This window comes from Bos mutus, chromosome 21 (assembly GCF_027580195.1).
Source record: "Bos mutus isolate GX-2022 chromosome 21, NWIPB_WYAK_1.1, whole genome shotgun sequence".
In the NCBI taxonomy this organism is placed as follows: domain Eukaryota; kingdom Metazoa; phylum Chordata; class Mammalia; order Artiodactyla; family Bovidae; genus Bos; species Bos mutus.
In genome coordinates this window covers 18,146,018-18,722,733 of record NC_091637.1, presented here as the reverse complement: position 1 = coordinate 18,722,733, position 576,716 = coordinate 18,146,018, and the positions used below count along the sequence as shown (strand labels likewise).

General features: G+C 47.2%; 1 protein-coding gene across 4 annotated transcripts; it reads left to right on the top strand.

Moving 5' to 3' along the window:
• The first annotated feature begins 131,387 nt into the window (after positions 1 to 131,387).
• On the top strand, positions 131,388 to 566,914 carry NTRK3 (neurotrophic receptor tyrosine kinase 3). Of its 4 annotated transcripts, XM_070358230.1 has the most exons (19): positions 131,389 to 131,543; positions 131,999 to 132,261; positions 210,184 to 210,258; positions 210,765 to 210,836; positions 255,393 to 255,461; positions 269,349 to 269,506; positions 270,520 to 270,662; positions 271,290 to 271,431; positions 273,136 to 273,432; positions 282,227 to 282,250; positions 284,062 to 284,126; positions 284,924 to 285,026; positions 386,236 to 386,424; positions 494,259 to 494,389; positions 502,634 to 502,806; positions 505,803 to 506,046; positions 545,546 to 545,587; positions 549,392 to 549,550; positions 553,543 to 566,914. In XM_070358230.1, the coding sequence occupies exons 2-19, from the start codon at positions 132,014 to 132,016 to the stop codon at positions 553,726 to 553,728; spliced, it is 2,520 nt and encodes an 839-aa protein (XP_070214331.1). In that variant the 5' UTR covers positions 131,389 to 131,543; positions 131,999 to 132,013; the 3' UTR covers positions 553,729 to 566,914. The 4 variants fall into 4 exon arrangements, with proteins under 4 accessions (XP_070214332.1, XP_070214331.1, XP_070214334.1 ...); XM_070358231.1 differs by lacking the exon at positions 545,546 to 545,587 and having other exon boundaries at positions 131,388 to 132,261; XM_070358232.1 differs by lacking the exons at positions 494,259 to 494,389; positions 502,634 to 502,806; positions 505,803 to 506,046; ... (1 more) ...; positions 549,392 to 549,550; positions 553,543 to 566,914 and adding exons at positions 448,467 to 448,601; positions 450,362 to 452,523 and having other exon boundaries at positions 131,390 to 132,261.
• The last annotated feature ends 9,802 nt before the right edge of the window (positions 566,915 to 576,716 follow it).

The window sequence follows — 576,716 nt, the reverse complement described above, 5'->3', positions numbered from 1 at the left end:
CTCGTTTTCGTTGCTGCACAGGCTTTTCTCTAGTTGCAGAGAGCAGGGGCTACTCTCTGGTTGCGGTGCTTGGGCTTCTCACCGTGGGGACTTCTCTTGCTGTGGAATGAAGGCTGTAGCACTCGAGGTTCAGTAGTTGAGGCTCGTGGGCTCAGTAGTTGTGGCTCTCAGGCTCTAGAGCTCAATAGTTGTGGTATATGGCCTTAGTTGCTCCGTGGCATGTGATATCTTCCCAGACCAGGGATTGAACCTGTGTCTCCTGCATTAGCAGGTGGATTCTTTACCACTGAGCCACCAGGGAATCCCCTGCCTCATTACTCTTGACCTAACTTGCAGCTCCTGGGCGTTTTAGTGATGGAGAAGAGATGGGATACTGGTAGGCAAGCTAGGTGAAAATTGTGTGGGCAGCTCTTTGCCTTGTTGGTATTTGGAGATGATGTAGATATCTCAAGTGGCATTAACCTACATTAGAGTCCTGCATTAGTCCCACTCTGTCATTGTTTCCCAAAGACTTAGTCTGTGACATGCTTTTGTGGGGCAGCTGGTTGGTGTTGGGTGAAAGCCATCGGATAGAAAACCGAACTTCTCCAATTGCCTATTCAGGGGCAAACTAATTACTTTGTGTTTATTCTCATGAACCTCATAGCCTCATCCCAATAGCATTACTAACAATAGTCTAGCTCCCTATGGAGATGTCAAGACTTTTACATTTGGGCAAGAAAAGCTTTTCCCAGTGTTGTCCTATTCATGTTCACCTTTGTATTAGTTTCCTATTGTTCCTGTAACAAATGACTACACATCTAATGGCTTAAAATAACACAAATTTATCATCTTGTAGTTCTAGAGTCAGAAGTCTGAAGTTGATCTTGCTGGGTAAAATCAAATCTTGCTGGGCAATCACGTTCCTTCTGGAGTTTCTAGGGGAGAATCTGTTTCCTTGCCTTTTCCTGCCTCTAGGATCTGCCTGCATTCATTGGCTCATGGTCTCCTCCTCCACCTTCAGAGCCAGCAATGTACTGGGTTGGCCAAAAAGTCAGTTTGGGTCTGTTTATTTATTTACTTAATATATGGCTGCACTGGCTCTTCGTTGCTATTCACCAGCTTTCTCTAGTTGCAGCAAGTGGGGGTACTCTGTAGTTGTGGTGCACTGGCTTCTCACGGCCATGGCTCATGGCTTCTCTTGTGGCAGAGCATGGGCTCTAGGGTGCACGGGCTTCCATAGTTGCAGCACATGGGCTCCATATTCACAGCTCCCGGGCTCTAGAGCATAGGCTCAGCAGTTGCGGCACGTGGCTTAGTTGCTCTGTGGCATGTGGGACCTTCCCAGACCAGGGATTGAACCTGTGTGTCCTGTGTTGGCAGGCGGACTCCTCACCACTGAAGGAGAAGCCCGTTAATTTGGATTTTTCCATACGATGTTATGAAAAGACCTGAATTAGCTTTTTGGCGAATCCACTATGTTGAGCCTTTCTTACTGTGCCTAGTTTCTGATTCTGGTTCTTCTGCCCATCTCTTCCTCACTTAGTCACTCTTGTGACTACACTGAGCTGATCAGGATAATCTAGGAATATCTCCCCATCTTGAGATCCTTAACTCAGTTTCATCTGCAAAGTCCATTTTGCCATATAAAGTAACAGATTTCAGGGACTAGGATTTGGGCATCTTTTTTTGGGGGGGGTGTTGTTATTCCATCCTACCACTGTACTCTAGCCCCAAGGATAATTGTATTAGTTATCTATTGTTTCTTAACAAATTACCTCCAGATTTCATGGTTTTAATGACTATTTACTGGTTCATCATTTCTTCTGGTAAGAAACCCAGTACCCCAGGCTGGGTGTCTCTCACAAGGCTATATTCAATGTTGACTGGGGCTGTAAGTCACTTCAAGCCTTGATGCAGGAGAATTCACTTCCAAGTTCACTCTCACAGCTGTTGGCCATCCTCAGATTGTTGTGGGCTGTTGGCTAGACACATCAATTCCATCCCACCTAGACCTCTCCATAGGGCAGCTCACAGTATGGTGGGTGAATCCCTTCAGAGTGAGTGAGTGTGAGAACAGGAGGGTGCCCAAGATGGAAGCCACAGTCTTTTTATAACCTAGTGTTGGAAGTGACATTCCATCATTTCTGCCATATTCTATTTGTTAGATATGAGTCAATAAATCCAATCTACACTCAAAGAGAGTGGATTACACAAGATCAGACAGTAATCGGGAAATGGGGATCAAATTTGGGGCCATCTTGAAGGCTGCATCCCCCAGCAGTCACATACACCGCTTCCCTTACACAGGGCTGATCCCTAATGATCAGAGATGAGGCCTCCAAGAGTCAAGCAGGAGAAATCAGACTGTAGAAACCTTATCCTAATGCATAGGAGAGTGAGATATTGGGGTGGGGGTGTGTGGGTTGGTGTGTGGTTGTAAAACTTTCTTCCATCTAAGTCCATGGTTCTCTAACTTAGGAAATATATTAGAATTATCTGGAAAGCAAGATAAAATATCTAAGGCTGGGCTCTAAACCTATAGGTTCTTATAGGTAGTTCTTATGGACTGAGGTAGAAATCACACATGTACATTTTTTTTTTTTTTTAGAACTCTCAAAGTAATTCTGATTTGTATCAAAGTTTGAGAAATTTTGATCAAAAGATTTTGCTTATATCCAAAAGAAGGGATTTGGAGATACCATGAAACTCTTTGAAATCTGAACGTTCCAAATGATGATGATAATGATGATGATGACAAAATAAGAATTACTCTTCATGTGAGTACTTAATACTTGGCAGGCACTGTCTCCTGAGTCTCCGTTCCCTCATCTACAAAAGTGAAGAGAACATCAGTCAACAGGGAGACAGTGAAACCTAAATGATTTAAGTCTGTATGCCCTTGGGTTTATATCAGCAGCTTCCTGTCTTCGCCATCTCTGTGCTCTTTTTGGGGATCCAAGATACTACAAAGCAGGAGACCACACCCATCCCACCACCCTAGCACACTGGGACTGCATGACAAGGGCAAGTGAACTCAAGCACTTACAAAGGTCATTGTGTAATGACCACAGGTCTAATGGGCTGCCCAGGAGGCCATTGTGCAGGCTTGGGCTCGGGCAAGGTTGGCTCTGTGGTGTTCCCAGGTCTTCCATTAAGAGGCCTGGACCACAAACCTAAGCCAAGAGCAGTCACCAGGCTATTTTTACCTCCAGGTGACAGAGCTGAATCTATTACTCTTCTTTTGCAGCAGATGCATGGCTGTATCTTGGAGGCCCCAGTCCACTTCTTATCACTGATGAGTGAACTCCACTGACAGTTATTCCCAGTCTTTCCAGACCTCTTAGGCTTCTTCAGCATTCCGTGGTAGTCGGGGCTGGGGTTAAAGGGAATGTGATTCTTTGTGGGCAGATCTTTTGACCTCCCCTGCTGAGTCATCCCTTGTTTCAAGTACAGATATGCCTGTACTAGTCTCTTCTCATACCTCCTAAACAGGAAAGTGGCAAGAGCTGATGGATGACCTAAGCCATCCTCTGGTCTTCCACAAGTCGGAAAACCAAGGCAGAGCACAGGACTTTATCTGCTTACAGATGGTGTGAGCTCTGGCTGTATTTGGAAAGTTCCAAGCCTCCTAGAAGCTTCAACCCAGTGAGGATACTCATGGACCGAGTGTTCTGTGTGTTCTCTTCTGCCGGAACCCGAGCTCCTGGGGACAGATAACAAGGATGAAAGTTACGTAGTTCCAGTTTCAAAGGGTCTAATTTCAAGACTCAAGCTAGTTTTGCAATATCAAACTTAGCTTCAGAAAGAGTGTCCTCTCAGTCCTTGTTTTACCACTTTCTTGCTGTAAAGGCACATTAGTTCACTTCACCTGTTTCAGTTCTGACCTTCTTACCTGTGACATGGGTCTATCAGTCAGCATGGGCTCATGCTGCAGGAACAAACAGCCCTCAAAACTCAGTTGCTTAATATAGCAAAGATTTATTTCTTACTCACTCTTCGTGTCCATCATTGGTCTACTGAGGGCTCTGTTGTTTTTCTTCTAGGACAGAGCTGGACAAAAACAGTTACCATCAGAAGCATTGTTAATTCTATGGTGTTGGGACAGGGAGAGTAGGAACAAATGTTGGTGCATCCACCTGGAAGTAACACGCATTACTCTGCTCATGTTTCGTTAGTCAGAGCAAGTCACATAGTCATCTGTAACTCCAAGGGTGCAGGGAAGCATGGTCCTGCCACGTGCTCAGAAAGGGGGAGATCTGGAAAGTTTTGGTGAGCAGCCACTATGGCTGTCACAATGAGTATTGTTATGTCAACTTCCCTCCAGGTTACTGAAAGCATTAAAGGAGAATATAGATGAAAAAGCACTTTGCAACTAATAGACACGAGTAAAATGTTGTTCAGGTCTCATTTGATGTCAGCCATCATGTGACACACACTATCCTGGATGATCTGTAACAGCAGCACACCCCCGGACAGGATTCTGAAAGGGAGGGGCTTGCTTTCAGAGCCTTGGCTGTAACCATCAGGCAGGGCCAATGAGCCCAGGTGTATATGTGGAATGAGAACTCTTCCTCAGCTGGAGGCTCCTGGATGCCGTCCACAGTATTTCCTGGGAAGGGCTCACTCTGGTGACAGCTGAACAGTGATCCCCAGAAGCAGAGACAACCTGGGCTGTCCTGATGTCGGCCTCTGAATCCTCCTCACTAAGGAGTGGGTCAGGTTTCTTAGCTCAGTGGATTTGAGAATGGTTGTAGTCTGCTGTGGATTTTGGTCCAAGTGCCCATCTGTATACTGGGATCTGCTCTGTGCTGAGATGTCTGCTTCTTGCTTTGAGGTCCTTGGAGTGGGAAGTCTTTGTTATCTGGGGAGGTCCTGTAATATGGCAGTTCCCTGTCCCCATCAGTGGCTTTTCTGGCAGGAAGAAAAAGCCCTTTGAGATCAGCAATGTGCTGGTGACTGTGCTCCAAGCTATCTGACCATTGAAATTTTCGATGTTAAGCACTCTACCCCACCCGCCCCCCCCACCCACCCCACCACCTTGTTTTTTGGCTGGGAAGAATCTTTACTTGAAATTTAAACTAAAAAGAAATCCCTACGTCCTTAACATTCTGTGTGGGCCAATAGATACGCCCCTGGCAACAGTAGCTCAGAACTTAGTCATTCCTGTGCTCAATATACACTTGCAAATGCATTTTCTTATTATAATTCCACAGGATTATTCTACTGATGATTTTATTACTGGTAATGAATTATTAATTTATTAGCAATAAGTACCAATAATATTATTCTACCAATAGTCCTGTGAAATGGCTGACATTCTCATCCCCGATTTACAGATGAGGAGACTGAGGCTCGTGGAGCTTATCCACCTTATTGAAGGTCCCACAGGTAACAAGTGGCCTGCATTTAAATACAGGTGCTCAGACTCCACCCTGGAGAAGAAAATGGCAACTACTCCAGTATTCTTGCCTGGAAGAATGGGCAGAGGAGCCTGGTGGGCTCTAGTTCATAGTGTCTCAGAGTCAGACATGACTGAACATACACACAGGCCTCGGACTCCAAGCCCCATTGTCCCTTTCACTCTACGCTCTCCTTCCTCATGCTACTTGTCTTTTTTTGTTGTTGTTTGTTTGTTTGTTTTGGACGATAGGAGATCCTGACTAGCCATCAGAATTTTAGAGCTAAAGGGGATTTTCGAGATGATCTGCCCCAACTCCCTTATTTTATGGAGGAGGAAGCCCGAAGCTCACAGATGGCTGCCTGATGGCTCACATTGAGCTGCATTTCACTCCTTCGCTTTTTCTGCTATATCCTAACCACTATGATAGTTTTTTTTTTCTTTATTTCTGTCCATTCCCTGCCTCTCTTCTATAGCATCTCATCCACATTTTGTAACACCACCTCCTAGAAGCCTCCCCTGATTATCTTTATTCCCCCAGGTTTGGTGCTTACTCAATGCAATGTAAGAGCCCCTGTAGCCTTCCAGATTATAGGATATACCCATTGAGTTGTGATAGTTTACTGATGGATAATTATGGACCCCCCTTATCCCACTGGGGACAGAAAATATGCTTGTTCTGCTTGACCCTCTCTACTTGGGGGCTTCCTGGTGGCTCAGTGGTAAAGAATCTTCCTGCCAATGCAGGAGATGTGGGTTTGATCCCTGATTTGGGAAGATCCCCTAGAGCAGGAAATGACAACCCACTCCAGTGTTTTTGCCTGGAAAATGCCATGGCCAGAGGAGCCTGGTGGGCTACCGTCCACAGGGTCACAAAGAGCCAGACACAACTGAGTGACCAAACAAGAACAGCAACTATACTTGGGGCTGATCCTTAGCTGGTACTCAGAAAATGTTCATAGATGGAAGGGAGAAGAAAAAAAAGGCAGGCAGAGAGGAAAGAAGGAATGGAGGGAGGGGGGGAAGGCCAGCTGACCCCGTGTGACTTTCCGCAAAGGCCCTCTCTTGCAGGGTGGGTGGGGGGCAGTGCCTCCTGAGGGGCTCTTCCGGTTGGGGTCTCCCAGGGGTCAGGGAGCAGGAAGACCTCTCTGCTGCATCATGGGGACCTGCCCCCTGCCTCTGCACTGCTGTTCTTGTTCTTACCAGCAGCCTTTGAGAAGGGAGCTGAGTTGAGTGAGGAGGAGAGCAAGAGAGATTGAGGGGGAGAGCAGAGAGGAGGTGCACTGCTCCAAGACAGGAGAAGAGCACTTAAGAAATGTCACTTAGGATCCCTGAAAGAATAAGCTGGAAAAACAACCACACACTCTCTGCCGGGTGACGCAAGTCAAAGAGAAACGCGATGCAATTAGTCACTGGTTCTGAGTAGGAGGTGGGAGGGGGCAGGGAGGCAGAACGGGAGGACGGTGAAGGGAGGGGGGCTGGTGGCAGCCTCCCTCACAAGCTCTGCATCATCTGCTGCACGCAGCCCCCGTCGCCCTGGAGGAGATGTTATTTCTTCCCTTCCAGCCCTCTGTGCTGGCCAGAGCCCCTCCTCGCTTCTCCTCTTTCTCTCCCAGGAGGTGGCATCCTCCCCCTGTGTCCACACAGCTGAGGTTGAGAAGCAGGGAACCCAGAGTCTGTGAGGGAGGGGCTTGGGAGACCAGGGGTCACGGGGAGGGTGAAGGGGGGAAGTCTTTGGCCTTGGGCCCACCCTGTGGACCTCAGCTCCCCACTTTCCCTCCCGCTTTGGTCCAGAGTGAAATGTTTCTCCTTTTCAGGACTGCAAAGAGGGCAATTTGCTCACTCCATTACCTACCAAACAGTTGTTAAACACCACGTGCCGGACCATGCTCTCATGGAGCTCATGGTTTAAGTCAAAGAGATGGACAAGGAAGTAGGCAAGCAGGAGGATGCTGAGTGACGGGAAACGTGCTGGTGGTTTTCCATTTTACCCACATGTGGCTGAAGGAAGGACCCAAATGAAGGAAAGACCCTTGTTTTCCTGGGTAAGGGAGGAGTCAGTGGTGATTAAAAGTTCTGGGTGTATTACATGAACCTCACACTGAAAGGATTTTGAGTTTCCTGGCAAGAGAGGTAGATTTTGGAAAGAAGCATCCTGAGGGTACTTTTAGGGGCTGGAGTCTCCTGTCTGTTAACTACTGCTGTTCACAGCAGCATCAGCATCCCCTGGGAACTTATTCAAGATCCATGGGCTCCACTCAAACCTGCTGAATCAAACTCTCAGGGCGCAGGGTCTAGGAAACTGTGTTTTAATAAAAATTCAGGTGATTTCATTGTGCATGGAAATTCGAGGTACCCTGTCTAAAAGACTAGCTGAAATTGACTCAAATCCTCACTAGCCTGTCTTTGGGAAGATGAGGCCAATCTAGCCGCCTGCCTTGGGTTTTGTAAATTTCAAAAGCTTTCCTAGCCAACTCTGTCTCTGATGTGGTGGGGGGTGGGGGGGTTGATAATTCTTGTTTTCTGTTTAGTGCCATGGACCTTTATCTTTTCTTTTTTAAAGAATTTTTTTAAATTGAAGTATGGTTGATTTAAATTGTTGTGTTAGTTTCAGGTGTGTAGCAAAGTGAATCAGTTATACATATATGTATATCTGCTTTTTTACAGATTCTTCTCCCATATAGGCTATTACAGAGGATTGAGTTGGGTTCCCTGTGCTATATACAGCTAGCCCTTTTATATATAGCTATTTTATATATAGCAATGTGTATATGTCATTCCCGATCTCCCAATTCATCCCTCTCCCCATTTACCCCCGATAGCCATGTTTGTTTTCTACATCTGTAACTCTGTTTTGTAGATAAGTTCATTTGTACTGTTTTTTTTTTTTTTTAGATTCCACATGTAAGTGATATCATATGATATTGCCTTTCTCTGTCTGACGTACTTCACTCATTATGACAATCTCTAGGTCCATCTGTGTTGCTGCCAATAGCATTATTTCATCTTTTTAATGACTGAGTAGTATTCCATTGTGTGTGTGTGTGTGTATACACACACACACCACATATTCTTTATCCATTCCTCTACTGATGGACATTTGGGTTGCTTCCATGTCCTGGCTAACACACATTTTTCTTGATCCACCTTTTTTGCATGTTCACATGCCCCAAATATAGTGCATATGAGGTAGTTATGCATCATAGATTTTTCCTTGTGATTTGAAGGTACATTGAGGAGAAGAATATCACAGAACTGCAGCCAGATAATTTAAGGTCGAATATTTCGCTTCTCTGTCCCTCAGCCATTTCTTAACACCTCAAACCTCTAGTGATATTCCTAGGCCTTCTCTCCCCCTCCTTTCCCTCTTCTCCACATCTAAGTTTCTATGCATTTAATTTGCCTAAGAGCTTAACTCTCTCCTTGTTTCCTTCCACCCCAGTTTTCCAAGATCCCACATTGCAACCACCTAAGAAACTGATGATATTTTTACAAAGATAGTTCCTTGCCTAAGAGACTCTCTGGTGCCATATGGTAAAATGGTAATTTTCATCACCCTACATTAGCAATCAAGCTTCTTTTTTAAAAAAATAATTTTATTTATTTGTTTGTTTTTGGCTCTGCTGGGTCTTCGTTGCTGTGCAGACTTTCTCTAGTTGTGGCGGGTGGAGGCTGCTCTCTAGTTACGGTGTTTGGGCTTCTCATTGCAGTGGCTTCTCTTGTTGCAGAGCACAGGCTCTAGGGTGCATGGGCTTCAGTGGTTGTGGCTCCCGGGCTTAGTTGCTCCAAAACATGTGGGATCTTTCCAGATCAGGGATCACACCTGTGTCTCCTGCATTGGCAGGCAGATTCTTCACCACTGAGCCACCAGCGAAGCCCCAAGTTTCTTATTTAGTCCCAAGAGCGCTCCCATAACCATGGCCTTGATGACTTCCTGCTCCTTTAGGCTGAAGGGTTGTGGTCTGTCCTTCCCACTCCAGCATGCTCTCAATCTGGGATGCTCTCCCGTGGCCATACTACTGACTTGCTTCTCAAGTGGATGCTTTTCCTGTTAAACAAATTTCCTAACAGTTTTTCCTTCTCTAACTTGTCCTATTTTATTGCTGTTTTTTCCCCAAAGACCTTTCTTCATTCAGCACACTCTTTTTCCTTTCTTTTCAATCCCTCAATCTTCCTTCCCTGACCAGCTCTGACCACTCCCTTCTTGCTGGAAGGAATAATTTCTCTGACCAGGCCTTGAGCAGTGCTTGCCTCAGTGCTATCTTCTTATTCCCCACCAGCTTGTACCCTTTTTACCTGTTTCCCAAACTGTTGATTCAGTTGATGTTATTTAAGCTTTCAGGGTAATAAATGAAGGTAAACCATGGCACCTCCTCATACCCACCCCAGAATAAGCTTGTGAGTAGACTCTGAATGGAAGGAGAGTGGGCGCTTCACCAGAGAGGAGACCCCACCCTCCACGAATACGCAGAAGCTCATTAACCTTCTGGGCATGAATGGATGTCAAAAACTGTTTTGGTCCTCACCCTCTTGACCTGTCCATCACGGGCAGAACTGTCAACCTCACTCTTTCCTTTCATTCTTTCTTCAGTCTGGTCCTGATGTTGGGTCCTTCTGAGGATTTTCTCCTTCTATTTTGAGCATTCCTTTGAGTGTTCTTGTCTTGTAAAATGAGCACCTCTATCTTGCCAGGAGTACTACCTAGAGCCAAATATTGGGAATCAGGAATCAGGCAAACATGCCCCTCCCAGTTCCAGTGGAGTTTTTCTGAGTCTTGTGCGTGTGATGGGATAGGAGTCATTTGGAAAGGGCTCCCTGCAAGATGACCCCCCAACAAAAAGAGGTTGTGTGGGTTGTGCCACTGGATGTGGACTCTAGAAGAAATGGTGAGGCATCACTGAAGAGTACTTCCCTTGCACAAAGACACCACACACACTGAGTTCCCAAAAGGGGGAGGTCGGGACTCAGAACCCCTACAGACTCCTACAGCTCAGTAGCAAAAAGTCAGACAACTCAATTAAAAATGCACAAAAACTTGAAGAGACATTTCTCCAAAGAAGACATACACGTGGCCAATGGATATAGGAAAAGATGCTTAACATTACTAATCCTGCGGCTCAGCATTGCAGTGAATTATTACCTCATATCACTTAAGATGGCTATTATCAGAAAACAAAAAAGATAACAAGTTTTGACTAGGACAAGGAGAAATGGAACTCCTGTACATTGTTGATGGTGCAGCTGCTATGAAAAACTGTATGGGAGTTCCTCAAAAAATAGAAAATAGAATTACCATATGATCCAGCAATCCCACTTCTGGGTCTACATCCAAAAGAATTGAAATCAAGATCTCAAAAGAGATTATCCGCGCTCCCATCTTTATTATTTACAGCCGAGATGTGAAAACAACCTGAATGTCCACTGATGGACGAATGGATAAAGGAAATGTGGAATATACATAGAATAGAATACTGTTCAGCCTTAGAAAAGAAGGAGAGCCTACCATTTGCAGCAACATGGCTGAACCTGGAGGACATTATGCTGAGTGAAATAAGCCAGGGATCTAAAATAGTTAAACTCATAGAAACAGAGAGGAGCACAGTGGTTGCTGAGGTTTGCGGGGAGGGGAAAATAGGAGTTGCTGTTTAATGGATGTGAAGTTTTAGTTATATAAGATGAGTAAGTTCTAGAAATCTGTTGTATACAACATCATGCCTATGGTTAACAATACCTAATGTGCATTTAAAATTTTGTTAAGGGTGGGGACTTCCCTGGTAGTCCAGTGGTTAAGATTCCACGTTTCCAATGCCAGGGGTGTGGGTTCAATCCTGGCTCTGAGAACTAAGATCCTACATGCCCCTGCTAAGTCACTTCAGTCGTGTCCGACTCTGTGTGACCCCATAGATGGCAGCCCACCAGGCTCCCCTGTCCCTGGGATTCTCTAGGCAAGAACACTGGAGTGGGTTGCCATTTCCTTCTCCAATGCATGAAAGTGAAAAGTGAAAGGGAAGTCGCTGAGTCGTGTCCGACTCTTCACGACCCCATGGACTGCAGCCCACCAGGCTCCTCCATCCATGGGATTTTCCAGGCAAGAGTACTGGAGTGGGGTGCCACTACATGCCCCCAGATGCAGCCAAAAAATAAAGAAAAAAAATTTGTCGAATGGATCTTACATTAAGTGTTTTTACTGATAATAATATTCTTTTAAGAGTCATCAATGGCAGAACACAATAGTAACAGTCCAGTGAGAACAGCTCTGACCCTTATTTCTCCTCCCTCCCTAGCCCTCTGGCCCTTTCCTAGAGGCACTGGAAGTGGCTGAGTGAAGGCGGCAGAGAACAGACAAGAAGGATGGAGGGGTGCGTGATGTCTTACTTCCCCATTACAGTCTCCGGGCAGGAGGAATGGAGCCCTGTGTGAGGCAGGTGCCCTGGGAGGTACCCTGGGGTGGCATCAGAGAGTTCTGGGGGAGTCCGCGTTCCAGGTGGGCTTGTCAGCCGCCATCACAGGAAAGGTATTGTGCAGAGCAGAGACAAGGCCTGTGGGTCCTCAGCCCTGGCCCACACCACCGGCTGGCCACGTCATCGCCTGAACCTGTTTCCCACCCAGGGCAGGATCCTAGTACCTGCCCTGTCCACCTCCCAGGAGTGTCTGAGAAGTCCTCTGTGGCATTACAAACTTGGCTCAGCACCTCAGGTGGACCTTGTCCCATTTGGCTACCCAGCATCCAGGCACACTTTTTACTTAGGAGAATCCCTGCTTTGAGAAAATCTTGGTGGGAGGCAGAAATGCCACCTCCTACCATGGGAGGCAAAAGAGGCCAGCCACTTCCTCTCCTGGAATCCACCACCCCCCACCTCTCCCTCTCCCCTCTCCCTCACACACTCACACACACACACTCACACACTCACCCATCCTAGTCTGGGCCCTTGGAGGCCGCTCCCTGGACCCGCGAATGTGAAGGGAGTGGTGCACAGACAGAGGCGCAGCAGAGACGAATCACTGGGGCAGAGACGACTGAGGGGAGTTGAGGAGCCTCACCCATAAGGTGTTGGTGCCAGGATGGTGAAAGCCCCACGAGCAGGGTCCCAGTCAGCCTTTTCCTCTGATGTGAACTTGGAGGAGCTGGTGGCTGCTGGGTCTCTACTGACTTCTCCCACATACTCTGGGGAACTCATTAGTTCTTCTGACCTCCTTCCAACGCTCTCCTTTCCTCTATCAGGTATAGAGGTGGCTTTTATTGTCTGCAACGAAGGGCCTGGTGGGTACAGCTCCCATCAGCTGCATTTCAGGGACATTTATAGTGACTGCTGCCACCCCTGAATTCCTCCCAGGGAGTTCCCAGAATCCTCCGGGCCTGTGGTCCAAGACCCAGCTCACCCTCGTGCTTCTCCTTCCTGGATTTCTGAGGCTCCACTGGAAGTGTCTGGTGTCTTGTCTCTGCACAGGATATTCCTATGGTACCTGTCTTCTTTAGAACCTTCTTTTTGCACTGTGCAAAAAGTGCAGAGGCCTCCAGCTTGCAAGCTCTGAGGACAAGCTTTGGTTTCAATAGGCTCGGCCTGAAATCACAGCTCTGCCTGGAGTCAGAGCCCTGCCACCTACTAACTCATCATGGATGAACTTGTTAACCTCTCTGGGCCTCGGTTTCCTCTTCTGCACAGTAAGGATAATAGCAGCACCTTCTCATAGGGACACAGAAAGAATGAAATGAGACCCACCTCCTTACACTCTAAACGGATGAGACTAGAGCTGTTATTATTACTGACTTTATTGTTCTGCTCATACTAGAATGTGGCTTCCTTTCCTTGCTCTGCTTTGAATCTAATTTACAGTCACCCGTGTGTGTGTGTGTGTGTGTGTGTGTGTGTGTGTGTGTGCACGCGCGCGTGCGTGCACGCTTAGTTGCTCAGTCATGTCCGACTATTTGTGACCGCATGGAGTGTAGCCCACCAGGCTCCTCTGTCCATGGGATTTCACAGGCAAAAATACTGGAGTGGGTTGCCGTTTCCTTCTCCAGGGGATCTTCCCGATACAGGAATCGAACCCGCGTCTCCTGTGTCTCGTGCATTGCAGGCAAATTCTTTACCTGCTGAGCCATTGCGGAAAGGTTCCCCTGTAAACCCAGCCTTTTTTCCATCTTGGGGACATGGGAGGAGAGGTCTGAGGTTGAGTTCTTTGAATGCTTGGGCTTTGCAGTAAGAAAAGGGACCTGGAAGTAGGAAGCAAGGGATTCAGGGATTGAGCCAAAGTTTTTAAATTCCCAGAGTCACAGATCTGTTGCTGTTACTACTGAGTTCGTCATGGCTACAGCTAGGGGATGCTGTGTGTAATGCGTACCGCTGGCCTCCTCACCCTATCAGCTTTCCCAGGCCTGTCCCAGGACACTGCTGAAGCCCAGCTGGCATCGTGATATCGGGCCTGGGCAGGGGAAGTCTCTGTGCACCAGACTCTCAGGACATGAGGGACTTCAGGGCCACCTTTTCTGATTCCCTTTGCTTTATGGATAAGAAGACCCAGATTCAGAGAAGGAAAGAGCCTCAGGGAACCCAGTCTCCTGACTGGAGAGGGGACCATCTCTGCTCCCTGCACTGCCTCTTGGAGCATCGCTGAGCTCACATGTATGTGTGTGTGTGTGTGTGTGTGATCTTACTCCCCTCCTCCTCCTCCTCTGCTGACCTCCCCCTCCCCGTGCAGCCCCCTGGTTTATCTCACCACAAGACTCTCGGATGAGCTGCAACATCGAAGACGGATATGTTCTCTGGAACAGCTTCAGCTGACTGCTAGCTTGGGGTTTAATAACTTATTTATCACAGGTCTCCTTCATAAATAGATTTCTTTCCTGAGCTCACAATCATGGTCACATGCTTTTGAGAGGCTGCGGAACAGACAAATTCACAAATGAAGCCCAACCCAAAGCAGGGGCTCGATAGAGCGGGAGGGCAAAGGGAGGGGGAAAATGAGTACTTTTTTGAGTGGCTATGAGGCACACAAAATGAGCTCTTGCTGAATTTTCTCAGGCTCCTTCCTACAACCTATTTCCCTACTTTACAGGGAGGGAACAGGTCCAGAGAGGCCACGGAAGCCACAGAGCCAGAAATCAAAACCAGTCTGTCTGCCTCCAAGGTTCCTGAGAACCTTTGACTGCAATTTATTCAAGTTTCTGGAGACGAATTCGACATGTTTGGGAAAAATTCATTCTAAGAAGAAAGAATTTCTCACCTTTCTGTCCTTTTCTGTCCTCCCACCTAAACCCATTCATTTTGAGACTAGTGTCCACTTGCCATTTCCTCTTTCTCCTTCTCTCCCTCACTCCCTTGTCTTCTTTTTCACTCTTATGGGTGTCTAAGGTCATCAGATATCCTGAGCTGAGCCCCACACTGAATCCAGTGGCTCTGGGTAGAAGGCTGGTGACTGTGGGCAAGGGGCTGAGGCTGGCAGGTTGGTGTAGTCAGGCTGGGGACAGGCTGGAGTCATGGCTGAGGCTGTGTCCTAGCTGCTTCTGGCTGCAGGACTGGCTTCCTGGAGAGATACAAGTGGGCATCACACTGGTGGCCTGGTGCCTCTGACACTCTTTTGGCCTAGGGACCACTGGCCACAAGGATGTACCAATAGGCTCATAGATGGAGGGCTGCCCGCCAGGCAGAGTGCCACACATCAGGACATCCTGTGCTGTTCTCAGGATGAAGTTACATTGTCCAGGTGGTGGGCAGGTGGGATGGGAAGTCTGCAACTGATTTGGCTCCCCGAAATTTCACCAGTGAAAGAGAGAGGTCACTCTATAGTGTAGGTGTAAAGAATATTAACTAGGGTATTGATTCATCTACTCAACAAGTAATTACTGAGGACCTGGTCCATACTAGGTCCTTTTTTAGATACTAGAGACTGATGAACATTGCAGATAAGTTCAGGATCTCAAGAAATTTCACTTCCAGTGGAAGAGAGAAATGATAAGCCCCTCTTCTGAGTGCGGAAAAGATGGAGAAAAAGGGTATGACTGTTAAGATCTAAGACCTCTATTTCTCTTCTCACTGCCTCTTTAACCTGTTTCCTACCTGAGTGTTAATTTTCGCCAACTGCAGATTGCTGCCAGCATTAAAGACGCCGGATGTGGATGATCAAAGATTCATGATTTAAGCAGCACAGACAGCTTCTCTCTTGTATCTCACAAGTCGATGATACCACTCTTTGCTTTGGGCAAATGCTCATGCAGCTCTGTGTCTTCAAGGAGCATCTATAACACCATGCCCTGAGTGGATAGAATGATCTGTGGACAATTTTTAAGGAGTAACTTTTAGGTCATGGCATTTAATGGCAGGCCTTTTTATCTTTTCATAGTTTTTTCTTTTTTAATTGAGGATCACCTACAATTCATAGAGCACTGTGATGTGCGTGAGACCATCCAGGCTATCACTGAGGGCCGTGAGGAACCTTAACTCTCTTACTCAAGAGAATTTGTATTCTTCTTGTTGATACACCTGGTCTGTTACCTTCAATCACCGCCTGTATGGCTAAGAGGAGATGAGGGCCAGAACTTACTTCAAACTCTGGGTCTGTCATTTCCTAGCTGTGTGATCTTGGGCAAGTTACTTCATCTTTCTGAGCTTCAGTGACCCCTTGGGAAAGAGTGTAGTTGAATGGAAAGAGCAGAGCCTTTAAGGTTTGAATCCTGGCTCTGTCTCTTACTTGCCGTGTAACTTTATGCAAGAAACTTACCTGTGGGAACTTGGTTTCTACATCTGAAAAATGGAAATGAAAATGCCTACTTCACAGGGATGTTTTAAAGATCAGAGAAAAAAACACATTTCAAGCACAAAGTCTGTATATATATTAGTTGGTAAATATGTGATTTTCTTTTAACCTTTCGTTTTATATGAAATAAAACCTTTTGGGGATGACTTCATCCTCGTCTTATAACTGGCACTACCGTTTACCCACATGCTCAGGCCAAAAACCTAGAGGTCATCTCATCTCAGATTCATTTATTTTATATCACCCCTCCTGCTCCCCTTTCCTGAGCATGCAATTCAGTAGCAAGGTTTTTGGCTTGACTTCTGAATGTATCTTGAATCTTTTTCTCCCACAGTATCTATTTCTATGGCAATAGTCATAACCACTGTCGTCTCTCCCTTAGCGATTTTAAATCATGGTCTTCAAGCTCTTTTGCACTCCTCTCATCAAGAGGTGGGGGTTAATGTTCCCTCCCCTTGAACCTCCATGGACTTGGGACCACTTTGACCCATAACATATGGTGGAAATGATACTATATGGCTTCTCAAGATAGGTCATCAAAGACTTCTCTTTGGTTCTCTTGAAACACTCCCTTTAAATACTCCCTTTTATAATGAGCTGTCCTGCTGTGAGGAAGTCCAGGAGAGCACAAGTAGGGGATTCCAGTTGACAGTTGCAGCTAAACCAAGCTTTTGCAGTTCCCAGCCATTTTGCCATTTAACACCTCCCAGCTGAGAATTCCGGAGAAGGCAATGGCACCCCACTCCAGTACTCTTGCCTGGAAAATCCCATGGATGGAGGAACCTGGTGGGCTGCAGTCCATGGGGTCACTAAGAGTCGGACATGACTGAGCGACTCCACTTTCACGCATTGGAGAAGGAAATAGCAACCCACTCCAGTGTTCTTGCCTGGAGAATCCCAGGGACGGGGAAGCCTGGTGGGCTTCCGTCTATGGGGTCGCACAGAGTCGGACACGACTGAAGCAACTTAGCAGCAGCAGCAGCAGCAGCAACTGAGAATTCAGACCCCACAGAGCAGGGGGAAGCCATCATCCCTGTGCCCTTTCTGAATTCTTGATTCACAGAAGCCATGAGCATAATAGAATGGCTATTGTTTTGGTGCTACTAAATCTGGTTTGTTATGCAGTGACCGGTAATCAGAACACTACCCTTGTCTGCTGCAGTGCCCTCCTATCTTCTTCCCCTGCTTCTACTAACATCCATTTCTCCACAGAGCAACCACAGAAATCTTTTGGAAATATAAATGAGATAACGTGTGTGTGTTAAATCAATTCAGTTATGTCTGACTCTTTGTGACTCTATGGACTGTAGCCTGCCAGGCTTCTCTGTCCATGGGATTCTCCAGGCAAGAATAAGAGGGAGGGGACATATGTATACCTGTGGCTGACTCACACTGATGTATGGCAGAAACCAACACAATATTGTAAAGCAATTATCATTCAATTAATATATATATATGTATATATAAATTTATATACATATAAAGAATATTGGAGAAGGAAATGGCAGCCCACTCCAGTATTCTTGCCTGGAGAATCCCATGGACGGGGAAGACTGGTGGGCTGCCGTCTATGGGGTCGCACAGAGTCAGACACGACTGAAGCGACTTAGCAGCAGCAGCAAAGAATACTGGAGTGGGTTGCTATGGCCTCCTCCAGGAGATCTTTCCAACCCAGGGATCAAACTTGCATCTCTTACATCTCCTGCATTGACAGGCAGTTTCTTTACCACTAGCTCTACCTGGGAAGCAAGTGAGGAAGATAATACCACTGTGCATATACACTCTTTCCAAACTTCCTACCTGCCTAGGCCTGTTAAGCCCCACGTGACCTGGCCCCTGTTCTTAGGTGCTTGCTGTAGGTGTGGGATACTGTCATCTTCTACATGGAAGTCAGAGGCTGGCCAAAGGCATTTGACATGGGACACAGAAAGCACCTCTTGCAGCTCAGTCTCAGGTTCCCACTTAAAGGGCCAAGGCAGGATTTCCTATACCTGTATAGGTGTTGGAACCCTGATCCATGACCTCAGACCCTCTGTGGGTGGTCATGACCTTCCCTGTACCTTTTTAGCTCTGACTGCTGTCTTAGTTACTGGCAGTTATTACGTCTTAGTTATTACGTCTCTCCCTCCCTCCTTCCCTCTTTCTTTCTTTCTGTGCAGCCATATTTTAAAAATAATATCAATTGTTTCTATTTGTCTGTAGCCAGAGGGGAGAACTCCATCAACTTAACAGACCATATTGCAAGAAGCCTGAAAACTCTTATTATCTGTACACAATGCGATCATCTACTTAAGAAACGAGCTGAAAAGTTGTTAGAAGTTAGCACATTTGGCAAGGTGGCTAGATATAAGATCTACATATCCAATTGACTTTTTGGTGAAAATGGTAGATTAAGCACAGTCATTTAAATTCGCTTTGTTCTGAAATGCCACTAAAATTCTCGATAAAGTTTTTTCCCCCCATAAATCCACAAAAATGGGGAGGGTGAAAGTGGAGACATCATTTGGGGAGCTAGAAAGCAGATGGGTGAATGGTAACTTATGTAGCTGATATAAGAAAGAATACTCCTAAGCTAGCAGAATCCTGAACTAGGAGAATCCTCAGAATCAACCAGATGTACACTGCAGAGTGTGAAGGCTCAGAGACTGCTTGCATTAGAAACTTTTGAAGCTGGAGGTGGAGGCGGGGAAAAAGATTGGTGGAAAGCTGTATAAAAAGCAGTTAGGAATGGGAGTTTTTACTTAATGAGTACAGTGCTTCTGTTTGGGGTGATGAAAATTTTTAGAAGTATGAGTGGTGATAGTTACAACAACAACTTGGTAAATGTACTTAATGCCCTCTCATAACATGGCCATGAACTTCCTCAAAGCCTACAGGAGACTGACTCACTCCAGTCTAAGACAGAGTCTTTTTTTTTCTTTTACTGTTTTTTTTTAAATTATTTTTTAATTGGTGGAAAACTGCTTTACCAATTTTATGTTGGTTTCTTCCATACAACAATACGAATCAATCATAAGTATATCCCCTCCCTCCCTCCCTTCTCCCAGCCCAACCCTCTAGGTCATCATAGAGCACCAGGCTGGGTCCCTGTGTTATTTAGCAACTTCTCACTAGCTATCCTTTTTACACATGACAGAGTATATATGCCACTGCTGCTCTCTCAGTGCATCCCACCCTCACCTTCCCTTGCTGTGACCACAAGTCTGTTCTCTGCTGGGTACATCAGCACCATTTTCCTAGATTCCATACATATGTGTTAACATATGATAATTGCTTTTCTCTCTCTGACTTACTTTACTCTGTATAAGAGGCTCTAGGTTCACCCACCTCACTACAACTGACTCAAATTTGTTCCTTTTTATGGCCAAGTAATATTCCATTGGGACATAGATGGGGAAACAGCGGAAATAGTGTCAGACTTTATTTTTGGGGGGTCCAAAATCACTGCAGATGGTGATTGCAGCCATGAAATTAAAAGACGCTTACTCCTTGGAAGGAAAGTTATGACCAACCTAGATAGCATATTCAAAAGCAGAGACATTACTTTGCCAACAAAGGTCCATCTAGTCAAGGCTATGGTTTTTCCTGTGGTCATGTATGGATGTGAGAGTTGGACTCTGAAGAAGGCTGAGCACTGAAGAATTGATGCTTTTGAACTGTAGTGTTGGAGAAGACTCTTGAGAGTCCCTTGGACTGCAAGGAGATCCAACCAGTCCATCCTAAAGGAGATCAGTCCTGGGTGTTCTTTGGAAGGATTGATGCTAAAGCTGAAACTCCAATACTTTGGCCACCTCATGTGAAGAGTTGACTCATTGGAAAAGACTGTGATGCTGGGAGGGATTGGGGGGCAGGAGGAGAAGGGGACAACAGAGGATGAGGTGGCTGAATGGCATCACCGACTCGATGGACGTGAGTTTGAGTGAACTCCAGGAGTTGGTGATGGACAGGGAGGCCTGGCGTGCTGCAATGCACGGGGTCGCAAAGAGTCGGACACGACTGAGCGACTCAACTGAACTGAACTGAATATTCCATTATATAAATGTGCCACAACTTCTTCATCCATTAATCTGTTGGTGGACATCTAGGTTGCTTCTGTGTCCTGGCTATTGTAAATATTGCTGTAATGAATATTGGGGTACATGTGTAAGACACAGTCTTTTTAAAATATTTTTTATTGGAGGATAGTTGATTTACAATGTTGTATTTCTACTCTATAGGAAAATGAATCAGTTATATATATACATACATCCACTCTTCTTTAGGCTCTTTTCCCATATAGGTCATTACAGAGTATTGAGTATAGTTCCCTGTGCTATACAGCAGGTCCTTATTAGTTATCTATTTTGTGTATAGTATTGTGTATATGTCAATCCCAATCTCCCAATATATCCCTCTCCTTCCCTTTCCCCACAGTAACCATGTTTGTTTTCTACATCTGTGACTCTATTTCTGTTTTGTAAGTTTATTCATCTCATTTTTTTTTAGATTCCACATATAAGCAATATCATATGGTATTTGTCTTTGTCTGACTTACTTTACTTAGTATGATAATCTAAGGTCAATCAATATATTACCCATTCTGCAAATGGTATTATTTCATTATTTTTATGGCTGAATAATATTCTGGGTTTTTTTTTGTGTGTGTATATATATATGCATACATACATACACACACACACATACATATCACATCTTTATCCATTCATCTGTCCATGGACATTTAGGTTGCTTCCATGGAAGACAGAATCTTATATAATATAATCACATGAGTGACTATTGCATCACCTTTGCCATATTCTGTTGGCTAGAAGCAGAGTACAGCTTCTGTTCAAACTCAGAATATACAAGGGTGTAACTCATGGAGGATCATCTTAGAATTCTGTCTACCTGAACTGAAGACCAAAAGAAGCTCTAATAAGCTTCCAGAGAGAAAGAAATAGGTTCATTTGAATAATCAGGAAGTAGAATAATTCACCTTTCTCAACAGCAGTGTTGGAAGCTATGGAGTAGTGCTATCAAGATTCTAAAGGGAAAGAATTTCATACCTATCTTTCTATACCCAGCCAAGCTATCCATTGAGCATGAAAGTAGAATACACACATTATTGGGAATAATGTCTCAAATATTCATCTCCCACACACTCATTTTCAGGAAACTATGCTTTATAAATCTAAGGAGTAACTAACAAATAAGACAACTGATCCAAAAGACAAGAAATAAGAAAAAACTCCAGCATAATAGTGAACATTTTCCAAAGAGGAATCTGACCAGATTAGAGAAGGTCAGAAGGCTTGAGGAGGGGGAATTCATCAGGATGAAATTTATAGGGCAGTTGAGATGAGTGAATGTAATGGAAAAAGATTTAGATGACCGGCAGGGAGTTTTGAGTTGACTTAGTGATAACATAAAAACTTAATCAAACAGAATAACAATTATTAACTTCAGGGATATAAAAATTATTCAGGAAAGGAAATGGACTACATGGCTTAGCTCTGAATAACTGAGAATTAAGTTCATTACAATGTAAATACTGCACGTTAATCTAACCAGAGTGATGGTGTAATTACATAGTTCTGGAAGGGTGGTCTTATGGATTTGAGTCCTAGCCCCAGTACTTGTGACTGTGATCTTATTTGGAAATAAGGTCTTTGTAGATGATCAAGTTAAGGTGAGGTCATTAAGGTGGGCTCTACTCCAGTATGACTGGTGTCCTTATCAAAGGAGGAAATTTGGACATAGAGACAGAGACACAGCAAGAACATCATGTGAAGACTGCGGCTAAGCTGCCACAAGCCAAGGCAGGCCAAAGGTTGCTGAAAACCCACCAGAAACAAGGAGAGAGGCTTGGAGCAGATTCTTCCACACAACTCTTGGAAGAAAAAAACCCTACAGACACTCGGATTTTGGATTTCTAGCCTGCAGTACGGGAGAAGGCAATGGCACCCCACCCCAGTACTCTTGCCTGGAAAATCCCATGGACGGAGGAGCCTGGTGTGCTGCAGTCCATGGGGTCTCTAGGAGTCGGACACGACTGAACGACTTCACTTTCAATTTTCACTTTCATGCATTGGAGAAGGAAATGGCAACCCACTCCAGTGTTCTTGCCTGGAGAATCCCAGGGACGGGGGAGCCTGTGGGCTGCCGTCTATGGGGTCGCACAGAGTCGGACATGACTGACGTGACTTAGCAGCAGCAGCAGCAGCCTCCAGTGAGACAATGCATTCTTGTTGTTTAAGATATCCAGGGGACTTCTCTGGTGGCCCTGGGGTGGTTAAAGCTCTGTGCTTTCACTGCTGAGGGCATGAGTTTGATTCCTGGTCTGGGAACTAAGACCCCACATGCCAAGCCATGTGGTGAGGTCAAAACAAAATCAACAAATACATAAATCTTTAAAAAAAGATATCCAGTTTGTGGTACTTTGTTACAACAGCTCTATTAAGCTAATAGGTATGGAAAGTATGTGGGTATTGATGGTGGGGGAGTGGAAGGGAAGGGAGAGGAAAGACTAGCACTTCATCTTTAGTGGGACGTTAACAGATCATTCCTACAAAAAAACGAATCAAGAAATAGCAGTTTAAGCATGGTATTTAGAGATAGCAAGATACAATTCAAAATAATCACCCAAAAGAATTAAAATTTGTTGCATTGGGGATGGCTTAAGTAAGTAGGGAGGAAGAGGGCTGGAACTTGACGTTTATCTTTGCACCAGGCGATGCTGTAGGTCATCACAGAGCACGGAGCTGAGCTCCCTGTGTCATACAGCAGCTTCCTGCTAGCTGTCTGTTTTGTACATGGTATTGTATATATGTCAGTGCTAGTCTCTCAATTTGTTCCACCCTCTCCATCCTCCATGTCCACAAGTCTGTTCCCTATGTCTCCTGCCCTGCAAATAGGTCCATGAGTACCATTTTTCCAGATTCCATATGTATATACATTAATATGTGATATTTGTTTTTCTCTTTCTGTATCAGCAGTTATTAACCAGAAAGTCCAATAGAGAAAAATTCCATTCACAAGGGCAGTAAAGCCTATATAATGGTGCCCAAGAATAATTCCGAATAGGACATGTGCTGGATCCTTCTGGAGAAAACTCTAAAATTTTAATGCAGGACAAAAGTAAATAGAAACTGGACCTTGCCTCAAGCAGTGCATGCAATGGATGCGAAGGCAGGTGAACATTATTATAGCACTATGTACAAGGGGCTATGGAGAAGGCAATGGCACCCCACTCCAGTACTCTTGCATGGACAATCCCATGGACGGAGGAGCCTGGTAGGCTGCAGTCCATGGGGTCGATAGAGTCGGACACCACTGAGCGACTTCACTTTCACTTTTCACTTTCATGCATTGGAGAGGGAAATGGCAACCCACTCCAGTGTTCTTGCCTGGAGAATCCCAGGAACGGGGAATCCTGGTGGGCTACCATCTATGGGGTCGCACAGAGTCGGACACGACTGAAGCGACTTAGCAGCAGCAGCAGCAGCACAAGGGGCTATTTGGTTAGGCAAGAAGAATCATCGAACTCTGCCTGGGGAAGTCAGAGAAAGTTCTACAGGTGATGTGGACTCTGAGTGAAAGCTTGAAGTACAGAGAAGATGGGCAGACATTCCAGGTAGATAGCGGAGCCTTAACCAGTTTGCTGTGTGTTTGGGGAATAGTAAAGTGCTTGACTTGAAGGAGAAAAGTAGGCATGAGAGTGATGGGAGATGAAACCAGACAGTGAGACAGAAATTGGATCATTAAAAAGCCATGTACACAAATCTTTGAAGGTTTTCAAGTAGCAGAATGAGAAGGTGATGTGTGTCTCATGGAATAAGCATGTGGGTAACTTCTCAATACAAGATGTTGCTGTGGATAGAGAGCCTGTGATACTGGCTTGAATTCTTCAGGCAGGATCTCAACTGATACTTCTTGACAGCCACCCTAGACCTCAGTAAGCCATTGATCCAGGGGCTGAATTATTAGGTGCTGTTATACCTGGCTGAGGAGGTGAGCTCCATGTCCATTGCAGACACCTCCAAGGAAAGAGGCCCTGCCAGGCACAGGTATGTTCAGCAGACCACTTGACCACTCAGAACTCATGCCTTCTGCAGCTCCACCTGCTCATGGTCAGAAGGGTGCAGAAATGCTCTGCCGAGATACTGCAGTACCAGTGTAGGCATGGGAGATGTGGATTCTTCCTCCAAAGAGCTCCGGAAGGACCTGTGATCAGTCACAATATAAAGAAGAGAGATTATAAAAGAAAAAATGGTGCCTCTTGACTCGAGGATCAAGGGCTTTTTTTTTTTTTTTTTTAACTTTTGACTCTGCTGGGTCTTTGTTGCTAAGCACAGGCTTTCTCTAGTTGCGGCGAGCAGGGGCTACTCTTTAGTTATTGTATGCAGGTTTCTCTTTGCAGTGGTGTTTCTTGTTGCAGATCACAGGTTCCAGGCATGTGGGCTTCCGTGGTTGTGGCTCACGGGCTTAGTTACTCTGCTGCATGTGGAATCTTCCCAGACCAGGGATCGACCCCATGTCCCCTGCATTGGCAGGCATATTCCTAACCACTGGGTCTCTAGGGAAGTCCTGTGAGGGCTCTTATATCAATGTTGGCAGACGGTCCTGGGTGCTCTGTGGCTGAGTGTGGCTCAGCAATGTCACACTGAGAAGGCGGAGCACTGGGGAAGAAGGTGGCACATAGACCCTCTTCTGTGACTGAAGCTTCTTACCTGGGCTGGCTTACCCAGCCCTGGTCAGCAGACCTCAGCCTGTTTCTCTCGTATTCTCCTCCCAACTGGCCACCTCCAGTCTTCAGTCATGCTGACCTTCCTGGGGTCTTCCAAGTATCCTAGCTTGGTCCAGCCTCAGAATCTTTATCCTTGCTAATCCCACTTTCTGGAATGTTCGTTTCCTGGGTCTTCACACATCTAGCTCCTACTCATTCTCCCGGGAGCAACTTCTCATGTAGCCTAAAGAGCAAGTACTCTGGAGCTATCCTGACTGGGTTCCAATTCCAGTTCTGCCACCTTGAACAAGGTAAGGACTCTGTGTGCCTGAGTGGATGAATTGTTGTGGATAAGTGAGTTGATGTAGATATAAAGTCTTAAGATACTGCCTATGGCATGATACATTCCTGGAGAAGGAAGTGGCAGCCTGCTCCAGTGTTCTTGCCTGAGAAATCCCATGGACAGAGGAGTCTGGTGGGCTACAGTGCATGGAGCTGCAAAAGTTGAACATGACTTAGTAACTAAACCACCACCACCACCATGGTAAATTTGTGTAAGAATTAGCTATGATTATTGGTTCATAATTATAAACCTTTTATTAGAATAGTCCTCTACTATCCTCATTCTCTCCTCTTACCTACTATCTGAGAATATATTATTGATTTGTTTTCTTGTTTATTGCTTCTCTCTCCACCACTAGAATACAAGGACTGTGAGGACAAAGTTCTTGTTCACTGCTGAATTCCAAGTACCTAAGTAGTATCAGGCATATAGTAGATGCTCAAGAAACAGATATTGAGTGAAATATTATAATCAATGAATTTCTCTGAGTCAATAATTATTTCTTGGGAATTCTAAGTGGGTAAAGAATTCATGTGAAGCATAACATGACTTTTCCATAAAAATTAATTTCCTACTTTGCGCCCTTGCTTAGATCCTCTAATAATATCAGCATTACCACTTAATGTCCCAAGGACAGTGGACATTAAGATGATAAATGATAAATTTATCAGCTACTGCAATCTAGACACATTATTTTCTAATAATTCATGGTATATATCTTAGTAACTGAGCTTTTGCCCAAAGGGCCATTTTCAGCCCTGACAAAATTGCAATGTGTCTTTTCTTCCCAAAGAAGAAGGAGATATGACTTCTTCTAAACAGCAGAACCCAGAGGGAGCTGAGGTAGGGCTACAGATGAAGAGAAGCACAGCAGAGCCATGGAAACTGGGGGACAAAACTGGTAACAGATAACTTTCAGGGCTTGTTGGATGAGGCAGCCCTTTCTTCTTTTATTTTTGATAGAGAATAAATTTACAGACTCCCTTGTAGCTAGGTATATTCTATGACCAGTCCTAGCCAATGGGATATAAGTAGAAGAGATGAGTGCAGGTACTAGGAAGCTTCCTTAAGAGGACTTTTCTTCCTTTTCTTTTTCCTGCTGTCTGAGAGTTGATGGCTGGAGCTGAAGCAACCATGTTGGCTCATGAGGTAAACAGAGGCTGTGGCTGGTAGGGCTCTAAGTGAGAAGGAGCTTGACTTCCTGAAGATTTGGTGGAGCAGAGCTGCCATTCTCCCTAGACTATTCAGCTTTCAATTTTTATTTGAGAGAGAAATAAACTTTCATCTTTTACAGCCGTTTTTATTTTGGATTTGCTACTTCTCATAGCCAAACCTAATCTTAGAAAGCACAGAAGCATAATGGATAAATGCTGAACTAAAATTTGACCTGTTACATAAAAACTAGGGGTTGTCTGCAAACAGAAGCCCGTGACACAGGAAATGCACACCAGTCTGAGTTGAGGTCAGTGTAGGAGGAACAGCAGAGGTTCAGCAGATCCTTGCTGCACAAAGTAGAAAAGATCCAGACCGGGTTAACAGTTCTCTCAGCTCAATCCAGGTAAACACTTCCTTGGTTCTATAGTGATAAGAAATTAAAAATTAACACCACAGCCTTGCTAGATAGCACACAGCGCTTCCTCTATTTGAGAGCAGGTTACATTCTTCATAAGTCTATTTGTTTGAATCCAGAGGGACCAAGGCCCTGGGAGCATAACTTAATCAGAGTATGTGTCCTTGGAAACATTAAAACCAGCAGATGCTGCTTCTTCACACTGATAAGTATTTCATGGGCAATTTTTTTTCCAAGCAGCTCAGTGCACTAAGGAAATGTGTGGAGCGGGTAACTCCCTCCATCTCCTGAGTCCCTCAGCCGCCATGACACTGCACTTTCCATCTCCCCACTCACTCTAACACGGCTGTGCAGACTTGAAGGGCCTGGGACCTCTGATCCTCCCCTGGTTATCAGCTCCCCACATCACCTGCCCCCTTCCTCTGCCCTGGGTTTCCATCACTGCCCCCTATTTTGTTTCTTTCATAGCACTGATTGCATTTACATGTTCATGGTTTTTGTCACCTATATCTATCCCTATGTCCCACTGACTAGGTTTTCGAGAGTAAGGACTGCATCTTTTTTAGTCACCATCATGTTCCCAGAAGTCAGCAAGTATGTTTGGCTCATGTTAGACATTAGTAAAACCGGTGATGAATGAATGAACACACAGCTCAATGGCAGCACTTTGACCACTCTGCCATTAGGTCCTTGAGCAAAGTCTCAGCTTTGTCCTGCATTAATACCTGGCTCATGGGCAGCCCACAAGGTGCTCATCTTGTAGCTTCTTGCTCTCAAGTTCTTGCCTTGTTTTTTTCCCTCCCCTCTTGCTGATTATCAGGGATGGCGTAGCATGGCAGGTTGCATGCTAAGCACTTTCTCTTTCTGGACTGTGCATCTTTTTTTTTTTTTTTTTAATTGAATGCTCTAGAAATAAAGTCTCTGGTTTATTTATTTAGTTATTATTTTTTGGCCACACCATGTGGCATGTGGGATCTTAGTTCCCTGACCAGGGATTGAACCTGTGCCCCCTGCAGAGAGTCTCAACCACTGGACCACCAGGGAAATCCCTATGAATCCTTTTGGAATGAATCACAGCACATGAAAACAGCAATCATTATATTTTCTCAGCACTTTCAGTCTTTTATGATTTCTTCTTTCAGTTCCATCACAATCACACACCTTTTATTTCAGACACTGTAAAACTTTTGCTGCTCTTGTAGATGCTAGGCACAGTGGGATTAACCATGCTAGCAAACGGCTGCAAAACTAAGAGGTAAAATTGCTGTTGCTGCTGCTAAGTCACTTCAGTCGTGTCGGACTCTGTACGACCCCATGGACAGCAGCCCACCAGGCTCCGCCGTCCCTGGGATTCTCCAGGCAAGAACACTGGAGTGGGTTGCCATTTCCTTCTCCAATGGATGAAAGTGAAAAGTGAAAGGGAAGTCGCTCAGTCGTGCCTGACTCTTAGCGACCCCATGGACTGCAGCCTACCAGGCTCCTCCATCCATGGGATTTGTCAGGCAAGAGTACTGGAGTGGGGTGCTATTGCCTTCTCCAGAATTGCTACTTATCAACAAAGGACTCTATGGTCCAAACTGAAAGGAAGTTGCACTACATTCTACCACAACCTGTTGCAGGAGGCCAAGTTCATGCACTCTTGTTTCGTAGCTTTTGTTTGTATATAGGAAAGTTTATGGGCTTCCCTTGTGGCTCAACTGGTAAAGAATCTTCCCACAATGCAGGAGACCTGGGTTTGATCCCTGGGTTGGGAAGATCCCCTGGAGAAGGGAAAGGCTACCCACTTCAGTATTCTGGCCTGGAGAACTCCATGGCCTGTATAGTCCATGGGGTCGCAAAGAGCCGGACATGACTGAGTGACTTTCACTTTCACTTTCACTTTCAGGAAAGTTTATAACTTGGAAATTCATAAGTAGGGAGGTTTTTTTAAATAAAATCTGTAGGTTGTTAGATTTAATTATACTTAAGTTAAACCCAGAGTGTAATCTCCTTAGATAGTGTGTGAGTTCAAACATTCTCGTTTATTTGTGTTGAATCCTGAAGTCTGGAGATAAAGAATTCTACTGAGTATTGTTATAGTTCAGTTTGTCCCAAATTGTGTTCTGTGGGGTGTTAATGGGTATTCCTTCATAATATTTTAATAAAATATATTTGGGACTCATTTAGCATGCCTCATTCACAATGTGCATTATAATTTATTTATTTTATTATTACTATTGTTTTTTGATATTTCTTTTTATTTATTTATTTGGCTGCAATGGGTCTTACTTGTGGTATGTGGGATCTAGTTCCCTGACCAGGCATTGAACCCAGGCTCCCTGAATTGGAAGCTCAGAGTCTTAGCCACTAGGGGATCAATAGAGAAGTCCCTACAGTGTGCATTCTCATTTAAAAGACTCTCCTTAACCAGTGTGTTATCACCTAGAAGTCTTTTTTTCTTTAGGAAAAAAAAAAAAAACTAGTGTTTTTCAAACTTGGTTGATTGTAGAATGCTTTCCTTATGTAACATCCCACGTTCCAACATTACTAAGGACATGCAGAGATTGACCTATGTATGTATGCATGCATGCATGTATGTATGTATGTATGTATATATCCATCTATATCTAGTATGTTTCTTGGAGTCAAGATTCTGGAGCAGAGGGGCCAAAACCATAATCATAGCCTTCTTGACAGAATACTGCCTTTGCAAAGTTTATTTCAGACCTGGGGTGCATCTCTTTAAAACAACCCAGCCACAGAAGACAATACCTGTTTGGCATTCAGGAAAGGGTTCTCACACTGTCTAGCTCAGAACTGCTCAGCAGGTAATGCAGTGTCTCAGCAATCGTTGCATTTTGTTGAAGAGAAACACAAGACAATTCCAGCAGCTCCAGGAAGGCTTAAAGCACATGCTTTGTTTTTTGAGTAGGCTCATCTTGGCTTGCACATGTCTTAGTATGAGTAAGGCGAATATTATTCACAGTGTGGGTGTGGCAGCCCAGGAGGACAATGATAGAAGTTCCAATTTCACATTTTCCTCTATTTGGTCATACATCCTATACATCAAAATGATAAAGAATGTCCCACTGTCCCTCTAAGAGATCGAGATGGGAAGACTCCACGGTTGAGGCATCATTTAAATAATAGTCCTCACACCAGAATTTATATATGTGTGGTTTCTCTGTGTGTTTCTCTCTGTGTGTGTCTTTCTATATGTGTGTGGTGTGTGTGTGGGTGAGTTATGAAACATTTCATAATTTTCTTGGTGTTAGGAATTTAAAATTGAAGGACCCAAACTCAGAAAACTGTGGGAGTGATGATATTATTGTACATTTGCACTTTCACTCTTGATGTCTGGTTGTCAATGAGCTTGGGCAAGTTCAGAGTGTGTGACTATCAGCTTCTAGCTACTTCGTGAGAATAGTAAAGAATCAACCAACTGTGGGTACTGGCCACTTAATTATATGTCATTATTCCTAATACTTTTAGAGTCTCCCTTAAATCCATATAAGTGATAGGCGTTTGTCTGGCAATGTTACTGTCACCAAGTGGTCACAGATGACTAACTTGATGAGTTGTTTGACTTGATGATCCATGTCTTCAACTTTCTAAACACATTTTTAAAAAACTTTTTATTTCACTTTGGAGTATAGCTGATTAACAGTGTTGTGATAGTTTCAGGTGGAAGCAAAGGGACTCAGCCATACATATACATGTATCCATTCTCCTCCAATCAAGCCAGTCAATCCTAAAGGAAATCAGTCTTGAATATTCATTGGATGGACTGATGCTGATGCTGAAACTCCAATACTTTGGCCACCTGATGTGAAGAACTACTCATTGGAAAAGACCCTGATGCTGGGAAGGATTGAAGGCAGGAGGAGAAGGGGATGACAGAGGATATGATGGTTGGATGGCATCACTGACTCAATAGACCTGAGTTTGAACAAATTCTGGGAGTTGGTGATGGACAGGGAAGCCTGGCATGTTGCAGTCCATGGGGTCGCAAAGAGTCGGACATGACTGAGCAACTGAACTGAACTGATTCTCCTCTAAGCTCCCCTCCCATCCAGGCTGCCACACAACATTGAGCAGAGTTCCCTGTGCTAGACAGTGGGTCCTTGTTGGTTATCCATTTTAAATATACCAGTGTGTACATGTCCATCCCAAACTCCCTAACTATCCCTTTCCCACATCCCTCTCCACTGACAATCGTGAGTTGGTTCTGGAAGTCTGCTTCTGCCAGGTGTCACAGTGCTAAAGACTCCATCTGCCAATGCAGGAGACACAGGAGATAAGGGTTCAATCCCTATGTTGGGAAGATCCCCTGGAGAGGGAAATGGCAACCTACTCCAGTATTCTTGTCTGGAGAATCCCATGGAAGAGGAGCCTGGTGGGCTCCAGTCCATGGGGTTGCAAAGAGTTAAGACATAACTGAGCATGCACACATTGAACTTATTTGTATCACTTCTTTTTAGGTTCTTCATATAAGGGATGTCATATGATATTTAAACACATTGTTTAAAGTTAAATTTCTGATTTGCAAATGAACTGGTGCCACAGATGAATCCAGAGGAATGACCCTTGCATGCATTTAATTCCACAGAGAATACTTTTGGAAATCCATTGATAACTTCTGGTCTGTGGGCTGTTCCATTGGCATAAATATCTTAGACATGGATTCCCAGGGATGTGATCCAGTTTCTTGGCAAGAGGCGTTTGTGCTGCTATTATAATTATCTTCATCAGTGTCATTACCAACCCCTACATTGTAAAACCATACTCATGGAGACTCTTGGTGACAACTGATAGCAAACCCATTCAAGCTGGCTTAGCAAAATCAGCCTTTATTGGCTCACGAAACTTGAAAGTCCAGAAGTAGAGGTGGATTCAGTCATTCTACTTAAATAACACCGATCCTTCAGTCTTCATCTCTTACACTGCTTTAATTTTTCTCCATAGCACTTGTTATTACCTGACATGGTGTTCTGTGTCTGTGAAAAGTGAAAGTGCTAGTTGCTCAGTCCTGTCTGACTCTTTGAGATTCCATGGACTGAGGAACCCCATGGACTGTTGCCCTCTAGGCTCTTCAGCCCATGGAATTGATTCTCCAGGCAAGAATACTGGAATGGGTATTTCCTTCTCTGGGGTATCTTCCCAGGGGTTGAACTCAGGTCTCCTGCATTGCAGGTGGAATCTTTACCATCTGAAGCCCATTCTATGTCTCACTTCAGTTGCTCAGTTGTGTCTGACTCTTGGAGACTCCATGGACTGCAACATGCCAGGCCTCCCTGTCCATCACTAAATCCTGGAGTTTGCTCAAACTCATGTCCGTTGAGTTGTGATGCCATCCAACCATCTTATCCTCTGTTGTCCCCTTCTCCTGCCTTCAATCTTTCTCAGCATGAGGGTCTTTTCTAATGAATCAGTTCTTCGCATCAGGTGACCAAAGTATTGGAGCTTTAGCATCAGTCCATTCAATGAATATTCAGGACTGATTTCCTTTAGGATTGACTGGTTTGATCTCCTTGCAGTCCAAGGGACTCTAAGAGTCTTCTCCAATACTACATTTCATAAGTGTAAATTCTTCAGTGCAATTCTGTATCTACTTGGTATTTATTGCTTGGAGTCCCCACTGGAATGCGTGCTCCAGAAACGTAGGGTCTTTGTTCTGTTCATCCCAAATGCTGAGTATCCAGAAATGGACATGGTCTATAGGAGGAATGTGATAACAGGTTGTATGAAAGAATGAATTCATGCAGATATTCACATGATGTCACTGGAAATTTGTCTTTAAACATCGCTTGTTGTGCTTCTCTTTGTGTTGCTCTCATTCTTTGAAATGCTTCTTCCTTGTGGGGGCCAGATGGCTCCCAACAGAAAGAGAACTTCTTTTTCTCAATAGAACCAGCAAAAGGCTCACTGGCCAGATTGGGTCATATGTCCATCCCTCAGCCAGTGAGCATGTCCAGGGGGATGTGGTTGGTCCGAGTGAAACACAAAGTCTGAGGGCAGGAGGCTATAAGCTAGGCAAAATTAACAAGAAACTTGGCTAAAATAGTAAGAGTTTATCAGTTGCTCTTGGGGGCACTTTATCAACTGATACTCACAAAACCTTGCAAGGAGAGTACAACATTATTCTCCCCATTTACAGATGAGGAAATTGAGGCCTAGGGAGGGCGTACTTCTTTGAGCAATTAGGAAGCAGTAGAGCCCTGTCTTGACCTCAAGTCTTCTAGGGCTTCACCGAGAATTCTTTGTCCTGCAACAGACCTGACTGGATAGCTTTCAGTGTGGAAGAAAATAGCTGTGCCCCAGCTCTCTCATTCTGAGATCAGCAGTAGAACATTTATAGAGTTTTCCAGCTCATGGTGTCATTTTGTCTAGAAAACACCGAACTGGCGATTTCAAAGCTGAAGACCCAGGCTGGAAAAGAGGAAGTCACTTGTTAAGCTGGTGTGGCGATAAGCAGAGAGACTGAACTTAAACCCAGGTTTAAACAAAAAAATCCACTTCAAGTTGTTTCCAGTAAAGCCAGTACTTCTCAAGAGCTTGACCTGGCTGGGTCACACTCTTGGGGTTCTGGTTTAATTGCTCTGCAGTGTGGCTGAAGTGTCTGGATTTTCAATTTCCCTGAGGGGATTCTGATGGACAGTGGGCTTGAGAAAAAAGTGGAAGTGTTAGTCGTCTCTAACTCATTCTGATCCCATGGACTGTAGCCCACCAGGCTTCTCTGTCCATGGGATTCTCCAATTAGAGTGGGTTACCATTCCCTTCTGCAGGGGATCTTCCTGATCCAGAGATCGAATCTGGGTCTCCTGCATTGCAGGTAGATTCTTTACTGTCTGAGCCATTAGGGAAGCCCCACTACCACTCCATGTGCTGAAATGCAAGGCTGTTGCTTGTTTTGGGAAAGCACAGAGGGAGTCAGGGTAGAAACAATTTGGAGAGCACTTGAGAAGATTATTGGAGAAAAGAAGAGAGCTGATATCTTTCTGGAAGCTGCCTGGGCTGATGGAGGAAGCTGATATTGGCTTCTTTTTATTTATTTATGGCTGCACTGGATCTTCACTGCTGTTCAGGCTTTTCTCTACTTGCGGTGAGTGGGCGCTAGTCTCCAGTTGCTGTGTGAGGGCTTCTGACTGTGGGGGTTCTTTTGTTGTAGAGCATGGGTTTGAGGGCGTGTGGGCTTCAGTAGTTGGAGCGAATGGGCTCTAGATTGCTGGCTCAGTAGTTGTGGCACAGACTTAGTTGCTCTGAGGCACGTGGGATCTTCTTGGACCAGGAATTGAACCCGTGTCATCTGCATTGGCAGGTGGACTCCAAATTACTGGACCACCAGAGAAGCCCGATTTTGGCTTCCTGATGCAGCCTGTCTTCAGGACTGGGGACAGGGTTACTGCTAGTCCATGGGTATTTTTGTGCAAATTAGAAAATCATTCCCTTTAGCAGCCTCAGCCCTGCAGTCACCCAGGTCCGCAAGAGGATGGTTGCCTTGGAAATTTTCAAGGAAAACACTCTGCGTGAAGGATACAGCCATGCACCAGGCACAAGGCCCAGTGAACAGAACAAGGACGGAGTCTCACCTCCGCTTGTCCTCTAGAATGCCTGCCTTGTGCAGTGAACAACCTGCCCAGGAACTAAGGCAGCTCTGGATGGGAAAGTCCAGCCTGAAATTCCATGCAGCAGCAAGCTGATGTCTAAAAACAACAAGCTGTTTTTTGGCTTGCCTTGGGCTTCCCAGGTGGCTCAGTGATAAAGAATCTGCCTGCCAAGCAAGAGACTTGGGTTTGATCCCTGGGTGGGGAAGATCCCCTGAAGAAGGAAATGGCAACCCACTCCAGTATTCTTGCTTGGGAAATCCCATGGACAGAGGAGCCCACTGGGCTATAGTCCATGGGGTCACAAAAGAGTTAGACATGACTGAGTGACCACAGCTGCAAAGAAACTGTTAAATTCATCCGTTGGTGGACAGGGAGAAATACACATGAGGTCTTGATATTCTAGTCCTTGAACCGATAAGGAGAAATTGGTTGGTAAAAAAAAATGACTAGAGTTCCTGGAAAGCTCCGTGGTAACTCGCAGTGGATGAAGCATCATCAGACATATTCCCTAAACATTAGGAAGGTGGACCTGAGTAGAACTAAGGAAACGATGGCCAATTCATAGCACAAGACTTGGAAAAGAAGATGGCTCAAGGGAATTAAAAGATTGTCAAAAGCATGACACTTAAATATTTTTTTCATGTTACAAGAGCAATCCAAACTAATTGCAGAAAATGTCGAAAATAGAAATGAGCCAAAAGAAGACATGCCATTTGAAATGTTACTACTCAGAAATAACCACTAGCAGTTTTTTGTTTATCCTATCAGTCTCTTTTCTATGCTTATAGATACATTCATACATACTGCAAAACAGGATCATTATGTATAGACTGCCTTGTAAGCTGCTTTGTAACTTAACAATATTCCACATTTTCCATGTCATTAACTGTTCTCCTACCTTGTTATTTTATGGTTGCATGGTAACTCTCTTAATGATTGTGTCATAATTTAATACATTTCTATTTTGAAATTTACATTTTTTCCTAGTTTTTACATTTTAAATAGTGTTGGGTGAACATTCTTTGAGTTACACCTAATCCCATATATTCCTGAATAAATGCTTAATGGGGAAATCAGGGTCAAATACATCTTGTCAAATAGCTCAGCAGGATTTTCTGCTCCTACCAGTGATGGATGAGAAGGTGGGTCTCCTAGAAGTCCCTCCAATGCAACTCAGAACAATATCTCTGCTTTAGCAGTTCGTTAGCTTGAAATGAGATGGTTGTTGTTGCTGTTGTTCCGTCACTTAGTTGTGTCCAACTCTATGTGACCCCATGGACTGCAGCACACCAGGCTCCTCTGTCCTCTGCTATCTCCCAGAGTTTGCTCAAATTCATGTCTGTTGAGTCAGTGATGCTATCTAACCATCTTTTCCTCTGCCACTCGCTTCTCCTCCTGCCCTCAATCTTTCCCAGCATCAGGGTCTTTTCCAGTAGTCAGCTCTTCGCAGCAGGTGGCCAAGGACTGGAGCTTCAGCTTCAGCATCATTCCTTCCAATGAATATTCAGGGTTGATTTCCTTTAGGATTGACTGGTTTGATCTCCTTGCTGTACCAGGGACTCTCAAGAGTCTTCTCCAGCACCAAATTTGAAAGCATCAGGTGAGATGGAGTAGGATGCCTTTCCTGGGATAGATGGACAAAAATTGAGACCTTGAAAATGCTGGACAGTCCTGAAGAGCTGGTTCCAGGGGCGTGTTCTCACACTGCAAGGTTTCAGATTGAGGTTTGTCTCTTCTGCACCAAACTTACTGGTCAGAGGAAGCAATTAAGCCTGCATCCCATTTCCTCCCATTGTCACAAGACCAGGGGCAGAGTTAGTTCTAGGCAAAGTCTTCCTAGGTATCCTCACGGCCTGGGGCCTGGGTACCCAGCACTGCCCCCAAGCACAGTGGGAGGGGCAGAGTGCGGACAGGATGCGTTCTCTAAAAGGAATAAGAAGACCCGAGAGGGACAGAATCAGCTCCCTTTCTGAGAGCCCTGGGAGGCATTCTACACATTGCCATATGAGGAGGACGCAGGCTTCTTTTCTTAGAAACTTCTTAATATTTGGTAATAAAGCTTAATTTTTCATCATAAAAGTAATGCACATCCTCTAAAGAAAATGTGGAAAGCCTGGGGTATAAAGTGAAGGAGAAATCGTGCATAGGCCCACTACCCAAGAACGAACGTTGGGACATGTCTCTAGTCTTCTGTGCATGTGAATGTGTGTGTGAGTGCAGTTGTTCTTTTGATATAGTCATATTCTTCCATCCTGCTCTTTCCACTTTAACTTCATACCCATTTTTCATGTTATTACATGGTCTTGATAATACTTTTTGATTATGTAATTCTCAGTTATGTGGGTGGGCCACCATTCATTGTTCAGTGTTAATATTTAGACTTTTTTTTTTTTTTTTTTTTTTGTGCTGCACCTTGGAGCATGTGGGAACTTAGTTCCCTGAGGAGGGATCAAACCCCGGCCCCTGCAGTGGAAGCTCGGAGCGTTTACCACAATATTTAGACTATTATTTCCATTGCATATAAGGAAACTGAGCCCCATAGGATATGAGATTCACTCAACACCTTAAGACTGGTAAGTGGTACAGCCAACATTTCATCTATTCAGCTGTTATTTAATTATTTGTTCATTCATTCAACAAACATGTATAGAGTACCCGCTGTCGTATCACGTACGTCCTCCACCCCTGCGTGGATCTAGGCCCTTCGCTCTGAGGCTGGGTCATTCCTCTCACCCTAGGGCATGTGTATCTTCCTGATCCTTGACTTTTGTCTCAGACACGTGACTGGCTTTGGCTGACTGGATATTAGGAGACCTGGTGCAAGAGGGAACTAGAAATGCCTTGAGTGGCTGATTTTGCCCTCCTGAGCATCTGAGAAAAACCTGGCCGGCTAGCTCACTGCTTCTGGGAGGCAGATGAGTGAGTGACAGGTGGGGCAGAGTTGCTCTAGCCTGCTCCCTGAATCATGAGTGACACAGGCTTGTTCTTGGAAGTCTCCGAAGGCCTTTGAGATCTTGGCGGCCGTCAATGAGTTCTTTTTTTTTAATGTATAATTAATGTATTTATTTTTGGCTGCGCTGGGTCTCCGTTGCTGTGCGGGCTTTTCTCTAGATGCGGTGAACGGGGTCTACTCTCGAGTCGTGGTGTGCAGACATCTCATCGCGGTGGCTTCTCTTGTTCCGGAAATCCGGTTCTAGCGTGTGCAGGCTTCAGTTGTTGCGGCTTGTGGACTCAGTAGTTGCGGCTCCTTGGAGTCTAGAGCGCAGGCTCATTTGCTCTGCGGAACATGGGATTTTCCCGATCAGGGATAGAACCTGGGTCTCCTGTATTGGCAGGCAGATTCTTCACCACTGAGGCACCAGGGAAGCTGCATATAGCACTCCTTCACGAAGCCCCCAGACCTCTCAGAAACTTCCACCTGTTCTGGTTTCCCTGGGTCCTCTCCTCAGGGTCCCTCTGCCTGACCGCCCCCCCGCCCCCCCACCCCGCCACGACATCATTCCTGTGTCACAGACTCAGTCCCGTAGCTCCCATCATGATGTGGGACAGAAAGGACGGAAGCAGCCCTGGCCCTACTTCCTGTCACCCAAGTCTGCTCGTTTTAGAGACAAGCCCAGTGTGATCCAGCTCTCAGACTCAGATCTGCTGTTTCTTTTTTATACCCAAGGCCCCGAGCCCTTCTGTTCTACTTGGGATAAACTAATTCATCCAACACATTTTATTGAACCACTACTATATGCCAGTCCGTTCGTTGAAAGCAAACTCTCCCTTTATTTTCCAAAGAAAATACTTGTTTGTTTTCATGTAAAACACCCAGTGCAATGCCTGCCGTGTAGCTGGTGATCCACTGATGGCAAACATATCGCTATTCTAGAAAAACACCGTAACAGATATATGTGTGCATAAGTCTCGGTTTCCATTTTTTAAAAAATTCCTTGTATTTTTAATTGCCAAAGCAGTGCATGCCTGTTTGAACAAATTAAAATATCAAATTACATTTAAATTTTAAATTAATTGACAGGAGCTTGGTTTTTGTATCTCCCAGGGAACTGTCTGGTGGGTAAAATGAGGCTCGGCTATGGCTCAGTCTTGTGTTATGTGTTTGGCACCAGGCCTGGCACAAAATAAACTCCCAATAAACGGTAACTGCTGTTTGGTTTAATTCATTTTTATTGGAGTATAATTGGGCTTCCCTGGTGGCTCAGACGGTAAAGAATCTGCCTGCAATGCATGAGACCCAAGTTCCATCCCTGGGTTGGGAAGATCCATTAGAGAAGGGAATGGCTACCCACTCCAGTATTCTTGCTGGCGAGTACAGTCCATGGGGTCACAGAGTCTGAGCGACTAACACTTAGATAGTGTTAGTTGATTTATAGTGAATGTTGTGTTAGTTTCAGGTGTACAGCAAAGTGAATCAGTTATACGTACACATATCTTTTAAAGATTTTTTTGATGTGGACTATTTTTAAAGTCTTTATTGAATTTGTTACAATATCACATCTGTTTTATGATTTGGATTTTTGGAGGTAGATGGGATCTTAGTGCCCTGACAGGGGTCTGACCCACACCCCTTGCATAGGAAGGTGAAGTCTTAACCTTTGGACCACCAGGGAAGACCCCTACCCACTCTGTTTTAGATTCTTTCCCCATATAAACCATTACAGAGTATTGAGTAGAGCTCCCTGTGCTATACGGTAGATTCTTAATTACCTATTGTATATAATTTATATCTGTAAATTATACTGTGCTGTGTACATGTCAGTATAGTGGTGTGTATGTGTCAGTAACTGCTGACTATTCAATATAACTGTAACCGTTCAATATTGCTGTCAACATCATCAATAAGCATAGACCCAGATGCTCAATCTTTGCTTTCCTCTGTCAAGGTGATGCTGGCCAGGCCCTGCATATTCCTGGCCCCGCCCTTTGTACCGCCTTTGTGAGTGCACACATGGGTGTGGCCCACCTGCCAGCCTTCTCCCAGAAACACCAGGTCCTGGTTGGCAGGAAGCATCCCTTCAGGCTCTCTCAGCTCCCATGGCTTTGTGGCCCGCCTTGCTCACTGTTCCCAGAGATGGGGATTCCTCCCTCAGCCTTCTCCTCCTCCTCCTCCGTCCTCCCGTGAATGCAATCAGGGGCCAGGTCCTTGCAGTTCCCGGTCCTCCTCTCCCTTGAGGAGTCTCGAGGGACTGTCCTCTCCTTCTCACTGTGGTTGCCACTGTCTGAGGTCAGGTTGGCAGAAACTCCTGCCAGGAACACAGAGATGGCCTCCCCTTCCTCTAGTCTCTACCTGCATCACCTGATTAATTAATTAGAGTCTGAGGAATTAGAATGTATAGCTCCGTTCCCATCTCTTGGTGCTGAAAGCCCTTCTACTTCTCCCTGTGGCTTTACTGAGTCACACCCTCAGTGCTTTAGGGCTCATGAATCTCTAACCCTCCTCATGAGCCATGTACACAGCCAACTGTACAGTTCCTTGAATGCACAGTGTACTCTCCTCCTTTTAGGGCCTGCTCATTGGAGAAGGAAATGGCAACCCACTCCAGTGTTCTTGCCTGGAGAATCCCAGGGACAGCGGAGCCTGGTGGGCTGCCATCTATGGGGTCGCACAGAGTTGGACACGACTGAAGCGACTTGTCAGGAGCATGACGCCTTCTGTCCCCACCTTCCGTCACATTTGTCCATCCTCTGCATTTTTGAGAGCTGCTCAAATGCCCCTTCTTTGTGAACCTTTTCCGATTTCCTCGACTAGGACTGATTTTGCTTTGCTCTGAGTACCACGGCACCATCAGCCCTCTGGACCAGGGCTTCTCCACCCTGTTGAGATTGGGGCTGAATAACTCCTGCTCTGGTGGCTTTCCTGTAGATTGTATTGATACAATGTTTAGCAGCACCCCTGGCTTTTATCCACTAGATGCCAGTTCCTCCTCCCAATCCAGTTGTGACATTGGCCCAAATGTTTCCAGACAAAGTCCACTGGAGGTGATGGGAGTGGGTGGAGTGAATCGTCACCAAGCCTAGGTGAGAACCACTGCTCTAGAGCAATATTTATGCAACAAATCCCCTGCCACACTCACTTGTGTCTTGCCTGGGACGATGCTACTTAGTTATGTCAGGCCCTTTCCAGTCTCTGAGCATCTGCACATCCTGTTCCTTCTCCCAGGAATGCCCTTCCCCTCGCTTCTTCATCAAGGAGTTCCTCCTTAGCCTTCAAACCCTGGATGACAGATTGCCTTTTCTTGTAGCCCCTCCAACCTGCTTCCTTATTCCCCAGGCAGAATGGATGACTCTGGTCCCTGTGTTCTCACAGTACTTTGCACAGACCTTGATCATAGCCCTCACCAGAGCATGTGGTGTGCTGTAGAAAAAGATACCAAAGTAGAATGTGAGCTGTGACATGCGGGGACCTCCGTGTGCCGAGGCAAGCCTCCCCAGCTGTGCCAGGCACAAGGCGATGTGCCAGAGTTGTCATGGGTAGCCAGGAAGTGTCTGAGCTCAAGCCCCCAAGTTAGGCATTTACAGTTGTATGATTTGGGGTGATTTATTAAGCTTCTCCGGAGGTTTATTTTCCCTTTCCGGAAAACCACCTTCATAATAACATCTGTCTCACAGGGGTTGTTCCAAGGATTTAGCAAATTAATACCTGTAAGATGCTCACCTGGAGCCAGGCATATAGCAAGTGCTCAGTAAAGCTTCCAGGCTTCCCTGGTGGCTCAGCGGTTTTAAAAAAAATTTGCCTACCAATGCAGGAGACACAACTTCGATCCGTTAGTTGGTTGGAAAGATCCCTTGGAGAAGGAAATGACAACCCACTCTTGTGTTCTTGTCTGGAGAATCCCATGGACAGTGGATCCTGGCGGGCTACAGTCCACGGGGTTGAAAAAGAGTCAGATAAAACTTAGCGGCTAAACAACAACAGCAACAGTAAACCTTAGTCATGAACGAAGAATGAATGAGTGAGTGAGTGCTGAGCTGGGCTGTGCAGGGGTGCTGATCCCATGGGCTGGTGCACCCTAGGTAGCACAGTAGCCAGGGTGCTGCCCCTCACCCCCCACCTGAGGCTCTGCCCCTCCCAACCCCAGGTGCCCCCAGCATGGGCAGCTGGGGCTATGAGCCCAGCCTGCTGAGGGGAGAGGGCTGTGGGCTGGCTTCACGGTAAGGTAGCCAGCCTGGGCGGAACAAGGACAGACATTAAAAACCTATTTTCTCACTGGGCATAAGTAATTGGCAAAAAAGCTCTAAATCCATAGCTGTCAGGTGAAGTCATTTCCGAGAGAAAAAGGATAGAGGGAGCGAGCTGGAGGGGGAGCTGGGGTGGCAGCCAGAAGGAGGGAGTGAAACGCAGAGCGAGGTGCCAGAGATACCAGGACAGAAAACCTTCTCCTTCCCTCTCCCAGATCAGACCCTCCTCTCATTATCAACCTCTCCTTTTTTTTTTTTTTCTTTTCTTTTCTTTTCTGGAAAAAGATTTCCAAGGTGATAAAAGTAAGGAAAGCCAACTCTGGAATTATTTAATGAGCCAGAATGAATTGCGTTTGGAATCATTTAAATGGGATCTGGGAGCATTTAACTGCAGCTTGGGATCTTAACTAGAGTGGGGAAGGATCTTTGTGCTAATTGCTGGCAGTGATATTCCTACAGGGAGGGAGAGATAGCAGAGAGCGATTAGCAGACAAGAGCTCATTTCAGAGTCTGAGCTGCTCAGGCAGGGAGAGTGAGCACCTCAGCAGGGCTGCCTGGGGAGCCTGAGTCCCCCCCGCAGGCCGTGGGCGTGGCCTGGAGCCCTGGGTGGAGAGAGATAGGGAAGTGGGGAGGAGGGGGAATAGATAGGGCGACAAGGATAGGGCTTCCAGCAGTGGAGGATCCAGCACCTTTCTGAGGGATGGCCAAGTGGACAGGCATCTCCAGAAGCGGGTAAAGTGAAGCTTTTAGCCTCTCATTGGTCCCCTGCCCCACCTTCCAGAAAATCGGCTTTGGGAAGTGAAAGTGTTACTCACTCAGGCGTGTCTGACTCTTGGCAAATATCCTGCCAGGCTTCTCAGTCCATGGGGTTCTCAGGGCAAGAATAATGGAGTGGGTCACCATGCCCTTCTCCAGGAGATCTTCCTGGAGACTCAAGTTCGAATGCAGGGATCGAACTCAGGTGTCCTGAATTGCAGGCAGATTCTTTACCATCTTAGCCACCAGGAAAAAGCTGAGAAAGCAGCGTTTTGCCAACTTCCACATGAGGGGACAGAGGCAGTTGCATTTCGGTTCTGTTTCTTTCTGTTTTATCCCACATACCTCACTTAGAGGTCTCTCTGCTGGTTGCACTTTTAATCTACAGTTTTGTTTGTTTTGAACTGTGGGATTCTGCTGTTAGCTTTGAGATTGACAAATAACTCTGGGAAGGCATTATTATTTGCCGCATCCTCCATGGGGTCGAGAAGGTTTGGACATGACTGAGTGAGTGTGGTGTTGGACAAGACTCTTGAGTGTCCGTTGGATTGCAGGGAGATCAAACCTGTCAATCTGAAAGGAAATCGGTCCTGAATATTCATTGGAAGGACTGATACTGAAGCTGAAGCTCCAATACTTTGGCCACGTGATGCGAAGAACAGACTCATTGGAAAAGACCCTGATGCTGGGAAAGGTTGAAGGCAGGAGGAGAAGGGGACGACAGAGGATGAGATGGTTGGATGGTATCACTGACTCGATGGATGGACTCGACAGACATGAGCAAGCTCTGGGAGTTGCTGATCGACAGGGAAGCCTGGTGTGCTGCAGTCCATTGGGGTCGCAAAGAGTCAGACTTGACTGAGCAACTGAACTGAACTGAGCAAGTAACACTTTCACAGATAAGAAAGGGCTTCCCAGGTAGCACTAGTGGTAAAGAACCCAATGCAGGAGACATAAGAGATGCAGGTTCAATTGGGTTCGATCCCTGGGTCAGGAAGATTCCCTGGAGGAGGGCATGGCAACCAGTATTCTTGCCTGGAGAATCCCATGGACAGAGAAACCTGGTGGGCTATGGTCCATAGGGTTGCAAAGAGTTGGACAAAAGTGAAGCAACTTAGCAAACACGCACAGATAAGAAATGGAGAAGGAAATGGCAACCCACTCCAGTGTTCTTGCCTGGAGAATCCCAGGGACAGCGGAGCCTGGTGGGCTGCCGTCTATGGGGTCGCACAGAGTCGGACACGACTGGAGTGATTTAGCAGCAGCAGCAGCAGACACGCACAGATAAGAAACTGAGGCTTCTGACTGTGACTTCGTTGAGGACACACAGTTGATGAGTGCCACAGGGTGTGTCCTGAACCTTCATCAACTTGTAGTCATGGTTACAGCACGCAGACACATGTTGAACGCCATCGTCCCTGTCTGCCAAGACGAGTCTACGAGTCTCTGGAATCACTAATAATTATGACAGATCGAAAATGCTGACTTCCATATGAAAGTCAGAGGAGAGAGGGCTCCCTTCTGAATGGGTGACCAGCAGAGACATCACCTTGGAGTGTGGGTAGAATCTGGACATGTGGAGACCTGGAGGAGAGAGACTGTTGTAGGGGTATAACTTGAACACAGACAGGAAGGGGGGGTGGAAAGCCTGGGGCATGTATGGGAGATATCAGACGTTTCTCTCTGTCTGCAGAGGAGGGTGGAGCTAGGGGAAGAATTGGTGTCAGATAAGGGAGGGTTTTGCATGCCAGACTAATGAGTTTGAACCTCATTTTGCAGGCAGTGAGGAGCTCTGGGTGGGTTTTGAGCCAGGGAGCAGTCGTGAGATTCATCTGGCAGTAGTATGGGGGAAAGGCTCAGTGTGGAGTGAGGCATGACCACTGGGACCAGTTAGAGATCATCGTGGTAGCGTATAGAGGAGGCAGTGAGAGTCTGAACTAGGACAGTGGTGTGGGCTGGAGAGCAGAGGACCCCTGCCCAATTCATGGCCGCGCCCTCAGCGCACACTGGCTGGCCTAGGTATGTGCCACGGTCCTCCGCCACACTTGGACCTCAGCCTGGGTTGGAAAATACAGACCACGGATGCCATGTACGTACCGTGTTGGGGCACAAGGCTGTGTAGCCCAGAGGTCCTCTGGGCATCTGGATGGGTCCTTGCTTTTGACAAGTGATGACCAAAGCCAACCCAGACTAGGCCACTCACCCTGTCTGTAACTCCACAATCCCTTCCTCTCCGAGGTCTGCAGTTCATCATCCTGACAGTCCAGAAAGCCTATGCTAGAGCTTCCTCCACTCTGAGCATGCGGATTTTCTAATTCTGAGTTATTGGCACAGGGAAGCTGCATCCGGGGTGTGGTTTCCACTTATCCCTGGAATGGGGCAAACAGGACAGACCTGTGCGGAGTGGGTTTGCATTTAAGTGTGGAACCGGGGGCTTGGACTGACTATCTTCCCACCCCAATTCTTAAGTTCCCTTCACTGTGATGCATGTTCCTTTTATTCTGTCCTCTGTGCCATCTCCTCCAGGAATCCTTCCCTGGTTCTCCACAGCCACCTGTGCCTCTCTTCCTGGGAGAGTTGCTTTCAATAGACTTGTGCCTGCTTTGAGGGCAGAGCCCGTGTCTTGTGCATATTCCCTGTAAGGCCAGCAGAGGCAAGATGGAGAGGAGTCTGTCATTCACTGGAGGGGGTGTTCAGTCGCTCAGTTGCCTACGTCTCTGTGACTCCATGGACCGGAGACAGCTTCCCTGACCTTCACTATCTCTCAGAGCTTGTTCAAACTCAGGCCCATTGAGTTGACGATGCCATCCAACCATCTCATCCTCTGTCACCCCCTTCTTCTCCTGCCCTCAATCTTTCCCACCATCAGGACCTTTTCCAGTGAGTTGGCTTTTCGTTTATCATGTGGCCAAAGTATTGGTGCTTCAGCTTCAGCATCAGTCCTTCCAGTGAATATTGAGGGTTGATTTCCTTTAGGATTGACTGTTTTCATACTTTGTTGTTATTTTGCTGTTCTTCATAATGCTAATAATAATAACAATTAATGTAGTCAGATGCTCTGACCACGTGGTGAGCATCTCAGTACATTATTTCTAATTCTCAAACAAACCTGCAAGAGAGGGATCATTGCTGTGAGTTTCAAACCAAGGAAGTGTGAGAGAGGCCAAGTCACTTGACCTCATTCCTACAGTTAGGACAGGAAGGTATCAGGATTTGCTCGCAGGCTGGCCAGCTCCAGAGCATGCTCTCTGTTTCTCTTTGGTGGAATGGAGTTATTGTGATCAGGCTTCAAACACCATCTCATGGTTCATAGCAAACCATAGTGAGAGGGCTGAGCTTGGCCTATTGTTCATCTGAAGGTTCACCTAAGGGTTTAGCCCATGAGGAGAGGTTTGCTTGTTGTTCTGAATTCTCTGTTCATGCAACTTGCCTCAGCTCTAGGTCACTAGGAAGATCTACAGTTTCCAACTCCTGGCAAAGAGATCTCTGAGGAAATGCTATTGCTCTGGGGTCTTCCAGCCTATAGGTGGCGCTGTTGGACCCTGGGAAGTCCCATGCTGTGGAGGATGGAAGGAACAATGCCAGGCTGTTCCAGCTCAGCTGGGCCAGTGGCGGGGGGTGGAAAGCACACCCTGGAAGCAGCCTAAATGACCGGCAAGATGAGCCGAGTTAAATACATGATAATACACCCACATAATGGAATGCCATGGAGCCATTAAAAATTATGACATGGATTTATGTTGATTGATCTAGAAGGATACCTCACAGTATATTTTGCTGAAGGAAAGCATGCCTTGGGACATTTGATATATATATAGCATGATCCCCAAGATACAAGACTGAGAAAGAGAAAGATGGATAGTAAGCAGGATGGATGTTCACCAAAATTATTAACAGTGCATGTAGATCTTTTTAGATGGTGAGATTTCAAATGATTTTTACTTTAGTTGTTTCTACTTTAACTTTATCTGTGATATGTGGATTTTTTAAAATGATAAACATATATTATCTTTGCAGTTGGGAAAAATAAAGCCATTTTTTCATTTGAAAATGTATAGATCCAACCAGAGTGAAGGTGTCACCCACTCTTTCCAAATCTAGTTCTGTTCAGAGTGTAGCTACCTCTGATGTCTCATCTCTGTGTTAGTGATTAGTTATTTCTTAGCAGAAGAATGGAGATATGTGTCACCAGTCTTGCACACAGAAGCTGAGGAGGGCACTCCTGGGCCAGTTCCAGGATCCAGTGGGAACTGAGGGCCAGGGTGGTTCCCAGCACTCCCTGCCCCTCCTTCTCCAGTTTCCACCTCCACCCTCCTCCCCCCATCCTCACCCTCCTCCGGGTGTCTCCAGCAGCTTTCATCTCCACAGATTCTATTCAGCAGCGAGTCCCTGAACTTTTCTAATTGAGATCAGAGATAAATATAGTGGGGAAGGAAGGAGGGAGAGGGAGGAGGCCTAGTTTTAATTTGCAGCATTTCCCATTAATAACAACTTCTAATTAAAAAGTCTCTATCTCCCAGCCGAAGTCCAAGCGTAAAGTCTCCCCAGGTCTGTCTGGCTGGAACCTTTGTGCCAATGAGTTCGGAGTGCAGATTTCTGCACCAGCTGAGCCCTCTCTATCAGAAGCCATAATTAAGCTGGGAAAGAAAAAAGAATAGAAAGGGGGAAAAAAAAGAGGGATGTCATGTAAGACCAAAGGGATCCTCCCTTGATGTAGTCCTAGAAGGAGGCCATCTGCCTTCCTTGGACAGTGGTGCCTGCTGGGTCGGTCCTCCTAGGGAAGGTGGCCAGGCCAGATGATGGAGGAGGCAGAGGTTGAGTAGGATGGGTGGGGATGTTATATTTTTTGGAAGTGGAGAAGCTAAATATCACAGGAGGTTGGAATCAGTGAGCTCAAAGAGAGAGCTCTCTGCCTCCATTCAGGGTGCATCTGCCCTATCTTCCCTTTCTCTTCTCCCCTCATTTCCTCTACAGAGGCTCTATTCTTCTGTGGTTTGTGAACGTGTGTGTGTGTGTGTGTGTGTGTGTGTGTGTGTGTAGAGTGTGCTGGTACTGCTGCTGGAGGAGCGATGGCTGTTAATAGGCTAAGATAGTAGGGCATGCCGTTTAGTATTGATCTAAATACAGGCCCCAGTTTATTTCTTTCACCCAGAAACATTTTTATGCCTTTGCAACTTGCTGAACTGAAGTAGGTACTCAATAAACAACTGTGAATAAGTGAAGGGCTGAATGAACAAAAAGATCTTCTCCGAGCTTCAGTCTCATAGCCTCCTGGTTATTCAGCGCCTCTGCTTGGATCTTCAGTAGGCATCTCAGACATCCAGCCCCTGCAGGCACACAGTTCTGGTATTGCCCTTAAAAAAATGAACATAAATCAATGGGAGCCATTAAGAGGAAAGTGATCAGGGTGAAAAGACTCAAGACCATGCCATATGGTGATCTGGGTGCCAAAGAATTGATGCTTTTGGGTTGTGGTGCTGGAGAAGACTCTTGAGCGTCCCTTGGACAGCAAGGAGATCAAACCAGTCAGTCCTAAAGGAAATCAGTCCTAAATATTCATTTCAAGGACTGCTGCTGAAGCTGAAACTCCAATACTTTGGCCACCTGATGCTAAGAGCCAACTCATTGGAGAAGACCCTGATGCTGGGAAAGATTGAGGGCAAGAGAAGGAGGTGACAGAGGATGAGATGGTTAGATGGCATCACCAATTCAGTGGACATGAAATTGAGAGAACTTTGGAAGATAGCGAAGGACAGGAAAGCCTGACATGCTGCAGCCCATGGGGTAGTAAAGAGTCGAACGTGACTTAGTGACTGAACAACAACAAGAGCTAGTTGGTTCAGGACTTCCCTGGTGGCCCAGTGGTTAAGACACTGTGCTTCCAGTGCAGGGAAGTGGAAGCACTTCCCTGATCACTTCCTTGATCACTGGTTGGGATGATCCCGTATACCACATGCATGGCCAAAAATAAGAAAAATTTAAAAGTACGTACTTAAGATCTGGTTGGCTCATCACAGCGCTGAAGAAATTATGGTCTACAGCAGGGATTGCCAAATGTTTTTGTATAGGGCCAGATAATAAATATCTTAGATGTTTCAAGCCATATGGCTTCTGTTACAGCTGCTTCAGCTTTGCTGTTGTAGTGTGAAAGCATCCATAGATGATAAATAAATGAATAGGTGTGACTGTGTTTCAGTAAAGCTTTATTTATGAAAACAAGTGGAGGGCCAGATTTGTAGTTTGCTGATCCCTGGTCTATAGGATTGTGTCTTACTTAACATGGCTGAAGAAATGTCCAAAAGAGAACTGGTGTGTTCTGAGGGTCCTCAGGCGAAAGAAGTGGGGCTGAAGGATGGAAGTATAGGTCTGTAGATTTTGTTCCCTTTAAGGAAGATGTTTAAACAGCCAGAGCTTTTGGTTCTGCATTGGGCAGAAGGCTATGAGTCCTCATATATGGATTTGTTGAGACAAAATTTAGGGTAATTTGGCTGAAGTGTTGCAGAGTGTGTTCAAATATTGGGTAAATGGTTGATTCAATCCTTGGGGACTTTCAAAATCCCTGGTTATTGGGATATTCTAAGGTATATGCATATTGACATTCAGGGAAACAAGGTCACAGATTTGGTGCCTCTCTAACGTATGAACAATTGCAATTTGCAGATTGAAGACAGTTTTATTTTTCAGTTATATCACCAAACAGAATTTGTGCCTGTATCCATGGGCAAAACCCCACAAGAATGCATTGTCAACTTCATTTAGGATATAATCCATCTCAGCTCCCATCTGGGTCTCTCATGAAGACCCAGACACTAATCATAAACTGTAGTCACTGTCCTACTAATACAATAGCATGAGGAATGTATGAAAATTTGTTTTCTATTTAGATGCAAGGAAAGCAAACATTTGGCATAGGGGCCTCCACTCCTCTCACCTCCATGTATTTGAGAATATTGCCAATTGATCTTGACTCTCTTCCTAAACCTTGGCCTCAAATAGGTAAGACCCTAGAATTTTTATAATAAAAGAGACGTAGGACCAGCTGCCTAGTTGGAATAGGAATGAGGGTATGGAATCAAAGCTGAAGTATGTTCCAGAATGGAGGCAGGAATGACTGAGAGTCCCCAGTACCCACTCCCTGAGGACCCTTCTTGGTTCCCCACTGCCCCACTTCCCCAGAATTCTTCCCAACACATTGTTCCAAGCAGCTAGCATCAATTTATTGGAGGCAGGTTGTTGTCACTTCTGGTTTAGAAAGTTCAAGTCCATCAACTGGCATTTTCTATAACCTCCTAGAAGTTGGCCAGTGGACAGTAAGTTGATACCCTAAGATTCTCCACTGAGCATCCTGTACAGAAGGAATCAGGAAGATGGAATGTCTCAACATCTTTGACATCATGACTCCTTGATAAGATACTGGAAATGACTTACAGCTTTTGGGTGCAGGAGTATCCTGGGTCAATACCTTGAGCCAGGTTCTAGCAAATGTGAAGAAAGTTGGTGACACCTACTCACCCAACCTTTTTCCATGTGCTCACACCACCTGTGTTTGTGCCCACCTGAGTTGTAGGGCGGAAGGATGAGAGGCGGGAGGGTGGGCTTCTGGTGAGACTTGGAGAGCAGTGGTCCTAGTGCTGTGTCCACACCACAAGCTGAGTATGGGCTGAAGGCGGGAAGCCAAGGGTGAGAGCAGAGGTAGTTGAGCGCATGTTGGTAGAGATGGAATGAGCCCAGTGAGACCATGTTTCAGGATGGCAGCCCTGAGGTTAGAGCACCTGTAGGCTGAAGTGGAGATAGTCAGGGTCCTGCCATAGGAAGTGGTACCCAACATCAAACCCCAAAGGCCAGGGTGACGATGTGAATGGTGTAATAAGCAGCAAGACTCGCCTCTGGAAGGGTTGACCACATGTTGGAATTAGATGTGACGGGTGGATGAAGGATGATGGTTCTGACCTAAGGCAGAAATGGTGAGGTGCTTGTGTTTGCATCTCACTCAGAATAAAATGGGTTTGATCCCTGCGTTGGGGAAGATCTGCTGGAGGAGGGCATGGCAACCCACAGACAGAGGAACCTGGCAGGCTACGGTCCATAGGGTTGCAAAGAGTCGGACATGACTGAAGCGACTTAGCACACACACACAGCACGCAGAATAAAATATAAAGGCATCACCATAGTCCAGGGCTTTTAACCTTGACATTACTGATACGTTGGAGCAGATAATTTTTTTGTTGCTTTGGGCAGCTGTCCTGCGTGTTAGAGGATGTTTAGCAGCATCCTCTAGTGGCACTCCCCCCATTACCTACCTCCCACATTGTCACAGCTACAAAAGCAAATTGCCCCAGATGAGAACACTGCATAGCCTGCCAGATTATGGTACCCAGTGTATATTCTAGGGTGGAGAAGAGACCTGCCAGTCTAGACTGGGAAGTGGGGGATCTGGAAGAAATGAAAGAGGCTCATGGGTCTGGAAATTGACTAATTTGAAATCTCAGGACAGCTTCCCTTAGATTAAATTGGGTTCCATTTTCCTGACTTCCATTTTCCTAAGTTTTCCCTGGAGGCTCAGATGGTAAACAATCTGCCTGCAATGCAGGAGACCTGGGTTCGATCTCTGGGAGGGGAAGATCTTTTGGAAAAGGGAATGGCAACCCACTCCAGTATTCTTGCCTAGAGAATTCCATAGACAGAGGAACCTTGCGGGCTACAGTCCATGGGGTCGCAGAGTCGGACACGACTGACTGACTAACACTTTCACTTTTCCTGACTTAGAGTTTTCGTTTCCTATGCTCCCACTGTACCTCACAACTATTCCCAATAAAGCTCTTAATTTCTTGTATGGTAGACATTTGCATGCTTTTACAGCCATAAGACTTGAAATCCCTCTAGGGCAAGACTACCCTCCCTTATGGAGAAGGCAATGACAATCCACTCCAGTACTCTCACCTGGAAAATCCCATGGATGGAGGAGCCTGGTAGGCTGCAGTCCATGGGGTCGCTAAGAGTCAGACATGACTGAGCGACCTCACTTTCACTTTTCCTTTCATGGATTGGAGAAGGAAATGGCAACCCACTCCAGTGTTCTTGCCTGGAGAATCCCAAGGACAGGGGAGCCTGGTGGGCTGCCGTCTATGGGGTCGCACAGAGTTGGACACGACTTAAGCCACTTAGCAGCAGCAGCAGCAGCCTTCCTTATCTTTGTGTTTCAAGGATCTAGTGTGGTTCTTGGCATGTAGAAGTTGCTCACTGCATGTTTTCCAAATGCATGCATGAATGAATGAATTAGTGATTTGGGGATTGTGCCCTGGCCCTCCAGCATCACACATGGACCAGAGGTGTGGACCTTGAGTCATCGACACAGAGAAGATATCAGAACTGGAGAATGACGAGTCTTTCCCCTCTTCTGGAAAAAACATAAGTCAGCCTAGGAATGAGGTCCCTGAGTCACTGAGGGGAAATGAGCCCAGTGTGGGGACAAGCGGCTGAGCTCAGGTTTGGGACCAGGCCAGGGAGGCCAAGTCGGCACGCCTGATATCTCGAGAGCGGCCAGGCCCTGAGTACCACTCGCATCCGCACGGTCCCCTGCAGCTGTGCTGACCACCTCGGCCTTGCTTCCCCACCCCGCTGCTGCTCTTGGGGCCCAGCATCTGGGAGCACGCCCACCAGTTAATGGACCTCTTGAAGGGGGGCCGGGCCAGGAGCCATCAGCACAGCTCCCTACCCAACAGGCTGCTGGAGCAGTGATTTCAATTAAAGGACCATTACCATGAAATCCTATCCAGCCCCAGGTCCCATCGGCCAGCGGGAGGCCTCTCTTCTCCCTGTCCCAGGCCCTGCTCTGTGGTTACTGGGCAGCCCTCTCACTGGGGCCCACTGCCTTTGCTAAAACACAGCAGCTGCTGCTAATAAACAAACATATTGATCATACAGATATGGGATGTCAGGGACTTAATTCATGAATGAAGTGAGCTTTAAGAGTGTCCGGTGGGAGCTGGCTCTGTTTAAAGGGCCAGCAGCTGCCTGAGTCCTCTTGAAGTGGGATCCGAGACAGGGCAGAGAGGGAGCCTCTCCCTAACCTGGATCCTGTGGTGCCCAAGAGGTGTGCAATGGAATCTTCCAGTCCTTGGATACACCTCATCTGGACCCTTTGCCTTTGTCCTCCAGGACCCTCTTTGCAACATGGAGACCATCAGGCGAGGCTGCAGTGCTCTGAGGGTACAAGGGCTGAGCCAAGGCAGAGAGGGAGGAGAAGAGGGCCTGCCCAGGCTCCCCTGGCTCAGGCTCTTGGGCTCCCTGCCCTGATGATGGTGATAAAGGCCTCAGACCTGACAATTGGTCTCCTTGAGCACCTGCTGTCTCACTGGAATGTATAATATAAGAGCCCCAGGAACCCTGATGAGGGGTCCACTTTGGGATATTGAAGTTCCTAGACACTCCTTAGTGAGATCGTTAAGTGAGGGGCTGGGGACCTAGGTTAAGAAAATGTTGTCTTTGGCCCACAGTAGAGTGATGGAGAGGGTTTCCCAGGTGGTTCAATGGTAGAGAATCTGCTTGCCAATGCAAGAGTTTGTGGGTTCAATTCCTGGGTTGGGAAGATCCCCTGGAGGAGGGAGTGGCAACCCACTCCAGTATTCTTGCTTGGAGAATCCTATGGACAGAGGAGCCTGGCACGCTACAGTCCATGGGGTCGCCAAGAAGCAGACAAGACTCAGTGACTAAAACAACAACAAAAAGTGGTGGAGAAGTGAGCAGGCAGGCGATTTGAATGCAGTGTGGTAGGAGGAAGGGAGGACCAGCATCTGTGTGGCTGTGGAGCCGAGAGGCACTTTGCCAGGGAAGCTACCTAAAGCCAATGGCTCCGAAGTCCAGACAGAATGGTTTCAGAGCAGCGGTTAGCATGGGATACGTGGTGGGCGCAGTGGGGCAGGGATGTGCCCCGCAGAACAAAGGGATGATGATCTAAAGCAAACCAAGAACACTGGGAAGCTCATGCGGTGAGGTTCTGCTGGAGGACAGAGGACCAGAGTGGCTGGAGTGGAGAGGTGAGGGAGGTCGAGGCTGGAGACTGGCAAGAGTCTAGATGTGGAGCCGTGTCTAGTGCACTAGAAACGATGCTGCGGTGAGGAAGCTCCTGAGTGGTTTGAGGCAGAGGGACAATGAGACAGCATTTGAGGATTAGGATGATCACGGAAGCCGTGTGGTGCAGAAAGACCTGGAGATGGGGAGGTCTTTGGGGGCGAGTGTATAAGGTCAAGGAGAGAGAGTGCAGGCTTGGAAACTGGCTGCTGCACCAGAGGGCGAGGAAGAAGGGCTTTCAGGATGCAACAGTCAAGCCATTAGCCCACCAGCAATGAGTCTCATTAATTGAATTTGAGACCAGTTTTGTAAAAGGCCTGAGCTGCTCTTTACTTGGGTTCAGAAATCTTTCTTTAGAGAGGGCTTAGGTCCCCATACCATCAAACATGGTGAAAGCTGTTTGCAGAGGAAAACTTATAGCCTTACATGCCTTCATCATTAATGAAGAAAGTCCCCTCCCCACAAAGGGGTGGCATTAGGTAATCATCTCAAGAAATTAGGAAAGGAGCAATTGAATAAACTCAAAGAAAGTGAGCACAAAGATAAAAGCAGAGATTAATGAAATCCAAACCAAAGTATATTAGAGAGGATAAATAAAACCCAAACTTTGTTCCCTGGAAAGTCTAGCAAAATAGATGAATCTGGTTTTAGAGCTTGATTAAGGGGAGGGAGAGATATTAATGAGAGAGAAAACAGAGATGATATAAATTAATTGCCTCAGCAAGCATGCTGGGAGGAAATTAGAAATACAGAACTTGAGGTCCAAGAAGCTCCTGCGTTGTTCCTAGTAATGGACGTGGCAGCCCCTGTCCATGCTTATCCCTCCATTCCCCGAAGCCTGAGGAGACCAGTGATATTTTATTAACGTGATTCTCCTTACTGTCAGATAAAACAGTAGTGACTCACACTTATTGAGCTTTTTTTCCCCCTCTTTAAGCCAGACACTATGTTAACTACTTTGTGTGGATTTTATTTTAATCCTTCCAGTAGCTGAACCAGGTGGATCAGTGCCACGTTGGATACCCATTTTACAGATGAGAAAATCAAATTTAACACTCCAGTGTAATTTGCCCTAAGCTCCTACATCTCTCTAGAGGCAGAGGCAGCGTTAGTTGCAGGAGCCTGACTCCTGTTACCCTGTTGAACTTACTCCTCTCCCCTGCATGAAGTGCTCAGTCACTTCAGTCGTGTCCGACTCTGGGATCCCATGGACTATAGCCTGCCAGGCTTCTCCATCCATGGGATTCTCCAGGCAGGGATACTGGAGTGGGTTACCATGCCCTCTTCCAGGGGATCTTCCCAACCCAGGAACTGAACCCACATCTCTTATGCCGGGTGGGTGGGTTTGGAACTATTAAGGGGGAAGGAGCAGCATCTGGGTGCCCAGCCAGCAATGCTCTGGGCCCTGGGCTTCTTCAATGGTTTTGTCTCTTAGATGTTCAACTTTGGGAAGTCAATCAAACTTTCTGGAGTTCAATTTACTCTTCTTTAAGGGAGCTGGACTGGGCCCCTATGATTTAAAAGGTATTTTATGTCTTTAAAAATTCTTCCTGTTCAGCCCTCATCACTAATTCAGACAAGCCTCGGCATTCAGTATCAGGTAGTAAGTTATGGATATTTCAGAACTGGGCATCTTACTCACCTTCCATCTGGGACGCCCCAGCTGCCCTCTAAGGAAATAGACCGGGACAAAAATGGCCGCAGTAGGTGGTGCTTGGAGCGGCAGTGCTGCCTAGACCTGGCAGCTCAAGCTCCCGTCCCAACACCCAGCCCACTCTGGTCCTCCTCTGGCTGTGCCCCTCCCCAAGGGCCAAGAGGGACACACTTAGCAGAACCCGCAGTCTCTTTGCCTTACTGCCTGGACGCCCAGAGTGCACTTCCGGGGCCTGTGTAGACCTGTGACCCTGGGCTGCTTCCCCAGGATGAACTCACTAGTACATGCACCGCCACCCCCCGCCCTCCCCACAACACACACACACTCCAGGGGGTGGGCAGGGGCACACGAAGGGCTGTGAACAGAGCCTGACTTCTCTGGTCTTGGACTCCACAGGCAGGAGGACACCAGGCCCCTTGTGGTGTGAGAATGAATGGCAGTGGAAAGAGAAGGGGAGCCCAGGGAAGGGGCCCCCACCTGAAGTCTTATCCTGCCATACAGTGCCCCAGAAGAAGCTTGTTAATAAAAGGAAATTTTAGTTGCCTGGTAAGAGTAAGGCTCCACAAAAGACATATTTATGATTTTCTTATTTATTTCCTTTTTGGCTGTGCTGCTGCTTCACTGCTGTGCAGACTTGTCTCTAGCTGCGGTGAGTGGGGGCTGCTCTCTAGTTGCGGTGCGCAGGCTTCTCACCGCAGCCGCTTCTCTTATTGCAGAGCCCCGGCTCTAGACTGAGCGAGCTTCAGCAGCTGTGGCACGTGGGCTCAGTAGTTGTGGCCTCTGGGCTCTAGAGCACAGGCTCAAGAGGTGTGAGGCATGGGCTTAGGTGCTCCAAGACGTGTGGGATCTTCCTGGATCAGGGATCGAACTCGTATCTCCTGCATTGGCAGTCAGATCCTTTGCCACTGAGCCACCAGGGAAGCCCCACAAAAGACATATTTAGATGTGAATGGAACGCAAAATGAGAAGTCACAGGACAAGTCCACTTGACTCTTAGGGGGCTGGGTAAGTTAACAGTCTTAGAGAAAGAGAACCCCTCAGAAGGGAGTCAGGCTGCCACAGACAGAAAACCAGAGCTTGGGAGGCACACCCGGGAAAACCAGAGCAACAGCCATCTATCTCAGCTTTCTGATCTCACAACCACTCGTGTCTCTGGGCCCTGACTTGAGGCTGACCAGAGCAGTTCTCCAATGAGAACCTGGCCCTCCACAGGGATATGCCCGACTTGTGGACACAGAGGGGGAAAGGAGAGGGTGGGATGAATGGAGAGAGTAGCATGGAAACATACATACTACCATATGTAAAATACGTAGCCAGTGGGAATTTGCTGTCTGACTCTGGGAGCTCAAACTGGGGCTCTGTGACAACCTAGAGGGATGGGATGGGGAGTGGGACGTAGGAAGGAGGTTCAGGAAGGAGGGGGTATATGTTGCCCTATGGCTGATTCATGCTGATGTATGGCAGAAACCAACATGGTATTGTAAAGCAATTATCATTCAGTTTAAAAAAAAGGAGCGAGAGAGACAAAAAGATGGGGTTCATTCATTTCTCCATACGGTCATCGTCAAGTATTCATGGCGACCCCCTAGGTGTGAGGCACAGTGCCAGGGCCACTGGTGGGCAGAATCAGACCCACTCCTGCCCCGCATGGAAATACAGCCTTATGGTAGAGCAGTAGAAGAATCGTGCGGATGATGTAGAATGATGCTCGTGAGAAGCCCAGGGAGGGAAAGGGCCATGATGCCCCAAGGCTGCACAGCACAGGCCCTGGCCCAGCCTGGGGATTGGGGCTTCCCCTAGGAAGTGGCGTTCAGAGGTGGGACAGTTATGTGTGCAGTCCTGGAGTGGGCAGTGGCCAGTCCGGCTAAAGGTGAGATATGGAGGAGAGAGAAATACCTGGATGGAAAGCCGGGTCATTGGGAGAGCCTTCTAGATTCTAGTTCACTGTGATTGCTGGTGGGGCCATTTCCTAAAGCGGCAAAGTTCAGGGATGGGAGTTTGGGAGAGGTCATGAGTTTGGTTTTGGATCTGTTGATTCTGAATTACTTAAAAAATAATTTATTTTAAAATAATTTCAAACCTGAAGAAGAGTTGGAAGAATAGCACAGAGAACTCCCATCTCCCCTCCTCCCCTATATTTAATATTAGTTTAAATATTAAACTAATTTAATATAGTTAAATTTAATTGTATCTGTTCCATCACCTTTAAATACTCTGCAAAGACACTCTTCATCCCCATCCTAGAAGCCCCTAGTCAGGAGATAAACCATAGCGTGGAGCTGACTCATTAGAAGAGACACTGATGCTGGGAAAGATTGAAGGTAGGAGGAGAAGGGGATGACAGAGGATGAGATGGTTGGATGGCATCACCAACTCAGTGGACATGAGTTTGAACAACCTCCGGGAGATAGTGAAGGACAGAGAGCCTGGTGTGCTGCAGTCTATGGGTCACAAAGAGTTGGACATGACTCAGCAACAACCCCATTCAAATGTCACCAGCCATCTCAAGTAGGTCTTTTCCTTCCTGGCCCAACATCCCATCCAGGATGCATGTAGCACTTGGATGCCATGTCGTATCGGTCCTCTCCAGTCTGGAGCATTCTCTCAGTGTTTCCTTGACATTCCCGGGCAGTTGGAAGAGTACAGGTCTGTCTTTCTGTAGGATGAACCTCAGCCTGATGTAGTGTGAGGCTTCCTTGTGACAGGCTCAGTTCCTTTGTGTCAGGTTTATTGAGGTTTAATTTATATAGTAACACTCATCCTCTTTAGTACATGGTTCTGTGGGCTTTAACAAACACATAGCACTGGGTACCCACCACCACAATAAATAAATAGAACATCTCTACCCGGGGCTGCTTCATGGGCATGTGACCTGTGTAGTTACATAAGGCTCAGAAGGGCCGTGTGCTTGGCTTAATGCTATCCTGTCAAGTCTTGAAGTACTTAACAATTTTTTTTCATCAAGGGGCCCTGCATTTTCATTTTGCACTGGGCCTTGTCAATTATGTTTTTATTCCTCTTGAATAAGTTGTTGTTGTTCAGTCACTAAGTCATGTCTGACTCTGCAACCCCATGGACTGCAGTGCACCAGGCTTCCCTGTCCTTCACTATCTCCTGGAGTTTGCTCAAACTCATGTCCATTGAGTCAGTGATGCCATCCAAACATCTCATCCTCTGCTGCCCCTTTCTCCTTTTGCTGTCAATCTTTTCTAACCTCAGGGTCTTTTTCAATTAGTTGGCTCTTTGCATCAGGTAGCCAAAGTATTGGAGCTTTAGCTTCAGCGTCAGTTCTTCCAATGAATATTCAGGGTCAGTTTCCTTTAGGATTAACTGCTTGGGTCTCCTTGCAGTACAAGGGACTCTCAAGAGTCTTCTCCAGCACCACAATTTTTTTTTTTTTTTTTTTTTTTTAATTAATTTTATTTTATTTTTAAACTTTACATAATTGTATTAGTTTTGCCAAATATCAAAATGAATCCACCACAGGTATACATGTGTTCCCCATCCTGAACCTCCTCCTCCTCCCTCCCTATACCATCCCTCTGGGTCGTCCCAGTGCACTAGCCCCAAGCATCCAGTATCGCATTGAACCTGGACTGGCATCTCGTTTCATACATGATATTTTACATGTTTCAATGCCATTCTCCCAAATCTTCCCACCCTCTCCCTCTCCCACAAAGTCCATAAGACTGTTCTATACGTCAGTGTCTCTTTTACTGTCTCGTATACAGGGTTATCGTTACCATCTTTCTAAATTCCATATATATGCGTTAGTATACTGTATTGGTGTTTTTCCTTCTGGCTTACTTCACTCTGTATAATAGGCTCCAGTTTCATCCACCTCATTAGAACTGATTCAAATGTATTCTTTTTAATGGCTGAGTAATACTCCATTGTGTATATGTACCACAGCTTTCTTATCCATTCATCTGCTGATGGACATCTAGGTTGCTTCCATGTCCTGGCTATTATAAACAGCAGCACCACAATTTGAAAGCATCAGTTCTCCGGCTCTCAGGCTTCTTTATGGTCCAACTCTCACGTCCATACACAGCTACTGGAAAAACCATAGTTTGACTACACGGACCTTTGTTGGCAAAGTGATCGTGATAATCAATAGAGTGAGATTGCTGGGTCAAATGTAAGTGTCTGTTTAACTATGTGAAAAAATGCCAAACTGTTTTCCAAAGTGGCCTCACCATTTTGCCTTCCCACTGGCAATTGGTGAGAGGTCCAGCCCCTCCACATTCTTGCCAACACTGGGTGTTTTCCACATTTTAAAATTTTAGGTGCATAGTGATTTTATTTTGAATTTCCCTTATAACTGATGTTGTTGGACATCTTTTCATGTGCTTGTTTGCCATCTGTATATCTTTGTCTGTTCAAATTTTCTGTCCATTTACAAACTGGATTTGCTTTTTACTATTAACCTTTGAAGGGGTCTGAATGTATATTCTGGACACATGTCCTTTATCACATATGTGTTTCATATATACTTTGTCCTCATGCACTTTTGAAAAACTCAGGTGGTATGTAGAGCTAATGATCAGAGGAAGGTTGTAGGCTGGTCACGTAAAAATATGATTTAATTGGTGTGTAAATAGAAATTGAAGACATGGGCATGGGTACAATTGCCAAAAAAGAAAGCGAAGAACTGAAAGAAGAGATAGGTCAAGATTGAGGGTTTAGAGATAACAAAATTAAACATCCAGATGGAATGGAATGAACGGGAATAGAAGATTGAAAGAGAGCTGTCAGAACTGTAGAGAAACCCAGGAAAGAATGAAGTCAGGGAAGAAGAAAAGGGTATGTTTCAAGAAGAAAGGAATGGTCAAGAGTGTTGGATGCAGTTGAAAGATCAAATAAGATGAGGGCTGAAGGTTAGCTTCAGTAGATTCAGCAACCTGGAAGTCACTGATGACCTTAGCAAAGCTTTGTATGTGGAGTGGTGGAGCAAGGCTGGCATTCACACCATACCTAATGACACGGCCGTGCTGGTTGTTAGAATTTTGTGATGATTAGATACCGATTGGTGAATGGCTACCGCCCCAGCCCACTGGCTCTGTCCCTGGCTCCCCCATGGGCCTCCCCATGGTCCAGTAGCAAAGTCAACTTTCCAGCCAGCAGGGGATCTCTGGAACCCTGCTAGAACTCTATGGGGAGTTGGTTGGTTTCCAGGCTATATCTGTATCCAAATATCCTGATGGTCACCGCTGGCTAGAAGCTGTATTTGAAGTGGATTGAGAAGTGAGTGGGAAGTGAAAAAAAAACTGAGATAATAACCATGAACAATTCTTTAGAGAACTTTGCTTCTGAAGAGGAGGAGAGAGACAGGCAGAAACTGGAGGAAGATGGTGACTCTGGGGGTGTGCGATTGTTTTCTTTGTCCTTTTCAGATGAGAGAGATTTGAGCATATTTAAATGCCAGTGAGAAGGATGTTAATCAAGAGAGAGGGCTTTATTCAGACAGATCCAGGCACTTGAGTCTGCGTGGCCTTTGTGTTTATGTGTTTTTCAATGTAAATTAATACATGAGAACTCAGTTGATATATTCTTCTAAAGAACTCAGTTGTCCTAAGTGACAGATCAGCTCTTAATGCTTGAGTACCAGATTCTGGGGTTTGGTAAATTCAGTGGTGTAAAAACTACCTGGGAAAGCCATTCCTCCAGTTAACCCTTCCTGGCCCCGTCCCAACCTCCCTGTTAGAGGTCTGTTGCATCTTCATAACATCACCCACTCAAACCCAGGGCAAGGAACGGCACCACCGCATTTCTGAGGCAAACCCCAGCTGCTCCTGCTGACCCTGGTGGTAGCTGAGTGTGTAGGTCACTGAATATTGATTAGATATTGAACTCTGCCTCTGAGGAGCTTATCTTTTTAAAAAAATTTTCATTTAATTAGATTTTTAAAAATACTATTTCGGTTTTTTGGTGGTTGTTGTATATGTTTATTTATCTGGCTATGTCGGTTCTTAGTTTCAGCACTCGGGATCTACAACGCGTCATGTGGGGTCTTCATTGTGGTGCATGGCTTAATTAGTTGCTAGTTGTGGCGTGCAGGCTTAATTAGTTGCTCCGTGGCATGTGGGATCTTAGTTTCCCGACTAGGGATCAAACCCGTATCCTCTGCACTGCAAGGTGGATTCTTAACCACTCAACCATAAGGGAAGTCCCAAGGAGCTTACCGTGTGGAAGAAAAGACAGAACTAAACCAACTTGAGCCAATGCAACTGTTAGTCCCTCAGTCATGTCTGACTCTTTGCAGCCCCATGGATTGTAGCCTGCCAGGCTCCTCTGTCCGTGGGATTTCCCAGGCAGGAATACTGGAGTGAGTTGCCATTTCCTTCTCCAAGGGATCTTCCCAATCCAGAGATCAAACCCAGGTCTCCTGCATTGCAGGCCAGCTCCTTACCATCTGAGCCACCAGGGAGACTAAGCCAATAAAACAAAGACTGCAGTGAGCCTTCATCAATACCAACCTGCGAGGGAGCTCAGAGCAGAGAGAGACAGGCTTGCCAGGGAAGAAGATTCCCATCTGTGATGTAATTGGGTGTCCTCCTCCCGAACCCTCTGTCTCATCCCCCTGGGACTCTGTGCACCATTGTGCATGTTTCAGGCCCAAGACATTGGTATCTGGGGTAGCTCCCTGGCCTTGTCCTGCCATCTGCGCAGCTGCACATGGGTCAGGATTGAGCTGGACACAGTGTGCCGCCTCTGGGACTTAGGACATCATCACATCCCTTCTTTCAGACTCCATTCAGACCCTCCAAATAGGGCTGTCCGTCTTCACCCACGTCTTCCCCCGTAATCTCTCTGCCATATGCAGTCCTACCCCCACCTCAGTGACTGACAGTGAGTAATTCTTCCAGGGCTGCCTTATCAAATCCTCCCAGAAAGTTTTCCCACCACCTCTTTCACTAGAGAGGAAATCACAAGCTGGAGTCCACTGGAGCCTTTTTAAAAACATAGCTTATGTGTTTCTTTTATTTTTGGTTGCGCTGGGTCTCAGTTGCTACACGCAGGCTTTTTCTAGTTGCGGTGCGCGGGCTTTTCATCGCGGTGGCTTCTCTTGTTGCCGTCTAGAGCACGGGCTCTAGAGCTCGGGCTTCAGTAATTGTGGTGCACGGGTTTAGTTGCCCTGCCCCACGTGGGATCTTCCCAGATCACAGATCAAACCCATGTCCCCTGCCTTGGCAGGTGGATTCTTACCCACTGCACCACCAGGGAAGTCCCCAGTGGAGCCTTTTGACACAGAAAATATATGCTTCGTCCCAAGGGGAAGGGGCTTCCTAGGTGGCGATAGTGGTGGTGAATCTGCCTGCCAATGCAGGAGATATAAGAGGTGCAGATTTGATCCCTGGGTTAGGAAGATCCCCTGGAGGAGGCCATGGCGACCCACTCTGGTATTCTTGCCAGCAAATCCCATGGACAGAGGAGCCTGGCGGGCTATGGTCATGGGGTTGCAGAGTCAGACATGACTCAAGTGACTTAGCATTCACACACAAGGCAAAGACCAAGTTCCCTTTCTTGACTGAATTTGCTGTAGACTTGCATGTGGCTCTTTGCTCACAGCGACTTACAAATTCCTGAGGTGTATTCCCCTCTCTGGATAGAATTACCTTCACTTTTCCTGTCTAGCAAGGGAAGGAGCTGTACCGCACAGTGCAGAAGGCTTCTTCCGGCTCTGCTGACTTATGGAGCCTTTGTCCTTTGTGGCGGGTATCCACCCTGAGCCAAGGACACCCAGGCACTGCCATACTCATTGTCCACCTGCAACAGCCACCCACACCGGATCTGTGCAGGGAGGCCACCCCAGTCTTGTGGTGCTTCAATGGCAAGTTTACAAAGTACGGATAATGACAAATAATGCCTCTTCATCATTTTTAACCTTTCAGAAGAATGTCTGTATGCATAAGCCAGAGGCTTTTATTTTAAAATCAATCGTGCTCATTGTGTTCTTTGGAAAAATAAATGAGACGCTAGGAAGAAAGAAGTGGGATCCGGGGTTTATTAACACAAAGAGGTTGGAGTGAAGTGTGGTTACATGGGCCTGACTAGCCCAGACTGCTATTGTCCTGGAGGACAGGGTTAGCAGCCGAAAAACCCCAAGTGGTTGCTATGGGAGGAGAGAGCTTCTCACGCTACAAAAATGTACCAGACATATGTGGGCAAGACAGCTGTCTTCCATTAGCCACAGGCACCCCAAGAGCCTCCATCCGCTTCCTAAGGAACATGGGACTCTTATCCCACGGAAGGACTTTTAAGTCTCAAAGGTCAGACGTCCAATCCGAGTTTAGCCATTTATTAGCTCTGTGACCTTGAGGGGGTCACTTGATATCTCTTCTGGAGAATGGAGGGAGCGATATCCACTGCGTGAAGTTCTGAGAATCATGGACACCCTAAGCCAATGTAGCCAAAGGCTGTGAAAACCGCATGTAGACATGCCCTCAGGGAAGCAGGTGGATTGCTGGGATTGGGCTGGTAACCTGAGAGAACCAAGGCAAGATCTGTGGGTGGGAGAAGGGCTCTCATTTTGGCTCCGACCTCAGCTGGATCTGCCGCTGCCTTGGGAAACCATGGCATTCTGGTGACCGCACTCGGAAGACTGGGAACGCCACCATGCCCGGCTCCGAGGTGTGTGTGCTCGGTTCTCTGTAGAGAACACACAACATACGCGCACACTGTCTGCCCTCACCCCCATCTCACCACTCAGGACTGCACACTGCTTTTCCCAACTCACCTCCACTTGTGTTTTACAAGTTTTCTTTTTCTCTTTTGCTCCTTTCTTTTCTTTTTTTAATTAAAAGAGATTATTTACTTACTTTATTTGACTGTGTCAGGTCCTAGTTCTGGTGCCTGACATCTTCAAGTCACGTGGGCATGTCGTGTGGCTCGTGGGCTTGTGGGATCTTAGTTCCCTGACTAGGGATCAAACCTGAGTTCCCTGCATTGCACGGTGGATTCTTAACCACTGGACCACCAGGCAGGTCCAAGCAACTGCCGCCTCGTAAATGGGAAAGGAAGGGAGCTCTGTCACTTTTGCAGGGAAACCATGAAGAGGTTGGTTGGTGTTTAGACTCTGTATTAAGGGTTGGTTCATTTTTACGAGTTACGTCACTATACATAAGATAGCATCCCTCTAATGCATGGCACAGAGCAGATTCTCCAAGAGACCAGCAAGCTCTTCATTCTCCTTCTTTTTCCTTTTTTCCTGACTTCCCAATGGTACCAGTGGTAAAGAACCCACCTGCCAATACAGGAGACATAAGGAACATGGATTCGATCCCTGGGTGGGGAAGATCCCCTAGAGAAGGACATGGCAACCCACTCCAGTATTCTTGCCTGGAGAATCCCATTGACAGAGGAGCCTGGCAGGCTACAGTCCTTAGGGTCACACAAAGTCAGACACAACTGAAGTGACTTAGCACGAATAGATGTTGATATGAGGAGGGGTTGTCATTTGCCAACAGAGGCCTCAGTGATGGCAGAGATCTTACTGTGGAGGCCACATCCTCAGTTTTGTCCCAGTGATCTGCATTTATCTGTTCTGCTGTTTTCTAGGGTTCTCTTTTTATGACATATGTCCTAACAGGACCAAAGACAGAGGGCTGGAGTGAGGGAGAAGGATGCAAACAGTGACTGTTTCTTCTGACTCATCAGAGATTTTTCATGAGGTTTGATCCATTGGGCTCAGGGTTAGTCGCTCAGTAGTGTCCAACTCTTTGCAACCCCATAGACTGTAGCCCGCCAGGCTCCTCTGTCCATGGAATTCTCCAGGTGAGAATACTGGGGTGAGTTGCCGTTTCCTCCTCCAGGAGATCTTCCCAACCCAGGAATCAAACTCAGAACTCAGAACTGGGGCAGGACTGAAGGTTCTGATTGCTCTGGGGACCAAGGTCGTCTTCTGAGACTCTCTTCAGCAGCACGGGCACCTTCTCGGTGCTCTGTCATTGTACCCCGTGTGGATGACACCCCCTGGAATGGTGCAGCACAGAAGCCCTGATGTTCATCATTCCTGAAACTCCAATTGCAATAGGCATCATTCTCTAAGCCTGCCATTTCCGCTGCTGTGTGGTTAAGCTATATGCCTGGAATGACTTTGAGTCAGCTCTAGAGGTGGATGGATGAACCTAGAACCTGTTATACAGAGTGAAGTAAGTCAGAAAGAGAAAAACAAATATCGTATATTAACACACATATATGGGCCTTCCTGGTGGCTCAGATAGTAAAGAATCTGGCTGCAATGCTGGAGACCCAGGTTTCATCCCTAGATTGGGAAGATCCCCTGGGGAAGGGATTAGCTACTCACTCCAGTCTTCTTAGCTAGAGAATCCTGTGAACAGACGAGCCTGGAGGGCTACAGTCCATGGGGTTGCAAAGAGTTGGACACAGCTGAGCAACCAACACTTGAACTATGGAATCTAGAAAAACGGTACTGATGAACCCCTATTGCAGGGCAGCAGTGGAAAGGCAGGCGTAGAGAAGAGACTTGTGGGCACAGCAGGGGAAGGGGAAGGGGCCACAAATTGAGAGAGTAGCTGTGAAACATATACATCACCATATGCAAAGTAGATAGCTAATGACAAGTTGCTGTATAACACAGGGAGCTCAACCTAGTGCTCTGTGATGACCTAGGCGGGTGGGATGGGGTGGGGAGTTGGAAGGAGGTTCAAGAGGGAGGGGACATCTGTATACCTTCTTGTGGTGAGTCAGGGAATGGTAGGAAATATGTTAGAGAGTCAGGCTAGACCCCTCTTTTTGATAGACCTGGAGTGAGTTCTAGAACCAGACATTGGGGCACAAGGTCATTCCCAGTGTTCTGGGCAGAGAGTGTACAGCATTACCCTCTTGAAAGCATTTAGAGAGTTACCTTGACCCCATGCCCACCTGGAAGATGACATTCAAGTCCTAGACCACCTCTAAAAGCCCTTCTCACAGTGCAGCAGGGATCTAATAGGCTGTGTGGCTGGCTCTTCTTGGCTCAGGGACTGGCCGAGATGAGCCTGCAGTTGGCAGGGTTCAGAACCCACACAGGACATGGAGGAAGTCTGAAAAGGCTTAGCTGGGGTGTGGTCTGAGACCATTGACTAAATTCTGACCTTTGCTTTTTGAATTTTTCATGCTGTCCCTGCCCTCCATCAAGCTGGCTATGAAAAAGTTGTCTATGTCATACTTTGTCCGCTCAGGCTCAAATTACCCTTCTAGGAAGCATCCTCGTCTAGAACAGGATCTCTCCCTGCAAAGCGAGGACCCTTAAAATCCCACCTGCCAGATGGAGAACATCTTTTGAGATCACAGGACATTAGAACTGAGGATGCGTGCATGTGTGCTAAGTCTCTTTAGTTATGTCCGACTCTGTGCAACCCTATGGACTGTAGCCCACCAGGCTTCTCTGTCTATGGGGTTCTCCAGACAAGAGTATTGCAGTGGGTTGCCATGCCCTCCTCCAGGGGATCTCCCTGAGGGAGGGCTCAAACCTGCATCTCTTACGTCTCCAGAATTAGCAGGCGGGTTCTTTACCATTAACACTACCTGGGAAGCCCAGAACTGAGGGTGGTGGTGGTGGTGTTGTCACTAAGTCGTGTCCGACTCTTGACCCCATGGACTGGGAACCTACCAGGCTCCTCTGTCCATGGGATTCTCCAGGCAAGAATACTGGAGTGGGTTGCCATTTCCTTCTCTAGAGAACTGAGGATGCTAAGGCCCAAATAGGAATAGGTGATTTTCTAAGGCTACCAGCTGGTTAGTGGAGATGTCTGCCTTGGGTCAAACCTGCTGGATGGCCAGTTTAGTGTAACCTGTTATTGTTATTCAGTCACTGAGTTGTGTCCGACTTTTTGTGACCCCATGGGCTGTAGCCCACCAGGCTCCTCTGTCCATGGAATTTCCCAAGCAAGAATACTGGAGTGGGTCGCCATCTCCTTCTCCAGTGTGTCTCCCCCACCCAGGGATTGAAACCACGTCTCCTGCATCCGCAGGCAGATTCTTGACTGCTGAGCCACCTGGGAAGCTGCTTAGTGTAACCTGCTGCTGCTGCTGCTAAGTTGCTTCAGTCGTGTCCAACTCTGTGCAACCTCAGAAACGGCAGCCCATCAGGCTCCCCCATCCCTGGGATTATCCAGGCAAGAACATTAGAGTGGGTTGCCATTTCCTTCTCCAATGCATGAAAGTGAAAAGTGAAAGTGAAGTCGCTCCGTCGTGTCCAACTCCTATCTACCCCATGGATTGCAGCCTACCAGGCTCCTCTGTTCATGGAATTTGCCAGTCAAGAGTACCGGAGTGGGCTGCCATTGCCTTCTCCATAGTGTAACCTATGTGACACTAAATAATACACGGATGCGTTTCATGGGCTCCCAGAACAGCTGAAAAAATGGACATGTGGAAGTATGTTCATGGAAGCTGGGGCCGAGGGCAGACATTTATCGAAGTATCCTACTGCTTTGGGATTTTTATTATCTTCCAAGACTTGGGCTCAAGTCACTGAGAGAAAGACGATATCAGAGCTTGAGAGTTCTCAGACATCCACATAAGAGGTCCTCAGATTTTGATGGGTGCATCTCTTTTAGAATTAATTTTTAGAAGCTGACAGTGGGTCCAATTTGCTCTGGCATGGATGAATCAGTCATCTCTGGTATTTTCTGAAAATCAGACACTGCTCCTTATTGTTCCATTAAGAGCCGTGCTGGTCTTGCCATTAATTCTGGCAACGATTCTCGTTTTGAGGAACCACACGATAGGTAGCTGATTTTCCTCCGTTGAAGTGGTTTACAGACAAAACTAATTCAAGAAGTGCTGTCATTCTTTGTGCTTTGTAGGTCACTCAAACGAGAATTTAAGGACCAATGAAGCAATCCATATTTGTCAGGGGAAGAGCAGCCCCTGGTGTTAAGAAGTCCTCAGGGGGATAAGCTGAACTCCGAGTGACTGGAATAACTGACTCCCGTGTGCTCTGCATACAGATGGCCCGCATCTGCCTGTGTGGAATGTAGATACACCTCCACGCAGTCCTGTGTCTTATGACTGTAGCATCACCCACAAACTCACACCTATACCTGCAAAGACACCCGGAACTGGGACACAGTGTGGTAGACAGCCAAGTGCAGGGACCTTAGAGCTAAGCAAACCTGGGCTCTAGTTCCAGCCCACCAGCTGATTGTCTAGAGCTAATCTCTTTCCTCCTCCGGGTCTCAGTTTCTCTGTCTGAAAAATGGGGATATTTTACCAGCCTTTTCTGGTTTTAGTAAAGATTAAACGAGATCCCTTAACGACAAAAAAAGTGCATAACTTACAGCAGGGCCAATTTCTTTTCTTTTTTTCCTTTGCCCTCACAGTCTTCCAGCTACTTGGGGAAATTTGGTTCTCCCAACCCCTGACCCAAAGTCCCTGGAAAGTGCACACGTCAGAAACTTTACAGCCATGTGGTAAAGACCCAGTATGGCCACCAGAGAAGATGCAGGGAACAAGAGGCTCTTCTTGGCTTATCTTGGCTCTTCTCGGCTCTTCCCTCAAGCAGACACATCTGCTTCTCGGCAAAAAGCAATCACATCCCTCTTATCCCCAAAGGGAACCTGACTTCTGAGACCTTTTTAGGCATTGGGTATCAGGGTAATAATAGTAATAGCTTCCATCTCTTGTGTTTTTACTATATGCCAAGCATCGCATTAAGTACCGTACGAGCTTGCTTTCCACAGGCCTATCTGTGGGGCAGGAGCAGGCGGCCTCAGTACAGGGAGACCCAGGCCTGACGAAGGGAAGTTCTTTCTTTATTCGGAGTTATGCAGCTAAGAAGAACTGGAATCAGGATATGAGCCCCAGACAAAGGCTCCCCTCTAAATCAAGGGTCCCAGTAAGGCATGCGTACATCCACTTTTCACTGGTGTCATCTGCATTGTGTTACATTTGTTGTCAGTATTGCCTTGGCATTGAGGATGTGTGTTTTAAAATGTCAGACTAGCATCACTCACACAGGTATTAGGCAACGTTTGTCCCCCTCTCTCCCACTTGTTAAAATGTATGTTTAGAAATTGTAGATAAGTGCTACTCAATGTGTGGTCTCAACTTCATGGGGGTGGTCTTATTAGAAATGCAGATCCTCTGTTCCACCTCAGTCCTGCTGAATGAGACTGGTGTTGACCCAGAGATCTGTGTTTTAACCAGTCTCCAGGCGATCTGGAAGTGTGAGTTGCGCTGGCATGGAGGGCTCTTTGAGCCACCAGGTATATAGCCATGCGGGAAAGTGGAGAATTTAAATCCATCTTTCCCACATTGGCCGTCTCAACTCTTTGGATCTTTCTGCCTTGTGTTGGAGACCTTGCAATGTTCTTGTTTTGTTAGAACCCAGGCCAGACCTGTTATTTTGCTGAGAGCTGATGAATGAAGAGGGAACCATCCATTTCTTCTCTGACCAAGTCACTCCTCATACCCCGTTTCATCCGGTGACAATGGCAGCAAGCATGGCCACGCTCTGAAAGATTTAAATACTCAATTAATCAATGAAATATTCCATTAGTGGGATAATCAGTGGCCTGATCCATAGTTACATCTCAGCTGGGCCTAACAAATTGATTCGTGATGAAGTTCTAATTGACTGAACAGTCTGATAAAGGGCCAGTTGGAGTTTATTGAAATACTGGTGAGCAGTCCCCCGGGGCCGGGGCCTTTCTTAGGAGAAGGCGGGGGGCAGGGAGGGTGGCGTGGGGAGAGGGGCAGAGGAGCATAATTTATGCCCAGTTCTCACTACATCTTCTCTCCAATGCAGTGTTTATGAGTCCCGGGTGCGGGGTGCGTGCTCACAGCTGAAGTACAGGGATAAGACAGCCTTTCCGAGCCCATCGCTGCTCCAGGCGGCAGGTGGTCAGAATGGGATTTGCCCAGACATCCTTGGGGCAGTGGTTTTCAAACTCGAGTGAGCTTAACAATGACTCCAAGAACTTCTTAGACTGTAGAGTCCAGGTCCTTGTCCCAGACATTCAGACTCTCTGGATCTGGGGCAAGGACCTAGGACTCTGCATTTTGGTCAGTTTCCCATTGATCCCGATACTGGTGGTCTCCAGACCTCCCTTTGAGAAATTCTGCCTTACAAGTTGGTGGCTTAGAAGCAGGCTGTGTCTCCGGGGCTCTGCTTCCCCGGGGGGATTCAGGTTTCTTGGACTTTGTGTGTGGGGACAGATGTGCATGTGTACTGTCAAAGGCTCCCTACCTCTTCATTGCCTGGCACCCTTTTCATTATGTTTTTCCCCCCACTTATTTTGAGTGATTTTTCCTTCCACATAATCTACATTTACTGCTAATGGATTTGCCTTCACATTTGATTGCTCAAAGACACAAAGTACGTAATTAAAACAGTATAGTATCACCTTTATCTGTTTGATTCACTAATTCACTGGCTTATTCTCGGACATCTTTTAACGATTTTGTGGCAGGCACTGAGGATAACTTTTTTTAAAAACATGAAATCAGCCAAATATATGGTTCCCAGTTGCAGGAGCTCATACTCCTTCAGGGAGACAGGCAGGAAAGTGAAATGTACATCTGAGGTAAGCACAGCCCCCCGCTATAGGACTGCAGGTGATTTCGTAGGTTTTGTTGCAGGAAAAAAAAATATATGATATCCATTATTATTATTATTTTTTTTTGAAATTTGAAAATAATTCTCAGATCTCTGTATCTGTCTTTGAGAATTCTCTCAGCCTGGAAAGTCTCTGGCAAAATGAAGCCCTGTCAACTAAAGATACGCTTGGGAGGTCTCTGAGTGTCCCTGAGGATGGCTTTTCTCTGCTCTTCCGGAGGTGGGGTGGGGCCGGGGGACCACAGACACTGGTTTGTCTGAGGGGGCTAGATTTAGATATAAATGACCCAAAGTTCTGTGTATATAAAAAGGAGCTTGGGTTTGTCCTTATCATGAAGGGAGAATCACCGAAGAATTTCATACCGGGGAGGGCCACGATCAGATTTCAGATTTCCATTTCCAAATCAGATTTCTTATTTTCCATTTCTTCCTTGCCTTCTCTTCCCCTGCTCCTCTTTCTCGCCCCCTTCTTCCTTCTCTCTTTATACACTGTTTTGTATATATGCAGCTTGAATTTGTGTTTAGATAGAAATATTCAGTGTTCTCCCTGTGAAAATACATTGTTGTTTTGGATGATGTGGGACAGGGTTTGGAGCCTGAGAATGACTTCCTGTGGCCTGGGGCTATTGAGTGTTTTCATTCCTGTAGACACAGCCCTGCCCCAAAGTGCCATAGGAACTTTTTGGTAGATGGAACCGTTAGTGTGGTTCACCATTCCGGCTCTGTCTCCTCTGTCATGATGTGCTGCTTCTGACAGAAACCGCCAACTAGGTCAGAGAAAGCTCCTGGCCATGCCATCTCCCATCTTCTGTTTATTAAGTGACTCCAGTATAAGAGGCACTGCAGGCGATGCGACTGTCGTCTGGATGTGATCTTGGCCTTCAGAGGTCCATCGCCTGGGAGAGAGGCCCCTGGGTGGGTGTGGATTTCACTGGTGGGCACTGGGGATGACTTACAGGAGAACATGAAGCGCTAGATCACACAGTGGGAAAGATAATCATATACATGTGATTATTGTATGTAAAATCATACATACAATCTGTATGATTATTTTAAGGTGAAAGTCTCAGCGTGGCATCCGTGCACTTTTAATACTTGCTAATCTCCCTTTTAGAAGAAAAAATAGCAAGTCTCAGGCTCAAAGCTTAAGAGGGACTGTAGATTCCAGCTGGTCTTTGATAAAATTGTGAAGTTCTAATTGTATTTTTCTTATGTTTTTGGCAAATGTGATGGCTGATTTTATGTGTCAGCTTGACTGGGCCACAGCAGGGGCCCCAGACATTTGGTCAAACATTATTCTGAGCATTTCTAGATGAGATTAGCATTTGAAACAAGAGACTCCAGAAGGCAGACTGCCCTCCCTTCTGTGGGTGGGCCCCATCCAATCAGCTGAAGGCATGAACAGAACAAAAGAGCTGACCCTCCCTCAAGGAAGAGGGGATTCCCTCCTGCCTTGTGACCACATGGACTGTACCCTCCAGGCTCCTGTGTTTATGGGGATTCTCCAGGCAAGAATACTGGAGTGGGTGGCCATGCCCTCCTCCAGGGAGCTTCCTGACCCAGGGATCGAATCCACATCTCCAGTGGTTCCTGCACTGCAGGTGAATTCTTTACCACTGAGCCACCAGGGAAGCCCAAGAAGCTACATAAAGTGTCCTTATTCAATACATTTATTTAAATTAAAAAGAAGTCCATTTAAGGAAAGATATTAAGTAAATGATAATGGAGGTTACACACTGGTTTGGCAAAAATGGTGAAAAGGGTTTGTTTGGGAAATGCAGAGGTTAGGGCAGGGATGCAGAGAGCCACAGACCCGAGCAGGAATGAGGAAGGTACAAGAGGAGAGGCGGAAGTCCTGACCACTTGCCCTGCTCCCTGCCTACCCCCATCTGGGAATAGGGAGGGAAGCACAGATGGCAGGGAGAGAGGCTGGGCTCTGTGTCTGGAACACTGGACAAGTGAGGGGCTGGAGTTAGGCTCACTGACTGCCATCATGGGCAGCATCAAACCTCAGCAGCTTACCCAGTCAGAGGTCCTTGCTTGTTCATTCACATCAGCTCCTGTAAAGACCACTTGGGGAGGAGGAGATGATTCTGTTCTGAGCCCTGGTTCAGGGGTCAGACTTTGCTCAACAGGGGGTCCATGGAGCAGCACCATCCTAGGGCTTTATGCACTGATGAACATGTTCTGTATCCGCAGTTTGATGATGGAGGACTTGATATGTGGTCACTGCCACTGAAAAATGGAATTTTAAATTTTCTTTCATTTTAAGTAATTTAAATTTGAATACCTACATGTGGCTAGCTGCTACCATATTGGACAGTGCAGTCTGGAGCCCCATACTCATTTGTAATCATTCAGGGAGAGGGAGAGAGGGAGAGATTGAGGAAGAAGTTTTATGGGCTGGGCTGGGCTTGGAAAAGTTCATCACTTTCTCCCACATTTCTCTGGTCAGAATGTAGTCATTTGGCTGTGTCATTGTCCCCAGAATGAAGTCTAGGTATATGCCAGGAGGAAAGGGGAATGGGTTTGGTAAGAATCTAGCCTGTCTGCCACTAGAGATTTGGCAGAAAAGGTGATGTACCTGGAAATAAGCAGTCTGGGGTAGGCATTGGGCAGTGACTTAATCAGGGGGCATCAGGGAGGTTGGGTCACTGATGGCAGAGTTCTTGTCCTGTGACTGAGGTTCAGGGTTGGGACTCTAGTCTCCAGGTACAAGGAAGCCAAACCGTGGAGGATGTGGGGAACAGAGACTATCGATACATCTGAGACACGGAAGAGGGTAGGTCAAGGCAACGAACTGACCAGAACAGAGGCAAGGATCAGAGTAGGCCCTCAGCAAGCTGTCCAGCTCTGAGTCCTGCCCGAGGAGGGCTGCCATAGGCTCCTTATAATCCCTCCCCTTGTTTTCCCCTTAGAGGTGGGGAAGGGCTGAGAGGGCAGGAGGGATCCAGAGGTTCTAGCAAGGGAAGAGGCATGGTGGGGAGTCAGGCTGGGTATCTCAGATGGAATCAAGGATGGGAGAATACGCAACTTATTTAACAAGCATATGGAAGGCATACTATGGGGCAGGCAGAGAACAGGATATTTCAGTGCACTAGTTTCAATGGTGAAACTTTTTTTTTTTTTGAAACAAAGCATTTTTTTTTAAATGTTATTTTATTTTTAAACTTGACAAATTGTATTAGTTTTGCCAAATATCAAAATGAATCCATCACAGGTATACATGTGTTCCCCATCCTGAACCCTCCTCCCTCCCCCCTCCCCATACCATCCCTCTGGGTCGTCCCAGTGCACCAGCCCCAAGCATCCAGTATCGATGCACTGAGAAACCAAACTTTTATACTCTCAGCTGTTTTCCAACTAAGAAATGTACAAACCAGACGTCTGCACCTCATCTCCCAACCTCATCCCCTGGTCCACCTTCAACCATAGGGTGAGATTCAGTGACGGGATGGCAATTAGGATAAACTGGGACTCAGGAATTTTAAGCATAGTCATGGCTGAGCCAAATCAGTTGCACTGCAAAGGCTGCGTCAGATTGATCAAGAGAAAATGTCTCACTTTTTCCAGGTACTAAGTGTGGGCAGTTTTGTGGGGGAAGTGACACCTGAGCTGGGCTTTGTGGATAAAGTGGAATTTGACAGGGAGAGATGGAGGCGGGGAACATCCCAAGTTGTCGTCTGAATGAGCAAACTCACAGGATAGAGGAGGGTGGGTGTGTGCACAGGAGGTGGAGAATAGACCAGTTGGCCAGAGGGTGGGCGTGCTGAGAAAGATCCAGCTGGAAAGATTTGCTGGGGCCAGGTTCAGAAAGGTCTTGCATGCCTGGCTAAAGGCATCACCTTTATTCTGGGGGCCATGGAGAGCCACTGGAGGGTTTAGAGCAAGACACTGGCATAACCAACCTGGGCTGGACCAGTGGGGAGCGAGGAATGGTGGGGATGTGATTGGAGGCTGTTGCAGTGGTCTGGAGAGAAGCCTGGACAAGTGTGCTGGCCCAGGCAATGGACAGGGCTGTGCGTGTGTGTGGCTGGTAGTTGGGATGTGGGGGAAATGGGCAGGGGGATTAGTCATTCAAGGCCCTAATGTAGGATTTGCTTCATGTCCATTCTGTGCTTGCTCGGCCATGCCTGGCTCTTGGGTATGTGAACGGATCAAGAGAGTGGAGGCTTGTCACACACCACCATCCTTTTTCTATATGAAAAACTCAAGGAATGTGCTGCTTGCTTAGAGGGAAAAGGTGAATCCTGTTATTTCTTGTAAAGGAGCCACCTCAACCTGAGAGCGAGAGGCTGCTTCTGGGATGAGAAGCCCATGATTCTGTGTCTTGGGGGGATTAAAAGGTGCCGCTCAGCGTGGGTTCCCATGGGAGCTACCCCCAGGCGTAGGGAGATGAGAGGCAGGTAGATGGAGAGGCTGGGAGGGAAACGAAGCAGCAGCACTGAGCCAGGTGAAAGCACAGAGGTGAGCAGGTAAACCCTCCTGGCTGCCTCGGTGCTTGAAAGGGCAGCAGAGGCCTGATAGAACTGGGGGTTTCGCACATCACAGGACTGTGGCCTTCCCAGGGGGCGCTAATGGTAAAGAACCTACCTGCCAATGCAGGAGACGTGGGTTTGATCTGTGGGTCAGGAAGATCCCCTGGAGGAGGGCATGGTGACCAACTCCAGTATTTTTGCCTGGGAAATCCCACGGACAGAGGAACCTGGTGGGCTACAGTACATGGGGTTGCAAAGAGTCAGACACGGCCAAGCAGCCAAGCACGCACAGGACTGCCTGTGCAGGAGGCTGGGCTTTGGAAAGGAGGCATTTGGTGATTAAATTTGAATCTGTGGCAGCAACCTGATTCTTTTTACCAAGGCCAGCTGGGGAGAGTGATTTTCTTTGCCACCAAAGACTTGCAGTGTGGAAACCAACGTCCCTCCAGCAGGAATAATAGCCGTTCATATAGGACCGAGAAAGCAACAATTTCCTCATTGTATGTGTTTCTGTAGCGGCTGGGAGAAGCCCACATTCCCACCCTAGATAAGTGCCCAATTAGAGAGATTTCAAAGAGGGGACAGTCTTCAAGGTACTTGGTTTTCGGGGCTTTATTGATTCAGTTTTTCTTTTTAGTTTTCATTGTGGTTTTAATCCCAAATGGAGCTGGCAGCGTGTTATCCAGGCAGTTTATCTCCTGCTCATTATAGCACAGGGTGAGGCTGGCAGAGCCCCTCTTCCTCTCTAGTGTGAATTGGTTATAAATGCATGGGTTGGGCTGGAGCCACCCAAGCACCTACTGTATTTGCAGAGAAATCCTGACCCAGTGATCAGCAACGCGCATCATGTTACCTCCAGCTTCTGCAACACTCTCTCCACCTCCGAACCCACAAGGGTGAGCCCGGACCTCAGGGCAAGGTCCCATAAACATCGGAGTGCCCCTGGCTAGACTTTCGTCAACCTTCCACTCCCATCTTTCAAGTATCAGCCCATCAGAAATGTGTGAGTCATTGTCATCCACAAATGTGTCTCTGGAACCTGAGCTCTGCTCTGTGACTGAGAAACTTGCTTAGCTTCCCAAAACTTCAGTTTCCCCATCTGTCAAATGGGCATCTCTATTTTTTTTTCTTGTAAGTTTTATTCAATTTTAATTAAACAGCCAAATACGCTGGAGGGTATTGTATTGAACACAGGGGTTAGTGGTGGACTCCAGAGGAGAAATCACTCCAGGGTGAGACTGGTTGGCCTTGCCCACAGTTGGCTCTAACAGCTGTCTTCTCCCCCCACAATGCACGCACACACACACACACACACACACACACACCCTGACAGACATACACACACTCACAGTGAGCCTTTTCAGGGGGGAGGAACTCTCCTTGGATCTACTCCCACCCATCCTACTCTTGAAGGAGTGGGGGAAGCAGAGGGCATCATCACAGACCCAGTGGAGAGGGTAACTGCTGCTGCTAAGTCACTTCAGTCGTGTCCAACTCTGTGTGACCCCATAGACGGCAGCCCACCAGGCTCCCCCATCCCCGGGATTCTCCAGGCAAGAACACTGGAATGGGTTGCCATTTCCTTCTCCAATGCATGAAAGTGAAAAGTGAAAGTGAAGTCACTCAGTCATGTCTGACTCTAGCGTCCCCATGGACTGTAGCCTACCAGGCTCCTCCATCCATGGGATTTTCCAGGCAAGAGTACTGGAGTGGGGTGCCATTGCCTTCTCCATGGGCATCTCTAACAAAAGTCCAGTTCCTGGGGGTGGCGGCTGTGAAAACAAAATTGGTCCCAGGGTGGGGCTGGGGAGCAGGCAATGACCTTGAGGGTTGGGGTTTGGCAAGGCTGGAACCTACTGCTGAGTGACCTTGATGGAGCCGGTGCACACAGCATGGGATGGCTCTTGCCTGTGGCACCTATGAACTGTGGGACTTGGAACACGTGATCTTAGCTGCAGGAACTTAATGTTCTTCTTCTCGGTAATGGGAGTAATAACAGTACCTGAGGTGTAGGGAGGTGAGAGGACTGACTGAAGTCATCGATGGGCAGAAACAGGAAGGGTGAACACAGGGCACTTAGCATGTGTGAGGTACTTTCCCATCACTCCCCCATGTCGTGGCCAGCTGGCTGGGCAGACATCCAACGTGTATGACGCACCTTGGCACACCTGGCACTGTGCCAGGCAACTGGGACCAACCGGGAATACGAGATGTGGTCCCTGCCCTCCCAGGTTGCAGTCCAGGTGGGGAAACAGGATGACAGGCCACAGGCCAGGAAGCGTCTTTCAGTGGGGAGCATGGGCCCTATGAGGATGCAGAAGCGGAGCTCACTGTATCCGAGATGCACTCAGCCCAGAGGAGGAGTTAGGAGGCTGGCGGCGTTCCGGGAGCAGCTGGCATCTTTCTGTAGCACCTGGGGTCCTGAGCAGGGGCAGCTGGCCAGTGAGGGTGAAATGGGGCTGCCCTTTGAGTGGGATCTGGACTGGGAGGCGGGAGCACCCGTAATGCCAAAATCTGATTCCAAGAGTGTATGTTGGGAGCTTCCATTTTCTTATCCCAGGGGGTCTTGTGAGCAAATGCTAGTTTCCCAAGCCCTGAGGGTCCCAGGGAAGAGCAGGTGCAAGGGACCCCCCCAGTCCCCTCCCCACCCCATGGCTTGTGGGCTGCCCTCTCCCATTAGCCTTGAGCAGGCATTTTGTAGCAGGCATCTCTTCCTGTTCAATTTCCCTCCCAGACCTGCAGACCTGCATTCCTGAGCAGCTGAGCATATGGATGGAATTCACAGGAGGCGGAGGGAGCGAGGAGGGGTGTCCAGCCCCAAGCGTGTCACAGATGCCCACGGAGAGTGGGGAGGATTAGAGCAAATCATTAATTGTCATTAATATGCTGGGGCTTGACAGCCCCGGATTTATTTTTACACCAAAGCCCAGACGTGCCTTGCACATGTCCCTGGGTTCTGGGCTCCAGGAGAGAAGGGAAAGCTGGTTGCACTGGTCACCTGCCAGGCTTTCTCCGGGATTGGACAGCCGGCTTTCAGCTTGGCTCCCTGGTCTGGCAGAAACCATGACTTCCAAGGGTCCCCTGCCTTCCTTCCCTCCTTGGCTGTCCCTCCTCCCCAGAGAGGTTTCCTGCCAAAGAGAACCCTGATTTCCATTGCTTGTGGACTGTGCCAAGACCCTAGGGAGGGATGGAGGAGCTGGTCAGAGAGAAGATGGATAATGTCACAGGGAATGGTATTCAAAGGGTTAAACTGTCACCAAGAAATGCATTATTTCAGAAAGAAAATACTGTACAACAAGACTCCTAGAGATGCTACTGTCTCTATGGGCAAGTGTAACTCTGGGTTGCCTTTCCTTTCAAACAGGTGCTGAGAACCCAAGTTTGACTCCAAATTTGACCTGGTAGCCCTTATGAGGGTTCCCAGGTGGCACTAGTGGTAAAGAATCTGCCTGCCAATGCAGGAGACATCAGAGTCGAGGGTTCAATCCCTGGGTTGGGAAGATCCCCTGGCAGAGGGCACGGCAACCCACTCCAGTATTCTTGCGTGGAGAATCCCATGGACAGAGGAGCCTGGCAGGCTACAGACCTTAGAATCACAGAATCAGACATGACTGAAGTGACTGAGCACACACCAGCCTTCCCTGTCCTTCACTATCTCCCCGAGTTTGCTCAGAATCATGTCCATTGAGTTGATGATGCCATCCAACAACCTCATCCTCAGTCACCCTCTCCTCCTCCTGCATCAATCTTTCCCAGTATCAGGGTCTTTCCAATGACTTCGCTCTTCACATCAGGTGGCCAAAGTACTGGAGCTTCATCTTCAGCATCAGTTCTTCCTGATGAATATTCAGAGTTGATTTCCTTTAGGATGGACTGGATGGATCTCCTTGCTCTCCAAGGGACTCTCAAAAGTCTTCTCCAGCACCACAGTTTGAAAGCATCAGTTCTTTGGGACTCAGCCTTCTTTATGGTCCAGCTCTCACATCCATACATGACTACTGAAAAAACCATAGCTTTGACTATACAAACCTTTGTAGGCAAAGTGATATCTTTGCTTTTTAATAGGCTGTAAGAGACCCCAGATGGGCTCTATAAAGGACAGAAATGGTATGGATCTAACAGAAGCAGAAGATATTAAGAAGAGATGGCAAGAATACACAGAAGAACTTGCAAAACAGATCTTCACGACCCAGATAATCACGATGGTGTGATCACTCACCTAGAGCCAGACATCCTGGAATGTGAAGTCAAGTGGGCCTTAGAAAGCATCACTACGAACAAAGCTAGTGGAGGTGATGGAATTCCAGTTGAGCTATTCCAAATCCTGAAAGATGATGCTGTGAAAGTGCTGCACTCAATATGCCAGCAAATGTGGAAAACTCAGCAGTGGCCACAGGACTGGAAAAGGTCAGTTTTCATTCCAATCCCAAAGAAAGGCAATGCCAAAGAATGCTCAAACTACCACACAATTGCACTCATCTCACACGCTAGTAAAGTAATGCTCAAAATTCTCCAAGCCAGGCTTCAGCAATATGTGAACCGTGAACTTCCTGATGTTCAAGCTGGTTTTAGAAAAGGCAGAGGAACCAGAGATCAAATTGCCAACATCCGCTGGATCATGGAAAAAGCAAGAGGGTTCCAGAAAAGCATCTATTTCTGCTTTATTGATTATGCCAAAGCCTTTGACTGTGTGGATCACAATAAACTGTGGAAAATTCTGAAAGAGATGGGAATACCAGACCACCTGACCTGCCTCTTGAGAAACCTGTATGCAGGTTAGGAAGCAACAGTTAGAACTGGACATGGAACAACAGATTGGTTCTAAATAGGAAAAGGAGTACGTCAAGGCTGTATATTGTCACCCTGTTTATTTAACTTCTATGCAGAGTACATCATGAGAAACGCTGGACTGGAAGAAACACAAGCTGGAATCAAGATTGCCGGGAGAAATATCAATAACCTCAGATATGCAGATGACACCACCCTTATGGCAGAAAGTGAAGAGGAACTCAAAAGCCTCTTGATGAAAGTGAAAGTGGAGAGTGAAAAAGTTGGCTTAAAGCTCAATATTCAGAAAACGAAGATCATGGCATCTGGTCCCATCACTTCATGGGAAATAGATGGGGAAACAGTGGAAACAGTGTCAGACTTTATTTTTCTGGGCTCCAAAATCACTGCAGATGGTGATTGCAGCCATGAAATTAAAAGATGCTTACTCCTTGGAAGGAAAGTTATGACCAACCTAGATAGCATATTCAAAAGCAGAGACATTACTTTGCCAACAAAGGTTCGTCTAGTCAAGGCTATGGTTTTTCCTGTGTATGGGTGTTTATGTATGGATGTGAGAGTTGGACTGTGAAGAAGGCTGAGCGCTGAAGAATTGATGGTTTTGAACTGTGGTGTTGGAGAAGACTCTTGAGAGTCCCTTGGACTGCAAGGAGATCCAACCAGTCCATTCTGAAGGAGATCAGCCCTGGGATTTCTTTGGAAGGAATTATGCTACAGCTGAAACTCCAGTACTTTGGCCACCTCATGCAAAGAGTTGACTCATTGGAAAAGACTCTGATGCTGGGAGGGATTGGGGGCAAGAGGAGAAGGGGACGACAGAGGATGAGATGGCTGGATGGCATCACTGACTGGATGGACGTGAGTCTGAGTGAACTCCGGGAGTTGGTGATGGACAGGGAGGTCTGGCGTGCTGCCATTCATGGGGTCGCAAAGAGTCGGACACGACTGAGCGACTGATCTGATCTGAAGAGACCTCAGGGATGTTCAGGCCCTGAAATAAAGGTTCTGTGAGGACAAAAGAAGGTGGCCTTCTGCACACCAAGGAGAGAGGACTCAGGAGCAACCAAACCTGTGGACACTTCCATTGCGGACTTTGAACTTCTAGAACTGTGACAGATGAATTTCTGTTACTACAGCACCCAGCCTGGTACTTTGTTATGAAAGCCCCAGCAACACCTCGATGGGCATGACATTCATCCTAGCCGACATCACCGTCTTACCTGGCTCAGCGCCCGTGGAGAAGTTTCCTATTGACCTGCAACCTCATGACCCTGTTGACCCTCCCACCCCCTTTCAACCTATGTTCTTGCAGCTCTCATTATTCAAAGGTGATTCTTTGGAACAAACATCACTTTCTCTGCCTGCATTTGTGTGGATTGCTTTTCCGGATTCTGGAGGAGTTATTGTGACCCATTTGAAGCTAGCCTTGATGAAACCAAGAACTACACATATCTGCAAGTCTCCAGGATGTGGTTTATAGTAGGCAGAGTCAGGAGACAATTGTGAAGGTCACTTAAAACACTTACAAAACGAGTTCACTTCAGGTCTCATTTTTCTTACCTTGAAGCAGAAGCAAGATTAGATTGGGGATGGCAAAGTTCAGGGATGATCAGTTCTAATCAATTCTGAGTGGCTGCATGGTACTAGTAGGAAAGAATCCTATAACCATTCAGCCATGTGTGCACAGAGAGAAAGGTAGTCCATATGCCAGGGCTGCCAACTCATGAGTTTTAAGATCTCCTCTAGCCCCAAGTTTCTTTTTTTAATTTAAATATGTTTTTATTCTATAACACTGTATCAAACCACAACACTCTGTAAGCCAATAGCATTATTTTGATGTGTATAAATATATAATGGTGTTTTGTCATTTGTCTTAATAGAACCAAGGGCAGTGTCAAAGATTTCTGGCACTGACTGTAACACCATGATAGAATTTCCTATTAGCCCCCAGTTTAGCCCCAAGTTTCTAAGCCCCCTGTTAATCAGAGATTCACGCAGACCTAGGCTACAAACATTCTCTGATATTGTGCCTGCAGTCATATCCCCATCCTGCTCCTCGGACCACCCAGGTCCTTGCACAACTCCTACTGTCTCTCTTTCGTTGGCTGTCTTCCCCTGCTGGCACCTTCACCAGGTCCCAGGGCTGCACACTGCAAATGTCCCTCTGCTAATTAAGGCAGGGGTCCCCAACCTCTGGGACATAATGCCTGATGATCTGAGGTGGAGCTGCTGTAACCAATAAAGTGCACAGTAAGTGGAATGAGAAAACCTTCCTCCACCCCCCATCTTCTATGAAACTGGCCCCTGGTGCCAAAAAGGTTGGGGACCTCTGAATTAAGGTATTTCTACTGAGCCCTATTGTTTAGCAACTCACATCACTCTTTAACCCACAGCCCCCGATTCCCACTGGAATCCAACTCTGATTTCATTAAGATTTGCTCCATTGCCGATGGCCATCAGCTGAAGATCAGCGTTTGGTCAGGCACACCCTTTGAAGTTCATCTTCACCACAAATCCAGCTGGGGAATGTGGGAGCTGGATTTTTTTCTCTCCTTCTTCTTCTTCTTTTTTTTTTTTAAAGAAAAGAGTGATGTGCTCATGTGTATGTGTGGTTTTTTTTTTTCCCCCCAAAGAAAGCATTTCAAATGCTCGTTAGGCAAAAATATCTATTTTACATACACCGTAATTGTTCTACCTAAGATGAAATATGTTATTTTTCTGAAGTAAAGCTACAGGCAGTTTATTAGCAGAGCTAATTAAGCCACAATCAGCAACTGGCTCACCTCTAATCACAGCCTGCTTGCATTCTTCGCAGGCAGTGTGGTGGTGCCACAGCACTTATATTTATAAATACGTGCAATGCAATATGAACTATATTTATGTGGACAGCATCCATTTTTTTAGCCTCAAAATCTGACCTACCTAAAACAGATGGCAGGAGGACTGGACTACAGGTCTGAGCCTGGAGGCTGAGACCCCTCATCTTGATAGCCAGAGTCCCCCCCTTTTTTTTTTTTAAAGCCTTTCAGCCTGTTAGGTGTCTTTTCCTCCTACCAGGGATTCCCAGGTGAAGGACCGTATCCTGTTAGTGGCTATCTCCTTGTGGGAGGGTGTCAACCTTTCCCATCCCTCTTTCATTTTCTACCGCAGGAAATGAATGGGGGTTTCCCAGCCAGGTTGGGGTTGTTGGGGGAAGGTGGACAGGTCAGCTGGAGCTTGAGCAAAGATCAGGCTTGAAGAATTCCTCCAAGCATCCAAGGAGCACCACAGGCCTGGCAGAAGTGTTCCATTGGTGGCATATGGACGTATTGGTGGAGGTTAGAGTTTGACGGTATGTAGTCCAGAGATAAAGGCAAAGGAGAAAAGGAAATACCTTTAGCCAGAAGCTAAAGGCAAAGGAGAAAAGGAAAGATATACCCATTTGAATGTCGAGTTCCAAAGAATAGCAAGGAGAGATAAGAAAGCCTTCCTCCATGATCAGTGCAAAGAAATAGAAGAAAACAATAGAATGGGAAAGACTAGAGATCTCTTCAAGAAAATTAGAGATACCAAGGGAACATTTCATGCAAAGATGGGCTCAATAAAGGACAGAAATGGTATGGACCTAACAGAAGTGGAAGATATTAAGAAGAGGTGGCAAGAATACACAGAAGAACTATACCAAAAAGATCTTCATGACCCAGATAATCACAATGGTATGATCACTCACCTAGAGCCAGACACCCTGGAATGTGAAGTGAAGTGGGCCTTAGAAAGCGTCACTATGAACAAAGCTAGTGGAGGTGATGGAATTCTAGTTGAGCTATTTCAAATCCTGAAAGATGATGCTGTGAAAGTGTTGTACTCAATATGCCAGCAAATGTGGAAAACTCAGCAGTAGCCACAGGACTGGAAAAGGTCAGTTTTCATTCCAATCCCAAAGAAAGGCAATGCCAAAGAATGTTCAAACTACCGCACAATTGCACTCATCTCACACACTGGCAAAGTAATGCTCAAAGTTCTCCAAGCCAGACTTCAACAGTACGTGAAGCGTGAACTTCCAGATGTTCAAGCTGGATTTAGAAAAGGCAGAGGGACCAGAGATCAAATTGCCAACATCTGCTGGATCATCAAAAAAGCAAGAGAATTCCAGAAAAACATCTACTTTTGCATTACTGACTATGCCAAAGCCTTTGACTGTGTGGATCACAACAATTTTTTCTATGGAAAATTCTTCAAGAGATGGGAATACCAGACCACCTGACCTGCCTCCTGAGAAATCTATATGCAGGTCAAGAAGCAACAGTTAGAACTGGACATGGAACAACAGACTGGTTCCAAATTGGGAAAGGAGTCCTTCAAGGCTGTATATTGTCACCGTGCTTTTTAACTTATATGCAGAGTACATCATGTGAAATGCCGGGCTGGATGAAGCACAAGCTGGAATCAAGATTGCCAGGAGAAACATCATTAATCTCAGATACGCAGATGACACCACCCTTATGGCAGAAAGTGAAGAAGAACTAAGGAGCCTCTTGATGAAAGTGAACGAGGAGAGTGAAAAAGTTGGCTTGAAGCTCAACATTCAGAAAACTAAGATCATGGCATCTGGTCCCATCACTTCATGGCAAATAGATGGGGAAACAGTGGAAGCAGTTACTGACTTTATTTTTTTAAGCTCCAAAATCACTGCGGATGGTGACTGTGGCATGAGATTAAAAGATGCTTGCTCCTTGGAAGAAAAGCTATGACCAACCTAGACAGCATATTAAAAAGCAGAGACATTACTTTGCCAACAAAGGTCCATCTAGTCAAAGCTATGGTTTTTCCAGTGGTCATGTATGGATGTGAGAGTTGGACTATATAGAAAGCTGAGGGCCGAATAATTGATGCTGTTGAACTGTGGTGTTGGAGAAGACTCTTGAGAGTCCCTTGGACTGCACGGAGATCCAACCAGTCCATTCTAAAGGAAATCAGCCCTGAATATTCATTGGAAGGACTGATGCTGAAGCTGAAATTCCAATAGTTCAGCTACCTGATGTAAAGAATTGATTCATTGGAAAAGACACTGATGCTTAGAAAGATTGAAGGCAGGAGGAGAAGGAAATGACAGAGGATGAGATGGCTGAATGGCCTCACCGATGCAATGGGCATGAGTTTGAGTAGGCTCCAGAAACTGGTGATGGACCTGGAAGTCTGGCATGCTGCAGTCCTTGGCGTGCAAAGAGTTGGACACGACTGAGCGACTGGACTGAGCTGAAAGTTTGATGGTGTGTCTGCCAGAGATGCAGGCATGCTCGTGCCATGACTTGATGATCTTTTTTCTTTTTTTTGACTCTTCTTTTTAAATTGAAATGTAGTTGATTTATAACATTACATTAGTTTCAGGTGTACAACAAAGTGATTTTTTTTTTTTTTGGTAAGCCATAGCTTATTTTATTTTATTTATTTATTTATTTAATTTAGTTTTTAATTGGAGGAAAATTGCTTTACAATGTTGTGTTGGTTTCTGCTCCACGACAATGTGAATCAGCCATAATTATACATGTATCCCCTCCCTCTTGAGCCTCCCTCCCTGCACCCTATCCCACCGCTCTAGGTCATCACAGAGTACCGAGCTGAGCTCTCTGTGCTGTTTAGCATCTTCCCACCATTGACAGTGAATACAAGTCAATGCTACTTTCTCCATTCATCCCACCCTCTCCCGCCCCCAGCATGTCCACAGCTCTGTTCTCTACATCTGCATCTCCATTCCTTCCCTGCCAGTAGGTTTTTCAGTATTATTTTGACTATCCTTTATTTCAAGATAATGAATGGGAATGAAGAACTAAAGGGAGAGAAGAACCACTTTACTGATGCTGGACTGATGCTGAGCTGTATGGTGAAGAATGCCTTAAAGCCCCAATGCACATCTTCTGTGTCTACTACCTGTGACCATCTGAGTGGAGGGAAAAATAAAAAGAGGGACAGCCGGGTCCCAAGAGGGGCCCCTGCATAGACTGGAAGCAAGAGACAGCTGAGTGTGGATTCACAACATCTAAAACTGGGGACCCAATGCACAGGGCCCAGTTGATGCTCTGTGTCTGGACCAGTCAGATACAGAGCTCTTTCTGGGGTGAGGGTGGGGTGGCAGTGAAGAAAGCGGGAAGGGAAATGCTGTGGGAATCTGATCCCTCCATACATTATGATTTATTTAAAGAAAAAAGGGAATGAAGGGAGAAAGAAAAGAAGGAAGGGGAGGAGAGGGAGAGAAAAGACAGAAGAACGTGATATTCAGAATCTACGATGTGTGAGGCCAAATACGCCAAACATTTGTACGTTCACTATTTTACTTACCTTCTCAGTCTTTGAGGAGAGCATACTACCTTTGTTTCTACGGACATGGAGTTAAGATAGAAGAATCTTTTTAAAATGTGTTTATTTATTTGGCTGTGCCAGGTCTTAGCTGCGGAACGTGCAGCACATCTTTTAGTTGCTGCATGCAGGATCTAGTTCCCTGACCAGGGATCGAACCCAGGTCCCATATGTTAGGAACTCAGAGTCTTAGCCACTGGACCACCAGGGAATTCTCAAGATAGAAGAATCTTAAAAAAGAAAAATCAACATTTGGACCTGGGTCCACCCACACCTCTTTCTACTTCTCATTTTTCAAGTGTCCACTTAGGTGGAACAGATCTGTGTGTTGGATAATAAAACCACAAGTTGCTTAGCATAGTTTTAATCCAGAGTCTTGTTTTTCACATCAGTGGGGCAAAACTTAGGGCTTTCCAGGTGGCTCAGTGGTAAAGAATTCGCCTGCCAATGCAGGAGATGTAGGTTTGATTCCTGGGTCAGGAAGATCCCTTGGAGGAGAGCATGGCAACCCACTCCAGTATTCTTGCCTGGTGAATCCCCATGAACAGAGGAGTCTGGCAGACAGGCTATGGTCCATGGGGTCACAAAGAGTCGGATAGTACTGAGCACACACACACCACGCTGGGGCAAAACTTACCTGTCAGTTCAAGCTGGGGAGTGTCAAGGTCTCACAGAATTTCTAGTTATATCAAATATGGCTCTTTAATGATTGGGTGATTTCATCTAAGTTAAAGGGAAATCTCAGGTATTGCATTAATTTTTCTAATACACAAATATGGATGTAATCGGTCACTTTGGTTTTAACTTCCTGGCTAAGTCAAGAGGTGTCCTTAGGGACAGGGAATCAGAATCAGATCAGTCGCTCAGTCGTCTCCGACTCTTTGTGACCCCATGAATTGCAGCACGCCAGGCCTCCCTGTCCATCACCAACTCCCGGAGTTCACTCAGACTCATGTCCATCCAGTCAGTGATGCCATCCAGCCATCTCATCCTCTGTCGTCCCCTTCTCCTCTTGCCCCCAATCCCTCCCAGCATCAGAGTCTTTTCCAATGAGTCAACTCTTTGCATGAGGTGGCCAAAGTACTGGAGTTTCAGCTGTAGCATCATTCCTTCCCAAGAAATCCCAGGGCTGATCTCCTTTATTTTTTTATTTTATTTTATTTTTATCTCCTTTAGAATGGACTGGTTGGATCTCCTTGCAGTCCAAGGGACTCTCAAGAGTCTTCTCCAACACCACAGTTCAAACGCATTAATTCTTCAGTGCTCAGCCTTCTTCACAGTCGAACTCTCACATCCAAACAAAATCACAGGAAAAACCATAGCCTTGACTAGACGAACCTTTGTTGGCAAAGTAATGTCTCTGCTTTTGAATATGCTATCTAGGTTGGTCATAACTTTCCTTCCAAGGAGTAAGCGTCTTTTAATTTCATGGCTGCAGTCACCATCTGCAGTGATTTTGGAGCCCAGAAAAATAAAGTCTGACACTGTTTCCACTGTTTCCCCATCTATTTCCCATGAAGTGATGGGACCAGATGCCATGATCTTCGTTTTCTGAATGTTGAGCTTTAAGCCAACTTTTTCACTCTCCACTTTCACTTTCATCAAGAGGCTTTTGAGTTCCTCTTCACTTTCTGCCATAAGGGTGGTGTCATCTGCATATCTGAGGTTATTGATATTTCTCCTGGCAATCTTGATTCCAGCTTGTGTTTCTTCCAGCCCAGCGTTTCTCATGATGTACTCTGCATAGAAGTTAAATAAACAGGGTGACAATATACAGCCTTGATGTACTCCTTTTCCTATTTGGAACCAATCTGTTGTTCCATGTCCAGTTCTAACTGTTGCTTCCTGCCCTGCATACAAATTTCTCAAGAGGCAGGTCAGGTGGTCTGGTATTCCCATCTCTTTCAGAATTTTCCACAGTTTATTGTGATCCACACAGTCAAAGGCTTTGGCATAGTCAATAAAGCAGAAATAGATGCTTTTCTGGAACTCTCTTGCTTTTTCCATGATCCAGCGGTTGTTGGCAATTTGATCTCTGGTTCCTCTGCCTTTTCTAAAACCAGCTTGAACATCTGGAAGTTTACGGTTCACATATTGCTGAAGCCTGGCTTGGAGAATTTTGATCATTACTTTACTAGCATGTGAGATGAGTGCAATTGTGCGGTAGTTTGAGCATTCTTTGGCATTGCCTTTCTTTGGGATTGGAATGAAAACTGACCTTTTCCAGTCCTGTGGCCACTGCTGAGTTTTCCACATTTGCTGGCATATTGAGTGCAGCACTTTCACAGCATCATCTTTCCAGATTTGGAATAGCTCAACTGGAATTCCATCACCTCCACTAGCTTTGTTCATAGTGATGCTTTCTAAGGCCCACTTGACTTCACATTCCAGGATGTCTGGCTCTAGGTGAGTGATCACACCATCATGATTATCTGGGTCGTGAAGATCTTTTTTGTACAGTTCTTCTGTGTATTCTTGCCACCTCTTCTTAATATCTTCTGCTTCTGTTAGGTCCATACCATTTCTGTCCTTTATCGAGCCCATCTTTGCATGAAATGTTCCTTTGGTATCTCTGATTTTCTTGAAGAGATCTCTAGTCTTTCCCATTCTGTTGTTTTCCTCTATTTCTTTGCATTGATCCCTGAAGAAGGCTTTCTTATCTCTCCTTGCTATTCTTTGGAACTCTGCATTCAGATGTTTATATCTTTCCTTTTCTCCTTTGTTTTTCACTTCTCTTCTTTTCACAGCTATTTGTAAGGCCTCCCCAGACAGCCATTTTGCTTTTTTGCATTTCTTTTCCATGGGATGGTCTTGGTCCCTGTCTCCTGTACAATGTCATGAACCTCATTCCATAGTTCATCAGGCACTCTATCTATCAGATCTAGGCCCTTAAATCTATTTCTCACTTCGACTGTATAATCATAAGGGATTTGATTTAGGTCATACCTGAATGGTCTAGTGGTTTTCCCTACTTTCTTCAATTTAAGTCTGAATTTGGCAATAAGGAGTTCATGGTCTGAGCCACAGTCAGCTCCTGGTCTTGTTTTTGCTGACTGTATAGAGCTTCTCCATCTTTGGCTGCAAAGAATATAATCAATCTGATTTTGGTGTTGACCATCTGGTGATGTCCATGTATAGAGTCTTCTCCTGTGTTGTTGGAAGAGGGTGTTTGTTATGATCAGTGCATTTTCTTTTCTTTTTTTTTTTTTGCTATATCGTGTTTGCTTATAATATATATATATTCACTTATCCACTCCTCTATCTATCCTTCCTTCTATCTTATTTTTTAAATTCATTCAGAGTATGTTGCAGACCTCAGTACACTTCTTCCTAAATACTGTGATGTGATTTTATTTTTTTTAATTTAATTTATTAAAACTAAAACAAACAAAAAACCAGTTCATTAATTTATCTCCGCTGCTGCCCTCCTCCTGTCTCTGGCAGCCATTAATCTGTTCTCTTTATTTATTAGCATAGATTTTTAAATTAAAAGAATTTTTTTTTTAGATTCTACATATGAGAGAGTTCACAATATTTGTCTTTGTTTGACTGATTTCCCTTCACGTAATGCCCTTAAAGTTTATCCATGTTGTCACAAATGACAAGATTTCGTTCTTTTTTAATGGCATAATAATGTTCCATTGTATATATGTACCATATCTCCTTTATTTATTCATGCACTAATGAACTCTTAGATTCTTTCCATATCTTGGAAAATCATAGCCAAGACCTATGTCATTGTAAATAATGCTACAATGAACATGGAGATGCATGTATCTTTTTAGATTAGTGTTTTTCTTTTCTTTGGGTAAATACCCGGAAGTGGGATTGCCGGATTATATGGCAATTCTAAATTTTTGAGGAACCTCCATACTCTTTTCCATAGTGATGTATCAGTTTACATTCCTACCAACAGTGCCCAAGGATTCCCTTTTCTCCACATCCTGCCAACGCTTGTTACTATTTTTCCTTTTGATAATAGCCATTCTTATAGATGTGAGGTTGACCAGTGCATTTTCTTGGCAAAACTCTATTAGTCTTTGCCCTGCTTCATTCCGTATTCCAAGGCCAAATTTGCCGGTTACTCCAGGTGTTTCTTGACTTTCTACTTTTGCATTCCAGTCCCCTATAATGAAAAGGACATCTTTTTTGGGTGTTAGTTCTAAAAAGTCTTGTAGGTCTTCATAGAACCGTTCAACTTCAGCTTCTTCAGTGTTACTGATTGGGGCATAGACTTGGATTACTGTGATATTGAATGGTTATCACAGGGACAGGGAATAGGGCATGGGGATTTCCCTAGGCTTGTGCAGTAGGGAGAAACTTTGGTGGAAAGGAATGGGAACATTCCGTAGAAGATTTGTGCCAGTGTTTCTTGTTGCCCCTTCGTGGACCAGGATTGGGCAGATGGGAGGACTGGCTCTCTGGTGTAGTGTCCATCCCCCTTCCCTGGCCTCTAACTCTCAGGACTAGGATTGGAGGCAGATGGGGTCTAAAGGTTAATGGCGGCAGTACATGGAGCCAGAGCAGGAGTCTCAGAAGACTTTACAAGGGGACACTGCGTTAGGGCTGGTGAGGTGTCTACAGAGTGCTGGGGGCCTGAGACAGAGAGTGGTTCCAAGCTGCAGTAATAACTCACATAGAATCCAGAATAACTGCAGCAAGAAGCAATGACTCGGAATGGATGATCTGGAAAAGTTTCCCAAGTGGGATCCGGTGTCCTCTGGAGTTTACCCATGAGTGTGTCTGTGGGGACACCTGGTTTGCTCTTTTTTCCATGAGAGTCTTAGGAACAAAAGCTCAGTTCTTTTGAAGGCCACATCAATTCACTCAGGTAAGGTTTTATTCTCTGAGACAGGGGCAAGTCATCACAAAGTCGCCCTGATGACACCTTCTTTAAATCAGCATCCTCCAGACTTGTGAGGTTGGTTGGAAATGGGAGGAGAGAGAAAACAAATCAATAGGTAGCCAAGTTGTTCTTTGGATCCAGGGACTCCCTTCCTGTATTTGGGGAGGGGGGTGGTTTTCTGGATGGAATCAGCATTGGATTCCTTGTTGCTTATCAGAAAAGGATTTTATTAATAAGGGGGAGGTTTACCAGATGTAGGAAGAGCCAGCTGCTCATTTCCAGAAGTATTTATTCAAATCTGCTGTAATTTTAAGGTGCTGGACCTATACTTAGAAATACAGATTCCCTTCTCTGAACTTCACCTTCCCCAGGTGTGAAATATAGCAGCTGAATTGGCCATCTTAGTAAGAACTGAAGCCCCACAGTTAGTAGGAATGTCCACAAAAGATCTCAAAAGCTGTGCTGCACAGTTGAACCTTAAAAACGAGCTCAGTGAAATCAACCAGTCACAAAAGGACAAATACCAAATGATTCCACTCATGTGAGGCACCTAAAATAGTCAGATTCATAGAGAACGAAAGTAGAATGGTGGCTGTCAGGGATTGGGGAGTTACTGTTTAATGGGCAAAGATACTCAGTTTGGGAAGATGAATGGTGCCAGTGGTTGTACCACAGTGCGAATGTACTTCGAGACACTGAACCATAAACTTGAAAGTGGAAAACCCAATAAATTTTATGCTGTATACATTTTATCACACACACACAAAAGCTGAGCTGCCTAGGCAGCTGGTCAAGAAACCCAGTTTGAAGAACTGAGACATGTTAGTAGTTCAATGAATAGGTCAACCCTTGTCCTAGACAAGGCTAATCATGGCCTAAAGGCCACTTAAAATTTTAAAATAGTGGTGAAATCTTTTTCCCCTAAAAAGCAAAACTTTCTTATAGTCCCACTACATTAAACAAGCAACAGAGGGATTGTAGCTTAGTGGGGTGATGGGCCGTGGAAAAGTCACAGTTGCTCAGAGCAGGATGCGATCAGCATTTTGTGCTCCAGGCAAGTGGGCCAGAGATCAGAGGCCACCGCTGCCCTGTGATGCTGGGCCCCAAACATTCAGAGAATCCCACGTAGTAAGGGGCATACGAGAGGCTTGTGTCTACAACCCTTGGTGTGCAACGTGGGCGTCCATCAAGTGTGTCTCTCTGGCAGCAAGGAGGCAAGACCAAGGTGCAGTGAACCCTCCCTTTGGCCTCCTGTAGGACCGCCTTGTGGAATCAGCCCCACTGGGAAACCTTTCATCTGGCCAGTGGCCTTTCTGCTTCCCTAATAGGTACCATCAGCATCAGCCAGAGATGACATCCTGCGTGGTCCTCTTTAATGGACTATCTGGATGAACGAAGACCCTTTGGGTCACCAGTGACAGAAGCTAAATCCAAAGTGGTTTAACTGCCCCTGCCCCCTGCAAAGATGTATTGGTTTATATAACTGAAATGTCAGGTACAACTGGCTCCAGGGGTTCAAATAATGTCATGAACTCACTCTATCTTTCTCTCTCATACTCTGATTTCTTTTGCATTTGTTGATTTCTCTCTCAGTCAGGCCCTCTCCACATGGTGGACCCTTGGTAACAATAGGCTAATGTCATGCCTTTGACAAGTTTGTTTACTCTCAGGCCCCTCCATGAGCTACTGTCATGGCCCGGGGATGGTGTGATCTGATTGGCCAGGCCTGGACCACTTGCCTGCCTCTGAAGCCAGAGGGTGGAGCCAGCATCACTCGCTCCCGCTAAACCCTCCCCAATTATGGGCTGAGTCGGGGTTGGGTGGGGGAAACAGCTGGTCCCTGAAGGAGAAGAGGGCACTATTACCAGAGCAGGTGGTGGACTCGGCCCAGGCGGTGACAACACACACACCTTCACAGCGCCACTCATGACGTGTGGTGGTGGGCACGAACGCTACCCTGGGCGTGGGGTTTCTCCCGCCTTGTCCTTCCACAGGCAGTGTCTCTCCAGTTTCTGTGCCTCATTTTGGCTCTTCTTGACTCCTGCTCTCTTTCCAGTTCTGGGGCCAGTGACCCCATTTCAGGTCATCTGAACTGGCCCAAAGACCTCCCTCCAGACAGACCTTCTGGTGCCGTCCCCTGCAGTCAGATGCTGCCCCAGCCCACAGAAGCTGAACTCTGAGAGGCGTCCAGGACAGGGCCCCAGGGACAGCACCCTAGTTTGGGGGAACTCGCCTTTGGGGAGAGTTCAGGCTCACTTCCTGTGCCCTGCCAAGACTCGAGCCTTAAACTTTTGTCCCCCTTCCGAGTTATTTTCTTCCTTCGTCAGGTCCCTGTTGTGCTGTGCGGCGTTGGTTGTTGGGGGGTGTCGGTTTGTTATTTTCACTCTGCTCTGTGCACTGACACTTCACAGAGGTGTGGGCACATTCTAAAATGATGATCTCCCTGTGGTCAGGACAGCCTGGCCCTCCGCAGGGGTGGAGTGGCTCTGGTCTGGGGGAGAGGCTGGGGCTTCACTTGGGCCCTAGTGTGGGAAGGGCTGATGGGAAAGCATTTCCTTTGGGGATGCAGAGAGCCTGGGCTGGAAGGGAGGGGAGGGGGAAAGGAGTGAGACAGGTCCGGGTGCTGGGTCTTAGAGAGATTGGTCTTCGGGGGGAGGGCATCCAGTCTCCATCCCCTGCCCCACTCTCCCTAAGGTGAGCTCAAGGTCATCGAGGGCAGCAGGCCCTGAAGAAACCTGGTATCTCATCTAACCAGCTGCTTGGAATGGTGAGGCTGATTTACCAGGGAGGATCTAGGTGGGGAGAGTCTTGGGAGCAGAAGCTGGAATCCCAGGTTATGACTGCTCACACATGAGCCCCACCTCACTAGTCTCAAGGTTCGTTCTATGATGCAAATGTGGTCCAGTGTCCTTGCTGGTGGCATTTGCTCTACCAGATCCAATTTTCGTTGCAAGCAGTTTCCTGCCCCTATGGGGGTCTCTCCTTATGTCCTTACCGGAGGTATTTCCATGGCTACCGTCAAAGGGTCTTTCTCCATGGTGGGCCATATGCCCGCCATTCCTGGACAGAGGAGGTCTTGGGGCTCTTTGAAGATAACCCCCATTTGCCAGCTTCTCACAAGGCCTCTCTTCTGTGTCTGGCTCTGGCCATGGTAACTCAGCCCATTTATAACTCAGTGGTATCTTGTGTGTGCTGTGCTAAGTCTAAGTCCCTTTAGTCGTGTCCAGTTCTGATGCCCTATGGACTGTAGCCACCAGGCTCCTCTGTCCATGGGATTCTCCAGGCAAGAGTACTGGAGTGGGCTGTCATGCCCTCCTCCAGGGGATCTTCCTGACCCAGGGATCGAACCCGTGTCTCTTCTGTCTCCTGCATTGGCAGGTGGGTTCTTTGCCACTAGCACCACCTGGGAAGCCCTTGTTTAACATGGTGCAGATACCCAGTTTACGATGAGGCTCCTTGGATTATAAAGAAAGATGGTAAAGGGTCAGGATGAGAATGGACATGAGCTCTAAAGTGAAATGGAAAAGGATGTAAGTTCTGGCTCCACCCCAAGTGGAGTGGCATAGTCTTGAGTGGCACCTGCTACAGCCTCAGCTTCTTCATCAGCACATTGTAAAGACAGAATTGTCTTCTTTTGAGGGCTGTTGAGAGGATTAAATGAAGCAAACATTCATTCCTTCAGTAAGTATTTACCAAGTGCTGAGTACATGTCAGACACTGTTTTAGCTCTTTGCTACACTGAAAAAATAACAGTTCCCACGGCTGTAATGCATGTAATGCACATGAACGGACTTACAGGGCAGCAGATCCTCCATGAAAGAAGGAGGGGCACGGTGATCCCACCACACAGCAGGTCATTGCTTTTGGAAGGGTTTACATTCCAATGAAATCTGTTCGAGGTCTTGATACCTTCCCACCCAGAGACTGGAAGCATAGGCTTGCCACTAGGTGTGGGACAGAGTCTGCATGCATGCGTGCACGCGTGATCAGTTGCTCAGTCATGTCTTTGCGACCCCATGGACTGTAGCCCACCAGGCTCCTCTGTCCATGGGATTCTCTAGGCAAGAATACTTGAGTGGGTTGCCATGCTCTCCTCCAGGGGATCTTCCTGATTCAGGGATCAAACCCGTGTCTCCTGCATCTCCTGCTTTACAGGCAGATTCTTTACCTCTGAGCCTCCAGGGAAGCCCCGCACAGAGTCTGCAGCACCCCTAATTTCAGCGTGCAGACAGCCCTGGCCAACCAGAGGGCAGCTTCCTCCGACCTCCCTGAGGTGGTGGGGAGAGGGAAGTGGATGGGAGGGGCCTCCAAATTCCGAGAGAAGAAGAACCCAGTTGACTAAGAGTGAAGATTCCTTTTGGGTTTGAAGCAATTGAGCAGCACCTGGGAGGAGGGGCTGCTACAGATGGACGCGCTAACGCCCTGCTTCTGGCTCACACTTGCTCCTTCCCCAGATCATCCTCACCTCTAAGGCCTTACTTCGGAGGGAGACTCTCTGGACCTGCCCTCCCCACTTTCCACTAGGAAGGGAGCAGAGATGCTAAGGGGTGACAGAGAAATGGAGACTGTGAGTTGCCAGTGGGGCAGACTGGCAAGGAGGACACTGCCCTCCTGGGACAGGATTTTCCTGTTCTTTTCATGTGACTCCGAATGGTCAAAGCTATAGTTTTTCCAGTATTCATGTATGGATATGAGAGATGGACCATAAAGAAGGATAAGCACTGAAGAACTGATGCTTTCGAACTGTGATGCCAGAGAAGACTCTTAAGAGTCCCCTGGACAGCAAGGAGATCAAACCAGTCAATCCTAAAGGAAATAAGCCCTGAATATTAACTGGAAGGACTGATTCTGAAGTTGAAGCGCCAATACTTTGGCCACCTGCTGTGAAGAGCTGACTCATTGGAAAAGACCCTGATGCTGGGAAAGATTGAAGGGAGGAGGAGAAGGGGATGACAGAGGATGAGATGGTTGGATGGCGTCACCGACTCAATGGACATGAGTTTGAGCAAACTCAGAGAGATAGTGAAGGACAGGAAAGCCTGGTGTGCTGCAGTCCGTGGGGTTGCAAAGAGTCTGGCAGGACTGAGCGACTGAACATCAACATACAAAAAAGGAGGCAAGGGGGCAGTGCCCTGGCCCAGGAGCACTGGGCTTCTCCCTCAGAGAGCAGGCCTCTCCCTCACCCTGTGTTATCTCCTGCCATGGTCAGAAATTCAATTTGCAAAGATTTTCCCTGATCTGGGCTCTGGCTTCTTTGCTTGGTGTCTCTGGCTGTTGCTGAAACTGGCCCCTCCCTTCCCTGTCTCCTTTCAGATTTCTTGGGTGAAATTTAAACCTCTCACCCCAATGCAGCTCAAAGCAGTAGGACCAGTGAGCATTTTCTGCAGCAAACTGTCTTCCTCATCTGATGAGCAGTGACTCTTGAACCCTCAGGTCTGGAGCATATGTGGGTGTGCCCGCGTGAGCCTATATCAAGGGGAGAAAGAATTGAAGGAAAGAGCACAGCCCTCCTGACAGGGGTGAACGTGATGTTTCCAGACTCAGCCCCTTTTCCTCCAGGACTGGCCAGGGCAGGATGGAGCAGCAGGCTCTGCTGTGGTCATCTGCATGGGCTACCCTTTCCCCCTGGAGGTTGATGGAGGCAGACAGAGGAAGTTTCCATCCTCAGAAGACGAGGAACAGGTATTTCTAGTGAAAACCCAGGCTTGTCATGTAAAATTCCTCTCAATGTCTCTCTTTATCCCGTAGAGGTTGTTGATGGGGTATTTCTAACGTCCGTGCTATTGGTGTCTTTTTGGGTCCCGTGGTCCTGAGCATCTTACCTAGACGTGCAGGATTCCACGTGCAGCTCGTTGCATTAGGTTCCCAATAGGACCCTTTCCTCTTCTCTTCTGTGCTCCAGTCCTCCAGTCTCCCAGGGTTTCCAGAACCTGCCATGTTCTTGCTCACCTGTGCCTTGGCTGAGTCCACCCTCCCACCTCCTCCATCCTTCCTACACATCTCATTCCTCTCCTCATTCAAGATGCTGGTAGCGTTGAGCCCTCTCCATGACATCTCTGTGGACCACTGTCCCCATCAAGTCTCTGATAGTAATTCGCCTCGAGCCTGCAACCTTCAGCTGTCAGATGGGGCAGCATGCACTGTGGTGCCTTACCACTTACTCATGGTGTGATGTAGACCCAGTTTTGTTTTCTGTTGTCAAGTTGTCTGAGCCTCAGCTTTCTCATCTGGAAAATGGAAATCAAAGCACCCACCTTATAGAATTATTATAAGAAATCCATGAAATACTATACATGAAGGTCGTAGAATGGAGACTGGCATATAGTTACTAGAGGATATGTATCCTTTCTCCAAAGAGAGTGTAAAGGTCTCGAGAGAAGCCACTGGATCCTATTGCATCTTAGCGTTGCTACAGCCTAGCACAAAACTTACTACAGAGTAAGAGCTGTGGACTGAGTGTATGTGCATGCATGCTCAGATGTGTCCAACTCTTTGCAACCCCGGGGACTTGTAGCTCACCAGGCTCTTCTGTTCATAGGATTTTTCAGGGAAGAATACTAGAGTGGATTGCCATTTCCTCCTCCAGGAGATCTTACTGACCCAGGGTTCGAACCCAGGTCTCCTGTGTCTCCTGCACTGGCAGGTGGGTTCTTTACTCGTTGAGCCACCCAGGAAGTCCCCCTGATGGTTTGTATCCACCTCAAGTTGTTCATTGAAATCCTAATCCCCAATGTGATGGAATTAGGAGGTGAGGTTTTGGGGAGGAGATTAGGTTATGAGGATGGAGCCCTCATGAATGGCATTAGTGCCCTTTTAAAAGAGACCATGGAGAGCTCCCCCACCCCTTGTACCATGTGAGGACACAGTGAGGAAACAGCCATTCACAGCCTCCAGAATGCCAAGAAACAGATGTTTGTTGTCTAAGCCACCCAGTCTATGGCTATTTGTCACAGCGGTGATACCTCAAAGTTATGACCATCAAATATATCTCCAGGGGCTTTCCTGGTTGCCCAGTGGTTAGGAGTCTGCCTGCCAATGCAGGGGGCAGGGATTTTATCCTTGCTTCAGGAATATTCCACATGCCACAGGGCAACTAAGCCCTCAAGCTGGAACTACTGAAGCCCTCACACCCTAGGGCCCATGTTCTGCAATGAGAGAAGCCATCACAATGTGAAACCCATGCACCACAGCTAGAGAGTAGCCCCTGCTTCCTGCAAATAGAAAAAAGCCCACGTGCAGCAACAAAGACCCAGCACCACCGTAAGGAAGTAAATAAATAAATCTTTTAAAATGTCTGCAGACATTTCCGGATGTCCCCTCAAGGGCGAGATCACCTCTAGTTGAGAATTACTGCTCTGGAGCTTCGTTTTCACTTATTTTTTATGTAACAAATGCAGTCCCCTCTGCTTAGCACTGATTTCCCTTGTTCACCTGCCAATCTCCTAAATCACCTCTGGAAACCCAGGCCAGACATGAGTTCCTGGGAGAAGATCTCTGAGCCTCACTCTGATCCCCACAGAGGCCCTTTTCTGTGCTCCTGAATCCTGTATCATGTATCCCACTGTGCCAACCCACATTGTCCCCCATAGCAGCTGCCTATTTTTGCATCCCTTTCTTATCCATTGCAATTTGACCTCTTCAAAGCAAAGTCTATGATTTTTTCCCCACCTTTTTATCTTCAGCACATAATACGGGGTCTGGAATACAGCAGGTGGTTAGTGTGTTGAATGAATGAATGGAAGAATTGGTGAATGACTGGGTGAATTGATGGACAGGTGAATGGGTGAGTTGATAGATAAACTTGTAGGTAAGTAGATGGGAGAGTAGTTGCATGGAAAGGTGCACTAGTAGATGGAAGGATGGATAGGATTTATGAATAATTAATAAGTAGATGATTGAATAGGTGTGTGCTTCGATGCTTGGATGGAGGATAGCTAGATGAATGGGTGAATGGAGAAATGACCAGGTAGATAAATGGGTAGGTGATTAGATAGATGGGTAAGTGGATGAAGAGTCGGATGAATGAATAGGTGGAGGTTGGGTTGATGGGTATGTGAGTTAATGGATGTCTAGGTGGTGGATGAACGGAAGGATGGATAAAATTTATGACTGAGTCAATGAACTGATAAATGGATAGGTGTGTGGTTTGATGAATGGATGGGAGGATAGATGGATGAATGAGTGAATGGATAGATAAAGGAGGAGATAAATAGGTTTAGTGGGTAGATGGATATGTGTTGTGGGTGAATGGATGTGTAGGTGGGTGAATAGGTAAACGTTTGAATGAATTAACCCAGTTAAGAAATAAAAGGAGTCGATGAATGGGTGGATGAATGCGTGGAAGGAGAATGTGAATGAGTCAATGTGAAGAAGCGCACACATCCTTCTGTACTTGTCTCCTCATTTGAACAGCCTGGAGGGAGAAGCTGAATCAGCAGGAAGGAGGGCCTCCTGAGGATCGGGAATTGTGAAGGGACCCAGAATTCCAACCTCACATTTATAGACAGTCTTTCCATGTAGAGTCTCCTTTTGAGTTTTCTCTCTTTACAATCTCTTGTACAGTGGGTTAAGACAGACTCTTTTTTAAAAAAATTTATTTATTTTTAATTGAGGGATAATTGCTTTACAGTGTTGTATTGGTTTCTTCCATACATTGGCATGAATCAGCAATCATCATATGTATGTCCCCTCCCTCTTTTACTGCCCTCCAACCCCCCACCCCTCTAGGCGGTCACAGAGACCCGGAGTGAGCTCCCCGAGTCACACGGCAAATTCCCGCTGGCTGTCTGTTTTACATATGGAAGTTTATAAGTGTCCATGCCACTTTCTCCATTCGTCCCACCCTCTCCTTCCCCACCCCCATGTCCATAAGACTGTTCTCCATGTCTGCATCTCCACTGAAGACAGGCTCTTTTAAGAAGCATTCTTTTGTCCCATTTTAGAGACAGAAATTGGATCATAGAGCGAGTCAAAGCCATTGGGTGTGGATTCCAGATTTTCAACTCCCAGGCTGCTACTCCCTGGAAAATGATGCCCTGACCTCTGCCTCTGGGGATCAAGACAGCCTGGCCAGGGACTAGGAAAGTCTGTTAGGTATAGTAGAGAAAGGCCTGGAATAGTGGCTAGGAACAGTTTCTAAAGTCAGAGAGCCTGGGTGTGAATCTTGGCCCCAGTAATATCTTGCTGTGTGATCTTGTGTAAGATGAAGAGCACCTCTGAGCCTCGGATTCCTTGTTTGTAAAACAGGAGCAGTGCGAGTTCTCAGCGCAGTGAGGGTGAACCAAGATAATCGGTGTGAAACACAGCACAATGCCTGGCACGTGACACACTCTCAATAAATGTTAGTTCTCCTTTTTTGACGTATTTTGATCGTAAACATCTTGGTCACGATCATGGTCATTATCACCTCCTTGTATAAAGGGTCTATATTTCAATGTTGAATGATAGAACTGAATGGGGATATGAGAGGTCATCCAGTCTAGCTTTCCCCATAATGTGGACCCCAAGGCTTAGAGGTGAAATGACCCATCTAGACCCAAGGACGTGAGTTTGAGCAAGCTCTGGGAGATGGTGATGGACAGGGAAGCCTGGTGTGCTGCAGTCCATGGGGTCGCAGAGAGTCGGACACGACTGAATGACTAAACAACAAGACCCGTGGACTGGTGAGTGACAGAGCTGGGGTGCTTGAGACTCTGCAGTCTCTTTCAGCTGCACCCCCATTGCTTTCCTGGGAGCCCCAGCTGTGTTCTCCTGGGGAGGACTAACTACTTCTCTTAAGGTGAGTGCTTCCCCAGGAGCAGAGTCCTGAGCTCAAGGAAGTTCTCCCTTCCTTCCTGTGGGGTTTCCATGGAGCTGCAGGGTGAGGTCTCATCCTGCCTCCCCCTGCCCTGGAACACACCTCTGGTCTCCTGAGTCACTCAGCACTCAGTTGTTCTTTCTTTCTGAGTTTCCCAGGTGGCGCTAGTGGTAACGAACCTGCCTGCCAGTTCAGGGGACATAAGAGACGATGGTTCGATGGCTGGGTTGGGAAGATGCCCTGGAGAAGGGCATGGCAGCCCACTCCAGTATTCTTGCCTGGAGAATCCCGTGGACAGAGGAGCCTGGTGGGCTACAGTCCATAGGGTGGCAAAGAGTCGGACACAACTGAGGTGACTTAGACTGCACATGCATGCAAATCGCTAGGGGAACAGGTGACCTACTGAACCCATCAGAGTCTCAATTTCCTCATCTGCGAAATGGTCTCATTTTGTGAAATCCTCTCACAGGGATATTTCCCAGGGTCGCCTCAAGGATAGAGACCCTAGAACAGTGCCTGGTACATGGAAGCGGCTCAACAAATGTTAGTTCCCTTTGTTTTTCGAAGAAGCTGGGGCCTAGGAGCCACGAGATGCCCAGCTGACCATCTCATTCTGGATTCAAAGGGGAGGAAAGCTTCAAGGTGCAAGGCCGGGCCCGCAAAGGCAGAGAGAAGTGAGGAGATAGATTCTGGAAAAGTCAAGGGCAAAGAACACTGCCCAGTGCCAGGAGCCAGAGCTGGAGTCTCATGCTGTGCTGGACTCTCTGATGATGGTCTGCATGCCCAGCCAGGCTCCAGTCTGGAAGCGAAGGTGTTAATCTGCCTGAATCAGCCACACAGGACTCAGATACTTATGCCAGGCTCCAGGCTCCCGGGAACAGGCGAGGAGGAGGCTTCTAAATTAGAATCAGAGTGCAGAACTGGGGTCACACCTTGGAGCAAGGGTCAAGGGTGGGGGGAGCTCCCTCACTCTGCATGCGGATGGCTCAGATGGGCTGCTGCGGAGCGGAGCGGAGCGGAGCGGCCACCCTGGCCTCTGTTTACAGAAAGCAGACTGGAGGCCTGTGACCCGAGGCCATACATGACTTGCTGCCTGGGGGACCTCACCCACCCTCCCCGCACCCCACCCCCCCAGGCCCCAGGGGCATGGAGTAGAACCCATTTAGCTCCTGGGAGATCCAGAGAGGAGTAGGGTGAAGGAGGGAGCCGGGGAGAGGCTGGGCTGGGTGGACAGGCAATTAGGCTGCCTGAGCTGCCAGTGGCTGGGCTGCACGTCCTCCCCTCTGGGCGGAGAGGGCCTGTCATTAGCTGCTGGGCTGTAGCCCATCTCCAGCATCTTGGCGCGGCCTCTGGAGGTAGGAAGGATGGGCAGCCTCAGGTGGCACGGTTGCTGATGAATAAAAACATAAGATGAGGGCGGCACTCACTCCAGACATCCAGCGCTCCTCCTGTACTTTCCCCTGAAAGCTCTGTTCCTGCCTAGGGCAGGGAAGAGGCTTGTGGCTGGAATCCTCATCACCAGCCCAGATCGGTTCCCTTTCCCAGCCCTTTGGCCAGAACCTGAGGCACAGGGCAGGGCTCTGGCCCCTGGGGAGTGGGGCTGGAGTCTGAAAAAGGAAGGTGAACCCTGGAGGCCTTGGTTCTAATCCTTCAACAAAAGATGTCTGGTTGGCTTGCCTGCCAGTGCAGGAGACACAGGAGACATGGGTTCGACCCCTGGGTAGGGAAGGTCCCCTGGAGAAGGAAATGGCAACCCACTCCAGTGTTCTTGCCCGGGAAAGCCCATGGACAGAGGGGCCTGGCAGGCTACGGTCCATGGGGTTGCAAAGAGTTGGATATGACTCAGCACACACACATACCCACACACACAGAGGATCTGTTTGAGAATTGAAAACAGTTTTGATTTAGAATCAAGATGTTTGCAGGACATTCAGGTTCATCTCTTTTGTGCCCAAATGCATTTATTAACTATCTTCTGGCCATCAAGCTTAAAAGGTGTTAACACGGCTTCTGCTTGGTATACCGGTGCTATGATAGGTCTCCCATATTCTTTTTGTCAGGTACTCGAAGCTGACACAGAGATTGGTCACGTGAAAGGGTAGAAAGCAACCTGGCATGATCCCAGGGAGCCTAGAATGTTCCAGAATAGGGGCAGTCTCTCTAGTTCCTGGGGCATTTTGTTTGGGGTTTAAACTCCAGTTTCCCATCTATTGGAGGACAGGGGACACCCCGTCTGTGGACCGAATCTGAAGATGGGTATGTGTTCCCCCAGCCCCCAGAGGCAGGGGATGTGAGAGGCTGAGGGGCCAGCCCCTCCCTCCACGGCTGGCCCATCTGAGGGTCCCATCTCTCCAGGCTGGGCAGGGGTGTACAGTGGTGAGCCCTGGGGCTCTGCTTCAAGTGCAGAGAATCCCAGAGTGGTGGTGGTGGTTGAGGGGAGAACTTCAAGACCTGTAGCTCTTCCTCTTCATGTTATAACCTGGAAATCCGGACACCTGATATGGTAAAGAAGTCAGTGATGATCTTGCAGAGAAGAGCCTCGTGGTGAGGCTGAAGCCTTTAATGGAGCTGGGAACGCCTGAGGACGGAGAACGAAATTAGAATGGTGTGTGCATTCCCCCGGAGAATGGTTCTGGGGAGCTTTCTAGTATTTGCAAGAAGCCTGCATACAGAGCTGTTCACAATGGCTGATCTGACGGTGGACCTTGGTATCCTGGCAGGAGGCAGGGACTGGAGATGTCCACTAGCACAGAGATGGGCAGGAGGGTGCCTGCTGCTTGCCAGGGGAGGGGTGAGGACTCAGGAGGCAGCCCCCAGTGGCGAGAGCCCACCCTTCCCCCAGTCTAAACAGCATCCCACTCCCTCCCACCCCCTGAAGAAATGCAAGGCCCCAGCTGATGGGCTGTGTTTGTGGCCAGACCAGGGCCCTTTTGTTAAGCAAACACAGCAGCCCCCCATTTAGCAGAAATAGCTCTGGAGCGAAGAGAGAGTGAGTGTGTCCACAAACCCATTTGCCGTTTAGGTGTCAGAAATAAATTTTACCACTGGAGTCTGTAGCATCTGATTAGTGAATTATTCAGTTGGGATATTGCGTTCCCTCTGACCTCATTAGTAACCCCGAGGTGAGAGGGATGCATTAGAGTAACCACCAGGCTGTCACGGAGGAGCAGAGTGGGGGCATTAAAGTGGATTAAAGTGCTTTACCAAGAACTACAGCACAACTCATAAAAACAGCGCATTGTTAAACCAGGGCTCAGCAAATAAACAGGCGGACGCCACTGGGAGGAGGCGGGGTGGGGGGAAGGTGGGGGTACAGAAGGGCAGGGAGGGGGAGGCGGACAGCTTGTAGCTGCATTGGCATTGGCTGGCTGGTGGCATGGGGGACCCGAGTCTGGGTACCCTGTCCTTCTCCTAGCCTAGCTGATTTTTGTCTTTGTGTTCAACCCTTTCTCAAAACAACTGACCCCTCCCATGGTCATCCTTTTTCGCCCTCTTTTGCCAATGGGTCTGAAAGTGCTGGAGAGTTGACAAGTTCAGAACACGTGAGACCTGACTGCATATCAACTATGTTCTGGCCTCTTACTAGGAGTTTTCCATTTCAGCAAAATCTCCTGCTGCCTCTGGTTGATGCACAGCCACCTGGCAGAGCTAGAAGGCTGGGCCAGTCAGTCTTCCCAGAGCTCCAGCTTTCTGATTTACCCCCATGTGGAGAGAACCCAGACCCCAGGTCCTGTGTCTAGAAGGTGTGCTAGAAAGACTGCGCTGGTCCCTGGATCAAAGGGAGGCCTGGGGTGGGGATGAATGAGCCTCATCTTTTGTTCTTCCTGAGGAATTCACATCCCTTCTAGCAGTTCCTTTTGTTGTTGTTCAGCGGCTCAGTCGTGTCCAACTCTTTGCAACTCTGTGGACTGCAGCATGCTGGGCCTCCCTGTCCATTACCAACTCTCGGAGTTTACTCAAACTCATGTCTGTTGAGTCTGTGATGCCATCCAACCATTTCATCCTGTCATCCCCTTCTCCTCCTGCCCTCAATCTTTCCCAACATCAGGGTCAGGTTTTATGTATTCCAAACTATTCCTGGCTCGCAAACCCAGCCTCATTGAGCAGACCTTTGGGTCTGGCATCCTCCAGAGTGAGTAGAGGTTGGAAGAAAATATTGGAGGGCCAGCCCTCCTGCTGCTTATCCAAGCCAAGGGCTCGCCAAACCTGGCCTTTGCTTCAGGGAGTGGAACCTGTTGTCTAATCTTTAACACACAGACTCTGTGCCTGCCTCCGACAAGGGAACGTTAAACCATGGGTAGATGAGGTAAACAGGATCAGATTCTGAAGGCTAATATCTAAATAGTGGTTACTAACACAGTAGAGCCCAAGAACTCATCTCTATTCATGGCAGAGCATTGCTCATGAAGCAAAAGGTACTGGGGACTCCTTGGCAAGGGGACAGGGACCAGCCATGAATGGGGAAGGCGAGGAGATGGCGAGCTGCAGCAGTCCAGATCTGGATGGAGCTATAGAGCCCAGGGCAGGGCTGCTGAGGGCATATCCTCTCCTTTGTTTGGGGTTGGGGCCAGGCTGGTGTTCAAGGTGGTCTCAGGAGACCCGAGCCCCAGTTCGTGACCGGTGTGTTTGCAATTGTTTGTTCAGCAGCAGTCGCAAATGGATGCTAAAAGGCTTTGTGGTTCATTGATGGTCATGATCCTCTCCAGCCCATTCTTCATCCATTTCTTAGGTGAGCCACAAGCCCTCCACTGGCAGCCCCCACTACCGCTCTTGCTTGGTGCTGGGTCCTAAGCCCTGCCTGTTCTCGACCCTCCATGCTGGCAATCATAAGAACTGGATTCCTCTATACCTGTGTTTTGGAGACCCTTGGCAAGGCTGGGGTCTTGCTGGCTTCCCCCTGAGCTCTGAGCTTGTAGTAACTGGCAGAGCAGGTCCACATGGGAGCAACTGTGGTCCAGTGGAGGAAGTAGTTCATTCAAGGCACCCACAAGGCACTGAATCACACAGGGAGAGAGGCCAGAGAGAGGGGCTGCTGGGAGCTCCATTCTCATTTCACTGTGGAGTGTGTGTGTGCAGGCTCAGTTGTGTCCGACTCTTTGCAGCCCCATGGACTGCAGCCCACCAGGCTCCTCTGTCCTTGGAACTTTAAGTGGTCCCCAAACTTGGACTCGTAATGCTGACCCCCCACGAAAGTCGTAGGTGGAATGACTGTGCAGGCGAAGGCAAGACCTCCTTTTTACACGCCAAGAGACTCTTCCTCACAATCTGGAACATATGGGGACTAAGCCAGATGACTAAGGGGTGGGGGTTTCTGTTTCTTTCCAGGGTTCTAGAAAGGCTGTAGAGACGGTGGCACAACTCTGTAACTATATGCGCTAAAAGTCACTGAATCATATACCTTAAATGAGTGAATTGTATATGATGTGAATTACGTCTCAATAAAGCTGTTAAAAATAATCGATGCCCCCTTCCCCCCATCCAGCAGCCGTTTCCCCTTTCCCTTCTCCCTTGGAAGTAGGTCCCTCCCTGGCTTTGTGCTTCTTCCCCTCAGGGAGAGAAGCTGAGAAATATGAAACGCCTGTAGGTCTCACAGGCATTTGTGCTTCAAAAGCCTAAACCCCCATCAAAGTTAGATGAATTACGGAGACATGAAAGGAAGCAGGAAGAGATGCTTGGGTACAAACCAAGTGTCTTGGAGAAGCAAAAAAGAAAGCTAGACTTTTCATCCTGGACCGGAAAGAAATCCCAGGCAGGAGCATGGAGGAGAGAGGTGTGCTGGTTCTAGAACAGTGGGGGCTCCTGCCCTGAGAACCCCCAGGGAGGAGGGTCCCATGCAGGTGTATCTGCATGGTGATGTATTTGGTGAGTGTTCCACCTACTAATGATATGTAACAAACTGCTCTGAATTTCGCAAAATGTTTTGTTATGTTCACAGTCTCTGTGGGTCAGGAATGCAGAAAGAGCACATTGGGAATGGCTTGTCCAAGGAGCACAATGTCTGGGGAGAGGCAAAGGCTGGGGATGACTTGCTAGTCGGGGGCTGGAATCGTCTGAAGGCTATTGCCTCCCGTGTCTAGCACTTTCTCCTGTCTGTCAATTGGGAGTCAGCTGGGGCTGTCAGCTGAAATATCCACAGGTGTCTTCTTTATTTGTCTGCTTGGTCTCCCTCATGGGGGCTTCCTGGTAGCTCAGATGGTAAAGAATCTGCCTGCACTGCAGGAGACCCGGGTTCAATCCCTGGGTTGGGAAGATTCTTTGGAGAAGGAAATGGCAAACCCACTCCAATGTTCTTGCCTGGAGAATCTCATGGACAGAGGAGCCTGGTGGGTTACAGTCCATGGGGTCGCAAAGAGTTGGACATGACTGAGTGACTGACATTACCACTTTGGAAAATACGGCCTGCCATATGGGATTATATGCAGCCTTGAGAAAGTGTCCTTGTCTCAAGTTCTGTGCAGAAAAAAGTACTGAGCCATCAGACCCAAACGGGCCACACAGAGAGGGATGGGGAATGATCTGACAGTGGTCCTCTGTGTGGAGAGATGGCCGATGGCATCCCTCACCCTGGGTAGCCCCCGTCATGTCTTGGCACAACTGAAGTCCTGACCTAACCCCAGGGAGTTTGATTGGCAGGAAAGCCTCAAGATGGACTAAGATGACATTTCTGCCAACTAGGAAGAAAGGGGCTCAGGATAGGAAACCATGTAGAGGGTTGGAATTGATGTTTGCAAAGAGCGCACACGTGGAGTTTGTAGCATGAACTTTGTTCTTGTCTGCATTCATTCGTCTCTACAAAGAGGTAACCATGGGGACAAGGGACAGACGCCGAACATGAAGCTAGCATTAAGGGCTAACTCAGCCTTTCAGCTGCCCCACGTCTCAGTCCATCCTGCCCCAGCATGCTGAGATTCCATGACGTATGATACAGAATATGGAGGATTGCTGTCTCTAGCTCTGTGCCCGGAATAGGATGGAGTGCAGTGTCAGGAGCGGTCATCACATCACTGCCCTACATTCCAAACTGTATGTGGCCCCTCTTAAGTCTGAGGGAGTCATATACCTTCCCCTAGAGCCTCGGAAGTTTGTCCAGAGCCACCAGTGTGTCCGCTGTCACTCGAAAACGACCTGTTCATTGTCAATCAGTGATTCTCAATGAGGGGCTCTTTTGCCCCGCCCCCCAGGGGATACTTGGCCAGGTCTGGGGACATTTTTCATTGTCACAACTAAGAGGGTTGCTACTGGCATTGAGTGGGTGGAGCCCAGGGACACTGCTAAACATCCCGCAGTGCACGACCAGCCCCTCAGCAAAGAAGAATGCAGCCTGAAATGTCATTAGTGCCAAGACTGCGAAACCCTGGTCCAGGGTTCCCAACAAGAAATAGATCCTTAGAGGAAATTTTTGAACCACTTGTCCTCTTTTACTCTCCTATCAGAATGGCATCCCTCCTCTTGTCCCACGTGTGTGCTCAGTCATCTCCGACTCTTTGCGATCCCATGGACTGTAGCCCGCCAGGGTCCTGTGTCCATGGGATTCTCCAGGCAATACTGGAGTGGGTTGCCATTTCCTCCTCCAGGGCATCTTCCCAACCCAGGGATGAAACCCTCATCTCCTGAGCCTCCTGCATTGCATGCGGATTCTTTACCACTGAGTCACATGGGGAAGCCCATGCCCTCAAGGTGGTGACAATTTTTTCACCATTTTCCAGAAAAAAGTCCAGCCAGGCAAAGTTCCTTAGGAGTATGAAATTTGAGTCAGTGGGTGACTTCTTTTTGCCTTTTGCAATCGTTCTCACGCTAAATATAATTTTTTATTTTTAAGGCATCATGAAATCTGCCTTCCTTATAGACCAAAACATTCTCCAAGGTAACAGTGAGTTTTATAAATGGGAAAAATAAGGTTGCTTGACAAGAAAAAGGATGGTGGGACCAGGGGACCTCAGGGGATGGCGGGACCTCAGACAAATGACTTTAGTTTGAGGTCAGAGATCATGAGTTTGGAGAAGCTGAAAGGAAAAACCTGGAGTGACTCCTTGATTCTGGTTGCAGGGATTTCCAGGAAGGAGTGGTCAAAAAGGCTGAGTGGAGAGACAGTCTTCGAGAAATGAAAAGGGCCAGTCAGAGGGGCAGGCAGTGCTGCTCGTGGGCTGTGTGCCCAGGGGCACACTGGCCCTGGGAACTCTGGGACAAGAGGTGGAGAGGCAGGTGAGCGGTGGCTTTGTGATGCTCAGAGAAGACAGAACTAGAGGATGGATTTGGCTTCCTTGGGGAACAGAGAAGGACTGGAGATGAAGAAAAGCAGAGAAAGATGGAGAAAAAAGGCAGACGAAAAAAAAGAAAGGAGGAGAGGGAAGGATATGAGAGGAGAGAGACCAAAGAGGCAGAAGGTAGGGAGCGTTGTCTGGAGATGGAGATGAAGCAAAGGGGTGAAGTGGGTGAGCTTGTGAATGACTTAGCGTCCTGTTTGGTTCCAGTTCTCTGTAAGCCTGGGGCTTCCCAGGTGGCGCTAGTGGTAAAGAGCCTGCCTGCCAGTGCAGGAGACATAAGAGATATGGGTTCCATCCCTGGTGGGGAAGATCCCCAAGAAGAAGGCATGGCAACCCACTCCAGTATTCTTGCCTGGAGAATCCCACGGACAGAGGAGCCTGGCGGGCTACAGTCCCTGGGGTCACAAAGAGGCAGACACGACTGAAGTGACTTAGCGTGCACGCACACCTTGCCAAGGACCTTTGTGTCTCGGACTGACTGGCAGAGGGTGGTCTTCTTGGCAGGACCTCTACAGAAGGGGCAGAAAAGGAAGCAAAGACATTAGATTAAGATCAGGACATTTGGAAAAGAGCTCCAAGCCCCTAGAAGTCTGGGCGCACTCAGGGGTGCAGCCAGGGAACCTCCAGTCACCCAAGCCAAGTCCTTTGTGTTCAAGAACAGCGCTGATTTTCTGTGTAACAGAGACACACAGAGATGGGCAGAACCTCTGGAGCACTCTCCTCTCCTCTGGGGAGTGTTTGTGGGGCTGGGAGGGCAGGCATGCTGCTGTTCCACGGAACTTGCTATTTCGGACCCACCAAAAGTCTGTTTTTCCTGGGTCTCCGCTCAAACATGAGTGACAAGATGCCTTGCAGCCATCTCTCTCCTTAACCCCTTTTACTGGGCCATCTGTTTAGAGCTCAGATGTGTGCTTCTCCTCAGAGTCATCATCCCATTATCCAGGCTTCTTGCCCACCGCAGACTCCGTCCTTCCCAACTGCTCCTGCCACACACGATAAAACCCAGCCACTTGCCGACGTCCAGAGAGACAGAGATGTCCACGGGCCCGTGGGCCAGTGGATCTCAGTTGAATGGAAATCGCAGAGGCCTGGTTCCCTGTTCAGCCTCCTTCAGATCTTAGCTTGTGACTCACCTCCATCCAATCCCCAAGCTGGCTTCAAAAAATGTCCCTCCTCTGTGTGGCGGTGGTGCCTCCATCATGGTCAGTGGGGAGCTGGGGCATTTCACAGCACACCCTGATCCTGCTGAAGGGTCCCTGGGGGCCCTGCACTGTCCAACAGAACTTTCTCCTGTGATGGAAATGTTCTGTATCTTCCCAGCCCAATACGGTAGCCACTAGCCACCTGTGGCAATGGAACCGTGAAATGTGGCCAGGGGGACTGAGCAACTGTATTTTTAAATTGTAGTCAGTTAAGTTTTAATTGACTGAGATTTCAACTTAACGTAACCTCAGAGCAGCAGCTTCCCACGTAGCTCAGTGGTAAGGAATCTGCCTGCCAATGCAGGAGACAGAGGTTCGATACCTAGGTCAGGATGATTCCCCTGGAGGAGGAAATGGCAACGCGCTCCAGCATTCTTGCCTGGGAAATCCCATGGACAGAGGAGTCTGGCAGGCTGCAGCCCGTGGGATCTCATAGAGTTGGATGCAACTGAGCATGCATGCATGCACGCAGAGCAGCAGTCATCACTGCAAACATAGGAACTAGCTAGAAATGCAGAATCTCAGGCCTCACCCCAGACCTCCTGGATCAGAATCTCTGGGGCTGGGGCCCCGCCATCTGGGGCCAATGTTAACCCACCCTCCGAGGGGTGTTTACACAGAGTTGTTTAAGAAGGCTAATTCCACCCAAGTCCTCGGGAAGCCCAGCTCATCTCTGAATGCTGCCACCCAGGTCACCTGGGCCTTGGGAGAACCAGGGGTCCAGAAGCTGGCTCCGATCCACCTTTGGACCCCTGCAGTGGGTTTGCTGTCCACACCTCAGACAGAGAAGGCAAAACTGGCCTCCGCTGGTGCTTCTCACACATCTGCATAGCAGGCACCAGGCTGTGGGAAAGTCTGAGTAATGAATGCAGCATAGAGGTGTGCTGGCTTTTTCCATTCGCCTGCTGAGCGCCCTTCCCTGTGGGTGGGGTGTGCAGTCAGCATCCACCCAGGAGCAGTCTTCCCCGTGAGAACAGGCCTGGCCCCCGCGTCCCCCCTCACCCACGGGAAGCTGGGAGCTGGCTGGGGGCGGTGTCAAGCCCTGCCTGAGAACTCGGTGCAGCAAGGGGCTCCAGGGGGCTCTCTGTTCTTTCTCCCTAGCCAGTACTTACTGAGCTCATCACACAGGTTCTGGGGGCTTCCCTGGTGGCTCAGTGGGTAAAGAACCCTCCTGCAATGCAGGGGACACAGGAGACGTGGGTTGGATCCCTGGATTGGAAAGATCCTCTGGAGAAGGAAATGGCAACCCACTCCTGTATTCTTGCCTGGGAAATCCCGTGGACGGAGGAACCTGGTGGCTACAGTCCAAAAGGTCGCAAATAGTCGGCCTGGACTGAAGCAACTGAGCCTGCACACGCACACGGGATTTTATGTGATTCACTTAATATCAGGTCGTGTGGAAACCTCCGTCCCCATTCCTTCTCCGTTTGTCTCTTTTCTCTTTCTGATTTTCATTGCCATCTCCCAACTCACAAGAGTGGAGTCGGGTCCCAAGCAGGATGCTTCCTGACTCCAGAGAGCAGCACGGGCAAGGCAAGAACAGGCCCCCTTGACCTTAGAGGCTGGGAGGAGCCACCCAGAACGTCTGGGAGAAGAGAAGTGGCATTGTCCAGCCTGAGGGCACCTTTTGGCACTTGGCCTGCAGTGGCTGCCACGTGACCCCTTCCCAGGACATCAGAATCCCCAGGAGAGCTCAGTCCCTCCTGCCCCAGGAAGACTCCGTGTGTGTAATCTTCCAGCACTTTCCAGATCTGGTTCTAACCCTCGTTCACTCTCCATCTCTCCCCTGTGTCCTGTTTCCCGGCTCCTCTCCAGCTCTGCCCTGTCTCATTCCCTTCCCTCTCCTTCACACAGACTGCTGTCCTTGGGTATGGCTGCTCCATCTGCCCCCATGGCGTCTTGTTTCCTTCGGAGCATCCGTATCACCTTGGAAATTTGCCTTCTGCCCTTGGGGGTGGAGGATAAGGGTGGGGAGTGCTGGGATGAGAAGGGGTGTGACAGCCAGGCCCGAAGTGACTTCAGGAGGTTTTCCCTGTGTGGCCAGTAGGTGGTGCTAGATGCCAGCCAAGGCCCTGCTGCTGCGTTGGCTCAAACCGCAGCCCCAGCTTACAGGAAGAGGGGTCTGTCTGCCCAGCAGCCTTTTTAACGGGATGCCAGACACCCCAGGCTTCAGGGTTGATCCAGGACAGGCTGGGAGAATGAAACTGCTCTTCTTCACCCAACCCGCTGGCCCTTACAGGCTGGTCTCCCCTCTAGGACTTGGAAATGAGTTGAAAAGCACCTGCCTCACCTTTTTATCCCCAAAGGGCTTATAACAACTGGGATACAGGACTTTGGCTCCACCCTTGCTCAAATATCACCTCCTCTAAGTGGGAGCGTTCTGTCTCCTCTAGGAGCTCAGAGCAAGCTTGACTTCACCCCACTGGGGCACTTTACACAGGGCAAGAATGAGTTGTTTCCACGGTTCCCTTACTGTCAGCTTCTGCAGCTTCTGGGATCATTTCCTTTTTTAAAAACTTTTTTTTCTTTTTTATTGGAGTATATTGTGGCTCAGATGGTAAAGAATCTACCTGCAGTACAGGAGACCTGGGTTTGATCCCTGGGTCAAAAATATCCCCCAGAGAAGGGAATGGCTACCCACTCCAGTATTCTTGCCTGGAGAATCCCCATGGACAGAGGAGCCTGGATATGACTGAGTGACTTAACGTTTTCACTTTCATAGACGATAAACAATGTTGTGATAGTTTCAGGTGGACAGCAAAGGGACTCAGCCATACATATGCATGTATCCATTCTCGCCCAAACTCCCCTCCCATCCAGGCTGCCACATAACATTGAGCAGAGTTCCCCGTGTTATACAGTAGGTCCTTATTGGTTATCCCTTTTAAGTATGACAATGTGTACACGTGTATCCCAAACTCCTGGGGGTCATTTCTAATCATTCTGCATATCTACAGAAACTTTCCAGGCCCCTGCGCTCAGCACATGCTCAGAACTGGGTGCATGATGGAGGGAGTGAGTCGATGGTTGCACGGAGGCTGTACTACCCTTCCCCCTTGGAGGTCTTTAGAACCGAGGTGGTCCCTTTGCCTGAGGGTTTTAGCCATAGCCCAGTGGAGAAACAGTGGGAAGGATGGCCCTTGAAGGCCCTTGGAAGCCAATGCCTAGCTCAGGACTTGAGAGGTCTGTTGAATATGCTTTATTTCCCTTCATTTGACATACATCTCTCCAAGCAAAAAACCTCCTTGTGTCTACAAAGAAACCTCCCCACATCCTTAGAAAGAGGAACGGCAGGAAGCCTGAGCATTGGGGAGCTCCCCAAGTGTGCTAGCGGTAAAGAACCTGCCTGCCAGTGCAGGAGACATAAGAGACATGGGTTTGAGCCCTGTGTTGGGAAGATCCCCTGGAAAAGGGCACAACAATTCTCTCCAGTATTCTTGCCTGGAGAATCCCATGGACTTGTGGCTCCCGGGCCTGCTTCTCTCCACCTGAAGAGCCTGGGCTCCTTCACTGGTTTCTGAGTTTTGACTCTGTCCTGCTTGTTCCCCTAAGTGTCTGTTTCAGTGCATCGCATCTTTAAAAAGGCAGCTCTGGCTCTTTGTGGGGATGTACAGCAATAGAGATCAGAAATTAACAAAGGAGAAGGAACGGAGGTGAGGGTTTCAACACGAGCTGGCATTTTATCCAATCCCAAGACTTGGATAAAATAAGCCAGATGGACTTGTAGCCAACATGAACTGGGGGAAGGGGAGGTGATTTTTCTGGATCTGCAAAGATCTGGACAGACAAGAACAGAAGGATGGGGCAATGAGGTGTTGAAATAACAAAGATGAAAGTCAAGTTCTGCCTCTAAAGCCAACTGGATGCAGGAGGCAAGGCTTCTGAGCTGCCAGCAAGAAAAGACTTTGGTGCTTCTAATTGATCATTGGAAGGACTGATGCTGAAACTCCAATAACTTTGGCCACCTGATGTGAAGAGCCAACTCATTAGCAGTGACCCTGATGTTGGGAAAAATTGAGGGCAGGAGGAGAAGGGGGCAACAGAGGATGAGATGGTTGGATGGCATCACTGACTCAATGGACATGAGTTTGAGCAAATTCTGAGAGATGGTAAAGGACAGGGAAGCCAGGTCTGCTGTGGTTCATGGGGCTGCCGAGAGTTGGACATGACTGAGTGACTGAACAACAACAACAATTGAGCTGAGACAGCCGTGGGACGGAAGCGCAGCAGGAACGAATGCTCAGAGTGAAGACCAGAGCTCTGACCTGCTCTGCCCAGCCACCCTCGGGATGTTCTGTTCAGCTCTAGGAAACTTCCTGTGTGATCCGTTTCAGGCCAGCTCGTGTTGAAGCCCTCTCCTCCTTTCCTTCTCCCTTTGTTACTTTCCAATCTCTGTTGTTGTATGTCCCCACAAAGAGCTAGCGCTGCCTTTTAAAAGATGCGACGCACTGAAACAGACACTGAGGGGAACAAGCAGGACAGAGTCAAAACTTGAGAAACCAGCAAAGGAGCCAAGCTCTTTATCGTGGGGGGAACTAGGCCTGGGAGCCACGAGGCTGCAGATGAGCCAGTCTACACGGCCTGTGATGACTGCTGAGCAGACGTGACTGTGGAAGTGGCAGAGTTCTCTGGAGGTTTGCCAGCCCAGGGTGGGGTTGAGTTTGAAGCCCTGAATTTCCCTCTGGGTCACAGAGACTGAGGAAGTCTCTGTCCATCCCTCTGCTCCAGGACAGAGTCTGGAAGTCTCTGTCCATCCCTCTGCTCCAGGGTCTGCCTTGGGGCCACTTAGGCACGACCTGAAGCAGCTGTAAAGGTCAGTGGCCTCACAGCTCCGTGTCTCCCCGTGGTCCTGTGGCAGCACCCCAGCTATTTTCTGGGCCTGGAGTTGCTAATTGTGATGAATTCCCTTGCGTCTTGGATGAGGACAAGGGCCATCAGCAGAACTTCCGTCCTCCTGGGTCCCAGAGGGACAGCTCAGATACGAAGCTTTCTGTTGCTCACCCTTGCCCACTTCTCAGCAAGGAGCTGGGGTTCAAATTCTAGCTCGGTGATCCCAGTCAAGTCAGGGATCTTGGTCAAGGCAACCTCTCTGAGCCTCAGCATGGGTGGTGGCAGGTCCCCTCTACACTGACCATCCTTAGGAGCCACCTCCTCCACCTGCCATACTTCCCAGATGAGGGCCCTGCCCAGAGACTGTTGTGTCCTGGCCTAGAGTCAGGGTGACCCACCTTCCTAGTCTTCCTGGAAGGAGGGCTCCCGGGATGCAGGATTTTCAGTGCGAAAACCTGAGAAGTTTCAAGTGATCCTTTGAAGGACACCTCAGGGCTGACATTGAAGACCGGTGCTCCCTCCTGCTCTTGGAGTTGCTTAAATCCCCTCACAGCTTAGGGACCCAGGGCAGCACCTCTCGTGCTATGGGCTTATCCTCCCTTTCTCATTTGCCAGCCGTTCATTGTGCCCTGGAATGTCTAATGCATGTGGAAATGATCCTGAGTCTCCCCCTCTGGTCATTCCATCCTGGGAACCAGTGCCTTGTGGTGTCCACTGCTGGGGAGAGGGGAGGAGTGACCCGCTCAGGCCAACCTTGCAGGAGGACAGTACAGCTTTGTTGCCCTGTCAACACTGGTGACTGTGTGGCCCCTAGGTGTCCAGGCTGGCTTCTGGCCGACACTCAATCTTCCGGGATGGACAAAGTTGACTTTGAGCTCAGTACCTGACTATCCTTGGAGCCAGGAAGTCATTGTGGTTGCTGGCTCTGTTCTCAGATCCTTTTACTTCCTTTCAGTTTGTCCCAAGGTCCTGCAGGAAGGGGAAGCCCATCTCAACGCCCAAAAGACCCCACGTCGCTGAGGCCCCTTCCGTAAAAACAGATGCTAATCTCCCACGGAGTTGGGTAGGGCACTCAGCCCCCATCTGCTTTCAACTTCAAACTCTGTCCAAAGACCACACTGCTCAGTTTGCAAATCTTGTCCCTGGGACCGCAAGGAAGATTCTGTTGGGATGGAAGATGGGGGAAGGAAAGAAGAGGACTTGTTATTTTCTGGTTTAATGTTCTAGTTTGATTCAATGCATATTAGATTGACACAGACTCCGGGCTCTGTGCAAATACAATAGGTCTGGTTTCAAGGCACCTAGAGTCCTGGAAGGAGGCAGAAATATGTCTGGCCGCCTCAGAACAGGAGAGGTCACAACAGATGTTGAGCCGGCACCCTCTCAACATCCAAGGGGGCGAAGAGGTTAGTAGGGGAACATGGGGAGGCTTGTCAAGGAGGGTGGATGTCCGGGGCTTTGAAAGCAAGGCAAAATTCTGATAGACTGTGGCCATGGGGCCCCAGGCACCAAAAGACAGAGGTGAGTGAGAGTAGGGAGGATGAGGCAGGGAGTGAGCTTGGCTCGGGGACCGGGGCAGTCTGGTGACCAGAAGGCCGAGAAGCGAGGAAGGCTGAATCCTGGAAAGCTGATTGCTGAGCGATGGAGCCTGGACCAGAGTCCTGTAGGTCCATGAAAGGTTTTAAATCAGGAGAGAGCTGGAGAGTAAGCCATCTTTTGACAAAAGGTCCGCCACCCTGCCACTTCTGCCCCTTGAGAGCTTTGCATTTTAATAAGGAGGAGTTGGCCCAGCTTCCTCCTCAACCTTCCCTCCCTCTCCCACAACCACGCAGCAGCCAGAGGCCTTGGTCTGTCTGTACCTAGGGAGGCGCTGGCCCCTGGGGCTGTGTTCACTCCCAGGGAGTTGGAGTTGCCTGTTCTCCTGTTCTGTCTTTGCATCCGATGCAGATGGAATCCACGCCTCTAGAGGCACCCAGCAGAGGGTCTGCCCTGGAGTGGACAGGAATTCTGCATGCCTTCCCCTGCTGGGTCCTCGGCCTCACTTCCTCCCCCTTATCCTGACAGTGGGGACCTCGCTCCCGCCCCATCCTCTGTCCACTGGGTCCCTCATCCCTAGCCACTTAGGCAGGGCCTTGAGGTCAGAGCGACCCAAGCTCGTGCCTGTCCTCACCGTGTGACCTCAGTGTAAACCTCTCCAAGCATCTGCTTCTTCACTTGTGGAGCTGAGCCAACAAGAGGGAGGTCCCTGTGTGGTTGGCAGTCTGCTGGCGCCTGTGCCGCTGGCCTTGGTGGCGTGCCCTCTCCTCCCGTCTCTCCCAGTTTAGGCTGGTTCTTGGCCCTTCAGGGGGCGGGTCCCTCTGGCTGTGGGGTCAGTGGGGTGTGGGGCTCCTTCCTGGGCCTCCCAAGATGCTGATGGCTTTTTCAGTTGCCTCTATCACAGGATAACACGGGCATAAGTCAGGGGACGTCAGTGTTCATCTCCGTACCGGAGTTGACGGCATCCTCTCGTAGCGGGGCTCGAGGCCTGTCTGAGGAGGACCAGCCAGGGAGGACCACAGGCCAAGGCTGCGGGGGTCAGTTCAGGCCAGAGCCAGGCCCCACAGGGGCCCCAGAGCCATGTGAGGACCAGCCAGCTGTGACTCCCACACGTGCCCTCCTGTCTGGCCCACATCAGTCCTGGATCAGAAACCAGGAGCTGCAGACGGGTGGAGACTAGAACCTTCTCCCCAGAATCAGTTCAGTTTAGTCACTCAGTCGTGTCTGACTCTTTGCGACCCCATGGACTGCAGCATGCCAGGCTTCCCTGTCCATCACCAACTCCTGGAGCTTTCTCAAACTCATGTCCATCGAGTCAGTGATGCCATCCAACCATCTCGTCCTCTGTCATCCCCTTGTCCTTCTGCCTTCAGTCTTTCCCAGCATGCCCCAGGATGTCATGCTGCAAAGCAGAGACCCCTCAGCTTGCCAGGGTTGGTCTCTGACAGAAATGGGAGAGGCAGGGTCTTCTGCCGGGAGCCTTGAGGGGAGAGAGCCCAACAAGGGCAGGGGACCCTTCTGCTTCTCCTTCTAGGGGCTAGGAGGGGGCCGGAAGCAAGGCCAGTTCCATGAGAGTCAGCCAAGATAAAGAAGGACACCACAGAACCTCAGGACTTGGCAGGAGCTCCGTGGACTTCTGCCAGGACCCAGCTAGCTCACTGTCCCAACTGGGAGGGGTTTGTGGAATCCTCCAGTTTCAACCTGTCCATTTTACAGATAAGGAAAACAAAGACCAGGCAAGTACCATACTTGGTGATCAGCATCTTATTCCCAAAGCAGCTGCAAAGGATCTCAGTACACAGAACCATGCCCAGCAAGCAGGTAAATGAATAAAAACAATGGAAAGAGTGACGCCCCACACTCAGCATTACCCTCTTCTTCACATCCCCTGCTCTCCGCTGCACATCACAGGTGACAGTCTGCTCTCCCCCTTGGCTGGGCAGGCAAACCCCAAGTTGTGTGAGACTAGAGACCAAGTCTGACATTCCCACTAACTTGCCTGGCCCGCGGCTTGCTCTCAGTCAAGTCTTGTGATGGTCCAGGGTTCTTTTTCACATTCTCCGTGAGTCTGTTTGAGGCAGGGGTCCCCAACCTCTGGGCCCTGGACCGGTGCCTCCTGTCAGATCAGTGGCAGCATGAGATTAGAAATAAAGTGCATAAGAAATGTAAATGACCTTGGATCATCCTGAAACCATCCCCCCTGCCCCTGAGTCTGTGGAAAAATTGCCTTCCATGAAACTGGTTACTGATGCCAAAAAGGTTGGAGACTGCTGATCTGAAGTGAGGGATGCTGGGAGTGCAAGGATATTCCCATCATGCCCCATTGCAGCCCAAGAGTCAGCTGGAGAGAAACAGGCGGCCTTTCTGCTCACTGCCCCCCAGCACGGAATCAGCAAATTGTCCATCCTTAGGAAAGGTCAGCTGAATCAGCCCCCCTGCATGAAACGTGCTTGGTATTTTTAGAAGATTTTCAAGCCTGCACGCCCGAGCTCAGCAGGAGGTACTCGGAATCTTTGGCTATCCACCCCCAGCCCCTGCCCAGCCCAGCACAGCAGCCCAGCCCAGCCCAGCCTGATTGTCGTAGCTCAGGCTAGTGCAGGCAGCTACCCCTGCACTGAAGCTGATAACAATCATTTTCAAGGCCAAGTGGGTATAGCCTGACCTCCTTTAAACTGTATAATACATGCTTGAGATCCTGTCCAAATCACTGCCCCAAGTCTATCCTGTGACCTTGGGAAAGTCACATTCCCACGTTACCCCCATCTGTACGATCATCATACTTACCTGTGAATCCATTTTGGAGAGGAGGCTGAATTAATAACCCAATGTATTTGAACATGCTCAGTTGTGTCTGACTCTTTGTTATCCCATGGACTGTAGCCCTCCAGGCTCCTCTGTCCATGGGATTTCCCAGGCAAGAATACTGGAGTGGGTTGCCATTTCCTTCTCCAGGGGATCTTCCCGATCCAGGGATTGAACCCACGTCTTCTTCATCTCCTGCATTAGCAGGAGGATTCTGTACCACTGCACCACTGGGAAGCCCCGCTGGATAAACAGGAAGCCAATAAACACCAAAAAATTGCTGTACTCCACTGAACTCTGGGAGACTGTTGTAAGGCCTGGGTGTGGTGGTGTTGGAGAATTTTGTGTTTCTTGGAAAAACCTGCTTAGAGAGATGATGTCATAAAAATCTGTCATAAAATGCTGTTGTGCTAAAAAGGTAGCTTTCCATTTGGGGAGAGGGGTATGTGGTCCAGGAGGGGCCAGCTGTATTTGGCACGTGAGGTTCTGAGAGCTGCAGCCTAGAATCTGGCTTTTGTTGTTGTTTTCTTCTTTGTTTGGATGGCAGGATAGAGGCCTTAGAATAGAAGCCTTTGGCTGTGGTCCTAAGTAGCTGTGTGGCCTTAGGGACATAACTCAGTTACCTTGGGCCTAATTTTTCTACCTATAAAATGACAGGATGGGCGAGGAGAGGCTTGGGCTGAATATATGCTTCTGAGAGTGGTGAGTTTCCACTGACAGTTTTGTGTTAAAACCCCAGAGGTCTTTGAGGACACAAGAGCAATACACATACCAGGATCACTCATTTTACTCCATGGAGAGATTTAAAAACATCAGTTCACACACCCTCACACACACATACACAGAAGTATTAGGCAGTAGAATGACACACTCAATTTTTAAAATACGTTTCCGGCCTGTTACAGCCCTTCTCCCACCTCTTCTGTCCCATCGTTCCCCACAGTGGTGGGTTTGTTTGCCTCTGGGCTTGGAGGTTCTGGTTGGAGAAACACCAGGCTGGTTAATGTAAGATTTTGTTTCAGACGTTAGCATTCTCTAATGATAGTGTCTAATTTATTCCTATGGTGGTTATTTTGGGTGTGTGTGCAGAAGGAGGTGGGGTTCATGATAAACTGACCTTACAGAAGACGACTAAATATTTTCTTTCTTCTCCCAAGAGTCCCAGGGATGGAAACTTCCGGCAGACTTAGAAGTTGAAGGGAAAGTGAACCGGCTTCCTCAGGCAGCAGAGAGTGACGGGAGAGAGAAAAGTGGGAGTCAGGAAGGAGGGTTGATACTTAAAATGTTCTGTGCCACTATCTTCCTCTCTGAGAGCTAGCAGATGAAAAGCTCGGCATCTAACCCCATCTGGCACAAGGGGTGAAGATTCCCCTGGACACCCCTGATTAAGCAGCATCATTTGCCCCCCACCCAGCAACTGCCTTTAGCACCCACCCACCCTCCGCCCCCGCCTTCCTCCCTGCTGCACACGTATGTGCACGCCCAGCACAGTCTAAATGCTCGCCCACCCGCCACGCGGCTCCCCCGTGCTCACCTGCACAGCCGGGCGCCCACAGGTGCCCCCAGGGGCTGGCGGCTCAGGCCTCAGGCTGTGTGTCCACTCCTGCCCGCCTCTCCCGCCCCCCACCCATTGCTGCAGCTCACAGCCTCCCCCAGGCTTCGAGCACACACTTGCTCACCTCGTGGAAGATCAAAAATAAACTCTCCCTGGAACTTGTTCAAAGGCTAATGTGCATCCTCTCTTAATTATTGATTTGTTTATTACAGACGCTTGGGTAGGACATTCAATGAGGCCACTGTGCCAAGGGTCCACCTCTAGAATTCATACCCTTCGCCAGGAGGAAGCTGGGACGGCTGTCTCCTCCAGGGAAGGGGTTAGTTGCGTATTAGGTGAACTCACCCACAAGGCGGGATGCAGACTGATCATCCCCTGTCTAAGCCCGCCTGGGCCCTGACGCAGCCCAGAGTCTCCCCCACCTCTGTCCCTTCCCTGCTACTTGTTTAGTCGCTAAGTCATGTCCTACTCTTTGCGACCCTGTCCATGGACTGCAGCACACCAGGCCTACCTGTCCTTCACTGTCTCCTGGAGTTTGCTCAGATTCATCTCCATTGAGTCGCTGATGCTATCTAACCATCTCATCTTCTGCCGCCCCGTCTCCTTTTCCTTGTTACTAGGAGACAAGTGACAGGAGAGGGCTGTCAGGGTGCAAAAGGGCAGGTGGTCCCTCTCCCCTGCAGAGGGGCAGCCTCCTCTCTCCTTACCACCTCACTAAGGACCGGTTTAACATCAGAGGTAGTTTGATGCAGTGGGTGTGTGTTTAGAGTTTTAAACTGGGCTCGGGGACTTCCCCGGTAGTCCAGCGACTAAAAGACTCCACACTCCCAATGCAGGGGACCTGGGTTCCATCCCTGGTCAGGGAACTAGATCCCACACTCTGCAACTAAGAGTTTGCACGCAGCAGCTAAAGACCCCGCACGTCACAACTAAGACCTGGAGCAGCCACATAAATAAATATCAAAACCTAAACCAAATGGAACTCATACCACATACCAGCTGGGTGACTCTGCACAAGGGATGTAACCTCTCTGGCTCGGTTTCCTCATCTGTAAAATGAGGCCTGTGAGGATTCAGTGAAATCATGTCTGTTAAAGGCATAGAAAAATGTTACACACAGAAGCCATTATACTGTGGTTGCAGCTGTCACTATCTTTATGGGCAGCATCATTTTGCTCGTCTTCACCCCCAGAATCCCAGGACCGTAGGAAGTGGCCTGCTGTGGTCCAGGGTGAAGCTACATCTATCTGGACCTGCTACAGTCTCAACACACTGGGGCACGGAGCCTAGCACAATCATTAACTCTTCAGGAAGGGGCTGGATCCTTCAGACCAGCGTGCTGGGGAAGGCTGCCCAGCCTTGGGCGAGCAGATGGCAGAGCTGTCCCTGTGTTGAGGAACCACAGCCTCAGACACACTGGGAAGGGGTCACGGCCTACCATCTACAAAACTGGGCTCTGGGTGCTCTTTCTTGGAGTCCTGAGGATGGTTCTAGAATTCGACACCAGGAAGAGGGCATCCAAAGTGAAAGTGTTAGTCATGTCCAACTCTCTGCCACCCCATGGACTGCTCTGTCTAAGGAATTCTCCAGGCAAGAATACTGGACTGGGTAGCCACTCCCTTCTCCAGGGGATCTTCCTGACCTGGAGATCGAACCCAGGTCTCCTGCATGGCAGGAAGTTTCTTTACCATCTGAGTTACCAGAGAAGCCCTCAGCCAACTACAGCCTCAGGCACACTGGAAAGAGGTCACAGCTGTCTATCTAGAGGGCTGTGCTCCAGGACACTTTTTCTTGGAGTCCTGACGATGGTTATAGAGCTTGACACCAGGAAGAGGGCACCGAAGGGAAAGACCAAACATTCCCCCCCTTTAGAGGTTCATCCAGCTTCTACCGGTTGGATGAACTCATGGTGTCTCCCAGATCTGCCTCCTGGCCAGGTTTCTGAGACTCTCTTCCCTACACCACACCCTCACCCCATAGCTCTGGCTCCGGCACGTCTCTGGGACCCCCTCCCAAACACTGCACCCTCGCCCCATAGCTCTGGGGGTTATACCCTGGCGCTGGCACCTCCCCACTGCCGCATCGTCACTGCGTGTCCCATCCCCATCCCGGAACTCCCCGGGCTGGGCTTTTCTTTCCTCGGTTCCCAGGCAGTGCAGCTGGTGCTGTGGGCTGGGGAGGGGGTGGAGGACGAGGCAGAAAGCCCGTGGGAGGGAGCTGTCTCTTAGTTCCAACAGGAGGCATGGCTCCCCAGCAACACCCCCCCCCCAACAACATAACGTTCCCCCCAAAGTCCCACACTGGTGTCTCAGCAAATAAGACTTTTTTTTTTTTGGTTTTCTACTTGCTCTTGATACCCACTTAAGTGGGTGCACACGCACTGTCCCCGGCCACTGCCAGCACCAGAGGACATCGGAGCCCGGTCGGTGGTTTCTTGCTTGGAATCCCAGGTGTGCTGGGATTCTTCTTCTTCTCTGGGCCTGAGGACTTCAGAGAGTCACTTCTTCAGCCCTCTGAGGTGCTGGACATCTGTGCGGCTTAAAGAAATAGAAGCCCAGATGGTTCCTAGCTAACAGGCAGGGCAGAATTTGTGAGCACCCTAATATGAGGTCTGAACCATCTGGTGAATGTTGGACCAGGTGCCCCGCCCCCCTCGACCTGAGGAAGAATAGAAAGAAAAAGAAGGGAAAGGACAGCTACTGTATGCCAAGCCCCTCGGCTAGGTGCCTTCAGCACATTTTATGACTGCATTCCGGAAAATAGGTCTTGGGGGGCAATATCCATGAACAATGTCCAAGAGCACATTTTTTAGGTGAAGAGCATGAGGCTCAGCAAGGTGACATAATATGCCCAGGTCTCCAGCTAGCAGGGGCTGGAGCCGAGGTCTGAACCACATTTGCCTGGGGCTGATGCTCAAGCTTTAGCTGCTTCCTTTGAAAAGGGGATGTAATATACGGTGTGGATGGAGGCTGTTGCCTTGCATTTCCCTCTATGAGATCAGCTGTTTGGTAATTGCAGGCAGGTTGGGTATGAAACACTGATAGAGTATGCAAAGGTCCTGGGGTCTACTGCCTACTTAGTAGGAACCCACGTCTCTCAATTTTGTGGTGTTCAGGGAGATCAGACCAGTCAATCCTAGAGGAAATCAACTCTCAATATTCACTGGAAGGACTGATGCTGAAGCTGAAGCTCCAATACTTTGGCCACCTGATACGAAGAGCCGACTCATTGGAAAAGACCCTGATGCTGCGAAAGATTGAAGGCAGGAGAAGAAGGGGACAATAGAGAATGAGATGGTTGGATGGCATCACTGACTCAATGGACATGAGTCTGAGCAAGCTCCAGGAGATGGTGAAGGACAGGGAAGCCTGGTGTGCTGCAGTCCATGGGGTTGCAAAGAGTCAGACATGACTGAGCGACTGAACAATGACAACAGTGTTCACGAGACATTTTCATGTATAACATTTGATTTGATCCTTGGGATCGTTGGGCCCCCATGTTGCAGAGGAGGATGTGGAGGATCAGAGAGGTTAAGTAACATGCCCAAGGGGAAAACAGCCCAATAGGCTTTTGATACTAAATGAACGAATTAGTGCAGAGCTGGGTCTGATAGCTGATGTTCTGTGAGCCTGAGCCAGGGCAGGGGAAGGTGTGACATAGGCTGCTTTGGTGAGAAGCAGGTGGAGGAAAGGGCACCGTGGGAGGTGTTGAAGGCATAGCAGCGGCCCAGGCACCGAACAAGAGTGGGCTGGCTTGGCTCAGGAGGATGATGGGATGGAGTGGGGCCCTGGAGCTGGGGAGGAGGGTTTGGTTTTCTGCAGCATGGAAGCCACAGCAATGGGGCTGCTGGGCCTGGGTGAGGGGGGCCTGCCTAGGGCCCAGGATGTCTGGCATTGCCCTGGAAGCTGCTCTTGCCGACGTTCTCCTAACTTTAGAGCTGAGAACAGGAGCTGCTCGTCTTTCTGCTATTTGTCCCACTAGAGACATGTCTGTAGCCACAAGTGTAACTCTGGGTGTGGAGGAGGTGGTCACCCCAAACTTCTCTTAAGGACACACGTGTGGTTTGGGGCAGCAAAATGGTTCATTAAATCACCTCCGCATGTGTGGTGTCCAGTCCTGAGCTGGCCTAGAGGTAGATTCTGGTTTTCTCAGTGCTGATGGTCCCGGGGAAACAGACATGGAACCCTCATTTACAATGTGGTGACTGGTTTGAAAGTGCAGTGCATGAATGCATGCTAATTTGCTTCAGTCGTGTCTGACTCTTTGCGACCCCATGGACTGTTGCCCACCAGGCTCCTCTGTCCATGGGATTCTCCAGACTGGAGTGGGAGATACTGGATACTGGATATGGTATCCAGGATACTGGAGTGGGTTGCTGTGCCCTCCTCCAGGGGATCTTTCCAATCCAGGGATCGAACCCACGTCTCATATCTCCTTACGGACAGGTGGGTTCTTTACCACTAGCACTTTAATAAATATGCACAGAGCATCTATTACATTTTCAGTATCGTTTCAGGGGCAGGCAAGTCAGAAAATAAAGCAGGCAAGGTTCTTGTCTTCAAGGAACTTACATTTTAAAAGCTGATAACAGGAAGAAAACTCCCTTGAGAATCAGAAAGGCGCCAGATAGATCTTTGCCCCACCATGTCAATTTCAGCTCACTCCTCTGCCAAGTGAAGGTCATGGCCCCTGGCTGCCCTCTGGTCGGTAAAGAGGTAAATGGCTGGGTATTGTGCAGAATGGGGTGTGATGTAAGTTACCTTGGAGAGCTTATCTGGGAAGGCACATGAGGGCTGTGTCTATGGTGAAGGGCGGGTGTGTGGGTGTGTCCTGGGTGTGCGGGTGGGTGGTCCTCCCTGCCAGAGATGCTGCCTGAAGCCTCTTGCTATCACTTTTCAGGAGCTCACCTGTCTGGCTCCCTAGATGTTTGCTGATTCCTGACACCTTGATTTTATTCTCGAATCATTCTGTCTGCTCTGGACTCTGTCCTCTGAAGGATGCACAGTGACCCTGCCCTGGGAACTTCCATGTGCCTGGACCTAGGCCACAGTGAGTTCCCAGCCCCGTCCAGGTGTTCACAGCCAGTGGTGAGCAGGGCTTACCCCGCTAAGGGCAGACCAAAGCCAGCAACCCCTCTCCCACCTTGACCCACTCCTGCAGGAGCAGCAAGCTGGCAAGGAACCAGGGAGGATCAGAGGGTTCTTTCTCAAAGGAGACATACATCAGCTTGGCCCACACCTTTTTCTGCAGGGACCTGGGAGTCAGACCCTCACCATTCATGACTCTGGGGTCTAGACATCTGGCTGGAAGCATCCATGAGCAACGGCTGAGCCCATCAGCCCAACACAATCCAGGAACTTGCTGGGGTCACTGCTCTGCACACATACAGGGTGAGCTTTATGGGGGCAGGGTTTGTGGCTGAGAGTTGGACAGCTGGTGCGGGCTTCCTGGGCAGGGCAGCAAAGCCCCCTGGGAAGCTCAAAAGTGGAAAAATGAAGTTAACACTCACCAAGTACTTATTGTGTGTCAAGTACTGCTCAAAGGGCTTCACTGCATGACCTCATGATAACCTTGTGAGTTGCTGTTTAGTGTTGTTGGTGTTTAGTGGCTAAGTCATATCTGACTCTTTTGCAACCCCATGGTCTGTGGCCTGCCAGGCTAGCTCCTCTGTTCGTGGAACTCTTCAGGCAAGAATACTGAGTGGGTTGCCATCCTCTTTTCCAGGGGATCTTCCCCACCCAGGGATCGAACCCACGTCTTCTGCATCGCAGGTGGATTCTTTACCACTGAGCCACCAGGGAAGTCCAGAGACTCTATGAATCTATCATTCAGGGTAAAAAGAATAAGTGGACAATCACCTGGGTAGCATCACTGATCCCTAAAGCCCTTCCAGACACTCCAAGCAGGGCTGGAGAGGAGGAACTAGGTATCCTTCAGGGAATCTTCTTTTTGTAAAAACAATATTTCATTTATTTATTTGACTGCACCCAGGATCTAGTTCCCCAACCAGGGATTGAACCTGGGCCCCCTGCATTCAGAGCACGGAGTCTCAGCTACTGGACCCCAGGGAAGTTCCCAGGGAATCTTCTTTAATGGACAGGAGTGAGAGGCTCTGACCCTGGCAGGTAGCTCTAGGGCTTGGTGGGCCTGTGCCCAAGATATTGGGACTTCAGTCAGGGTTCGCTGGGTTCTCCTGTGGTTGGATTTTCCTGCCCCTTTACACCACCTTGGCGCTTGACCATCCCTCCTCATGGGAGGGCTTTAAAAAAATTGTTTATTTATTTGGCTGTGCCAAGTCTTAGTTACAACACATGGGATCTTTAGTTGTGGCACGTGGAATCTAGTTCCCTCACCAGGGATCGAACCAGGGCTCGCTGCATCGGGAGCGTGGAGTCTCAGCCACTGGACCCCCAGGGAGGCCCAGTGGGTGGGCTTTCGCTCTCCGTGTATGGTTGAAATTCCCTCCTTGGCGCTGAGCCTTCTGGATACCATTAAATCTTCTCAGCCTCCAACCATGCCTTTGCATCTCGCATCTTGAGTGTAGGCCACCCAGGAAACAGGACTTTCTTTGACCCAAGTCCAAGCCTGCCAGCTCCAGTAACTCTTTGGAACAGCAAACTCTCCGGGGATCTAGTTTTCGCTTTGTTTCCTCCTGGGCTCCCCCCTTCCCCACCCAGTCACCACCCAGAACCACAGTTCCCTTCCTGGCTCAGAGTAACAGTGGTGGGTCCCATTTCTGTTCAAACTAGAAAGTTCTGCAGCACAGTTCTTGGATTGAGGCTGACATCTTAGGAGAGGGGCATGGTGGGTAAATCCGAAACGTCTGGGGTCTGGCTTGCATCCCAGTAATGTGGTGGCTGACTTGGAGGTGGGTGTTCACTGGGAAAGGGGAGATGGCTGGGTTGGGAAGGGGGCAGACATGTGGGCAGCAGCCCAGCAGGGGTGGCACTGGGGCAGGGGGTGATGATCCCCCCTCAGCATTTTGTCTGTGTGTCTCTTGATTGTCCTCTCTCCTCCCTCCTTTTCTCTGTGGCAGAGAAGTTGGCTTTGGGGACACCTTACAAACATATAATCAAGGAGAAATCTCAGGTGCTCACACAGCTGGTATATGCCCTTTGGGATGAGACATGTTTGGTTTCTCTAGATGTCGGGAAGTTTGGATCACTGTGCTCTGGAAGGCAGCCCCCTACTCTGGCCTGACCCATGGGCGTCCACATCCAGAGCTTAGGAATATTCCTGTCTTCTCCACACCCCTGGTACCAGAGGGTGCCTGCTCAGCATTAAAAGGTTTCTGCGCAAAGGGTCAGACACGACTGAGCGAATGAACTAAACTGAAGGTTTATTTACTGTTCAAAAAACTCTGCCCGCTCCTGCCTCTTGTTGATCAGCATGGCATCCACTGGTAAGTCTCCTCCTTTCTAAGATGCTAGCTGCAAGAGATGGGAGGGATTATCCCCTGATTGGCAGGTCACGGTATCTCTAGGACCCAGTGGCTGGAGGCTAGGAATCACGGTGATGTGACAGCCACTCTTCCTTGTCAACCAGGACATTCTCGCCAAACAGACAAGACACCCCAGATGCTCTGTACCCCTGCTGGCCAAGAGCAGAGTATCTGCACTGGACAATTTCTCCTGCCCCCTCTTCGAGATCTGGCTGTTCTCAGAGATTAAGAATGAATGAAGGATGAGAATATTCTCCCTTGCACTTGTAGTGATACTTCATAGGTCTGTTTTTTGACAAGGCCCTTGCATCTGAAACACCCAGTTTTTGTCACCCTAACTGAATAATATTCTGAGAATCCACACCACTGTAACCTCTTTTTTTTTTTTTCTTCAAAAGTCCCTTCCACCCAGGTCCATGTAGAGTCAGAGACTATCCAAGCGGGAAGGGACTTGGGGAGTCACCTCAGTACCTCTCACACTGTAATGTGTTCATGACTCACCTGGGGAGCATGTTAAAATGGATTTTCTGGTTTACTCAGTCTGGGGTGGGATCTCAGATATTGGGTTTCTACCAAGCTTCCAGGTGATGTGGATGCTGCTGGTCAAAGGATCACACTTTGGGCAGCGTGGACCAATCTAGTCATTTTTACAGATACGAAAGCCATACATAAGTGATTTCCCTAAGTTCCCGAATAGAACACTGCTCTCTCCACTCCTGGACCATCCTGTCAGCTTTTAAAACGGCCTTCCTCCTTGTAAGTTGCCACTTCCTGCTCAGGCCTGGAGCTCCAGCATAAACATAACGCCTCATCTTAATCCCATCACACTGGAGGGATGAAAGGCTTCTTGTCTCATCAGGGCCCCTTGTTCCACAGCTGCCCTTGTACCATCTCCAAAGAGGTTTTACAAGTGTTTTAAATTTGTTCTGACTTATGGATGCCGCCCCTTCTCCACTGGAAGTGTTAAAAATCATTTCTTTCTCAACAAAAGTGTGCGCGGCACCTTTAAGACACAACCATCTTAGTTCCAGGCAGGAGAACTGATGCTGGGCCAAATCCACATGGCATACTCTGCTTACAGGACTTTCCCCAGACCTGGTCTGAGAAAGCTTCTCCCTGTTTTTCTGATACCGCCTGAAAAAAGGCCAAGGGACAGCTTCGAGTACGCCTCAGTTTCCCTGATTTTCAATCAAGAAATTCCAGAGCTCCTCACAGACTGGCACTGGGGGCTATCAGAGATGGCCTTGGGCCAGTAGGAACTGGTTTGAGAGTCTATGAAGGTCTCCACTCTCTGTCCCCTCCTGCTGGTGGGAGGGCAAAATGCCAGTCTGGTAAGGAGGCCACACTGGCAACAGGGGGTAAAAGTCTCACCGAGGCCAAGGGAAGGTGGAATGTAAGAGGGAGTCGGGAAAAATTGCCTTTTATAGACACGTTCTTTTCTTTCTTTCTTTTTTTTTTTTGCTTCCAAGTTTACTCACAGCGACAGAGCCACTCGCAGGCGCCCAGCCAGCCTGAGACTGCGCCCGGGTCGGGCCGGTGGCACCCGCATCTCCCCCATCCCCCCGTCTTGTCCGCAAGTTGCATGACCTGCATCGGAATCCACAGGGGGGCGGGGGAGAATCCTTTCAGATGCTGGATGCAGCTGAATTCAGCGTGTTCGCTTCCTCGCCTGCCCTCCTCCAAGTCGGCGAGGAGAGCGCCGCTTTCTTCTGCGTGTGAATGCTGTAGTGTGTCTGCCTGCTCGGACTTTCCTAACCCTTTCTTCTCCTTTCCCACCGCGAATGCTCCGGTTGTCTCAGCAAACATCTCACACTTGGCATTCTGACGTTTGATTAAAAAGAAAAATCGCTACCAAGGCGAAGAACGGGGGCTCGCCTCCTCTCCCGCGGGGAACCGAGCTCGCGTGTCAGGCTGCACCTGCTTTGCGCCCCTACCAGGAAGGGGTGCTTGTGTGGGAGGGAAGGGGGGGAGGTCCTGTGCCCCCGAATCCGGAGAAAGCAGCTCGCCCACCCCCTCGCCCGGCAGCCAGCGCAGCGCACCCGATCGCCGAGCCCGAGAAGCCGGCCTCTGACGGTACTGGCCTGGTGCTTGCCAAAAAATGCCCCTTGCATCTCAATTTCCCCGGCGGTTTTTCTCGCACGCACGGTTCGCCTCGAGCCACCTCGGATCTCCAGTGCAGCCCTTTCGGCGCTAGTTCCTTCCTTCTCGGCTCCCAAGGACGCAAAATCCGCCGCCAAGAAGGCGCAGGGGGCGCGGGGGCACCTACCCAGCCGTGTCCCGCAGTCCCCTCCCAGCCGATCCTAGGTCCCGGAGTCTAGATTACGGAAACGAGTGTCGCGTAGACCGAGGACCGCGCGTTCGTGGCGCGGGTCCCTGGCCCTGGGCGCCTCTCTGGGGTTCCTATGCGCCCTCGCACTCCCAATCGCCGTCTCCGAGCCTGTGCCCCTCCCCAACCCCAGCCGGGCTTGGGAGCGCTCCCCGGTCACCTCGGCCGCGTTCATTTCACTTCCTTTCGCGGTCCGGATTGCAGCAAAACCGGGCAGCGTGAGGGCCAAAAAGTGGAAAGGAGAGCGCCTTTCCGCGTCGCGCCGCCAGCTCGCCAAGTCCCTCTCCCCAGTCCAGACCCTCACAATCCCAACTGCAACTTTTCCCCTTCCGTCTGGCTTTTCCCTGGGCTGCGGCGAGCGGGCGCCGGGCCGCTAGGCGTGGAGCGGGCGGTCGCGCGGCTGCGGGTGGCGGTGCGGGCGAGCGCCGGGAGCCGGCGAGTGGGTGGGTGGGTGGGTGGGGAGGAGGGGAGAGGACGGGCGGGGAGAGAGGGAGAGGGGTGTGGGGAGGGGAGTGGGAGAGGGAGGGAGGGGGGAGATTCCGCTCTCTTGCCGCTCCCAGCCGGGGCGGGGGGTGGGGGGGAGGAGGCCGCGAGGAGGGAGGGGAGAGGAGGAGGGAGGGGGAGAGAGGGAGGGGGCCGAGGAAGACGCTCCGATAACCCGTGCGTTTCGTAAGGCTCGGAGCACTTGTGCATTTCTGCAGGCGCGCGGCGAGCCATTCGCGGCGGCTGCTGCGGCTCCGACTGCATCTTCCCCTCCTCCCGGCGCCGGGTGTATGGATGTGTGAGTGTGTGTGAGTGTGTGTATTTTGCAGGTGTGTCCGTTTTAATTCTGCCCAGTAGGTGGGACTTGGTGACTTTCGCACCATATTTTCCTTTTGCCTTTTTTTTTTTTTTTTGCCTCCCCACCGTCTGTTGCCACCCTGCAAAGTCTCGGAGTCGGAGAGCAGTCGGCTCGCTTCCCGAGCCCCCGGACCCGGCGAGCCGGCGAGCGCCGAGCCGGCCACCATGCCAGGCAGACCGCGGCACTAGGCGCTCCCCGCGGCTCCCACCCAGCGGCGGCGGCGGCGGCCGCGATGGTTTCAGACGCTGAAGGATTTTGCATCTGATCGCACGGCGTTTCAAAGGCAGAGGCCCCCTCCCCCTTCCCCCCTCCCTCGCCGTCTTTGTTTCCTTCCCCCCCAGCTCTCCCCACTCCCCCCACCCCACCCCCTCTCCTCTCCTCCTCCTCTTTTTTAGAAGCAGCGATCGGAGATGGATGTCTCTCTTTGCCCAGCCAAGTGTAGTTTCTGGCGGATTTTCTTGCTGGGAAGCGTCTGGCTGGACTATGTGGGCTCCGTGTTGGCTTGCCCTGCAAATTGTGTCTGCAGCAAGACTGAGATCAATTGCCGGCGGCCGGACGATGGGAACCTCTTCCCGCTCCTGGAAGGGCAGGATTCAGGGAACAGCAATGGGAACGCCAGCATCAACATCACGGACATCTCAAGGAATATCACTTCCATGTAAGTCAGGCGGCCGCTCCCCAGCCCCGCCGCCTCTCCCCTCGCTCCGCGCCTCGCTCTCGCCCGCCGGCCCGCAGCCGGGAGCCGGCCCTCCGCCCGCCCCAGCTAGCCGCTGCCCGCCTCCCGCTGGGCGCGCGTTAGGCTCGCTCTGGCTCGGGAGATGCTCCCGGGCTGCGTATTCCAGGTGACTCCGGCCTTGGCGAGGCGTGATCCGGCGATGCGTGTGTGTGTGTGTGTGTGTGTGTGTGTGCGCGCGCGCGCGCGTGTGTGTGCCTCTCCCCCGAGAGGACCCCAGCGGCCAGGGCACGCGGGACCCGGCTCCCGCCCCCACCCCCCACCCGCTGCGGCTCGTTTCGAGGGTGTGAATCGGGTTCTTGGCCCCCCACTAAATAGCAACAGTTTGGCCACGCTCAAGTGGAATAAAGTAGACGAGGTTCGATTCCCTGGCAGCGGCGCCGGGCAGCGACAGTGGCGGCGGCGGCAGCGCTTAGCCGGGAGGAAAGGTGACAGATAGGGACTGCTCTCGATCCAGCAGAGAGGTTTAACTCTTTCCGTTTGGAAACCTCAAAACACGCCGTCAAGTAAACAAGTTGGAAGCTGGCTGCTCGCTGGGAGACTTTGGACCTGTCGAGGCAGTCATGGACGCCTACCCCTTCCTCTTCCCTCTCGCCCGCCCTCTCCCACCCCATTTTGGGCATTTCCGAGACAGCCACCCCCCCACCCCCTGATTCCCACCCTCATCTGCATCTCGGCGCCTACAGATCCCGTTCCTCTTTGAGCTTTGATAACTGTTCCAGTAATTCCGAGTCAGGCTGCTGAAGGGAGGAGGGAAGGCTTGCGTGTTTGGGAGATGGGGCTTCTTCTGTGATCGTTTATTCGAAAAATCGAACTCCGACTGGCATTTGCTTGGTTCTGCCCCATCTGAGTGAGACCTATGGTGGCCTGCTCTTTTTTTTCTGGGGGGGGTGGCATTTTTCTTTGGCGGGGTGGGGGTCAGACGCCAGGGCGGAGAGAGGGAGCCTGTCCAGATTCTCTTCCACTGACCTCAGCCAGGTGACACCCCCCGCCCCGCCCCCCGCATCCTACCATCCAGAGAAGGGTGTGGAGGGCATAGTGAGGGTTCAGGAGATAGCTCTCGCCTGTCTCCCCCGGACAAGGCCCCCACTCCTTGGAGACCCCCAGAGTGGGTGGGATGCTGAGAAGCGTTGACACTGAAGTGCTGGCTGGCGTCTGAGGAAGGCATTTGGGCAGATTCAGCCGTGGGAACTGTTCTCCTAAGCATCAGACCTCCCCGTGCCTTGGCCCCCAGTCCGATGGGGCTATAAAGCCAGGAGGAATTGCGGTCCTGCTCACTCCCAAGCCCACCAGCCCTCTTGGCTTAATGGAGACTCTGCTCGTGTTCTTTCAGCTAACAGTTTGAGGGAAGTGTGCAGCTTAGGAGGTGTCCCCTGAATCCTGGCTCAGGAGACAAGCTTGGCCCATATCTTGGCTGGACCATTCACCACCACCCGCCCCCCAACCCAACTTCACCACCTTCAACCCAGCTGGCCCTGGGGTGACAAAATAAACAGCCAAGGGTGGGGTGGAGGGGAGGGCAGGAGAAAAACGGCACGGACCCAGCGCAGCCTCTCCCACCTGCAGGCCACAGCATCTTGGCCTCCCTGAGGATGCAGTGAGGAGGGTGGGAGTGAGATTGCCCCGGAAACTCTGCCTTGGAAGTACCCTGTGGGGCGGGTGTGTGTGGCGGGGTGGGGTGGGGGGTTTCAGGGCAGCCCAGCAGTGGGTTCAGGAGCTCAGGAGCTGGACCTGGGGATTTCCAGGGGATAGGGTGGGTCAAGAGCTGGAGAGATGGTGGCCCGGGTGCCCCCCGTGGGTCTCTGGAAGCTGGTGAGCTTCACTCAGCCTGTTCTCTGCTCCAAGGATGTGTGTGTCTGTAGGAAGCCAGTGGGAGGCAGGGAGGGTCACAATCACGTAGGCTTTTCACGGCCACGCAGCAGTCCTCTGAAAAATGGTCCCTCTGAAAAAATGAAGTTTGGGGAGGCAGTTTGACAGGGAAGAGCTGGTTGATCTTTCCAGGCGGAGGGTCTAAGATGGGACTGCTGGAGAGGTCAGTGACGGGAAGGGAGGAAGTGGCTTCTTATCCCCTGTGCCACTGAAGGACCGAAAGGGCAACTGTGGGGACAGGGAGCCAGGAGTAGATTGGGAGTCCCTCTGTGGGTGTCTCCATCCTTGTGTCAGGACTCCAACTCTTTGCCTGGGAGTTGGGACTCCTTTCCTTGAAAACACCCCAACACCTCAGAGCCAGGCAACTGGATTCCCACAGGAGCTGTGCAGAGCGGCAGGTGGGGGAAGGTCAGAGGTCACGGGTAGGATGACCCTTCCTCACCCCTTCTCCCCAGTGCCCTGTTATATCCGTGGCTGGTATGACTGAACTGGGGAAGGGTCCAGCCTCCTGGCCTGGAGGCAGATGACCGTGGAGAGAAGGAGGGGACGTCTGCCCGCCCTGGGAAGCAGATGTCACCCCTCCGTATCTTACCCCATGAGGGAGGCTCTGGCTGCCAAATGGCTCCTGGGGGCCCACAGCCCCAAGCAGTGAGCCAGGCTTAGACCTCTGCAGGGCTGAGGTCCCACCCCAAAGCCCAGGCCCCCCACTCTGCAGGGCTGCGCATGGAGGCTTGAGGGCAGACAGGAGCCCTCCAGGCAGAAGAGGGGGCCTTCATTTAGTGGGACCTGGGAGGGGGGCTTCACTCCAACCCTGGGCTTTGCTGGAAAGGAATGTGTTCTTCAGATGTCTGATGGTATCAGAGATAAGGTGTCAAGGGGGTACCCCAGCCCTCCATCAGCCTGAAGCCCTTAATGCTGCTGTATGTCTGGGGGTGCAGCTTGGACAGGCTCTGGGGGCTGAGGAAGAGGCTGGGGCACATTCTGGAGTTCCAGCAGCCTTAGCTAAGGGAATCAGGGGTGACTGCCACCCAGCCACCGGCCTGTTCCTGGGGCTCTGGGGTCCTGAGGTTTCTCCTTCAGGTGCTGAACTGATGACACCTGAGTTTTCAGAGGAACTAGAGGTTTCCTGTGGTCCTTCCTCTTTGGGCTGGCATGTGGGTTGGTTCCTGCCTCCCCCGTGGGAGGCTGACTGAGGGTGCCTCTGATGGGGAGTTGGCAGCCCCACCGGCATCAGGAGGAGATCAGATGCAAGGCCTCAAGGCAGATGCGTGAGTCTCACCTCTGTCCCTCCCCAAGTGCCCTCCCTTTTGGCCTCTTTCTGTTCAGAAGGCCAGTCCCTCTGTGGTTGAAGCTCCTGACATACAGTAACCTTACCTAGAAGGGTCCATGCGCAGCCGCGCCCAAGCCGGCTCTGACGTCACAAAGGCAGAAGGGTGGTGGCGGGGAGGGGGGGCCATCTGGGCGTCTGGAGACCAAGGCTGCCTGGGGCTGGGTTGGAACCGTGCATCCTCAGGCTGTTAGAAAGACCAGGGAAAGAAGACAGCATCTCTGGGTTGGGTGTTCTTTGGCTTGAGAAGAACATGGGCTCTTGGCTGGGGCTCTGAGCCACCAGTGGGGCCCCTGGCGTTTCCAGGGCTCTGGTCCCTTTATTTCCTCTGTCTTCCTGGAAGGCCCTCCCCTGTCTGGGTGAAGGATCATTTGGGGCTTCGCTTGCTGCTACACTGACTCCTTGATTCTCAGTCTTTCTGAGGGTCATGGGCAGAGCCAGCCTTGACAGTTACCAGTGAGAACCGGATTGTAGGCAGCGGTGGGAGCCAGGCCCCAAGAACATCATGGGGCTCACTCAGAAGCCCCCAAACTGAGGCTAGGCCTGAGGGAGGTAGACAGAGATGTTAAGGGTTTTGGGGGTGAAATTTAGAAGGGGGAGTGGGTATAGCCCTGGAGAGAAGCTGGGGACCGCGGACTGCAGAGGCCCCGAGCTTTTGTGTGGACGCCAGGCTGTGGGAGGGGGGTTCCAGGCATTCCCTGGAGGACCCTCCCTGGAGCCAGAACCCTGAGCCCAGCTCAGTCTTCTGAGGAGCACCCTGGGGCCCAGGACATCCATCTTGCAGCTCCAGGGGACCTAGCATGTGACCGTTTTGGATAAAACCAGCCCAGCCTGGCCCTAGCTTTGAGAGAGCTAGCCCCCTGAGGGCTGAGCCTGGAACTCGGTTGTCAGCTCAGCATCCTGCAAGTGGCGGACCACCCTCCTGCATAGCGGAAGTGGAACACTGAGACTGTGCAGGGGGAGGGGCCTGATGCCACCTCCATTCTTACCCCACTGGTCTCTGCCTGCTGCCCCCTCCTCTTTGACTGTTGGGGGCGGACTCGGCCCCTGCCCCAGCTGGCCCTTTGCCGAGAGTGTGGGTAACCTGTGACCCTCCCTTGGGGTGGATTTTGACCCCAGGCTCATGGCATCTCTGTTGCTGCCTGGGTCCCCCATCTCGAGGGCTGCATCCAGTGGCTTATCCTGGGACTACAGACACCATTTCCAGCCTCCCTTTGGGGCGTCCAGTTGGCCAGTGGAAGGGTAGGGTTAGAGAAAGGGATGGGTCATGTGAGTCAACCCCCCTAGATTGTCCCTTACCCTCTGTGGACCACGATAGAAGACTGTAGCCTTTCTGAGCCTGGAAATTCAACTATGAATTGAGACCATGGGGCAGTGTCCTTTCCGGCTTGAACATATGCCATCCCAGGGCCCAAGGAGGCTCTGCTGGACCACTTTTAAGGTCACCACCCCTGGGCTTCGTGCTGACCCCCATGATGCCACCCTGAGGAGGGCAGCAGGTGTCCCCTTGCTGGCCATTGTCTCCCCTTCCTTCCCCGTCCACCTCTGGAGGACTCTGGGCTCCCCAGTGTGGAGTCAACTGCCAAGACCAAGTGTCGTGCTTAGCAAGAATGCATTGAAGCCTGTGGACTCTCACTGGAGGCCTCTCATGAGCCCCGCTTCTGTACCGTGAGCTCAAGGCGGGGAGATAGCCCCTGCCAAGCTTCAGCTCCTTGCCCAAGCAGGGGCCTCTGCTGGGTGTGAGAAGAAAACGTTAGAACTTCTATTTCAAGTTATTCTCGTTGAGAAAAGGGAATATTTAATATTTAATGTATGGATGGAAGATGTATAAGCATATAATTTAGTAAATAGGCATGTTTGGGGGTTACATGATGAAATTTTTATTGCTTAAGCATGCATAATTAGAAAAACTCAGGGCCTGCTGTTGGGATTGGCAGGGCCTGGGCCAGCACTAGGAGAGGTGGTCCTGAAGCCCCTGGCTCCCCTTCTTGGCTCTGTCCCAAGGGAAGGTTGATGAATTGGCAGGGGGAGCCGTGGTGTGGGAGGAGGGGGCAGGCGGGCTGGCAGGGGGATCAGGATTCCTAGGGCCCCCTAGACCTGAGGCCAGGCCAGTGCTCAAAAGACAGTCTCCAGTAGCCCTCCGGGTCCTGCCCTTTGTCCCTTGTAGCAAATCCTTCACCTCCATGAATCCACCCTATTCATTTCTGCCTTGGTTTCCAGTTTCCAGTTGTTCATTTATTTTTGCCACAGCTCCTTGAAGAAGCAGGGATTATTAGCCCTATTGTCTTGATTTACCAAACAAAATGAAGGGGAGAACTTGAGTGTCTCACAGAAGGAAAGATCTGGAAGAGCCTTGAGCCCCCCGCTACCCACCTCTCCTCCGGCCCCCAACCATGCTCCCTTCATGGCCTCTCTGGCTCCTGAGTCAGGCAGATCGTTTTTATCCAGGAAGTTCCTTTTCTGCCTAGGGGCAGCATTAAGGCAGCAGCCCATCTGGGAGGGCCTTGTGGAGGGCGGCTGAGTGTCCTGGCAGCTGGGTCTAAGTGTGGCCTGAGTGAAGGCTGGACTTGGGCCCCTGGCTCTACCAATGACCCACTGAGCCCTCAGCTCAGGTCATCTGTCATCCCTTGAGCCTTGCTGGCCTCCACTTTGAGAAACACAGACGCTCCAGGGCCGGGCATGCCTGCAACCCCTCTTTGATGGATTCGCTCATTAGACCATCAGGGATGAAGACTCCAGAAGCCCAACGCCCAGTGGAACCCTCACAAGGATCCTCACATTTCTGCCTACCCTCTGAGGGCAGGGCCTCCTGGAATTCAGAGCTGGAAGGGACCTCTTGAGTCAGCTTCTCCCTTATGTTCCCTGCGAGGGTCCCAGGAGAGGCACAGAGAGGGGCAGGGAGTTGTGGGCCCTCTCGGGCTGCTGGAGGACGTGCCTGCCCAGGTGCCAGCCCATCTTCTCCCACTCTGCTCTGGCAGCCTCTCTGGCACTCTATCAAAGCCAGAGCCTCGCCCACGACTGTGTCTCCCTCTGGGGTGATGATTCCAAATCTAGGGTCCCCAGAGGCAGCAACTATGCAAGGCTGGCAGCCCTAGGCTCTTCGCAGCCTGCAGCCCACGCCAATTAGAACCACGTTGAGGCCTCTGCTGAGCTCTATTTACATAGAGGGCTCCAGGATCTGTGGGTGCAGTCGGCTTGGAGCCTGTCCTTTCTGACTTCCCCTTTGCCCCCATCCTCGCATCTGACTTGTCCCATCGAAAGTGTGCCCCATTTGGGTGGCGGAAGATTCAGGATTCTCTCCCCAGACAGAATCATCCAGTAGGGAGTAGAAGGTGGCAGCTGGTTTCCCCATCAGCTCTCTGAGACCTGGCCTTTTCCTAGCTCTGGACAAACCCCTTTCCTTCTCTGGGCATCAGTTGCCTTCTCTCTGAGATAAGAATAATAATTACAACTACCGTTATAGCAGCACTCTGAGAGTCAGTGGCCTGTGTCATGCCAGGTAAAGGGAAAGCTATCGATACTAGTGGTAACTCATGACAGCACCTACTATGTTCCAGACACTGTTCCAAGCACTTCAGAGGCAATAAATACCCCATCATGGCCTCACACCAATTCTCTGAGATAAGCACTATTATGAATCCCATTTTACAGATGGGAAAAACGAGTCCAGAGTTGGCATGTGACCCTCGTCCTTTCACACAGCCAATCAGTGGCAAAGGAGTCTGACATTCAGTGTTGCCTATTCTCTTTTGCAGTACCCTTTATGCATGTGAATATATACAGCTATACACATGCATTCATGAATATATGACCATCCAGATAAATTAATCATAAAGTAAAAGGTTTTTGAAAAATGATTTTATGAAGGTTTAGGAGGATCCTTTATAATTGTCCAGTTCCCTAACTCCCCTGGCTGGGCTTGGAGAGGAAGGCAAATGACAGAGTGGTGGGTCTGGTGTTGGCCAGTCTGCCGTGGCCAGTGCTGACACAGACAGGATGTAATGATGGGGGAGACTTGAGGTCCTCCTGCCCTGTTCCCGACAGCAGCCTCCCCAAGGCCGTGTCTCAGCCAAGCCCTCTCCCCAGACCTCCTTGGCCACCCCCTGGTGTCCCGGTTTCTGAGGTCAGGTCAATTCCCCTAGGAGACCAGGTGCCAGCTGAGACTGGCGGAGATTCAGGAAGCTGGCCGCTGGGTCCCTGCCAGCTCCGCTCTGGGCTGAGACACGGTCAGCAGGACTGTGTCCCCGATTGCCCATGACCAGAGACAGCCTGGATGGAAGAGCGGAGGGCGGGGCGGCTTCTCCCAGTTCAAGTTTGGAGTTCTAAGGCAGCCACTGGATGCGGAGCACAAGGGGATGTCTGGTGTCTCCATCTCGAGCTAGAAGCTGATGTTTAGAGCATCTTCCTGGAGGGTGAATTCTAGTTCTTCCTGATGTTTCTGTTGCCTCCTCCTCAAATGAGCAGCCTTTACCTCCCTCTGCCCTTTCTCTTCTTGGAGAAGCAGATGGCCAACCCACTCCAGTATTCTTGCCTGGAGAATCCCATGGACGGGAGAGGCTTGGCGGGCTACACTCTCTGGGGTATCGAAGAGTCAGACAGGGCTGAGCGACTCACAAACACACACCCTTACTCTTGCCCTGTGTCTCAGTCCCCCTTGCCCAGGGATGCTCTGTCTCTCTTTGGGATGAACATGGGGAGGGGGTGGCTCCAGTTGTCCCCAGGGAGAGAGCTGGGGTCCCAGCAAACTGCTGAGACTGCAGGGCAGGAGTCTGTGGAAACACCCCATTTTGCTGCTGCTTGGCTTGAAGAGTTCACCCAATCTGGGAGTCCCTCAGTTTCCCCTTCTGGGAGCTGGGATCACCTCTAGAAATGGGAGCCTGTCTCCCTCTCGGGGTCACTGCCAGGTCAGGGCGATCACACGCACACTCCATAGACTCCCAAGCGCTAGGGAGCCATGTTGGTTGTTTTCATTTATAGATGTCCGGGAGTGTTTTTGAATTATGACGAAAGATCAAGACTTTGAACCATAAATCATGACCTGGAAAGGGGCTCAGGAACAATTGGGTCCAAACCCCGTTTTACAGAGCGGGAACCTGAGGCTCCAGAGAAATGAATAGACTGGACTCAGTCACCCAGCGAGTTTCTAGCACTGTGAGACCAGAATGCGCAAGGCCGCCTCCCCAGATGGTGAGGCTCTCGTCCTCCCGCCCTCTGCTAGCATCTGCTCTGGGGCTGAGGGATCTAGGCTCTTCCAAAGGCAGGGAAAGGAGCCCTTAGACTCCTGCAAAGAGAGAGGGGATGAAGGGAGCAGTCTTAGACTCGCAGTCCTAATCTGGGCTGCCTCCCACGGTAAAACGGGCTGTCTGCGCGCATCGGGGGCGTCTTTGCGCACGCACAACTGCATCTCTTCCGTGTTCTCTGCACATCACGACTGAGGTCCCCGTAAACAAGCCTTAACGCCTTTGGCTTCCTGCCTGCCGAGATCGTCTGCGTCTAGGCTCCCGGGGGCCACCAGAGGGCAGTGCTGCGCACGAGACGATCCACGGCTGCCTTTGCCTGGAGCTGGGGTTGCGGCTCTCTAGTCCGGCGAGATGCTCACTGGCTGGCCTGGCTTGCAGAGCCTTTCTTGAGCAGGGAGGTAGGTCTCTCCCCTAGGCGGGGCCTCCCTCAGCAGAGCTGGTCCTGCCTGCACCATATCTGCAGCCCAGGCACGTGAGTCTCCTGGACCTGAGTTTCCCCCGGGAGGCGGCTGGGAGAGTGCCTTGGGTGAAGGATGTCGGCTGGAGCGCCCTCCTTCCCTCCAAGTCTGTCTGAGCAGCAGCAGGAGGGGTCAGTCATCTGCTCAGGGGTAATGGAGATGAATGAACGGGGGATGGTTCCTGCCCAGGAAGATCAGTCTTGATGGGGACACAGAGAGGCTGACAGAAGGCTATGATGTGGGGTTAGTGTCATGGGAGAAGGGAGCCTTATGACCTCCAAGGCATCTCTCCCCTTTCTCTCCCTGCATCCCACCCCCGCCCGGTCCCACTCCTAAGCGTTGGAATGAATTACACACCGAGTAACTGCTCAGGAATTACAAGGCCCTGATATTTACCAGACGTTGAGAGCTTGGTGCTGTCTCTCAACCTCTCTAGACCATCACTGTTCTCAGAGACACCCATCTACATTGGTGGGTATCAACGTGCTTTGCAAACCGGGGTCCTGGGCCCTCCTTGGATTGGCTTGTCGTTGTTCAGTTGCTAAGTCGTGTCCGACTCTTTGTGACTCCATGGAGTGTAGCCCATCAGACTCCTCAGTCCATGAAATTTCCCAGGCAAGAATACTGGAGTGGGTTGCCATTTGCTTCTCCAAGGATCTTCCCAGATCAGGGATCGAACCCATGTCTCTTGCATTGGCAGGCGATTCTTTATCCCTGAGCCACGGGGGCCTATTTCTGTCCTGTGCATGCTTTGGGCTCTTTTCTGGCTGTTCCAGGCAGTCTCGTATCTGAGCAGGTGCCGTCTTGTTCTGTGCACTAGTTGGTACGTGAAGGAGCTTTGTCCCACCGTTACCAGTTTTGGAGAAGGGATCTCCCACTTTCATGGTGGGACCTGGGCCCATGGGCTGGGTGGGGCCTGCAGCTCTGCCCTGAGGGCCATCTCCTGGCTGCTGGACCCCAGGCTGCAGGTAGGACCCTCTCTGTTGTGGTCAGTCTTTCCCCATCTACTTATTTCTGATACTTTTTAATTGAGGCTGATCCTCTGAAGAGCAGGGATAAAGATAACATTTATGGCTGTCCTACTGGGTGAGAGAGTATTTGCCTGTATAACCTTGCTTATGAGCGGCATCTGCTAAATGAAGCTTGCGTTCGCAACCCTGCCTCTTCCCAACTGTGTGACCCTGGGCTGGCTACTTTTTTGATCACAGTTTCCTCATTGGAAATAAGACTGATAAGATTTTGATGAGAATGTGCACACACATGTGCGCGTGCGTGTGTGTGTGTAGAACTCTTAATGCTGGTCTCTCTCATTTTCTTCTTCTCAGTACCATTCTCCAGAATGTCACCCCACAGGCATGGATACTTGTAATGACCCTCGTCTGCTCTTCCTGAGTCCAGTCTTCCCTCCTCCCAGCCCATCCTACACACTGTACCAGATGCATGTTTTATTTATTTTTTTCTTAAAAATTTTTTTAAATTGGAGGATAATTGCTGTACAATATTGTGGTGGTCCCTGCCATCCATCAACATGAATCAGTCATTATATATATCCCCCCTCCCTCTTGTGCTTCCCTTCCCCCACTCCATCCCTCTAGGTCATCACAGAGCGGGCTGGGCTCCCTGTACCGTTCAGCAGCTTCCCACTAGTCATCTGTCTTACGCACAATAGTGTATATATGTCAGCGCTACTTTCTCAGTTTGTCCTACCCTGAATTAATCTTTTAAACCTACGTCTTCCATTAGAACAGTTCTTGGGCCCTGATGTTTTCAATGGCTCTTTTGTCTGAAAGGCAGCTCAGTGTCATAGGGAGAGTAGTGGCTTCTTTGGCCAGATCGCCTTCAGTTTAAATCCTGGCGCTGCAGCTGCTGCTGCTGTGTGAGCTTAGGCAGGTTACCTAACCTTTCTGAGCCTCCATCTTTTCATCTGAAAATTTAGGTTTCCTAGATCCACCTTCCTAGAGCAGCTGATTAAATGATGTTGCAGTAGGTGCTTGGGATCTGGTGGGTACACAGAGGCCAAACTGGCAAATATACAAGTCAAGCCTCTCAGAGGTGAAGGGCAGGGGTATTTCTGGGTCCGTGAAAAGTGGGAATAGATAGGAGCTGGGACCTGGGCCAGAGTATAAGGAGGCAGCAGAATGATCAAGGTGGCGTGTAGTTGGGAAAGTGTCAGGGTGGCTGAGTGAGGCACGCGTCGGCTCAAGAGCAGGGAGGCCGTTATGGTTGCTACTGATGACATCAGTTGGGAAACCAAGTGGCAGGGCCTGCCTGCCCCACTCCTCAGCCTTGGAAGTTTAGGTGCCAGGAACCTCCATGCAGGGAAACTCAGGAGCACCCAGTCCCTTGCAGCTGTTGTTCTGTGCGGTTTTGCTGCTCTTCTTGTCCAGTGTAGCTTCTGGCTCTCTGGATGATTCTCTTCCAGTTATTGTAATTGAAGAGGCTTGTCAGCTACAGATGGGGTTCCAGGACCAGCCCTGGGAGAAAGAATGTATAAGTTCGATGGGAAAGGGAATATAAGTGTAAGTTCCCTCCCATTAAGAGCCTTCCATGCACATTCATTCCAGTTCCATGATCAGCCACAAGAGGGCACTAGACCACGATTTCTGCAGGGAGGGAGGCGCTAGTCATCGGGCCCTAATATGCTCACCAGGTGGCTCAGGGGTAAAGAATCGGCCTTGGATGGCAAAACCGACTCAATGGGCATGAGTTTGAGCAAACTCCTGGAGATGGTGAAAGACAAGGAAGCCTGTTGTGCTGCAGTCTATGGGGTTGCAAAGAGGTGGACACAACTGAGCGACCGAACAACAGCAACAATGCAGGAGACTTGGAAGACATGGGTTCAATCTCAGGGTCTGAAGGTTCCCTGGAGAAGGAAATGGCACCCCACTCCCAGTATTCTTGCCTGGGAAATCCCACGGACAGAGGAGCCTGGTGGGCTACAGTCTGGAGCTGCAAAGAAGCAGACCCGCCTGAGCGATGGAACAACAACAACAAATATGATTGTGCCTTTGAATGAAACTGCACTTAGTCCCTCCCAGCACCTTTGCAGAGCATGGCAAGCCCGCTTGATTTACCCCGAACCCCCGACCCCGAGTCTGGTGTCTCAAGGGAGGCCAAAGTGCGTAGTGAATGGGCATGAAATTTGGTGTCAAACTTGGGTTCCAGTCCTTGTCCTCCTTTTTGCTTGTTTTTTTTTTTTTTTTTTGAACTTTGAATACGTTAATTTCTAAGGGTTTCCTTTTCTTCACTTGCAAAGTCAGGTGTTGCTGGGAGGTGTTCCTGTGAGAATTAAATTACATGATGTGTGTCAACTGTCTGGAACATGTTGGATACTCCATGATGGACCATCTCTTCGTTTCTGGAAGAAGGGTGAAATTAGGGCACAGTGCAGGAGATGTTTATGGGATCCTGTTCGCCTGGGGGGAGCAATAGCGGGGTGGTGGGTCATTTTACTCCCCAAGGAGCCTCTATGGTTCCAGTTCATTAGGGGCAGCAGTGACACCAAGTGGCCAGAATGGAGAACAGCAGAGTCTTCTGACCTGGCGGGATGGCGGTGGTGGGCATCATTGGGCAGATGAGACTGACTCTGCATCAGGCATCAGACGACCCATCAGTTGAATTTCTCTCCCCTTCCGATGCCAGCAGCTAGAGATGGTCCTCTGAGGACACGAGTGTGATGATGGCCATGGGCCATGTTTGCTGCTGAGTCTGTGTACCTGCCTGACTTCATTGTGGCCAGCCAATTCCAGCGTCCAACAGCCAGACCCTTCCTGGTGTTTTCCTTGGGTGTTGACTCTTCTTGAGATGCTTTCATCCTGGGTCTATCTGATTGGGCTCAGTGATGAGATGCAGGATCTCTGAGGCTCAGTGTGTTTATCTGGAAAGCAGGGTGGGGGCGGATGGTTGGTCTGGTTGATGGGGAGGGCTCGTCTAGCTTGGATTTGAGTGTCAGACATTATTTCATATCCTTTACTCAGTGTGTGTGCATTCGTGTGTGTGTGTGTGCGCGCACGGGCATGTGTGTGTCTAGGGGTGTGGGATGACGTGGGAAGGATTTACTTTAGGCTTTCCTGGTGCAGAAACTCCAGCCCAGAGAAGGAAAGGGCTTCCCCCCACGGAGGCGTGGCTCTGAGGCTGGAATCGGGGTGCCGCTGGCTCCTCATCTTTTGTAGCTTCTTTATTATCCACCTGAGATCCAGGAGGGAGCCTTGGCAGACACACCAGGCTCAGGAAGTTATTTAATATCAGCTTTGCTCCAGATTGTGTTTCTGACTCCTTGCCACCTCCTAAGTGGCAGTCATTTTAACAAATGTGGCGACAAGACACCAAGTGGGAAATAACATGAGGAATGGGGAGGGGGCAGGGCGTGGGGGAGGGGCGGAATCCTAGTCCCTAGGCAGAAACCTTGTCTTAGAGGCCCTGGGAATGCGCGAGGGCTCCTGGAAGCCCCTGGCAGTGAAGAGGAGGGCGTGGAAAGAGGTGCCTGGCTTTCTGGAGCATGTGGCCTGTGGCCCAAGTGTTCCCTGTTGCCTAGGAGCTTCCTGTGTGCTCTGGGGGAGTCTGGCTCCTGTCCCTGGGTGGGAGTTGAAGGGGGAGGCCTTGTGCTCTGCCTTCTCAAAGGACTGACTCCCAAGTGCATAACAGACCGTCGATAGGGGCCTGGCGCTGGTGTGTGTTCCCCTCGCCGTGGAGACTGAGCTGTGTCTGGCCCCAGGCTATGGGGGCCCAGGTGTCTAGCTGCCCGCCTCACCCACCCAGGCCTGGCCCTCTTGGGGAAGCGTGGGCAGAGGCACTGGCTGGGCTGGCAGGCCCAGGAGAGAAGGGGCCAACCCTTTTTGTCCCAGCCCCGGGCTCCAGCCATGAGCCAGGCATGGTGCTCAGCCTTGGGATGGAACCCTCAAACGCAGAAGGCTGTGGCCCCTCTCTCTTGGAGTTTAGAGTCAAGTCAGGGTGGCAGCTCTGAGGGCTGTCTCAAGAGAAGCAGGGAAGAATTTTAGAAAATGTATTTAATGGAAAATTTGAAAGAAAAGCATAGAGATGTGAAAATAGAGCTTCCCCAGGAGGAGAGGGGATGGCTTTTTCTAAATGGAGATTTAAAAATTCTAGATATACCTACTTTCGACTTCATCTGATTGGACACAGTAGCCTTGGCCGTGACCTTGACTCATCGTCCTGCTGTCTGTCCACAGAGACCCCGTGGGATCGTAGGGCAAGTCGCAAACAGAAGTCAGGAGAGGAGATTGTGTTTCTCCTCTTGTCACTTTCTGATTGTAGGAGACAGAGATTTGGGGGCCGGTGGTTTGGGGGCCGGTGGTTCACAGGGAAGGTGACCCCGGGGCATCCTGGGGGAGGGAGTGAGCTGGAGAGGGAGGAAGCCAAGAACATCGGGTTCCGGGAGGTGTCGCTGAGCCTCTCCCCAGGCACTTGCTCATTTCCTGATTTCTGCATTTATTCAGCATGTTTATTTGAGAGCCGCTGCTGGGCCGGCCCCTTTTGTGAGAGCTAGGAAAACCGCAGGCAGTGCTTGCCGGGCAGCTGGGTCTGTGTTCTCCCCGTAGTTACAGGATGTGTAAGGTCAAGCCCCCTTTTCTTTCCACCTGGAGTTGACCTTTGGGCTCTGGGGAAGGTGGGCTGGGGTGCCGAGTGTGTGGCCAGGTCCCCTTGGGCCCCCAGGCCGAGTTCCTGGGAGAAGGTTTCGTCAGAGGGTGACCGGGGGTGGGGGTGGGTCAGGTGATGGAGTGAGCGCCTGGGAGAGCAAGTGAAGACTGGCTTCACGTGTTGGTCCGGGACTGAGCCCAGCTTCCCTCCGGCAGCACCAAGTTGACCCTCTGCCCAGCCCATCGGGGGCCTGCCCTTCTTCTTCTCAGCTCAGAGCCATTCCCCGGGCCTGGGGAAGCTGCAGTGGAGGAGGAATGACTTATCCCCTCCTGCAGGCGTCATGATCCAGGGTCACGTCCTGTCTCCATGGAAACGGCTGCTCCACTCTTTCCTGCTCCCTATCCTAGCCCGGCTACTGGCAGGTGACTCACCTGTTTCCTGGACTCTAATCAGGAGTATTCTGACCTTGGAACTCCACCCTGTTATCTTCCCAGGTGCCTGCCCAGGTGGGTCACTGGGCAGAGAGGGTGCTCAGCCAGCATCTTAGTCCCGTAGAGACTCCCTGGCACCGACGTGCCCTGGCTGGCATCAGGCTCCTGGACCTTTCCTCTCTGTGTGTGCAGAGGGCCGTAGCTGGCACCTCACAGGGACTCAGAAGAGACTTGTTGAATGGAATGGGCTCATTCCTGCCAGAATCTCTCACAGACCCACTGCAGATCCCAGCTTGTGGGCTCGCGTACACCTGCCTGGAGCACAGAGCACCTTGTTCTCATGGCTCCCGCACCTCTGTGGGCCCCGGCTTTGCCTTCAGCAGAGCAGCTGCTGGAGGAATCTTCTAGGGAAACTTGACTGATGACGGGGAAGGGCAGGCACTGTGCGGTGACCAGGTCCCGGGTGCTGTTCTCAGGACAGTCTGGTTTTTTTTTAAATTTATTTTTTAATTGAAGTACAGTTGATTTACAGTGTCGTTTGATTTCTGCTGTAGAGCAGAGTGGCTCAGTTGCACACAGATACACGTTCTTTTTATATATGGGACGATCTGATTCTAATCCTGTTTCACTCTTAGCACAATCCAGTGAGATAGGTTGGCATTAGCATCTTCATTTTATGGGTGGGGAAACTGAGGCACAGAGAGGCTCTGGCACTCGTCCTGGGTCACGAGAGCAGGAAGCGGCTGAGCTGAGGTTTGAATCAGCAGGTCTGCTCTGAGGCCCCTGCTCACACCCCCCGCCCCCACCCACCCTGTGTCACAGACCCTCTCAGTCCCTGTCCACCCACCCGCTCCGGTCCTGTGGCTTTAGTGCTAGACCCTGCGCTCTGCCCCCGCAGCTCCCATCGCCCTTGGCCAGTAAGGCACAGTAAGTTCTGCCGTGTTCTGTTTCTGACACTGGTGCCGGGAAGGAGGGTGGGGCAGGAGGGGCCCCGGGGCCCAGTGGAGCTCGGCGTCCCTGAATTTCGTGGGAGCAAGTGTCTTGGCTGCGTCCTGAGAACGTCCTCTGAGTGAGGGCACTGAGGCAGGACTGCGTGCTCTGCCCTGTAATGGCCACGGACTTGGAGGGTGAGTCTGGGCAAGGCACTGGCCGCCTCTGAGCCTCCGTTTTATTACATTTCATCCTGGGGGCTTGACCGGGTGACTTCTGATTCCTCTTCTGGCTTTGACCTCTCATACTTCTAACGCGGGGGCTGTGGACTGGGTGGAAGGTTAGGGAGCACCAAGGCTGCAGAAGGATGTCTCGGGGCTGGACCCTGTGGGGAGGAGGGGTGTGGGGTCAGACCCTGGGGGTCCTCACGCTTCTGCATGCGTCCTCTGGCTAAAGCCCCGGCTGCCGGACCCCAGCCCAGAGCGTCTGATTCTGCTGTGAGTTTTTGCGATGGGGCCGGAGGAGGCCATGTCTCGTCAGTGCCCAGGTGAGGCAGACGCTGCTGGTCCAGGGACCACACTTCCGGAACAACTGTCACACTGGCAGCCTTCAAACTGTGCTCTCCGAAGTGAGGTCAGAGCTGGTGTGGTGTTCTGCGGAAGGCATTTATGACGTTTGTGAGCCTGCTCAGTCGCGTTCGACTCTTTGCGACCCCACGGACTGTTGCCTGCTGGGGTCCTCTGTCCATAGGATTTCCCAGACAGGAATCCTAGAGTGGGTGGCCATTTCCTTCTCCGGGGGACCTTCCCAACCCAGGGATCAAACTTGCGTCTCCTGCGTTGGCAGGCAGGTTCTTTACCACTGCGCCACATGGGAAGCCCTTTATGAAGTTTGCCAGGCTACGAAGTGTTTGAATGTCTTATTGCTGAAGAACACTACCCGCCCCTAAGCACGTTCTGAGGGTGCTCCCCAGGTGCTGGGTTCTCTTTCCATTTCCCTTTCGTCTCTTCTCTCTGCATTCCCCCCAAATGATGCTTGGCTCCGTCCTGACCTTGGCGCCCACTCACCTTTTCCCAGCGGGGCTGGGCTTGACCGAACATGCTCTGACCTATGTCATCTGATATGCAATTGAGAAATGAAAGAACGCTGTGTTTTGGAATGCCTCCCAGGCTCAAAGTTGACTTTAAAAAACTGTTTGGGTGGCAGGGAAGTAATTCGGTGACTGCAGCTCAGGAACGTCATTCGGGCCCTAATTGCTCCCGGGGTGAAGTTGAGCCTTTGGCGTTGGTGTTCAGGATCTCTTGGCTTCAGGATCTCTCTGTCTTACCTCCCATTCTTCCCCCATGAGAACCGTCTGCCCCAGCCAAACTCATCAACTGGGCAATCCTGAAACGTCCCCAACCATTTCCTACTCTTAGTCTTTTGCTCAGGCCCCTGCCCTTGCCTGGAAGCCCTCTGGCCTTCATTCTGTCCACCTGAGCTCTGCCTGTCACTGGTGCCATCGTTGAGATGGTCTTCGTTGTCCAGACTTGTGTTTACTGATTGCTCTATCTTTTCAGCCTCTGAGGCACACGGTAGGTTGAGGCGGCTGGTTTTGAGCCCTTGCTCTGGGCCAGGCAATGTATGCAGCGTCTCATTTAATCCACACCATCCTATGAATGGTCTGCCACTGCAGGAGACACAAGGACACAGGTTCCATCCCTGGGTCCAGAAGATCCCCTGGAAGAGGGCGTGGCAACCCAGTATTCTTGCCTGGAGAATTCCATGGACAGAGGAGCCTGGTGGGCTACAGTCCACGGGAGTCACAGAGTCAGACATGACTGAAAGACTAACACACACATGTGAGCAGAGAACTGCTCTGATTTCACAAATGAGGAGATTGAGGCTTAAAGATGCAAAAGCTTGAGTAAGACCATAGCTGTTCATGGCAGAGTTAGGACTCAAACCCAGGCTAACTTCAGAGGCCATGGTTCCATATTCATTGCAAACCACTTGGGAACCAGCTCACCACATCTTCAGGAGGGGAAAGGATGAGGAGCCGTGTGTGCATTAGGCTAGAATCCTGCATAGCATTTGCATTGAAAACCTTGTTCTCGGTGTAATAACCTGGCTAAACTTAAAAAAAAAAAGTTTTAGAATGACATACCATATATGTAAAATATTCAATATTCCGTGATAAACCATAATGGAAGAGAAGAGAAAAAAATGTATATATGATAACTGAATCTCTTTGCTGTATAGCAGTAATTAACACAATGTAAATCAGCTGTACTTCATTTTAAAGACACCACGATGACCAATATAATGTATTGTTTATACACAAAGATATATAGTAAACAGATAAGACCACGGGCTGAATACAGAGTGATTTCATGAGAGGCTTAGGAAGAGAGGAAGGGGAAGTGAAGGGCAAACACAGGACTCTTAACTTCATCTGTGATGTTCTCCTTCTGTTTTGGAGACCTTCGCATCTAACAAAATGGTAATATGTATTAATTCCAGGTGATGAATAAATAAGGTGTTTAATGCATAATCCTTTGTTTTTTCTCTATTATGATGACACTTGAAAGGCTTCAAGCAATAAAAAGATGACCACACCCACTAGATTTGTAGTTTGAAATGGAACCAACGTTAAGCCTCTCTTCTTGATTTGCCAATGGCCGTAGCCTTTTGTGTCTTCACATGGTTTTTTCTGCATTTGTGCTCTAAATCCTTTCATTTTATAGCATCAGTCATAATGCATTAGAGCCTGATGACCCCGTTTTAACTTAATTATCTCTTTAAAGACCTTACCTCCATAGAGAGTCACATTTGGAAGTACTGGGGCTTAGGAGTTCAGCTTATGAATTTTGGGGGGATACATGTCAGCTTAGAACAACCATGTGTGTGTGTGAGTTGCTGAGTTGTGTCCGACTCTTTGTGACCCCCGTGGACAGTAGCCTGCCAGGCTCCTCTGTCCTTGGGATTCTCCAGGCAAGAATGCTCGAGTGTGTTGCCATTCCCTTCTCCAGGGAATTTTGCAACCCAGGGAATAAAACCAGGGTCTCCTGCATTGTAGGCAAATTCTTTACCATCTAAGCCACCAGGGAAGCCCTCAAACAGCCATAAGACAGACAATTTGCATGTCTGCTGAAATGAAAATAGAATCTTAGACTTCTTGAGTGCAGAAAAGCTGAATTGTCCTCATTTTTTGGTGCCTCTGGCTGCTGATGCTTTAAACATACCTGCTTGTTTGGCCCTTGTGAGCCAAGGAGCCCTGTGGGGGAGGTTGTGCCTTCATAGGAGAAACAAAGGGGTAAAGGGAGCCGAGCCAGTGCAGAGTTTGAAAAGGGCCCCCGAGGACAAGTCTCTGGTGGTCTGATGTTTGGCAGATAGCAGGTGGAAATCGGAAAACAGCCCATATCAAATGCACTATGCACTGTCTCTCCTATGAATCAGCTAATTTAATTATTTCAGCAATTACCGGTGAGTACCTGATTTGTGTCACCACCAAGTTAGACACCCTCTCCCCCCACCAAAAGTCTCAGTGGGCTGGGACCACAGCGTATCTGTTTAGCAGAAAGGAAGAGCCTCCTGGAAGTGGGGCTAGGAAATTGCTCTCCTTTGTTTGCTGTTGTTGCTGTTCAGATGTTGTGTCTGACTCCTTGTGACCCCATGGACTACAGCATGGGCTGTCTCCTGGAGTTTGCTCAAACTCATGTCCATTGAGTCCATGATCCTATCTTTCCTTGGGGCGTGCAAGTAAGTAGGATTCTCCGATATCTGCCATTTCATCATGAAAATTTTTAAGCCTGTAGAAAAGCTGAAAATTTTTACAGTGGACAGCCATATCACCACCCTCTGGAGTCTGCAATTAATATTTCACTTACTTGCTCTGTTATGAGGTCTCTCCTTCTCTTAGTCCTTCTAGCCACTCATTTCCACCCTTTTTTTCTGATGCACTTCAGAAGAAATTGTAGATGTTAGTATACTATACTCTGCCTGAACACTTTCATGTGTGTATCATTACACTAGAGTTCAGTATTTGTTTTCACTGCAGGTAGTATTCTAGTCAATGAAATGTGTGAACTGCAAGTGTTTATTCTGTATTTTGACAAATGTATACACCTGTGGACCCCAAACCCGGCAAGATCTAGCTGATTACCCTTTGCCCAGAAAGTTCCCCCCATACCCCTCCCTAGTCCCTGCCCCCATCTCCCTAGAGGTGGCCACAGTTCTGATATTTTCCCACCATAAATTGCTTCTATCTGAGTTACAGCTTCATATAAATGGAAATGCACAGTATGTATTTAGCAACATGTTTTTGAGGTTCATTCATGTTGTAGACAACAGCAGGCTGTTCTTGTCTATTGCTGAGTAGTATTCCATGGAATACCCGAGTTTGTTTAGTCTCCTAGTTGCTGGAACCCTGACTGTTCCCAATTTTGGACTATTATGGGTAAATCCGCTCTGAACATTCGAGCACAAGGCTTTTTGTGAACAAACACTTTCATCTCTCTTGGGTCTGTCCCCAGGAGTAGAATTTCTGGATTGGATGATATTTAACTTTCTAAGACACTGCCAGATCTTTTGCCAGAGTCGTTGCACCCGTCTACACAATGGGGCTGCTTTTGATGAATCTGGGTTAGGATAGACACACGTACATGACTCATCGAAACAGGTGCTACTGTAGTTTTGTCTTGCAGATGAGGAAGTTGAGGGGCATGGGGTGGCAAGGTCACCCCACTGGTAGGGGGCAGGGCTGGGAGCCTGTCTGACTCAGAGCCCGTGGGGTTTCTGCTGTGACATGCTGCTGCTCCTGGAAGCAGGGCTGAAGCAGGCAGAAAAAGCAGGGTGCTCTCCTCGGGAGCACCTTCTGGTGTCCACAGCCCAAGGACGGTCCTGGTTCTTGCAGAGCGCCTGTCTTCTCTCTGACACCGTGGAAGCCAGGGCCGGGCAGGCGTGTGGTGCTCTCTGGCCTGGGCTTGGCCTCTTTCCTTCGTGTTACCCATCACCTTAGTCGCTTGCCCCACTCAGTTCCCTGGGCTGGGTCCTGTGTGCTGTGGACAGATGAAGGCCAGACAGCAGCCCTGGTTCTGCATTTCCCCCTTGACGTGATGTAACCAGGGGACTTCCCTTGGTGGTCCAGTGGGTAAGACTGCACTTCCACTATGGGGAACATGGGTTCAATCCCTGGTCAGGGAACTAGGATCCTGCATGCCACGCAGCCAAAGACAAAAATCAAAGTCATTCCCAAATGATGTAACCGAGAGCCCTGCTTGCTGAGCGCTCAGACATGGGGTGTGGGGGCCCCAGCCCACCTCTCAATCTGAGGTGGGTGCTGAGCACAGGGCTGTAGCATCAGCCAGATTGGTCCTGCCTCTCAGAGCCTGAAGATTAGTGGTGCGGCCATGGGTAGGGACACCAACAAGCTTCATTCCTTCATGTTGGTGATGCCATGATGCACAAGACAGATAGAGTGTCTGGCCTGGAAATTCAATGGGCAGGGGCCATCAGCTTGACATAAATCACTCAGATAGTGTCAGAGAGCTGTAAGTTCTAGAAAGGAACTGAACAGAGTGATGAGATGAGAAGCTTGACTGGGAGATGGGAAGTGGGTGCTGCTCCTGGTTTGGGTGGGGGTGGCCCCAGGAAGAAGTAGCAGTCTAGCTCTCACCTGGAGAGTGAGCAAGAGGCAGAGCTTCAGGAATATCCCTGAGGGTGGAATTTTCTGGCAAGCTTGGCACTTTTGAGTTGGGAATGGACTAGATGTTGTTGGGATGGAAGAGAGGCTGGAGGAGGGTAGGGCAGGTGGGATGGAGTGAGCAAGGGGGAGGGTTGGGGCAGGTGAGGTTGGAGGGGTTGCAGGCCACGGGAAGGGTTTCAGCTTTCATCTGAGTGCAGTGAGAGGCTCTGGAAGCCTTTTCCGTTTAAACAGGATTTGATTCAATTTACATCTTAAATGGGCACAATAAATGTGTTGGAGAAAGCTCACCGGCTTGTGAGTTCAGATAGCTGGGGCTTGTGGAGAAGGTCCCCAGAGGAAGGGACCACTGACCTGAAATCTGAAGGGTGAATTAGACCCGTGGTGGGGGACACATGCGATGGATGCTACTCCAGGGTGAGAGAACGGTGTGAGGGAGGCCCTGAAAGCATGGGAACCTTTAAAGAGCTTGAGGACCTTCATTCTGGCTGGAGACGTAGGGAGGGGCCGGGCCAGGCAGGGATGAAGGAGGTGGGCTTTTTCTTGGGACAGCTGTGAGCTTGTGAGGACTGGGGTCTGGTCTATTTTTTTAAGTTTTTTTTTTGATGTGTACCATTTTAAAACTCTTGATTGAATTTATGTCAACATTGCTTCTGTTTTATGTTTTTTTTCATTTTTTGTTTGTTTGTTTGTTTGTTTTTTTTTGGCTAAGAGGCGTTTAGGACCAGGGTGTGAACCTGAACTCCCTGCATGGGAAGGTGATGTCTTAATCCCTGGCCCACCAGGGAAGTCCTGGGGTCCAGGCTTGATTATTACTTTCTTCCCAGTGCTCAGCAGCTGCCTGGCTAAATCAGTGCTGGGGCCACACATAAATGAATTAATCAATGAATTAATGAATTAGGGGAGTTTACGCAGGGGACCTAGAGGAGGTGGGACTTTTTCAAGGTCAGGAGCCGAGTGGGAGCCTTGGGTCATGAGAGGGGCAGATGTGGCTGGATGGGAGGTGGAGACCGTCACCCTGTGACGGTGGGTCCAGGTTGCCTGACCTGACTGCCTGGGAAGGGGCAGTAGGCCTGAACCTCATCTGCCCTCAGTAGGCTCCGGCCCACCTGGCAGGCCCTGAGGCCCATGCAGGAAGGAGCTCCGATTTAGGAATGCCACTTGCGAACATCTATTTGTTTATTCAGGGATTTAATTAACATGTTTAAATATTAAAGAGTAAACAACGTGTGTCTAGTGGGATTCAGCGTTTACCAACAGGAGTGCTGACTTATTTAATTATTTGTGCTTTCTCGGCCCTCAGGGTCTTGTTTCTGGCTTCCTTCAAGGGAGGCAGTGTTCTCCCAGGAGTGGGTGGGGAGTGGGGTTGGGGGTGAGAGTGGGAAGTCAGAGGGAGGAAGAGGGGCTGGGGAGGGGGAATGGGAGGAGGGGAGTTTTCTGGGGAGGTGCAGCTGTCCAGGCCCAGAGGAACCAAGATGCTGGGTGGCTGGCCTGTGCAGAGGAAGAAGGGAGTTGTGAGTTTCAGGACAGTGAATCGGGGACTGGAGGGTCTTGGGGCCTCCTCTGTTTTCCAGTGCTGACGTTTGTTGGGGGCAGCTTCTCACCACGATGCCTAAAGGGTCTGTGGCCCAGATCAGAGCGGCCCTTAGTTCGTTCCTTCTCCAGAGGGAAGGACCAGGGTAGATGAAGAGGCCCCAGCCGCCACACAGGGGGACTCTGAGGCCAGAGGTGTTTTACAAGTGATCTGCATTATAACATCTCTGCAAATGAAGTCCTGGGTGTTGAGAGATTACACTGGGGGTTATTTATTGGCAATGTGCGCTACGGTTTTAATTTTTTCTTTTTGCTTATTCAGGCTTTAGCTCCAGAGGAAAATAGCCTGGGGTGGCTCCGAAATAGATTCTCTCTGCCCCATTAACTTATTCAGTGAGTTTAATGGTCCTTTTTCCCCTCAGCCTTGAAGCCATCATTAAAAGGCAGAGATTTATAAAAGCAAAGACACTGAGCTTTAGTCAAACTTTTGCTCTGAGGAGGGAGAAGGGCAGGGGTGGGGGCAGCTGGGGTCCCCTGGGCCCCTCTGCTGTGGGTACTGTCCACGAGTGTGGAGTGAATCCTAACTCTCAGACAGAAGCTCGAGGCTGGCTGGCTGGTTTCTGAGGGTTGGGGGAAGTGGCACGGCCTAAGTAGGGGTGAGTGTGCCCCTCCAGGCTTTTCCCAGCTCTCGCTGGGCTGGGGTGTCTTGAAGTGCTTCTGCAGAGTCACTGAAGGGCCAGGGTTGAGCTTCCCTGGTACTCAGGGGTCTCCGGGGCTGTCATAAGGTCCATCCTTGCTCCGCTCACCGCCTGCTCTGGTCCATTCAGCAGAAAATCAGGTCACTGCATGCAGGGAGCAGCTTGTCAGAAGGCAGTCCCCCGAAAGCCAAGTGACAGAGAGCTGGTTGCCCAAATGATTGGGGAGCAAATGGCCAACTTGCCTGTAGGCCACTCATGGAAAGCCTGGCTGGGTGCTCCAGTTCGCCGAATTTACCAACACTTGGATTTAAGGAATAGAGTTATGGACTCAAGTCAAGCCAGGGCTGTCCAATTCATTTCAATCCAATTGGATCCACTTCACTTGCTCCATTATTTGAGCATCTGTGGTGTGCAGAGCTGGATATTGCAGAAACTACAAAAGAGAGCTTAACTATTCTGGGGGGAGGTCAGACTAGAAAGATCCTCGGTTCCTCCAAGGAAGGTGCCTGCGAGGAGCAGGGTCACCACAGAACGGGAGGCGGTGGGGCCAGAGTGGGGTTCAGGAGGACTTGAATGAAGCAGACTTCTCAGGTGGCACTAGAGGTAGAGAACCTGCCTGCCGAGGCAGGAGATGCCGGTTCGTTCCCTGAGTTGGGAAGATTCCCTGGAGGAGGGCATGGCAACCCACTCCAGTATTCTTGCCTGGAGAATCCCCATGGACAGAGGAGCCTGCCAGGCTACAGTCCAGGGAGTTGCAAAGAGTTAGACACAACTGAAGTGACTTAGCATGCTTGAGTGGGTTAAGTAGCTGATAATGGGGGTGTCCCTTGATGCACAGTCAGATCTGGATTGGGAAGGAGGAGTAGGGGGCACATTTTGGGCTGAAGGTACAGCGAAAGTGCCCAGTGCATTAGAGGAAATGCAGGGTTCCCATTATGGAGCATGGAGGGGTGTGAGAGATACAGACGGACGGGCCTGAGACCGCTTTGAATGCAGGGCTTTGAATGCTCAACTGAGGCATCTGGACTGGATCGGGTGAGTGATTGGAGTTGTCGAAGGTTTCAGAGGACAATCTTTAGATATAGTTTAAATGACTTCACAAAACAAAATGTATGTTTGTTAATGGAAAATTAGAAATAGCCAATAGTAGACAAAGAAATCACTCATCGTCCCAGCAACCTGGAAAGAAAACCATGCTTTGGGAGGGTTTCCTTCAAGTCTTAGATTAGAGTTGAGTCTGGAGCCTGGTTAAGGCAGAAAGTAACCCCTGAAACACTTTGTGCTCACTGTGAGGGGCAGGTGGGAGCTGAGGCCAGCCAGGGGCACAGCGGCGAACCACCAGGGGCTTGAAATAGTTTTTATTTTCCTTTCTCACTCTTCCTGGAAGCATAAGCCAAATGGCATAAATTCAGCGTTTGGATTGATGCTGATGCTCCAATACTTTGGCCACCTGATGCAAAGAGCTGGCTCATTGGAAAAGACCCTGATGCTGGGAAAGATTGAAGGCACAAGAAGGGAAGACAGAGGATGAGATGGTTGGATGGTATCAGCGACTCAATGGACATGAGTTTGAGCAAACTCCGGGAGATGGTGAAGGACAGGGAAGCCTGGCGTGCTGCAGTCCCTGCGGTCACAAAGAGTCAGACACGACTGAGCGACTGAACAACAGAATAGCCCAGCATTGTGTGCGTATGTGTGCACGTGTGTGTATTTGTGTGTATGTGAGCAGGTCATTTTGATTTGTGTTTTAAGAAGAATCGAAATGACAGATATACCATGGGTTAAGGAAGAGGAGAGGTAAATGGTAGAGAAAGAAGGCAGGGGTGAGTGCAGTAACTCAGGGATGGATGCAAGGAGGGTGGAGAGGGAAGGGATTTTAAAGACCCGACAAACATTTCAAAGGACTTCGCTGGTGGTCCAGTGGTTAAGACTCCTCACTTCCAATGCAGGGATGCAGTGGGGCTTGAGTTTGATCCCTGGATGGGGAACTAAGATCCCATGTGCTGTGTGGTGCGGCCAAAAAAGAAAAAAGAAAAATGCATATGGAATTTCAACTTTTCAAAGAACTCTGATTGCACTTGCTGAGTGAGTGATAGAGACATGAAGGGATACTGAGGTTTTTAGAACTTGACTGAGGGGAGGACATTGCTGCCTGGAGCAGGTTTAGTTGAGAAGCTGAGATGGTGATGTCTTCTGGGGACACCTGAGTTCCTGGGACTTGGGAGAGGTGCTGAGGGTACAGGTTAGGAACCCGAGCAGGCCTGGGTGTCCCTGATCGGGGCCCTTCTCTGAGAAGTCTCACCAACTGACGAAGCAGCTGGGGTACTTGTTAAAAAGGGGCTGTGTCTACCACCAGGCTTCTCGATGGCCATCCAACCAACTGCTATTTCTTTAGGAGAGGGTCTTTTGCCTGGGAGAGTTTTGTTAGAAACAGTAGCTCCAAAAACATCTCACCTTTCTGTATTTACAAGGCCCTTTGGGCTTCTCTGCTCCTCTCTCCCTTCTATCCCTCACCTCACCACTTCTGTAGGTAGCATCCTGCCTCTTATGCCAAATAAGGACAGCAAGGTAATAGGGGGAGTCATGATGTTGGCATTTGGGTGGAATAACAGGGAACCTGGTTGCTAGATGGATGTTAGTAATCATGGAAAAGTTCAAATGATAATCACTGACTTACACTCAAATGCCTTTTCACAATCACTTCTTACTGCCCTATGACGAAGGCTGGCCAGACCTTACTGTCCCGTTTTCCAGAGAAGGCAAATGATTTATTTCAGATCTTCTGTCTGTTGAGAGGGGAAAGAATCCTTTCCACAACTTCCAGTTTTCCCACGATCATATTCTCTGACTCCAGAGTGAGAACACGTGGGCACATGTATGAGAACAGCAGGACCCCATATGTGAACTTGGGAAATCTGGCATCCTCTCATCCTCCTCTGAGCTGAAAAGTTCTTATAAATAATGATGCTGCTGATGATAATGATGAGAGTTGTTAATAAGAGCGTCACCCAAACTCCGGTGCTTACTACGTGCCAGGCTCTATGCTGAGCGCTTTTCATTCCATGGCTTTGATTCTTAGACGACTGAATGGGGTAGGCATTATTGGTCCCATTTTCTAGATGAGCAAACTGAGGTGGCAGTGAGAACTTAGTTTGTATATGCCCACGATGACCCAGTTTAGCAAGCAACGAAGTGGGTTGGAGCTCAGGCAGCCTGACCCCTGAGCCCATGCTCCCATGCCCTCTGTTCTCGATGACAGCCTCAGGTCTTTGGACTTCCCATCTAGCCCACACCCAGGGGTGCTGGGACCACCCATCCTGTCCCAGCAGTTGCCTTATAACTCGGTTAGCTTTTCCAAGCGGGAACAGATGTTCCTTGTGGCAGTTCAGTGAGAAATTCTGCGCCATGCTCCCTGGGCTACATTGATCCATTCACCTCAAATAAAATAAACCGTGTGGGGAACGAGATAAAATATTTGTCCCATTGATTGCTTCATTTCGTGTGGTTGGGAGGTGGGAGGGAGCAAGTGGCTGTGAGCAGGTGGGGGGAGGCTGTGCCCGCCTGTGTGCAGAGAGCAGATGGGACAAGGCCTAGGGCTGCTGGGTCCCCTGGGCATTGCCTGGTGCACCCAGATTGACTCTTGACAAGGGATGTTGATACCCCTGGTTAGACACCACAGTAGCCACTGATCCAGGCACCTTCTTTTGCATGGAGGGGAGTGGATGAGGGCAAAAGCTTGAGGAAGATACAGCCCTTCCCCATATCTCTAAGGGGTCCTAAAGAAGAAAAGGGCTTCCCAGGTGGCTCAGTGGGTAAAGAATCCACCTGCAATGCAGGAGATGCAGGCAGTCACGAGTTCAGTCCTCGGGTTGGGAAGATTCCCTGGAAGACGGCATGGCAACACACTCCAGTGTTCTTGTCTGGAGATTTCCATGGACAGAGGAGCCTGGTGGGCTACAGTCCACAGGGTCCCAAAGAGCCAGACACGACCAAAGAGACTGAGTACAAAGAAGAGGATTTGGTAAGTGCATGGTCTTTTTGCTCATTGAGTCACTCAGCAAACATTGGAATACAACATGGCGGGAAGCAGGTCAGAAAGAGCCTGGGTTTAAGAGTCGGGCAGATTTGATCCTGATTCACCTACTCATAGGCTCTCAGATGCTGGGCAAGTCATATAACATGTCTGAGCTTCAGTTCCTCGTGTGAAAAATAAACAGCCATGCTGCAGGGTCACTGTTAGCATTCAGTGAGATCACTCTTGTGATCTTGCATTTGGCTGTAACTAACTGAAAACTGGAGCTATTGGTAGTTGCCCTCTACTCTTCCTCAGTAGCCTACTGGACACCTTCTGACCTGGGGAATGCGTCTTCCGGTGTCATATCTTTTTGCCTTTTCATACTGTTCATGAGGTTCTCGCGGCAAGAATACTGGAATGGGTTGCCATTCCCTCCTCCAGTGAACCACGTTTTGTCAGAACTCTTCACTATGACCTATCTGTCTTGGGTGGCCTGACATGGCATGGCTCATAGCTTCATTGAGTTATACAAGCGTCTTCACCATGACAAGGCTGTGATCCATGAAGGGGATCTAATACCAACAGCTGTGGGACATGGTGGAGGACAGAGGAGCCTGATGTGCTGCAGTCCGTGGGGTCGCAAAGAATCAGACATGACTTAGCGACTGAAGAACAACAACTGAAAACCAATTTGGGTGGTTTAATCAAACAGAGGAGGTGTTGGTGCATTGGGAAGGAGAGCGATGCCTCTAGTTTCTCACACTGGATTTGGGTTTGGCTTGGAAAATCCACAGGCGTACATCTGGCTGGTGGTTGGAGTTTCAGGGCCAGCCTTGGGCTTAGCGGGAGGTTTGCAAATTCTGTGCCTAAAGGTGAGAGCTGAAGCCAAGGGTGTAAGTGAGCAGTGAGAAGGGAGTAGGGCCAGGGAGAGAAACTGAGCTGTCTCCATTTGGAGGGGGGAATGAGGAGAGAGGCCAGGCAGGGCGCGGGCTCGCAGGGAGAGTGCATGGTGTGGTCGCCAGGGGGATGTGGCCTTTTGGATCAAAGAGCAAAGCGCTCAGCCAAGGCCATGGCCAAGCGAGGGTGGATTGAAGGGGAAGGGGAAGGGCACGTGAAGCAGTGATGCAGACCCTTCCTTCAAGGGCTTTGGTTACCCTGATGGCCTGGCATGCCTGTGGAAGGCAAGGGAGGGATGGAGCCCTGGGAGGCTGATGTAAGGGTTGGAACAACAAGGCCCAGATGTGGACATGGGGTAGGTTGGAAAGAAACACTTTTTTTCCTCAAAGGCCTGAATGTGCTTGTGGCCAGAATAGAACGGCCAGTGGAAAGAAAAGGCTGATGGAGCAAGACACACTGACTGGGAGGAGAAAGGGTTCATGGAGCTGGAAGTTAGTGAGGGACACAGATGGAAGCTATGGTTCCTAGAAGGCTGGACACTGGTTTGTGTAGCTAAATCTGCCAGGTCTCATACAACGCTGGATCTTGAATGAATAAAAGAAAAGGGACCCTCTTTCTCTGTGAAAGGAGGGAAAGTGGAAAAGGTGACTGTCCAGATGCCCTAGTGAAGCGGAGAAAAGGTGAAAAAGCTCACATCAGGTGTCCTAGATCTTCTCAGTGAGTTATATAACCTCTCCAAGCCTCAGTTTCCTTATTTATAAAATGGGGATAGTATTCCTAGCACTTTCTCAGTAGGTTATTGGGAGGATTAAGGTAGACAATTTCTGTAGAATGCTTGACGCATGCTGAGTGCTCTTTAAAAGTTCTGTATTATTACTGTGATTTATTTTATTGATAGTGGAATGGGAAATAAGATCCTTCATTGATGTGGAAGGGGAAATAAGATCCTTCATTGATTTGAGTGTGAGCCCAAGGGCAAGGATGGGGATTCAGTGGAGATTTGCATCAGCCACAGGTTGTACGCAGCCCAGAGGTGACTCAGTGCTTCCCTGGGTACCCAGGGTGGGCCTGAGAGCAGGGAGGAAGGGCTTCTGAAGCTGAGCATCCTAGGCCCTAAGATCTCCCGTGGTCAGAAGGGCCCTGGCAGCTGACATCCTCTGGAAACCACTGTCCACCCACTATGGGCCACGTCTAGAACAATCTGTGCCTGGAACTGCAGGGGCCAGATAGTTCTCTGGGAGGTTGTTTTTGTTCAGTCACAAAGTTGTGTCCAACTTTTTTGTGACCTCATAGACTGTAGCCTGCCAGGCTCCTCTGCCCACGGGATTCCCCAAGCACGAATACTGGAGTGGGTTGCCATTTCCTTCTCCAGGGGATCTTCCCAACCCAGGTATCCTGCATTGGCAGACAGATTCTTTACTGCTGAGCCACCAGGGAAGCCCCTCTCTGGACTGAGAATATAGTAAAACGTGTGGTCCACATACTGTACCCTGATCCCCAGCCTTCCTGGGCCTCTTGAGGCTTGTCCCATCCACTCACACATGGCACTTTCCATGATCTACACTCAGCGATCCTTGGTGATGTGCTCAGGGGTCGGAGCCCAGGGGTACGGAGGGAAGGACATGGGAGGGGCACTATGCTTCCCTGGGGCAGCTGGCCTGTGCTGCTTGAGTCTTAGACCTCTCTGCCTCAGAGCTGGGGATCTAGAGATGGTCTAGTTGTCTTCTCTCAGTCCACAGATGAGGAAACTGAGGCCCAGAGAAGGGAGGTCTTAACCTGGAGTCATAATGTGGACAAGACACAATGAGAAGTCACACCCGCAGCTTTGACTTCATGTCCAGTCCTCTCTGGACTTCTGGGCTGCTTCCTGGAATGCCCTTGGCTTGTCACATCTGCCCTTTGCACAGGTCATCTGTCTAGGGTAGAGGAGCCCAAGTCTGGGGCAGAAGCAGTGGTGGGCTGTGTATATCAGGGCAGCCAGTGACCGCTGACCACAGTCTGTAAGGCCCTCAGGACACATTTGGGTCTTGTTGCTCCAGCCCTTACATCAGTCTCCCAGGGCTCCATCCCTCCCTTGCCTTCCATGGGTGTGCCAGGCCATCAGGGGTCCTTGCATTTCTGGATTTCTGGAGAGGACTGAGGATCTGATCTGTGGGGATCTGGGCTGGGTAACATCAGCATTGTCAAGAGAATAGAAGTGGACTGCTCCCGGCTGGTTCTGAATGCTGGGATCCTGCTTTATGAATTGAGATTGTGGAGTGACTTACAGCAGAGATGTTGAGAGAAAGAAAGAGAGGCCTTCCCACGCTCTGAAGCCCTGCCCCAGCTCCTCCTGCCTCTTTCCCCGACCTCCATTCGCTTCACACTTCATTCATCTGCAGCTCGCTTTGGGGGGGCCTTCTCTGAATAGCATCCAGGGGTTCCTCCTACAGAGACTGGAGCATTCTTGGGGTTTGCAGAGAGGAGGCGGGGGAGTGGCCTCTGCAGTTCCCACTGGTTCGTCTCTTTCGGATCAGGCAGAGGGTGCAGCCCCTGGTCTCCCCAGCCCAGTGGAGAACCCACAGTGGTGTGAACCCTGTACGTGAGGCTTTCTGTGCAGAAATGTCTTCTCTTACTCAAGCGAAAAGTGAAAGTTGCTCAGTCATGTCCAGCTCTTTGCAACCCCATGGACTGTAGCCCTTGAGGCTCCTCTGTCCATGGAATTCTCCAGGCAAGAATACTGGAGTGGATAGACATTTGCTTCTCCAGGGGAATCTCCCCAACCCAGGGATCAAACCTTAGATCTCCTGCTTTGTAGGCCGATTCTTTACCATCTGACTCTGTGATTGGAGGGGCAGTGATCCGTTGGGGTTTCTCAGTGGGTCCTCCTCTGTTTCATCTTGAGGTTCCTTCCCTTTGATTCTGGGGCATCACTTGCTGGCCCAGGAACATGGCCCCCTACACAGCCCCTGTGAGAAACCCCATTTTTCTTGAGTCCTCTTGGCAGTACTGGCTGACATTTAAAAGAAAAAAAAATGACTAAATACTCAGGGAGAAGAAAGTGGGATAATTATAGGGGGAAAAAAGCAAACATTATCAAAATAGTCAGCGTTTCAAAGAAAAGGGCTGCCGTTGTGCACTTGCTGAGCCCTGCTCCCCGGGGGTCGATGTCTTTGTGTAGAGCCCGCCCCCCATCCCCAGAGGCTCCCTCCCGGAGTGTGGGGGCTCGTACACACCTCTGCCCGCCTCTGTGCAGGGTGCCTTGTGAAGCAGCCTCCCTGTCGAGGCAGGGACTCCTCAAGGTCAGGGGCAGGCAGGTCTGAGCAGCACCTGCCTTTTCAGCATCACAGCTCTTCTTTGTGGTGGACGACTGGGGCCTGCATTCCTGTTAAAGAAGGGGCATCAGCGACCACATAGCTAATGAGAATCATGGTGACTGTCGTGAGAGCTGCTCTTTTGTTGTTGTTGTTCAGTCGCTAAGTCATGTCCAACTCTTGGTGACCCCGTGGCCTGCAGCACGCCAGCCTTCCTTGTCCTTCCCCATCTCCTGGGGTTTGCTCAGTTTCACGTCCATTGAGTTGGTGATGCCATCCAACCAAGCTCATCCTCTGTTTCCCCCTTCTCCTCTGTCCTCAATCTTTCCCAGCATCAGGGTCTTCTCCAATGAGTCGGCTCTTTGCATCAGCTTCAGCTTCAGCATCAGTCCTTCCAATGAATATTCAGGTTTGCTATCCTTTAGGATTGACTGGTTTGATCTCCTTGATGTCCAAGGGACTCTCTAGAGTCTAGTACCGGCTGCTGTTTGTTGAAGTCTTAATATGATCCAGGCCCTGCTACCTTATGGAGATGATCTCAGGAATTATTACCACGTTGCTCTGAAGTGGGAATTCATAAAGTCATTAGCCCTATTTGACAGATGAGGAAACTGAGGCTCAGAGAGGATTATGGGTAACATGCCTGAAGTCAGTCAGCTGGGAGATGGGGGAGAGAGTCCCTGGACCCGGCTTGTCCAGGCCCCAAAGTGCAGCCCGTGGGGACTTGTCTGTGGTTCCAGCAGGCAGGGGTTTGAAGGTTCCTAACTACTCTCTATGGGGGCCTTAGACTCTGACCCCTCAGCTTGCCCTGATGCTCTCCCCCAGTTCTAAGTCCTGAGCTGTGGTGCCTGGCACAGGATCGCACCCCACTTTGCATGTAGAACCCTAATCTGAACTTGGGCCTCATTCCTCTCAAGACCAGATGCTCGCAGAGGGCCCTGATGTTAACACTGCGCCATCTATAGGGAGGGGGTCCCAGCTGCTGTGTTAGTCTCTGCACCTGTGCGGAAAGGCAGAGTCTGAGATCTGAGCTAGGTGGGCATGATGGGGTCCTCCTAGTTATGGGGATTTGGGGGTGTGTCTTCTTAACTCTTCAGCTCTCCGGAGTCCACAGAATGAATGCCCCTGACTGCTCCATCCTGTCTCCAGCTCTGTCTCCCCTACTTCATGTCCCTCGGCTCCTCTATCTCTGGTCTCTAGGCTGTAACTTTCCAGGTCTTCCCCTCCCACCCCATTAATCACAATAACGACTGCCTTTCGTTAAGCTCCCGTGTCGTGCCCTTGGCGTACAACATCTCATCTATCCCTCCTGTGGTCCAGGGAGGCAGATGACCCTGTGATGGCCATTTTCCATGGAGAGAAGTAACTGGAGATGCAGGGGTTCTGGCTAACTTTGAGCGCACAGAGCATCGGAGTGCCCAGTGCTGGGCACCTGGCCACCCCACCACCCTCTTGTTCCTGGTGCAGCCCTCCGTCTGCCAGCTGCTCCTTTGCCTCCGAGCCTGTGGGTGGAGGAGCTCCGGGGGGACAGGGAGCAGCAGGCAGTGGGGCACAGATGTGACTGCCCTGCTCCAGGCCCTCACGCCCAGCGACACAGGCCAGTGAACCCTCCTGGGTGGCCTTGCTGCGACACCGTGCCCCGGCCAGTTGGTCAAGGACAGTCCTCTGGGAAGGTCACTGTACGCCGTGGACCCCGCGTGCTGGGGATGTTCCAGCTAGACCTGTGGGCATCTGCCTTCTGTCGACTGAGCCCCGGGCCCCTCCCTGGCCTGCAGCGCGGGGGCAGATGGGGAGTGAGGGCCTTGTTACCTCACCCCCTGCCCACCCGCCTGCCTCCTGGCCTTTCCTCCCCTCCCCACAGCTAGTTCTGAGCTCTGGGCCACTGAGTGATGGGGTGAGGCCATTCAGCATCCTTAAAGGATCCTGGTGGCCCCACAGTGACCCTTTAGTCAAACTCAGCTGCTGCCTGGGCAGTGAATGTCCATCCGGTCATGCCCTCTCCCTGGACTTCGGATTTCCTTGTCTGCTTTTTTTTTTTTTTTTTTTTTTTGGTATTTTTATTTTTGTTTATTTACTTGGCTGTGTTGGGGTTTAGTTGTGGCACGCTGGGTCTTCAGTTGCAGCATGTGGAATTTAGTTCCCTGAACAAGGATCGAACCTGGGCCCCCCTGCTTTGGGAGCACAGAGTCTTAGCCACTGGACCACCAGGGAAGTCCCTATTTTTTTGTTCTTGAAAGGCTGTTTCAAGGGTAAGAGCACAGGCTGGCACCTGCCTGAGTTTGAATCCTAGGACTGCTTCTGGCCAGCGGTGTGACATTTCCGTGCCTCAGTTTCCTCATCTGTCAAGTGGGGATAATAGTGGTATCTGAGTCACAGGTTTGTAGTGAGGTTTGAGCACCGGCTGTGTGCCAGGCTCAAAGTCAGACCGTGTGTTGGGGGGACGTGTAGATTCGGAGTGTGTCAGAGTTGGGCTCTGGGGTCGGAACGGATGCCTGTGTAACAGGGGAGGTCTGGGTCCCTGCTAGCTGACACGCAGCTCCTCCTTCGTATCGCAGGGCCCTCCCTGGGCTCAGAAGTTTGCTTTCTGGCTCCTGCTCTGAGGCCAAGAGATTCTGGCTGCATTTAAGGTCTGCAAGAAACCCTCGCTCAGGTTGCAATCTGTCCAGTGTCACATAAGCCGTATTGATCAATTCATCTTATATAGTTGGGACCAAACAGCCCTGTAATCTTTCTATTGTGCAGCCTAATTGGTCTCTAGGCCTGTGTCATTAGCTCGCTTGTTTGTAATCTGACTCCCTGGGCTGGCCTTTGTGAGCCGGCGGACAAGAAGACCCCAGCCTCGCCTGCCCCATTTGCCCATCCCCGGGGTGGGGGCTGACCTTGGTGCCCCTTCATCCTGGCCTGGACTCCTTGATAAGGTGTGACAGGCAGGGGCAGGTGAACTCCTTGGGTCAAAGAGTGAGCATAGCAGTGGGATCACTGGACCTGGGTCCCGGCCCTGCACTTGGCATTTATCAGCTGCTCACCTTGTTTATTTACCGTGTTTGAAATCGCTCCATTTTTTCATCTTTATTGATCTTTCCTGTGAATGTGTAATGACATTATAAAACACTTAACATAAAATCTAAGTGAAGGAAAGCTAGGATTCAAGTTGTATATCCATAATTCTCTCATCTGCCCAAGAATGAAGATGAGTGAGGATGCCCCCAAGGCTGAAGGTGGCTGTCTCTGGGAGATGTGATTATAAGTGACTTTAATTTTCTCAGTATCTTTTCATTTTTTCCCCAAACTTCCTGCAATGAGTCTGTGTTACTTTACAACCAGGAAACGAATCATTGAAATTAGTCAGCATTAGGTTCAGCAATGATAGATTTTCTTCATTTATAAAATCAAAGCATTGGACTAGATTCCCAAGCCTGGCTTTCAGTGCACTAGCATCCCCAGAAGAGCTTGCTTACTAAAAATTCAGAGGACTGAGCCCCATGCCGGGGACTGTGATGCCGGTGTTTCGGCTGTGCATCGAAGGTTTAGAACCTTGGATGTGTTTCTCTCTTGGACTCTTTCTAACATGATCATTCCCCATGGATGCGTTGTTTTAGACCGTGGGTGGGAACAGGGAGCCCTGTGGCCAGCCACCTCCCTGGCTTCAAGAAGGTGCTTTTCGAAGCTGGGAAGAAGCCGATTCTGGAGTATGTGGCCTTTGGCTACAAATGGGTGGTCCCAAAGGTGCGTGGGCTTCGCCCAGAGGGGGGCCCTTTGCTCAGCCAGCTGCTTCTCAGAGCCTTGCAAGGTAGAGTCATTTCCCATCTGATCACATTTCATCCCCAATAACTCACACTCTTGGGGTTCCTCTCCCCATTTCCCACATAGGAGGCACAGGAAAGCTAAGCGACTTGCCCCGTGCCACACAGCTGCTCAGTGGCAGAGCCTGGATTTAAAGTCCCATCTATACCTGCACATTTTAAAAATTTCCAGCAGGTTCCACTGGGGGCTGGCTCTCAGGTCTCCAGCTTGGGGGTCTTTGAGGTCCTAGCTGTCCCTATGGGCAGCAGAAGCTGGGATTTTATTTGTGTGGTTTTTCTGGTGGGCTGTCTTCCCTTCTCCTTGCCTCCAGCAGGACGCCTGGCTCGAGGAGTCTCCCCTCCCCGCCCCCAAATGCTTAAGCTGTTTTCTTGTTTGGGGCGCTTTTGCAGTGTCTCTCTGTGTGGCCCCGCGCCACGGTCATTCTCATTGTCATCCTTGCCATTGGCATTCTTTTTCTTTCTTATTTCACTTATTTTATTTTCTCTTATTGTATTTTGGTCTTCTGATGACATCAGCTCTTAAACCCAAGCCAGCTAAATTATAGCCAGATTTGCTTGGGGATTTTCTGCAGGCTTTTGAAGCGCTTCCCTCCAGGCTGTACGCAGGTGACATTTTAGGTTGGACTAGTGGGAGCATGGGAGCAGGTTGAGGGCAGTCCTGGGTTTGAATGCAAGTTTCCCACTGAGGGCTGTGTTACCTCGGGGGTCCCTGGTTTCCCTGTGTGTGCAGTTGGGTAATGACATCCGTCTCAGTGGGGTGTGCAGTGCAGGGTTGTATTTACTCAGTTGCAGAGCATGGGCCTGAAAGTGCTCAAAGTTTGTCAGCCACCACCATCAGTGCTCTTCTGGTCTTAATTTTGGGCTTCCCCGGTGGCTCAGTGATAAAGAATCTGCCTGCCAATACAGGAGATGCAGGTTCGACCCCTGGATTGTGAAGATTCCTTGGAGAAGGGAATGGCAACCCACTGCAGTATTCTTGCCTGGAGAATTGCATGGACAGAGGAGCCTAGCAGGTTACAGTTTATGGAGTGGCGAAGAGTCAGACACGACTGAGTGACTGGACAACAAGTCTTGATTTTGGAAGCCTGAACAAGTCATCACTCCAGGAGCTTTGGTTCCTGCCAGGATAAACTGCTCTGAAAATGGAAATGCCCTCATAGTTGGGCTGGCGGAGGCCTGGCCTTGGTCAACCTTGTCCAAGGAGAATGATGACTACTTCTAGAGTTCCCAGGGCAAGGGGGACAGGATAGGTTCTAACTCCTAAGCTTCCTCTGGGCTCCCTGACTGCAGAGCACTGAAGCCAGGAGGCCAGCCTTCTGCCTCGAGGGACCAGCCTCCAGCGGCTCTGGGGTCCCCATGCCGCTGCAGTGCCCCAGCTGCCAGCCCGGGCTCCCCCTCCCTTCCCAGTTATCAGGGACCTGTCAGTTCGGAGCAGATAGCACCATTATATACCAACAGCCACACAGCTGGCTGGAGAGGATTAAACTTAATTTGCTGCAGGATTTCCAGCCTCCCCTGTCCCTTGCCCATTGATTCTTTCTCTTTGATGTTGAAAGGGGAAGGCGGACTTGGCTAATGGGCCTCCCCCTGTGTCCAGGCGGGTGGTGTCCCGTACGTGTGTGCACCTCTGGCCCTCAGAAGCCCTTCCTCCATACATGGCTGGTGGCTGTTTACTTATTTCCCATCAGTCTGTGTCCAAGAGGTTGTCTCCTGTCATGGTTGCTAGGCCTGTTGCTATGGAATTTGTCATCCAGGCTGTGTTGTGAGAGAGACCAGGTGGGTGAGCTCATGCCCTCTGTGGTATAAGCTGTCCTTGCTGCTAGGGTGGAGAAAAGTCTCAATGGGAAATGCAGGTTGGGTTTATAGACAGGTGGGTTTGATGAGAAGGAAGAAGTCTTAAGCCAAGGGAATCACAGGCAACCTGAAGCTCCTCCTCTTCCAAGGGTGAACATAAAGTCAGAGCCCCGGGGAGGGGGTCAGGGGGTCAGGGACTGATGCTGATGGTGACGTTTTCGAGCTCCTGGTCCTGGTGTGGGGTCCTGGTCTCAGCACAGTCATGCATGGCCTGGGGGTAACACCTCCCAGGAACCCCAGCCTTGCAAGTGGGCTGTGAGCTGGAGAGCAGGCACGTGGGGGCTCTGCTGACAACACAGGTGGTTAAAACTCAGAATGTTCATCATCATAGTGCTTGCTAAGTCGCTTCCGTCATGTCCGACTCTTTGTGACTCCGTGGACTGTAGCCCACCAGGCTCCTCCGTCCATGGGATTCTCCAGGCAAGAATATTGGAGTGGGTAGCCAATTCCTTCTCCAGGGAATCTTCCTGACCCAGGTCAAACCCTGAGTCTCTTGCATCTCCTGCATTGGCAGGTGGATTTTTTACCACTAGCCCCACCTGGGAGGACCCATCATCATGGTTCCACTTCCTAAATGCCTTCTGGATGATGGCTACTCAGCAGGAATCATCTCTTGTTCTCAGAACAGCTCTTGTTGGTGAGCATTATTTTCCCTTTTACAAAGGAGAAAATCTAAGCTCAGACAGATCCAGAAGGTCTCAGAGGGTCACACACCTAGGAAGTGGTAAGGGCAAGCTCCAGTTCAGCTATGGCAGGACTCTGTAGTCTGAGTCTCCTCCACTAATGACCATGGTCTTGTTGCAGAGGCCTGGGGCAGTTTTCTATGGAGGCCTGGGGCAGTTTCTTTGCAGGCCTGGGGCAGTTTTCTATGGAGTCCTCCTAAGAAAGCCCATGAGAGGCGTCAGTTCAGGGTACCTGCTTACACCAAAGTCAAACACTCTCCTCCTGTCTTTTTATAAAAAAAGTAATTAATTAATTAGGCTCTGCTGGATCTGAGCTGCGGCATGTGGGATCTAGTTCCTTGACCAGAGATTGACCCCAGGTCCCCTGCAGTGGGAGTGAAGAGTTTTAGCCCCTTGACTGCTCCTCCTGTTTTGTAGGGTGTTGTGTGACTTGCCCGATGATGTGCAGAGAGTCGGGCCAGATTAGAAAGGATTCCTTGGGTACAGCTGGGTTCATGTCAGGGTTTGAGATGGTCTGGGCCCGGAGGTCATTGGGAAAAGCCAATATTCTGTGCTCCAAGTGTTATTCCAAATTGGCAACTCCAAGGCAGCCTGGAGGATGGGCACAGAGTCTGGTTTTCCTTTTTCTAATTGTGATAACATAAACATACCATAAAGTTCATTTTCTTCATCGTTTTTAAGCGTGCAGCTCACTAGTATGAAAAGCATTCACATTATCCTGCAACCTAACCCCAGAGCTCTTTACCATGCAGAACTGAAACTCTGTACTCATTAAACTGGGCGCTCTGGGGCTTCCCAGGTGGTGCTAGTGGTAAAGAACCTGCCTGCCAATGCAGGAGACTTAAGAGATGTGAGTTTGATCTCTGGGTCAGAAAGATCCCCTGGAGGGGGGCATGGCAACCCACTCCAGTATTCTTGCCTGGAGAATCCCATGGACAGAGGAGCCTGGCAGGCTACAGTCCATAGGGTCGCAAAGAGTTGGACAGGACTGAAGCAACTTAGCATGCACGGAAGCATCCATTAAACAATAATTTCCCATTTCTCTTCCCCACCTCCGTCCCTGGCAACCAACCTTCTACATTTTGTCTCTGTGAATTTGACTATGCTTGGGACCTCATGTAAGTGAAATCCTACAATATTTAGCTCTTTGTTACTTGCTTATTTTATTGATACTTGGTATAGCCTCAAGTTTCATCCATGTTGTAGTGTGTGTCAGAATTCCCTTCCTTTTAAAGACTAATAGCCCATTCTGTGTATACACCAAAGTTTGTTTCGTGTATCCATTCATCCCTTGGGATGACACTTGGGTTTCCTCAACCTCTGGCCATCATGAATGTTGCAATGAACTTGGCTATACAAATCTCTCTGTGAGACCCTGGTGTAAAAATTTTTCTTTTAATAATCCCTAGAAGTAGAATTTCTGGATCATATGATTTAAAAAAATATTTATTTATGGCTGCTCTGGGTCTTTGTTGCTGCCCACGGGCTCCTCTCTAGTTCTATCGAGCGGGCTACTCTCTCTCTGTGGTGTGCGGGTTTCTCGCTGCAGTGGCGTCTCTTGCTGCATAACATGGGCTCTAGGGCTCAGGCTTCAGTAGTTGCAGCACCATGAGCTCCAGAGCACGGGCTCAGTAGTTGTGGCACATGGGCTTAGTTGCTCCGCCGCATGTGGGATCTTCCCGGACCAGGGATCAAACCCGTGTGTCTTGCTTTGGCAGGTGGATTCTTTACCACTGAGCCGCCAGGGAAGCCCTGGATCATATATGATTTTTAATGTTTTGAGAAACATATGGTTTTCCATGCTGGTTGCACCATTTTGCAGTCTAATGAACAACTCACAAGGGTTCAAGTTAGAACCACATTTCTGCCGGCATGCCTTACTTTCTACTTTTTTGATAGTCTATGGTTTTTCCAGTAGTCGTATATGGATGTGAGAGTTGGGCCATAAAGAAAGCTGAGCACCAAAGAAGTGATGCTTTTGAACTGTGGTGTTGGAGAAGGCTCTTGAGAGTCCCTTGGACTGCAAGGAGATCCATCCTAAAGGAAGTAAGTCCTGAATATTTATTGGAAGGACTGATGCTGAAGCTGAAACTCCAATACTTTGGCCACCTGATGCGAAGAACTGACTCCTTGGAAAAGACCCTGATGCTGAGAAAGATTCAAGGCGGGAGGAGAAGATGAGGTGGTTGGATGGCATCACCGACTTAATAGACATGAGTTTGAGCAATCTCCAGGAATTGGTGATGGACAGGGAAGCCTGGTGTGGTACAGTCCATGGGGTCGCAGAGTCGGACACAGCTGAGCAACTGAACTGAACTGAACTGATCCTAACAGCGTGAGGTGGAATCTCATTAAGGTTTTGATTTGCATTTCCCTAGTGGCTAATGATATTGAGCATCTTTTCATGTGCTTACTGGGCAAAGAGTCAGGCTTTGCAGATCTGTCAATTTGGAACCCTAAATTGCTGAGCTTGTCTCACTCCACTGGTACTTTGGAGTCACAACCAAATATAGTTCTTATTTGCAGGGCATTTGTAGATAAAGACAGGTGGAACCTGAGGCTATTTCACAGACAATCACAGTAAAGCCGGATAAAGGACATTTTCTAAGAGAGGGGCAGATAATAGATTCTGGAGTTCTTGGAGCAGGAGGAGGCTGTGTGTTTGGGATGACCCTGAGCTCCGTTAAGAGGGGGTTACAGTAATTCCCCAAGCAACTAGCCACCCACCCTTCTGGGTCACCTCTGGGGGTGTGTCCCCTGGAATCCTGTTCTTGGGGAGGATGGGTGAGGTGACAGGAGACACGTCCAGCTTGGATTAAGGAGAATGTGCCCATGTGTTTCAGCCCTCTGCCAGGTCTCCCTGCCAGTTAGGGGCTGGCAGAATTCTTCCTCTGCTCCAACCTGGCGCCAGTGGGGCCAGGCACTCAGGCTGGGCGGGTGAACCCTGGGCACCTTTGATCTACAGCCAGGTGTCTCTCTTTGTAGGCTACAAGTGCTTAGGATGGCCTCTCTCTGAGTGGGGACAGGTGCCTGGGGCCATGATGTACGGGTTTTCAGTACCCAGCCCTGGACCCTGGTGTGGCCAGCAAGTTGGACCTTAAACCCTGGGGTATGTAAATAAAACTTGAGAGGCCTTTTTCATACCCCAGTAGTTTTGTCCCTTTGGGATGAGGGGTCAGCAGTTTCTGCCGTCCTTACCCCAGGTGACCTAGAACGTAGCAGCCCGTCCCTGCCCCTCATTTAAATGATTTATTTATGTATTTTTGGCTGTGCTGGGTCTTCGTTGCTGCACAGGCTCTTTCTCTAGTTGTGGCGAGCGGGGGCTGCTCTCTGGCCGGGGTGTGCTGGCTTCTCATCGCGGTGGCATCTCTTGTTGCGGAGCGCAGGCTCTGAGGGCATGCAGGCTTCTGTCGTTGCAGCGCGTGGGCTCAGTTGTTGCTGCTCGTGGGCTCTAGAGTGCCGGCTCAGCAGTTGTGACACATGAGCTTAGCTGCTCTGTGGCAAGTGCGATCTTCCCAGATCAGAGATCAAACTCATGTCTCCTGCAATGGTAGGTGGATTCTTTACCACTGAGCCACCAGGGAAGCCCTCCACCCTTCGCTTGATCCTGCATGAAATGGGAGTGCTGTGGGCCTGGGGCTGCCGGCACTCCTGATACAGGCACTGCCCCCTGCTTTACTTTCGTTTCCTTCTTCAGGTCTCATAACCTAAGGAAGACTGGGGATTGTTTCCTCCCTGGGCCTCATGCCTTGCAGGATCTCAGTTCCTTGACCAAAGATTGAACCTGGGTCCCTGCAGTGAAAGCCTGGAATCCTATCCACTAGGCTACCAGGGAACTCCTTCCATTTTCTGATAGAATAGGGATTAACAGAAAAAATCCTTTTTATGAATGTTTGCATTTTTATTATATTTCTTCTTAGCCTGTGTCATTCTTTGCAGCTCAGGATTCAAAAGGTACAGTGGAAAGTTGCCCTTCTAACTGCCAGCTTCCTTTCCCTGGAGGCACCCGATGGCAAGTTTCTTACCAGAAGTGGTCCACCTTGCACTTGGTTTGCAAAATGCCTCTGTGCGTCCACTACTAGCATTAGATCTGAAATTTCTCTGTCTCTCATTCTATAGGTCCTTAGGCCTTGTTTCTTCTCCTCTTTCATCCCTGCGTTAGCCTAACTCTACTGAAATCTGCCTTTTGACCCTTTGAGTTTCGCTCCCAGCAGCTCCCTCCTGGCATCCTGAGAGGCAGCAGACAATACTGAGTGTTGTGGGGGGAGAGGGGAGGGGTGAGTAGTGATGGTGTTATGCAGGGGTGAATGCGTGCACAGCGAGTAATAGCTCAAAGAGAGAGGGGATGATGGGGACCAGGAGAAGCCGATGGGTGTGCGTTTGCCCTGGAGCCGGGCTGCTCCGGCCATCCCTGCTGATAGCAGCTTTCCTTCCTGATCCCCAAGGATGATGCTCCGTTCGAATCTGGATTTGCCAGCGAAGCTGTGAACAAACTGGGATGTTTTCTCTCTGATAAACTGTTATCGCTGAACTTCAGAATTGCTTCCTGAGCCTAAATGCTAGGCAAGGGAGGAAACCAGACACAGGAATGGGGAGAGGAAAGAGGACTCAGAAAGCCCTCTATTCCCCACCCCTAGGCTGAGCCCCTGCTGCACCTCAGGTGCTGCTCTGGACGCCTGGGTGTGAAGATGAACCCTGGGGGTCCGCCCTTAAGGATCTCTTCTCCTTGTGGAGGGACCGACCTGTCCCCAGCTGGCTGTGAGGATTGGACGGCGAGTTCCTTTCAAGCTAGGATCACATGGCAGGCATGCTGGGGAAGCTGGTCTCACCTGGGAGGATGCTGCGTGTTTACCGGGGGTTCATTTTCTGTCTTGATTCTCTCTGGTTTCATTTTCTGCTTTATATTTTCCTGGCTCAAGGGAATCTTGGCTCTAGTTACTTTTCTTTCTAGAAACAGTGTAGCGTGGTGACTCTGCTGGGTTGAATAATGTCTTCCTAAAAGTCACGTCCTCATGGAAACTCAGAATGTGACCTTACTTGGTCTTGGCAGTGTAATTAGTTAAGATGCAGTCATACTGGATGAGAAAGTGAAAGTGTCAGTTGCTCAGTCGTGTCCGACTCTGCCATCCCATGGTCTGTAGCCCGCCAGGCTCCTCTGTCCATGAAATTCTCTAGGCAAGAATACTGGAGTGGGTAGACGTTCCCTTCTCCAGGGAATCTTCCCAACCCAGGGATCGAACCCAGCTCTCCTGTATTGCAGGCAGAGTCTTTACCATCTGAGCCACGAGGGAAGCCCTGTACTGGATGGGAGTGGGCCCTGAATCCAGCGACTGGTGTCCTTATAAGAAGGCTGTGTCCACAAGAAACGATACTCAATATCTTGTAAACCTATGATGGAAAAGAGTCTGAAAAAGAGTATATAGGGACTTCCCTGGCAATCCAGTGGTTAAGCCTCTGTGTTTCCAATGCAGGAGGCACAGGTTCTGTCTCTAGTTGGGAAACTAAGATTCCACATGCCCTGTGGCCAAAAAAAATATGTATATATGGCCGAGTCACTTTGCTGTACACTTGAAACTAACACAGTATTGTAAATTAACTATACTTCAATTTAAAAAGAACAAAAACTATAATAAAAAAAGAGTTAAAGGAGAAAAATTATACATTTTCCAAAAAGAAAAAATAAGGCCATGTGAAGACACAGACACACACGGGGAGGAAGGCCATGTGAGGATGGCGCCAAGACTGGAGGGATGCAGGGAGAAGCTGAAGGATGTTAAGGATTGCTAACAGCCACCGGAAGTCAGACGAGGCCAGGAGGCTTTGACCCCTAGAGCCGTCAGAGAGAGTGAGGCCCTCCAGACACCTTGGTTTCAGACTTCTAGCCTCCAGAGCTGTAAAAGAAGTAATTTCTGCTATTTTAAGTCATCCAGTTTGTAGTACTTTGTTGTGGGAGCCCTGGAAAACTGTACAGTGGCTACGAGCATCTCAATTCAAACCCTGGTTATACTGTGTGACCTTAGGCAGGTTACCTGGCCCCTCTGTGCCTCAGCTTCTTCTCTGTAAAACAGGGATCATAGTAGTATTTCTCTAAAGGGTGAGTGGGGGTGATGATAAATGAATGACTGCAAACATTTAAAACAGCGCCTGGCAGAGAGTCGGCCCTATGTGCCCACGATAATCATTTGAAATCCATCAATACATCTGCTTCTGAACCACAGAGCTCCCTCCACCTGCCCAGATGATGCCAGAGTGCCTTGTGTGTGTGTGTGTGTGTGTGTCTGTCTGGACTTTGCGGTGTCAGCTTTAGTGAGAGAAAGGCCAAGACAGACCTGAAAAGACCTTCAAGTCTGTGTGTCGGGAGCTTTGTCCTGGCCCCTCCCTGTTTCATTCTGGGTTTTTCTTTAGGTGTCAGGCGGGAGCGATGCTCTGACTTCAGAGTCTTGTGGGGATGATGTGAAGTGAGATTTGCTCACCCAGGTTGTAGGTGATCAATACATCTTCCTTGCTCTTCTTCCCATGTGTCTGAGGAGGAGCCATGCTAGAAAGCTAATCGTGCTGATCTCTGACATCATAAAGGCATATTTTTATTTTACTGCAGTATAAACCCGGGGCAAGCAGGTGCCCAGAGCAGCCACCTTCCAACCCTGTGGAGGCTGGACATACGCATCTGTGTGTGTGTGGCAGGAGTGCTTCTGACCCAGGACGGGGTGAGGCTGGAGTTGGGGCCCACCCAGTCCAGAGGCCCTGACTTTAGGCATGGTTCTCAGCCCAGATATTTGCAGATTTGCCTGCTGAGTTTCTCCTTGGCTTATGGCAGCCCAGAAGTGGAACACAGTGCTGAGTGTGGGGGGCCTGGTGTGGTGTGTGTGTGTGTGTGTGTGTGTGTGTATGATGCAGTGACCAAAAACGGCTTTGATGAAGCTTGGGCCAGGTTGGGAAGGTGGGAAGAGCTGAGAGAGGGAAGAGTCAGGGGTAGCCAATTGTAGTAACATGGCTGGGTGGGACAGGGGTTCACTGACATGGAAGCTTCTCATAAACCCACAGCGAATAACAGCTTCCCCTCTTGCTCATCTCACGTCTAATAACCTTGAGGCCTTCCTTGTGACCAGCTCATAAAAGACCTGCATCACGGGCACGCGTTAAAGAATCTGTGTGCCAGACAGTCGTGTGCTGAAGAAACAAACTGTTAGAGAGAGACTTTCATGGATGTTTCAGGGTTGTTTCTTTGGGCTTCTTCACGTTTGATTCACGTATTAAATCGGACATTTAGAAAGCAATGTATCTGGGCTGTATTTTCTTTGCTTTATCCTACAAAATTGGCTTTATAGAATTACAGTTGAAATGTGTTCATGATCCATATAGAGTTGATTAAAAAGAAAAAAAATCAAATCCACTCATTTGAAGAACATTTCTATCTCTTGCAGAAAGATAAAGATTACGTTTTCCACAATGTCACACACAATCTTTTATACAAGGATCCATGTTATGGATGCCTTTCTGGATTTACTGTTAGGGGAAAAAATGGTTATCTCTACAAATGACTTTTGCTAACTTGATTTGCTTCCTTTTTCACCTGAGCTGCCAGGAAACCCACAGCGAAATTCAGTGCCTGATCATGGAAATTAGTTTATCTTGGAGTCCTGATAACATATACTGTTTTGTTCTCTTTTAAGAGTATGTTTTGCTTATGTACCCAAAATTGCTATTTTATATTATGTCTGTATTATGCTACTACTGTTACTAAGTCGCTTTCAGTCATGTCCGAGTGTATGTGGCCCTATAAACTGTAGCTTTCCAGGCTCCTCTGTCCATGAGATTCTCCAGGCAAGACTACTGGAGTGTGTTGCCATTTCCTACTCCAGGGAATCTTTCCGACACAGGGATCTAACTCACATTTCTTGTGTCTCCTGCATTGGTAGGCAGATTCTATACCACTGTGCCACCTGGGAAGCCACATTATGAATGTACTAAATGCTACGAAATTACATACTTTAAAATGGTTGCTTTTATGTTATGTCCATATTTTTCAATAAAAACCAGAAAATATTGCATTGAAATTTTAAAAAATGAGTGGAGCGTAGAAATCCAACTGGAATGAAAGGGAGGCATTGGGAATCTGGATGAACTATCTCTTTGTTCTGGGGCACGGGCAGAGCACGTTCCCCTCCTTCCCTGCTCTGAGTCTTCCCTAAAGCTGTGTCCTTTGCAGACGGCACATGCTGCCCAGTGCCTGGTCTCTGGTTAAAGGTACAGGGATGGTTGTACTCACTGCCGCTATCTTACGATGCGCTTTCACAGCCATTTGCAAATATTATCTTGGGCTCCAAAATCACTGCAGATGGTGACTGCTGCCATGAAATTAAAAGACACTTACTCCTTGGAAGGAAAGCTATGACAAACCTAGATAGCATATTAAAAAACAGAGACATCACTTTGTTGACAAAGGCCCACATAGTCAAAGCTATGGTTTTTGCAGTAGTCATGTACAGATGTGAGAGTGGATCATAAAGAAGGCTGAGTGCCAAGAATTGGTGCTTTTGAACTGTGGTGCTAGAGAAGACTCTTGAGAGTCCCTTGGACAGCAAGGAGATTAAACCAGTCAATCCTAAAAGAAATCAACCCTGAATATTCATTGGAAGGACTGATGCTAAAGTTGAAGCTCCAGTACTTTGGCATATTCATTGGAGAAGACCTTGATGCTGGGAAAGATTGAGGGCAGGAGGAGAAGGGAGCGATGGAGGATGAGATGGCTGGATAGTGTCACTGACTCAATGGACATGAGTTTGAGCAAACTCTGGGAGTTGGTGATGGACAGGGCAGCTTGGCATGCTTCAGTTCATGGGATTGCAAAGAGTCAGACACAACTGGGGAATTGAATAACAACAAAGCCAGAAGACTTTGGTGAGGTTGGTGGTGTTGAGGGCAGGCCTGGGCTTTCTCCTTGAACTTGATAGAGATGCACCTAGAGGAGTTTCTAAGTAAAACCAGATGCAAGTGGCCCTGGGTCTTGGCGACCTCTGGGGCTTGAGCACGTCCAGGCAGCACCCTGTTCAGGGGCACTTCCAGAAAAGTTACTGCTGCTCTGAGCTTTCCCTCTGGCCAGTTTGTTCTGTGCTAGACCATCACGGTGAAAAGCCAAGAAAGGAGTTTAGGGATCATAGAGCCACAGCTGCTTGAGATACAGAACACTCTGCAGGGTCAGTCCCCTTACTTCTTTCAAAACCAGAGGCTGGGGCAATTTTCTTTTCATTCTGAGAATTTCTTCCGTCTTCAGGATTCCATGAAGAAGACAGGGCAGGCCATGCTTCTGTTTTGGAATCAGCACCCTCTTGGAACTGCGTCTCTCCTGGTGCTTCCAGGTGGTCTGCATAGTTCAGTGGGTCTGGGAGTGCCTCCCATTGACAGGCCCTTCCTATTCCAGGAGAAGAATTTTCTCTTCATAGGTGTGGTCTCCCTTTAATTGTTCTTCTTTGTTGTTTTTGGAATATAATTGCTTTACAATTTTTTTGTGTTAGTTTCTGCTGTACAATGCCGTGATCATATGATCACTTCATGGCAAATAGGGGAAAAAGTGGAAGCGGTGGAAGATTTTCTTTTCTTGGACTCCAAAGTCCCTGGGGACGGTGACTGCAGCCATGAAGTTAAAAGATGCTTGCTCCTTGGAAGGAAAGCTATGACAGACCTCGACAGCATATTTAAAAGCAGAGATGTCACTTTGCTGACAAAGGTCCGTATAGTTAATGCTGTGGTTTTTCCAATAGTTGTGTGCAGATGTGAGAGTTAAACCATAAAGAAGGCTGAGAACAGCAGAACTGATGCTTTCAAGTTGTGATGTTGGAGAAGACTCTTGAGAATCCCTTGGACAGCAAGGAGATCAAACCAGTCCATCCTAGAGGAAATCAACCCTGAATATTCATTGGAAGGACTGATATTGAAGCTGAAGCTCCATTACTTTGGTCACCTGATTTGAAGATCAATCTCATTGGAAATGACCCTGATGCTGGGAAAGATTGAAGGCAGGAGGAGAAGGGGGTGACAGAGGATCGTATGATTGGATAGTGTTACCAACTCAATGGACATGAATTTGAGCAAATCCAGGAGACAATGGAGGACAGAGGAGCCTGGCGTGTTGCAGTCCGTTGGGTCACAAAGAATCAGACACGACTGAGCAAAAGCAACACACAGATATCCCCTCCCTCTTGGACTTCCCTCCCACCCACCCCTCAGGGTCATCACAGAGCTCCGAGCTGCATCAAAAAATTCTACAAAACAATGAATGCTGGAGAGGATGTGGAGAAAAGGGAACCGTCTTGCTCTGTTGGTGGGAAAGTAAATTTATGCAGCCACTGTGGGGCATAGTATGGAGGTTACTTAAAAATCTAGTCACTGAAGCACCATATGACCCCGCAGTCCCACTCCCAGGCATATACCCCCGGAAAACCATGATTCAAAAGGACACATGTACCCCAGTGTTCATTGCAGTGCTATTTACAGTAGCCAGGATGTGGAAATGATCCCTCTTTCTTAGCTTTTTCTGAGAACGGTGCTTCTCAGACACTTGTGCTCCATGGCACAGTGAGAAGCTGATCAAATTTGCTAGCACTAGGGGAATAACCAGAGAGGGTATTTGCAGCTAGAGGTAGGTGGCGTCTCCCCAGCTCCGTTGCTGACAGTGTCTGCAGGACATTCTGGGCAGCTGTGCTCTAGGGCATAAGGGGGTTCTAAGTGCAGGGGAAAGGGGTGAGGGGAGAGGGCTGTTCAGCCTGCTTTGGCCAGAGTGAATCTGTCCCTTTCCTGTAAGTGCTCAGATCCCTTCCCTGTCCTTCCAGGGCCTGACCCCTGAAAGTTCCATCTCCCAGGCTCCTTTGCCAGTGGCTCTAGGCTGCAGCTGGCCAGTGGGAGCCACAGAGGGGGAAGAAGGAAGGGAGAAGAAGGCAGGCACACCCCCACCCCACCCCCTTGCTGCCCGAGGGTCAGAGTATTATCTTCGCATCTTTGGCAATGGCTGCATCTCTCAGTGCTTCCTGCTGCGTGGTCCCCACTGTCACCAGCCCCCAGCGGGCTCTGACCCTGGGCTTCTTGACACCACCTCCTCGCTTCATCCTTCATCCTGGGGGCTTCCTGCTGTTGCTGATCGCTGGGTTGCCCGGTGGCTCCCTGTTTGGTTTTTCTTTATCTCTGTGTATTTATTTGTGGCTGCACTGAGTCTTTGTTGCTGCCTGTGTGCCTTCTTGAGCTGCGGAGAGTGGGGCTGCTCTCTGTGGTGGCGTGCGGGCTTCTCACTGCACTGTCTTCTCTTGTTGCGGAGCTCAGGCTCTAGGTGCGCGGGCTCAGTAGCTGTGGTGCACAGGTTTAGTTGCCCCGTGGCATGTGGGATCTTCCTGGGTCAGGGTGGAATCTGTGTCCCCTGCATTGGCAGGTGGATTTTTAACCACTGGACCACCAGAGACGCCCTGTTTGGTTTTTTGGCCACTCTAAAATACCACTACTTTCATCAAATTTCTTGTGTCAGGCAGAAGGTGTGGGTGCTGGTTTTCTGATCGGACTCTGGCTTATAAGGCATCCTGGCTGCTCCCAGTGGTCCTCCAGTACACCAGTCAGTAAAGAGAACATGCACTGGGGTGACCTTATACTTCATGCTACACTTTCTTCATATACCCAGGGCAGCAGTAGGCAGCCAGCCCAGAATACAGGACCCTGGGTCCTTGCCAGACATCACCCCTGTGACCAAGAATGGGGAGGAACAGAGGCCTGAGACAGCTGCTTTTTGTCTGCCTAGAAAACTCCTATTCATCCTTTAAGGCCCAGATATCACTGTCTCTTGATGTCTGACTTTTTTCCCCCTTCTAATTTCACCTAGACTGGATCAGTTGCTCCCTCATCTATTATTCTCAGCTTATCTGAATATGCCTTTTAATACTTTTTCCGATAGAGACATGAGTGGACCTGTTCCCCTCATTAGTGGACATGCTCACTGAAGGCGTGGACCTCAGTTCTGAGTGCCAGTGGAATTGAGCCCGTGATGCCTAGCATGGAACAGGCAATGACAGTTTTCCTGTTCGAATTGAGTGGGGCCATAACCAGGCTCCATATTAGGGTCACCTGGAAAGCTTAAAAATTTCAAATATTCAAATATTCAGGCTTTACCCTAGACATTAGAATCTCTGAATTGGGGCCCAGGCACTGGAATTTTAAAAGGCTCCTTTGTGGCTCAGACAGTAAAGAATCTACCTGCAATTTAGTAAACCTGGGTTTGATCCCTGTGTCAAGAAGATCCCCTGGAGAAGGGGATGGCAACCCACTCCAGTATTCTTACTTGGAGAATCCCATGGACAGAGCAGCCTGGCGGGCTACAGTCCATGGGATTGGAAAGAGTCAGACACAACTGAGTGACTAAAGCCTTTTTTCCCTTGGTAATTTTAATGCACAGCCAGGTTAGTTTAACTACTTTACCTTATCACTTGGTGTGTATGTTAATGATTCCTTCCATCAAACCCAGGTCCTTTTACAATTTAATCCGACCTAACAAATCTTTCTGAGCACCTTCCTTGTGCCAAGAATTGTGTAGACAGACTCTTGCTACTCTACATTCTACGGGCCACCAACCTGGCATCGCCTGGAGCTTGTTAGAATTGCGGGATCTTGGGCTCCACTCCAGACCTGCTGGGTCAGAATCTGCGTTGTCGCCAGCTCCCCAGCTGGCTCACATGCACGTCACAGTCTGTCAAGCAAGGGTGCGGGTCTTAAACAAAGGTCAACTGCTTGTTTACCATGAATCACGTTTCCTTTCTTATCCACTGTTTTGCTTCCCTTTACGTTGCTCAGATGGTAAAGAATCCTCCTGCAATGCGGGAGAGGGGGTTTGATCCCTGGGTCAGGAAGATCCCCTGGAGAAAGAAATGGCAACACACTCCAGTATTCTTGCCTGGAGAATTCTATGGACAGAGGAGCCTGGCAGGCTACTGTCCATGGGGTTACAAAGAGTCTGACACCACTGAGAGTCTTTAACTTTCATGGGGGTATCATTTTGCATTCCTTTCTCCAGCTCAAACGGCCCTCCCAAGGAAGTGGAGACCATGCAAGAGTTAGGTGAGGGGATGGATCCCCCTGAATGTGGAGGGGAGGTGTTGGTATGGGAGGTCTTTGAGAGATGGAAGCCTTTCAGCGCACACTGAGGACCAGTGCTCGGGAGGCCTCTGGGATGGGCTGTTTGGAAGGGATAACTCCCATTTCTGACATTACCATTTCCTTGGGAACGGTCCAGGCATCCTGGAGGGATGCTGTGGCCGTGCCGGATGTAGGACGGCAGTAGATCCGATTGCCAGGGAGCGGGTTGGCAGTGATGCGGGCAGAGCAGCCGTGCTTGCCTCATGCTTTGGTGGGGTCCAAGCACAGTAGGGAGTTTCAAGAGGTTGACCTGTTGAGATCCACAGGGTTTCCTGTTATTCAGGTTTAAATGGAGCGCGGTGACCTGTGTCCACCAGAGTCATGACTTCTAAAGGCAACCTGGAGTGTGCAAGACCCTTTTCATATTCACCTGAGCACGAATGCTCTGAAGAGGGGCACAGGGCTCTGTGATAATGTAGGTCTGGGGGACCTGGGCACGTCTTGGGGGTCTGGAAAGGCTTCTCTGAGGCAGCATGTGTTCTCTGAGACTTGAAGGAGCTGGCCATGTGGAGAGGGGTGTGGAAGGATCATCTCTGAGGCAGGAGGGCTAATACACAGTCGAAGGCCCCGGGCAAAGGGTGCCCTTGCAGGGGTGAGGCTGAGCGTGGGGAGGTGGGGTTGAGGGATGGGCAAGGCCCGGCCCCACTGCTCGGCCACGTTAAGGACTTTGAGCTTATCCTCAGACTCAGCATCCCCACTGAAGAGTTTCGCTAGTGTGTTTGCAGATTGTCTCCAGTTGCTGTGGAGAATGGGTGAGAAAGGGGTCGGGCAGGTGCTGGAAGGAAGGCAGTCATTGCAGCCGGACACCTGCTTTAAGCCGTCTCTTCCCACGGCGCCTTCTGGTCTGCAGTGGAAGCAAGATGCATCCTCCTGGGAGGCCCTGGGCATGTGGGAGGCAGGGTCTGGGCCAACTCAGCTCTGGGAGGACAGAGTCCTGGGCGACTTTCATACAGTCTGTGCACCTTCCCATCCGCAAACTATCCAGGATCCGTCTCTTGCGGTCGGGATCACCTGACTATTTATTTATTCGAGGCCTAAAGAAAGGAGGGGTCAAGTGGGAATGAGAAGTTGAGCCTGGGGTCCCTGGTTCAGAGGCTGAGGGCAGCCACTGTAGGGCAGGACTGTGTGTGGCTGAGTCACGTGTTGGGGCTCTGGGAATCAAGGGCTCTGGCTGGGTGTATTTCCTGGATCTCTAGGATGACTGTTGGAGCTCATGTCTGTGGAAGTTCATAGCCTCCTACGAAGAATCTTAGTCTTCTCTGATGGTTCAGTGGTTAAGACTCTGTGTTTCCAGTGCTGTGGGTGTGGGTTCAATCCTTGGTCAGAGAACTAAGATCCCATATGCCCTGTGGCACGGCCAAATAAAAAACAGAAGGAGAAATCTTTGGTAGATCTGATAATGGGTCCGTGTAAGCATCATTGCCATGCTGGGCTCTCAGTCCCCTTGGACGTTTGGACAGGCACTTGCACAAAGGCCTCGGTGACTAGGGGACCGGGTCTGAGTGCCCAGAACCGCATCAGTCCCTCTGGACACAGACATACCTTGTGTTGTCCACATGCTCCCTGGGGCCAGAGAGCTTTGTGCTGGTTTCTGTTTCTTCCCTGACAGGGACACTAAGGCGTCAAAGCTCTAACTGAGACCTGTCTCAGAAACTGAGTCAAAATCTGTTGTCTTCCCATCGTGTATAGAACAACATAGAACAACATGCTAAGGCTGGCAGCAGGGGCAGAAAACCCCTCTTCATGAATGTCAGTGTCAACCCTCAAGTTTTTTCCTAATATTTATTTATTTGGCGGCTCCAGGTCCTAGTGGTGGCACAAGAATGCTTAGTTGTGGCGAAAGTGCTAGCTGCTCAGTTTTGTCCAACTCTTTACGACCTCATAGACAGCCTGCCAGGCTCCTCTGTCCATGGGATTCTCCAGGCAAGAATACTGGAGTGGGTAGCCATTCCCTTCTCCAGAGGATCTTCCTGACCCAGGGATTGAACCCATGTCTCCTGTGTTGCAGGCAATTCTTTACCATCTGAGTCACCGATGTGTTAGTTGGGGCATGTGGGATCTACTTCCCTGACCAGGGATGGAGCCCAGGCCCCTGCATTGGGAGCGTGGAGTCTTAGCCACTGGACCACCAGGGAGGTCCCTCAGCCCTGGTTAACTTTCTCTTTTCTATCCAGTTTCACAGTGCTCCTGAGAGTTCTTATTTTCCTGTGGGAAGGGATGGGGTAAAGGGAGATACCACCCTGATTTTAAATTTAGTTTTTCATTAACAGTAAACCCCAGAAATGCCTCATAGCTGCCATCACCTCCTCTTCTCTTTCCATCAAAATGGAGCCAAGCGGGGCAAACTGGGTTTGATCCAAAGAGAGAGGGGCTGTGTTTCCTGGGCCAGGTGGTCCCTTCCTGCTGAGCGGTGACCCCGGACGAATGCACCGGAGGTGATGACTGAGCCCAGCAGGTAGCAGGCCCTCGGTGGAAATGCTGGGAGATGGTGCAGAGTAGTTGCCCTACCTGAAGGAGAGGCAGGCGACAGATCTGGGCTATTTGCTGCTCAGTACCCCTGACACTAGGCCTGCCCTGGAGAAAGCTTTCAGGCTGAGATGCAGAGCCTGGTGGCCAGGAGCCAGCCACCAGCATGAAGTGGTCCCGGGGACATCAGGGGACACAGGACATGGAGTGTTTGCTCTGTAAGGTTTGTCTTGTCTCACTCAGCCCTGACCCTATTTTTCTGCCAGCCATTTGCGTGTGTAATTCCTAGCCTCTCAGGCTTTAAGTCTGTGGTCTTGAGCCTTGGTTGTTCTAGGTTCTCAGCTCTGAGCTGAAACCAGGCCTGTGGTACCCGCCCAGCCTCTTGGAGACACAAGTTACCTCCTGCAGTTGGTAGCCACGCTGCAGCATCCTCCTGTCCAGGAAACATGGTGTTGCAAGGAGGTGGGCTGGACCAGTGATGGAGAGGCAGCCCCCGGAGGAATTCTGGGACCCGAGCTATCCACACCCTGAAGATGAGTGTGGATGGGTCCTTTGGTAAAAAGGACACCTTCAGCTCACCTCACCCACAACCGTCCAGAGGAGCTTGCTGAGTGCCCGGGGCTTTTGGAAACACTGACTCACTCTCTGGGTTGTCTGAGGCTTCTGCTTTAGAGAATGGGGCATTCTGCCGCCAAGTATGATTTCAGATGCAGAGATCAGCTGGCGGGAGAGGAGATGCATGACTGAAGGGAGAGCAGGGAGAGGAAGCCAGCGAACTGGGAGGGGATGCTGAAGGGAAGTGAGACCGAGAGAAGCTGGCAAGGCTGCTGAGAGGCAGGCTGGTGGTGGCGAGAAGCTTCCCCCGCCTCCCACCCTGGGTGGGGGTAGCATTTTTTTTTAAATATATTTATTTTATTTGGAGGATGGGTAGAGAACACACCTGTCAATGCAGGAGACTCAGGAGACTTGGGTTCAATCCCTGGGTCAGGAAGATCCCCTGGAGGAGGGCATGGCAACCCACTCCAGTATTCTTGCCTGGAGAATTCCATGGACAGAGAAGCCTGGCGGGCTACGATCCATGGGGTCGCAAAGAGTCAGATGTGACTGAATCGAGTGAGTCAGCGCGTGATGGTTTTTGCCGTACAGCAACATGAATTGGCCATAGGCATACATGTGTCCCCTCCCTCCTGAACCCCGCCTCCCACCTCCCTCCCTGCCCCATCCCTCCAGGTTGTCGTGGAGCACCAGCTGTGGGTTCTCTGCGTCAGACTTCAAACTCCCCCTGGCTATTTTAGGAGAGGACCTAGAAGAGGGCTCCTTTGGGCTTGGGGCAGCAGTAATCACCTGGGGAAAAGTCATTAAGGAGTGTCTGGGAATGCTAATCTGTGAACTCCTGACCCTCTTTGTTTGCAGGTAGATTTGCAAATTTTGACCCCACTGTAGTCTCTTTTGGAAACGTGTTCTCCTTTTTACAAAGAAAAGAAGGAAGGAGGGAAGAGAAGAGGTCAGAATAGAATAATTTAGAGCCCCACTCACGTTTATTTCATAAAGCTGCTAGCCCTAAAGGAGAGCTTGGTGTGCCCTACGGAAGTGTTTATTCCAGGGAAATCTCTAAGTAGTCAGTGGACTGGGCCTTTAGAAAACAGGCAGTTTCCATTAAGAAAAAGTCTGGCATCTTGGTGTCCTGTCCTTTTGTTCAGAAGTGTTGGGGCCCCCAGGCACCCCCGTGTTGTTTTTGTCGCTAAGTCATGTTCAACTCTTTTGACCCTATGAACTGTAGCCTGCCAGATTCCTCTGTCCATGGGATTTCCCAGGCAAGAAAACTGGAGTGTGTTGCCATTTCCTTCTCCAGGGCATCTTCCTGACCCAGGGATCGAATCCCAGTCTACTTCATCGCAGGCAGATTCTTTACCAACTGAGCCACCAGGGAAGCCCCCCAGATGCCTCCAGGCAATGAATGGCTCAATTGTCTCACAGATTTAAGCACAGGGACTGGATGACTCAGCAGCATCTCCACCTTGGTGGGCTGGCCAAAGCCCCCCTGAGTGCAAACGGTGTGAATTGGGAGTGTATGTTTTCCGTGGGCTCATTTGCAACTTGACCCCCTCTCTGCACACAGGTGGCCATTGGGAAGCGCTGGGAAGTGAAAGTGTGTGTCAGGCAGTTTCCTCCAGCGTCTGAACTGAGCACAAGCCGTTTTCCACCTTCAGGAAATGAATAAGCAAGTGCTGTTCTGGACTGGAACTTGCATTCTTTTTTAAAATGAATTATTATTTATTCATTTGACCACAGCGCGTGGCATGTGGGATCTTAGTTCCCCAACCAGGAACTGAACCCAGGCCCCCCGTATTGGAAGCTCGGAGTCTTAACCACTGGACCACTGGGGAAGTCCCAGACTTGCATTCTTCCTTTTTTTTTTCAAAGAGCACTGGAATACTAATTGTGTTAATACTTAATTTCCCTAAAAGATATTACAAATCAAATAGAAATAATAATTTTTGAAAGCCTGCTATAAGATAGCTGATTTAACAAACTTTACTCAAGTTGAAATATGCTGAATATCTGTAATTTAGAGAATACTACAGACTGGCATTCTTGAATTGTGCATGATGGTGGGGCAGTTTGACAGGGCCCATCATACTCTCATATACGCAGGGACAGGGCCCTGGGATCTGTTGGTGGTAGAAGCATCTATTGGACATTTCAGATTCCCAGGGCCATGCTGATGAAGGGAAGGAAGAAAGCTAGGAACAGGTGAGTTTAGGTTTAAGGAAAACTGACACAGCTCTTGTTCTGGTGGCCAGAGTATAGTCAGCATTCCCACTCCGATCTCTCACGGTGGAGTAGGGTATTGGGGCTGGGGTCTAACCTGGGCTGGTGTGGCTGACAGTGAGCTCTCAAATGGGGGTCTGGGTACCAGTGCTATTGTTAACAGAAACTGAAAATGCTATGATTCCCAGGTGGGCAGACAGGAGCCCACGTGATGTGAAATTGGGCCCATGAGCCATTAGCAAGGTGGTGATGAGAAATCATAATCAGGACCTGGGCCCATCCGATGGGAAAAAGAGGCTGATGTATCCTTTCTGGGTCGTTAGAGCCCAGTTGAGAGGCTAGAATTTGGGCAGGGTCCCCAGCATTCTGACTCCCAGTGAAGTGACGACCAGAACCTGGGAAGAGCTTCTGACCTATTGGTGGGACCCAGGGAACATGAAGTGGGGCCCAAAGCTTGGTGCCGCAGAAAGCCTCTCTGGGTACACAGACGCTGGATGCAGCCAACTGGCACATAGTGGGTCCTTTATAAATAAGTGAATGAGGACTTCCCTGGTGGTCCAGTGGCTAAGACTCCATACTGTCAATGCAGGGGTCTGGGTTCGGTCCCTGGTCAGGGAACTAGATCCCACATGCTGCAGCGAAGATCCTGTGTGCTGCAACTGAGACCCAGCTCAGTCAATAAATAGATAAGTGAATGTTTGCAGTGGGGTTCACCGCCCCCTCTAATGAGGTTCGGCCCTGCTAGACCAGGCCAAGATGAGCCCGTGGGGTGAAGGTGCTCCAGGCTGATAGCGGCCAGAGCCATTGAGTCCTTCCTGGTGGTGAGAGCAGCTGGGCGATGCCAGCCTGGCAACAGAGGCTTCTCCAGTCAGTGCTCAGTCATGCTGCCAGCTCAGTTACTGTCACTCTCCCTTCTGACAGCCACGGGCACAGGCTCTGCCTTCCTTTCTCCTTGTACAGGGGCCGAGAAGAGAACTATTGGGGATTGAGATGTGCCAGGAAAACCCCACATCTTCTGACTCTAGCTCCTGCCCCAGCTTGTAGAGGTCCTCTTTCCCGGACTCACTGGGCATCACTGGCACTTTCTGCCCTGTACCATTGCTCCTGGAAGGGGGCCCCCAGGCAATCCTGTCTGCTGACCTCCGGGGGGAAGCTAGCGGTGCAGTTGCACGTTGCCAAGCCCCTCGGTGTCCTGAGTGAACCCGGCTGTCAGCAGCCTGGAGAGGAGGATGTCTGCAGGGTTGGGGCAAAAGCCAACTTCTGGACAGGATTCCTCCAGGTCTTGGGGTTGGAGGCTGAGATGCTACCTTGACCTTGGGGTTTCTAGCACCTCCAATGAGAAGGTCAGTCTCCAGGGGATGTGCGTGACCAGGCTCCCTAACAGAGCGTCACTGGTGTCTTTGTCATTCAGTTTTCTTGTTCCGCGGGGTCCTCCCAGATGGTGCCTCAGGCGTCCCTTCACTGACAACAGAATTAAATGCTCTTGCCCCAGGGTGAAGCTGACAGCAGGAAAGGAGAGCTCCTGGTGTACCCACAGCTCCTTTACTGAGGGCTTCTGAGAGCCGGATGGGTGTCGGATTTGGTGCTGGGGATGCTGAGATTAAAAAAAAAAAAAGACCAGTCCCTGCCCCTAAGGATCTCCAAGGCTTGCAAGTATTGGAGGTGTCAAAGGGTATAAGACAACATGATGAGGTCCGTGTGGAGCTGATACTGGTCTGCACACTCGGCTAAGGTGGGGATGTTAAGATGGTGAAGTGCTTCTCTGTGTGCGTGCTAAATGGTTTCAGTCGTATCCAACTCTTTGCGGACTGTAGCCTGCCAGACTCCTCTGTCCATGGGATTCTCCAGGCAAGAATACTGGAGTGGGTTTCTATACCTCCTCCAGGGGATCTTCCTGACCCAGGGATCTTCCTGACCCAGGGACTGAACCCGCATTTCTTATGTCTCCTGCATTGGCAGGTGGGTTCTTTACCACTAGCGCCACCTGACATGCTTCTGAAGCAGTGGTTTAAGCATCTGCATCCTGAGCTCGGTAAGTGACCACACCCAATTCTCCAGTCACCCTGGTCCCTCCGGGATCCAGGAGCTAAGTAAGCATCAATGCCTGGCTTGGGAGGAGGCCCTCGGGGGCCCTGATCCAGCCCTCTGGCCGGAGTCCTCTTTGCTGGGAGTTTGTGCTCTACTTGTTATTGTTCAGTTGCTCAGTTGTGTCCAGCTCTTTGCAACTCCGTGGACTGCAGCACGCCAGGCTTTCCTGTCCTTCAGTGTCGCCTGGAGTTTTATCAAACTCATTTGCATCAACTCATTTGAGTGGATGATGCTGTCCAACCCTCTCGAGTATCAGTGCTATTTCTGGGACAGACAGCACAGCCAAGGCACACTCAGGATCTGGAAGGGGAAGACCAGGGAAAGCTCCCGGAAGAAAGGGCCTGTCTGAGCTGAGTTTTGAAGGAAGACATCAGAGAAGCGTGGGCCAGCATCTTCTCTCTTCGGCCCCATGTTTTATGCTTCTCTGAGCCTTGACATTGGACCCCAGCCCTGCCCCATACCCTAGACAGCTCTTCTCTGCCACAGGCTGGAGCCCACCTCGTCCCAGTTTCAAGGAGAAGCTGCTTGGAACCTCTGAGGTCTCTGCCCACTTGGAGCACAGAACCAGCACAGAGCCAGAGGATGGCGAACAAAATAGACTTCAGAGGACTCTGTCATCAAGGTCAAGGAATTTACATGCTCCCGAGGGGAGAGCCCCTGGAGGAGGAAGTGGCAACCCACTCCAGTATTCTTGCCTGGAGAATATCATGGACAGAGGAGCCTGGCCGGCTACAGTCCCTAGGGTCACAAAGAGTCAGACACAACTGAAGTGACTAAGCACGCACAAGGGAAGCCAGGCACACATAGGTGACAAGCTCAGAGACACAAGTCCCCAGGAGCTGATCAGCAGGATCACTGATCATTGCAACTGGACGTGGATGGTTTGATAAAAGCTTAGCAGAGGAAGGGGCTTCCCTGGTGGCTCAGATGGTAAAGAATCTGACTACAGTGAAGGAGATCAAGGTTTGATCCCTGGGTCAGGAAGATCCTCTGGAAGAGGAAATGGCCACCTACTCCAATATTCATGCCTCGAGAAGCCCATGGACATAGGAGCCTGGAGGGCTACAGTCGAAAAGAGTTGGACATGACTGAGTGACTAATGCTTTTAGTGGAAAGAGGAAGATGCAGCATATTGGCACCCCCCAAAAGATGTTGAGCTTCTGGAACATTCGTTAGGTACTCAAGGTACCTGGCAGGCAGAGGAACAGAGGAACAAGCAGAGACAGTGGCTCAGAGCAAGCAGGAGGGAACCAGCCCTGGCAGCAAGTGCTTTGTTGGGCTGACTTGTAAAGTGCAGGCTATGTTCTACGAGGAGGCGGAGGTGTGGGGAGAGGTGAGAAAGAGGGTCTCGGGCTACATGCGTGTCACAGCCTCAGCATGGCAGCTACAAGCACGGTCACTCTCCTGGGCACAGAGGCCCCGGTTCCTGACCTCAATCCCTGTTCAATCCTGCGACAACTTGAAAAGCAAAGACTCACATCCACTTCTCTGTTCTGCTCTTAGTACAGTTCTTCACTTCTGGCCGTCAGATATGTGATTTCCCTCCATACCGGTCAGTCCTCTAATTCTCAGTGGCCACTGAGTGGGTGTCCTCCAATTCAATGCAATTCTGACACTAGCTTCCTGGAGCGAGTGTCAGATCCCATGGTTAAGGGCTAGGTCCCATAAGGCGACGTCACGTCACCTCAGAGGCAAATCACAAGTCCAGGTTGTCACTTGAGCTGCTGACCGACCAGATCAGAGGTTCCCTGGACCCCCTCCTGGGGTTTGGTAATTTGCTAGAGTGACTCACCAAACTCGGGAACACAGTTCATTTGCTGTTTATTGTATGTGCATGCTAAGTCGCTTCAGTCATATCCGACTCTGTGTGACCCCATGGACTGTAGCCCACCAGCTACAGCTCTGCCCATGAGATTCTCCAGGCATGAATACTGGCATGGGTTTCCTTCTCCAGGGGATCTTCCTGACCCAGGGATAGAACCTGCATCTCTTATGTCTCCTGCATTGGCAGGCAGGTCTTTACCACTAGTGCCACCTGGGAAGCCCCTTAGTGTTTATTATTACCAGTTTATTATAAAAGGGTCCAACTCAAGAGCAGCCAGATGGGAGAGAGACACAGGGAGAGGCATGGGAGGAGACAGGGAGGTTCCATGCCCTTTCCGGGTGTGTCTGCCTCCCAGCAGCCCCTTCTGGTCGTGAACCTGGAGGCTCCTTGAACCTCGCTTTAGGATTTGTATGGAGGCTTCATTATGTAGGCATTATTGATTAAATTATTGACTTTTGGTGATCAATTCAGCCTCCAGTAAGGTGAGGCTGAAGGTTCCAACCGTTTAATCACTTGGTTGGGTTCCTTGGCTACCAGCCGCCCATCCTGGGGCCATCCAGGAGCCCCCGGCCACAGGCCATTTTGATGTTGTTCAATTGCAAAGTCGTGTCTGACTCTTTGCAACCCCATGAACTGCAGCACGTCAGGCTCTTCTGTCCATGGAATTTCCCCCCACAAGAATCCTGGAGTGGGTTGCCATCTCCTACTCCAGGGCATCTTCCTGACCCAGGGATCAAGCACACGTTTCTTGTGTCTCCTGTATTGGCCAGCAGATTCTTTACTGCTGCGCCACCCAAGAAGCCCAGATTTGGTTAATGGTATTTATGTGGCCCTTCTGTGTCCCGTGCCCAGGACGGACATCACTAATCAATCACAGTTCTTTTTCTAGTTCAACCACAGCCTCCTTCTAGACACAGCAGTCTGGGTTAACTCTCAACATCCCAATGATATTGCAGAAAAATTGAAATCTATTAACCATCTCTGCTTTAACATTTCAAGTCGGGAGGACTCAGCAGAGGTACCTTGGGATAATTCAGAAGGAAAGAGTGAGCTCTCCTGTCCATATTTTTTATTTTGTTCTGAAGTGTCCAGGAGGATACGTACTGTGAGAAAAGGAAGACAGGACAGTGGATAGGTTTAGGCATTAATGGTAGACCCGTGGAACTGGAATTCATTTCTAATTAGGCAGTTATTGAAGGCATGTGGATAGAGAGATGTCTTCCAAGAGGGTGAGTAGATGGGGAAAAGAACAGACGGCTTCTTGCCAGAAGATAGGAAACGGCTCACGATGCTGAAGCAAGAAAGTGAAAAAAGTTAACAAGAGAAAAAACTGCATTTCTTTTTCTGAGGAGTTAGGCCATCTCTCCAGCTCCCAAAATGGAATCCTCTGGAACCTTAAGGAATGGCAGTGCTGGTTTCCTTACAGATGCCAGAGACTAATGCTGTTGACATCTTCCTTTTCAGTCTTGGGTGTAACCAGGGTTTCTTCCACTGTGATGCTTTAAAGGAGCATGCCTCTCTCCCTGCTGCCTCCCACTCCGCATCCGGCTTCCAGTCTTGGCCCGGCTCACCCATCCTCCTCTGTCCTGCGACATCTCTCTTCTCTGTGGCCTGGTCCCATCCCAGCTTACCATGCAGAGGGAGGGCTGGGTACCACCCACGTGACCTTGCCTTCCTGATGATTACCTTGACTAATCACTCTGACATCCTGGTTTCTGGGGATAATGATTCCTGTAAAGTCAAGGACACCCTTTCCTTCCAGTGACCTGGATTACCCTCTCATAAGGAAAGCGCCCAGAACTTTGGAGTGACTTTTCCACATTAACTCTAAGGCCGAGTTGCAGTGAGGAAATCTACCCTTTTAATAGGGGAAAATATTGCCCTTGTCTGTCTTTATGCAGTGCGCTTGAGCCTAATGCTCACTTACCAATGCGCCTTTATAACTTCCATATTGAGTGAATTAAGTCCTCCATGTGGGTAGGCATTAAAGAAGTGATAAGTGCTTTATAATTCAGTAAGGGGTGGCCTGGCCATTCTGTATTTTCCTAAGGAAATTGGCCACTCTGAGGGCAGCACTCTCAGGACCCCTGGGGCCGGCTGCTCTCAGGCACAGAGCGTGCACTATTGGATTACTCTCAAGCCAGCTGCTCTGGCCTAGACCCGACTTTCCTTCTTGCTCAAACTGTCTCCTCCAAGGCCCACTGGGGAGGAAGGGTCAAAGCTAGTGTCCCTCCCTGCCTCAGGCTGTTTCTGCTTTGGATCCAAGACCTCCTCTTTCTCTCCTGGTTCAAAGCTGAGATGTCTAGGAGGGATTGGAAGTTTTATGATCAATGTGCTTTGAGTAGAAGAGAGACTACTGTCTCCAAGGGGCCATAGGGCTCTGTCTCCTTCCCCAACCCCACAGGCACAATGGGCTTCTTTACACCTTGGTCTCTTCAGAGAGTTGGAGAACATGCTGGTTCCATCAAGACATTGGGAGCCACGGCCTTTTCATGACTTGCTGTAAGGTCCTAGGGTTCTGAGGAAGAATAGTCATTTGTTAATTTGTTCCTTTAAATCTTCTGCTGCTGCTACTGCTGCTAAGTCGCTTCAGTCGTGTCCGACTCTGTGTGACCCCATAGACGGCAGCCCACCGGGCTCCCCCGTCCCTGGGATTCTCCAGGCAAGAACACTGGAGTGGGTTGCCATTTCCTTCTCCAATGCATGAAAGTGGAAAGTGAAAGTGAAGCCACCCAGTCATGTCCGACTCTTAGCGACCCCACAGACTGCAGCCTACCAGGCTCCTCCATCCATGGGATTTTCCAGGCAAGAGTACTGCAGTGGGGTGCCATTGCCTTCTCCAAGAACTGGGCTGCATGTTGTGGATACAACAGCAAACAAGATGACAGGTTGCCTGCCCTCAGAGATCTTGCATTCTGTTGGGAGAAAGAAACAATAGACAAGTAAATATGCACATGAGGTCGTTATAGATTTTGGCTACAATATAAAGGAAATAACTAGAGCAACATTTCTCAAGCTCCATACTATTGACATTGTGAAAAAAGTGAAAGGCACTCAGTCATGTTGACTCTTTGCGACCCCATGGAGTACACAGTCCATGGTATTCTCCAGGCCGGAATACTGGAGTGGGTAGCCTTTCCTTCTCCAGGGGATCTTCCCAACCCAGGAATCAAACCCAGGTCTCCCACTTTGTAGGCGGATTCCTTACCACCTGAGCTACCAGGGAATTCTTGGACATTCTTTGTTGTAAGGCACTGTCCTATGTTGTAGCATATTTAATAACATCGCTGGCCTCTACCTGGAGAAGGAAATGGCAACCTGCTCCAGTATCCTTGCCTGGGAAATTCCATGGGCAGAGGAGCCTGGTGGGCTACAGTCCATGGGGTCACAGGAGTTGGACACTTAGTGACTAAACCACCACCACCTGGCCTCTACCCACTAGAGACTAGTCATGACAATACAAAATGTCCCCAGACATTGCCAAATGTTCTCTGAGCGGCAAAATCCTCCCCTGGCCTAACAACACTGGATCCAGAGGAAGGTGATGCAGAACATCTTTGGCTGGTTGGTCAGGGAAGGTCTCCCTGAAGAGAAGACGTTGAAAGGGAATCCAAGCACTTTTAAAGGCAAAAACAAGTGCAAGGTCCTGAGAAGGGGGAGGGAGCTTGATGTTTTGAAGACTAGAAAGGAGACCAGTGAGACTAAAGCCAAGTAAACAAAATTAAGGTTAGTTTGAGCTGAGGAGGGAGAGGGATGAGCCAGACACGGAGGATCCTGCTGGCTGAGGTGGAGACTGAATTCCACCCCAAGTACAGAAGCCATCAGGTGCTGATTTTGGGGGGGAGAAGGTGGAAAAGAGGGGAATGATCTAATTTAGTTATTTTTAAAATATATATTTTTTAAATTCTGCTATGCCAGGCCTTAGTTGCGACACATGGGATCTTTGATCTTTGTTGTAGTATGCGAGACCTTGTTCCCTGACCAGGGATTGAACTTGGGTCCCCTGCATTGGGACTGTGGAGTCCTAGCCACTGGGCCACCAGGGAGGGCACTGGTTTATGTTACAAAAAGCTCATTCAGGCTTCTGTGTGAAGACAGGTTTCGTCAAATAGAAGTGGAAGCCATGGAAGCAGTGGTCATGTTTTGGAGGCAGTGGTCTTCGAAAGAGACGTGGCAGCCTGGGTGGTAAGAGATGATAAGAGTGGAGATGGTGGGCAGTAAGCAGAGCCAATGATCTCCTGTGGAGGTGGACTTGCTAAGGTGTGGGTGTTGGAGAGAGGGAAGGGAGCAATCGGTGATGAAATTTGACTTGGACAACTGTGTGGCATTGGGGCCATTTACTGAAATGGAGACGCCCAAGTGGGAGGATAGCAAGGATTGATGTTGCTGACGTATCATGGAAGAGCCTGGAGCTCAGCTGGGAGGTCTTACCAGAGATACCTTTGGGCGCATAGATGATGTTCACAGCAGAGCACCTGGGTGAGCTCCCCATGGCCTGGTGAGGGTGAGACCTGGAGACTCCACCACTGATGGATAAAGACTATGGAGCCAGCAAAGGAGACTAAGATATGCTAGCCAGGGAGATGGAAAGAAATCCAGCAGAGAGTGAGGTTAAGGGATTCATAGAGAAGAGAATGTTTTCAGAAAGAGAGAGTGGTTAATTAGGTAAAATGCTGCTGAGAGACTGAGAAACTGGATGGCAGAGAAGAATTTGCCCACGTGGAAACCACTGGTGACCTTGACAATATCGTTTCAGTGGAGTGGTGGGGATGAAGACAGATTGGGATGAAGAATCAAAGGGAGGTGAGGAAGGAAGGCCTGGGAATGTGGGCAATTCTTCTAAAAACATTTGGCATATGGAGATGGAGAGACATGAGTTGGTAGCTGAAGAACATCGAGTCAAGGAGATTTTCTCTGAAATGGGCTTTCCTTGGATGTGTTTATATGCTGATGGAAAAATCTAAGAGGGGGAGAGTGAGGGGACTTGGATGAGAAGGAGAAAAATGGAATGAGCCCTGGATTAGTGGATGTGGGCAGGGGAAGGCCCACAGAGGAGCTGGTAGAGGGCTATCCATTTCAGCTCCGCTGTTGATCACTTTGAGGTTCATCCATTCGTTCAGATGTCACTGAGCATTTTCATGGAACTGGGGACACAAGCTTTCCGAAAACTCATATTCTGGTGAAGACCATAGTCATGTGGGGAAGGGAAGGATGGAGAAGATGTGCTTAGGCACCAACAGCATTTCCACCTCATCTGCTCCAGTGTCTGGTGAGAGGAGGCCCTGCCCACTGCTCCACTCCTGACCCTGATGGTGGGCAGTAGACCTGAGATCTCTCCTGGAGGCGGGGAGATCTGGTCCAGGTCTGGTCCTGAGATCTCTCCTGGAGGCAGGGAGGTATGGTCCTGAGATCTCTGGGATCACCCCATCTCTGGGCTCTACAGTGATTCCCCAAGTTGCCTGTCCCCATTTGGGCTGTTGAATCATGTGCCCTGGGCCACATTCTTCTTCAGAGATCAGGCTCAGGGTTTCTGCAGGTTCAGGTACTGAGCAGGGCCCAGGGAGAGGACCATGGAGATGCTGTGCCTGGAACACCTCTGGCGTGAGTTAGGACATCTAGGTGGCTACTTAGCACCAATCTGGGTGACACCCTGAGTATATACTTACCCTGGGGCAGCATTTGAGATTCTGGAGGTAAGGGAGTTGAGAGTAAGACAGATAAGAGCTCTGTTCTCATGCATCATAATTCTAGGGACACAACAAACACATAATCAAATAATCAAATAAGACAATTACAGATGGTTATTAAGGGCTGTGAAGGACATAAACAGGGGCTTGCGCCAGAGAGCAGCTGGCGGGGAAGGGAGGGTGGGCTCACAGAGGAGTCGGCTGGCTTCTCCGAGAAGGTGACCTTGGAGGGGAGGCCTGAGAGATTAGAAGGAGTCAGGGAAGAGCGTTTCCTGGAAGTTCTGATCAGGAATTAGCCTGTAGGTTTAAAGATCAGAAGGCACGTCCCTGTGGCCGGGGCTTGGAAAACCAGGGGGGTGTGTTCTGGGAGGGGACCATGGTGATCATCTTGTGGGCCACTACGGCCTGGGTTTTGGATTTTATTTTAAGGAGCAAAGGAAGCAGTTGTAGGGTTATAAGCAGGAAAGAGGAGGATTGCGCTGGAGGAGAGTCTGTTGGGAGAGGGTGAAAGCTGGGAGGCTAGCTCAGAGGTGGTGGCCGTTTGCAGTTATAGGCGGTGGCTCCCTGGCATGTGGATGTGAAGGCAGCAGTGAACATGGGGAGAACCAGACAGACTGGTGAGGGGCAGGCCAGTCTGGTCACAGGCTGGGACCTGTGCAGGGCAGCCTGGACTCCCCAGTAAGCTGGCTGAGCCCTCAGATGCATGCCTTTGACTGTTTCTCCATTAGGAGACATCGCATTTCAGCAGGTGGAGAGCATAGGTGTGCACACAAACAGCCCCTGTTCCTGGCACAAGTCTCAGAGTGGATCAGAAAGCCGGCGCAGATGCTGTCGCCTTCCATCTGTTCACCACACGACCTGAATGTTCCTTTCTGTGGTCCCGGGGGTGCCTGTGACGTGGGGCTGGTTCACCATGGTCCTTGGCGGGCAGCTGCTTGTAGAGCTGGTGTGCTCACATGTTGGCATGCTGGGGTTGCCAGCCCAGGAAGGCTCCCCAGGCGTCTGGTATTCCCCTTGACGCCTGTCAAGAGAGGAGAGCTGAGTGACTTGGCTGGTGCGATCCGAGGCAGTTCTTCCCCAGTCCTCTGGTGCTTGAGCTCCACGGAGCTATCACTCCAGACGGTTTGTTTATAATGCTAAGCATATCAGATAATTGAAGGTTAATGCTTCTGTCTGGATCACTAGACATAATAGGCCTGGATAACAAATCAATTTTCTCCTTGCCCTACAAGGTTGGGAAGTCGAACATCCAGTGTATTCTTGGTGGGTGTGTGTGCATGGGTGTGCATGTGTGTGTGAGTGCATGTATGTGCACACTCATGCATCTGTGTGCTCTAATACTGACTTATTAGAAAATGAGATCCCAAGCTAGTTTCCCCAGGCACCCAACTCTATACTTCGGTTTGGGCCACCATCTTAGATTCGAGTGAGAAGGTGATGGGAGCCCCATGTCTTACAGGGAACAGGGACATCTGGAGGTGAAAGGATGGGATGTCTGTCCAGCCTTGATATCTGAAACTCCTGTGTTCTTGGAGGACTGAGTACTCTATAAAAAGCATCTGAGAAACGCCAGTTTCAGCTACCTCCTGCCAGGATACACCTCCAAGAATGGCAATAGGAACATGTGAATTATGAATTAACAAGAACACTTACTTATCTGGTTAGCTCAATCATCCAGAAAGGGTATGCGAAACAAAGTAAGAAAACAAAGGCAAATGTCTATCTATCTGTGCGTGTGTGTATGTGTGCACGCACATGCACACACACATACATGTCTGTGCATGATTTTTTTCATATTCTCTTAAATTCTTACTCAGATTCTTACTACTCTGACTTAAGGCACAGTTCCAAAGGCAGTCATAGAGTCAGCTCTGATTTGCACTAGTGCTGAGTGTCAGAGCTGAACGGAGGACGTGGGCATGGCCTCAGCTAATCCTCAGAGCACCCAGATTTCCTGTTAGGAAACTGAGGTCTGGAGAGGCTGGAGTTACTGGTCCTGAGGCATCCAGTTTCCAAATTCTGGATGTGGGTGTTGAGTGTCCACTGTTATTTGTTTCTTCTTCTTTATTTTTATTGAAGAAGGACAGGGAAGCCTGGCTTGCTGCAGTCCATGGGTCGCAAAGAGTTGGACACAACTGAGCGACTGAACAATAGTTGATTTACAATGTTGGTAATTCCTATTGTATAGCAAAGTGTTTCAATTATATATATATATATATATAAAATGTATATAATATGTTAGATAGATAGATAGATAGATAAATGGGCTTGCCTAGTGGCTCAGAAGATAAAGAAACTGCCTGCCATGCAGGAGACCCAGATTCAATCCCTGGGTCAGAAAGATCCCCTGGAAAAGGGAATGGCAACCCACTCGAGTACTCAGTATTCTTGCCTGGAGAATTCTATGGACAGAGAAGCCTGGTGGGCTATAGTGCATGAGTCGCAAAGAGTTGGACACCACTGAGCAACTAACCTAGTAAAGTAATGCTCAAAATTCTCCAAGCCAGGCTTCAGCAATATGTGAACCATGAACTTCCAGATGTTCAAGCTGGATTTAGAAAAGGCAGAGGAACCAGAAATCAAATTGCCAACATCTGCTGGATCATGGAAAAAGCAAGAGAGTTCCAGAAAAACATCTATTTCTGCTTTATTGACTATGCCAAAGCCTTTGACTATGTGGATCACAATAAACTGTGGAAAATTCTGAAAGAGATGGGCATACCAGACCACCTGACCTGCCTCTTGAGAAACCTGTATGCAGATCAGGAAGCAACAGTTAGAATTGGACATGGAACAACAGACTGGTTCCAAATAGGAAAAGGAGTACGTCAAGGCTGATTGTCACCCTGCTTATTTAACTTGTATGCAGAGTACATCATGAGAAACGCTGGACTGGAAGAAACACAAGCTGGAATCAAGATTGCCGGGAGAAATATCAACAACCTCAGATATGCAGATGACACCACCCTTATGGCAGAAAGTGAAGAAGAACTAAAGAGCCTCTTGATGAAAGTGAAAGTGGAGAGTGAAAAAGTTGGCTTAAAGCTCAACACTTAGAAAACGAAGATCATGGGAACTGGTCCCATCATTTCATGGCAAATAGATGGGGAAACAGTGGAAACAGTGTCAGACTTTATTTTTCTGGGCTCCAAAATCACTGCAGATGGTGATTGCAGCCATGAAATTAAAAGACACTTACTCTTTGGAAGGAAATTTATGACCAACCTGGACAGCATGTTAAAAAGCAGAGACATTACCTTGTCAACAAAAGTCTGTCTAGTCAAGGCTATGGTTTTTCCAGTGGTCATGTATGGATGTGAGAGTTGGACTATAAAGAAAGCTGAGTGCTGAAGAATTGATGCTTTTGAACTGTGGTGTTGGAGAAGACTCTTGAGAGTCCCTTGGACTGCAAGGAGATCCAACCAGTCCATCCTAAAGGTGTTCATTGGAAGTCATGGGTGTTCATTGGAAGGACTGATGTTGAAGCTGAAACTCCAATACTTTGGCCACCTGATGCGAAGAGCTGACTCATTGGAAAAGATCCTGATGCTGGGAAAGGTTGAGGGCAGGAGGAGAAGCGGACAACAGAGGATGAGATGGTTGGATGGCATCACCGACTCAACAGACATGGGTTTGGGTGGACTCCAGGAGTTGGTGATGGACAGGAAGGCCTGGCATGCTGTGATTCATAGGGTCACAAAGAGTTAGACACGACTGAAGAATTGATGCTTTTGAACTGTGGTGTTGGAGAAGACTCTTGAGAGTCCCTTGGACTGCAAGGAGATCCAACCAGTCCATCCTAAAGGTGTTCATTGGAAGTCATGGGTGTTCATTGGAAGGACTGATGTTGAAGCTGAAACTCCAATACTTTGGCCACCTGATGCGAAGAGCTGACTCATTGGAAAAGATCCTGATGCTGGGAAAGGTTGAGGGCAGGAGGAGAAGCGGACAACAGAGGATGAGATGGTTGGATGGCATCACCGACTCAACAGACATGGGTTTGGGTGGACTCCAGGAGTTGGTGATGGACAGGAAGGCCTGGCATGCTGTGATTCATAGGGTCACAAAGAGTTAGACACGACTGAGCAACTGAACTGAACTGAACTGAGCAACTAACCCACACCCCGCCCCATACACATACATCTATTCCTTTAAAAATATTTTTTTCCATTATGGTTTATCATAGATTTTTTTTTTTTTAATTGGAAGATAGTTGCTGTGCAATGTGTTGTTAGTTTGTGCTGTGTAACAATGGGAATCGTTCTATGTATACATATATCCCCTTCCTCTGAGCCTAAGTCACTCAGCACCCAGCTGACCTCAGAGTGTCCACTCTTGATCTCTGTTCTCCAGTGGACTGCAGAGCAGCATGTTAGAAGGGCCCTGGGGTCACAGCTTGATAGCAAAGAAGAGCCAGAAAATCTTTAAAAAATGGAAGCAGTAGCCCTTAGAATTCAGGCATCATTTCAGGATAGGATCATTTTGGGCAGGGATACAGGTTCTACCTACTTCAAGAGTCTCTGAGCCTAGCTCAGAGGGACAGGTAAGTTGATCACAATGATCCAGGATCTTCAAGAAAATGTTCTAAGTCATGTTCTGTCTGTTTTGTTGTTGTTTAGTCGCTAAGTCGTATCTGACTCTTTTGCGACCCCATGGACTCCAAAGACTATCAGCTCCATATGTATATATGTCCCCCCGACCTTGAACCTCCCTCTCACCCCTCTGAAAAGTGAAAGTATTAATCGCTGTGCTGCTGCTGCTGCTAAGTCACTTCAATCATGTCCGACTCTGTGCGACCCCATAGACGGCAGCCCACCAGGCTCCGCCATCCCTGGGATTCTCCAAGCAAGAACACTGGAGTGGGTTGCCATTTCCTTCTCCAATGCATGAAGGTGAAAAGTGAAAAGTGAAGTCGCTCAGTCGTGTCCGACTCTTAGCGACCCCATGGACTGCAGCCCACCAGGCTTCTCTGTCCATGGGATTTTCCAGGCAAGTGTACTGGAATGGGTTGCCATTTCTTCCTCCAGGGGATCTTCCCCACCCAGGGATCGAATCTGGGTCTCCCACATTGCAGGCTGATTCTTCACCCCTCTAGGCCATTACAAGACACCGAGCTGAGCTCCCTGTGTTATACAGCAGCTTCCCACTAGCACTTCGAAGGCCTCTTCATTGCATGGGAATATGAAATGTTCCATGCAGAGAGTCACGCCAGTGGCCTGGCCCTGCCCCCTTGTTACTGCCCTTCCCTTATGCCACAGAATCATGACACTCTGCCGAAGTTCTGCCAGGAACCTATGTGCAACATTTTTCCAGGGAGAGGAAGGAAGGAACCGAGGCTTAGTTCATCACAGCACTGAGCTCTGGAGCCAGAGCTGAGCTCAGTGTTACAGCTCAGAAAACTTCCATAAGGTCTTGGTGGGGGGCCCTTGGTCAAAGCACATGCTCCTTCTAGGTAGACTTGGGAAGGATGGAGTCACTCCCAGTGGCTCATCAAGCATTTATTCCTGGAGATAAACCCAATCCACAGCTGCTTTGAAGCCCTGTAGGGATGAGTCAGAGCACAAGTGAAATGCTAATTAACATGCGTGTGCATGGGTGCGTGCATGCTAAGTCCATTCAGTCGTGTCCAACCCTTTTGCAACCCCGTGGACTGTGGCTCGCCAGGCTCCTCTGTTCATGGCATTCTCCAGGCAAGAATACTGGAGTGGGTTGCCATGTCCTTCTCTAGGGGGTCTTCCCAACGCAGGGATTGAACCCGCATCTCTTAGGTCTCCTGCACTGGCAGGAGCATTCTTAACCACTAGCACCAGCCGCTAATTAATTAGACCCCTGTTAATTAATATATTCATAGAGAATATAAAAATCCTTTGCATTAGAATTCATCCAATTGTGCTTTTGTACCATTATTTCTTCTTCCTTCTGTTTGGCTAGGGCCAGTATGGTAATGAACTGGCAATCTCCAAGTGCATGAAAACTAGACGGTGCAGACTGTGGTCTTTATTTTAATTAAAAATATGCCATGTGGATATGTTTAAGAGTTGTTTGTATCTCCAGTATTTAAAAGTTAAACGCAGAAAACTCTAGAACACGGCAACATTCAAGTCCGTACAACACCGGAGGGCTAAGCTGGCTGTGGATGCTCATGAGAGGGGCGAGGCACCGTGTACCTGGCAGAGCTCTCCTGCTCACCTGGCTGCCTAGAAAGATAAGGACTGTCTGGTGGGACAAAGGAGCGTCCTGCCTTTCTTTAATGCAGCAGGCCCAGTATTTCCTCATCTTCCCAAGCTTTTCTCTCTCCTCCCTGCTGTCAGATGGCTGTTATTTTTCCCTGTGATCCCTCACTGCTATTAATGAGCTGTTCTTCATAACCAAATTTTCCAGACAACAAAATTTAAACACAGAACCTCTGCATGTTCAGCCTCCTCACCGGATGTTTCTTCTTTTCCCTAAGATGCATTACACACCTCCTTAACTTTTGAAGCCAAGTAGACAAGAACACGGGGCTTCCCTAGCGGCTCAGCGGTAGAGAATCTTAAATAGAAGCGTTGTGTAATAAAGCAATGTTTCCCATCCTGAATACCATGGACATTTGGGGCAGATAATTCTTTGCTGTGGGGCTGCTGCCTGGCGGATGGTGGAATGTTTAGGAGCATCTCTGTGGATGCCGGCGCCGCTCCCTGACCCCAGTGTGGCCATCAAAATGTGCCCTTGCCTGTGTGCTCCGTTGCTTCAGTCATGTCCGATTCTTTGAGACTCTATGGACTGTAGCCTGTCAGGATCCTCTGTCCATGGGATTTTCCAGGCAAGAATACTGGAGTGGGTTGCCATGCCCTCCTCCAGGGGATCTTTCCGACCCAGGAATCAAACCTGGATCTCCTGCATTGCAGGCAGATTCTTTACTGCTGAGCCACAGGGAAGCCCCCAAAATGTCTCCAGACATTGCCAAATGACCTCTGCGGGGCAAAATTGCCTCCAGTTGGGAACCACTGAATTCAAGAGACTAAAGTGGAGGGAATTAGAGTAGGTATAGGAGCCCGGGGTCACACTGAGGCGAGGCTGCAAGTCTTTGCGGGGCCAGCACCACCACACGCTCTGTGCCTGAGCAGACAAATGCGGGATCTGGGCTCCTGCTGACCTGTGTTCCTGGCACCGCTCTGAGTTCTCGAGCCCTCCACAGTGGTGGCAGGTGAGTGCGATGCTGCCCCTCGGATGGGCTGGTGCAGCCTGTCTTCCTGGGAGAGGGTGACCAGTGACTGCCCTGCTGGACAGGGCTCAAGGGCCTAACCTTCCTTTAAAAACATGATCATTCTTCTTGTTGTTTAGATGGTAAGTGGTGTCCCACTCTTTTTGTGACCCCCATGGACTGTAGCCCGCCGGGCTCCTCTGTCCATGGGATTCTCCAGGCAGGAATATTGGAGTGGGTTGCCATTTCCTTCACCAGGGGATCTTCCAGATCAGGAATAGAACCCGAGTCTCCTGCATTGGCAGGTGGATTCTTTACCACTGAGCTACCTGCGAAGCCCGCGATCATTTGTGATTCTTTTCCAGATGACAGAATCCATGCGCCATGCAAACAGCCTGGACAACCCAGAAAACCACACCAAAAGAAGTCACATGTGATTGTACTGGGCCAAGGGAACCACTGTTTACTACAGACCAAAGCCAAGCGGACCTCTCTCAGACTTGGTCTTATTTATTTATTATATTTTTAGAGCCTGCCTTTTCCACTTAAACTCACGGTCTCTGCATTAGCACAAAGCAGCCAGCAGAGTTACAACCCCTGGGGCTGGTACCAAGTGGTGAGTCACTGGGAAAGCTTGGCAGGCGCCCTGCCCATGTCAACGGCAAATGTCAGGCTGCACCTTCGCGGTTCTGCTCTTCTCTGAGAACCCGCTCGGCGCTGCCGTCTGTGCATCCTCTGACGCTGTTTATAATTTCAGCTCGAACAGTTTTCCTGGAGGTCATGGATGACAGGTTTACTGCCCCTCCACCCTTCTGCCACTCGGAGTTTTTATCAATGATGGCTGAGAAATGACAACTTCCAGAAGAACCAGGCTGCCCTTTTAGCATGAAAACTGAGAAGAGACTGCTTGGCCTCTATAGAAGTGAAAAGAATGAACATGTTAGCTGCTTAGTCGTGTCCATATCTTTGTGACCCCACGGACTGTAACCCCCCGAAGGCTCCTCTGTCCATGGGATTTTCCAGACAAGAATACTGGAGTGGGTAGTCATTCCCTTCTCCAGGGGATCTTCCCAACCCAGGGATCAAACCCAGGTCTCCTCCACTGCAGGCTGATTCATTATGGTCTGAGCCATCAGGGAAGCCCAGCCCCTACAAAGCCTGAGGTTAAAAATAATCATCACAGTGGGCACTCCCTGAGGACTTACTCTGACCCCAGCTGCTGTAACGGCTTTTTAATGTAACGTGCAATCCTTACGTCCTTATGCTGGAGGTATTCTATTATTCCCATTTGACAGATGAAGAAACTGAGGCACAGACAAGTAAAGAAACCTGGACAGGGTCCCATAGATCGAGGTAGCGATGGAGACAGGATCTGTATCCTGGCAGTCAGGCTCTAGGCAGGGGTCAGCAACCTTTTTCTATGAAAGGCCAGAAAGTCAATATTTTAAGTGAGCTTCTGCGGCAATAACTCCATTTTTGCAGAGAAAAGTGGTCACAGACAAGAGTAAATGAGCAAATATGAACATGGAGATTTAAATTTCATATACTTTTCACATGTCACAAAATAGGATTCTACATTAGATTAAAAAAAAAACTGTTCTTATTTCTCAGGTTGTACGGAAATGGGTGGTGGGCTGGAGTTTGTAGTGGCTAACCCAACTTTGGAGCACCAACTCCTAATCACACATTTGCTATAAAAGTGCCATTCCCTGATGTAGGAAAATTCAGACTCAAAAAAAGATACAAGGGGCTATGTGGAATAGACAAGAGAGCCCTGTGCACCAAGGACTTTAGCCATCATTCTGCCGTGACTCTGCTGGGGAAGGTCATTTGTGGGCATAAGGACAGGAAGGCTGAGAGAAGTCAAGTATTTGAATGCAATAATGATTGACAACTCAGCCATAATAAAAACACATTTCTGGAATTCTAATGTGGGCTCAGAAAACTGATTTCATTTATTTAAACAACTTGATTGACAACTGCTTGTTGGGAGCGTGTGTGAAGCTGGGTTCCCATGAATGAATACGCGTCGGTAGGAACACTGCAATCTGTTAACACTTGGTGGCTTACATGGACTGAGTGGATACCCCGGGTTGGGGTGGGGCTGGCACAGGTCCTTCTGCTCCCTCTGGCCTTCCTTCTCAGCTGACATGGAGCCGGGGTCCCTGCCCTGGCGAACCCAAACTAAACAAACTGTCCTGGGGCCATGGGGCTTCCAGGGGAGAAGGCTTTGGAGAAGGAATTCAGTACCGACCTGGCCACCTGGCCCATGTCCCCAGCAGATGCTAATGTGTCTGGCTGCTTAGCAGGGGCTCCGAGAGAATGTGGTACAAAAAGGGCTCTTGGCATACCTTGTCGCTGCGCGGCTCTGAAATGCTTCCAGAGGCCCTGGCCACCGCCTCCCTGTGGCCTTCCTGGCTCTGGTCCCACCTGATGGCAGATGGCAGAACCACGGGTAGGGTGGGGCCTGGGAGGGGATGTCTGGGGAAGGTGGCTGTCTTTTCTGTGCCTTGGGTATCACTGTCCCAGGGTGAGCTGTTGTGTCTTTCCCCTCCTCTCCAAGAGGATGCTTAGACTTTGGGGGCACTGATGGGAGAGTCAGATCCCAGGAGGGCAGCGCGAGGCCTTTTCCTGTGGCCCCCTGGAGCTCCTTGGGGTGGCGGGTGCATATGAATGGCCTCCTTTCAGATGACTTTGGAGCTGGAAAGGACCTTGGTAATCAATAGTCTAATGCAGAGGTCCCTAACCTCTGGGATCTAAAGCCTGATGATCTGAGGTGGAGCTGATGTAATAATAATAGAAATAAAGTGCATAATAAATGTAATACACTTGAATCATCCCCCAACCACCCACCCTCTCCAGTCGGTAGAAAAATTGTCTTCCACAAAACCAGTCCCTGGTGCCAAAAATGGTTGAGGACTGCTGGTCTAACAGTTCTCAACCTGGACCCCAAAGCAGTAACGTAGGATGTTTGTCCCTGGTGTTCTCTCTCTCTCTCTCTCTCTCTATATATATATACACCAAACAAAGGAAATCAAATCCATACCCATGACAAGCCCTTCCATGCTAACAGTACTTTCAAGAATTCCTTTGCTTTGGGCTGGAATTTATCTGCTGGGTGAGTCAGTGCTGGTTTATGCCCATTGATAAAAAAAACTCTGGTTAACAGTGATTTATATCTTGGATTGGTAAATCTGAGAAGATGAATTAATTATTGCTTAATAAGTGTGTGTGCTTGCTCGACACATGTTTAGGGAGCTAAGCATGAAATCTCTTGGGAGAAAGTTCTAAGAGAAAATCTTTGTGAAGAGATGGGGGAGAAACTGCTGATCTGGTGTAACCCTCTCCCCTTACAAATGAGGATACCAGAGGCCCAGAGTATTGAGAGCTCATGCTTAAAGCCATGGCTGCTAAAGTCCCAGAGATAAAGCTGGAATCCGGCTCCTCTAATGCCAGCTTCCTGCTCTTTCCGTGACACCCAGGCGTTTGGTCATGCCTCCTTTGTGGAGTTGGTTCTGCCATATGAAGCCACTGATGTCCTTGACCAGATGAATTGGGTCGTGGTAACCAAAGGGGGCTTCCCTCATGGCTCAGATGGTAAAGAATCTGCCTGCAATGCAAAAGACTCAGATTTGATCCCTGTGTCAGAAAGATCCCCTGGAGAAGGGAATGGCTACCCACTCCGGTATCCTTGCCTGGAGAATTCCATGGACAGTGGAGCCTGGCAAGTTACGGTCCATGGGGTTGCAAAGAGTCAGACATGACTAAGCGACTAACTTTCACTCTCATCCAAAGGGGGTCGTCAGTGTCTGGCCCCTAGGGGACCCTGCTGTGGTGTGTGTTCCTTCTGGGCTTTTCCACTCAAAAGCCATGTTCATGAAGCAAGCTCCCCCCAACCCCTTTAAAAAAAATCACTTCATTTGTGTTGTTTCTGTGGGCAGGAATGTAGAAAATGAGCCTATTCTTAAAAAAAAAAAAAAAAATTCTAGAAGTTAAAAAGAACTAAAAGAGAATGGAAAGAAACTGAATTAGGAAGACCTGCAGGGAGATTGAATCTCAGGAATTTAAAGAGTAGTCTTTCTAGAGCCCAGGGGATGCGGGGGCATTAAGCGCTATCCATGGGCTCAGAACTTGGGATTCCCCCGGCAAGCCCATCAGCCAGGTGGTGTGTGTGGCCCCACGCAGAGAGAGAATGGAGCAGGCTCAGAGATCACTGGGGAGTTGGTGGAGAGCCTGGCTCGCAGGTGGCTGCTCCAGGATTTAAGCCCAGGTCTCTGGCACTAAAGCCAGCATCTTTCCGGTGATCCTTCTGCTGACCTGAACCTTGCCTCTCCTCCCTCCCTGCAGACACATAGAGAACTGGCGCGGTCTGCACACGCTCAACGCTGTGGACATGGAGCTCTATACTGGCCTCCAAAAGCTGTGAGTGCACCAGCTCCCGGTGGGGTGGGGGCAGGGGCCAGCCCATACGTAGTTCAGGCTTCGAGATACAACCTGAACCCACGTCCCCCGGGTTAGTGCTTTCCTCAGTCCCGTGCTGGACTGATGGTCCACAAGGAGCAGGGATATCTCCAGTCACCTCCTCCTTTGGATTCAGTGCGAGTGACTGCGGGGGAATTGGGTGGGGAAAGGGAGGAGGCTGCAGTGCTAGAGCTGCTGGACCAGAGTCTTATCCACTTGCCAGGATGGGCACATTTCTCACACTCACCCAGGTCCCAGTGGGATGTGAGCCCAAATCCTGCCCACTGGTCCTGTGGTCCTGTCCCTCAACTGGACCACAAGTGATGACCGGCGATGAAGAGATGCATTCAGTTTACAGAGGCGACTGTTGTCCAGTCTTGGCCTCACCGGCTGTCAGCCTTGGCCCAGAGCAGAGCTGTATTGCTACCCGTAACCTCTGCTGACCCTCTTTTCCTCTCTCTCTTCAGGACCATCAAGAACTCAGGACTTCGGAACATCCAGCCCAGAGCCTTTGCCAAGAACCCCCACTTGCGCTATATGTGAGTAGAGCTGGGTCCGGGCTGCAGGGAAGTGGGTGGGTGGGTGGGTGGGTGGGGACAGGCATGCGGCAGGGAGAGAGTCCTGGGCGGTGAAGCCTGAGGCCTGAGATCTGGACCTGGCTTCGCTAGTGTGTGTCCTGGGGCAAGTCCCATCGCTTCTCTGGGCCTCGGATTTTTGCCCCTTAAGATGAGGGTTTTAGATTTGATGATCTCTGAGGTTCCTATTGGAGGGTAAAGCCTGAGACTAGGGAATTGGTTTACTTTTTATGATGAAATTTGCAACTTAATGGGAATGTAAATGAGAGGAAATTCCCCATATAAGTGTAGGGTGTGATGTGAATACTACTTTTCAGAGACCATTTGTAGGTCCGTAAGCGTGTGTGTGTGTGTGTGTGTGTGTGTGTGTGTGTGTGTGTGTGCTGGGGTGGGGTTGGCTGAGAGAAAGCAGGGCCAGGCCAAGTGTCACATCTAGATAGATCCTGGGTTCAGTGGCGAAAGGCTCTGAAAAGCAGAGACACCAGTATATAAAGTCACACAGCTTTGGGACGTGCTTGAGGTGACCTGGCTCTGCTGGGATCCTGTCTGTCTGAGCCTCCTCCTCCCGCCTCTCCCCTCCCACCACTGTCGTGTGTGATGGTGGTGGGACCTCCACAGGCTCAGCTCTGCCTAGCCCTGTGCAGATGGAATCTCACGAACTTAGTGCTTCCTCTCTAAGCCTAATTCTGGGCTGAAGACTCTGGGGTTTGATGGGAGGACTGCCATTTCCTGGGGAGAGACGGGCTCGAAAGGAAACCTGGAGCCAGCAATTAGGGAAAATGCTAACACACTGCACCTGTGGGGGTCCTTGGTGTTCGGTCAGGTCTTTGCAGATGGTGGCCATCTTGGACATCTATGGGGCATGTTCTCCAAGAGCAGACATTCCATAGGAACCAGCGGGGTGGAGTTGACTGTATTTGGCCAGAAAATGGAGGAATGGTATACAGACGAATCTTTCCTTCGGCCACATGAGAGTTGCTCTGGTGCAGGCACTTTGGACTTGAAGGGCATCAGGCTGAATAGGAATCTCACAGGAAGAGACAGAGCATCCGAGGGAAGTGGAGGGGAGGTGGAGGACGAGAAAAGATCGTGGAGAATTGTGGTGGGCTGTTGTTTCTCCTTTGGGGGGTCCTGGCCTCACCCCTGGGCCTTTGTGTGTTTTTCCAAGCACCTAGTGAATGCTTAGGGCTTCCCTGGTGGCTCAGCAGTAAAGAATTCACCTGCCAATGCAGGAGACACAGGAGATGTGGGTTCCATCCCTGGGTTGGGAAGATCCCCTGGAGGAGAGCATGGCTACATACTCCAGTATTCTTGCCTGGAGAATCCCGTGGACAGAGGAGCCTGGTGGGCTACAGATCATAGAGTTGCAATAGAGTTGGACATGACTAAATCGACTGAGCATGAGTGAGGGCTTGATAAGTATTTTTATTTTTGAAATCAGTTATGGCCACCCGACGGAGGAGCCTGGTAGGCTGTAGTCCATGGGGTCGCGAAGAGTCGGACACGACTGAGCGACTTCACTTTCATGCATTGGAGAAGGCAGTGGCAACCCACTCCAGTGTTCTTGCCTGGAGAATCCCAGGGACGGGGGAGCCTGATGGGCTGCTGTCTCTGGGGTCGCACAGAGTTGGACATGACTGAAGCGCCTTAGCAGCAGCAGCTTTGTGCTGAACTTTCTTTCCTCCCTTTGGACATGGCACACTGCAGGGCCATTACTCAGGGTCTTATGTAGCAGCCATGGGGGACTGAGTCCCCCTCTATGCCCCACCACAGCTGTCTCAATTATTTCTTGCCCCCTTGCCCTGGCAGCCATGAAATTAAAAGACGCTTACTCCTTGGAAGGAAAGTTATGACCAACCTAGACAGTATATTAAAAAGCAGAGATATTACTTTGCCAACAAAGGTCCGTCTAGTCAAGGCTGTGGTTTTTCCAGTGGTCTTGTATGGATGTGAGAGTTGGACTATAAAGAAAGGTGAACACCGAAGAATTGATGCTTTTGAACTGTTGTGTTGGAAAAGACTCTTGAGAGTCCCTTGGACGGCAAGGAGATCCAACCAGTCCATTCTAAAGGACATCAGTCCTGAATATTCATGGAAGGACTGATGCTGAAGCTGAATCTCCAATACTTTTGCCACCTCGTGCGAAGAGTTGACTCATTGGAAAAGACCCTGATGCTGGGAGGGATTGGGGGCAGGAGGAGAAGGGGATGACAGAGGATGAGATGGCTGGATGGCATCACCGACTCGATGGACATGAGTTTGGGTGAACTCTGGGAGTTGGTGATGGACAGGGAGGCCTGGCGCGCTGCAATTCATGGGGTCACGAAGAGTCGAACACGACTGAGTGACTGAACTGAACTAAACTGCCCTAGTTGAGCCTCTGTCGTGGGATTCTCCTGATGTGTGTTCTTTGCAGCTGGGGGTGTAGCTGGGACCAGAGGAGGGTCTTGGACCAGATGTTGCAGGTGTTTATTTTACTGGGGATTTGACTTTCCATGTAAACTGTCCCAGGGGATGAAGCTTTTGACCTCTGAGAAGTCTCCTTTTCATGCTAACTCATATGAGGGTCACAGAGCCAAATGCCCACAGAGGACCAATGGGGACAGTGGGAACTGGGGACCACGTGTTCCCTCTTAGGGCCAGCCTGTAAACAGTTCTAGCAGACTGCTGCTGTAAGGAGGTGGGGCCTTGGGTTGCCAGATTTACTGTGGTTTTTTTTTTTTTTTCCCAAGAAGAGCTGGAGGTTTAGTGAAACCTCTCAAATTTTAAATACTGGCACTAAAAATAAAACCTTTCAACACCATGGGCCAGGCAACATCACACTGTGGACAGAATGTGACATAGGGAATGCCAACTTGGGGGCCGGGGTCAGACTTGGGGGACAGAAGCTGCCTGCATGGGAGAGGCTCTGTCCTTTTAGACGGCAGTGGCTTGGTTCTCAGAATCTGCCTGCGCACCTATCAGCTGCAGCTCTCCAGGCATTTGAGAGGGTTTTCAGACGTGTCACATGTCCAAGGGCCACAGAGGTGGGGGGAGGCATGCAGCTTGGGTTCCAGGTATCTCTGAAGTGGGTTGTACTAGAACTTGTCTTTGAATTACCCTTGAGATCCCTGAAGAGGGCTGTGACCCACCATCTCTTTTGAGATGATCCGGGTCTGCTGGCAGTGACAGGCTGGTGGGGCTTTGCAAGATTCCCCAAGGCTTTAGGGGCAGGAAGGATATCAATGGAATAGGTTCTGATGATACCAGTGAACCTGCCCATGACCTTGGGCCCCGTTTCCTCCTAGACACACTGGCCAGCTCTTGCCCAGGTGTTGTGGTTGGCTGCAAAAGGATCAAGAGTGAGATAGACAGGTCACCGTCAGTCCAACTCCAGTTTGGGCCTGTCTGCATATTAGGGATGAGCTGGCTGCTCAGATCCACATGATAGGGTCAGCATCTGGCCCAGGGGCTGCTGGAGGAGGAGCCTGGGGGTCCCAGAGAGGAAAGTCAAGAGGTCCAGCCACGTGCACTGGCTTCATCGATGGGTTCACTTACTAACTTTCCCATTTACAGAGACATGTCCCACATCTCGACTGAGTGAATTTCCCGGCAGCTCTGGGACAATTTCTCCTGGCAAATGGGCAAGGTTTCTCTGCTCTCTCACATGTCTTCTATTTCTGTCCTCTAAGTGCATTTACAAGTTTTCAGGCCCCAGCTGAGCAATCACAAGATGGTCACTTATTCCAGCACTAATTGCCGAGCTCTGGCTTGGTGGCTTTTTTCCCTGCTTCTTCTTCTTTTTTTTTTTTTTTTTAGGGTAATGGCTAAGTCTTTTCTTCTCCCCTTCTGTACACAATAAGAGGCAGGAGGTGAAATCATTGCCTTCTGTACCGATGTCAAGTTATCCAAGTTGTTCTGATTGGTTCAGCTGTCCCGCACCTCTAAGCTGCTGTTGCATTAGTCATAATACTCTCTCATGCCAGAAAATGAGCCAGCCATATGAAGGCCAAATTGTCTGCCACAAAGAAGGCTGGAGACTAGGACTCTTCAAGGTTTATGAGTGACTGAGCATCTCTTTTCGACTGTGTCTGTCTTCTTTGTCTTTTACTGAGTGTGAAAAACTAAATACTGATTTATATACATTTGAGAGACTGGAATATTCTTGACCCTTATATATCCTTTCCTTGGTGAAAGATTTTGGATTTTGAATTCTTAAGGATAAGGATTTTCCAAATAGATCATTGGAGCCACTATTTGCTCATCTGTAAAATAGGTGTAATGAAGGTGCCTGTTCTAGTGATAGGATATGATAAAGATTTATGATAGGAGGCACATACAGCACTTAGCCCAGTGCCGGTAAATAGTGTTTATAAATGCAAGCTGCTAATAGTGATGGAATTACTGTTATTACTGGGGTGGTGATCCTCGAATCAATGAGGAGAGATAATACAGCTTTGATGGCGATTATGACCACTTCTTTATTAAAGGAAAAGCTGGATTTCTGTCCTGTGTCTCTCTGATGACTTTAGGACTCCAGTCTACACTCTCTCTGATGATTTTAAGACTCCAGTCTACACTCTCTCTGATGACTTTCTTCCTTGAATGCTGATTGATGAACAAACCCTGATAGATCCTCTATAGTCTCCATTTAGTCCGTCTTGCTCTAGTTTGGGGATCCCTAACCTTTTTGGTACCAGGCACTGGTTTCATTGGTTTCGTGGAAGATAATTTTTCTATGGACAAGACGAGGGGCTGGAGGGATGGAGTGTGCAACCAAGATCCCTCAAATGCGCTGTTCACAGCAGGATTTGCGGTGCTATGAGAATCTGATGCTGCCAGTCCGCTGACAGGAGGCGGAGCTCGGTCGTAATGTGAGTGATGGGGGACTGGCTGTAAATACAGATGAAGCTTCCCTTGCTCACCCGCTGCTCTCCCGGTTCCTAACCACAGACCGGAACCCACTGGGGACTCCTGATTTAGACTGTGTGCACACCCTTCTTACCCCTGTTAGTTTCAGAAAGGATCCAACCAGTGGCAACTGGTGAGCTTACACTTTGTTGATTTCCATCTCACTTGAGACCACACCCACCAGGACCACAGAATTTGGATTGCTTGCTGAGTGCTCTAACCTCACCTCCTGCAGCAGACTCTTCTCTTCCTTTCTGTGGTTAGTCTTCTCTGGGATGGCTCACATACATAACAGATAGCCGCAGTTTGGAGTCCGCATAAGCAGAGTCATGACAGTGTCTACCTAAGACCTGCACGCAAATGATGGTACTTGCTTTCATCTGTAGAGCACTGCCTGGTTTCAAAGTACTTTCTCGTATATTATCTGCAAGGGAACATTTCATGCAAAGATGGGGTCGATAAAGGACAGAAATGGTATGGACCTAACAGAAGCAGAAGATATTAAGAAGAGGTGGCAAGAACTGTACAAAAAAGATCTTCATGACCCAGATAATCACGATGGTGTGATCACTCACCTGGAGCCAGATATCCTGGAATGTGAAGTCAAGTGGGCCTTAGAAAGCATCACTATGAACAAAGCTAGTGGAGGTGACGGAATTCCAGTTGAGCTATTCCAAATCCTGAAAGAGGATGCTGTGACAGTGCTCCACTCAATATGCCAGCAAATGTGGAAAACTCAGCAGTGGCCACAGGACTGGAAAAGGTCAGTTTTCATTCCAATCCCAAAGAAAGGCAATGCCAAAGAATGCTCAAACTACTGCACAATTGCACTCATCTCACACGCTAGTAAAGTAATGCTCAAAATTCTCCAAGCCAGGCTTCAGCAATATGTGAACCGTGAACTTCCAGATGTTCAAGCTGGATTTAGAAAAGGCAGAGGAACCAGAGACCAAATTGCCAACATCCGCTGGATCATCGAAAAAGCAAAAGAGTTCCAGAAAAACATCTATTTCTGCTTTATTGACTATGCCAAAGCTTTTGACTGTGTGGATCACAATAAACTGTGGAAAAGTCTTCAAGAGATGGGAATACCAGACCACCTGACCTGCCTCTTGAGAAATTTGTATGCAGGTCTGGAAGCAACAGTTAGAACTGAACATGGAACAACAGACTGGTTCCAAATAGGAAAAAGAGTTCGTCAAGGCTGTATATTGTCACCCTGCTTATTTAACTTATATGCAGAGTACATCATGAGAAACGCTGGACTAGAAGAAGCACAAGCTGGAATCAAGATTGCCGGGAGAAATGTCAATAACCTCAGATATGCAGATGACACCACCCTTATGGCAGAAAGTAAAGAGGAACTAAAAAGCCTCTTGATGAAGGTGAAAGAGGAGAGTGAAAAAGTTGGCTTAAAGCTCAATATTCAGAAAATGAAGATCATAGCATCTGGTCCCATCACTTCATGGCAAATAGATGGGGAAACAGTGGAAACAGTGGCAGACTTTATTTTTTTGGGCTCCAAAATCACTGCAGATGGTGATTGCAGCCATGAAAATAAAAGACGCTTACTCCTTGGAAGGAAAGTTATGACCAACCTAGATAGCATATTGAAAAGCAGAGACATTACTTTGCCAACAAAGGTCCGTCTAGTCAAGGCTATGGTTTTTCCAGTGGTCATGTATGGCTGTGAGAGTTGGACTGTGAAGAAAGCTGAGCGCCGAAGAATTGATGCTTTTGAATTGTGGTGTTGGAGAAGACTCTTGAGAGTCCCTTGGACTGCAAGGAGATCCAACCAGTCCATTCTGAAGGACATCAGCCCTGGGATTTCTTTGGAAGGAATGATGCTAAAGCTGAAACTCCAGTACTTTGGCCACCTCATGCAAAGAGTTGACTCATTGGAAAAGACTGTGATCCTGGGAGGGATTGGGGGCAGGAGGAGAAGGGGATGACAGAGGATGAGATGGCTGGATGGCATCACTGACTCGATGGACGTGAGTCTGAGTGAACTCCGGGAGTTGGTGATGGACAGAGAAGCCTCGTGTGCTGCGATTCATGGGGTCGCATAGAATCGGATGCGACTGAACTGAACTGAACTGAACTGAATCCCTTTACCATCCTGGGTGGGGGAGTGTGGTAGGCAGCCTTCCTTTATAGCCTGAAAGACAGATCCAGGGAGGGCCTGTTTTATAAATAGCAGAAATACAGCTGCACTGAAGTCTTCTGGTTCTCTTTACAAGAATCTTTCTCCTGTGGTTCATGGACTGGAAGGGACAATGTTTTACAATGATGCAATTAAAAAATTTCATTTTTACAAAATCGCATTAAAAAATGCAGGTATATGAAGAGAAGGGGAAAGACTAATACTGATTAAGAACTTACTATGTGCCAAAGACTGGACCTGCTGCTTTGGCAAATATAATCTCACTCCTCAACGGTAACTTTTAAGTTTGGGCTCCCCATCCCCATTTCATAGATGAGAACACTGAAACTCAGAAGTCATAACTGAGTTTCCCCAAGGTCACGTAGTTATTAGTGGTACAACCAGGATTTGGACTCTGATCCTTTAGGCTCTAAAGTCCATGGACTTTTCTACTCCCTTGGCATGTTTTGTTTCTCTGTCAAGCTTTCACAGCAACAATTCCTTGTGGTGGTGGGGGGGGGAGGGTCTTTAAAGTTTTATTAGAGAGCAGCCATTTCCCCGGGGGTATTTAGCACCATCCATCCTCAAAGAACTCCCGTTTAGAAAGCTCCATTTCATTTATTTTCCTATTCAGGTCAAATCCTATAACAACAGCTACATTATGACCTGAATATCTTTGTTGTAAAAGATTTCTTAACGTTAGCCTGTGGCCCACTTATTTCCAAGAATATGTAATGTAAGATTCCAGCAAGCCAAGAGAATTTATTTAATCCCTTAGAGTGGTTGTGATGGGACCTTTCTTGTGTTCAGTTGGTTGATTTCTCCCCCTAAAGCTCTGAATGTCACACTAAGTTATTCCTCTGCAAATGTACGTGGGATCTTCCCCCTGAGAGAGCCAGCCTGGAGCTGATCTGTGTGGGAGCAGGATGGGGTGGGGAGGGGAGAGTGTCCTGATTTGGGCATGATTATTGTGTTGATTGTGGGCATGTCAATTGTGTTATGTTCACAAGGAGTGAAAGTCAGCAGCACTGGGCAGATAGGATTAGAGGAAGTGGCCAGGGTCCCTGCCCTTTCAGCGACACATCTGAGCTGGCAGCACATTTTTCTGGAGACCGCTGGGGTGAACACTTGGTGAGATGGATTTATGATGTGTTGTAAACCACTTGGTGTTCTGTCTCCTTGAAATAACCACCCTAGTCTGGGTCTAAGACAGTGTGCAGATATTGTATCAGTAGACTTGTGCCTCTCGGCCTGCCCTTTACTTCTGCACTGACTTTTCTCCAAGTCCCAGAGGGCTTGTAACTGGCACACTTGTCCCCAGATCTCTTCTCCACGCATGCCCTTCCTTTTACGTAGAGAACTTAGCCATTGGGCGTTGTGTAGTAACAGTCAGGAATGTAGGCTTTGGAGACAGAAAGACCAAAGTTCCAATCCTGTATCTTCCCTGTACAACTTTGGGATGTTAGGCAAGCTGATGAACTTCCGTGAGCTTTGAAGGGAGTGTAAGAGTTCCCACTTCGTGAGATTGTTCTGAGCTTTAAATGAGACGATGCTTCAAAAGTGCTTAAGACGGTGCTTTACAAAAGACTCAATATTTTCTTTGCTGCTATTAATGACTTCTTCCTTGTTGGTGGTCTCTGATTTCACAGAATCATGGATAGTTAAAAGCGGAAGGGGCGTTAGCACTAAACCCCTAACTTTATATTCCTCACCTTGCTCCCATCCTGGCCCTTTGGACTCATAAATCAAGCTGCCTGGCTGGCATCTTTACTTGGGTGGTTAACACACAAGACAGACTCAACTTGGCCAAAACAGAATTCTTTATTTCATTCCCCGTCCTGACTCCAAGCCCTCAATGTTTCTTGTTTCCCTGAATGGTACCATCCACCAGATCGCTGAGGCCAGAACCTTAAGAGTCATTTCTGACTCCTCTTCTCTTTCCCTGCCCTGCTCCACCCTTCCACCATTCAGTCCACAAGTGCATAGGCTGCTTTATATCCATCCACTCTCTCTCCCTCCACATAGGCTGTCTTGATGCAAACCACCGTCCTCTCCTCTGGCTCTATGATAATAGCCTCCTAACTGGTTTTATTTCCTCCATTTTGTCCCCTGCATTTGATTCCCAACACAGTTGCCGGAGTGATATTTTAAACACATAGATCTGATTGTATCCCTGTACTGCTTAAAGCCCTCCAATTACTTCCCTCCTTACTGACAATAAAGGCTAAACCTCTCACTGTGGCCCCGGGACTTGAGTTGATTTGGTGTCCGACTCCCTCTCGGCTTCCCTTGCACTCTTCTCCCTGCCCCTCCGCTGCAGCCTGGGAACCTTTCTTTCAGTCCTTTCAACGCACCGAGCTTATGGGCCTCCTTGGAGGGCTGGTGCTTGCTGGTGCATCCTGCGTGAATCCCTCTCCCTAGCTCGCTGCAGTGTTCGCTCCTCCTCCTCATTTCCCCCAATGACCTCTCAGCAAATCGTCTCTAGCCTCCCATCAGAGTGGCCTTTCTTCACCTCACTCTTCGCTACACTGTTTCCTCAGCCCTTATTACTTCTGATGATCTGAAGGCATGCGTTGTTTTCAGTCGCTAAGTCGTGTCCAGCTCTCTGCGACCCCATGGACTGCAGCGCACCAAGCTTCCCTTTACCAGTCCTTCACTGTCTCTCTCAGAGTTTGCTCATATTCATCTCTGTTGAATTGGTGATGCCATCCAACCATCTCATCCTCTGCTGCCCTCTTCTCCTCCTGCCTTCAATCTTTCCCAGCATCAGGGTCTTTTCCAATGAGTCGACTCTTTGCATCAGGTTGCCAAGGTTTTGGAGCTTCAACTTCAACAGCAGTCCTTCCAATGAGGCTGACTTCATTTAGGATTGACTGATTTGATCTCTTTGTAGTCCAAGGGACTCTCAAGCGTATCCCATTTTCATTTATTTACTTGTTTATGCTCTGGCTCCCCCACTAGAATGAACTTCCACAGAGCAGAGACTTGGCTCCCGTGCCTAGAAGAATGCCTGTCGCATGGGCAGTGGTCCTTGGCTGTTTGTTGAGTGTGTGAGTGATGCTAATCTGCCTTGATCATTCTATAGAATTTTTTCCCATAAGAAGCCTTGCACATACATGCACTGTTTCTCACGCAATTTCAGGGATTTGCAGACTTCTCTTGAATCCTGGGTTAAGAACTGTTTCCAAGTATGTCCCAGAAAGAGGTGTGTAGTTTCTGGGATGTAAGGATTATACCTAGCAGGTCTTGGCCATTTAAAAAATATTATACCAAAAGCAATGAATGAAATTTATGTTATGTCATATTCTCATGGGCATAAAAGAATGCCTTAATAGTTTAAAATATTGAGTATAGTTCTGATAAATCAGGAATATAGTGGTACAGGATTTCTTTTTGGGATGATGAGAAAATGTTCCAAAACGGATTATAGTGAGGGTTCCACAACTCTATGAATATGCCAGAAACCAGCGACTTGTACATTTAATCAGGTGCCTTGTATGTAAATTGTATATCAATAAAACTGATGAGTGTGTATGTGTGTGTATGCGCACGTGCATTCACATCCCTCCTAGCAGAAGCTTTCAGAGCCTGTGTGTGGTCCATCGTGTCTCTTTGCCCTCTGTCATGGGACAGAGGGCGTTAATGTTCCAGACGGAGGCTGTTCCATTAGCCTGAGTCTCGCTGGGGAGGTGATGGGAGCGAAGCCACAGCTGACATGCTGTGGACTTGGAGTATGGGAAAGAAGGAAACTTTTGCTGTGGTTTAAAATAAAGAGAGAAAAGGATAAACCAGGAACTCATGGCAGTAGCTGTAACCAGTGCCCAGGTGGGCTGCCAGGAATGCACACTCACTCTTGGTGCCTTAGCTGCCATCCTGTTCCTTTCGATCTTCCTCAAGAGAGGGTCTCAGGACACAAGTGAGATGGCTTTGGACCTTCTCTAATTTATATGTATAAAGAAGAAAATCATAAGCAAGTAATGTTTCTTTTATTATTGGAGGATAATTATGTCACAGTGTTGTTAGTTTCTGCTGTACGGTGAAATGAATCAGCTATACGTATACACACACCCCCTTCCTCTTGAGCCTCCCTGCCACTTCCCGCACCCCATCCCACCCGCCTAGATCATCACAGAGCCCCGAGCTGAGCTCCCTGTGCGGTACAGCCGCTTCCCACTAGCTGTCGGTTTTACACAGGGCGGTGTGTATATGTCAGTGCTACCCTCTCAGTTCATCCCCTGTCTCCTTCCCTCACTGTGTCCACATGTCCATTGTCTAATCTCTGTCTCCATTCCTGCCCTACACATAGGTTCATCTGTACTATTTTTCCAGATTCCACATATATGCATTATGCATTATTGATGACAAAGGTGTGACCACTCATACCTTTGAAGCTCTGTACTTTCTCCAGTCTTTGAACACAAGGCAATGGAGGGGCCGCTGGTTTAGCCTGTAAGTGTGATTGTGGATCAGAGTTGGAGCATCTGAGGAGGATTCCTGGAGGAGGTGTGGGTTTGGATGGGTGGACAGCCTACTCATGGCACAGGGGCTGCCGCTCACTGCAGGGTGAGTACAGACCTTCTCCAAAGGTCTTCCTTCGGAGGACCTTCCAAATTATTTTGAAATTTCTCCCAGAGCTGTGTAGACACATGTTCATGGTTCCAGGCCATCATGTCTGGTCAGCAGGTAAACGCTGAAAGAATTCCAAGGGAACAGAATTTTGAAATGGAGACATGCGTCAAGGCAGTGGGATTTTTGCAGATCTAGTATTGTGGGAAGCACGAGTCAGTGGTGTGTCTGGGTGGTGGTCCGGAGTGGAGAAGATGCTGAACTCTGGGTCCATGTCCGAGTGCGGGGAAGGACTTGGCCCCTGACTGGCTGTCAGCTGTGAGAGGTACTCTTTGCTATGACAGTACTACTGGCTGACCATACCTTACATGTGATTTTGCCCTTTTTCTGCATTATTTGTGACCCTCAATAAGCTGTATAACCCATTTAATCTGTTTTCACATCTGTAAAGGAGGCAATGTTGTAAAGGCCCAGTCTGGGCCTCGTTGAATTTTAGGAAATTCTTTCTGGAAGAAAGTGTTAGTCAGTCAGTCGTGTCCATCTCTTTGCAACCCCATGGACTGTAGCCCATCAGGCTCTTTATTCATGGAATTCTAGCCAAGAATACTGGAGTGGGTAGTTATTCCCTTTTCCAGGGGATCTTCCCGACCCAGGGATAGAACTCGGGTCTCCTGCATTGCAGGCAGATTCTTTACCCTCTGAGCGGTAAAAGTGGCCATCAGGGGCATGGCCAGAGGAAAGCTGTTTTCAGTTGATTTTGGCCCTCCACCCCTACATCCCTGGAATGGTAGTTGCTCCAATGCAGTGAGTTCCAAAGACATCTAGAAAGCACTGGGTATAGGCCAGGCATTAGCTTGTATGCACATATTATGTCACTTTATGCTCATAATAGCAAGTGGACACTATTGCTGTCTCCATTTTACAGATGGGGAATTAAAGGCACAGAGAGCTTAAGTGACTTGCTTACACAGCTGCTCAGTGGCAGAGACAGAAGCCAACCCTGGATGGGCTGCCTCTAGAACTCCAGAACCCATGGTCTTCATCATGGTCTTTATGGACGGTCTCTGGTCTACCGTCCATTGACTGTGGCCAACTCAGGTCCAACCTGGGCTGGTGTCAGTTCTCTGGAGCCCAGCTGGACAGGAAGGTCGAGTAATAAGCTTCAGAGCAGTGCTTCTCAGAATGGGGCCCATTTGGGAAGAAAGACCACTGGGCGACTAAGAAGGACTCCCTGAAACCGAGTCCTTCTTTAACTGGCTGCCAAAAGGGTCGAGGGGAGCAGGCGATGCCCTTTAGCCTACTGGCTGGCACTCAGGAGGGCCGTTAGCAGATGGTCACACAGAGCAGGTGCTCCACAAAGAGTGGAGCAGGTGGAGATAAATTCATGCTATGATATGTGGGTGCAGGAGCAGTGGGCATTCACCCACCCATTTTCAGGAAGCTCTGGGCTGCTTTCCATGTCATCAACTCTGGGCAGGGCCGTGTCTGTAGGTGGCAGACCTCATTGCAAGATCTGAGCGTGGGAGTGGGAAAGGAGGGGATGTGGAGCAGATTAGAGGCACTCTGAGGCCCAGGCTCTGCCGAGCCATGATTTCATGCCCGTGTTTGCAGCTTCAACACTTGTTACCTCCTGATGCAGTAGAGTCGTGTTTCTGTAGAGGTGCCTGCATCCTCACACACTTCCCGTGTCCCAGCTCCTGTGGCGTCTGATGACTGCAGGGAGAGCCTCTGTTGTCCTCTTTTTTTTTTTTAATTAAAAAAGTTATTATTATTTTAAAGTTTATTTGTTTGGCTGACTGGATCTTAGTTGTGGCACGCAGGATCTTATGGTTGTGGCATGTGGGATCTAGTTCCCTGACCAGGGATCGAACCTGGGCCCCCTGCACTGGGAGCATGGGGTCTTAGCCCCTGGACCACCAGGGGAGTCCATGTTGTCCTCTTAAACGGATACTTCTTGGTCCTACTGAATCCAATGTGTGTTTTGTACCCTAGAACTCCAGATTTTCAGTTTGGAGTTTCTTAGTCTCCACTCGTTTCTCTGCTGCCTCCAAAGAAAGTAGATTTCTAGTCCACTCACACCCTCATTTTCCTGGGAGATTGCCCCTCTGGAGCCATGGGAAAGAGTGGCTCATTGGTCCCTAGGGAGGCAGGTGGCAAGCTTCCTAAATCGAGTTTCTTTTTTCTTGTCCATTTGAGTCTCTCCTTCAGGCTCCCTATGGTCCTGGGATTATTCACATCTTCCCTCGTTATTTCTTTCTTTACTCTTTGTTTTGTGGAAAGCATTGTGATCCACCCGGGGCAGACCCAATGTGACCCAGACTGTATGGCCATGCACCTCCCTTTACCAGCCACTATCTGTGTTATCTATTTTGCGATTGTCATACTCAAAGCCCTATATTCAGCATAAAGGCTGTGTTCTTTCTCATTTCAGGAAACTTCTTTCTCTAGGATACTCTGGACTGAACTTTAAGAGTTTTATGTAACTTCATCAGCTTTGCCTTTAAAAGCTCAGTCCAGTGCTGAGTAAACACTCTGGACTGCATGTCTCCTGGCCTTGGGGATTAGACTGTGTGCCTGTATTTTCCAACCTTGATTATCCTCAGTAGATTTTCTTTTCTTTTTTCCTCCCCTCCCCTAAGGCGTCGTTACTTCCCATTTGTCCACAGCTCTTTTCTTCATTTTTCTTGTTAAGGACAGATTTAGAAAATGAGATTAGTCTCGTGGCTATTTTGGAGTCATCATTAATTTTTGTCCCTCTTCATGCCTTAGCAGGCTGGCAGGCTTGTGTCTTTCTTCCTGGTTTCCTCTTGATGGCTTTGTAAAAGTCTCTTTTGTTCCTGGGTTAACCCCTTTTGTCTCATGGGGCTCGCCTTGGTTTTGAGGGGCATCTGCCTTTTCTGGGTGGTCTTCTAGGTTATGCAGACATTGTGACTGTTCTGGCTTGGAAGGGCTTGGGTCTCTCAGATCAGGCCTGGACCATCTGCTGCCCTTGATCTAAGCCATGGCAGTCCCTTGGCTGCCAGGAGGGGTTCCTCCCCGTGTTTACTTTGAAACCCTGAAATAGACCTTTAGAAAGGTATGTCTCTCCCTATGATGTGCAAGGTCCTTGGGAGGGAAGACTAGGTCTTATATCCGTTATGTTTGCTTCATGCTAATTGCAGGTTTGAAAAATGAATGAGTGAGGGAGTAAATGGAAGAGTGGAAACAGCATATACTTTGGAGGTGAAATTGGATCTCCAGCTTTGCCAACTCTTTCTTTAAGCTGATGTTCTCCGCCAAGGAATTATGTCTCAGTATCCCTCCCAGAACAACAGGACGGAATTCCTGCCATCCAGACCTTCATGTGAGGATTGAAAGAATGAGCACACAGCACCTCCCTTGGTGGCTGCAGGTGGTAGGTGCTCAGCACCCAGTCTGTCCTGTATCTTAGAAACCTTTGCAGAAGCTCAGAAGTTCAGTCCTTGTTTAAGGCACTTGGAAGCCCAAGCTCTAAATAGGCGGATCTCAGGCTTCCCTGGAATTCTAACCCAGTATTTGGGGAAAACCAGGAACTCAAAGATAGGGGGGTTGGAAGGCTGTGTTGAGGAGCTGGTTGGAACCAGTGGAGCCTGGTTCTCCCTCCACATCCCTCACTATATGCCCCATTTGCTGTCAGGCAGTAAGGCTCAGACGCCTCCTCATCTCCTTCTAGAGGGAGGGCTTGGTGCTTCCCTGCCAAGAGCCCCAGCCTCTCTTACACATGTGTGCATACTCCGTTGCTAGTCCCATCCAACTCTGTGCAACACTATGGACTGGAGCCCACCAGGCTCCTCCATCCATGGGATTCTCCAGGCAAGAATACTGGAGTGGGTTGCCATTTCCTTCTCCACAGGATCTTCCCAACCCAGGGATCAAACCCATGTCTCCTGCATTAGCGGGCAGATTCTTTACAACTGAGCCACCTGGAAAGCCCTCTCTTAGACACCAGTGTTCTAAGAGGTTTCCCCAGAGCTGTCAGTCTTACCCCCATCCTGCGATTGTTTTCTGTGCAAAGGGAGAGGAGATTTTTTTTTTTTTTTAATTTGGTTGCACCATGCAGCATGTGAGATCTCAGTTCCCTGACCAGGGATTGAACCCATGGCCCCTGCCTTGGAAGTGTGAAGTCTTAACCACTGGACCACCAGGGAAGTCCCAAGGAGATTGTTTAAACATTTCAATCAGAGCCTCATGAATGTGCCTCTGATGCTCTTAGACTAAGAACCAGATTCCCTTGGTCTTCCAGGTGAGCATGTGGCCTGGACAGAGATCTGAGTGGGAAGCAATACAGCCCTGGTAGCAGCCTGGGGACTGACATCTCCCTCTCCACCTCTTCTCTTGCTCCTGCTGCCCTGCGTTTCTCAAACCTCCATCATGCCATGCTCACGGTGGTAATCCCTTGGGTGGGAGACTTTCATTCAGCCTCCAGGCTCTTTAGTTAGCTCTTACCCTTCCTTCCAGTTCCAGCTCAATAATGGATTGAAAGCAAGCTTTTTATGACCCTCAGCCCAACCCCTGCCACAAGTGCTGTTCACATCACTTTTCTTAGGGCCCTGTTCTTTTGCTTCCAGGACACTTGTCTCATAAAATATACATTGGAATTGAATAATTATCTTTTAGTTCTGTGAAATCTCTGGACAAGAATTCTGGAGTGGGTGGCCATTCCCTTCCCCAGGGGATCTTCCTGACCCAGGGATTGAACCCTGGTCTCCCACATTGCAGGCAGATTCTTTACCATCTGAGCTCCCTGGGAAGCCCCCATTCTGTGATGTTTGTTGTCTCTCCTGGGCTGAAAGCTCCCTCCTCTACCTCCTCTCCCTCTCCTTCCTCTCCCTCCTCTGCCTCCCTCCTCTACCACCCGGTACCCAGTCCTTGGCAGCCCCTGACACATGGCAGGCACGTCAGTGGATGAATGAATGGGTGACTCGATAGAAGGGTTGCATCATCATTTGTTTCCCTTTCCTCACTGGGTAGCTCTGAAGCCCAGAGGCATTTGGGGTCTAGCCACTGGGCAATAGAAAGTAGGCTTCTGCCTTTGAGAATCTGATCAACCTCCTCTGATGCTTGTTGAGTCTGGTTCCATACTGTGTCGGTGTCACTCAAAACCAGTTGTCCCCAGAAATGCCTGCTCCAAGGGGAGGATCGGCAGGATGACCTCACCCACCCACTGGCCACCCCAGCATCTTCCTCCAAAACTGAATGGGCACCTTAGTCCCTTGTCTTTTTCCACATCTGGAGAGCTGGGCTGTGTCCCAGGGGTCGGGTAGCTCACCCCCTCCCGGCAGCAGTGGGGCTGCCCCTGTGAGTGCCAGCTGTCTGTCTGCAATCAGGAGTCTCTGCCGATGCCAGGGAGGGTGGTGTTTGCAAAGAGCAACCATGTGCTCCTTATTTATTGTGCGGAAAAGAAAACAAATTAAGGCCTTGTAATTATACAGTGAGACATGTTCTTAAATAAAGCTTAAGCAGTCAGAACTCCATTTGAAATATTAATAATCGCATTTCCCAGCAGCCTTCTCTCTCTCTCCTCTATCCCTCTCCTCCCATCCTTCCTTATTCCTTTTCTCCTCTGTATCTCTCATGGGGTCAGGTCTCTGCCGGGACCTCAACAGTCTCCGGAGAGCTTTGCTTGCCGGCTGGGACTGGGCATCCTTGTCATCCCACGATGGTCTTTTTTTAATGTATTTATTTGGCTGCATCAGATCTTGCTTGCACATGGCATCTTCATTGCATCACTCAGGATCTTTGTCGTGGCACATGGGCTTAGTTGCTCTGTAGCGTGTGGGAATCTAAGTTCCCAACCAGGGATTGAACCTGAGTCACCTAAGCTGCAAGGCGGATTCTTAACCACTGGACCACCAGGGTAGTCTCCACACTTGTCTTTTCAAAGATCATCAACATTTTTTGTAGGTGTTTTCAGAGGCACGGGGCTGGTTGTGCTAGGATTTTCTTGACCACTAACCACCCTCATTCCAGTTAAGCCTTGAGAAGAGGGTAATGTTGTGTTGAGGACCCGAGGACTGGAGCCAGTTGGAACTGGGCTCTATTCCCAGCTTGACTGCTGACCAGCTGCAAGACTTCAGTGAAGTTCATCTAATCTCTCTGAGCTGATTCTTCCTCTGGCGATAAAATCACCTCCCTCATAGGCTGGTCTTGGGACTCAGATGAGATAATGCTTTTAAAGTCCTTACTCACAGCAGATTCTGACTTATATTAGGTCTTTTCTTTGGATCACACCAAAATTTGATGGAGCTTGTTTCTATTGGGAGCTTCCCTGGTAGCTCAGTTGGTAAAGAATCTGCCTGCAATGCAGGAGACCCTGGTTTGATTCCTGGGACAGGAAGATCCCCTGGAGAAGGGATAGGCTAACAACTCCAGAATTTTTGGGCTTCCCTGGTGGCTCAGATGATAAAGAATCTGCCTGCAATGTGGGAGACCTGGATTCAAGCCCTGGGATGGGATGATCCCCTGGAGAAGGGAATGGCAACCCATTCTAGTATTCTTGCCTGGAGAATCCCCATGGACAGAGGAGCCTGGCAGGCTATAGTCCATGGGGTCACAAAGAGTTGGACATGACTGAGTGACTAAACATAAGCACATTTCTATTGACCTGGACCCACACTTTCATTGATGTACCTAGAACATGCTAAGCACCTCTTAGGTCTCCCTAAGTGATTAAGAATCCACCTGCCAATACAGGAGATGCAGGTTCCATCCCTGGGTCAGAAAGATCCCTGGGAAGGAAATTACAACCCACTCCAGTATTCTTGCCTGGGCATTCCATGGACATAGGAGCCCAGTGGGCTGTAGTCTGTGGGGTCACAAAGTGGTGGCCTTGACTTAGAGACTGAGCATGCGTGCAGGCATCTGTGAAATGAGTGCATGTGTCTGGGGCCCTGCAGGTGGACACACGGTGGGGCTGTCACTGTCACGCATGGTGTACATTTCCTTTTATGACTAACGCCTGATTCCTGAATAACATGGTCTCATAACCAACATGGCTGCAGTGCTGTATACCACTTCTCAAAAGTACCATCTCATTTAATATGTAGTATTAAGGTGAATGAGGTTCGTGACATTGTACAGGAGACAGGGATCAAGACCATCCCCATGGAAAAGAAATGCAAAAAAGCAAAATGGCTGTCTGGGGAGGCCTTACAAATAGCTCTGAAAAGAAGAGAAGTGAAAAGCAAAGGAGAAAAGGAAAGATATAAACATCTGAATGCAGAGTTCCAAAGAATAGCAAGAAGAGATAAGAAAGCCTTCTTCAGGGATCAATGCAAAGAAATAGAGGAAAACAACAGAATGGGAAAGACTAGGGATCTCTTCAAGAAAATCAGAGATACCAAAGGAACATTTCATGCAAAGATGGGCTCGATAAAGGACAGAAATGGCATGGACCTAACAGAAGCAGAAGATATTAAGAAGAGATGGCAAGAATACACAGAAGAATTGTACAAAAAAGAGCTTCACAACCCAGATAATCACGATGGTGGGATCACTGACCTAGAGCCAGACATCCTGGAATGTGAAGTCAAGTGGGCTGTAGAAAGCATCACTATGAACAAAGCTAGTGGAGGTGATGGAATTCCAGTTGAGCTATTCCAAATCCTGAAAGAGGATGCTGTGAAAGTGCTCCACTCAATATGCCAGCAAATGTGGAAAACTCAGCAGTGGCCACAGGACTGGAAAAGGTCAGTTTTCATTCCAATCCTAAGGAAAGGCAATGCCAAAGAATGCTCAAACTACTGCACAATTGCACTCATCTCACACGCTAGTAAAGTAATGCTCAAAATTCTCCAAGCCAGGCTTCAGCAATATGTGAACCATGAACTTCCTGATGTTCAAGCTGGTTTTAGAAAAGGCAGAGAAAACAGAGATCAAATTGCAAACATCCACTGGATCATGGAAAAAGCAAGAGAGTTCCAGAAAAACATCTATTTCTGCTTTATTGACTATGCCAAAGCTTTTGACTGTGTGGATCACAATAAACTGTGGAAAAGTCTTCAAGAGATGGGAATACCAGACCACCTGACCTGCCTCTTGAGAAACCTGTATGCAGGTCAGGAAGCAACAGTTAGAACTGAACATGGAACAACAGACTGGTTCCAAATAGGAAAAGGAGTTCGTCAAGACTGTATATTGTCACACTGTTTATTTAACTTCTCTGCAGAGTACATCATGAGAAACGCTGGACTGGAAGAAACACAAGCTGGAATCAAGATTGCCAGGAAAAATATCAATAACCTCAGATATGCAGATGACACCAACCTTATGGCAGAAAGTGAAGAGGAACTCAAAAGCCTCTTGATGAAAGTGAAAGTGGAGAGTGAAAAAGTTGGCTTAAAGCTCAACACTCAGAAAAAGAAGATCATGGCATCCGGTCCCATCACTTCATGGCAAATAGATGGGGAAACAGTGGAAACAGTGTCAGACTTTATTTTTCTGGGCTCCAAAATCACTACAGATGGTGACTGCAGCCATGAAATTAAAAGACACTTACTCCTTGGAAGGAAAGTTATGACCAACCTAGATAGCATATTGAAAATCAGAGACATTACTTTGCCAACAAAGGTCCATCTAGTCAAGGCTATGGTTTTTCCAGTAGTCATGTATGGATGTGAGAGTTGGACTGTGAAGAAGGCTGAGCGCCGAAGAATTGATGCTTTTGAACTGTGGTGTTGGAGAAGACCCTTGGACTGCAAGGAGATCCAACCAGTCCATTCTGAAGGAGATCAGCCCTGGGATTTCTTTGGAAAGAATGATGCTAAAGCTGAAACTCCAGTACTTTGGCCACCTCATGCGAAGAATTGACTCATTGGAAGAGACTCTGATGCTGGGAGGGATTTGGGGCAAGAGGGGAAGGGGACGACAGAGGATGAGATGGCTGGATGGCATCACTGACTCGATGGATGTGAGTCTGAGTGAACTCCAGGAGTTGGTGATGGACAGGGAGGCCTGGCGTGCTGCGATTCATGGGGTCGCAAAGAGTCGGACATGACTGAGAGACTGATCTGATCTGATTAAGGTGAAGTGACAATTACTATCATCCTCATTTTATTGCTGAAGAAACTGAGTGAATTGGCCAAGGCCACAGAGCTGGAAGCAGTGACATATGGATCGAGACCTGCACATGACTCCAGGTTCTTGGTCTTTTCTGCTACACTGTGCTGTTTAATAAGTCATCGCTGACCCCAGGAGGAGATTCACCTCAGGGTCCTGATGATGCTCTGAGACTCACCGTAGATCAATCACCACCTTGCTGTTCATTTCACTTTTTTTGTGACGTGGGAAACACATACCAGTACAGGGTTAGTGTTGATATGATGGTAGTTGGATCGTTGCATGTGTGCTCAGTCACTTCAGTTATGTCTGACTCTGTGTGACTCCATGGACTGTAGCCCACCAGGATCCTCTGTCCATGGGATTCTCCAGGCAAGAATACTGGAGTGGGTTGCCATTTCCTCCTCCAGGGGATCTTCCCAACCCAGGGATCAAACCTGTGTCTCCAGCAGATTCTTTATCACTGAGCCAGCGTGGAAGCCCCTATTTGGATCATTGCCAGAAACTAACTCCAAAGTAGTTTGAAAACATTCAAATATTGTTGGGTTCAAGTCTCACCAATGATTGCTGTTACAGTTGAATCAATAAAGACTTTGAGTATCAGTAGATACCTCTATTAGATGATTGTATGGATGACATCATGAAGGGCCTTTTTAAATGCAGGTAACAGGTGCTCAGAAATGTCTCCATGTGACCAGCACTGTAACCTGAGGAAGGGGAAGGAATGGAGATACTAAGACAGTACTTGTTGCAGGTACAGTTGAAATGTTCAGTCTAGTCAGGAAGATAAAATTAGCTTTCTTAGACCAGAGAGGCTAATATGCTAATATCGACTGGTGTTGACCATACCAGGCAGAGATTCTTGTATTCTGGGAATGCTCGAGAAGAATTGAAGAAGGACCTGGGTCTTAAATGTGTCTTTGAAGGAAGATAAGCAATATTATGTGGGTTTCCCAGGTGGTTGCCAATGTAGGAGATGTAAGAGACTCAGGTTTGATCCTTGGGTGGGGAAGATCCTCTGGAGGAGCACATGGCAACTCACTCTAATATTCTTTCCTGGAGAATCCCATGGACAGGGGAGCCTGGCGGTCCACAGTCCATAAGGTCACAAGGAGTCCTCATGACTGAAATGACTTAGCATACAAGCAATATTATATAGGAAGAGGGAGAAATCTCATGAAGTGTGTGTGGTGCGCTCACGGTTACAAGCAAACAGGGAATGAAGCCAAGAGAAAAAGGGAAGAAACATTTATTGTGTTAAGCTCTGCTCTAGGCACTCTTCCAACAGTAATCTTGCTCAAATAAGGAGTATTATGTTTTACAAATGAGAACTCTAGGGCTCAGAGAGGTTATGTATCTTGTCCAAGGTCACACAGCTAAAGATATGAACTCATGTCTATAAATGTCTGCTTCAGAACTCACTTTTTGTTGTTGTTGTTGTTCTCTCATGGTGCAAAGGCCAACTCACCTATCTGAGGGTGGTCAGGATCCCAACTTTCCCCAAAAAGAACATCAGAAAATTGTTTCCTCTTGGCAGAGAGACTGGTATCTTCTCAGTACCACTGTTTTTGCTTATCATGTCCTCAGCCTCCATGTCTCACTCCCTGGGGATTCAGCACCATGGCCAGAGCCCAAGGAACTCTCTTGGGCTCTCCAGAGAAAGCTGAGAACAGCTCTCCAGAGAGAAGCTGCCAGTCTGATCTCCCCTGTATCTTCTCTCTAGCATCATCACAGCCGCTCACCTGTGTCCTTAAGTGCCATGCAGCACTCAGGAAGAGCCTAGCACATGTGGTGGACAGCTGACCTGCTGTTTGCCAGCCTTCCTGGTGGGGTCCAGATGCAAGGAGAGGAGGAGATGTGAGAAAGGCATGCCTGTCTAGGCTCCTCTCCCCTACCAGACCCCATACAGAGGGAATACGGACTTGTGATTTATGACTGGGTTACCCTGAACTGGGGCATCATCTAAGACCACGGAATTGGGAAGGAGATGGGAAGTTGGAGTGGGATTCTTTCTTTCAAGGCAGAGCTCCCAGGGTCTGTGGTTCAGGTTTGCTGTGCTCATCCCTCTGGCCAAGACTGTTCTGTTTCTGTTGAGCGGGGGCCCTGAGCAAGCACAAGTTCACGTGCCTTCTCAGAGAAATAGTCAGAGGATATAGACTGTGGGAGAAACAGCAGAGCTGGCTGAGTTATGGGTTTGTCCTGTGTGACGATGGGGGTTTGTCCTGGTGGGTTTGTCCTACATGACAATGCGCTTTTGTTCTTGGAAGGCTTTCATCTGAAGGCACGACACAAAGTCCCAACTGGAGGTCACATCTTCTGGCTGATGTGTGTGTGTATGTACACACTCACACATCACACACAGGTGCACACTGCAGTAGTGTGCTAAGGGCGTGGATTCTGGAATCAGACATAATCATTCAGGTGCTGTTTTAACATTACCAGCTTTGTGACCTTGAACTAGCTACCTAACCTCTAAGCCATGTTTTGTTTTTTGTTTTTTAAATGAGAGCAAATCATAGCAACAATGTGGGCCATAAAAGGTTTTGAGAAAGATTCAATGGACTAACATCTTTAATATCTTTAGTGATTAGTTCCTAACAAGCACTCAATAAATGTCACCTATTAGTTCTCTTTTTCAGGAAATTATTTCTGTATCCCAATTTTCTTTCGTTTATTCACATGATTATTGTTAATGATTCTGGGAAAAGTCCCATAGTGGGGAAAAGTGATTAGCAAGTTAATTAATTATTTGCATTTGTCTTCAAAGCTCATGGTTTAAATTAAGCCGAGGTCAGCTATAGTCGTGCCAGAATAAAAAAGAATTAGTTGACTTTGGCACCCTGTTTAATGAAAGATTTGTGAAATTCAGACCATTCAGTGAAATTTACCTGTGTGCTTTTATTTAACTAACAGTGATGGTGATCAAAGTGCTAACTATGTCTTCCACTCTGTGAAAAGAGCTGCCCGCAGAAACAGGATTCACAGATTCTGGTGTGGACCGTCACCCCTGGATGTGCCAGCCTTTGCCAGACTCAGGCACGAGTGCTCTTTCCGTCTGTTCTTCTCTCTCTCGTTTCTCTAAATCTCAGTTTAGATTCAGGGCGTGAATAGAGACACAGACGTGGAAAACAGACACGTGGACACAGGCAGGGGAAGGGGAAGTGGGACGAGTGGGGAGGGTAGTGCTGGCGTATACACGCCATGTGTAAAGCAGATGGCTGGCAGGACACTGCTGCACAGCTCAGGGAGCTCAGGCCGGTGCTCTGTGCGGACCAAGAGGTGTGGGACGAGGGTGTGCGATGGGGGGCGGGGAGGCTCAAATGGGAGGAGTGTATGTGTACTTACAGCTGATTCACTTTGTTGCACAGTAGAAACTAACACAACATTGTAAAGCAACTATACCCCAATTAAAAAAAAAAAGTGCCTTGTCTCTGTAGGCAAATGCCCTCCCTTCTAGCTTAGATTCCAGCCTCATGCAGCCTGGGAGAAGGTGAAGAAACAGCCCCTTGGAGGCCGTTCCACTCTACATGGAACCAAGTTGAGGGATGGTAGATTCTGGGTTCCATGAATTCAGTATAAGAGTTCCCATTTCATTTCTTCCCTCTGTAAGTCCCCATGGACTCTGTCAGGTCTCCGCAGGAGGGAGTACATGGTGAATAGGAACAAGCCCTGCTTCTCTCAAACATTTTGCAGAATTGGACAATAGAGACCAAAAGACTGTGCATGGTATAAATTACAGAAAACAGTGGTGTAATGACATTGTTTGGTGAATAAATTAAAGCCCTGAGTCATGAGGCCAATAACAGAGCGAGCAAGCGAGTTGGAGAAGTATAATTAAAAGGAGAAAAGAGATGTTTTCAGCTGATACTGGAAATGAGACCAAGATGGGGGTGGGGTGTCTGGATGGGGGCAGCTGGCTTCTTCCTATGGCTATAGCTCAGCAGAGAGGACGCGGCTGTAAGAGGCAGTCTAGCAAGGTGAGAGAGGAGGCCAGCACTTCTGAAACCAAGGAGGACAGAGAGTGGCGGCCTGCAGAATTTTAGTGGAAGGAAAAACCACATGAGCTTTGAAAATAGAGATAATTGTAGATCCTGAACTCTGCAATGATTTAGAATAAGGCGGGATGGGAGAGGTCTGTGCAAAGACGGATAAACTGGGGAATGAGAAGGGGCATCAAGATTGGGGCTGGGTGTCCTCAGGGTCATGGGGTTCTGACGATTGTTCTCTTGAGTCTCATATTTGCAGCTCTGGCCTTTCTTGAAAATAAAGTTACTTGCCCTTTCTAAGGATTAGAAAAAACAAGATATCTTATACAAGGACACCAAACGTGGGCCAGCTGACATGCATAGATGTGGACACTGTGGCCAGGCTGACTGCATCTCACAACCCTGTGGGGCCAGGAGAGGTTTAAGACGATGCAGAAAAATTCAAATTCTGAGCCACAAGCAAACTTTGTCAGACAGGTCCCTTTCCCTGAATTCAGATGGAAATGTTATCAATGAAGGGGTGGGGGAACGTGTCTTGTTCACCAGTGCCTAGCCTTGCCTGGCAGAGACTAGGTTCCAGATCAGCATGTGTCGAATGATGGAGGGGTGGGGTTTACCTTTCAATGGAGTAAAAGCTGCGATGAGGCTAAAGCTCATTTTGTTTAGAGAATTTTCTCAGCTTTTTTGTTCTGGGCTGTAAAGCAACACCCAGAAGAGGGCGTGACATAGAGTAGGAATTTATTACAATTATCGTCCAAACTGGGATGCTTCTGAGAGCAGCGGGGGAACTAATGGGATGTGATTCCAGGACCACAGGTATAAAGTGGGACTGTCTGGGTACACCTTGCTGTGTGGTCACTTGTCGTCAGTACTTAGTGAATGAATTAATCTTGTATTCTTGCAGATATATAAGGAAAAGGGAATGTTTTGCAGGTTTGCCTTCTTTCAGCTAAATTGCATTCACTTATCCTTGAGTTCATTCAACAAATATTTACCAAGCACCTACCAGGTGTATACCAGGTATTCTGTTGTATCAAGTATACAAAGAGACAGGGAATAAGGATGCCTGCCATCTAAAAGTGAGCCAGAGTGTTGATAGGCACAGTATATGATGCTATGAAGTGAAAGTGAAAGTTGCTCAGTCGTGTCCAACTCTTTGCGACCCCATGGACTATACAGTCCATGGAATTCTCCAGGCCAGAATACTGGAGTGGGTAGCCTTCCCCTTCTCCAGGGGATCTTCCCAACCCAGGGATCAAACCTAGGTCTCCTGCATTGCAGGCGGATTCTTTACCAGCTGAGCCACCAGGGAAGCCCAAGAATACGGGAGTGGATAGTCTATCCCTTCTCCAGGGGATTTTCCCGACCCAGGAATTGAACTGAGGTCTCCTGCATTGCAGGCAGATTCTTTACCAACTGAGCTATGAGGGAAGCCCTGTGATGCTATGACATCTGGCTCTTCTAAGAATGTCTGATACACTTCTTATCACCCTCCATGACTCCCTAAAATGTCCCTCCTCTAACCAGCCTTCCTAACCACCATCTCCAGACAATGCATTCTCCATGCACATGTGGAGATAGTGGTTAGGAAGGCTCCTTAGAGGAGGGACATTTTAGGAGTCATGGAGGGTGATGAGGCGTGTACCAGACATTCTGAGAGGAGCCAGACGTCAAGAAAGCCTGTCCAGGGCAGAGAGTTTATTCCAGATGCTGGGAATAGAATTGTGACTAGGACAGTGTGTCTCTGGCCTCACAGCCAGATCATCTACAAGTCCCCTCTAACACCTATATCTCCATTCCTTGCCTGCAGATAGGCTTATCAGTGCCATTTTTCTAGATTCCATATACATGCATTAATATACAATGTTTGTTTTTATCTTTCTGACTTACTGCACTCTGTATAACAGACCTGTGGACACAATGGGGGAAGGAGAGGGTGGAAGGAACTGAGAAAGTAGCATTGACATATATTTGCTATTCACTGCTGCTGCTGCTGCTAAGTCGCTTCAGTCGTGTCCGACTCTGTGCGATCCCATAGACGGCAGCCTACCAGGCTCCACCGTCCCTGGGATTCTCCAGGCAAGAACACTGGAGTGGGTTGCCATTTCCTTCTCCAATGCATAAAAGTGAAAAGTGAAAGTGAAGTTGCTCAGTCGTGTCCGACTTTTTGCGACCCCATGGACTGCAGCCTACCAGGCTCCACCGCCCATGGGATTTTCCAGGCAAGAGTACTGGAGTGGGGTGCCATTACCATGTGTAAAATAGACAGCTAGTGGGAAGCTGGTGGGAGCTCAGCTCTGTGCTCTGTGGTGGTAACTGCATATATAGTTACAACTGATACACGCTGTATGCCAGAAACCAATGCAACGTTGTAAAGCAATTATCCTCCAATTAAAAAAAAAATAGAATATTGTCTGATCCATCAGGTCTGCGATGGGGGAATTACAGTGTGTGACGGGAGGCAGGAGGCTTGCTGGGGGTGACCCTGGCAGAGCACTCGGCAGGGAAAGAGACTTCCAGGTCCTCAGTTTGACTGTGAAGGGGTAGCTGAGCATCGCCCGCCCCTGCCCGCCTCCTGTCTGGTGATGTGGGATAGGTTTTTCACCCTGCCCTCCTTCCTCTGCTATTGTCAATGGGCAAACAGAGCAGCTACAAGACTGGACCGGGGCAGCCACTGCCATGTGCAGAGGTGGGAGGCTCATAGGTCTCCCTGGGCTGCCTGGAAGTCTCTGGATCCAGGGGAAGAGCCTGGGTGGGAGGTGATGGGTAGACAGGAAGCCAGTGCAGGGGGAGGGGGTCCGGGTATTGCTTCGATAAGGCCCATCTGCTTCCCCATCCAGAGCTTTTGAATGTAATATGAAAATGTTCCTCATTATTTTCCTTGGATGGGTTTGCTATCCTGATGATATTAATTATTCTTAAAGGTCAACAGCGCTCTTTTGAATCCCCTTCTGTTCTATCATGTAATCAGTTAATTAATTGGAAACCATCTAGCAGCGTCTGCTGAGCGCGTTGCCGGGTGCGCGTTTTCTTGTTTTGCTGCTTCTGCGGTGATGGTTCCCTCCACGTGCCTCTTTTCTTCCAAGAATTTGGGAAATTGAGCGTGGGCCGCACCCTGCATCCCCCCTCCCCTGGTGGACCCCCCACTTTGTTCACAGTTGTCATGTCATCAGCTTTTTTCCTCTTGAGTCTCTACGAGTAATAATAGCTCGTTTCCATTCAGTGCCTACGCCGGGCACTGTGTCCGTGTGTATTAGTTAATTCTCACTTTCTAATGTGGTAGAGATTTTGTTCCTGGGTTCCATCCCTGAATCGGGAAGATCCCTTGGAGTAGGGAATGGCTACCCACTCCAGTATTCATGGTGGTAAAGGGAGCCAACCAAGAATTATATAGCTAGAAAGTGGCTGAGCAAAGACAGAAACTTCTAGAAGCCTTCTAGCCTGTGTGCTAGGATGCTGGTGCTTCAGAGCATCTGGGAGAGGAGACTTGGGTCATCGCTGAAGAATCTTATTTAGAATTCTTAGTCACAAGTGTTGCTGGTTCGTAATGTGTGTGTTTAGTTGCTCAGTCGTGTCTGACTCTTTGTAACCCCTTGGACGTAGCTCCCCAGGCTCCTCTGTCTGTGGGATTCTCCAGGCAAGAATACTGGAGTGGGTTGTCATTTCCTTCTCCAGGGGATCTTCCTGACTCAGGGATCAAACCCACATCTCCTGCATTGGCAGGCAGCTTCTTTACCACTGAGCCACCAGGGAAGTCTTAGTGAGTTGTTACAGTGTGTGATGGGCTATTATATGCACAATCTTTAAAGAGCGCGAGCCCAGAGTGAGGACCACTGGGCATGTGAGCTCCTATCACTAATACCACCTGGAATAGATCAATGACCCCAGCCAGGCACTGAGTACCTGCTATGAGCCAAGAACTTGTTTTGGGGCACATGCACTAATTCATCTTGATTTTCCAGGCTGCTCTTTAAGCCTTCTGCTTTTGACTTCTGTGGTTTGAACGCACAGACTGAGACCCAGAGAGGTTCAGTAACTTTTTCGGGAAGAATCATCCAATTTGGGAGGGCCAGAGCCACCCAGCATCTAGCCTGATGGTCTGACTCCAGAGTCTGGACTACTTACCAGTAAGCCAGCAGTTCTCACACTTAAGCCTGAGTCAGCGTCACCTGGAGTGCTTGATACCACAGGATGCTGGGTGAACCCCGTGAGTGCCCTCCTCAGCAGTCCTGGGGTGGGGGCCCTGGGAATGTGCATTTCCAAGTCCACACTGCTGCTGCTGCTGCTGGTCTGGGGACCACGCTTTGAAAGTCTCTGCCTGCCCGACAGGATTCGGCTTCACAGAGCGGTGCAGCCAGGACATGATGAGGGTCTCCATCACACGGGCTGACACGGGGCTCCCTGCAGTGGCATTTGCCCGTGCAAACTCCATCTTAAAAGTTAATCTGTTACCCAGTTCCTCAGATGTTCTTTGTGACTGACTCTCCTGGCCAGACCGGGCAGAGGAGAAGGCCCTGAGCACCAGTGGCATTTGTTTGTCCTCTGGGCTCTGCCAGACGCTGGGCAGGCAGCATCTTCAGCTCCTTATTTCTGCAGTCTGTGGTCCGGGATGGGGAGGGCCAGGGAGGGGGAGGGAATCTGAACTGCTCTGGTTCATAGAAGCCCACAGCCCGCAGGCCGTTGTCAGCAAAGTCACTTCTGTTTTGCCCTGGCCACTCCAGAGAGTGGTCTCAGTTAGCCATTTGTCCCTAATCGATGACACTGTGCTCTAAGCTCCTAGAAAATCTCCAAGCTCCTCCAGAGGGCCACTCCTCAGGCAGCCAGGAGTGTGGCCTTTGGCATAGAGCCACAGGCACAATCGTTTCTCCCGGAGTGTGGCTCTGGCCCGCTGTTGCCATGCGCCTGCCTGCCGCCTGCCTCTCCAGCACCACCCTCTCTGCCCTCACCCCGGTGGCCCTTCCACTCGCCGTGCTCCCCAGCCCCAGCCTGGGATCGCACTCGTTGGTTTGGAGGCTGTGGTTCTGTCCCCTTGTTCTTTCTGTGCTCCCTTTCCACAGGTCCGTTTCTTGGGTCTCCTTCACTGACTCTCACTTTTCCCTTCATCCTCCAGGGTCTCCAGACATGGAGTTCCAAAAGCCCTCCTTCCTGGAGGGAGTCCCCATGGGGGTTTCCCTAAAACAACCTCCAGGTGGTAAACCTGGGTCCCACGCTCAGAAATCCTGCTAAGGAGAGGGGCCAGGGGTGGGGGTAGGGAAAGCAGACAGATTCATCCTGCAAATCCAGGAGGCACTTTAATCCAATTTGTTCATTTCCATCAATTTCCAGTGTGGTGACAGCCCTTCTCCAGACTTCTCAGTGGCATCTCCCCATTGGCGATTCTCCACCAAATTGCAGGCGGGGATGGCTAAGTCCCCTTCTAGCTATGAACAATGAGATTTGTTCCTAGGAGCCTTTATAGGAATTGCTTAGCTCCTGACAGAGTGTCTCTTTACATGCTTATTTTCTTGTGTATGTTTGATCGTCCAACCTTTCCCGACAGTAGGATTTGACAGGTGCTCCCATGTGGCTCAGTGGTAAAGAATCCACCTGCCAGTGCAGGAGATGCAAGAAACGTGAGTTCAGTCCTTGGGTTGGAAGGATCCCCTGGAAGAGGAAATGACAACCCATTCCAGTATTTTTGTCTGGGAAATCCCATGGACAGAGGATCCTGGCGGGCTAATGTCCATGGGGTCTCAGAGTCAGACACGACTGAGTGACTGAGCATAAGTGTAAAGTAAACTCACTGGGAAAGCAAAACTTCACTAGATCAGTGGTTCTTGAAGTAAACTTCCCAAACCAACAATATCAGCATCCCTTGGGAGCTGCCTGAAAATGCAAATTCTTGGCCTGAGTCAGAATCTCTGGAGGGAGGTGGAGCTCGGCTGTCTGGTTTACAAGCCTCCGGGTGATGCTGATACTGAGTTGGAAAAGCTCTCTGCAGATGCTTGCCTCAAATCCACACCTGGCCTGTGTTTCTTCAAGTGCTCATCTTGAAGGAGGGTTGGGATGCCATGTCAGCCTAATCCAATTTCTGTTTAAAAAGGCCCAAAGCAACTTTTTGCTCACAAGTGTAAGAGAGCCATGTGTTGTTCAGTCACTAATTCATGTCTGACTCTGATCCCAGGGACTGCAGCACACCAGGCTTCCCTGCCCCTCACTGCCTCCCAGAGTTTGCTCAAACTCATGTCCAGTGAGTCAATGATGCTATCCAATCATCGAATCCTCTGTCACCCCCTTCTCCTACCCTCAGTCTTTCCCAATATCAGGGTCTTTTCCACTGAGTCAGCTCTTTGTATCAGGTGTCATAAGTATTGGAGCTTCCGCTTCAGCATCAGTCCTTCCAGTGAATATTCAGGTTTGATTTCCTTTAGGATTGACTGGTTTGATCTCCTTGCAGTCTAAGGGACTCTCATAAATTTCCCTTAAATCCCAAGAGTAGATCTCAGAATGAAGATAGGTGACTGGCCTGGCTACCAGGTAATTAGCAGGAAAGTGCTTTCTGCATCTTGAAGAGCAGCATGGCCTTCCTGCCCCTGCCTGTCTCCCTCCCCACCTGCCTCCCTTGGTCTCAGGTTTCCCTGTCCTGACAGCATCTCACATAGATGCCCAGGCAGAGCCTGCACCAGGTTCACCTCTGGCTCCCTCCTCCCTCAACAGTCCCTGCTTCACTCTTATTCTCTACAGTAGTCATCCCTCAGTATCATCTAGGGGGATTGGTTCCCAGACTCTGGCCGTATTCCAGACTCCGAGGATGCTCAGCTCCTTTATGTGAAACAGCATAGCACCGCCTGCCCTCGCTATGTGCAAGTTGTTCATCCACTGATTCAACCAGCCGTGAATTCCATCCATGGTTGGTTGAATTAGTGGATGTGGGACCCGAGGATGCAGAGGGCAGACTGTATCGCTGTTTCCAGGTTTTCTCACAGATGCTCTCTGCATCTTTGCTTTTCGCCCGCCACGACAGCTCCGGAGTAAACAGTAGGTGTGATGCTTTGGCCCCCATCACCACATCATCCTCCATGGACTGGAGCCTCTCTTGGGGTGGTGGTGCTCCCCAGCCAGGCCAGCCTGCTCTGCCCCTGAGCGGGCCACTGCTGGAAACGCCTGCATCTGCCAGGCTGTGGCCACCGGGCTGTGCCTGCCCAGGGCTCCAGTGACTGCTCACGTACTTCAAGGCAATTAGCTTTTTGTTAATTTGTCTGAAAAGAAACTCCCAGGGAGTAAATCCCCCAGAATAGTCTCGGTGACACTCGAGGTCTGGTATGAAGCAGCGAAGTGAAGGAGCGAAGCTGACTTTCAGGCCTTTTTTGGGGTTGTTGTTGTTTCATCGCTAAGTCACGTCCAACTCTGTGACCGATGGACTGTAGCCCACCGGCTCCTCTGTGCATGGGATTCCGCAGGCCAGAATACTGGAGTGGGTTGCCGTTTCCTCCTCTAGGGGATCTTCCTGACACAAGGATCAAACTTGGGTCTCCTGCACTGCAGACAGATTCTTTACTGTCTGAGCCACCAGGGACCACATACTAAATATTTTAGACTTTGAGAGCCTTTCAGTCTCTGTCACAGCGGCTCAACCCTGGTGCTATAGTACAGAAGGGACCTGTGTTTGTTTTCTTTTGCTGGTGTAACAAGTTGCTGTGGACTTGGCTTAAAGACAAAGTGATTTTCTTACACTCTGTGGGTTACAGGTCCCACACGGGTCTCCCTGGGCTAAACTCAAGGTGTTGACAAGGCCGGGTTCCCTTCTGGGGCCTCTAAGGGTGAATCCATTTCACTGCGTCTTCCAGCTGCTCGAGGTCATGTGCATGTCTTGGCTTTTGACCCCCTCCCCCCATTACATCTCTCTGTGCTTTCTTCTGTGTTGCAGCCCTCTTGACCTCTCTGCCTCCCTCTTCCACCTTTAAGGACCTCTGTGGTTACTCTGGGGCCACAGGATAATTAAAGGTAATTTCCTCATCTCAATTCATACCGTCAGTCACATCTGCAAAGTCTTTTTTGCCCTAGAAGCTGATGTATTCACAGATCCCGTGGTTGAGGCCGTGGACATCTTGGAAGATATTTATCCCACCTGGACCATAGACATAGTACATGCATGCTTACTCCCTCAGTTATGTCCAGCTTTTTGCACGCCCGTGGATTGTAGCCCACCAGTCCTATGGGATTCTCCAGGCAAGAATACTGGAGTGGGTAGTCATTCTCTTCTCCAGGGGATCTTCCCGACCCAGGAATGGAACCTGGTCTCCTGCATTGCAGGTGGGTTCTTTACCATTTGAGCCACCAGAGAGAAGCTACAATGTGCAAATAAATGGACATGGCTGTCTTATAATAAAACTTTATTTACAAAAGCAGAGTGCTGGCCCACAGGCCATAGCTTGCTGACTTTAGCATTCAATGATTAATGAATCTGCATCCAATTCTAACGTGACTTTCCCCGCCATCAAGCAATTCTGGATCACCAGCTGAGGGTCTCACAATTCAACTCAGTTCTGACCTTATTTACCCTGAAATAGCATCAGACTACATAGATTAAGGGTTCAGTCCCACCAGACCACCCTCCACTACAGATGGTAATCGCAAGTCCAGGTTGTCACCTGGGTTTCTGAGCAACTGGCTAGAAATCAGAGGTTCGATGACCTATTCCTTGCTGCTGCTGCTACTGCTAAGTCGCTTCAGTTGTGTCCGACTCTGTGCGACCCCAGAGATGACAGCCCACCAGGCTCTGCCGTCCCTGGGATTCTCCAGGCAAGAACACTGGAGTGGGTTGCCATTTCCTTCTCCAATGCATGAAAGTGAAAAGTGAAAGGGAAGTCGCTCAGTCGTGTCCGACTCTTAGCGACCCCATGGACTACAGCCCACCAGACTTCTCCATCCATGGAATTTTCCAGGCAAGAGTACTGGAGTGGGGTGCCATTGATCAATTTGCTAGTGCGGCTCACAGAACTCAAGAAACTCTTTTACTTTCTAGATCAGTGGTGTATTGCAAAGGACATTAAAGGATACAAGCCAACAGCCAGATGGGGACTTCGCTGGTGGTCTAGTGGCTACGACTTCATGCTTCCAGTGCAAGGGACCTGGGTTCAATCCTTGGTCAGGGAACTAGAGCCCATATACTATAGCTAAGTTCACATGCCTCAACTAATGATCCTGCCTGCCACAACTAAGATCTGGTGCAGCCAAATAAATAACTATATATATAAAAAAAAATCAACAGCTGGATAAAGAGATATGAAGAACAAAGTCCTAAACAAGGGAACCTCTGTCCCCATGGAGTTTGCAGCTTGACACAGTGACACACAGAAGTATTCTGGTTTCCCAACCCCAAATCCTATCCTTCTGGGGTTTCATGGGGGCCTCATTACATCGCTGGCCATTGGTGATAGATTTCCTCTCCCCTCACTGGAGATCAGCGGTGGGGCTAAAAGTTCCAACCCTCTACTCATAGTTGATTCTCCTGACAACCAGATGCACGTCTCTAGGGGATTTCTAAAGTCACTTCACTCTCTGAAGCAATTTTAGGAACTGAAGACAGGAGACTGAGTCTTATAACAAAAGATGCTCCTGTTTATCTGTCCTTAAGGAAATACCAAGGGTTTCGGGAGCTCTGTGTCAGGAACTGTGGAAAGGACCAAACATACACTTCTTATTATGACCATCATTTCTCGAATCAGCAGCCCCTAGTCTTTTTGGCGCCAGAGACGGGTTTCATGGAAGACAGTTTTTCCCACAGACCGGAGGTTGAGGGGGATGGTTTCAGGATGATTCAAGCCCATTACACTTATCGTACACTTTGTTTCTATTGTTATTGCTTCAACTCTGCCTCAGATCATTAGGTATTAGATCCCGGAGTTTGGGGACCCCAGCTCTAAGTATATTTTGTGCAGTGACTATTTTTGCCTGACATTTCATGAAGAAGGTTCTTGGATCCAGTAAGTTTGAGAGGGGCTTCCCAGGTGGCTCAGTGGTAGAGAATCCACTTGCCAGTTCAGGACACCTAGGTTCAATCCCTGGGTCAGGAAGATCCCCTGGAGAAGGAAATGGCAACCCACTCCAGTATTCTTGCCTGGAGAATCCCATGGACAGAGGAGCCTGATGGGCCACAGTCCATGGGGTCACCAAGAGTCAGACACGATGCAGCAACCAAACAAGAACAACAACAAATTTGAGAGACTCGATGGGTCAGATCCTTCACTCGGTAAAAGTTCTGAGAAGTTCTGCAGTAAATAAGCCTGCTTAATTTCATTTAGTGCCACTTTTTTCAAGCAGCATGAGATTTTTGGCCTTGTAATACCCATTAGCACACAGAAGACCTCGGCTTCCCAGGAACGTTCTCTGGGAAACCCAGGGTTTAGCTCAGCCCCAGGCCTTGTGGACAAGCTGCCTCCAGTCTCCTGATCTCAGGTCAAGACACCAGTCACGTCACTTGAGATTTGATTAGAGAAAGCATTTTGGCTTCATTAAAGTTCATTAAATGAGCCATCCAGTGTAATTTAGCTGAATAAAAATGGCTCAAATGGCTTTAACCCACACCCCCCTTTTACAGCAATTTAATTGAGGGAAAAGCAAATATATCAACGATGTAGAAAAACACTCCTTGGCCTTCAAGAGGAACACTGGGTGGCAGCATCTGCTTCCTTGTCACGGGGGCTGGATTTTAGGGGGTTGGCTCAGGAGGGGCCCTTCGGGGGTCGGCAGCAGCCCTAGTGATGAGATGACCGGGAGCTTCCTTCCTTCAAGGAGGCTGAGGGCAGCTACCCTCACTTTGCCCCACGGTGGGCAGCAGGCATCTCTGGTGTGGGACTGGTGTGCGCAGAGTCCACGTTCAAGATCATGAAATATAAGCTCTCTGGTTCTGGGAGAAGCTCGCTGGTTCTGCCAGTCTCTTCTTTCTCTGTGGTTTGGTCCTTTTAAAGCAAACTCTCTGTAGGGCTAGTGCTGCATCAAGGAGTTCTTCTTTCTTGGACTTTTCCTCCACATCCGTCAGCAATTTCAAACGAATCTTGGTGTGGCTTAGCAGCGGGGGGAGTTGACTGTCTTCAAGAAGACCAAAGAGATAGTTCTTTCATGGGAAAAATTCGAAAGGCAGAGACAAATCACTGAGGGGGTGTGGGGTCTTCAGAAGGAAGAACGGCCTCTTTCATATGCTGCATTCGTGGATGGAGGAAGTCAGAATTACATCATGATGACGTCACCAAGCCACAGCCCCTGTGAGCTTGTGAGAGTGAAGGGGGTGGCCTTTTGTTGTTCTCTGGGTGGCCACGCCTGATGCTTGGAGCTCGTTGTTCAGTCACTCAGTCCTGTCCGACTCTTCGCGACCCCGTAGACTGCAGCACGCCTGGCTTCTCTGTCCTTCACTACCTCCCAGAGTTTGCTCAAACTCATGTCCACTAAGTCGATGATGCCATCCAACTGTCTCATCCTCTGTCACCCTCTTCTCCTTCTGCCCTCAAACTTTCCTAGCATCAGGGTCTTTTCCAATGAGTTGGCTCTTTGCATCAGGTGGCCAAAGTCTTGGAGCTTCGTATGGTTCTTAGAATAATGCTTTCTGTAAGCAGTAGGGTGAATCCTCTAGGAAAAGTCGGTGACTATGGCATTCACAATTGGGATGCCAGCTGGGCACACTCCTGGGTCTCTGTGCTCTCTTGTAACCATCTTTTGCAAGTGGAGACTAGCATATGCCCAGGGCAGGAGCTGACCAAGCGGACAGGCTCCAGATTGCATCTTCATGGCTGGACCCTGATTGGGAAGCTGGTTTCCTGGGGTGATGAAACATAGGCACAGAGAGGGAGGGACTGAAAATCAAGACGTGGATGCTTTCAGAGATCACAGTTGGGCAGCCAACTCTGCTGTCAGGACCTTGGGGGCAAAAGAGGGGCGAGGATAGGTGTGCTTGTCTGCTAGGGCTGCCATAAATGCTGCAGACAGGGTGGCCTTAACAGCAGAAATGATGACTTCTTCACAGTTCTGGAGGCTGGGAGTCCAAGATTAAGGTGTCAGTAGGGTTCCTCTCTTCTGAGGCCTCTTGCCTCAGCTTGTAGACGCTGACTTTTCCTCCTGGTGTCTTTGTGTCATCTGCCTCCGTGCATGTCTGTGTCCTAATCTCTTCTTATAAGGACACCAACCATATTGGATTAGGGTTCATGGCCTCCTTTAACCTTAATAATTTTTTGTTTTCAAAGATGAAAAAATAATATTTACTTTAATATCTATTGCCATACATTACATTCCCAAATTTCAAAAAAATAAGGTTGTAGGCAGATGAAATTATGAGAAACCTAGCAAAGTGCAACAATAACATCATATTCAGTGATGAAACACTGGATGTTTTTCTTCTAGGTTTAGTAACAAGGAAAATAAGCTGTCTTACTTATACTCAACATCACACTGAAAATCCTAGCTAGTACAATAAGTCAAGAAAAAGGAAAATCAATTGGGTTGGGGGAGGAGCAGCCAGGGTTTAACACAGATTGTGAAAAATGTATCCAATTGGATATGTTCAATGCTTCTGAGGGCTTGGTAGCATAGGGATAGCTAGGCAGCTGTGGCCAACAGTCCATTCCACACTTGAGTCCTAAGACCCAGGCTGCCCCGGGCCAGCCTCTGCTGGTAGGACAGGAGGCACTTCCGAAGTCAGCCGCAGCCTTAATCTGGAAAGTCCACGGAGACTTCCATCTTCAGCATCGCTTCGTGGGTGGGAATTAGCATCTCCTTCTCAACCTTTTTAGCAAACTGGAGGGTCAGCCCCCAGTTGTCTCAGTGTTTGGGGAACAGAAGTATTCACCTGGTTGGCTTCTTTTGACCACAGAGTCCATCTTTTTTATTTTTTTTAAATTGGAGGAACATTGCTTTACCAGTCTGTGTTAGTTTCTGATGTACAACAACATGAATCAGCCACATGTCTGCTAAGTTACTTCAGTTGTGTTCGACTCTCTGCAACCCTATGGACTGTAGCCCACAAGGCTCCTCTGTCCATGGGATTCTCTAAGCAAGGATACTGGAATGGGTTGCCATGCCCTCCTTCAGGGGATCTTCCTGACCCAGGGATAGAACCCTCGTCTCTTAAGTCTCCTGTATGGGCAGGAGGATTCTTTACCACTAGCGCCACTTGTGAATCAGCCATGAGTTTACAGATATCACCTCCCTCTTGAACCTCCCTCCCACCTTCATCCCACCTCTCCAGGTCATCACAGAGCACTGGGCTGAGCTCCCTGTGTTATACAGCAGCTTCCTACTAGCTGTCTGTTTTACCTATGGTAGTGTATATATGTGGAGAAGGCAATGGCACCCCACTCCAGTACTCTTGCCTGGAAAATCCCATGGATGGAGGAGTCTGGTAGGCTGAAGTCCATGGGGTCGCCAAGAGTCAGACACGACTGAGCGACTTCACTTTCACTTTTCACTTTCATGCATTGGAGAAGGAAATGGCAACCCACTCCAGTGTTCTTGCCTGGAGAATCCCAGGGACAGGGGAGCCTGGTGGGCTGCCGTCTCTGGGGTCGCACAGAGTCGGACATGACTGAAGGGACTTAGTAGCAGTAGCAGTGTATATATGGGGCTTCCCAGGTGGCGCTAATGGTAAAGAACCTGCCTGCCAATGCAGGACACTTGGGTTTGATCCCTGGGTCAGGAGGATCCCCTGGAGAAGGAAATGGCAACCCATTCCAGTATTCTTGCCTGGAGAATTCCATGGACAGAGGAGCCTGGCAGACTGTAGTCCATGGGGTCGCAAAAGAGTTGGGCATGACCGAAGCACTGAGCACAGCGCGATCAGTCCAGTTCAGTCTAATCGCTCAGTCCTGTCCCTTTGTGCCCGCAGTGTGCATATTGTCAATCCCAGTCTCCCAATTAGCCCCCCTTGCCTTCCCTTGCTTGTCCTTCTCTACATTTCAGGGTCCGTGTTGAGTGCTTTTGTTGGATGGTAGGGTTCCCAGGGTAGAGGGTGACATCCTCCCAAATCTTGGGGCTCCATCCTGCTGCAGTTGGGCTCCCCTTTAGGAGGGTCACGGAACTACTTTCCATCCTAAGGTTCCCTCTGTTCACCACGGGGCTAATGCTGGAGGGGCCACCTCAGCCTGTCTCCCGCTCGGGGTCAGATTTGGCCATCTGGCGCCTTGTTTCCAGAGCACCCAGGAGCTGCATCACTGCCGTTCATTACTCTGGGCCCCAGAGTCTGGGCTGTGAGAGGAGCAATAGTGCAGGACAAAATTAATGGCTTTGTTTGGTAGTCTCAGATGAGGCATACGGGGCAAGGTCATGGGGCTTGATTTTGGGAAAGGGTTTGATGCATCATCTCGTAAAATCTTGCTCACCAAATTAATTCCAGCGGTCAGGTGACTTGGAAACTGGCCACGGACTCGAGCAAAAGTCAGAGACGGGTGATAATGGATCTGTGGGGGAGGAGGCTCGGGGCTGCTATGCAGCTCAGAGGCAGGATGGTTCTTAATTAAACCTTTGTCTGATGAGTGGGGTAACTGGCCCATCAATAACTGATGACAGGTGAATACAGGCGAGGCATCAGCTAGAAAGAAAAGCAGGGGCAGTGGGCGGTAAGCGGGTGGTAAGTCAGTTAAAACTCTTTACCTCATCTTTCCGATCTGCCCAGCACCGTGAGCGCTTGTAGATGCCTCCGAGGGCAGGATGGCCGGAGGCGTGCCCTGCTTGCCTTGTTGGGGGTGAATATGCTTGCCTTTACTGTGCTCTGTGTGTGCGTTTGCCTCTGGGCTGGATGCTTCTGTTGTGCGTCTCTGGCAGGCCGCGGTGTGCGGTTGTCCAGCTTGTGTATACGCTCTCCTCCCGGGACTTGGGCAGCACAGCGTTGCTCTCTCTGGGGACAGGCACTGTGCTGTGTGTATGTGGACCTGGGCATTTACATGTCTGTGTGTTGGTTGCAAATGTTCCTAGGTATGTTGTTTTGTTGCCTGTTGCTGGAGTCTTTACGTTAAGACTGCTCAGAGCTGTTCAACTTTGATTGGCAGCCTCTGAGCCTCAGTTTCCTTATCTATTGCATGGAGATCATAGCAATACCCACCTTGTACAGTTGCTGTAAATATTAAATGAAATCGAGAAAGCAAAAGTGGGTAAATGAGTTGTTATCATTGTTATTTTGTTGCTAAGTTGTGTCTAATTCTTCTGCAACCCCGTGGACTATAGCCTGCCAGGCTCCTCTGTCCATGGGGTTTTCCAGGCAAGAATACTGGAGTGGGTTGGCATTTCCTTCTCTGGGATCTTCCCAACATGGGGATAAAACCCAGTCTCCTGCATTGGCAGGCGGGTTCTTTACCACTGAGCCAGTGGGGAAGCCCTAAGTAGCGGAGTAGCTGGTACTGAGTAAACCCTTAGTGAATGCAGATTTTGGTCTTGGAGATGATGTGGGGAGGCAGGAGGAGGTGAGAGAAGAAGAGGATCTGAACCCCGAAGGTGAAGGTGGTTTGTGGACCATGGAGGAGGAGGAAGGGAAGAGGGCAGTCATGGACAAAGCCCTTGAGTCCTGCCATGGCCGCTCCATCTGGCCAAAGAACTGAAGGAATGCAAGGGGCTCTTTCTCCCCCAGTTGGGGCTTGGTGGGTGGGGGAGGCCTGGGGTGGGGAGCTACAGAGGGGACACCCCTGGGAGAGCGGGATCCCCCCTCCCCTGTATCCGGTCTCCCCTGCCCCTCCCCCTCAACTTGTAATAAGGAGATAATGCAATTTCTTATTCTTTATTTGCCCAGAATGCCTGTTATTTTCTTTCTTTCAGAATCCAATTTTCTCTTGACATTTCTGCCTAATGTAGCAAAACTTGACCTTTGTGAAAGGACATTGCTGGCAGCCTGCTCCCTGCCTCGGGCCCCCCAAGAACTCCGGGCTGCTCTTCCCTCAGAGACGGGCAAGGGTCCCCACTTTACCTGGACCGCTCCTGGGTCCGCGCCTCCTCCTTCCTGTGGGGGCAGGGGCAGGGCATGTTTCCCAGGGCGCGGTGAACCTGGGGTTCCCAGCTGCTGCCTCTTATGGCAGCCACTGCTCAGCTTTAGAACCAGGAACTCTGTTCCAGGCTGTACTGGAGTCGGGCAGAGAGCTCAAGGCCCCAGGGCCTTTTCTAACTTCTGCTGCCTCTGGTGCTGTTATGTGTAAACCAGCAACAAGGTTCTGATGCATAAACTCACCTTTATGGAAACATCAGAGCAGCTGATGGTAATGGAGATACCTAGGGTGGTACCCAATCCTGTTATTCTTGACCCCGAGCTTCAGCTCAGGTCCACTCCCGGGTGTAAGGTCACGACTCTAACGGGCGTACATGTCTGATCGCCTGCTTCTCCCTTCTGAGCAGGAGATGCTCTGCTGGGAGCTGGGCGCCTGGGTGTCCTCATGGTCATCATGCAGTTCTTCTAGCCACCTTCCCTTCCAATTCAGTGGGGGAATGAGGCGGTTTGTAGGAAAAAGATATGCCGTTGGTAGGGGTTTTGTGAAGCTGAGCATGCAGATGGGTTAAGGTTTATGGGCTTTTTTTTTAAATTGTGGTACTGTATTGGGGCACTATTACAACAGCTAAGGCATGGAAGCAACCTAAGTATTCAATGGCAGATGAATGGATAAAGATGTGCTACATGATGGAGTATTACTCAGTCATTAAAAGGAGGTTTATAGGCTTTTGGTTTATAGGCTATAGGGTTAGGCTGTGTTGGCATTCACACCAGCATTCCACAGCCCTGCAGAGAGGAAGTTAGTGACAGCGAGGGGATATGAGGGGCCCTTCTAAAGAGGGCCAAGGAGAGAGTGCTGGGAGTTGGGGAGAGAGTGTGACAGTAAGTTTGGGGTACACCTCCTTGGAGACCTTCCCTTTGTCCCCAGTCCCTTACACCCCAAGAATGGGGTCTTCCTCCCCCACACAGTCATGGGCTGCCCCCAAATAGTGCTAGTTGCTCAGTCATGTCTGACTCTTTGTGACCCCATGGATTGTAGCCCACCAGTCTCCTCTGCCTTCTCCAGGCAAGAATACTGGAGTGGGTTGCCATTTCCTTCTCTGGGGGATATTCCTGAGCCAGGGATCCAACCCAGGTCTCCTGCATTGCAGGCAGATTCTTTACTGTCTGAGCCACCAGGGAAGCCCATGTCACCAAGATAGAGCTGCCTCAAATGCAAAGGGGAAGCCCTGTCCTGCAGCTTGTCCTTGGCTTTGAACATCTGCTCCTCCGATGAGCCATGATTACCCTCTGTGACCTCACCCAGGATGAGCTTCTCCAATGGGCTCCAGGCCCACACATCCAGCAGGCTGTCTTATGTCTCTCTGTGGACATCAAACAGGCATCTCAAGCTCAGTGTCTGCAAGGGGGAAGGTCTGGATCTCCATGCCACTCTCCAGTGGGGACCCTTCTGCAGCCTTGGGCTCATTAAATGACAGCACCACTCTCCTGGGCATTCAAGTCTCCCTCTGTGGCCTGATCCAACCCCACAGGAATTCTGGCAGCTCTCCCTCACCACCTAGCTTGAATTCATCAGCTTAATCATCTCTGTGCTCTCTTCTTGCCTGGAATATGGCAGCATCTCCTAATTGCTTTGATGGCTTCCAGTCTTGGGCTCCTGTTTTTAAAGATGCTGGTTAGGTTACGCCACGTCCCTACTTAACACCGTTCGGTGCTCTCCCATTGTTCCTTAAAGTAAAATCCAGACGCCTTACTTTGGCCCAAAAGGTGGGTGTGGCATGGCCCCTTCTGGGTGCTTACTCTACGTTTAGTTTTAAAATCTTTTGACCAAATGGCATGGGGATCTTTTTCCCTGACCAGGGATCAAACCAGCAACCCCTGCCTTGGAAGTGCAGCGTTTTAACCACTGGACTGCCGGGGAAGTCTCCCTCCTGTTTATCCTAGACCACACTTCCCCTACTTGCTTTCTCACTGGCCTCCTTTCTGGCTCCCTTATCCCTCTCAGGGCTTCACACCTGATGCTCCCACTGCCTGGAACACACCTTCCCTGGCCCTCAGCTTAGCTTCACTCCTCTTGTCTCAGCTCCAGTGTCCCCTCTCAGAGGGCATTTATGGAAGCCTTTGACTTGGAATGTTCAGAATGCTTGTTTATGGCAATTATTTCATAGCTATATATTATCTTAAACTCATCAATACATATACATTAAATATGGACAAAATTTTTTGGAAAGTCAACTATACCTTAATAGTAAAATAAAAAAGGAGGGATGAATTAGAAGTTTTAGGCTAGCAGATACAAGCTGCTGTGTATAAAATGGATAAGCAGTGAGGTCTTACACACTTCTAACATAGCCCCGTCTCTCTGCCCGTTAGTTTCTTGCCCGACTTTGCTTAGACCCTTTATTCTACTCATCACAAACTGCAATTCTCTTGCTTATTCATTTGTAACTTGAACATATGTTCCAAGAGACCTTATCTACTGTCCACCCCCTCGTTCCTTAGTGGAGCCTATATTTGGCTGTGAACAAATATTTGTTATAGAAGTCCTCTAAATATAGGTGCACTTGTAAGTCTACGCATATGTGTGTGAACAGGAGCCTGTGCTTGCCTTTGTTACCGACGTGTTTGATAGACATAAATATGCACGTGCTTGTGTGTGTGGATAGGTATTTACCTAAGTGCAGTCTTTACTGCTCTCCTTTCTCATCACTAGATGAATCCCCACAGTTCCTGGGGTGCCACTTGGACTCCAACGTCTCCAGCTGCTGCCTTGAAGGACTGTTATCACATCGAAAGTTGTTTGTTGAGCCTGGCAAAGTAATAACCGTGGGTGTGTTTCTTCTTTTATTCAGAAGACTAATGACTGCTCCTTTCCCTGTACATCCTAATGAGAACAATTAAATAGCCATTAGGAGGAGAACAGAAGTGTGAACAAAAAGGCTGATGTCTTGATCATCGATGGGCAGGGTAGCTGAGGGAGGGACTGGCTTGAAGGAATTATAGGTGTAGAGTTTTTTTTTGACTTGTGTGAATGTTAAGAATGTTTGTTGGTAACAGGGCACAATAGCCTCACTTATGAAGGGTGAAGAAGTCCCAGGTATCTACAGTACAGGGTGGGGCATATACAATATACAATAACAATACAGTATTGTACACTTACAATTTTGGGAAAAGGGTACATGTTCTATTAAATGTTATTATAAAAAAAGGAGGGAAGAAACTTTTAGAGGCGCCAGTTAAGTTTATGGCACTGTTTATGGTGATCATTTATTTATATATATTATTTTAAACTCATTAAGACATATAAATATGTACAGATCTTTTGGCAAGTCAACTATGCCTCAGTAATGAAAAATGGGAGGTGGGATAAATTAAGAGTTTGGGATTAGCAGATACAAACTACTGTATGTAAAATGGATAAGCAATAGGTCCTACTGTGTAGCACAGGGAATTATATTCAGTTACCTATATAAACCATAATGGAAAATACTGTGAAAAATAATGTACTTTTGTGTAACAATCACTTCACTGTACAGCAGAAATTAACTCAACATTGTAAATCAACCGTACTTCATTTGAAAAAAATACTTGCTGGTTTGTACACACTGTACCCTGAGGGTTCCCTGTCCTCCTGAAAGAGGGTGGGCTTAAAAAGGTGAAATTTTATTGTGGTGAGAGGACAGCAGAGAATGACCAAGAAAATTTTATTAATTTATTTATTCCATTCGATTTGTAAAGTCTTTTCTTCCCAGCGTCCTCTCAAGACATGATCTTTAGCCTTGACTACTAGCAGATGTGCTGTTAGCCGAATGGAACGAAGGAGAAGCACAGCTGAGCCAGGCTCCCATGAAATGACCATGCTTACTACACAGAGCGAGACTTATTCCAGATTGTCCTTTAATTTTCTTTATTTGTCCGTCTTACAGAAACCTGTCAAGTAACCGGCTCACCACACTCTCATGGCAGCTCTTCCAGACGCTGAGTCTTCGGGAATTGTAAGTTCAGTTTTGAAAACTGTCCAAATTGGTGGAGTGGTGGTTAGAGGTCGGGTGAAGCCACTGGAGGCCGGGCATACAACTGAAGGGGTTTTTGGGGTGGATGACCTGGGTGTACCATGTTCAGTGAGAGGGAGTCACCTCATCCCTTGATTTCTGATACTCTTTCTGGGCATAGTACATTTCAGAAAATAGGAATTTCATCTCTTAGCAGGATGTAGTTTTGTGACTTGTTAGTAATTAGTTAATAACAGTATTGAATTTATAATAATAAAGAGAGTTAGTTTATAATAAATAACATTTGTAATATGTAAGTAGATTATTAGGTGTGCTTTCATTTACATGACCTCTGACTTATCATCACTACTGTCAATCAAGGTAGGTATTATTATGCTTCCCATAAAAATGGTATCTCCACCCTTTAAGGTGAGGGTTTTTTAGCTCCAGAAAGGCATGTGAGACACAGCCAAGATCACCTTGCTAGGGACTGGCAGAACCAGGACTTGAACATAAGCCTTTAGTTTCAGATTGCATGGCTTTTCCACTTCTCATGATCTTCTGTCAGCCTATTTGGCTTGAGTATGGGCATCTTGAAGGGACAAAGCCCATATATTTATTCAATCTGCCTGTGGACCTAAGCTTAGCCTTGATGCATTCTGAGCCTGATCAGTGTGCTCCTACCCCAGCTAGCCATTTTCCACAAACACATATTGGATGGATGAGTGAAAAACCTGGGACCACTGCTGGAAAAAATAACTCATGTTGTCGTGTGAGTCATCAGGGTCAGCTCTGTGCACGAAGGACGGCATATTATGTTGAGAGAACAAATCAAGGAATAAACTGCAAAGGAATTGAGACATGGATGGAATTAGGGACTCAGTGTTCCAGAGACACTGCTCACGTGTCTTCTCTTTTACTTGGTGACTTCGATCCAAATTCACTGAATGCAGATTGCTTTCCTATCCTTTACCAAGAGGCAATGAATGACCTTGGATCCCTGCCCAAGCTGTTGGCCTTTCAACTTTTTCTCCTTCCAACTGGTTAAGACCTGAGTTCAAGGAAGAGTCATAACCTTTTCTGACCCAGTTTGTCAGGAGGAAGAATATGTACATTGCCATGACAGTCCTGTATGTACCCTACTCATCCTCATGGAGTAGGTGCCTACATGATGCTGAAAGAGGCCATTCCAGGGATGGGAAGGGCAGAGAGGGTCTCTTTGACAGTGTTGGAGGGTTTAGGATCAAACCGCTTTCCTACCTTAGGACTTTGCCCTTCCCACTAGCCTTCTCCTCTGCCACAAGCACAATAGCTGTAGTGATCAGAGTTCATATATGGCTACCATATATCAGGTCATATATGGCTACCATCAGATGTACATCAATAAAAACTTCTGATCTTGAAAAAAGGTAAATATATACTCATGTGCATTCATGCTAAGTTGATTCAGTTGTGTCTGACTCTTTGCTACCCTATGGACTGTAGCCCACCAGGCTCCTCTGTCCATGGGATTCTCCAGGTGGGAAAAATGGGGTGGGTTGCTATGCCCTCCTTCAGGGGATCTTCCCAATCCAGGGATTGAACCGGCGTCTCCTGTGTCTTCTGCATTGGTAGGTTCTTTACCACTAGCGCCGCCTGGGAAGCCCAAATATATACTCGTTAGTTTATAAAACACAGAGAAACTGGACAATGTCACAGAGATATCTCAGCGTCAGGTTGGTCCACCTGATGCACTTGTGTTCATTCCCATCTTTGTAGGTAGACAAGATGTTAAAGGTAAACGAACCTGACTGCTTTGATCACCACTAATGCTGACTTCTGAGATCTTAGTTTGTTGCAGGCACTGTGCCAAGCAATCTATTGAGTTAAGTATATTATTTAATCCTTATAACAATTCTATCAGGTCAGAATGACTACTATCACTTCACCTTTGGGGACCCTGGGGGTACTTCGCAAGGCCAAGTATCTTGGTTAAGGTCACCTGTTAGTTGAATGGCAGCATATGGACTCAAGATCTTGACTATTATGCTCAGCCATCTCCCAGCTTTTTCAGTCTTTTTTCAATCCAGGTGTGTTAGTCACTTAATCATGTCTGACTCTTTGTGACCCACCAGGCTCCTCTGTCCATGGGATTCTCCAGGCAAGAAAACTGGAGTGGATAGCCGTTCTCTTCTCCAGGGGATCTTCCCGACCCAGGGATTGAACCCAGGTCTCTCCCATTGCAGGCAGATTCTTAACCATCAAAGCCACCAGGAAAACCCTTCCAATCCAAGGATGGATCCATTCTATGATAATTTTCAAACAAATGTGTGATTGCAGTTTTTCCTTACCTTGCTTTAAAACTGACCAGGGGCCCTGCCCTAAAGGATCTAGTTGGGGGCTCTCTTTCTTGAGAGTCTTTCATTTAGTTCTCCCAAGAACCCAGCCCTTTCATCTCTGGGAGTCTAGGGACAGCATCTCTCCAGGGGACTTCTTGGGCTGCCCTTGGAATTATTGAGACAGCATTCAGTGCTCCTTCTAAAAGTCACTGGCTGCTAAATCAATGGTGTGCTGCCCCCGTGACCTGTTTCTTGGAGTTTTAGAAACAGTTGTTCCATGGATATATATTTAAAGAAAATGTCAGATTTCTCCCAGAGGCTCATGGGACTCTGCATTCATCTTTGCCCGGGATCAATACACCAGTGAGCTGGCTGTGACTTATGGTGGAATGAAGACGTTCCCTCCAGGCCGAGTCACTGTGGGAGAAGCACCATGTCCACGGAGTATTTTATTTCTGTCATATTGTTAAATAAGAAAAGAATTATATTGGAAAATAAAGAAACCCCTCTCTGAGGGAGCAGTCGCTTGATAGGGGTCTTTTTTTTTTTTTTTTTTTTTTTGAGGAAGAATTGAATGTTGAGAGTGGAAAATTTATCTCTTGGCTGGAGGGGCCGCATGTTGGCTCTTAGCTGTGGCTGTGATTAAAATCCAAACAATCCCAGTTCCTGGCAAATGGAAGAGGGGGTCGTATTTTCTTGTCTGACTTCCTGATTAGTCCACATGGCGCCATCTGCCACAAGCCATGTAGACTGCCAGGGTCTGCCCAATGGAGCCTGCGGGCTGGGGTGTGGGGAAGGATTGGGTAGTTCCAGGAAGAAAGACTGTTGGTCCTAGAGGAGATGCCTCTGTGAACTGGGGCAGCCAGATCATCGCAAGGGTAGAGGTGTGAGGCTTCCAGTGACCTTCTGCAGGAACAGAAGGCTTGAACTGGGGCTTTTGACAGCTTCTTAGCACATTTTATTCCTTCGTGGGGGATCTCTGCCTGCCCCAACCAGCCCCTCCTCTGATCCTTGATAGAAGAATGAGTGCTGTTGGGATTCCCCATCAGAAGGCTGAGTGTGTATGACTTTTCCAGTAGCAGAGAAGGAGAAAGAAGAGATGTATACTGAGTCCCTAATGTATACAAGGACTTCCCCTATGGCTCAGCAGTAAAGAATCCGCCTGCCAATGCAGGAGGCGCTGAGATGTGGTTCAGTCCCTGGGTTGGGAAGATCCCCTGGAGGAGGAAATGGCAACTCACTCCAGTATTATTACCTAGGAAATCCCATGGACAGAGGAGTCTGGCGGTCTACAGTCCATGGGGTCACAAAGACATGGACACGAATGAGCGACTAAACAACAGCAGCAATGTCTAAGAGGTCCACTCTCATCTCAGGGAACAATCCCACAGCGGGGTGGGGATGTCCTTATTCTCCAGTTTGACAGATGAGGGGTGGAGGCCTGGCCAAGTGAAAGAACTGATCCGACATCACATGGCAAGTAACGGGAATTAGTACTGTGATTATTAGCATTGCTACCACCGAGGTCTGCTCTTTTCAAAGACCAGCTCTTTTCTGACCCAACTGAGCCCCACAGCCCACATGCTTTGCATCACCTTCCAGAAGCCACTCTCAACATGGCAGCTCCCCTTGGAATCAATGGGGGAAAAACAATGGAATCCAAAGGGAAAAAAAAATCCAAACAAGTTAGCATCTCAGGGCCCTTGCCATGTGCCAGACACTTCTTTCACTCATTTCTCATTTACTCTTGTGCGATGAAGGGTATGGTCTTGGCTGAGCACCTGGCCCACTGCTTCTCACTGGTCCGGTCTGTTTTTTTTCTTACTGATAAAAACTGGAAGCATCTTTCAAGACTTCATCAGAGTAGCCGGCAGTCTTCCAATAGCACGGGTTTAGAGAAATTTGAGTTGGCGTTGCACAGTGCTCTCTGAAGTCTCTGGTTTGGGTAAGATGGTGTCTTCCCATTACCAAGAAGATGGGAATGGTCTGATGAGAAAGCCAAGCAAGAATCAAAGAGATTGCCTCCAAGATAAAGAATGAATTTGAAAGAAAAGAAGCTTGGATTCTGAATCCCATGATACAATTTAGGCAAAAGCGAGAGGCATCAGAGGATATAAACTCACAGTGCAGAAACCCTTCAGAAATACCCTAAGGACCATTAGTGTATCTCCAACAGGCTTCTCTTAATACCCTGCACGCACAGAGCAGACATGATTAAAATAGATTGGAATATTTCATTTTCTTAAAGCAAAGTGATAATTACATCTGGTATAATCTGCAGATTTCATCGACTTGGTAAAATATTAACTTGGTTTCGGGGATGGCTTTGTGCTAATCCTGGCACTTTCCTTCTCCCAGTCCTGGCACTGACTGCTTGCCACGGCTCTTCAAGTCACTAAACAAGCTGGTTAAGGGGTTCCCTGGTTGCTCCGTGGTTAAGAATCTGCCTGCCAGTGCAGGAGACTTGGGTTCCATCCTTGGTCCAGGAAGATCCCACATGCCTTGGAGCAACTAAGCCCGTGTGCCACAACTACTGAGCCTGTGAACCGCAGCCACTGAAGCCTCAGCACCTAGAGTCCCTGCTCCACCACAAGAGAAGCCACCACAATGAGAAGCCCGCGCACAGCAACTAGAGAGTAGCCCCCACTCACCGCAACTAGAGAAAAACCTGTGCAGCAGTGAAGACCGGCACAGCCTAAATAAGTAAATAAGCTTCCCAGGTGACTCAGTGGTAGAGAATCCGCCTGCAATGCAGGAGACCTGGGTTCAGTCCTTGGGTCGGGAAGATCCCCTGGAAAAGGAAATGGTAACCCACTCAGATATTCTTGCCTGGGAAATCCCATGGACAGAGGAGCCTGGTGGGCTACAGTCCATGAGGTCTCAAAAGAATTAGACATGACTTAGTGACTAAACAAGGAGAAGGCAATGGCACCCCACTCCAGTACTCTTGCCTGGAAAATCCCATGGATGGAGGAGCCTGGTAGGCTGCAGTCCATGGGGTCACTAAGAGTTGGACACGACTGAGTGACTTCACTTTCTCTTTTCACTTTCATGCATTGGAGAAGGAAATTGCAACCCACTCCGGTGTTCTTGCCTGGAGAATCCCAGGGACGGGGGAGCCTGGTGGGCTGCCATCTCTGGGGTCACACAGAGTCGGACACGACTGAAGTGACTTAGCTTAGCATAGTGACTAAACAACCAACAACAGCAAAATAAGTAAATAAACAATCAGACTAATAATACTGTTATTATGATAATAACCTGACCTCTTTATTGCCCCTATAACTTCAGAAAGCATATTAACATAGATCATCACTAATTCTCACAATAACTGTGAGGATGGAAGATTGAACCCCTTTATAGAAGTAAAAACAGAGCCTTGCAGAATGAAGTTACTTGCTGTCTTCATATCCTAGGGCTGCCTTGACCTATTTCCACAAATTTGGTGGCTTTGAACAGTAGAAAATGATCCTCTCCCTGTTCTGGAGCCCAGAAGTCCAAACTCAGAGTGGCAGCAGGATACACACACTGCAGAGGCTCGAGGGAGAGCCCGTCCTTGCCTTTTCCAGGGCCTAGTGGCCTCCGGGGGTCCTCGGCTTGTGGTAGCACCATTCCAGTCTCTGCCTCCATCTTCACGTGGCCATCTTCCCCACCTCTCTGTCTTTCATCTTTCCCTCCTTTCTCTTTCTCTCTCTCTTCGGCTGCACAGCATGGCTTGTGAAACTTCCCTGAGCAGAGATTGAACTCCAGGCTCCCTGCAGTGACCACTGGGGAAGTCCTTTCCCTCCTTCCTCTTCCGTGGATACCGGTCATTGGGTTTACGGCCCACTGTATTCCAGCATGATCTCATTCATGATTTAACTTGATTATATCGGCAAAGACTCTGTTTCCAAGAAGGTCACATTCACAACTACTGGGACTCAAGGCTTTGGTAGAGGAGGAGACACTCTTCAGTCTCCTACGGCCCCCCCAAGGTGACACGGCTGGCTCAACTCAGATCTTCGGGTACTTTTTTAATGATCGGGATGCTGGCATCTTCAGATGCCCTTTGGGCATATTTTCTTCTGTCACAACAGATTTGGGTCTCTTCCCCATTTTCCACTACCTGACACCAGGATTGCCACCCGCAGCACCGATACTGCGGAGGGGAGAAGAAAACCAGAGTGATGCCTGGCGGGGAATCAGTGTTTTCTAAACACCCAGTCTTGGCGTTGGCTGTTCAGCCAAGTGTCTGTGTGCACAGACTCAGATGAGGCTGAGTTAATCTGCAGGAAGCCCCAGGGGCCCTGCAATTAGGCCCCGGGCCATCTTGGGGCAAGGGCTGGGTGTTGGTAATCTGTGCTCTGAAGCAGCTGCTGCTGTATTATTCATGGGGCTGCCTGCATTATTGATGGAGCCCGGGAAGGCTGGCTTTAGGCTCCAGGAGTCTGTTCCTGAAGCCCTGGCTGAAGGCTCCACTGCTCCAGGCCGGACTGGATGGGAGAGCGGACAGCTTCATTTAGACCCAGGACTTGCCCTTCTTTGCTTCTGGTCCATTTCACGGATTTTTTGTTTTTTAAAAAAATAATTTTATTAATTAATTTATTTGGGGCCTGTGCTGGGTCTTCCTTACTGCGAGTGCTCTTCTCCAGTTGTGGCGAGTGAGGCCTGCTCTCTACTTTCGGTGCATGGGCTTCTCACTGCGGTGGCTTCTCTTGTTCCAGATCACAGGCTCTAAGGCACTCAAGCTTCAGTAGTTGCAGTTTCTGGCCCCAAGAGCACAGGCTGAATAGTTGGTGACTCATGGGCTTAGTTGTTCCACCGCATATAGGATCCTCCCAGATCAGGGGTCGAATCCGTGTCTCCTGCATTGGCAGACGGATTCTTTACCCATGAGCCAGCAGGAAAGGCCCCACTGCGCTATTTAATTCCCTCATCAGGTTATGAAGACGACAGGGGATTTGCTCAGTGAGATGCTTGGTGCACTACTGTTCTGAGTCTCAACATGCTCTCTGCTGTGTGTATGTCACGCTGTCCAGGAGGAGGGTCCAGAGGGATCGGGGGAGAACTCAGGGCTCTTCTACAATTTTCAGGAGACTCTGGGTGGGAGGAAAGGAACATGTCTTGTAGTGCTTGCCTTCTGGAGGAGAAAGAGGGAAGGAAATAAACAAGCCATTAGCGTGCCCATGCCTGGCGGGGTCTTAGCCATGCCCCACATGTCTCACCAGCTCCTCCTTCCAGCCTCAGGGTGCTGAGGCATCAGCCTCCGTTCTGGGGGACACTCCTAAGATGTGGGGAAACACAGGAGTGCAGGGCTCAGACCAGAGGCAGAACTGAATAAAGCACATGTGACCTGAAGCAGCCCGGCCAAGCCTCTCACTTGTCTAGTATTTTCCACCCAAGTGGGTAATTTGTATTTTTACAGCTACTTAATAATGAATGACCACATCTTGTCAAGTAAGCAACTGGGAAAAATCAGGCTGACCTGGTTCAGTTTGCATATATTCCAGCATCTGGACCCTCAATATCCTTCCAACGGGGCTGGGGCTGACAGGCCTCTCCTCTCAGCCCCTGCAGTGTGAATCCCAACCAGTTCTCCACTTCCTTTCCCCCAAGGCAGGCTGAGCAGTTTCTTCCCTCCAGAAAAAACCTCTCTGGTTTTCTCCTGTCTACATTTTCTCTGTTCTCTTTCTCATTTCTCAGCCACTGCACACGCATCTATCTTAATCCCAGGGCAAACCCCTCCGAGGGTCCTTAATTTCATCCCTCACTTTCCTGCCCTAGGACCTTCCCTTCCCCTCCCCACCCCCCGGCCCTACCCCCACCCCAGCCCTGATATGTTTCCCTTCTTCCTTTCCACTGGTTTCTTCTCTTCTGTTTTTCAACCAAAGACATTTCTCTCCACCATTAACTTCCTGTGCCCTGGAGCATAAAACCTTGAGATCATATTTTACTCTTTCCTTTTCTTCTACCTCCAGTGAAACACCAAACACCACCTTGTCTTCCTTTATGATATTTGCTCCATTTTCCCCTTCACTCTCCCCAATTTGATTGCAGAATTCCAAATTTGAATGCAGAGTTTTCCAACTTTGAATGCATCCCTTTGAGTGAAGAGTTTCAAAGAATAGCAAGGAGAGATAAGAAAGCCTTCCTCAGTGATCAATGCAAAGAAATAGAGGAAAACAATAGAATGGGAAAGACTAGAGATCTCTTCAAGAAAATCAGAGATTCCAAGGGAACATTTCATGCAAAGATGGGCACAATAAAGGACAGAAATGGTATGGACCCAACAGAAGATATTAAGAAGAGGTGGCAAGAATACACAGAAGAACTGTACAAAAAGATTTTCATGACCCAGATAACCATGATGGTGTGATCGTTCACCTAGAGCCAGACATCCTGGAATGTGAAGTCGAGTGGGCCTTAGGAAGCATCACTCCAAACAAAGCTAGTGATGTTGGAATTCCAGTTGAGCTATTTCAAATCCTAAAAGATGATTCTGTGAAAGTGCTGCACTCAATATGCCAGCAAACATGGAAAACTCAGCAGTGGCCACAGGACTGGAAAAGGTCAGTTTTTATTCCAATCCCAAAGAAAGGCAATGCCAAAGAATGTTCAAACTACTACCACACAATTGCACTCATCTCACACACTAGCAAAGTAATGCTCAAAATTCTTCAAGCCAGGCTTCAGCAATACTTCAACTGTGAACATCCAGATGTTCAAGCTAGATTTTAAAAAGGCAAAGGAACCAGAGTCAAATTGCCAACATCCATTGGATCATAGAAAAAACAAGAGAGTTCCAGAAAAACATCTACTTCTGCTTTATTGACTATAACAAAGCCTTTGACTGTGTGGATCACAACAAACTGTGGAAAATTCTGAAAGAGATGGGAATACCAGACCACCTGACCTGCCTCTTGAGAAATCTGTATGCAGGTCAGGAAGCAACAGTTAGAACTGGACATGGAACAACGGACTGGTTCCAAAATGGGAAAGGAGTACGTCAAGGCTGTATATTGTCACCCTGCTTATTTAACTTATATGCAGAGTACATCATGCAAAATGCTGGGCTGGATGAAGCACAAGCTGAAATCAAGATTTCTGGGAGAATATCAATAGCTTCAGATATACAAATGACACCACCCAATGGCAGAAAGCAAAGAAGAGCCAAAGATCCTCTTGATGAAGGTGAAAGAGGAGAATGAAAAAGTTGGCTTAAAACTCAACATTCAGAAAACTAAGATCATGGCATCCAGTCCCATTACTTCATGGCAACAATGGGGAAACAATGGAAATAGTGAGAAACTTTATTTTCTTGGGCTCCATAATAACTGCAGATGGTGACTGCAGCCATGGAATTAAAAGACACTTGCTCCTTGGAAGAAAAGCTATGACCAACCTAGACAACATATTAAAAAGCAGAGACATTACTTGCCAGCTTTGTCACATTGCCAACAAAGGTCTGTCTAGTCAAAGCTATGGTTTTTCCAGTAGTCATGCATGGATATGAGAGATGTACTATAAAGAAAGTTGAGTGCTGAGGAATTGATGCTTTTGGACTGTGGTGTTGGAGAAGACTCTTGAGAGTACCTTGAACTGCAAGGAGATCCAGCCAGTCAATCCTAAAGGACATCAGTCCTGAATATTCATTGGAAGGACTGATGCTGAAGCTGAAACTCCAATACTTTGGCCACCTGATATGAAGAACTGACTCATTTGAAAAGACCCTGATGCTGGGAAAGATTGAAGGCAGGAGAAGAAGGGGACAACAGAGGATGAGATGGTTGGATGGCATCACTGACTCGAACATGAGTTTAAGTAAGCTCCAGGAGTTGGTGATGGACAGGGAAGCCTGGCATGCTGTAGTCCATGGAGTTGCAAAGAGTCAGACACATCTGAGCAACTGAACTGAACTGAACTGAACTCCCCAGTTTTTACCTCTGTATTCCAGGCTCTTAGTAACTGAGCAGCAGTTCTCTCATGGTGGTCCAGGGTCCCAGGGATCTCCAAGACCTGTACTGGCAGATCACAAGGTTAAATCTCTTTCCATAATAATCCAGCAATGTTATTTGCCTTTTTTTACTCCCATGTTCAAAGAAGTTTTCTAGAGGCCACGTGATGTACGCTAACATCCTTCCTCTGATGCTCAATGGAGTTTTTGCTAATGCATTCTTGTGTTTTTTAATTTCTAATATGGTAAATTATGATAAGTATCATGCACCTAAAAGCTCTTTGAGACCCTCAGTCATTTATCAGGGTGAAAAGGAGTTCTGAGACCAAAAAGCTGGAGAGCACTGACCTGGAGAGCCTGCCAGCCTGAATGGTGCCTATGTGTGCGTGAGAAAAGATGCCTCTTCTGGGCGGATAGAGCCCCATGCCTGGCACCAGGTCTGGTCAAGGGCGTGCAGGCTGGATTTCATCCCTGTTCCTCCCTTTGGCTGGGCGTTTTGAAACACGTACAAACTTCCCCACTGTACACCGTGACCCTGTGTTTCTCCACGTCCTGACTCATGTCCCGGTCTCCAGCTCACCCCCTCTCTGGTTCATCCTGTCCAGCACTGTTGGATTGCTCTTACAATTTTGTTCACATCACTGTCCAACTACAAGGACTCCAGTGGTTCCCACTGCCTTCTGGATGCGTTTCAAGCTTCCTGATGTGGCCATGAATGTCCTCCACCATCTGGCTTTCACTTGTCCTTCCAGCTTCATTTCCTGGTACTCCTTGACACAAACTCTCTGCCATGGTGCAACTTTGTTTTTCTTGTTTTCACAGTCCAGTCAGTAACAGGCCCTCTAATTCTTTCCCAGTCACTCCCTCCGCAAGCCCCCAAAGTCAGGGGTCCTGCTTACTCCTCTTAGAATCCCCTATCTAGCAATTTCTTGCCTTGTGATAGATGATGAGGAAGGTGCGTGAATTTTGGAGTCCAGCAGGCCAAGATTTGAGGCCCTGAGGCTTCTCCTATGATTCAGCAAGTAAAGAATCCGCCTGTAGTGTAGGAGACACAGGAAACGGGTTTGATCACTGGGTTGGTAAGATCCCCTGGATGAGGAAATGGCAACCCACTCTAGTATTCTTGCCTGGAGAATTCCATGGATGGAGGAACCTGGCAGGCTACAGTCCATGGGGTCGCAAAGAGTTGGACACGACTGAGCCCATACATCAATTCACTGTCACACACTAGCCGAGGGACTTTGAGTGCGTGACTTGACTCTTCCAAACATGAGCGGGGCAGTCCCTCATCTGTGTGGTGATGGGACTTGGCTGTCTCTGAGTGTAGTTGTGAGAGGCAGATGCTTGATAAAATTTAGTTTTCATCTCCTTTGCCGAATGAGTGTGATGTGTGGAGAAAAATCACGGGCACTTTTAGACCAAGAGGATATCACGCGGGGGTGTTTGCACATGCAACCTTTGCTGTCCTGTTGGCTGGAAAACACTGGTTCCTGCCCCCAAGGGCCTCTCTCCTCTTTTATTTTGAATATTATTTATTTATTTGACTGTGTCATGTCTTTGATCGTCGTTGTGGCATTCAGGGTCCTTACTTACAGCATGTTGGGATCCAGTTCCCTAACCAGGGATGGAACCCAGGCCCCCTGCGTTGGGACTGTGAAGTCTTGGACACTGGACCACCAGGGAAGTCCCTCTCGTTGTTGGTGGTGGTTTTTTTTTTTTGCCTGAAAGCTGGTTGATGCTGATGCCTGCTTCACTACTTTGGAATTTGCCACCTATCTGAGTGGAGTTACCCAAGCGCCCCTCCCTCTGGGCGTCAACAGAGTCATCCCCATACTGGCCCACAAAGAGAATCGTGATCCAGCCAGGCATTCCGATTTATCAGTTGCCCTTGACCTCAGGAGTTTTACATCAGCTAATGCCCTTCAGTTGTCCGCTAATAACTCCCTTCTGGATGGGTGGTGAGGAAGGCCTTGAACTTGACTCTGCCTCCATTAGATGGTCTTCTTCACCGAGATGAATGGTCCCAGGAAATAGGGACTGATGATTCATTTCCATTTCAATAGCACTCACTCCAGGCAGAGCCAGACATGGAAGAGGTGCTTATTAAGGATTTTGTTGACTCTATGAAAAAAGAAAGCTGGTCCCAAGATGGGCTTTGAGAAAATGTTGGAAATAGCTAACCACCTTCTCTCCAAGGACAAAAGCTTCTTCCTTTCTTTCTACTTACCTTCCTTCCATTTTTCTTCCTCCTTTTATTCATTCAACAGGTATTTAAGTGCCAGGCTTAGTTATAGGTATGGGGAATACAGCAGTGAACCTAATAGTCAATGTCTCTGACTTTGACAGAATTTAATTTTTATTTAGGGAGATAAAGCAAATAAATATTTATTTTTTAAACTTTTTTCTGTATCCATTCTATATATAATAAATAGTTTGCATCTACTAGTCCCAAACTCCCAAGCAAGCAAATAAATATTTAAACTGATGCTGCTGCTGCTGCTAAGTCGCTTCAGTTGTGTCCGACTCTGTGGGACCCCATAGACGGCAGCCCACCAGGCTCCCCCGTCCCTGGGATTCTCTAGGCAAGAACACTGGAGTGGGTTGCCATTTCCTTCTCCAATGCCTGAAAGTGAAAAGTGAAAGTGAAGTCGCTCAGTCGTGTCCGACTCCTAGCGACCCCATGGACTGCAGCCTAAGCATTGGAGAAGGAAATGGCAACCATAGGAGATCGAGGGAGCTGATCTCCAGATATGCTCTGGGTCCAAAATCTGTAGACAGAGAAGACAACAGGTGCAAAGGCCCTGAGGCAGGAGCATGCAGGTCATCCTGCTGACCTTGACCCACAGCAAGGTCAGTGTGGCTGAAGAAGAGGAGGGGAGGGTGAGACAGGTGATGAGAGATGACAAAGGGGTGGTGCCAATCCACAGGTCTTTGACTTTGACTTTTGATGAGTTGGGAGGCCACTTGGAGGGTTTTGAGGATAGGAGCTTCCCAAAATGACATATTTAAAAGGTTTGTTTGCCAGATGAGTTCAGTGGAATGGATTTTCTTTTTAATAAGTTTATTCATTTAGAAACTATAAATTTGTGAACTTCTATGATGTTACTTCTTTAGCTGTTCAGTCGCTCAGATGTGTCTGACTCTTTGCAACCTCATGGACTGCATGCAGCACGCCAAGCTTCCCTGTCCTTCACTATCTCCCAGAGTTTACTCACAACTCATGTCCATAGAGTCAGTGCTGCCATCCAACCATGCCATCCTCTGTCGCCCCCTTCTCCTCCTGCCCTCAATCTTTCCCAGCATCAGGGTCTTTTCCAATGAGTCAGCTCTTCGCATCAGGTAGACAAAGTATTGGAGCTTCAGCTTCATCATCAGTCCTTCCAATGAACATTCAGGACTGATTTCCTTTAGGATTGACTGGTTTGATCTCCTTGCTGTCCAAGGTACTCTCAAGCGTCTTCTCCAGCACCACAGTTCGAAAGATCAATTCTTTAGCGCTCAATACTTCTTTAGAGATGCTGCTAAATGCCTTCTCTCATGGGTATGAGGAGCAGGTGGGGGCCCTTGGCTTCAGAGCCCTGGGAGGGAGTGGGGCCTCCCTTGGTTCAGGGGTTCCCTGAACTCGCTTCTCGCCCACAGGAGATTGGAGCAGAACTTCTTCAACTGCAGCTGTGACATCCGCTGGATGCAGCTGTGGCAGGAGCAGGGGGAGGCTAAGCTCAACAGTCAGAACCTCTACTGCATCAGCGCCGACGGCTCCCAGCTGCCACTCTTCCGCATGAACATCAGCCAGTGCGGTGAGTGAGCCCCCTGGCCCGGCTGACTCCACGCCGCCCTCCCACAGACCCAGGGACAGTCAGTAAAGTCAGTAAAGGAAGCCAGGGTGTTCCTTCCCCACTGCCCTCCCAGCCTTGAATTCGCCACAGTGGCTGCGGATCTGGCTCCCCTCTTACTTCCTGCTCGCTCCTGTCCCTTCATGAGCCAGCTGTGGGAAGGTTGGTTTCAGGCAGCAGTCCCCAATCTTTTTGGCACCAGGGACTGGGTTCGTGGAAGACAGTTTTTCCGTGGACAGAGGATGGAGGGGTTGGGGGGAGGATGGCATGGTTTGGAGATGATTCAAGCACATTACATTTATTGTACACTTTATTCCTACTTTATTACATCAGATCCACCTCAGATCATCAGGCATTAGGTCCTGGAGGCTGGGGACTCCTGGTTTCAGGGACGCAGAAAAGGGTCTCGTGTGCCCTCTTTGTGATCGGACCAGAGTCCCTGCACCCTGTCAGTTTCTTGTTAAGTAAACCTGAAGGAGTGCAGGTCCAGGTGTGGTCTCTGGGTCTCCTTTATCAGGACATCTAAGGGACTGTTAGAGAAGCAGATGTGTGGGCCTGATCACTCATCTCTGACTTAACGAGATCAGAGTGTCTGGGGATGAGTTTGGAAATCTGAATTTCTAGCGAGCTCCCCAGGGGAGTCTGAAGCAGATCAAGGTTTTGAGAGCCAGTGCCCAAAGTGGAAGATGCCATTTGACATCATTGCTAGAGTTGCCTGCCTTGAGCAACTGTCCTCCCCTCCAACCCTGCCCCCCCACCATCCCCTCCACCAGTCAAGCTGCATGGGCTCACGTCCTGAGATCTGACGTCTGGAGCTGGTGTGAGGCTTCTGAGTCTTGGGGTACTTTTAAGAGGTCAAGCAGGTTGTGTTGGAGTCATGATTAGACAAGGCAGGAAGTGCCACCATTGCCCTCGTGGACAGAGTTTTGGTCACAAACTCTTCCTTATCTATGCACGCGCCCTGTCCTTCCTCCCAGACCTTCCCGAGATCAGCGTGAGCCATGCCAACCTGACAGTACGAGAGGGTGACAACGCTGTCATCACCTGCAACGGCTCGGGCTCACCCCTGCCCGATGTGGACTGGATAGTCACCGGGCTGCAGTCCATCAACACCCACCAGGTAGGCGTCCGAGCCTTGGGCCCTGCCACCTATTCATCTTAAAGAGCTGAATCATGAAGAGAAGCAAGAGATGTAAGAAGAAGAAAGAAGAAGAGGGGAAGTTTGTGGTCCTCTCTCTACAAGAAGAAAGGCAGAGACTTGGGTGCCACCCAGCTGCAACTTTTTCTGGCCAAATTGATCTCAGACTATAAACATCTCTGTACCTTACCTTCCTCATCTGTGAAATGGGTATAATGCTACCACTGGCCTCATAGAGTAAGTGTGAGGGTTACCTGAGCTCTTGACTGTAGAGAGCTTGGCCTTTGGTCAGTGTGCCTTCACCGGAAAGCCCTCTTTCACTTTCTGCCCATCTTTCCTCTTGATTCCTGAAGGTGTTGGGGAGTGAGGTGGGGGAGGCTTGTGGAAACTGTTTGATTATTGCCTTTGTTTTGGTGCCATCATCTAATTTTTCTGTTTTGAATCTTTTAAAAAAATTTTTATGTGATAAAGTATACATAACTTAAAATTTACAGTTGTAAACATTTTTTTAGTTATTATAAAATATTAGCTCTATTCCCTGTGCTGTACAATATATCCCTGTAGCTTATTTTATACATCTGATGGTTGTCTGTTTTCTTGGGGTTTTAGACAAATCTGAACTGGACCAACGTACACGCCATCAACCTGACGCTGGTAAATGTGACGAGTGAGGACAATGGCTTCACCCTGACATGCATCGCTGAGAATGTGGTGGGCATGAGCAATGCCAGCGTGGCCCTCACTGTCCACTGTGAGTGGACGCCATTGTGGAAGGCGGGTGGGACCCTGGGGATCTCGGCACAGGAGGCTGGGACGGGGTGGGGCCGCTGCAATGAGCCTGGTCCACTAGGAGGGTCAGAAAGACTCCTCTGGGGTAGTACAGGGCAAGTCAAGTCAGTCCTTGGCTAGTAACCCCAGAAAGCGTGTCCCTGTGCCACAGAAGGTGCTGTACCTCCAACTCGGATTTGCTCACTCCTGCTGCTGCTGCTGCTAAGTCACTTCAGTCGTGTCCGACTCTGTGTGACCCCATAGACGGCAGCCCACCAGGCTCCCCCGTCCCTGGGATTCTCCAGGCAAGAAACACTGGGGTGGGTGTGCTCACTCCTAAGTTGGCCCAAGTCTGCCTTTTGCTAAACCTCTAAAGTTCTCTGAGGAGCTACTCCATAGAGACAGGGAATGGGCAAGCATACATATGAATTTTGGGGGCTGGGAAATACATGTAGTCATACACACTTCTTGGTAAATTACTGCTAATCACACCAAAAAAAAAAAAAAACCCACTAGATATCTGAAGTTAATGACTTTGGTGCTTATCTACACAACAAATGCAAGTATCTGGGGTCATTGAATGACCTTTAGTATGAAATTTTGGTTCTCTTTTGACTTAACGGCAGATAAGGCAATGGCACCCCACTCCAGTACTCTTGCCTGGAAAATCCCATGGATGGAGGAGCCTGGTAGGCTGCAGACCATGGGGTCGCTAAGAGTCGGACACGACAGAGCGACTTCACTTTCACTTTTCACTTTCATGCATTGGAGAGGGAAATGGCAACCCACTCCAGTGTTCTTGCCTGGAGAATCCCAGGGACGGGGGAGCCTGGTGGCTGCCGTCTATGGGGTCACACAGAGTCGGACACGACTGAAGTGACTTAGCATAGCATAGCATAGCATTTGGCTTAACGGAGATGCTTTTAAGGGAAATTCTAGTGGGACTTCCTGGTGGTCCAGTGGTTAAGATTTCGCCTTCCAGTGCAGGGGGTGTAGGTTCAATCCCTGGATGGGGAACTAAGATCCCACTTGCCTTGACACCAAAGCATAAAACAGAAGCAATGTTGTAATAAATTCCATAGACTTTATAAATGGCCAACATAAAAAAAATAATCTTAAAAAAAAGATAAATTCTGCCAACTTCTCTTACATTCTTAGACTTTCTTTAGCCAAGAGGAACTCATCTCTTTAAGGAATTCTTAGACACTATAGTAGACTGAATATTTATGCCCCCCAACAAAGGTCATGAGAAGGACCCTCCAGCTGTAGTGGATCCAGGAAGCTTGGGTGAAGACAGACATCTCTTCACCTCTTTAGGGATGGTGTTGGTGTTGATGGGGAGTGGGGGACTTCTGATTCCCTTAGTCTTTTTAGAGCTGATGGAGAAGATTGGGGCTTCCCAGGTAGCAGTAATAAAGAATCTGCCTGCCCATGCAGGAGATGCAGAAGACAAGGGCTAGATCCCTGGGTTGGGAAGATCCCCTGCAGAAGGAAATGACAACCCACTCCAGTATTCTTGCTGGGATAATCCTATAGACAGAGGAGCCTGGTGGGGTACAGTCCATGGGATTGACTGAGCATGCATGCATGCATGAAGAATTGGGCTGCCCGCCCCAGCTCCTGGAAGGCTGCTCCAGGACATGGGAGGTTCCGTGTCCTGGGCTTCAGCTGGCCTGTCCCCTGGCAGACCCCCCACGTGTGGTGAGCCTGGAGGAGCCCGAGCTGCGCCTGGAGCACTGCATCGAGTTCGTGGTGCGCGGCAACCCGCCGCCCACACTGCATTGGCTGCACAACGGCCAGCCGCTGCGCGAGTCCAAGATCATCCACGTGGAGTACTACCAGGAGGGCGAGGTCTCCGAGGGCTGCCTGCTCTTCAACAAGCCCACCCACTACAACAACGGCAACTATACCCTCATCGCCAAGAACCCCTTGGGCACTGCCAACCAGACCATCAATGGCCACTTCCTCAAGGAGCCCTTTCCAGGTGAGGGTGGAGCTGCCCTGGAGTGGCTGATCCCTCCAGGCACTCAGGGGGGTCGGGGTGTGGGGGCTTGAGGGGAGAAGCAGCATCAACACGGATACCATCATCACCAGCAACACACACACTTTGGAATATCTTCAGCCACCACCTGAATTTTATGTAAACTAGATAAAGTCTCTGATGTTAGCAGTCACAGTAAAAACCAAGACCCCTTGGAAATACATAGCTATGCATATAAGGGTATATGGTATTATGGAAGAGTAAGTAGGGGCTTGAGAACTGGACCCAGTCCTTTGTTTGTTGGGGGACTCTGGGCCTGATCATTACCTCAATACCCTCATCTGTGAAATGGGCATGAAGGTACTGCTCCCATAAGAATCTTGTGACTTTTATTAAATAACTTAAAATAGACAAAGCGTGTGTCACAGGCTTTGGTACCTAATGATGGTTTGATGACCTTCCGTGTAAGGGACTTCAAGGTCTATCTGATTCATCCCCATGTTTAACAGAAAAGTTAAATCTCTTTCCACTTGCTGGGTAGAAGCAAGGTTTTGCCTGGGGTTGAGGCTTCCAGGTCTGTGGCTCCTTTCCTCTAATGCTGTGGTGAGTTGATGGGTGGGGAGTTCCTGATGCCATCAACCTGGATGGTGCTGACATCCAGTGGATGGGTGGGGGAAGGAGAGGTCATTGAAATAATGAAAAAATTTTGTTTGAATATTTTGGAGGGGAGTCTGTCTTTGTCTGGGCTGGAATATTTCAAATACCTTCCTGATGTTGGAGGAGAAGAAAACACTCCAAGGGTTTAGTGAAAGTGGCTTCAGCATCTCTTGGTAGATTTGGCAGCTGATAAGTTTCTATTAGTGAAGTCATGTATCTTTGATGACCTTGCTGATTTCTGCTGGGAACAAGCTGGAGGACCTCTCAGCCTTCAATTCCTAGAAATCCAGGCTTCTAATGAGGTAAAGGGTAAAGCAGATATCAGTAAAGATATCAGTAAAGACTGATATCATGCACGCACGCGCACACACACACACACACACACAGCAGTGGAGGACGAGCACTGCAGCATCTGCTTATGTGAAGGTGACTTTACAACGTACAGATAACCATCAGGAAGCAGCTCCAAGGGGCCTTTTAAATCTTAGCACAAGGAAACCTGAACTCAGGAGACACTGAGAGACACTCTCGAGAGGCGAGACTGCCTGGGAAGCTAAACTCTTGCACGGAGTTCTGTGGAGCAGTGATGACGCCATCACTCAGGAGAGGATGAGAATGTGCCAATGTTTGAGACCCTGGCCATCCCATATGGTCTGACATTTCCAACATCATTCCTAGTATACCCAGTAAAGGGCCTCAGGACACTTCCCACCGTGGGTCACACGGGGCTTTTTAAGAACTGGAAGAGTCCCGGTCGGCACTGTGGAAGCAGCGACCTTTAGATGCAGAGACGCTTTGCTTTTCGGGACCATAAAGTCAGGCTAGGCTTTGTTGGCATTAAGGGCTGGAGTGGCCCTTTGCCCTGTTCATGTCCATCTGGTGATTTCAACATCACTCATTATCAGAGAAATGCAAATCAAAATCACTATGAGGTACCATTTCATGCCAGTCAGAATGGCTGCGATCCAAAAGTCTACAAGCAATAAATGCTGGAGAGGGTGTGGAGAAAAGGGAACTCTCTTACACTGTTGGTGGGAATGCAAACTAGTACAGCCACTATGGAGAACAGTGTGGAGATTCCTTAAAAAACTGGAAATAGAACTGCCTTATGATCCAGCAATCCCACTGCTGGGCATACACACTGAGGAAACCAGAAGGGAAAGAGACACGTGTACCCCAATGTTCATCGCAGCACTGTTTATAATAGCCAGGACATGGAAGCAACCTAGATGCCCATCAGCAGATGAATGGATAAGAAAGCCGTGGTTCATATACACAATGGAGTATTACTCAGCCATAGAGAATGGAATCTGCTTTTAAAGAGGAGGTGTATTAACACTGACGGGGGAAAGATGAGGTGGGATGAACTGGGAGATTGAGGTTGACGTGTATACACTACTGTGTATAAAATAGATAACCAATGAGAACCTATTGGACGGCACAGGGAACTCTGCTTAATGTTCTGTAGTGACCTAAATGAGAAGGAAACCCAGAGAAGAGGAGATATATACGTACGTATGGTGATTCACTCTGCTGTGCAGCTGAAACTGACACAATATTGTACAGCCACTGTACTCCAATACATGTTTTCTTTCTTTTTTTTAAAAAAAGAGGAGAATCTATACTCCCTCATGAGTGAGGAGTGAAGCTCCTGCCAAGTGATGCTTCTGTTCTCAAAGGGAAACTCCTGGGGTCTGGAGAGAGGGGGAGCCCTTGAATGTTTGAGAGGTGGGGCAAGACACTCCGGCTCCTGTCCACAGAGGGTGTGCTGGCCGCGGGGCAGGAGGACCAGTGGAATGGTGTGGGGCGTGGCTTTTCCCACTGGGAGGGAAGCTCTTCTCTGCATCCTCCCAGCTGTGTGTACACCTTCTCTGTCCCCAAGAGACACAGCTGCCCCTCCTCATCACCTCTGGACACCCCTATCACCTTATCAACTCTAATCAGGCCAGTCGTTCTCCAGGAGTGGTCCCCAGACCAGCAGCATCCACATCATGTGGGCAGGTGTTAGAATTCAAATCCTAGAGCCCCACCCAGACCTACTGAGTCAGAAATTGTGGGGTGGGGCCCAGCAGTCTGTGTCTTGACAAGCCCTCCCACCCGCAAAATTCAGATGCTCTTATTTGCCAACTGCTGCTGTGGCATATGGTGGACCGAGGAGGCAGGAGAGAGGGTGGAGTCATGGAGGAGCTTGAAGGCAAACTGCTCACCTGAAGTGGGTTTCTCGGACCCACCTGCACCCTGACAGGGCCATCCTGTGTGAAGCGTTACTTGTTCGTAAAGGAATCAATGGATGATGAAAAGGCAGTGACAGGGAAGAGATGGGCCAGTGGTGACAGTGAAAAAACAGCTAGGCATTCAGGAGAGTCAGTCATCCCATGACGCAGGCAGTAAACTGCACACCTGCTGAGCCCTGGGTACAAAGGCTCTTGGTGGATTCCTGTTCTTCTCTTGCTGTAAAGTGGTGGGGAGGTTGTATTTGTCATTTGTACCCCCTCGCTCCCAGACAGCAAAGCATAGAGGTTAAGAGCCGAAGGTCTGAAATCAGACAGATTGAGGTGCAAACCGCATCTGTGGTCCTACTGGACAGATGGCCTCAGCTCCTAGAATGGGGCTTGGCACACGGTTGGCATGAGGTGCCTCTGTTTCTTCATCTGTAAAATGGGGATAACTGGAGCTCCTGCCTAAACAGTCCTGAGGATGAATGAAGTGATGTCTGCCAAGTGTTTCGCTCTATGTCTGGACAGAGGGATGGTTCAACCGCTGTTGGCCTTGACCTGGATTCTGAGTGGAGAGTTAAGGAGTTGAGTTCAGGAGTTCTGGAACTGGTAGTCACTCTGTAATCAAGCTGGGAACTTCTAACAGACTGTCTTCAGGCAGTTTCATTGAAGGTAGTGGTTATGGAGTCACAAGCCAGGGTTCAGATTCTCACTCAGCTGCCCATCAGCTCTATGATCTCAGGCAGATTACTCAGCCCCCTCCCTTCTGCCTCAGAGATTGTGGTGAAGATTCAATCTGCCTAAAATATCTCCCATGGTGCTTGGTACAGAGTAAGAGCAGAATTAGTTTGTTTTTATTTTTATTTTTTTAAAAACACCCAAGGGCAACTGAAAGTGGATTTGTTTGGGGAGGGGATGGAGATCTGAAGGTGAAGGTCTTCCTTCCTGACTGTTCATGGGTCGGAGGCCCACAAGAGACTGGATTGAAATGAATACATTGAGTGGAAACGTCTGAAGATGCAGAGGCTTCGATCAGAGGATTTTCTCCGAGCAGGACATTGAGATGAAAATGTTCTGGGAAAGCTTTTTGTAAGCTTCACATCCTATGCAAATGTTGGTGGTTCCTTCTGCATTTCCAGGGAAGCACTAGAATGTTCCACCTGGAGTTTAAGCCTTAGTGTAGGAGCCAGTCCTTGGAAAGGAAGATGTGTTCTAGGAGCATGGAATCGTCTTTCATGTTTCAGGATCTTAGAGAGGCCACCAAAAAGGATCTGGGTGTAAGAGTGGGACCATGAGGAGTCAGGGATCTGAGTGTCAGGGGAGGCTGGGGATCATGTCAGGGTCAGGGTGGTACCTGGAAGGTCACCATTAGGGATCCTTAGATGATGTGATAGAAGGGGGAATGTTGCCAAGGGGTATGTGTGTGTGTGTATGTGTTTGTATGTGTGTATGTGTGAATGTGCATGCATGCATGCATGCGTGTGCATGCGTGTGAGTGTATGTTTATGTATGTGTGTGTCTATTTATGTGTGTGTGTGTATGCAAGGGGTGTGTGCACACATGTGTGTGCATGTGTGTGTATGTGTACATGTATGTATTTATGTGTGTGTATGTGCATTTGTGTATATGCACAGTGTGCGTGCATGTGTATGTGTATGTATGTGTGTATATGTGTGTATGCAAGGATGTGTGTGTGCATGTGTTTGTATGTGTGTATCGGTGAATGTGCTTGTGTGTTTATATGTACATGTGCGCATGTATGTATGCATGTGTGTATATGTGTGTTTTTATGTGCATGCGTGCATGTATGTGTGTAAGCAAAGGTGTGTGTGTGCACATGTGTTTGTGCATGTGTGTGTATATGTGTGCATTTATGTGCTTATGTGTATGTATGTATGTGTGCATTTATGTTTGTGAGTGTGTGTTTATGTGTGTGCATATATGTGTATTTATGTGTGCGTGCACATGTATGCAGTTGTATGTGTGTGTTTATGTGTGTGTGTGTGTTTGCCTGCACTCCTGCAATGAATATCTGTGAATACTTAATGAAACATTTAGGAACAAGTGAGCTGCCATAACTCTTGAATTCTCCTTTTTCGCTTGGCCAGGAAGTCTCTTCATTGTGACAGCGAAACCAGAGTTCCCTCAGGGCCCTAGGTACCACCAAGGGGAGAAACCATTGCGCTAGCGCCCTTAGCGGCATCAAGACTGGCTTCTTTCCCATAGGGAACTTGTTGAGACGAGAACGTGCTCCCAACCGGCGGATGCTGGGGAAGTGGAGGGGCAGCCGCGTGTGGCCGTCTGCGCGGGGTGGGCCGAGCATGTGGACACCTGGCGCGGCTCCCTCCTCTGTCCTCACATCTGAAGCCAGGCCATCTCTTCACGTCATCACGTCTCAGTGCATCTCTGTCTGTCTGGATGCAAGCTGCTGCCTCTCTTCTCTTTTCTCTGGACCCCACTGGCTTTTCCCAATGAGTTTTTCTTGAGGAGTTTGGGATCTGGAGGAGACATATGCCTTCCATTCGTGCCCGGTCCCCTTTGGGATTCAGATGCTGCCTTGGCACGCGAGTCCAGTTGTTTGTTCTCCCAGACTGCTGGTGCAGGCAGAGACAAGGACCATTCTTGGGTACCATCCTCTTCCAGGGTGAAGTTTTGAGTCTTCCCACAAGTTAAAGAGAACCCTGGAGGTCTGGCTCTTCCAGGTCTCAGGTGTTTCCTGGGTGAATACATGTCTCCAGGCTCCTACAAAGGAGCTAAGCATTCATAGGCTCACCGAGAGATTACAGGGTTCACAGATTGGGCCAAAACATTTGGCTGACATGAGATTATTCTCCAATAAAGGAAAACCTTATGAGAAACATGCAAATCAGTTTTAACTATGAGTTGATCTGGCATGTCTCTATTCTCTGAAACCACAGCTAGGGTCCCTTGACCCCCATCTTACTCCCAAATCAGGTAGTTGGTCACTTGAAATTTAGAAGAGGCTGGGGGTATGAAGGGCATGCTCAGGAATTTGGACAAAGCTGTATCGCTGTCCCTTGAAACAACGAAAAGCAGATGATGAACAAGAAATCTATTAACAGTGCATTTACTATACGTAGAACTTTCTTTAAAGGACTCCTTCCTTATAGAAAGCATCATTTTCTCCACAGGTAGAGAGCAGAGCTACGACTGCAATGACTGAAAGCTCAGCTAGCCAGATGCCTGGTAAATAGAAGGTCCATGATGAATGAAGGAATGAGTTGTTGTTTTTAGGGTGTGGTAGGCTTGTGACAGGAGGAGCTGTACTACAATGCAGGGGTTCGAAAAGGGAGCAGCAGCATCCTCATCACCTGAAAATTTGGTTAAAATGCAAATTCTCAAGACCCACTCCAGACCTCCTGAATCAGAAACTCTGGGATGAGGATTGATAATCTGTATTTCTTTTGTTAAAAAGTTAAAAAAATTTTTTTTTAAGTTCTTGATATTGAAATAGAGATTTACCCTCCCAAATTGCAAAAGAATACAAAAGACGTTCTTATACCCTTCACCCAGCTTCCCCCAATGTTGCCGTCTTACATAATCACAGTGCAGTGATCATAACCAGGAGTGATATTGATACAACCCTATTACCTAATCTACAGACTTTATCTAAATTTTATCAGTTGTCCTTCTCTTCTTGAGATCCAATCCGGGATTATACATTGCATTTAGCTGCCATGTTACCGTATTCTCTTTAAATCTGGGGCAGGTCTTCAGCCTTTCTTTGTCTTTCATGATCTGCGTACTTTGAAGACTCCTCACTCGTTATATGTAGGCTGTCCTACAGTTTGGGTTTGCCTGGCGTTTTCTCACAATTAAATGCCAGTTATGCGTTTTTGGTAAGAGCACCGCAGAAGTAATGTTGTGCCCTTTCCGTCCATTGCGTTGGGGATACATGATGTCTATACATCTTATTACCTGTGATGTTAACTTTTTCACTTGGTGAAGATGGTGTCTGCCAGATTTCTCCACTGCAAAATGATAATTTTTTTCCCTTCTGTAATTAATAAGCATCATATTTTGAAGCTTTATAAATATCATTTTTTATCATTATTTCACATATTAATTTTAGCATTCATTGGTGATTCTTGCCTGAAACAAATATTAACGTGCCATTTGTCAATGATTTTTTTCCTAGTTCCATCCTTTCCTCTCTATTTATTAATTGGAATTTTATTGTAAGGAAGAGCTTTCTCTTCTTCCTCATTGGTTGATTAAATTGCTTCTTATATCAGTATGGACTCATGGGTATTTATTTTGTTCTGTGAATTACAATCCATGTGTTAATTTGCTAGAGCTGCCATGAGGAAAAGTGTCAGGGACTAAATGGCTTAAACAGCATAAATTTATTGTCTTACACTTCTGGAGGCTTGAAGTCTGAGATCAAGGTATCAGAAGGGCTGGTTCTTTATGAGCCTCTCTCCTTGACTTGCAGATGGTTGTCATCTCCGTGTGTCTTCATCTGCCTCTGTATAACTATATCCTAATACCCTCTTATAAGGATACAAGTCATATTGGATTAATGCCCACCCTAATAAGTTTATTTTTTCTGAACTTTTTTGCAAGGGGAGAAAAATATTTATTTTTTTAAATGGAGGATAATTGCTTTACAATATTGTGTTGGCCTCTGCCATACAACAGTGTGAATCAGTCATAAGTATACATATGTCCCCTCCCTCTTGAACCTCCTTCCCACCCTCCTATCCCACCTATTCCTCTAGGTTGCTAATGACTTTAACTTAATTACCTCTTAAAGACTCTACCTTTAAATATAGTCATAGTTTAAGGTACTGGGGGTTAGGACTTCCGTATATGAATTTTGGGCAGATATAATTCAGCTCATAACAACCTATGACCTTCATTATATTTTGTTGCTCAAATCATCCCCGGTTTGGCCATTGGAAACCCCATCATGGTGGCTCCTGCATCCTTTCTTCCTTCCCCTAATAGTTTTTGTGTGCCTTCTTGCTTTTCAATACCGCAAGATGTTCTAGGCATATCTTTTACTTTTTCTTCCCCAGCCCTGGAATTATGCATTTCTCCAAGAAGCCCTTATTCTTTCTGTTGGAGGATCGTAGTGGTCATCTCCTGGATGCTTCTGTGGCAGGCTGAAGTTTGAGAATCTCTTATAAACTGGTTCCGAGCCCAGGCTTGAATCCAGTTGTATCCCTTCTTAGATGAGTGACATTCAGTTAGTCACTTGATCTCTATATGTCTGTTTACTCTCCTGATGAAAGGGTGTAATGCTACCCATCTCCCAGGGTGGGTATAGGATTGGGTGATGTGTTACATAAAGCATTTTTCACACCCCCATCTCATAATCAATGCCCTATAATGATTGGCTTTCATTATTAGGTGATCATTTCTAAAGGCCGAAGACTCAATAACACATTTTCATCTGGGAAATAGATTCTAGAGGGATTCCCAAGCATGTCTTAGTGACCTATTAGATTAAATTTTACAATTGGGGAATTGTGATCTTGAGATCATAGCTGGCATTTCCCAGGTAGATCACAGAAGCCCATCCTGGAGGATTTCTTCTGGGTTCTAATGTTCCACCATCATCCCCAACACACTGGGTATCTGAGGGAAGGTTGTGGGTGTGACAGGGAGTCTGGATTTAATTCCTCAACTCATGGTTTGGTTTCCAGTCTCCAGGTGGGCCAGGCCACCTCCCTTGAAACCCAGGAGTTTTAGCTCTTATTCCTTCTCCATTTGGAAGACCACCTTCTAAAGAGTAATAGGGTGTGGGGGAGGGGTGACGTGCCAAGGGTTTTAGTTTTCAGTTGCCAGGGCAACAGGGGATCATGGTGAGTGGGAGAGGTCATAGCTATGAAGAAGATAGAGCAAGGCTGTTCCGGTTTTTATTACGTTTGTTAATTATCTCTGTCTTTTTTTTGCAGAGAGCACGGATAACTTTGTCTCTTGTAAGTCTCTTTTACCTTTTGCTTTGAAAGTGATTTATTCTGATACTTTTGGTGACTATTGAGTCCAGATAGCCCTCTTTCCTGTTCTATCACCATCCCCAGACCCATGTCCACTGAGAGGATCTGAGTGAACCATGAAAGGAGAGCAGAAACTCTTCTTGGGCAGTTCCAAGCCCATGCCTCTTAGACGGTCACTTGCTGCCTCAGTTCTCCTGCAGTTTTCTAGGGTCTGACCATGGTGCGAGTCTTCCTACCTAGACAGAGAGAGGTGGTGTCAGGAAGCATGTGGGGCTCACGTGCCCCGGTGGGCCCGTGTTGAGCATCTCAGTTGTTCTTGCAGAGAGAATGTGGAGCCTATGATGTCAGTGTTTGTCACCTGCTTCAAGAGCCAGGGAATTTGGCTAGAACCCACCCAGGTGGCGCTAGTGGTAACGAATCTGCCCGCCAGTGCAAGAGACCTAAGAGACATGGGTTCAATTCCTAGATCAGGAAGATCCCCTGGAGGAGGGCATGGCAAACTACTCCAGCATTCTTGCCTGGGAAACCCATGGACAGAGAGGAGCCTGGCGGGCTACAGTTCATGGGGTCGCAAAGAGTCAGACACAGCTGAAGCAACTGAGGACGTAAGACAAGTGGAGCTGTAACTGGCCAGGTCTCCCAGAGGCTCATCTGTCTTTAAGTGAAATTACTGAGGCTCAGTCTATAAGTGATTCGGGGTCAGGACTAGACAACTCCCTGGATTTGGGGGTTTGCTCGTGGACTGTAGGGGAACCCATATTTATTCCTTTTCCTTTTGTCCCCATGGGAGAGGAATGGTGACAGCTGAGGTCATTTCAGCTTCCTATGTGGCCTGAGACAGCAGACGGTCTTTTTTAGGACATGCATTGTTGTTCTGGAGAAGGAAATGGCAACCCACTCCAGTGTTCTTGCCTGGAGAATCCCAGGGACGGGGAGCCTGGTGGGCTGCCGTCTATGGGGTCGCAGAGTCGGATACCACTGAAGCGACTTAGCAGCAGCAGCAGCAGCAGCATTGCTGTTCGGCTCAGATGTAAATATCACCTGTAATTCCTTTATTTGTCCTTGGTCTTAGAGGACTTGTCCTCTCACAGAACATCCCTCTGGAGAAATTTGAACCGGGGGTGTCTCTGGATAAGTTGGTGATTCCAGATGGAGGTCCGAGGGAGGCTTGGCTGCTCCTCCAGGCCTTGCTGGGAAGACCTGGTGTTTCCTAGTCAGATAAACTTGTTGCTTAACTGAAGCTGCCACTGTGCTCTGAAATCTGCCTCAGGGCAATGGATAGTGGGTAGTTTGTGGGGCCACAGACCTCCTGGATCTCAACTGAGGAGTGAAGAGGGAACAGGAAGGGCGTAGAAAGAAGGGACAGGATAAGGGATACAGAGAGGAGCTGTGTGTAGCCAGAGCTGCCTTCATGGACAAAATGGGCTGAATCCAGACCCTGGCTGTGATCCCAAACCATCTCCTTTCCTCTTATCTATCCAATAGCTCATGGTCCATGTTGCCCAGGTTAGGGTTAGGCTATTTACTCTGGGATGTGAATCAGGGGATGAGGGTGAAGGCTCTTTATGCCTATGCAGTCTGTCCTTGAGCTGTCAACACCTGCCAGGGAGCCTTTGGGGATCTGGTCTCTGGGGACTCCTGCAAAGCCTGGACAGGTCAGACAGAGTCTGACTTAAAAGGCATATTCTCTAGGAAGAACTTTCGAGAAAGCTTGGGAGTTGGGTAAGAACTGTGGGGGAGGTTCTTGTGGCCAGCAAACCAACGACTCTCCTGTTTTTCTGTTTGGTTTTCAGTCTACGAAGTGAGCCCCACCCCTCCTATCACTGTGACCCACAAACCAGAGGAAGACACTTTTGGGGTGAGTCACTTCTTGGTCAAGAGAAATGTGTTACTGATGCAGTGGTTTTCCGCCTTCTGTTTTAAGTTGTCAACTTTTCCAAACACTGCCTTGTTTGGAACTATGGCATAAAGAAGCCGTGATGAATGACCTCCTCTCAGGTGGTTGAAGCTTGATGAGAATAATTCATTGTTTGAGGAAATCTCTGAGGATCTGCTTTAAGCCCCAGGGCTTGGAAGAGAAAAGTTTGAGAATTCCCACTCCATCAGCAGCCAGCTGGGCCTGACTTGAAGGGGCTTCTAAATGTACAACCTTTTACAAAAGTCAGAGTTGTCCGGGGTATCTTCTTGGGTGGGAGGTGCCCCTACCCCGTCTCAGAGCCTGAGATTTCTCTGGGGAGGAAAGGAAAGAGGTCTTTTTAGAATCTCATGGTTAAGAATATTAGCCCAAGCAGGTCAATGTGAAGATGCAGGATTTACTTGCTAATTAAAACCACAATGAGACAATAGACAGAAGCCTTTCTGGGCTTCCTCCTGCGTCTGTTGGGATGGCCCCAGCTGAGAGGGCTCAGAAAACTGAATCATGGAAGTTTTCTCTGATCGATTTGGGTAATTTATTTTTTGATGCTCGTAGAACCTTATAAATTATGTCTTCTCAAGACGTTCCTCAGTCTGAGAAGTTCTGGAGTTTACTGAAGTTCTGGGAGGGCTCCGGTTGCTACTACAACAGGGCTGTTCTCATCTGAGCCCGTGTGTTATTCACACAGCCCTCGGGTTTTCAGTAACTGTGCTTGCTTGTCTGTGTTTGGCTCCTAACAGGTATCCATAGCAGTTGGACTTGCTGCTTTTGCCTGTGTCCTGTTGGTGGTTCTGTTTATCATGATCAACAAGTATGGGCGACGGTCCAAATTTGGAATGAAAGGTAAGGTGGGCTGTTCATTTGCGAGGGTCGCATCGGGAACCATGGCCCCTTTTGATCAAAAGATGCTGTTTTAATCTCTTTCTGCTCTCTGAGAGGGTCTCTCGTGGTGGGCTTAAGTGGCCCTGGCTGGTGACTCCTGTCTACACCTTTATTATTGGTAATGATGGATTGAAGGCAGTGTCGGTGTCTGTGAGGACCAGATTGTGGACCACTTGGTTTTTCTGTGATGACTGAAAACATGGCTTCAGTGGGCCGGTGCCAAGATGATGCAGAGAGGTTAAGAAAGTAAAGTGAAAATTGGTTTAAGCAAGGAGACACTCTTAGAGGGAGAGCAGGCAGACAGATGAGGGATTCATCTGTCTGGGTCTCTTTGGCAAGCCAGTGATGAGGGGCATATAAATGAACGGGCAGAATATTCACTGGGGAAGGAGGGGTTTGGGGGTAGACTTCCCTGATTTTTCATCCCAGCTCCATTTTCCCGAGGGGAGGAGGAGCTTCTGCCCCTGTTTAGCTTAGATCAAAAGTGTCATGGCCTTTGTGCGTGATGAATACCTCCTATCTGTAAGGCTAACCTTGTTCTAATGAGAGGGTGTGTGCGTGCCAAGTCTCTTCAGTTGTGTCCGACTCTTGGCGACTCCGTGGACTGTAGCCCAGCAGGCTTCTCTGTCCATGGGATTCTGGAGTGGGTTGCCATGCCCTCCTCCAGAGGATCTTCCCTACCCAGGGATCAAACGCGCATCTCTTATGTCTCCTGCGTTGGCCGGTGGGTTCTTTACCAATAGTGCCACCCGGGAAGCCCAGCGGGTAATGAGAACACAATGAGTAAAAGATGACGGTTAGACTTAGGAGGTTCCTGCCTTTCCTCACCTATCTTTGTTTGCTGCCTGAACCCTTATCACCCAAAATATGTGGTTTCCTGTCAGTCTGAAGGTCCCTGCTTTCCTTTGTCTGCCTATGGACCCCTTCTGTTTACAGGATGCGTGGTTTCTGGCCACCTGTCTCCTGCCCCTGTTTCTCTACTCAAACCTAGCTGCCTGCCTCCTGAAACAAAGGGACTTTCTGAGTAACCAGGTTTTGCGCTTGTCTGCACCTATGTGTGGAGTTGTGATGAGAAGGCATTCAGAGAGTTAGATGTTGGTGGTAGACTCTGGCATTGAAAGTGGCCCATGCAGGGTATTCCAGCACATGGATTTACACAGAGTTCCAGAAACGATGCCAACAGCATCGTGATTGCTAAATTTGCTGCCCGGTTCCCACCACACAGAGCACTCAACCCCACGAACACTGGGATCGGGCGTGAGATGTGGCTCTCCACCAAGACTTGGGTTAAGGGGACTGGCACGAAAGGGGTTAATATGGTAAATTAGCATCCATCTGCCTGGTCCCAGGATGGATCTGACCAAATGGCTCAAGGGAGGCCGGGTACCGATGTTTAAACAGAAACTTGAATTTCAAGATATATTCCCAGCTGGGGTTTCCATTTATGGCTGATGTTAATAGGAGATGGGTGGGGAGAGCTGATGAAGGGTTTGACAGGCCATCAGGTTCCTGAGGTAGGATTCAGGGTGGAGTTTTCTGATGAGACTATGGGGTCCAGAAAGATGATTTCTATGACTTCTGCACCAGAGCTGGTGTCTGTGGTGGGGTTCTTGACCTGGGGACTCAGGGACTGAAGGGGAAAAGCATAAAAGATTCACAGGGACAGTGGTCCCTTGAATTCAATGTGGGCTTCTCAGGTGGCTCAGTGGTAAAAACCCACCTGCCAGTGCAAGAGACATAAGAGACGAGGGTTTGATCCCTGGGCCAGGAAGATTCCCCTGGAGAAGGAAATGGAAGCTCACTCCAGTATTCTTGCCTGAAGAATCCCTTGGACAGAGAAGCCTGGCTGGTGACAGTGCACATCAGATACTCAAAAGAGTCTGTGACTGTCCTATAAATCTAGAACACTGATGTATAGCAAGAGATATGGCATGGAGAACCAGAAAGGTAGGAAACGGGACAGACTGCCTGGCTTCCTAGGAGCCTCCCGCCTCTCTCTGCTCTTGGTTAAGCTGAACAAGTCCCAGCAAGGCAAACCAGGCTTTCTTGAAGTATGTGAAATATTTCGTCCAAGAGAAATATGCACACAGGCAAATTATAAAACTTTCTATGTATACATATATAGAAGCTTGGCCCAAAGCCAGATGACTTATTAAACAAGAGGAGCCCATGGTCAGGTACCTTGGCTGGAGACATTTTATCTGCCAGTACCCCACATGCCAAATAGGGTTTCACAGGTTTGAAAGATAAGCCATCATCCTGTAAGGTTGGAGCCTGCAGTCTTCTTTTAAAAAAGATAATTAATTAATTTTTGGCTGTGCTGGGTCCCCTTGTTGCTGCACAGGGCTTTCTCTAGTTGCAATGAGCAGGAGCTACTCTCTCACTGTGGTGCACGGGCTTCTTATTAAACATGGTTTCTCTTTTTGCAGAGCACAGGCTGTAGGGTGCTCCGCTTTCAGAAGTTGTGGCATGCGGGCTTAGTTGCTTCACAGCATGTGGGATCTTCCCGGAGCAGGGATCGAACCCATGTCCCCTGCATTGGCAGACGGATTCTCTGCCACTAGACCACCAGGGAAGTCCCTGAGTCTTCAATCTTAGCATCATGCTTGGAGTCCTGGCTTTGAGGACCTAGTGCTATTTCTTGTGCAGACTTTTCCTACCTCGGAAGGAACTTTCCTTTGTCTTCCTCCCTTCACCTGAGAAAACAGCAGAGCCTTGAGCAAAGGGAAGAATGAGGCATTCCTGCTTTCCCCACCGAGAGGCGCACCACCAGCTGAGACCCTGCCACAAGCTTGGCAGCGCTGTGAGAGCAGATTTTTCCTATTAATTGTCATCCGGTTTCTGGAACAGCGTGTCCCCATGTCGGATGGATTAGGCAGCACCCAGGGCGGCGCCTTCCCCTCAGCTGTCCTTGGAGCCTCTCCCAGCGCCCGCTCCCCTCTCTCAGGCTGAACTGCTGTCGTTGGTCCCTATTAAGCTACAAGAACATGTCCATGAAGTTGGCAGTGAAATATTCCTTAAACTTAGGTGACCTAAAGAAGTTCCGCTAAAATGAGAGGCAAGATGAGATGGTGTATTGAAGGCTGACCCTGTTTAGAATTAAGCCTGCATCTTTCTGCTCTTTTTACACCTGATTGTATTTAGTTCTCATCTTAGGATGACTAGCAAATGCCCCAGGCTGCATCCTCCCTTGATCTTTGATTGCCAGAGGGCATCCCAGTCCAGGAAAAAAAAGGGGGGGCAAAGATGTGGGTACCAGAAACCCCCCAACTCTGAAGCAGGCAAAATTCCTTCTAGTCTGAGCCACCCCATCCCCAGCTTTGAATTTTCAACTCTGGGTTAGAATCTATAATGTCACTTAATTGCTCTTTGTTCCCAGCAAAGTTACTTAACTTCTCACGGCCTCTGTTCCCCCAACTTCAAAATGATGCAGTGACCCCACCTCCCTCTTTGGATTGCCCTGAGTGTTAAGATCTGTGTGTGCCTGATGTTTGCAAGGGTGCCTGTGGTTGTCGTTTTCTTCTCTTCTTTGTGTATAAGCCTTTCCAGGCTCCTTTTATTCTCCTTCCAGGAAGGGCTGCCCTCCCAAGACTTAATCATGCCCTACTTTGTCCTGCACAGTATTTAGTAAAAATAGTTTTCTTCTGCCCTAATCCTCAGATCAGATCAGTCGCTCAGTCGTGTCCGACTCTTTGCAACCCCATGAATCGCAGCACGCCAGGCCTGCCTGTCCATCACCAACTCCCGGAGTTCACTCAGACTCACATCCATCGAGTCAGTGATGCCATCCAGCCATCTCATCCTCTGTCGTCCCCTTCTCCTCCTGCCCCCAATCCCTCCCAGCATCAGGGTCTTTTCCAATGAATCAACTCTTCACATGAGGTGGCCAAAGTACTGGAGTTTCAGCTTTAGCATCATTCCTTCTAAAGAAATCCCAGGGCTGATCTCCTTCAGAATGGACTGGTTTGATCTCCTTGCAGTCCAAGGGACTCTCAAGAGTCTTCTCCAACACCACAGTTCAAAAGCATCAATTCTTCGGCGCTCAGCCTTCTTCACAGTCCAACTTTCACATCCATACATGACCACAGGAAAAACCATAGCCTTGACTAGATGAACCTTTGTTGGCAAAGTAATGTCTCTGCTTTTGAATATGCTATCTAGGTTGGTCATAACTTTCCTTCCAAGGAGTAAGCGTCTTTTCATTTCATGGCTGCAGTCATCTAGGGCACTGTTATTATTTCGCTCAGATGTCATCTGTCGTGTTAGACCAGGAGTGACTTGTCATAGAAGCCTGTGATCACTCTGCCCGTATACCTGAAACTTTGCAGTCTGTGACAAATGGTTATTGAACTTAGAAATGAATGACTTTATTTTTACTCATTAAAAAAAAAAAAAAAAGCACAGCTTGTTAATCAGTAATGGGCTAGTTAGGGCTCATTTGGAAATCTGAGCTGTCTGCGCAGTGGGAGGGAGAGTGGGGATGATCTGGGAAACTCATAAATAATTCCCACCATCCACATCTGAGGGCCTGGAACACAATGTGTAGATGGGAAGGACTTATTCAAATGAAATCCTTCTGAGAAATTAAAAAATATTAAAAAAATACGAAGATTAGTTAAACAAACACTCGTATTCCATTCCTGCCACTCAGAATGAGCAAATTCACTGTTTTGTTCTATACTGCATCTAATTTTTTTTTCTTATTACTGATAAAAAACTAAAATGGCTTTAACCGTCACCCCTGGTCCCATGGCCCCTCCCATTTCCCTAGGCCGTCATTAGCCTGAGTTCACTGTGCATCCAGCGGTCCACTTGTTTCGTCTCTCTCCCGGTATCTCTGCCTCTCTTTCTCTGCTGACTCTGCACACCCACACTTACCCTCATGGTTCTCTCCCAACCAACCTCACACTCTGTCAAATTAGCAACTGCCTCCACCCTATGACAATCTTAGTGCCCAAGTGTGAAAACCTGTTCAATTTTATAATTCTACTTATATGTATATATTTATATATATGTGTGTGTGTGTATTTATGCATATATATATATATATATATAGGCGATGGCACCCCACTCCAGTACTCTTGCCTGGAAAATCCCATGGGCGGAGGAGCCTGGTAGGCTGCCGTCCATGGGGTCGCGAAGAGTCGGACACGACTGAGCGACTTCACTTTCACTTTTCACTTTCACGAATTGGAGAAGGAAATGGCAACCCACTCCAGTGTTCTTGCCTGGAGAATCCCAGGGACGGGGGAGCCTGGTGGGCCGCCATCTACGGGTCTCACAGAGTCGGACACGACTGAAGTGACTTAGTAGCAGCATACATAGGTTATTTTTTGATATTACAGTTGCCTTTGTCAACAGATATCTAGAAAATAGTCAAAAATATTGGGTTGGCCAGAAAGCTTGTTCGGATTTTTTCCATCACCTCTTATGGAAAAACCACCTTTCTGGCCTATGCAATGTGTATATCTCTGTCTCTTATAGACCTTTTTAATAAATTTTATTTGGATAAGAGAATGTGAGTGCCAGCAGTTTTAATTAAAGACCTCAGACTCCCAAGAATTGTCATAGATATGGGCAAGATGTGAAGATATACATATTATATATGTATATATATTATATATGTATATACATATTGTATATGTATATATATGTATATACATGTGTATACATATGACATATGTATATATATTACTTGTGTATATATATGTATACATATGTGAGTATATTTATAAGATGCATGACTTTGTGTATGTTTTAATGTATGCACATGTTATGCTGCAAGCACCCTTCCGCTTCTTGCTTTATTTACCTGTCGTTTGTTAGAGTTTTCGCCATGTTGGTATGTATAGGCATTCCACTGAGCAGTTGTTTTATTGGAGATTAATGTATGGACCAGAGCTTATACAAATGAACTGAAAATGCATTGTCTCAGACATCTTTTCACTGTTATCAGCTGCCATCCTGTTGATAAAAATTCTGGGCTGGGGAGAGGTCTGGATTCTCTCCTGTGGAAGCGTGAGGATTAGAGTTCCTCTCCTCTTGTGATCACAGAGATTCTAAAATGAGGCTGAGTGTCCGGTGGGGATTCTTTGGATTGTTGATGAAGCCCTGTGCTTTCGAGCAGGATGATCCTGAAGTACTTGGTGTGGTGTAGGCACTGGCCAGTCAGAACAGACACCAGCCCTCCTGCTGGGCAGGGCCCTGGGGCTCCCTGCGGGGTCGTGTGTTAACTCATGATCATTGCTGGATCATGGGGTGATTGAGGGGTGGGTGGTTGGGAGGTTCAGGGCAGGGGTCATTTACTGGGAGGTACAGAAATAAATGGGTTTCCCAGGTGGCTCAATAATAAAGAAACTGCCTACCAATGCAGGAACCACTGGAGATGCTGGTTCATCCCTGGGGTTGGGAAGATCCCCTGGAGAAGGAAATGGCAACCTGCTTCAGTATTCTTGCCTGGGAAGTCCTATGGACAGAGGAGCCTGGCAGGCTGCAGTCCACGGGGTCGCAAAAGAGTTGAACATGACTTAGTGACCAATACAGCAAACAACAGAAATATTTAAAAATAGTTCATTATTTTAACATCTAATTATACTGTGCCCGTGCATCCTGGGCCTGAAAGTGACATGGCTTAGAATTTATACTATGCTTATTCATAACATATGATATTTTAAAATTATACATCAGAAGATCATGACAGGGATCTAGCCAGGCTTAACAACATTAGTATTTACAGATGAGAAAATGAGGCATAGGAGGTGCAAGAAAAGAGGTGACTTACTCTGGTTTCTCATTCTATTAAGCTGGGTTGGGCCTAGAATTCCCCTACCTTGCATTCTCACCCATTTTTCATGGCAACTAGAATGACCTAACTGCTTCGTGTTGGCTGTCTCACCGTGAAGAGCCACAGTGCATCTGCCTTCTTTGTTTCACATGGTTGTTAGAATGATGACCAGGTAAAAGATGCTTTGTCTAAATATGTCTTTAAATAATTGAACAGGTCCTATAATTCTCATATAAGGTGACTCATTATTATTAAATGAAGAAGGAAGCAAATATGTGGGGTTTCTGGAGCCTGTAAAAAGAGCATACATTTGGAGGACTGCCTTGATGGTCCAGTGGCTACGATTATGTGCTCCCAATGCAGGAGACCCAGGTTCAGGAAATAAGTCCAGTATTTCTTCTTGATAGTTCCCTGGTTAGGGAGCTAGATCCCACATACCACAACTAAGACCAGACACAGCCAAGTAAAGAAATAAATATTTGGAAAAAAAACCCGACAAAGGTCTTTGGTGCCCTGCGTCAGTAACTGGGGGCAGAGACTAAAAAAATATATATATATTTTTTTTTTTAAAAAGACCATACATTCTTTGGTCTGTCTTATCTGACTACCTCTTATGCATGTGTGTATTTAGGTATGTGTGCATGCTCAGTTGTTCCTGACTCTTTCCAACTCTTTGCAACTTTGCCAGGCTTCCCTGTCCATGGGATTTTTCAGGCAAGAATACTGGAATGGGTTACCATTTTCTCCTCCTGGGGATCTTCTGACCCGGGGATCGAGGCCAGGTCTCCTGCACTGATGCCTGCATTGGCAGGCATCGAGGATATCCACTGAGCCATTGGGGAAGTCGCGTAAGCATCTTTATATATATCCAGATGAGAGTTACTCTGGCAGTGAACTTCCTTTGTCTTGGTTCCCTCTTACTCTCACAGAAGAACCAGAATAATCATTTATTAGAGTTGAAACAGACCTTAGACTTATTAGGCTAATGTCCCCATTGTACAAGTAAGGAAAGAGACCCGGGGAAATGAAATGGCATGCCATAATACATGGCTAGCTAGAGCAATGCTGGCCTGCTTTCCCTCATATGTGGTGTGCGCAGAGAGTCTGGGAGGGTCTGGGAGATGAAGCTGGATTATGAATAAATAAGCTTTGCTTATTCAGTATTTTATCTAATTATCTTTGAATGCCATCCTACTTCAATGGGGCTTCCAAAAGTATGAAACTGCTTTTCTCAAGCTGGGACACACCTCGCCTGGGGAAAAGATGGGAGCTGATGGAAGAGTCTTGCTTCCCAGGTTTACAGGACATCCTTTCTCTCTTTCTGGACACATTGGGGACCACCTAGCAAGGCAGAGGAAGAGGGAGGCTGGGAAGGAAAAGCTGCCTGGGCTTCTGGTAAAACCTTAAGAGCTTCATCTGCTTGTCGTCCATCCTAATGGTTGGATGTGTGCTAGTGCCTCTGATGCGCCTGTAGACGGGCACTCCAGGATTGTTCCATTGTGAATTAGCTTCAGCTAATAGGTACTTAAAGTAAAGTGGTTGCCTATTTGATTATGATTGGGGGTTATTAACATTTTTCCCCTCCATAAACAGATGGTAACTGTCCTCCAAGTGGATTGTAGAATCATGCCAGAGTCTTGAATTTGGAGGTACAGGCTGCTGCCAAAAGAGCTTGGGGGCGGCTACCCACGTTGAATGGCCTTGTTTTGCCTCTGGTGTAACTGCTTGGTTAAAGGGGATGGTTAGACTTGGGAAGGAATCATTTCTGCCCTCTCTCCTAAGCTTGGGACAGTGGACTCAGAAGGGTTCTTCCAGGGTTGGGAGGGGTCCTATCCTAAGGTTCGATCCTCTCACTGGCATTTCTTCTTCCGTTGGGAGAGAGAATCCCTGTATTTATAGCTGGGAGCACAGAGCCAGGGAATTGATACAAGAGTGGGTTAGAGACAGAGACTTCTGAGCCAGATGGAAGGGGCCCTGGGCCCTGGACGAGGCCACCATTGGTGCTGCTGATGCGGTAGCTTCTTTTGTCTTGGGAAATACACTTATCTGGCTTTGATTTTGAGGCTTCTGAGCTTGGTGCTAGTGGGAAAGAACCCACCTGTCTATGCAGGAGACACAAGAGACGCCATACTGCCACCACTGGTCATGTAAGACTGCCCTGCTCTGTTCCTCTCTCAGGGTATCCGGGAACCAGCTGTTTTCCAGCACCGACTGACTCTTCTATTCAAGAGAAATCCCTGTGTTTTTTTTTTTTTGAGTCTGATACAAAATGTTTCTCTACTGTAACTACCTGCTTGCAGGCTGTTCTTGGCAGGTCCCTGCTTCCTGCAGCAGGGCCAAGGGTGGCCAACGTGCCTGCTCTACAGCCAAAGCCATTGTCTCTCTGATTCATCTGATTTTGGCAGCAGAACACAGTTCTTGCTAGCCCATGCCATTGCAACAGGTTCCCACAGGGTTAACAGCCCTTTGATACTTCAGATTAGAAGTTCTCAGCTTTGCGTCCCCTGCTTCACATGTGACAAAGGACTGTCAGCCACATACCTTTGCCCTCCTGCAGGAATAACCAGGTGTTTCGACAAATAATGGCCCTTGCAGTAGCTTGATACCTAAAAAAAAAATAGATGAGCATACCAGTTAGCAAAAGAGATTTTTAAAACTAGGAATAAATCAGGTCCATGCTAATTTTTACTCTTAAAAAAATTCACAAACTTTGGTGTTTTATTAGCCACCCAAAGTCCTGGTGACAGACTTCCTTTCTGATCCAGAAATCTGTCTCTGTCTTGGTACTAGGCTGGAGGACTAAGAAGGTAAGGGGCTGCCAGCCATGATTTTCTCACAGTGTCCTTGGCCCAACGTGGTTTGCACCCCTGCACAGTCAAGCTGCAGAAATAGTCCCAGCAGGATCCCCTGTCTTCTTACAGCACGTTGTTTCCATCTCTGTATCTTCTCCTGCGGGTCCTGGGGGCTTTGCACTTGCCCTGAAGAGGAGGGACCATGGACTCTGTTTAATGGAAGCTTCCACAATGGCTGCAGTGCCTGAGCCCTGGGTTTAGGTAGCCTGTTCTCTCGTGAACTCTGCAGAAGCTTAGGGATGTCCAAAGAGTGGCTCATGGAACCACAGGCAGCAAAGCAGAGAGATGAAAATGGCAGTTGATGGGGGAACACGATTTTGGGCTCGGGGAGAAAAACCACACAAGGAAAATAATGTGAGACAAGAGAACCACTGCGAATCCCTGGTCCCAGCTCCCTCTCAGTCTGCTTTGTGCTGAGCATCCTCCAGGGGGATGAGCCAGATGGGGCGGAGGAGGGGTGTGCTGCAGGAGTAGGAAGGGCAGCCTGGATCGGGCTGGGGCTCAGCCCCCAGGGGTGTCTGCCACCCGCTCCGGGCCGGGACATCCCGAGGAAAGAAGAAGAGCGTCCAGTTGTTCCCTTCCTGATTCTAGTGACATCCTCTCTTTCTCCCTTCCTTGATACCATGGTATGTTTATTTTAGAGATTCATCAGGTCACTCTGGCACTCACCCCGTTATTCTTTCTTCCTGTATTCATTCTGCTACCACAAGCCAGAGACATCCTTGCTGACATCCTTGCACGGGTCCCCAAACCAGCTTCCTCCTTGACAGGACCAGCTGCCTGATTTGTGGGACCCAGTGCCACAGTGCAAAATCTTCCCAAAGTACTAGAATTTCAGGGCAGCTACGGCAGAGACTTACACCCTAATCATGGGGCTCTTCTGAGCGTGGAGTCAGGGTCAGGCTGGTGAAGCCAGCTAAGCTTGCTGAACACCAGCTCCAATGCGGTTTCAAGCCCTGGCGCCTTTATCTTTTCCTGCATGGCGATGAGGGGAACTGATATTTCTATACTTCTTTTTTAAAGAGAAGTTGAGAAGTTTGGGGTGTCAGCTGATTTTTCACTTCTGATCATAGTAAGGGAAGATTATGGGGACACTGGGCATTTAATGGGTACTTACTGTATGTTGTTCATTGTTCAGTTACCAAGTCATATCCAGCTCTTTGCGACCCCATGGACTGCAGCTTCCTTGGGGAAGGAAGGCTTCCTTGTCCTTCACCATCTCCTGGAGTTTGCTCAAACTCATGTCCACTGAATCAGTGATGCCATCCAACCATCTTATCCTCTGTGGCCCTCTTCTCCCCCTGTGTTCAATCTTTCCCAGCATCAGGTTTTTTTTTTTTCTTTTTTTTCCCCCCATGAGTTGACTCTGCATCAGGTGGCTAACGTGTTGGAGCTGCAGCTTCAGCATCAGTCCTTCCAGTGAGCATTCAGGGTTGATTTCCTTTAGGATTGACTGGTCTGATCTCCCTGCTGTCCGGGGGATTCCCCAGAGTCTTCTCTAGCACCGTATTTGGAAAGCATCAGTTCTTTGCTGCTCTTACTGTATGCCTGCCCTGCCTTGCTTACTGAATGTCAGATGTCTAATATACCTTATAACATTTAGTTCTTGTATGTGACTATTCTCCCCATTGTAAGGATGAGAAAGATGCTCAGACTGGCTAACTTGCCCTGTGTTGTGTGACTGGTGAGTAAGAAAACCAGATTTTAATTGAGGTCACTCTAAATCAATGGTTCTCAATCTTTGCTGCACATTCCAATCACTTGGTCAAATTGTTTAACTCCATCAACCCAGGCGGCACCTCAGACCAATTAAATTCGATTCTGGAGGTGAAACTAGGGCATGGGAATGTTTTTTAATGCCTCAGGCGATTTCAATTGTGCAGCCAAGTTTGAGAACCAGGCCAAGATGCAGCTGCATATAGCCTCCCAGGTCATGTATGCAGTCTCTAGACTGATCTATCTGATCACCTTGGGAACTTGGGAAACATGCAAATGCCTGGGATTCACTCCACACCCACTAGGTCAGACCTGGGATGAAGTGGGGGTGATTTTGATGCTCAGTAACGTTTCATGACCGTGGCTCATGAATCCTGGGAGATGCTGGGGATCTTGGGAAAACGCAGATTCTAATTGAACAGATCGGACAAGGGCTGAGATCTAAGTTTCCAAAGGATGTTTCTCCAGGGCCCACAGTTCAGGTAACGAGGATTAAGTGAAAACCCCAGGCCTGTGATCTGGGGACTTAGGTCAATCACATCTCTGCTTTTCATTTCTTCCTGCACATCATGACCAAAATCAGCCTGCCTCAAAGGCTTACTGTACTAGCTGTGATAATGTGAGTCCTGGAGGAAGAAATGGCAATCTACTCCAGTTTCTTGCGTGGAAAATTCCATGGGCAGAGGAGCCTGGCAGGCTATAGTCCATGGGGTCACAAAGAGTCAGACACAACTGAGCATGCACACACAACAACAATATTGACTATCAGATTACAAAATAGAACCACGACTTCTAAGGTATTTGAGTTCTACCCTGGGCTTTCCTAGTAGCTCAGACAGTAAAGCATCTGCCTGCAATGCAGGAGACCCAGGTTTGATTCCTGGGTCAGGAAGATCCCCTGGAGAAGGAAATGGCAACCCACTCCAGTATTCTTGCCTGGAGAATTTCATGGACAGAGGAGCCCAGCAGGCTACAGTCCATGGGGTTGCAGAGAGTTGGACACAACTGAGCGACTAACACATACTCTTTAGGTAGCTAAGCCTCGCTTTTTCCAAAGCAGTTTCTGTAGTGGATCCCTTGGTTTACACCGAACTGCCGTCTCCTTCCACGCCAGGATACTTTGGAAGGCATGCTGCCACCTCTGATCTCAGTATGAGGTCCATCAATGTAAGAGTTGGGGACAGAGCCCCAGGAAGGTCAGCAGTCAGTGGGCAGGAGGCCTTCCCAGCCCAGAGTCACTTGTGCTCTGGTAATGCCTTTCCTCCTTTAGAAACTTCCATGCCCTGTTTCCTCTTCCTCCCATGGCAGATCTTGGAGGTACCACTGGGGGCTGTAGGAAATCAGAGCAGCTTGGACTGGCAGGCACTGATGTGGATCCGGAAGAAGCCTTGTGGGTTAAGTCAGCGGTGGCCCAGGCCACCTGCCAGCCTCAGAGACGCTGTGCTTGGTGGCTGGAATGTTGTTCTCCTCACTCCTGCTGCTCCGGTGGTACTTACCCTGGATGCCTGCCCTGCGCTCCCAATTGACTGTGGAATAAGAGTTGCATAGCTGGCCAGAGACTGGAGCAGCTTCCTTATCAGTTCCAGAAATGCCAGGCCTCTCTACCTGACAGGCATCTGGAGTTCAGAGGGGCCTCGGTGCTGTAGCAGCCGTGCATACCTGTCCCCAGGTGGTGGAGAAGAACGCCAGCATCTGTCTGTCTGCCAACGGGGCCTGATGTGAACCACTAGGAGGGTGCCCAGGTGGTTCCAGGAACTACCTTTCCAAGTGAAGCCTTCCCAATTGACTGAACTCAGTGGGTTGGCCTAGGACCAGTGGAGGGGTGCTGGGGGCCACCCCATGGTTGGCTCTTTAAGGAAAGTGGGCAAGATCTGAGTCCTGTTATTGGCCATGATGTACAGATATGGCTTGAACAGCCTCGGTCGCTGCATAGGCTTGCTTCTCAGGAGGGAAAATGCCTGCCTGACTGGGCTGTGTGTGGGGCTGGAGGCCTTTAAGGAGAAGCACTGTCAGCAATGAGGGGTCGTGCAAGAGAATGGGAAAAATGGACACTCACGTTTTCTGTTGCTGAGTGTGTGGACTGAGGCTGCCTTTCTGGCAAGAGGTTTGGCAAGTTCTGTTATAAAGCTAAAGTCAGAAGAAGCTGATGCCCTAGAAACTCCACTTCTGAGAATTTAGCATCAGGTAGTGGTCACAAACAGCTACCCATCTTGATGTGTGTGGGCATTTATCCCACTGTGACTTAAACAGTCAACTGGATCAACCAAGAATTGCTTAAATATGTAGTAATAAATGGTTGGTTAAGCACACGATGCTTTGATATAATTCAGTGAAGATATTTAAACTGACAATTCATTATTTATTTTTCCAAACTTTAAAACTTTTTATTTTGTATTGGGGTATAGTTGATTAACAATATTGTGGTAGTTTCAAGTGAACAGCAAAGGGACTCAGCCATACATATACATGTATCCATTCTCCATCAAAACCCCTTCCACCCAGGCTGGCACATAACAGTGAACAGAGTTCTCTGTGCTAGACAGTAGGTCCTTGTTGGTATCTGTTTTAAATATAGTAATGTTTCCCAAAGTCTCTAACTGTCCCTTCCTGTGACCTGTGACCAGTTATCACGGCATCATGCCCCTTCCCTCTGTAGCATCTCAAGCAGTTATTCAGTGTTTGCTGAACGCTCTCCTCTCCCAGAGTTTCGTCAGATTCATGTCCATTGAGTCGGTGATGCTGTCTACCCATCTCATCCTCTGCTGCTCCCTTCTCCTTTTGCCTTTAATCTTTCCCAGGGTCAGGGTCTTTTCCAATGAGTCAGCAAACTCCAGGAGATAGTGAAGGACAGGCAAGCCAGGCGTGTTGCCGTCCAAGGGGTCACAAAGAGGCAGACACGATTGAGTAACTGAACAGCAACAACTCCTCTCCCAGTAGATGAACCGTGCTGGGCTAACTCACAGAGCATCACTGATGCAGCAGACTGCCCCAGGCACAGGGACATGTGAATATCCTCTGGCCACCTTGTGCTGTGCACCCTGAGACCTGAACCTAGACCTCCTCCCCTGACCACTGGTACCCAGTGTTGTGGCTACTGTGATGCGTTGTGTGATCCAAATATTTTCTTGTGATGCCTGGTGATTGCCTGTAAGATAGAGACATTTTCCAGCTAAAAGCTCTTTCCCTGCCTGACTTTTCTCCTTGCACCTCATGGGCGTTCCATGGACAAGAAGATGCTAGATGGACCTGCCTTTCCCTGTGTTTGCTTGGTCCTCTCTCACCCTTGATGTCTCTTCCCTTACCCATTGCCTTTCCACCCCCCTCCTCCCCATGTGGCATTGGATCCACAGTATGGCTTCGTCTTCTATCAGCATCACTGAGACGTCTTCCTAGCCTACTAGTCACACACTTGGTGCCCCTTACACCTTAGACAGTGTGTGCATGCTCAGTCACTCAGTTGTGTCTGACTCTTTGTGACCCCATGGAACTGTAGCCCACCAGTCTCCTCTGTCCTTGGGATTTTCCAGGCAAGCACACTGGAGTGGGTTGCCATTTCCTCCTCCAGGGGATCTTCCTGACTCAGGGATCAAACCTGTGTCTCTTGTGTTTCCTGCACTGGCAGGCATATTCTTTACCACTGCAATGCCTGAAAGGTTGGCAAGGAGTAGTGTCACCAGACAGACATGGTGTCGAATCCCACTTCTGCTGATTGGGAGCTGTGGCACTTACTGTGATTCCTTAACTTTTCTGGGTTTCCATTTCCTCAACTGATGAATGAGCGGGCCAGTTCTCACTGTAGATGGTTTTGTGGTAATTAAATAAAATGATGTATATAAAGCAATTAGCTTAGTCCCTGGCCATGTAGTAATCACTCAGTGAATGTGGTGAGGGGAGAAATAATTATGACTTTTGCTCCATTCAGACAAGTGGTGAGTAATCCACAGATGCCATAATGGCTGGGGTTTGCAGCCTTGGGCTTACGTTAGGATTAACCTATGGATCTTTTACAAATTCCAGTGTCCAGGCTGCTCCCCAGACCAATTAAGTCAGAATCTCAGTGGACAGGACCAGACTCTAGTAAAAGGTGCCCGGGTGAGTGTAGTGGGCTTTGAATCAAGGCTGTGAACCTACCCTGTGGCTTCCCTTGCCGTTTGGGACAGAAGCGGGTGGAAGGGATGAAGACTCGGCAGGGAAGGCTTTTGTTGATTGTGTCGTGTGCTCAGTTGTATCCAATTCTTTGTGACTCCATGGACTGTAGCCCGCCAGGCTCCTCTGTCCATGGAATTTTCCAGGCAAGTATACGGCAGTGGGTTGCCATTTCCTGCTCCAGGGGATCTTCCTGACCCAGGGATCGAACTTGGGTCTCCCATGTCTCCTGCTTTGCAGGCAGATTCTTTGCCTGCTGAGCCACTGGGGAAGCCTCTGTCCATAGGATTCTCCAGGCAAGAATACTGGAGTGGGTTGCCATGCCCTCCTCCAGGGGATCTTCCTGACCCAAGGATCGAACCTGCGTCTCTTATGTCTCCTGCACTGGCAGGTGAGTTCTCTACCACCAGCTTGTTTATTGCGTCCCAACTACTGTGTCAGGCATGGTGCTTGGCCTTTATATGTTCTCGCTTTTCACTGTGATGCAAATTCTTGTACCTGTTCCTTACATGAGCTTCAGGAAGGATGAGTGCCTTGTTTTGTGTCGTATATCAGCTGGCTTAAGGATGAAGGGCTTCCCTGGTGGCTCAGACAGTAAAGAATCCACCTGCAGTGCGCGAGACTGGGGTTCGATCCCTGGATCGGGAAGATCCTCTGGAGAAGGAAATGGCAACCCACTCCAGTATTCCTGCCTGGAGAATTCTATGGACAAAGGAGACTGGTGGGCTACAGTCCATGGGACCACAAAGAGTCGGACGTGACTGAGCAGCTAACAAGGATGAAGGACCAAGGGATGAAGGTGGGACTGGGCTTTCTCGCTTTCCTTTTGGCTCCTCCTTCCCTCCCTCCTTCAGAGAGGTGATGGAGTGCCCTGGCTCTCACCCACTCTGCGTGGGGACCGGCTGCCACACCTGTTTACTTGCAGTGTTTAATGACCCAGCCCTCCTGTGGTTCCTTAGGGCTCTCTGCCACCTGTTCTTACATGCACGGTTGACTGTGCTGTTTACTTAACGGAGAGATTTAAGTGCCCCGCAGAGGCTCCCTGTGGATAAGAGCAGAAACATCCACTGACTAGACGTGGGAGCCTTGTTGTTGTTTTGCTTTTTTAAAAACTGTTTATTTATTTATTTATTCATTTTTGGCTGTGCGGGTCTTTGCTGCTGCTTGTGGGCTTTCTCTAGTTGCGGCGAGCAGGGGCAGTGTACTGCCTTCTTATTGCGGTGGTTTCTCTTGAGGCCGAGCATGGGCTGTAGGGTTCGAGGGCTTTTGCAGTTGTGGCGCACAGGCTTATTTGTGCTGCAGCATGTGAGATCTTCCTGAACCAGGGATCAAACCCATGTCCTCTGCATTGGCAGGCAGATTCTCAATCACTGAATCACCAGGGAAGTCCTGTTTTGGTTTTTATTGCCATTAATTTTTAGGCTCTCTTGTGGGTTGGGGAAAAGTACAGAGCAGGATGGACACAGAAAGGGAGAGAGAGTCTCTTTCTCGCCTGACTGTAGATCAGATGGCAAATTCTCTCGTTCAGAGAGTCTCCAGCTTTACTGTGCATGGCAGGATGAGAGGATCCTGGTAACATGCAGGCTCTGTTTCAGCAGGTCTAGGGCAGGGTCTGAGATTCTAAATTTCTCACCAGTTGCCAGAGGAGGCTGCTCCTGGTGTTCTGCCAGCCACAGCTGGCTTAACAAGGCTCTAGTTTCCATAATGGATACCCAAGTCTATTTTCTGAACCCTGCAATTTTTACTTTGGGAGATGTCATGGGATAGTTTAATGATCTGTATTCTAGCCCTGCCTATACTCTAATCATCTTTGGTGATTTTATGAACTTCATTTTTCTCTTCCTTAATAGGGAGGATCTGAATTCAGTGGCTTCCAAGGTCCCATGTCGTTGTAACATCCTGTGATTCATCGGTGGATTGGGGTGGGGGGGTCAGCGTAGATTAAAGGGAGCATGGAGTAAGGAGGATGGCAATTCCTTGGGACATGGGAGTTGAGAGGAGTGTCTGTTGCCTAAATTGGCTGTTCCTTTAAGATCAGTGGGTCTGAATCATGAGAGGTCAAAGGTTGAGGGAGATGGGCAATGAACTTTCTATTGTGCCATGTGCCCACAACCCTGGGGTAGTCTCTGAACTCCTGGCAGGTAGGGGTGTGGCTCTTGCTTCCTCACTGGGAGGAAGGATACTGGGAGATATCTCTTATGCTGCAGGACTCCTGGAGGGCCCTCTCTGTGGGTCACAGGTCTAGACCCTGGGGACTGCAGACTTGAGTAAGACAAGTCTTACTTAAGACTTGTCTTAACACTTGTCCTTCTTTGTCTTCAGCAAGCAGAGTGTACCTGATCTCTCAGCCCTTCTATCGGGGGTGGGCACCCACTCCTTGCTTTCTGCCAGTGGGGTGCTGTTTTCTCCAGTTGCCACGATGGTTAGCTCCTTGGGCCAGCCCCTATGTGGTGGTGGTGGTAGTTTGGTCACTCAGTCACGTGTCTTTGAGACCCCATGGACTGTTTGACAGGAGTTTGCCAGGCTCCTCCATCCATGGGATTTCCCAGGCAAGAATACTGGAGTGGGCTGCCACTTCCTCTTCCAGGGGATCTTCCTGACCCAGGGGTCAAACACAAGCCTCTGCATCTCCTGAATTCCAGGTGGATTCTTTATTGCTGAGCCACTGGTAAAGTCCATACACTTATGCACACACACAGATACACCTGCATCTATGTAACTATCAGTCTATATACCTTAAATATCTATACTCACATTTATATTTTACACGTATGTTTAAATGAAAATTCAGTTCCCTGGTGGCTCAGGTGGTAAAGAATCTGCCGCAATAAAGGAGACCTGACTTTGATCCCTGAGTTGGGAAGATAACCTGGAGAAGGAAATAGCATTCCAGTATTCTTTCCTGGAGAATTTCAAGGACAGAGTAGCCTGGCAGGCTACAGTCCATGGGGTCACAAAGAGTCAGACACGACCAAGCGATGAACACTTTAAATGAAAACAATCTTGAATAATCCATACAGTTGTTTTGACCTATTATTTTTCACTTAACAATGTGTCTTAAACATCTTTCCATGTTATCCGATAGGCCCATGTCTTTAGCCTTTCCGTTACTCTGTAAAGGTTGTTTTTCTTTCTTGCTTTTTTCTTTTCATGGTGCTTGTATATTACACCATTTCATCTGGTTCATTCAGAATTTAATCCATTTTCCCTAGGGTGACAATAACAAAGGGGCAAAGGCTGCATTTATATGAATGAGAGTAAGAAAGACACAGGCCAGGCCTTCTCAGCTCCCCTCGGTTCCCTCTGTGCGTGTTTCCAGCCTGGCTTTGTCCAGGAAGCATCAGGTATGAGAGGCTTGGCAGCTGACCTTCTTCTGTGAGCAGTGGCACCAGTCCTCAGTCATGGGTCCCCCGAGTGAGTGTTAGTCACTGAGTTGTGTCCAGCTCTTTGTGACCCCGTGGAGTGTAGTCTGCCAGGCTCCCCTGTCCAGGGAACTCTCCAGGCAAGAATACTGGTGTAAGTAGCCATGCCCTTCTCTAGGGGAGCATCCTGACCCAGGGATGGAACCTGGGTCTCCTGCATTGCAGGCAGATTCTTTACTGTCTGAGCCACCGGGGAAGCCCACCATGGGGGCATTTCAAAGGCCTTGAGGGACATGGCTTATCTGTGAGCTTAAGCTGACATGGAAGCTGCTGCTGCTGCTGCTGCTAAGTCACTTCAGTCGTATCCGACTCTGTGCTGGATGCACTCAAATGAAATATTTAGAATCTGTCATCTTAACAGCAGCATCCTTTATCATATGCATGTACACACCCCAACAAAGGCTGAGGGTTGAGACGGGGGCTGTGGCAAATGGTGGCTAAGGGCACAAGTTTTGGGCTGAGACTGAACCTGGGGATTTCACTGGTGGTCCAGTGGTTAAGACTTTGCCTTCCAGTGTGGGGGGTGTGGGTTCCATCCCTGGTGGAGGAGCTAAGATCCTGCATGCCTCATGGCCTAAAAACCAAAACATAAAACAGAAACAATATTGTAACAAATTCAAGACTTCAAAAAAAAAGTCCACATTAAAAAAAAAAAAAGACTGAACCTGGAATCCCAGACTTGACACTTGCTCTGTGTCTTGGGTGAGTCACTTAGACTGTCTAACCTCAGTCCTCCTTGTTTGTAATGTGAATGAATAGTGCCGACTTGGTTGCATTTTGAGGGCATTATCTGGGCTTCCATGTGCAAAGCCCTTGGTGCAGTGACAGCCAGGTGTCAGTGTGCAGATGGTGGCCCCTGGCATGCTTTTAGGGCTCTCCCAGGTGGGAAGAAGGCAGAGCCTCTCTCTCTGTCTCTCTCTGTGTATTTCCACTCATGAGGTCACTTTCTTTGGATGAACTTTAAGTACTTCTTGGTAGTCATGTACAGATGTGAGAGTTGGACCATAAAGAAGGCTAAGCACTGAAGAATTGATGCTTTCAAACTGTGAGGCTAGAGAAGACTCCTGAGAGTCCCTTGGACAGCAAGGAGATCAAACCCGTCAATCCTAAAGGAAATCAACCCTGAATATTCGTTGGAAGGACTGATCCTAAAGCTGAAGCTCCAGTACTTTGGCCACCTGATGGGAAGAGCCGACTCATTAGAAAAGACCCTGATGCTGGGAAAGATTGAAGGCAGAGGAGAAGCAGATGGCAGAAGATGAGATGATTGGATAGCATCACCGACTCAATAAACATGAGTTTAAGCAAACTCTGGGAGATGGTAAAGGACCGAGAAGCCTGGCGTGCTGCAGTCCATGGGGTAGCAAAGTGTAGGATATGACTTAGCGACTGAATAACAACAGCAACAAAGTAGTTAATGGAGTTATTTTTCTTCAACCTCTGTATGAAGCACAGGGCAAAGATACAGCCCTGCTCTCATTTGACAGAAAGACAAATTCATACCCAGGGATGCAGAGGTGTGTCAGGGCTGGTGGAAGAGTATCAGACCCGTTTAAGGAGGTGTAGTCCTCCTCCAGCCTCGGATACTGACTGGTGTGTGGCCTGCATGGTCACTGCCCTCTGATCCCCATTTTCATGACTCAAATTGAGCCAACTTGTGGGGCTACCTCATCACTAAGGTCTCTCCCACACCCAGCCCTCTGACCTCAAGAGAGCAGTAGCTTGGTCTCTCCTCTTTCAATGGTTCCCTCATTCTGGGTGGACATTTCTGAGGCATTAAGCCTGGGTGGTCAGGCCAACACTCACTAGTATCCAAGAGAGCCCTGGCAGTTGTCTGGATTTGGCAGTGGCCAGCATACACTTGGGGCGGGGGTGGTGGTCGTGGTGGTGAGATGACCATCATGTCCATTGCCTCACTGGATTGTGCTTTTTCTCCCTGAGTGTAGCTCAGTTGGAATTACGTATGATGATCCTTCCTAGTCATTTGGGAAGATGAATGACTCTTAGTCATCAGAGCCCTTGCACAGCCTTCTCTTGGCTAATGTCTATTGAGACATCAGTCCATCCAGAGCGCCAGGACTGGAGAATTTCAGGCTTTCCATTGAATTAAGTGGGAACCAGCAGAGTCCTCCCAGGTTAAGCAGTAGCCCAACCTGCTGAAGTAGAGCAAGGAAACGGATACATTGTGTTCTACATGTAGAAGTGGGGACTTCCCTGGCAGTCCAGTGGTTAAGACTTTGCCTTCCATTGCAGGGGGTGCGAGTTCAATGCCTGGTCAGGGAGTTAAGATCCCATGTGTCTTGAGGCCAAAAAACCAAAACATAAGACAGAAGCAATTGTTGTTGCTCAGTCACTCAGTCATGTCCAACTCTTTGTGACCTCATGGACTGAAGCACGCCAGGCTTCTCTGTCCTTTATCATCTCCCAGTGTTTGCTCAAACTCGTGTCCGTTGAGTCAGTGATACCAGCCAATCATCTCATCCTCTGTCGTCCCCTTCTCCTCCTGCCCTCAATCTTTCCCACCATGAGGGTCTTTTCCAGTGAGTTGGCTCTTCCCATCAGGTGGCCGAAGAATATCCAGGGTTGATTCCCTTTAGGATTGACTGGTTTGATCTCCTTTCTGTCCAAGGGACTTTCAAGCGTCTTCTCCAGAACCACAATTCAAAAGCATCAGTTCTTTGATGCTCAGCCTTGTTTATGGTCCAACTCTCACATCTGTACATGACTACCGGAAAAACCGTGGCTTTCACTGTGTTGATAGCTGGCAGATGGCAACAGCAAGAGACTGTCAAGGGCAACTCACCCAAAGTCAAAACACGGTGCTGATGGGCGAGTGGGGAGTCAGCAGCTCTAATCTTCATCCTGGTGAAAGAGTGTGAAGGAAGAAACAAGTGACCAAACGTTATGAAGACAGTGTCTCAGGCTGCAATAGGGAGACAAAGATTGTGTTTTTTTACATTATTATTATTGGAGTAGAGTTGCTTTACAATGTTGTGTTAGTTTCTGCTCTACAACGAAGTGAACCAGCTGTAAGTATACATCTACCCCCTCCCTCTCATCTCCCCTACCCCTCTAGGTCATCACAGAGCATGGAGCTGAACTCCCTGTGCTATACAGCAGGTTCCCACTAACTATCCCCTCCTCCACCCTCTTTTTCTGCAGAATTGGACATTAGGGGAGAAATCAAGTGACTTCTTGGAGAACCGTGTTGGTTGGGACAGGACAAGGCTAGAACCCAATCTCTTGACTCCTGATGCTATAGTCCTTCCGCTGCAGCATTACTTCTATGAGCTTACTTCTCATAGAGTAGTAAGTAAGTAGGTAGTAAGTAAGCTTACTTCTTCTGGGAGTACTTCCTCTGTACTTCTATGAGCTTACATCTGGGTCTCCTTGTTTCATAAATCTTTACAAATTTCAGGAAGTACTTGGGCAGCTAAGGGATGGGGTCAATCAGTAAAATTAAGGACCTTGATTTTGAATTCCTGTTCTTGAGAATATTCGCCCTCATCCAGCTCCTGTGGTTGTGGACTGTGTCAGCTTTTAGCAGCTCCTGCAGCCAGGACTCCTTGTCTCTTGCATGTGCTTTCTCCAGATTGTCTTTTTCCCCCTTTTTATCACCTGGGTCATGTTTTCCCTTCCACTTCCAAATTCAGTCATGCTTCACATCTTGACTGTTTTCCCTGGTTCTGTGAACTCTCTCCAAGTTGCTTGCATCTTTCGGCCAACAGGCTGCCCAATGCGTTTCCACTGGTCACCTCCCTGGAGCCTCTCACAGTTTCCTCGATGGTCCCTGACCCCTATTCTGAAAGGGCCAGGGCTTACCCCACTCCGTACATGCTGACAACTATTCCATTGTATATGTGTACCACATCTTCTTGACTCATTCACCTGTCAGTGGACATCTAGGTTGCTTCCATGTCCTGGCTATTGTAGACAGTGCTGCCGTGAACATTGGGATACATGTGTCTTTTTGAATTATGGTTTTCTCAGGGTATATGCCCAGTAGAGGTATTTCTAGGTCATAAACCATAAAAAGGAATGACAACTGGGTCATTTTTAGTGATGTGGATGGACCTAGAGTCTGTCAGTGTGAAGTAAGTCAGAAAGAGAAAAACAAATATCATATATTAATGTGTATGTGTAGAATCTAGAACAGTGGTGCAGATGGACATATTTGCAGGGCAGGATTAGAGATGCAGATGTAGAGAGCAGACGTGGACACGGGGAGGGGGTGTGTGGTGCGCTGGGAGATTGGGATTGACATGTACGCACTGTCATGTGTATAAAAGACAGCTAGTGGAACCTGCTGTACAGCCCAAGGAGCTCGGCTCGGTGCTCTGTGATGACCTAGTTGGACAGGAGTGGGGTGGGAGGGAGGTCCAAGGGGGAGGGTATATATATACCTGATTCACTTGGTTGTCTAGCAGAAACTGACACACCATTGTAAAGCAGTTATGCTTTAATTAAAAGAAAAATGCATGCCCTCCTCTTTCCATCCTGTGTCTCCAGCTGGCCTTTGCTCTGACACCTTGTCATTCATACAGACCCCTCCCCTCTCCAGAGTGTCTTTCAGGATTAAAGTTAGGTGAATGAACCTTCAGGCACACGATTTTAGAAGCTGGAAAACATCCCCGATAACCAAGGTTTTAAAAAAAAAATCAATGGATATTTTGCATTAACTTAGTTTTTTTTTTTTTTAAAGACTATTACATCACAATACTATTTCTCTTCATTACTGAGCCTTTGGGGACCTCCTGAAATTTTGTGCCTGAGATGAATGCCTCGTTCATTTCACCTAGACCAGACCTGTCATTCATTCTCCATCTCACTGTGTTCTTTTCTCCTGATTTTTCTCCTAGTCATTCTTTCCTGTTATCCCTCTAGCCTTCTGGTCCTTGTTGACTTATTCCTTGTTAATGAATGTTCTGTTGACATCTTTATCCAGATTGTTAGTAAAGATGTTAACACATTCTCTAGGCCTCACTCCAACCTCTCCATAGCTTGTGTGCTAACTGGGGCCCTTCGTTCAAGAAAAGAAACTGCATTTCATCATGAGTTGTGTTGTTTACTGTCTCCCAGAAAGCATTTCCATATTCCCCAGGTCTCTGTTATCCTCAGCCAAGCACCTTCATGGCTCATGTTCGAGACTTGCTGAAGCTCCACGAATGGCTTGAGAGATAAGCCCCTGTAAATTAATCCTTGTGAATGTTGGGAGCTGACAGCATGCATGGTCTGACCAATTTGGATTAATTTTTCAAGGGAGATTTGGGTAGAGGCCATGTCAAGAGCTTCTCTGAAGTCCTCCTCTCTCATCTCAGCTCCAGTCTCCTGGGCCATCTGCTTGTTTTGGTCAATCAGGAAAAACATTGCTGCCATAGTCAGATGTGACTTGCTCTTTATAAACCTCATTGTTCTTCCTGTTCTCCACCAGCCACATTAAAATATCCATCTCCTGTTAGCCTGCTTGTTTCAGAAGCAGCTGGAACTAAATTTACCTTTCTTTCTTTTTGTCAAAGGAAAAGAGAGATTTTATAACATAAATCTGGTAAAATAGAAGGATACTGTAGAATGATACATCCTTTGTAAATAGGTACATGCTTTTAGCAGCCCACATATTAAGGAGGATGGTCATTTTCTTTGTTCTTCATTAAAGTAGAGAATGCCAGTAAAATGAATTTGGGAAATACAGAAAAACATTAAATCGTAACATCCTAAAATAACCACATGGGTTTACATCCCGGTCCATTTCATTCTAGTCTTTTTTACATATTTGTTTATGCTGTGGATGCAATTTTATATCTGCTCTTTCATCTAGCAAGGTATGAGAATAGTCTCCGTATCATTACCTGATCCTTATAACCATCAGTTTTAAGGATTTTCTGCTCTATAATTCACATATATCTGCCTTTTAACAATTTAATCACTTGCCTTTTATTGGTCACTTAAGTGATAAACAACAATGAAACAAACATCTTTGTGCATACCATTTTCATTAGTTGGGATGAGTCCCCTGGTTTAGATTCCTGATGGTGTAATTACTGTTAATACAGGGGAATGGTAAACATTGCTAGAATACTTTACAGATGAGTCTGATCAAGCAACAAGGCTACTATCAGCATATGAGGTGCTTCTTCCTACTTCTGTTCTTGCACTGAGTGGAAGTCATTTTTATCTGTGAGTTACTCTTACCCTAAGAGTTCCTCAGCTAGACATATAAATACTTGTGGCACTCTTTAGAGTCCTCGGGTCCGTTCATTTTATCATGCTAACAGCATCAATGATAGGAGCAATAACATCCCAACTGCTACCTGTCATATTCCTTCCACCAGTGCTGTCTGATAGAAATATATTTGAGTCATGTATGTATTGTTAAATGTTCTAGTAGACATATTAATCAAGGTAAAGTCAAACAGATGAAAGTAATATTAACACTACATTTTATTTAACATAATGTGCTCAAAATACATTTCACAATTTGACTTGTGGCACTAGCTATGTTTCCGGTGCTCAAACGTAGCTGTCAACCAAAAAAGCCAAAATGCATTGTTCAATTCTCTCTTCCTTCTTTTGGGTAGGCTGTTAAAGTCTTTTCTGGTTTTTTTTAGTCTTGAGTTCAGGTTTACCCAGAAGCTGACTCTGAGACAGGGACTTACTATATGGGTTATTTACTTGGGAGATGATTCTAGGAGGCAGAGGGAGAATGCTAAGAGATGATGAGAAATGTGACAATATGCACTTCTCGCCATGGGCACCTGAAACTTAACCCTGCTGGGAACCATCTGAGAATCTTGGGATTGAGGGACATACCTCAAAATTGCTCCCTTGAAGATCAAAACACTGGGGCCTCTACTCACTGATCCTGGTCCTCTCTTCATTAGCTGTGCTTATCCCCAGGGGTGTTCACTGGGTTGTACCTACTTGGGGCCAAGCATACTTCAAGGTGCTGGATGAAGTCCTCGGGCAAAGAAGAAAGACAGACTCTTGAGGGCTTTGGAGACTGTTTGCATAATTTCTAGTGAACTCAAATGGGTCAAGGATGTAGGGTGGGACCTCAGCAGTACTGGTCCTTTGGTCTTTGTCGAGGAGCACTGGGATCTTCTTGAATGGACACAACCCCAGTCAAGTCATTCCCAGTTAATAGTCATCATGGTTGGTTCAGTCTGAATTCTTATATACAAGCAATCAGAAACTGATTCTGGCTAACCAGGCAAAAGGTAATTGATGGAAAGATGTTGACAACTCAGATTGTAACAGGACTGAGGGTGCTGACCAGGTTTGGAAATGGGATGGAATAGACTTTTGCTGAATAATGTACATAGTAAACTGGCAGCATAGTTGACATCTTGTAGTGGAATAGAATGTCCTATGGTCCTTTGTTTGTTCTGGGCAAGGAAAAAGGTCACCCTGGTTTATTTTCAGAAGGTCGCCATCTAAAATTATCCTCCTACTTATACGATACACAGTGGAAGAAAGATGATGCCCCAATAAGAAATCAAGTTGCTATGAGGGAATAAGTGCTGGGCAGCTAAAAATGGACAAAAGACACTGAAAAAGGGATCAGGCTTTCTGGTGAAATCTGAGTAAGATCGTGCAGATCAATTTCCTGGTATTGATAATGCATTCTGGTTGTGTGAGATGTCACCATTGGGGGAAGCTGGGTGATGGATATTGGGGACCTCTTCTGTACTTTATTTTTGCAGCTTTTCATGAGTCAATCATCATTTCACAATAATAAGTTAAAAAAAGAAAAAGGGAAGGGAATTGGCTTGGAGATTTAGATCCTCCTTTGGAGTAGAATTTGGAGAAGTCACCTTCACTTCCAACCCTCAAGGGCACCAAAAATCACTGGAGCCAAATCTTTAGATCTATACATACTCTGTAAGCCTTCTAGACCTGGGAAGAGTGAAACACCCATTTATTTGGATTCCAATGGGTCTCTTGTCCTAGCCAATTTATTATATGTTTTGAAGTTTAACTTTGAAGATTTGACATTAATCTACAATAAATTGGGTAGGACAGCAGACAAGTCTGAAATGGGATGAGGATTTACAGGATTGGATTTGTACAACTCTCAGCTCTGTTTCAATACGAAGGGAATGTGGCAAGGCCACTTCTGTTGAGACAGTCGTCCAAACATCAGCTCTTTCTTTATGTGACTTCCCAGCCAGAGAATATTCTGGGTGTTGGGGTTGGGTATTACTAAGTTCTAGAATGTGATGATTGGCATGAAGATAGTCAATCCCCTAAAGAAAGTGAAAAAGACTCCAATGCTGGGAAAGACTGAGTACAGGAGGAGAAGGGGGTGACAGAGGATGAGATGATTGGATGGCATCACTGACTCAATGGGCATGAGTTTGAACAAACTCCAGGAGAAAGTGAAGCCCAGGGATAAGGAAGCCTGGTGTGCTGCAGTCCATGGGGCTGCAAAGAGTCAAAGACGACTTAGAGTCTCTTTCTCTTTCAAGAGAAAATGAGATGCTTCCATCCTTTCTTCTTGCAGTGCTTTAATGTCAATGGAAGTAGAGTATGGACCCTTGGGGGCCAGGTACTGGCAACACCAGCTCAGAGTGCGGTCAATTTGGGGTGTGTCCACAACTCTCAGGTAATGGGAGTTAGGGAGCCATTCTTGCTTAAGTGAGATCTATGCGTCTACTGTCATTTAGCCATTAAAATTTCCACTAATAATTCTCTAAGGAGAATTGGGCCAATCAGACTCATTCTGTTATGATGGACTTAGACAGATTTAATCTAAACAATAATAATAATTCATAGTGTTGGAAAACACTGAGCTGTAATCTTCCCACTGTCTTTAGTTGTCACCTGGGAGTAAATCAAGTGTTTAGGGAAGTGCTTCCACATCTGCAGGGCACCGGGGCATTGCTCAGTCAGTGAACAGCTGTGGGAGAGGTGCGGGCAGCAGATAGTCCCCCAGGGGCTGGTTTCCTGCTCTGTGCCCTGCCCAACCCTGGAGTAGGGGTGGGTGGCTCCCATTTCATGTCATCAGCTTTCTTTCCCGGAAGGTGCAGCCTTTTAGGGGTGTGATCTCGTTCTTTCTCCCAGCATTTTCTGGAGGCTGACAGGGATCTGCTTTGGGGATGCTGCTGGAAGATACATTTTTTTCTCTCCCAAGACCCCTTCCACAGCTCACTTTCTTCTGAAGCCTGCAGCAAAAGAGCCCACTTTGCTGGCCTTTTCCAGGGAGTTTCCAGGGAGTCACGTGACGTCTTTGCAGAGGAATGAAAACTCATCCTCTCCTCGTGTCAGGGATTTGGAGCTGGAGAGGGCTCCATGTTATCCTGGCTCCACCAGGATGGTGACCTTGCCTGGGGTTGTCTGCCCTTCCCCGCCCTCAGTTTCCTGTGGAGATGGGAGGGGGGTGATACCACCGCCTGCTGGCAGGGACTAGCTAGCAGGGAGCTCATGTTAACTTTACAACAGAAATACTGAAGCCCAGAGAGGGTTAAAGGGATCCTTACTGAGTCAGCAGCAATAGTCCTGCCTTCTGGTCCAGGGCACCCATGGGGGTGATGCCTGGATGGCCACCGTCACGGTCACAGCACTGACTCCAGGATCATCACAAGCATCACCAGAAACATACTGTGGTGACTTTTTAATATATTTATTTATTAAAATTGTTTATTTACTTGGCTGCATTGGGTCTTTATTGCATCATGCGGGATCTTTCGTTGTGGCTCCAGAGCATCTGGGCTTCAGTAGTTGCTGCAGATGGGCTTCTTCTTTGCTCCACAGCATGTGGGATCTTAGTTCCCCGGCCAGAATTCAAATCCTCCTCCCCTGTATTGCAAGGCAAATTCTTAACCATGGGGCCAGCAGGGAAGTCCCTGTAGTGACTTTTCTTTTTTTAATGAATAACTATGGCATTTAATGGATACAGTACTCTTTTTTTTTTTTTAATTAATTACTGGCTTTATTTTTGGCTGCCCTGGGTCTTCATTGCCTTGTGGACTTTCTCTAGCTGGGTCTGTTGGGATCTACTCTCTAGTTGCAGCGTGTGGACTTCCCATTTCAGTTCTCTCCTCTTTTGTCGCAGAGCATGGCTCTAGGACAAGTGAGCTTCAGTAGTTGTGGCGCACTGGCTTAGTGGCTCCGTGGCATGTGGGGTCTTTCTTGACCCGTGTCTCCTGCATTGGCAGGCAGATTCTTTACCACTGAGCCACTGGTAGTGACTTTTAGATGCAGACAGAGCCTGTTTACATCCTCGCTCAGCCATTTATAAGCTGTGAGATATGGGCAAGCTCTTTGCCTTTGCAGAATTGAGTTTCCTCACCTGTGAAGTAGAGAAACAGGTGCCTGCTCATAAGGATGAGAAGAGGAGTAAGTGCAGATAGAGCACCTAGCAGGCTGCCCGGCACATAGTAGGTCCTCTCGCAGTGTCTCTTCTGGATCCTCCCCTTTCCTGCTCCCCTGTCATGCTGCCCGTCTGCTGGTGATATCCTCCCTTTCTTCCTTCTTTGTTTCTAATTCCCTGGAGAACTGACTTTTTCCAGGATAATAGACGTTTGACTTTGTGATACAGAAGGAGGTTCCTCTTGCTAGAAAATACTTCCCCATCTGTTTGAGATTCTTTATCAAGGGGAAAAAAATTATGTTTACATTGAAGTAGAGTGACATTTGGTTTTACCTTCTGTGGTAGGCAGAATAATGACAGCTCCCCTCCCATACACACAGACACAAATACAGTTCATTGCCCCTGAGACCTGTAACTGTTACTTTTCTAAGGAAAAAGAATCTTGACAAATGTGATTAAATTAAGGATTTTGAGATGAGGAAATTAACTTGGATTATGGAAGAGGGTCCTAAATGAAGTCATACGTATCCTTCTAAAAGAGAGGCAGAGAGGCCTTCCCTGTTGGTCTAGTGGTTAAGAATCTGCCTGCCCATGCAGGGGACGTGGGTTCGATCCCTGGTCTGGGTAGATTCCATGTGCTGTGGGGCAACTAAGCCCATGCACCACAAGTACTGAAGCCTGCATGGTCTAGAGCCTGTACTACACAACGAGGGAAGCCACAGCACTGAGAAACCCAGACACTGCAGCTAGAGAGTACCCCCACTCGCCACAACTAGAGAAAGCCCACAAGCAACAACGAATATCCAGTGCAGCCAGGAATAAATAAAGTTGGAAAAGAAATAGAAGAGAGGCAGATAGAGACTCTACACAGAGGAGAAGACAGGATGGAGCAGAGAGAGATTTGAAGGTGCTGGTCTTGAAGGTTGGAGAGATGTGGTCATGGGCCAAGGAATGCCGGCACCCACCTGATGCTGGAGCAGGACAAGACCAGATTTACCCCTAGAAGCTCAGTGACCAGAGCTGTGGTCCAGCCCTCAGAGGTTAACACCGCAATGTTGGTGGTTGGGTTTCATCTGACCTGTCTGTCATGATTGCCTGGGCAAGATTGCCTGTCTGTTGAGGAGCTTGAGACTGGTCAGAGCTGTAGGCACAGAGGACATGAGATGCTTAGGAGACCATGCCTTGACTTGCTGCATCTTTATAAGACAGGAGGATGTCTTAGACCTGTGGTTCCCATCGGCCTCATTGTGATGTATGATCCACTGTGAAATGGTATGCATATAACTTGCTAGCAGTATTAAAATGTAGACGTTTGCAGATGATTTACTTTGTTCAGTCAATGAGGGCAGGGAACTTCTCCGGTGGTCCAGTGGTTAAGACTTTACCTTCCAATGCAAGGGGTGCAGGTTTGACCTCTGGTCAGAGAGCCAAGATCCAACATGCCTCTTGGCTGACAAACTAAAACATAAAACAGAAGCAATACTGTAACAAATTCGATAAAGACTTTTAAAAAATGATCTACATCAAAATAAAATAAAATGAAATAAATTAGGCCAGATTCATGGTGCTTTCACTAACTTGCACTCTGAGATGCTTTCTTGAGTAGGGCAGAACAGGGTGGGGTTTTAGCACACTGGGAATTGCTCACAATTTGGGAGACACTCCTCTGTCAGGAGAGCCATGGAGATAAAAATAATCTAAGAGCCATGCCCAAGGACCACTTACCCCTTCCCTCCAATCCACAACTACGAGTCAGAATTGTGTGATCTCCCCACCCTTGTGCCCATGGCAGACATCACTAGTTGATCACAGAGCTATTAGGTTTGAATTCAGACACTGAATCCTTCTTAACACAGGGCTTTAGTTATCCACTATCAATTCATCCGTGTTGACATATGTGGTGGCATACATTGACCATCGCTGCTAATTCCTCCCCAAACTTTAAGATACTACGAATCTGCTCCAATTCCCATCAGGCAGGCTAGTCCTTCCAAAGTTCCTTTCTAGGCATCCGTTTAGCAAGAAGTCTGGCCTCCTTTAGGACTTCCCCCAGTGGCTCAGCAGTAAAGAATCTGCCTGCAACGCAGGAGATGCTGGTTTGATCCCTGGGCCAGGAAGATCCCTTGGAGGAGGGTGTGGCAACCCATTCCAGTATTCCTGCCTGGAGAATCCCATGGATGGAGGAGCCTGGCAGGCTCCAGTCCATGGGGTAACGAAAAGTCAGACATGACAGCATGCACGCATGCTGGCCTCTGTTCTCTGATCAGGATAGTCTGCAGGTAGTAAAGCCAGTTCCCAGTTTACCTCTGTTCCCCTTTCAGAGCTATGGCAGATGTCACAGCAAGGATTGTGCCTCTGGCTTTTCTCTGGGTCACAGATCGCAGAGGAGGCATGGGCACTAAATTTAGACGTCAGCAACTCTCTTGTGATGGGTGTTAGGTTGCTTTTTTTTTAAGGTGAGAATCTTCGTCAGATGCCTTGAGCACTGTCGCGCACCAGGTGCTGAGAGGGGCGGTGAGGGGAGGGATGTATTCCAGTCGTCTGGACTGGAGGCTACGAGCTGGCCACCTGAGAGGAAGAGATAGGAGGGGACAGCAGTGAGGAAGGAGATTTTGCAGCCTCTGGTGCCTAGAACTGTGGGTGGTAGTGGCTATTGGGATGATGGAAGGTGAAGGAGGAAGAGGAGTGGGCAGGAAGACAATGCAAGGCTGAGTGTTCACAGCAGGTTGGTTTGTGGATTTATTTATCTATTTGGTACTATACACCTGAGAGTGGCTAGAGAGGGACGGCTGCCATGTCTTTGCTGGAGGGAAAATGACCACGGCTGGATTTGCATTAGGAATTTCCTACTGGGGTCGCCTAGTGACGTGTTAGCTGCTCAGTTGTGTCCGACTCTGCACCTCCATCGACTGTAGCCTGCCAGCCTTCTCTGTCCATGGGATTTCCCAGGCAAGAATACTGGAGTGGGTTGCCATTTCCTTCTTCAGGGAATCTTCTTGACCCAGAGATCGAACCCATATCTCTTGCATTGGCAGGCAGATTCTTGGCCACTGAGCCACCAGGGAAGCCTGCATATATATACTACTATGTATAAAATAGATAACTAATGAGAACCTACAGTATAGCTTAGAAAACCCTACTCAGGGCTCTGTGGTGACTTAAATGGGAAGGAAATCCAAAAAAGAGGGGATATGTGTATACATATAGCTGATTCATTCACTTTGCTGTACAGCAGAAACTGACACAGCAGTGGAAAGCAACTATATCCCAGTAAATTTTTTTTAAAAAATGGTACAAATGAATTTATTTAGAAAATGGAAACAGACTCACAGGCATAGAAAACAAACTTATGGCTACCAAAGGAGAAGGGGAGTGAGGGAGGGATAAAGCAGGAGTTTGGGATTGCTGCTGCTGCCAAGTCACTTCAGTCATGTTCGACTCTGTGTGACCCCATAGACGGCAGACCACCAGGCTCCCCCGCCCCTGGGATTCTCCAGGCAAGAACACTGGAGTGGGTTGCCATTTCCTTCTCCAATGCATGAAAGTGAAAAGTGAAAGTGAAGTCGCTCAGTCGTGTCTGACTCTTAGCGACCCCATGGACTGCAGCCCACCAGGCTCCTCCATCCATGGGATTTTCCAGGAAAGAGCACTGGAGTGGGGTGCCATGGCCTTCTCCGAGGAGTTTGTGATTAGCAGATACAAACTATTATATATAAAATAGACAAATAACAAGGACTTACTGCATAGCACAGGGAACTGTGTTCAATACCCTATGACAAACCATAATGGAAAATACCATGAAAAAGAATAGATATCTATGTATAATATAGATATTTGTATGTGTATAACTGAATCACTATTGTGTACCTGGAGCTAACACAATATTGCAAATCAACTATGTGTGCATGCGTGTTCAGTTGCTTCAGTCGTGTCCAGCTCTGCGACCTCATGGACTGTAGCCCACCAGGCTCCTCTGTCCATGGGATTCTCCCAAAAGATAGTGGAGTAGGTTGCCATTTCCTCCCCCGAGGGATATTCCCGACCCAGGGATCAAACCCTTGTCTCCTGTGGCTTCTGCATTGGTAGGCAGATTGTTTACCACTGAGCCACCTGGGAAGAACCACATATTTCAGTTCAAAAATGGACATCACTTGATTTCTCTATTGTGAGCTCCAAAATGATCCAGACCCTGACTTGCCTTCTCTAAAGTGTCAAGTCTGTTGTGGGGAGGGGACTCAATGCTTGCCTATTGAGTGGTGAGGTCAGCTGGTTATACCTATGGAAAACCAACGCCATGGCTTTTTTTTTTTGGTTTGAAGGCTAAAGTAATACATAGTTTTGAAGCAGTTTTGCAAATACTTAGAAGCACACAAAAAAGAGTAACAGTTCTGTGCTTTCCCACTACCCTGAGATAATTCCTATCTGTGAGTTTCTTTATATAAAATCAACATTGGATTCCACTGTGCCTACTTCATTCATTCAGCAGAAATGTATTAAATACCTATTATATACCAAGAATTGTTTTCAATGTTGGGAATATAGCAGTAACCAAAATAGAACCAAAAAAACCCTGCCCTTTGGGGATCTCAATTTAGAGGAGGGGGGAAATGGACCACCAATAAATAAGCAAAATACATAAAATGTTATATGGTGGTAAGTGCTTAAGGAAAAAAAAATAGAGTTGGGAAGGGGGTCAGAATGTTTGGGAGGAGTCTACAGTTTTTGATAAGATGTTTAAAGAAAGAAATCCTGATTGAAAGAATATAATTTGAGTCATTTGGGTAAATCCGACAGAGGTGAAGTTGGGAGCCCTGTAGATAGCTGGGGAAGAGTATTTCTGGCAGAAATGCATAGTTCAGAGGAAAATTCCAGTGCAAAGAACAGCATGTTCAAAAAACAGGGAGGACAGTGTGGCTGGCGGGGAGGGAGGGAGTGGGAGGGATGTGGAAGATGAAGTCAGTGAGGTTATGTGGGACCATGCTGGAGACTCTGGCAGCCGTTCTGAGTGAGTAGGGAGCTTGGGAGGGGTGTAAGGCAGGGGAGGACATAAGCTGACTTGTGTTTTATGGAGGGCTTCTGTGTGGGTATCAGTCCCAGGGGAAGCAGGAAGGGCCGCCCTGTCCAGGGGTGCAGGTTGCGCCCTGCTCAAGGGCAGGGGCCTGAGGCTGCAGATGGGTAGGCATCAGAGTCCATGAGAAGTGAGCATCTTTCTTGAATTCATCCAAGGGATCCCACGGTTCCCAGTGACACAGCTAGTTTTGTAAACCACTCTTCCCCCTTAATAAGATGTCATGGACATTTCCCCTATGTCTTTAAATAGTCTTTGACACATGTTTTTTAATGGATGAACAGTATTGCATCATTTGGATGCACTATAATGTAATTAATCTCCTATGTTAGACATTTAAGTTATTCCCAGTTATTCACTATTTTAAAAAATGTGCCATCGGACGTCATTGTATATAAATCTCTGATTATTTCCCTAGGCTAAATTTCTAGAAATGGAGTAGTTGGGTTAAATAATACACATTTTTAAGGCTCTTGGTTATTAAATTATTTTTTTAGATAGTGGAGCTCAGGAAGGTTGAGGAACTGGCCTCCAGGCAAGCAGCCAGAAGTGGTAGAGTAAGATTTGAATGTAGGCGTGTTGGTTTCCAGACCCAACTTCCTCCCATCACATCACACTAAGGGCAGCTGAAATGTCACTCAGCCCATGGCCATGGCCCACGTGGCCTCAGCTTTGGTGATGATGTCGGCTGCCACAGAGATTCAAGCCAGTTTTCTTGAATCACTTTGTGCTGGGAACTGTGCTTGGCACAGAACATGAGTATTCCCACTAGATCCTCAAAGGAACCCTAAGAGGTGGTAAATAGATTTAGCTCCGTTGTATACATGGAGATACTGAAGGTCAGAGTGGGGAGGCAGCCTGGCTGAGGTCACACAGCTAGAAGGTAGGCAAGCCAGGACTGAGCCCTGTCTAATACTTGCATTCTCAGCCATCTTCTGCTGCAGGACTTTCCAAGATAGCAACCACGTCCAAGTGCCTTGAATGATAAATTCTAGCTCATGTGGGCTGCCTGTCTGTTTCACAGTCCATGCTTGGCCTGACAGCTTCCATGATGCTCGTGTGTGTGTGTATGTGTGTGTGTGCGCGCGTGTGTGCTTAGTTGCTCAGTTGTGTCCTACTCTTTATGACCCCATGGACTGTAGCCCGCCAGGCTCCTCTGTCCATAGGGATTCTCCAGGCAAGAATGCTGGAGTGGGTTGCCATTCTATTCTCCAGGGGCTCTTCCTGACCCAGGAATGGAACCTGGGTCTCCTGCACTGCAGGTGGATTCTTTACTGGCTGAGCCACCAGGGAAGTCCCTCCATGATGCTCTAGCTTAACAATAATAATTGTCACTAACATAATTGCATTGCTTTTATTTTACTACTGAATTTTATACTATTATAATAATATGTTTTTATGCAGATATATGTATATTACTTTATGTATACTAACATTTATATATATTATACTGCTGTTACTACATGCTCTTATTGTTACTGCTGTTATTATATTATTACTATTAGTACTATATTGCTACTATTACCACACTCTGTGTTTCTCACTCTGGGGCCCCAGTGAAGGGACAGAGCATGTTCTTCTCAGGGCAGATGACAGGGGTACAGAGGATAATAAGTCTGTCATGCCTCTTAATTTATTGCCTCATAGTATTGCTATACTTATTATTATGAGGATAGTAATAATCATTATTATTATTATTACTATAATAAATATAGGAGCTGATACTTTCAAGCCAGTCACTGGGCTAAGTGTTTTGCTGGCTTTTCTCACAGCTGCCCCTTGAGGCAGGTACTTTTATTTCTTCAATTTACAGCTGGGGAAATCAAATCCTCGAAAGTTTCAGGACTTATCCACATCTCACACGGCTTCCCAGGTGACACTAGTGTAAAGAATCTGCCTGCCAATACAGGAGACACAGGAGACAGGGGTTTGATCCCCAGGTCAGGAAGATCCCCTGCAGAAGGAAATGCCAACCCACTGCAGTATTCTTGCCTGGAAAATCCCATGAACAGAGGAGCCTGGCTGTCTACTGTCCCTGGGGTCCCCAAGACTCAGACACGACTGAGTACACCATGCACACACAGCACAACACATCTTAGCGCTGATATATTTTTAAGCAGCTCCATTGAGGCCTAATGTATTCATAGTAACCTGGAAGCCCTTCAAGGGTGCGGCATGGGGTTTGGTGTGCACTCAGGAAACCATAACCGTGGTCAAGGTGATAACCCTTTCCTGAGTCTGATGTCCCCGGGGCTCTGATGATGCTGGTGTGGGGTGCCTCCTTCTGAGACTCCCCCGTCAGTCTGTGGGTGTTGCCTGGTTTGGGTTTCTCTCATCTGTCCTGCTGACCACGGGAGGGACATCTCATCAGGGCCCAGGCTTTTTCATGGCTGCATCCACTTCCAGTTCCTTCTTGCCTCCACTTAAAAAAAAAAAAGTTTTAATGAATGGGAATGTGCATTTTATTTTTTGGCCTCACCATGTGGCATATGGGAGGGGTTCTCTGATCAGGGATGGAACCCATGCCCCCTGCATTGGGATCATGGAGGCTTTTTTTTTTTGATTGACTTTTCAAAAAATGTTTTAATTGGAAGAAAATTGTTTTTACAATATTATATATATTGTATATACAATATACAATATTATATATATATATTACAATATATATGTGTATATATATATATATACACACACCCTCTCCCCTTTTAAAAAATTATTTATTTTAAAATTTTAGTTTATTTTTAATTGAAGGATAGTTTACTTTACAATATTGTGATGGTTTCTGCCCTACATCAACATGGCAGCCACAGGTATATATATGTCCCTCTTATATATGTCTTGATATATATATGTCTTGAACCTCCTCCTCTGTCCCACCCCATCCCACCCCTCTAGGTTGTGACAGAGCATCGGTTTGAGCTCCCTGCATCATAGAGTAAATTCCCACTGGCTATCCATTTTGCATATGGTAGAAATGCATTTGAGTCAGTTCTAATGAGGTGAGCCTAGAGCCTCTTACACAGAGTGAAGTAAGTCAGAGAAAAACAGATATTGTATATTAATGCATATGCATGGAATCTAGAAAGATGATACTGATGAACCTATTTGCAGGGCAACGAGGGAGACTCAGACACAGAGAAAAGACTTATCCCCTCTCTCTTGAGCCTCCCTCCCCTCCCACTGGAGCGCAGAGTCTGAACCACTTCCCTTAACTAAGGGAAGTCCTTGCCCCCTCTTTTTGTGGTGCTTTCTGTGGCCAAGGAGCTGAAGTCTTGAGTGATAGAAGGGAACTTATTTCAGGGATGGCGCCTCTAGCAAGCGGTACTTCGTGGGACCACTGTGCAAGGAAGATGGGATCCCAAGAGCAGAGCAGCCCCTCCCAGGAACACCCCTCTCCCCCCGAGGCCACTTGGGGACCAGAAGCCCCAACTGAGTGACCCTGTGGAGTCCCCCACCTCCCACTTTTCAGCTGGTGAACCTTGCTGAGTCTGCAGGGCCAGCTCTTTGGCTTCCATGCACAGATGCATTTCCTGGCTCCCTGGGGCACACACTTTGCCTCTGGGGAACTTGCTGAGTCAGGTTAATTGTTACAGTATCTTCACATGAGCCTCAGTTAGTATTCAGATGAACGGTGTGGGCAGAGTAATTATAAGTTGTGTGTGTGTGTGTGTGTGTGTGTGTGTGTGTTCAATTGCTGGAAACCTCTCTGTGACTGAATAATGTGATGAGCTGGGTCTCCTCAGGTAGAGCGAAGTTAACAGCCAGAAAGTCGGGGAAATGCAGGGATAGGCAGGGGGCCTGGCTCTGGGTGAGCTGAGGCTAGACCTCTGAAAACCACTCTCTGGATGGCCAGGGAGAGGTCAGTCCCGTTGATCCCATGGGTCCCAGGAGAAGACACTTGTGGAAGAAGGGCTCAGAGAGGTCAACTGTCCACCCCGAGGACCCAGCGCGTTGTGATTTTCACTGTCGAGAGTGACAACCAGTGGCCGAATCTGTGTCCCCACTGCATGGTGAAAGGGCTGTGCCTTTCTCTGGCATTTTGCTGAACAGTGGTTCCTGCACTTGTCTGCACACTGGAATCACCTGTGTGAGTTGTGTGTGTTAGTTACTCAGTCGTGTCCGACTCTTTGCAACCCCATGGACTGTAGCCTGCCAGGCTCCTCTGTCCATGGAATTCTCCAGGCAAGAATACTGGCATGGGTTGCCATTTCCTTCTCCAGGGGGAATCACCTGGGGAGTTACTAAAATACTGATGCCTGGATGCCCCCTCCTTGGCACCTGATTTTATTGGTCTAGGGGTAGACTGCAGAGAAGGCAATGGCACCCACTCCAGTGCTCTTGCCTGGAAAATCCCACGGATGGAGGAGCCTGGTAGGCTGCAGTCCATGGGGTCGCTAGGAGTCAGACACGACTGAGTGACTTCACTTTCACTTTTCACTTTCATGCATTGGAGAAGGAAATGGCAACCCACTCCAGTGTTCTTGCCTGGAGAATCCCAGGGGAGGGGGAGCCTGGTGGGCTGCCGTCTCTGGGGTCGCAGAGAGTTGGACACGACTGAAGCGACTTAGCAGCAGCAGCAGCAGCAGCAGGGGTAGACAGGGGATTAGAATTTTTGTAAAAGCCCCCCTGGGGATTTTCCTGTGTGTGGCTTGATTTAGGTCTAGAATCTAGCACAGCACCATCTTATTGAATATAATGAGGGTCATGTATGTACTTTTAAGTTTTTAATAGCCATATTTTTAAAAAAGCAAAAAGAAACAGGTGAAATGAATTCTAATAATGTTTTTTATTTAACTCTACATATCCAGAATATTGGTGGCACAGTGGTAAAGAACTTGCTTGCCAATGCAGGCATCTCAGGTCTGACCCCTGGGTTGGGAAGATTCCCTGGAGTAGGAAATGGCAACCCATTTCAGTATTCTTGCATGGGAAATCCCATGAACAGAGGAGCCTAGAGAGCTAGTCTAATGGATCCCAAAGAGTCAGACATGACTGAGCATGCACACATCCAAAATATTGTCATTTCAACATGTTTCCAATTCAAAAATATTAATGAGGGACTTCCCTGGTGGTCCAGTGCTTGACACTTTGCCTTTCAATGCAGGGAGTGTTGGTTCGATTCCTGGACAGGGAGCTGGGCCTCGAAGCCAAAAAACCAATACATGAAACATAAGTGATATCGTAATAAATCCAGTACTTTAAAAAATGATCCGCATAAAAAAATCTTTTAAAAAATCGATGAGATGTCTTAAATCCTTTTTTTTTTTCTTGTATGTTTTTATAATGATAGCACATTGCAACTTAGACTAATCAGCCTTCAAGTGCTTACTATGGAATCAGACAGTGCAGGTCTGGCACGTAGTAGGTGCTCAAGGGGAGTGTTTGAACACATAAACCAAGGAGGCATTCATGGCTAAATCTATAGTAATGAAACTGGGCAGCTGCTCCAAAGACTTAGAAAAGTGTGATTTGTTGGCAGAGCTCTGCACAGAGAACAGTTTTGCTTATGTCTTAGGATTTAGGCCTCAGACACCATTCCTACCATGAAGGCTTCTGTAGTCACCCTCTGTCCCACTCCTGTACTTCACCCAAGGCCTTAGGTGAACTTCTTAGACTGCAGAGCTTCAAGATCCTAGACTTGTTCTGTCATTACCATTGTCTGTCTTCTCAGTGTGACTGTCTGTCATGTAACCTGTAAGTTCCCTAAGGACATGGCCATGTCCTAATTAATCTCTGTATTCCCAGTGGCCAGCCCAGTTTAATTCAATAGATGTTTGTGGAATGAAGTAATAAACCGATAATAACATAGTGATTCAACTGCCATGCAGACCACTTTTAAGGAAGAAGACTAGCCCACAGGACAGGTCCTGTATAGAAGGCAGAGCTGACCCAGCTGATTTCTTGTAGTCTGGTCATTAGGGACTATGATCATATGTTTTAGTCAGCTACTGCTGTATAACGCCAGGTAACAAACATCCCCAAACTCAGTTGCTTCCAACCAGCATTTATTAATAAGAAATAAATGCCTGTGAGTTTGCTGGGGTTTGGCTAATTCCAGCTGAGCTCTGCTGAGTTTTGCCCCATGGAGTCAGTCCTGTTCTTGTCCATATTTCTCATTCTGGAGCCCCAGCTGAAGGGGTAGAGCATGTTCTTCTCATGATAGATGACAGGGGTGCAAGGAAACATTCTCTCTCTCTTGGGTTGGAACTGTCCCCATTACTGTCTCTGCATGTCACCCCACCAAAAGCAGGTCACCCCACCAAGTTGAGCATCAGTGAGTCGGGGGAACAAGGAAAGAGAATATTAGTAATCCATCTTACCCACTATAATAGGCTTCCTTGACTATGAGTAATGGGGCTTTCCAGAAGCCCCATCCCTTATGTTGGTGATGTTTGATTTTAAGCCTGTTTCTCAATGCAAGAAGAGAAGAGGGACTTCCCTTGTGGTCCAGTGGTTAAGAATCCACCTTCCAATGCCGGGGATGCAGGTTCAATCCCTGGTCAGGGAACTAAAATCCCACGTGCTGTGGAGCAACAAAGCCCACACGCCACAGTCAGAATCTGTGCACCCAAGAAAATATCCCACATGACACATAGATCTCACATGCCACAACTGAGACCTGACACAGCCAAATAAAGAAATACATAAATAAGTACTTTTAAAGATATGACGGAGGGAAGAGGATTGGAGTTTCTTATCATCTGTAGCTTCTCTGTTGCACTAAATTTGCCTCTGCTCTATCTGATATTGACTACCTTGTTTTCTACCCTTTTGACCCCTGAATTAGTTAACATAAGCATTCACGCTGAATTCCCTTCTTGCTCTCTAGGGAAGCCATCAGGGATTGTCAACCTCTGAAATATAGATCATCCAACTGTGCTGTGTGTGCAGACTGTGCACATTCCCATAATGGTGCTTGCTCATGCTTCGATTCTATGGTTTTCTTGTTGAGGAGAGAACGTGCTTCGCCACAGGCTGGCCAGAGCTTAGGGTGGCCCAGCAAGTATTTCTCAGGATCCCTGCCTGCATTGAAAGGCATCTCTGAGGTTTAAGGACATCAACCCGCTCTTTTTCTTTGCCCTTGATAACCTCCAGCTTCACCAGGCCAGGGACAGAGAGATGTCTTTGTGGATATGAAACCTTAGGGAAGGCTCAGCAAGGTGAGGGGTGCATCCGAGGGGGAAGGGGAAGCCAGAGCAGAGCGTCATCCTTCATCCATCTGGTCTGGACCTTCCAAGTTCACTGCCGTTCAAGAGACCTTGCCAAAACCCACGACAGAGCTCCGCGCCAGGGGCCCCGGGCCATTTCCAGAGGAACCTGCTTGTAGGGATTCTGTTTTGAGTCAAGATGCTACTTCTAATGAAGCAGAACGGAACTCCTGGCCAGCTCTCTCTCCCTCCTGCAGGCCTCTGTGGGCTCTGAGGAGCACAGCCTTGGCTGTGAACAGAACAGTGTGACCCTGACATAGCCCAACTGCTTCTACCCCCGCCCCCCCACCTCTGCTTCTCCTGGTTTAATTTGGCCGCTTTTAGGACTCTGCCTCCCGGAGAGGTGAGCGGGGCAAGGGGGCAGTGAACACTCCTCCAATTGGTGGAGGTCTCTGGGGAAGCAGCGGCTTTGAACCCAGTTTGACCCTCTAAGGGTTCAAGTTCCTGTTCTCTTGGCAGCGTATGATTTCCTGTTTCAAAGAAAAAAAACCTGAGGTTTTAAGAGCTTTTTTTTTTTTTTTTTTAAAAAGGCTTTTGGACACAAAACGGCTCTTACGAAACAACATGTTGATGAGTTTAGTATAAATGAATCGGAGACATATGGATTAAATTTCCCTTGCAATCCACAGGGGCTTCAAAATTAGGGGAAGAGTGTTTGTCAAAATGTGTGTCTGTCTCCCACCAGGGTCTGGGTCAGAATCAGAGCCTGGCCCACCCCCTTCCCCATGCCCCTGACCCCTGATGGGGGGACTAAGAGCCAAGGGGTTTACAGCAAGTCTTAGGTTTGCTCTTTTCAACCTGCAGCCTTTTTGCTCTTAATTGAGTTGTTCCCCACACCTCCCCTGTACCTTCAACAGGCCAGTGTCTGACTCCTGCAAAGACCCTGAAGCTGTGCACAGAGAAATTGACACGAGCTGCCTTGACATGTGTTATATAGGTGTTGCGCCTTGACTATGAACCATCCCATGTTGACCCATCCTATCTTAACCTTCCTTGGCAACATATGCATCTATTAATATTAGTGTTCAGATGTGGCCATTAGAAACCTCCCCCACCCAATGGCCAGGGCATGGACCCCATAGCAGGGTGTGGGGTCAAGATTGGTGGCTTATATTTTAAGTTTCTCAGATCCCATTCTTGCTGTCAAGAGGGTTGGGGCTGGAGGTTTTCTGGTCTTATGATAAGAATAAGGATACTTAAAGAAAGATGACTTTGTTGTCACCTGGAATCATCCAGATATCCAAAGTGTGTTGATCTCGGTGGGTTTTTTTTTTAAGATTTTTTTGACGTGGACCATTTTTAAAAAGTCTTTATTGAGTTTTTTTTTTTTTTTTTTTTTACAATATTGCTTCAGTTTTATGTTTCGGTTTTTTGGTCACAAGACATATGGGATCTTGGCTCCCCCACCAGGAACTGAACCCACACCTGCATTGGAAGGCGAAGTCTTAACTACTGAACCACCAGGGAATTCCTGGCCTTAGTTTTTTAAAAATCTAACTTCTATCTCTATTTTTGACAAAGGAGCAGAGAAATACAGTGTGTTTGGAGAGAAACCTGAGAAGCTTCTATTAATATCACTGTGTTGTCTTTTGGCCTTAGAACTCTTTAGGCAAGAGAAAGCTTAATGGAAGCCCCTTGTGTGTAACAGATAAACAGCTTCAGCGGACAAACCAGAGGGTAACTCACTCTCTCCTTCATACCCTCCTGCCCCACCTTCCCCTGCTTCGTGGGAGTCGTCGGTCCCCTAGGAACACAACTTGAAAGCACAAATGATGTTCTAGCATAGAATTCACTAAATTCTTTGGCCCTTAGTGCCAGCAGTGAAGCTAATGCATGTCTCCTGGACATTATGTTGAGTGAAAGAAGCCAGACGCAAAAGAGAACATTCTATGGGATTCTCTTTACATGAAGTTTAGAAATAAGCAAAATGAATTAATGCTGATGGAAATCAAATAGGGGCCACTTTTAGCAGTGATTGGGAAGAATGCATGAAAGAACTTTCTTGGGAAGTGTTTTGTATTTAGAGTTGGCTGGGTGACACAGGGGCATAGCTATATACATATTTCTCGAGCTGTTCACATAAGACCAGCACACTGGATTCTTTCATTGTTGTTGTTCAGTCGCTCAGTCGTGTCTTTGTGACCCCATGGACTGCAGCACGCCAGGCTTCCCCGTCCTTCAGTGTCTCCCAGAGTCTGCTCAAACTCATGTCCATTGAGTTGGTGATGCCATGCAACCATCTCATTCTCTGTTTCTCCCTTTTCCTCCTGACCTCAGTCTTTCCCAGCATCAGGGTCTTTTCCAATGAGTAGGCTCTTTGGATTAGGTAGCCAAAGTATTGAAACTTTAGCTTCGGCATCTGTCCTTTCAGTGAATATTCAGTGTTGATTTTCTTTGGGGTTGCTTGCCTGGTTGAATCCTTTAGAATTCTCTTAATAGTATGCACATGATGTTAAACTAACCAACAGGGAAATTATTGTCAGGTTATTCCCACGCTAACGTCTGAGGGCACCCTGTCAAGTAAGATCTCTTAGCACAGTGACTGAGAGTCTGGGCTTGGGGATTGTTGGTGCAGAGATGATGGTTGAAGCAAGACACAGGGAAAAGTCAACTCAGGAAGCACAAGCAAGGTCTCCTGCTCTAAGCAGGGCTTGAATGACAAAGACGGCCACCGTGGAGCTGGGATAATCCAGGTGGGTTCTGATTGAGTAGATTCAGCCTCATCACAAAGGCCAAACTCAGAGGATGTCTGTGGGCTTGGGGGATCCTGAGAGGATTGCCATATGGCGGCACTAGTGGGCAGGGGAACCAGTCCCGCCTCAGGCACTTCTGGCCAAGTTATAGTGCGGCGTGACCTGAGCCCCTGCGTTCACCATCTTGATATGCAGAAGAATCTAGGGGCTCTGAAGAGAGGGGAAGAGCACCCACACAGCCTCACCACCCCACTCTTTTGGATTCAGAGGGACTTGGCACGTTGAAGGCAGACAAGAGAACAGAGTGTCCACAACCAGCCTGTCAGGTCTCCAGAAGGGGGCTGTGCCCGTTGCAGGAAGCGGGAAGGCTGCTTGAAGAAATGGAATTCGCCTTGCTGGGCTAGCGTGTCTGGGTTCTGTCTGGAACACTGAACAAACCGTCAGTCAGTCAGATAGAGGAATATGGCCTGGACAAAGGACAGGGTTAAGTCTCCGACAGGAGGGGTGGGGCACCCTGGGTTGTTACCTGGCGGCCCAGCAGGTGTGGGGCACCTCCAACTCACCCCACACTCCCCTTCCCTCCCCTGCTGAGCCTCCACACCCATCATTGGATCCCGGCCCTGAGGCTTCCTGTCTCCTTTCTAGGGTCCACATGTGGGCCTGAACCTCTGCCAGGCCAAGCACAGTCTTGCAGGAAGGAGATTTCAGTTCCCTTTTGGAAAACAGTTTTCCTTCCAACCTAAGCAGCTGCCCCCCTGCCAACCAGCGCTAGAAGGCAACTATGCACAGCTCTCCTTTAAAATGACCCGCCCGGCTAATTCGTCCCAGCCTCTCTCTCGGTTTAGTGCTAAGGCAGGGAAACCAAGCACGGTAACTCGCAGAGACTTACACTGCCACGTATTGACACTTTCATTCTTGAGAGATAAGTACTCTTTCGAAACTTGGCTAGTTGTGCCAACAGTGCCAGTTATATCTGCGTGTGCCCACTTCCTTTCCTTTCTTTGGAGTTGCCATATTGAGGCCACAGTGCCAAGCTTGTACTACCCCCTCCCTAACGTGACTGTTGCTCTACACCTCGGTTCCCAGCTCCTCCCTTCACCAACCTGGGGTCCTTTGCTTTGGCCATCAGGTTGGAAAAGCCTTGTCATTATTGGATTTAGCTAAACATACTAGGGGTGTGAGAATTGTCCTGTGCATTGTAGGTGTTCAGCAACATCCCTGAGCTCTAGTGACTAGAGCTCTCCAGCAGCATGCCCCACCTCAAGTTATGACAGCCAAATATGTCCCTTGCTGTTGTTCAGTCGCTCAGTCGTGTCCAACTCTTTGCGACCTTGTGGACTGCAGCCTGCCAGGCTTCCCTGTCCTTCATTATCTCCCAGAGCTTGCTCAAACTCATGTCCATTGAGTTTGATTGATGTCCACTGATGCGTAGACATTGGCAGAATTATGTAAGTGATCTTTGGTCCTCAGGCCCATGGTGGCTTTTGGAGTAACTTGTAAATTGCCTTTGGGTCTAATAAGCTCTCAAAAATCAGCATGAGGACGATAAACAAAAGGCAGGAACAGGCAATTCCTAGAATTAAAAAGGGGGAAAAAGTCAAATGGCTACTTAACATGTGGAAATTTGTTTAGCTGAAGTTGGGGTTAAAGGGATACTAATTAAATCAGTTACAAGTCTCTGCTTCCCCCTGTTAAAGTGGTAAAAAATTAATAGTACATGGTGGTTTAGATGCAGGAAAATGGGGGCTTGTGAGTTCGATCCCTGGGTCAGGAAGATCCCCTGGAGGAGGGCATAGCAGCCCACTCCAGTATTCTTGCCTGGAGAATCTGATGGACAGAAGAGCTACACTCCATGGGGTCGCAGAGCCAGACATGCAGCATCATAGCACGCACATACACATTCCCTACTCTGAGGGGAGAAATGGGTACCAATTTTCTGGAGGGCTGTTTGACAGTAGTTTCCAAAAACTTCAAAGGATATTCTCTTTGACTCAGAAATTCCATGTCTTGGCAATTCTCTTACATTAAGGAAATAATCAGAGACGTTCATGAGAGTTCATGTTCAAGGTTGAGTATCGAAACACTATTTGTATGATAGAAAATTGGAAATGACTGAACTGTACAACAATACGGAATCTGTTATGTAAATCAGGGTTCATTCAAATAATGAAACACCATGAAATCATTAAGACATGTTGTAGAACAATATTTGATGGCTTGAGAAATATTTACAGTATTTGGTATCTAGAAAAAATTTTAGATTATAAGTCAGTATATTCAGAATGATCCCAATTTTATATCAACAACAAAAAGGCCAAATAGATGCATAGGAAAAAAAAAGTTGGAAAGGTAAATGTCTGCAATTTCATTATGTTTATTTCTAGGTATGGCTATTATGGTGAATTTTATTTTCTACTTTGTGCTTTTCTTTTGCCATTTTCAAGTGAGAAATTGAATACATCCTTAATTGTTTGAAATTTAGATTGTTTCCAATTTTCCATTATTGGTAATACTTTGATGAATATCCTTTGCTTAAATGTTTTAAAGAGACTCTTCTCAATTCATATAATGGAATGTAGGGGGGGGCGTGGTGGTAATTGAAAACAAAAGTAAGGAACTTCCCTGGTGGTACAGAGGCTAAGACTCCATGCTCCCAATGCAGGGGGCCTGGGTTCGATCCCTGGTCAGGGTACTAGATTCCACATGCCGCCACTAAAGATCCCACGTGCCACAACTAAGACCTGGTACAGCCAAATATGTAAATAGATAAATAAATAAATATTGAAAAAAAAAAAAAAAAAAAAAAAGGAGCAAAATCAAATCCTTGGAGGGTTTTGTATTAGAACATCCTTGCCTCCGGGCTTCCCCACTGGCTCGGTGGTAAAGAATCCGCCTGCAGTGCAGGAGACACAGGAGACATGGGTTCGATCCCTGGATTGGGAAGACCCCTTGGAGGAAAGCATGGCAACTTACTCCAGTAATCTTGCCTGGAGAATCCCCATGGACAGAGGAGCCTGGCGGGCTATGGCCCATGGTTTTGCAGAGTCAAACACGACTGAAGTGACCTAGCACATTCTTGCCCCTAATCAGCCCCGTATCACCCTGCCTTATGTTCCTTGGGACACACATCCCCATGTCCCTCTCATATTTGCTCTCTTTTGAAGTTGTGAGCTGAGAGTTTGTGACTCTGGTGCCCCAAAGACAGGATTTGCTGATGACCTGGGCTCTGCCACTTTCTTCCTCAAATTCTCGCCTTACCCATTAGTCTCAAGCTTCTGAAACCAGGAGGCATCCTGGGTGTTCTGTTCCTTGAGCAGGTGGGTCAGGAAAGGAGAAAGGCTTGAATATATACTGAGTATCAGGTTTGTGCTGGGTGCTTCCCTAGATGTTATCCAAACCCTGGGACATCTTGGATGATTTTTCTTACTCTACCTCTAACCTGGTCGTCTTAGCTTTGCCTTCAGATTTTGTCACTGGTCTTGCCTCAGCATCTCCGCCAGTGCCTCCGCTTCATTCCCCATCACTTCCTGCTGCACAGCTGTGATGACCTCTTCTTGGCCCCCTGTGCTCCCTGTATTCAAATCTCTACCCAGTAACCAGAAGGGCCCTTTCTGGAATATACTACTGATTTCTCTTCACTCCCACAAACCCACTGTGGTTTCCCATTTCATGCACAGAGTCCAGGGCTCTACACATCCCTATCCAGACCCCTGCCCCCGTCCCCCTTGCTTGTCTGCTGGCCACCCTGGCCTCACTGCTGCTTCTCAGACATCCTGAGACCATCTTCCCTGATGACCCCTACCAAACCCGTTTCCCTCCTTTCTGGAATGCTGCACCTCCAGCCTCCTCGCTTTGTCAAGGTCTCTGTTCTGAAGTCATGTGATCTCAGAGACCTTCTCTGACCTTGCTTTCCCCTGCCCCTGCTTTATTTGTTATCATAGTACTATCAGGACTAGCCATGCAAGATCTCTTTTTCTTTCTCCCCAGTTAGAGTGGAAGCGCCCAAGAGTAGAGACTTAGCTGTGTTGCTACAGTTCTGCCCTCAGAACCTACCCTGGAGGATAAGTTCTCACGACAGTCCTTGAGCCTCTTGCTAGGATGACAAAGCTGGGACTCAGAGATGTTCATGCGCCCACCTGTTCAAGGTCATGCATGGCATGAACGCATTGCAGATCCAAGCTCTAACAGCTGTTAGAGGTTTTCTCTCCTCCCAGAGGCAGGGCCCCTGGGCTGGGCTGCTGAACTGGCTGCGTTTCCCAAAGCAGTGGGAGCCACTGGTAGGATGCTTGTGTAGCTCAGGTGGCCCATAGATTCACATTAAGATGAGCTCTGAGATTTCCCACTGGGTTCTGCCTTTTTTCTTTGCAACCTGCATGGGTCTGCCTCTGCACTGCTGTGTGATTGTTGGTACCAGTGTTCCTACATCATTATGTCTTGGAAGAAGACTTACTTGCTTTTTTGTTGTTGCTGTTGTTCAGTCGCTCAGTCGTGTCTGACTCTTTGTGATTCCATGGACTGCAGCATGCCAGGCTTCCTTGCCTTTCACCATCTCCCGGAGTTTGCTCAAACTCTTGTCCATTGAGTCAGTGATGCCATCCAACCATCTCGTAAATGAAGATGGTTAGATAGCATCTCACCCTCTTCTTCTTTTGCCTTCGCTCTTCCCAGCATCTGGATCTTTTCCAATCAGTCTTTACCAATGGGGTAAATAAAGTTCCTTGACCCCGTGTGACAGTCCAGCCAGGGCTGTGGTTTCAGGATGCTCTGAGACATGGACTGAGAATGAAGCTGCATCCCAGCTCTGCATGCAGGAGGGACATTTTTGCAGTGTTTTACCCAGTGTTCCCAATTGCTCCTCCCCAGGGTTATTTACAATTTGTTGAGTGCCTCCACTGTGTTCAGTGCTCCAGGAGACATAAAATTCCCTGCCTAAGACCTTGCAGTCTAACGTGGGCAGATAAATGACTCCAGCATAAGCCACCTTCCCCGGGGAAGATGGTCATCTCTCCAAGGCACTGGGTTTCTCAAGGTTTCCATTTGCACGTGACTTTCCATTTTTAAACTCCCCTTGGAAGAAGTGGAGACAACTCTGGCAAGGATGGGGGAGGAAGGGCTGGGAGGGCAGAGTGGAAAATGTTGTCTGTGAAGGGTTTTTTTTTTTTCAGAACAAATGGCATTCTAGGAGGCATTTCCAAGGCATGCAGTTCGTGACTTGAGACAGCTTTGGGGTGGGGCCAAGATGATGTTGAGAAACAGAGAAAATGAAGGCAAACCCCCAGGGAATAGAGGCAGGTATGAGAATAAGGGACCAGAAGCCAAGTTTCGTAACTGAAGGTGTAGCAGCAAGGTCACCATCCATCCAGCCAGCCAGCCCTTCATTAATTCAACTAACCCTTAGTCCATGTTCCATCTTAGCTGGAAACTCTGCCAGACCATGGGAGCTGGTTATTTACCTGCTGCTCCAGGAACTCATAAGTCTACCTACAGTAACATAGTTTCGTCCTCGAAAGTATTTTAAAACCTGTGATGCTCTGACTTAGACTCTGTGATTCCCCTTGTGCCCTGGACTCTTCCATCACTGCATTCATCACGATTTTATTTTTTAATTTTTGAAACTAATTAATGGATTATTCATTAATTTGGCTGTGCTGGCTCTTAGTTTCGGCATGCGGGATCTCGTTCCCTTGACCAGGGATTGAACCTAGGCCCCCTGCATCGGGAGCTCTGAGTCTTAGCCACTGGACCGCCAGAGAAGTCCCCCATCACAATTTTAAAGTATGGTGGGGTGTGTGGTGGCTTTTGAGTGTGTGGTGTGGGGTGTGTGGTAGCTTTTGAGTGTGTGGTGTGTATGCTCATCCGTTAAATATTCATCTCTCCTTCTGTAACTTTTTTTGAGAATAAGGACCTGCCCATTTTCTTCATGCATCCCCATCCTGAGGGTAGGTGTTCAATAAATATTAATAGAATCAATGAAACCATGAATGAGTGAAGTGAAGACAGCCTCATATGAATGTAGTGGGAAACCAAAAAAGGACTCAATGGAGGAAAATTCACTTAATGATGTCTCCTTTGTAGTAACAACTATAGCACCATCAACAGCAAAACCAGTTTCTTCCATACATGCAGCCAGGCTCTGAGCTGAATTCTTCACATACATGATCTCATGTGACATGAGTGTGACACTCCCTATTTTGTAGGCCTGGGGACTGAGGCCCAAGGAAGCTGGCTCATTTGTCTGTGGACCCAGGCATCGTCCATACGCTGGGGTTCTCATAGGACCCCCGCCCCCAGCTGGCACTCAGTGTCTTTCTGCTTCATTGCCTGTAAACTGGCGTCAACTGTTCTTGCAAATTCCTATCGAAGACTGAACCAGGGGAGATTCCAGCAGGCTCGAGAAAACTTTGGGGTTCAGGGATGCTCTTCAAGAGGTAGAGAGCGTTCCCTTTAGAGATGTTTGAGAAGGGAGTGCCAAGCTGTTAGTGTTAAGAGTTCTGGTGGGATCCTTCCTCTGCAGGGAAAGAGAGGGCTGGGGATTCTTCTGGGCTTCCATTCAGGACTGTCTCTCTTGACCATTAAACTGCTAATGGAAGGTGTCAGTGCTTGACATTTGGTAATTAAAACATCCACTGACTGAATAATAACTTTTTATTGACATTCATATTGATGAAAGCAAAAGTAATTTGATTTTAGACATCCTCGTCATGGGCTCGGCTGGGCAGGGGCCCCTGCTGTGTGAATGGAGTTGTTGGTGTGGTGGATGGCAGCAGGGCCTCTCAGGTGGTCTCCGTTCAGGCCAAGTGTGAGGTGGCTGGTGTGGTCTAGCCCATCTGGGGAGACCAGCTAATTCAGGCAAGTAAGAGGTAGAGCACTGGGGCCGCTGGCTTGTGGGTGACCGTACAATGCTCTTGGATTCTGGACTCTTCACTCTGGAAGGCGTTTGGGGAAATACTCTTTAAGGCAGATCTGTGAGGTGCCTTATCATCCATGAATAGTCAGAACAACCCTCAAAGCTGGGAAGCTTCTAGATCTTAGAGGAATCATTGTCGTGGAAGGTAGGGTCAGGGTAAGGATGTTAAGAAAGGGAGGAGATGCCTTACATTATACATCAGCTCATTTCATTTCAATAACCATCAAAGCTAATTATGTTCTCCCCATTTTTATAGATGGGGAAATGGAGACTCTAAGAATTCAGTAGCTTGCATAAAGCTATCCTCCTATTTAAAGACTAGGGTTAATTTGTGACTGGCCAACTATAATCCTAGGAAACACTTTATAATGAGTGTGATGGTGGGCTGGGGGTGCCCCAGGGAAAAAAGAGATTTGCTTTGTCAAAGCCACAGGAAGGCCAGGTGGCCATTGACATCACCATCCACCAGCAAGAGGATGCTGGATGAAGGCGATCTGGGGAAAAGGGTGTTTGCTACTCTGTAACCAGGGCCTGTGCTAGAATTTTGTCACCAGTTCTCTCGAGCTTGAGTCACCCAGGGACAAGGATCAGCCTGATCTCACCATTGGTCGAGAGCTGAGCTCTCCAGTGCAGTGACTATTAACCACATGTGGGTCTTTAATTATGATTGAGTAAAGTTTAAAAACCAGCTTCTCAGTACCACTAGCCACTCTTCAAGAGCTTAGTAACCACAAGACAAGTGACTGCCATGTTGGCTGAATACTTCCCTTTATACGGAAGTTCTCATGGACAGTGCCAGACCAGAAACCACTGGCTCTTTCCAATAGCATGGCAAGTGTGGATCCTGCTTCTCACTTTCAAACTGTGAAACTTTGAACAAAATGCTTACTTTCTCAGCATCTCTGTTTCCCCAACTATAAAAAGGGAAGGGGTGTTATCATGAGGGAAAATGATCATGTATGGAAAGCATGGCCCGTGGTGCTGAGTATACAGCTAGTGGTCATCAGAGGCTGCCACTGCCTTCCTGTCCACAAGAGACAAAGACAAGCCCTTTTGGTCTCGGATGTTTCTGTTGCAGATGGATTGCCATTTACTGAATTTACCTGAGGCCACCTGTTTTTCTGCTGTACGTGTGTGTGTTAGTCACTCAGTCGTGTCCGACTCTTTGTGACCCCATGGACTGTAGCCTGACAGGCTCCTCTGTCCCCGGGGTTCTCCAGGCAAGAATACTGGACTGGGTTGCCATGCCCTTCTCCACGGGATCGTCCTGACCTAGGCATCAAACTCAGGTCTCCTGAATTGCAAGCAGATTCTTTACCATGGAGCCACCAGGGTTCCTATTTGCTTTTTGAATAAATATCACCAGAAACAAACAAACAAACAAAAAAATACCTCACCTTTCCTCTCTTCTCATGTGAGAATGGCCCTGTTTCCATGATGCTAAAGCTATGTTCCCTTCTGGAGGACTGTAGCACTCTGCACCTTGGCCTGGGTCCTGCATCTTCAGATTTCTCTGTCTTGCCTTCTTGTCCACCTATCCCCCACACACCTATAACAAATTAAAACATTTCATTCCTGGAGCTTGTTTGTCACTGTGCACTTGGACAAGCTGAGGGTGTCTTTTCTTATCCCACGTGGCTTATTTTCTAAAATTTATGTTTAGCTTCTCTGGGTCTTGTTGCTGCGCATGGGCTTTCTCTAGTTGCGGCCAGCAGGGGGCTGCTCTCTAGTTGCGGTGCCCAGGCTTCTCACTGTGCTGGCCTCTCTTGGCAGAGCACAGGCTCCGTGTGTGTGTGGGCTTCAGTAGTTGTGATCCATGGGCTTAGTTGCCTGGCGGCATGTGGGCTCTTTCCGGACCAGGGATCGAACTTGTGTCCCCTGCACTGGCAGATTCTTAACCACTGGACCACCAGGGAAGGCCCTCACTTTGCTTACAAAGAAGAGGCAGCAGAAGGTAAAGCGGTTCTTAAACTTGGGTGCAGATTGGAACCACCCTGGAGGGCTTGTTACACTAGTCCTGGGGGCCCCGCATGCTGAGTTTCAGCGTCGGTCAGTCTGGGGGTAGGGCGACCAGAACTTGCATTTGTAACAAGTTAGAAATGCTGCTTGTCTGGGGACATACTTTGGGAATCTCTCTTTTAGGCCATGCTCCCCTGTATGCTGAGTGCCCTTGAAGAGTGCTATGTTAGTAGCTCAGTTGCATCCAACTCTTTGTGGCCCCATGGGCTGTAGCCCGCCAGGCTCCTCTGTCCATGGAATTCTCCAGGCAAGAAAACTGGAGTGGGTTGCCAAACCAGGGGATCTTCCTGATCCAGGGATTGAACCCGGGTCTCCTGCATTGCAGGCGGTTTCTTTACCATCTGAGCCACTAGGGAAGCCCAAGTGTCCTTGAAGAATTGTGCATATCAGCATTACCTGCAGGGCTTATTAAAACACAGATTACTGAGCCCTCTCCCCAGAGTTTCTGCTTCATTTCTGGGGAGTTAGATACAGCCTGAGAAATTTGCATTTTTACCAGATTCCCGTGTGAGGCTGATGCTGCTGGTCTGGAAATCACACTTTGAGAACTGCTGGTATCTGTATACCAGTGTTAGCTCTGTGATCAATGAGATGTGAAGTCAAAGCCTGTCTCTGCCACTCTGTGAACCTAACACTCTCTGAGCCTCAGTTTTCCCATCTTTTGAATGGAAATAAGGGCTAAGGTTGTTGTGAGAATCAAGCAAAGAGTAGGTGCTAAATAAATGCTTTATTTCTTCTCCCCTAAATGTGAATTGCTGTGGCTGGGCTGCAGTGAGGCTGCAGAAGACAGAGCATTCATAGCTCTGGATTTGACATCTGCGGCTTTTTGCTGTCCCCTAGTCAGCACTTCCCACTCCCCCTCTCTGCTCCCCAAACCTGGCAGTCCTCATCAGCCCTCTCCCCAACACAGTTAGGCTGCCAGATCTCTCGGCCTCCAGGTGCCCGCTGCACCACCGCCCTCTTGCTACCACTTCCTCAGATTTCCCAAACAAATTGTGTCCCATCAAATTGTACGTTAACTGTGTTACCATAAGAATAAATTGTGTTTATTTCCAGATGACCTGGAGTTTTTGGCTGCCTTGCCTAAAAATAACTAAAAGCAGTTTTAAAAGAGGGAAAAGAAAATGGAAAACAACAACAGAAAGTAAAGGAAAGGGCAGCTCCAGCCTGCTGCCAGATTTGGGAGAGTGGAGTTCACCTCCCTCCTCCACCCACCACCCCCTCACGCCTGGCAATAAGTAACTAGCTGCCTTGCAGTGTCCTGCACTGCAGTGGATCCAGAGAAGCCCAGAGCATCCTGGAGCTGGGGCTTCCCTGGTGGCTCAGATGGTAAAGAACCCGCCTGCCATTGCAGGAGATGCAGGTTCGATCCCCAGGCCTGGAAGATCTCCTGGAGAAGGAAATGGCATCCCACTCCAGATGGATGGAGTAGCCCACAGAGGAGCCTGGTGGGCTACAGTCCATGGGGTTGCAAAAAAGTAGGACGTGACTTAGTGACTAAACAACAACAGAAATCCCTGAACTGAGTCTGTCTGTGGCATGTGGTCTTTCTGAGAGCCACCCAATGGGAAGGTGAGGTAGAAGGTTGGTTTTGTCCTGTAGTTTGTGAAAAGGGAGATAGCTGTCCTGGGATGCTTCATGGAGGAGCTCCTCTGGGGAGCAGAAACCATCAGGAACTGAGGCACAGAAGCAGAACTCAAAAGTGTGGCAGAGGCTGGGAGTCTGGGGCCATGCCATAGAGCAGGGGTCCCCAGCCCCCAGGCTGCACAGTAGGAGGTGGGCAAGCCAGCAAAGCTTCATCTGTATTTACAGCTGCTCCCCATTGCTCACTTCACCACCTGAGCTCCGCCTCCTGTCAGATCAGTGGCGGCATTAGATTCTCATAGGAGCACAGACCGTAATTATAAAGTCAAGGCAGAATATCCTGAGATTGCCACTAAATAGAAATAAAGTGCATAGTAAATGTAATGCACTTAAATCATCCAGAAACTATCACCCCCTGCACCTACCCTGGTCTATGGAAAAATTGTCTTTCACGAAACCAGTCCCTGATGCCAAAAAGGTTGGGGACCGCTGCCATAGAGAAGATACAGAAGCAAGGATTCTGTGTCTGCCAGCTCCTGCTTCTAGCACAGTCCTGATGCTTTTGCATAGAACCTCGATTCATTTTTTCCAGCTTCCTCTCATCAGGCACGTCAGCGCTTTCCAGCTCTGTGATTTGAAGCATGCCATCTAGCCTCCCCCAGCTTCCGTTATCCTAGCTCTGAAATGGGTATCATGACATCTTAAGGCTGCAGGTTGCTGTTCAGACTAAACGAGAATATTCATAAAATTGGACAACATGGAGCCTACCATACAGTAGGTGCCTGATAAGCATCGGTTCCCTTTTCCTCATCTCTGCTCTATTGGAAGCCCTGCTGCAGATGTTCAGAGATGAAGGTGGTGATCCTGAAGGCAATGGCTTGTGCAAACCCCCATGCCTCCCTAGCATTCTTGGTCAGAGGGGACAGACACGCCAGAAGAGAGAACCACACCAAAGGGACAGATTGGCATCTTCTAACCAGTGAGTGCTGTGGTTTCCTCAGTCTTCCCTGGATCACGTGGCAGGTGGCAGGCAAGCTGGAGAGGGCCTCCCAGGCAGGCAGCTCAGCAGACACAGTCAGGAGGAGGGCAGCGTCCACCCCTCACCCTCATTCCTAGGCTGGGGTGAGGCCCTGGGCCTCAGGTGCGGGGAGGCTTGTATAATTCTCATCTCATCGGGCCCTAGACTTAATCGGAGCCGCCTCCTGCATCACTGCCATCCATCTTCAGGAGACAGGTGAGACTCAATGAAGATGAGTTAGGACGTGAAGAATGCGGCAGGATTAAACCCTGATCAGATCATTACTGCAGCAAGAGGAAAAAAAAATCATGCCAGGCCAGGCTGATGTCTCTTTCTGTATCTTTTATTTATTTCCTAACATCTATGCTTTTGCTTGAGGGCCAGAAGTCTTCCTTCACCTCTCCCTTTTTATCTGGCTCTCCTTTTCTCTCTCCTTGGGTTTAAATTGTGGCTTTTCTTCTGGGGTCCCAGTTAAAAGTGGTCCCTAGACCCCTGGTTCCTAAGAGCATCATCCACTGACTTCCAGTTCAGGATGCAAAGAGACATATCATGGGTAGTGCTGGTCTAGGTTCCTGTTCCCAGGCTGCCTTGCAGACCCAAGTAGACCCAAGTGGATGGACTGGGATTTCAGGGGACAGGGGAGTCACAGGCAGAGTAGAGGAGGAGGATGGTGATCAGGGAGCATGAAGAGTGAACACACAATGGGAGTTAGAATAAAAAGAGCAGAGGATTGTGCGAAGAAAAGGATGAGGGCTGGATTTTGGCCATCTGGGTCTCAGCAGTCCCCTAGGTGAGACCTTCTTTCACTGAAAGGAGGGAAGCTGATATTCTCTCTCTGCATCTCTTGTCATGTGTCTCTGCCCCTCGCACCACATAATCACAGATGGCCCATCCGTGATGACCCTGTGTATCCCAGCCTGCTGTGTGGTCAGACCGAGTGCCCACAGCCACCTTAGTGCCCATTTCCTTGGGTACCGAACCCCACTTTGCTCTCCTTCTAGGCTCAAGTTGCTGGATGATCAAGGCAGGACTTGTGCAATCTGCGGCATACCTGGTAATTCAAAAGCAACAGCCCCAGGCTGATAGATCCCAGGAACTTTCCCGTTTTCCTCGTAGGAGCCTACTTCTTCAGATAGCTTTCTTTTAAAATTAATTCATTAATTTGTTTTTGGCTGTGCTGGGACTTCATTGCTGTGCATGTGGACTTTCTCTCGTTGCAGTGAGTGGGGGCTACTCTTCATTATGGTGCGTGGGCTTCTCATTGCAGAGGCCTTTCTTGTTGCAAAGCACAGACTCCAGGCAAGAGTAGGCTCAGTAGTTGTGGCACATGGGCTTAGTTGCTCCACGGCATGTGGAATCTTCCTGGATCAGGAATGAAACCCATTTCCCCTGCATTGGTAGGCAGACTCTCAACTACTGGACAACCCTGGAAGTCCAAACTTCTTTTTGAAAGGGTTGCCCAAGGGGTCAGTTTTCTGCTGAATTTGCCAATGGGGTCTTTATTTGCCAGTGGGGTCTTTATTTTCCCATTGACGGTCCTGCATCGCATGACAGTGCCAAGAATGATGGGAGGAAGAAGGAAGCAGGACAGAAGAGGCTGCAAGGTGGGTTAGTGGCAGGTGAAGCTTGTACATGATCTATAGTAGCAAGGATGGCTCTTGCCGTGGCATCCCTGGATGTTTCAGCGATCTCTCTAGACTGTAAATGGTGCTCTGTGAATTCTGGCTTCCTGGGCGTACGCCAGAGAGGAGGCACCTTGCGTTTCTGAACTGTTGGAGTGCTGACCTTTTCACCAAGCCAGCCTCCCTAGGTGAGGTCAGCAAATGTATTTGGATGTGTACCATGTAAACAGTGAAACCCTAAAGGAGAGGACAAGAAGAGGCAGATGGAAAGCTGTAGCTAGCATCTGGCAGTTTGGAAGCAAAATCCCGCTAGTTCTGTGCCAGCTTCCTCCATGTCGTGGCCCCATCTGTCTGCCAGCCCTGTTAACATGGGCCAGGGCGTCTCTGGGTCCTGAGGGTCAGCATCTTGCCTCTTACTCCTCTTCCTCTTCCACTTACATTACTCCACAGGGAGCCCGTATGCCTCTGCCTGCACCCAGGCTGCCTACATACCTGGCTCCTTGCGATACCATGGCAGAGTCACTGGAACATCAGGTGTTTGCACATCACCTCTGTTCTCTGCCTAGGCTGGTAGATTTGACTAGTGCCTTTAAATTACTTTCCCATCTGGGGAAACTGGCGCAAAGCTGAATGTGACTCATGAAGGGTGTAGCAACTTGGAGCGATCATCATAATGTTCAAGATGCTCCACCATGAGCTCAGGTAGCCTCCTTCCTGACAGCTTCTTACACTGTGATATCATCTTGGATGGAGAAGCCAAGTGGGACTTGCCCAGAGGTTTTATGATGAATCTCTTTCTGCAAGGTTGTAATAAAAAGTCTCTTCTGCTGTTGAATTTGAGAGCAGCACTGGAGTTCTGAGATGTGAAACAGTGCTGATGATCCTTGGCAGTCCTCCTCTTCAACCCCTTCCTTATCAGTGACCTTCACTTCCTCTCCATTTCAGCCATACAATAGTAAGGCCACTCCTTGGCTTGCCCTATGGTGTGAAATTTCTCTAAGATCCAGACCTACCTCTAGTCTCCCTTCTCCCCACTTTGCCTTCACTTCATTTTATTTTAACATTTTATACTGGAATATAGCCAATTAGCAATGTTGTGATCGTTTCAGGTGGATAGCAGAGTGACTCAGCCATATTCATACATGTATCCATTCTCCTGCAAGGGCTTCCCAGGTGGTGCTAGTGGTAAAGAACCCACCTGCCAAAGCAGGAGACATAAGAGATTGAGGTTCAATCCCTGGGTCAGGAAGCTCCCCTGGAGGAGGGCATGGCAACCCACTCCAGTATTCTTGCCTGGAGAATCCCATGGACAGAGGAGCCTGATGGGCTTCAGTTCACAGGGTCACAGAGTCAGGCATGACTGAAGCGACTTAGCACACACACATTCTCCTCCAAACTCCTCTCGCATCCAGGTTGCCACACAACACTGAGCAGCGTTCCCTGTACTATACAGTATGTCCTTATTGGTTATCCATTTTAAACATAGCAGTGTTGTGCCTTCACTTTACACCTGACCTTGACGTCCAGTCTCTTGGCCCCTGTGGCTTCTGTGTTCTCTTGGCTCCATTTGCTTCCCCATCCAGCCAACCCCATGGTTAGCCATTCATGGCATCTCCCTGGAACTCTAGACTGCCTCCACCCTGATCATTCTTTCTCTGCCTGTTTAACAACCCCTCCTCTGTGGATCCCCATTCTGTGATTTTTCTCCCCTGTGCTGAGTGGCTGAGCAGGACAGCTATAGACCTGTGCTAAGTGGGTCTACTGCATACCTGGTGTTCAGACCCCAGCAGGACCCCTGCTGATCTTTGGCACCTTTCGTTTGGCTCCTGCTCACCCTGTTCCAGCTGTGGTGGGTCTTGTCTAACCCTTTAGAGCCCCACAGCTCAGCTCTTTAACCCTTGGTGAAATATCTTGTGTATTTGGTTGAGCTTGAAGCTGCCCAGTGATTGCACTTGCAGTTTTCCTCCTTGCAAATGCAAACTTTACTCTTGTTCTCATCCTCACCTCTTCTCTCCTGTATCACTTAAAGTATCTTCAGGGACTTCCTTGGTGGTTCAGTGCTTAAGAATCCTTCCCTTCCAATGCAGGGGACATGAGTTTGAGCCCTAGCCAGGGAACTAAGATTCCACATACCTTGGAGCCACTAAGCCCATGCACCACACTAGAGAAGCCCACACTTTGTAGTGAAGACCCAGGACAGCCAAAAGATAAATAAAATATGTTTACAGATTAAATAAAGTATCTGAGTCGGTTTATTCATTAATTGAAAGTCTCTCTGTTATCCACTATATTCCTAAGCGAGAATATGCCTATCACTGTGTGCATCCTAAGATAGTCACACCCTACAAGGCACTGATGTTCATAAAAACTACCAAAAGTGTATTAGAACATACTGAGAATACTTGTTGTTGTTCAGCCACTTAGTTGTGTCCGACTCTTTGCGACCCCGTGGACTGCGGCGCGCCAGGCTACCTACCTGGTCCTTTACCATCTCCCGGAGGTTGCTCAAACTCATGTGCATTGAGTCGGGGATGCCATCCAACCATCTCGTCCTCTGTCGTTCCCTTCTCCTTCTGTCCTCAATCTTGCCCAGCATCAGGGTCTTTTCGAATGAGTCGGCTCTTTGTGTGAGGTGGCCAAAGTACTGGAGCTTCAGTTTCATCGTTGGTCTTTCCAATACTGAGAATAATACCAATAGTTATAAGAGCAGTTGTTTTCATTAATGAACACTAACTCTTATGTCAAGCCTTGTGCCAAGTACTTTCCAGGTATATCACACTTCATCTTGACCCCAAAGTCAGTGAGTTAGGGACTTACAAGATTCTCATATTATAGAAGAGAAAAAAAGGCTGAGAGGCTTAACTACTCAGAGGCAGAGTTGGGATCTAAACCCAGAATGTACCTTCACATTCTTCCCTTCTTGCCCTCTCTCCCATTCTTCCTCACGGGTGGACTCACCCCAGGAGGGTCTCCTGAGAGCACCTGGTCCCTTCCCGCATCCCCTCTGCCCTCCGGGCTTCCCAGGTCCACGCCTTTCTGCTGAACAAGCCCCGCTGCTCTGACCTGCCACACATTTAGCTGCTGAGCACGTGTAGACTCACATCGTGCTTTTAACTGCAGGCAAAACCCATCCCTCTGGGAACTGTCCCAGTTTGAGGGTTTTTTTTTTTAAAAAAAGGCAGTCATGTTAAAATAGAGATTAATGCTATAGACAGAGAGAGACATGAAAATAGATCCAGGAGGGATGGTAGATAGCCTATCTGAATAGATCCCAGAGATAAATACATGGAAAACATAGAGAATTATTGTTGGGAATAATTCTCCATGGGAGGCTCTATGGATAAATATATAGACCAGGGATAGTGGAATCATTTAGAGGAAGTGAGATGAAAACAGCACGTGGGAGTCCGCAACTGTGAGAGCTGTGCTGAATGGGCTTGGGCCTTCGGTACCGCACGTTTGGTGGAGTTGTTCCAAGAGGAGGTTGGAAATCTGTGGGCCGGCTGTTATCTTCCAGAAGCCACATGGCAGGGTGTCCTGGGGAGAGTGAGAGGGGAATTAACTGGGGACTTTGTGAGGGGTTCTGGGAGAAGGATGGGAGATGCTGAGGCAGACCTACGAGACAGCATCATCGGGGTGGGCTTTGTAAGTTGACACGGGGATGTGAAGGCCGAATGGAGCCTGGGAAAGAAGGGGCTAGACTGAAAAGGGCAGTGTTCCCAGGGACCCACAGAGAGAAGTTCAGGGCTCTAGTCCTTGAGGGCATCTGGAGAGGAGAGCCAAGTCCCCCACCCAGCAGGTGAATTGGTGCGGCAGGCCGTCTGCACAAACATGGGACATATGCCTGGAGGCTGCAGCCCAGTGTCATAAAAAATCCATCCCCGGGTAGCACTGTTCCTGTGGTTGATGACTGTGGCTCTGTGGTGATTGGATCTGGACTTGGCTCAGGCCCTGCCCACCAGTATCCAGGGAAGATTGTGAAAAGCTGGGGTGAACTTGGGACAGAGCTGCTCACATGTTCTTCTTCTCCCCACCCTGGTCCTTGCCCTGTTTATCCAGAATTCTGCGGCTCTGTTTGACAGACATTCCTGACTGGGCTGTTTGGCTGTAGAATGTTCTACTCAAGGGCAGATGAAAAGGGCCAGGAGGCTGCTATGATTCAGAAAGGTGGGACAGTGCTCATCTCTTTGCGTGAATGCTAAGTCGCTTTAGTCATGTCTGACTCTTTGCAACACCCTGGACTGTAGCCCACCAGGTTGCTCTGTCCATGGAATTCTCCAGACAAGAATACTGGAGTGGGCTGCCTACCACGCCCTCCTCCAGGGGATCTTCCCAACCCGGGGTTTGAACCTGCATTGGCATGTGGGTTCTTGACCACTAGTGCTACCTGGGAAGCCCACTCATCTCTCTATGGAACTTCTTTTGTTTCTTAGAATGATTGACTAGGAAAGGGGTCAACCATCCTTAAGTGAGCGCTTTGACCCTGGACACTGATTCCATCTTTACACCCCACCCTCCTTTTCCAGGAGAAAAAGGGAGTAACTGTTGACTGTTTCTGACAGAGACCTTGCCATAATAGCCAACGACCCATAATTCTCCCACGCATGTCAGGAGTATCCACTGACTATCTTGCCTTATTCTAGGGTGGGTTATGGGCTGTGGTGTATAGGAATGTAGGGTCTTTACCTTCAAGGAATTTGACATCTGAAGACTTTATGTCAGAAGTCAACTTGCGGCCCCTCTGTACTGGAGAGAAAGAGCCCAGATGGTTGCTTCTTTGATATTGGGAGTTTTGCCTCCTATGCATGAGTTAGCTGCTCTGGTGTTGTTTTAGATGCCATAAGACCCAGATGTCCTTTCTCAAGGATTAGCCTTGACAGTAGGGCATTCTGGAAAAGTTGCCTTTCCTCTCTGAATCAGGGTCTCTCTCCCTATGTTGGATAAGAATCATGGCGATGTGACTCATGTGGGTGTCAGAGAGATCAGGCAAAGGACATACTGGAGAAACCCAAGTCCTCAAGCTGCCTGATGAGAGAATCTTAGCTCAACAGAGAACTTGCAGTCCAGAATTTCTGTTGGGTTAAAATTCCTGCCCCGTTTATAGAGGAGGGACGTTTGCATAAATAACAAGGGAACAGTTCCAGAGAGAACTTTTCCAGTAGGAATTTGGCTAATCAGGTCTCTAGCTGGACTTGTCCCCAGAGGATTCATGAGAATAAAAATTGAGGGGACAGCCATCCAGATGGCATGTGGCAGGGGCGTGGGTTCTGCTCCAGCGATATTCTGGGGTCTCTGCCCAGTTCTGGCCGTCTGGAACACCCTTCCCTCTATTCCAGGCAGGGGGGTGTCCTGGAGAATGGGCAGCCATCTGGTCACCGGGCAGAGCCTCAAAACAGGGGGACAGGGACCATATGGGCTGCACATGGTTCTACCTTGCTTACTTTTGACTTTAATCTTAAAGTCCTCTGAACTGAAAATAGGATTCAGGAGAAAGCTTTCTGTTGGAGAGTCAGACACTCTGTTTGCCATGGAATTTTTTTCTCCCTGCTACTGCTGTGGTCAGACTGATGGGCAGGAGGATGACCCAGTAGAAAGTGGATAGGGATAAGACTGGAAATACTAGGCTTCCATGCTAGGTTGCCTGCTTATCAGTAGCAACACGCTAAGATGACCTCCATTTCCTCTCTGTAATGGGTGGAGGAAATATAGTCCTAGAACTTGAATCTGTAAAATGCATGGACACCAATTATATGGTTGTTATAGCTATCTAGTTTTCATAGCCCCTTTATTCAACACACACACAAAAAAACCTTTTGCAAACTTAGGTTGGGCTTTCCTGGTGGCTCAGTGGTAAAGAATCTGCCTGCCAATGCAGGAGATGCAGATTTGATCCTTGGGTCAGGAAGATCCCATGGGAAAGGAAATGGCAACCCACTCCGGTATTCGTGCCTGGAGAGTCCCATAGACATAGGGCTCCTATAGACATAGGTGGCTACAGTCCATGGGATCACAAAGAGTCGGACACAACTGAGTGACTGGACATGCATGCATGCAAGCATATGTTACATGCAAGATATTGGAGAGACCAAGAAAAAGATTAAATCCTTACATTATTTTTTCATCTGTGATTCCTCCCTCTTGACCCTTGGGAAACCATGTGGTCTGTTGCTATGGGTATCAGTGAAGGAGACAGAGTCCCAGTGTGAAGGGCTTACATAGACTCAAGGACTGGACTTGGAACTCAGCTGCAGAGACCACAGAAACCTGTTTTGAACCAAGTTTTGGTTTTTCCTTAGACTCTGGGGTTCTTGACCTAGATGTTGAGTTCCTCTGCACTAGAGAGAGGAGTGGGCGAGATGGGAGTATAGTATTTAAGAGCAGGGAAGCCAGACAGATTTAGATGGGAGTCCCAACTGTGCATCATGGAGCAAATGACTTACCTCCTCTTCCCTAAAATAGGGTTAATGATAGAATCTACCCCAAAAGGCCATTGGAGTGTTGAAAGAGACAATGCATGCATCTTCATTGACATTTTAAAAGAAGAAAGTGTTAGTTGCTAAGTTGTGTCCCACTCTATGCGACCCTATGGACTGTAGCCCTCTGTCTGGTGATTACATTGCCAGGCTCCTGTCTGTCCATGTAATTCTCCAGGCAAGAATACTGGAGTGGGTTGCTATTTCCTCCTCCAGGGGATCTTTCCAACCCAGGAATCAAAACATTGTCTCCTGCATTGGAGACATATTCTTTACCCACTGAGCCATCAGGGAAGGCTGGCATACAAGTCACCATGAACTGGGTGGCTTAAAACAGTGGAGATTTATTCTGTCAAAGTTCTGGAGGCTGAAAGTCCAAAATAAGGTGTCAGCAGGGCCATTTTCCCACCAAAGGCTCTTGGGGAGACTTCTCCATTGACTCTTCAGTTTCTGGTGGCTCCAGGCATTCCTTGGCTTTTGGCTGCATGAAACCTGTCTCTACCTCCATCTTCACAAGGCTCTTCTCTTTTGCCTCTGTGCCGTCCTCTTCTGTCTCTTATAAGGACACCTGTCATTGGATTGAGGACCCCACCTGATTCTGTATAATCTCACCTTGAACCTTACCTTCATTATATCTGCAAAGACTCTGTGTGTGCTGTGTGCTAAGTCATGTCCGACTCTTTGTGACCCCGTGGACTGTAGCTCATCAGGCTCCTCTGTCCATGGAATTCTCCAGGCAAGAATACTGGAGTGGGTAGCCATTCCCTTCTCCAGGGGATCTACCTGGCTAAGGGATCGAACGCATGTCTCCCGTGTCTCCTGCATTGGCAGACGGGTTCTTTACCACCAGCACCACCTGGGAAGGCCAACAAAGACTATTTCCAAGTAAGGTCATGATCTGAGGTTCCAGATGGGCTTCTCTCCCTCTCTCTCTCTCTCTCTCTCTTTTTGGTGGCAGGGGATAGGGACAATGTTCAGCCCACTACACTGACCAAAACAGAAGCAAGGGAAGTTCTTTTTCTTTTCCTCCAACTCATCAGTTTCTTACTTCTGGGCTTCTGGTTACCTGGGCTTCCATGACCTGAGAAAAGAAGTTCTAGGGAACAGTTCATTCAGCCATCCACCCATGTCAACCTGTACTTGTTGAACACTGCTACCCGTGAGATGGATGCTGTGCTAGCCATTGGAGCATGAAGATATATTAGGAGAACAGAAATGTGATGTTAATGATTGGGGGCCAGCCAGGGGTCATTCCTGTGCCCAGTTCTGGGCATAGATATTAACCACATGCTCCCCATCCTCTCACAGTCTTCAGGGAAAGGTGGGCAGGTCATGAGTCAAGGACCAGCCAGAGAACTGAGCGCTCTGGCAGCTACCAGTCCAGGATGCTGGGGGCAGAGCAGAGATCCCAGTGGACCATGGGGTCATCCAGAAGGGCCTCCCAAGAGAAGTGGCACCTGGATTCAGTCTTCAAGGGCAGGGCAAATCTAGTAGCTGGAATAGCTTTAACTAGGCAGATTAGAACTCTGCAAAATCAGGAGACTTGAGAGAACAGGATGGTTCAGAGAGCCATCAACAGCTCTCAGTCTGGTCCCGACAGGTGCATGAGTTGGTGGTGGGAAAGCTGGGCAGGTGGGCCTCATCCTCACCACTGTTGTCATCGTTATCATCAACATCGCTAACGTTCAGGGAACCACGGAAACTGGCTTTGAGTCCCAGCCTAAGGAATTTGGTTTTCCCTCCCTGAAGCTGTGGAAGTGTGTGTATGAGGGAGGTGGAAGGCACCCTGCGGGGCAGGAAGAGTGAGTGGGCTGTGTCCTTCTCCACCAGGCGTGGCCCATGGATGGGCACTGCTGCTCCTGCTCGGGTCTGCTTCTCTCGCTGTTGTTGTTCAGTTGCTAAGTCATGTTCAACTCTTTCTGAGCCCATGGGCTGCAGCATGCCAGGCTCCTTTGTCCTTCACTATCTCCTGGAGTTTTCTCAGATTCATGTCCATTGAGTTGGTGATGCCATCCAGCCATTTCATCCTCTGTCGTCCCCTTCTCCTCCTGCCCTCAGTCTTTCCCAGCATCAGGGTCTTTTCCAATGAGTCATCTCTTTCCATCAGGTGGCCAAAGTATTGGAGCTTCAGCTTTAACATCAGTCCTTCCAATGAATATTCAGGGTTCGTTTCCTTTAGGATTGACTGCTTTGATCTCCTTGCAGTCTAAGGGACTCTCAAGAGCCTTCTCCAGAACTGCAATTTGAAAACATCAATTCTTTGGTGCTCAGCCTTATTTATGGTTCAACTCTCACATCCATACATGACTACTAGAAAAACCATGGCTTTGACTATACAGACCTTTGTTGGCAAATGGATGTCTCTGCTTTTTAATACTCTGTGTAGGTGTGTCATGGCTTCTCTTAATATCAATTTGTTCTGATCTGTTGTGGTCATTGAGTGGAGGACATACAAGATGCTGAAAGCTGACCCTCTCTATCTCTTGGAGAAGGAGACATGAGCATTCTGCGTCCCTTTGACCACTGGGGATCAGGTAGGCGGTCATCAGTGATGGGGAGGCTTTGGTAAGGTTTTATTCTTTAAACCCAATTTGATCATCAAGGATTCAAACTTGACTGTGCTATTTTACTATAGCAAGTATGCTTTTCACGGTCGAATGAAAGTTAAATTTATTCATTTATTTAATCTTGATTAAAGGCATCTCTAATGACTTATTGATTTTTTTATTAGTTGGGGGGAAGGGGAAGCTCACTGTCTTGGCAAGCAAGCTATTACCTGATGCCAGGTTTGAAAGCTGCTAAACAAGTGATCTGTTTTTGAAATATGAAAAGAAATATTTCAACATAAAAATCGATAAAAGGACATGAAACAATTGAAATGGATGAGCAAATTAAAAACAACTCTTTTTTCTCTTAATGAAGATCATTTGAAATGTTAAAAAAAAAATGAAAGAAAAAGGAAGAGAGGCATTGCAATCATTTGTCTGATACCAAGACATAAAATTAACCCACTGTGAATATGTTAAGATAAAATGTGAAGATTATAGCAATGGCTGAACATAAATATTCTTTTAAAAAATTTTTATTGGAGTATGGGTACTTTACAATGCTGTGTTAGTTTCTGCTGTACAACAAAGTAAATCAGCCATTAGATTGGATTGTTTAGTCACTGAGTTGTGTCCTCCTCTTTTTGACCCTGGGGACTGAAGCCCGCCCAGCTCCTCTGTCCGTGGGATTCTCCAGGCAAGAATAGTGGAGTGGGTTGCCATTTCCTGCTCCAGGGATCTTCCTGGCCCTGGAATTGAACCCTCATCTCTCGCATTGGCAGGCGGGTTCTTTACCACTGAGCCACCAGGGGAGCCTGGTGTATCAGCCATACGTAAACATATACCCACACTTCTTTGGATTTCCTTCCCATTTAGGTCACCACAGAGCACTGAGTAGAGTTACCCACGATGAACAAAGATAACTTCTCACACTCAGGTTGTGCCTTCATCTTTTTTTTTCTCGGATGATTGAGATGGGCTTTGAATGGGGCTAATGCTTCGACTTCTCCCCCCGAACCCACAGTCCCTCTGCACACTGCAGCCCGGGTGATCCTCTATGAAGCACGGTCAGATCATGCTAGCCCCCGAGGTTCAACCCCCAACGGCTTCCCAGCACGTGTAGAAGAGACAGCACACTCTTCCCCAAGACCCACATGGTCCTGTGTGGCTTGGCCCAGGGCTGTCCCACCCTGCATCTTTCCGTTCACTTCCCATCAGCCCTACCAACCTCCATGTTATTCCCGATCACACTGAGTGTTTTCTCCAGGACCTTGCATGTGGGATTCTCTCTGCAGGAACTTACTTCCCCCAGCTAGTCCCCCAGCTCCTCCTTCGTGGCATTCATGCTGCTGCTCCCATGTCACCTCCGCAGGGAGGCTTCCTGACCACCCCTCCACCATCACACCTGCCTCTTTCCCTGCTTCACGTGTCTCTGTAGTGCTTAGCAGTTCCTCCCCATGTGTTGTGGGTTTCCTCTTTCCTCTTGATCACAGATCTTGCCTTCTGGGATACAAGCCCATTAAGGCTGGGGACTTGTTCGATGTTCCCAGAACCTGGTGCCTCACAGGTGTGGCATCAGTTGTTATTGGGTTGGCTGAAAATTTCATTCACGTTTTTTCCATAAGATGCTATACAAAAACCTTAATGAACTTTTTGGCCAACCCAGTGTATGGCCTGGTCATATACTGCTTCTCCCCATTCTACTGTCTCCTGGAGCCTCACAGTAACCCTGGGAGGTGGCCAGGACAGACGGTTGTCCACTTTTCCGATGGGAAGCCTGAGGCCAAAAGCACTCATGGTCAGCAGTGGGGCAGGCCTGGGACTAGCCACAGGGGCTCTGATGCTCAGCTAGTTCTCTTGCTGCACACCTGCTTAGGATATCACATCAGAGACTTGCCCTTTCTGCTGTGCAGTTTCTGCATTTGAGGGACGCCTTGTGGGGACCTACTCTGTACCTGACGAGAACTTAGCAGACCCCTGGCTGGAAGCACCAAGCATCTTTGAGCACCTCCCAGTGTGAGGTGTGGAAGAGAAAACAAGCTGAATCGATATTCGTGCAACCGAATGGAACCTAAATTATCGTGGTGATTAAATCAGGGGCTCGTGTCCCAGCTCATCACTTACACCATTCCCTTAAATCTCTCAGAGCTTCAATTTCCTTGACTCCAATTAAGAACAGTAGCTGTACTTACTTATAGAGATAGGATTTTTGGGAGCCTTGAGTGGGGTAATGGATTGAAAGTGCTTAGCAGGGCTTGGTATGTGGAACTTTTCAAAAATGCTCTTCATTTTATCCCCGTCCTTGTTGTCATTCTTCTGCGGTCTGTGGACTCTCTAGGAATGCTCAGGCTTTGCTACTGAGTTGGGCTCAGTTCAGTCACTCAGTCATGTCTGACTCTTTGTGACCCCATGGACTGCAGCACGCCAGGCCTCCCTGTCCACCACCAACTCCCAGAGTTTACTCAAACTCATGCCCCTTGAGTCGGTGATGCCATCCAACCATCTCATCCTCTGTCGTCCCCTTCTCCTCCTGCTCTCAATCTTTCCCAGCATCAGGGTCTTTTCAAATGAGTCAGCTCTTTGCATCAGGTGGCCAAAGTATTGGAGTTTCAGCTTCAACGTCAGTCCTTCCAATGAATATTCAGGACTGATTTCCCTTAGGATGGACTGGTTGGATCTCCTTGCAGTCCAAGGGACTCTCAAGAGTCTTCTCCAACACCACAATTCAAAAGCATCAATTCTTCGGTGCTCAGCTTTCTTTATAGTCCAACCCTCACATCCATACATGACCACTGGAAAAACCATAGCCTTGACTAGATGGACCTTTGTTGGCAAAATAATGTCTCTGCTTTTTAATATGCTGTCTAGATTGGTCATAGCTTTTCTTCCAAGGAGTAAGAGTCTTTTAATTTCATGGCTGCAGTCACCATCTGCAGTGCTTCTGGAGCCCCCCCAAAATAAAGTCTGCCACTGTTTCCACTGTTTCCCCATCTATTTGCCATGAAGTGATGGGACTGGATGCCATGATCTTTGTTTTCTGAATGTTGAGCTTTAAGCCAACTTTTTCACTCTCTTCTTTCACTTTTATCAAGAGGCTCTTTAGTTCTTCTTCACTTTCTGCCATAAGGGTGGTGTCATCTGCATATCTGAGGTTATTTATATTTCTCCCAGCAAGCTTGATTCCAGCTTGTGCTTCCTCCAGCCCAGCGTTTCTCATGATGTACTCTGCATATAAGTTAAATAAGCAGGGTGACAATATACAGCCTTAATGTACTCCTTTTCCTATTTGGAACCAGTCTGTTGTTCCATGTCCAGTTCTAACTGTTGCTTCCTGACCTGCATACAGATTTCTCAAGAGGTAGATCAGGTGATCTGGTATTTCCATCACTTTCAGGATTTTCCAGTTTGTTGTGATCCACACAGTCAAAGGCTTTGTTATAGTCAATAAAGCAGAAATAGATGTTTTTCTGGAACTCTCTTGCTTTATCAGTGATCCAGCAGATGTTGACAACTTGATCTCTGGTTCCTCTGCCTTTTTAAAAACCAGCTTGAACATCAGGAAGTTCACAGTTTATGTATTGCAGAAGCCTGGCTTGGAGAATTTTGAGCATTACTTTACTAGTGTGTGAGATGAGTGCAATTGTGCGGTAGTTTGAGCATTCTTTGGCATTGCCTTTCTTTGGGATTGGAATGAAAACTGACCTTTTCCAGTCCTGTGGCCACTGCTGATTTTTCCAAATTTGCTGGCCTATTGAGTGCAGCACTTTCACAGCAACATCTTTTAGGATTTAAAATAGCTTAACTGGAATTCCATCACCTCCACTAGCTTTGTTCGTAGTGATGCTTCCTAAGGCCCACTTGACTCCACATTCCAGGATGTCTGGCACCTATGCAGTATCCAGGGCATCTCAGGTGGTGCTAGTGGTAAAGAACCCACCTACCAATGCAGGAGACATCAGAGGTGCAGGTTTGATCCTCGGGTTGGAAAGATTCCCTGGAGGAGGCCATGGCAGTCCACTCCAGTATTCTTGCCTGGAGAATCCCATGGACAGAGGAGCCTGGCTGGCTACAGTACATAGAGTCGCAAAGAGTCGGGCATGACTGAAGCAACTTAGCAGTAGTTATAGAAGCAGCAACAGGAAATCTTTGATAGTGGGGTCTACTTGGCCAACCTTGTGGCCTTTGGTCATCACAGCATTGGAGACTAGAAGGGTCCCATAGACAAGTGTCTTTGTGCAGAAGTGGACCAGTATTCACACACTGGTGGACCACACAACCCATTTACTGGTGTAGGCTGAGCGCCCGTATGGGGACTGTGTGACACCCGAGCACCAACTCCCATCTGGCTGAGTGTCTTTGTTTGCGAGGGTTGTCATCACAAAGTACCATAGGGTGAGTGGTTAAGACAAAAAAAAAAAAATCTATTTTCTTCCAGTCCTGGAGGCTATAAGTGCAACGTCAAAGTTGGCTTCTTTTGAAGTCTCTCCACCTGGCTTGTGGATGCTCATCTTCTCCCTGTATCTTCATATGGTCTTCCCTCTGGGTGTGTCTGTTAATTTTATCTTGTAAGGACACAAGTCATACTGGATTAGCGTGAGTGCGTGTGTGCATGCTCAGTCGCTTCAGTCGCGTGTGACTCTTTGTGACTACATGAACTGTAGCCCACCAGGCTCCTCCGTCTGTGAGATTCTCCAGGGAAGAATACTGGAGTGGGTTGCCATTTCCTCCTCCAGGGGACCTTCCCGACCCAAGAATCGAACCCCAGTCGTCTGCATCTCCGGCACTGCAGGCAGATTCTGTACCACTAGCGCCACGAGGAAAGCCTGTATTGGAGTGATGGCAGCTCTCTCAAGACTGGGTGGGTGTTCTGGAAAATGGATGCAAGCACTTGCCGGCCTGTTCATTTGCCCGTGTTGGTAGAGGCCATGAGGGGGATTGCCCAGGTCACGTGTTACACGGTTGGAGCCGTGCACAGAATAGAAGGTGTGTGAGGCATGTATGGTTGTGGGGATATGCATGGACTGTGTTTATACGGGTCTGGGGTCATGTGTATTTGTCCTGGGCAAATCACTGGGATTTGTGCCTATCACTCGGGGTTTGGAGATGAGAGAGCAGAAACCACAAAATGAACACACAGGACATGTATGCTGCCCATCAAGTGAAATCCCCAGCTCTCTGCAGACAGAATCCTTCTATATTCTGGACTCTGGTCTCCCAACAAAGCCGTCCCTGATCTATCTGAATTACAGATTAACTGGCACCGAAGGGACGGCAGAATCCATTTAAATGAATAGCTCTCTAATTTATTAAAGGCCTTATTTATGCTGCTGGTATCAGAGGCTCATCAAATTCTTGCAGTGGTGTGGGCCCCTCTCCTGCCCCCCTGACCCATCACTGCTGGAATATTTTATCTTTTTCCAGGAGAGCTGTAACAAGCCTGCGATCTAGGATATGGGTGGGATAAAGGGCCACACATCTTCCGTGGGCTTGCTGGGTCCCTTGTAGATTAGATTAGCAATTAGCTTGCTGCTCGTGAGGAACGTCTGAATCCTTGGGAAGAGGCCAGAGTCCTGCACTTGTCTCTTAGAGAAGAGGATGCAGAGGGAAACACTTCCCTGACAACCAGACCTTCCGCTTAGTATTATCCTGTGTGTTGTGATGACATGGAAATTTCTGGAATCTGACACACGACTCTCGAGTTGCTGTCTTGAATGTGACCCTGCTTCCCTTCTCTAGCCTCATGGTTTGGGTGAGATCTCAGGAGGATGGAATAGTTGGGAATGGTTGTGTCTGAACATTCAGGGGGCCTTCTGTGGGGTTAGCTGGCTGGCTTTCGTCTCAGGAAAGGGTACTGGGCCATTGGGGAGGTTCCTAGTGCCAGGTTGGTTGGGGGGAGGGATTCTGGGAAATGAGGTGAAAAAAATGGCAATGCTCGGAGTCCTTCAGAAAGCAGAGAGGCTCAAAGATAGAACGTCACCATCTGACCTTAGACTTTGACTACCTTTTGACCTTTGGAAGGAAGATACTCAGTTCTGCTTATCATCCTGCTCGCACTCAGTTGCTAAGTCATGATAACCATAGTGTCAAACATTTTTCATGTAAGCCTGGGTTTGGCTGTCTTATCAGTACTGTTTTGTAGATGGAGAAACAGAGAGAGAAATTAAAGAACCCCCCCCACCTCCGAGCCACTCAATTAGTAAATGAGGAACTGGGGTTCAAACCCAAGTTCAAGTCTGATGGCAGAGTCCTTGTGCTTCCCTGCTCCGCCGGACCAACCTTTCCCCTTTGCCCCAAGCAACCTGAGTCCCTGCCGACTCTCCAGACCCCATCAGAGTCCAAGCCCTGGGCTGTGCTCTCTGCCATCTGCTCTCGCTTCCACGTGCCAGGGAGAGGGACGGGCTCAGAGAGTCGTGAGCTCTCACCCTGCGAGCTCGAGCTTTGTCACCCGTGGCTTCTGCAGTCGGAGCATCTGCTGGGCTCTTCATCCCCAGCCCTCTCTTTCCTTGGCAGGTGATTCATAGTGTCAGTGCTGCATCAGGCCCATGCTGGCAGCAAGCCACTCCCCCGCACATCATCAAGGCAGAGGAAGACCAAGAAGGACGGGGTCAATCCTGTTCTCGCATTAAGATTGTTGTTGTTCAATCGCTCAGTTGTGTCTGACTCTCTGTGACCCCATGGACCGCAGCACACCAGGCTTCCCTGTCCTTTACTGCCTCCCAGAATTTGCTCAAACTCAGGTCCATTGAGTTGGTGATGTCATCCAACCATCTTATCAACCCCTTCTCCTCCTGCCCTTAATCTTTCCCATTAAGTTAGTTGGAGTCATTTTGAGTGGGCTTGAAAAAGAGCTGGACAGGAGCTCAGAGGTGGCATCAGAGTGAACTTGGGTGCAGCCCTGGTTTGCTGGGGGTGGGAGTCACAGTTCTGTAAACATCTCACAGCCCCCAGGGGCACAGCGCTGTGCCTCCCAGGCGCCCTTCTGAAGTTGTTGCTGATAGCACCGTAGATACACCTTTACCTTCCCTTGAAGCTCACCTCGAGTTTCCTGTTCCTCCACCTTCCAGAACTGGCCAAGGGACTCAGACAAGTGCTCCTTGGTCAGGACACACTTCTTTTTGCTTCTGATGCCCTATGAAGGAGGCTGCCACTCTAGTGAAGGTGACGATCAGAAGGGGTTTGGTCTCTCCTTGAAGACCATCAGCCCGAAGGAAAGCTCTCTGCCTTCTGTCCAGGGAGGCATCACAATGGAAGATACTGGAGAGGGATCACAGACTCTCTCTCTCTTCTCTTTTTTTTTGATGTGGACTGTTTAAAAAGTCTTTACTGAATTAGTTATAATATTGCTTGTTTTATGTTTCAACTTTTTGGCCGCAAGGCATGGGGGATCTTAGCTTCCCAACCAGGGATCGAACCTGCACAGCCTGCATTGAAAGGCAGAATCTTAACCGCTGGACTGCCAGGGAAGTCCCCAGACTCTCTCAATTGAGATTTTCTAGTCCTGAGGATGCATGCTAAGGTTTTGTGCAAATCAGTGATGAGTGAGGTTCACATTTTCATGAAAAATGCTGTCTCTTTGTCACATTTGAAATTTGTGTGAGATTATTTGAATTCTTGAAACCAGTTTCTTCTCAGCTCCAAATTATGATCTCAGTGTCAAGTTGAAGCAGTGTATTTGTTCCCAAGCAGAACTAATACCCCGAGGCAGATGATAAACTATATAAATATTGCAACTATAGGTAGAATATTTACTGTATTTATTTTTCTAAATTTGGACCATGAAGAAAAAAAATAGAGAAACGTTATCGTCTCCCTCCATCTCTGCCTTTATGCCCTAAAAATTGACTTATTATTAATATTTAAGAGCTGTCACTTTGTATGAATCATTGGCTATAAAAAGACATACGTTTTGCTCAATTTCCATTTTATTCACATATTTCTTCCACTCTCTACTGTATGGTGGAGGTTCCACATTAAAAATACATGTATAGGAAAAAGGGTCTGTGCTTGCAATGTCTCCCCCACCTTGTCTTAACTGATTTGTTCAGTTGAGAACTCTAGGAAAATTTTACCAGTGGAAATCAGGGGCCTGACACTCTACTTTTAGTTTTCCTGTCTGCCAGCTTTCTGTTCGGTTTGACCTCAAGCCATGCCTTAACCTACATTTAATGCCACTCTGCTGCCAGGGCGCTTTTCTCTGCCTGTGTTTCGCTTCTTCATTTGGTTGTCTTTCAGTGATGCTAGGGATATAGGACATCAGCCCCCTTTCAGCCTATCCTTTCTTCCTTATCAAGGCAAAATTCAAAACCTGTTTCAGCTGCTGGGAGGAGGGAGATGTCTTTGTTGTTGTTCTAAGTTGTCCAACTCTGTGACCCCATGGACTGCAGCACGCCAGTCTCCTCTGCCCTCCACTATCTCCCAGAGTTTGCTCAGATTCATGTCCCTTGAGTTGGTGATGCTATCTAACCATCTCATCCTCTGTCACCCCCTTCTCCTCCTGCCCTCAGTCTTTCCCAGCATCAGGGTCTTTCCCAAAATGAGTCTGCTCTTTGCATCAGGAGGCCAAATTCTTGGAGCTTCAGCAACAGTCCTTCCAATGAATATTCAGGGTTGATTTCTTTTAGGATTGACTGACTTGATCTCCTTGGTGTCTACTTTGGATTTAACAAACTTTACAATTGCCCTGTTTAATGCCTCCTCCTCTATCCTGGGTTTTAGGCAGCATGCAATCGGAGTGGGGTGGGAGCACAGCATGGGAGCACAAGGTCAGAAACCCTGGCTTCTCCTTTTAGCTGGTTGATTGAGCAATCTCGGGCAGCTCCCTGGGTCTTAGTTTTGTCACTGGCTGGAAGGGCAGGATGTTACCTGCCTTATCTCTGTCGGGGGTAATTGGGAGAGGGCAGCCAATGAGCCAGTGAGTGTGAAAGCTCTTGGAGTCGTACAGTGCTCTGCACACTAAGGAGACACCGAATGAAGATTATGATGACAGTGATGATGCTTCCAAGGGGCACTGGTTTAATAGATTTTATACTTCCAGGAAGTATGTCCTTTTGTTTTTCTTATAAAATTTCATTATGAGAGTCTGAGCTTGAGCCCAGTCCAAAAATTGGGAAGTGCTTTCTCCCCTAGAGCTGCCTCTGATCTCACCAGTGCTATGGGTGGGATGTGGTCATGGAGACGCCACCGCATGTCTCCATCTGCCTGCTCCTCCTGCTATAATTCTTTAAGTGGCACAGATTTCCTTTAATCTCTTTCCTATAGAGAGGGGGGGGAGGGCTGGAGAGGATGGTTGGCAAAGGTCTTTGTGCTGTCTACAGAAGTTGGAGGCCCTGGGGCTCCACTGTGGGGCCTGGGATGTGCATTTAGAGCCAGAATCTAAGCTCATGAATGCATCACACCATCAGCCATGCCTCCTTCCCTGACTCTCTGCCACCTCCAGGATTTGTAAAGTACAGGGAGTGTTCAGGCCCTAGACATACACACATTGAAATCTTAGCTCTGAATTTCTACCTCCTTGATGCTGAGCAAGGGATTATATTTCTCTGAGCCTCAGTTGTTTCATCTGCAAAATGGGCCTATTCATAGAACCTAGCTCATAGAATTGGGGGAATGTCTAGGTGGGGGGTGGCAAAGTGCCTGCAAAGAGCACAGTGCTTGAAACATAGTCAGCATGACTATATTTTCATAAGCCAGGGACAGCCCTGTGTATCCTGCTGACCCAAGAGGAAATAGAGCCTCAGGAAGATTTTGGCTGGACCCCTGTGTTTGCCACTGTAATGTCAGCTACTGAGGACTTTGTAGAAACTCTAGGACTAAAGTAGGTTTCCCAAGTGGCGCTAGTGGTAAAGAATCCACCTGCCAGTGCAGGAGATGCAAGAGACGTGGATTCAATCCCTGGGTCAGGAAGATTTCCTAAAGAAAGAAATGTCAAACCATTCTAGTATTCTTGACTAGGAAATCCATGGACAGAGGAGCCTAGTGGGCTACCATCCATGGGGTCGCAGAGAGACATGACTGAGCACGCATACATGCATGCCAGGGCTGAAGTAAGAGGTGCCGTGTTCTTTTGCAGTGTCCATTCATTCAGTTATTCATTCATTCTAACCACGTAGAAGTCTGCTGATGCACTTCTCATTTTAAGGACATGGACGTGATTCTAATATGTCTCTGCTCTGGTGTAAAAGAAAAGCAAAAGTGTTAGTCACTCAGTCATGTCCAACTCTTTGTGACCCCATGGACTGTAGCCTGCCAGGCTCCCCTGTCCGTGGAATTCTCCAGGCAAGGATACTGGCATGGGTTGCCATTCCCTTCTCCAGGGGAATCTTCCTGACCCAGGGATTGAATCTGGGTCTCCTGCATTGCAGGAGGATTCTTTACCATCTGAGCCAACAGGCAAGGGGCCTACAAAGCTAGGAAACCTAAGACCCCGTTATCAGCTGCAGGACAAGATAGACTGTGCACCATAGTGGGGCGTGGGGGTGAATGCCAAGGAAGGAGGGGTCCCTTCCTCTGGAGCTGGGAGATGAGTGAAAGCAGCGAGGCGCTCAGACCAGAATTCACAGAGCAAGAGGCTGTGAGCCGGGTCAGGGATATATAGATTGTCACACCTGGCTTATATTAAGTTCTCAACAAATGGTAGCTATTAATGTTATTATTTAATGCTTTGCTCACAATGGGCATTCAATATATTTTTTTGGATTGACTGACTGCCTAACTGGCAGTACAAACAAATGAGGCAGGTTTTATTATTCCGATTTCTTTCTGCCTAGAAGGGCCTCTGGCTTTTACTGAACGAGTGTTCCATCAGTCGTGGCGCTGGGGCCTGAGACATCTCCAGGCCTCGCCTATCCTCCCCTCCTACCCCCAACTCCGATCTCCCCTCCGCAGCAGGGCACACACCGCCTACCTGCGCACAGGGTGGGGCGGACCTTTCTTCCGTCAAATTCCTGTAGTGTCAAATGAAACAATCAGCGGCTTTCTGTGGAGCCCGATGCGGAGAAGAGAACTCAGGGCAGATTGCCAGAGGACATTCCAGGCCTTAGCAGTTCCGTTAATCATGGCCTCTCCAGTCAACAAGAGATGCATATATATATATATACGTATCCATGCTTAATAAGACTATTCAGAACAGCTCACATTTATTCAGCCTCTCCTGGATGCCAGTTGGGCTTTCCTGGTGGCTCAGATGGTAAAGAATCTCCCTGCAATGCCGGAGACGCAGGTTCGATCCCTGGGTTGGGAAGATCCCCTGGAGAAGGGCATGGCAACCCACTCCAGTGTTCTTGCCTGGAGAATTCCGTGGACCGAGGAGCCTGGCTGGCTGCAGTCCATGGGCTTGCAAAGAGTCAGACATGACTGGGCCAGGTACTGTGCTAGCTATTTTCCGGACATTTCTCCATTTAATTCTCACAGAATCTCATAAGGTCAGTGCTATTATTTCTCCCATTCTTTAAGTGGAGAAACTGAGGCACAGGAGAAGACAAATAACCTGCCCAGCTGAGGTCCAAGAGCCTGGACTTGAACTTGGAGAGCTGCCCACCACAGTCCTGACCCTGAATCAAAATCCGTCATTGCCTCACTGGATGTTGGGAATCAGATTCTTGGTTGGCTGGCTTTTGACAAACTCAGGGTAAATGGCAGCACCTGGGATTGCTGGTTTCAAGCATTGTTCCTGCAAGGTACCCTTCAGCAGTCCCTAAACTTTTTGGCACCAGGGACTGGTTTCATGGAAGACTGTTTTTCCATGGAGCGGAGGCGGGGGGATGGTTTCAGGATTATTTCAAGTGCATTACATTCATTGTGCACTTTGTTCCTGATCTGATGCCACCGCTGATCTGATAGGAGGTACTGGTCTGTGGCCCAGAGGTTGGGACCCCTGCTTTCCAGGATCTTGTGTATCAGTCCCAGGAAACTGCTTAAGCCATCAGCATCCCCAAAGTTCAACACTTCCACTATTTAGGAGGATCCAGGCCTTCTGCCTTCCTTACCTCATGGATCACCCATGTGCTGACTGCAGGGCAGGTCATTTGAATCCACTGGATCCTCTAAATCTCACTAACTCATGTGTAACTCTTTTGCCACCCCATGGACTGTAGCCTGCCAGGCTCCTCTGTCCATGGGATTTCCCAGCAAGAATACTGGAGTGGATAGCCATTTCCTCCTTAAGGGGATCTTCCCAACCTAGGGGTTAAACCCGTGTCTCTTGCACTGCAGGCAGATTCTTTACTACTCAGCCACCGGGGAAGCCCCATTTATAAAATTAGCTTCCATCCCTCACTGTCCCCCTTACACTGCTACATATCTCTTTATGGCTCTTATTCCTACCTGACAAGCATTTATTGATTTGCTTATCCACAAGCTGTCCCCTTCCCCTGGAAGGTTAACTGCACAAGAGAGGGGCTTTGTTCTGCTCACTGTGCTATTCCAGTCTCTAGAACAGTGTCTGGCACATGGTAGGTACTTAATAAAATTGGTGAATGAACTGTCTTAAGATGTACACTTATTCCCTAGTTTTACTGATGAGGAAACCAAAGTTCAGAGAGGTTAAGCAACTCACCTAAAGTCACATAGCTGATGAGGCCCCCAGATCTTGTCAGCCAATACCCTTGGACCCACAGTCTATTTAATTTCCAGCCCCTTGGTGGTCAGATACTTGGAGTCTGACAAGCTATTCCAGGAGTGAGTGCTTCTGTTACTGTGACACCTCTGTGGTCATGTCTGCCGGCAGCTTTCTGCACAAACACAACCCTCCCTACCACTTCCACTCCTGGGCCTATTACCCAAAGACTTTTCACTTTCCCTTCTCATTGCTCATTGATTTATTAGCATAAGCCATTTTTAGCTCACTACTAGAAGAAATCTCTTAATTCCTAATGATTACAATCAGCATTGATTACGTTTAACCTACAGTATCATACAGTGCTGGGTCGGAGGGGAGACTCAGCTTTTTGACATGGCAGCCCCTGAGACCCCCGGCAGTGGAAGTCCAGGAGCCCCTTCAAAAGATGCCTGTGAGCTTTGGTATGTTGGGGCAATGGAAGTCGTGTGCCTGCCCAAAGACTGGAGAAGGGGTGTTTAAGTCTAACAGAGGTGGGTTCAGATTGACCTTTTTATTCCCCTGGCCATGCATGCTTGCCCCTGTGAACCCGTTTCCTGTCACTGGGAGATCGAGACATGGCACCCATGCCTGTTCTTCCCCCAGCTTCTCCGCAGAACAGGATGTGGGATGAGGAACCCAAGATCAAGTGCTGTGTACATCCCGTCCAGTCCTTTTGGCTATTTCAGATTAACACCTGGAAAATATTTATTACCTCCCTTACTCTGCCCTTCGCCTCTCTGTATGGAAATCAGGGACCTGTGTCCATCCAGCTTACAGGGCAGTTGCTGCCCTTTGACATTTATTGCATCCCCATCAAATTCCTGGATGGGTGATAAATCAGACTAAAGTCATGGAAGCCAAGAAGAGTTAGCCTGTCTGTCAATTCAGACCCTCTTTTCTATCTCTAACTAAGCTCATTTCTCTTTTTGCATCATTAAGTACTCTTTCTTTGATCAGAGATGAGAAACATTGGTTCATTCTAATTCCCCAGCATGGAGTGGGAGACTTTCAGAAATGCAAACGCTGTCATTTGTCTCCATATTAAAAAAAAAAAAAAAGCTCTCAAATCAGTAATTAGTGTAGAGGTTAAAAGTGTCAACAGCAGCATTCTTGAGTTAGCTAACTGCCATTTGCTTTTGTTTTTTTTTTACTTTCTGGGTGTTATTATTAACAGGTACTGAGTACTTATACCAAGCCAAGTGGTTTATATAAATATTTAATTTAACTCTAACAATAGCCTGATGACGGTGTTACTGTTATTAACCCCATTTTATAGATAAGGACGGAGAAGGCAATGGCACTCCACTCCAGTACTCTTGCCTGGAAAATCCCATGGATGGAGGAGCCTGGTAGGCTGCAGTCCATGGGGTCGCTAGGAGTCAGACACGACCGAGCGACTTCACTTTCACTTTCATGCATTGGAGAAGGAAATGGCAACCCACTCCAGTGTTCTTGCCTGGAGAATCCCAGGGACGGTGGAGCCTGGTGGGCTGCTGTCTCTGGGGTCGCATAGAGTCGGACACGACTGAAGCGACTTAGCAGCAGCAGCAGCAGCATAGATAAGGAAATAAATACTTTGAGGGGTTAAGTGACTTGATTCATGAATCAAGTGGGTAAACGCTCATGACCTAGACATCATCACTGTTATCTTTTCTCAGTCGAGAGGAATTAAAAAAAAAAAAAAAATGACCTCAGAACCAGCTCCTCCCTTTTTGTGAGCCTTTTCCTGGCTTTGCAGAAAATAAGCATCAATTGAAGGAGACAAGAGGAGTAACAGGGAAACCTTGATTTTCAGAAGTGCTGCAGAAATTTAGAGAAGGAAGTGGCCAGGAGGGTGGGATGAGGAGAAAGCAAAGAGAGAGGCGTGTTCAAGAAAGGCTTCAGGGTGATGATGGGAATTGAGCTGGTTCCTGTACAGGATCTGATGTGGGGACTGCAGGCATCAGGGCAAGTGGCTTGAGCTGGAACACAGGTATGACCAGGATAGGAATGTAGATCACTTATATGGAGAATAACAAACAAACAAAAAGCCGGAATTTTTACTCAATTAATAGTGGGAGTTTCGTTCGGTCAATAATTAGAATCCGATGGGCTTTGAGTATCAAGGCTAAATCACCAGGACACACTTAAATAAAATTAGAGAGTGGATAAGATGGAAATTCTGCAACAGACCCAAGGAAAACCTTAACTATGTTTTCTTACCCTTTAGATTGCTTTTTAAAGCTTTCTTTAAAAGGGTAACTTTTTTAAAAGGTTAACTTCTGGCAGACTATGTTATGGGATGACTACTGGCCTTGGCATGAGATAGTCTCTAGATCTGAATTCAGCTTCATCGTTTAGAAGCTGAAGGACTGTGTATAGGGGAATAAAATAGTTCTGAGCTTCCATTTCTTTGTTTATAAAGTGGAGATAATTGTCGCAAGATTATAAGGGTGAGACAGGCAATATTTATACATTGTTTGGGACAATTTTTTGGCCATAATTGATACTCATCCAGGAGTAGTTTATTAAATGAGAAAATACAAGAGCACACAGGCCAGTGCCTGGAGTGTAGCAAATGCTTCAGAGATAGTATCCGTTTCATTGGTGTGTGTGCTTGTGTATGGCGTGTATATGTATATGAATATATGCACATATGTAATATTTATGAATTACTCAACCTACCTGGTGAAACTTTGAAAAGACACATGTATCACATCTGAAGTCAAAGAACATTCCACCTACAGACTCTCTGTGAACCCACGTGTGTGCCTAACAAAACTTGTTTACCTTCTAGTATTTTCTGACAGTTGTCTCCAGCAATTCCAGAGATGATGAATCATTGATTCTGCACCATCTTTGATTAGCAGGAACTTCTAACATTCAAGTTTCTCTGCCCCCAGCCCCTCTTTCAATTGGTTGCATGCATGCTCAGTCACGTCTGATTCTTTTCGACCCCATGAACTGTAGCCCACCAGGCTCTTCTGTCCCTGGGATTCTCCAGGCAAGAATACTGAAGTGGGTTGCTATTCCCTTCTCCAGGGGATCTTCCTGACCCAGGGATTGAACCCACATCTCCTGTGTCTCTGGCCTTGGCAGGAGGATTCTTTGCCACTGTACCACCTGGGAATGACCTTAAAAGACCCTCAGTTACACTACCATGTCTTTAAAGGGTCTTCTTTTTAAAGGCATCTTGGAAGGCTTCCCTGGTGGCTCAGACAGTAAAGAATCTGCCTGCAATGCAAGAGACCTGGGTTGGATCCCTGGGTTGGGAAGATCCCCTGGAGAAGGGAAAGGCTACTCACTCCAATATTCTTGCCTGGAGAATTCCATGGACAGAGGAGCCTGGCAGGGCACAGTCCATGGGGTCGCAAAGAGTCGGACATGACTGAGCAACTTTCACTTTCACACTTGGAAGGAGTCTCCTGATTCACACGTTTGCATATTAGGGCGATGTTCCAAGTGTGTTTGGGAAGTCAGCAGTTCCAAGTTATATTGACAACAGCCTCTGGCCAGACTTGACATTATCCAGCTCAGGCTTGCTCCATATGTTGGTTTGCTTTGCCTCGCCTCTTAGGTCAGTGTCAAGATCAGCTAATTAATATTGGTGTTTGCCAACCCCATCAACACACACGTATTCTGAAATGGACACGTTAAACTAGGGTGAATTTTAAATTCCATTGCGAAACACTGTGGAGTTTTAATAGAATGTTAACAAACATTAAGCAATTAAAAAATAATAAAGCAAACCTGCTTAAATAGCTATAACCTCACGGGCTCTAAAATTATGCTGTTGCCCTGGGAACATAAGCTCATGAGAGCTAGGGAAAGTAAACTGTTACGCTAGAGGATTTAAAATAGAGAAGTAGCTCAAGCATCACTTCCATGCTCTCTGCACGAGGTTCACTTAGCAGGAGACAAGACTGGCTTTTTTCTGTCTTCAGTCTCACCATCAACTTCATTCTCGGCTCCAGGGTTTCTTCTGTGCATCTTCTATCAAGCACAGGAAAAAAAAAAAAGAAAAAAGCCATTTCTACACACCTTGAAAGGTCTTAAAGAGTCTCTGATCCCTCTGTTACCCTTGGCACTGCTGGCATTTCATTTCCTCGCGGCGTTGCTGGGCAGCAGGAGGTTATGGTTGACTTTCCATGAGGCATTTGAAGCTCCAGAGAAATGACGTGACCAGTTCCTGATTTCAAACAGTTGTCTTCACAGCAATGCCGGGCTGAGAACCTGGATTAGAACCCGGGACCCTTGTGGCCTCCATCTGTTGCTCTTGCCTTCTGTGACAAATCTCCTCTCCTGCTAGGTTGGTTTGACTTTTACAAGATCTTGATTTCCATTTTAATAATCCCAAGACATCCCTTAACTGTGCAGAGGAATTAAATTTAAATATGTAGCCTACATTTTATCTTGACATTTTCTTTAGAAGGCAGGAAAAAGAAGAAAAAAGAAAAAGGAAAACGGGGGCCAGATTGTCATTCTTCCCTTCACGAGAGCAAAATCCGTTTCTTTTGTTAGAATCGTTTGCTCGGATTCTCTGGGGCAAGGTGTAGGACCAAGGGCTGCTTTGCAAGCCTCCAGGCTCTCTAGTTACCCCTGGAGACACCAGGAAAAGTCTGCATCCAGTATTCTACGTCTCTGTGGGGAACGTACAGTGTCAGCACTAAGTGATATGGCTTAAAGATAGGCTTGTCAGTCTAATTGATCTTGAGTCATTGCCTTTCCTGTCAGAGCTGTCTGTCTCCTTACCCATAATCCTCATCACTTTGATAGCCCGTCAGGAATATGGGACTTGGCCCAGCCTTGCCTTCATCCAATAACATTATGAAATTGATACTGACACTTCCATTGGCACTAATTTCTCTAAGAGATTGGAGCCAGAGGACAAGTGGTTTAGCTTCATGGCAGTTAAGCTTTCCAAGTAGATCAAGATGGCCTAAGATTGACTGACCTGTACCCCGAGGAAGCGGGGAGGGAGGAGGGAACAGAGGGAGAAGAGGGAATGGATGGTCGATGGCTGCTTCATCATCATCAAGTGATATCTATTGACTGCCCACGAAGGACAGTGTCCTATATGGATAGTTTGAAGATGCATGCCAGGTCCTTCCGAAGACTGCTTCAAAGGGAGTTTAGAAAGTTACAGTGGAGCCAAGTTGGTTAGAGTGGTTCACTGCTTCACTTGTGGTATCGCCCCCTTGTGTCTGGAGTCTGAAACAGCAACTGAGCCTACTCATGACTGTCTTTTCTCCACCCTCCACTTGCAACACACAGCAAGTACTTTAATTAGGGAAACTGTAGTATTCATCCGGCTTACCAGGTGGCTCAGTGGTAAAGAACCCACCTGCAAGTGCAGGAGATGCGAGTTCAATCCCTGGGTCGGGAAGATGCCCCAGAGAAGGAAATAATAACCCACTCCAGTATTCTTGCCTGGGAAATGCCATGGACAGAGGAGCCTGGTGGGCTATCATCCATGTGGTTGCAAAAGAATCAGACGTGGCTTAGTGACTAAATGACAGCAACAAATATCATTTATCATCCAATCCAAAGGATGCACTGTTGATAATTCCTGGAACAACATGTGTAAAGAAGGACTGTCCTGGGAAAATCAGGATGTATGGTCATTCACCTTTCAGTAATTAAGAACAAAGCATATCTGAGCTAAATGAGGAGATGCTGTCTCTTTGAGAGGGTTTTATTCCTTACCTGAACCTCCTTTTGGTTAATGGATTCATCAGGAAGCAGGGTTTTGATGAGGAGGTCCCGTGAAAATGAGAAGTTTTTATGGATTGGGAGGTTTAATAATATTACCTAATCTGGAAGTCAGTATAAGAATAACACCTTAAAAGTGATTGCTGGAAGTCAGAAAGTTGAAGAAGAATATGCATTTTCAGATTAGATGTTAAATCTTTGGATTTTTTTTTCTTCTTTCTTTGCACCAGTCTGGCTTATGTGTCCATCTTTAGAAAAGTAAATGGCTAACTCACTACTACTAAAATCGCCCTCACCACCCCTTTTTGGGGTATTTGGTTTGAGTGTTTGATGTCTTTGATACATTATACTTTAGTATATTATATACATTACATGCAAATACTTTTGTGAGATGGAGAAGAGTCGGAATTGTAAAGAAATGTAGACCCATAAGTCTCCGTACACACCTGTTCTATGACCAATAAACCAGTGTTCTTTACGTGTGCGTCCAACTGTATTCTTGCTCAGGAATGCATCTGTGAGTACATGCATGGGATTTCCAGCATGTTCACGAGGGCCTGGTGGGGAGCATGCCTGGGTCATCACTGCCTTGCCCTGCGTCACTTCAGGGGCTTCTTAGAGAACGTGGCTCCCTGCAGCGGGGTGGGAGGGAAGGTGTGTGAACAGGCACAGATACAACAGCATGTAAAGTGTGCCATACAAGGGAGGTGATCACAGACCTGATACGGTGTGATTCTGATTGATTTCAGTGTTGTATCTGTACCTTCACATGCTGGAGATCGATGGATCCTCTGCACTCTCCCCAGTTCCTGCAGCAGCACCACTCGGATGAAATGTTTATTTCATTTTTACGGCTTGTCTGCTAAAGGGAGGAGTGAGCTGAGAGAGATTAGTAGGGGCTGCGGAGGCTCTTGCTCGATTGCTGCCCAAGTGTGTGGGGGGAAGAGGCAGCGGCCAGGGTTCAAGGTGCCTCCGAGGTGACGGCCACTGAACCAGGAGAGGCGGTGTCTGTAGGGCAGGAGGGAAGGTGCATCCTCTGTGATGAGGCAATGACTGTTTGTGGGGATGAGCAGTGATGGACCCCAAAGCTAAAGTGTTTGCTGGGGGCTGGGGGTCCTTCTCTGGGCTGCCTTCTTTTCCCTCCTTTCTTGGTGTGGCATCTTCCATGTACCACCCCTAGGACTTTCCATGTGTCACTAGTGGTAAAGAACCCACCTGGCAATGCAAGAGACATAAGAGACGAGGGTTCCATCCCTGGGTTGGGAAGATCCCCTGGAGGAGGAAATGGAAACCCACTCCGCTATTCTTCCCTGAGAAATCCCATGGACAGAGGAGCCTGGCAGGCTACAGTCCATGGGGTTGCAAAGGGTCAAACATGAGTTAGTGACTAAGCACAGCACAGCAACTTTATCGTTAGGCTTCCCGGGTGGCTCAGTGATAAAGAACCCACTTGCCAATGCAGGTAGGTTGGATCCTTGGGCTGGGAAGATCCCCTGGAGAAGGAAACCCACTTCAGTATGCTTGCCTGGAGAATCCCATGGACAGAGGAGCCTGGTGGGCTACAGTCCATGTGGTTGCAAAAAGTTGGATATGACTTAGCGACTGAACAACAACAGCAACAACAAACCTCAACATTAGTCAGGCAAGAGCCATATGGATGAATGGAATAGCTAAGTTCCAAAGTAGAATATCATGGGATGGCTCGGTGACTTGTCCATGAAGATATCCTTGCCAAGGATGCAGGCTGAAAGCCTCCTATCATAGGACCCTGAGTGCCAGATGTACAGTCTTTGTGGATTTCCTGCCTTTAAGATATCTGAGCCTGGGAGATGTACCTACCAAGATAGGCAGGTGCCAAACCCTGGTCCAGTAAGCAGTAGGTGAGAGACCATGGAAGGGCCAAGAGGCACTGGCAACTCTCCATCTTCTCTGCAAGGACAGGGTCTATGGTCCGCAGTGAGACAGTGCAAGGTTCAGGGTGCGCACAGCCCTCAGCAGATGTAGGATCAGGAACTGTTGACCTCCAAAGGCACCAACGGAGAATCTTGGGTTTCCACCTGGAGACCACAGAGAAACCTGGGCATGCCTTGACAGCCCTGTTGTCTCTTCAAGTGACAACCCCAATAATCTGCATTCTTTGGGATAATTTTGCTGGACACACATGGGACCGACTTTGACCTTTACAGGCTTTTGTGAGGCAGGCTTTCCTGTTGTCTGGGTTTATTCTGCTTCTCTTTCATGTGCGTTGGCCCCATGGTTTCTAAGTCACTCTTGTGGGTTTCTAATTTTAGAAGAAGAGATTTGCAGCCAAACTCATGAAATCTCCAAACAACTTCTGCAAAGATCCATCTGGTGGGGAGTCCTCGCAGCTCCCAAAGATGCCAGTTTGCATCTTACTCCCCAGATGGAGAATTGGGATGCATGGCCACCCCTTAGGTTTCTAGAGGAATTGAGTTTGATGTGAGCTCTGAAGAACATTCGAGAGGGAGTTGGAAGAGCCAGACTGAAGCCACAGCTTTTCCCAACTGTGCCTTAGGTCACTTCAACAACTCTGAGCCTCAGTTTCCTGATCTGTGACATGGAGAAGGCAGTCTCTATCTTGAGTATCTCGTTGGGTTGCTTGAGTATCCCACAAGGTGATTAAGGAAGTTCAAGGATAGGAAAATGTCTTGGAGCAATAATATATGGCACACAGATCTGAGGGATTTCCACTGATGTTAGATTATGTGTTTTTTTTTAACATTTATTTATTTGGCTGTATCAGGTCTTAGTTGGGCATGCAGAATATTCACTGCATCATGGGGGATTTTTTTGTTGTGGCGCAGACTTTCTAATTGTGGTATGAGGGCTCAGTATTTGATGCGTGCAGGCTTAGTTGCTTTGAGGCATGTGAGATTCCTAGTTCCCTGACCATGTCCCCCCTGCGTTGCAAGGTGGATTTTTACTGGATCAGTAAGGAAGTCCCAGACTATGGTTTTTAATGTACCATATCATGAGATCCCCATTCTAAAAGGCTCTAGGTTCTGTGACTCTCATGTCCCTCCCTACTAGGGGCTCTTAAGAGGCCTCAGACAATTCCACTGAGCATCTTCTAGTAAAAGGAGAAATTCTTTTTGGCTTATATAAGGTGATGGGATCTGTGCCCAGCCCAGGGAGAGCTGGGTGAGTCTCAGGATTTGGGAGGAGTTCATAATCTCAGATTGGTCTGGAAGAAACTATGGGACTTTCGTGGTTTCTCTCCAGTCTAAATTCAGGCCTCGTAGCATTTTCGATTTAGGGGCTTTGGAGATTTTATTGAAGTGTTCTTATTGTAGACCTCACTGGTTTGAGACTATATAATTATGTTCCCAGGTGGTGCTAGTGGTAAAGAACCCACCTACCAATACAGGAGACATAAGAGACATGGGTTCAATCCCTGGGTCAGGAAGATCCCCTGGAGGAGGGCCTGGCAACCCACTCCAGTATTCTTGCCTGGAGAATCCCATGGGCAGAGGAGCCTGATGGTCTACAGTCCATAGGATCGCACATAGTCAGACACAACTGAAGCGACTCAGCACGCACGCAAACACCGTAAGGCAGTTAGGGGAGTGATTAAGATTATGGAGTCCAAGAGCTCCAGCTTGAACGCGATGCAGTGTGACCTGAGGCAGATTACTCAGCAGCTCTGACTTTAATTATAGGACCCACTTCGCTGAGCCACTGTGAGACTTGAATGAGACAGGACAGTGCCCAATGGTGAATACGTGCTCAGCAGACATCGGCTATTTTATAGTGTTTTGTTTGAGTACATAAGGCCATCACTCTGCAGAAGGAAGCAAGATTTTTTATAGGTGGCAAAATGCCATGGCATCACTCCACATGTACTTAGAAATACCATGAAAGGGATTTCTGCCTGACATACCTTGGATAAGCTATTGCTTAGAAAGCAGTGCATGAGACCCAGGCAACTACGGGAAGCTTTTCTAGTGGAGAAGCCCCCTATGAGCCAGTGCCTTTAAGGGCCCAAGTTTCTCCTAAAGAAATTTAATCTGTCTCTTCTAACTAGTTATGTTGTTTAGTTGCAACTAGTTGTTTAGTCACAAAGAGTTGGACACGACTTAGTGGCTGAACAACAACAACAAAGTCACTGAGTTGTGTCCAACTCTTTTGCGACTCCATGGACTGCAGCCCACCAGGCTCCTGTGTCCATGAGATTTCCCCAGGCAAGAATACAGGAGTGGGTGGCCATTTCCTTCTTCAGGGGGTCTTCCCAACCCAGAGATCAAACCCGCTTCTCCTTCATTGGCAAGCAGGCTCTTTACCACTGAGTCACCAGGGAAGCCCTCTACCCAGTCATGCCTCTGTTTGATTTAAAGAACCTCACGCTGAAACCATCCACAGGTCAACCAATGACGTTTTAGATATTGTTTCCCTTTTGTGAACGAGGTGAAGCTAGAGGCATCCAGGCTTAGCTCTCAGGGATCTGGGCTCTCCTTCCCTTGGTCTTAGTGTTGAAATCTGATTATGCAGTAGAGTTACGTTAGTGAAAAATCAGACATGAGTGAGTGGGTGAAGGACATGGAGACATTGTTGATCCAACATGGCAGGACCACCTCGTTGATCCAACATGCCAGGACTGAGTACAGGAAGCTCAGAAATGATGTTTCCCTCTATTCGCCCACAGTCCCCAAAAGGATGGGGAAAATCTGTGCATAATTATTTTTTTTTCCCGTTAATTTTCTTTGGAGTATAGTTGCTTTGCCTTGTTATCTTGGTTTCTGCTGTATAGCAAAGTGAATCAGCTGTATGTATGGAAATCTATGGAGAAGTCTTTGGAGGAAATAAATGCCTCTACTTTGGGGTAATATTGACTAGTCAGGTGGCTAATGCTAAATTTAGGAAAGTTGAGACTTGAGCTATAATCTCTTTATGGGGCCTTAGACAAAAACACCAGCATTTTGTACTTCAGTTGGCTTATATATGCAATAGGAAGGTGATTACTCACTTTCTATTTGTGCCTGGAATATTCTGAAACACTGTATAAAGTCTTTGGAGAAAGATGATGACAATTGCCTCTCTTCCAGGCTGCCTATTTCCACCTTCTCAGGCCCCTTGCTGCCTGCCACTCTGTCTATGAACTCCAGGTTACCTCTGCTAGCTACAACTGGGTGCGTGGGTTGTGGGTCTAAAGTTCCTTGGAAATGTTGTGAGCTCCCCTCCTCAGTGAAGCCAGTTCCCTACAAATGAGTTACAAGGGAATAACGATTGGGAAGGAGCTGTGGTTGACCCATTATAACTTTTTCCAGTGTCAGAAAAACAATGCTGAAGGGTCAGGCAGCATGATGCAGTGAAATGAGCCCAAACTTTGAAGTCAGATAGACCTAAGTCGGCCTACCATTTATTAACCATGTGACCTTGGGCAAATGATGAATCCTTGAGCTTCAATTTCCTCCACTGCATTACGGGGATAACAGGATCTACCCTCAGGGCTGTTGTGATGATTAACTGAGATAAGGAAAATCAAGTGTTCAGAGAGAGCCAGTCCTGCGTTCCTTTCCCTTACATGTGCATTCTCTGCATGGTTGTTCACCAGCATCGTTTTCAGTCACCAAGCGATACCTCCAAGCTATGAATGCTACCAGGCATGCACAAAGTCTTTGGCTCCTGTAAGAGGCTGGGAGGGAATAGAAGCCAGAGAATAAAGCTTATCTTTTGGGAAATGATTCAGGCAGAGGAGCATAGAAGTGAGGAGGGCACGCCTTGTTGGGCAGCCTGCAGGACCCAGCGAGCCCCAGAGATCACAGAGGCGAAGACTGTCAGGAAGCTAGAGGAGGCAGAGAGGGGAGGGACCGGAGGAGCCGGTCCAGGAACAGACAGTTGGTGACTTGTCCTTAGGTATGCTCTTGGGCTCAGCCTATGTTCATTTGGCCTCTGACCCACCCCTGCCAATAAAAATTAAGAAACTGATTTTCTTTTGTTTGCCTCCAAGGACTAAGCTCTTTTTATGAAACAGTAAATGGAATCCCTCTCTGAGCATGGCTGGGTTTTTAATTGTGTTTGTTCTGCTTTCACTTATTCCATTTTATGAGTTCTGCTCCCGGATTTGTTGATGCAAAGCTCTTACCCATCAGGGACACGTCATTGTCTGATTTTTATCAGTAGGAAAAGGCTGAAGTTTTAAAAAAATCATTTCCTTAATCTGAAGGTTGGCTTGTTTGCCTCATTCTGACACATTAAAAAACCATGAGACCCATCCAGGTTTGTTTTCTTATACTTTCCAAGTCAGATTGAGGTAGGGCGGAGTTTTTTTTCAACAGAAGAAGCCATGATCTGGCTGTTTGTGGAACTAGATTAGTTAGAGTTTAATTTGGGGATAAAGAATTGGGAAGAAGCATTTTAAGATGAATCACATCATTGAGGACAATAAACCCATCCTTTGCATAAGGCAATTTTGTAAAGATTTGTCGAGGATGGTGTGAAGCATGCTCACTGTCTGAAGCAAAGGATTAAAGTAACATTGTTAAGTACAAGACGACTTCATTCCTATATGAGTCAGCATGAATCGGGTTATGCTGTAATAACAAACAGCACCTCTGCCAATCTCCATGACTTAAAACAACAAAGCTGTATTTCTCACTTTAGCCACATGTGCACCAAGTGTTGGCTGGAGACCTCAACTCTATGTCAGTTTCACTCAGAATGGAGGTTGCCTTGGGCGCTGCCTCATGCTTCAACAATTGCCAAGGAAGGAAAAAGACAATGTAGCAGATCACACACTGTTTTGTTTTTAATTGTGATGTAATTGATGTATGACATTGTATTATTATATTAGTTCCAGGTGCCCAATGTAGTGAGTCAGTTCAGTTCAGTTCAGTTGCTCAGTTGTGTAAGACTCTTTGTGATCCCATGAATCGCAGCACACCAGGCCTCCCTGTCCATCATCAACTCCCTGACTTCACTCAAACTCACATCCATTGAGTTGGTGATGCCATCCAGCCATCTCATCACCTGTCATCCCCTTTTCCTCCTGCCCCCAATCCCTCCCAGCATCAGAGTCTTTTCCAATGAGTCAACTCTTCGCATGAGGTGGCCAAAGTACTGGAGTTTCAGCTTTAGCATCATTCCCTCCAAAGAACACCCAGGGCTGATCTCCTTCAGAATGGACTGGTTGGATCTCCTTGCAGTCCAAGGGACTCTCAGGAGTCTTCTCCAGCACCACAGTTCAAAAGCATCAATTCTTCGGTGCTCAACTTTCTTCACAGTCCAACTCTCACATCCATACATGACCACTGGAAAAACCATAGCCTTGACTAGATGGACCTTTGTTGGCAAAGTAATGTCTCTGATTTTCAATATGCTATCTAGGTTGGTCATAACTTTTCTTCCAAGGAGTAAGCGTCTTTTAATTTCATGGCTGCAGTCACCATCTGCAGTGATTTTGGAGCCCCCAAAATAAAGTCTGACACTGTTTCCACTGTTTCCCCATCTATTTCCCATGAAGTGGTGGGACCAGATGCCCTGATCTTCGTTTTCTGAATGTTGAGCTTTAAGCCAACTTTTTCACTCTCCTCTTTCACTTTCATCAAGAGGCTTTTGAGTTCCTCTTCACTTTCTGCCATAAGGTTGGTGTCATCTGCATATCTGAGGTTATTTATATTTCTCCCAGCAATCTTGATAACAGCTTGTGCTTCTTCCAACCCAGAGTTTCTCATGATGTACTCTGCATATAAGTTAAATAAACAGGGTGACAATATACAGCCTTGACGTACTCTTTTTCCTATTTGGAACCAGTCTGTTGTTCATGTCCAGTTCTAACTGTTGCTTCCTGATCTGCATATAGGTTTCTCAAGAGGCAGATCAGGTGGCCTGGTATTCCCATCTATTTCAGAATTTTCCACAGTTTATTGTGATCCACACAGTCAAAGGCTTTGGCATAGTCAGTAAAGCAGAAATAGATGTTTTTCTGGAACTCTCTTGCTTTTTCCATGATCCAGCGGATGTTGGCAATTTGATCTCTGGTTCTTCTGCCTTTTCTAAAACCAGCTTGAACATCTGGAAGTTCATGGTTCATGTATTGCTGAAGCCTAGCTTGGAGAATTTTGAGCGTTACTTTACTAGCATGTGAGATGAATGCAATTGTGTGGTAGTTTGAGCATTCTTTGGCATTGGCTTTCTTTGGGATTGGAATGACCTTTTCCAATCCTGTGGCCACTGCTGAGTTTTCCAAATTTGCTGGCATATTGAGTGTAGCACTTTCACAGCATCATCTTTCAGGATTTGAAATAGCTCCACTGGAATTCCATCACCTCCACTAGCTTTGTTTGTAGTGATGCTTTCTAAGGCCGTACCTATGTATATTGTGAAATGATAACATCCATCACCACACACAGTTAGAAATTTTGTTTCTTGTAATGAGAACTTTTAAGATATACTCTCTTAGCAACTTTCAAATACACAGTACAGTATTGTTAACTGTAGTTACCATGGTGTGCATTATATCCCTGGAACTTCTTTTTGTTTGTTCATTTAATATTTCACATATAAGTGCAATCTTATGGTATTTGTCTTTTTCTGCCTTATTTCACTTAGCATAATGCCCCTAAGGTCCATTCATGTTGCCGCAAACGGCAGGGTTTCCTCCTTTTTAATGGCTAAATAATATTCCATTTGATATTCTTATCAAAACTGCTTGATATATACCAATTCCATTTATGTATGTATGTATATATATATGTCTATATACATACACACACACTGGGTATATATATGTATATACATATATACACATATATATGTGTGTATATATATATCTGTATTGTTGTTTAGTTGCTAAGTCAGGCCTGACTCTTTTGCAACCCCATGGACTGTAATCCACCAGGCCCCTCGGTCCATGGGATTTTCCAGGCAAGAATACTGAAATGGGTTACTGTTTTCTTCTCCAAGGAAGATACCCGACCCAGGGATCGAACCTATGTCTCCTGCTTTGCAGATGAATTCTTTACCACTGAGCCACCTGGGAAGCTCCATATGCATATATGATTTAACTTTACGCATTCATCAGTAGATAGGTTGTTTCCATATCTGGTCTATTGTAAGTAATGCTACTCTGAACACGAGGGTGCAGCTATCTCTTTGACATAGTGTTCTCATTTCCTATGGATGTACAGTAGCCCACCCTGACCCTGTATCCATGGGGGATGCATTCTGGAACCCCAATTGGAGACCTGGAAGTGAAGATAGAACCAAACTTTACATGTACCATGTTTTTCCCTATATATACATACCTATGATGAAGTTTGGCCTTTCCAGGTGGCTCAGTGGTAAAGAGTCTGCCTGCAATGCAGGAGACACAGGTTCGATCCCTGGGTTGGGAAAATCCTCTGGAGGAGGAAATGGCAACCCACTCTAGGATTCTTGCCTGGGAAATTCCATGGATAGAGGAGCCTGGTGGGCTACTGTCCATGGGGTCACAAAAAAGTCAGACATGACTTAGTGACTAAGCAACACAAATGATAAAATTTAATTTATAAATTAGGTGCAGTTAGAGATTGATGGCATTGATAATTGAGGTAGAACAATTATAATAATACACTGTAATAAAAGTTACATGGGTGTGATTTCTCTCTCACAGTATCTTATTATACAAATGTAATGCCTATCCTTCTTAACCTTGCGCTCACCGTGCACCGTGGTTATAATTTCTTCAGTTTGAGGTGTGAGAGCAAAACCAGCATTAGTTCCTTTTCCTTCTTCAAAATTTCGGCTATAGAAGATTGGTCCTTACTCTGAATCTTAGCAATCTCAGCTTACAATTTTTTTCTTTCCTTACTAAATGAAGAATTTTTATTCTTTCAATTAAGGGAAGCACTTTACAGCTTCTCTTTGGTGCTAAGTTGTAGCTGACTCTGTGACCCCATAGACTGTAGCACACCAGGCTTCCCTGTCCTTCAGTATCTCCTGGAGCTGGCTCAAACTCATGTCCATTGAGTTGGTGATGCCATCCAACTCATCTGTCATCCCCTTATCCTCCTGCCCTCAGTCTTTTCCCAGTATCAGGGTCTTTCCCAATGAGTCGGGTCTTCACATCAGGGGCCAGAGTATTGGAGCTTCAGCTTCAGTATCAGTCTTTCCAATGAATATTAAGGGTTGATTTCCTTTAGGATTGACTGGTTAAAAGTTAATTTTCCCTTCCTTTCCCCACTTGTTATAACCACATCCTTGGGACTCTAGGTCATTCCTTTGGAAATGGGAGATTTCCACTTCCACACATTGACTGGGAAAAGGCCAGAGTGGAGTGTCAATGCTGGGTGTTCTTGGGGCCAAATATCTGAGAATTGTTAATGCTTGTAAGTTAGGGGGTTGGTGGAACAGAAGGGGATTTAAGTGACAAGGATGGGAAACACTGGAGAGCTGATTTCAGGGAGGTCCTCCCCTTGATCCAAAATGGGCAGAACATGTTTCCATGGTAATGCATGACCAGGGTGGCTGCTGCCCTTTCCTCTTTCAGAGTGTGTCATACACGTCCCCCCGCCCCTCACCTTTTGTACTGTGGACCCTGAGTAAGCCGAGGCTTCTGAAGTTTCCGGGACCTTCGAGTCCAGGTGTGGCTTGCAGCCCCCAGCTCCCCTGTGATGGGGGCCCCACCCACCTGGGTCGGCGCTTACTGCACTGCAGGGAAAGTCCCTGTCCTGTTCCCATGGGGTGCCTTTGCTTTCTGCAGGATACTGAGCCCTGCATTGGAATCTACCACTTGTGAAAATCTGAACCATTCTTGGATCTGCTCCCTTATTTTTTCCTGCAGAAGGAGCAGGGAGGGGGGAGAGAAAGACTGTTCGGACCATCCTGCTGGGTCGGACACCTGTTGGTGTCATCAAGCTTTCTCTAATTATTCATTGATTCTACTATGGTGTAGTGAAAGATCAAAACCTAACTGGTGTGATGGAAAGGCAAAAGCACCTATTTGGGAAGAGAATCATGTGATGGGGGGTGTCTGAGCAGACCTGTTTTCCTTCAGGTCTCTTTCAAAAGCTTGAACTTACCAGAAAGACTGTAAGCTGGCTTCTTTCTTTTTGTTTATTAGTGCTGCATACCAAAATAATTGTGTAGTTCGGAATGGATTAGTGACAGCAGAGAAACCCATCGCAGATACTAGACAGTCTGTGTGTGTGTGTGTGTGTGTGTGTGTGTGTGTGTGTTGAGAGCTCAGAACACAGCAAGCTTGACTCCTCCTGACCTGCCTTGGGGCTCAGGAAAGAGAAGAAACCTCCCCAGACAGCAGAGATGTCTCTTGAATTACCCGTCCCTTCTTTATATCTTAATAGATTCTTTTTCTGGGGATATTCAGGTAAGGGGAACTGATTTGTTTCCCAGAGGGACCACAGGTCTGTGGTTTTCCCCGTGAAGCAAGTGACAGGGAAATTGGCCAGACTCGGGAAGGGAGATTGTTTCTTAGGGTTGATGCTGGTTGCCTCTATCAAGCGGTTCTCAATCTGGGACAGTTTTGTCACCCCAAGAGGGTATGTGGAAATGTGTTACGTCTTGTGTGGGAAAACTGGCTTTTAAAAACATTGTGTTTATTTAGTTTTGGCTGTGCTGGGTCTTTGCTGTTGCTGCACACGGGCTTTCTCTAGTCGCGGTGAGCAGGGGCTACTCTCTGGTTGAGGTGTGCAGGCTTCCCTTGCAGTGCCTTCTCTCGTTGTGGAGCACAGGAGCTAGAGAATCCTCAGTAGGTGTGGGCATGGGCTTAGTTGCCCCTCGGCACGTGGGATCTTCCCAGATTAGCCATCGAACCCGTGTCCCCTGCATTGACAGGTGGATTCTTAACCACTGGACCGCCAGAGAAGTTCTAAGACTGGCTTTTTAAAAACATTAATTTAAACTTCTTTTTTGTTATTTATTTTTAAGAGCAGTTTGAGGTTCATGGCAAAATTGAGGGGAAGGTACAGACAGTTCTGGTATATTCCCTGCCCCTACACATACATGGCCTCCCCTACTAGCATTATCCCCTCCCAGAGTGGTCCCTTCATTACAGTGGATGAACCTGAGACTGGCTTGTCATGCCCAGGTCCAAGGATGCCACATATTCTGGCATACCCAGAACAGCCGTCTCCAAGGAGGACTTACCTTGCTCAGCGCCAGCTGTATCCCTGTGCTGGACTGGGCACAGGCAGGTGGGAGCAAGCTGCAGGCTTCTCTCACATCCTTGGAAGTGATGGGTCTGTGGACTCTTGATTGGTTTGTATTTCAAGGAGTGTGGTTTACAGCCAAGCAGAGGTGAGTAAGAGGGCCTTGAGGATTGGACAGCAGACTGATGGCACTGTGCTCTTTCTGATGTGGGTGAAGTTGAGTAAGAATGCGCACAGCCTCGGGGAGAGGGGCAGATGATGAATTATCTTAATCTATCTGGGTGAGTCTAATGAGGTGACACACTCTGGTCCCCATTCTCAAGGTTCAAGAGGGACATCTTTAAAAAAGGGTCTCAGGGACCTGCATCTGAAAGCAGCTGCTCATAAGCAGGAGAATGAATGGAATCGATCAAATGTCCCTTTGAACAAATCCATTTTCTCAGTCTGTACCTTCAAGGAGGCAGCGCTATGGAATGGTACACAGGCTCTGGGGCCAGATCACTGGGTTGAATTCCAGCATCACCACTTCTTCGCTGGTGTGTGTCCTTGGGCACATTACTGCCCTATGCCTCCATGCTCCCATCTATAAAATGGGGAGAAATTGATACCAACCTCACAGAGGCAGTAAAAATAAAGAAGTGAACTTTCCCGAGCCTGATACACGGGAACCATTCAATAATAAAAATGATGATGAGGATGGTAATTTTTCTAGCTCCTCAGCCTACTGTGTGTGTGTTAATTGTTTTGGGAACTGACTAGACAGTATGTTGGGCAAATTTTTCTATAGGTTTTTTTTTTTTTTCCCCTAGTCTTTCATCTTTCTCTTCCTCTCTCTGTCTCCCTCCTTTTAATCATATGTTGGATCTCTAGATTGAGTCTTTAACTTTCAGACCTTTTCTTTCCTATTTACCGTCTTCTCCCTTTTTGACTTGTTATATATTCTTCCCCTGTTCTGTGGAAAGTACTCTCATCAAGGCCACCTTCTTATTGTCAAATGCAGTGACTTGATTTCATTTTTCATCTTACATGACCTCTGTATATAGACTGACTGACTTCAAAGACAGTAGCCTTTTCTGATTCTTTTCTACTTTTCTGAGCATTTCTTCTCATCCTTTTCCAGCCCCCTTTCTTTTGTGTGCATTTTAAGTAGTGGGTCCTCCAGAGCTCTGAAACCTGCTTTATTCTCTCATTTCTTTCTAGTCTTTGTGAGCAACCCCAGCCATCGCTTTCCATGGCTTATTGTGGTTGTTGAATCGCTAAGTTGTGTCCAACCCTTTTGTGGCTCCATGGACAGTAGCCTGCCAGGCTCCTCTGTCCAGGGGATTTCCCAGGCAAGAATACTGGAGTGGGTTGCCATTCCCTTCTCCAGGGGCTCTTCCTGACCCAGGGATTGAACCTGCATCTCCTGCATTGGCAGGCGGATTCTTTACCACTAGTGCCACCTGGGAAACCCAACTGCAGAAGGACTCTTCTACCTATGGCTCTTTCCTAAGCCCTTTCCAAATTCTAGAATAAATAATGTCAAGAACGTCAATGCTGTTTCAGAGCACAGCCTTCTGAAACATTTTACTGACCACTCCCTTTGTCCATGGACGATGAAAGCTGATTTGAATGTCCAGTGTTCTATTGTCTCCAAACTCTTCCTGACTTGATGCCCTTCCTCCATGTTGCCATAACAACTCATATCCTATAATGCTGAGAACAGAAGGAGCTGAGGTGTGGGGGCCTTCCATTGCTTGGTCTTTGGTGAACTGGATCCCCGGACTCCCCGTTTCTTCCTTTGCCCCTTTGTTTGGCTGAAGCTTCCACTTGCTGTTGCTTCCTAATAAAGGGCAAGGTAAACTTTTCCGTGTCTGCAAATACATCTCTTTTGCCCTTCCATTGGGTGAATACATTTTTAGGTGTAGAATTCTAGGTTGAATATTTGTCCATCAGAATTTTGAAGCAATTTGCTCAGTAAAAGAAACAGTATGAAGTTGTTATGGAGAATTATGCTGTCTTTCTGATTCCAGTTCCTCTGGAAATATGACCTGTCCCACCCTCCTGGGAGCTCTTAGCATCTTCTCCTTATCCTTATGGTTCTGGCATTTCATAATTTTGTGCCTTGGTCTGTGTGCGTGTCCACTTGTATGCATGCATGCTCTCATTTATGTGATAACCCTGCCACAGACCCTGTGGTCCTTTCTCCCATATCTTCCTCCTCTTTGTAAGCAAGATTTGCTTCTCTGCTTTTTCATCTTCCCAAACGTTGAAATACCTCGTTTCCTTTTGCCTCCCCTCTTCTTCTTTGTGTACCAATATTTATTTAATTCCTTTGTATGTTAACGTGGAGAGGAGGTAGAGACCTGTGCTCTAGCCATGTTTAACTGGAAATCACTCTGAAGTGTTTCAAAAAAGTTTACAATGTTTTTCAGGAGCTGGTCTCTTTCTGCAAGGCACGTGATGACTGCGAGAATTTCGGCAACCCCTTCCTGTGACTTTTTCAAGTGGTCTCCAAGCACAGTCAGACATTTGTTACAGATCATAACAAGCCTGTCTGTGCTTACGGAGTGGAATTCAGGGTCCTCAGTTTGCGTTTACCCGTCTTCCATTTAGTTCAGCCTCATTGGTGCTTCACCTTGCTATCTGATGGGAGATATTCTTCCCATAAACTTCAGTAAGATGTAATGGATTTCTGCAGCGGAAATATTGTTCAAGCAGCAAAACCAAATCACGGCAGGCACTTTGTCTTGGGACCATGTGTCTTGCAAAGCAGCCATTTAAAACGCCACTTGTAGAAAGCCACAAACAGTCACAGCTAATTCACTTTACAGGAGTTTTATTTGTAGGTAGGGGAGAATCACACCAGCAAACAGAATCATTGCTTTACCGAGATTGTAGCATTAATTATCTTTGTCAACTTGTGTTCACAGATCACCTTAGGTCCTAGGCTTTTTCTTTGGGGTAGAAAATGGTGGCACTGGGGTTGGTGAAGATGCAAATGGTATTCTTTGAAGTCACTGGGGCAAATATAGTGCTCTCAAGAGTGGGACATGGAACTTCGCTCTGGTGGTCCAGTTGTTAAGAATCCTTCTGCCAATGTGGGGGACACAGGTTCGATCTCTGGCCTGGGAAGATTCCACATGCCGTTGGTGAAACAAAGCCTGTACACCACAACCACTGAAGCCCATGTGCCTACAGCCTGTGCTCCTCAACAAGAGAAGCCACTGCATTGGGAAGCCTGAGCGCAGCGACTAGAGAGTAGCCCCCGCCTCACCATAGCTAGAGAAAACTGGTGCCCAGCAACAAAGATCCAGCATAGCCAAAAAAAAAAAAAAAAAAGAGTGGAACTGCTGGCTCAGCGGCACATAAGCTAATAGTGTTCCAGCCTCAGTGCGGTCATTTGTGGAAGCTGGTCCAAGTCAGATGCGACCCTGCACTGGACTTATGCAAGACAGGATACAAGTCTGTCCTGGGCCAGGGAGGCTTGAGAGTAAATGAAAGTGTTAGCCTCTCATTTGTGTCCAACTCTTTATGACCCCATGGACTGCAGCCTACCACGCTCCTCTATCCATGGAATTCTCCATACAAGAATACTGGAGTAGGTTGCCATTTTCTTCTCCAGGGGATTTTAATCCAGGGATTAAACCTGGCCTCTTGTATTACAGGCAGATTCTTTGTCCAGTGAAAGTTACTTCCTACTCCTGTAGGAATCTGATGGCCATGCTGGAAAGGTTCTTAGCCTCCAGGGACTTAGCTGGACGTGGGACTCCCAAGGAAACTCTTTAAATCTTAATGCCCAAGATACATTCCCAGACCAGCTGAGTCGGAATCTTTGGGGGTGGGACCCAGCATCAGTAGCTTTGTCTATTTTTAAAATATTTATTTATTTATCTGGCTGTGCCAGGTCAGTTGGTCTTTAGTTGCAGCTCATGGGATCCAGTTCCCTGCCCGGGGATTGACCTTGTGCCCCCTGCATTGGAAACTCAGAGTATTAGCCCCACTGGACCACCAGGGAAGTCCCCACAGTGACAGCAGTTTTGAAAGCTCTTGAAGAGACAAAGGACAGGGTGCATACTACCACTGGGCCATTTTGTAAATCCTGTTGTTGTTACATAAGTGAATAAATTTAACTTTTAATTATTTTGAACTAATTTAGATGGGAAGAAAGAGGAAATAATCATGTCATTATTTCACTCTTCTTTTGCAGCTGTTTCCATGGCATGGTGGGGTAGAGTTTTCTCCCTCTCATGAGAGAGAATTAAGGGGTTATTGTCAATTCAGAATCTAGGGCATTTGGGGAATATCCTTCTAGTGGATTTTACTCCCGTGGAAAATATCATGGGAAAAAATAATGGAAGGGTCCGTGGGCAGGGCTGGGCACTGGCTGGATGTGACTTCACCCGGGTCCCGTGTCTCTCCTGGGGTGTGCAGGTCCCGTGGCTGTCATCAGCGGTGAGGAGGACTCGGCTAGTCCCCTGCATCACATCAACCATGGCATCACCACGCCCTCGTCGCTGGACGCCGGGCCAGATACGGTGGTCATCGGCATGACCCGCATCCCGGTCATTGAGAATCCCCAGTACTTCCGTCAGGGACACAACTGCCACAAGCCAGACACATGTGAGTACCGTGGGAGAATATTGTCCCTCCTGGGGTTGGAGGGGGGCATGGCGATAGACCATGTAGGCGGGGGTTCTGGAACATTCTGGGGTGACCTACCACCTGCTAACTTCCCACTCTCTAAGGGACCCTCCTTCTTTGTCTAAAAACTCAATGAACAGCCTGGTCAAAGGGATGCCACGGGACAGAGGCCCCTGGGTGGAGAGGGCTTGGGGCAGGGGAAGGGGAATCAACCTGGAGGCAGGAGGCCCAGCCCCACCTGGAGAGGGGCTTCCAGTAAGGCAGGGACACAGGCACAGCTGGCTGTATCTGTAGACACCTGGCCTGTGTGTGCAGGAATCTTTGCCCAGACTACTGCCCCCAAGGTCGTCAGGCCCTCCACCCACACCTCCCTCAGACGGGAAGGGAGGGAAGGGTGGCAAGTACCTTTGGAATGGAAACATCTCTCCAGCTGCCCCTCCAGTGCCCCGAAGTGTACGGTCTGAGGACTGGATCATGACCCTGTGCTCGGACCCCTCCCCTCCTCACCGTAGATGTCTCCTTGAGATCAGAGGGCTCAGGGCACCTGCTTCCTACTCTCTCTTACCTCCTGGTGGTTTGGGTCCTCCCTTTGCACTTCTGCTGAGTCTGCTAGGGCCTCTCCTGGCCCCTGGAGCCCCGGTGCCTCTGCCCTCCCTCCGGCAGGTATTCCCCTTGCTGTGTCCCCAGGTTCAAATCTAGGCTCAGTGACCCCATTGCACACCCCTCCACTGCCACTGCTCCTGCTCCCCCAGAATGGTCAGTGATGTCCAGAGAGGGAGCCCTGGAGACTGCCTTAGAGCTGGAAGGGACAGAAGAGATGGGTTAGGTTAAGGCCTCATCTGCAGACAGGAAACCCGAGGTTTGGGGAGGCTGGGAGTCCCCCCTCCCCTGCCCACAGGCTTCTGCCAGTCTGTTCGCTTCATCCGGTCAGCTGGTCCAGGTCAGTGCAGGGAGAAATGCCCCTGGCCCTGCTCTCCCCCGGTGGAGCTGTCTATATTTGGGATGCACTCTTTGCAGTTCACAGAACTCTTGCTGCTCCCACTAGTCTGTCTGATAGCAGAGCAGGCATTCGGCCACCTCATCCGCCTTCGCTTCTGTTTTTCCTGCTCTGTTTTTAGTGAGAGGATTGCCACCATGGGAGGGACTGAGTTTGAATCAGGACAAGGTCATCATTTGCCTCCCAACCTTGAGAGTCCTCTAGAATCTGTCTCAGTGTTTGTCACACTCCCCCATCAGTACCAGTTAGAGGAAGGATACTTGGGTTCTAGACCAGGGCTGGGCAAGGGAAGAAAGATACCTGTGTTTCAGATAAACAGTGGGGAAGACCGTGTCAAGAATGGTTCTACTCTGAGTTTAAAGCTCTTGCCTCAGATCAGGATCATCCTCGACTGACCTGGGTGTGGCCATGAGGAAAGTCCTTCTGTGATGCTAGCGTGAGTCCGAGTTTAGTCTGGGGTTGGCTTTGCTGAGTTTTCTAGAGTGATGTTGGTACTTGAATAGAGGCTTGGCACTGCTGTGTTGAATGTGCAACTGGTTCTCCTTATTTCGAGTATTCTATAAAATCACCAACAACAGGAAATTAGTGAACCCTGGACCATTGTTCCTGGGGAAATCCAGAGTCAGGTTCCTTGTGAACCTCTGGTCACAACCTTTTTATCAGCTGATCAAGACGTAACCTGTATTGCGTGTGCTTCTGTTTAAGGACACTTTAATACATAGTATTGATTCATTAACATTGAGCTTATAGTGGCCAACAGCACTGTGACTCAGGCCTGGACCAAGCTTATCAAACACACCTGTTTTCTCCATACGGCACATCACAGTGTTCACACTCATAGAAACACTAGACCTTGCTTCAGCACTCTGCTCGGGGGCTGCTTTAAACAGCGAACTCGCCCGCAGAAAGCACAAATATGCAATGAAAGCGGCATTGAATAAACCACGAGAAGGACACTTGTTACAGCACAAGAGCCACAACAAGAGGCAGAGAGCATGGCTTTTTCGCGTTAATTAGGGACGTGCGTGTGGGGGTGACTCAAACTTGTCACCACTCCTTGGATGTTTGTGAATAACTGTGAAAGCACCGTGCCTGTGGGTTTATGGGGTTACACATCAATTGTAGCAAGTAGAAGAGTTCGTGAAGGCAGAACCCAGGAAAAATGAGGATGGGTTGTGTTCCTGTTAGTGGGAGCTCTGGGTCTCAGGGTAGAGGAGGGTCACGTGGGCTCCTGATCCCACGGCGGGTGACTTGGTGTCCACACGGGGAGAATCTGACGTGTGGGAAGGCGGCTCCTTCTGGGTAGTTGGAGTAAGTGGGTGCCACGGAGAGACCTGTGGGGTCTGAATGTCCTTTGAGGTCAGGACCCGGCCCCCAGCCAAGGAGCTGTCGCCCTAGGAACTGATGCAGCGGAGAAGCGTCCCCGGAGCTCCTTGCATCTGTGACTCAAAGTAGGCAGCCTCTCTATGGTTCTCACGGCATTTCTCTGTATAAACGACGAGGTCAGCAGAGACAGCGGGGAAGCAGGTTTAGCGACAAGACTTGAGGGAGCAGAGAACAAATGAGACCTCACAGGGTAGACTCCCTCGCTGACTCCAGATCCTCCAAACCCTCCGATATTTAGGGGAGATGCCCTTTTCAGGGAAGCAACACATTGTGCCCTGTCAATAGACAGCAGGCGGCTCCTAATTGTTTTCAGAAAACACGTGTGGCAGGACAAACAATGTACAGGAGCCTTGTAACGGGATTTGGTTAATCCTCCTCTGTGAATCTGTGGCTGACTCACACAGTCGGGGAGGGGAGCACCCGGCCCTCTCCTCACTGAGGTTTACGGGCTGGGAAACAGCAGGTCTCTGATTACAAAGCCTTCATCAGTCAAAGGCAAGGGACTCCAAGACACATCCCCGTGTGCGAGGAGACACCATCATAAATAATTAAAACCACATGCGCCTGGGCGGATAAATAACAGCAGGCGTTTACGATGCTGCAGACGGGGCTGGGGTCACTCCTTTGGGGGTGATGGCAAGGAGCAGGGGATTAAGCAAAAAGAAATGCTCATATCTCAGGGCCCCCCCAGGGGGGCCTCTCCTGTCTGATTCTCTTCCTCATCTCATTTAGCAATGTGGACCGTGGGAAGACATCATAGGGACACAGCTACCTGACTTCAAACTTCATTTCCGCAAGTCCCCCGGTGATGGATTTAGCACAAAAATGCTTTTCTTTTCTTTACACACGTGTTTATCATAATCGGGGGACCTCTCCAGCTGGAGTGATGAAGATGCTGCTCTTCTTCCTGCTTCTCGCTGTCTTCAATCCGGGCCATAGAGTTTTTCATGGCGTGTCAGAGCTGCTAGGATGTTTAGGGATCACCCATTACCATTCGTTATCAGATGCTCACAGCCTCTCACCTGTGTCCCTGAGCATGCTGCATATGGCATTGTCTTTATTTGGAATGTCCTCAGCCTTTCCAGGGATTCTGGAAGAGCTGAATAAAGGTGCTCCTACTCAGGACTGGATACAGAATCTGCAGTCTAGTGAGGCCTGCCTCATATTTATTTTATTTAAAGCCCCCTGATGCTCAAAAGCATCAGGAAACCGGTCTGCCTCCTTGTCACCCAGCTGATTTGGCGCTAGGTCCTTCTGAAGAAGACAGAGAAGGAAATGGCAACCCACTCCAGTAATCTTGCCTGGAGAATCCCTTGGACAGCGGAGCTCGGCAGGCTCTCATGGGGTCGCAAAGAGTCAGACATGACTGAAGTGACTTAGCACACTCACCTTGTGAATAAGACACCAAGGGGCGGGTCTAGATGGCTCACTGGGGAGAGGTTTCAAGCTCTTTGTACCCACACTGGGCAATCGGTGACTTCTGTTGCCCTTGTGACAGCTCTGGGCTGCAGTCATGGTGCCTGTACTGAGTTGGACTGTGGGCAGCTGTGTTAGGATCACACTCTGGCTCGTTCCCATCGGCTGATTGGGAGGCTCCTTGGCTCTGCTGAAGGCCCTGGGGTTCTCTGCTCCTCCCCTTTTCCTGAACCTATTCTCAGAAGACAGCTGTGCCTCTTGGTTGAGAGAGCAGGGGCCAGCTGGGGTTGCTAACCCCCGTCACGCTTCGTTTCCTGCCCTCTGTGCCCAGGCCAGGCTGTGTGCCTTTATTCCCAGGTTGTTTCTGTTTCAGAGGAAACCGTCCCCCGTCTTCCCAGCATCGGTGCCCCCACCTCTCCATCCCTCTGCCCCTCCTGGCGGGCCTGCAGTCAGGGACTCTCCCTGACCCTGGTCCTTGTAGACACCGTCTCCTTCTGCTCGGCCCTGCACCTCTTGATGTTCCCTGCCGCATAGCTCCATTTCCCCAGGAATCTCTGAATCCTCCACACCCTCCATCTCTTGGTAAAACTCGAGCATATTCCTTTGGGGTCTCTCCTCTTCGTTAGCATCATCGTCATTCACAGAGTGCTGATTTTTCTCCTTTTCATCTAGTCAATAAATATTCATGGAGGGTTTGTGTCAGGCCTTCTTTTCGGTTCTGGAAACAATGGAGGAAAAGGCATGCGTGGTCCCTACCCTCAGGGACTCACTGCCACCGGGGCTGGTGTCCAAGACACAGAATGGCACACTCTGTTCCCCCTGGGGCCTTGTGAAGGCTTCACCTTGCTCCTTTCTGCTGATGACTCGCCAGCCTTTACCCTGAACACTTCTTTCCAGGTCTCCCTCCAACCGCATGCTTCCGACTCTTAGCATAGTGTAATTCCTGCTTCAAATGCCCGTCTCCTCTCCTCACGTCTTCCCCCTCCCTCTTCTTCCTTCCTGCACCTATTCATCACTCAACCGCTGGCTCATTTCCAACCTCCCGTGAGACCTTCCTGGGCCCATGCTATTGCAACATGATCTTTCCCTCCTGGGAAAGGAGAAGCCATGCACAATAGTCCTGCATGACTTTAAGTCAAATCTTCCGTCATCATGTTACTCCTCAAAGATGTGGGTACTGTCTCCCAAACCCAGCTTTGAACTTACTCCAAAGGATGTAGCTCTTCTGTGTCATCAGTCTTCGTTTTCTCTGGAAACATAGCATGGAACTAGGGTCAGAGAAGATACCAACCAAGCCCTACATGATGCTTGGTGAGTATGTCTTCATTCCAGGATGCAGGCTGCTATCACAGACCGAGAGAGAGGTCATTGATGGGCATTGGCAGCCTCCTCTGGACCAAGCCTTGGGCTGGCCTTTCCCTTTTTTATCTCATGCAGTCTTTCACCCACTCTCTAAGGGTGAGGCTGCTATACTCATTTTCTCGATAAAGAACCTGAGGCTCAGTGAACTTAAGGGACTTGTTGTAGCTCATACAGCTGTTAAGTGAGAGCCTGAGATTAGAAGCCAGACCTACTAACTCCAAGATCTGTCCTTTCTCTATCAGATCACATTGCCTGGGAGTACAGTGGTCCACAAGCATTCACTCTCCACTTCTTGGGCTCAAGGAAGCTGGCTTTTGAGGAATGCTGTTTTTTTGGAGGCCCGCTTTTCTCCCTGTTTCTAGGATAAGGACAGCTCTCTGGGAAGAACCTTGGCTGTGGCTCCCTGCAGTCATGAAGCTGGGCCAGCCTTGGTCTGGCTGTTGGTACTTATTCCTCTTTCTGAGTTCTCCCCCAACTCAAGTTCCCAAAGGACCATGGTGGCCTTTGGTAATACTTGGCCCTGGGGTCAAGTCAGTTTTTAATCTTTTTAAAATGTTTTTAGAGCAGGAAGTGAAAAAAGTTCCATCTATGCCCCAGCGCTTCCCTCACCAAAATCTCCCCCATTACTAACATCTGGCATTAGTATGGTAACATTTGTTACAATCAAAATACAAATATTGCTACATTATCATTAACTAAACCATCGTTTTCTGCAAGGTTCACTCTCTGCATTGTATACAATTCTGTGGATTTTACAAGAGCATCCTGTCATGTATCCATCATTTAATGGTGTATTCACCATTGTATGTAATTGTATCACATACAGTAGGCTCACTGCCCTAAAACTCTCTTGTGGTCCATGATTCATCTCCCTCCTAAACCTCTGGCAACCACTAATCTTTTTTTACAGTCTTCATAGTTTTGCCTTTTCTAGAATGTCATTATAGTTGGGATCATACAGTATGTAGCCTTTTCAGATTGACTTCTTTCACTTAGCCCTGTACATTTTAGGTTCTTTTATGTCTTTTTGTGGCCTGATTGCTTACTTCTTTTTTTTTTAATCACTGAATGCTTCTTCATCTTATGGCTGTAACAGTTCATCTATTTAGCTACTGAAGGACATTGTATTAGTTTCTAAGGGCTGCTGTAACAAAGTGGCACAAACTGGGTGCTTTCAAACAATAGAGATGTGTCATCTCACACTTCTAGAGCTGGAAGTCTAAAATCAAGGTCTCAGAGAACTCTGCTCCCTCTGCAACCTGGAGCGGACTCTTTCTCCCCTTCTTCCTAGCTTTTGGTGGTTTGCTGGTATCCCTTGGCTTACAGCCACGTCACTCCAGCGCTCTGTCCTCCCGTGGCATCCTCCCTGTGTGTCTGTCTTCACAAGGCTGTCTTCTGATAAGAACATCAGCCATATTAGATTAATGGTCCATTCTATCCCAGTATGACCTCATCTTGACTTGACTCATTATACCTGCAATGATCCTGTTTCCAAATCAGGTCACATTCTAAGGTATTGGGGGTTGGGAATTCAACATATTTTGGGGGGGGGGGATGATGGTGAGGGACACAATTCAACCCATTCAACCCACAGTAAATATCTTGGTTGCTTCCTAGTTTGGGCAGTTATGAATAAAGCTGCTATAAACATTTGTGTACAGGTTTTGCATGGACAAAAGTTTTCCACTCACTTGCATAAATACCTTGGTGCATGATTTCTGGATATATGGTAAGAGGGTGTTTAACTTTGTAAGAAATGGTCAAACTGTCTTCCAAGTGGCTGTACCAAGGCAAGTTGCTGCTGCTGCTGCTGCTAAGTTGCTTCAGTCATGTCCAACTCTGTGCGACCCCAGAGATGGCAGCCCACCAGGCTCCCCCGTCCCTGGGATTCTCCAGGCAAGAACACTGGAGTGGGTTGCCATTTCCTTCTCTAATGCCTGAAAGTGAAGTTGCTCAGTCATATCCGACTCCTAGCGACCCCATGGACTGCAGCCTACCAGGTTCCTCCGTCCATGGGATTTGCCAGGCAAGAGTACTGGAGTGGGTTGCCATTGTCTTCTGCAACCAAGGCAAGTTAGGTTCTGTTGATCTCATTATCAGACTGGTCTCCACTGACCAGAGACCCCTTCTGCGCCAGGGTCTCTTGGACTTGTCAGTGTATACCTGCCTGTTTTGTGTGCTTTCTGAAGTATGTCTGTGTATGTGTGTGTACACACACGTGTGTGCATCTATTTATCTTCTCTCTACCCTAAACTGTACCAGCAACGAATGATTGTAGAATTCTCATTGAATAGTTGCTTAACCTATATATAGTGAGCATACTTCATTTCCAACTTGTCATTCATCTGAGGCCAGTTACTACCTTGACTACAGAACTGGTCTTTTGACTTCCTGATCAGTGTGCTCATGCAGTCACAGTGTCTCAAAAGCAGTTTGTCAAGGGCTTACCCCATGGCTCAGTGGCAAAAAATCTGCCTGCCAATGCAGGAGATATGGATTCAATCCCTGTTCTGGGTGATCCCCGCTGCCACAGAGCAACTAAGCCTGTGCACTAGCAACTACCGAGCTTGTGCTCCGCAACAAAAGAAGCCACTGCAGTGAGAAGGCTGCACCACAGCTCAAGAGTAGACCCCTACTCACTGCAACTAGAGAGAAGCTGAAGCAGCAATGAAGACCCAGCACAGCCAAGAATAAATGAAAAAAAAATTTTTTTAAAGATGTCCACTTGAATCAGATGACTGTCAAATTTCTTGGGGGGAAAAAAAGCAGTTTGCCCCAGTGATTTCTCCATGGTGCCCACCTGGAATGCCTGGTGACCCTCACCTCTTCAGGCATCCAAATCCTTTGTTTTTGATTTCTCTGCTACTGCTGCTACTGCTGCTGCTAAGTCACTCAGTCGTGTCCGACTCCATGACCCCATAGATGGCAGCCCACCAGGCTCCCCCGTCCCTGGGATTCTCCAGGCAAGAACACTGGAGTGGGTTGCCATTTCCTTCTCCAATGCATGAAAGTGAAAAGTGAAAGTGAAGTCTCTCAGTCGTGTCCAACTCTTAGCGACCCCATGGACTGCAGCCCACCAGGCTCCTCCCAGCTTTGCTAATTCCTTTTCTTTGCCCACGTGTCATTTTCAAGCTGGTCCTGGCCTTCCAGCCTCCCTTTCAGGCCTTCAGGACTCGATTTTCCACCTGAGTCTCTGCCCTTTGAGCCATAGGCACGCATTCAGCCTTCAGCCCCTCCTGGCTAGTTGCCTCTACTTCCTGCTTCCCTGGGCTTGTCACTCAGCCTCCCTGGCTGACCTGGCAGCTCTGCTCGGGGTCCTCCTCACAGCCTGTCTCTCTCACTGGGCTGTCGATACCCCATCTATGTTGGGTCCCTCCAATCCCCTTTTCTCCTTCATTCCTCAGCCGGTCAACAAACATCCATTGAGCTTTTATTAAGTGTTGGGTTCTCCAATGTGGGGGCTTCCCTGGTGGCTCAGTGGTAAAGAATTGCCTGGAATTCTGGAGACCTGGGTTCTATCTCTGGTCTGGGAAGATCCCCTGGAGGAGGGCACAGCAACCCACTCACTCCAGTATTCTTGCCTGGAGAATCCCATGGACAGAGGAGCCTGGTGTGCTACAGTCCATGAGGTCGCACAGAGCCAGACGACTTAGTGACTAAACAACAACTGTGACATGGGCCCTGGCGCAGGGCGAAGGACCCACCCTTCCTTGCCTCTCTTCGGCTGCACTGCAGCTCTTCAGAAGTCCTGTCCTCACTCTCTTTCCTCAGGGCAATTGCTTAATGCAGCCCCCCCCACCAGCCTATAAGGTGAGGACATTCAGAAAGATGATCAAAGCTGTGAACGATGTCCCTTTAACTGGGACCCATGGTTCCTTCATCAAGACTGAACATATGGCTTGTCTCTTCCTCCTCTTCTGGACTGATCAGCCTTGTCTTTTCTGGAAAAGGAACTGATTTCCCGGCTGCAGTGGGGAGCACGGAGCCTGTGAACGTAATGCAGTATTGATAGTGCATTGGCATGATACAGATTTCTGTCCCTTCTCTGCTAACACACCTTGCTTAGCCCAGGGTAATGATGGGTGTTTATTGCCAGCCACTTACCTCAGTGTCATGGACTTATAGATGAAATACAGAGAATGGGCTCCTTTGTCTGGAAGGACCCCACCCCAGAACTCGGGGCAGAGACGGCAGCTGCAGCTGCTCCTACTGAAAAATATGGCTTTCTAGGTTTTTCTCTAGCAGAAGCCCTGATGGACTTGCCTGGAAGGAAGGGTGTCTGGTTACAGGGCTGGGCTAGGAGCTTCTCCTCTGGGAGTGGAGCTGAAAAGAGGGGGCTGACTTATGGGGAAAGTGGGGATGAGGGACTGTTGCTTGCTCCCTCTCATTGGTTTAGGAGGGAGGCTTAGCTCAATGTGGCTTGCAGAGAATAGGACCAACGTGGGGGTGGGCCGTTCTGATGCACCTGCTTTTGGATCTTAACCATCCCCGTTAAGGGAGCTATAGGTTGTAAAGGTAACAGTGATATTTTGCCTTAGCCTTTGTCACCAGTTAGGTATCTCCAGGCCCTGTTTGCCAGGCAGTCTCTCATATAACATTTTAACTGAACATAAATTAGGATTGTTCCCTTGGATTTTTCTTCAATCCTATTTTCAAATCCATTTAGAATAAGTAGCAGAGTCCCGAGAAGGCTGTGATGCCAAGTTTGGCGAGCCCAAGGAGGAAAGGAGTGCTCAGATACCTTGCATGTGCTAAGTTGCTCAGTCTGACTCTGCAACCCCATGGACTATAGCCTGCCAGGCTCCTCTGTCCATGGGATTCTCCAGGCAGGAATATTGCAGTGGGTTGCCATGCCCTCCTCCAGGGGATCTTCCCAATCCAGGGATTGAACCCGCATCTCCTGCATTGGCAGGCAGTTTCTTTACTGCTTGTGCCACTTAGGAAGGCTGCTGAGACACATTATCTGTTTCCTTTCTTTCTAGAAAGAGCTAGATGATTCCAAAATGGATTATCTTGGGAACTAAGGCAGTTAAGTCCTGGACCCATATGCTTGAACTTGTCCTGAGAGTTTCAGTTAGATTAACCTCTGTTGGATACTGATTCCCAAATCACTTATATCTAGGTGAAATCTAAGCTTGTCACTTTGCCATTTCCCCCTTTTTATCCCAAGAAAAAAAAAAAAATCACATGATTTCATTTCCCCCAGAGTACCTGAAAATGCTAAGGCATTCTTGAGCATGTACTTCGGAGCTGTAACCAACTAGACAGACCATGGTCCATCTCCCTGAGCTAAGACAACCTGCCTTCCTGTTGAATCTCATGACTTCATCTCTTCTGTGCTCACCACCATAATCACATACGAAAAGTTTAGTAGCTTCATGCAGTTATGCTAATTAAGTAATTAGGTTTAATTATGCTCACTGTAAATACACGGTAATTGGCTTAAAAAAAGTACTTCAGGGATAAGCATGTGCTGCCTGGTGGAGGAGGAGGTGAAGAATGATAAGACCCGCCAGCCAGCCTGGATCATGTTATTTTGTGGGGGAACTTGCACCCAGGGGAAGGTGCACCCAACAACTGAAATTGAATGAGATGTGGAGTGGGTCTTTCACTTCCTGTCCACAGCCCTGAGCGTTGAAGGACGACTTGTCTTCTTGGCATGTCTTGGCCTCAGTGGGAGATTAACTTCCCTCCAGAGATGTTCTCCAGCTCCAGCTTTCCCAGAGCGTTTATGCTTTTTTTTTCTCCTTTCAACTGGATTTGAACATCTAAGTTAGATGGGTTTTAATCATTTAGAACCAGCTGAAAAATCCACACAGGGGTCAGATAGGAATCAAAAGTTGAGCTTTATTGCTAGACTTATGGAAGTTGCTTAGGCATAAAGCCAAGACGGTCTTCTTAATGCCTCTCCGAAATCTTTTTTAAACAATCTATTCATTTGGCTGTATCAGGTCTCCTTATGTCACATGGGATCTTTCGCCATGGTGAGTGGGCTCAGTTGGGGTGTATGGGCTTAGTTGCCCCGGGGCATGTGGGATCTTGGTTCCCTGACTGGGGATTGAACCTTCCTCCCCTGCATTGCAAGGTGGATTCTCAACAAGTGGACCACCCAGGGAAGTCCTCTTCCAAATCTTGGACTTGGAATGTACAGACAGGAGTTGGGTCTGCAGAGCAGCTGTTGTCTGCCTGGTTGCATGGAGGGTCATGGTCTGTCTCATCTTTTGCAAGTCAGAAAGCTTAGGAGCTCCTTGGAAAACCATGCAGGCAGAGAGAGTCTCCCTTGTCTGCACTGGCCCCACCTGGAAGAGAATATGATGGCAGATGACGGACTCTGCCCACCTCACCCATCGGGTACATCTCTCACTTCTTACGGGGTGGGGGGCCAGGTACACATGTTGAGGGAAGAGCTGGCGGTTACTTCCTGTGTTTTCAAGGAGATGGAAATTCCTATTTTATGGGCAGAGGCTAAACAAGGAAAAAGAAAAAAAGACACCTCCCCTCCCACCACCATCCTGGGAGACAGCGGAGGTTCTGTTGCTAGCGGTGTTCTCTATTAGTGTTCTCTTTCCAGAAGCCCTTTCCAGGAGAAGATGGCCATCATCTCCATTTCCTCTGAATGAGCACATGAGTCATACCCCTGATGGGAGATGGGCCAAAGAGCTGGGAAGTTCTTCCCGTTGTGCTATATGCTTGCGTGTTATTTGTTCAGTCATGTCTGACTCTTTGCGACCCCATGAACTGTAACCTGCCAGGCTCCTCTGTCCATGGAATTCTCCAGGCAAGAACACTGGAGTGGGTTGCCATTTCCTTCTCCTGCAGATCTTCCTGATTCAGGGATCCAACCTGGGTCTCCTGCACTGCAGGCAGATTCTTTACCATCTGAGCCACAGGGAAGCCTGCTACATTCTTAATGGTCAATAATTAAAAACCCAAGTTCTACCCACTCTTAGCCAAGAAGCCTGGCATCCAAGTGCCCTTCTGTATTCTCCCCGGCTGCTTTATTTTTAAGATATTTATTTATTTATTTGGCTTCCCTGGGCCTTAATTGCTGCACGAGGGGTCTTTACTTATGGCCTGTGAACTCTTAGTTGCAGCATGTGGGATCTAGTTCCCTGATCAGGGATCGAACCCAGGTCCCCTGTTTTGGGAGTGTGCAGTCTTAGCCACTGGACCACCAGGGAAATTCCCCCAGCTACCTTTAATGCAGGACTTCCCAAATGGTGCTCTAGGCACTTTTAAGGAAAAACAAAAATCCATGTCAAATAAATTTGGGAAAGTCTGGAGCACATGCCTTTTTTGTTTTGCTGTGGGATTCTGAGAGCTTCTATTGGTGTAGGTCATTGCAGTTTTGCCAGAGCATTTCCCATGTTTTTGGGTCACCAAACTTGATTTTGGGGATACACTTGTTAACATCTCTCTGTGGACACAGATGTTCATTGGATTGCATTCCAGGCTGTTCTGGGCGTCTAGGGTTCTGTTTTTGCCTCCCCAGCAGACGTGGGAACTCACTTGACGTGGGAACTCACTGTGCCCAGATGAGCCTGAACCTGTTTGGCACATGCTCCATCCTGTTTCTTCCTGAGCCTCTGGGAGGGACAGGAAGTGGCCGAGTTCCATGGGAATGCCCAGAGTTGGGGTGGTGGCACGCATCAGGATTTCTGGCAGAGCACTGAATACCCTTCATGCAAGCAGATCTGAGGTCTTTGTCACTTGTTCTCTGCCTAGAAGCTCTTGCAGGTGCCTTTAGCACTTTTAAAGCCCCTAGATCTGGAGATGCTGGTCATGGCCAAATTTTCACTGCATTCCTTGTTTCCAGGCAGATCTGGAACTTCAGGGAGTCGTCTCCAAGGAGAAATGTACAATCCAAGATGCAAATGCCATCCTCCCACCCCACCCCCGAGCCGCTGTTTCCAAACCATTGTATGAAAGGTCAAAGCATCTCTGAATTTCACGAAGGGGCCACCTTTTCATCAGAAGAGAAAGTGGCCCTGGACTCTGGTCCCAGCCTACTAGCTCAGCAACCAGGAGACTGTGGGCAGGGCATCCACCTTCTCTAAACCTGACATAAGAAAATGAGATAAGAAAACTTGATAATGAAAATGAAAACCACCCAAAGTGGTATTTTTTGGGATGACGTGGCATGAGCATTTGAAAAGGCTCTGTCACTTCGCCTAAGTGGCATATACATGGCCATCTTTGCCTTGACAACAATATTTTTACAACAGATCGTTACAATTCCTGCCTCAAATATGCTGTTCAGGGAAACCAGCTTGATGGTGTCAAAAATAGAGGTTGCCAAGGCTTAAAGTTATTTCTGAAAAGATAAGGATCTTTCCCTCCAATGAAATCTCCCCCCCACCAACTCTAAGAAAAAGCAGTTTATCACCCAGATCCGAAGCCACAGAGATGCTCTTAGAGTCAGGACTGTAATATGTTGGTTGTCAGGAAATGATCGATGTAGATGAGCAGAGGGCTTAGACCAATTTCCTTTTGGGTTAATGAGACTGAAAAGCTCTGGGCTCAACCAGGGGATGGCAGAGAGATTCATGGTAAGATTTTTGTGTTTGTTTTGTATTCTCTGCTTGCCCCACCTCCCTTGTCAGCAAACATTATTTTGTTGAAAATGCAGTACCCCGAACCCCTATATACCTGCCCAAGTGCATCACTTATGTTATTTATATATCTGTGCCCATGTGGTACTTGTTATACAGTTAGAGTTCTAATGCCTGGTTGCTTAAGTGACCTCCTTTTTCCTTGTTCTTATAAGTACACAGCCCCTTCATTCTTTCTCAGCAGACCTCTACATAGGACTTTCAGACATAAATGTACATGTTTATAAGTCTTGTTTATATTTGTGCATATATCTCATGTTTTGGACACTGATCATTGTCAGTTCACATCTTTTGGCTATAAGTAATAGGCAATCCTGACCCACTTGGGCTTAAACAAGAAGGCAATTTGCAACCACATAACTCAAGCAAATAGGTAGGAAAGGCTCCTGGTGAAAAACATTAGGACTCTAATCCAGCTTTCCTGAGATTTTCTTGCCTCTGCCCTTCTGCATTTGGCTTTACCACCAGTGGCTTTCCTCTTGATAACATAAAGGTTGCAGCAGCTCCAGGCATCACAATGAAACACATGGATTGGGGATAGCACAGAATTGTATCTTCTTGTGGGTTGATTGAAACTGAGAAAACCTTTTCCAAGTTCCCCAAGTAGATTTTCCCTCCTGTCTCATTGACCGGAATTGTGTCATCTGTTTATTCCTAAACCATAAAGAAAATGGGACTAAAACAAACTCATAGGCTCCTCTAAATACTCCCCTGAGCTTGGAGATGCAACTCACTTCCCCTGAGGCTGCCTGGAGGGGAGTGATTGCCTCCATGGAGTCAGTCTGTCAGCAAGAAAGAAAGGGGAAATGGCTATGAGAAGCGACACTGCCCACCACCCCAGTTCCTTCCCCAGGGTCAACTCCTGCTCTGCTAGGAGTAAGCAGAGGCCTCAAGGAGTAGAAGTGGGGTGGGGGAAGATGAGAACATTGATCTCATGTAAATTTTACTCCTCCTGTATCTCCCCTTAGGGAAAGCAAACTGGTAATTTGTGGTGGTTGTCAGTGATGTTCTGGTCTGGTAAATTGTCCTGCTAATTTTCAAGGCTATAGTTATATGCCCGAGCAGAGACAGATTTCTTCATGTGGTTTTAGCTGGCTCCCATGATCTTGGCTGAGCTAGCTGTGTGAGTTCCTGGGAGCTGCTGTGTGATACTTTGGAAGCATCGTTTCTGGGGAGTAGGTGGGAGCAGGGGTTGGCAAAGAGAAAGAAGTGGGGGTAGTAGAGGAGAGGAGAAGTAATGTTTACTCGGTGCCTCTCAAGACCTGCTCAGGGCCAGGCCCTGAGCTGCAAGCGCATGAAAATAATACTAAAATCTTACACTGCATGGTGCTTACTGTTGGTGCTGGAAATGGTTTAAATATGATAAATTGTTTTGTATGTCTGCTAAGTCTCTTCAGTCGTGTCTGACTCTTTGAAACACCATACACTGTAGCCCACCAGGCTCCTCTGTCCATGGGGTTTCCCAGGCAAGAATACTGGAGTGGGTTGCCATGCCCTCCTCCAGGGGATCTTCCCAACCCAGGGATCAAACCTGTGTCTCTTATGTCTCCTTCATTGGCCGGCAGATTCTTTACCACTTCCCAGGTAGTGCTATCTAGGAAGCCCAATAAATTGTTTAATCCTTGTGAAAGCCATAGGAGGGGACTTCCCTGGTTAAGGATTCCCTTAACCACTGACCATATCCCATAGATGGTCCAGTGGTTAAGACTCCATGCTTTCAATGCTGAGGGCCAGAGTTCAGTCCCTGATTGAGGACCTAAGATCCTGTAAGCCATGTGGTGCAGCCAAAAAAGGAAAAACAAAAACACCCAAAAGTCATAGGAGGCAGGTGCTATTTCCCCCCTTTCATAGATGGGGAAACTGAGGCATGGGGGAGGGGGTTAAGTCATTTCGTATAGTCTCAGAACTGGGAGGTGACAAAACTGTGATATGACAGAGCCCACCACCCTCTCTTCCCCGCCTCAGTCCTCTGTCTACGTTCGACCCACTGGTCATGCGAGTGTCGTGATCCCCGTGTCACAGATTAGGAAACTCAGGCCCAGGGAAGTTAAGGAACTTGGCCAAGGTCGCTCGCTGGTCAGTAAGAGAGCCAGGATTCCGACTCAGGGGTTTAGGAGCGTGGCCCTTACACTGGCCCAGACAGCTTCCTGTCACTATTAGGTGGCCTCCACTTTACCTGCACCCCACCTTCTGGGAGACTGAGGAGGAACTTAGAGACTCTCAGACAGATGCTGGCTTGAGTGAGCCACAGTGCCCCCCATTGGATCAGCAGGAGGGAGTCCCTTTCTAGGACTTTCATGGCTCCTAGGGAGGCAGCCCCCTCCTCACTCCCACCCCATCAGGGCATCTAGAGCTTCAGACACCTGGAAGGCAGGCCTCCCAGTGCCATGCCCGGCTAGGTCACTTCAGTCATGTCAACTCTGTGCAACCCCATGGACTGTAGCCCACCAGACTGCTTGTCCATGGGGTTCTCCAGGCAAGAATACTGGAGTGGGTTGCCATGCCCTCCTCCAGGGCACCTTCCCCACCCAGGGATTGAACCCGCGTCTCTTATGTCTCCTGCATTGGCAGGCGGGCTCTTTACCTGGGGCCTCTGCCACCTGGGGCCTCCCAGGCCTCCCAGAGTGGGATCCAAAATCAATGGGCAGTGGGGGCGCAAAGAGCTGCACTGGGAGGAAGAGAATGGAATCCTCGGAATCAAGTTGGCCTCTTTCTCAGCCGCGCCTCCTTTTCTCCTGTCCTTGGTGTCTGTGTAGCTTAATTTGTCACCCAGATGGTAGCCAGCCGGGCCTCTCACCAGGCACTGGATTCGCTTCCGTCCCCAGATCTAGAATTGCTGGTGACGCAGCAACTCTTTGAACTCAGTTCTGCTGAGTCAGGTAGCCCTAATGCCACTGGTAGGGGAGAAGTGTTGGGACTAACCTCCTAATGGCTCATTGATTGGTTGAATTACGCTCAGTGTGATTCTGAAAATAGATTTTAAATATGTGCTTGGGGATTTGTGGGGATTTGTTACTTAGGAGTGTTAACTCCATCGTGGCTGCTTTGACAAAGACATCACACCAGTTGCCTGGGCTGGCGTCATACTGTTCATCTCAGGGAGACCCCTCTGCCCAGACCCTGAGAGGTTTCAGACAGCAGTGCAGGCAGGTGTGGAAACATCACCTATCTTTCATACGCAGCCCTTGGCAGGTCATCTGAGAAGGTCATCTGGTTGACCCAACCTCTGCAAACCTCTCAATGTCCCCAAGGTGGGAAGGAGATGCACATAGATTCTGAATTCTCCCATTTACTTCCTCTGAAGTCAGGGAGCACAGATGTTTCCCTCTTTATAGTTCCAAGTTTTTACATTTCCTGGAGTTGCCACTCAGGGGAAGAATCAAAGAGAAGCTTTCTCAGAGGTTCCACTTAGCAGCCTCTTGGCATATTCGGCCTCCTCTGGCTGCTTGACATCCTTGAATCCCAGGCCTCAAGCGGGAGGTGTATGAAGGGCTTCTGCTCTGGGCCTGGCCTTCCAATACCTCTGCATTTTTTTGGTGAATGCCAAGTGAATTTGGACATGTTAGAGAAGCTACATGGAAACAGTGTTGGTAGCAACCAGTGTCCGGGACCCCCTAAAGACCCCTCAAGGGGAGCAACTTTTGAAAATGTTTGTGCATCTGTATGATAGAATATTATGTAGTCATTGACAATAATAAAGTGGATCAATATGTATGGATGTTTAAAAAAAAAGAGAAAAGCTAATGAAGTTTCCTCTGCAAGGAAGAATCACCTGCCTTTCATATTTATTTCTGTCTAGCCTATCAAGGACCTAAAATGTCTTCCATTTTCGATGCAGGGTAGGTCTGAAATAAATGAAGAACATCGTAATTGAGCTTCTGTAGGGCACAATGGGAAGGTGCTGTAAGACCATATATCTGAGGGGAAATTGGTCAGCAGTCTTTTTTTTTTTTTGCAGACCGTTGATTCCACTGCTCCATTGTAACCTCTGTCTGAAAGGCTATATTTCCTGATAGAGTTCCCGGGGGGTAATTTATACCCAGCCCATTGGGAGAAAAAAAAGTATCCTCAGGGAAGGGAGGGAGTAAAAAATAAAACCTGGAAGAAAAGGTAAAAAAAAAAAAAAAAATCACATGCTGCTCTAACAAAGAAATTACTGACGTTCTACATTATGAACTGGATTAATTTTTAATGACTCAGAAAGAAGTTGATTTATAATGCATCCTTCTCCACTGCAGCGCCTGTCCCCAGCTAATAAATAAATGACAGGTCTCTTGTATTAAAAGTATCCGTCATTTCACATTGTTGGAATGTAAAGAGTGAGAGGCGCTGAGTGAAAGGCCCCTGGGAGCAGGGGTGCCCTGCTGGGCACAGTTGGCCAGAGAGGTTGGCCTAGTTCTGACACTAGAGTTAAGCTTATTCTTTTCTCTTGGTCTCAGCAAAATGATCCAAACCAGCTACAACTCTTGCGGTCCTCAAACCGTGTAACTTAGATAGGGACTTGAAACCACTGTCTTTTAACTGAGATCACACACCTGGTCTCAGGACTTAATGAAGCTTGGGATCTTGATGTCTCATCACAGAAAGAATTCAGTGAGGGACAAGGTGAATTTAAGAAGCAGATTTATTTAGAGAGAAACACAGTCCATAGACAGATTGGGGGCCATCTCAGAAGGTGCGAGTGACCTCGAAATGTGGTGTGGTTAGTTCTTATGGGCTGGATAATCTCATGGGCTAATGACTAGGTGGAGTATTCCAACTATTTTGGGGAAGGGGTGGGGATTTACAAGTCGGTTTACAAAAACCGACTTTTTGGTCTTAAAATTTTTTTTTAATTATTATTGGTTTTGGCTGTGCTGCATCTTCACTGCTGTGCAGGCCTTTCTTTAGTTGCTGTGCGCAGGCTTCTCATTTTGGTGGCTTCTCTTGTTGCAGAGCACGGGCTCTAGGGCATGTGGGCTTCAGTAGCTGTGGCACGTGGGCTCAGCATTTGCAGTACCCATGCTCTGGAGCACAGGATCAGTAGTTGTGGCATGCAGGCTTTGTTATTCCACAGCATGTGGGATCTTCCCGGCCCAGGGACGGAACCCATGGCACCTGCACTGGCAGGCAGATTCTTTACCCCTGAGTCACCAAGGAAACTCCACTTTTTGGTCTTTGATGATCAGCCTTGGAACATGACCCTGGTGGGTGTGGCATTTAGCTGCTGCTCTGTTATGCTGAGCGTGTTCTAAGGCTCCAGGCCTAGTGGAAGGTGATTCATCCGCCATCTGGGATCTATTTGGTTCCAGTTTATGTCATGTCCTTGGGCTAGGTCATTCTTTTAAAGGTTGTTCCCTGCTGCCTTCCTCATTCCTGTATCAGGCCGGGAGAAGTTTCACAGGAAGGAGTGATGGAATGCTTAGGAATACTTAGAGATGAAAATTTAGATTCTTGGTCCTTGAGCAAAACTGTGGCTTCTCCCTACATGTCCTGACCAGGAACTGGTGGGAGCTATGTGTTCAGAACTGGTCCTTTGTTGATGGTGATAGATGATTCACAGCTCTGATTCACCTCTCTTTGCTTCTTAAGAAAAAAATAAAGGCTAATATTTGCTCTGGTTCCAAAGTAGTATCTGTTCATTGTAAATATTGGTGCACTGCCTTCCAGTCTTTTTTTTTTTTCCTTTTTTTTTTTACATTTATAACAAATCACACAAGCAGACATGCCTATGCCAATACATACATGTGCATTATGCAAAAATGAGATAATATTCTGCCTGCAGTCTTATAATCTAAATTTGTTGTTTAACAATATGTCACTGATCTTTATTTCATCTCATTAAAAATAATGCAACTGTTTTTAGTGGCTCCATACGTGTGGTCAGGGTCCTATTCACGTCGGGGCCCGTGTTTGAGCTGGCAATCAGTCAGTCAAAATGCACTGCTTATGTTCTCTATGACAATGCCAACTCCGGGGTAAACACAGCGCGGGAGAAAAATTAGGAGGGAAGATGGTTTCTGCACAGAGCTCATAATTACGGAGCAACGACGATGCTGCAGTGTGGCTGCCGTGGGATCGAGAGAGAACAGAGTGGAGGGGGTCCCCGCGTGAGGCGGGTTACGCTCCAGCTGGGGGGAGAGAGGCTGAAACCAGTTCCTGTGATGCAGGCATGAGGCGTGCACTGGGGATGCTATCGCAGAAATCCTGCAAGGAAAGGGCCAGGTGTGCTCAGAGAGCGCCAGCTTGTTTAAATTAGGGGAAGCCGAGGCTTGGGGGAAAGTTCCTTGGAGGAAGGAGGGTTTGAGCTTCCTAGAAAGCCAAGGAGGATTTCTGCGGGGGGAGACAGGGAAGGTCAGGCGCCTCCAGGCCACAGCAGCAGTAGCACAGAAAGGGGGCTTTAGAGGTCGCCAAGGGGGAAACTGAAGAAAGGTCCCTCGGTAGAGAAAGCATCCTGATGACATATTACGTAGAATAGGCTTTTTGAAATAACAATGATGCATTTATTCACAGAATTTGCACTTAAATCGTTCCAATCTTGGTTTACCACACTTACTGTTATCAGTTTCTCAGAAGCAGAGGGAGACTCAGCAAACTCACCACTGATAGAATCATCAGAAAGGTCGAACAAAGTAGATGATTCTCTCCCAATTTAGGGACAGTTTCCAGAAGACACTGAAAAAGGCCCTGTCCCAGAAAGGAGAGAGATGAAACAGTGACCGCCTATACTTTTCGGCACAAGGAATGTTATTTAGAAAGCGAGAGAGATTTAGTGATTGCTGCCAGCAGGTTGACTCCTGATTTATTTATATTGTCTTCATAGGCTTATAGAAATGGAAGTTTGCCTGCACTTTAAGGCCAGGATTTTTGTCCTTCACATGAGTTTATTTCTTGATTTGTTGTGTGCATTCCTAAACATAGATAGACCGATGCCTTTTGCTTTTTGGGGAAAAATAGGCAAGTCTCTGGGGCTGGTAAGTAGAGGAATCAGAGACCGCGTTTCTGTAAAGAGCCAGCTCCTGTGTTGCAGGAGAGATTGTGCCTGGCAGAGTCCCAGAAGAACTGGTTTCTGAAGCACCTGGGAGAAGCAGGTATTTTTTGCCATGTTAAAAAGTGGCAAGACCTGAGATCAAGTCCTAGCTGGCCTTGGTTTTATAACCAGTCAATTGCAATATAACCCTCACTTTTATTTGTGCTTTCAAATCTTGGACCCGAAATGATTCCAGGAATAGGACTTGGCTGAAAGCAAACTTCTCCCTTTCCTGTTCTTTAATTCTCTTTCATTTAACTTCCTTACAGAACATAGAAATTTTTTTTTTTTTTTTTTTTTAGTCTGAAAAAGACCTAAATGCTCAATTAAGACCAGTCTCTTCATTCTACAGACAAGGAAACTGAGGGTCAGAAACAATTCTGGGATATGAAGCCACGTGATTATCTGGAGGCAGGACGGGATTGGGTCCAAGGACTCTGCTTTCATGATGGTTCTCACCTCTCCTGAACTGTTAAGTGGAAATGCAATCTTTTTCATTCCCCGGAAAGAAGTTGATTTTGTCTGGGTCATTTAATAAGGAACGTCTGACGAAAGTGAACTGTCTGACTTAGGTGTGGTAATTGCTACAGAATTGGTTTTAGGGACTTCGGGGAATTCTGCAGTTGAACCCAGAAACATCCTTATCGAGTACAGTTTGTTCCAATAATTCCACAAATTTGAAGCACTTGAAATACTGCCATTTCTCTCTGGAGCGATTCTTTGTTTTTTAGTAAACTTTCAAGGAGCTCTGCCACACTGCCCCGTCGGATTCCTGGTAAGATACAGTGTCAGTGTCTTAATATTTTCTCTAGCTTCTTGAAACCAGGTGCTGCTGAGTCCTTGCATCTGATTGGAAACGTCATTTGCATGAAACAGATCTTTTTGAGAAGACTGTCTGAGTTCCTAATGGCATTAAAGAGGAAGTCAACTTGTGGCTAGGCATCTGTTTGATTCCCATGCAGCTTTCTTGTTACTTAATGCATCAGTTCACAAAGGGAATTCAAGTTCCACGGAAACTAGGAAATGTAGCTGTTATTCTGGCTGTCTAGCTAAAACTGGTGGGAAGGAAGTATTTTAATAAGGGAAAAAGACGTTGAATAGCAAGTGAAACTTTAACTCTGTTATCTATGTTTATTTCCACTTCCTCCCAAAACTCCACTAAAATAATAGCAAAGGCATTTACAGACATAAACCCCCAAGGACAAAAAGAATAAGAGAAATGACCACAGATGAGAGATAACAGATTTAGTAGTAGAATAAAGACATTTTCAGATACACAGATATTTTTACTCAATGTGCCCCTTGCAGGAAGCCCCGGGAACATGTTCCCCACCAAAACAAATAAGTCAACTAAGAAAGAGGAAGATTGTGGCTCCAAAACACAAAAGGTATAAAGGAAATGGTCAGGGCAGTAGGAGAGGTAATGTAGATGAGAGGCGGGTTCAATCCCTGGGACGGGAAGATCCCCTGGAGGAGGGCATGGCAGCCCACTCCAGTACTCTTGCCTGGAGAATCCCATGGACAGAGGAGCCTGGCGGGCTACAGTCCATGGGGTCCCAAAGAGTCAGACATGACTGAAGCAACATAGCACGCCCACATAGGAGATGTAAATCCGTCATATGATTAGATAACAATCCTGGAAAGCAACCAACATAGCCTGGAGTATGCAGAGAGACCCAGAAGGAATGTCTACGAGAAGAGGAAGAAGACGGAGGAAGAGAGGAGGAAGAGGAAGAAGAATATGGGGAAGGAGGCGAAGGAAAGGAAGGAAGAGGAGAATTTTATCACCCCCTAGAATAGAATTCCATTCTTCTCAGGAGTAGACCTGTATTACAAAATTCATATTCCATTATTATCATATTTAGAATTGTATTTGGGGCTTCTCTTGTGGCTCGGCTCAGCTCGTAAAGAATCCACCTGCAATGTGGGAGACCTGGGTTCGATCCCTGGCTTGGAAAGATCCCCTGGAGAAAGGAACGGCTACCCATTCCAGTATTCTAGCCTGGAGAATTCCATGGTCTGTATAGTCCAATTGTATTTAATAAAAACTTACAAAAATTAAAAAAAAAAAAAACAGAGGGAATTTTTTCTACTCAACTTCTAATTGGCTTCACATGATTTGTAGTTGACAAACAGCATACTGGGAAACTTCCTGATTCTTTCTTTGGCAAACTGGTTGTGTTAGCATCACTAAGCGTATGCGTTTGTATCTTTAGGTATTCCATTGACAAACCCTGGCGATGGCCCACTGCGCTGAGCCTGTGCTAGGCAAGCACCATGTTTCTGTTGCATGTCTCAATTGCCTGGTTAAACTCTGACCCAAAGGAAGATGGTGTTTGTGACTTTTAATTATCCTGTCACTATAGAGTTGACAGTAGAATTTCAGAAAACCATCATTCCTATAGGATAATAGTTCTCAATGGTGGTCCCCATACCAGCAGCATTAGCATCACCTTGAATACTTGTTAGACATGCAAATTCTTGAAATCTTTTCCCCCAGACCTACTGAATCAGAAACTCTGGGGGCAGAGCTCAACAATTTGTGTTTTAATGAATTTTCCAAGCGATTCTGATCCACACCAAAGTATGTGAAGTGCTATGTAAGATATTCATGGTGCTTTTTTCCCCCTCTTCTATCTAAAATACTTGAAGAAGTTGAGGTAGGTTTTGATACAACTGTTGGGAGTATTTTAAAATTTTTATTCATTCAGTAGACATTTATTGAGCATCTCCTAAGTTCTAGGTATTGTATTGGGTGCTGAGAACACTAGTAAGCAAACAAATAGGTCATTTTGCTGTGGTTGGTTGTTTTTCTGTAAGTATTTTCATATTGTTTGTGTGTGGCTTCACTGGGTCTTCGTTGCTGCATGTTCTCTGGTTGTGGCACTTGGGCTTCTCACTGTGGTGGCTTCTCTCGCCGTGGAGCACAGGCTCTAGGGACCGTGAGCTCGGTAGCTGAGGCCCACAGGCTTAGTTGCCCTGCAGCATGTGGCATCTTCTCTGACCAGGGATTGAACCTGTGTCCCCTGCACTGCTAGATTCTTAACTGCTGTGCCATCAGTCTTATACACAAAAGACTCTCATGTGTTATCTTCACACCATTTGAGATGTTTGTGCTCTTCCAGGCCACTCCAAATGGGGACTTTGTCAAAGCTTGGGGGTCAGAATGTCATTACAGTAAGAAATGGAGTAAACAAGATGTGGGGAGGGATCCGGCATGTCATTTGGAAATAATAAGAATGCAAGTGTGAAGGTTTGTATCAATATTTTGTTGTTCAGTTGCTCCATGGACTGCAGCATGCCAGGCTTCCCTGTTCTTCACCATCTCCCTGAGTTTGCTCAAACTCATGTCTGTTGAGTCGGTGGTGCCATCCAACCATATTTTAAATGGTGTCAAAATGCTTCCTTTATATCAAAACCCCCATGTCCTGGCAGCCTTGCCAAAATGGCTGCATTGGATTGTCCCAGTCCACCCAGGCATCCATTAACTTGTGGGTTTGTGGTTCATGCCATGATGGCAGGATAGGAGTCAGACAGCTGAACATGAAATTCCTCAAAGAACAGTGGATGTTTCTCCTCCATGGTCCCCCAGGCCTTCCCATGTGTAGACTTGGATGAACATTAGAGCTTGGATTTGCTGCTGTGTCATCTAAGTCTCTATTGGATTAATGGGAGGACCTGCCTCATAGGGTCTTTCTGCGTATTAAAGGATGGATGCAAGGGGCTTGAAACAGTTGCCTGCACTTAGAGAGCGATCACTAAATTCAAGTCAGTAGACTATTGATACATGATCAGAGTCTGCCTTAGTTATGTTAAAGAAGGAGTTTGACACAGAGCACCAGGCTGAGCTCACTGGTACACAGCAGCTTCCCACTGGCTATCTGTTTCACACATGGTGGTGTATATATGCCAACCTAGAGGCGAGGGATGGGGTCGGGGTGGGAGGGAGGCTCGGGAGGAGGGGCACACATGTATACTGATGACTCGTTCACCTTGTTGTACGGCAGAAACCAACACAACATTGTAAAGCCATTATCCTCCAATTAAAAATTTTTATAAAGGAGTTTGAGATGTCATTAGAATACTTCTGACCTACCAGATCATTCTGGGAATATTGAGTCATGCAGATTTGGCTTGACATCATTGGCAAGTCACACTTTCTTCTTGGTAGAGAAATGTTGGAGGGCAGTGTCTCTCTGTGTCCAAACCAGTGTTCACACTGACATTATTCAGTGACCAGCTCACATGTCCACAGCCAGGGCTTGGGTATCTCCAGTCCTGGCTTCTCCTCTGAGTTAGCCATGAACCATGACCCAGTCCTAGAACTTCATGCCTTCACCTCCTCTGGTAGAGGAGGCAATTTTGCTAGGAAATATCAGATTAGTGAGAATTTAATTATCATTTCCAAAGGTTCAAAAAGTATGCCAATACAACGAATGCCCCCTTGACATATTGAATTTAGGTATATCTAACCTCTTTCTGTTAAATATGGAAATATATTCATTTTGTGAATCCTTCATAGAATTAAGAGTAGAACCACGTTCTAATGAGTCCCCAGCTAAATTTTCTCAAATCCCTCTCCTTTTTGATTTTAAAAGAACTTACTTAAAATATTTAACTTTAAAAGTAAAAGAGAGGGATTTGCCTGGTGCTCCAGTGGTTAAGAATCTGCCTGCAACGTAGGGGACACAGGTTTGATCCCTGGTTGGGGAACTAAGTTCCCAATGCCATGGAGCAACTAAGCCTGGGCACCAACTCCTGAGTCTTGCATGCGATAACTAGAGAGGCCAAGTGCTGCAACTAAGACCTGGCTCTGCCAAATAAATAGATACTTTTAAAAATGGAAGGGAAAAGCCCAAGGTTCAGGATTTTGCATATATAAAGTACTTCAGGGCAATTGTATTTCTTCATTATATAGAATAATACAACTAAATATGTTTTTTTCTTATATTTTGATCATTGTATTTATTTTTTAAGTTAATTTTTATTGAAGCATAGCTTTACAATGTTGTGTTAGTTTCTACATTTTGTTAGTAGAGCAAAATGACTCAGCCATTCATATAAATACACATATATCCCTCCCTTTTGGACGATCTTCCTATTTAGGTCATCACAGTGCATTCAGCTGAGTTCCCTGTGCTATACAGTAGGTTCTTATTAGTAGCTACCTTATACATAGTATGGGCTTCCCTGGTGGCTCAGAGGGTAAAGCGTCTGCCTGCAATGCAGGAGACCTGGGTTTGATCCCTGGGTCGGGAAGATCCCCTGGAGAAGGAAATGGCAACCCACTCCAGTAGTCTTGCCTGGAAAATCCCATGGACAGAGAAGCCTGGTAGGCTATATAGGCCATGGGGTTGCAAAGAGTCGGACACGACTGAGCCACTTCACTTTCACTTTATACATAGTATAATAGCGTGTGTGTGTCAATCCCAATTTAGAAGCAAGCCACAGACTGAGTTTTCTGTCGGTAAATGCTTACTGGTGAGCAGGAGTTATAGGCAGCAAGAGCTGAGAGGCCCCAGGCAGAAGGAACAGCATGTGCAAAGGTATAGAGATGGGTTCTGGGAAGAGTCGGTAGTTCTGGACAAGTGGAGTGAAAGGTGCATTGCAGAAGCCGCGATGTAATGGCCTGAGGGCCCTGCTTGTTTATTTCAAACCTTCTGAAGCTAGTACCTGGGGACAGAAAGATGCCCCAGCAAACTGTGGATCAGAAAAGAACAAGAAGAACATTTTCAAAAAACGAAAAAGAATTGTTCCCCCCTTTCTTGGGAGTGTAAGGGTGGCAGTATGTGCGATGGCATGAACTCTGAATTAAAAATTCTCAAGCCAAGTCCAAGTAACTACTATTAACCTACAGTGTGGTATCAGGTGAGCGATTCAGAAACACCCTGAATGGTGTCTGTGAATGACACAACCAGACCTGTTAACCAACCTAGCTTATTTCTAGTGTGACGATTCACTGATGTTTTGTATGTCTGCGTGGGGACACGGAGGGTGGATGAGTGGATGTGTATAAACCCTGGAATGGCTGGACATACATTTTGCTCTTTTTTTGCTCTTACATTTGCAAGTTCTGTTATTGGACCTTAGTGGACAAAATTAGAATGTGTATCTTTTACACTAAAACTCTGCTTATTCAATGTGCTTATTAAATTGCTTTCAGGAGTAAAACCGGTTAGCAATATATTAATATCTTCAACATATTATTCACTGTTTAAAATATAAAAGCATAGTTTAATTCTTCTTTACCTTTCCTTTTAATGCAGGGGAAAAAATAGTAAACAGCTGTATGGAGAAAGAGCTACCAATTTCTTTTACATGAAATATCTCCTTTCCCCAAGATACAAACACACTTGTGCGGGTGCTCAGTTGTGTCCGACTCTTTAGGACCACATGGACTGTAGTCTGCCAAACTTCTCTGTCCATGGAGTTTTCCAGGCAAGAATAATGGAGTTGGTTGCCATTTCCTTCTCAGGGGATCTTCCTGATCCAGGGATCGAACCCACATCTCCTGTGTCGGCAGGAGGATTCTTCACCACTGTGCCATGTGGGAAACCTCTAAGATATTCATATCTTAAATCATAATAAGAGATCAGGGTGGTGGATGGAGCCTTGAGAATGAAGCAATGCTGAATGAGAAAGGATAGATAAAGCACAGAGCTGTGGACTTGGGGTCGTATTTTAGGGAGAGAAAAGGAAAGGAGAGGAAGATGGAGTTGCAGCTGTTGGAAAGGGCTGCTGCATCCAAAATTGGAAACAGTTTGCAAAAGAAGGGTGGTGTCAGAGGTAGAAGCAGTAGGCAGAGGCCAGGCCACCAGATTTGTGGAAGAGCTAGGTTCCAGAGCGATGGAGTAAGGGATAAGGTATGTTTTCATTGTGTGACTATACCACACAGTTCATTTATACGTCCTGCTGCTGGTTGATATTTGAGTTCATTTTTTTTTCCTTTTTGCTATACAAAATGATCATAGGTAGCAGGGATACAAACTAGAGAGCAGTGACATGATGGCGAGGAATGGACCAGCTGACTGCAAAGACTTTCCCTCTAGATTTGAAGGCAATTTGGGGCCAACTCCCATGACTCATCATTCGAAAGAGCGTTTCTTCTTTCCTATACCAGATGCTTTGGCTTGCATGGGTTTGGTGACCCAGGGGACAAAGGAGTCCACAGTATCCTTAGGAAGGACAAAATTCTATGGTGTGTTCTTTCCCGACTGGATCCAAGGAGGCTCTGAGAATAGGCGCAGAGGTGCCTCTTATAACAGTAGTGGTTACCTGTTCTAGTAGAAGAATCTGGACTAATTCCAACCTCAGCACTAGCACCTACAAACTGTGAATGCTTGAGTCATTCAACTTCTCATTTGCAAAATAGGACCTTGCAGAGGTGTAAACCAGCAGCCTCACGGCCCCATGCCATCCACAGAGGTGTGTGTTTTGACCTCTGCAGAGCGTGTGATGTTTTTGCACTGGTGGCTAATAGCTAAAACTTGGGAAAGTGCATATCATCATTCCATGCTTACAGTTTCTCATGAAATATGAAAGGCAACAGTGGCTTGCATTCTTATGTGGCAACTATTAGCTAGAGCCTAGAGACCGCAGCCTTTTCTAAAAAGAGCGTTACTTTGTCCCTTTTGCCAGAGTCCCCTTCACTCCCTGTGGGCTTATACCTGACTCCTCCCACTCATTTACATCGCTCACCTGACCTTTGTGGTCATTTTAGTTTGTGACCCTCTTCGTGTTTTTAGTATAAGTGATTTATTGAGATACGGGCTTCCTTGGTGGCTTATTGGTAGGGAATTGGCCTGCAATGCAGGAGACGTGAGTCCTTGGGTTTGATCCCGGGTTCAGGAAGATCCTCTGGAGAAGAAAATAATGACCCACTCCAATATTCTTGTCTGGGAAACCCCATGGGCAAAGGCACCTGATGGGCTGCAGTCAGTGGGGTCATAAGACACGGACACGACTTCCTGACAACCACCACCACTATTGAGATATTGGTTAGGCCAAAGAAGTTTGTTTGGATTTTTTTTGTAAGATGTTATGGAAAGCCCCAAATGAACCTTTTGGCCAACCCAGTATAAATCAAGCAGACAAATTATAGATGTACAGCTACATGAATGCTGGTTAGACCCAAGTAACCAGCACCCCAGGAACTCTCTTATGCTCCTTCTAATCAGCACCTACTGCTCCCGAAGTTAAACAGTTGTCTGCCTTCTATCACACTGTGCATTGGTTTTGCTTGCTTAGAAACTTTATATAAGTGGAATCACATAATATCTATTCCTGGAGTTCATTTATTCTCACTGCTCTGCTGTATTCCATCATGTGACTGTATCACGGTTCATTTATACATTGTACTGTGGGTGGACTTTTTTTTTTTGCTCTCCAAAATAATGCTGAATGTAGATGTGAAAATGCTAAAGCATAAGTTTTGGTGAATGTATATACACATGTCCATGGGATTCCCAGGTGGCTCAGTAGGAAAGAATTCTCCTGCCAGTGCAAGAGACCAGGAGATGCAGGTTCGATCCCTGCATGAGGAAGATCCCCTCGAGAAGGAAATGGCAACCCACTCCAATATTCTTGCTGGAAAATCCCGTGGACAGAGGAGCCTGGTGGGCTATAGTCCATGGGGTTGCAAAGAGTCAGATACGACTGAGTGACTGGGCAAATGCACACACACACACACACACACACACACACGTCCACACACACACATGTTTCCACTGGAGATGTAATTATGATAGAAATTACTGGGTCTGAATTGTGTGTTCATTTATAATAATTTTTAAACTAAGGGTTTAAAAGACATGTCTGCAAAGAGCTGGCACACAGTCATAGCTCCATAAATCGAATGTTAGCTAATATTGCCATCATCAGCGTCATCATCATCACCCGAATTATCCTCATATTTTTAATGACACAGAGAAAGAATTAAACTCCTTGAATATGCCACGGGTGCCGAGGTTTCTCCCAATCCTCTTAGCTATAAAGTCTCAAAAATTTATGGACAATGACAGCTCTCTTCCCACTAGACTGACCCCTTTCTCTCTCGACCCAAGGGCCCGGGGAAGCAGACAGAAAAGAGCACCAGGAGCCTGTCTCCCTTGCACTGAGTGTTGATAGCCCTCCACTTCAGTCCGACTTTGTTTCTTTCCTGGGCCCTAGAAGGGGGCCGGTCTGCAAAGTCGGGGATATCTGAGCTGCTGCTAATGGAAAGGGAATCTTCCAGCACGGAGAGCAAAAGGAGACAGTCCTCATGGAGGTGGATCTTATTTATTCCATTTCCCGCTCATGGTCAAGATAATATTTCGGTAATTGATATGACTTTATGAATAATGGAGCGTGGATCGAGAAGGTTGGAGCATCTGTTTCATATGAAGGATTGCTGGGAGAAGAGCCCTGGCTCCTCCTCATTGTCCTTCTACTGCCACCAAGAACCTTGAGTGCAGGAGACTGGGCTTGTGGTTGTTGTTCAGTCGCTAAGCCGTGTCCAACTCTTTGCGACCCCATGAACTGCAGCATACCAGGCTTCCCTGTCCTTAAGTATCTCCTGGAGTTTGTTCAAACTCATGTCCTTTGAGTTGGTGATGCCATCCAACCATCTCATCTTCTGTCACCTGCTTCTCCTCTTGCCCTCAATCTTTCCCAGCATCAGAGTCTTTCCCAATGAGTCGGCTATTTGTATCAGATGGCCAAAGTGCCAGGAGACTGGGATGAGGATGGGAAAACATACTCATTTCCTGGAGGCAGAGAATTTAAGTGAAATTCTAAAACGTCACCTAGTTCTGTGGGTACCAAATATATGTTCTCAGGTATCTTCACTGAAATCACCCAGAAGCTTCTAGGAACCACTGTGTCCTGGATTCCATCCCAAGATTCTGGTTGGTAGTCTGAGTGTGGGCTGGCCAGCTTCTTAGAGATTCAGAGATACTCAAGCGAATTTGGCAGCTATTGATTCCATCCAATCTTTTTGCTTTACAGATAAGAAACAGAAGCCTCAAGTGGTTAAGACTTTTGTCCTAAGAGATTCTGTGACTTGGTGGCTTTGGCATCATCAGAAGCAGATGTCCCACCTTCCTTTTTCACCAAAATGTCCTTCCTAACATCCTACACACGGAACTTCTCCCAGAACCACCTCTCTTCCCTTGCAGGTTCTAGAATTATATTCCCTCTTAGTTAGTCTCAGCATTCTGTCTCTCTTTTCTCTCCTGGAGAGGCCCAACCCAAATTAATTTCAGCTTTTTTCTTTCAGGGGACACCTCCCCTCTGAATAGGAGCCTCTTTCTTTCTAGTGTATAAAAATCTTTTGGTTCCCTTGGTTCTTAGCATCTCTAGAGAGAAGTGGCCAAGTCAGCCTAGTAGATAATTTGTGGGCAAATCTTCTCCGGTGGTGATGCTGCAGAGCTCTGGTTGTGGACCATTTGCCTCCACAACCAAGGAGATGTGGAAGTGCAGCATCACAGGGCAAAAGGAGCCTTAGGTGTCCCACTCATCCACCCATTTGACAGATGGGATCACTGAGGCATAGAGAGGTTGGGTGGCTTGCCCAGGAAACGCAGCTGGTTTGTAGGTGTAGAAGAGAAGAAGAGTTAAAAGTCAGGTCTTCAGATTCCTCTGCCCCATCCTTGCCTTGATTCAAATGAGCACATCTTTTATGGAAGAATTTCACGTATCTGGAGACACACTGAAGGCAGGAAAAATTGGTTTCCTGATACAGGTCTTCGCTTGTTTCTCAACAAAGAACATCTTAGGACTGAAAGATATTCGAGAGATCTCTCTAATCTCAGATCTCCTTCACCCCTTGCAGGTGGTCATCCACCTCAATACCTTTCTTCAAGTGACCCAAAGCTCCTCTTTCCACAGTGGTCCAGCCCATGTGTAGGACGCTCTAGTTGTGAGAAAGGCCTCACTGTCTTGGCCTAAGAATCAGCCTCCTGCGGACCCACTCCCTGGACCTCACTGTTCTGCCTGGAGACACTCAGCCAGCAATGCTGTGTTGAGAGCAAGCCCTGGCTTTGACAGTGGGTTTTAGTGCTGCTCTGCCAGCTATCAGTTGCGTATCTCCAACAATCCTGCTGCAGCTTCTCGAGCCTTTCTGTAAAATGGGGGTACTGACACCCCTGTCAGAGAGTCATGATGAATATAACCCCAGCTCTCATGCTCAGGATCCACATCTCACAGGGCATGTCCTAGCACTCAGGACTCCCCATGGCTCCTTCCAGGCTCTGTGTCTCCCTCTTTCCGTACCAAACCTTCACATATCCTTCCATTGCTTCTCAGGTGGCTCTGGCCTCAGTGCTCTATGTGCTTTTTGGCAGTTTTCACACATGTTTCTCAGCTGAGAAGTCTCTCCTGAGATGAGTTTCTGTCCCTTTTCCATGCATGAGGAAGCATGCCTGCTAAGTTACTTCAGTTGTGTCTGACTCTTTGCAACCCAATGGACTGTAGCCCACCAGGCTCCTCTGTCCATGGGATTCTCCAGGCAAGAGTACTGGAGTGGGTTGCCATGCCCTCCTCCAGGGGAGCTTCCTGACCCAGGGATCAAACCTGAGTCTCTTATGTCTCCTGCTCTGGCAGGTGGGTTCTTTACCACTAGCACCACGTGGGAAGCCCCACAAGAGGAAGGGAGTGTAATACTTACCCATGGCGTAGCTTCATGTCCCTAAGGCAAGTATTCTGTATTCTGGAATCCACAGTTTGGAGACTGTCTATGTTGGTCTGTGCATGTGTGAGTCAGTGTGTGCGCGTGTGTGTGCAGAAACCCAGCTGTGTGTCTCTGTATGTTTCTCTTCGAGTGTGTGTGTGTCTGTGTTCATAGACATCATCTCATAAATCTATAATATTGGAGCCTTGGCTCTCCTGCTCCAATTTTTAAAGTGGGAACCTATTACTCTTTTTTTTTTTTTCAGTTGCATCTATTTATTTGCTTACTTATTTTTTGGCATGTGGGAACTTAGTTCCCCAAGCAGGGATTGAACCCACACCCCCGGCATTGAAAGTGTGGAATCTTAAGCACAGGCCCACCAGGGAAGCCCCTGTCCTGGCCCAGTTTTCATGTCAAGGAGGTGTGCACTGTTTCTTTAAGTCCCAGAATCCGCCGACGCCATGGGGCAGGGCTTTTCGGTTCATCCTTTTTTTCCACCTGAAGCTGCATGTGCCGCGTCACATTTCCATCACTAATCTGAAAAGCACTTTGCGATGAATGACACTCGAGCTGTGTAAGATATTAATAGCTGCAGAGATTTTGTCCTTGTGCCATTTAAATCCCTTGCATGAGATACACTCTTATGGAGACAGTGAGGGATAAGAAGAAAAATCCTAGAATAATTATAAAAGGTATGGAAAAACATATTTTTGGATGATTAAAATAATATTTTGTTTTTATCATCCACTCTGCTACCTCCTGGGCTTCCCAGGTAATACAGTGGTAGAGAATCAGTCTGCCAATGCAGGAGATGCAGGAAATATGGGTTCAGTCCCTGGGTTGGGAAGATCCCCTTAAGTAGGAAATGGCAACCCACTCCAGTATTCTTGCGCAGAAAATCCCGTGGACAAAGGAGCCTGGTGACTTCATTCCCTGGGCTTGCAGAGTGGGACACGACCAGGTGCCTGAGCATGCACACGCACAAGACCACCAGTCACTTGAGTCAGTCCGTCCCCTGGTTCTACCAGTTCAATTGTTTGTATTTCGAGGCTGAGTCACATAGATCCTTTTAAGTTTGGACTTTCATATTCTCTAAACACCAGCTGAATTCTTCTACATGTTTTCTTGTCTTGTGGAAGGCAGCAGCACACACATTTTTCTTGGTAGAAATACTCCTTGAATGTGCACAAGGGTAGGACAATGTGTTCTCTTTCTAATAGCTGGGTTTTCTCAAATTTATTGAAGTATAGTTGAATTGCAATATCATGTTAATTACTGCTGTACAGCAAAGTGTATAAGTTATACATATGCATGCTTTTTCATATTCTTTCCCGTTATGGTTTATCACAGGATATGGAATATAGTTCCCTGTGCTATACACTAGGATCTTATAGTTTATCGATCCTATACCAGTTTGTACCTGCTGATCCCAATCCTACCCTCTCCCACTCTCTTCCCCCTCAGCAACCACAAATCTGTTCTTCATGACTGTGACCTGTTTCTGTTTCATATGGGTATGAGTATGCATGCGTGCTTGGTTGTATCTGACTCTTTGCGACTCCATGGACTGCAGCCTGCCAGGCTCCTCTGTCCATAGAATTTTCCAGGCAAGAATGCTGGAGTGGGTTGCCATCTCCTTCTCCAGAGGATCTTCCCAACCCAGGGATCGAACTCGTATCCCTTACATCTCCTGCATTGGCAGGTGGATTCTTTATCGGTTAAGCCACCAGGGAAGCCCCTTCTGTTTCATAGATAGGTTCATTTGTGTCGTATTTTAGATTTCACATATAAGTGATGTCATATGTATTTGCTTTTGTCTTTCTGGCTTACTTCACTTAGTATGATAGTCTCTAGTTATATCCATGTTGCTGCAAATGGCATTATTTCATTCCCTTTTTATGGCTGAGTACTATTCCATTTCATATATGTATCACATCTTCTTTATCCACTCATCTGTCCATTGACAGTTACATTGTTTCCATGTCTTGACTACTGTGAATAGTACTACTCTGAGCAAAGAGGGTGCATGTATCTTTTTGCATTATAGTTTTGTCTAGATATATGCCCAGGAGTGGGATTGTGGAATCAAGTGGTGATCCTTCTAATAACTGTTTTGTGTTGGTATTTTTGGCCAAAGTAGCACATATTGAAACCATATCCTCAAGGAACACTTTTGAATCTTCCCTGTGTTTCTTTTCTAGACTGCATAGTTTAGATTATCCACTAATGAGAAGCATTCCCCTTTTCTTGCCCATGTGAAAATTTATCTGCCCATTTTCTTGGCTACTTTCCTCCTGTTGCCCAAGGCACATTCAGAAAACCTCTTGAGATCTTCCTATGTTTTACACCTTTTGTTTTAGCATTATATTACCTGGAAGAGCTGAAGGTCATTTAAAAATCAGAGTTGCTCTGGTGTAATCCCTCTTGGAGATCAAGGGTACCAGAAGGTACGTTGAAGATGGAGAGTGCAGGTAAGGAGTGAAGGAGCTTATGATGGATAAAGTGTGAGCATCGGACCAGGTGGATGATGGTACCGATGCTGAGGGACAAGACAGAAAAAGTAGAGCCCAGAGTCAGGTCAGGGGCACACCAAATGGAAGTAGCCCAAGAAAGCTAGATACGCTAGTGAAGATGCTCGTTATCCTGCCTCCCTTTTCTTAGGTATCCCTGATGTAAGAGATTCTCCTCTTGATTGAGGAAGGATTTCCAAGAGACTCTGACCAGTTTCCCATCCATGACAGCATATCTCCTCAATTACCATGGAGATTTCCATTTTAAAAATAGCCATTGGGTGGATAATCTTAGTGCAAAAAAAAAAAATCCAAATATATCATAGCAGTTGGTACTCCACACCCTTATGCCTATTTACTCCCTTGAGGATTCTCATCAGGTTTAACTTTTCCTTAAAAAAGTGTTTATTCCCCCATATGTTACATTGGCTCAAGCAATAAGTGATTCCCTGGTTGAAAATGTGTTACGTGGCCCTCTTGCTTCTTGGGGGAGCAGAGTATTGTTATACTTAGGTGTGTGGATGCTGGAGGACTCTCACCTATGTTGCAATCTCAGCTCTGCCTCCTAGGAGCCGGCTCACATTGGGAAAGTAACTTCACCTCTCTCTGTACCTCGGTTTTCTCATCAGACATTAGGCCAATATGGTAGCTGGATCTTGGAGTTCTGTGTTGTAAAGGAACTAAAACCTGGCAGGTGCTGAGAATAGCACCTGGTGTATAGTAAATCCTCCAAACAGGCCAGTTAAGGTTTTCTCCAAGAATGCTCTGAAACACACTGGCCTACAGTTTCCATGAATCATGTGAATGATGTAGTCAATAGGTCGACAAGTCCGTAGAGTTGCTTCAAAGCTCAGAGGTGGCTGCTTCTAGACCTTCCAACGTATCTCCACATAGTTGTCAGTTAGATCCAGAGCATTCTGCTTGTACTCCACACCTGTCTGCTTCAAAAGACAAGACAGCAGCTAGCATCTGATTGTCTCAGTAAAGCATTAGTCAGGTAATTCATTGATCTTGTGTTTTTTGTCCCCTTCTCAACCCTAGGCCTATGGTTGGCTCTGTGATTATTGAGTGGAGCTGAGGATCCAAATGCCGGCAGGATGCACTTGGTAGATGCAGTCTTCTCTCTGACCTTGAAGTGTTTTGCAAAAGTTATTTGCGTGTTGAAGATTCAGTTAATAATATCTGGTTTGGGTTTACTTACAAGTTCCCTGGGCTTCCTCCCTCTCTTCTCTTTACTTGAGCAGTTTTCTGTTTATTTGTATTTTAAATTGTGTTCTAGTTTTTGTGATAGGCTGAGATTTAGTCATCTTTGTTTTCATTTTTTGTTGGTTTTTGAGAACCTGGGGATTTTGATTCATAAGTCTTGTTTTCCCTGGGCTTCCAGTAAGTTGTTTTTGCGTAGCCTCTCAGGTTTTTCTTGGGTTTTAATTTTGTTTCCGTTTCAGTATGAGGTTAACAATGAAATTGTCCACCCATTTGTCTATTGCTTTGCTTTGCTACTCCACAATTTTTTAAAAAAATCCAAAGATTAAAGCAGAGAACCCATTGATTCCTCAACCGGCAGTTGTTACTTTGGTGGTTTGTTGTTGTTGTTTGGTCACTAAGTTGTATCCATCTCTTTGGTGACCCCATGTATCCCGCCTGGGCAACCAGTAGCCCGCCAGGCTCCTCTGTCCATGGGATTTGCCAGGCAAGAATACTGGAATGGGTTGCCATTTCTTTCTCCAGGGGATCTTAGATAGGGATACTGATTGGGGTAGGGTTCCCGCATCCTCCGCGTAATTCCTGGCAGCTTTAGCCAATAGGTATGAGGGTCAGGGCACATAAACACTATCAACAGATTCACCATTTCCTTGAGGGAAGAGTCAGGTTGCTAGTGGAAATGTCTTGAACAAGGTCTTCCATTGTCCATCCTTGGCTGAACTTATGTCTGTCCTTTGAAGTTTTATAGTTCTCATGGGTGATACTCAATGCTTTATAGCTTGAAGAGTGGAGAAAACTAAAAAAAAAAAGAAAAGAGCTTAGCTCTTAGATATTTACTTTGAAAGGAATGATACCCTTCATAGAAAGGAAATCTGTTTTACTGTGCACCTAGCCAAAATTATCAACTTTCTCTGTAAATATTCCTCATAAAGGGAAGTTCATAACTTCCCGTGTGCGGTGCTGTGCTTAGTTGCTCAGTCGTGTCTGACTCTTTGCAACCCCATGGACTCCAGCCTGCCAGGCTCCTCTGTCCATGGGATTCTCCAGGCAAGAATACTGGAGTGGGTTGCCATGCCCTCCTCTAGGAGATCTTCCCAACCCAGGGACCAAACTCAGGTTTCCTGCATTGCAGGCGGATTCTTTACCATCTGAGCCATCAGGGAAGCCCAAGAACACTGGAGTGGGTAGCCTATCCCTTCTCCAGCAGAGCTTCCTGATCCAGGAACTGAACTGGGGTCTCCTGCATTGCAGGTGGATTCTTTACCAGCTGAGCCACCCAGGAAGCCCAACTTCCCGTGGACCATTATTACATCAATACATAACTATTTATATGGTTTTTTGGGAGTGTGCCTTTTTGGGGTTGTGGGGTCTTAGTTCTCTGACCAGGAATTGAGCCTGGGCCCTTGGCAGTGAAAGCATCCTAACCACTGGACCTCCAGGGAGTTCTCTATTTATACTTTAACTTTTTAAAATATTATTTTTGTTTAACAACTATTGCAGTTTTGGGATTGGAAGACAATATTGCTAAGATACTCTCCCAGTTGTTCATTCAATATGATTTCTATGAGAAGTCCAGGTTGCCATTTTTTTTGCAGAAATTAATATATTGATCCTAAAATGTATATGGAAATGCAAGGGACTCAGAGTAGCCAAACAATCTTGAAAAAGGCAAAGTTGAAGGACTTAAAATCTTCAATTTCAAAACTTGTTACAAACCTATAGTAATTGAGACAGTGTGGTACTTGACATAAAGATAGACATACAGATCAATGAAATAGAATAGAGTCCAGAAATCAACCCTTACATTTATGTTCAACTGGTTTTCAATAAAGTTGTCAAAACAATTCAATGGGAATAGAATAGTCTTTGCAACAGTGATGCTGAGATGACTAAATATTCACATGCAGAAAAATGATGTTGAACCTCCTACCACGTGCCATATAAAAAACTAATTCAAAATGAATCCATGACCTAAATATAAGGATTAAAACTAGTAATCTATTAGAACAAAACATAGGTCTATAGCTTTGGATTAGTCAGTGGTTTCTTAAATAAGACACCAAAAACATGAGCAAGGAGAGGAAATATATATGTTGAACTTCATCAACATGGAAAACTCTTGTGCTTCCAAGGATATCACTGAGAAATTGAAAAGACAATCACAGAATGGGAGAAAATATTTGCAAATCATTTCTGATAAGAGAATTATATCCAGGATATGAAAAGAACATTTACGGCTCAATAAAAAGAAATTTAATTGAAAAATAGGAAAATGTTTTGAATAGATATTTTTCCAAAAAGATATACAAAGGGCTGATAATAGCATGGAAAAAAAGCTCAATAGTATTAGCCATTAAGGAATGCAAAACTACATTGAAATATCACTTTACACCCACTGGGATGGCTAAAATCAAAAAGTTGTACAATAGCAAGTGTAGATAAAGATGTTGAGAAATTGGAACCTTCATATATTGCTGGTGGAAGGTAAAATGGTTCAGGCACTCTGGGAAATAGTTTGGCATTTCCTCAAAACATTAAACATAGAGCTACCATGTAACCCTTTAACTCCACCTCTACGCATATACTCAAGAGAGTTAAAATAAATATGTCTATAAAAAATTGTACATTAATGTTCATAGCAGGATTATTCATAATGGCTAAAAAATGGAACCAATGTCTATCTACTGAAAAGTGGACTGTTAAAAATACAGTATATCTGTACAGTGGAATATTATTGAACCATAAAAAGGAACAAAGTACTAATACATATAATGACAGGGATGAATCTTGAAAACTTTATGGTAAGTGAAAGAAGCCAGACACAAAAATCATATGTTTTATTTTATTTATTTGTCTTTGGCTATTCTGGATCTTTGTTTGCTGCGCCCAGGTTTTTCTCTAGTCGTGGCGAGTGGGGGCTGCTCTGTAGTTGCCGTGCACAGGGCTTCTCGTTGTGGTGGCTTCTCTTGTTGCGGAGCGTGGTTCGAGGTGAGCAGACTTCAGACATTGGCCCAAGACATGTGGAATCTTCGCCGACCAGGAATAGAACTTGTGTCCTCTGCACTGGCAGGCAGATTCTTAACCACTGGACCACCAGGGAAGTCTGAAAACCATATGTTTTATGATCCCATTTATATGATTTGTCCGGAATGTAGGCAAATTCATATTAACAGAAAGTAGATTAGTGGTTGATGGGGGATGGGGTGGAAGAGGGATGCTAGTGGATATCAATTGTTTTCAGGGGTTTGAGGGATTTTTTTTTTGGTGGGAAAATGTTGAAAATGTTCAGGAATTATATAGGGTGATTATTATACAACTTTTGAATGTACTAAAACCTATTGAAATATATAGTTTTAAAAAGTGAATTTTATGTATGGTGGTGGTGGTTTAGTCACTAAGTCGTGTCTGACTCTTTCTACCCCATGGACTGTTGCCTTCCAATCTCCTCTGCCCATGGGATTTCTTAGGCAAGAGTATTGGAGTGGGGTGCCATTTCCTTCTCCAGGGGATCTTCTCGACTGAGAGATTGAACCAAGTGTTGAGCATTGCAGGTGGATTCTTTACCAATTGAGCCACCAGGGAAGCCCAAATTTTATGTATATTAGATCTCAAAAAAGAAAATCATGTAGAAGAAACCCAAACCTATATGGACACTACCCAGTTTGAACAGATGCCTACACACACCTTGTGTGGGGCCCTGTTGATGAACTGCAGAGATTCTCAGAGGAGGGTCCAGGTGTTGGCTCAGTGGTATTGAGGATCTGGTCACTCAAAGCAGAGGCTAGATACCAACTGGTGTGGACATACTTCAGTATTTGAACAATGACCATACTGGTATGTATCCCCTTACTGTTAGCCTTGAGCTGTGCCTGAATCCTGTGACTTCCACTCAGGGCTCCACTGTTAGCCCAGTGCAGCAGCAGAAAGCCTATATCCTCATGGCTTGAATAGAACCATCATAATCATAACATCAAGAAGTTTGAGCTCTGCAGATTTAGAATCTCCAAGTCTGTGGATCAGGGAGCTGATAAATATCAGCATTTCGGGACTTCCCTGGGGGTCCAGTGACTAAGACTCTGTGCTGTCATTTCAGGGGGCCCGGGTCGATCCCTAGTTAGAGAACTAGATCCCACATGCTGCTCATACACCACAACAAAAGGGTCCCACGTGCCCCAACAAAGACCTGGCACAGCCAAAGGGAAAAAAATAGCATTTCATTCCATAATTTTGAGTAGGGTCTCACAAAGGATGGTAGAAGTGTCTGGTTTTATTGAATCATATCATAATTCAATATAAAAGCCTCTCTCTCTCTCTCTGAGTCATTTGTATTCTCCGGTAAGTCTCTTTTTGTCTGTCCCAATGCCTCTTCCTCATCTGAGTTCCACGAGACAATCCAAAGTGTCAAAGATGTAATCTTGGAGGGGAACTCTCCCACTTCAGCTACTCATCAATCTCGTACCCATAGCAGCTTTATATAAGACCCCTGTATCCTTCCCAGGGACATATCTGTATAGCTCAATCCATGGGAAATGAAATTTACATGAGAGAAGGGACGGTGTCTATGTATTACTTATTCAGTGACATCCTGTCTCATTGCAAACAGTGTTAGAGGTGGTTTGCAAAAATATACATGGGCAATGCAATGGGATCAATGAAGAGAATGATAATATCTGGAAATAGGGGAAATAAATATAAAGAAATAAAACTGGTGGCAAGATTAGACTATTAAGTGCCTGATGATAGAGGGAGCTTATGGATTTGGCTCCAGGCATCCCAGTGACCAAAGCACAGAGGTAAATATTTTAGGTTATAGGCTGCTGTTCAGAGGAAGAATAGCTTTCTCAAATGTTGTGGTTTAACAGACGCTTCTCCCATAGCACCACATAAAGAGCGGAGTGTGGGATGCAGAGTTATGCTCACCAGCAACCTGAAAATAGATCCCATGGCGCACCTCTTAGGAATGTTGGTTAAAATATCCCTTGATGCAAGTCAGTGGCTTCATGCTCAAACCCACTTCACAAACTGGGTGGGTGGCAGGAGAGATGTTTTTAGAAGCACCCACAGCAGCCTGGTCTTACCCTGGGGAGACCCAGCCTTGCCTGGAAAATGGGGGCCTTTGGGGAACTCCATTGCTGAGGGCTGATGGAATTTCCCTCTTCATCCCAGAACATCTCATCTGGGACCTTGCAGGTCAGCTTTCCCAGCCAGTGGCGCTCTTCCCATCTCACCCCCTCCTCCCACTAAGGCTTTTCTTCCCAGGCTTATTGGAACTTGATCATGTGAGGCCGTAAATCACCAAAATCCAGAACAAATCTCATTTGACATTTTTATCTTGACTCTTCTGGGGGCCTTTAATTAGCATGATTGCAGCGCAGGAGATTGCCCCGATGGAATCTGTACTACTCTTGCTTGAGGTAATGGCTATGGAACGTTCTCTAGTTTCTGTTTCTGGTCATCTTGGAAAGACTCTGATTAAAAGTGATTAAGCTCCTTAATATGGTCATAATAAAGGGCCGTTAGCAGTGAGTTTATGGATTAAAATAAATGCGTCAGAACATGAACTTATAGAGTTGTACAAAGCTCACACCTAACACCGTGATGTGGGTTGTTTGCCGGCCTGGCTCCCACGGCCATGGCACGCACCACCGCTGCCTATCTGCTCCTGTGGTGGCCACTGCCCCACAGCTCACGTAGCAGATGTCCTTGACCACCTTGCCCTCAGCCATGGCACATGCATCACAGCAGGCAGCCATGGCATTCACAGCCCTATTAATGGTCCAAGGCTTCAGGGAGTATCAGAATATGTTATGGCTGAAGACAGAATTTTAGTTGGCATTAAGGGTCCTGATTTCTCCAGTTCCTAAAGTACAGGATATGGTGAAACCCTCTACTGGTGTAGAATGTACCATAACAGTGGTTTCCAGTGGGGCTGACTCTGCCGCCCACAGGACCTTTGAGAATGTCTGGAGACATTTTTGGTGGCATCTAGTGACTAGAGAGATACCAAACATCTTACAGTACACATGTAGGCATCCTACAAGCCCACCATCAAGAATTATTTGACCCCAAGTGTCAATAAGGCAGAGGATAAGAAATCCTATACTCTTTCAAGGAAGACTCCAACATTATCTTATTTAAAGTTCATAAGGGCCTGGTGATAGAGAAGGTATAAAAGTTTTATTTCCGTTTTACAGATGGAAAAACTGAAGCCTACAGAGGTTACACACCTTCCCTCTCCACCAGAGTCAGGCCGTCTGATTATCTCCTTCTCATTCTATGGTCACTTGCACAAATTGCATGGGTGACATGAACTTTGGGGTCTCCACAAGGCTCCAAAAGGGGATACAAGTTTTATTTAAGTGCTTAGGGCATATCTCTGGAGAAAGCATGACCCCAGGTATCTTATGTAGGAAAAGTACCCTGACTTTGTATCTTTGCCTTTGGTATCAAAAAACACATATCCATCAAAAGTACTAGATGTTAAGATGGTGGTCAGACTTGATCACGTTTGATACTTGGAGAGGAGTAAGGTCTTTACAGTGGGTAAAAATGCACTGATACCAGCCTGATGCCAGTTCACACATTTAAATGTTCTGGGATCCCTCGGTGTGTGTGTGCTCAATCATGTCTGACTGTTTGCGACCCCATGAACTAGAGCCCGCCAGGCTCCTCTGTCCATGGGATTCCCAGGCAAGAATACTGGAGTGGGTTGGCATTTTCTGCTCTAGGGGATCTTCCCAACCTAGGGATTGAACCTGCGTCTCTGGTGTCTCCTGCATTGACAGGCGGATCCTTTACCACTGGGATCCCTGGTGGTTACATACAGCGTGACATGGTCGGCTGTGACAATATAAAAGTGTGGTGGTTTTGGAACTGAGAACACACGAGCTGACAAAATGCATTCATACAAAACACACACACACACAAACCATGGACCCCTCAAGTCTCTGTCTGTCTGGATGTTTATTTGCCTGTGGAAAATCTTCCAGAGCCTGCCAATTTAGTGGAATAATAAAGCTGAGAAGAGCCACCCATAAGGATAAAAATACAACTGTATTCACACTCATTGCTTGGATCATTTCCTGGGAGTTTTAAAGGATTCATAGTATTAGGAGATTCTACTGGGTTGGGATTTTTCATTAAAATGTCATATTTTTTCCATAAAGTCTTATGTTTTTCTATAACATCTTATGGAAAAACTCCAACTAACTTTTTGGCCAACTAAATATAATAGAATTCGAGGCCAATATCTTGCCATTTCACTCCCTGGTCTCTATTCCTAGGGCATGTATGGTTGTGTCATTGCACACTGCCTCTGGGTCACATTTTGAATTAGAATCTAATTCATGCTGCTTGTGGTCAGGCACTGCCCTGTGCATTTCCTATGCATATCTGTACCCCTCAGGCCTTCAAGGGAAGGATAATTATCTCTGTGTACAGACGGAAGCCTGAGCTCAGGGGGTGGCATCACTTGCGTGTGACCCACACGTGGTTGATGGCAGAATGAGAGCTGAAACTTAAGCTTTGCTTTTTCCCTTTACCATGTTGCTATGTTAAACAATTCGGCCAATTCCACCTTTCTCTGTGCTCCTCTAAACAAGCAAGATAGTCTCATTCTCATTAGAAGAGGAAACAGGGCCCCTAAGGCATTGAATTCATTGACTATAGTGAGAGTCTAGTCTAGAAATCATATGTCCTCCTCCTAAGCTAGCTGGTGTGCTTGGGGAATGAGGAATAGAATCCACGTCCCTTGCTTCTCCTGCAGTGGCAAGGTGGGGGTTCTTTATCACGAGCGCCACCTGGGAAGTTCCATGAGGGACCCTGGGAAGTCCCCAGAGAATTCATTCACACACAGAGTTTCTGAAATAAATTGATGTCATGTTAGTCTCAGTTCTTCCACCGATCTTATCCTATCTGAACTGGCTCTACTCTGAGTGGAGTAGACTATAGGGCTCCAAACTGAGAGTTACTCAGAGTGCTGGAAAGCATTTAAAATTATTTGTATATATATATATTTGTTTCTTTATTTGGCTGCCCCGGGTCTTTAGTTGTGGTACTTGGGAGCTTCAACCATCTTTGTGGCATGTAGGATCTTGTTCCCTGACCAGGGATTGAACCTGGGCCCCCGGCACTGGGCGCACAGAGTCTTAGCTGCAGGACCACCAGGGAAGTCCCTGTAGTGCGTTTCTTGAGGGCATCATTTAAGGGCAAGAGTCTTGCTTTGGGTCTGATGAAATAAAGTCAAGAGCCTAAAAAGGTTTCTAATTCCTATTCCAAGCGTGGCCACACTTTAAGGACTGCAGGAAGCTCTTCCGGGTTTGTTCTGAAAGCATCACCAGCTCTCCCAGGCCTGCTCCTTTTCAAGGGCTCTGCAGTGTTGCTAATGGTGCCAGTCATCGACCATATTGAAGAACCCTGGGGCTGCATAGACCCCCACCTCCTCTCCTATCTCCTGCATTTAATGAGTCGCAAAATACCTGATTTGCATAAGATATCTCTGCGTTTCTCTGGCATCCATCCCCTTGATTCTTCTCTGGTGACCCCAGCCCTGACTGACCACTGTCCAGCTGCTTCAGTCACCCTTTACCCATGGGTCTGCCCTATTGTAATATGTGAGTGTGGTTCACACCACCACCTGTTTTTTTTGACAGCTCAGGAGCTAAGAATGTCTTTATTTTTAAATGGTTGGAAAATATCAAAAGAACTATCATCTTTCCCAACATGTGAAAATGATATGCAATTCAAATTTCGGTGCCCATAAATAAAGTTTATGGGAACAGAGCCACACTCATTCATTACATACTGTCCGTGGCTGCTTTCATGTGACGATGGCAGAGTTGAGTACTTGCAACAGAAACTGTATGTCCTGGAAGGCCAGAAATATTTACTATCTGGTCTTAGGAAAAGCTTGCAGGCCCCTGCCCTACCTCTTCAGTTGCCCCTCTCTCACATTTTTCCAAACTCATCTATCACTCAAACTCCCTTCATCATTAGCCCAAGTTAATCTCCATTTGGCTTCCCAGGTGGTGCTAGTGGTAAAGAACTCACCTACCAGTGCAGGAGATGTAAGAGGATGCGGGTTTGATCCCTGGGTCGAGAAGATTCCCTGGAGGAGGGCATGGCAACCTACTCTAGTATTCTTGCCTGGGAAATCCCATAGACAGAGGAGCCTGGTGGGCTACAGTCCATAGGGCTGCAAAGTCAGTCACCCCTGAAGCGACTTAAGCATGCACACATGATCTCCATTTATTTCCCAATAGGAGCCCCTTGCCCTTCTCAGGTGTATCTTATACTTCCCCACTAAGACCATCACTCAACTGATTCTCTTTGCTTGGAATAACTTTTCCTCCCATCTTCTTAGAAAACTTCTCTGCTCTTCCAGCCTCACAGCAAATGCAATCTGCCTTGAAGGTCATCTCCCACACTAGTTAGCTCCCTAAAGCTCTTCTGGATCTGCTTTTAAGGCACGAAGTCCTTTCTGTTACTCCTGGCTATTTCAGCAAAGGTCCTAGGGACCTAACCAGGGGCAAGGTCCCTGAAGGTGGAGGTGCCCCATAGCTGTTGCCTAGAGCTGCTAAGTGCAGACCAAGTGTGTCTACCTGAGTGTGGGCTCCCTTAGCTCCTGGGGGCTGTCTTCCCAGGCTCCTGTGGTTATACGACTTATGTTCTCCCAAACCTATGTGGCATTGTTTTGAAAGTGGGAAACAGAATTCACCATTTAGAAACTGATTTTAGAGACTTCCCCCGTGGCCCAGTAGTTAAGATGCCACACTCCCACTACAGGGGGCACGGGCTCAATCCCTGGTTGGGGAACTAAGATCCTACATGCCACCTGGCAAAAAAATAAACAAATAAATAAATAAATTGATTTTTAACTTTAAGTAGAAAGGTCATTGCCAGTCACTGATATGTCATTTAATCTAAATCTCTTATCCATGTTGCCACCTCTGCCAGTTCTGTTGATCCATCTTCACTTTTCATTTATCTGTCTGTCTGTCTTCAGCTCTCTGTCTATCAATTGCTAAATTCTCTCCACAGTGCAGCCCCTTGATTGGGGGGGTCACATTTTTATCAGATTACCCGCAAATATTGCCCAACACTGTTTTCTTACCCTGCTGAACTGGGTCCCTATTTCGCCCTTACTCCTGCTTTGTGCTCCAGCCAAAGTATACTCTGCTTTTCTGGAAAAATCCCTGTTTTCTAGGGCTGCGGGTAACAAAGTCTGACAAACATGGTGGCTTAAACAGTAGAAATTTATAGCCTCACAGTTCTGGATGCCCGAAACCTGAGATGAAGGTGTTGCCCGGGTCACGCTCCCTCTAAAGGCACTAGGGCGAGATCTGCTGTTTATGTATCTCCTGGCTTCTGGGTGTTTGCTGGGTGTCTTGGGCATTCCTTGTAGATGCATCACCTGAGTCGCTGTCTTTATGTTCACATGGCATTCTGAGTGTGCGTATGTGTGCATCTGTGTGTCCAAATTTCCCCTGTTATAAGAACATAGATGTATTAGATTAGAGCCTATCCTAGCAACTTCATCTTTCGTTTTTACTGAAGTATAATTGATTGACAGTATGAATGATCTCATCTTAACTTGATTATCTGCAAAGATACTGTTTCCAAATAAGGTCACCTTCTAAAGTGGTGGAGTTATCTTTTGTGGGAGCGCAAATCAACCCATAACAATCTCCCATTTGCTATGCTTCGCCCAAGCTGCCCCCACCATTTGCGATGCCCTCCCCCTACGTTTTTGCCTAGAGACCAGCTTTCCCACCTCCTCTCTTCCTCTCACGTGGAATCACAGTCCCACTAAACTCCCACAGCTCTGGGTGGGTACTTCTCTCTTGACACTTACTAGAGTGGATTCTATATTACAATCGTTTAGGATCCCAGTTGACTTTAAACTTCTTTTTCTTTTTTTTTTGCTCCCGGAAGATTGATGCTCAGGTGTTTGCAAAAATGATTGCTAGGTAAGCTTAGGAAGGTGTAGCCTTCACATTCTTGGCACTGGATTTTAGGCTTCTCTAGGGTACTAATTGGGTTTTACTCATAAAGACAGCTGAGTGCCCCAAAATTGATGCATTTGAATTGTGGTACTAGAGAAACCTCTTGAGAGTCACTTGAACTGCAAGGAGATCAAACCAATCTATCCTAAAGGAAATCAACCCCAAATATTCATTGGAGGGACTGATGCTGAAGCTGGAGCTCCGATACTTTGGCCACTGATGGGAAGAACTGACTCATTGGATTAGACCCTGATGCTGGGAAAGATTGAGAGCAGGAGGAGAAGGGGGTGGCAAAGGATGAGATGGTTGGATGGCATCACCAACTCAATGGACATGAATTTGAGCGAACTCTGGGAGATCATGAAGGATAGGGAAGCCTGGTGTGCTACAGTCCATGGGGTCTCAAAAAGTCAGACACGACTTAGAGACTGAACAACATTTTGGTATTTCTGTTCCCAACTCTAGACATAGGGCCCATGAGCACAGGAGGCCCTCAACAGGTGTCAGCAATTTGGAGATTTGGGGGACAGTGAAAGCAGGGGTTTGAGTCTGCATTTGCTGGTGTCTGTCATTGCAAAGTGCTGATGCTTTGTGACCTGTATGGCATCTGTCTACTATTCTCAATATGGATCCTTGGCTAGACCATGGCACTTCCACTGCCCAAAATAAACAAGTCTTTTTCTTTGTGTGTCTCTGTGTGTATGATGCTTCCCTTAAATTGAAAAGAGTAAGCCCCAAGAAAAGTTAAGAACTGTTGCTCTATACAGATGCCTGGTGGGACCTGTCTCATCTTCTTTCCACTTTTCCCTTTATCATTATTTTCAATACCTTCATCATCATCACCAGTCATAGGAATTTCAAGTCAGCAAAGCAACTCATAGGCTTATATCTTTTAATTGTTAGGGCTATAAATTTGGAATGTGCTAGTTACCCGATCCTATTAACCAGACTCTGCTCTAAGATAATCCGCTTAAAATTGATAACACAGTCAGAGATTGGGACTTTATTGATTGTATTTCCTGCTAGACTCAGGCCTTTGCCTTTTGCTTATCAAAGCCTAAACGAAATGGCCTTGACCCTGAGGAAAGTCAGGCACCTGGGGGTGGCAGACAGACCTGAGGACTTGGGTTCTAAAAGAGGCACGTGAGCAAGTCAGAGGAAGGAGGCATTGATGTTAAGATAGTTCTTTTTCTTTCCTTACCTCACAGAGTTATTTTAAGGTTAACATAGTCATTTAAAGTTTTGGGAAAAGAAACGCTTGGAAATGCCAAGATACTATAGTAGAACTGCAAAATAATGTGGCATATTGTTATACAGATTCACACATACACACATGAGTTATATCACACAGTTCTAAAAAGTAAGTTTTATATTATCTAAAATGCGGGTCTATCAGGTAAGAAATAGGGATAGTTGTTCTTCCTTCCTTGGTTTCAGTATAGCAGAGGGTTAATATAGCACAATTCAATATAGCACAAGAGCTGGAATGAGAAAGCCTAGATTCAAGATGGTGCTGCATCTTATTCACAGGACCACTTGGCATTAGTTACTGAGAATCTTCATTCTTCCTCATCCACAGACTAGGGATCATAACAGTTCTCCCCTCATAGAATACAGTATAGGTTAGATGAGGAAGTCCATGCACAGTACTTTGCTCGTTGCCTTGGCATATGTAAATGCTTATAAATATTAATTGTTAGGTTTTAAAAAATGATCTTACTGAGAAATGAAAAAATATATCCATGAATAGTTCCACTGTAGTGTATGCATTTAAAATAGTTCCAGGAACCAGAAGAAGAAATATCACACAGAAACTCACAATTAGGAATTCCCTGGTGATCCACTGGTTAGTGCTCCATGTTTCCACTGCTGGAAGCAAGGGTTTGATCCCGTGGGCCAGGGACTTAAGATCCTGCATGCTATGGGGCATGACCAAAAAAGCAGAAAGTTATCACTAACTGCCGGGTGACTTACATGGACACTGAGATTTGAGCTGGTTATTGAAGAATTAATTGGAATTAGATGGGGAAATAAGTTAGAAGATAAACATTCAGGATATCACAGTACCATGGAAGTAAGGACCGAAGCTAAGATCTGTAAGATATGGTCAACTTAGAGTTTATCTAACCCAGAGACTGTGAATAGGGGAATAGTGGGTCACAAGACCACAATATTTGGCTGGAAATAGGGTGTGGCAAGATCAGTAAGGTAGCCTAAGCCATTTGGGGTTCATGCAAAGGCACTTTCAATCATTGTTGGTCGCTGAACAGGGTGGTAGATTGGTAAATATGAGGTTTTAGCCACATAATTTGACAATGACATGTTAGATAGATTAATCTGTATTACGAAGCTCCAAAACAGTGGCCTTGAAATGGAAATTGGGATTGAGGAAGCCTAAACTAATACTTGTTAATCATCTAATGCATTTCATGTGCCAGACTCTGACCTGATCCTTTTTTTTTTTAAATCACAACACTGCCTGCAAGATAGATAATGATATTTACAGTTTACAGAAAGGGAAACTGAGGCTCTGAGAATTTAGGTAATTTACTTAAGGTTTTAAGGTCACACACAGCTGATGGGTAGTAGAACAGGAATTTGATAGCCATTCAGTCTGTCTCCAGGTCTTTCTGCCATGCTTTGCTGAAGTGGGGAATCTAGTAAAAGGATGTGTAAATAAGATCTGGCAAAATAAATATTGAAACTTGATGTCTAATGAGATACAGGGATAAGATGATACAGGCAAGAAGTGAGGATGACTGCAGTAGTTTGTGCCTAGATAATTGTAAGCGTGGTAGTGATTTTAAAGAATCAGCCTATTAGGAAGGGAGATTGTTTGCAATGCGTGCATGTGGGCTAATTCACTTCAGTCATGTCCAACTCTTTGCGACCCCATGGACTATAGCCCACCAGACTTCTCTGTCCATGACATTCTCCAGGCAAGGATACAGGAGTGGGTTGCCATGCCCTTCTCCAGGGGATCTTCCAGATCCAGGGATCAAACCCAAGTTTCTTATGTTCCTGCATTGGCAGGCGGGTTCTTTACCACGAGCCCACCTAGGAAGCCCCGTTTGGGATAGAAATTAGAGAAATGTTGGGTTTGTGGTTATGATGCACAGTGACGGAAATGCCAAGTGGCCAACTGGCATTATGAGAATGAAATTTACATGAAAGTTTGTGGCTAGAGTTAAAGTGTTAGAAGTCACACCCCTAGGTTTACACATTAATAATGGGTTTTACAAGGACATGGAGAGAGCGAGAGAGAGAGAGAGAGAGAGAAGATGGTTAGAGCAGTATTCCTACACTTTAACGGCCTGAGGATTTTGTTAAAATACTGGGGAGGCGGGTGGGATACATTGGGAGATTGAGATTGACAGATATACACTACTATGGATAAAATGGATAACTAATGAAAACCCACTCTATAGCACAGGGTACTCTACTCAATGGTCTGCAGTGAATTTAAATGGGAAGGAAATCTAAAAAAGAGAAGACGCATGTATCACTGATTCATTTTGCTGTGGAGCAGAAACTAACACAACATCGTAGACTATACTCCACAACTATACTCCAATAAAAATTAATGTAAGGAATACAGATTTTGATTTACTAGGTTTGGGGTCAGAGCTTGAAAGTCCTCATTTCTAGCACACTCTCAGGTGAAGCTGCCCCTGCTGGTCAGAGAACCACACTTTGAGTAGTCAGGGGTGAGAGGACTGATCCTTGAGAAGCTACCATAGGTACAGGTGAAGGAAAAGAATCCAGCTGAAAGAAGGGGGACAGAAGGGTAGAAAGATGACATAGTATCCTGAGTGTCATGGGGGATGTGGGATGGTCAAGGTGAAGAGTAATGGGGAAAATCTAGTTAAGGAGTAACCATTGGTGAACTTCAAGAGGTCTGTTTCTGTGAAGGAATAGAACTTGGATAACAGGAATTTAATCATTAATGACCCGTGAGATTGTGGAATTGCAATTGGAATTGAATCATGAAAAATGTTGGTACCCAAGGGCTTCCTTAGTGAGTTTGATCCCTGGATTTGGAAGATTCCCTGGAGGAGAGTGTGGCAACCCAGTCTAGTATTTTTGCCTGGAGAATCCCATGGACAGAGGAGCCTGGCGGGCTACGGCCCATAGGGTCGCAAAGAGTTGGACATGACTGAAATGACTTAGCAAGCATGCAGGAACGAACCAAGGAAACGGGATGATAGCCAATGGTATGTAAAGTGAAGGACATTGATCCATCGTTTACTAGATGAGAGTCTGGGAATGTGGGCACACTTGGATTTGGTACATGAACACATACCAAAAGATAAAGATGACCATAGGTAGATTTCTGCAGAAAGGAGAATAGAACAGGATTTATGGAAGATGCTGCAGAGAGAGGAAATAATTGAAGAAGGAAGTTGGAGATAGGATTGAAGACACCAGTTTAAAAAAAAAAAAAAAGAAAGAAAATACATTTTCCTCTAATGTAGAAAGAAAGGGCTCTGGTCAGGGTGGTGCAGCAAGCTTTTTAGTGCGCCTCCTCTGCTTCAGAAACAGAAAAATATGAGAACACATAACTGGGCCTGAAAGCAAGATAAATAACCTGATGGATCATAAATAGTACAGAAATAAAAGGTTGATGAGCAGGGCTACCTTCATTCTCAGGCTGGGCTCCAAGAAGGAGGCAACAAGTATTTTTACTTTTGTTGGAGGCAGAAAGTAAGGACAGGAATTTAGCTCTTGAGGGTTCTGCACGGCCATATATACTGCAGACTGTTGGGGAATCATGAGCTGGGGACAAGCTTCCACGCTGATGAAAAGAGCCTGAAAAAACAGTGTTGTCAGTCCCTATATGAGAGTACAGCTAGGAGGAATCTCTGAGCCTCAGGAGGTAGGGGAGAAGGATTAAGACGCAACTGTGAGATGATGAACTGACTTAGGCCGCTCAACTAGCTGAAGCCTGTTCTCCTACATCCCACTGCAAAATCAGTATGGAAGGGAGCAACTATTCAACATGAGGGAAAATAAAGTTATATTATCACCTCATACCAGTCACAAAAGAAGTTACACATTCAGGTTGAACATTTGAAGTAGAATTTTTTGTTTTCAGCAAATTTTTAATTTTAAAATGGTATTACCCTTTAGGGGCCCCAGGCCATCATTATAGGATGGGTTTGGAACTGAAGTTCTAAGAGCCTTGGTGGAGGCAAAAATAGCAACAACAAAAACATGAGACAGTGGTGACTAAGCACAAAAGAGAAAGAGATTAAAAAAAAACAAAAAACCCTTCCTACACAAAATCAGCTACAATCCAAAATTATGAACTTTGTAAAAAAAATAACAGATAACAATAGGATATTTGTTATCCTGATTCTACTCAACAATGTTCTGGAGATTCTACCAATTCAATAAGACAACAAAAGAAATGTAAGAATAGTGGAAAGATGCATGACCTCCCTTTTGTGAGTGATATGATCATCCTCCATAGAGTATCAAAAGGTATTTATAAAGCTAGAATGAATTAGGAGTTCAGCAATGTTACTAATAAAAGATCAATAAGCACAAATTAATATAGTCCCTAAACACCATTAGAAACTTTAATTGAAAAAAAAAATCGCATTTACAATAGCAACAATAAAATGAAACAAAATAAAAGGCAAAAGATAAGCAATTCTTCTGGAAAATACAAGACAGTATTAAGAGCATAAAATGGAATGAGTAAATGGAGCATATATCTTGTTCATAAATAGGAAGAAGTGATAAATGAAGATGCTGAAGATCCCCCAAGTTTATAGATGAAATACACTCCCAATAAAAATCCCAGCAGGATTTTTGATAGCGCTTACTTGATAAGGTTAATCTATAATTTATATGAGAGAATGAAAAACAAAGAATCACCAAGGTATTTTTTTTTTTTAAAGAAGATAAAGATTGAGGAGACTTGGTCTCATATACGCTACGAGTTGGACATGACTGAGCGACTTCACTTTCACTTTTCACTTTCATGCATTGGAGAAGGAAATGGCAACCCACTCCAGTGTTCTTGCCTGGAGAATCCCAGGGACGGGGGAGCCTGGTGGGCTGCTGTCTATGGGGTCGCACAGAGTCGGACAAGACTGAAGCAACTTAGCAGCAGCAGCAGCAGCTCTCATATACAAAAAGACTTATTATAAAGTTAAACTAATTAAGACAGGGGAAACAAATAGGCCAAAAATATAATAGTGTTTTTTTTTAAAACTCAGAAAACATATATGTATATGTATGCAGATACACAGATAAACAGAGATATGTGACTATGTATATTTTTGATATGTCATTGCAAATCAATATGAAAGGGAGAATTTATTCAATAAAATCACTTGAGGAAAAATATTGGCATCTCATACCAGGCACACAATAAATTATGAATTCTGGTTGAAATTTAGAAGGTTTTTTAGGTAAGGTTTTATCTTGAAATACTTTTAGATATACAGAAATGTTGCAACAAGGATGCAGGGAATTCTCTTATACAGTTCACTCAGTTTTCTTTATTGTAATCATCCACTTCAAATCACCATGATACATTTGTCACAACTAAGAAGCCAACTTCAACATATTACTATTAACTAAACTGAATACTTCATTCTGATTTCACCAGTTTTTTCTCAATTGTCTGTTTTCTGTTTCAGAACCGCATCCAGAATACTGTATTGCATTTAGTTATCATCCCCATTATCCCTTGTGTCTCAGTAGGTAAAGAATCTGCCTGCAACGCAGGAGACCTGAGTTCAATCCTTGGGTTGGGAAGATCCCCTGGAGAAGGGAATGGTAACCACTCCAATATTCTTGCCCGGAATCTCATGGACAGAGGAGTCTGGTGGCCTGCAGTCCATGGGGTCACAGAGAGTCAGACACGACTGAGCGACTAACACTGTCACTTCCAAATATATAAATTATTTGGAATTCTTCTCTAAGAGAAATTGCTGCTGCTGCTGCTAAGTTGCTTCAGGCATGTCCAACTCTGTGTGACCCCATAGATGGCAGCCCACCAGGCTCCCTGGTCCCTGGGATTCTCCAGGCAAGAACACTGGAGTGGGTTGCCATTTCCTTCTCCAATACATGAAAGTGAAAAGTGAAAGTGAAGTCACTCAGTTGTGTCCAACTCTTAGCGACCCCATGGACTGCAGCCCACCAGGCTCCCCCGTCCATGGGATTTTCCAGGCAAAACGTACTGGTGTGGGGTGCCATTGCCTTCTCTGAGAGAAATTGCTAAATGTAGTATTTTTAGAGGAAAGGAGTACATCCTTTTGATAAGGGGGAAAAAATCTTAAGATATAGCTTATAAATAATGTTAATGGAAAGATTAATACATTTGATGACCTTAGTTTTTTTTGAATGGATATAAGATAGCATATACAAAATTAAAAGATCAACCATAGACTGAGAGAACATAATTCCAAAACATGTAGTCAACAAAGAATTTGCATGCAGAATAAATAACAGGCTCCCACAAATAAAAAGGATAAGACAAACTCATATATAATGTATATATGTATGTGTAGATGTATAGTATGTGTGTATACATTATGTATTACTCTATAATATTATTGGACTTCCAAGGTGGCTCAGTGTTAAAGAATCCACCTGCCAGTACAGGAGCCATAGGAGACTCAGGCTCAATCCCTGGGTCGGGAAGATCCCCTGGAAAAGGAAATGGCAACCCACTCCAGTATTCTTGCCTGGGAAATCCCATGGACAGGGGAGCCTGGTGGGCTACAGTCCACGGGGTTGCAAAGAGTCCGACATGACTGAGTGATCACACACATACTATTATTATATAGGCAATATATATCCACACACACACACACACATAAGGTATATAATACACACACACAACACAATGAAGGAAGCATAGGAGGAGACAGTTCATAAACCAGGAAACTCCAGTTGAGATGACGGAAACCTCAGCAGTAATTAGGAAATGCAGCTATAGGAAGGTAAGACCTACCACACATCAGCGAATATCAGATATGGAGATATGAGATAAGAAGTTCTTTCATTTAGTGATCACAGAAATGAGTTGGTACCATCACTTTAGAGAGACATTTAGCAATACAGTGAAGGATTTCTATACATGATAGAGATACCCTCTAAAGCCCTTCTTCTCAAACATTTTTTTGTGTGTGTGCATAGAAGTCACCCGAAGAGCTTGTTAAAATGAAGATGTTGATGCCCTGGAGTCTCAAAGCCTCCATTTCTGCTAAACTCCCAGCTGATGCTGAAACTGGTTCACATGCCCAGCCCTTGAGTAAAAGCCTCTAGAGCAGAGGTCAACAAACCTGGCCCCTATCTGTTTTTGCCAGTGACGTTTTAATTGGAACACGTCTGTTTGTTTCTGTGTTGTCTATGGCGGCTTTTGGACTGCAATGGCAGGATTTAGTAGCAGCAAAAGACAACTGTATGATGTGTAGAAATCCTAAAATAGTATTCATTATCTGGCCCTTCACAGGGAAAGTTTGCCAACTACTGCTCTAGAGAAACTCTCCCATGCGCATGGAAAGAGACTCATGTAATAATATTTATTGCACCTTTTTTTTGGAATTATGACAGAATGGAAATAAATGTCAGTTGGTAGAACCGGCAAAAAATTTGTAGCATGTTCACATGCTGAAGTCCATTAGTTACAGTTAATGAATAAGAATTACATGTTTAAATATGGATAAATCTAGAAGACATCCCTTGTTTTAAGAAGTAAACTTGGGCAGTTTTCTTAACAGATATATACCTCTGCAGCCAGATTATTAAAAGATGCCTGGAAATGAGCCTCATCTATCTCAGGGCAGTGGTTACCTCTGGTGAGGGAGTAGATGAGGAACAGGATGATGGATGGATTCATATGGGCTGATAGCAATAGGTGTAATGTGATCTATCTCTCTCAAAAATTTGAAAAGAATATATCAAAGTGTAATAAATTGTTAATATTCGGTGGTGGGTACCCAGTTCTGATCATCTCTATACTTTTCCTATTTCAGATATTCCAAACATTTGAAAAGAATGAAAAGAATCAAAAAGGGGGAAATGTGCTGAGTATAAAGTATTGGGGGACTTCCCTGGTGGTCCAGTGGTTAAGAATTCACCTGCCAAAGCAGGGGATGTGGGTTGGATCCCTGATCTGGGAACTAAGATCCCACATGCCTTGGGCAACAAGCCTGCAGGCCAAACCTAGAGAGAAGCCACTCTCTGCTACCCCCACTCCCACCTCACATGCCAAAAGAAAAAGAAAAAAATAAAGGCAAGTATTTGAAACGCAGGGAGGGAGATGAAAATAAAGAAAGGCTATTCATACCTGAGGTTCTCGCTCCTCTCAGTTAAGCAAGAGATGTTCCCGTATGATAAATTATCCCTTATATGGTTAATTTTGAGAATGGAAAACAGGTTTTGCCAGGTGACTAATTTTATTCCATGGCTTATGAAGTATTTTGATTCTAAAAGGTCACTTCACCAGTGTCCTGGAGTGGAGGGAACTTCGCTTTCTCTGGGACTCATATTTCACTTCTTTGAGCCAAGCTCAGCTTATTGGTGGGACAATAGTGATGCCAAGGGCAAAGCCCCCAGGCATATTCTCCTCCTTTTGAGTTCGAGCTTTGCAGTATTCCTCCAGGGAGAGTCAGGAGAGCCTTCAAGATTCCTTCAGGGAAGTGCCTTTTGCTTTTGTCTGAGAATCTCAGTGTTCTTCACCCTTTTATCTCACCCAGGCATGGATGCCCTCCCACTGTGACTTCCCCTGGCACGATTCCCTGAGCTAATTCACATTTCGGTTACATTCAGCCACAGCCCCCTCTCTTAGAGCATCTGCACACAGCTGGAACCAGACTTTGCACGTGGGCCAGGGCGGTCTCATCATTGATTTTCCCAGCAGTATTGAGGCAACTTTACAGGAAGAGGTGCTGTGTGCTGAAGTTGGGGATCTCAGTTCACTACTCTTAGCCATGAAATATACAAGAGGGACATTTCAGTTCCAAGTACATTTCAGTATGCTAAAGAAGCCTTTGTAGCTTGTTGCTGCAGGGATGTGGGAATACTTTGGGTCAGATCATACCCCATGAAATTTAACAGCTGCATTAAAAAGTCTTGCTAGCTGGCCCTTGACAACCTTTGGTCAAGTGCCTTGTATGTGCCAAGCAAAGTGGAAGCATAGCCAACTGATAATGCAAATACTCCAATACCCTCTTCTTCCCCAAAAGCAGCATTGTATGTAGTCGTTAGAATATTTTCTTTCTGGGAGCTCAATTTCTGAACCCAGTGCCCTCTTACCCATTGAACTCCTGAACTAGCTCCTCTTTCTGAGATAAGTTTGTCCTGATGGAGATTTCCAGCCACTTCTTTATCATTTTTAACCATAACCAGTGAAAAGTACAAGTGTTAGTTGCTCAGCTGTGTCTGACTCTTTGGGACATCATGGACTGTAGCCCACTAGTCTCCTCTGTCCATGGAATGCTACAAGCAGGAATATTGGAGTGGGTAGCCATTCCCTTCTCCAGGGGATCTTCCTGACCCAGTTCTCTGTCCTGCATCGCAGGCAGATTCTTTACCATATGAACCACCAGGGAAGCCCAGCTATACCTAGAGGGAGCATATATTTGGTTATCATAGGGACAGTCAGTGAGGCTCCCTGACATGGCATTCCTGGTCCTTAACGCACAGCCTATTACCTAGTGCTGGCTTTACATTTATTATAAAGTTCTAAACTCAAATGCTAGGACAAAGCATTCAGGGATTATAAATAAATGATGGGACCAGGTGGAGGTAATAGGGAGTGGTGGGGTATATGGCAAATTGGAGAACACACACCCTGTGTAAACAAAGCGGCCACTGCTTTCCTCTAGCTGATGACCATCTTGCCGAAAGGCTGGCCCAGCACTGACAGAACTCCTGGATGTTCAAGGGAATCTAGAAATAGGGACCTTTTAAATGTGAAATCCCCCAGCTTTTAGATGTTGCAAGCTGATTCAAAAAATTTGTTTAATTATGCTAAAAAGAGATACAACATAAAGCCACAGATGGCCCATAGGTTAGGTTTCCAACCTCAGAATAACAGAGAAAATGATCTGAGTGATTTAAGCAAGTTAGTTTGTGGCCAGCAAGTCTAGCCCTTTGGGTCTCACCTCCCTGGCTCAGTGCCACCAGCTTTTTGTTGAATCTGATGGCAGGAGAGGAAAGACCTTAGACTGAGAAAAGCAACAGCCGCATCAAGAGGCAAAGATGAAGAACCACGTAGCCAGAGTCACATCCTGGGACCCCTAGGCTCTTTGATGACCGTCTTCCCATGACCTTCCAGAGGCCACCGCAAAGGCCGCAAATGAAGCAGGCGGCATTATGAGGGACACTTTCTTTACCATGATGTGCCCTTTCCTGTCACTTTTGCTCACATAGTGACCCAAGGAGAGGGTGCCGGGGAGAGAGTTCTTCTGGGCTCCATACCTCCCAGGAGGGTTCTGACTTTACACCCTTGCTCTAGGTGTGACTGCGTTCTGAATAATTGCTCTTCCCTCCAAATTCACGATTTTCTTTCATCAGGCTTACTTTGCATCCTTCTTGAGTGGAACTCCCGGAATTAACACAGAATGAAGGGGTCAGTGTCTGGACAGGGCTTGGGATTCTTTACTTGGAAGGTCCCAAGACAAACAAAGTGGTAGGTGTGGCTGGCTACAGAAGTTCAGAAGATGGTTCAGAAGATGAGGCGGCCTGGGCATCAGCTGGCACGAGGATGTTCAGTTCTCTGACTAGGGAAGCCATTAGTGAGGAAAGAACACTCCAGCCCTCCAGCCGGGCCTTGCAGAAGGAGCCAGAGGCAAAGCCCTGCTTTCCCTGGAGAATGTCCCCATCACTGCGGCCTTGACCTCCATTTCTGCCTCCTTTTCCCAAATATCGATTTGCAACAAATAGAAGCCATATTGCAAAGTAGTTAATGACAAGGGGTTTAAGGTTATAAAGACCTTGTTCAGTATCAGACTCTGCCACAAAGTGAACTTGGGGTTTTTTTTTTTTCTTTTTAATGTATATTACTGAGCCTCAGTTTCCCCGCATGTAACCCTGGGATTCTCCAGGCAAGAACACTGGAGTGGGATGCCATTTCCTTCTCCAATGCATGAAAGTGAAAAGTGAAAGTGAAGTTGCTCAGTCGTGTCCGACTCTTAGCGACCCCATGGACTGCAGCCCACCAGGCTCCTCCATCCATGGATTTTCCAGGCAAGAGTACTGGAGTACTGGGGTACCATTGCCTTCTCTGAGATTTAATAATATCAACTTTTAAAAGGTATTGGAGGGACTTCCCTGGTGGTCTAGTGGTTAGGACTCTGAGCTTTCACTGCCAGATTTCACTGGGTCTAATCCGTGGTTGGGGAACTAAGATCTTGCAAGCCACATGGTGTGGCCAAAAAAAATAAATAAATAAATAGATAAAAGATATTGTTGTTGCTGTTGTCGTTCAGTCGCTGAGTCGTGTCTGACTCTTTGTGACTCATGAACTGCAGCATGCCAGGCTTCCCTGTCCTTCACTGTCTCCTGGAGTTTGCTCAAACTCACATCCATTGGGTCAGTGATGCCATCCAACCATCTCATCCTCTGTCGCCCCATTCTCCTGCCCTCAATCTTTCCCAGCATCAGGGTCTTTTCCAATGAGTTGGCTCTCCTGCATTGCAGGCAGATTCTTTACTGTCTGAGCCACCAAGATACTGGAGATGCTGAATTACCTGTAAGCAGTGCCTGACACTATCACTAAGTTATATAGATCTTTGGATTCCAGCGTGATCAGTGATGTATTGAATGGTAGGATTGTTACAGACAGGTATTACCTGAGGCTCCCTTCATGTCTTCCCACCCCTTGAGGAACCACACAGAGGCTGTGACTAGAATGCCTCATGCCTGGGGTGAGGCACCCATCAGGCTCCCCACCCTGACATCTGTCCTGGGACCCTCCTGCTCTCACTGTCTCTCTGGACAAGCGTCTGCATTGCTCTGTGCATCTGATTCCCTGTAGTTAAGCCATCCATGACCTCAGTGCCAGAACGCCTGTGTATTTCAACCTCCTCCTTCTCCCAGCCAAGGATATGTAAGTTCTAAGCATTCCCGTGACATAGCAACGTGAAGATGATGAATGAGTATATTTCAAAAGGAAATGTTGGAGAATTATCCAGTAGAGCTCCGCTTGGTATTGGGCCTTTTAGCAAGGCTATAACCCAAACCCACCTTATGGAGTTTGGGAATAAAATTACCATGTCGGATAACAAAAGGAAGAAGCAGGGACAGAAGGGGAAGCCTTGAGAATCCAATTGGATGAAGAGCATGTAGGCAGAAGATGCGAGGCGGTTCTCACGGGCAGGTGTTTGGAAGGCTGCTAGCACTGAACTCCCCAGGCTAGAGCATAAGAATGGAGCTGGGATGAACCAGAGAGCATGAGATGAATGGGATCTACAAGACTGTCAGGAAAACAGAGAAGTGTGAAGGTCTAGGTGTAGGCCATCTTTTGTGTTGTGCAACCGAAGCAGCCAGCCCTGGTCTTGCTGCAGTGAATATTAAAGAACTTGCCGCTGAGGATGCAACCTGCTTTCGGCCCCAGGGGATTGGCTCAGGAAGCTTTCATCCAGTTGTCTGGGTGCTCAGCACTCCTGAGCCACTTCCTTTACAGTTTCCCTCCCTTCCCCAAAACAACCCCAGAGTCTCTGGTCGCATCTCAGGAAAACACACACCTAGACAGTCCCCGAAGACCAGGCTTTGTTCTGAACTACAGAGGGCCTACGAGAAACTTTGTGCTGGATGACTCTGGGGAACACTGTCTACAGATGGAGGAAAAGGGTAGACGTGGGGGTCCGTGGGCCACGGGTGGATGAGGCTTTCTTCAGAGGTGTGTCTGCCCACTATGGCCTTCCCTCCACCCTTCTGTCTCTTTCCCAGTCTGTGTCCATGGTGGTCCTGGTCTCCCCTGCCTCACCCCCACCTCCCACAGCATATGCCTTTTCCTTCCTGCTCTCGGGTTGTTCTGAGTGAAAGGGGGAACAATGGAAAATTTTGGATCTGTGCCTCTTATGCTATCAGGCTTCAGCATTTAGAATCTTGGAAAGGCTCCACCTGGGAAAGAGTTCCAGAGAAAACAAACTTCAGATCCTGGCTCATATGGGAGAAGGCTCATGTTCACGGAGGCAGCTTTAGGGACCTTGGCAAAGGCTTAGGCAGGCTTGGCCCCTGCCTTTAATGGATCTGACATGGAATCTTCCAGGGCCTGCGATGCTGCGTGGCTTCTAAGGGAGATTTCACTCTCAAGCTATAATGACACCTCTTTCATAGAAGAGTTGTCAGGTCTCTAAGGGGACCAGCAATTTTTGTTGTTCTGACTGTTGTGCCCTGAGATGGCCAAACTCCCCATCTCTTCTGCTCTTCATTCCCCTTTGCCAAGTTGTTTCCCTCTTGGAGAGCAGCTGAACTTCTTTTATAGGGGGCATGGGCCCAAAAGGGGGCCTCAAGACCTGCAGGATCATCCCTCAAGTCATAGGAGTCATCCTTCCATCCCCAGAAATGATATCCAGAAAAGCAGTGGTGGGCACAAGTTCAGGGTTCCCCGGCCCAAGAAGAGGGATGGGAGCAAGCGTGGTAGGGAAAGGTTGGACAGAGTGTATGGCGATTCCCTCGAGCAGTTCTTTCATATCACCGCATGATACTCAGAAGACCATGTATCTAGATTTTATGCCTAAAGTAAGGCAGGTGCCCCTACAGTTAAGGCAGTGTGAGCACAGGAGCTGGGAACACCTGGATTTCTGTTTCTGGCCTTGTGTGCTTAAGAAAACCACTTCCCCTTGTCTTTGCACTTGGGGCTCCATACTGACCACTAATTTCCCCATGTCTGCCTCTTCTGCCAGGGGTCTTTTCAAACATAGACAATCATGGGATATTAAACTTGAAGGACAATAGAGATCATCTAGTCCCATCAACTCACTATATATATGAGGAACCTGAGGTCCAGAGTGGGGAAGTGTCTTACCCAAGGTCACATGGTGAGTTACCTCCTTTGACATGTTTGTATGCAGTACAGACTCCCCTCCACCCCTCACCAATTTTGATTCTTAAGATCTTAAGACCTCATGATGTCTTCATAGGTCCCTGAGGACTGGGGGATGACTAGGTGCCTGATGTGGGTTGGTACTAAAATTCCTTAGGTGAGGGGGATTTTCCAGGCCAGGATACTTCATAGGGCCTAGATGAGGAATCTGGGAGAAAGGAGAGAGGGACTATGGCTTGGAGAGAAGCAAGGATGTCAGAGACCCTCTAGGCAGACTGCCCAGACCCATGAGAACCCTTGTCCTGGGTTAGCGCAGTGATGTTATCACACAAACATCTCACGTTGAGACTGAGTCTCCCTCTAAACACGGCGTCATCAGCGAGGAACTTTTCCTCTGTCTCCGCAGTCTGACCCCAATGCCCGCAGAAGGAGGGCACCCAGCATCGAAGATGACTCAACTCTGTTTTCATTGTAATATGTCCTGAGAATGAGGAGGGGAAAGTCTCAGTGCAACCAACCCAATCTCTCCCCCTCACCTCCAACTGCCATCACACCCTCCACATAGCTGCACACAGCTTTCCTAAAAAGATAGGCTTACTCCTGCCTTGTCTGCACGTGCAGCTAAACAAACACACGCCCATTACAGACGTTATTTTATAGACATGATTTTAATGTGAGATTGAAAAACCTCCTTCTGGACATTTGATCAATATTACCCACATCTCTGGATATCCAAACTCCGTCCATGGCAGTGTGGGCCAGAGACGAGCTGAGCCAGCATGGAAATCCTCCTTGCCTGAGGCTGCCCATGGCTTGGTCATCACCAGTGCCAGCCCTCCAAGGTTTTTCCATCCCCTGTAAGACTTGGAGGGCTTCCCAGGTGGTGCTAGTGGTAAAGAACCCGCCTGCCAATGCAGGAGACATAAGAGACACGGGTTCAATCCCCGGGTTGGGAAGATCCCCTGGAGGAGGGCATGGCAACCCACTCCAGTACTCTTGCTTGGAGAATCTCACGGACAGGGGAGCCTAGTGAGCTATAGTCTATGGGATCATAAAGAGTTGGACACAACTGAAGCGACTGAGCACATAAGATGGAATTATGGGGAGGTGGAGTGATCAGCCATCATTTCACTGAATGGGTGAAATGGGAGGACAAAGTGAACAAGAACGTGTTTCTAGTCTTGGAAGTACAGCACCCCCAGCCTGGTGCAGTCAAAGGTGGTCCACATCGTGCCAACTAGGATTAGAAATAGCTCACTAGAATCCCTTAAGAATGTCTGGAGAGCATTCTCTCTGACCCCTTTGCTCCCCAGGGACCCTGGTGATTATGCCCCCTCCCCACTTCCCTCCCAGGCTCATCATCAGGGCCTCCTCCTACTTAGATGAGGTTGCTCCTCCTCTTCCAGAACAATCCAAGGCCATGCCCCCAAATGTTTTGCTCCCATCCCTTCCTCAGTTCAGTGGAGGCCGCAGCAAAAGTGGAGTGTTTCCAGTTTCTCTGACCATGCTTGGTTTTAAGTTAATCCCCTCCTCCTATCCTTCCCTTTTGCTGAAAATTCGTTTGGCTGTTCCCAGTATATCTGTATCCGTATCTCCAGTTGTCCCCTGTCCCCCCCAACATGCCCCGACCCCGTCCCCACCTTTCGAGCTCCCATCTCTTTCCCCTTCTAGTTTTGATCTTCTTTGGGGGTTTTGGTTTTTACTTTATTTTGCTTTTTTCTGTTTTTCTGTTTTTTTGTTTTTGTTTTTTTATAGGTTTCAGAGAAATTATGTTGAATCCAATAAGCCTTCCCGGACATTCCAAGCCTCTTAACCATGGCATCTATGTTGAGGATGTCAATGTCTATTTCAGCAAAGGACGTCATGGCTTTTAAAGACTCCTTTTAAGCCTCCCTGTTTTGATGTCTCCTTGGTAGGCTGGGCCCTCTGAGAGGTTGGAAGCTCTAGGCATTGTTCCGTTTGGAGCCGGGGATGCTAACTAGAAACCACTCGAGCCATCGGTGCCCCCTGCATCCTTTATCGCCACCAAGACGGGTGTGTCCCCGCCCCCATCCACCACTGGCAGGGTTGCCCTTCCCCTCCAGTCATCACTGTGCTCCTTTTTTTTCTGGCCTCCAAGGCAGCTCCTGCCATCATCTTTAGAGCCAATAAAGAGAATTAAAAACCTGTGCACCAGGAACCATCTTTTAAACATACTAGCCAGTCTCTTGCTTTCCAAAAACAACCCAACCACCACGAGAAAGCCTGATGAAGTCCAGCCGTGCTCCGGCCTCGCTTTCTCTGCCTGGAAGTGTGGGGTCTCCCTGGCTCTCCTTAGGATACCAGGCCACCCTCTTAGTGACCTCGTCGCCCTGCAGCCTCCCGTGGGGAAGAACATCTAAGGAGAGGTGGAGACGGCGTGGTGAGAGGAGGGGGAGCCAGGCCCACATGTTGGCACCAGATTAGGTCTCAGAGGAAAGAATGGATACCAATCATTTTCTATATATATACATATATATATATATATATATTTTTTTTTTTCGGTGGAGAAAACCATGTCTTTTTGGGGACACACTTTCCCCCTACTTCCTCTTCTCTCTGCAACGGCTCAGTGAGTGGTATTAGAAAACCCCTTGGAGAAGAGGATTTCTCCAGGGCTCCTTCTTGGCCCCTAGACCTACAGTTCCCACGAGCTCTGGCTGCAGGAGGTCTTGCCCGAGAACCGGGCATCCTGCTAGGACCACAAGGGACCACAAGGGACCCAGGGACCAAGGCCCTTCCTGCTGGCCCGTGATTCCGGCATTGGCTCTCTTCCCCCACTTTTACTTGTTCTTGACTCTGAGAACTTTCGGCGCCCAATGGAATCACCATTTCAAGGCCAAGATGAACTGAAGGGGAAAAGACGTAAAAATTGGCCTCCTCCAGCCCCTCTCATGGCACCAATGGAAGTGTCATCCTGTCCTCTGGTCAATATATGTGTTTACTTTGCTTGCTTTGACTCATGCCTTACTCCATGGCCACCCTCTCCCAAAGAGGAGGGATTTGTTCCCCCATTTTCACCTTGATCCACAGCGGCGGGGAGAGTGGAGGGAATGCCTTTACCCCAGCTTCCATAGGAAAAGTATAGGTGTAGGGCCTGGAAGTCCCCTAGATTTGCTGCCGTATTGGCTTAGTAGATGTCAGGGGTGTGGCTTACTTCCTCCCACCCCTGGTACTTCCACTGTGGGGGCTCAACACAGGCTGCCCCCTTGAGGGTGGAGCACAGAAGAGGAAAGGGCCAACCATGGGGAGCTTGTAGGACAAAACGGTGGTGGTTTTAACCCACTAAGTTTGGGAGTGAGGATGCACAGAGATAGATAGCAGTTTCTCTGCCTTGGGCGATTTCCCTGGGGGTTAGGATTCCCTCTTAGGGTTTTTGGTCCTGAGTCCTGTGGATGGGGGTTCTTCAGGTCAGGTTCCCAGCCTGGTTCTGGAGATGCCTTCTGTGGGTTTTAAAAATACAGAGCTTTCCAAGTTCTTGCCCAGTATCTGGGGTGGCCTCCTGGGCACCTGAATGTCCAGAGTATCACACGGGGGTTCACGTTGTCTCCAGGACCTCAAAGGATGTGTTTATTCAGCCCCTCCCAGCTCCCCACCACCCCACTCGCCACCACTTCATGTCTGGCCATTCCCCACTGTGTCCTGCCAACTCTTTGGGCCAGGGCCTCTTTCTGAGTGTGGCTTTAAGGAGTAAGCTTGAGGATGATGTTTTTTGATTATTGTAATTCATTACCTCATTTCCAGCCTCCCAGGCTTCATCCATCCCAGCATCTTTTATTCTGCCATTTTTCCTCATCTTGTGCTATGACCATGGGGCGTTATGTTTCCACAGAGACTTATAGGAGTGTTCAGTGTATAGTTTCTTAATAAACACTTTATTTTCTAATGAAATGACTGAATCAGACCTCTTATTTGGCATTTTTTGCAAAGAATATTAAAGACATTTCAGGCTACCCCGGTTTTTTGTTTTTTTTTTTTTAAATTCCTCCCTATTTTACTCTTTTAAAGAAATTTCTTAGCGAAGTCCTATTTGCAAAGGATTTTACAATCTGCTCCATTGGTTGCTTTCACTGAGACCTCTCCAGATACACTCTAAGCCCATACAATGAAGTGTTTCCTCAATCTTACTGAGAAGGCATTAGAGGCACAGAGAAGTTGATTGGTTCACCCAGAGTCACACAGCACAAGAGGCAGAAGCAAAATTCAAACCAGACTCCACCAAATACAACTCAGGTAACTGAGACCCTCGCCTCCTGATGGCAGGGGACTCTTCTGTTGTCTGAGCAGCCAAGACCTTTGGAGATTCTTTCTTCAGAACTGAGGTATAAGGGGCTCTGGAGTGGGGTCAAGGGATCCTTTATCTTTGGGGCACCAGCAAGCCAGTGTGATTTTCCCCTTGGTTGGAGTGGTTTTATAGCTCCCTTATGAATCTTGGGGAAGAGACCCTGCCCAGAGAAAGATGGGGCTCTGAGTTTGTAGGTCAACCTGCCGATTACTCAGAGACACCCCCACCCCTCCCCACACACGGCACGTACATAGTCAGGTGGACCAAGCTCCATGGCAGGTCCCATGTAGGCTACCAGCGAAAGGGAGGAAGCGAGTCCTGGGGTCCTACTGAGACTGAAACACTTAGATGAGCCGGGTATGTCTGTCTGCCCTTAGTTCCTGAGCCCTGACACAGCTAGAAGTGTTGAAATGCCTCCTGAGGAGGAAGTGGAAACCCATTCCAGTATTCTTGCCTGGAAAATCCCATGGACAGAAGAGAGGAGCCTAGCGTGCTAGCCCACGGTGGTCACAAAAAAGTCAGACATGCCTTAGCAGCTAAATGATAACAACAACAACTCATAAAATGCAAGTCATTATTTCAGTGTACGGGTTTTAGTTGTGATGTATTGGATTTTCTTGAGTCAAGATTTGCTTAGCAGTTGCAAGGTAGAATTCAGGGATTGAAGATACATATACACACATACAGCCAGTGTCTAGCACTTGAAAAAATATATATGCCTGTATTTTTTTCAACTGGTAGACACTGGTCTAGGTCTTAGGGAAGCACAGACATCATCTAGTCCTAAAAAGCACATAATTAAGCTTGAGGGACAGGCCTAGAAAAGCTGATCATTATAATGACAGTATCAGTAAGTTTTGGTGAAATCAAACAAGAGGCACACAGATTTAATTTTGCTTAAGAGGAACAACAGAAATACCACAGGCAATAATTAGGGTTTTAAGCTGGACTTTGAAAGAATAAGGATTTTATAGAATTTGTGAGGAAGTAAGGGTCTAGAAGATCCCCTGGAGAAAGGAACAGCTACTTGCTCCAGTATTCTTGCCTGGAGAATTCCATGAACAGAGGAGCCTGGTGGGCTACAGTCCATGGGGTCGCAAAGAGTTGGACACGACTGAGCAACTGAGCATGAGTGCAGCTTACAGTATCTTCCTTTTAGGAGGAGAGGACTTTGTATGTAGGAGGTTTGGAGCAACAGAGGAGGTTGGGGGCTGGGGAAGGGCTCCTGGGAGGGTTTGGACCCCTCCCTGGGTCTCAGTAGGCTTTGTTGGGGCTTCTTACTTAGGAAGTAAAGATGCAGGCAAATTGGGTGGGCGAGCTCAAGGTGGAAGTCCAACAGGGATGGTCAGGCGAGGTTGGTGCTTTTCTACTTATCCTTACTCACTTACTCTCCTACTGGAGTCTAGTTCTGTTTGAGCCCCCACCCCTCACCTCACCCCAAATGGAGGCTCCTTTTCTATAGAGTGGCCTGAACAGGGGGTTTGCCCCAGCTTTGCATTCTCCTGTTCTCAAGAGTTCTAGAGTTGGACCAGGGATGCCCCAAGGATTGAGACCATCTTTGGGACCATCAGGCTGCATGGATTCCAGGGGCAATTTCATTATTTAGGGCTTCCTTGGTGACTCAGATGGTAAAGAACATGCCCGCAGTGCAGGAGACCCAGGTTTGATCTCTCAGTTGGGAAGATCCCCTGGAGGAGAAAATGGCAACTCACTACAGTATTCTTGCCTGGAGAATCCCATGGACAGAGGAGCCTGGTGGGCTACAGTTCATGGGGGTCACAGAGTTGGACACAACTGAGCAACTAACACTTTCACTTAGAGATATTTAAGCTTTGTTTTATCTGGATGCATAGAGCCTCCCAGTGCATGGGAGAAAAAATGATGAGTAGAAACAGGCCCTGGGAAGATGGGAAAGAAAACCACCCATCCTCGGGAGGAAGGGCCAGCATCACCCACGTGGAGGGAGAGTGCAGCAAGAGGAGGAAGAAGAGATGAGGGTTTAGGGGTTTGGGGGGCAGGGAGTGAGAGAAGCCTTGTCTGGGGGCCTCTATTTTGCCTCTAAAGTATAAGGCGAGGCCTTGGGGTGCAAGTGGGAACATCGAAGAGCACCAAGAAGGCTTCAATCAGAAGAGACCATGGCAGATGGCAGGGAAGCGTGAGAAAGTTCCCAGGAGGCATGAGGACTGGCTGAAGCTGGAGAACCAGCTTCAGTGTTGAGTGTGCAGGACTCTGTTTCCCATGCTTTCCTACTGGGCCTGAAGTCTCATGGCATCTACCCTGATGTTAGAGGCTCCAGAGTGGTCAGAGCTGGCATGGGGAGGCCTTCAAAACAGAACTCAGCCCGCTAAGGATGCTGGCTTGGACTGGCTTCATCCAGGGAGGCTTAGGGGGACCCACAAGCCCTGCAGCTCTGTGACCTTCTGTGTTTGGAATCTCACCCACAGGATTTCTCAGTGGCTTTTTTGCACTTGAGCTTGCGTTTGGTCATGGGGGACTTTGTGGCAAAGGCTCAAGCCCAGAAGCCAGTGTGCTTGTTGTGTGCTCTCTGGATCTTCATCCTGGAGGAAAGGGTTGAGGGGCTCCTCTTCTGAACAGTGTTTTCTGAAGCTCAAAGGGCGGGGAACTCACTCTCCTTAAGAAGGTGTAGGACAGTGGGGAACTCGGGTGTAGGGTTTTCCAGGGACATGCTCTGTCTTTCACTAGCATTGTGTGGTTAGATCCTGAAACTGGTTGCCAAGCTCCAAAGAAGGGCTTTCCTAGGGAACATAATAACAATCAGGTCAAACTTACGAAGCACTTATTCAGAGCCAGGCCTGTTTGACCCATGGAAGCTGAAGCTCGAGAGTCAGTAATGACCAGGCAGCTGTGAATGGCAGAGCCAAGACTGACATGGGGTCTCCTTGACCGCCCAGTGCTCTCAGCTGCACCACAGAGCAATCCATCTGCTCCAGGAAAGCTGAAGTCCTGAGGGCTCCACAATCATAGGCTCCCCCCACCTCCTGAGATGAAGTCCTTCAGGGGTCTTTACGGCTACACGCCATCCCTGACATCCTTCTGGAAACAGACAAGCACGGTGATTTTGAAAGACTCCCCAGAAAAGAGCATCCACCCTGCTCTTTCTTCACCCATTCTAGCATTTGGTGACCCTGGTTGCTTGAAAGTGTGGTTGTTCTTAGATCTGAGTTGAATCATCTGGTTTCCAGTTGGTGAGATTTCCAAACAGACAAGGATGGCATCCTTGATGTTGAGAAGGACTTTTCAGCTGAGACACACCTGGTCCTGAAGCTGGTAGCTGAGGCTGCCCGGGTTTGGTCAATGTGAGCAGCTTCAGACTGGAAGGTAGTAGAAGGAAGAGCCTTGCTTGACTTCTGCACCCCCACCTGAACATTCTCCACCCTTACCCAAAGACCTCCTGACATGTGGAAGCTCTGCTGTGTCCTTGCCACTCAGGGAGACAACACATGCCAAGCATCTTCAATTTGGAAGGCAAGAAGCTGGGCTCTGCACTGCCCTGTCTCTCCTTTCTTGCTTGAGAATTCCTTTCTTTAGCCAAACTTCCAGCCACCACATCCTCCTTGGCCCCAGCCGCAGGCATGACCTCAGCCTAGTACAGGGTCAGTGACACTTCCCTGGCTCCACCCAGCTCCCGCGGGTCAAGGCCAGACCTGGGCAGAGGCTCGTGCATCTCCGATCCAAGAGCAAGATTCCAGGGAGGGTTTGATCCTATGGGGACAGCAGATCAGTGCAAGGTGACATTGCCTGCAGCTTCCTGGACCGCGCCAGATGCAGATTAAGCAGAGGGCCTTTGTTCCTTCAGTGTTTACTGACTTGGGGCTCCCCCTAGACTCACAGATGGCCACCAGAGTGACTCTGAAAGGGAGAGCAAGATGAGAGAGTCTCAGTGAGGGACAGACCGAGATGAGTGAGGGTGGAGTGACGGCGGCTGCTCTGAGGTTCCAATGGTTCAGCACTCCAGAAGAGGTGGGAGTGTCAGGGGAACCTGGTTTGCCTACGCATTGTTCAGGAGGCTGAAGGTCCACTCCCCTGCTCACCTAGCTCTGCCCCACCCCCACAACTTCATTGTTCTGGGAGCTTTGGAGAAACTGTCTGCTCTGCGGCCCCATTTATGCCTTGGATGGCTCTGGTTCTGCATTTTCCCTCTAGAAATCCCTTACCATCCCAGGTGATGCAGTGGTAAAGAATCCACCTTTCCTAGGAGATGCCGCTTTGATCCCTGGTTCAGGAAGATCCCTTGGAGGAGAGCATGGCAACCCACTCCGCTATTCTTGCCTGGAGAATCCCATGGACAGAGGAGCCTGGTGAGCTACAGTCTATAGGATCACAAAGAGTCCAACAGGGCTCAAGTGACTTAGCATGTGTGCCTGCACATGTGCGCACACACACACACACACACCATCCCACGCACTTCTCCTCAAGAAAACCTCAGGCTAAAATTGACGATATATCCCAGAGCTAAATAAGCCTCCTTCCACCCTCGGCAACCCACTCCAGTACTCTTGCCTGGAAAATCCCATGGACGGAGGAGCCTGGTAGGCTGCAGTCCATGGGGTCGCTAGGAGTCGGACACGACTGAGTGACTTCACTTTCACTTTTCACTTTCATGCGTTGGAGAAGGAAATGGCAACCCACTCCAGTGTTCTTGCCTGGAGAATCCTAGGGACGCGGTAGCCTGGTGGGCTGCCGTCTATGGGGTCACACAGAGTCGCATACGACTGAAGCGACTTAGCAGCAACAGCAGCCACACTCCTTGCACCTAAAGTAAGTTGAAGATCTCTTGTTGGCAAGAGATAAGTTTTCTTGTTTGCTTTTTTGGATGGTTTGAGCATTCCATCAGGATTCTGATCTGGGTAGGATTTTAATCCCAGTTTCTCCTACTCAATGGGTAAAACTTCTACAAAGTGACCGCAGTTTGCCCTTGGGACTTTAGCTCTGCTGCTCAGGGAGGAGACTTCTGCCTGGCTGATGAGCCATAAGATCTCGCTGCCTTTCCCTCTCTGTCCATCAGGACCCTCGCCCCTCCTGGGTGTGTGCCTGAGAGCACTAGCTCTTCCTTTCCCACCCCTCTTGCCTTCTGGTGCAGGCAGATGCATTGCTCAGATGTCCTGTGGTTCTGGGTGTTGGGCGTGGTGAGAATCAAGGAGATATTGCAGTTAGTCTTTGACTCAAGCATGTTTGGTTTCCACGAAAGAAAGAAAGAAGAAAGGCAGGGGATCTCTGAGAAGCCCGGGTCCTAAAAGGACACAGACAATGCTGATGGTTCAGATTCTATGTCAAAGGCAAGGCCAGGTCTGTGCCAATCCAGTTTGGGAAGGAATGTGGAACTACTTGGGTAAAGGGGAAAGACAAGGTTACCAGATTCCAAGAGAAGAGCCAGAGCTGTAGAGGAGTCCTGACTGAGGGCTCTGGTAAGCCTTTCAAGCCTGGGAAACAGGAGATGTGTGAGCTTCCTACTCACAGCAGCTCTGGACTTCTCTGGATCGCGTGTCTTCCTATGATCCTTTGCAATAGAAGCCACTCAAAGTCTCCCTGAGGTCCATGAATCTGACTTTGATTTGTCTAAGAGAGGAGGGAGGGGCAATGGCATAAGGCAGGAAGAATGGAGCTTGGCTTCTCTGAGAGAGGAGGAGCAACTCTCCCTTCATCCCCTGTCTAAGATGATGTCAAGCACTGTCTGAGGTTTTGGAGGGTGGATCAGAAGGCCCCGTTGGCTACGGAGAGAGTTTGAAGGCCTGGGGTGAGGCTCCTTAAAGGTATGAGTCCCGAAGTTGTGTCCGACTTGTGGTTCCATCCAAGTTTGAGGAACAGAGCATCATGTCAGCTCAGAAAACCCCACTGAGCCTGACTTGGGTGAGCAATGGTGGGGGCCTTGGTGGCTGACAGTGACACCAGCTGGTCTATGGAGCTCTTTCTTCTCCCCTCTGTTTCTGCCTCTCATGTGCTGTAACCATAGCAGCAAAATGAAGCCTGGTTCTGCCTTTGGGGACCTCACTGGAGCAACCGGCCTATTTCCCTTTGAAAGACATGGCTTCCCTCTCTTGTCCATACTTTCATTCTGCAGCAAGAAGGGCAAAGACCCAACCCCTGTAAAGTGACTTCGCCACTGTCAAATATGGCCTGGTGATACTTCCTTTACAAAGCTCTGAAATGTCACTTACTTTTTTTACTCTGAAGCTCACACCGGCCTTGATCTGTTCTGGTTCTCGTGATGTTTTAAGATTGCAGTGCAATGTGCTTTACTTCCAAGGCTTGCAGCAATGGCCTTTGGCCAAAGGTCACGTGATCCCGACTCCTGGAGAGACTGACTACTCTGGGGAAGAGAGGCTGTGGGGTCCCGGGTGCTCTGGGAGGAATGACGTCTGTCTGCAGTCCTGTGCCATGGTTCTTAGTGGCTGGACAGGCTCGGGGAAATAGTTACTGCACAGGGCCAGATTCTCAAGGGTGTCGGGAGCAGGGAGACATGGGAAGCCCTTGAGTTTGAAGCTCAAAGGGTTTAGATTCCGTAACACAGGAGACCCCTAGAACTACAAACACTGTCTTACTGCCAGGCCTGTCTCAGCACTGACCAGACAAGCTGTCTCCGAGATCTGCTCTCCAGCTGTCAAAATCCAGAAAGACAAGTCCTAAAGTCTTTGTCCCATGGACCAACCAATGTAGGTGCCTTTCCCGGGGCCCTCCTACAAGCAATCTCAAGGAGAAGGAAAATTTCGGAATGCAGGCTAGATGCTAAATCCAACCTGGGTATTAAGTATACACCAACATGTCAGCATTTTCTTGCTGTTAATTCTGAGAGAAAATTCATGTGAGGGAGAACCCGAGAGGAAACCTGAAAGCAATTTTTTGTCATGAGCATTAAGCCTCTGAAAAGTCACACTGGCCAAGAGGGCACAGTCAGGACCTCTGGTCACTCCTATCTGAGGACCGCAGCTCTGACCCCAGCATTTGGCTTCAGAGGAAGCTAGCTGCAGAGCTGGCCATGAGAACTTGACTTTGGGGGTTGTGGGAGAGGCGGGTTAGAGGAGGTACCGTGAATAGAGAATATATTCTGAGAATGTCCTTCCTGCGAGAATTGAAATTCTGAGTCCATGTGTGAATGACTCACAGAATCGTTCAATCTTTATGGCTGTCAACTTGACATTTCCTGGTATCATCACAGGCAATTGCTGCACAGTACCTTTGATACCAAATGGACAGTCGGGTCATTAAAAAGATCTGAGTGACACCCCTGTGCATTTTCAGGAGGGTATCTTAGTAGTTTTAGTGGATCAACTGCTTGACCAAGTATTGCCCTACACGTATTGATCGGTTTTCTGGGAAAGCTTCAGTTTCTGCAATAGGGTTCTCTCTTCATTTGAATGCCCAACTTGTTATCACATAAATCATGCTGTAAGGATCAAATGGGCTTCCCTGGTGGCTCAGCGATAAAGAATTTGCCTGCAATTTAGGAGACATGGGTTCAATCCCTGGGTCAGGAAGATCCCCTGGAGAAGGAAGTGTTAACCCACTCCAATATTCTTGCCTGGGAAACCCCATGGAGAGAGGAGCCTGGCGGGCTACAGCCCATGGGGTTGCAAAGAGTCAGACATGACTTAAGTACTGAACAACAACAAAAGATCACGTGCTCCCCTTTTCATTGGCCTTGGAAATGCTTCCCTGTAGCGTCATGAGATGCTAAGAGCCCGTCAAATAACTTTGGAGAATGTTATATGGTAAATAGCCAGCCTCTTAAAGATTCACCATGTTAGGACAGTAAAGGCTCTGAGAAGTCCTGCTTTAAGTAACCCTTTTGAGTCTACCCCTTTCTCAGTCTAATTGAACATGAAACACTCTTCACTTAACACCTATAAAGAGTCTCAACGCACACACTCTAGGTCACACTGGGTCAGGGTGTGGGCAGCAGCTTTTTGAAGCAGAACCAAGCAGGATGTATTAATTAACCACTGATTTCTCACGTCCAGATGAACCACCAAACCCCAAAACCTCTGCCCTTCTTTAGGCTCCATCCCCCACTTCTGCCCTTGGCTTTGTAAGGAGGCAGACATTATTCTGGGGGCTGGCGGGTAGGTACTCTTGTGAAGTGCAGGAAACCTTCTCTGCAAGACTTCAAAAGAAAATGATAAATCACTTAACATAAGAGCTTAAGACTTCAGCCCTAAACCTGGTCACCCTCCCAGGAGGGTGGAGGTGATGTCATCTAGCGGTAGCAATAAAGACCTGGCGTCAGTCTCAGCCCTACTACGAGCAAAATGACGTGGGTAAGTTATCTTTCCTTGTTCCATGTTTGAGTTTGCCTTTCCTTGGGGTTCCCAGGTGGTGCAGTGGGAAAGAATCCGCCTGCCAATGCAGGCAACACGGGTTCAATCCCTGGGTTGGGAAGATCCCCTGGAAGAGGAAATGGCAACCCACTCCAGTATTCCTGCCTGGGAAATACCATGGACAAGAGAGCCTGGTGGGCTACAGTCCATAGGGTTGCAAAGAATCGGACACGACTGAGCACTCACGTACATTTTCCTCAGAGAAGAGATCTTAGCCAGACAGCAGTTCCAGATGCCATGTCCCCATGAATCTCTGTTGTCTCTTAGTTGGGGGTGGGTGCATCTTCTGGTTCTGGGGTCCGTCTCTCTCTGCTGGGTGTCTTGATGTGTCATTTGGGAAGGGTGACCCCTGCTCCCTCCTGGAGTGCTGGGGAAGGTGGTAAGAGGGGGAGGGTGGCTGCCTTGCTGGGTGAGGGTTGGCGGATTTTTCTGGAAGAGGAAAGAAACAGATGCTTGGAGGTTAATAGACCCTCTCTGTCACAGTTGGACAGGGCCAAGCGGGGGTTCTTGGCAAGATTTTCCAACTTTGATCTCAAGAAGGCAGCTCTGCCTAACAAATAGTCTGAAATGTCAAAGAAGAAATGTTAAAGCTTGAGGGGTCGTTCTCCTGGGAGCCGCCTGGGCTGGCTAGGGAGGCAGAGGCGGAGGGAGAGAGGGACACTCGAGAATCCTTCACATAAAGATTCTGACTTGGTCCTGTGATATTTAAGAAAGAAGAAAACTCTGAATTATTTATAGTGCAGAAGATGGAAGCTGGAATGCAGAGAAGTGGCCGGGCTACAGATGATAGTTCAGGATCCATCTGCCCCAGCCTTGAAATAGTAAAACTTTTTTTGTTGGTGACATGCTCTTGACCTCTCCTTATCTGTCATTATGATTACTATTATGGTTCTTTTCATTAAGATAATGCATGCCTTTTGATTATGGGAGTTGGGGAGAGGTGATTTCTAGAAACGATTGTTGCAAAGAAGCAAGAGTTCTCTCTCCCTCTTAAAGGATCTGTAGCAAGTCCTTTACCTCCTCTTTCCATCCCCATCGGCTTCCAGCTTGTGCCTCTTCAAACAATGGGTGGGTAGCATCTTGGGTAACGAGTGGCCATATTGATCTGGGAAGGTAGATTTCACGTGTCAGTTCTTCCACTTGAAATACGGAACCAATCATATGCCTCTTCTAGGTGCACTGGGACTATGGACGATACCACGTAATCAAAACACCTGGAAACTTGGTGAGGGGGCAAGAAAATAGCATCTATGTTACGTGAAGGGAGGGAAAGGAAATAAAGGAATTTACAAAGGGAAACTCAGACGTGATGAAAGGACTGGTGTTAAAGCTAGAGGGAATGAATGGGGTCTTTTATCTGTTTATTTTGGTCCGTGATGTTGTTTAGATCTTAACAAAAATACTTCTGGTTGATAACACATCCTGATTCTATAGCATGGGTAACTGAAAGCCACTGATGGTCTCAAAATTGCAGTTAAATTTAAAATTATAAGTGTCAGGTGGTCTCCCTTCCCCTCTCACAAATAATACAAACATGCTCTCAGTCACCCTCCAATTATTTTTGTACATCCTTGGATCTCTCAAGGATGCCAACAAACAGAGCCAGTCTTTGGATAGGGACAGGTTGTGGGTGTTTGAGATGAGGCTAGTCCAGATGCAAATCAGATCAGCAGTAAACTTCCAAACAAGCAATATTGTATTTAGAACGTATTGCTTTTATTGAAAATAGTCGTACTTTTGCTTTTTTTCCCCCTCTTTTTCTCTAAACTTGTTTTTTTCCACTTCGAAGAACCTAGAGAACATTTTGCAGTTAAAATGTCACAGTGACACTCCTGTTATAAAACTCTGAAAGTGTACTTATTTTTATATTCAGTAACTTACTCTACCTCTCAGAAAGATCTTCCAAATATTTTCCCCACTCTTGATTTTCAGTGATGTAGAGTATGACTAACATTCTTGCTGCAGCACAGTGATTCTCAAATTTTCTGGTCTTGGGACCCCTTTCCATTAAAAAATTACAAGGACCTCAAAGAGTTTTGTTTATGTGGGTTTTATACATCTACATTCACTGTAATTGAAATTAAAACTGAGAAACATTGGAAAACACACACACACACACATGCATGCACACACACATTGTATTTAACCATCAGAGAAAAATTTTCATCACATGTCAGGAAATCACTGGAAAAACTCCATGCATACCTGTGAGAGAATGTGAATGAACAAAAGTGAACCGACCATCTTAGTATTCCTAGGAAAATAGGTTTGACACGTGGATCTCCTGAGAGGGTCTCAGGGCCAACCAGGGGTATTTGGACCATGTTTTTAGACCTGCCACCCTAGGGAAAACTGAAGAATGAGCAGATTCTGAAACCGAGTCTATGTTCCTTTGGTGCCAGTGAATGAAATCAGTCGTGCACTTTGCTCCAAGTGTCGGGCTCCATCAGAACCTCATTTCCTCATGCAAACATCACCAACTGCCCCTTAAGTGCTGACCCAAACCTAGCTGGACATAACCATGTTCAGTTGCTAGAAACAATGGAATCATACAAGAAGGAATTCATCTATTATAAAGAAAACTAGGAGGCTGGGTGTGCTTGCTCTGCAGAAGAAGCATGGGCTTGATGCAGCTATAAACATTGTTGGCTGATCAAAGAAACTCAGCATAAACAAGGTTTGCAAAATCCCATTGGTGAGGGCAGGGAGATGAATGTCAGGGGGATGAAGAGCTTTTGCAATCAGTACCTTGCAGGTCAGAAGTCTCACCATGTGTATCACAGCCCTCACTGTGCATCGCGTTTTGGTTTGTCTAAGGAACACGTGGGGCTTAGCAGTGTTCTACAAGGTTCCTTAGGAGAGTCTATTTAAGTTTAGAGTCCCTGGCCCCTCCTTCATTCTCCTAACCAGGGAAGCTTTGGTAGAGAAAGACTGGACCATGAAATGGTCCTTACATCTTAAGGAGCCTCCTTGGGTCAGCTCTGTGCACCCATCAGGCAGAGGGAGCTGTCCCGTCCTTGGGGTCCTGGGCTCAGGACAGAGTTCATGCCTCCTATCGTTTTTACCTTTCTATCCCAGATTTATCATTTATACTCGGGAGATCAAGAACAGCTCTCAGCTTGTTCTGAGGAGTTCTTTGTTCCCAGTATTTCACAATCCTCACCAGGAAAATGAGGTCTTTCAAGAATGCCTCTGAGATCATGAGCAGATGTTGGTTCATTCACTCACCCCTCGGTTACTGCATACCAACTCTCTGCCATGAACTCTGCCACTAAGTGAAGCAGTTGTATTTCCTTCCTTCTACAGCTTCAGGGTCTATTGAGCTGGTTCTCACGGCAGGGGTGACTTGTCCCCCAGAGACTTTGGTTGTCACGACTAAGGGTAGATGCTACTGAGAGCCCCCACAGCAAAGAATTATCTGGCCTAAAAATGTCCTTAGTGCCAAGGTCAAGAAAATCCAATCTAGTGAGAATATGGATCGGTATCCCTTAATCTTGGACAAGAGGGTTTTCATACATTTCAGGCTCTTCCTTTAGCTTCCAGGACTCCAAGGGCTATGGAACCACAACCTCCATCTTACGCCACTTCTACGTAAAGTCTCAGTTGCCTGCTCCAGAATTCCTTACCCAAATGGCCCTTAGTCCACTTCCAGGACATGCGCAGACCTCTTTGTCTGTCTTTTCTCCTAAGGGTGGGCTGCACTACAGATGTGTGTCTGGTAAAGCCCGAGTGGGTCAAGGGCCTGCTGTTTGGGGGCAGAGGGGAGTATGTGTGTGGAGTGGTTCAGGTTGGGTGTGCCTGGACCCTCCTTTGCTGTGAGATTGAAAGGGGGAACAATCTGGGGTCTTGTTTTCTGACGCTGCATGTCCCGTCTCACAATTCCAGGGAGTCCAAGGCATCTGAATCTGTGTCTGGTTCTTCAGGTCATTCTGAAAATGTATTTAGAGGAAGATAAGATGTCCCTTATTTAACAGTGTGTTGGCTTGATTTGGACTTCCCTGGTGGCTCAGATGGTAAAGACTCTGCCTGCAATGCAGGAGACCTGGGTTCGATGCCTGGGTCAGGAATATCCCCTGGAGAAGGGAATGGTAACCCTCTCCAGTATTCTTGCCTGGAAAACCCCACTGATAGAGGAGCTTGGCGGGCTACAGTCCAGGGGCTCGCCAAGAGTCAAACATGACTGAGCAACTAGCATTAACTTAGCTCAATTTATGACTTCCAACTTTTTGAACATGTGAGATGTGGCCTTCTAATTATCCTCTTGTCCCAAGTCCTGCAAATATAAGGGACAGGCCTTGTGCAGACAAGTGAGTAATTATGAAGCAATATGATGAAATTGTGCATGAGGTAAGCAGAGAGGAAGGACACTTAGTTCCTAAGTATAGTTCTGGAAAATACTGAATCATGACATCTGTGTGCAGCTGTATAAATTGAAATGGCAGTTCAGGGAACCCACAATCAGGATGATCAGTTCATGCTTCCAGTGTCCCATTATTTGGAGAAATGTCTATCTCTTTGAGTCTTAGGATGCCTGATGCCTTTGCCACACAGATAAATACTATGGCCCTTTGGCCACCTCGGGCTCTTCAGGTCAGGTGTTCTTCCTACTGGACCATCTCCACGCTGGGGCAGAACTCATATAATGTCATGCCCTTGTCAGGTTGCCATGGAAACTGATCTCGAGGTCTCCAAAATTGATTTGTATTTATTGGGGATCTGCAGGTTTCTGGATGCTGTGACCAGCATTAAACAGAGCGAGAGAGAGAGAGAGAGAAAGAGGGATGCCCTCCCTCCCCTATTTGTGGCCTACTGCGAAGATATCTTTCTGCAACAGAGAGGTTGGAGAAATTGAATGGGAAGGATTTTTTTTTTCCCCAATAACGTTGTGCTTTTTTTCTGATTACAAAAGTAATTTATATTCACAGTAGACAATTTGTTGAAATACAGAAAAGCACACAAATACGTAAATTATCCACCATCCCATCACTCAGAGACAACACTGTTAACGTTTTAGCTTTCTGCCTTTCTAATCTTTTTTATGTTCTTATTTAATTATTTAACAGAATCAAATCATTCTACAGGCACATGCACACACACGCCCATTGCTTTGCTACTTCCTTCCTTATAATATTGTTTCATGTGCTGTTTAATCTTTTGTGATATCAAAGATTTTTTTAAACAGATAACCTATTCACATGGTTAAAAAACACACACACAGACATGCCCACACAACTTGTACATGAATGTTCATAGCAGCATTTTTCAAAATAGCCCCAAAGTAGGAACAACCCAGAGGTGTATCAGCCGATGATAAATGAAATATGGGATAAGCAAACGATGGAATATTACTCAATAATAGAAAGGGATGAAGTGCTGGTATGTGTTACATGAATGAACACTGGAAACAGTATGCTAAGTAGTAAAAGAAGCAGGACGTGAAAGACCTCGTTTTATATGATGCCATTTCCCGTGAAATGTCCAGAAGAGGCAACTCTACGTAGACAAGAAGACTAATGGTTGCCTAAGGCTGAGGTTGGGAGTGAGGATTACTTGTGAATGAACCCAAGAGATCTAACTGGAGTGATGAAACCATATTTAATATGGAAATTGAATTACAGTGATGGTTGTACCACTGGTAAAAATCATTGAGTTTTACATTAAGATGGGTGAGTTTTCAGTGCTATATTTAAAATGGATACCCATCCAGGACCTACTGTACAGCACAGGGAACTCTGCTGCTTGGATGGGAGGGGAGTTTGGAGAATGGACTCATGTATATGTATGGCTGAGTCCCTTTGCTGTACCCTTGAAACTATCACCATTTTGTTAATCAGCTATATTCCAGGATAAAATAAAAGATTTTAAGAAAATAAAATAAGTAAATTAAATGGGTGAGTTTTATGGCACATGAACAACGCCTCAATAAAATCTACCTATTTATACATAAATATATATGTAAAAGAAAGGTGATATATATGACATATAATAAGTATGTGTTATATATTGATGTAAAATACAGATTTTATATATAAAGTTTATTAAGTTATTGTTTACCTCAGTTATTATATATAATAAGTATATTATATTATCTATATAGGCCTTCCCTGGTGCTCAGCTGGTAAAGAATCCGCATAACATATGTATATATCAATTCTTCCTATACCTGTCCTTCCTCTGCAGGTTCTTTGTACTACCACTACCGTCACCACACATGTAACCACTGTCATTGCGTGTCCTTGTGAATTATATCCAAACAAATGATATATAAACCAATATAAATATGCACTTCTGTTCTTCCTCCACTTTGCACATGTAAAAGTATATGACATATATTATTCGGTCTTTTTAGTATTCTCCCTGACAGTTCCTTGGAGCTCTGAGAGAAATTCCTCATTCTTCTTTTGTTAGAGATACATACTATTCCCTTGCATAGATGTATCCCAATTCGTTTAATGTCTTTATAAAACTTTGCTCTTCCAAGTAACTTTAGTGGATTGATCATAAATATAATAAACCTAAATGAATGTGGCTGAACCCAAATACAACATTAATACAGGGACAAATAAGCCCTGCAGGCTGTTTGGTATACCTGGTTTACACATATAACCCGTGTTAGGTTATACCAGTGTGTACCCTCAGTAATATATACGAATGAGATTCTCTGCAGCCTCAGTAAATAAAGGGTTGCAGCATGATTTTTAATGGCTGGGTAATTTTCCAGCAGAGAAATTTAAAAAGCAGAGACATCACTTTGTCCACAAAGGTCCGTCTAGTCAAGGCTATGGTTTTTCCCATGGTCATGTATGGATGTGAGAGTTGGACTATAAAGAAAGCTGAGCACCAAAGAATTGATGCTTTTGAACTGTGGTGTTGGAGAAGACTCTTGAGAGTCCCTTGGACTGCAAGGAGATCCAACCAGTCCATCCTAAAGGAGATCAGTCCTGGGTGTTCATTGGAAGGGCTGATGTTGAAGCTGAAGTTCCAATACTTTGGCCACCTATGCGAAGAGCTGACTCATTTGAAAAGACCCTGATGCTGGAAAAGATTGAGGGCAAGAGGAGAAGGGGATGACAGAGGGTGAGATGGCTGGATGGCATCACCGACTCAATGGACATGCATTTGGGTGGACTCCGGGAGTTGGTGATGGACAGGGAGGTCTGGCGTGCTGCGGTTCATGGGGTTGCAAAGAGTGGGACACGACTGGGCGACTGAACTGAACTGAATTTTCCACTCTGTATATATACCATATTTCTTTTAGTATTTGCACACCTGTATTATTTTGTATTATTTTTCTTTTCTTACGGATAACACCGCAGGCATGTGTACTTTTGGTAGCCAGGCTGAAGGAGGGAGAGGGCTGAGCAGCAGCGCCCACTAGAGGCGCTGTGTATCATTGCATCCCGGCCTTGTGGACACTGCAGACACCCCCTGAGTATTTAGGGGCTCCCCAAGCAGATAGCCAGTGGGCTCTCCTTATAGACAGCTCTTCTCTTAACTTCGGGAAAATCATCTCCTTCTGCAATATGATGTCTTCAGAGCCCAGGATACAAAGTTGGTGAGTGGAGGGGTCATTACCTTTTCCTGGGTGACTTTGAAGTGCTGCCAATATTTCCATAACGTTGTTCTCCAAAGGGCTCTTCTGGTCAGAGTCTTGCCACATTTTAGGTTTGGGAATTCAGAGCCGCACAGTCCAGAAATGTTAATGGGATTCTGAGTGAAGCCTCTAATCTCTTAAGTCGTACAGATGGCTGACCAAGCGTGGCGGCTTGACTTTCTCAAGGTCAGGGTGAAGGTTGGGAGGCAGTCCCCTTTTATCCTGACCTACTGCCCCGACCTTTAAGCAGGTGACCTCCTGGGAATGTACTGATTTGGGGCATGGCAGTAGAGATTGAAGCTGGCTGCGAGAAAAAGCCACAGACAATTTGAAGTGAGAGGTTTCCTGCCAACCCAGTGATCTGGGCTCCAGGCGGAAGAGGGGTCCAAACTGGAGAGAAGGCAACCGGCTGGAGCGAATTCAAGGAAATAGCAATAGGAAAGATGAAGGGGTGGAGAGACTGATCATGAGATTATCTAAATCTGGAGCTTTGGAGGCCAAGTGATAGCCATGTTTTCTCTGCGGGAACTCTCAGTGGTGACAGCAAAGTGCATGGTGGGATTCCAACAGGACCCCTCCTCTTTCCCTAAAAGGGCCCTAAGTGTCCCTCTGGGGTGGGCATAGGACAGAAACTGACCAGGAGGAGAAACTGGCTCTTCCCTCTTCTGAGTCCTGGGCTCTTGTGTGCTGGAGAGGAGGTCCTGGGGAAAGAAAGGATACATGGACAGCCCAGCAGATGGTGTAGAAAGAACCCAAACATATGGGGCACAGACAAGCATAAGGGGGTGATATTAAGGACTGAGATTGAGTGGCAACAGGGAAGGGAGGAAAAAAAACAAAAACAAAAACAGCAAAACGGGCCTGGGAGGAGCATTGACGTCGAGACCAAGGAGCACAATCAGGTTTGTGTCACTTCCTACAGCCCAAGCAAGCTGCTTGTGGGTCATCTGTTAGCTGACACTGCCAAGATGCCATGTGTATTCCAGGATCCCTGGGTGCTGGTCTTCCCTATATGCCAGGCCAAGGGAGGGACCATGGATGCCAGCCCTGGAAGCCCACTCAGGCATGTGTGACGCACCATATGAGGCTCTCTGGCATCACCCTGGAAGCCAGGCTAGCTGAGAATCAAGGAAGTACAGCATGGGAAGGACCTATTGAGAGCCTGCCCGTCTCTCTCCCTGTGACAGGATTGCAAAGAAGCAGTCGCAGGCAATTGGAGCAGCAGGGGGCCACTGATGCCCAGGTCAAAGGGGACCCGGTGCCCTCACTAACGTAAAAATAAACATCCACTCCCTGCTTATTTTATTCATGTCCTCGGCAGGACCTATTCCAGCCCAGGAAGCAGAGAACACAGTGGTCACCCAGAAATAGGCCCTGCCATTGCAGCCTTCTTACTCCTGCTCACTTCCCAGCTGCCTAACCCCACCGCCCCCCCCACCCTTCCCCAGGACCTGCTGCAGCCGGTGTGCCCATATGCTAATGCTATAGTGCCCAGCACAGTGGGTGCTTATAAATAGTTGTTCAGTTTTCCCAAGTTATTAACCAAGTCATTAATTAAATGCTCCTTGCTTTTGAAAGCTCTCCCAGGAAGGAGTATTTCCAGTTTCCCTGGAAGTCCACCCATGCAACTCACTGAGAATTTTTCTGCCTCAGTGACACACATCCTCTTAATGATATTCTGAGATTGAATGAGTCTCTAAACTTAATTTGAAGCACAGGGCTATGCATCAGGGTGGGCTTCCCAGGTGGTGCTATTGGTAAAGAACCCACCTGCCAGTGCAGGAGACCTAAGAGACCTGGGTTTGATCCCCGGGTCAAGAAGATCCCCTGGAGAAGGGAATGGCTACCCACTCCAGTATTCTTGCCTGGAGAATCCCATGGACAGAGGAGCCTGGTGGGTTACACCCCAGATCAGATCAGATCAGATCAGTCACTCAGTCATGTCTGACTCTTTGCAACCCCATGAATCGCAGCACGCCAGGCCTCCCTGTCCATCACCAACTCCCGGAATTCACCCAGACTCACGTCCATCAAGTCAGTGATGCCATCCAGCCATCTCATCCTCTGTCGTCCCTTTCTCCTCCTGCCCCCAATCCCTCCCAGCATCAGAGTCTTTTCCAATGAGTCAGCTCTTCACATGAGGTGGCCAAAGTACTGGAGTTTCAGCTTTAACATCATTCCTTCCAAAGAAATCCCAGGGCTGGTCTCCTTCAGAATGGACTGGTTGGATCTCCTTGCAGTCCAAGGGACTCTCAAGAGTCTTCTCCAACACCACAGTTCAAAAGCATCAGTTCTTCAGCGCTCAGCCTTCTTCACAGTCCAACTCTCACATCCATACATGACCACAGGAAAAACCATAGCCTTGACTAGACGAACCTTTGTTCGTCTCTGCAAAGTAATGTCTCTGCTTTTGAATATGCTATCTAAGTTGGTCATAAGTTTCCTTCCAAGGAGTAAGCATCTTTTAATTTCATGGCTGCAGTCACCATCTGCAGTGATTTTGGAGCCCAGAAAAATAGTCTGACACTGTTTCCACTGTTTCCCCATCTATTTCCCATGAAGTGATGGGACCGGATGCCATGATCTTCATTTTCTGAATGTTGAGCTTTAAGCCAACTTTTTCACTCTCCACTTTCACTTTCATCAAGAGGCTTTTGAGTTTCTCTTCACTTTCTGCCATAAGGGTGGTGTCATCTGCATATCTGAGGTTATTGATATTTCTCCCGGCACTCACCTCAGAGGGTCGCAAAAAGTTGGACACAACTAAAGCGACTTAGTACCCATGCATCATGGTGGCAAAGAGGATTAAGATCTAGTTGCTGCTTCATAGGGAGATGGCTATGCACAGTGAGGTGATACATGATGCTATGATAAGTCTGTTTGTGCTCTCTGCTTCCTGGAATTTCATAATCCTGATCATATCCGTGTCTGACAAGTTAAGTGAGCGCCTCTAGTCGCGTGCAATGTAATTATTGATGAGAGAGCTTAGGTGAGCTGTGGTCAGACTCTAAAGGACTTGAGATTCATCTGCACCTGATATCAAGAACTGACTCATTGGAAAAGACCCTGATGCTGGGAAAGATTGAAGATAGGAGGAAAAGGGGACGACAAAGGATGAGATGGTTGCATGGCATCACTGACTCAGTGGACATGAATTTGAGCAAGCTCTGGGAGTTGGTGATGAACAGGGAAGTCTGGTGTGCTGTAGTACATGGGGTCACAAAGAGTCAGACACAGCTGAACGAGTGAACTAAACTGTATTGAATGAGGACTAATGAAAAGCTGTTGGATCTGGGTATCAGGAGATCACCATGACTTTGTGACAGGTTGGGGAGTGAAGTGGTAAAAGGAAGAGCTCGAGAAATAAATAGGGAGCTGAAAGTAGGTAGGCGGCATGAGTAGGTAGATCAATGCGTCTGGTGATGAAGGGAGGGTGGATAGCAGAAATTTCTAGGGGAGGTAGGGTCAAAGAATGCTTTTTATTAAGTTGGAGGAAACCTTATCTTGTTTCTTTTCTAAGAAGTCATTGAGAAGGAGAGATTTATAGTACTGAACAGAGTTAAGTACTAGATGGAACAATGTCCAAAAAGTAAATGGGAAAAACTGAAGATGAGAGCTTGGGTGGAGAGGTTATTCTTGGTGGAAAACAACAACAACAACAACTATCAATTCATCTAAAACAAGAGTGAAAAATAAAAATGAGATAAGTAGAATTGAAGGGGGAAGTTGAGGGAATTTCTTTTTGTTTTCTTGGTGAAGCAGAGAACAAAGTCACTGAGAATGTGTTTGTTGGTTTATGCTGGGAAAGTTTTTCTGTGGTTCCCCTGAGAGGAGTCTTGTTTGGGATGGCGACCCAGATATTGACGAACTTCTGGTCATAAAGGAATGCAAAATTGCTCTGATTTCCACTACTGTGAGTCTTGGGGGCTGCCTAGTAGGGTGCAACCTGGGAAGTGCAGTAGACAAACTCCTTTATTCTCATCTCCCACCCTGCTGAGGATTCAGCTTGGCGGCTGTGGCAGAATATGCTGGCCCCATACAAGAACGCCCACCTTGAGTCTTGGAGATGGAATGAGGTTACACGCCTGGTCTCAGCCTAGCTTTACCCTTGTAAAGGTTCATGGAACCCACCTAATTGCAAGGCAGTTTAAGACTTTCCTGTTGAAGAAATGGCCCTTTTCCAGTCTGTGTCAGTGGTTTAATGAATTAATTCTGTGATCCTGGGTATAGGCCTTCAGGTTGAGGAGAAGCTGGGATTTCTGTGGAGATGGAGACCTGGGGTTCTGCTCTTCAGTAACCTTGCCATTCTTGTGTTTTCTGGTGGAGTCTACCCTCAGATGACTGAGGTCTTAAGCTTTAACTCAGATCTGTGACTGCCCTCCTGCTGGGCACTGTCCTGGTTTAATAACTAGCACATCCACCTTGGTTTCTGAATTTGGTTCTGCTGAAGCTGCAGCCACCATGAATGGTGCTGGATCTCCCGTTCTCAATGGAGGTTTTCAGAATCATGGGAGCCTATGGAATAATGAGAATAAAACTCACTCAGGCAGTCAGTGGTCCATCCCTTGATCTGCTGAGGCATGGTTCTGCTGGAAACCCAGCCTAGCTCTCGTGGGGCTGGGGAGTTCCACCGGGAGACCAGTTGATAAACAGACAAATAAGTCAGTAATCCAGCTCTCCTGTGGTGGCAGTGCTGTGCATGAGAGTTTAAACACTGCCCTGTGATAGAAGCGGCCCCTTGCAGTTGAATGGTGGGAAAGGCAGCATTCAGGGACAGGTAGTCAGGGCTGTCAAGGCTCTGTCAGGGCTATGAGGTGGCCCTGAGTTTGGCATGTGTGAGAAGAGAAGGAAGGGTGGTGGGGGAGGCTGGGGGGGGTGGTGCAGGAGAGGCCAGGGATGCTGTTGGAGGCTGAGCTGGATCAGGTCCCATAAGCAATGATGAAATGAGTTTGGCTTTCAACCTAAACTCGGATTTAAAGTAGGGAAGACGTCGCAATTTTTTCTTTAACTTTTATTGGAGTATAGGTCCTCTACAATGCTGTGATAGTTTCTATTGTACAGCAAACTGAATCAGCAGAGTAATACATGCACATACCCTTTTGTTTGGACTTCCTTCCCATTCAGGTCACCACAGAGCACTGAGTAGAGTCCCCTGTGCTGTACAGCAGGTTCTCACTAGTTATCTATCTTATACATAGTAGTGTATATACATTAATCCCAATCTCCCAGTTCACCCCACATCGCCCCCACCCCGTCCCCCTTTGGTGTCCATACAGTTGTCCTCTATGTCTGTTTCTCTATTTCTGTTTTGCTACTTGACTTTTTACTAAAGATGACTCTGGCTGATGAACTGGCTTCCAGAATGGGGATGAGGGATGACATTGAGGGATGGGAGAAGAACAGAAGCTCAGTTAGCAGACCATTGCTCAGGTGAGGATGGAAGATGGTGGCAGCCAGATGGGAAGAAGTGCAGCCACGGGGGAGGTGGACAGGTCTGAGAAATGTTTTTCAGTAAGATTTATTGATGGGTTTGGTGGCACATCAAGGAAACCTGGTGATTAGGGGCTTGTACCCCTGAATGATTGGGAATGCCATTTCCTACACTGGAGAAAACTGAGGTCTTGGGCAGGGACAGGGGTAAAAAGTGAGTATTCTCTTCTGGCGCTGCGACATGTGAAATGGCACTAGACACCCAGGCAGAGATGTCAGGTAGGGATTTGGACAATGAAGATGATTTTGCAAGCCAGAGGACAGCTGAGCATCTTTCACGTGGAACTGTTGCAGCCCCAACCCACATACGCATTCCACTGCTTCCTCCCAGGATGCCCAGGGATGGGATAGGCTGAGCATGTCCTCTCGTAAAAGCTTCCAAGTTCCTGCTTTCAGGATGGGTGTGCAGACCTGCCTCAGCAGCCACATTCGCTCCTTGGAAGGAAATCTATGACAAACCTACACAGCATATTTTTTAAAATTTTATTTATTTTAATTGGAGGTTAGTTACTTTACAATATTGTTGTGGTTTTTGCCATACATTGACATCAATCAGCCATAGCTGTACATGTGTCCCCCTCCTGAACCCACCTCCCTCCCCATCCCACCCCTCAGGGTTGTCCCAGTGCACCGGCTTTGAGGGCTCTGTTTCGTGCATCGAACTTGGACTGGTCATCTATTTCACTTACGGTAATATACATGTTTCAATGCTATTCTCTCAAATCATCCCACCCTCGCCTTCTCCCGACAGCATATTTTAAAGCAGAGACATTACATTCCCGACAAATGTCCGAATAGTCAAAACCACGGTTTTTCCAGTAGTCATGTATGGATGTGAGAGTTGGACCATAAAGAAGTCTGAGTGCCGAAGAGTTGATGCTTTCAAATTGTGTTGCTGGAGAAACCTCTTGGGAGTCCCTTGGACAGCAAAGACATCAACCAGTCAATCCTAAAGAAAATCAACCCTGAATATTCATTGGAAGGACTGTTGCTGAAGCTGGAGTTCCACTACTTTGGCCACCTGATGCGAAGAGCCCACTCATTAGAAAAGATCCTGGTGCTGGGCAAGATTGAAAGCAGGAGGAGAAGGGGATGACAGAGGATGAGATGGTTAGATAGCATCACTGACTCAATGGACCTGAATTTGAGCAAATTCCAGGAGTTAGTGAAGAACAGGAAAGCCTGGCATGCTGTAATCCATGGAGTTGCAGAGTCGGACACAACTGAGGGACTGAACACCAAAAACTCAGCAGCTCCATGAGCCACTGAATCTTTATCCTGGTATATGAAATGTGTCTTTCATTCGGTGTCTTATCCTTAGAGCATCACAGAGCGTGGCTTTTGCTATAGTTTGATGTTATCGAGAAGGTTATATGGAAGCAATACAAATGCCCGAATAATCAATCCTAGACACTTCTGTTCCTCAATGACCCTCTTCCAAGCTGCTAGGCTCCCTTTTATTCTTGTCAAGTTCTCCTTGCTCATCTCCTCCCAGGGAAATCCAAGCACCACACTTCAGCATCCAGGGCAATTTGGTTCTTTCCTTACTCAGCGCTGAGCCTGCTTTTGCATTTACATAGTCTGATTAACGTGCTCTGTTACACAATGGGCCAGCTACTTCTTGTCCAACTCCCAGCAGTAGGGAGAACTAGCAGGGGCCTAAAATATTTCTGTCTTCTTTCACAGTCTCTGAGAGGCAAAGGAAGCAGTAAGATTCATTTTTTGATTGCATGAAGTGTGTCACCCCTTCTTAAAGAACTCAGTGACTATGGCTGGATGAGATGTAAGCACTGACTTCCTCTGTGTTAACCCAGGAGCAACCCAGTCATGGCCATTTACCAAGAACTCCTTTTGTTCCAATGGTTCTGCTGGGTGATTTCTCTATGTGAACTCATTTAATCTTACAATAACACAGTGGTAAAGTTTCTCTTATTAGCCCATTTCACAGATGAGGAAATTGAGCCTCAAAATGACAATACAGTTAGTGAAAGCTGGGTTTGAGTTAATTCTAACTACCTCATTTTTTTCCAATTGAAGTATAATTGATTTATAGTATTGTGTTAGTTTCAAGTGTACAGCAAAGCGATTCAGTTATACATATATATGTTGACTAAAATAGATGCACAACAGTGAGAGTTGCGGGTTAAGTTTTTTTTTTATTACTTTTTTAATTTGTTTTTTATTTTATTTTATTTTTTTAACTTTACAATATTGTATTGGTTTTGCCATGTATCAACATGAATCTGCCACAGGTATACACGGGTTAAGTTTTATTTGGGGCCAAATGAGGACTGCAGCCTGGGAAGCAGCACCTCAGAAAGCTCTGGAAGACTGCTCCAAAGGGGCAGTGGGGAAGGTCAATATATAAAATTTTGGTGAAGGAAGAGTTCAATGCAATCAGACGCTTACTTTACAAAAGGTTTTCTGCTACTCCCGAGGAGGTGATGTCATCATGAAGGGATTTAGTGCTTTTCTAGATATGAGGAGCTCCAAAGATTGGGATTATGGTATCAGTTCCTGCCACCAGATTCCCTGGAGCACAGCCTCACTCCACCCTGAACTCCCTCAGTGGGTGTTGAGAGTCAGTTGCAGGCAAATGCTCTCAGCAAGTGCAAATTTGTAGTTGACATATACCTATGCCTCCGAGGTGACTCAGTGGCAAAGAATCTGCCTGCCAAGCAGGAGACCCGGGTTCAAGCCCTGGGTCGGAAGATCCCCTGGAGAAGAAAATGGCAATCCACTCTGGTATTCTTGCCTGGAGAATCCCAGGGATGGAGAGCCTGGGGGGCTACAGTCCATGGGGTCACAGAGAGTCAGACATGACTGAGCGACTAAAAAGCAGCAGCAGCACATGCATACGCATGTATCTGTATTCTTTTTCAAAACGTCCTTTCCATTATGATTTATAGGAAGATACTGAATCTAGTTCCCTGTGCCATGCAGTGACTCTTTTGTTGCTTATATATTATGTATATGGTGGTGTGCATCTGTAAATCCCATTCTCCCAATTTATTTATTCATCCTCCAAGAAACTGGGCTTCCCTGGTAGCTCAGCTGTTGAAGAATCCACCTACAATGCAGGAGACCTGGGTTTGATCCCTGGGTTGGGAAGCTCCCCTGGAGAAGGGAAAGCTATCCACTCCAGTATTCTGGCCTGGAGAATCCCATGGACTATACAGTCCATGGGGTTGCAAAGAGTTGGACACAACTGAGCGACTTTCACTTTCCAAGAAACTACTAATGCCTCTATACAAGTAGGGTGCTGCAGTGGGACTGTGGTCATTCTTATGATGAAGGTCTTGATGAGGAAGGGGACCATGGTGACAGTGGATGATAGCTGACATTTAACGATGCTTGCCTAATTTAGGGTACTTTTCTAATTATTTTGCACATACTAACATATTTATACTCAGAACAGTTCTATGAGGCAGGCACTATTATATGCAATTTTTCTTTCTTTTTTTTGGCCATGACTTTTGGCATGCAGGATCTTAGTTCCCTGAGGAACCCATTGTCCATTGAACATTGAACCCATGTCCCCTGCACTGGGATAGCAGAGTCTTAATAAAAATCAGACCACCAAGGAAGTCCCAGTATATCCAAACTTTTTACAGATAAAGAAACTGAGGGCCAGAGAAGCTAAACAACCTTCCTGAGATTACAGAGCAAAATGGTTGGTATAAGCTGAATTTGATCCTTACCAGTCTGGTTCCTCAGTCACGTTGACCGTAGTAGGTCAGAGCCAAGCAGGTCAGATAAGGAAGCATGAAACCCTCCCCTCTGGCCCAGCAGTGGGAGATTTCTCAGCTCAGCCAGAGGATTGAGATGCGGTGAGCAGAGCAAGGCCAGCTTTCCTGAGCAGCTCTCCTCTAAACGGCCTCCCCTCCCCCAACTAAAACACAGAGGCATCCTTTGTACGTACCTGGAGTAACTTGCAGCATGTTATTCGGGCATTTTTATTGCTATTGTTGGAGAATGACAGAACTAGAACGTTTTCTCTCAGACTGTTGGTGAAAGTCATTTTTACATGTACTTTCACAGTTTTACAGGAAGAAATTCAGGCTCAGAGAGAGTCGGTGGTTTTTCTGCACAGTCTTCCCTGATCCCTCAAGACCCGGTTAGATGTACCGTCCACGTGCTCCAGGAGTCTTCTCCCTACACCTGCCACCCCCTGCCCATCAATGGGGCTCATCACTCTGTGTTGGATTTGGCCGTGACTTGGCCATCTTGACTGTAGATTCATGGACTCCTGGAGACCCAGGACAGTCTTTTGTCCCCCACTGTGTCCCCAGCACAGAGGGAAACACACTGTAACTTTTTTTTTAAGCTTTTTGTTTTGTATTAGGGTACTGAGAAGCCCTGGTGGCTCAGTGCCAAAGAATCTGCCTGCAATGCGGGATATTTGGGAGATGCAGTAAACATGGGTTCAATCCCTGGGTGGGGAAGATCCCTTGGAGATGGACACAGCAACCCACTCCAGGATTCTCGCCTGGAGAATCCCACGGACAGAGGAGTCTGGTGGGCTACAGTCCATAGGGCTGCAGAGTCGGACATAAGGGAAGCAACTTAGCATACACGCACGCCTTCTTGTCAGTGCAGGATCACCACCGTGCGGGGGGCTAGGGTGGATCAATGGTTGTACTTGCCAGGTAAATTTGGAGCAAGGGTTACTTACAGGCTCTATGCTGTTTTTAGCCAGGACCCAGACACAGAGTTACTCACTGGCCTGTGTCCCTTTCAGCCACGCATACGCTCCATGAGCCAATGCAGAGGCTGTGCCAAGTGATTTCTACCTATCAAGAGTCAACTGCTGCCTTCCAGCTTCCTTGTGCCTTTCCATGTCATCAGACCCTCCTGACAGCAGATAACAAAAAGCCTCCATCAGTCAAGCAAAGGGCCCTTTTGGAAGGCGTCTGGCCTGGAGCGATTAGTGTTTTCCAGCTGAGAGTGGCAGGCAGAGGCTTCTGCAGACAAATCCTTGTTTGAGGTGGGCTTGTGGAGTAGGCATGCTCTTAGAGAAGGGAGGACCTTTCACTCCATCCCTCTGTGTGCGTGCGTGCCAGGGTGAGTGAGGATGTGCAAGGCAGCCCAAACTGAGCCATCTTGGCTGAGAGGGCAGAAATGGATCTCAGTCTAGTGCCCACTAGATGCCTGGTGCTGTGCTAAGAGGTTTACAGACTGGTACTACCTCATTTGTTTACAAACATCGAAGGTGGGTCACACTTATCAGATGAGATGTCATCTCAGAGAGGTTCATTAAGATGTCCAATGTCTCACAGCTAGTCCGTAGCAGAATCGGGTATGTCTAGTGAACACGGGAGCCTCTAACCACCATAAGGAGTTCTTCTCCATCCTTTGCCCTTTCGACTCCCACAGGACCCAAAACCTGCACTGTCTCAGGAGTTCATTCTCCTGACCACACTCCTGGGAAACCTACTCCCACACTCCTGGAATATTGCACACGAGCAGTGAAAAGATTTATATATAAAAAATCAGACCCTTCAAGAGCATTGTAGCTGTCAGAGAACTTATGAATGCACTTACAAGTGGTTTTATTTATTAATCTGTTGACTTTGAACATCCACGAAACGAAAACAGAACAGACAGTGTACCAGGTGAAGAACATGACACAGCTTTTCACATGTGTTAAATTAGTCATTATGGGCACTGCACAGCACATTCGATTTATCAAACTGATCTGCTAGAAACTTTTTGAGGGAATTTCCTCATTTCAGTGAGACATTTTTCAAGCGGTTTTGCTCTTTTGCAGATAGCTTTTTTTTTTTTTATGACCAGTCTTCCATCCAAAATTTAATTCCTTCCTGATTTTATAACGTGGATTTCCTAAATCATTCTTCCTGAGTCATGACCTGGAGTAACTGGATATTCATGTGTGTTTGATCAAAAATCTCACAGATAAGGAAAAGTTATACAGGATGACATCCACGTGTAATTGACAAAAGACACATTTGCAAGAAAGGACCATAGCTGCCTGGCCTTTCAGCTTCTGTCCTTTGTTTACGCTGAAAATGAGGAAATGGGTGAGTTCTCAGAGCAGAGACATACGGGGAAAGGGTCAAAGAGCTAGTGTGGGAAACATCTGATCTCAAATAACTCCTCTGCCAGCAGTCAGTGGAGCCAGGAGGGGCTGTGCAAAGGGAGCCCTGCGCATAGTCTGGCCTCTCAGAGAGCTGGTGGGAGGGGACAGAAGCCCAGGTCTTTGGACCCTGCTTGAACCTTACAGCATGGAGGTTCAGGAGTCCTTCTCACTTACCTGGGGAGCCTGAAGTGGAGATCTAGTTCAGAAAGAAAGCACATAAGTGCACACACACGCATACATGTGCACACACTGAAAAGGTCACACAGGAGCAGAGCAGCTGCACAAAGTGGTGAAGAGCAGGCCAACAATGAAGACCAGTAACCCACAAGGAGAAGGAGCAGGAGGGCCGGGTTAGGAAGACCCTATTCTCAAAGAAACAGAAAGGAGTGGTGAGGATCAGGAGGGGGGGGTCGCAGCGCTCCCTGTGAAGGCACCCACAGCAGACAGAGGATGTGCAGATGTTGCCACATTGAGCAAAAATCTCCTATGGAAAATGAGAAGGAGACTGTCCCCCAGCCTGATGGGAAGGGGGAGTTGGGGTCCATTTATGGCATTTCACAGGGCTCCTGAGTGTATCTAATGTGAATTCTTGAGGCTGATGCTTTTGAGGGCCACCCAAGGGTGTCCAGGGGCTTTCCAGGTGACGCTTGTGATAAAGAACCCGCTTGCCAATGCAGGAGATGCCATTTTGATCCCTGGGTCCAGAAGATCCCCTGCAGCAGGAAATGGCAACCCACTCCAGTATTCTTGCCTGGAAAATTCCATGGACAGGGGAGCCTGGCAGGGGTCGCAAAGAGTCAGACATGACTGAGCACACACAAGGCCATCCAGAGCTAACAAGGAGAGCTGCCCACTTGTCAGCGACATCGGTCTGCGGTCTGTGATATTCAGTGAGGTCTCTCCTCTCCTGATTTTCCACTGACATTAGTCCTGACAGTCCCTCACCTTCTGGAATCTTTCAAAGGATTGGTAAAGAAAAAATAATACCTACATTGTTCAAAGCCCACGCTTCTCTCCAGCTCCATTTCCTTGGGCACTAGGAGAACTAGAAAGAATGGGCTTCTGATCCAAGGTACCATCTGAGGGTTTGCTGATACCTTTAGGCAGCACACTCGGAACTCGGTGAACTTGACAGGATCTAGTCTGATTTGCCAAGTCCGGGGAGGGATTCCAGGGGTCAGGCGTGGCACTCAGATTTCCAGAGATAAAATTTAAACTTTCTCTCTCTTTTTTTCCCTTGCAAATGGTAGGGTAGGAGGAGGTTCAGGAGACAGGCCAGGAAACCCCCGGCCAGTGCGTTTAACATCTGGCGTGGGGGAGCTCTTGGAAGTCAGCTCAGAGGATGTGGTGGGAAAGCACCTGGCGTGGCGAGCCAGCTTCCACACGGGTGGCTGGGATCCGGGGTCTAGGAGGCCGAGCGGAACGAATCTGCTGGCTACACAGAACTCATGCTGCCCACGCCTGGGGTTCTGACCTTGAACCCCATCAGACACAGGGCTGAAGAGAGTGAGGACCAGAACAGGAGTCTTAGAGAGGGAGGGGGCCCGTGGACTGGAGGACGCCTTAGCTGAGGGGGTGGGAGCTGGACATAGGAGCATTCCCCTTGGAAGGGGCTCAATCACGAACACCTCGGGCCTCCCGACGGCCTCTGAGGTCTATGGAGGTGGGCTTCATGGGCCTCCAACAGAGTCTGGAAGAGCTGGGTGCAAACCTTGAGGCCGGGAGAAGGTCGGCCTGATGGGATTTAATGGGATGGGGAGTGGTGGTGGTGTTCTTTAGCCGCTTAGTCGTATCTGACTCTTTGTGACTGCGTGGACTGTAGCCCACCAGGCTCCTCTTGTCTGTGGAATTCTCCAGGCAAGAATACTAGAGTGCCTTGCCATTTCCTTCTCCAGGGGATCTTCCTGACCCAGGGATCGAACCCATATCTCCTGCATTAGCAGGTGGATTCTTTACCGCTGAGCCACCAGGGAAGCCTCGGTAGTGCTGAACCTGCAGCAAAGAGCACTTTGTGCAGATGGGGCTGAAAAGAAAGTGTGCCTGAGCCCAGCTGAGTTGGAAGGAATGAGGGAGAGGTTGTGGGGATTAGCAGGGGACATTTATCACCACAACCCCTCTACATGGCAGCAGCTAGCAGAAGACAGGAACTTACCCAGTGGGTAAGGAGGACAGTCTGACATTGCACCCTCCACCTGGGTGCAAGCCCTTTCCAGGAGCAGGTGCATAGGTTTAGTAAGGTCCCAGTTAGGTCCCAGTTCAAGCGCTGCACAAAGAAGGGGAAAGATGAGTCCTTCTTGAAAGCAGATCCTCTGGGTTGCATGGGGATGTGGTTTCTAGATTCTCAGGGCTGTGAACTGGGTGTCCTGCCTTCTCTTGGGCAACTCACCTTCTCTCTGGTGCCTGAGCCCTGCCCCCTGCCTTGGGCAGGGTTGAACTTGACCCTTCCTAAAAATAGGGCCTCCCAGGGCTCTCAGAAGGGGTCCGTGGCCATCCTGGGTTACCTGTTCACTTCCCAGGGTGCTTTGTGTTAAAACTAAAGTCTTTTCATGAAGTGTACTGCTGGGGGGAAGGATGAGAGAGAAGCAGCATCTTTAGGCCGCCAGACAGCAGCAGCTTTGGCAGTTGGTGAGGATAGGCAGTCTAAGGGCCCAGCCTGTGCCCATAAATCAGCTGGAATCCTGTGCCCCAGTGTGTCTTATGCATTTTACAAAATCTAATACTGGTGTTTACTAATGCTACTTGCTCTAGTAATGTAGCAAGTCTGTTTAGAGATGGTTTTCTCTGAGCTGTTCCAAGGTGAGTTTGGATTATGTAGCAAAGAAAGCAGAGGTGATTCCAGGGCACATGTTTTTGCAATAAGAATAGACATTTTAAAAGATTTTTTAAAAAAGACATTTGGGAGAAGATCTTATGGAGGAAATGGGATTAGAACTGATCTGGAGACATAGGTTGATCTCTCCTTGTAGGAGAAGGGTACCTTGGATGGTGTGGGCATAGGTACATGGGCATGAACTCATGAAGTGGGCACAGAGGACAGTGAACGGCCAGCCTGTCCATCTGTTGCACCTACTTTATGCATTTATGTTGAGAATTTATGAGGAAGAAGCCTGGGGATTTGGATCATGTTATCAGAGTTCTCAAATATCAGAACTAAGATCAAAGATTACCCTGAGAACACCAATACTATAGGCTGCTCTGAGCACCTACTTTGGTCTCCTGCACTGTTCTCAACATTTAACACCTCTCATCTCATTTAAAGCCTTCCCAGGTGACACTTATGGTGAATAGCCCACCTACCAATGCAGGAGACATAAGAGTTATGGGTTCAATCCCTGGATTAGGAAGATCCCCTGGAGGAGGGCATGGCAACCCACTTCAGTATTCTTGCTGGAGAATCCCATGGACAGAGGAGCCTGGAAGTCTACAGTCCATGGGGTTGCAAAGAGTCAGACATGACTGAATTGACTTAGCATGCAGGCATGTGTCTCATTTAAGGATACCACAGCTCCATACAATAAGCACTTTCCCCCCATCTCCATTTTACTGATGGGGAAATCAAGGCTCAGAGAGACTGCGTCATTGGGGAGAATCTTTGAAAGGTTGAGTAGGGGGGCAGGTGAAAGGAAAGAACAGATCCTTTCCTCTATGAACCTTTACATCCATGAGTTCATTCAATGCACTTCACTGTACATGCCTAATTTCACTGACTCCTCATGACAACTCAGTGCGACGGACACCTTCTTAATTTCACTTAGGAAAACATCGAGGCTTGAGATTGATTTAGTAAATCGTCAAATGCTGCCTGCTAAGATGTGTCATTGAATGTGACTCTGTACCCAGTCCTGCCTTGTTCTGGAGTTATGCTCTTCCTCATCCCCCTTGCTCTAACACTAATGTCCTTTCTTCCTTTGGTATTTGTTTTGTATATTTGGATATATTGTTGTTTCTGATGCCACAGATCTCCTCCTGCCTGAAGGGTTCAGGTTTTTATTGGTACTGGTAATCGTCCATCCATGTTCCATGAATGGGTTATTGTGGTCCTGTGGTCCTCCTTCCTCTGTGGAGGAAGGTTTTCATAGGTATGTCTGCTTGCTGAGCCCTAGACTTCCTGTGTGAAGATGCAGGGCTCCGTGGTGTCCTGCAGTCTAGGTCTTGGCCCAGAGCTCCAGGCCTGGAAGGTGCAACCTTGAGTTCTGTGTTCGCTGTGAGAAACCATGATGTCACCAGACGGACCTGGGAAGGCAGAATTAGATGCCAGGGATGGGAAGAGGTGGAGACAGCATCGCTGGGCAACTATTGGAAGAGAAGGGCCTCTGCGGAGACTGAGATGCAGAAGTAACCCCTGGTATGGGCATTTTGAATGAGAGTTTCACACTATCACTTTGGAAAGGGAACATCTAGAAGGGGGGAGAGGAAGTGGGGAGCTGGGTAGGCTGTTGGAGGGACAGATTCCCAGTCGGAGCCTGAGCTCCATCTTTCAGCACCTAACTTCTCAATTCCAGATGCTCTCCTTGGGGAGTTCTCTTGCTTTTTACTCTTGGCTCGGGCAGTCCACGCTTAATGAGAGCCAGAGGGGTCTTCTCACCATGGGAAGAGCCAACGGGGCATGGAGGTGAAGGAAGTGGGTAGGAAAGGGTGGGCTTGATTAGGGAGCTGATGTCAGGGGCCCTGCGATGGTAGTAAAATGTCTGAGTTCCTGATGGTTGAACTCCGAGGGGTAGCACCTGGGGGCAGAAATACATCTGAACCTTAGCCTCATCTCTGAACTGCTTGTGTCAGGAAACGTGAGCTGGAAATCGCCCCAGAACAGACAGTTCTCTGCTGATCCTCTCTCTTCACTGCTTCCAGAAGCAGCAGGGTGTCTTGTTTATTTATTCGTCTTGGTGGGAACACCGTGTCTTGGAGTCCTAGACCGCTACCTCTAGCCTAAGGGTGCACACGTGCCCTGGTTTTCGTTGAGCTTCAGCGGATACAGACCTGCAGGGACGCTTTGTTTAGCGGTCCACCGTGCCCGTGACTGAGGGGTAGGACGTGGGTCTCAGGACGGTCCTGGTTCCGTGCGATCTTTGTTCCTGAGGCCAGTCTTAGAGCCAGGTCAGAAATAAGTTTGCTCTTTGGAACTTTCTGGATCCTTGCCGATTTTCACTCATCTTTCTCTTCTTTTTACTGCTCCCTCGGCTTCCCTTCTTCCTCCTTCTTGGTAGTGTTTTTCTTGCTAAAGTCTCTAGCAGTGGCTTGGAGGTGCTTTTTGGTTCATTCGTTTATTTATTCCATATTGAGTGAGTACCTACTGTGTATTGGGCCCTGTGCTAGACCCAATTTACAAAGACAATAGTTCGGGATGTTGCCCTTTTGCCTTGAACATCCATTAGCACCCTTCAAAGGCCCTTTGCAAAGCCATCAGACTCTGAAAATAGCGTGGGGTGAGAAGAGCCTTGGGATATGATATGGGCTAGGCTGCAGAAACATCAGAGTCTTAGACAAACAATCCCGGGTCAGCCTCACCAAGGGGCAGTGACAGCAACAGACAGCGATGGTGTTCCTTCGACCTGGAATCCTTTTCCATGTCATTGTTTCCTATTTGGTTGGTAACCTGGGACTAATTTAAACTTCCAGACCTCCAGGAGAAATTCTGCAGAGCTCTTCTGTTGGCTCTCTAGCCTTGGAAATGTCTTCTCTTGGAAAATCCTTGACATGGACCCAGGAGGTCCTCTTGTTTTCCGAGTCCGTAAATCATCCCAGCATTGCTTCCTAAGAGCAGTTGTTGGGACAGTGCGGCCATGCTCTGCTCTTCTGTGCAGGTGGAGAACTGGCTAGGTTGGTGGCAGACGACTGCAAAGGTCTGGCGCTGCCTGCAGACATGTTTACCTGTCATGCTCTCCTGCAGTGGGGATTTAGTTCCTCTTGCCCTGCCGTGCAGAGGCCTGCGGTGCGGGCAGGAGGAGGGGCGGGGCCAGGTCTGCGGTGGCAAAGGGACGTTCCCACTATTAGCAAAAGCAGGGGTCCTGCCCTCCTTCCCCTCTCAAAGAGGCAGAGCTGGCCTTCTCTCTGCCTCCTGCTGCTTCAAAAACCCACAGTTGGAGATCCCGGAATATTATTCTTTTCCATTTAAAGACATTCCATTTCATGTGTAATTAAACGTGTGGTATCGCATTAATGTTTTCTTCTGAGTATTTTCTGGCAGCCTGAGACCCTGGGGTCTGGTGAGTGCAAAGAAAACACACACTTCTCAGAGAGCCGCCCTTCCTCTCCCCGTTCCCTCTTCCCTCCCTTTTCCTGCCAAGAATCTCCTTCCTCCTCTGCCTACAGTTGCTCTCAGGACTCACCTTGTAATTCGAGAGCCACCCAGGCTGTGGAGACCCTCTGTCCTTCTGTGGGGCGTCGGGGTCTTAGCTTTCCGACTTTTGGTGCATCCTCATCTCCAGAAAGCATCCTCACCGCCCACCTGAAGCTCAGGTGGTGACGACCAAGGGCAACAGGAGCGGGTGTTATTGGAAGAGCATCTCTGTCCTTATAGATGTGAAGTCAGTTAAAGAGGCAAGCTAGCAATGGTGGGAGGATGGCTCGGTGGCAAGGTCCACCTGCACCAGAGTTTAGAGTCCAGTGGGTCACTTCTAACAGCTGGGTGATCTTGGGCAACTGCTTCATCACCTTGAACTTCAGCTTCCTCATCTGTAGCACTTGGGGAGCAATGTACTATGTTGAAGAGAGTTGTGAAGAAGAGACAAGGCATCTCGAGTATTACTTAGCATGGTGCCCATCTTTGGAATAAGTACTCAGTCCATGGCATTTTCATTATTAATAAGGGCAAAGGGGATGACAGTGAGCTAAAAGGGACAAGGGCGGTGTGAGATGGAGTCGACGGGGAAAGATCCGAGAGGCTTCAGCACAGAGCCTAGGAACCAATTGTTGTTATTATTGTTATTTTAGTTGCTAAGCCATATCCGACTCTGCAACCCCATCGACTGCAGCCCACCAGACTCTTCTGTCCATGGGATTCCCCAGGCAAGAATACTGGAGTGGGTTGCCATTTCCTTCTTCAGAGGATCTTCCCAACCCAGGGATCAAATCCACATCTCCTGCATTGGCAGGCAGATTCTTTAGCACTGAGTCACCTAGGAAGCCCAGGAACCAATTAGGAACTTGGTATTACAATGGGCCAAGGAAGAAGGGAAGGCAGGGTGGTTAGAAAATCCATCAGGGCTCAGCTAAGGGAACTTATGGGCAGCCCTGAGGGGCGCTGCTTCTGTGTCCCCCAGGTGACAGCCTTCAGGGAAGGACAGTGTCTGCACAGCGTGCACACCTGGCTTCCTAGGACAGTAACTAACCAAAGCATCAAGTTGGCCAGTGAATTTCTCTTAAGACATTTTCAGTCTGACTGAGGGAGCATGTGGCTTTGGGGGACTGACTTTACTGTTGACATACAACAGAGTCAGGATCACCATTATTTATAGCTGCTGACCCTGGGAAATCTGGTTTTTCTCTATTGATCAATAGCAATCTTTAGTAGGTAGCTGTCACTGCCTTTGATGTCTTTATTCCATTGTTTGACAAACCTCTTTGAGCAAACTATTTTGGACTTGAAGAAAAAAAGGGTTGGCCATCATGGTGGCTTGTTCAGATAGGCTGCCAGTGACTCCCTGATCACTGTTGGCTCCTCCCGCCCACCCCCGTGCAAACTCATGCCATTTTATTTCAGAATATCACTGCACTTCTCCAAGTTTCTTCCCAAGCCACTATTTGTTCACAGGTAGATTGAGCTCTTTGATAAAAGCAAAATCTTGAAGAAAGGAAGGAAAAGTTCTCTTGTGAAATGTCCTATACATTTCAGATATTTTCTATTATCTCTTTGACTTAAATTTTATTAAATTAGTTCCCTCAACAACTCTGCCAAGTAGATATTGAAGGTTCCCATTCTACATATGGGCTTTCCAGGTGGCACAGTGGTAAAGAACCTGCCTGCCAATCCAGGAGACGTAAGAGATGTGGGTTCAATCCCTGAGTCGGGAAGATGCCCTGGAGGAGGTCATGGCAACTCACTCCAGTTTCTTGCCTGGAGAATCCCATGGACAGAGGAGACTGGAAGGTTACAGCCCATAGGGTTGCGAAGAGTTGGACATAACTGAAGCGACTTAGGATGCATGCATATATCTACCATTATTTTTTAAAAATATTTATTTGGCTGAGCAAGGTCTCAGCTGCAGCATGTGGGATCCTTGTTGGGGCACACTGAATCTTTAGTTGTTGCAGCAAGTGGGATCTAGTTCCCTGACCGGGATCGAACCCCAGGCCCCCTGCATTGGGAGTGCAGAGTCTTAGCCACTGAACCACCAGGGAAGTCCCCACAGGATGAGGATTTCTGATGAACCAGCTGTCCTGTGGGAACAGGAGCCTGTCTAGGTGGCTTGCTGTATGGGAACCACTGGTGATTTTCCCAGAAAAAGGATTTAGGGCAGAGCCAGCCCATTTCCATTTCCCCAAGACTGCTCCTCACTGTGTACCAGCCCTTGCTCTCTTGGGCAGCCCCCTCGGTGCTGGAGGCTGGGAGGTCTTCCCATGGTCTGGGATCTGCATCCTTTCTCCCCTCCTTCCCTGCCTGGGTCCCCTCTTCCCCCGCCTGGGTCCTGCCTCCTCCCCTGCCTGGGTTCCCTCTTCCCCTCCCTGGGTCCCCTCCTCCCCTCCCTGGGTCCTGCATCCTCCCCTCCCTGGATTCTGCATCCTCCCCTGCCTGGGTCCCCTCCTCCCCTCCCTGGGTCCTGCATCCTCCCCTCCCTGGGTCCTGCCTCCTCCCTTCCCTGGGTCCCCTCCTCCCCTGCTTGAGTGCCCTCCTCCCCTGCCTGAGTCCTGCATCCTTCCTTGCCTGGGTCCTCTCTTCCCCTGCCTGGATTCCCTCCTCCCCTCCCTGGGTCCTGTATCCTCCCCTCCCTGGGTTCTGCATTCTCCCCCGCCTGGGTCCCCTCCTCCCCTCCCTGGGTCCTGCATCCTCCCCTCCCTGGGTCCTGAATCCTCCCCTGCCTGGGTCCCCTCCTCCCCTGCCTGGGTCCTGCCTCCTCCCCTTGTGACCCAGACTCTGCTGGGCTGGCCAGCCAGGCAGTAAAAGGAGATTGATGCCCTCGCCTCCTAGGAAAATCCATCACTTTTTGGCGTGTGGGTCAGATGGCTTCACCAGAGGCAGCTCTGAGCTGCGCAGTGTGAGCTAAAAATAAACACACCAAAAAGGTCCAAATAGCCATGTGGGCGTCTGAGATGGAAATGGCCCACTCCCGCCACTCCCTGGGGGGCCGCACGGCGCCCTTTCCTCCCACACTCTTCCCCATCTACACCCTTCTCCTGGGGGCCTCCGGGGTGGGTGGGTGGAGGAGGGCTCCTACTCTTTCCCTTGGGAGATGCTGCCTTCCATCCAGGAATGGACAGGGAGAGAGAAGTCAGGCTGGAGTAGAGGAAGCAGGGAATCGGAGGACTGAGCTTCTGGGGACCGACTGTCTCCTCCACAAAGTGGAGAAAGACTCAGAAAGGCGGCTTCAGGTAACAGAAAGCACACAGACTCAGGAGCCAGAAAAAGAAGAGCGAGTCCTTTGGCCACGTCTTAGCTCCGCCAACTTGGGAAAGTTACCCGCCTGCCTCTGTGTTCTCATCTGTGAAAGGGGTGCAATCACACCTACCTCTCAGCGTTATCATGAGAATGGCGTGTGGAGCAGATAACAGGACTGGGAACCCATGAATCCCTTTACCTACGTCTTCTTCCCCTTTGGTTCAGAGCAAGAAGCTGTGCGGACAGAGTTCTGGGATCTCGAGTCTTGTTGGTACACAGGGTTCTCCACATGGAAGTGATTAGTTTTATGCGTTTGGCCCCAGTCCAGCCTCTCCATCGCCGAGGATCCCATGTTACCTCGTGGAGTTCTTATCCCCACGGCTGGAGGGAGGTTCTCTCTTGGGGAAGGATTTACGGTGGGATGGAGTCTGTTTTGATTTTCTATTCCTTCTGCTCCCCCTCCTCAGGTCTCCTCACTCCATCTGTGGACTAAGCCTAAGTATTGGCCTCAAAATACTTGTCCCTGCAGATGACTAGAGTCCAGCAATGTTATCCTGAAGCACTGTGTGTTTCCATGTCTCTGAAAGAGATCCACTGGCAGACTGGGGGTGGACATGTTAGTCCATGGGTGGCTTCTGCTTCATGTTTGCAGAGGGCAGGTGAGCTCCCAGTGTCATGGCCACTTGCTCTCAACCACGTTCAAGGCCCGCAGCTGTCAAGTCTGTGACCTCCTGAGGCTGGGGGTTGGCAGCTGCCTTGGGGGTCCTGTGTGTGCTAAGTCGCTTCAGTCATATACAACTCTTTGTGACCTCATGAACTGTAGCCCACCAGGCTCCTCTGTCCATGAGATTTCCCAGGCAAGGATACTGGAGTAAGTAGCCATTCCCTCCTCCGGGGGATCTTCCCGACCCAGGGATCAAACTCAGTTCTCTTATGTCTCCTGCATTGACAGGTGGGTTCTTTACTATTAGCGCCACCTGGGAAGCCTGGGCACTTAAATCCTGAGATTTGGAGGGAGCATTGAAAAAAGGCCCCCCTCTATGCTGCCGCCACAAGACTTGTCTGAATCTTCCAAGGCTTGTAATTCTTCCTGCCAAGGGAGGGAGAGGAGATGGAGGGTTCTGAGCCGTGACTCAGGCTCAGCAGCTGGAAAACGGGGCCCTGCCCTCCATAGACATTCTCTCTTCTCATTCTGGATTCACTGTGGCAGAGAGTCAGAAGCTGGGGAGGAAGGTGGGGAGCTGGTGAGAGCACCCAGCTCAAAGTTGGACTTAAGGACCCAGGAATATATGGTTGTCCAAATGGTTCTTTTGAGTTTTCTGTAATATCTTATGGAAAAATGCAAATGAACTTTTTGGCTAGCCCAGTATATACCGTGGGCTTACCAGATGGTGCTAGTGGTCAAGAATCCACCTGAAATTCAAGAAACGAAAGAGATGCAAGTTGGATCCCTGGCTTGGGAGGATCCCCTGGAGAAGGAAATGGCAACCCACTCCAGTATTCTCACCTGGGAAATCCCACGGACAGAGGAGCTTGGCGGGCTGCAGTCCATGGGATCACAAAGAGTCAGACACAACTGAAGTGACTTAGCATGCACAAGAGCCCTGAGGCAGCTGCCAACCCCCAGCTTGGCACGACTGAGTAGCTAAGCACATAGCATATCCGGTAGCCCTGTCTTTGTAGAGGAGTGTCCCGAAAGTAAGGAATCTGGAGAGTCGTGGTCTCCGTTGTGAGGATGAGGGCTGGAAGCTCTGAAGAGGGGCTTGATGAGGCCATACAGGTAAGTCCAGGATTGCAGGCTTCCTCCTGGTCTTCGAGTGGTGATGCCTGACTCATATCTGCGGGTGTGGAACTTGTTGAGGCCAGTCTGCTAAGGTGAGCATCAGTCATCAGCTGGTGGAATCCTTGGCCCACCCATGTCAACCTATTCTGCTGGTTCTCAAAGAGGTGTCCTGGGCCAGCAGTACCAACATCACCTTGGGAATTTGTTAGAGGAGGCAAATTCTCAGGCCTCAGCCTGGACCTCCTGAATAGGAATCTCAGGAAGAAGGGCTGAGTGACCAGTTTTCATAAGGCTTCTAGGTGATTTTATTTTCATCCTGTTGCAATATTGTTGGAGGCTGGGGTTGGGGAGGGGTCTGAGGCCAAAGAGGGCTTTTTCATAAGAGGCCTTGCCACTCTGACCTGTCCTGGTGTTCTGGATTCACGCCCCATTTCAACGACCAGCTGGCAATTCCTGACTTGGCCCTCATTTTCCCTTCATCAGTAATGATGAAAACACCAAAACACACATGGTTTCAGAGGACTTGAAGGTTTACAAACCTTTACACATAATAGCTCCTGTAACAGGTAAGTGGAACTTGGGTTATATGATACTCCTGACCCATTTTACAGATGAGGAAACTGAGACTCAAGATGTTTTGTGAGGTGGGCAAGCCCATAGTGGGGGAGGAGCCAAGGCCTGATCCAGGCACCCTTGACTCCCTATTCCTGACTGACCCCTGTGGGCTCAGAGGGGCAGGCATGGCCTTAGGAAGCTACCACCCTGTTAGCACCCCCTCTCCACGCTTAGGCCCCACCCGGACGCTCACCTTTTGGTACCTGTGTGTCATCAATAGTCACCTGGGAATGATTGTACAGCAATGAGCAGATGGTCTCCCGGAGAGGTCCTGACTTCTCATTTTCTCTTGGTGGGAGACCCTTAGCCTTCCCCTTCAAGGCCAAAATATCCCATTCCTCAGAGGCTGGGAAATAGCAGCAAAGGGTGTGAAAAGGGAACCGATTTTTTATTCCCTTTCTGTAAAGATGGGGGCAAAGCCCTGCCGCATGTGGTAGCTCCCCAGCCACCCCATGGCCCGGAAGCCTGCAGGTATGTCTTGCTGAGAGGAAAGAAAATGCTGTGTAAATGTTTCTGCCCACAGATCCCGGAGAGCAGGTCATCTGGGACACAGCGGGCTACCAAGAATTCTGATAGGAGAAAAAAAAAAATTGTGTAATCTGTTATAACAAGAATCGCCCCTCCAGCCCCCGCTAAGCAAAATGCTAACCAAGGCCCTGGGAGCTACATCCCTCTGTCCTGGTCCTGTGTCCCCTCGCCCTGGGGGACAGTCTGCCCTGGTCCTCTGTCTTCAGCGTTCATTTTTTTTGACGAGGTCATTTGAGACAACGCTCTTTCCTGGCTCTGTAATGTTCTTCATAAAGTGAATGCAGGTATTTAATGGGCTTCTGCCTGTTGAACGATGAATGGAAAGGTCGGTGAGTAATCTCCGGCTGGCTCCCCCCGTCGTCAGCCCACTTCTTGTACGATTCTTTCGAAGCATTCTTTCCAAATAGGTGGGAGGGCTGAGGTCACAGCTTTGCTTCCTCCTGGCTGACAGACTTTAATTAGGTTGCTAAATTAGCCGAGATGGTAGCAGTCCTTCTCTCTCTCTGCACAGATCCTGGTTCTGGGGAGGTCTCTGGACTTGATTTTCTTATTTCATTGGTTTCTTTTTTTTGTCTCTCAGGGGAGAGGGATTCTCATGTAGAGGCTTCCCCCAGATCATTTTAACTTCCACTTTATGGATTCTGTCGTGAACCAGACACTTTGCTATAGGAGCATTATAGACATTATAACAAGAGCCAGTATGGGGTGTGTGTGTGTGTGTGTGTGTGTGTGTGTGTGTGTGTACCAAGACCCTGGGCTAAACTCTTCATATGAATTATCTCATATAATCTTCCCAAGAATTCAGAAAGGAAGGTATTGGTGTTCATTCCAGTTCACAGGTGAGGACATCGAGGCTCTGGACTGAAATAACTTTCCCAAGTTCCGAAACCCTCAGGGAGGAGGAAACAGGGTTCAAACCCGATTTTTGGTCACCCAGAGCAGCTCATGGACCCACAGCACGCAGACATCACCTGAGAATTTATTAGAGATACCTTCTCAGACCCAATTGAGTCAGGACCCGTGCGATGCCCAGAGGACTCCTGTGCTCAGTGCTTATAGCCGGTTATGCCTGAATCCTGGGTATTAAAGACTACTGGCTCTGGTTTCCCGGTTTCCAGCCAAGGCAGATATGATTTAGAGAGCTTCAGGGCTAATCAGTTAAAGCCGAGATTCGATTCTGGGTAAGACTCAAATCACTGCGTGTTGCCCATTTTTACAGCCAAGGTAAGATGCTGGAGCTCGTCTGGCCCCGCCGTGGCCTCCGAGGCGGAGCTCCCTGCACTGGACCCCTGTTTTCCCCAGACCCCTGAGCCTCCAAGGAGAGAACGAGCACCCGAGACTGACCTGGCTGCTCTCCTCTGTCCCTTCCCGCAGACGTGCAGCACATTAAAAGGAGAGACATCGTGCTGAAGCGAGAGCTGGGCGAGGGAGCCTTTGGAAAGGTCTTCCTGGCCGAATGCTACAACCTCAGCCCCACCAAGGACAAGATGCTCGTGGCTGTGAAGGTAATGCTCAGAGGCATGTGGGCCCCAGGAAGGAAGAGGGGTGTGGCTGTCGGCCATGGGGGTGGGAAAGAGAGGCTCACTCCATTCTGGAAGATGGTATCAATGAACATTATCAGATGCAATCAAAATGGTATAAACTAATGTAATCAGATGCGCTTGCTCCAAGCTTCATGAAGTTTCCTCTGGACCCTTTGGCTTCAGAGGTCACGAACTGTGACACACAACGGAGGGCTGTGCCTGAGGTGCAGCTGGAGGGATAAGCGATGCCCATGATGGACCCTGGTTTTATTCTGGAGGCTCTGGGCTCATCCCTGTCCCCCGCTGACCCTCTTCCCTTCTCAGGGACTTTACAGGTTGTCCTGTCCCTGCCCAGAAAGTCATCTGATCATTTCTCCCTAGTACAGTTGCATGAGGGGTGGATTGCTCATGGAGGTCCCGAGAGCCACTGCTCACAGCAGCAAACTTCACAGGGAATAGGAGGTGGGCTGGTGGAGGGGTCAGGTGCTGAGCCTAGGGAGGAGAGTGGGTGAGGTTGGAAGACATGCTCAGCTACCTCCATGGGATCCAGGTTCAGCCCCCAGGGGACAGCATGCCTGAGGGCTACTGTCTCCTGGCAGCTGCTTACTTAGGTTCAGGAACCACAAGGGTTTTGTGTTGCTGAGGTAGCTGAGCAGATTTGCAGCTGGAGCCGAACAGCCTGGGGCAATAGGCAAAAGACTTTGCTACTGCTAGTTACCCTCCCCCACACTTGCTACAGGTTCTGTCAGTCTGTGTTGGACAAATCTTTGAACCTGATTGACACAGGCAAGAATCAAGTAGCCTCCCTGAGGCACCCGCAGATCTGGGGAGCCTTGCTCTGGAGCATGGAGTGGGCTCTGCAAGGGTGGGTGTGGTGAGCAGGCCTCTGAGGCTGGAGTGAATTCTGCTCCATGGACAGAGGACTGGGAGCTGAGATACCCTCCCCACGAGGACTCTTGCCAGGGCCTCGAAAAGTCCCTCTTTAACACTGAGGGCTCTGACTGAGCCACTCTCTTGATGGAAGCTGAATGTTTCTGTGGCTTTGGGGATCTCTGTCTGCTGTGTCTGCAGAGGGTAAGTGCCCTCGGTAGATGCAGAGAGTGATGTGTGGGCTACAGACATAGAATGGGAATCAGAGGCCTGGGTGGGCATCTAGCCATCACTGATTAGCAGTGTGACCTTGATGTTTAATCTCTTTGAGCCTCAGTTTCATTATCTGTATAATCAGTTCAGTTTAGTTGTTCGGTCGTGTCTGACTCTTTGCAACCCCATGGACTGCAGCATGCCAGGCCTCCCTGTCCATCACCAACTCCTGGAGCTGCTCAAACTCATGTCCATCGAGTCGGTGATGCCATCCAACCATCTCATCCTCTGTCGTCCCCTTCTCCTCCTGCCTTCAGTCTTTCCCAGCATCAGGGTTTTTTCTAATGAGTCAGTTCTTTGTATTAGGTGGTCAAAGTATCGGAGCTTCAGTTTCAGCATCAGTCCTTCCAATGAATACTTGGGCTTGATTAATAGGTGATATAATAGCTCTTCTTTACAATTTTTGTGATTAAATTATATGACATGGAAAATGTTTCATATACTGCTTGGGCTATAGTAAATGTTAGGAATGAGTCATTGCTATTTGTTTTTGTCAACATCATTATACTTTGTTTTTAAGTTTCTTCTGTTCATTTTGTTGTTTAGTCTCTAGGTCATATCTGACTCTTTCATTATCCTATGGACTGTAGCCCTCCAGGCTCTTCTGTCCATGAGATTTTCCAGGCTAGAATGCTGGAGTGGGTTTCCATTTCCTCTTCCAGGGAATCTTCCCAACCCAGGGATCAAACCCACATCTTTTGCATTCGGGCGGATTCTTTAGCACTGAGCCACCGGGGAAGCCCTTTGTTCGTTTACTTATTTATTATTTATTTTTTGACTATGCGGAAGGTGAGATTTTAGTTCCCTGACCAGGGATGGAAAACTGAGCCTCCTGCAGTGGAAGTGCAGAGTTCTAACCATTGGACCACCAGGGAAGTCCCAACATCATTATTCTTGATGTTGATAGTAGCCAAGTGTGCTTAGACATGTGACATATGACCTGCCAAGCTTACATTGACCATCTGGAATAGGGGTTGTTGAACTTCTTCTCTAAAAGCCAGATAGTAAAAGCTGTAGGCTTTGAGGACCGTAGGCACTTCCTTACAGCTACTCAATTCTGCCCATGTAATGGGAAAGCAGCCTAAACCATACATAAATAAATAGGGGTGGTGGCTGTCTTCCAATGCATTTTTATTTTTTATAAGAGTGGATATTGCCTGTCGACCTCTGCTCTACAAAATAAATAAGGAACTAGCGTATTGTCCCATAAAAGGCTAATGCCTATTGTTGCTGGCTCTCTTACGAATAAACTTGCTAAGTGTGTCTCCATAGACGTGGGGTGGTCAGAGGAGCAAGGGTGTCTTTAAACTGCTTGGACCAGGAGTGTGGACTTGTACCTACACTTAGAATCTACCCTGCCCTAAAATTTTTAATTTATAGGATGACACTCCTCTACTGGGTGTTCCAGCATCCGTCTGGGGACTGGTGAATGAAACTGAACAATTTTGTGCTTAGAGCAGGAAATGAAATGATGTCGTCAAGCCTGGGAAGCATTTCCCACTGAGTGTTGTGGTGTTAAAAGGGCAGTGCCCAGACTGGGTAATGCAGAAAATGTGTTTCTGTTTTCACCCTTTTAAAACGGTTTCCTTTCCTCCTTGGGTCTGGGAACCTTGAGGACATGAATGTTCTGGGATTTTATGCCATTTGCCGCCTGATGGAGCCGCCCAGCGCCCAGCCCCTGGAGAAGACACTCATTTTCTCCGGAGAACAGCCAGGAAATGGTGCTTCCTGCTTCTCATCCTCTCTAGATTTTACTCCTTTCTTCAGACTCCTTCCCATTGAGTCTGTTCTCAGGTTGAGGCAGAGTAATTGTGGACTTCCCGAGAACACATCCAAGAATAACCCCAAATTAAGTTTTCCCACAATTGTGGTTTTTAAAGCAAGATTTTTTTTTTTTTTTGCCCAGCAATTGCTATGGTGGAAACAAAGAACAGAAACCCCAGTCTCTGTTCTGAAGACTGTTGGGGAGACAACAAGGGAATACCCATGAAAGAAACAGAGAGCAGAACGAAGCAGTGTGATTTGTATGTGTGTGTGGTGTAAGAGAGTGACATTAGAAGCGTTTTAAATTTTTGATATTTTAAAATAGGTGGTGCCACCCTTAAATAGTTATTTGACAAGCAATAGACTTGCTCAAAAGAGTTTCCTCTGACAAATAGCTGATAAAATATGAGAAAGGTGTCCAGCATTATTCATCATCAGAAAAATGCAAATTGACCCAGAAGGATATACCGTGGTACGTGAAGCAGAATGGCTAAGCAGCAGTGACCAAACAAAGTGCTGACAAGGATTTGGAGCAATCACAAATTTCATACTCTGGCGAAGGTATAGAGTAGTCTGTTTTGAGAAACAGTTTGGTATTGTATAACATTACCATCTGTGTGACCGAGCGTTTGCACTCTAGGTCTAGACCTGACAGGTTATCTATCTGTCTATCCATATAATTTACATGTGTCTGTCATCTATATCTGTTAATCTGCCTCACTTGTACACATCTATCTATCTATCTAATGTATGCATCTGTCTAATCTGTTTATCTAGTCTCTCTACCTACCTACCTATGTATATATCTATCCTCTATATCTGTTGATCTCTCTGTCTCACCTCTATCTATCTAATTGCCTATTTATCTATGGAGAGATATGTTTAAGAATGTTCATAAGCACTCTTTACAGCAGCCCAAAGCTGGAAACAACCCCAGTGTCCATCAGTAGCAGCACAGACAAATAAATGTGGTATATTCTTTCAGTGGGAAACTCTTCAACAAGGAAAATGAATGAACTACAGCTACATGCAACAGCTTGGAAGAATCTCAAAATCAATGTTGAATGAAAAAAGACAGATACAGAAATATATTATATATGCATAGATACATGTGTGATTTCACTTATTTAAAATTAAAAAAAATAAGTAAAACTAAGCTCTAGTGTCTAGGGATATATGCAGTTCTTCACATGTAATAAAATGTGTTTCAGTATATTAATAAAATTTGAAATTGAAATATCTCCACTCTAATAAAAGAAAAAGGAAATGGAAAGTAGCAAAACCCCTGGACTGGAAAAGATGATGTGAAGTGACTCTGAAGGTGTTGGGAAGTGTTGAGAACTGTGAATGTTCTGGCCATCTAGATCCTTCCCTCCTATCCAACTCACAGCCCCACTGACACCCAGAGCTGGGAGTGAACACGAGACGTGGTGTACATAGATGGGAGACTGGAAAAGGGAATGTCTTCAGATTTGGTGGGGGCAAAGAAGGAGATTGAAAGGGAAAACTCCAGCTCTTCTCATTGCACTATGGATGCTACAGGAAGGGTCTAGCCAGCCACCTGCCTGGCTTCAGGGACTCCTTGGCAGCCCCATCTCCCTAAACTAACAGTTGGCAGCAGCAAGGAACCCCTGCTCCCTCACATGCCCCTGGCTGGTGAGTGACCCATCATGAAGTTTGCCAGCTTTGAAGAAGATGCTGAGAGGCACACGAGAGTCTCTGAACTGATTTTTCTTTTCAAGATTCCTCTCTTGGCATCTCTTTCCCAATTGCGTCAACCCCTGGGGACCTGGGCCACTTGCAGCTCTGGACTCCAGTTGCCAAAACAGACCCCTTGCCAATTATACAGGAACTTCAGGTTTGATCTGGGAGAGCTGGAAAGCCCATCCTAAAGGTGGAGAAAGAACTGGCAGAAGAAGAGGTGCAGGAAGACTAAGAGAGACAGCAGTTGCTTTGTGCCCCATCTCCCAAATGTGTAACTCCTATCTGCCCTGCAGTGTAGGGCGCCCGCCTTAGGGATGCTGGCTGGCACTGCTCGAGAGCTGAGAACGGAAATATCCAATGGCTGCCAATGGCGTCTGGACTGTGAGACAGAATGATTTACAGAGATGGAGAGTGGCCATTTGGCTGGCCCCAAATTTGATCTGCTTTTCCCTCTCATAAATCCAGGGTTCACATAAATCTTCGTATTCTCCCATCCCACCCATGCTGGGTTCCTTTTCTTCCCCTCTTCTTATGCTTCATGAAAATAAATAAATCACTGGCAGTCATCCTATACATACCCACACCCCAGCTCATGCAGCGGGTCACCAAGAGAGGTTTCCTGTCACCATGACCCTCTGCCTTCTTCTGTACCAAAAAAGCTTTGCGCACATCTTTGTTCTGGTTGGATGTGAACCCAAGGCAACTGATGCCTTTATTATCAGGTAGCTTTTCTGAGAAGGCAGCCAGAGGTGAAGCAGAAAGCACAGGAGATAAGAGCTAGTAAAAATCAGCAATGGACCAGGGGCCCTCCCACTTCCCTTTGACCTTGGCCCGCCCTAAGCCTGGCATCCTTTATTCTGCTGGCAGCCCACACTCTTCACCTTTCCTGACCCTCTCCTCTGCCCTTTCACATCTTTTAATTTCTGTGCCCACCATTCCCCTGGGGAACCTGCCCATTGACTTAATTGATCTGATAAATTAACTCAAGCAGGTAAGCTGGACAGGAATGTATCCTGGACTTCATGCTCAAGCTATTACTTCTCGAATGATCTTTGGCAAATCACTTCCCTGTTCTGGACCTCAGTTTTCTCACCTATAAAATGGGAAAGCTGTATGAAGTGGCTTCCAACACTGTGGTCAACATTAGGATCATGTATTCCAACAAATTTTTGGTGAAAACTCCAAGTGTTGAAAGAAGGGTGGTGCTTGTTGACATTGGAGTGGGCCTTGATCGCTGGCTGAGAGACCATGGCCCTAGAGGCATTGCCATTGAACTTTGAGACATCAAAGAAGCCCAGCACCAAGAGATCACTGTGGTCTAGTTAAACTCTTAGCTTCTGTCATTTAAGATGTGTGAATGTGTGCTGATCCCCAAACAGGATGGAGCATCAGTTTTTCCAACACCAGAAGTGAGCAGGTGGAAACCAATGATGCTATCTAGGGCCCTTTTAAAGCTGTGAGTCCATCATCTCTAATGTATGCTAATGACTGATGGAGGTTTGGTGGGCCCCCTCGATACAATTTTCACACATTCACATTCCTGCAGCGCTGTAAGCCAAGGTACCTCTGTGGATTTCAGCTAATGGGGGTTGCCGTGGCAAGAAAAAGATGTCTGGCTAGGGAGGATTTTCAATAGTAGCATCATCTATGGAGGAACTTAGTTGGCCTAAATAACCAGAAAAGGCCAGAAACTGGCAGAGGGAATGAAAACCAATCTCCTGTTAGATTCTCACTGCCCTGAAAATGACATGTGAAGTGCACACCCATTCCTTCATTGCCTCATGTCCTGTCTCTTGGGGTTACTAAACTTTGTCAATTGAAGCAAGTGGATTTTTGGCTCCATTTGCCTTCTGATCTCATGGGGAGGGGAAGGAAGGCTGAAGCCATATGTGAACACACCTGCCCAGGCGGCTCCTCCTGCAGGAATGACCCTCCCCATCACAGTTCATCATTCGCCACGGCCAATGTGGCTGCACCCCCAGGGCAGTGCCCTATTCAGGGTCCCTTGCATGTGCTCTGGTCTCACCCTTCCCTTCTGGTCTTAGAAAGTCTCTGTTCACTGACAAACTTTTTTTTAAGTCTTTACTGAGTTTGTTACAACATTGCTTCTATTTTATGTTTTGTTTTTTTGGCCACGAGGTATGTGGGATCCTAAGTCCCCAACCAGGGATCGAACCTATGTCCCCTGCGTTGGAAGGTGAAGCCTTAACCACAGGACCACCAGGGAAGTCCCTGGATAACCCTTCTGAGCACTGCTCTTCCATTTATCTTCCTGGGTCCCAGGGCAAGGGGCCTGGTCTAGTGCTTCTCCTGAATACTGGATTCTCCAAAAGGGGCCCAGGTGTGACATTTCCATGGCCACCAGCTGCCCACCATCCCTCCTACCCTGGGATTTAACGGGGTAGGCCAGGTCTGCCCCAGGCCCTAGTCCTGGCTGGGTCCTGGGGCTTCTGCCCATTGAATGCCATTCCCACAGCTGTAGTCCCCCTTACCCCCCAATTCTTCCATCTACAAGGAGAACGAAAACGCCTTTATAGAAGCCAAAGTGTTCATGTGCGTGCATGTGTGCTAAGTTGCTTCAGTTGTGTCCGACTCTTTGTGACCCCACAGACTGTAGCCCACCAGGCTCCTCTGTCCATGGGATTCTCCAGGCAAGACTACTGGAGTGGGTTGCCATGCCCTCCTCCAGGGAATCCTCCCTACCTCTGCCTCACCAGGGATCGACCCACATCTCTTATGTCTCCTGCATTGGCAGGAGGGTTCTTTACTGCCAGCACCAACTGGGAAGCCCTGTTGTTTCTCTACAAATATTCACCTCTTCACAATCTAAAATCAAGGAATAGAAAGAGTAAGGAAACTTAATTATGTTGTCAGCCTGATTTCGGATGGGCTGTGGGTATAGGCTTGGAGAAGGCAATGGTACCCCACTCCAGGACTCTTGCCTAGAAAATCCCATGGACAGAGGAGCCTGGTAGGCTGTAGTTCATGGGGTCACTAGAGTCGGATACGACTGAGCGACTTCACTTTCCCTTTTCACTTTCATGCATTGGAGAAGGAAATGGCAACCCACTCCAGTGTTCTTGCCTGGAGAATCCCAGGGATGGGAAGCCTGGTGGGCTGCCGTCTATGGGGTCGCACAGAGTTGGACACGACTGAAGCGACGCAGCAGCAGCAGCAGCAGCAGCAGTGGGTATAGGCTAATTTGCAAAGTTAAAACAATTGGGGGCAGTGGTTTCCCCACTGTTTTAATTGTGAGACCATTTCTTCAAGGAACTCTTAGGGGATGGGGGTTGTCAGGTATCCCACCTCCCAGCTCCCCTCCTCCTCTGTCATTCACACTAATCTCAGAGGAAGGCTAGGGCTTCCTAGCTGGCAGATGTGACATAGATACCAGAAAGTTGGCTTTTGTTTCTATAAGGTTCACAGCGCTGAAGGAAGCACGAGTCAGGCCTGGCCTTTGTGACTTAGTCTCATGGTCTTTAAAGCTCGATTAAGATCTTACTTGTTGGGGACCAGCATTGTGTTTGGGATGGGCACCAGCTTTCTTCCCAGGAAGGAAATAGATAAGCCCCTGCCCTCTAGTTGCTAATAATCAATGTCCCATGCTGTTTCCAGGCCCTGAAGGACCCCACCCTGGCAGCCCGGAAGGATTTCCAGAGGGAAGCCGAGCTGCTCACCAACTTGCAGCATGAGCACATCGTCAAGTTCTACGGGGTGTGTGGGGACGGGGACCCCCTCATCATGGTCTTTGAGTACATGAAGCATGGAGACCTGAACAAGTTCCTCAGGTATGCCAGGACGGCCACTCCCTCCTGTCATTTCCATTGCACCCCTGGGGTTCTCTCTGGAGCCAGAAGTCCCGTTGCTCCTCCTAACACTTCAGTCTGGGGATTAGAAATGAGAAGCAACCTTTCATTCTTCTACATTACCTCCTGAGCAATTGGATGCGGGCCTTTGCCCCTGATTTCTCAGGAGGGAAGTTGAGGATGCTATGAAAAGTAACCTGCGGATTACTTTCAGGTAACCTGCATTCCAGGTCTGGAATGGCTCCAAGGAGGGAGCCCAGAGGGACTGCCAGTGTGTAACTTCCAACTTTAAGATTCTAAAGGGCCAGTTTTCCCCCTGATGTTCTGAATAGCTTACTGACCTTATGTCTTATGTTCTCACTTGCAAAGTGAGGCTAGTCCCTACCACACCTCCTGAAAGCCTCCTTGTCAGAGACTTTTTGATGATGAATAAGAAAGGACAAGGTTACAAACTCATGGGGAGACAGATGGTTGAAAAAAAGGGCAGATTTTCCCCCAGATAAATTTAGAACTGTGCTATCCAGTACAGTAGCCATATATGGCTATTTAAATTTAAATCTACAATGACTAAATTTAAGTAAAATGTAAAAATTCCTCTGTCTCTCCAGCCACACTTCAAATACTCAGTAGCCACATGTGACTAGTGGCTATCATATTGAACAGTGTAGTACAGAGCATTTCCATTAATAGAAAGTCCTGTTGGCTGGCACTGTTCTATAAGGATTGGATTTTTTTTTTTTTTTGTAAAAAGGGTTTCCCCAAGCCTAGAGCAAGATCATCTGGATTTTGAGAGGATCTTGATAGAGCTTCTAAGAGACTGGAACCCCAGCCAGAAGTGCTGGATAGAGTTACAAGTAAGGGTTGGAAATCTACCTTCCCCAGAGAAGATAGCATCTCACCAATAGAGCAGAGTTAGCATTTCTCTGCCTCCCACACCTGCTGTCTCCAATTACTGCCCAGATGTGGAGGTAGCAAGCGTGTGTGAGAGTGTGTACAATCCAGGGTCTCATAAAACATATTGAACACTCAGGCCCTGGATGCTTTTAGGGTGTGGTCTTTGCATAGCCAACTTTTGGGTTCTACTGCTGAGAATGAGATTTCCAGAGCTCATGTGTGGGTTATGGTAAACTCTAACACACTCCCCTAAACCTGATGAGTATCTCCTTGAAGTGGGACATTCAAATGAGTACTGTGCTTTGAAGAGGAAATGGAAAGGGTAAACACCAGGTTTCCAAAACTGGCCCTAGAGGATTTGAAAGTATCTGTAGGATGTTCTAAACCTCCTAAACTTGATTTCACGGTGAAACCTACTCATTTCCTGAAGAACTGAGTCCTTAGCATGAGACAGACTTGGGTTCATATCCTGGATGTGTCTTAGTGATGTAACCTAGAACAAGTTATTAACTCTTAATTCTCTCCTGGAAAACAAGACCATTCATAAGTGCTTCATATGTTTGTTGTTATGAGTATTCAATGAGTATATTTGTGTAAAGCCTGGACAAGTGTTCAACCAATGGTAGCTATGATTAAAATTACTGCAATATTATTTTATCAGAGCTGTGAACCATAATAGTTTCTAAAACAAACAGCATCTTTTCTCAGTACTTGAGATCTTCCTCTTCTTGTGCTCCCATTCTTCTGAAGTCAAGGGATATGTTCCGTTTTTCCATCAAACCCTCCCCACTGATTCAATGGTAGACCTAAGCAACCCCACCGGCAAGGCTCAAGAGAGGTCCTGAGTACTGCTCTATGTCCCTGTCATGCCTACTCTACAGGAAGAGGAAGAAAAAGAGCATAGAAGGTCCTTCCTGCTCTCGCATCTCCCAGTTGATGGGTTTTAGGGAATCCAGTGCATTCTTCCAATAAACTGGAATGGAGCTTGTCTGCTGGTCCATCTTCCTTGTGAGCTAATGCAGTTGGTCTCCTCTAGAGGCACGAGGGAGGCAGTGCCCACAGGAGATAATAAAATGAATGTGTTTATATTTAACGGTGCCTTTCAGTGGAAATTGGAGAAGCGATAAAACAGGCCAAGGCTTCTCTGTACAGTGGGGCTCCTTGGCTCACAACTTCATAAATAAAGGCCTGGGTGTGGTTACGGCTCACTGGGCTTCCTGGAGAAAAGATGAATACTAAAATGACTGATATGACAGGGCAAGGTGTTTGGATAACAAATCTGGGCCATGATTTGGGATGCAGTGGGTGCTATGGCTCCCACGTCTTTGCCTAGGGTCCCAGGCTCTCTTCATCCTGTCCTGCCATCCACAGAAATTGCCCAGTCCTAGGCAGGGGAGTGGGGAGGTTAGCAGTGTGGACTGAAGATAGTGCTGCTACCCACAGCGTGGACTGTATCACTACTGGAAGCATCATTACTGAGAGCTTGCAGGAAATGCACCTGAAAGAGCTCCACCTAGAACCAGAATCGTAGGCGGTGGGGCTCAGGAATCTCTTTAACGAGCCGTCTGAAAGCTTAACGTTTAAACCTCTGCTCCATAGTCACGTGTCACCCATGTGGCTGCTGCGAGACTTTGGCCAGATGAGGTACCTCAGTTTCCTTATCTCAAAGTTGGGGGGGATGATTAAGGGAATTAGTACATTACAGATACATAAAGCTGTGCACGGAACATAGTCAGGGTTATGTAGGTGTTAATTATCGTTTTATTAATTACTCTATAGTAGACATGAAGGAACTGGGAAGCCCCTGGATGGCAGTAAAATATCCAAAAGGGTACGTTCACTCCTTGATTCATTAAAATGAGTCTGCTGTCTTCTTAGATGGGAATCTTAATTGTATATTTCACCCTAATCAGGCTTACATAATAGAGTTTGGGGTAGATAGAAATAGGCCGCAAGGAGGCTGAGAAAAGAGATTTCATTCATCTCTGTGGTGCATTCCAGAGCCAAGGGAATCAAGAAGGCATTTCTCCTTGATCTGAACTCTCTCTGCTCCCTCCCTTCTCCTCCTACCCCCATCCCTACAGGGCCCATGGGCCAGATGCGATGATCCTTGTGGATGGGCAACCGCGCCAGGCGAAAGGCGAGCTGGGGCTCTCCCAGATGCTCCACATCGCCAGTCAGATCGCCTCTGGCATGGTGTACCTGGCCTCCCAGCACTTCGTGCACCGGGACCTCGCCACCAGGAACTGCCTGGTTGGAGCCAACCTGCTGGTGAAGATCGGAGACTTTGGCATGTCCAGAGACGTCTACAGCACCGATTACTACAGGGTAAGGGGGCCTCCCCCGATGCAGCATCCATGGCTCAGCTAGCACCTTGCTCACATGTCTCCGTCATTGTCCATTAACCCTGTTACTCTGGAGCACACGCATACACTCCTGTGCCCAGGTAGACACTTGATGCTTATCTTTTGGCCACGCCTGCATCTCTACATACCTGTCAATTTTTCTCTTGATAGCTTACTCATCCCTTCCACCTGGATAGAAATACGCGACTATATCCTTACATTGCAATGACATATGCACTGTGTTCTTACGTCCATCAGTACTCATTCTTCATGAAAACAGATACCAATATATACATATATATACACATATATGTATATATGTGTCCCCCAATGCACACATGGACAAGCTCAACTTGATGCTACATTTTAAAATCTTTCAACACAGTTCCCTACCCGGCCTCACCCACAGCACATTATTGTTCTTTAACATTACTGGTGACCATATAGGCTCATTTGCAAAGATAGATCTCAATGAGAAGGCAGAACCCAACATAAAGGATCAAAATGGTTAGTGTGTTGCTGAGCAGAATTATCCAAATGGTATAAGAAAGATGAGTGAAGGAAGTAGGTTCTCATCGCCAACTTTGGAGACAGTTGCAAATGGGCCTTAGGGGAAGCTGTTTGATGGTGAAAGGAAACACCACATTCAACTTTACTTCAATACACTTTTCTACTTTATATTAATAGGTATCTTACTTTGCACCCCCCACATTTTCCCCCTTAATATTTGAGAATCTTCTTCCCATGGATCATGGAGTGATTCTGACAGTGTTATTATTGCCAGGGAAAGGGCAAGTGGGCATGCATGGCATTTTTTTCCCCCAAGGAGAAATATGGGTGCAACCTGTATACAGAGATACAATAACTTCTGTATATTGATTAGAGAGGCAGATGCTTCAAGTACATGGGAGATTTACTTTAGGGACTTTGAATGGATGAGGAGTTTGGATGGTGTATAAGGAGAAGGTGGTGCAATGTTTTAGAGGTCGAGAGACAAGGCAGCAATTTCCCTCATCTTCTTTGTATGGAATGAATGATCATATTGTGAATCAAAGGACCCAGCTTTTTGGCCTGAGCAAGGTGGGTCAGGAGCTGGGAGTTTGGGATTGGCATCTGCAAATCAACTCTGTCTGGATGCTTATGATGGCTTTGCCTAAAAAACATTGCCCAGACATTATAATGGATCACTCAAGACACTTTATCTGATTTCTTTTTAACTTTTAATTTTGCATTGGGGCATAACCAATGAACAATGTTGTGAGTTTCAGGTGGACAGCAAAGGGACTCAGCCATATGTGTACATGTATCCATTCTCCCCCAAACTCCCCTCCCATCCAGGCTGCAACATAACATTGAGCGGAGTTCCCTATGCTATACAGTAGGTCCTTGTTGATTATCCATTTCAAATATAGCAGTGAAGACACTTTAATTTAGCCATAACCTGGGGAAAAATGGAATATTTGAGAAACTCCTTTTGTGCCTAAAAATTGACATGTTCACCGTATAACTGAAAGATGGCAGATGATATACAATCATGAGGATATAAAGCAAAGTAGATCGAACAGTAGGGAAGGTAGAATGTCAGCAGAAAGCTACCTTTTGCTGACAGAAGAAACCCTTCTTCTGTCTAGCCACCTGCCCAGTCTTAGCATCCCTAGATTTGGAAAAAGAAGCATGATGTAGTGGTAGGCACAGACTGATGGGCAGGGCAGACCTGCCAGGAAATATCAAAGTGGAGTCTTTCTTTAGCATCTAGACCAATTTTTTTCCAGTTGTTTCCAAGAGAAGCATTGGTGTGGTTACCAAGGGACCATGGGTCATAGATTTCGTGAGTCTAGCTGGAGCTGGCACCATTTAATTGCCTCTGCACTCTGCGTAATGGGGTTTGCTGGCCTGTCTGGCTGAGCTCAGATTTATGTTGGTGTTGATAAAAGCTAGGGATGGATCATTGTTTTTCTGTGTGAGGCGGATTTTGATTAGACCAATCTTGGGATCTTGGGAAACAGTATCTGAACAGCATGTGTGCAACCTCAGCTTTCAAACCTGCTTTAAGAAATGCACTTAATATTTCTCTGTTCTGATTTAAAAGAGAGAGAGAGAGAGAGAAAGAAAGAAAAGATCCCATCTCCAAACGATCTTGCTTTGCCCTGGCTTAAACAGTTGTGAACTATCTCTCTTTACTCCTGGGAGAGTTACAAGAAGTAAATCTGTCTCACTTCTGTGGGCTCTAGGGCAGGTTGGAATTCAAGGAAGGGAGTGAGATGGGAAACTGTTCTTATACTAGGCAGCCACAGTTCCCTTTTCACGAGGGCTAAGCCAGGTAAGCAGAGGCCAGCTGGCTTGAAAATGGATGGTCCCAAAGAAATATGAAATTTAAAAAAAGGAGAGCTATTGCAATCAAAGGTCTTCCTCAGTGGTTCCTGTGGGCTAAGGCACTTCACTTGTGTCCAATTCTTTGAGACCCTGTGGAGCGTAGCCCTCCAGGCTCCTCTGTCTATGGGATTTTCCAGACAAGAATACTGGAATGGGTTGCCATCCCCTTCTCCAGGGTATCTTCCCAACCCAGGGATCAAACCCGCATCTCTTATGTCTCCTGCATTGGCAGGCAGATTCTTTACCACTAAAGCTACCTGACAAAGAATCTGCTGGCAATTCAGGAGACTTGGGTTCTATCCCTGGGTTGGGAAGATCCCTTAGAGGAGGAAATGGTGACCCATTCCAGTGTTCTTGCCTAGGAAATTCCATGGACAGAGGAACCTGGTGGGCTACAGTCATGGGGTCCCAAAAGAATCAGACACGACTTAGTGACTAAATAACTACAACATTGCAGTCAAAACACAGCTCTCCATTAGAGAGCTACATACTCCACTGGTGGTGGGTAGATATTATACTCTCTGTATTCAAAGATCAGCTTGTCATTTCTTCATGTTCAGATGCTCACAATGCTTTAATATGAACACAGCCCCACTCCCACTTCTGTAAAACAAAAGACTTGCCTGAGGTCACATCAGTAATAAACTAGGAAGTCTTATTATTCATACTGGATGACATCGAGGTGACAAAGGAGTTCTGTATTGGGTGCAATCTTACCTGTGTTCACAACCTAACACGGCCATTAACCGCCATGGAACGTCAATGTGTTTTGCTGAAACCTTTATGTAATCGTCCCATTTTTCAAATGAGGACAAACATAGTCTCTCAGTTGAGTTGTTTTTGATGTTCAGCAAGTTAATATGCATAAAGAGCCTGGAATACACTTCTAACTGAAGAAATTATTGTTTGTTTTCCTTAGTTCCCATCACACCCAAGGCAGGAGAACCTCAGGGATAATCTTACTTCCAGGTGTAAGTTTTGGGTCAGAGATAAGGCCCTCCTGACCACTGGAAATTAAACTGGGATAGCACAGCTTCCCTGAAGGAGCAGATCTTTATGTTGACCACGTAGGGAAAATTTCCCTGCTGAGGTTTCAACTTAACCAGAAATCCTGGGTCATCAGTATTTGCCTGTTCTTCTGGTCAGTGTTTATAGGGTCCTGCTCATGAATCTTAGAGCCAAGCTCATGTTCAGGTGATTTATGAAAGATTTTTTTGTTTGTTTGTTTGGTACACCAGCTGAGACTCCAGGGGAAGGTGGTGATTTATTAGATAGCAAGAACACTGAAGGACTCTCTCTGCAAGCGGACAGCCAGGACAGGTTTGCACCTCTGGGCTACCGTATGTTACTGAAATCTACTGGGTCTAGGAGTTTGCTGGTTTCTGGTGCTTAACACAGCTTCATGCATGTGTGCTGAGTCGTGTCCTACTGTTTGTGACCCCATGGGCTGCAGCCCACCAGGCTCCTCTGTCCATGGGGTTCTCCAGGCAAGAATACTGGAGTGGGTTGCCATTCCGTTCTACAGGGGATCTTCCTGACCCAGGGATGAAACCCGCATCTCTTATATCTCCTGCATCAGCAGGCAGGTTCTTTACCACTAGGTCACCTGGGAAGCCCACCTTACACAGCTACATGCTTATCACTCTGGTGTGTGCGTATGTTGTGTGTGTGTTTGTATGTGTATATGTGTGCTCCCCTGCCCAGTGTAGATTCCAGGATGTGTTTAGGAGGGCAGAGGAAGTGGAGATAAACTTCTCCTTCTAGTCTTTCCTTTTAAATTTCTTAACACAAAGAGGTGCCATCTGGCTCGTGTACACGTATGAAAGTGATACACAAAGGTGAACTGCCTAATTTCCTGTTATACGTTTAGTGAGAGAAAAACAAACAACTCTGCCCCAGAGTGAGTGCCAGAGCGATTTGTTCTGTCTTCTTAAGACTGTGCCCCATGACAGATCGCTTTTCCTTGATGGGTCACTGGCTCAGCCACTTTGGAGATTGCCTTTAAACAGGCTTTGACAAGGGTGGGTTTTGAGTAGCATTATATCTTTCTCAGAGTATCAGACAATACTACAATTTGAGGAGTTAAGTCTGGAATTAGGAAAGTGCTAGAAGAAGAGGAGGTTGGGGTTTCCAGGAACGAAATATTTTCAGATGTTTTGATTTGGAAGGGAGGTATGTTGATACAGGAAGACTGGTGGTGGAGGGGCTTGGTGCTCCAATCTTACGGAACCAGAGGGCCAGGAGAGTGCCTTCCTATTCACTCTGCCATCCTCTGTGCCTGGCATGGGACCTAGAACCTGGCAGACACCCAGTAAAAAGATGAATCAATGCATGGATGACCTCAGAGTGGAAATTCAGAGTGCAGGAAGTGGATGAGGCCAGACCAAGAAGAACCCAAATAGGCATCACTTTTGGGAGGGTCAGGGGGCTTCCATGCTCTGCAGAGCTGAGCGTCAGGATTCAGTCAGCAGGCTCCCCAGTTAATTTTATTTGTTTATTTTTGGCTGTGCTGGGTCTTCATTGCCACATGGGCTTTCTCTTTTGTCGTAAGCCAGGGCTTCTCTCTAATTGCAGTGCATGGGCTTCTCATTGCGGTGGCTTCTCTTGTTGCAGAGCATGCGCTCTAGGGTATGCAGGCTTCAATAGTTGCAACATGTGGACTCAATAGTTTTGGCTCATGAGCTCTAAAGCACAGGCTCAGTAGCTGTACATGGGCTTAGTTGTTCTGTGGTATGTGGGATCTTCCCAGATGAGGGATCGAACTGTGTTCCCTGCATTGGCAGGCAGATTGTTAACTATTGGATCACCAGGGAGGTCCTAGGCTCTTCAGATAAGATCTAGAGTAGATTTTATGTATTCCAGCTACACTTAATAGTGACAGAGGTGACAACCAGAATGGTAGCAGCAGGAGATCAGTGGATGAATGACTCTGCCCTTGAATTCCATCTGAATCTCCCACCTCATGCCTCCCAACCCTGTCTCGTAAGCCCTCCCACTCAAACCAGCTAAAGAAGAAGTGCTCATTTTACACGTGCTGATTGTGGAGCTTTGCACTTTCTCACCAGACTCTTAGTGCTATGCCAGGAAAATAAGAGGGTCTTCTAAGACCTTCCAGATAAGTAAGAGATCAGACATTGTCAGCCTACATTTTATAGCTAAGCCTTGATGAGGGTTGGTGATGTCTTCAAGGCTTTGAGATTCCTCAACAATAAGTCAGTGTTAGAACATTTCTACAGCCTTTGGATGATTAATTCACCATGTGTATTTGCTAAACTTGTCCATGCTGGTTTATTTCCCCTTGTGCCAAATCCCATAGCCATTGAAGAGGTCCATGTGTTAGAGACAGGATTCAGTACAATTCCCTATGTGCAAGGATGAAGAGAACGCAATCTTTATTCCCAAGGGAATTAAATTTTCATAGGGTGGGACTTCCCTGGAGGCCCATTGGTTAAGACTGCGCTTCCACAGCAGGGGTCTCTGGTTCAATCCCCAGCCCTGGAACTAAGATCCCACATGACACAGAAGTGGGGGGCAAAAAAAAAAAATTTCCTTAGGGAGTATAAAACAGGAGGAAAATTTGTAATTCCACCGTAATGCAATAGGATGACCAATTCCAAAAGCCCATCTAATTAGATGGGTGATTTGGATCTTGAGACAGTCAGTGGGTTGAATTTTAGGAGGAATGAAGATGGCTTGGAAATCGGCAAACTGAGAGAGGGATCTAGAACAGTGTATCACTCAACCAGCCAAACCTAAGGTATATGAAAGATACATGGAAGGAAATGTTCGTAAAGGGTGGGACCACGGTGGCAGCTCTTGAAAGGCCAACTGTTCTGACATGGGTAGCTGCAGGACAGTCTTGGGAATTTGTCATCTGTTTTAGTGTAAATGAGGCAACGTGAGGACGAGCCATCAGGCAGTGTCATGTAGGAGAGACCACTGGGACCTGAGGCCACCAAGGTTGGACGTGGCCATGGTCCAGGGAAGAGGCAATAAGGCTATTGGCCATGGCGGTAGCAGTGGAGTATGGAAGAGAAGCCATCGGAATCAGTGGGGCTGAGGAAGGTGAACTCGAGGCCAGGGCCTGGGAACTCAAAGCCTCTTGCTGTTTTGAATCGTAACCTTGAAAAAGAATAACAGTGAAATGAAGGGTCAGGATAGATTTTTAACAAATGCATCTTTTAGGCCACCTAGTCCATTCTGCGTCCCTGGAGTATTAGAAAAACAGATGAACAAATGCCAAATCATTCAATTTTAAAGAAACATGAAGCTGGAAGCAGCCTTAAATGTCATCTATTTCACCCCTGTGGCCCCAGGCAGAGCAGCTTCAAAATCATCCCCGACAGATGGTTTGTTTGCTCTATTCCCCTGTATCTCCCGGGATTCCACTGGTTCCTCCTTATTCCTTCCAGCTGTGGCAAAAGGAAACTCTCATCGGTGAGAGATTTATCCTTTTCTTTCTAATTTGTAGCACCCTTTAGAAATGGGAAGTTCTCAGTTATGTCTAGCCTCTACCTGCTGCAAAACAAGTTTATCCTGTCCAATATCCTTAGAAGAGATAAACACAGATTATATTCTAAAACAGACATTAGAACAGTCAGGAAAATGCTAAGTAGATGCTTAGTGAGACCAAAATGGCGTGGTATGTCTCATAGGTAATTGGTTGTATTTTATTCATTGGAGGGGAATCAACAGGATATAAATCTTTCCCTCCTTGACATTGACATATATATATATATATATATATATATATATATATATTTAATATCCTTTTCTGAGAGCAGTTTCTAGGAGTCTCCTCAATTTGATTTCATCTCCCGTATTGAAATCTAGCAGTTTTCTTTTGTCGATGACAGTGGTGCAAGCATGGGATGGATGCTATCATAGTCAGCCTGATCTCCATGAGGACAGGTATTGATTAAAAAAAAAAAAAAAAAAAGACCAGGGTGAATCCTCATCAGAAAATATCAAGAACTTGAGGCATGTTTGTACAGGAACCCAACCTCAAGGAAGAAGAGAAGGCAGCGGGGTGTTGATTCACTCCATCTCTCTCTCTCTTTTGGTTGGCTGGGATGGTAGCCTCTTTGTAACTTGACAGTGGCGAGTATTATAATAGACCCTGTCTAGGTTCCCCAAGTATAAAGGGTTGTTTTTTTAATGGCAAACTGAATATATAACATATAAAGATACATAAATTTCCATACAAATATCTTTTTTACCAGCTGTAATTAAGATATTTGCATGTAAAGAGAACAGTATATTCCCTTGACTTCCTCCTAGTGGGGAATTGTATTTCTCTCCTAATCCTCAAAGCCCAAGACTTTGTGATCTGAGTCTAAACAGGAGGAGGAGAAGGCAGAAGACTGGGTCAACATTACATTTGAAATTCAGAATTTTAAACACAGTTTTTACTCCTGCTTGTTGACTTTTCAGGTTTAGCTAATCCTACAGGGCAAAGCTGAGGTGGGGATGGGGAGAACGTGGCCCAAGAGAAAGTGGGCCAAGGATATACTTAGAATTTAACGTTGCAAGCCAGAGTATTTCCATTATGTAGTGCTGGATGCCAACATTGAAGAGAAGATATTCCTTTGAATCTTGAGTTTCTGCTTATGAACTCCAGAATTTAGGAAATTTTCTTCAATTCTCTAAGCCGTAGATCCTCATCTGAAAAAAATGAAAACAATTTCTTTTGTGTGGATTGAATAAGATAATGTATGTGAATTACCTGTTACCTATTAGGCACTCAGTAGATGATAGTTATTATTCTACGTAAATGAATAAGGTAGAAATTACATACGGATCTTTCTTGACTTACAATGGGCTTGTGTGTGTGTGTTAGTTGCTAAGTTGTGTCTGATTCTTTTCAACCCTATGGACTGTAGCCCACCAGGTTCCTCTGTCCATGGAATTCTCCAGGCAAGAACACTGGAGTAGATTGCCATTCCCTTCTCCAGGGGATCTTTCCCACTCAGAGACTGAACCCAGGTCTCCTGCATCACAGGTGGAGGCTTTACTGTCTGAGTCACCAGGGACAATGGGCTTACTTCTAACTCATTGTAAATTGAAAATATAAGAAGTCAAAGATGCAGTTAATACACCTAAGCTGCTGAACATCATGGCTTAGCCTAGCCCACTTTAAATGGGCTTGAACACTTACATTACCCTTCAGTGGACAAAATCATCTAACACCAAGTGTATTTATAAAAAAGTGTTGAGTGTCTCATGAAATTTATTGATTACTTAACTGAAAGTGAAAAACAGAAGGGTTGTGTTGGTACAGAATGGTTATAAATGTGTGGGTTGTGACGTCACGGCTGACCGGAAGCTGAGACTCATTGCCACTACCCAGTATCATGAGAGAGTTCCTTGCTGCATATCGCTAGCCCAGGGAAAGATCAAAATTCAAAATTCGATGTATGGTTTCTACTGAATGCATATCATTATCATACTCTGGTAAAGTCAAACTGTTGTAAGTCGAGGATGATCTATATAAGAAACTGCAAATTATTTAAAGGTACAAGCCTAGTATTTCCTATCATGGTCTTTGGTGCTGGATACTAACATTGAAGGGGAGAAGAGCCTACTTAAAAGAACCTGGAAAGATTAAAAAAAAAAAACAACAAACACTCAATCTTCTGGGACTGATTTAAACAATTGGAACTGGTCAGTTGGATGTCCAGGAAGAAAAAGAAAGCACATTTGGGTGGTCGCAGGAAGGGCTTTACCATTTTGGATCTGGTAGCTCCAATAAGGAACTAACTTTTGATAACTGTAACTATGAATTTTGTGGTCAACAAAGACCTGCAGAATTACAGCCCATTCTCCAGGCCTCCTAAGTGTGTGATGCCCCTTGTCACCCGAGAGGAAGATGTTAGGGTCATTGAACCTTGTGGATAGAAACAAGCTGGTTTAAGCCCAGTCCTCCTGCCTTTTTCGCCCTTAACAAATGCGACTTGATAACCTGTGCATTCATTCCTATGCATAACATGGGATAATGGATATTCAAGAGCTTTGTAAAATCATTGACTTGGGGTGCTGCTGGTTTTATTACCACCATGACCACCACCACTATTACCCCCATCACCACAGTACACCCTGCTTAGTAGATGATTACAGGCACTCTGGAAAAAGTTCAACATCCCAAACTTGATTGGCAGTGGTCATCAAAATGCCATCTCTTTCCCTTTGCCAAACACCATGACAACCTCTCTTCCATTGAGTCATGCTCTCTAACCTCTATAGCCAGGATGGACCTTTGAGTTGCAGCCTGGTTTGTCCTTGAAATTGGTCATTTCCTTACTCAATGGGTCAGTCCCCAACTTCTTGACCTTTGTGTTTATTTAGTCATGTCCTTGAGTCTTTCAGGTACTTGCATATCCTGTAGCTCTCTGCAGCAGAAATTCCCTTGAAGGCAAAGGAACCCACTCCATTTTTATCACAGAGATGTTGCACATAAAAATACTTAATAAAAGTGCTTAATTAAAAAATACGTAGCCATATGTCAAGTGTTTATAATGGGTAAGGAATAACATCCAAAGTACTTTCAAGTGTACCCTATAGTCCCCACTTGCCAGGGAGATCAAAGTAGTCAATCCTAAAGGAAATCAACCCTGAATATTCATCGGAAGGCCTGATGTTGGAGCTGAAACTCTAATACTTTGGCCACCTGATGTGAAGAGCTGACTCATTGGAAAAGACCCTGATGCTGGGAGGGACTGAAGGCAAGAGGAGAAGAGGATGACAGGATGAGCTGGTTGGATGGCATCACCGACTCAATGGACATGAGTCTGAGCAAACTCTGGGAGATGGTGAAGGACAGGAAAGCCTGGCATGCTGCAGTTCTTGGGGTCACAAAGAGTTGATTGCAACTTAGCGGCTGAACAACAACGGCAACAATAACAGAGTCTGAAAGATGTAATAACATCACCTAAGAAAAAGTCAGCAGGATCTGATTCCCTACCAAAGGCCCAAACAATCTGCTTTTCAGTGAGAAGGCCTGAGAGAATGTCTCACAATAATTAAAACACCCACGAGACTGGAGTTAGCACCAGGAGGACAATTTATTAATGCTCACAGGGGACTGGATTATTAAAAGGCTCTGTGATCAAAGCATCACTCCCAGTAAGCCAGCCTGTGTGGGAAGCCTGACCACACTGAGAAGGTTGCTTAAGGAGGAAGAAGTCAGAGCAAGGACATCAGATGTATCGAATGGTCGATGGCATCCAGCCAAAAAATACTGATATGTCTCTACTAATCTGAGAGCAAGGAATTCTTGCCTTCCCAGTCTTCTGCCTAAATCCTCCTCTCTCCCATGACTGAAGCCAGGAGAGGATGAACATCGCCACCATCTGATTCCATGACCTTTGCAGGTCTCTATGATCATATTCTTTTATTATCTGCATCCATCAATTTACAAATGAGCCGTGATGGCCTAGAAGGCACTCAGGCTTTTTCAGACAGACTTGGATGTAAATTCATGTTTTCATCCATTTTATGCTGATCTTAAGGAGATTAATTGCCTTGTCTTTATTTCCAAATACTTGGGAGGGGTCACTTTATGGTCAAAGTACCTAATGCTTTCCATGTCACTGAATGTCCTTTATCCCTAAAAAATGACTCCTTTTGTTGCTTTTAAATCTGATTGCCTTGGTACCAAGTATTCTATGCCCCAGAGGTGGAAAGTAGGTCTCAGGTAGCAGTTCTGATGACCGGTAGTGGTTGCTCGCAGTAGAGTGATGAGAAGAGCTTGGTGACTGTATCTACAGTCAGTGAAAAAGCATGTGGGGTCAGCGGACGATGTCTACCATGAGCATAGGAAAGGGGATGCTGGCACTTGGGTTGTAGAGTTGCAGTCCTGAACTACTCTAACCCAATTTATGCTCTCAATTCAAAGACTCTACTGGGCCCTTTTAGTCATGCTCTAACCTTAGCTTCTCACCACTGGAAGTAGTATAATCAGGCAGAGATGTGACTTTATTGAATGCACTGCTCTTAAAGATCATGTACAAAGGAAGGGGTTTGCCAGGTGGGCCTTCATTACTGGGGCTAACAGGTTTATTTGCCCAAGTTCACATCAATGGAACTAGTAACCCAGCACTCTAAATTACCTTCCACTAGCCTTTTTCACACACTTTACTTAAGCATTCAGTTGTTTCTATTGTTTTAGAACCTTTCTTGCTTAGTCACTTCAGTCATATCTGACTCTCTGCAACCCTATGGACCATGGTCTGCAAGGCTCCTCTGTCCATGGGATTCTTCAGGCAAGAATATTGGAGTGGGTTGCCATTTTCTTCTCCATTTATAACCTTATGTACAGAAAAAATGCCTAGTTCTTCATAGATCTGTTCCCTGTTCCACTCTGCCAAAGCTTTATATGGCCTAGATACAACTCTCCCTTCCAGTTTGTCATCTAGAGCTTTTATCAACACACTAGTAATGACTTGAAACATATTTTTAATTTCTTAGAGAGTTGAATAACTCAAGACTTGGATTTGCTGCTAGAGTCCTGCCCTCAAACCCATGCTGATCCAATTTTCAGCATTCTTTAAGTGCAGTCGTTCTATGGTTAGGACTCTTACCCAGTCAGACTCTTCTCCTACACCTATTAACCTCCTAAGTATTTTGTGAGAGTCTTTGATAAATACCATGAAATGTGGGTAAGCAATCTATACTGGCAAACTCATGAAATTCTGGCTAGATGTCCACTTGGAGGTCGTATTATAAAACCCACTTATTTAACAGATGGAGACACTGAAGTCCAGAGAAAGAGCCAGTGTTTCTCAAGTTCATGCATCAGTTTGGAGATAGAGTTTAAACAAGAAAATTTTTCTCCCATCTCACAGGTCCAGTGCTTCTCTTTGATCATCATCAAAGGACTTTGAGGTTGACCAGGCTAGTATTATTATTCCCACTTACAGATCTTTAAACAGAGAATCAGAGAGATTAGTTGGTGTTGCTCAGATTGCACAAAAAGTAGGGTAGGGCAGAGTTGGGTTCTGTGTTCTGATTCCTAAGTACAGCTTTATAAAGAACGTGAGTCAGGGGACTTCCATGGTGGTCCAGTGGTTAAGACTTTGCCTTCCAGGGCAGGAGGTGTGGGTTTGATCCTGGTTGGGGATCTAAGACCCCACAAGTTGAGGTTGTTGTTTAGTCACTAAGTTGTGTCGGACTCCTTTGCCACCCCATGGCCCCATGGACTATAACCCTCCAGGCTTGTCTGTCCATGGGATTTCCCAGGCAAGGATACTGGAGTGGGTTGCCACTTCCTTCTCCAGGGGATCGTCCCAACCCAGGGATCGAACCCATGTCTCCTGAATTGCAGGAGGATTCTTTACCACTGACCCACCAGGGAGGCCCAAGATCTCACATGCTTTGCAGCCAAAAAACCAAAACATAAGACAGAAGAAATAGTGTAACAAATTCAATAACAACTTTAAAATGATCCACATCAAAAAATCTTTTTTAAAATAGCTATATCCCTTCAAAAAATAGAATCAAGAATATGAGGCTATTTGTGAATAGACATTTGAAATGATCTACCAGCAGACTACAGTATCCATCAGCTTAGGTAGTTTAAATTTAGAAGTGTGAATCTACAGGAAGCTAGTGTCATGATTTTTTTTTTTTTTTCTAGGAGGGCTTTGTGACAAAGATGAAAAGAAGGTAAACAGTTGAGGTGACTCAGGGCTGGCCCATCCAGCAAATGAGGAGACCCTAATTCAGGGAGTTTGGGGTCTCCAAGCAGGTAATAAAGCAAGCAGTAGTAAGGTGTTTCTAGCCACGTGTAGTCCCCAGATTATAACAGATTCAGTGAAGCTGGAGAGTAAGAAAAGGATGCCAGGAACAGAGGAGATGGTGATTGGAAATGAAGAATGCTGGCCTAGTACCTCTAAATGTGTTGCAGGAAGTGACTTTTTATATGTTTATTGTGAAAATGTATTCTCAAAACATCTGTTGACATGCATTTGTTTTTAGTAGCTTGAGATTTCTTTCCTTTTTGTTTTTTAATTTACTTTTGGCAGTGTTGGGTGTTTGTCGCTGCGCACGGGCTTTTCTCTAGCAGAGGCGGGCAAGGGCTTCTCTCTAGTTGTGTTGTGCAGGCCTCTCACTGCAGTGGCTTCTCTTGTTGCAGAGCATGGGCTCCAGGGCGCTCGAGCCTCAGGAGTTGCAGCTCTCCGGCTCTGGAGCACAGGCTCAATAGTTGTGACACAGGAGCTCAGTTACCCTGCAGCACGTGGGATCCTTGTTCCTGGACCAGGTATCGAACCTGTGTCCCCTGCATTGGCAGGCTGACTCCCAACCTCTGGACTGCCAGGGAAGTCCCACTTGGCATGTATGAAAGGGCAGTATCCATGCCTTATTCCACCAGTCACGTATCCTTTGCTTAACACCATACCTGGTATAGGGTAAGCATTCCATAAATGCCTGTTAAGTGAAATAAACACGGAGACAAGTCTGTCTCTTGGTGAATGGCTGGTCTGGGATGGTGCTCCAGGGCACTGCAGTTTGGGACAATCAGAAATCACAAAACCAGGTTTCATCACATTCAAAGTCCTCGGGGACTGTCCTCTGTCGGTCTGACTTGGTGAATAGGCTGGGCCACACAGTCCTTTACCCACAGGGGGTCAGGATTAGAAGACTCTTGGGTGCTGGAGCTCAGTGCCACAGACAGTGTCCCTTCCTACGTGGAAATAACGGACCACCGTGGAAGACTGTGTATTCTCCACCCCCGGTGATTTTCCAGAAAATCCAAATAACCACCTTTTAGGGATGCTGTAGAGACACATACCAGATGACCTCAAAGTTTTGCTTTTTCCCAATTCTCAGGTCCTAAGAGTCAACTTAGTGATGAAAGGTGCTTAGACAGGTGCGAAGTGGCAGAGTAATTTAAGAAATTATGATTATGCTCCTGCATGGAACTGTGTCAAGTATGTATTTTTGTGATGCTATAAAGTATTAGGCCAGATTCACCCTCTCCCCATCAACAGAGTCACACGTCTGCATTCCTTCTCACTTCCCTCACACCTCACCATCTGTCACCTGCCCGATCTCTAGCCCACCTCTTGCTGTGACTGTTTGTCTCGCTCAATCTTGAAGTCTTTCTCCCTTTTTTCTATTCTAAAATCCATGATCTCTTCTACCTGAAAGAAAACTCTTCATTTGAACTTTCTGCCACCTCTAAATTTCATTTGTCTCCTCAACTACTAAGATAGTCATGTTTGTCTTCTGTCTTAAATTTGTAACAATATTTATTAATTTGGCCGTGTTGGGTCTTAGTTGTGGCACACGGGGCCTTTATTGTGTCATGCAGAATCTTTCCTTGCAGCACACAAGAGCACAGGGGCTCTCTGGTTGACGTATGTGGGCTCCAGAGTATGAGGGCTCAGTAGTTGTGGTGGGGTTAGTTGCCTCATGGCATGTAGGATCCTAGCTCCCCGACCAGGGATAGAAGCCGAGTCTCCTGCATTGCAAGGCAGACTCTTAACCACTGGACCACCAGGAAAGTCCCTTCTGTCTTATTTTTAAGCTTTTGATCTTACCCCTTCCTTGACTCTGCATTCTGGGGGTCACTAATTATCTTACCATGCCCAAATTCAAATGTCTTTGCTCTAAAAAGTCAAATCCTTTTTTGAACTAACTGTTGAATGATATTATCAATAACTGCACCATTCCTTGTCCCACATCTCCAGTCCCCCACTGCTTAACATCCTTGTTCAATGCCTTACTGATGCCTCAATCCACAAGCTACTTCCCTGTCTCTCTTTTTCGATGTGGATAATTTTTAAAGTCTTTATTGAATTTGTTACAATATTACTTCTGTTTTATGGTTTTGGGTTTTTTTGGCTTCCATACATGCAGGATCTTAGCTCTCCTACCAGAGATCAAACCCACACCCCCTGCTTTGGAAGCCAAAGTCTTAACCACTGGACCAGCAGGGAAGTCCCTCTACTCACCTTTTCTGACCATTCTTTGCCTCTTGCATTGGTTTCTCTCCTCATTGGAAGTTCTGGTGCCACCATTTTAGACATCTACTTTGGAATATTTATGCACTTCCATGATTGTAAACTTCTTGCCTTACGCAAAAGCTGTTTGAATTTGCATTTTTATTTTACTTTTTGGCCACATGACGTGGCTTGAGGGATCTAGTTCCCCAACCTAGGATTGAACTTACACCCCCTGCAGTGGAAGCATGGAGTCTCAACCACTGGGCCACCAGGGAAGTCCTTGAATTTACATTTTCAGCTTCTACCTCTTTTCTCTTTGCTTAGTCTGTAAATCTTCCCTGGAGAGTTCATGGGTGATTGAACCTTGTTGGCGATAAAGCTCACTTTGGTGACCTCCTACTTCCTTAGCAGTCTGTTGGCATGAACAAAAACTCTTTTGAGAGCTTCCCAAAAGGGGAGTCATTTTTAAAATTGTCTTTTCATCATTGGTACCTAAGTCTTCACCAAATCCTTCTGTCTTCATAGCTTCCAGTATCACTGTTCTTTGAATGTTGGCAAGAACAATCCTCATTCACACCCTCATCATATCAGCACTTGGATCAGTACATGCACTTTCAACCTTAAAGCCCACCAACCCTTACTTCTCAAACTTTTCATCATTCTAACTGATTATTGAAAGCCTGGGGGAAATATTCATGTCTCAAAAATATACATTTCTCACGCTGCACTCTGCCAGACTCCTTCCTGTCCCCTCCCACCAGAAGCTACCTCAGTGGGACACCCAGCCAGCCTGACCCTCATTCCACAGTGACATTTGCTAAGTCCTATTGTTGCATGAGGACTTCTGCATCAGTTTGCAAGGGCTGCCATGACAGAGTTCCACAGAAGTCCAAGATCAGGTATTATAGCATTGGTTTCTCCTGGACCTCTCTCCTTGTAGATGCCTGTCTCCCTGTATCTTCACATTGTCTTCCCTCTGTACATGTCTCTGTGCAAATATTCTCTTCTTCTAGAGACCCAAGTTATATTGGATCAGAGTCCACCCTAATGACTTCATTTAACCTTAATTACCTCTTTAAGACCCTATCTCCACTCTAGTCACATTCTGGGGTATTGGGGATTGGGACATAAAAATTTTATTGGGGGACAGAATTCAGCCTGTTATATCTTCTCTTCCCAACTTCCCATGGGCTCTTTTTCTCATCTCCCCCTTTGCTTTTTCTCTCTGTCTGTTTCTTGCTGCCAACAAACCCCAGCAGTGCCCTCTCATTGCCTTCACAGGATGGTCTCCTTGGCATGGCCCCATTGGTTTGCACACACAGATGTGTTGCTTCATGAATGTGCTTCTTCTTTGGGTCATTCCTGTGCTTCTCTGCCTCTGGTTTGACTGAGGGCAGGGACTGTGTGTCGTGTGTTCTGTCCAAAGATCTTGATTTGGGAGGTACTTGAGAAATGGCATCGCTAAGTCATTGTACATCCCTTCTCTAAGGCAGCCTGACACTCACCCCCTCCTCTGACTTCTCAAGAGGCTTTTTGGGAGAAATGGGTTTTTCCCAAGTGGTAATAGGGAAGATAAATGGTGATTTTGCTGACAGCAAAGAGAAGGAGAGTTGAGACTCTACATAGATGACGTTCTGCTAGCTCATCATGGAAAACAGGGAAGGTATCTGGGAGAGAAACTCCTAAAAGCAGAAATGAGTTTATTGATTTTTCTGCTGAAGAAAAGTATTTCTTAGAAGCTTTGGAGAAGGTGCCATTTCTTGACCTAAAGGGAGAAAAATTCTAGGATAAGATCTATTTCCTTTCAGAGCCTCAATGAACTGGGAGGCTTACCCAGTCAAAAGTAGAACTGTTGCTGGGAAACCAGCTAGATCTTGGTGGCTCACAAAGGAAGAAGATGGGTGCCATGTCCTAGGAGTGGTGTGATGGGCTGTCTGCCTAGCCATGGACCCCTGAGCTGATGCAGTTAGCCTTTCTCTCCAGTAACATGGGAGCAGTGTTTGGAAGCCATGGCCGAGAAAGTCACAACATCCAGTTAAAGATACACCCACCTCCCTTCTCCTCCCTGCTTTCATCCCTTCATGCTTTCTTCCTGTACCTTCATCCCTTTCTTCTCTCTTCCCCTGCCCTCCTGTCTCCCCAATTCACTGTCAGGAAGGGCCATGCCAGAAGGGCCCGCCCAGCGTGTCATGGCAGCGGCAGAGGCTAGAAGCATCGGCAGCTTCCACAGTGAGTCTGGATTTCATTTCTGGGGTCAGGGGCTGGGCAGTCCACACACACTGACAGCTTGCAGACTTTGGAGAGGAACTTCCATGGGCTATGGCTGCTCTCCACCTCTCTTGCCCTGCTTCCCATTCCGGGGACACCGTTGACTATTCATGGAAGTCTCCTGCCAAAGCCATGATGTTGATGTGCTTCAGATGTCTCATGGGCAGAAAGCATGGAGGGGGTGGGGGGGCCATGATCTGCTGAAATGAGGTGCACATTTGGGAAAGCCCCCGGAGATCGAGTGGCTCCCAGGGGTTCTGTCCCACCCTGCGCGTGTGGTAGAGGCTGGAGGCTCTGCATGGACAGTGGTTTGGCTGCTTTCTTGCATTTCAGGAAGTGTGACCTTGAGTTTTGAAAACACATTGGGTGCCTATGTTCCATAAGAGACACACTTGAAGGAACTAAGGGTAACACATAGGCTCACGTGACTGAAAAACTGGAGGTCTCCCAGTTGACTTAAGGCTTCCCTGGTTACTCAGACGGTAAAGAACTTGCCTGCAGTGTGGGAGACCCAGGTTTGATCCCTGGGTCAGGATGATTCCCTGGAGAAAGGAATGGCTACTGACTCTGGTATTCTTGCCTGAAGAATTCCATAGACAGAGGAGCCTGGTGGGCTACAGTCCATGGGATTGCAAAGAGTCACATGACTGAGCAACTAACACTTTCACTTTTACTATCCCCATTGACTTCAGATGAAGCTTAGTCTAAGAAATGTGATGTTCAGGATAGTTAATACAGAGCTCCATGACAAGTCACATGCCTGAGTACTGGAAGGAAAGTCTTTCCCCATCCCCGTTTTCATTTCTACCGTAATTTCTGAAATACAGATGGACACACTGCAGTGCTGGTCAAAGTTGTGTCTGTCTTGCCTGGATCATCAGACGGAAGGAGATGGCTTCCTTCCGCTTTTTGCCCAAGGGCTGTTTCCTTCTGTTTGGGGAATGATCCACTTGTGAAAATAGACCCACAAAATTTACCCACCCAACCTTGAAAACATGAGTTTGAGCAACCTCCAGGAGATAGTGAAGGACAGGAAAGCCTGCGTGCTGCAGCCCCTGGGGTCGCTAATTCAGATGCAACTGAGAGACTGAACAGCCACCACCAGACCTTAAAAATCCCACCCAGATTAGGAAGAGAGAAGTCCTTTTTGCCATCTCGAAATGCTGCTTCCAAGTGCTGACTGGGTGTGTTGCAGTTCAGTTTGATGTGAGCAGCCTCTACTTTCTATTATGTGACATTATTCTGATGTCAGTCTTATGGGCAGGTGCTTGGGAATGCTTTTACAGTTCCATTCATTTCTCTCATGATTTGGTTAGGGAGGTAAATTAAGCATAGCCTCCCAGGTTCTCTCAGGATCTCATTTTTATAGGTATCTGTTCTTAGCACTGTTACTAATAAAGGCATTAACTTTAAGAATAGCTGTGTAGGGCTTGAGTTTATCAGAACATGTTTGCCAGTCTTATTGGAATGTTGAAAGAAGGATAATTATAAGAGATTAATCACTTTTTTTCCTCATGCTTTTACAAAAAATCATATGCATTTCATTCACATCAGAGTAAAACTCTTGGTGTCAAGAGTTGATGGGTTTAATTAAAGTATCATACTGGTCAAATTTGTTAATTAAGTTCAACAAATATTTATTATTAATCAAACTATGTGTATCTGATGGTCTAAACGAGGACATCTCAGAGACTGAAAAGAGAAGCTACTAATAATAAAGCAGAAATCAGAGGCATAAATTGGGATCTTGCCTGAGAAATTGGGACATAGGGCAACTCTATTTATGTATTGTGAACTGTTCTGGGCACTAGGGATACAATTGTGAATAAAACAGACAAAAATCTCTGACCTTAATAAGTGAGATAGAAAATTAAGATAAAGTAAAATATTAATATATTGAAGTTTGAGAATAATAGATCCTTAGAAGAAAAATAAAATAGAGAAGAGAGAAATAAATGCTTGGTGGTGGTAATGGAGATGGTGGTGGGGATGGTGTGTGTGTGTGTGTGTGTGTACAATTTTAGATAGGGAGGTCAAAGCAATTGAATTCCCTAAAGACCTTAGTGCATTTTAGTTTATTTAGGTTTTTTTAATTTAGCCTAGGAGGGATTTAATGGCTTGGCTAAAATTTTTCTGAAACAAGTGAGATCTGGACATTTTGAATCCACAGCAAGAAAATACTTCAGAATGACCCATAAAAAATGGAGGAGGCAGAATCAGGGGTGGTTATGGCATTGGAAGCATACCTGGTCTGTTTGATAGGCTTCATTTTCAACCATCATCAGAAAGTGAATAAGCTGTGGCTTTAACCACCCGGGAAGCATCTTTGTAGAAAGTCCTTCCATCTTTGCCTTGTTGGCCATTTAGGATAGTTCAAGGCTTTTCTTCTTCCATGTGGTGGCCTTGGGGGTGGTACAGGATGGCATTACACTTACTGAGCACCTACATGGCCAGGTACTTGGCTAAAGGCTCTGAATACATTTATTTAATCTATGCTTCCCACGTGGCTCAGTGGTAAAGAATCTGACTGCAACGCAGGAGACGCAAGTTCGATTCCTGGGTTGGAAACATCCCCCAGAGGAGGAAGGGGCAACCCACTGCAGTGTTCTTGCCTGGAAAATCCCATGGACAGAGGCCAGGCAGTCTGTGAGGTCACAAAGAGTCAGACATGACTTGGCGACTAAACATATAATCTATACTGTTCCCTTGAAGAAGTTATCATAGTCTTACTGTAGGGATTCAGTTAAGTTCAGTTCTGTCTCTCAGTCATGTCCAACTCTTTGCAACCCCATGAATTGCAGCACACCAGGCCTCCCTGTCCATCACCAACTCCCAGAGTTCACTCAAACTCATGTCCATCAAGTCGGCAATGCCATCCAGCCATCTCATCCTCTGTCATCCCCTTCTCCTCCTGCCCCCAATCCCTCCCAGCACCAGAGTCTTTTCCAGTGAGTCAAGTCTTCGCATGAGGTGGCCAAAGTATTGGAGTTTCAGTTTTAGCATCAGTCCTTCCAAAGAACTTTAGGGATTAGAACATTGATATTTAAACACAGAACTAGAAAATAGTGCAACAAAGATTTAAACCCAGGTGATAGTAAGTCTGAAATCCTGCCTTTATCAATTAGTCTCACCATCCGTCCATAGGCACCAGTTGGCAGGAAACAATTGAAATAAAAAGAAGTAGGACTCGCTGGGTGATGGCAAGGTCCTGCGACTGGGCTGATTTGCATGGCTGGATCAAGAGCAGATGTGTTGAGTGGTTGTCCATGTCTTTGGTGACTTTGCATGAAGGTATAGTGAATTCTGATGCTTCTCCTTATGTTGTTGTCACTGGGAATGGGGGTAGGCGTGAACCACTGGGGAGCATGAGAGCAAGTCTTCTTGTCTGGCATCCATCCTTGGCAGAGGTGGAGCTTGACTTCAGTGTGTCCTGGATTCCTGGGTTTCATGCATGTTGGAAGGAGGGTGGTACATGGGTTTCTGGATAGATAATAGGGATGGGGAGGCCGTATGTAATAGGGGTGGGAAGGGTGCGTGTAATAGACATGGGGAGGATGGGTAGTATAGGGATGGGGAGGACAGGTTAAATAGGGATGGGGAGGATGTATATAATAGGGGTGGGGAGGATGCATATAATAAGAAGGGAGAGAATCTATATAATAGGATAGGGAGAATGCATGCAGATCTGAGATTAGACATGCATGCAGATCTGAGATCAGACAAAGGTTTATCAATAGGGGCTTGAGTGAAGAGTTGAGTTTGGAGAGAATCCTAAATTTCCTGCCTTCCTTTGTGAATAGAGCCCACAGACTGACTTCATCTAGTCTTGGGATTGCTGTTAGCGAGAAGCATGAAATCTCTGGACCACATCTTATTGTGGTTATACTTAACATCCGTATCACTCTGTGATCTTGTGCTTACTTGTAATGTACATTTACATACTTCTCAGAAAAGAAAAATGAAGTAGAATCCTATTTTATGCATAAGTTGGGCTCCTGGTAAAGTGGCGTGGCAAGCAAACTACCCTCTATGTGCACCAGAGAGAGCTGTTATAGCAAAGTGAAGAATTATTTTGGTATCTCCAATAATCCTTTCCCATTTTCCTTTGTGCTAACGGAGAATCTTCCCACCTGCAATGCAGTTATTTCATTGGACTTCTGTAACATATTTACCCAGAGGTCTCAATCCATGTCAAGGCAATGTCTCTTTGAGTTTCACAATATGTGTCATATGGATAGAGAGAAGTTATTACTCTGTCATTTACCAAGGATTTTCTTTATGTCACAATGTCAGCATCACTTAAGAATATACTCCAGGCCCTTGAATGTCCCTCTCTGTGGTCTTCCAGGTAGTGGATGATGATGGCTTCCTCAAATCCTGGTTCTTTACTGCTTATGACCCATTATCTAGTTTCCCTCCGTCACTTTGAAACTCACAGGCTAAGGAGAAAAGCATCATTCATCTTCCTCCACAGGAGAGACTTCTCTGGCTTATCTAAGAGTCCTCTCCCTGATATAAGGAAGCAAGCATGCCAATTACCTTCTCTCCTAAAATATTAACCCATTTCAACACCTGTGACTTCTATATTCTGCAGCCATGTGTTCTGTGGAGTACCAGTGTGGAATGGGGATAAAGATTAGAAATTTTTATTATTATCTTTTAAGTGGACAAAGATATTCCTTCTATTTCCAGAATAAGTCTTAATTCTGGAAAGGACTTAGCTGCCGCTCGAAAGTCAATGCCTAAGCCTTCAACTCATGTCTATGAGGGCACATGATCACAAGTGAGTCCCAGTCTGGGAACGTGCTTAGAGACCCTAGGCACATTCTTTCCACCAGCATGCTGGGAGTCCAAGGGTGTGTTTCCTCACCCCAGTGAATCCAGTTTTTCTAATTCACCTGAAAACACATCCCTGTCTCTTTGCATGCATAAGGCACACAAGGAGAACTCAGTATGAGTTTTTTCTATGTCCTCTCTGCATATTAGTGCTTTTCAGCCATCATGGATGGAGGTTGTGGATTAAATCAGGTTGCCAAGAAGTTGCCTATGAGCTACAGAGTATTCTAAGATGCACTAGGACCTTGACGGGGAAAAATGCCACGTAGCTGAAAAGGCTTGAGACTGTGGGGTATGATTTTCCTCGTTTGTGTTGCTATTCCAAGCCTCACAATTTAAGATAGTGAAGACGGGCCTGTGGGGAGGGAGCCTCATACACACTCCTGTGGGAGATGCCTCTTACTTACATGGCATCTCACGCCCTCAGGTTCAGGGATATTGGCTGTGTGCTCCCAGGGCCAGTTCCTTGGGTTTTCACCCAGAGGTTTCTTCAGAGTTAGGAGCTCTGCCCATTCCGTGGTGATTAATCTTTGAACTTCTAGGCCCCTTGGCGTTTTGCTCTCTGATGATCTGAAAATAGATGCCTCAGATCAGAGCAAGCCCTCAGAACAGCATGAAGAGAGTTGCCTGGAATCGGATGGTGCTCAGGCCTTCATGTAAAAGGGCTCTGGGGGATCCAGAGGGAAGATGGCAGAGGAAAGAAGGGAATTGTATGGCTGTGCCATCATTCCATAATGCCACCATGCATTAGCAAGGGTGCCCTAACCTTTGCAATGGGACTCTATCCTCCTTGTTCTGAGTCTTATCTTCAAAGCTGGTCAATCCATTTGTTTCCACAATTCTTTGGGGGATGGATGACTCATGAGAAATCCATATGTCTGGGAGGACTGTGACAGCACCTCCTGTCTGGAGATGCTGGCAGAAATAACATTAAGTTCCGTGATCTCTCTTGCCTGGGTCTGCCGGGCTGGTCCCTACCTCTCTTGAGTATTAGCTAGTGCCTCTGATCTCTGCCATCTCCTCCCGTGCTGGCACCTGTGGCTAACCCTAATGGAAACTAGATGTCTGATGTGACCTGCAGTCAAATGTACTGGTGTGGGGTGGATGTGGTCATGCAAAGAAAGCTTTCAGTTCAGGTGCTGGTTTCAGAGCTGTGCACGCATGCTGAGTTGCTTCAGTTGTGTCCGACACTTTAGGACCCCAAATGGACTATAGCCCACCAGGCTCCTCTGTCCATAGGATTCTCCAGGCAAGAATACTGGAGTGGGTTGCCATGCCCTCCTCCAGGGGATCTTCCCGACCCAGGAATTGAACTTGCGTCTCTTACATCTCCTGCACTGGCACCGCCTGGGAGCCACACATGTTTAAACTGTGTCTGTGATGCCTTGTGGCTGGTAAGACCTGGCAGGCGGGTGCCAGTGAGCAGAGCAGGAAAGGAGAAAAGGGCACGCTATGTGTGAGAGAAAGTGTATTGCAACTGCATCCTAGCGAGGCAAGTTCATTTCTATCTGGGCCCCTGGGATCTCTCTGAGTCTTTCTTCTTAGGTTCATGTCTGGAAATAGACATTTTATTCCTAGAAATGGAGATGAACTTGAGAGTCAAATTTTCGACTGTTGGATTAAGATTCTTTCAGCTACAAGTGAGAGAAAACTTAATCTATCTTAAGCAAAAAGGCAGTATAGTGTCTCAGTAATTACAAAAACTCAGATTTAGGACTTATTTCTGGGGTGGCTTAATTCTAAGACCCTACCAGGCTTGCCATGTGTTGCTGGCTCTCTCCCTCCTTCCTTCTCAGCTCTACCCAACCCCCACCCCCCGTCATCCCTCCATCTCTCTCTGCCTTCCTCTTTTTCTGCCCAAGATGATGATCTTAGAGAAATAGACATTAATGGAAAATAGACTTCCAAACAATCAAGGCTAATGAATTTTGAAAAGGATGATGATACATGTTGCAGCAGCTGGGCAGATTACCCAGGACCTAGTTGATCGCTAACAAAGACCTGTCTTCATCGGGGGTGGGGGGGCCGGGGGGAGGCCAGCAGAAATAATCAGCGTCACATCTAGAGGCGTCAGGCCAGGCATCACGCAGGGCAAAGCTGCAAAGCAAAGACGGAGGAAGCAAAGCCTGTGACCGACTGCTTTTTCCATTCTCTCTACGAGGAGGAACACATGATGTTTTCTGGTGTCATTTTTATGAACATTCTCTGGGCTGATGTCGGCTCCTATCTTCCTTCATGGCATCTGCAGATTTAGGTATTTCTTAGTGAAAATCCTCTTTAGCTTTTATGGATGTTTTCAGAGTAATCAAATTCTAGGATTTCTATCACATTTTCCCAAATCTGCAGCCTGCAGCCCATCAATGTACAGGCCTGAAAACATTTTTTTTTGCTAATGGTTCTTCCTTCAACATGGAGATGCGTAAGAACTCCAACTTGCAGGGTGCAGAAGAACATTGGTTTTAAAATCAGAGCAACTTAGGTGTGAGACTTGGATCTTTCCGTCTTCAGCCTTTTGAACTCCCATGAGTTGCTTAACCCCTTCTTCCCTCTCCTTTCCTTCCTTCTTTGGTGTGATGCTTTTGGTAGCAGTAAGGTCCAGAGTCAAGGCGTCTTGGGAGCAGTGGATGAAGCAGTGTATTTTAACTCATTCATCATAGACCCTGGCTCCGTATAAACACTCAATAAGTTTTTGTTCTGTATCCCTGTTCACTGAGACAGAGCTTCCACCTCTGCCCCAGCCTTGAAACACTGAAAGAATCTCTTTCTGCCTCTTTTATAATGGAGCCCAGAGGTTTAAATAAATTCAGATGAGGGCATTAGGCTTGTGGACTGGCCTACCCTAGACGTAGCCTGGTTCTACCTCCTGGGGACTCACTAAATGACCCTGAGTAAGAGATTTTTGTCTCAGTTTGATGAGAAACAAGAAGCCCACTTGCCCTGAGCCTCCTTTTCTTTTGCTTTTGGAAACATGAATATGTACACCAGAGTAGGAATGCCTTTGAAAAAAACCATTCAACTGTGATTCCTGGCTCAGCATTTAAGACTTTCTCCTGGGTTCACCCTCAGAACAGTCTCCCCCCTCCTTTTGACCTTGAGGGAGAAGCCAAGAGGTGGGGCTTGTTTATAAAGGGAGGAGGAGCAGCCCACAGCTGCAGGCCTCGGATGATGGCCTGAGATGCCAGATGCTGTGCAGAGGGACAGCTTCCCCAGTCCTTTCATCTGAGATTACCCTTGGCTCACACCCTTCACTGCAAAAAGGCACCCTGGGATCCAATCGTAGAGGAGTGGGCTGTGTGGAACTCATGGGTCTCAGAACTCTAACCTTCTCCCAGGGCTGGGAGGGGCATCCAGAGGTTATCCAGTCTTTGCTTCACCACATCACCAGTGTCTTGGAACTCGATGATACCGAAAAGTCAATGAGCCCAACTCTTCCCTCATCCTACCATTTTATAAACGAGGACACAGGGGCCCAGGGATGAGCCAGGTGGTGTGATGTAAACCTAAGACAGGGCCCTGGAGTTCTCAAGTGCTGGCCCATTGCCTGCAACACACACAGACACACACACGTGCATGAATGCATGTGTATATATGCACACACAACTGCAAAGTCAGGCTGCCAAGGCTGCTGATGTTGAGAAGGGCCTTGAATGAGAATTTTGTTTTTAATTCTATTTTTTTAAACTCCAAAAGCATTTTGTTTTGGGGTATAGCCAATTAACAATGTTGTAGTTTCAGGTGAACAGCAAAGGGACTCAGCCACACATATATATGTATCCATCCTCCCCCAAGCTCCCCTCCACCCAGCCTAGCATACAACATTGAGCAGAGTTCCATGGGCTATACAGTAGATCTTTGTTGGTTATCCATTTTAAGTGTAACAGTGTGTACCTGACCTTCCCAAAGTCCATACCTATCCCTTGGGAAGGGCCTTGAGATGAGCTTAGGTTCAGTCCTCTTGGTATACTGACTCATGCAGATAAGAAAATTTTGCTTTGGACAACCTCATATCATTTTCAGGTGGTGAAGGATCTTAGTCCAGTGCTTATTACCGTTGTGAACATTGAGACTGAAAGGAAGCAGAAGGTGCTAAAGTCACAGGGTAACTCCCTAGTAGAACTAGGGCAAGAACTCAGCTGATCTGAGTCTCAGTCCAGTGGCCTTCCCACTGGACTCCACAGCTTCCCTTAATGTCAGATCTTCCTTCTGACTCTCTTCCTCCCAGGTCACTGTAAGGGTGGTGTGACTAGATTAACCTATATACTCTTTGCTGGAATTTCATATGGGAAGGGCTAGTGAGGAACCTGTGATGCTTAAAAAATAGCCGTGGTATTAACTTCTGTTGATTAATCACTTTGCAGCTGTCACCCATTTGCAGGCTTCCCTGAGATTTTAACCCTGTTATTTTTTTCTAAGTTCAATCCCCATCTTTAAATGAGGGTGGAGGATGTTATCCGCTGGTTCATATTTGTGATCCTGCCAGAGAGGCAGCCAGTGATCTGTGAGATCACTGTTCTCAGGCACCAAGTGTCCTGCTTTTAGAATCTAAAACATGTAAGCACATGTCCCTAAAACATGTAAGCACAAAAATTATCAAAGAACACTGATTATTTAGTAAAACAGTAAGGAATGTAAAAATTAAGAAGGAGGAAAAGAGTTTTCGAAAGGAAATCTTTGGAGATTAGTTTCCTGTAAATAGAATATACTAAACACTCTTGATACACATAAATACTAGTGACTAACAGGTACTTGGAAAATGGCATAGCTCTAAACAATGAATATTAAATAAATTAAAGGTAATTTCAGATACAAAGGATAAAACAAAGCAGTAATTAAAGAATAAGACACCCTGTGCTCACTTTGGGGCAGCCCACATACTAAAAAGAATGAGACATCCGTCTCCACCAACATACGGACAGGATGAGCGAACAAAATCAGATACACTTCTTCCCAGTGCTTTCATTAGAATTGTTTTAAATGCACAGAACAAATGTGCCTTTATAATTTTTTTTTCATTTAGATTTCAAACAGTAAAAGCTTTGTCATTTTAATATAGATCATTGAAAATCTTGTAAACATCCTGTTGCTCATTTGGAAAAATGAACCAGTGAAGAAAACCGAAAAAAGAAATAAAAGAAAACAGAAAGAAGAATTGATAGGTCTTGTGTCATGACTCAAAGAAGAATCCTTCTTTCCACTGGGTGAAGAGGGGCATTCAATTCTCCAGGGAGCTTTGAGTATGTGGAAAGTTTTGTATTCACTTTCCCACCCTAGTTGGAGCTGCTCCAGCAGCTAGTTAGGGGAGAAACTGGAAGTTTTGCTCCAGCTCAGGGAAGCCAGATAAGGGAGTCTCTAGTCTAAGGAGGAGCTGTGTACGTTTTATGTCAGGTCCCGTAATGCTCTTCCAAATTCCCTTTGCCTGGGGACTTAGCCATTGATGGTAGGTTTCTGCTGCGGTATGTGTTGTTTACTTAAGTAATTAAAATATGCAAAGCATTCCCTGTCCCCCATTTTGTGCTTCTTCCCCAGCCACTTCTGGCATTTTTGGTTGGCAGTTAATAAAACAAAAGGTGAGCCCAAAGGCCCACGTCTCCCTCCGGCTAGAATGATTAATTTGGAGCGGTTTGGAAGTGGCAGATTTTACCTGTAGCTACAGCCGTGCTTTTCTGGCTGATGTGTTCAACCCACTCTAAACACTACAAGCAGGGCATGGCAAATGCTTCATTACAGGCACAGGGCAAGTGGAGGGAGGCAGGAGAAAGGAGGCAAGGTTTATTCAACCTCTTATGGTGGCACAAAACCAAGAAGACTTCTCCTTCCAGGAAGCCCTACATTGAAACAGCCAGGAATGTCCCTGGTAATCCAGTGGCTAAGACTCCATGCCCCTGGTGCAGGGAGCCTACCGTTGATCCCTGGTCAAGGAATTAGATTCCCACATGCCTCAACTAAGAGTTTGCATGCCACAGCTAGAGACCCCATGTGCCAATTAAGACCTGGCCTAGTCAAATAAATGACTAAATAAATAATATTTTTTTTTTAGAGAGAGAGAGAGAGCCATACTCAAGGACACTTGAAATTTACTTCCTAATCCAGTTCCTAATTTGGGACCCCATGGGCTACAGCACTCCAGGCTTCCTTGTCTTTCGCCATCTTCCGGAATTTGCTCAGACTCATATCCATGGAGTTGGTGATGCCATCCAACCATCTCTGTTTCAGTGATTATTAGAAAAGCTCATTCTCTCATGGAGCCATTGGTGTACATCTGCTGTCTGTTCCCCACTGCACTTGGAGGGAAAGCCCAGCCTCATAAGATGATATCATAAAATGAGAATCAAGATTAAGGAATTGAATGCTGTAGTCTTAAGGCTGGTGGAATATTCAATCGATAGGAAGTATTATTGATGTTGTTATTAATCTCCCTGAGAAGATGGCTGGAGGAGACAATTTATCATGTGGTTTGCTTTTGGAGGAAAGAGATCCCATCTGAGTCTTTGCTTTTTAAAATCCAAATCATCTTGTTTTTTTCTTTTTTCCCTTGAAGCCTTTTTCATAGGTGCTGCAGCCACTGAGTCCAGTTCGTAGGGAAATACTCTGTTCTAATTAGTTCAGACTTGTCTTCCCTGAGATTCACGTTAACTGCGCTTCCTGTGTCTAAATCCTGCTTTGGTAAACAGTCAAATATTCCAATGGGACCCAGGTTGGGGTCCATGCTGCTCCTGGAAGCCCCTTTTCGCTGCTGCCAGTGTTTGTATGAAGAATCGTCTTGAACCCACAAAACCCTCAGTGAGAAGGATTTGGAGTGTGGCGGTGGATTAACTCTGAGCTTGGCCTCTATCCACACACTTGCTGACATTCCAATATTGAGCCGGTTTCCTTATCCAGAAATCAAAAACGGTGCCTCTTTGTTGTAAGGGTCTCTGAGGAAAATGTCCAAGTCCCTGGAAAAGCGAAGAAGTGCTGTTCATTCAGCAAACATAGAGTTTGAGAAATAGCACCTTCTAAGAAAGATTGTGATTCAAAGTCTTACCATATGTGTGTGTATTGAAAACCTGCCATGTCTCTGTTTCATTTAATATTGCATTTAGTGTCTGTACATGTTCTGTGTACTTCATTATTATCTTCATTTTGCATCCTAGGAAGCCAATTTTTCAGAAGTTAAACGTGTAGGGTTGCTATGGGGCTTCCCAGGTGGCGCTAGTGGTAAAGACCCGCCTGCCAACGCAGGAGACATGTGTTCTATCCCTGGGTTGGAAAGATCCCCTGGAGAAGGGCATGGCAACCTACTCCACTACTCTTGCCTGGAGAATCTTATGGACAGAGGAGCCTGGCGGGCTATAGACCATAGGATCACAAAGAGTTGGACACGACTGAAGCAACTTAGTACACAGTGTTGCTTTGCTAAGTGACATTTGCCAAGTTATAAATTATTCTTTTTGCTCTTTTGGATCCTCTGTTTCCTCATCCTATACCTACATTTTCAATGTCAGTTGTTGTATTTTCCATTTTTTGAAGGGCATCTAAATATTAGAAAAGCCATTCTTGCTTGAAATTATCTTATTTTTGCTAAATAAGTCTGAATCTAAACCAAAACCTGTTGGTGCTTGAGCTGTACAGGGTAAATTAAAAATCTAGATTGATCTCAAGGAGGCTGTATTCTCCTGCCTTCCTTTACCCATTAATGCTTAGCAAGTGTTTGGAGTCTGAATGGATCGGTCTGGGTCCAGGGTGATCTATGGATCTGAGCTGAGCTGAGATCTCCAGCTTTGTTCCATGAATTGGGCTCTTTTAGCACCATCCCTAAAGTTTGTTTCCATGAGAAGATATCAGCCAGGAGGCTCCAAGTCCGGGCATTTGGAAAAGAAAACAAAAGCCAAGTCATATTTCAACCCACATCTTTGGACTTGCAATGTAGGCTCTATAAAAATATATATTGCTTGGGGCAGTAAAGGACAATGAGGTCTCAGAATGACTGCCAACATTTAGACAGAATTTAGAAAGAAGAAAACAAAAGAGGAAGTTACAAAAGGTGTGTGTTCCTGGGCTTCTATCTGAGGAGTTGCTCCTGGCAGATGCAGCTCTAGGTGAAAAAGTTGAGCAGAATTACAATGGGCCTCTTTATCCTCCAGGCTCACACTGCTCAACAGCTTAACTGTTACACTCCTTGTGTTTTTGAAAAACTCCAAGGGTTTTTCCTAATCCGAGCCTAGAGGCTCAGCCTGAAAGAGCCATTCCACAGAGATTCTGCTAAACGGAATGTCTTTTCCTTAAGCTGTCATAAAGCTTTTCTTTGAGGGAGCAGCGCTATAGTGGTGTCTTTGTGAGTTTCCTCTGCACCTTGCCTCAAAAGAATTCCAAAAACACTGGGCCATGATCTTCAGTTTATGTCTATGAGAAGTTACATAATACTTTGGTCACTTGATGCCAAGAGCCGACTCGTTGGAAAAGACCCTGATGCTGGGAAAGATTGAGGGCAGGAGGAGAAGGGGGTGACAGAGGATGAGATGGTTGGATGGCATCACCGACTCAATGGACACGAATTTGAGCAAACTTCAGGAGATGCTGAAGGACAGGGAGGTCTGGCGTGTTGCAGTCCATGGGGTCACAAGGAGTCGGACACAACTTAGCGCCTGAACAATACCAATAATCCACTTGCGTGTGGCTGGCACACACATATGTTTACCTAAACAGTTTCCCTCCCAGTGTGTGGAAGTGTGGGTCTGCACTGGAGGTCACGAATACCAACGGGCAGCCCATGTGGGTGAACACCACAGACCCTCCATAAGTCTGGCATAGTCTGAGTAAGAGTGGCAGTGATTTTAAAGACTGTGCTTGGTGGCTGCTAGGGCTCCTGCCGGGGCTGCCAGCCCTGGCTGATGGACTGCTCAGACCTGCAGACCTAGATTTAAGAGGCAAAGCTGCTGGGGCATTTGGGAAACCAGGAGGCTTTCCAGGGGACAAAGAAAGCATAGGTTAAACTTTTATTTTTTCCTTAATGCATATGGATATTCTCCTATGTCCTGAGACATGCAATCAAGAAAGATTAAAATTAAATAAATAAAAAATGACACTGTGCATGACAGTCTTAACGATAATCTCCTGAATTAAGATATTTTGCCATTAATGTACATTGCAACGTTTCTATAACTCTTCAGAAAGCAGTTGCCACTCTGATCTACTTTGACAGATTCAACATGGCCCCCATGGATGAGCGATTTCAGAGAAAGCTTGAATCATTCTATGGGTATCAAAAATGCCCTGTGTTTGCTCACCTTTGCTGGGTCCTGGCTCCTTTATCTGGCATATATGGGTCACTCTGTCTCCTTTATACCTTGTCAGATGTGTGTGAGGATAGATGTTTTGAACTTCTGGGAGAGAAGCGGGCTTGTATGTGTCCTGTGAAGAAATTGCCTCCTTTTCTGTGTAATGAGATGCAGAGAACTGAGAGTCTTCTTGAGGTCAGCAGATTCTCTTTAAAACACAGCACTGGATTCCCTCTGACTGCAGGGAAGTTGACATTATCCGACAGAAATGAGCAAGACAATTTCCTTGTGCAGGAAAGGGAGGATCCAAAGAGAAGGGATGGGATGATTGTGGACAGGGGTGGGCGGGTGGGAGGTTCACCTCCTGCCAGGAGCACTTTGCCCCAGGGCATCCTGCCCCCAGCAGAACTCAAGCCTGGCAGCCCCTGCAGCTCTCTCTTTCCACTCTTCAGTCCTGCTTACTCCTGGCTCTCAGGGCATAGCTGGGAGTGAGGGCTGAAGGCTTGAATGGAGGAAATAAGGTTGAGGGATTTCAGGCAGGCACCCCAGGAGGATGGAGGTGAGGCTGTAGTTCTTGTTTTTTTTTTTTTTAGATTCTTCTTATATCTTTTCTTTTTAATTATTTATTTTTAATTGAAGGATAATTACAATATTGTGTTGGTTTCTGCCATACATCAACATGGGTCAGCCATAGGCATACCTATGTCCCCTCCCTCTTAAACCTCCCTCCCATCTACTACCGCATCCCACTCCCTAGGTTGTTCCAGAGCCCCAGTTTGAGTTCCCCGAGTTGTACAGCCAACTCCCACTGGCTGCCTATTTCACATGTGTTCGTGTATACGCTTCCCTGCTGCTCCCTCCGTTTCTCCTGCCTTCTTCCTTTTACCGCCCCTACCACCCCCACCCCCGTGTCCAGAAGTCTGTTCTCTACGTCTGCATCTCCACTGCTGCCCTGCACATAAGTTCATCAGTATTATCTTTCTAGATTCCACATATATGGGCTAGTATATGATACTTGTCTTTCTCTTTCTGACTTACTTCACTCGGGATAGTAGACTCTGGGTTCATCCATCTCATTAGAACTGACTCAAATGCATTCCTTTTTATGGCTGAGTAATATTCCATTGTGTATAAATGTACCACAGCTTCATTATCCACTCATCTGTCGATAGACATCTGTGTTACTTCCATGTCCTAGCTTTTGTAAATAGTGCTGCAATGAACATTGTGGTACATGTTTCATTTTCATTATGGTTTTCTCTCACATCTTTTTTTTTTTTTAATTTTATTTTATTTTTAAACTTTACAAATTGTATTAGTTTTGCCAAATATCAAAATGAATCTACCACAGGTATACCTGTGTTCCCCATCCTGAACCCTCCTCCCTCCTCCCTCCCCATACCTTCCCTCTGGGTTATCCCAGTGCACCAGCCCCAAGCATCCAGTATCGTGCATCGAACCTGGACTGGCAACTCGTTTCATACATGATATTATACATGTTTCAATGCCACTCTCCCAAATCTCCCCACCCTCTCCCTCTCCCACAGAGTCCATAAGACTGTTCTATACATCAGTGTCTCTTTTGCTGTCTCATACACAGGGTTATTGTTACCATCTTTCTAAATTCCATATACATGCGTTAGTATACTGTATTGGTGTTTTTCTTTCTGTCTTACTTCACTCTGTATAATAGGCTCCAGTTTCATCCACCTCATTAGAACTGATTCAAATGTATTCTTTTTAATGGCTGAATAATACTCCATTGTGTATATGTACCACAGCTTTCCATGATACAGCTGCAGGCCTGAAGATGGGTGGGATACAACCATGGAGAATGGAATTTAGCCAGAAAGACTCTAAACTTTGCATCCTGGACGCTCAATCTTTAATGTCCCTGTGATCTTCAAACTTTAATGCCCCTAAACAAATTTTTTAAAAAATATACCCCCTTTGCACGTTTTAATTTACCATCTAAAATCTTCCACATGTTTATTATAAGTATGCCATTTCCACAACATTGTAAATATTGACATTAAAAACACATTATTCCTTTAATGCATCTAATGAACTTTAAATACCAGAGCAATTTGATCCATCATCTATTAAACACATAAACAAGTACTTAAATCCTCAGTTTTACATGGTTCCATTTTCTTCTTGAATTTATAGTTTCATTCCAGTTTCCCCACCAAATATCCTTATGGATTCTTTTTTTATGCATGAAAGCCTTTTATTGGCCATTTTATCATAATTTAGGTGACAAAAATACATGCGTGTGTGGGTGCTCAGTGGTGTCTGACTCTTCGTGACCCCATGGACTGTAGCCCCCCAGGCTCCTCTGTCCATGGAATTTTCCAGGCAAGACTATTGGAGTGGGTTTCCATGCCCTCCTCCAGGGGATCTTCCCCACCCAGGGCTTGAACCTGTATCTGTCTCCTGCATTGACAGGTGAATACTATACCACTGAGCCACCTGAGAAGGCCACGAAAATATGTATGAAGACTTTAATTTTTAATGACCAGTGGCCTTAAGTTTCTAGATGTTAAGAGATTTGGATTGAGTTATCATCATAATTATTAGTAATATACAGAAATAGGCAGTAAATCAAAATAATAATCAGATAATACATATAACAATTTTTGATGAATATGAAATTTAAGGCACATAATATTTTTGGAAATCCATCTCATATTTTTCAATTAGCCTATATTCATTAATCAATATTATTTAGTGCTAAAATAAGGAATAAGGTTAAGGTTCAGAATCAGTTCTATTACTGCTTTTTTATTTTTATAAATATAAGAAATGAGAAACACTATTCACAATAAATGAATGGATGGGAAAGGAAAGCGTTTTATTACAACAACTCATATCTTGTTATTTGCCCAAAATCACATTTGGTGTCTTATCAAAATTTCTTTTTACTCTTCTCTCAGTTGATAATTCTTTTTGATTTGTCCCCCTTCAGTGGTTTGAAAAGAATTAAAAACCACCGAACTTGCAAAAGAATTTATTTCCCAGTCACTAGAGACATTCATTTTCAACACCTATACTAATATTTCATAGAGTTTATTCATTTGTGGTCTGTAGGTTTTCTCTCCTGAGGTTTAGAATGAGTGAAACATTTGTCTTCCCCTTTGAGAGTGGCAGCGTGTGTGTGTGAGTGAGTGTGTGTGTGTGTGTGTGCACGCATGCATGTGTGCGTGAACAGTTGGGCAGGGAAACTGCTTACCACAGGGGGTTCTCAGTGTTAGAAAAAGTCTGTAAGAGAGTAAGGATCTGCATAAACCTTCAAAACTATCCTTGCTAGGTTGCAGGATTGCGTGTATTTCCAAAGTTATATGGACCTTAGGTTGAATTCCTTTCAGTGGTCACTGAAGTCTCTCTCTGCCTATTATATTGCATGAGAATTCTAGGCTACTATCCAATGGGAATTCTAGGCTATTACCCTTTAGAAGGAGTGAGAAGCATCCTGAGCTATATGTAAAAGTGCGTTTCCCTGTTGGCAATAACGAAAGAATGGCAGCAATCCCAGACCTATAAACAGTGGACTGATTAGGTAACCTGTGGTTTAGTCGTGCACGTGGAGTCCAAACTAGCTAGAAAAGGAATGAGAGAACCCTAATGTGGGAAAAGGTAAAGCATGTACCAGATGTGGTATGGTGCTTCCGTTTATGAAAATGAGGAAAGTGAATATAATCCCTATTTGCTTACGTTACAAACAATTGAAGAATAAACTAAAAACGAGCATGAACTGGTTGCCTTCAGGGGAGGAGGAGAGCAGGATGGAGGGAGTGAGCAGAGATGAAGCTCGACTAGGTTCACGTACCTTGATTTGGGGTTGACTTTAAAATCACGTAATGGTTTTTGCATCGTTTCAAAATATTATGTTGAGTGGGAAAGAAAAAGGAAAGCAAGTCTTAAAAATCAAAAGCGAAATGAAACAAATAAACCTGGACATTATGTTGGTGACTTGGCCACTCGGAGAGGAATTATTTCCTGTGACTTTAAAACACAGCAGTGTCTTAGATATGTCCCTAGTATGTACATCCTAAAGATGAGTAGGGCTGCAAAGACAGCTTTCAGAATCATGTTGTTGGTAATGATCTTCAGCTGAATTTGAAAATATATATATATATTAGGATAAAAAAAAAGTAATATCACTAATGTAAGAATCAATATTTTCAGCAAAAAAAAAAAAAAAACATCAAATATAAAACCAAAAAAATTAAGTAAAACTCTGTAATCCTAAATTTGAGTTGGAAAAATCAATATGAACTCATGATATATTCTCCTTTCAAAGGAAATATTTTCCTAGTGTTTTCCACTATAAGGACCTACAAATAAATACTGATCAACCCAACAGAGGTGAGCATTCCTGGCTTCCATCACGTGGTCCCTAAATTCCATTGTCCACTGAAAGGACCCAAGGCTCCTTGAAAAAAATAACTGAATTAGGGCCAGGACAGCAAGTGGACAAAATGAGCCTAGGATTTTTTTTTTTTCATGTCAGAAAGCAAGAATGCTATCAAAGACCACTGGGGTTTGGTGAGATGTGCCAGCTTGAAGAGGCTGTTACTGGCCAAAGATTGAACAGTGAGCATCAAAAAGAGAAATTATAATTAACTGAAACACTTCAAATGTGTAAACACACACACACAGGCACAAATAATTAAGTATGCTTCTCAAAAACAAGCTAAAACAAAATAAGCCTCTCACTGGTCACCTTCAGAGGATGGTAGCGAAGGAACTCGGGCTTCCCTGGTGGCTCAGACAGTAAAGAATCTGCCTGTAACGTAGGAGATGCAGGTTCGATCCCTGGGTCGGGAAGATCCCCTGGAGAAGAGAATGGCTACCCACTCCAGTATTCTTGCCTGGAGAATCACATGGACAGAGGAGCCTGGCAGGCTACAGTCCACATGGTTGCAAAGATTCAGACACGACTGAGAGACTAACACACACATACAGAGGAGGAACTCATTATTCTGAAAACTGGTAGATAAAAGGAGTTTCTATATAAACTGTCACCAATGTAACCAGTAGTTAACGAAGGAAAGTTCTTATTCATGGAAGATTTCCAGCTGATATATGCAGAGGGAATGCTAGAATTAGAATGTCACCCTTTTGCAGCCACTAATGAAATAATGGATCTCGGCAATGATCATCAGTGGCCACTGACATCCTAAGGTGAAAGGGAAGTTTGTGATGGAAGGTCAGGCTGACAAGCATCTTGAATCCACGATAATGGAAGTGGTGGAAGAGTTGTCTAAAGTAGTATGATCCAAAGATCTCCAAGGACTTGTTTTTTTCTTGACTCATTCCTTGGAATTTTTGCCTTATTCCTGTATATTTCCTGTTCAAAGGCTCAGCCTTCAGATTCTTAGTGTATCTCATTGTAAAGCTTGGATCATTAACTAGAATTTCTGGGGCAGTGCCTGGGCAAGTTACCTTATCTTCATCTGTGAAATGGGGATCATAGGGAACTCTGCCACATAGTATGAGAGAGAGACTTAAATGCAGGGTGTTGTAACATCCAGTGGTATGTTACATCCAGTGTGTTTCACAGCCAGTGATATTCAGTGTGTATTAATTAGGATTATTCTTATTAAGATTATTATTTTATCCCATTGCTTGCCTGGCTAGGTTTCATCATGGGCATATTTGTCAATATATATATATATGTGTGTGTGTGTGTGTGTGTGTGTTTTTTTAACCTGGGAAGGATTTGACCAGTAACTTTCCCAGAGTGAATCTCTCTAATATGAGAGAAGGATACAGGAATGCAGGCAGCTCTGAAGGAAAATCAGTATAGTCTAGGCAGACCTATGGGAAATATGGACAGTCTAGGAAATCAGGCTTGTCCTGGCACTCACCACACACACAGCGCACAGCCTCTGCATTTTATGTGTATGCTCTTGTATTTCATGATGCTCGGTGGGTTTCTATATATTGAATATATCATCTCACTTTAGAGACAGCTGTTGCTTGACTTCTATGTTGAAGATGAGGAAATTGAAATTCAAAAAGTTAAGAGTTTATCAAAAGTCACATCAGAACCCAGGGTTTTTGACTTCCAATTTATTGATTTTGTTGTTGTTGTTGTTATATCACAGTCCACTAGAAATATTTTAGTCCACTTCTAGAGGAATGCTGTATAAATTTCACCCACACTGATGATGCCACCCAGTGTAAATCTTAATAAAATTCTTCTTAGCAGTACCTCTGTGACTGATTAATACCTTTCTGATAATTTTTGATCCAGAGATTTAAACTCCTCAAAATTTATACCAACGCACTCAGATTTCTCTTTTTGTACATTTGGAAATTTCAATTTGAAATGGCTCTTCTGGGTAATGCATAGAATCATCAGATGAGGCAAGCAGCCCACATCAATTTGTAAGAATCCAGTATTTACCGTTTCTCATCAAGAGAAAAGTTCCCATATTCCTAACCTCTTTTCCTTTTCATTCAAGAAACCAGGTACAAGAATCCGTTCCACTAGCTTTCATCAAAAACCTAATTTTTCTCAAAAAAGTATTTTGATTTAGAACATGAATAAATTAGGCCCACTGGTTTTCCTTTAGTCATATGTTTAGTTTTTTTCCTTTTATTGTTTTAAAATTTTCAAATGTGGTACATGCTCATGAACAGACAGCATAGAAATAATAATATAGAAAAAAATGGAGTTTTCTTTTTGGTCAGTTCTCTCACTTTTCCTTCCTGGAGGAAATCACTGGCTAAATGACTATCTTTCTGGACCTTTTTCTATGCATTTACAGACTTATATGTTATTGCCTTTTAATATATTTGCTTATACACACACATTTTACATAAATGAGAATGCTAATGTATATTTACAATGTTTTACATTTTCATTTAATATATCCTGGACATATTTACATATCATGGTACATAACTCTACTACATTCCTTTTAAGTGCTGCATATACATTTAATGATGAACAAATTGCTGCCCTTAAAAACAATGAAATAAAATATCTTCAACGAAGTATTTTTGCTTACATAAGCAAGTATTTTTCTAAGACTCCTAGAAGTGAAATTGCTGAATTAAAAGGCACTTAACCTGGTAGCTCAGAGGGCAAAGCGTCTGCCTACAATGCGGGAGACCAGGATTCGATCCCTAGGTTGGGAAGATCCCTGAGAAGGAAATGACATGCCACTCCAGTATTCTTGCCTGGAAAATCCCATGGACTGAGGAGCCTGGTAGGCTAGAGTCCATGGGGTCGCAAAGAGTCAGACACGACTGAGCATCTTCACTTTCACTTTCACTTAACATCTTTAGGGCGGACATATTCTGCCAGGCTGCCCTCAGAAAAGGCTGCCCAATCTTAGCAATGAACAACTCTTTCCTCGGGCTTTTTATACACTGGATAGTACCAGTCTCTTCATTTTCCCCACGTGATAAAGAATGTGTCTCTTTATTGTTTTAACTCACATCTCTTCATGTGTTTGTGGCCATTTGTAGCTCTTCTGTGAATCATCTGTTCTTCATTTCCCTGTTGGATTTCTTGTTTTTAACTAATTTAAAGAAAACACTTTATAATGTATGGATTTTAATTCCTTTTTATGTATACGGCAAATATGCCATTTGTTTCTTAACTATGCTTATTTTGTATTTTGCCATGCAAAAGTATTTAATTTTTACCAGGGGTATCTCTGAATTCTGTCCTTCATGGCTTCTGGAACATGTGTCTTATTTAGGAAGGCCTTTCTCTCCTGAGGTTATACGAATAGTTTTCTAAGTTTTCTTCTAATATGATTATTGTTTTGTTTTTTATGTTTAGCTCTTTAATCCATCTGGAAATGATTTTTGTATATGGTGTGAGGTAGGTATCTAACTGTACTTTTTAAATGAATAGTTCATTGTCCCTACACTGATTACTAACCCATCATTTCATATATTAAATTCCAGTATTGATACGTGAGTCTCTTTCTGGACTCTACTTTGTTCCATTGATCAAAGAAATTTGTCTATTCCTATGCCAATAACCCAGTGTGTTCATTCCTGTAGTTTGATATTGTGTTTTTCTATCTGATTGAGCAAATATCCCTGTTGTTCTATTACAAGTATATCTTAGTTTTTTTAATCATATGCTCCTCTCGATGAATTTTGGTACTGTGTTGTCAGTTTCCATACATTATGCCATTGAGGGTTTTATTTAGATGGTGCTGAATTTTTAGATTAATTTTGGGATGAATTAGAAGTTTATAACTGAGTCTTCTTATCCAAGGAAAAGACACATCTTTCCATGTCTTCAGATCTTCTATGTTTTTTAATAGTTATATTTACATAGACCTTATAAATTTTCTGCTAAGGTTTATACCAAGGAATTTTAAACATTTTTTAGGTTGTTGTTCTTATTGCTATTGTACAAACAAGTTTACTTTTCATTGAATTTTGAAGTCCTTGCTACAGTGCATGAGAGTAATTTGATTTTTGTATATTCATTTTACGTCTGAGTAGCTTACTAAATCATAAAATGGTTCTAATTGTTTTATAGCTAATTGTCTTGAACTGTCATATCATATGCAAACAATGATAGTCTTGACTCTTCCTTTTCAGTGTTTTTATCTTGTTTTTATTCTCACTTTATTGTATTGACTAGGATCATTTACAGAGTTTTGCATCAAATCTGTAATAGAAGATACCTTCTATGCTTTCAATGTTTTATCAGTAAATATGATATTTAGTGTATTAAATAAAGGAAGTTTACCTTCTATTATTAATGAATTAGAACTATTAGGAAAGGATGTTGGTAGTTTTGGGCATCTTTTGAAAGAATAGCTTTTCCTCTTTTATTTTTACTTTAGTTTACCTTGTTTTTTCTCTTGGAATTTCTGACTTCTTTTTTAAGGTAATATGTGATTTGTTTTTGTAAACACGTTTTAGGTAATTGGAAATAATATGCAAATTTTTAAGGAGGCTGAAAGATACATACATCACCCGTATCTATCAATTAAAACTCATTATTTGTATTTTTTAAATGTATCTTTATTTTTGTTGTCTTCTTGATCTATCATTTTGCAAAATAAGTGTTTTAATTTGCCTTTGTAATTGTAGCTTTGTCAGTTTTCTTTTATTTATAACCTATTTTACTTTTTAATACATTTTTATTGCTGTTAATTTGAGTAAAAATGTTTGTGATTTTTCATAATGGCAAATTTTATCACCTTCAGATATAATATAGATCACTTTGTCTTCATTTAGTTCTTGACTTCCTGAAATATTTTTCATGTGTATATTCAATTTTTGATATACTCTATATTGATTATATAGCATATATCAATATACTTTATACATGGATTGTATTTTCATATGTATTACATATATTGCATATTATCTATTCAAGTTATATTATCTATTCAATTATATTTGCCCTTTAGTTTTACGTATCAATGTATTAAATATTTTGCACATCATATATTGAGTATTTTTTTTTACTGTTTTGTGTTTTTAAATTCTTTCAAAATTTTCAACATTTTCTGTTATTTCCTTTTAAACATGTCTTTTCTAGATAACATGCATCTTGGTTTTTTTAACATAAATTTTTTCTTTATTTAAAAGACAGTATAGCCTATTAGTTCTCATTGTCTATAGTGATGTAATTTAAAGTTCTTTTTCATTTGTGCTTGTTATTCACCATTATCCCGCCTTCTTTTTTGTGGTCTTTTTGTATTGGTTAGAGATTTTTGGTTCTATTTTCCTGAAACTGCTTTGGAAACCATATGTACTGTTTTTATTCTCTTAGTAGCTACATTACTATTTTAGCAAGCACATTTAAAGTTAAACTGTTACAACAATTGAAGGCTATAAATTCCCTTGCAGAGTCTTTATCGGGCTTTTAATTATTTCCCTATCTACTCTTATATGCACTTATTTTTAATATTATCTAAAAGTTTCATTCCAGAATATTGTTAATAGTAGCAATGATATTACTATTAGCATTATTAGTGGTATTGTTTACTTTATACCTCTGTCTTACAGAAATCCTTTATTAGTAATTATATTACATTTAACTAACATAGTACTGACCATTATTTTGATTTAGATTGTGTTTCTGTGGCTTATTTGCTTTGCACTGTCTGTTATGTTACAACTCATTGTATATTTTAGATTCTGTTTTCATTTTCCTGTAGTACATCCTCAATTAATTTTTCTGCTTTATTTTTCTGAAAGGCCATGAGTGGTAAACTCTCTGAGTCTTTACTTATCTGAAAGAAACATCTTCATTTGTCTTTACACTCGATGCAGAACTGTCTTGATTATAAAACCCCAGGTTGAAAACAACTTCTGCAAATCCATATTATCATTTACCTTCTAAAATACTTTGTGGATAATGCAAACATGATCTCTTTTTTTAGTAACAAGATTCCCCGTCTTCAGCACCTCATTCTTTCTTATGTGTTTATGATTATAATTCCTACAACTGGCCCATCATAGAAATGAGAGCTTCAATTCATTGTTCATCATAATAGTTCATTTATAGAGAGCTCTTTTTCGATCAGTGGAAAACAGTTTTCTAACAAGTTTCATGTGTTAGCCAGAAGTTCCAATTTCTGCTGCTCTGTTTATGAATGATGCAGTTAGTTCGTGAGTTCTAAAACATGCTGTGAATTTTCTTCCACTTATGCTAATAATATCTCTAACCTGCTGGGCAGTGAGGATTTCCCTACTGTTTTTTCTCAGGGAAGTAAAGCCTGAATGTCAGTCGCTTCCTCATATCCTGGACTGCAGATCAGTTGATCCACAGCTGGCTAATGTCCTTGTTATTGTTATTGTTGTTTGGTCATTAAGTCGTGTCTGACTCTTTTGTGACCTCAGGGACTATAGCCCGCCAGGCTTCTCTGTCCATAGGATTTCCCAGGTCAGAATACTGGAGTGGGTGGCCATTTCATTCTCCAGGGGATCTTCCCAACCCACAGATCAAACCCACATCTCCTGCGTTGCAGGCAGATTCTTTACCACTGAGCCACTGGGGAAGCCCAATGTCTTCCTTGGCTTACTTTAAAAAACACTCTCCTTCCTGGCTTTTGCGATCTTGCTAAGAATGGTTGTGAATTCTCTTGTAGTCCACCTGATTTCATGCTTTTGAACTTCCCTATCCCTTTCTCTCCAAGCCCTAAGTTGCAGTGAGAATTTCAAGATTGTCAGATAAATGCTAAAGCCATAGTTCTACAGACTAGGTGCACATCGACCACATTGTGCTTTAACCTCCTTGGCCAAGGAGTCTAACCTAATGTTTGCAAATCCTCTGAGACTTGTTAGCCTCGCTCAGTGATTTTGTGACTTCCTTCTGGACTCCTTCTCAAGGTTAGATCTGACTGTAGTACCAGATTCTGAAACCCTCTCTCCCACTTCAAATCATCTTGTAATCTTTCTTGACCTTCCATGCCAAGGAGCCTACCTTCCCTTAGGTGTGATCTCTAATTGCTACCCTAGCTGCCTCTAGCATCCTAGGGCTTGGAGGTCAGCATCTCCACTGGCCTTTTGACACAAAAGTTGCATCCCATTTGGCTATCTTAGAATAAGATGCATCAAGAGGGCATCTTCAGATGAAGAGTGCAGACTGATGCAACTGATTCTGGTCATTGGGTCACTCTGTGTGTGCTTCTGTCTCGGCCCCTTTTAGGTGGGAGGACATACCATGCTCCCGATTCGCTGGATGCCCCCCGAAAGCATCATGTACCGGAAGTTCACTACGGAGAGTGACGTGTGGAGCTTTGGGGTGATTCTCTGGGAGATCTTCACCTACGGAAAGCAGCCATGGTTCCAGCTCTCAAACACAGAAGTACGGAAGGGGGCAGATGCTGGGAGGAGTGATGGGGTTGGGGGAAGGGATAGTTAAGGAGTTTGGAATGGACATGTTCACACTGCTATATTATAAATGGATAACCAACAAGGACCTACTGTACAGCACAAGGAATTCTGCTCAGTGTTATGGGGCAGCCTGGATGGGAGGGACTGGGGGAGAGTGGATACATGTATATGTATGATTGAGTTGCCTGAGTTTACCTGAAACTGTCACAACACTGTTAATTGTCTATACCCCAATGTAAATCAAAAAGTTTAAAAAAAGGAAAGAAAGGGGCAGGTGGGAACCTTGATCTGTGGGAGGCTGATAAAAGATACCTGAAGCCAGCAGCTAGACAAGAGTGTGCAAAACACTGGGTAGGGTTTGAAGCTAGCAGAGCAAATGTTGGCAGAAGCAGGAGAGAGACCTTCTTGATAGGAAAAATAAAAAAAAGCATAACTGTAGGAAGTGTGCTGTGGTTGTCAGGAGAGCATGAAATCAGATGTCGACATTGAGATGCAAGGCACAGTTCTGTTTGCTCTGCTACACTTAAAAAATCACAAATGTTTCACTAAGACAGAAAGTGAAAACAAAAAAACAACTATTTTTCAACTATGCCGTCTTGTGGAAACACCTACCACTAAGTACACCAGATCGTCTGGGTCCCCAGAGGCTTTAGGCAGGCCAGGCCCAGAGATGCGCTGGAAGGTGGATGGGGAAGGCACATTTCACGCACTGACAGAGCTGTGTGTGGACTTCCGGGAGTAAGATGAATCATAATAGTAAATGTAATATACACATTATGCATTTTTACGCTTTTGATGTACAGTATTAATAAAAAGTGCTAGCCATCAAATTGAATAACAGCTCACGTTTAAAGCCAGGCATTTTCCGAAGCACATTAGCCTGTATTAACTCAGTATTTTTCACACAAACACTTGTTGAAATTCAAGACAAAGGAAGGGGGGCTGCCTGGGGTTCTGGAGTGGATTGGCCTGGTCTCAGAGGTGAAAGCTTCCGCCTGGAGAAGGCTTGGGCTGTGGTCCAGAGCAAGATGCTTCTCAGTGACTTGTATTGCCCCAGGGAACTCAGTCCAGTTTGTAGGCAGTAAAGGGCTGGGTCTCCCAACCCAGCAGAACTATAAAAGATTGCAGTCTATGGTCTGTTTTCTGGGAAAACATGAACATGAGGAGGACCTTTTAATATTAGAATCCTATCTGAATATTCCAGAAAGTGTCTTTCTTTTTGGAAGCTATGTTCATGTTGGCTTTCCTGTACCCTGACCATTTAATTAAGTAAATATCAAAGGCTGAAAAGAAGGCATTTCTTTAAATTTATAATATGTTATCATTTGGAAATGGAATGGGTCCTGACGACATTTCCCAAAGAAGGAAAATACATTTTAACAACTTTTCTAGAAAAAAATGAAAGTGTGTATATCAAAACTCATTTGTTATGGTGCCTCATGGGCTTCCCTGGTGGCTCAAATGGTAAAAAATCTGCCTACAATTTAGGAGACCTGGGTTCAATCCCTGGGTCAGGAAAATAACCTGGAGAAGGGCACGGCAACCCACTCTAGTATTCTTGCCTGGAGAATTCCATGGACAGAGGAGCCTGGTGGGCTACAGTCTATGGGACTGCAAAGAGTTGGACATGACTGAGAGGCTAACACATACACATACATAACTATTGTTTTCCTGGGTAGGGGGTGGTGGTAAACACACACACACACACACACACACGAATGCATATACACATATCCATGTGTATATACATCCTGGCACATTTGCATTACTCAGGCACACAAAGCATCCTGATCACAGCCCCCATGTAGTTTGGTGGCTCCAGTGGAAAGGGGACTCTGGGCTGAGGGCTCTATTGGTCTCAACAGACAATCTGTCCTGGATATCTAATCTGCTTCAGCATCACAAACGAGGTCATTTCTGACACTCCTCAGTTAGGCATTGGCCTTGAATATGGGCTTCCTACCTCCCCGGCCCCTCCCCCGCCCCCAGTTACCTTGTCTACTCCACCCACCCCAGCAATCAAGTCCTAGAAGTCACCGATCATGAATTTCTCTATCAAATTGGCAATCTGGAGAGGAGGAGACATCCCAGTGCTTTTAATATTAGCACTAGCAGCCACTCCTTCAGTTTCCACTAGACCTCTTTTCACGGAGGTGAAGGTAATAGAGGATGGAGACAAGGCTCAAATAAAAACAGGGAACATGAGCAGCAGGGGATCTATCAGACTGGCCAAGAACAGAGCCTAGTGGGCCTTTGCAGACTGGGAAGACCAGGACCAAGAAAGTGCTGACACAGGGATTGTTTGACAAGCTGCCCCAGAGTGACATGAGGCTACGCTGCAGACAAGGTGCTGTTGGGAGCAGCCTAGGGAGATAAAAGCTACACATACAGGGAATTCCCTGCTGGCCCAGTGGTTAAGAGTCCATCTACCAGTGCAGGGGGCGTGGGTTCGATCCCTGGTCAGGGAACTAGGTCCCACATGCCATGTGACACATTCAAAAAGTAAAAATAAATAAATAAGTAAAAAAGACTACAGATAGACTAATGGGGACAAAAGGGGGAAATGTGAGGCTGGCCAAGAAGTCTATTCGTATTTTTCCACTGCATTCTAAGGAAAAACCCAAACAAACTTTCTGGCCAACCCAATAATACTTTTTACGTTCTCTACTAGAAATGCATGCATGCTGTCACTTCAGTCGTGTCCAACTCTTTGCAATGCCAGGCTCCTCTGTCCATGGGATTCTCCAGGCAAGAATACTCGAGTGGGTTGCCATGCCCTCCTCCAGGGGATCTTCGCAACCCAGGGATCAAACCCAAGTCTCTAGCATCTCCTGGGTTGGCATGCAGGTTCTTTACCACTGAACCACCAGGAAAGCACTTGCCTAGAGATGATTCTGTGTGTTTTTATCATCACAATTTTTCTTCAAATGAGGACACTGTAGTTTGGAGTCAGTAAGCTGACCAGGGTTACATAGTGAGAGTTAGGAAGAAGTTCAAATAACCTGAGAACTGGAAGATGGAATCTTAAAAATTCACAGTGGCAGCAAAGAAATCACTCTGAAGAATTGGACTCCAACCACAAATTACAGGCATGGTCCTGAGTTTCCAGTTGGGGATGGTCCAACTATACATTATCTGCTTTCTTCCTGTTCCTCCTTGTGGCCTTCCCTTTGGTACACTGAGTCAGACAATCCCTTTTCCTCCTCATTGGGTCCTTAAATGAGCTGGTCAAGGGATGGACCCATCTTACAGGTAAGGATGCTGAGATCCTATGAGGCCAGTTGACTTTCTCTGGCCACCCAGCTCGACAGTGGTGAATCAGACAGTTGGTCCCAGTGTTAAGGACTTTTAAAGAAACAGAGAAAGTAGAATTGACATATATGTTGTCACATCATGTGTAAAATAGATAGTGGGATGTTGCTATATAACACAGGGCACCCAGCCTGGTGCTCTGTGATGACCTCCTAGAGGAGCAGGATGGGGGTGTTAGGAAAGAGACTCAAGAGGGAGAGGATATATATATATACACCCTGGCTTCAGTCCCTAAGTTGGGAAGATCCCCTGGAGAAGGGAATGGCAACCCACTCCAGTATTCTTGCCTGGAGAATTCCATGGACGGGGGAACTTGGTGGGCTGCAGTCCTTGTGTGTGTGTGTGTATGTGTGTGTGTGTGTGTATGACTGATTCACGTTGTTGTATGGCAGAAAAAAGCACAACATTGTAAAGCAATTATCCTCCAATTTAAAAAAGCAGAGATGGAGTGCAAAGGGCAGCAGGGGCCTGGACCAGCCAATGCTGGGTCCTGGCACTTGGAACTCATGCCCAGGACAGACGAGCAACTCTGATCTCCAGCCCAGTCTTCACTGAAGAGCATCACTGAAATTGTGGCCTTCTGCTGAGCTTGAGCCGCTGGGCTACAGCTGAGCATTGGCCATGACTTCCTTGTTCTTTCCCCTTTTCCAGGTCATCGAGTGCATCACCCAAGGCCGTGTTTTGGAGCGGCCCCGAGTCTGCCCCAAAGAGGTGTATGATGTCATGCTGGGGTGTTGGCAGAGGGAACCACAGCAACGGCTGAACATCAAGGAGATCTACAAGATCCTCCATGCTTTGGGGAAAGCCACCCCCATCTACCTGGACATCCTTGGCTAGCAGTGGCCGGTGGTCACAAATCCATATTCTGTTGCCTCTTCTCTCCTGGCCTCACCCCATCCCTCTTTTCCACCTCACAGACTATTTTCTTCCATCCTTGACTGAAGCAAACATCTTCATATAAACTCAAGTGCCTGCTACACATACAACACTGAAAAAGAAAGAGAAAAACCCTGTAAGGCAGTTTGGCATATATATATATATATTTATATATCTAACTATCTATCTATCTATATCTACAGAGAGATTCCCTCTTCTCTAATGCACAGAGAAGCTGCTGATACAGAAACCGCAAGACTGTAATGACAACCCAGAAAATCTTATATATTATGAACGCAATTGGAAATTTGCGTAGGTGTAGGCTGTGGCCTGTATTTCTTCAGCTCTGTCTTTTGAGAGCGGAAGATCTTAAAGATGCAGAGAGACAATCTTTGTATTGGGATGGGAGGAGCTGGGGAGGAGTGCCAACCACTTCTGCGTGGGTGTGATCACCTGCACAGGTGTGTTAGCCTCAAGCTCTACACAGGCGCATGGGCAGACCGTGTCAACAGGGTCAGAAAGGAAAGAACACCAGACCAGGGGCCGCTGGAACACCTCACGCCTCCCCTGACCATCGTCTCCACCGCCTTCCTCCTCTCCACCACTTCTGGACGATTTTCTAACTTGTCCTTTCTGGAAAGTACAGTCCTCATGCTTTGGGGAGTCAACAATGGCGCCTACAGGTAAACACTGAACAAACAACAGCAAAACACGAAACCATGGCGACAGTGGACTACATCCATCTGGGTGTCAACCGCGCCTTCCTTTCTAAATCTGAGAGAGGTGTCATCTATCCTCTGAACTTCAAAAACTGGACTTTCTGGATTTAACGAGCCACAGAATTAAAAGCCGAAATCTGAACCCTGTCATGGCACTGCCTTCTGTCTTTCCATCAGGCAAAGACTCCTTGGCCTTGCCTCCCACATTCAGGCTGCTGGGGAGATAAGGGGGGCTTTGGACATCCCCCGTGTTGTCTGTAAATGTGGATGTAGCAGGGTTCCAACAGCAGGAGAGTTCATGCCTCGCAGGTGTTTGAAGGTGTGCCCCTCTGGGTCCTCCGTGTCTCATCCTGTCTCCTCTAGATTCTAGCTCCCACTTCTCGGGAGCTCTGTTAAGCCCCAGGTAAACCCCGCTGCTGGGAAAGGGGGCCAGGTCCAGCCAGAGGCACAGGCAGTGCTTGTTTCAGAGAGTCAGGTGATGGTGTGGGCAGGAGCCAGCAGGGGGAATCTATTTGGCACCTGCACCTGGCCCCTTGGCATTCCCCTCACGTTTCCAGCCCCTGGAAGGATTGATGCATCTGCCTTTGAGCCGCTGTGAAAATGCAGGGGCTGAGGAATCGCTTTTGTGGGCTGGGGGCGGGGGAGGGGCCGAGGCTGCTTTGGGAGGCGTCCAATGGCCACCGCTGCAGGCTGGGCATCTTAATGAGGACGGAGCCCTGACCAGGGAGAGAGAATGAAGAAGCATCTGGGCTGGGGCCAGCTGCCTCTGCCCCGGCACCAGGGGGATCACTGCCTTCTCAGTGGCCGCTGTCAAGGACCATGATGGGGTGGGTCTCTGGGCCCCCTGACCCATGACCACAAGAGGCCCGTGAAACCGACAGCCTGGCCCCAGGGAGCCCTCCCGCGGGGGAGGAGAGGCTGTGCTTCTCCCAGGCCACCGGCCCCTCCACCTAGCCCCAGGCACAGAGCTACCGAATGGACTGGCTTTTTGCCCAACTGGCATCTCCAGGTCCCCTGACCTGCCTCCCTCTCTGCCAGCTTAAGGGACAATCGGCAGCCTGGACGTTCTGGTCAGCTGCTGGACAGTCATCCTGTGTAGGGTTCGGGAGACTGAATTCTGTGTTTGTGGCTTTGCTTCTTTTTTTAAGACCCACAAATATTTTTATTCTGATAGAAAAGAGCAGCGCTCAGATGGTGGGGCACGGGTGCATCTCGGGGATGGGCAAGGCTGCTGAGTGGGCTGCGAGGGGTGGGGAGGGAGTCGGAGTTGGGTGTGGGCTTTCTCACTGTGCTGTGCTCCCCACCCCTGGGACTTTTGAGAAGAGCTCTTGGGATGGACCACCTCAAAGGAATCCTGTGCTGTCCTATGGCAGTTGACCTCTCGGGCCGCTCCAGGGCTGCTGATGCTGGGTTGAACTCTATGGTCTGGTTTGGTCCTAGCTAAATGAAAGACAGATGTTCCAGGAGGGAACGGTCAGGAGGTCCTGGGAGGAGATTTCTCTTAGCGAGAGATGAGTCCCCAAGTTTCCTATTGCTGCCTCTTCCCCAACCCCCCAGCACACACTGCGTGGCTTCCATCTTCCTGTCTGTGTGTTCCTGGAACCTACGTTCCTAGAACCTCAGAGTCTCTGGTGGTCTTGAAGATGGGGAGGTGAGAAGGGATCAGTGGGCCACTGGGAATTCAGAATGCAGCAAGGTTTCAATACAGGGTGCTGAGTCCTCCTGGCCTGATGAAAGAAGGCAATTCCTTTGCCAACACAGAGGCTGGTGTTGTCAGATTTCCCTCGTCCTAGTCCTGCGGGCCTCTGTGTTGGCCTGGGGGTCATGCTCTCGTCACATCCAGTGTCGGCAGCTGCCTCCTGTGAGAGTCCGAGATGAAGGATACAGAGGGGGAGGGCTTGCTTTCTTGCTGCCCTTACTGTGAGCTCTCTGTAGAGTCTACACATTGACTTATTAACCTTGGCGGGTAGCAAACATCAAGAGTCTTTTTGGAAAGTGAAGGAGGCAGAGGATGGGGCTGCAGCAATGGAAAGGGTCCTCGGGGCTCTGGGGTCAGCCGAGTAGGTGTTTCCTTCTGTAGAGGGGTGGGACTGAGAAGGCCCCCCCGGGTCTCCATGTCTCTATCTGTGACAGGCAGGATGTGCTTGCTCAACTTTGGCCCCTTCTTTGTTCTGAGATTCTTTGAATCAGCCCTAAATCTCTGTGTCCTTTTTCTCAGGGCCACTCTGGACTGCCAGGGGGTGCCCTCTGTAGACCCTGAGTGGGTGGGGGCAGTTGCCTCAGAGGGCTCATCCTTCTGAACGTGGGTGGCTTCCAAAAAGACTCTCCTCTCCTCCTTGGCAGTCACAACGCTGCAGGGCTGAAGCGCTCGAGGTCACTTTAGTTCTCCTTCACCCTCCTAGCCTCCCTGCACACTCAAAAAGCCCTGGTAAAGGGTTATTTATTTGCTTATTTATTTTTAAAGAGCTGGAGGTGGTTAGATGGGCTTTGAAATGACACTCCATTAGCCAATATGGCCACCCCCATCTAGTTCAATCTCATGGCCCGCTACCAAACTTCACAGTTTAGAAGTCCATGCCAGAGTGACTGGGAAGGGGCATAGCATCATGCAAGCTCCTTTGTAGCTGTGGTGGATGCGTGAGGTCCCCCAGGCTGGTCTCCCTGCCACGCCTTCCTCACCTGGTCCTCCCCAGACTGAGTGTGAGTGAGTTGCTGTTAGATGCCCACCTGGGAATAGGGTGCCATGGCCAGGGGCCTTTCCAGTTCTTGACTTTGGTGGTGAACCCAATGCTGTCCTCTGATCTCTGAGTGGATCTTGAGGGTCACAAAGCCTTGTTTAGTTAACAGACAAAAATCTTGATATTTCCTCCACTCAGAAGATGGTGTGCAAATCATCCCTGGAAAGAGACCTCCTACGGGAGGCAAAGGTTCCTTGGTCCTTCTGGGTTCAGGTTGACCATGACTCTCTTTCTCCTCTGATGCTTACTTTGCGGACTACACTAGTGCAACTATTTTTGGTGCTAAATACTACAAAACCAACACCAGTGGTAGAACAGCCAGCCAGCCCATTTTTAGACTGTATGAGACTCAACTCAGAAGCAAAAGCAGGTCAGTCTTGCCTGGAGAGCACAGGATACATGGGAAGTTAGATGATGACATGGAGTGGTGGAAAGACCTCTGAGATTTCTGGCTTTGCTCTAGTTTCTCAGGGGATGTTGGCCAAGTCAACTAGTCTCGCAGATTGTCCTGTTTCCCGTCTGAGGCATTTAGAAAGTTGGAATGGTTATCCTTAAGGTCTCTTTCAGTTAAAAAATGTTGTGTTATGTTCACACTTTTTTTTTAGACTTGCTTGTTAGAAATAAGAAGGAAAATAAAAGATAGGTAAGGAGGAGAAGGAGGGAGCCTTATCAGTGGTTAAGATATTGATTACAGAAGCCAAATCAGACAGGCTCAGTGATGATTAGGTCTGGGGGTTGTTGGTGGAGGGAAGTCAAGCAGACAAGCCCAGGACCCAATTTTCATACTTTTAAGGAAGGCTGCCAACTGGCCCCTTGGTTGATCTTACCAACCTGTCCCCCTCAACTGGTCATGCTACTCCATTCAACACCAACATACCCAAAGTTGGCAGAAACTGTTCCAAGACTTGGAGACAGTGTGCCTGCTTACTTGTCATACAGGTTGCTGGCAGTCTGAGTCAAACAAAATTCAAGAGATCTTTACTTTCACCTGCTATTGTGAGGAGCTAGGGCGTTGAAAAGACATCAGTGTTTAAGTGGCAGACTATTCAACAAAATTCTGCTTCATTCAGGCATGATGAGCGACTTCCTTGCCATGTTTCCAAACCAAACAGCAGCAGTATTGTTTTCACTCAAGGCATGGTTGTTACTATGGATGGTCTTGAGGTCTGGGGTCTTCCTTATGCTTTGCTCAGCGTCTGGAGCAGAGAAATATCTATAGATGTTTGTTACATGAGCCCATGTGCTGCCAGTCTACAGAGCTGCCCTCAAAGGCCCCTGGACTAGCTATTGTCAGCTTTGGCTGCGAGCCAGCCTGCTACTGAGTCCATAGCAGTTGCCTCACAGCAAAAAATGATTCTGTAACCAATAAGGTTTTGGTTCCTGGAGCACCAGTATCTTCTTTGATATCAATTTTTTTTTTTTTTTTTGCTACACTTAATAGGTTTCAAAGGAAGATTCCAAGTTTTTGTATTATCAGTAAGATATCAGTATAGGCTTTAGAACATGTTTTGGGATTGCCTAACATCACTGGGAATCATCTTAAGTGATCTTAAGGAGAGTGAGTGAATGATAGTGTCATGTTTGGCTCTGTGTGACCCCATGGACTGTAGCCTGCCAGGCTACTCTGTCCATGGAATTCTCCGGGCAAGAATACTGAAATGGGTTACCATTTCCTTTTCTACTTATGGAGAGAATAGGCCTATATACCTTATATGCTTATATCCACATATTTCACTGGAAAGACTTCAGTGGAGGTCCCCTTGGAGTAAGGAAGTCAATTCCATCAAGCTTCATCGATTTGAGCCTTACATGTCTCAGGGATGAGAAATCCAGAGATGGACTGGCCTAAGAGATGTTCAGAAAGGTCCTGATGGGATTTCTGTTCTCTTGTAAAGTTCGATCATTGGGGGCTCCCTGAATTAAATTTTGCTGGTGACGACATCCTGAGCATCTGAAAATCACTCTTCCCAGTTCACGGATCACATGAGAACTCACCGTTTCTACACATCCTGTCCTGTTTCTGGGCTGGTATTGAATTTACCAGCACTGCAGGTGAAACCAATCTGTGGGAGGGTTGGGACGGAGAAAATGTGAGATGTTGATCGCTGATTGCTCTTTCTGAAAGGCACTGCTGACTGTGGTGGATGTGGTGAATATCTGTGAATCCCTGCATGGGGTATGAGAACTTTTGCTGTGAGAATAATCAGTTTCACCCAAAGAATCTGGTATCCTGGCTTCTGACATAGTCTCTGCCTTCCTGGTATGTTCCTCTGAATCAGAGTTCCCTGGACTGTCTAAACAAATTCTTTGCAAACAAGAGATCCTCCCGCCCAAGTCTTGGTATGCCAACATAGACACTATTCTATTTCACAAGGATATCTAAGGAAATTGGGGGCCCTCTCTCAAAATACTTGAAATTCTTGGTCCAAGTAAGAAAAATTCTGATTCCACTTCCTCTTTAAATTCCAAATTTAAAACAAGACCTGATCTGATATTTGCAGTAGAGAGCTGTATCTTAAGCCAGTGTGCCAGGCTGTCTCCCATCCTATAGAGGCAAGACAGTGAGCTCTGTTCATTTTTCCCAATCACCAAGGTAAATGGTATTTTATGTATAGTGCCTGGCCTAAGCTTGGAGCTTGCAAGAGATACTTATGCCCAACAAAACTAGAAGTTTATAATAGAAGGTGTATCAACATAGTATAGATGAAGAAAGCTAGTTGGAGTCTCCTTCTGAGAAATGCCTGTCACTCAGATCTTGCTTTTCAGTTTTACATCTCGTGAGAGAAGTTGGTTTCTTCTCAGTTTAGGTGATGACAAATTTAGATTTCCTTCCTGAATGTCTGAAGGTAGATTGAGCACCTGGATATCCACAGTCTACTCTGACACTTCTCTGGATGCAGCATCTCTAAAGCCCATGAGAAATATGAGTAGCTAAGTCTGGCAGCTATTCCTTCATTTAAGAAGAGTTCGTGGGCATCATAAAAACAAATTTTGTAATATGTTAACAGGTAGCACATACTCAAGTGAATAGCTTCCTGACATCTTTTGTTTTCTCTTGGAGAAGTGTTTGTGCTCCATCTTCATTCCACAGCTTCCTGACATTAGCTGATTCCTCTAAGCTCACCTCTGGAGTGAATAAATAAACCTGGTCCAAGTGATTTGATGTCTGCTTTCCACAGTAGAGAAGTAAATCTTAGTAAAGAAGAACGTCTTTCATTGTTGTCTTTTTTTGTTGTTGTTCTGGCTCTTATCCTCCTGCTTCCATAGGACTGACAATCCAGTTTCTCAGACTCCATGAAGGTCTTAATATAAGGTGAATCCCAGGACCACAAACAGTTTGGACTTCAAACAGTGAGAAAATTGGCGCTGAATGATTCGGCACACAAAGCAGAAAACTCTCATTTCCTGCAGGCAGGATGGAATTGACTGTTATATTAAGACTTCTGAAGGAGCCCTGCCCTGGAGTAATTTCAGCACTGTCAGACAATGTTGACATCTAGATTAACCTCTGTGCAGTGAAGTTTACTGCAGAGCTCGTTGAGATGCATGTGGTGGATCTCTGCAAATCCCAACCAGAACCATTGGTGGGCCACCCTCCACACCACGCCCCTCCACTCCCCACCCACTCCTCTCCCCACCTGTGGACTTTTTAACCTCCAGGAACCATGGCTGGGATCTCATCCCAGGAGATGGAATTTGGCCCCCTTCTCTCTCTCTTCTGTCCATGGTGCTGAACCAGGCTTTGTGCTCAGCTGGAGTGACAGTGGTTGTCATTGTATTGGTTTTCCCCTCAGGGGACTACAAATCAAGGCATGAAAGCCACTCTGTTGATGACAAACAATTTTGTGGCTTATCTTTATGCTGCACAAAGTGAAATGGTTTATAAGGAATTAGTGTGCCCCATATCTATAAGACTTGCTCTAAGCTCTCCAGTTCTCTAGCATTTCCAGGGTCAGACGTAACAGGTCCTGACTACAACTTGGTGGTCAGGTGGTGGTGATGGGTTCTGATGGACAAAGATATTGCCCTATGTCTGGGTAGGTGTTTCCTATGGTTCTAACAAAAGAGGTAGCATAGCTCCTTTTTCTCCTGGTTGGGACAAAGGATATAGCTGTCCACTACGATCTGGTTTGCCCACTCTCTCCTGATGGGGTGGTGGGCTCCAGAGTGGCCCATACCCTTTCTAATTGACTATGTGAAGCCACACAAGGGTGCAGCAGCCAGAAGAAACCTCAAAGTGAAAATCACAACTTCTCTACAACCGGGGGCCACTCATCACACCAAAAGTCTTGAGAAATGTCCTTTAGCGTAAATTCATTGACCACAAATTTCCCTGGTGTCTTACTGATTTCTGTTTCTCCCTGAAATTGTTTTTCCCACTTTGCCTTCTATCTTTAATATGAGTAGCATGAGTCTTTTTGTATTCCCTTAGACATTCTTTAGGAGAAATGAAAGTTACCAGTCAAGGACATTGTGTTTATTGACTGGGAAAATAGATTTCTGGGCCAAGTAATGTCACAGCCATAAAGAGGCAGGCCTGATGACTTTATTTAAAAGCAATTATCAGTGTTTTATTTTGTCTGGGTGCTCAAGCTCATATAGGGCAAACTGTATTCATCTTTCTATTTTATTACTTAAACTTGTTCACATGCACACATGCACACACACACAAATACCTTTACACTCCTATTGGTCCTAAAAGGTCCAACAAGCAGTGTGCCCCATTTGTCTTTCTCCCAACAATATCCATGCACATGTATGTGCAAATAAGTGTGCACCAAGCCTGAAGTTTCTTAAACTTCTTATATCTCACCTTTTATTTTATTATCTACACAATCTTTGGCTTTCTGACTTTTTGCACTATGGATCATCTATGAAATTAAGGCCTTTTCAAGGAAGACTATGTCTTGAGTTCAGAACCTTCATATTTAATGGTTGGATTCATTTTCTCAGATAAACATAAAACCAAACTGAACCTTGATGCAGATTTTATTTAATTTTTTGGGATGGAAGAGAAGCACTGGGTTGGAGCCTGAGTAGTACATATTGTATTAAGTATAAGTATAAATGTAAGTTAGTTCAAGCAGATTACTGAACCTATTTGGGGACTGAAACAATGAGATATCAAACATTCAAATGGAATGGGAGCATGAAGGGGAAGCAGTAGACTCTCCTGGAAGATTTCAATGTTCCAGGGGACAGGACAGAGCAATGGGCTAAAAGTCAGCTGGGTATAGTTTGTCTGGGTGACTGTTTCCAAGTTACTTCAATTCTCTGGGCTGATGTGTAAGTGTCCTTAGTCTACAGTGGGCAGCTGGTAGACCTCTTCTTGAATGGCAGTGATAATATAAGTCAATCTCCAACTCGTCTGTTGCTCAGATCACTTTTTTTTTTATGTTTCTTTTTTTTTAATTTAAATTTTATTTTATTTAACTTTACAATATTGTATTGGTTTTGCCATATATCAAAATGAATCTGCCACAGGTATACATGTGTTCCCCATCCTGAACCCTCCTCCCTCCTCCCTTCCCATGCCATCCCTCTGGGTCGTCCCAGTGCACTAGCCCCAAGCATCCAGTATTGTGCATTGAACCTGGACTGGCGACTCGTTTAATATATGATATTATACATATTTCAATGCCATTCTTCCAAATCATCCCACCCTCTCCCTCTCCCACAGAGTCCAAAAGACTGTTTTGTACATCAGTGTCTCTTTTGCTGTCTCGTATACAAGGTTATTGTTACCATCTTTCTAAATTCCATATATATGCATTAGTATACTGTATTGGTGTTTTTCTTTCTGGCTTACTTCACTCTGTATAATAGGCTCCAGTTTCATCCACCTCATTAGAACTGATTCAAATGTATTCTTTTTAATGGCTGAATAATACTCCATTGTGTATATGTACCACAGCTTTCTTATCCATTCATGTGCTGATGGACATCTAGGTTGCTTCCATGTCCTGGCTATTATAAACAGTGCTGCGATGAACATTGGGGTACACGTGTCTCTTTCAATTCTGGTTCCCTCAGTGTGTATGCCCAGATCACTTTTGACTGAAGGATATCTTCTCCAGGTCTCCCCTAGAACAAGATTGCAAATGTCCCTGTCCTGAAGATTCAGCCTCACTTTAGTCTTGTGTTCAGTTCATCTCTTGCAGCTCTTCTTTGTATGTTTTTGAAAGTTCACACTTGTACCATCCACCACTACCCCCTATCACATCCCTCTATCTCTGCCAAGTCAGAAAAAGCCCCACCGGCCCATCTCCCTCTTCCTGAGTTTGGGCATCAACCACACTTGTGATTTAGCTAAGGTTTCTGGAGAGGAAACCAGTGTGTTCTCAGCCATCAGTCTCTTCCCAGCTCATTTGACCAAATGATTACCTCCTCATTATGACTTCATCAGTCCCTTTTGCACAAGAGATGTTGGGACAACAAACCCATGATAATGCCCTGTTCTGTCTTTTTGAGGATTATTTGTTCCTTCTCTCTTGGTTTAGAGAGGTTTTCCTTGCCACAAACAGCTTTTCCTTCAAATTTCTTTGGTCATTTTTCTGGCTGTTAAATAGACTGATAAATGGTAAACCATGGTTTCCTTCTCTTTTTTGTCTGCTTAGGCTCCTATCAGCATGGAAGTACTATATCCCTACAGAATAAGAATGTAACATGTCAGCAAGATGTTTATTTAGTGGAAAGACTATAATATGGAAACACAGATTTGCAGCAGCATCCAAATCTTGAAGGGGATAAAAGAGTCTTTTTCAATCAAATGAGATCTTTACTGTAATGGCACCAGAAAGGTTTATACCTTAAGAACTGAATTGAACCTGATAACATGTTCTCTTTTTAGGGAACAATGAGGTGGAAGAAATTACCCCAGGACCTGGGAGACTAGATCCTCCACTCCACAAATCATGCTGTATCAGTAGATATTTCAACTCTATCTCTCAAATGGCTCTGAGAACCAACAGTGACCTAAGATCAACTATCCACGTTAACTATTAAAAGCAAATTCATCACATTTAAACACATTCCTATCTGCTTAATATAGTTTTTCCCCTGGTACTTCTGGGGATAGTTTAATATTGTTTCTTTTCTTGATCCCTGTTAATATTTTCAATAAGATTTCTAAATTCTTTTATGTTCATTTCTTTAGGAAAAACATGGAGTCAATTTAAGATTTTGTGTATGATAAAATGATTAAACAGACTGAAAGTAGTGTAGGGTAGGGGGGCAAGCATAGGACTAGGGAGGAGGCAGATGATGTCAGAGCTCCTATTTTTGCTGAGTGATCTTGGAAAAATCATTAGCCCTTCTGTGCCTCTGGTTCTTCATCTACAAAAGAAAGCTGCTAACAGCCCCCTGTCTGTACCAAACGAGATCATAGTTGTCCAAGCACCCTGTGGGCTTCACGAACACCTCAAGAAGTAGAGCCCACTCTCTGGGCAGTGGAGATGTGCTGTTTTGAAGAGCATCTTTCTTAAATCCCTCCTGTGATTTGGTTTCTAGAGTTTTGTCATAGGTATTTTTCCTCTTGGAATCATCATCAAGCTTGGAAGGCCAGAGAATGCCTTTTCAAAAACACAAGAAGGAAAAGGATGCTTTACTCATTTGGTTTTGTCACTGAAAAAGCTCTGATGGTAGACCTTGTTTTCAGGTCTGGAGTCCTGAATGTTTTATAGCAAAATGGCATCTCCTGCTGTGTTTAACTCTGTATTATCTATTATTGCTTTTGTGAGGTTCTGTAGATTTCAATGTAATTTTTTTAAAAAGTATGACTCTAGTACCTTTCCTTGGTAAATTGGGTAGTGAAGCCAGTCTTGAAGAACAGCACCCAAAGTGATAATGATCCTGATACAGTATTGTGTTCATTCTGGGGCCAGCATTTTGTGTATAGGAAAATAACCTTAAGATGGAAAAGAAAATTGCTGGAGTGAAAACCAAATGCCAGACCACCTTTCTAACAGCCTTGAGCACTCCCAAATAGGTGTGATTGGGATTCCCACTGAGAAACACATCTGATTGGAAATGAAACCCCTGACAATACATCCTGAAGCCAGATTACCAAGGTTACAACAGTGATGTCATTTACAGCCCCTTAAGAAAAAGGTCCCAGGTGTTTGTAACACCAACCACTGTTTGTAAGGGTGATTACTTGGTATGTTAAATTTTTCAAATGTAATTTCCTTTAGATCTCCAAGCTATGATCAGGTGCAATGCAACTGACTAAATGCTGTGCATGCCTCTTCTTCTTTTTAAAGAATTTCTCACTCCAGAGAGAAATCACAATAAGACTGAGGACCTGAAATCCTAAGAAATTCACAAATCTTTTGCTCAAGTTCAGACCATTTCAGCTTCCCACTTCTTTTTCTACCTGAGGGTCAATTTTTGCCTGTCTTAGATAGGAAAGCAACATCTTTGTTCTGAACCTCTGTCCCTGTGACTTTTTCCCTGCAGCTGTACAGCAGACAGAAAGCATTTCAGCTTACTTTGAAATGAGAGTCCAAATTGGGTTATGACTAGGATTTTAAATTATGATGTGAAATTGGAGAAGGCAAGCTGATTCAGGGTGATGTTCCATAATTCATTCTGCTAATCCCATGGAGTTGACCTTCTTCACAGCCTGCCTTGAACAAGCCATTTCCCTGTGTAACTTCCTAGTGACAAGGTTTGATTACTTAAAGATTTCAGAGATATCATTTGAGAAATAACTCACTGGGTATGGAAAATTTGATTTAATATGTTAACAGGAACAACAAGAACCTATTTTAATGGTTTTTTTCTTTCCTCTCTCTGAGCATTTAGTCTTTCTTGAGGCCATTGGGCTGTTTCCTTTTCAAGGCTGGAAAAAATTGATTATAATTCATGTCTATAGCAAAGGCTTCCCCAAGCCCATTGCAGCTGGAGGCAACCCCAAATGACCCATGTTAATCTTTTGTTACCCAACAGAATCAAGGACCCTTCTTGGTTATATGTGTGGGCCATGGTGGGTGAGCTCAAGGGTATTGTCAAAATAAAATGAAAAGAAGGCAAGTTGGGACAAGAAAATTCTCAGTTTGAATTTGAGAGAAACCAGCAGTCTTGCTCTCTCTGGCAAAGATTTGTGTACTGTGAAGGGAATAGTCATGTTCTTTCTTAACTAGGTTTTACTTTCTGAGTGTGTGTGTGTGTGTGTTGGGTGGCAGAGGAGCTGGGAACATTAGGAAATAGCTGTTTATGAGTTTAGACTTCCTCTTGAGCATAGTAAAAGCTCTGCTCAGTTTCTCAGAATGTGACAATAAAATTAGGGGTGGAGAGGAATTCAGAGGCCTGTGTTTCAGTATATGACAAATTTTTACCCAAATGCTTCTTTCAGAAACATTTAGTCCTTTGCAAGCCACATATATCCTATGTCTAAAGTGAAAGAAAGTGGAAAGTGAAAGTCGCTCCATCGTGTCCAACTCTTTGTGACCACATGGACTATATAGCCCATGGGATTCTCCAGGCCAGAATACTGGAGTGGGTAGCCTTTCCCTTCTCCAGGGGCTCTTCCCAACCCAGGGATTGAACCCAGGTCTTCCACATTGCAGGCTGGTTTTACCAGCTGAGCCGCCTAAAGGTATCAGGAAAAGGAATCAGTCAGTAGGCAGTTTCTGCAGACCCCAATGCTTCATCCAATTGATAGGTTCCTTTTCTAAGAGTTAAGGTACTTTGACTCACCTGAGAAAATATACCAATAGAGCCTGAATGGGGAGTGGTTTGGGGTGAGCTACTCTATTGGCACCCCACTCCAGTACTCTTGCCTGGAAAATCCCGTGGATGGAGGAGCCTGGTAGGGTGCAGTCCATGGGGTCGCTAAGAGTCGGACACGACTGAGCGACTTCACTTTCACTTTTCACTTTCATGCATTGGAGAAGGAAATGGCAACCCACTCCAGTGTTCTTGCCTGGAGAATCCCAGGGACGGGGGAGCCTGGTGGGCTGCCGTCTATGGGGTCCCACAGAATCGGACATGACTGAAGCGACTTAGCAGCACTCTATGGGTATTAGGAGGTATTATGACAGTGTGTTAACTCTCCCACAGGAAAACTAGGGCTGCTTTAGGGCTGTTTTCATTTGGAATAGTGTAAGAAAAGAGGCTATTAAAACATGTTTTGAGGACTTTCCCCCCAGATCAGCCTCTGTTGTGAGAGTTTTCAGTTTCTTAGGCAGGATTTCTCTGTTCTCCCATCTGTCAATAATCGTGGGGCGGGGGAGGCAGGTGGGGGGGGTGGTATCAGCACCAAGGACAGCAAACACCTCCCTCAATTGAACCAATGCCTGCTATTGTGATTTACCTGCCAGTCAAAGAAGGGTGGGATTTTTCTTTTAATTCTATCCTTTGGGACCTCAAGCTGGAAGACTTTATTCTTAAGATCAGGTGCTCACATCTTTTATTTATTTCCAAGCCTTTTCCTGTCACATTCTTAATCTGCTAACAAATAATAGGTGTTGGACTAACACACCCAAATCTCTTGGCTCAAAGGAGTGGAAAGAAAGACACTTAGGCATCAGTGGAGGACACTTTTTGGCATGGTGACCCACTGCAAAAAATCTTCACAAGGCACCAATGACTTTCAAACTCCCAGATGGAGGATTGCTCACTGGTAATCACTTAGAAAAAAATGTCTGCCCATTTCTCCACAAAGTGCAAGTCTATGTTTTACTCCATATATACATGGAGGCAATATGTCACAAGAGTTGAGCAAAAGCTATGAGCTTTGGAGACAGAAAAGGGCCCAGTGATGCTGTTGTTAAGCATTTTGAACACCCAGTGGGGCATGGCTTTGAATGCCAGCAGCCACCTTTAAATCCTGAATGCTGTTCAGCAGCTAACTTTGCCTTAAACAATCATAGTAAAAATGCAAATGGCTCCTTAAGCCTTCTGTCAGGTTAGACTGGAAGGCTTACCCTGAGAAAATGCATAGCAGAAGCACATTTTGTCATCTTGCTTTATGGTGGGACAGTTGTCATATAACACAGTCATACATAGCTGCCCTCTTAGAGGCAACATTGCATTCTCTTAACTAATTGTCAGCATTCTCCACACATGTCAGGGTGGACACTCCATTGGGAAGACAAGAGAGTCACTGAGAATTTCACTTTAATACTGTCTTCTATTTCACAGAGGTTAGATATATTCCACTTCAATTGCTTCTGAACCATCCCATCCAAGTCTTTCAATTCTCCATTATACCCTCTCCTTCACTTTCTCCTCCTCTCTTCAGTGTTGCTTAGCATAATCCATAATATTTATTGCTGCAAGACCACAAGGGGTCCTTTTTAAGGATAAATGAGGTAGTAGAACTAGACCAGAACCAGATCTCAAAGGAGCCAAGTCAATGGAGTTGATTTTGAACCTTTGAATGGGTCTGAGGAAAACCCATCCTTCCCCTACATTCCTTGTTTTCTTGAGGGCATCCCATTCCAGTACTTCCATGCAAAATAGGTCATGGAAAGAGTTTCTGTAGATTATTTATGTGAAGAGGGTGGGAGAGCTGGGTCAAAAATCCTTTGTTGGAGTCCTTTAGAATAGAGGAGGTTTATTTTACAATTGAAATAAAGGGACAATCCTGTTTAGAAAGAATATGCACATGAATGACCAACAGCCTCCACAGAGTTTAATAAGACCAATTCCTTGTTCTCAGAACAGAGAGGAAGGAGTTGTAGATTGACTGGTAGGAAATGATCTGAGACAGAGGTACAGAAGCAATGGAGATGATGGCCAGGGAAGACTCAGGAGAGAATGGGCCAGAGAATAAAATACTACAAAGATTCTCATTACCTTTTCTGCAAAATTCCTAAAGTTTCCAAGGGCATGTCTAGCTCTCTGCCTCCCTAGAGGCAAGCTCAGTGTTTCTACTGAGTTACTAAGGCATATGCCCTACAAACACCAAAGTCTTGTATTTTCCACTCCCAGCAACACTGGCTGTCCAGAGTGGGATTTGTCCCCCTTCCCTATATCAAAGGGACTTGTTTTCAGGAGAAGTGTCCTTTAAATATCCAGCGAAAACTGGAGGTAATTTTTTGCATGAATGGCTTTTTACAGCTAGGTCTAAAGCAGAACAAAACTTGTATTAAACTAAGTGCTACTTTACATATCTTATTTCAAGAGAAATGAAGGATTTATTGCTGTGTAAATGATGTACACTGATTTGTTTCCTAATGGACATTACATGTCCCTTTATCTTTAGGCTGATGTTGGGCAGCAAACTTTCAATATCTGGAAAATCAGCTGGTACCTACTTCAGTGCACTCGTTGGAAATTACGTTCTCAGAGAGGAATTTTGCAAATGAAGTTTAGGTGCTCATGTAACTGATTTCCACCCCCTCCCTAAGCTTTCTGTACTAAATATATGTAAAGTGATTATATCTCGTCTCATCCCATGTGTTTGTGTGTGTTTCCCAATGTATGTGTAAATATATTAGCCATCTGAAGGGTTCCTCAGAACGTGGCACCAGCTAAACAACGGTGTCTATGGCATGTGGATATATGATCCATGTACACACTTGTTCTGAGGCCAAGCTAATCTTACAGAGTATAGGAAAAGAAACAATATGGTGTGGCTTGGGAAAAGTTTAATGAGGGATACAGGATTGCCAAGCCACCGCTCATTGGTGGAGACCTTGGCAACAGCCGAGTTGAGGTGTGCTCAACTGGATTTGACATCATTTATTTTCATCTCAATTGATTGTTCCTCAGGTCTGTTGTATGACTTAGAAATATTCCTCCATGATTCTTGTTTCTTTTTTTCTCCCCAGACCACTGGAAATTGCCCATCATTCTTGCTTCCCATTATTCAGATACCGAAGTTGTTGACTTAAAAATGGGTGCCTACGGTTTTAGTAAAACTGGGTTTTCCTAATAAGTAGTGCCATTTCCTTGAGGTACTATTTCTCCCATTCTTTTCCTTTCTAACAAATACATCCCTTAGCTAAACTAAGTTTATTTGCATCCTGGCAAGTCTTAGCGAGTCAGTTTGGTTAAAGCAATGATTGTTACTTGTGTTTGGAGAAGAGGCTCATGATCTGAGTAAAATTCTTATGTAAAGGCGTGTTTTATGTAAAAAAAAAAAAAAAGAAGAAACAACCCCCCACCCCCAAAAAAACCCACATTCTAATTTGGTAAGATGGCTCCAGGGTAAGGGAGATGTGTTCTCAGTTAATATTAAAAGATGCATTGAAAAAGCAAGTGCCCTCCATTTCTCTCTTCCCCAGCCCACCCTTCCTTCCTCCCCAACCTCAAAAGAAAACAGAAAATTATTTTTTTAAATTGTATTAATAATTTATGTTTAATACAAAAGGATGATTCAATGGTATCACCAAGGGTCATTTCTCCCATTGTGCATGTCCATCACTCTCGGCCCCGAATCCATCACCCCATTCTTCACCCTCATGCTTCCATCCCAAGGCAAACGCGTCTTCACTGGAATCTATCTGTGTTGGAGTTCAATGTGGGGGCAGAGATGTGACACCATGACTCTGATGAAACCAACCATTCTTCACCTTCAAATGGTTAATTACTACAAGAAGGCAAACTCTTTTCTTGGATTTTGCTTAAAAACATTTTATACATATATATGTATATATGTGTGTGTATGTATGGACATATATATGTATATGCACATGTACATGTATATATGTATATATCCATCTCCAATATAAATATATCATATGTGAGAGTTGTAAATACTCCTTGGTCATACATCTGTCTTCCTCATGGTATCATATCTTCAGTGTTATGTTAACAACTCCATTTACTGATTGATGAAATCGTGTGTAGATCTGTATTCTCCTGACATAGTTTATGTAGGGTCTCTTCTCAAATAAAGTATAAAACATTATCAATGCCCTTGTTTTATTTGAATTTATTATTTAGTAGGGAAGTGTGTTGAACTTAAAGATAGGTTGAAGTTTGGGAAAGTCCGACTGTGTGCAAAGACTGTGGAATTCAGGACCATCTTGAGAACTGGGACCCTGATTTGCTGAAGGTGAGATGGCTTGCACGAGGCTTCAGGTGATCCTTAACCTGGATATTGGGTTGAGATGAATGTTTCCAGAAGAACATATACATATTTATAATCTGAGTCAGGGCCCAAGGAAAGGATTGACTATTTCCAGGTCTATGTCATGGTGTCGCGTCATTCCACAGACATCAGCTTCCTAGTTACAATAATTTCAGTTTCTAACATGAGAAAATATATTCCTTGGATTTTTTTACACCAAAGATTTTAGGATTCTTTGGCATATTTACATTAAAACTCCTTCCCCCTATTTCCACCTTTTCCCCTCTCCCCACCCTCTCTCTATTTGCTTTTCAATTTCCCTTCCTTTCTCTATACTTTTCTTTACAGCATATATTATGTGTTTCCTTTAATGAGGAAGACTTATTTCCATTTATTTATTTCAAAAGCATTGCTGGATTATGGGGGAGAGACAGGGAGGTTGTGATGTCATTCATGAGAGCGCACCAGAGGTGCAGAAGGCAGAATTCCCCCCACTCCCATCACTATTGACATTTTGGAGAGACAGGGAGGTTGTGATGTCATTCATGAGAGCGCACCAGAGGTGCAGAAGGCAGAATTCCCCCCACTCCCATCACTATTGACATTTTGGAGAGACAGGGAGGTTGTGATGTCATTCATGAGAGCGCACCAGAGGTGCAGAAGGCAGAATTCCCCCCACTCCCATCACTATTGACATTTTGGGCCAGAGATTTCTTGGTTGTGGGGGTTGTCATCTGCGTTGTCTACTGTTTATCAGCATTTTCATTAGAGCAGCAGTGTTGCTCTCTGACCACCCCCGCCAGGTGTGTCTACCAGAAACGTCTCCAAACATAGTCAGATATCCTGTAGGGAAGTAGGGAAGTAGGGGGAGCAAAATTGCCCTGGTTGAGAACCACTGGTATGAGGGTTTGGCTGTTACCCTGAAGTATCATACAGTATTAAAAGAGTTTCATCCAGGAAAATCAAGAGCCCCAGGTCATACCCTTTCCAGACCAGTGCGTGTGTGTGTGTGTTTGTGTGTGCGTGTGTGTGTGAGCGCACGCTCAGTTGCTCAGTCACATCTAACTGTTTGTGACCCCATGGACTGTAATCTGCTAGGCTCCTCTGTCCATGGGATTCTCTAAGCAAGAATATTGACGTGGGTGGCCATTTCCTACTCCAGGGGACCTTCCTGACCCAGGGATGGAACCAGTGTCTCCTGTGTTGGCATGCGAATTCTTTACCACTGAGTCAGGGAAGCCCACGTGGTTAACTTGTCTCCTTTCTCCAAGCCTGATGCGTAGATCAAGTTACAACACTACCTTTTGGGTTCAGACAGCCACAAAAGTATCTTCCTCATCTGGTATATCAAACACATTGTTACCCCTAGAATATATATTCATACTACTTTTAAAAATGTATAATTTGTATACTTCTGAGTGGGAAGAAACCCAAATATTCTTTTTGAAAGTTTTACCCCTGTGAAGAAAGTTACCATTCCTAAAGGATGAAAGACTTTTCTTCTTCAATTGTCTCTTGCAATAAACTATATTTTTTACGTGGCTCTTGCCACCTGCTGACATAAGATTACAAGTTCATGGAATTTTCCTAGTGGTCCAGTGGTTAAGACTCTGAGCTTGCACTGCAGGGGGCATGGGCTTGCTCCCTAGTTGGGGAACGAAGATCCTGTATGCCATGTGGTGTGGCCAAAAGCTTAAAGAATAAAGCAGAATACCATTATTAGAGTTGAAAAAATTGCAAGTTCATAATTAGGCCTTTTGTAAGCAAGGGACAGAAGTCCTTAGTGTATCAGCTCCTTTTAATGAGTAAGTGGAGCTTATACTAAGTCCTTCCAGGCAAGGGCTATTGAACAGTGATAAATATATAGTGGAGAAGGCAATGGCATCCCACTCCAGTACTCTTGCCTGGAAAATCCCATGGATGGAGGAGCCTAGTAGGCTGCAGTCTATGGGGTCGCTAAGAGTCAGACACGACTGAGCGACTTCACTTTCACCTTTCACTTTCATGCATTGGAGAAGGAAACGGCAACCCACTCCAGTGTTCTTGCCTGGAGAATCCCAGGGACGGGGGAGCCTGGTGGGCTGCCGTCTATGGGGTCGCACAGAGTCGGACACGACTGAAGTGACTTAGCAGAAGGCAATGGCAACCCACTCCAGTACTTCTGCCTGAAAAATCCCATGGATGGAGGAGCCTGGTAGGCTACAGTCCATGGGGTCGCTAAGAGTCGGACATGACTGAGCGACTTCACTTTCACTTTTCGCTTTCATGCATTGGAGAAGAAAATGGCAACCCACTCCAGTGTTCTTGCCTGGAGAATCCCAGGGATGGCAGAGCCTGGTGGGCTGCTGTCCATGGGGTTGTACAGAGTTGGACACAACTGAAGTGTCTTAGCAGCAGCAGGAGTGTTATATATATACCAGGAGTTATATATATGAGTGTTATATATATATATATATATATATATATATATATAGGAAAATGCAAATGGAAACTACAATGAGGTCATAATGGCCATCTTTCCTATATATATTTAGTAGTATATTTCCTATATATATAGTAATAGGAGGAGTAGTATATTCACTCAGTCATGTTTGACTCTTTGTGACCCCATAGACTAGAGCTTGCCAGCCTCCTCTGTCCATGGAATTCTCCAGGTAAGAATATTGGAGTGGGCAGCCATTCCCTTCTCCAGGGGATCTTCCTGACTCAGGGACTGAACCTGGGTCTCTTGCATTTCAGGCAGATTCTGTACCATCTGAGCCTCCAGGGAAGCCCGATATGTATTCAGTTCAGTTCAGTTCAGTTCAGTCGCTCAGTCGTGTCTGACTCTTTGTGACCCCATGGATCACAGCACGCCAGGCCTCCCTGTCCATCACCAACTCCCAGAGTTCACCCAGACTCACGTCCTTCGAGTCAGCGATACCATCCAGCCATCTCATCCTCTGTCGTCCCCTTCTCCTCCTGCCTCCAATCCCTCCCAGCATCAGAGTCTTTTCCAATGAGTCAACTCTTTGCATGAGGTGGCCAAAGTACTGGAGTTTCAGCATTAGCATCATTCCTTCCAAAGAAATCCCAGGGCTGATCTCCTTCAGAATGGACTGGTTGGATCTCCTTGCAGTCCAAGGGACTCTCAAGAGTCTTCTCCAACACCACAGTTCAAAAGCATCAATTCTTCAGCGCTCAGCCTTCTTCACAGTCCAACTCTCACATCCATACGTGACCACAGGAAAAACCATAGCCCTGACTAGATGGACCTTTGTTGGCAAAGTAATGTCTCTGCTTTTGAATATGCTATCTAGGTTGGTCATAACTTTCCTTCCAAGGAGTAAGCATCTTTTAATTTCATGGCTGCAGTCACCATCTGCAGTGATTTTGGAGTCCCCCAAAATAAAGTCTTAGTATATACTTACCTGATGTTTGTTATGTTGAACTGGATTTCTCATTCTCTAAGTCCCAGACCATTGGTGATGAATTCAAAGAGCTACCACTGTGCCTCGTGAACCTCACATGTGAAAATGCTGAGGATCCAGAATTTGGAACCACTCAACCACAAGCAAACTCTGAGTAAATCTCTCTCCTCCCCAGCATGTGGCTGGCTGCCTTTGTATCCGTGTCTCCCTGGGCTGCCTGAAGGCAAAAGTAATGCTTCTCAAAGCAGGATTTTTAAATGCCCTCAGAAGCCCAGGCCTGGTGGCTTGGCCCCTTTGTTGTCTAGTCTAGTGATAGCAAATGGTGTAAGTGTGGTGAGAGACAGCGGGTTCCATCCCGTGTACTTGAACCCAACATCATCCTTCTGCCGGGGACCCCTTCCTACTGTGTAGGAAGGCTGTGTAGGCCCTGAAATCTTGCACCTGTGTTTCAGAACATCCTTACACCCTCATGACAAATTATTTTACTTTAATTTTGGAATTACAATTTAAGGACTGAATAAGGTTACGGACTTCTAGGTCTGGAAGGTCCTTGACTAATAATCTCATTCACCTACTTGCCTGCAGCCAGGGTTCTCAGGTAAGCAAAAACTGGGTCAATCTCCCTATTGATAGCATCTTCCAATGCCTGAGGGCATGGCTAATACTATTGTCTTATAAAGAGAACACGCTTCTGAAAAAATCATTACCTCAGTGGGGCAAAGAAGCAATTGTTTAACAGGGAAACTTCAGAAATAGCAGCTGGCCATCCTTGAAACTGAACCTGGAGGCCACCTATCATTGCATTGGTCGTAGACATGCCAGAAAGGTAGGCATGAAACACTAGGTAGAGACACAATTTAACAGGCCCGATGTCCTAGGGGAGGTGGTAATGTTTTGGCATGCATTGTGGACATATATAGGAGGGAACTCCTGGGAATTCTATTTGAGCTTCTCAGAATCCAGTCCTCTAGTGTTTCAGGGCATTGAGGGGGCACCTTGCCCTCAGCCATGCCCCATTCCTTGATCCTGTTGGGATGCTCAAGGTTACTTAGCTATTAACTAGGGAAATGTTCTATTTTAGCCTCTCTTTTCTCCCCATTACCAAGGTTTGCAGTGTTCTCAATTATTCAAATCGCCAGTGTAGGGCTCAGCAGAGGGTCTAATTACTGCTCTGCTTGCTACTTGCTGATGAGCTGCAAGGACCAGGGAATGACTTTAAATCAGTTAAGTAGGGAAGGGCAGCTTCTGTGGAAGGTTCTCTGGGAGTCTGGGTCTTATTAGGGAAATTTGAATGGTAAGCATGGGAGAGTCCATGAATAAGGACATCTCCTGACTACAGATCATGGCCAGGGACCCAGATCTTAGAGGGAAGCACAGTACTTGCAGGAAATCAGCCAGTCTCTATTAGTGTCTTAGTCAGTCCTTTATCCTCAGACTTTTAAAATAATATTTATTTATGTATGCATTTATTTATTTTTTTAAAATTACTTTTGGCCATGCTGAGCCTTCATTGCTGCACAAGGGCTTTCTCTAGTACAGGGACTTGGCTTCCCATTGCAGTGGTTTCTCTTAATGCCAAGCATGGGCTCTAGAACACAGTAATAGCAGTTGTGGCACACGGGCTTAGTCGCCCCGCTGCATCTAGGATCCCCCTAGACCAGGGATCAAACTCATGTCCCCTGCATTTGCAGAAGGATTCTTAACCACTGCACCACCAGGGACACCCTATCCTCAGAGTTTTGAAGAGCTTCTCAAGTAGTAGTTCAAGTCACTTTAGCAGGCAAATGCTCAGCTCTAAAGGAGAAAGGTCATGGAAGACAGAAGTTGTCAGGCATGGTCACAGGCATTCATATTTAAGCCACATGCCACTATTTGCCCAGAAAGCTGTCTGCAAACACTCTGCATGAGTTAATTCTTTCAATGGGGTCATATATTCATATTCTCATTAGAAAAGACCCTGATGCTGGGAAATATTGAAGGCAAGAGAAGAAGAGGAGGAGAGAGGATGAGATGGTTGGCATTGCCGACTCAATGAACATGAGTTTAAGCAAGCTCTGAG

Excerpts from the sequence above, each read along its gene's own strand:
- NTRK3 (XM_070358230.1), top strand. The coding sequence starts at position 132,014 with ATGGATGTCTCTCTTTGCCCAGCCAAGTGTAGTTTCTGGCGGATTTTC. Across the intron at positions 271,432-273,135 it reads CGTGGCCCTCACTGTCCACT|ACCCCCCACGTGTGGTGAGC; the intron begins GTGAGTGGACGC and ends GTCCCCTGGCAG. Across the intron at positions 506,047-545,545 it reads ACAGCACCGATTACTACAGG|CTCTTTAATCCATCTGGAAA; the intron begins GTAAGGGGGCCT and ends TTTTATGTTTAG.